The sequence below is a fragment of the Crocodylus siamensis genome, chromosome 4, assembly GCF_052110815.1.
Source record: "Crocodylus siamensis isolate JL-2025a chromosome 4, ASM5211081v1, whole genome shotgun sequence".
Classification (NCBI taxonomy): domain Eukaryota; kingdom Metazoa; phylum Chordata; order Crocodylia; family Crocodylidae; genus Crocodylus; species Crocodylus siamensis.
In genome coordinates this window covers 75,495,559-76,050,076 of record NC_143398.1, presented here as the reverse complement: position 1 = coordinate 76,050,076, position 554,518 = coordinate 75,495,559, and the positions used below count along the sequence as shown (strand labels likewise).

At 41.7% G+C, this 554,518-nt stretch overlaps 6 protein-coding genes across 14 annotated transcripts; 1 reads left to right on the top strand and 5 right to left on the bottom strand.

The window, feature by feature from the left end:
- Positions 1-663: 663 nt before the first annotated feature.
- On the top strand, positions 664-60,415 carry LIN7A (lin-7 cell polarity scaffold A). 2 transcript variants are annotated; one of them, XM_090042612.1, is made up of 6 exons: positions 664-1,002; positions 26,236-26,354; positions 44,216-44,287; positions 46,813-47,022; positions 56,285-56,503; positions 58,273-60,415. In XM_090042612.1, exons 1-5 carry the CDS (start codon positions 960-962, stop codon positions 56,501-56,503), a joined length of 663 nt encoding a protein of 220 aa, XP_089898738.1. In that variant the 5' UTR covers positions 664-959; the 3' UTR covers positions 58,273-60,415. The 2 variants fall into 2 exon arrangements, with proteins under 2 accessions (XP_089898738.1, XP_089898737.1); XM_090042611.1 differs by lacking the exon at positions 26,236-26,354 and having other exon boundaries at positions 881-1,002.
- MYF5 (myogenic factor 5) lies at positions 26,361-111,590 on the bottom strand. Of its 6 annotated transcripts, XM_090042609.1 has the most exons (7): positions 110,329-111,590; positions 108,453-109,663; positions 103,048-103,525; positions 100,045-102,923; positions 98,665-98,929; positions 94,750-95,451; positions 26,361-35,542 (listed from the first exon to the last, which is right to left on the bottom strand). In XM_090042609.1, the coding sequence occupies exons 3-4, from the start codon at positions 103,522-103,524 to the stop codon at positions 102,600-102,602; spliced, it is 801 nt and encodes a 266-aa protein (XP_089898735.1). In that variant the 5' UTR covers position 103,525; positions 108,453-109,663; positions 110,329-111,590; the 3' UTR covers positions 26,361-35,542; positions 94,750-95,451; positions 98,665-98,929; positions 100,045-102,599. The 6 variants fall into 6 exon arrangements, with proteins under 6 accessions (XP_089898735.1, XP_089898734.1, XP_089898731.1 ...); XM_090042608.1 differs by lacking the exons at positions 108,453-109,663; positions 110,329-111,590 and adding an exon at positions 104,255-105,424; XM_090042605.1 differs by lacking the exons at positions 108,453-109,663; positions 110,329-111,590 and adding an exon at positions 104,255-105,418 and having other exon boundaries at positions 28,795-35,542; positions 103,048-103,788.
- Positions 111,591-111,745: 155 nt separating this feature from the next.
- Positions 111,746-113,987, bottom strand: MYF6 (myogenic factor 6). Of its 3 annotated transcripts, none has more exons than XM_090042603.1 (3): positions 113,036-113,987; positions 112,797-112,887; positions 111,746-112,206 (listed from the first exon to the last, which is right to left on the bottom strand). In XM_090042603.1, exons 1-3 carry the CDS (start codon positions 113,552-113,554, stop codon positions 112,088-112,090), a joined length of 729 nt encoding a protein of 242 aa, XP_089898729.1. In that variant the 5' UTR covers positions 113,555-113,987; the 3' UTR covers positions 111,746-112,087. The 3 variants fall into 3 exon arrangements, with proteins under 3 accessions (XP_089898729.1, XP_089898728.1, XP_089898727.1); XM_090042602.1 differs by having other exon boundaries at positions 111,746-112,209; positions 113,036-113,983; XM_090042601.1 differs by lacking the exon at positions 111,746-112,206 and having other exon boundaries at positions 112,464-112,887; positions 113,036-113,978.
- A 36,166-nt stretch (positions 113,988-150,153) lies between these two features.
- On the bottom strand, positions 150,154-368,133 carry PTPRQ (protein tyrosine phosphatase receptor type Q). The gene is made up of 63 exons (XM_090042600.1): positions 367,179-368,133; positions 361,967-362,104; positions 361,258-361,390; positions 358,684-358,938; positions 356,103-356,320; positions 354,117-354,303; positions 353,505-353,789; positions 351,812-352,096; positions 349,219-349,488; positions 347,782-348,042; positions 344,903-345,033; positions 344,681-344,810; positions 339,031-339,181; positions 337,861-337,967; positions 337,342-337,439; positions 327,457-327,619; positions 324,476-324,736; positions 316,339-316,499; positions 315,306-315,417; positions 314,369-314,595; positions 306,159-306,228; positions 302,282-302,481; positions 299,890-300,139; positions 295,996-296,124; positions 294,791-294,937; positions 285,225-285,397; positions 279,783-279,990; positions 278,523-278,675; positions 278,225-278,404; positions 274,611-274,718; positions 269,750-270,031; positions 267,532-267,714; positions 266,609-266,710; positions 264,260-264,380; positions 258,909-259,069; positions 256,807-256,952; positions 247,133-247,301; positions 246,355-246,648; positions 245,902-246,177; positions 241,143-241,294; positions 238,742-238,883; positions 236,984-237,253; positions 222,888-223,220; positions 216,570-216,691; positions 208,754-208,940; positions 206,863-207,107; positions 205,061-205,127; positions 204,023-204,181; positions 201,664-201,886; positions 201,067-201,140; positions 191,769-191,868; positions 190,621-190,749; positions 188,499-188,543; positions 177,663-177,689; positions 176,949-177,030; positions 173,575-173,665; positions 171,906-171,982; positions 169,969-170,103; positions 169,730-169,855; positions 165,405-165,553; positions 162,802-162,937; positions 152,758-152,881; positions 150,154-152,480 (listed from the first exon to the last, which is right to left on the bottom strand). Exons 1-63 carry the CDS (start codon positions 367,257-367,259, stop codon positions 152,443-152,445), a joined length of 10,239 nt encoding a protein of 3,412 aa, XP_089898726.1. The 5' UTR covers positions 367,260-368,133; the 3' UTR covers positions 150,154-152,442.
- Positions 368,134-372,908: 4,775 nt separating this feature from the next.
- Positions 372,909-541,552, bottom strand: OTOGL (otogelin like). The gene is made up of 57 exons (XM_090041582.1): positions 541,497-541,552; positions 537,039-537,087; positions 532,999-533,065; positions 531,182-531,280; positions 530,146-530,300; positions 522,830-522,951; positions 521,830-522,035; positions 518,171-518,301; positions 517,059-517,165; positions 514,410-514,516; positions 512,065-512,190; positions 511,559-511,667; positions 511,124-511,170; positions 507,782-507,927; positions 506,552-506,675; positions 500,120-500,297; positions 495,597-495,721; positions 489,952-490,161; positions 488,615-488,780; positions 482,399-482,473; positions 481,134-481,186; positions 480,258-480,420; positions 476,381-476,488; positions 474,160-474,298; positions 455,120-455,254; positions 454,496-454,642; positions 451,244-451,363; positions 447,278-447,394; positions 442,246-442,402; positions 441,075-441,101; positions 431,750-431,917; positions 426,042-426,320; positions 425,302-425,419; positions 422,983-423,062; positions 417,887-420,267; positions 415,477-415,654; positions 413,791-413,933; positions 412,173-412,196; positions 411,953-412,045; positions 410,786-410,975; positions 407,211-407,425; positions 404,201-404,342; positions 403,714-403,899; positions 402,334-402,546; positions 401,529-401,633; positions 401,128-401,235; positions 400,452-400,553; positions 396,245-396,349; positions 396,117-396,157; positions 393,500-393,563; positions 385,598-385,776; positions 385,312-385,416; positions 382,899-383,018; positions 381,072-381,117; positions 379,372-379,443; positions 377,022-377,101; positions 372,909-375,578 (listed from the first exon to the last, which is right to left on the bottom strand). The coding sequence occupies exons 1-57, from the start codon at positions 541,550-541,552 to the stop codon at positions 375,378-375,380; spliced, it is 9,309 nt and encodes a 3,102-aa protein (XP_089897708.1). The 3' UTR covers positions 372,909-375,377.
- Positions 541,553-549,046: 7,494 nt separating this feature from the next.
- RPS16 (ribosomal protein S16) lies at positions 549,047-552,433 on the bottom strand. The gene is made up of 6 exons (XM_090042599.1): positions 552,341-552,433; positions 552,207-552,262; positions 551,567-551,668; positions 550,649-550,745; positions 549,393-549,440; positions 549,047-549,246 (listed from the first exon to the last, which is right to left on the bottom strand). The coding sequence occupies exons 2-6, from the start codon at positions 552,252-552,254 to the stop codon at positions 549,101-549,103; spliced, it is 441 nt and encodes a 146-aa protein (XP_089898725.1). The 5' UTR covers positions 552,255-552,262; positions 552,341-552,433; the 3' UTR covers positions 549,047-549,100.
- Positions 552,434-554,518: the final 2,085 nt, after the last annotated feature.

The window sequence follows — 554,518 nt, the reverse complement described above, 5'->3', positions numbered from 1 at the left end:
GCCCCACGCCCAAGTGCATGTTCAGGCACGTGCGCTAACGCACGGATCTCCAGCATAAATGTATGTGGCTGCAAGAGCGCAGGCCTGCCTGCGTGGATGTGACCAGAAAGCCCACAGTGGGTCAGAAAGTTTTTTGACACTATGGATTCCTGTTTGAAATCCTTGGGTTTTCAGTACCGTGCGGGTGTTTGCCCCTACAGCCTCAGGGCACCCGAGAGCACCGTGGGTCCCCGCTGTCCTAGGCAAATGTCAATCCAGAAGGCAAAAACTTAAAAACAAAGATACCTGCTTAAAAAAAAACCTGGGTGGAATGGAAACCCCCGTGCAGCCTAAAGCCAGGGCAATTTGAAGGGCAGGGGGGCCGGCCTTTTGGGACAGGTGAGCTACAAACGAGCCCCCCAAGTGCCAGTGCTCTCCGATCTGCTGCTCTGCTTTCTGCTCCCTGCCTCCTGTGGTGCTTTGCTCCCGCCTCGCAGCCCAACCCTGCCCCCCAGCTCCAGGCACTGGGCGGGACTCGGCGGCTGAGGTGATGCAGGGCCCGGGTGGGGTTGGGTGCGGAGGGGGGTTTGCTGCCGAGTCTCTCCGTGCTTCGGCCCCTCCCCTGAGCCATGAAGCAGCTGGGAAGTTTCACGGCCTCCCCCCACAGCTTGTAGCCCGGCGGGGGAGGGAGGGGGCCGCAGGGACCCCTTGAGCTGCGGCTCCGCGCCCCCTCAGGCGCCTCCTCTCCTCGCCCGGCCCCGCACCCGCCATTGCCGCAGCTCCGGCAGGAGCGGGAAAGCCGGCTCCCTGGCGGGCCCGGCAGGTCCGGGGCGGGAGGCGGCGACCCCGGCGCGGCCCCACCCGTGCACCGCCCCCGCCCCCTGCACCGCCCCGCGCCCGGGCTCCTCCCCCGCGGCTCGCCGCGCGCCGGGGCTGCCGCTGAGCCGAGCGGAGCGGAGCGTCACTCGGCGCCGGCAGACATGGCGACACTGACAGCGGTCCAGCCGCTCAGCCTGGACCGAGGTAAGCGCCTGCGACCCCCGGGGCGCATCCCGCCGCCGCCGGGGGCAGCGCGCACCTGCCCGCGCTGCCTGTGGCGGGGATGGAGGGCGGGGGGGGAAACTTTGCCCGACAGAGGCAGAGACGCCCGGCGCTGCCTCGGGAGAGGCGCCGGGGATGCTGCGAGGGCAAGTGGAGCCGGAGCTGCGGACGGCGGGGATGGTTCCTGCCACGGGCACAGCAGCAGCTCGTCCTCCCCCTGCGCGGGGCTCCGAGGAGCTGAGCCCGGCTGCGGCACCCCAAGGATATCGCTTGGTTACTGTGGGTTACCGGAGGAGGCAGGGGGGGAACTTGCTGTCGTGTTGCCTTGGCTTTTTTTTCTGCCTGATGATGAGACTGGAATTCAAGGGGCTGGAGGAGCCCGAGGAGTCTGGGGGTTTAGAAGCCTGGGGGCATTTTTCCTCCCAAATCTCCCTCTTCCAAGCCTGGGTGCGGGAGCCTCCGGCCAGACTGATTTAGGTCAGCGCTAGGGTCTTGGAAACACTCTTTCTAGAGGATAAAGATGGATTGTAGACACCGGGCGGAGAGCTCCCTGCCTTTGGTCTCAACGGGGAAAAACAGCTCCTGGTCAAGTTGGGTGGAGATCTGGAAGTAGAGGATGCTGCTAACTTGACTGCAACCTGCTTGAGACCAGAGCAGCCAGGATGGTGCCAGAACGACTCTGTTGTGCCCGTGAATGGGATGAGGCGAGATTTTAATAAAATACTGAGGCAAAAAGGGGGGAAGAAAGTTAGTATGACTGCAATAAAATACTGGCATGCAGGAAGTTAGGAATACTCAGTTTTTCTAAAGCGCTCAGAAATCCTCTGCGTAATCTGCACTTTCACCCCAATACAGTAAGCAGGAGAAATCTATTTTCTGGCAAAGAGCTGAACAGATGGCAATCCATTAGAAAACATGGCTTTTCAAAGAAAGGTATTAGTATTTCAGTATTATGACCCGTTACTTTTCATTATTAAAACTATTTTTGAAACAATCCCTGATGCACAAAATGCAAATTAATAATAATTTAGATGAGATGGGCCCAGTCTCTTTGTGGAGGTGCAAGGTGAGGCCAAAAGGTCCCTCTGTGACATGGATTGGAATAGAAGAAGCAAATTGCAAATGTGAATGACTTGTAACAGGACTGGGTGTTAATGTGGTAGAGAACTGCATCATCACCTAGTGCTAGAATTCAGGAAGGAGAAGAAAATGCAGATATGGAGAACACATCTGTCTAAAGAAAGCATGTACCCCAAAGAAGGCCCTTCTACAATGAGACACATTTTAGCCCTCTGTCAGAGGCAGCTACTGCCAGAGGCATAATAATGCAGCTGGGTGCCTGGGCCAGCTGCCACACACAGGGGCGACTCCTGCTTGCCACCATACCACCAATACGATTATGCAGCTGCAGCCTGTTTTTTTTTTTTTCTGCCCTCCACCATGTGCATCAAGTTGGTGCCCAGGGCAGCTGTCCTGGTTTCCACACCATAGTTACGCTTCTGGCTGCTACTCTTGTTGGCAAGAAGGCTAATGGATCCCTGGGCTATGCCAGCTGCTTCCAGATGCTTTCACTTCAGTGCTTTCCTCACTGGCCATGGAACGGAAGCTTTGGGGCAGCATAATTTGTAAAACCAGAAGAGAGAGGCTTCTCCTATGCTTTTATTAAGACAGAAGGAGCTGGTTTCCCCTTTGCTGTATCTTGTAGAAACCTGATATGGTCCAGATGCAGCTGTAGTCCGCTGTGCCCAGTACCATGTTTATTCTGCATTGTCCCACAGAGAGACCAGTGCACCAAGAAAAGTAAAGTGAATTCCATGAGAGATATATGCCAATGGTGAGGAAATTCTTCTGCCTTCTGCTTACTTTGGACCATACCTGAATGATGAAATAGCCCTGTATTGATACACAGGGTAAAAACCCAATTAGAGTCCTACAAAGCTGCCCATACCAGCATAATACATGCTGTAAAAATATAGTACAGTGTATACACAGTCATTTATTTAAGAACGGTTTTATATAAACCCACATCAATGGAATTTGGACTACACAAGTTAAAATAAATTGGCATTTAAAAATGATGGGCATTTTGTGTGTGATTGATTGGAAGCCAGCTAAATTCTGGAAAATGTCTTTAGTCCAAAGTACAGGCATTAATTTCCATAATTCTTGTCAGCATGCATTTCTCTACCTGCTAGATTGTATATGTTCTGTAGGACTCTTTCATATGTAGAATGAATTTCCAAAATAATGGAAATTTTAATCGCTACACTTTAATCTCTCACAGCCTTGAGCTTTAGCTTGAGCTCTGCATATGGCTGTGCTGCTGAGAAGAGTTAGGCAGCAAGTACCCTGGGCTAGTAATTCCCACACAGCTTCTGGGAAAGGTCTAGCAGTAGAATTACTGATAGGAGAGGTTGAGTTGGGTGGTCCTGTTGTTTTAAGAGATCTGGGAGGTGACGTGAATTTAGGCAAAGATAATGCTGGAAGCTGAGAAACACTGAGAACGTGGGAGCACCAAGGTTTGACGACAGCCATGATGAAAGAGATTTTTTTTTAAATTAACCCTTTAAGGCTTTTGTATTGGAATATGCTTCTGAGAGCTGGAACTGAACTGTAATCTTACTCCCTGATATCCTACTATCATTGACCTGGTACTTTGCCCTAACAACACCCCAACCTTTACATAACACCCTTCCCTGTCATAATCAAGCCCAGGGCTTCTGGGTCCAGGAATCAGGATCCCACCAGAGATCTAGTTCCCCACATTCCTTTTCCTCCACTGCCAGCTATCCCATCCAGGTCAGCTTTACCCACAGCCCCTTATGCTGCTAGAATCCCCCTCTACCAGAAAAACCCTCCTTCTGTTAGCTGTTACAAGAGACCCTTGTGACTTGTCCCCAACACCTGTGCAATTTGTAACTTCTCTTACTTGGCTCCCTGTGGCAAGTTATCCCTCCAAATAATACCCTCAATAATACTCCTCATAGATGTAGAAACTTCAGGTCATCATCCTCTTTCCTCTGGTTATCTACTAGGTCTGAAAGGTGGATAGCCCACATCTTCTTTGTTTGAAGGACGTGAAAAGGGACTTCCACCTTCCACAAACCAATGGATAATCCTCAAAATATTGAAAGGAGTGAATGATGATTGCTACCCTTCTGCCACTGAACATAAGCAAGGGTTTTTCCATCACAGGGATGTGCTGTTGACTGTGGGACAAGATTTCTCAAACCTAGCCATTTACTATTGTCATCCCAATCCATCAGACCCTTTCCATCAAACATCCAAGTTTATGGCATGCAGAAATATGCAGTCCAATACCTCCTGTGCCCCACTGCAGAAATCTCAGATTTCCCACTCAGTGCCAGTAGTACCATCCTACTATTCTTATATTGCTCTTTGCACCCTGGGAAGATGCTGTGATTTTGAAAACATTTTCTGTCCCAAGTCAGGACAAAAAGTTGAAATCTCAAAAATTTACATAAGCCAGCAATCCGAAAAAAATTTTGTCTGGGTCAATCAGAACATTTCGAGTTCAGCCTTTTTCCATAGCTAACTTAGCTGCAATTAGCTTTAATTATGCCACAAAATGATACTTCAGATCATAAAATGAAGAGTTTTGTTTTAAAATATACAGAAATAGAACATTTGATAATTTCAAAACTTCTTTCCCAATATTTTCTTGCAAACAGTTCTGATATTAATACATTAGCATTTTCTGCTAAAATGTATGGTGTTAGAATTCCTGACCAGCTCCTTTGCCTGTCTGCCTCTCCCATTTCAGTTTGCCCAACAACCTTTACTTTCCATATCAACTAGTGCTCTCCCATCCTCCTGGTTCATTAACTTGACCTGCATGCCTCTTGAAGATTTTGACTACCTGCCTATCATCTTGCAGTTCACATACATTACCTTAAATACCTCCCTGGGCCCAATAAGCTTTTATTCCTTTTCTGTCACCTAAAGGTGCATATAAGCTCTAGAGACACTATATTGTACTGCCCAAATACCTTTCATGTTCCTTGCATACTAGCTGTTCTTCTCCCTCTATTCCCACTATTCCCTCTTGACTTTCTGCTGTCCCTTTTATTTCCACCTTCTAACACCCATGTCTCTCCAGTCTCGTCCTCTATCTGCCTCCACTTGTCTCTTGCCATCTTACCTAACTCATATTGCTCCCTCTTTCCTTTCCCTCCTCCTTCTCCCTGCTCTGCAACTAGAAACAGAACCTTTTCATTTGCCACAGTCCCCAGCTATCTTCATTTCCCCATTCAAAAAGACTGACTTTTTCTTGCAAACAGTTCTGATATTAATACATTAGCATTTTCTGCTAAAATGTATGGTGTTAGAATTCCTGACCAGCTCCTTTGCCTGTCTGCCTCTCCCATTTCAGTTTGCGCAACACCCTTTACTTTCCATGTCAGCTAGTGCTCTCCCATCCTCCTGAACGAGGGAGAAGAGATTGATGTCATATATCTTGACTTCAAAAAAGCTTTTGATCTGGTATCCCATGATCACCTCTTGGCCAAACTGGCCAGTTGTGGCCTTGGCTCCACCACGATCCGCTGGGTGGGAAATTGGCTCCGTGGTTGGACCCAGAGGGTTGTAATCGATGGCAGTCACTCATCGTGGTGCCCTGTGACCAGTGGGGTCCCTCAAGGCTTTGTCCTTAGACCCATACTGTTCAACATCTTCATTAATGATGTGGACATTGGAGTCAGGAATGGACTGGCCAAGTTTGCCGATGATACCAAACTTTGGGGCAAAGCATCCACGCCAGAAGATAGGCAGGCTGACCTGGACAAGCTCAGCAAATGGGCAGACGAGAACCTCATGGTGTTTAACACCGAAAAATGCAAGGTTCTCCACCTTGGGAGGAAAAACCTGCAGCATCCTTATAGGCTCGGCAGTGGTACGTTGGATAGCACTACAGAAGAAAGAGACTTGGGGGTCATCATTGACCAGAAGACGAACATGAGCCTGCAATGCGATGCTGCGGCTAGTAAAGCGACCAAAACTGCTGGCTTGCATCCATAGGTGCTTCTCGAGCAAATCCCGGGACGTCATTCTCCCCTTGTACTCGGCCTTGGTGAGGCCGCAGCTGGAGTACTGCGTCCAGTTTTGGGCTCCACAATTCAAAAAGGATGTGGAGAAGCTTGAGAGAGTCCAGAGGAGAGCCACGCGTATGATCAGAGGTCAGGAAAACAGATCTTACAATGATAGGCTGAGAGACATGGGACTCTTTAGCCTGGAAAAGCGTAGGCTCAGGGGTGATCTGATGGCCACCTATAAGTTTATCAGGGGTGACCACCAGGATCTGGGGGAACGTTTGTTCACCAGAGCGCCCCAAGGGATGACGAGGTCGAATGGTCACAAACTCCTGCAAGACCGTTTCAGGCTGGACATAAGGAAGAATTTCTTTACTGTCCAAGCCCCCAAGGTCTGGAACAGTCTGCAAGCAGAGGTGGTTCAGGCACCTACATTGAACACCTTCAGGAGTAAATTGGATGCTTATCTTGCTGGGATCCTATGACCCTAGCTGACTTCCTGCCCTTTGGGCAGGGGGCTGGACTCGATGATCTCCCGAGGTCCCTTCCAGCCCTGATGTCTATGAAATCTATGAAATTTTACTGTCTACCTGCTTCCCAAGGCCACTTCACTCCCCAACTTGATGCCATCACTTCAACACCTCTCATGCATTCTTGTAAACTGAAGACATGCGCTGTAAGCAGCTCTAAACTGGAAATTAAAATGTATTTGTTGTAGGGTTGAAGAACTGAAAGTAAGTTATGGCAGAATGACCTGTTAGGATATTAGACATATGAAATGCTGTTGATCTGGATTGTAATGTTTACTGTTTGCATTGATAGAAAATGCAGATAAGCAAAAATACTAAATCTAAGTTAAATTTGTTTGTGTGTGATTATTTTATTAAGTATGCACACATGCACTAAAAACTTTATTGTGAGGGCAGTTCTGCTCCCTGTTACTTCAGTTCCCATGCTTTTCTTGGCCCCAAACTCATGAATGGTCATTGGGCTTCTGCTTTCCAGAGCAGACAGCTTTCTGTCTGTGAATAATAGATGCTGGGTTTTAACCTTTCACTGTCTGAACTTTTATATTTGACTCAGCATTGTACAGAATGGTTTTAAAAGGGCTGTAACTTCTTTGAAATGTTATTTGTATGCTTCAGTCCAAAGATGAAGTTATGTGGAACACAGGCTGCCATTTACTCAGACATGTTCTCTGTTCCTCTTTACAGTGTCCTTTTACGGGACTCAAAAACAGTAAGTTACAGAAAAGCACTTTTCAAGAGTTCATCTTGTTTTTTAAGTGACTAGATAATTAGATTGTTTTCAAAATGTCCTAACATTAGGGGCAAGATTGTCATGGAAAATATGTTTTTGGCATGAGGGATCCACTCTGTATTCATGCACCCTAGCATCCTGATGGCTTTCCTATTCATATGTAGTTAATATTGATATCCTTGAAGGTCACGCTTGCTTAGGTATTTGAAGACTGAAGGAAGAGCTCCTGAATGTATTGCATATAAAGAACTGATATCACAGTGTTTATGAAGCTTCACCACAAGGTCATAACTGCTAGCTCTGCAGGAGGGAATGGGGAACAATTTGAGATGGATTTAATTTAAGATCATTCAGGCATTAATACATGTGAGCGTAACCTTAAAATAACCCAAACATATTGACAACATAATCTCTCTTGCTCTCAAATCTATCCTAGGAAGCTGGAAAGACCTCTCACTGCTAAACTATAATGCATAACTAACCTCTATTTGTTCTCTATGAATCTGAACAAATAACTTCCTAATGGAATGGATATTCCAAAACATGTAGAAAACTCTCCTATATATCACTATTGAGAAGAGAGAAATACAACTGAGGACAGAGCTGGAATTTGTATTACAGTATCTAATATACAATGCTAGAAAAATGTTCTGTAAATGGTGATATTATACTAAAGGGTGACTACAAAGGTTCATTTCTATTTATTTTTACATCTTTATAGACCCTTCTTTATATGGTTTCCCTTTTCATTCATCTGTTTTCCAAGCCTAAGTGTGATTTTTTTCCCCATGCTGTGTTTGATAAGTGTGTATTTAATATAATTTGAATTGAAATGACAATATTCAGGTATTCTGGGCTGTAAATCCATTAACAAAATGTGTTTTAGGTGTTGTGAAATAAATATACATGATACTTTTGTAACACAAAATCTTAGTTCACAAAATGTGGAACTTACCTCTGTACAGATGTCCAGCTTCAATCCAAACATCACTTACATTCCATTTAAGCCCTTCAAAATAGGGTTAAGCAGTCATGCTGCTCTTCTGCAAAGCTATAAATTTTGCAAAATACCTACAAAATCTGCCTTGGGGTTTTATAGCACCCTTCACCCTAATGTCTTAGTGCAATGAAAATAGTTTCAGGTGGTAATGCAAAATTATTATATAATGAAATAGCAAGTAAAAAAATAAGTGTTATATTCTACAAGAACAGAACAGAAATAGAAGTGTAATCACAGGCTGAAACAGTGTGTCAGTGTGTTAACAGTGATTTTTTTTAAATGGGTTTTTTTATGAAGAGATGGGTTTAGGGCAAGCTGCTTGATTGATTGACTTTATGGAATTTAAATAACTTTGTTTTCTGAAGATCAATGTAACTGAAGTGTTCAGGCAGCAAGGATACCAAATGTTGCTATTTATGCATATTTTTCAGTAGTCTTACCTGGAGTCTTCTAGCTACCTAATTTACAATGGGAGATACCAGTTTAATTTTAATATGATAATTTAGATTTTTTCTATAAATACAAGAAAATATTAGTGTTTTAAAAATAATTTACATGAGGGACTCAAGTGTGCCTGATAGGCACAAGCTTGAATTGAAGGCATGATGGTACAAGAGACCAGGGGCCTAGGGGGAATTTTGGGTGGGCCTGTATGTGGCTAAGATGTGTATATTGCCATCTAAAATCCATGAGTTTCATTGTCTCCTCTCACCCTTTCCTGCCCACACAGCAATGGCTTCTGTCCTGAGGCCAATAGAGAGGAGAAGTGCCTGATAATGCATGGATTGTAATTTTGCCAGGGCATTGCACAGGAAGCAAAAATAAGTGAAAGTTCATTGTGTCTTCTTGTACCAGAGTAAGTCCTGTTGCATTTTGGCCTTAAATGTAGTTTTTCCATAAGTATGTGTATATTTAAAACTTAAACACATGGACAATTCTCCTGGAAAATGGTACAGTTTTTAACATTAGGTTACATGTGTCAATTGCAAATGGATATCTTAAATTCCCAGTCACATATGTTTTTTAAATGCAAGAATGCAGTTTTTTAGTTCCCTTGTTCATATTAAGGTAATTTTTGTTAAGTGTGTAAGATATGCTATTGCCAAGCAAACACTTGTGACTGCAAGGAGCTAGTGTTATTTCAGGTCTGTCAATTATCTAGCTACTATGGTTTTCAAACTGTGTTCTGTAGAACCCTGAGAGGCAGTTTTGCAAAGAGATTGGAAGTAATGGCAGAGTGGGCTGGGAGGCCACCATTGCCTGCATCAGCTTATGGAATAGGATAGGAGTTCCATGGCAGAAATAGTAATATGAAAGGGTTCCATGACTTCAAGAAGTTTAAAATCCATTGATCTAACACAATATTGGTACAAAATCAATAAATATAATAGCCTGGTCTAATTTTAGCCTATTTGAATTTATTTTGGAAGATCCTGTTTCTTAACTGAACTTAACCCTGCATATGCTATTTCTCATTCTTCATATAGGACTATGTTCTGAAACTTGATGAGGTGGGTCAAGCCCTTGATAAGGCTCTGAGCAGGTGCAAGGGTCATCATGAAAAATTGCAGGATCAGTGTGTTGATGCTTAGGAAACATAAGAGATACTATTTATATACTGTGTGGGAGGGGGGAGAGAGAGAGAGAGACTTTTTTTTAAACTTTGGAAATATTAAAAACAAAAGATAAAAGTGCAAAGGTATGTGGCCCTCCCAGGGGCCAAGCACAAAATGCTTGTTAGCAACAAAAACACCATGTCACCAGGGACTGAAACCCCCTCTCTCATGCCCCTCGTGGGGTTACATATATAAGACCAGCTGTCCATCTTCCACCTTGGCACAACACAAACTGATCCATATTATGTTGCAAGGCGAAGTGTCAAATTCAAATGTGATACATGACTGGAATAGGAAGCAGAAAAGTTGGAGGGCATCATTGGCGCTGGTTTCTGTGGCTTTTCAGAGTTGCCATCTTGGCTTGGCCCAGCAAAAAATTGGCCAGGCAGATCATTTTCCCCTTAGCTGCTTTGGAGGGGATAGAGAAGATGTATACAGTCTCTCAGAAGTCTAAGTTCAACATGCTAAAGAGGGAGCTGGGGGCAACAAAGAGCCATTGCAGCCAGGGAGAGTTCAGGAAAGTGTGGAAAAGTCTCCTTCACCTCCTCCTTGCAGAAAGGTGGGCCACTGACACCTTTGGATTTAAATGCTGGACAAAAGTGCCTGTGGCCAGGGGCCCCATGGAGTAGTCTCCACTGCAGGTCACCAGTTCTCTTAGTGACAGGTAGTTTGTACAGGGTGTGCCAAGCCAGGCAGGCTTGCTCTGTTGTTTCTGCCATTAGGTGCAGCCTCAATGTCATGTCAGGGTGGGCAGCAAGGACATGGACATGATGCAGTTGGACTGTCCATATGTACAGTCCCTTCCCAGACAGGATTTCAAAGCAGATCCAACTGCTGTTCTCACTGGGCATAGGGAGGCACAACAGAGTGCTGGGTCCACCACTCTCATTGATGTCCACAGCCAGAGAAATAGGAAGAGAGAGAGGAGGTCTCTTGAGCAAGCTGCCATTGGAGTTGTCGCGCGCGGGTCGGTGGAGCTGGTGGATCTTTTTCCCTTTGGGTGGGGATTTGCAAAGGAGGTGCTACACATGCGTAATGGTTGCAAGATTTTTTGTTTTCGTTTTACTTACACGTCAGCGGAATGGACGTGTAGGCACAGATCAAAACAGATAACAGATACCGGTTGCGTTGTGAGATCGAGATCGGCAGCTGTGGAGATCCTCTCGATACAGAGACAAATGAGGTCTTAACGAGTACACTGGGAAGGGGTATGCCAGGGCAATTTTGTTGGTGGAGAAGCACGTCAAGGCTGGCCAAGCCTGGGCGGGGAGGAAAAGTTCCTCCTTGTTGAGCTGACGAGCGCTGATTCTGCTAGGCGGAAGCTTGCACATGGGTTTTATAGGCTGAATGACGTCTCTCGCATCACGGGCATGAATTGGTTAATTCTTCACGCCTGCTTTTGGCGCACGTGGGAACAAAGTAACAGAAAAAACAAGGGGTCTCCGAGGGTGGGGAGAACTTGCCTGGATGTATGCTGCACGGTTTACAGGTTTGTGCTTATGGCACAGCTTTTTTGCACGAGACAGGAGTGCACTTGTGTGCATAGGTGGTCTTCTCAGACAGCAAATCCATCTGCAGGGAGGCCAGCTTTCACTTCAGCCAAGACATATGAAGCAAAGTGGACAGGGTGCAGGCCAGCTGGTCAGCCAAGGTGTTGGCCAAGAACCAGGTGGACTGAGCTGAGTCAAATAAGTGGGTCAGCTTGATGGTATATGACCAGACCAAGGAAGCAATGAGGCTTCCAGAGGCTCAGCTTGGTGCCTGCTGCTGCAAGGTCAAGTTATAGACCAGGGACTCCTGCAGGAGCTTTGAAAATTGCAGGAGCCTGCCCTGGGGCCTCAGTGAGAGGCAGGTTTTCCAGGTCTAGGTAAGGCTGCAGTAGAAAGGCAGCAGGGTGTCCTAGCTGAGACGATCGAAATCCAAAAGGAAAAGTTCTCGATCAAGGTTGAGGTTCTATACTAGATGCAGGAAAGGAGAGGCTAGCCATCGTCAGCAGAGGCACTCCTCAGCATGAGTAGGCACCAAAGGGCTTGCAGATGGGACGTGGCCATCTGGCTCATCAGGTCAATTAGGCCTTGTCCTCCCTCGCTGGTGGCAGGTACAGGACAGCTGCTGGACCCAGTGGTGCCTGTTCTAGAAGAAATCCACAAAGCACTTTTAAAACCTTTTGATCAGGGTCACTGATGGGTCCAGGATGGCAAGCCTGTGCCACAGAGTAACAGCTGCCAGGTTATTGATGATCAGGATCCATCTGCAGTAGGAAGGCTGGGCAGGTGCCTGCACCACCACTGTAGTTGTGCCATAGCTTCCTCACCAAGACCTTCCCCATTTTTGGCTAGATGGGATAGCAGGCCTTAAAAAATGCCCGGGGTTTTGAAGCAATTGTGGCACCAGGACAGGCTTCCAAATAGGTCTAGGGGCTAAACGTTGGCCCAGGTGCCCAGGAAAAACATGTCACTTTTGGCCCAGTTGATATGGGGTGAGGAGACATGGTTATAGGTCCACTGACACTCAGGGACTGGATGCCACCCACACTTCCTACCAAACAGTCCATCAACAGCACACAGTGTCAACTTAACAAGGGGCCGGTGGCTGGGGCTTCAGCCAGACCTGTCAAGCACTGCTCCAGTGAATGGAGCTGTTGCTTAATGGTTAGGGCATAGAGCATTCCAGAAAGAAGGCAGCCCTGACAGATGCCTCTCCATGCAGGGAGTGGGATGCATTGTTGTGGGGAAAGGGGTCTGGGCTCAGTTTCCCAGCAGCCCCCCAGCCAGACAGTGGTACACTGAGGGTGGGATGGCTGTGGAGAGAGAGACCCCCCTCCAGGCTGGGCTGTGGAGAGAGAGACCCCCCTCCAGGCTGGGCTGCAGCTTACAGCTGGCCAAAAAGAAGAGACAGGACTGGGATTTGAGGCTGTCACTGACTCGGGTCAGCAACAGCCATGAGGACAGGACCAGCCTGGCACATGGGCAGAGCAAATGAGTTCTGCCTGAGGATAGAGTGCAGCCCTGTGCTATACTGCCTGGGACGGCTGCAGAATGCAACCTAGCTTAACTCGCGATGGATGTGGCACCGGCATTTAAAAAAGCGCTCTAACAGAGAGTGTGTTAGTTTAGTACCATATCCGTCGAGGGTTAATTTAGAACATGACCTGCCATTTTTTAAGTGCTCTAAGAGCCATGAACATTTGTTTAGTTATAGCTTTAAAGCACTTTCTGCACACTTAAAGTGCAATAGGTATAATGTCTTTACCTAGCCAGAGCAAACTGGGGTCTCCTGCCTTGAGCAGGGACTGGACTAGATGACTTTGTGAGGTCCCTTACAGTCCTATTTTCTTAGAATCCTATGAAAACAGACTACAGTACATGTAAATCATTATTGCCCAAACAAACTGTCACTTTATTTCATAGATTCATCCATGCTAGGGCTCAGAAGGGACCTCAACAGATTATCGAGTCCAACCTCCTGCCTAGGCAGGAAAGAGTGCTGGATCAGATGACCCCAGCCGGATGCCTGATCAGCTTTCTATTAAAGACCCCCAAGGTAGGGGAGAGCACCACCTCCCTTGGAAGCCCATTCCAAATTTTGGCCACCCTTACCGTGAAGAAGATTTTCCTGATATCTAGCCTAAATTTGCTCTCTGTCAGTTTGTGACCATTGTTCCTAGTTACCCCAAGAGGCACCCTGGTGAACAGAGCATCTCCGATTCCTTGCTGTGTTCCCCTAATGAATTTGTAGGAGAATTGTCAGTGCTTAGCCTTCTCTTGCGGCTGATTTTTTTATTCCTTTTGAATCAAAAGTGTACATCTGGTAGTCGTCAGGGGGGCACAGAAGGGAATTGGTGAGTATTTATTCACCAAGGCGCCCCCGGGGGTTACAAGAAATAATGGCCACAAGCTAGAGGAGAGCAGATTTAGATTGGATATTAGGAGGAACTTCTTCACAGTTCGAGTGGCCAAGGTCTGGAACGGGCTCCCAAGGGAGGTGGTGCTCTCCCCTACCCTGGGGGTATTCAAGAGAAGGTTGGATGTGTATCTAGCTGGGGTAATGTAGGCCCAGCACTCTTTCCTGCTTATGCAGGGGGTCGGACTCGATGATCTATTGAGGTCCCTTCCGACCCTAGCATCTATGAATCTATGAATCGATGAATCTTTACTAGGGAAGCTCCATGTCATAAAAGTCTGTTGTAAGCCATCGTTGAAAAACCATCACTGATTGTTTACCACAGACTTTTATGACATGGAGTTTCCCTAGTAAAGATGAAAATTTTTTGATTCACAAGAAGTAAAGTGAAAGTTGGTTTGGACAATAATGGTTACATGTACTGTAGTCTGCTTTCATTGGATCCTAAGAAAAGGGGGAAACCCTTTAATTATCTTCCTCTTCCATAGGACTGTACAATACTTATTCACATACTACATTCACCTTTCCTCCTCAAATTAGCCCTCCAATATTAGGGTGTGTATTTTAAATGAGAAATCTGATTTTCACAGTGGGATGGCTGCCAGGGGCTCCGATACCTCCCCTGCATGCAGGAAACATAGAGTCCTGTAATCAACATCAGTCACCCTCTACAGCTGCAGAACTTGAAGTTTAACCCTGTTAGAGCCAGTGCTGAATTTGCAGCAGCTTTTGGCTGAGCCAAACTGCATTATAATTTGGCACTAGTTCTGATAGGGTTACAAGTTTTACGTCTGTAGCCAGAGGGTGGGTAACACAGAAGATGGGGCTTTTCTTCTCCTATATGTGGTTTGGAGAGTTCAGCCAAGATGAGTCCATGCTGTGGCAAGTAAGATTTTGAAAAAATCTTTTCTCCTTCATTCTGCCTTCCCTAAACAAGGTGCATGCCTTATTTGGGGGTATGTGTTATATGAGAAAATATGGTATGTAAAAAGTAGTAAATTATTTTGATTTTAAAGTATTGGTCTTATATTTTGGCTCTCACAGAAACCAGCAAGTTTCAGCACCTGCTCATCCACACTGATCAAATGGCTAATTAGACTTATATTAGTCTTTCAGCAGCACTCTTAACCTTCAGAAATGTCTTCTTATCTGTTCATGGGATGCTCAATCCCAGCCTGCTGCCAGATCTGGTCAGCAGAGCCACAGCATCTGCCTACAGGAATCCTCAGGGGTTGGGAAATCTGGCAGTGGGGGGAGCAGAGGCAGATACTATTGTCACCTCTCCTCTGTTGCCAAATTTCTAAGTCCCACAAAACCAGATTGGGGCCAGGCCATACCCTATACCTTCTGTGCAAGTGGATCAGGGCCAGGCCATGCCCTGCACCCTTCTCTGCAAAGCCGGATCAGGCCCCACTGTGCCTGTCCTGTGCACCGGATCTGGCTCACCAGCTGGATAAGGCCTGCGGAAGGACCAGTCATTGCCCATCCAACCTAGAGCAAAAAGTTGAACACCACTGCTTTAATCAAACACATGTAATTAGGAGCAGTGAAGAAGCAACTGCATGAAATTCTGTGGACCGTGGTTATACAGGATGTCAGACTAGATGATCTAATGATTCTGGCTTTCAAATCTCTGAATCCATGGAAAATAGTAGACGGACAAAGGATCAGTTGTGTATTTCTGTCCCATCGTCATTTCCCATTGTGCTGGATTTTGGTGCAACAGCAAATGGCTGTGGAGCTCATGCTAATTTATACATTACCTTTTGCTTCATAACAATGAAATCAGTGTCCTGGGTTTGTATTTGTTTCAGATCTTATGAATTATGTCTGCTAAATTAGAGTACAACTTGAGATAACCTCTACCCCTATTTCCAACACTAATCAGCACCTAGCAAACCACACTGCAGCAGTGTATATTGTGACAATGCTCCCTATACCCTCTATATACTAAGGAGGGTTTTTCTTGTCCATTTCAGAGTGTTTTTACAACCTGCAACAACAATTCCAGAAAGTCATAATCTTATGCTATGGTCATATTAATTCAAGTAGAACGTTAATATTTTATTCGCTTTAAGGTTACTGGCTTGGAAATTGAAAGTAAAAATTGAGTATATTTAGTAGTGTCAGTCATTGTAAGGCACCAGTTCTGCATATAATGCCTGGTTATATGGAAGTATATTAAAGCAAGGGATTTTGTTTGCATTACATTCATCTTGTCATATTTTCACATACACTCTTGCTGAGGATTCTGTTTCTATGAAGTTGTTTCCTCCATAGTCAGTTGCCATAAGGAATGATTTTATGAAGTTCAGCCCACGTGTCAACTGCAATGAAATAAGGTTACTCAAAAGAGGGAAAATTAACTGTCTCACTGCTTACGTCAACAAAGGAAGTCACTTAATGATGAATTTATTGCATTATTTATAGTACATAATCGTGTTATCTAGTCTTAGGTAACTCTTAGATGGGGAGGCTTTATAAAATCCTCAGTCAAGCAGAAATTAAAACGATAATGCAAAAAAATAAAATGAGGCTATGCATCACCACAACCAATGATCCACTGCTATCTCTCCCTTCTCTCTTTCATATGAACAATAAAAAGATATAAGATTAAGATTAGTTGGTGAGATAAGAACTGAGGAACAGACAGCAGGAGATTGCAATAATGGCACTAGCAGAGAAGAAACTGGGTAGCTGATCTGGCTCAAACACAGAGCCTGTTGTGAGGAAAAATTAGCATCCGTGAGCTAACCTTACCTCCTTTTGTGAAACACATGTTGATGGTTCCTTTTGCCCTCCTCCCAACAATATTGTGTCAAATGTTAGCTGAAAACTACACAAATTAAATTCAGTGCAGTGAGTGTGCACGGGGGGGGGTTGGTATATCTTACCTTTTTTTGCAAAAATCTGGGGAACTCTTTACTTGGCAGGTGTGGGCTGAAGCCGAAGCCAGTTGAGAGAACCAGATTGCAATTAGAAATGTTTTTTTTCTCCTTGTCTTGGTTCAGTCATGCTTGGGTTTTTTCTATTACTCTAACTCAGTCAAATATCCAATTTTGCCACTGGTTTTAATTGTTCTCTCTGTAGGGTGAAATTTCAAAACATGAGTTTTGTTTTATTAAGTAGGTAGGGGTTATGAGTGAGTTAAGGGAACCAGCTTTTTATCTGGGTTCAGATCCAAAAAATTGATTGTATATTTTCGTTTCAGCTTAGTCTCTCATGTGTTTTTGTCTAGTTGTCAAAGAAGCAACTCATTTCAGCATGATTAACAGCCCTGCTTAACTGAGACCCAGAATACAAGAGCAAGTGATATTGTAGGTCAGAACCAAGGTGAATGAGGAGGGGGGAGCTGGCAGAGCATCTGCCTATGGCACTACGCTTAGAATCTGTTTCCTCAGATTCATGAGCCCCTGTTTATAAAACTGAATCTAAATAAAGCCAAGTTGTTCATCCTTCATTATATATTTCACTAGCTTTTTTGGCTTTTCATGGTTTCAAAAGTTATGTCAGAAAAAAGCAATTTGGGGGCCATATTTCAAATAGCCTATTAATAGAAATTGTCTCTCTTATTACCCTTGTATCACTCTGTGTTATCTTGACTCTAGAACTGTTGATTCATTTAAAAGAAACAAGAGTCTGATGTCTTTGGATCCTTTCAAAAAAAGTGTTGTTTCCTACAGAAACAAGGTTTTTTTTTTTTTGAAGGATAAATATTTCTAATCCTTTGAGTCACAAAGACTCATGTTAAGTCAAAGAATTACTGCTGCTTAGAGCCACATTTACAGACAACTGTTTCTTGTTAAACAAAAGCAGTGGAACATGTGTACTCTAATCTGCTGTCCTATCAGTACTTAAATATAAATTATTGTTAAGACCATTAAACAATGTAAATGCAAGTCCAATTTTACTGGAGTCAAAGCTATTAACACCCTTTCACCCCCCACAACATTTTTTTACCCTTCTTTCATTTCTCTTCAATTAATCCAGGAGTGAAAGAATGACGTTTTGGTTTAAGCAGGGTAATAGGAAATACTGGAGTTTTCATTGCCTTTTCATTCTCAGTATTTCCAGCTTATTTTAGAAAATGTAATTTGGTGTCTTAATTCTACATTGCAGATAAGCAAATGTCTCTTTCATTTAATGTTCTTATATAAAAATATTAACTGCAGATGCTATCAAGCTTACATATCAAGGGTCACTCACCTTTGCAATTCCTTAATTTTCATGGGTAGCAATGACTTGTGGTAAACATCTTAAAATTGGAAGCTTTTGTTTAGGCACAAGCCTTTTAGACTTCCAAAAGGCTTTTGATCTAGTATCCCACGATATCGTTGCGGGATAACTGGAGGATTGTGGGCTCAGCTGCTCAATGGTTCAGTGGGTGGGAAACTGGCTACAGGGTAGGACCCAGAGAGTTTGCATGAACGGATCTGTGTTGTCCTGGTGTGAAGTGGCCAGTGGTGTCCCTCAGGGGTCTGTGCTTGGACTGGTGTTTTTCAGCATCTTTATCAATGATTTGGATGGGGAAGTGAAAAGCTCGCTGGCCAAGTTTGCAGATGACACCAAGTTATGGGGCAGTGTGGTCATGGCAGATACAGGCAGACCTGGACAGGATTGAGAGTTGGGCAGACCAGAACCACATGAAGTTTAACACTTCCAAGTGTAAGGTGCTCCATCTGGGGGCAAAAACCCTTCAACATACGTATAGGCTTGGTGGTGACAGCTTGACTTGCACCATGGCCGAAAGGGACCTAGGGGTAATGATTGGCCATCGCATGAATATGATCCATCAGTGCGAGGCAGCGGTCAACCAGGCAAATAACACACTGGCATGCATCAACTGATGCATCTCGTGTAAAACTAAGGAAGTGATACTTCTGCTGTATTTGGCACTGGTGAGACCACAGTTGGAGTACTGCATCTAGTTCTGGGTGCTGCACTTCAATAAGGACATGGAAGAACTTGAGAGGGTCCAGAAAAGAGCCACCCGTATGATCAGGGACTCACAAGGCAAGCCATATGAAGAAAGGCTGAGGGACCTGGGCCTCTCTAGCCTAAAGAAGAGATGGTTGAGAGGGGGCTTGATAGGGGCTTACTGCTATATCAGAGGTATGCATCAGGAGCTCGGTGAACAACTGTTCACTAGGGCACCCCTAGGGAAGACCAGGACCAATGGATACCAACTCCTGGAAGGCTGCTTCAGGCTTAATACCGGGAGAAACTCCTTCACAGTCAGGGTGTCCAGACTGTGGAATAAACTCCCTCCAGGGGTGGTGCAGTTACCTACCCTGGAGGTTTTCAAAAGGAGACTAGACAGTCACCTTCCTGGGGTCACCTAACCCAAGTTGTCTTCCTGCCTAGAACGGGGCGGCTGGACCCAGTGATCTGCAAGGTCCCTTCCAGCCCCTAACAATCTATGTTCATCTTGATTTCATTAGAAGTTATGGGGATTGAATAACCCCGAAAATCAGACTACATTTTTGCTTCCTTAAGTATAAATGTAACATTAATTTAACTTTAGATGCTGTTTTTTTGAAAATGTAGTCTTTCACCATTACCATCTATGTCTAGTTTTAAGCCACAAGTGAAAGACTGCCCCTTTAGCAAAATCCCAAGTCATCTATTCATTTAATCCACATTCATTTAGCTTTGGGGAAAAAACGTACAGTGGATAATGTGATGGTTTGAGGAATCTGCCTATGTACAACTTAAGAATTCTGCTAAGTGTTGCATGGTCTATGTATAGCTACAGCCTACAATGCATAGTAAAAAGGAGATTTGCTGACAAGTAATCTGTCACTGATTACATTCCTTGTTTGGAAGCATCTAAAGAGCAAACAAGAATATCATTAACAAGGAATGAATGACTCTAAATAGTAGAAAGAATACACAAAAAGAATTGGCCAAGCTAAAGAAAACAGGTTCTTCCATGTAGTCTGTGAGATTTGGGACTAGTGGAAATGGGGCAGTGGAAGTGGGGCAATGGAAGTTCCTGGAAGAAACAAGCTTTCTAACATCTCTGGAATGGGAAGATTCAAGGAACACAAAGGGGCAGGCTTTTTGAACTAGAGGTTACCTTTTGACTGGCTGATTTGGACTAAGCAGAGATTCTTGCAGGGGGTGACCAGGAAAAGAGAAGGCCCTGGGGATTCTGCAGTAACTAACAACAGCCTTCTCCCCCTTCCCCAACCCTCCCCAAGGACTTTGGTCATGGTAAGGATGCAAGAGGGAGGATTTGTGGGGTCAGATTTTGTTGGTTTACTATGAATCTATAAACATTTTTGTTTTCTTTATGAATCAAATGTCTTTGTGTTTATGTAATTACTTTGCACAGGCTCTGAGTATATTGCTTCAACTGTCAGGCGTCCTATAATAGTTAAACTGTAACTTGGGAAACTTGGAAGGTGGGGAAAAAAACGTTGAGGGGTGGATTTAAGATGCTGAATGACTTGGGGCATCCTCACTGCTTTGGGGCCTCAGATAAATGGGCCACAGTGTCCCACTTCCCAGAAGGGGCACCAGACAGTGAGTCTGTGTCCTGTGATTTTATGCCTGAAAAACCATAATCAGAAGCCTTGCCTGAATACAGGTTTAAAAGCATATCAGCCCCAACATCTGGATCCGACTTACCAGTCTGGTGAGTATCTATCAAGAGGAACATGACCCAGGCTCCTTCCACACATTACACTTAAGGCATGATTAACCAAGTAATACGCCTTAAGTTGTGATCCACCTACACATTCAATCAATTAATGACGTGATAAAACAAGCAATAAATTAAAAAATTCTTCCACAAAAACTGTGTAATAACTTTGTAGCCTGTTCGAATCACACCATTAATTAAACGTGTGGCCAAGTGCTCCTCTGTGGCTGGGAGCCCCATCAACTGACGGGCTCCCAGCCACAGGGGTGACCCCCAGTGCCAGCCCTGCAGCTGACAAGGCTCACAGGGGTGGCAGCATTGTCAGCTGTGGGGCTTACAATGGGGAGAGCACTGCCTCCCATAAGAGCATTGTCAACTATGGGACAGCAGGGGCAGCGGAAAGAATGCTGCAAGCCTAGTGAGGTGGTGACAGCTATCCTGAAGTATGATAAGATCTATAGTCCTTTAGACCATTCAGTAGATCTTTATGAGTTATTACATCTACATCTGAAACGTTTATTGTTTTGTATGGTTATTATTCTTTATACTTACCTGAGTAGTTATAGTAGAGTTCAGTTGCTGCAACGTAAAAGAGAGTGTTGCAGTGATGGTAGTTACAGGGGATTTAAACCAGAAAATAAGAGCAATAATATTATTTTTAACTATACTCCATTAGAGTAGACCTCACAGACATGCAGTATTAAGACCTGGATAACATTAGTGGATTCTAACAGCTATAAAAAATGGTACAAAAGGACTCTCTGTGCTTCCATTTTGCTGAACTGTCCATTTCAGATGAGATTAAACAAATTTAATAAATTAATAGGAGAGTAACCGGAACTCTAGGGACAACACTGTTGTGCTAGTAAGGATATAAAACCAAGAATGAGAGCAAATTGGGACGTCTGGTATCTGACATCAAAGCAGGAAATGTCATACATACAGAGAAGCAAGTGATGTCTGGGCTCAGTTAACACAGGAGCTTTTTCAAAGAATATATATTGAGAATCATCCAAAGCTTTTGCTTCAACCAAAAGTTATTCAGATGAAGAGTTTGATGTAAAGAATAAGGGCTAAAGAGTCTGGATTATGAATCATCATGGAGTAGTAATTACTGACTGACTTCAACAGTCAGTTAATCAGGTGTGGAGAAGGATACAACATTGTGTACAGCTTTTGTGATCTCTGACAAAGATTTGAGTCTAAATCCTCATGAGAAAACAGAATGAAAATAAGAATTCTGACAAATTCTCACAAATATAATTAGAGGAATAATTAAGCCTGAGCAGAGGAGATAGAGGAGATAAAGCTCTAGTTATGCAAAGAGCTGTTACTTCACTGAAAACTAGAATTTGCCCTACCAGCAATTACTGGAACTCCCAGTCTTAAAGTATCTATGCTTCTTATTTCAGATGCTAGTGTAACCCAAAAGCAACAAACTGATTCCAATTCTATCTGAAATGCAAGGTACTTAAAATTCTTTGTAAAATATCCAACAAATTAAGTCAGGTAAATCTCTCTCTATTGTATGTAACAGTAGTTTTGAACAAAAAGGTAGCAAGGGAAAATTATATGTAACATGAAAGAAATGAGATTAAACATAGAGACTGAAGAACAAAGTGATAAACAAGCAAGTTCACCTGCCTTCTAATCGTATTGTGGTATGGGGCCATATCTACATGACTGGACTCCATCTGATATTCAATTGTAATGTTCTAGTTTTTATCACAGTATGAAATCTAGCTAGCTGTATGTCCTTCTAGTGATTTTTCTCTCTTTCTTTAGCTGTGTATAATAACTTAATATAATTCCTATGCCCCCACCTTTCCCACCCCAGGAATGCAAATGAACTGCATTCAAATAAAAGTATCAAGAGATCTCTTCCAGTAAGATTTTTTCTGAAAGCAATGGTTCCTTTTTGATGCACACACTTGATAAAATATATTCCATTCATAGTCCTTTGTCTCTATCTGTGTTTCACTGATAACATGACACACCATGCTGTAACATTATTTCCTGAAGTGCTACGTGGAAATGAACTGATGAAAAAAGTGGAAAGGGGAAAGAGAATGTTAGATCAGAGAAGAGGAGAGATTATTGTGTAAATAGAAGAGAGACTTATAAATAAATGTTAGTTAAAATTAAGAGATACAGTTAGCATTACATTGGCAGGAAGGGGGAAGGGAGGGACAGGAAGGATGCTCTTTTTATTGTGGAAGCAATATAAAAAATTGAAACACCACATCTATGCTCCTTCTCTCTTCCTAAATCTCACACAAAATTTTCATTGATCTCAGTGGGAGATTGATGTGTGAAATGAGGATGGATTTCAATCAAATTAGGATGAACTTAAATTTCAATATAATGAAGACTGCATGAGTCAAGAGAGCATGATGATGAAAATGAAGACAATGGAAGGGTAAGAAGATAAGAATAGCACATCAGAAGTATTAAAAAGAGAATACTAAGTTTGATTTCCTTCATATTAGAAGATGAATTATAGCCCTGAACTGATTTTTAAAGATACTTTTTCTATTTCAATATTTGTTTTTAATCGTTACCGTATGTGAATTTACCTTTCCTCCAAATAGATGAGAAAACAGTATCTGACAGTGTTTTACAAGAAAAAGAATGAATATATTTGTACACATGTATAGCAAAAGGAGGATAATGGTCAGATGAAGAATTCCAAGAAGATAGTCTTGGCTTTATTGAAATCACTGGACAGATTGTCATTGGCTTCAACTGGAGAAAGATTTTGTATTATTTGTTAGTTTCTCACAAGTAACTCTGCCAGTCACTTCATTCCTTTTTCTCACTCCTTTGAACTATTATTGACATATGATCTCTAGTCTTAAGCAGTTATTGCACTTGTCAGTGGTGTTGCTGCAAGCATAGGCAGAGGCACAGTCCAGCAGGGAGGCAGATCAGTATGGTACATCATGCAAGTGGGCAGGCAGTCATCATTATTGTCATCTACACTGTCTGGCCCAGCTCTTCCTGAGTAGCAGCTGGAGCTGGGGGGTGGGCTGGACTAGGCACTGCTCCTCCTGCCTGGGGCAGGGATTGGCTGGGGTGGGTAGGGGCAGGGGTAGAGCACTGCTGTGAGTGTGGGCTGCTCACATGTGGATGGGTGTCTATGGGACCCCCCCTGACCACAGCACCCTGGACAGTCACCCATATCACCCACCTCTCAGGCTGGCTCTGCCTGGAACAATTATTCACTAAGTCTCCCCACAATAGAGGGGTATTAATTGAAAGAAATGTAGTATTTCAAACCAATGTGAGGTAATATTTTACTCTTTTATCTATTACCATATATACTTGGCCACAATTTTGGAAAAAATATTTGGCCTCAAAAACTAATTAAATTGTATCACTTTTATACTTGAAGTTAATCTCGAAAAATCTTCCAAGTTCTGGGGCCAGGGCAAGCAATGTGCTGCTTTAATTATCTCAGAACCCCAGACAGTCATGTCTCAACTTCCACTGTGGTTGATGAAAGTATCAAAGGAATACCAAGTTTGATTTATATGGCAAATACTTGTGCTTCATTTTTTAAAAGATACATTTTTTAGATTTTTCAATTTCACAAAAATATGCGCAACTCCCAGATAAGTCATGTCACATTATGTCACAACATAGTGTGAGGCTAAAACCCCACATCTCCTGCTTCTGAAGTATAAAATTTATTATATTAATCATTTTTTGTTTTCTGACTTTGCATCTGTATTCTATGTGACCACAAACCCAACTGGAACTACCAAACTGAATTAAGAAAATCAGGTATGATAATTAAGATAGTAGTCTTTTGAGGTTTTTCAATCTACCCATGCAGTATAGTTATTATACTTAATAAAGCATAGTGAAATACTGAATTTCTTACTGAAATAAGATGATTTTTCTTATGGTAAACAAGATATTTAAAGCCACACCTGTCCCTTGTCACACCATCTACTGTTAAAATTATCGTTGGTGATTTTGTTGTTTTAATATGAGGAGAGACTTACACTTTGCTTATTAGCATTTTCTTTGCTGCACCCATAAGCTTGTTTATTCCTAAGCAAAATCACTGTCATGAAATGATAACTTAGTGTCCAGCTTTTCCCAGAAATTCACACACCAGCTCCCCATTTATGTCAAAATATGAACAGGAGAATTAATTTATCATTTGTACTACCGTGTTTTTCTTTTTGCAAAGTACCACAATACTAGGCAAAAGCTTGCTCTGCTTCTAAATACTATTAATCATCATTCTAAGACTGATTCTGGTTCCTATTAGGATGGGCTTAAATCCCATTGATTTCAACAAGACTTACCCACATGCTTAAAGTTAATTAAGCATGTGCTGAAGTGCCCTTCCAAAAATGGAAACATTTTCCTAAAACAGGATCCCACAGAACTTAATAAGAATGTTTTCCAGATAATTTAATGGGATTTGGATCAGGTCCAACATAAACATAAAAAGAGCCATCCATCCTAATCTTCCTATCAGCTGCTTTCAGCATAGTCAACCACATGCTTCTTGTCTTCCTTTGGCTTCCATTACTTCATCATCTCCTGGTTCTCCTCTTATTGTAATTAGTCATTCAGCATGTCCACTGGAGAATTCCTAATCCTGGTTCCAGCTCTTTGTGGGAGTTCCAAAAGGATCCACCTCTTTCTCTTCTTCCTTTACTCTTTGTGACTAAACCAGATTATTTGTAAACAACAGACAAATCAGGAAAATTCAAATCTAATTTTTTGATCCAGACCTGACTCAGTTTGGATCTCAGTCTTAATTCCTGGGTGACTAGTTTTCATTTCAAGCTCAAGAGAGCCAAAACAGAGCTCTTAATCTTCCCCAGATCCTCCCCACTACCTCCTTTTCTTAATCTTTGTGGACAACATTATTATCCTGCTGATCACACAGACTTGTAAGTTGATTGTCTTTGATTCAGATCTCAACTGTGGGGTTTGTTTTTTTTCATCCACCTACACCTTACATTTAAATCGTGTAGATTCTTTCTGCGCTGCATTTCTAAGAATCTCTCCATGCACACAGCTAAACTCTTTTTTAGACTCTAATAATCTTGCATCTTAATTACTGTAACATTCTTTTATCTGGCTTTAAATGCAGTCTTTTGCTACAGACAGCCATCCAGAATGCTACTTCAAAGATCATTTGAATTTAAGGGCGCTGTGCTCTTATGTGTTCATTCTTCTAACAATTCTAGCAAATACTTTCTTGCAAAAAAAAAATCTAAATTTAGGTTTAGAAAAAAAAACATATTAATATTTAATACGTTTCATATCCATTATCCATTACATATACCTTAACTCACTCAGACTTGTGGAAAGAATGCCCCTGTACTTTATGTTGCTCTCCTCAGAACAAAAAAGAGCAGTAACCTCTCTCTTAAGTATACTAAGGTACCTCAGTTGTTTATATTTGTATCCATGTTTAAAAAATACTGTGTAAGACTGATCAATATGCACATAATGTCAAATTTCTTAACAGCAAGTATAAAGCTAATGTAATGATATATTTTGAAAATTATTAAAGTGCAGACAATCATCTTGAACCATATCTTGTCCTTTAATTGTAAGCACAAACAAAGAATAAATTCTGTATAGCTAAGATGACCTTACACTTAAAATACTGACATTCATCATTGTGCTGCTTTTCTGGAACATTAGTCATTTATCTTCCATGAAAAACATGTGGTTTTCTGACCATTATTCCTTTTTTTATCTACTCAGATGTTGCCAGAGCAATTGAATTACTGGAGAAACTTCAAGAGTCTGGGGAGGTACCAGTGCACAAGCTACAATCCCTAAAAAAAGTACTGCAGAGCGAGTTTTGTACAGCTATCAGAGAGGTATGGAACTGATATTTAGTAATTTGTTAGAGCAGTCCTAATCTAAGGGGAAATGAAGACTATGGCTTTTGGTGCTTGGGATACAGGAGTATATTGTGCATCACATCAAGAAACAGCTGACTAGAGATCATAATGTTTCCAGAGTTTAAGACCAGTGACACTGGTCATGAGCAGTGGCATCTAGTTGCACAGTAGAAAGTTGTAGCAACTTGCTAGAGTGCTGAAAACTAGAAACATAGCTTTGCCTTCCATACTATAGTCTTTTCCCTGTTCTCAAAATCTTCCCAGTAGTAAATGGTAGATGATGCTGCTGGCCATAGAATTGCACAAAGAGCGAAAGGAATCCTCATGCCTTTAACCCACTTTATCCTCCAGTATATTCAAACAATATTTCTGATGTTGCTTCAGCAGTGACATTATAAACACTTGCTTTTGCTGTGCAATTTCTTAGACAAGAAAGTATAAATGAATGCAGTCATTCTGGTTCCTTTTGGGTTATCTGTTTAATGCCTGGCACTAATCCTCCAGTGCTGAAATCAATGAGAGTTCTATCATTTATTTCAGTGGTAGCAGGACTGAACTTCTGGGTACTAAGGCAGCAGAAATGCATTAACTGAGACTCTTCTTTTTAATGAGACTGATGGCTAGAAGGAAGAGAAAAAGGGAACAGACATTAGTTTAATAGGCAACATGATTTATTTTTAAGCAATAAGTAGTGTCTGTTTATTTTATGGAATATATTCATTGTAGAAGCCAGAGAAAGGTTTCTGTTTAAATGGCCCAGTTTTTAAAGGAACAGTTACAACCTGTAAATAACACTATTTACTGTAAGATTCTGATATTCTGACTAGTCCTTTCATTTAACCAGCTAAATGCTTCTGTAATTGACTGAGGATCACTGGAGGTTTATTTTTCTTTATACAGCACAACTTGACACTCAAGTTGAAAAGAGGAGTTTTGCTATCTCTGTAGTACTGCCAATGAAATCCTATCACATTTATATTCATCTGCAGAAAATATTCTTGACAGAAGCAAACACAGCTTTTAAAATAGGTGCAGAGCTTAGGAAGCAGGAAAATGGCTTAGACTGTAATGTGCTATGGGTTCAGTGAACTAGGAAGGGATCTAAGTAGCCCTCAACAAGACGATCTGTAATGGCACAGGAGGGCTGTTATGGGGCATTTTGTAAAAATAACTTATACTTGGCAGACAACCTAGTTTGCTATTATATTGTACCAAGTAAATAATATTCACTTTAAGAAACTTATAATTACTTATTTACAAAACAGATGACTTTGAGTGAGCAGTTAAGTAATTGTGCCTACTGTCCTAAACATGACACTTATTTGTTTCCTTTTCGTTAAATATAATACTTATATAGGGAAATTAAACTGAAAAGCTTCTTTAGTAGTGTCAATTAAGACAGTGTAAAAATCTAGTTATGATGGAAGCTTTCAAATTTATTAGGTTTAACACAAAATTAGTCATTTATTATATAGAGAGCTGAGAGCATTGGCCATAGTTAAAGTGCCCTATTACAGTTACTAACACTCTCCCAAATTTAACAATTACATAACGGAAGCTAGGCTGAAATTCTGATGTCTGCCTCAGCTTGAAGAGTTTTGGAAAGTTTCTGCAAAAATAGTCCTTCATTTCTGTGAATGATATTATGAGACACACATTGCTTTACTCATGTTAAACTTTTGCAACTGTTTTGTTGAAAACAAGCAGCATTCTTATCCATTGGAATAAAGGCTTGTTGAATTAGAAGGGTGGGGGTAGCAGTCATGTCCTTTTTTATTGTTCCCATGAATAAATACCAAAATTTAGCATAACTCTTCCATGGTACAGACCAATGTAACAATTCTGTTGATATCAAAGGATCCCTCCAGTTACAATGCAACTCAAGGGCAGACAATTATTTCAGGTGGAGGGCCAGTTAACAAGCTTTGGTGAGCTTTTGAGGGCCTCATGGGTAGCCCTGCCCCTCAACAGTTGCCCTACCCCCTGGTTGCTATCTTGGGACTGGTAGTCCTACCTGGTAACACCTGACCTTTGCCACCACAAGTCTGTTGTCCCTAGGACATGCTCCTTTTTTGGAAGGGGGTGTTTGCCATCTTAGAACCAGGAAAAAAATAAATCATACACTAAAAGTCAAAACACCTACTACAACATATTTTAATTTTATTACAAAAAGTATTTTTGCCATGATTTCTGTTTGTGCAGTATGCATAGAGGTGATTGCATAATAACTCAAAAATAAATTCTTAGTTTTGTATATTGTGTGGTTGGGGGGGTGTATTTGCATGGTGGGGTGTGGGGGTGTGGCTGTGTCTGGTAGCACGTACCTCTGGCCAGTGCTGCACATTGTGGCAAGGGGTGCAACCTCCACTGGGCAGTCTCTCTTGGTGGTGCTCCCTGTGCACGTGCACAGCCTCTACTGGGCCTTCTCTGTCATCAGCGCTTCTCACCATGCATGCGCAGCCCCCACGCTCGCATGGAATGGGAGGAAAGCCACATGCTCTGGATGGAGCTAGTTGCCTGCACTGCTCCCTGCAGGTCTAGTGGCAGGGAAGGGAGCCAGCTCCAGCACACAGGGCTTTTTCTCCATGCCGCATGAGTGCAGAAGCTGCACGTGTGGAGGGAAGCTAGTGTTAGAGATGGCCCAGCAGAGCCTGCACATGCACGTGGGGAGTGCCACCAATAGAGACAGCCTGGTGGATGATGAGCCCCTCACTGTGATATGCAGCACTGGCCAGAGCCACGCACTGCCAAGCACCAGTGCCCGCACTGGGCCCAAATGCTCTGAGTGCCCCCACCTGCTGCTGCCACTGCTTTCAAGAGCTGTGTGCCAGGAAGCAGTGTGTCCCCACACCCTCCCTCACACCCACATCCTGCCCAGCTGAGCTCTGTGCTGCCATCACCAGCCTACACTCTGCACTCCCACCCAGCTGCAGCTCTGCCACTGCCACTTCCCTACCTGCTGCCCAGAGCAAGCTGGACACTGGGGAAGCTGAGCAGGTCCCCGGTGGCTGCAGCAGCAGCAGACTAATGCTGGCTGGGTGGTCCCTTCAGCCTGTAAAGTTGGGAGCAAGGCGCAATAGGGTATGTTGAGGGTGTGCGTATGCATGGGTACATTGCTACCACCCACCTGGGTGGAAGGGCTGGGCAGGGTGCAATTCCTGGGTGAATTACTGTAACCTTTTATCTGGCTTTATATGCTGTCTTGTGCTACAGACAGCCATCCAGAATGCTCCTTCAAAGATCATTTGAATTTAAGGGTGCTGTGCTAATCATTTATTCATTCTTCTAGCAATACACAAGTACTTTCTTGCAAAAAAAAAATATATATAAATTTAGGTTTAGAAAAGAAACCATATTAATATTTAATACATTCATCTATATTGCTATTGTCTTTTGGCTGGATCCCACACAGAGTTGGTTCATGGGCTTGCCAGCCCAATCTGACTGTGTGTTGGGACAATCTAATGTGCAGGGTGATGTTATTCAGCCCCTGGGGTTCCCCATGTATATGAAAATTTGGCTGCAGGGGAATGGCAATCAGCGTTGCTACTGCCATCACATTTCTGGATACTTGGGGAGCCATGTGGGCTGGGTGACACAGCTCCATGGTCTGGATGTGGCCCATGGGTCAAGGGTGAGCATCCCTATCGATACAGTTTAACAAGACCTTTCTTCCTTGTGGAAACAAAGATTTTACTGCTAAATTAAACAATAACAGATAATAAATGTATACTGCCTTCTCATTTCCTTCCTCAAAAAAAAGCCAACATCATTGACATCATTTTTCTCATAAGGTTTAAAATTTATTTAAACTAAAGTCTGGCTGACAACTTACTATAGTCATGAAGTGGATGGATATACAACAGTTATCAGTATCATATGTTGTAGGACTGGAAAGAATGTATAAAACATCGATGGCCAAATCCTACTCTATCTATTAGGTGGAGCAATACAAAAGTTGGATGCGTCCTCCTCCCCCTTGCCATTTCCTTTTATCATAGAATAATAGAGAAGTAGGGCTGAAAAGGATCTCCAGAGGTCATATACCCCAATCCCTCTGCCTGAGGCAGGTTCATTCCTAAAAAAACCATCCTATAAAATCCATAATCTAAAGCCTGCATAAGGCTACCCTCATCCCTGACACAACACCTAACCTGCTGCAGGTAAAGCAGGAGAACCATGGCAGCTAATGTCCTGCTTCTATGACATGTTGTCAATATACGCTGAAGAAATCCCAGGTAGAGAGTCATGCCCCTCTGCTATAGAGGAAGGCAAAAACCACAACAGTCTGTACCAATCTGACTGTGGGGTAAAATTCCTTCCTAGCTCCAAATGTAGCAATTGGTCTGGCTCTGAGCAAACAGGGAAGACCCTCCAGCCAGAAGCCTCCAGCTTTGGTCCCAAGCAGGAGCATTGGCCCACCCCAATCAAAATCCTCAGCCTTGGCTGAAGCCAACACCCAGCGCCTCAGAAGGAGGCTTAAAAATACTCTAATACATGTAGCAGAAAGTGGGGTGGGGGCACCAAGAATCATCAGAAATATCCATGGTAGAACATGAACATAACTGCACCTACATCATCCCCAGTGGCTGTCCAACCTCTTCCTGAACACCTGTAGTGATGGAGAGTCCACAGCTTCCCTGGGCAATGTGTACCACTCCCTATTCTAACAATTACATTTTTTTCTTGAGATCTGATCTAAATTTAGTTGCAACTTCAAGATATTGGTCCACATCCTCCTCTTTCTAGTGAGAGAATAGGTGTTTCCCATGTTCTTTGTGGCAGCTCTTCAAGTACATGATGCTTGATGCTTTCCTGCGAGTCAGTCTTAAGGCTTAGACAGGATGTTACCAAAATATATGAATTAATGAATTTTCATGGAACTGAGCTGGGTGGAATAGGAGTGTACTTAGGTGTCTAATGGATATGAATGGGATATGGCCATTAGTTTATGAGGCAGAAAAAATAAAATATCCATCCATTATTCTGTTATTTTACAGTTTCTACCAAAACATCTGGTCATCAGCTGATAGCAGTTTTGCATGATTGGATTACTGTCAATCACTTATTATAAGGAGAAGTAGGTATAAGAAGAAAAAAAATCTGCTGCTTCTAAGTGTTTTGCATGGAATTATTTAGTGTAGCAGCATGTTGTTTCATAGAAGGGTCAACACACTAACTTGATTTATTTAAAATATGCCTTTAAAAAATCTATGTTAAAATATGTTAGGTTAAAATTCAGTAAGGGGTGCTCATCTTCCCTTTAAAGGATGTTTAACAAGGCTGTGTTCTTCACTATTTCTGTCTAATATATTTGAATTATTTTAGTTAATAGCTCATTTTTATGTCTTAGTAATTTCAAACACAATAATATCAGTACTTATCCATATAAATGATGTTATTGTATCATATTTTTCTCTAGCTGGTTTCAAATGTCTTAATAAAATATACTACTTTCACCTTGATATATGTGTTTGCAAGTGTTAGGTAGCCATTTTAAGCTTAGGTTGAGGTATAGATTAGGTAAGGTTATACTAAGTGATAACAATAAGGTGCTGGATGCAACCCTTATCTGTATGTTTCAGATAAGCATTCTAACATTTGGGATTTATCTCCCCCTCCCCACAAGTGTTTGAAGTGTAATGGTTTCAAGTGTTAGCTCTGCGAAACAGAAACTCTGTCTACCTTAATACAGTTTTTTTTTAAAGCCACATGCAACCAGCTGACACCGGTGGCAACACTAATGTTTGAGTTTGGTCTTCAGTTATACTGGTGCAAATGCTTTTTTGCCAGTCGCTGGGAGCAGAATTACATTTTTCTTGTGTGAGAAAAAACAATTCAACTGGCTCTATAGCAATAGAGCCAACATTTTCACAAATGCACTCAAAATCCCTAAAAAAAGATGATGCAATTTTAAATGTACTTACGGAAAAGATTCATAGATGAAGCAGTACAATTTTCAGCATAGAAATATACTTTAATTTTAGTATGAAACCCCCTTTGCCACATTTACCTGCTAAAAATTGAAGGAAAACTTGCCAGCATAAGTAAAAGTGGCAAAAATGGGCTTTTAGCAAGGTTGTTAATAAGTGAGAATCAGGGGCAGATCCAAGGCAGGTGCTGTGGTGGTGCCATCACACCCCACTTCACCTCTGGTTTGTGTGTGCAGTGAGCTCTGCTGCTGCACCCGCTTTTCACCATTTCTTATCTACTGTTCCTGGAGGTCAATGAGGAATAAGAAAAACACGATTTAACACATACATATTTTAAACAGTCTTGTAACAGTAAATAACACAGTCTTATTTGGCAGGAGCCATCTCATGTTGAAATATCCTAAAATACACAAATGTATAGAAACATAAATGCCTTCGTTTAATTTTGTATACAAAAAAGTAACAAATCTCTTTAAAAAATCTATATGACATTTAAAACTTGTTACGAAGTTGAGCTGTTCACTTTCATTTCATACCTTTATTTACCAGATAAAAAGAAAGCAGAAATAATAGGTTAAAATGATGTTCCTTTCACAGCAAAAAATGACAGATTTTATGGGGGAAAAAAATCTTGAAAATCCGTGAGATTTTTCACATGCTTACACCAAAGTTAATTAGAACCTTTGTGTTAAAAATAGTTCCAGTGACTATTCCATGTACAATTTCAGCATTTGGGTTTTAGAAATTAAGCCTGGTCTGGGCCACATTCACATTTGAAATAGAGCATCACTGTTGAATTTTGTGGTGTTGTATCAATGTAAAAGGTATGATTCTGTAAACATTCAAATCCATAACAATAATCTTATTGTTTAGTGATTTTTCCTATGCCTGAAGAAGAGTGTTTATGCCCAAAAGTTTGTAAAGAACAATTTTACCAACTATTTAATTGGTCTAATAAAAGATATCGTATTACCCAAAGAACCTTGTCTAATAAACTTATGCACTTCAGCAAATATAGGATTGAATTTCTAGTGAGAACATAATTTTACTCTAACTGTTGGCCTTTCCTCGGTTGCGGGTTGTGATACAATTATAAAAGACAAATTCAGCTAGGTTTGTCTGACCTTTATTTCTAGAGTTCTCAAGGAGTTAATGATTCTTTGTAGACATGATATATACAGCACAGAAATAAACAATTAAATAGTAATAATTCAACTAAAACTTTATATTTTTCTCTCTGGGGATATGGCAATAACTTTGTTCAGCAGTGCCTGATGATTAAAGATTAGTATCCCTAGTCTGTATTGAAAGCCTTGTTTTCCCCTCCCATGGTTGGCAAGGTTGTTTGTGATGTGAGGCAAGGGAAAAATTAGCCAAATTTGATAAGACAATTCACCTCCTCCCTTCAGCATTTAGAAATTTATGCAGCATTTAGAAATTTATGCAACTGGAATGGCTTAGGCTATAAATACAAAAAAAAGTACCACAAAAATAATGTCTCTTGAACAGTTAATGTTACTACCCCATTATGATAAAACAGGAACTTTAATTGGAAATTACACTAAATGACAATGTACAGCTGTAAGGAATGGCATTGTTTTGTGCCACAACCTTACTAGTATAAGTGATGTGGTTTTACATTGTTGCCTGTAAACATTGGATGGCACAAATGGAAATTTTGGAATGATTACTTTGCCACTAGGCAGATGGCCTTCATTAATAGCAATTATATGAATATGTTAGGCAGCCCAAGCATTATCTGAGAGGAGACATTATTAAGCTTCTGTGCAATTACTATGTCCCCATAATTTCCATGACTTCACTACAGGAGATTTAAAGCAGCTGCTGTTGTCACACTTCTTGCAGCTTAGAACTAAATACATTGATTACAAAAATGAAATACACCCAAAATGGAGACCGTATTATACCATTGATCTTTAATCAGTACTTCCTCATTGGCTTTGGACTAATTAAAGTTCAACTGTCAGAGATGACTTAATTATACATTTACTTGTAGTTGTGGTCAGCCTCCATAGTTATTCTTCTGCTGTATGCCTCCTTTCTTCTAAAGATAAATTGCAATATTCCCAAAAGGTTGCAATACTTAACAGTAAAATAACACTACCCTCTTCTTACATTAGCTAGGTTCCTTGTATGTATTTGCTAGAATTCTAGTAAATAATCCTAATTTGATTTTGTTAATTCTGTACAGGGCTTGCTGCAGTTATGTACATTCATGGGCAACAGTGCTAATAGAACATTGGCTATACAAGTTAGCTTCTAATTTGCTTTCTCTACATTACCATTGCAATTTATTGTTGTCATATCATATCTGATTATATAAAACTCTGAGGAGAAAAAAGAATATTTGTTAAAGGTTTTCAAAGCTGCTGCATCTTCATTTGAGAGATCAGCAGCCAGGTAAACTGGTGAGAAATATTTATTCCGGCAGCCCATTGGACTGTAAGGGTCAAGGACAGCATTAATATAGACTTGTATTCTTGCCTTGAAAGACCCTTAAATGGCTCTCTACTCTCACCTTCTAAAACCTTTAAGGGAATTCTTAGAAGTAGGTTTCAGTCTTTAGGTGTGGAATTTCTTCTCAAAAAGAGAAAAAAGTAGAGTCTAAATCTGCTTATTTCAACTCTGTTTTATCCACATGCGTCCCTAATATTTCAAAATAGAAACAGTGTCAATCTCACTCTCTCTTGCTTCCTTCCAAGCCAGAAAGGTAACACATGGGATGTACTCAACTAATATGATGATGGGCTCGGCTTTGGCCGCTCCTCTACATCCAGGTGCTGATTTTGGCTAGGCTTTGAGAAAGCTGTTTACATTTAGAGTACAGCTGTTATTGTCTGCATACTGCATACAAACACCAGAGCCCATACCTATTGATAAAATGCAAGGAATAAGTATTTATGGCTTCCTGGAACACTCCTCAACCAAACAGTTATTGGGAATAAGTTAAATACCATTCTCCAAATTATGGCCTGTGGATGAAAAGTGCTCCAATAGAAGCTGGATGATCACATAGTGTTGCTGTCTTCTTAGTTTCTAGCTTCTATAAATGCAGAAAAAGCATCTATGTCCAGGCCAGTATTTATTTTTAAAGGCCACCAGTTCTGGGTGCTCAGAATTTAACCATTTTCATCCTTACCTTAAGAGTTGCTGTATAAAAGCTCCCCTTGATTTCAAGTGGGCAGGAAGTGCTGAGCGCTTGAAGAAAATCTGTCCCAGGAACACAAAAATAAGTCAAATGACCTAATAGGTATTTTCATTGTTTAATTTTTTTTAATCTTATTACAATTACAAGCAATTTGAGTTGGCTTATTAAAATCTCTAGCATACCTTTCCCATCAGAATCAATATCACAGGAAGAAATGGGAGGGCGCGGCTGCTAGGATACAGCATTTCCAGAATACTAGGAACAATTTTGGCTCATTTGATACATGTCAGACAGCATGCCAAAGTGAATGACATGACAGCATGCATTCCTGCTGCATCTGCTATGCCCTTACGGCCAGCACAGGAGGAACTGTGAGGCCACTGTCCCCTCCCTTCCAACTCTTCTGGGGTTGTTCACACTTCCTGTGAGCTCCTGACAGTCTTTAAGGTGCAGGATTTCAAAGACAAAGTTGTCTATCCCACGCTTGCACAGCAGCACTGATGCTCCTTTTCCCTTCCCTCCCACGCACACCAGTATATAGTCCCAACCCAACAGCAAGATGATGGTATAATTGGGTCTCTCCCTTAGTTGTACCTGACAGTTTTACGCCGAGAGTACATGCAAGTACAGTAAGAGACATGAATACACATGGAAAAAGGACACTTACCAAGGTACAAATTAATAACAGTGGTGAGCTAACTCAAATGTCTAGTTTTGTATCTGTGCCATCTTTTATACCTGTCAAGTATTTTACAAGAGTTATAACAACACTAGTTCAAACCAAATATCAAGGCTATAACTCCAAAAATGTGATACCTTAAATTAAAATGTTTATTCTTAAATTATTTTAAAGGATATTTCATCCCTGAACCATTTATTTTTTCGCTGTCTTCATGTAAGTGTAATCATGCACTAGGATTCAGATCCATTTTTGTTTTTCGTAGTTCTTTTCCCTCCCTGAAGGAAACATTTTAATAAAATATCCTCATTTTATAAATGTTAGTTTTTATATTTTCCTATTTCTTCCATGTGTTCTGTTATTAAAACTGTGGTAGCACTTCAGGAAATTAAATGAGATTTAGTTCATTTGCAGGTTTGAGCTTTTTAGTGAGTTATCATTGCTGTTACACCAGGCAGAATGACGGCATGATAGGGATTGTTCTGACAGCTGTGATAAACATGCAGATGTTTGTTTTTGAGAGTCATTGCTAACAGTTTTCCTGATACAAACACAAAACTCCTTATAGACTTATGAAGGATTATCATATGAAAATGCTCAAAATGCCTGCAGCCTTCCATGACCATGTGCCTTGTATTTGATCAGATATAAATGGCCAATTAAGACAGTGTCAGTCAGCTATTAAAAACTTTTTTCCTGTGAGCTCTCTGAATTCAGTAGCTGCAGGAAACAACTTCTGTAATATTAGTTCTCTACATCCTGTAAACTCTCACAGTGTATCACAGATATCCCTGCAGGGATTTAGTTTTTTTCATTCATTTCTGCTTTACTATACTCATGGGTATGCGTTTGTTTTGTCCATTTTAAAAGAGAACTTGTTTCAGTGTGTTTTAAAAAGGCACAGTTGGACATTATTTTCATCTTGGGTTACGTGTGTGCACATATGTACTGTCACTTAGTGCACATGTGTATTATCAGAAGAATTACTCAACCAATGTCATAGACCAGAGGTGACCAACTTGTGACACAAATGGCCATAAGTGGCACAGGCAGGCTCTGTGTGTGACATGTAGCCAACAGAGTAGGAAGCAGAAAGCAGAGCAGCAGACTGGGTAGGGGGCACAGGGCAGGGAGCAGAAAGAACAGTAGGAGATGAGACAGGGGAAGGGGATCAGAGTGACACTCAGGGCTAATTTGTAGCACACCTGCCAAAAAAGTTGTCCCCCACTATCATAACCTGTAACATTCCTAATACCAATTCCCCATTTGCTCAAGTGACAAATAGTTACGCTTGTAGAAGAAGAGTGCTTAAGCTTTTCACTTCACTGCCATGAAATTCCAAAAGGGTAGGGCATGCAGCAAAGTGGAAACCAAGTCATTCTTAGATGATCCTGAATGTTTTGGTAGCAAGGTTGCTCAACATTTTACACAGTTTGAAAAAAGCGCCCCCTGAAACTCTCAGTCCCCTATTCTAAGTTGTGCAAAATAGCTTCTGTCCCAATTCATGTGATCACACACACAAAAATGCCATTTTCTAGTACCTGTATCTTGATATTAGGAAACAGCGCTTTAAATTAAGCTACTGCACAATAAGTGCACATATGTAGACGGTGATGCTTTACTGTACATTAGTCTAAAGTGCAGTAAAGTGCATGTGTACCCCACAAAGTGTTTTTAGGAGTTGTATGAGAGTTGTATTTGCTGTGATGCATGAAAGTGGAAAACAAAGCTAAGTGCTTTAAAGGCTTTATACCAAAAATTAGAACTATGAATGAACACTAACATACATCATGCTTTTGCTTCATGCAAGTTCACACAGAAGTTCTGGCTAGACATCACTTTAAACCAAAGTGTGAAACATAACCCTCTTACCTTACAATTGTAGCTCTTCAGTCTGAAATACTAAAATTTCACCTGGGACTCTCTGTATTAATAAAATTGCAAACAATTCCAGGCACTCAGTTTCCAGGGTGCCCCTGCAAATATATTCTTCAGCTTCCTTACAATCCAAGGAGGAGATCTCCCAGTTCCTCCAAATAGCCCTTTTCAGCTACTATGACACTCATTTTGAGATATCGGGATAAGAGCTCAATATTGTAGGGTATATATCTGGCTTTAAAAGATTTTCTTTAGAGAGACAGACCAAAAGAAATTAGAAGTGTGATATATTTTACTTTTCTTTCTCTTAAATTAAAGCTTCCATTAATATGCATGCCATATTAGTCAGTACAAGCTAGTAAGACTATTACACTCCCTGAATTTGACAGCACTTCACTAGGTTTTATTCTTTTTTTTTTCTTTTTAAATAAATGGTCATATATATACATGATTTGATAGCAACTACTATGCATTCCATTACTTCAACTCATTGATGATATTTCATTATAGTTAACAGTTTACCTTTATGTCAGTGCAAATATTCTGCCTACAGTCCTTTAACATTACTTAGAAAATGCCTGGAAGGGATATTTATGTTCTATGCAAAGATAAATGTTTTAATTTAAAATAGAAGCATTGATTTCTTGCTTTAGCTGAACATTTATATTATTTCTGTTGGGTGGAAGAAAATGCATGAACAACTATAGTCCATTTCTTTTCCACCCTGAAGTGACAAAACAAGACACGACATGTTAAATTGATCTGAGATGGCACAGACTGTCTCTTGCGCTGATTGGTTTGTCATGGTCACCATAGGACACTATTTTCAAAGCCTCTTATTACAGTAAATATCCCTAAAGATTCCCTCAGGCACTTGTAAATAAAAAGCTGCACCTTTGTCATCATCTTTATTTAGGACATGTTGTCTAAGGCCACGTACAGAACATTACACTTTTAATGGTATAAGTGATCGGAAACTGGTCTATACCCATAACAGAACAGAAGTTTGGCAAACGTAGACTGGTTTAAAAATAGTGGAATCCAGTCTAGGATTTGCATTCCCCTTCCCACCTCCTTTCACCAAAGGGCAAATGTGTGTTCTGTTTGCTACCCATCTAAACTATGCCACTTACAGAAAACCGTGCAACTTGGACTGATTTCACCTACTGCTTTTTGAATGTCTGTATCTAGCCTAAAGAACTGTAACAATAGTGAATCATATAAAACATTCTAAAAAGAAAAAAAAATCCTCTTGAATTTATAAGAATAGCAGTGAATTAAAAGTCTTTCATCGGAAGGTTTTATTACATATGTTTGGATTTGCAAAAAGATATAAAATCTTTTCCTTGATGCATACTATGTGTTGAACCAAAAGCTTTTTTTCTCACTTGTGAGAATTTAAAAAATGATTTCATTTACCTTGGGAACAAAAAACATTTTCAGTTTATCTGTGTATAAAAGAAAAACAACAGAATGGATTCTTTGTGCAGAACACATCTCTAAATACCTAAATTGGTAATGAGATAATGTAGCTAAGGAGATACAGACATATTTATAGGCCCCCCTGTATGTTTTGTATATGATACAAGAATAGGTAATCAGTACCCTCTGTAAGTCTACAGGGTTTATTGGGAAACGTACAGTTAATCCTTTTATTGCTGTTTAACTTAATAATGTAAAAGTCATTTAGATGTATATTTTATTCTCCTCAGTTTCAAATTATGTTAAACATTATGTAACAATCAAATATGGAAATTGGATTTACTATTGTATCAAGCTGGTATTCAACATTAACATCATCTGTTGCTTGCAGTGATAGAGTTCAAACTACATGAGAGAGGTTTTTTACTTTAAATAAATATTACAGATTTTATGATCACCCTGGTAATGTTTATGATGCTTTAGAAGATGCCATTTTAAATATCCTGTCTTTTAAAATCTTTCCAATCCTCTCAGATTTTTTTAAGTTCCTCCTTTACATAACTGATCATAGTGTTATCCAACCTAGCTCAATGGCATACTGTTCTCTCACCAAGGTGCAAATTAATTACCTATATAATTGCTACCTCAGCCTGCCACAGGCACCTTGATAACCACCAAGTGTATGATTATCCATTAGTTTGTCATATCCGAACTATATAATGAATATCTTAAATACATTGTCAGTAAATGTTCCTGAATTTGGAATACAGTATTTTAGCTAATTCTCAGCACAATTCACTGCCATACTAGTTCATTAACTCAAATATATGCTGCTAGTGTGTGGCTAGCAACAACATTTGTAGCTGTGCAAGGAGAGATAATGAAGATAATCAAATCTCATGCTTAAAGACAAAAGCAGGCCTGAGGGTATTAAGAAAGTACATGATTATATAATTGGCTAGGTACATTACAGGTTTTGAAGCAATTTAGTGCCAGGGATGGAAGGGGCCATAAGGTCTTCTGTTCAAACCCTTTGTACAGATGTAAACAACTATAAAGAATACTGCTTTACTGTAGCAAAATAGCAATTTGATCTGGTGTGACAAATCCTGTGTTCCTACAGCATAATGATTAGAGATAGTACTGAACAGCTACCTGAAGCAATACTGGTTAGGTTTAATCCATTTTATACCTGGTTTAACACCAGCAAAAGTGATTTCACACTAATCACTCGTTCAGTCATCTCAATAGTTGGTTCTCCTGGGATTTTTGGTTTTTAAGATTAAGAACAAATGACTGCAGTAGGCTCGCATTATGTGAATATTTGCATTGTCTTCAATAAGGTTAGGATTTCCCCCTAAGCATAGAGAAGCAATATGTTTTGGCCTGTACATTTTATCTGTCTCATCCCTATAGACACTACTTTTCTGAACTGTTTTTGTACTGCTTATATTCTGCTGATAGAATCAATCTTCTACTTTTAGAAAGTGTCTAGCACTTTGAAGATTCTCTAAACTTGACCTCTTTCTTCATTGTATTAGAAATACAACTGTGTATCTTTAGTATAGTATACATATAAAATATATTGTGCATTTGTATTCAGTGTGATATTTGTATGAAGAAACAAGTTATTTATATAGAAAACCATTGCATATCTGATCCAGCACAGGCATTTTGTAGGCTTTTCCTTACAGAGTTGGAAACAGCTAGAGACCAACGGTTTCTTTCAGAATAGACAATACACAAAAGAAAGCAATTCTCTATCCAATTTGCATGGGAAAAGATGACTCAGCTTATGCCTTTTGCTCAAAATAATAAGAATTGAGAAAATCCTATGGCTTTGTAAGAGAAGTACAGAACTCAATTGCTATGTAATATGGTCTTGCAGAAATTACACTGAATTCCTATAGAGGAGGGTTCTTAGCAATTCTAACCAGACCTATGTTTCACCATTTCTGTTCCAAGCACTGTCCTTCTGTCCTGCCAAGCAGCCTGTGAATCCCAGTTTCTATGCCCTAAACAGGGCATCTACAAAAACAAAGACAGGAGAGTCTGCCTTCTCTAATCCTAAACAATAAATACTGAAGGTCACTGAAGGGGATCACAGTTTACATCTAAGTCTTCCTTCTCCCTTTTCTGCCTAGTCTTCACTACATCTTGTAGTCAAAAACTCCCAGTTCATAAAAAATCTCTTACCATAGCATTGGAACTCCATCACCTCCTATTTTTCCATCCATGGCCGAAGACTTAGAGGTAAACATAATAAGAAAAAATGTCATATCTGTATTTTTGGGGAAGGGTGAAAAGGGAGGCTTAGGGACAAGAAAATATATAACAAGAAAAAAACGAAGTGGGTAGAAAGTAACAGGTATTGGCAGATTTAGTTTTATGCCACTTACCTGATTATATGGGGTCTCACTGTTATATGGGCCCTCTTGTTCCTTATCCTGACTGCCATTCCTCTACTCCCCATCCTGAGTCATGGCTGACTGACAGATCTCAGCAAAAAAGATTCTTTAATATTTGCTTCTAATATCCCTCCTTCAGATCTTTCTTGAAATTTGCCTTTTACCTCTATAACCTTCCTCCCTGGGCCACAAGGGTGCTCGGAGGTCACAGATACTCGCAAGATAATTTTTAAATGGATTTATACAGTTCAAGGCAGTCACTAGGGACACCTATACATGTGCTCCAGGGTTGGCATTTTAATTCATGCAGCTCCCAAAAGGAGCCCCCTGGGAGCTGCTATAGTTGAAACGTCCTCAGCATCTTCTGTATTCAGCATTCCTCACTTCAAAATGGCGGGGACACTAACTAAAGCTAGTCAAATGAGCTTTAGTTAAAGCATCCTGCTGCCATTTTGAAATGTGGGGATGCTGAATACATGAGATGATGCAGCACACTTAATAGAGTGTACTCTTCTTTCTACTGGGCTTTAGAAAATGAAAAGGATTCCCCCACCAACATCCAGCATCCCTTCCCCTCTCTCCCTCCCTCCAACAGAGGGGATGTACTAGGCCACCGTTCTCCATCCTGGGTGCCTGAGTTTAGGCTTCTGACTTCCTATTCAGGCTATTGAGGGCTTGTCTGTGCAAGTTGTGTTTGCTAGTGCATGTGAACTCCACTTGTGGCCCCAGTGAGTGCCATCACTCTTTGCAAGGGGAGCAGCTGCAGTGTACTCTGTGCATGCACCAACAGGTCAGTGCAAAGCTGCCAGTGCACTTTGCCTCTCACACTGCTTCCCGAGCCGTGACTTCCCCGGCCAGCCAAGCCCGCAGAAAAGCAATTCTGTTTTCCTAGGTAGTGGCATTGGCAAGCTCTGGGCCTTGCTGCTCTTTGGCCTCCGGGGTGGAAACAGGCGTCCAGATCCCTGTTTCCCTGCAGCACTTGGGGAATTCCTGCCTGGGCCGAGGGGTTGAGTTTAGGGAGGGAAGGCAGTGAATTATTTGCCCTATCTCCATCTGCTGGACCTGGATGACCTCAGAAGTGGAAACAAAGTGGGGGAACCTGTTTTGTTTCATGACATCTATCAAGGTCCCAATCATTATGGATGAATACTGAAGGTCACTGAAGGGGATCACAGTTTACATCTAAGTCTTCCCAATCATTATGGATTGGGACCTTGATAGATCCACAATTCAAAAAGGATGTGGAGAAGTTTGAGAGAGTCCAGAGAAGAGCCACGCGCATGATCAGAGGTCAGGAAAACAGACCTTACGACGACAGGCTGAGAGCCATGGGACTCTTTAGCCTGGAAAAGTGCAGGCTCAGGGGTGATCTGGTGGCCACCTACAAGTTTATCAGGGTTGACCACCAGGATCTGGGGGAACGTTTGTTCACCAGAGCGCCCCAAGGGATGACAAGGTCGAATGGTCATAAACTCCTGCAAGACCGTTTCAGGCTGGACATATGGAAGAATTTCTTTACTGTCCGAGCCCCCAAGGTCTGGAACAGCCTGCCAGCGAAGGTGGTTCAAGCACCTACCTTGAACATCTTCAAGAGCAAATTGGATGCTTATCTTGCTGGGATCCTATGACCCCAGCTGACTTCCTGCCCTTTGGGCAGGGGGCTGGACTCAATGATTTTCCGAGGTCCCTTCCAGCCCTAATGTCTATGAAATCTTATGTGTTCTAATCACTGCATCATTAATTGAGTCTGCTCTGACGCGTTCTAATCAGACTCGACAAAGCATGTGTAAAAGCATTGGTGATGCATAAGGGGTGCATGGGGCTGCACGTCCAGCCCAAGAGCTTTAGTGCACCCCGTGACAGGCCACGTTCCCCGCTTAGGCGACAGGCAGGGCAGGGCTGGCCGGGGTGCATCAGGTAAAGCACTGCAGCCACTTCCGGGAGCGCCGCAGCCACTTCCCAGTTGGCACAATTGGCTACGGGGGGAACCATCCCCCGGTCCCTGACTGGTCGCTGGGGGCGGGGGGGCAGACTAAGGTGGCACCAGTCCTCCATGTGTAAAAGTGCCCTAGAAGAGGTTATTTGTTCGTATAATTGAGACGGCTGTCATAAGTGTGGAAAATGGTAGAACCAGAGATTGCAAGGCTTTCAGGTATCTTGAGAAACAAGTTTCTGACTGCAAGGAAACCATATGTAGTTGTAGGGTAACAAATGTACAGTTTTATAATTGTGATAATGGGGTGCATAGTTTTATGATGGAAAGAAATTATTCTCCCTGGTGTAAATTTAGTTAAATTCCTTGTTTTGTTAATATAACAACTTTTTTTTTGTTTCTGTGAACATTTTAGGTATATCAATATATGCATGAAACCATAACTGTTAACGGCTGCCCAGAATTCCGTGCCAGGGCCACTGCAAAGGTAGGACATGTGCAGCTATTGAAATCTGTGTTACCAAAGTTACCTAGTAATTGACTGTGCGCGTGTGTGTTTCAGGTATTCGTGTGTACACTGTAAGAAAATTTAGACATCAGTGGCAGCCCAGAGTCTAGAACCAGTGCTACTTCCCAGGTAACAATCACAATGGAAAATTTAACCTTTATGCTGCTTCTGTAGCTTAAGAAAAGAGAATGATTTAATGGAATTTGGTGGTTTACTGAAAAATCAGTTTGGAAAAACAAATCTACTGGTTCATTCTGTAGAATAATACCTGAAACATCAATACTTTTACTGAAAATTTTCCTTTAAGGTTCATCCCTATACTCATGTGATCTGTTCTAAATCTTGTGTATGTCAGTTGAAGAGAGAAGCTGAGCACCCGTATCTCCATTTGAAGTCAGTGGAAGATGGAGGTACCCATCACTTCTGAAAAACAGGCCCTAGGTATTTCCATTTGCTAAAAGTGAATGGTACCTATGTACAGACTCCCCTGCATCAATGAAACCATCTCATCTATATTCAAATACATGATATGTATTATATTTCACTTTATGGATACAAATAATTGCTTTCAGACAGGAGGTCCAACAGGGAATTACTTCTTTCCCTTAACATTTGGTGCACAAGATTAGCCTTTCCTTCGTAAAAGGGATATCATTCAGAAAAAATAATTTAGAAAAGCCAGAACTTTTACTGGAAAAAAGATGCTCTGGGGGCTAGTCCTTTTTCCAATGAACTTAGGGCAAAACTCACACTGACTTGAATGGGAATAGGATTTTACCTTTGTGAGTTTGCATTAGGGATTATTGTTTAAAAATAGGCCCCCAAAATAGGTAATGATTAAAATACAGCATTTGAGAAAAGTGTTATCTAGAGTAGCCAGTGATTTTAGTTGAACTAGCCTACTGTACAATAAGCTGAAATAAACGGTCTAATTCAGGAAAACTTTTTTCATTCTTTGTCTTAAATTAGCTTTACTGAAGGCTGATTTCTTATAATTTTTTTAACCTTTTTTCTGATTGAAACTTCAAATGAACAATGTAGATTTGTAAGGTTTATGTTAGATCATGAATTATCTGTTTTTCTCTAGGTAAATACCAAAACATACTACTATGTGGTGTAACAAAGGAGGGTGAGGGTGGAATTCTGAATAGTATCTGCCATTCTCATTTCTTATTCATATAGAGCAGCAGGGTTACAGAGCAATGTTTCAATATCGCAATACTTCCTGGTTATTTCTGGGCTGTCTGCATTGCATTCTCCTAGTCACAGTGCATTCATGTCTGACATTTAATGTATGCATGATGACAAGGTTTGCATGAACAAGTACATGTAACTGAGAATGATCCATTATATTCACAACATCCACTAGCTTCCATTAAGCATAAACCTTATTAGAACGCTGAACAAATATTAACACAATGGAGAATTGCTATAATAATTTCTGTTATGAGGATATATTGAAAACTTGATACAACTTTTCTAATGTTGTTAATGTAGTGCTTTAACAGAGTGCATAGTTAAAGACAGTTGCTAGTGAAAGGCTAATGAGAAATGTTTTATTTTCCTGAAGCATTCTTTACAATATTTGACATTTTTTTTGTGATTAGAACAAGTTTAATTAATTAATTTATAGTTCCAAATCCAAAATATGTGTAGCTTATTTTTCCAGACCAACCTAGTTTAAAGAAAGCTACTAGATATATACTTCTGCTGCTATTCCAATGGTTATTAATGAGTCATTGCTTAATTCAAGGGGAAAACTTTACTTGGATTATAAAAGAAGTAAAAAAAAATTTCCTTTTTGGAATCTTTCTTTTTTAATGAAAAATGAAATAATAAATCCCATACACATGGGGAAGGAGTGCAAAATAAACAGTGCAGTTCATCCAGTTTATATATGCACTAAAAGCACAGAAGAAAAAGTGTGTATTGTCTTGCACAGCAGTAAAGCAAATACTTTGCCGCAAAAGAACAGTCCATTTTAGTATAGAAGTTAGAGTGGTTATACAGGATGATTAGCAATCAGGCCTGCTGGGATATGGTTGTACTTCTGCCAATAATTTACTGAGTGACCCAGTACCATAGCAAGGGCAGTGCCAGCAGTGCTTCTGCACCAGGCACCCTGAAACACCACAGGTGTCACCTTAGGGGTGGCAGTGGGAGGCGAGGGGGCTGGGGGCAGAAAGCAATAAAAAGCAGCTGCTGCTGGCAGTCACAAGATGGCAGTGGCAACCACAAGTCTCTGTGGCCCCTGTGTACCGGGTGCGCAACTGCATCCCTAAGCTGCTGGAGTTACCTTAGACAAGTCACTTTTATCATCTGTGCCTAGCTTTACCCACATATTTCAAAGGGGCAAATGGAACTTAAGGTTTGTAAAATGCTTCTACAAAAAGGTATGCTAGGACTTCAAAATAGTACTTTCATATTAATTAATTCTTTCTACACCACAAACAGGGATTAACAATGTTCTCATTATACAGCCTTATCATTGTCTTTTCTTTCAGGCAACGGTTGCTGCTTTTGCAGCAAGTGAGGGGCATTCACATCCTCGAGTCGTTGAACTGCCAAAGACAGATGAAGGCCTGGGCTTTAATGTTATGGGAGGAAAGGAACAGAATTCTCCTATATATATTTCTCGCATCATTCCTGGAGGGGTGGCAGAAAGACATGGAGGACTCAAGAGGGGAGACCAGCTGCTTTCTGTTAATGGAGTGGTATGAAAAAGTTTGATATAGATTTATTTTCCAGATTTTTATTTTTTTCAAATTATTTTGGTACCATGGTTTAAAATGCTGACATATGGCAAAAAGTAGGGGACCTTCCATGGTGTAACAGTAGTAAACCAAACAACTTTATGCCCTCACAATCTTTACTGCCATGGTGGTCATCCTGAAATGTGGTTCTGCTATAAGAAGTGGTCTTTAAACCACAATACATGTTCAGGTTACAAATATCTTTCCTAACCAGTAGCGGATCCAGCACTGGACAGAGGGGAGTGCAGCCACACCTTCTTCTGGCTGTGCTTTGCATGTCCAGTTGTCAGCACTGGGCTTCTGCTATAGTTCTGAGAGTGGGCATTATGAACTCACCAGCTGATCACCATGAGCTATGGCCAAAGCCACTACTTGCACGTGGCTCCAGAGCCCAGGGGGTGATGCTCATTCCCTCCTTTCCCCTGCCAAGGAATTCAGCAGAGTTGGGGGAGGGAAAACAGCAGCATCACTCACCTCCTATCCTCACTGCACGTGAAGAGCTCTGGCAGGAGCCTGCACTGACCAGGCAATGGGGTCAGAAATAATTGTGCATGTGTGACACAGACAAAGGAGGGGTGTGACCACACCAGCACCTCCTGCACCCTCCTCATGCAGGTTAGCCTTTGTCCGTAACTGCTAGCCTTGCAAATTCCAGGTGTGAAAGGAGAGTCAAACTAGCCCGTTTTCTCCTTGTTTTTCAGTGCTAATAACAAAAGCTCTGCAGGACAAATTAAACCTCAGTGACATTTGGGTAGTCTCACAGCTTTCAATGATTTTGCACAAATGCAATTAAGAGGAACTAAGTCTGCTAGTGAGTCATATAAAGAGCAGACTCCAGCTGACCTTCTCTTTTGGATATTGGTTCAGTTGTGTTATTTTTGTCAGTACAGTAGTCAGAGGTGAGTGAATGCAGGCAGGAAGCACACACTAAACATGAAGGTGCTGCTTTCATGGCAGAACTGCCCTTTCACATGGAATGCTCTGTGGTAGCAAGGAAGTTGAAAGAGCAAGGGATTTTGGAAAATGCAGAAAGCAGAAAAATCAGGACCTCCCCCATGTCTTTGGGCTACAGTCTGCCTTCCAGTCTACCCAAGTTTCTCTTGGACATGTTTTTCCTAACACCCCTATATTTGTTATGGGAGGTGATGAATAAAATTGGTACATTATAATTTTTAGTATGAATGCAATTCATGTACAAAAAAAGAATCACTTCAACAAGATGGTTTCGAACAGTCTAAAGACTCAATAGCACTGAGTTATGATTCTACCATTTCTTACAATTTTGGTTACATTAACATAGTCAAAGCATGCTACAGTATTTTCTGTGTTATATTTGTCATCAAATGAGGTCCAGCTTCAAGGAGATGATTCTGTTTTCATTAAATATGAAATCACTGCAGCAGAAACTGAGTTCTGCAGTAGTCAGCTGTTTGTACCTTGCCCTGTTCACAACCCTATTAAATCAGTGAGGTAGAGATGAAATGTCAATATGCAGTCTGTGTAAAATATAAAAATAATATAACACATTCAGCTGTATAACCTCACACTTCTGCTTGGCAATACTCTACCCTCACAAAACCCATAATCTTATATTCCGTAGGCGCATACAGTTTTTATTCACCTTTCCTATTGACCATCACTGCTTCATAAGAGACATTTGCTCAAACTCAAAAGTATTTCATAATAAGTTTGACAGAAGGGTTTCTTACTGAATTCTATTTTCAGATTGGGTGTGTGAAGAATATTAATGTATCAGCTGCCATATATTTTTTTTTTCTCAGTGCATCACATCTGTGGTCATACAGTTTTTCCAATAATATCTTCAAAAGAAATTCTCCTGTTCTCTTCAATTTCCATATAAAAGCATCCTTCTCAAATTCATGCACACCTGCACCTATATCAGTTCTAAAAAAAAATTGGACTTTTGACATAATTGTTGCCTGTGAACAATCCAATTGTCACCAGCAGAGGCTAGATTATGCATATTTGCTGATTGAATGTGTACAATAAAACAAAAAATATCATGCAAATAGGGTAGCTACTCAAAAAGATCAATGGACTTTAAAAAGTTATTTTTAATACTTAATAACTAATAAAGTAGCTGAACTTTACTGGCTGGTGGCGGATCAAGCAAATCCCATTGATATTTCACACCATTTTCAAAGGATCAGGGGAAAAATGCAGATAAGGGAGATTAAATCTTCTAAACTGACCTACAGAATGCATCAAAAAAGTCCTTTTTACTGTCAACTACAGCTGACTAAACACTTAAAAAATAATAATAATAGGAGAGCATTCAAATTTTAGAACACATTGGTTTTTATTCTCTTCTCACTTCTTTGTGAATATTTTAAAATTTATTTACAGGAATGTACACCAAAACAAATATTAAGCTAATATCCTAGAAAATAAATGTCCAATCAACATGCACTCTAGCAAACTGCTTCTTAGACTTATGCTTATCTGGGGAAGTGACGGAAACATATCTGTGATCCATGTCTAATCAAAACAATTCAGTGAATGACAAATGTTAAATACTTAAAACAATACTTGTTGCTAACAGCTTGCAAACCAATCTCAGATTAATTTATATCCACCCAAAACATTTGTACAATAATTGAAAACCCTTGGAAAAAAATCATGAAAATAGCTATCTGTTTGCAGACAACTTGAGAATAGAAGACAAAAGGGCTATGTTTAACTAACATATTGTTCCTTGTGAATAGTTCACCCTGCCCTCCTCTCAACTCATCTGATGTAAAGCAAATACACAGCATGTGCAGTACAACAGACTGATCAGCAGTGGAACATGAGATGAAAATGAAATATCTGCAGCTTGCTTATGTTCGTGTGTTGATAGTTATCCAATTTTATAATTATCAACATAAAAACTAGTGCTGTGTGCTCAGAATTCATATTAGTAATCCCAGTATGACTGGTTAGGGTTATTTAAACTGCCTCATCAAAATTGAAAATAAAAAAATAAAATAAAATGCTCTGTCAATGTGCTGGGGATTCTGTAATATACTAGTGTCCTGAACTCACTGCAAGTAAAGGAAATTGAAAACAGCGAGCTCTGCAGATGGCCTAGCAGTGGTACATACAGATAGCCATACATATCTGGCACAGATTATGCCAGATCAGATACCTAGTGTGAGACAGAGATTGAAAGGGATTCAGCATAGGTTTATATGAACTAATTCTTACCCAAACACTTTTACTTTAGCACTTTTAATAGGAATACTCACCAATTTTCTGACTTGCTCAATATATTCAGATTCTTTTTTCTTTTCTGCAACAGGGTGGAGATATTTTTTCCTATAATTATTTATGCCTAGATAGTGATGATTAGTGCTTCCCTGCACAATATCTGCAATTCCTTTACCTATCGTTATCTCTACAGTAGGTCTTTTACTATTATTCTGCTTGATGGCACCTGCCAATACCACAAGATATTAAAATACATAACATCCAAACTTGCACTCTAAATGTATATCCTTCCCTTTATGGTTTTTCTGATAGTCTAATAAAGAGGGGAGGAAGCCAGGTCTAGTGTTAAACAATATCACCCTATTTTTAGGTCTTTATTAGAGTGAATGTGTGGTGTCCTTTGCTAGATGATATATTTGGTGGGCAGTCTAGGACCAGGGCCTCATCCATACTATAAGATTTAGCCATCATAGTTCAGTGAAAAAATTATAATGATCACGTCTACAGCCAACACAGCTGATTCAGGAAACTCCACTGTAGCTATCCAAATCAGACTAGCAATAGAGTCATTGGTCTGCAGAGATGGTTTAACTACAGCAGTAAAAACTCCTGTTGTTGGTATAAGATGTGTTTATGTACTATGAAGACTTCAGTGTTAAAGCTGTAATGGTATAGTTTTTACTGGTAAAGTCTTCTTAGTATTGAAAGTCTTCTTAGTATAAACTAGTTCTGTTTGGCTTCTATAGGACAGACAGCTCTCAAGATAGTTTCTACCGCATGTTGCTATTCCATTGCCTGACCACTAGGTAGCAGGGGAGTCAATAACAGCCCATTTGTGTTGAATAAATGACTAACCCAGTGGTTCTCCACTTTTTCAGATTTTAGGCACTCCATGTTTGGCTCAAGGCACCCTTTAGAAAATTCCAGCTCTTAGTTTTTCCTTGTTTTTTGACTACAGAAAAATAATAGAGCAATTCTGTTGAAAAGAACTCAGGCAGACTACAACAAATCAGAAAATTTTTAACATTATGAATTGATATTTGAAATCTCTGAGTTTATCTTGTAAATCACATTAGCACACCTAACAGTGTTTGCATTGCATGGCACCCTGAGGTGCCCTTCAAAAGATCTCAAGGCACCCTAGGTGGTGCATCACTCCGGTTGACAATCATTGGACTAACCAAGATGAAATTGAACACAGTTGCAGGAATGCAGCCTGTATATCCGTGTAACTTATATCAGTACAACTCTTCTTGACATTGCAAGAATAATTTTACAGCAGAGTAAAGTGACCTACACTCATACATCACAGGTCCACACTAACTTAATGTTGATTGATAGTACCTGAAACCGAACAAGTCAAGAGAGCAAGGTTTACACTTTTGTTGTTAGGGTTTCTTTTTTATATAGATATAGATATAGATAATCACCTTCTTTGTTATAGTTGAGAGCTGTTGCCCTGATTCTGCATTGTTCAAATCAATGGCAATTTTCCATTGACCCAAATAAGAGCCCTGTCAAGCCCTTCACTTCTAATTAGAAAATAATGGTGATAAGCTGAAAAAATGAGGCTGGAGATTTCTGGTAAAAAAAAATTAACCAGTGGGAATTGCAATAGAAGTTTGTAAGTATATTGAAATGTTATCTACAGCCATGTTGAACCCATAAAGCACAGACATGATCAGCAACTTACTACAACAACGTTTTTAGGTAAACCGCACATAAAATTAAGAACATGTAATTTTGATTTAACTGCCTCTTTGAGCCTTGTTACACGTTACTTTGAGGCAACACAAATGCTTATCGGTGTCAGTGCTAGCTTGAGTTTGAAGCAGTCACACTTAAGACTATCAGGGGTCTGGAGGACTGAAAGGTAAGAATTCCCTGCCCTCTCATTCCAGGCCTTCCCTCTGCGCCCCCCTCCCCATCTTCCAAAGTTCCCCACTTGTCCCTCAGGATCCCTCCCTATCCTTTCCCATGCTTACTTGTGGCTGCCCACACTGTCTGTCCTGGGGAAGCAGGCAGGGAAAGAGTTAATCTGGTTGCCCAGCCCCTCCTGCCAGGTTCCTGCTCTTCTCTGGACTGAGTCTGCTCAGAAAGCAGTGACTAACTTTGAAGAGCCTAACGAGTGCTTAAAACTAGTTTCAGGTGTTAATGTACTGACAGTCCAGATGTTAAGAGCTCCAGGCATCACCCAATATTACTATAGGACAAGGCTCTTATAAACTGCACCACAGCATAGCAAAAAATAAACTCCAAGTACTGTAAATACAGATGGTTCAGTTGCTGTGGATGCCCAGTACTAATGCCAGTTCATATTGGCCTAATACATTAGAGATAAAGTAATATGCAGAATGATGGAAAACACATATGCCTAGTTTCAAAATTAGCAGTCACTCCATAGAGATTGATATGGTCATGTCATATATTAATGACTTATTTAATAGCTAGTGTCAGTAAGTACTGCATAAGTTCTCTGCTGATGCTTTATAAAAAATGCATGTTTTGTGGTTTAAAAAGTTAAGCTGACTTCTAGTTTGTATCTGAAATATTTTCTTTAGAAGTTTTCAAATACTCTGTTCACCTACTGTTTTCCATTTGAACTATTGTGTATATTAGAACCAACAAATAAGAGCTAGTTCTTGCACAAAACCATGCTCTAATACTTTCAAGGACACTTTTATCTTCTCTGCTGCAGCTGTGTGTGTTTAAACACAAAATAGTGCATGTTTAATTCTGAAAATCCAGTACATTTCTGATGATAATCAATTCCTAATGAATGATCTCTATCACAAAACAATTGGATGTGGAATGTCTTCCTCTGGGAATGGTATCAAAGACGTGTAGTGAATACCATACAGGAGCAAATAAAAATGGGTATTTAGTAGTTCAAGGCTCTCTCTCATTCTGGTTACTAACCCCATAATGGTTTGCGTATTCATTTCAGTACCTGAACTGTTAATCCTCCTTCTCTAATTTGAAATATATTTTCTGGAGCATGCTCACATTTCTGCAGATACATTTTAAACCCCATCAGTTAAATTAAACACTTATGCTGAGAGACAGTGTTTTTCAAATATGCTGAAGATCATGTGACATGACACCATATGATCATGAGAGGTTTGAAGATGAAGAAGAGGTATTAGGATTGATTGTGTTATGCAGTTCATTGCTGTAAAAATAATATCATCCTTTTGCTTTTAGCAGCTTTTGCTTTGTTATTTCTAGCTCAGTGTGCCACAGCAAAAAGAACTGATATTTATTTTTCTTACACCTGATATTCACACTATATTATAAGTGACAAAAATAGACAGAATTTTCTTTTTAATGCCTGACAATTCCTAAAAGGATGCCAATTTCTTTTAATACAATTTGGACTTCTGCTATCTTGAGTACTGCTGTCTTTCTTTGAAAGTTTGAATTGTATGAGTATAGTTTCCTTTTATATAGCATGATATTTATAAAAGCTTCAATGTGTCATATCTAGCAAAGCCTTGGTTTCTCTTTTTATGGAAAAAATATTTAAAAAAAGAAAAAGCTACAATTTACATGAAAGTCTCAGCTGTTAATTTTTGCACAGAGATACCTTTGTTTGTTGGAACACACGTGGGGAATCATCTACCATTAGAGAATGTTACTTTTCTTCCTAAGGTGTGGAACAATTTGCACTCCTAAAATGCACTCCAGTCAAGCAATTTATTGGAAGAAATTAAATATCCCCTTTTTTCAGCCAAATTGCCTCTCCCTTCCAGAGGTCTCCTATTTAAAACAGCATAAGCATAGAAATAATTTCACAGTAGACACCACTTAATACAAATTGTTCTTCAGAGAGAGGGCATTTGAGATCTGACAGGGTTTGTTCCTCAAAGACTTCAGAGCCCTGATTAAGAACTAATTTTTCTCCTCTTTGCTTTATTTCTCTCTTTATACTCTTCTCCAAATATAGTACTAGCTATGTGCAACCATATTAAATCTCAGTAAAATTTGTAGGTTAGTCTAAGCTTTGTAGGTTAGTCTAAGCTGCATAGATTGAACCAATAAACAAGTGAACAGACTTTCACTTTTGATTCCTGAAATGTAGCAACCACAAGCCTGGCCAGAGGCTGTGGGGGGCACTGGAGCATACCTCCCTGCTCATCTGGAGCAGACGTCCTGGGCCACAGCTATCCAGCCTGCTATGCAAGGGAGGATTTACAGGGGAGGTGCAAAGCATCCTGGGATGCTGGGGGACTGTGAGTTAACTTGAATCTGGAGGGGATCTGGGACAGAAGTTTAGTAAATGAATTTAACCTAAAATCAGTTACGTCTGATACTACACATCTATCCAGGTTTATCTTAAACCAGTTTCAGCCATTTTGAAAGTGGTTTATGTGCACTGAACTTCTGTTATGGTACAGTTTTGAACCAGTTTCCGATTGCTTAGACCAATTTATGTGTAATTTCTGTCTCTAGCCTTTGGGTCCTCTCCCACTCTCCAGGGTTCTTTCCTTTGTTTAACTTTATCTCTCTGACCTCTATTAGGAAATAATTTAAATGCTTATGTAGGCAGGGATTATTTTTAAATTGTCATGTATGTGTATAAACTCTGTGTATCAGTTCCTTGGTGGAAGCATTTAAACCATTCTGTCCTGGACAAGGGAAAAATAATCAATTTCTGATCCTGAAAAGACTTGAATATATGTATAAACTTATCCTCATATGAGTACAGTAAGACTTGGCTTCAGTATAACTACTTGCAGGAGGAAAAACAAAACAAAACACAACAACATGATTCTGGAAACCAAGGCCCTGTTCTGTTACTTTATCCTTGGCCTCTACATTTTACTTTTATAGGAGAAGTTTGATACCACTTTCAATATATATTACTAGCTAGATAGAGAAAAAAGTTCATCTTGCAAAGGCGATTAGCTGATGATTAATTGAAGACATGTACTAGCCAGCCTAACTCCAGTTAAGTAAAATCCGTAAGTATGAGGCTGTCCTTTTAAATTCTAAATACATGCATAGCTTCTGAATTTTTGTGGGTGTGCTCACATACTTCAAGTTAAATTCTAAAGTCCTGTATAGAACTCCTGTATGATCAGGGCCTAAGAAATGAAAGGCTACTGAGCCATTCCCAGGCCCCCTCTTATCTGTATTAAACATACATACTCAGACTCATCATATTCCCTTTTTTCCTTATCGGATAGCAAAATTCAGAGTTGTTTATATAATAGCTTTGATCACCTTTTCTTGAATTCAGTAGTTTTTGCATTTTCTTTTTATGAGTTAAAACCATTGGCCACTTCCAGATAAGTGTGGCTATGCAGTATGTGGCACCGCATCTGTGTGCCACATACCACACATTTGGCTGTTCTCCATGCTGCAGGCGAGCAGCACAGGGGGTAGGGAGGATTTGACACCTGGATATCCAAGGGTCAAAAGAACACACACACACACACACACACACACACAGAGTGGAGCAGCATACACAGGGGCAGTGTGCACCGCTCAAAACCAGAGCCTGGACAGCCGGAACCACATTCCAGCTGCCGCCTAGGCTCCGAGCAGCAGGATCACCACTTCTGGAGCCAGGTAAGGCTGCTGGGGCCAGCCCAACACTGGCCCCAACCTCTCCTACCCCACCCAGGGTAACCTGCCATGTGTCAGAGGGCATGTGGCACAGGGGGACAACTATCAGCAGCACTGCTAGTTGTTCTGCAGAATTAAGTGTCCACACTCATGTGTATGTAGGCATTGAGAGCATTTACAAAGTTCCCTCCCTGTTTCTGTATATGTCAGAATTTAGCTCATTTTTACATTGGAAATGCTACTGATAAGCAAAATGGGGCTATATTTCAACTGCAAAGACAGATGAGCTCCCAAAGTTGTATAAATATTATTTGCATTATTTTCTCTTGCTAATGACCACTTGAAAAAAAGGGAAACAGCTTAAACATCTGACAGTTTCTATGGAAGCAAGTGTAAGAAGAGTCAGTATCTTGACAACTAATTCTTCCCTTCTGGCTTTCAGAGTGTGGAAGGAGAGCACCATGAAAAGGCAGTGGAGCTTTTGAAAGCTGCTAAGGATAGTGTAAAGCTAGTGGTACGCTACACACCCAAAGTGCTGGAAGAGATGGAAGCTCGCTTTGAAAAACTGAGGACAGCACGACGCCGGCAGCAACAGCAGTTGCTTATTCAGCAGCAGCAGCAGCAACAGCAGCAAACAACACAGCAAAATCATATGTCGTAGGTGAGAGTATTCATTGGTCTTGCTTTTGGCTGTGCGTCCCTTGCCAGCTTATGAGCATTGACTGAAATGGGGACTGAAGGTTGCTCATCACTCGGTAGACTTCCATTTGCCCTGCCCCCAGAAAAATGCATTTTAAAAATAAGGGATGTCACATCAAATTCTAAAGCCATATTTCCAAGTCAGAACCCAGAAATCAACACCTGATATGCAACTCCCTTTCTTATGCATAAGGAAGAGTAAACAGTAAGTTACTATTCTTCTGGGACACCTTACATTAAAAAAGAAAAAGTGTGCTAGTAAAGTAACAGTTATTTGCTACCATCCCTACTTTAAGCTTGGTAGGGAATGTTTCCTTCATCCTACAGGTCCGGGGTGCACAATTATTATTTCGAGTGAAGGACCACTTACCAAGTTTTGGCAAGCTGTCGAGGTCTGCATGGGTAGCCCCACTACCTGGTCACCATCTCGTGACTAGAAGTCCCACCCCCTAGCTGCCGACCTTTGCCACCAGAAGTCCCTCCCCTTGCCTCCCAGGAGCACTCCTTTCAGCAACAGGTTTTGCCATCTCGGAACCAGAAAAATACCAAATTATATTCTAAAAAGCAAACATCTAAAACATTCATTAATTTAATTTCAAAAAATATTTTTGTCCTGGTTTACATGCATTTGTGTAGTGTACAAGAGGCGATTGTGGGTACATGTGTATGTGTACATGTGTGGGTGTGCGAGGGGGAGTGTGGGTACATATGTATGTTGGGGTATGCATGTGGGACTCACCCTATGAACACACACACACACACGCACCCCAGGGTACTGGAGTAGGCCCATGCCGTACAATAGGAGCCATGTGGTGGCAGAGCAGTGCCGGGGCAGGAAGGCAGGGAACTGGCTGGGGGTGGGTAGAGCTGGGCTGCTGCTGCATCCTGCTGCTGGCTCCCCCTGGGTCCTACTGCCCTTGACTACTGTCATCTTTGACAGGCAGCCGGGAGTAGATAAATATTAATTAAAAAAAAAATTTAGGGGCCCCACAGGCTAGATAGAATGGACTGGCAGGCTGGATCTGGCCTGCAGGATGTATTTTGCCTGCCCTTGCTATAGGTGCTCATATGGCCAAGATCATTGTAGAATTTGAGCCCCCTAATGGTATCTTTCATGTATTTTTTTTCCTCACTTACCCTGATCTTATTTTATCCTCCATTTTGTACATGGGAAACAGACACAAAAAACACCAAAGCCCAGATCCTCAGACTCTCACTGAAATCAGTGAAATTTGAGTACATAAGCACCTTTGTGGTTTTATGACAAAGGGACTTGCCCACGGTCACACTGGAAGTCTGTTGAGCAAGGACTTGATCCTAGGCCTCCCAATCCTGGACCCTAACTTTTTTTTTCTTATACCTGAAAGCCTTTTATTGAGGCGTTGCATATGGGACAAGAATCTTACTTGAAAAGCCTTATTCTGAGAGTCTTAGTCAAGATTCCTGCTTTCCCCTCTCAAGTAAAAATGGTTAACTTTTGTGAAGTAAATTATTCTGCTGCTTAAAATTGTACCATTGCAGGAAGCATAAATTATAAAAAGACCAAAATACAAACATGGAGGTTTCATTTAGATTTTAAACACCATTTTACCCTAAATTGTTTTGTTCAAAAGGTAAGATATTACTGAAGCAAAATTATTGTTTAGGTGATGAGGAAGGAAGAAGAATGTAAGTGACGTAGTTCCTCAAATTGTTTTGTTAACTCTGAGAAATGTTTGTGTTTAATTTCAGGTTATTCTCAAGGAAAAAAAAATCTAGATCAAGAATTCAGTAACCAAGCAATCAAAGCTGTGCCTCAGCACTCCTGCACAGAGTAAAAGGAAACAACAATGGGAACACAGTAACTGTAATTATCTGAAAGCTATGAATGAATGATGTAAGAATAACTTAGCAAGACAGCCATATACATGGTACTTTCTTTATAAGGCTCTTCAGAACACTGCAATCTCAGATACCAGACTTTATTGCTAATGAGCAGTATGGTAAGTAAACACAAGGAAATGTAGAGGAGTCTGGAGCATCAGAATAAAATTTTCTAGTTCTTGTCTTGTGCTCCTTACCCTGGACAAACCTCTCGTCCATTTGCTCACTGTAGTAAGTGATGGTGTTTGTTTAAGGAGGTCAAGACTAGCTGCTAGTAAGGGAGGAAACTTTCTCTACAGTTAATTTCCAGGGTTGAACAATATGTAGTCTATACACCAAACTGCATCAGTTCCAAATTTTGGTCACAAGATATAAAACAAATTCACACATCTCATTTCATAATCTCTTTGTACTATATATTGTAGGAATTGTTTTAATCCGACTTCCAGTTTATAATAATTTTCCAATTTTTTTCCTGAAAATAGCAAGTTACTATATTTATAAAGTATTCAGTTTGTAGAAGCAATTGGCTTTTTACTCTTGGTGTCTCCATATATTTTATTATGCATTAATAGAGTGAAGCAGTTTTAGGCCTATTTTAATTTTATTAGTAGTAAGGGTAGGGAAACCTAGAATTGTATTTTTAAATGTAGGTATTGCTTGTATCTATTATAGTTACTCTTCTATAGAAATCTATAACTGAATATATTGTATATTTATTCCATAAAATATATATTGTCCGAATGTACTTGTTACAGAAGTAGGATCTTTGCTTACCATGTATTGCAAAATGTAGTAAGCTAGAGTTAGCAAAAGATCAAGCTTTGTTTGGCAGACAGTCAAGTGATAAATATGAACCAGGTATCTTAGTTTTTAGGTATTTCTTAATTTATTTTCTATTTTATTGTTGGCTACATTTGGAGAAGCAGCATAAACTGCTACTCTTAACACTGGCATATTACTGTATAAATCAGTTTGAAAGTCAAAAGTTCAGAGCCATTTTATCAAACCAAATTGAAATGTGACAAAAATGTCCCATTTAAGTTTACCTACCTGCTTTTCCAAAGACTATTGAACAGTCAAAGCTGGAAGGCTGAAAGCATCCTTGACTTCAGAAGTGGTAAAAATTTAATCTCCAAATCCTGATCAATATATTGCAATTTAAAGTACCCATTATTTGAAGAGGAGCAAAAAGTGGGGAATTGGGGGGGGGGGGCGTGTCAAAGCCTATTTATTTTTGAAGGAGGGGAGAGTACCCCTGTAAGCTCTTACATGCTGAAAACTCCCACTCATTACATTTCAGCTGGAGTTTGGGGGCATAAGAAATGCAGAACTCTCCTGAAACTATATTCTGGTTATAAATATGTAAAAAGCAAATCACCCACACCCAAACCTCTGCAAGTTTTTTTTTCAGTCTCAATTCCTTTTATTCTTTGTAGGATTTAGTCTCAATATAAAACAGATATAGCCGGGGGAAGCTGATATGCATAAATTAAAAACAAACAACCCCCCCCCCCACCACCAACTAGCCACCAGCCTTGGCAGTATTCCTTTAAAATAATTTATTGCTGAAAGAAAGTAAATATGCTTTTAAAACCAAATGCCATTAAATACAAAGGAAAGGGCAAGTGGTCCTCTTAATAACACAGAATTAGAAAGTAGAGATTAACTTGCATTTTATGAAATAGCCTTGTATTATGTTTTGCAAGGTATTTATTATTACCTCTTTTTAATTTTATTACTGTGTACCCACTTTCAATTTGCACACTTTAAAATTAACAGCTATCTTTAGTATCAATAGTATATAAGCTATTGTCATTGTTACTGCTCATGTTATAGCACATCAGTATGATTTGACTGCTGCTCTGCGAGTTATCAGAGACCAAATGTTATAGTTATTGTTAGAGAGCCTATTGTACTGCATTCTTTCTGAACTGCCCTCCCCTCCCATTCATCACAATCTATATTTTGATTAAATGGACTGTGAATATAATAAATTGCAAAAATATAATGTAATTCCTGTCCTTTTATAGATAATATCACATTCTCTTTTAACTGACAAGCATTTGAAATGCAGATTAAATACAGACTAAAGTACTGTAAGGTAGATACAGTACTGATTGGATCATTGTGCTCAACATGTGGTCATCAGTGGCTCAAAGTCTAGTTGGGAGGTGGTTTCAAGTGAGGTTTTCCAGGGGTCTGTCCTGGGTTTGGTATTGTTCGATGTCTTCATTATTTATTTGGACTATTGTATTGAGTGCATCCTTAGTAAATGTACAGGTCACACCAAGTTGGGTGGAGTTGCAGACACTATAGAGAGTAGGGATAGGATCCAGAATGACCTGGGTGAACTTGGAAAAAAAAAGTCTGCAATTAACTATCTTAAATTCAGCAAGGATGAGTGCAAAGTCCTGCACTTGGGATAGTATAATTGTATGCACAAATACAGACTAGGCAATGGTGACAAGGTTGCAGTACTGCCGAGAGAAGGATCTGGGGGTTACAGTGGAGCATAAACTGAATACGAGCCAACAGTATGCTTTTTTTGCAAAAAACAAAAACCAACGGCATCCTGGAGTGTATAGCAGGAAATTATTCTGCTCTATTCAACACTGATGAGGCCTCACCCAAAGTACTGTATCCAGTTTGGGTCCTACTCTTCAAAAAGGATGTGGACAAATTGGAAAGAGTCCAACAGAAAGCAACAAAAATAATTAGATGCCTGGGAAACATGAATTTTAAGGAAAGGCTGAAAGGGCTATTTGCTTTGGAGAACAGAAGACTGAGGGATTAACAGTCTTCAAATACCTGAACAACAATTATAGAGAGGATGGAGATAGGCTTTTTCTCTGTGGCCATAGGGCACAGGACCAGGAGCAATGGCCTCAAGCAGCAGGAGGAGAAATTTAGGTTGGAAATTCAGAGGAACTTTGAGTCCTTGCAAGTGATAAAGTATTGGAACAGGCTACCTAGAGAAGTTATGGAATTTCCAACTCTAAATTTTCAGGAGCTGGTTGGACATACAATTGGCTGGGATGGTTTAGGCAGGGATGATCCTGCCTTGAGCAGGGGGCTGGACTGGATGACCTTGTGAGGTCTCTTCCTGCCCTATGTTTCTATTAGCTCAAATCCATTTACATTTATATTACTGTACAATGCATGATTTATACATCCTAAAAATCATCATTGCAGTCTCTGGCAACATTTAAAAAAAATGAGGAAGAAAGTATAATAGTGGTATGTTTCGTCTACTAGTAAACTGGATTTTCTTAGTTGAAGTGATTATGTTGGGTGGGGAGGAGAGAGCAGGGGATTCACTGTTAATGGGGTCAGATTCTACATCTATATCTGCAGCGTGAATCATTTAAAAAAAAAAGGGGGGGGGAGCTTAAATCACCAAACAGTTATCAACAACCTCTATGTGTTTTTAATCAATTAGTAATATGCCATCCTCCAAAAATTTTTGAACTTTCATTTATGCATGTTCTTTGCAAATCTCTGCAGCCTTCATTTAGAAAAAAGCTCAAGTGTTGTTTTTTTCAGTTGGGACACAAAAATACTTGAACTAAACTGGAATGCAGAAATCTAGAACTCTTGGTTGACAGATGATACCTTGGTTCAGAGATCTTCTAGATTTTTGCATTTCTTTTTGTCTCAGACCAACATGGCTACCAAATATATCCCTGAAACATGGAAGATGACTGAATTTAGCTGATCTGGGATTTTAAACTTCATTGTTGAACAACAAGAAAGATTTCTAAAACCTCCCTGCATGCCATCTGACACCAACAGGGATGTAATCCTGCCTGGTCTCCACAAGAAAGAGCTTCTCACAGAGACACTTGCATGGACCCAGAGGGACCAGACTTGCAGCCTCAACTCCCTCTGTGCAAAAATGAAGTTTATTCCTTTAAAATAATTTATTGCTGAAAGAAAGTAAATATGCTTTTAAAACCAAATGCCATTAAATACAAAGGAAAGGGCAAGTGGTCCTGTTAATAACACAGAATTAGAAAGTAGAGATTAAGTTGCATTTTATGAAATAGCCTTGTGTAGACTTTTACCATCTTTAATTTTCCTTGAGCCAGATGAAGGGTGTGAGAGCCCGAAAGCTTGCAGAAAAAGACATTTTTTTGTGATTTCTTAATTGGTCTAATAAAAGGTAGCATCTTTGAACCAAGAGTTCTGGATTTCTGCATCTCTTTTTGACTCAGACCAACACAGCTACCAAATACATCTCTGAACTAAATTGGTGGACTTTATTATGCATTGTTATTTTATGAAACTCAACAGCAGTCAATTTGGTGAGTTTAAATCAGTGCTGACTTTTACTCTTTAGCTCTCTGAGGTGATTCTCCTTGCATGGGCAACAAATTGAACCAGAGGATTCACTAAGTTGTTTTTTATCAAGTTAATCATAGACAAGTTTATCTAGGAGCTATGCAACTGAGTTTTAGTATCTCTGTCAGCAATACCAAAACGCTAAATGTACTTAACAAATATATTGTCCTATTCCTGTAAATGCAGTTCTGCTACTTTAGATAACTGGACAAAATGATTAATCAGTATTCCAAGTGTTTCAAGATACAAACATAATTTTAGCCCCTTAGAAAGGGAGACCAAGCTGCTGCTCTGAAGCATGCAGTTGTTGTAATCTTAATGTTACATGTGTAAGATCCTGTAGCAATGCAAGTCAGCTAAATCAGCTAAACCCTAACTTGACCCTGAATAAATCAGGATTAAAGTAGGAGCAGTTGTGCTATGCTTATATCACTACAGAATCATGAACATTCATCGTAACAGTTTGTAATGGTCTCCCTTGATATCAGGACAATTGTTACATCTGTCTATACCCTCAGAAAACAACAGCTCTGATTGGAATGTGAAAACACATAAATTGGCAAGGAGGAATGGGGAGGTAAGAGAATGTCATGGCCAATACTGTGCTGGAAAAATTTATGAGGATTTTCAGCTGCGACTTCCATAGTGGGAAATCGCAGATAATAAGCCAGTGAGTGCCTATGCTTTTTATTTTAATTGTACCAAATGACATACAATTTTGCAGTTTCCCATTGAATAATGTTGAAACATATAATGTTCAGATGTATTTTTCAAGTAATGTTATGAAGCCACAATGGAAAAAACAGCAGCAGCAACAAAATAGTAGGATGTACTTATAGGATGCAGACTGCATTTTAGAGACCAGTGATTGGAAGAGACTTCAGACTCATGATGAAGGTCAAACCAAATATGAAATCCTAGGCTGCCTCCACACCTGTATCATGTGCCTCCTGGTGTGTGGCAAGTTTTCCCAGGGGCCGTAGGGAAGGCTGGGGCCAGCCTTACCTGGGGTCCTGGGAGCCTCCTGGGGCTGTAGCAGTGGTGATTCTGCCGCCCCCCGGCCAGAAGCCCCAGCCGGGGTTTCTGGGCTGGGAGCACATGGCTGCCCCGCACTAGAACCACAGGTAAGGGGGGAAGAAGGGCAGTGGGGATCCCAGGCAGGGAAGGAGCCCTATGTGGGCTGCGAGCAGCTGCAGCTGCAGCTGCAGCAGGGAGCGCCAGCCATGAGGCGGGGGAGAGAGCAACTTTTGCCCCCACACTCAGCTTTTCTCTGGGCTCCTTCCCTGCGCAGAGAAAAGCAACCCCTTGCCCGCCCCATGGCCAGCGCTCCCTGCTGCAGGTGTTCACAGCCCGTCTGGGGCTGTCAGGAGCAGGCACAGGCAGCAGGTGACCTGTGAGCAGCTGCAGCACTGGGCACCGGGCATGAGGCAGGCGAGGGGTCACTTCCCCCCCCACACACACATCCTCAGCACCACCTTGTAACCTGACCCAACTGCTAGGCTGATACCAACTGCTACCAACTCCTATCAACTGCTAGGCTGATACCTTCAAGTCAGCCGGCCCTGACATTCTACACCCCAGGGTACTCAAGAAGCTGGCTAGCATTATAGCCCAGCCTCTGGCACGGATATTTGAGAACTCCTGGTGCTTTGGTGTAGTGCCCGACGACTGGAACAAGGCCAATGTGGTCCCTATCTTCAAGAAAGGGAGGAAAGTAGATCTGGCTAACTATAGGCCCATCAGCCTGACTTCTATTCTGGGGAAGGTATTAGAAAAGTTTATTGAAGAAGCCATCCTTAATGGACTGGCCAACGCCAACATCCTGAGGAATAGCCAGCACGGCTTTGCTGTGTCTTGCTTGACCAATCTCATTACCTTCTACAACCAGGTGACCTATCATGTGGACAAGGGAGAAGAGATTGATGTCATATATCTTGACTTCAAAAAAAGCCTTCGATCTGGTATCCCATGATCACCTTTTGACGAAACTGGCCAATTGTGGCCTTAGGTCCACCATGATCCGCTCGCTGGGAAACTGGCTCCATGGTTGGACCCAGAGGGTGGTAATTGAGGGAAGTCAATCATCATGGTGCCCTGTGACCAGTGGGGTCCCCCAAAGCCCTGTCCTTGGACCCATATTGTTCAACATCTTCATTTATGATGTGGACATTGGAGTCAGAAGCGGACTGGCCAAGTTAGCCAATGACACCAAACTTTGGGGCAAAGCATCCACACCAGAATACAGGAAGGCGATCCAGGCTGACCTGGACAAGCTCAGCAAATGGGCGGACGAGAACCTGATGGTGTTCAACACCAAAAAATGCAAGGTTCTCCACCTTGGGAGGAAATCCTGCAGCATCCTTATAGGCTCGGCAGTACTACACTGGCTAGCACTATGGAAGAAAGAGACTTAGGGGTCATCATTGACCACAAGATGAACATGAGCCTGCAATGTGATGCTGCGGCTAGTAGAGCGACCAAAATGCTATCTTGCATCCATAGATGCTTCTCAAGCAAATCCTGGGATGTCATTTTCCCCTTGTACTCAGCCTTGGTGAGGCCACAGCTGCATCCAGTTTTGGGCTCCACAATTCAAAAAGGATGTGGAGAAGTTTGAGAGAGTCCAGAGAAGAGCCACACACATGAACAGACCTTACAACGACAGGCTGAGAGCCATGGGGCTCTTTAGCCTGGAAAAGCACAGGCTCTGGGGTGATCTGGTGGCCACCTATAAGTTTATCGGGGTGACCACCAGTACCTGGGGGAACATTTGTTCACCAGAGTGCCCCAAGGGATGACGAGGTCAAATGGTCATAAACTACTGCAAGACCATTTCAGGCTGGACATAAGGAAAATTTTCTTTACTGTCCGAGCCCCCAGGGTCTGGAATAGCCTGCCATTGGAGGTGGTTCAAGCACCTAGATTGAACACCTTCAAGAGCAAATTGGATGCTTGGCTTGCTGGGATCCTATGACCACAGCTGACTTCCTGCCCTTTGGGCGGAGGGCTGGACTCGATGATCTTCCGAGGTCCCTTCCAGCCCTAATGTCTATGAATTCTATGAAATCTGGCAGCTGGGCACACGCAGGGTGTGAGATTTGAGGGGTGAAGAGAAGGGTGTGGGGGTTGGGAGGGTTTGTGGGGGGTGAGATTTGTGGGGGGTATGGGGCTTTGAGGGTTTGTGAGTGGGTTGTGATGCAGTATTTGGGGGTGGGGCCTTACCCACCTCCCCCCCACAACAGCAGTTGTCGGCCATCGGGGCACTCATGGCCTGCTTCTGGCAGAGACCCCCAGCAGCACATGGTGCCACCTAAGACCCAGGGGCTCCATGTAGTGCATGGAGCCGGCCTGGCCTGGCCTGCTGGAGCATGGCTTCGGAAAGTACCGGGCCAGGGTCTGCTACCATCCAGGTCTCCTGGGACTGCATGCAGGAGCCATGTATCATTAAGCCAGACTGGGCCAGCTCCTGCCTCCATATGTTCCACACACCATCGGAAAATTAGGGTTGGAAGGGACCCCAGGAAATCATCTAGTCCAAACCCCTGCTCAAAGCAGGACAATCCCGAACTAGATCACTGATGGCTAGAAAATGGTATTTAGAGGTTTGCTTTTGGAAATTGGCTTATATGCATTAGAACAATAGTCCAGGGCAGCAGCAAGGGTTAGTTGATTTGTAAAGGCCAGGTCACAATCACACATTTCTCACAGCCTTTAAGGCAGACAGGGTATCTAACACAAGGCCAACAGATATACACATAGCCAGGTGTTCCATAACATGAGAAGGTGGCACCAGCTCACAAGGCCCAAGAGAGTGGGGGTCTGAGGTTCTGGTTTTGGGGGAAGAGACCAAATTAGAAGACCCAGAAAGCCCAAATTAGGATGTGTGCATGTGATGGGCTTGTGAAACAAAGGAATTTCCTGACAGGACAGAACATGGATGAAGAGTCAACAGGCAGGGGAAAGAATACAAAAGAAAGAACTTTAGAACAGTAAAGAGTCCTCGATAACAAAAAGGTTCCTGCGAGGGGAACCCAAGGCATCATGGACAGACGGCACACAACCAGCCCATCTCATCCACCCCACTGGGTGGGGACTCGGCCTCCAACCTCCAGGCTGCTGACATCTGACATTCAGGAGAGAACCTCCAAGGGAAGCTCATGTCCTGGCCAGATGTATCTTGACTTTGATGATAGCCCTAGGATTGGTAGCTATCAAATTGCCTGTATTATTCTTTTCTGTTATCACTATATATCAATAACATTTGCCTATTATTGAATGGAAAGCTCTTAGTCAGTCTGAGGGTTTGGGTCCACCCAGAATAAGGTATCTGGGTCATAAATGTAGTGCCAACAATCATCCCAGCCAAAACTTTGTCTACCCGGGTCCTAAAACCCTCCAAGGATGGAGAGTCCACAACTTGTCAGGGTAACCTGTTCCAGTGTTTTACTGCCCTCCTAGTAGGAAAATTCTATTACAGGTTTAAACCAGTTACTGATCACTTAGACCAGTTTATGTACAACCTGTGTCCCTAGCCTGGTAGAACACAGCATTACAGGCAAATACCTATATCCTGTCCACCCTCCCTTGCCTTCCCCTGCTACTAAAGCTTACTTTGAAGAAACTTGGGTTCTCACTGAGTAGGTGCCGTAATCCATGTCACCCAACAGACATACACAGAAGCCCTATATACAGCCTCTTCATTTGTCAGACTGCATTTTTAATATATTTTTTCATTTAGTTAAAAGTCCTTTCTTGTTTATGTGTATGCACGCCCCTTCACAGACAAGAAGTCCTGATGCTCTGCCAGAAATATACACTTCACCCAGCAGAAAGATCTTCTTATCTCAAAACAGAATAAATACAGTATCCATAGTAATCAGTTAGAAACCTAAGCTGAAATCAAAACAAGTGTATCTGGAATTCCCTTTCAAACATTTTAGTTGAATCAGAAAAAGAATTTTAAGTGACACAGACACATATACGTCAAATACAAGACCTTACAGAAAATATCCAGATACATTTACATTAGAAAAATTAGAACAATTTCCTGAGTTTTCATTTTCATTCATCACCTGAGCCAAACAAATTCATGTTATGAACAAAGAACACAACTAAAGTAAAAGAATTTTTCCAAAACTGCTGTGTAAGGTCCATATTTGTACGGGTCTTTAAAGGCCAGATCTTCTGGGAATTAGAAGAGGTGGGTACCTAAACAGGACTTACTTAAGTGGAAGTTCAGAGCCAAAGTCTCAGAGTGATCCAAATTGACCCCATTCAATGGCTGCAAAACTGCCCGGCTACCTAGAACAGTGATTTTCAACTTATTTGCCATAGTGGGCCACACTTGCAGCTCTTATTGTGTTATGTGGGTTGCGCCCCCACAATTTACTTCCTGTATATCCATTTAAAAAGTGTTTTAACAGGATGTCACATGGATCACAATAGTGTGCTGATTGGGTTGCACAGTGAGAACCACTGACCTAGATTAATTGGGCCACTTCATTCTGATTCAGAAAGTTCCCTAGATACCTAGATTCATAGTACTGCACCTATTCAGAAGCAACCCTCCCCTGCCTCCCAAACACACCCATCAGGGGAGTGCAATAACTATTTAGGTACTAATAACACTCTCCTCTGAACTGTTCTCCTTTTCGCCCCATTAATCTTGCATTCTTGGCTGTTCAGTGACCCAGCTTCAACAGAAGTATGATGAGTAAGTGAAACACCTTAGGCAGTGAGGTTCCTGCCACACATTCAGGTTAAAGCTGGATAAAAAACAGCTACATATTATATATATACATACACACACACACACACACACACATATAACAGTTGTAATAAGTTTTCAAGCAGTAACTTTGTAGAAGTTGGCTCCTTTCGTAGCTGGATGGACATTTTTATGGAGTGATAATTACTTTGCATATGTGGCTGGTATTACTTTATTGCACAATTAAGCCAGTGAATTACATAATTATAACGTGTCAGAGGCCTCAGAGGGCCATATCCTAACAGACCTCTATCTACAACCGAAAGCACCTATATCCCCTTAAAAATCTGGCCTTAAAGTCCCTTACATATGCTGTATATGATGCCAACAGAAGGACTGAAGGCAGAAAGAGTGGCAATAAGAGCCATTTTTAAAATCCATAATTGACTACAAGGAAATTAAATCACTTCTGTGCCAGAAAAGCCTTACAAATTTCAATTAACATTCACACACAAAACATTAATAATTATATTACACGTCTGAAAATGTAATCTCTCTAAGGGTTTGATTCTAAAAAGGTAGATGACAATTACACAGGAAAAACAGTTAGGTTTTTTAAAAATTAACATAATTATTCTATTGACATGTTACCCTTAGAAAGCAAAATATTTCAGCACCATCTAGAGACTTCAGATTTTTCAAAAATTCATGTTCCAGCTTAACTGCTCAATTAGTGGGCACAATGACCATAGGGATTTATATAGGACATCACTGACTTTGTTGGGATTACTCAGAGAACACAAAGCACGGGCATCTGTATTTGCAGGGTCGGCACCTATGTGCATATTAACTCAGTCTTATAAATTGACTCCTCTTGGGATATACATTGTGTGCTGCTGTTATTAATGTACAAAACTGACTTTTGAGCTAAATATTATATACAACTAATTTATTCCAGGCTGCATACATTTAGTTTTACTTCTTTGCTTATCCATTCTGGCATTTCCATTATAAGAAATTATTCATATATGTATCTGGGTGTGCATATTCATATGTGTTGTCTCTCTCAAGTACTCTTTTTAAATTGAACAGTTACTTGCAATGAAAAGGTGTCCATGGCATAAATAGAGAGAGACATCTAGTGTCTGAAGATGCATATAGCACCTTAAAATAATGAATCTAACATGCTTACTCCTGTAGTTCACTGTATAACATTATTACAAGCATAGATTGCACTATGTAATTAAGTCGCTTTAAATTATTTCCATATATTTCACATAAAATGGGCAGCTCAAGGAAAAAAGGTTTCCTGTTAGCATTAGGGAGCAATCAGAGGCATGAGTAAGTATTCCCTATCCTTCTCATAGGAAACAACAGTAGTACTATTAATACCTTTCCTAACAGAAATAAGAAATACACTGTTGAGCTTTGACTGATCTGGGCCCTTCATGCAGTTATGGGGCTGAAAAAGTCTACACCTCTTGCTGCTGCCTACCATCATTATTAGTGATGATGAGGTTGACACTTAAGTCCTGATCAGTAAAGCACCTAAGCATCTGTTTACGTCTCACTGAACTTACTGGGACATCAAGCACATACTTCAGTGTATTGTTGACCAACAGCCATGTAGACTAGATGCAACAGTTATACGTTGCTGCAGAAGCTGTCTGCTTTCAGAGGAATGAAGGAACTTGGCCAAAAGCTCACTGAAGTGGATATTCCTGTATGTGTAACCTCCTTAGAGCTGCTAATACATGCCTAAAAAAGGTGGATGACAATTCCATCGCCCACAATCCTACAGTGCTTCAATAGTCCTAATGCTGTTCAAAGGGTGCACCCATGTCTTGTGACAAACTACAGACATATTACATATACAAGGGTTGGCAGAGAGAATACCAGCCTGCACAATCCCCATACAACTCCTATGTTAAACCCTTTCCCTTTATATCCCCCGTGATAAGCATGGCTAAAGCCTTTGAAAGAGTGAGATTTAAAAAGGCACCTTTCAGAGAAAACAGATTAGAAGAAAAAAGTTAATATAAATCTTATGTATCAGTTAATCTCCTCCAATAGCTTTGTCTGTATAAAGCATTGAAGTTCTCAGCTTAGAAAAACCTGACAGCCTGCAGCCTTCTTATTCTTGAGTTCCATTACACTTCCTCTAGTGGTCAGGGCTGCAACATTTGACAAAGGGAAGTGACCCTTTATTTATCTCATCACTGGTCCAGAAAGACCACATTATTGTTTTCTGGCCAACATTCTTTATTTGCCATAAAGCAAGCAAGATGTCTTGAGTTGATACAACAATACTATTCTATATTATTTAATATTATTAAGGGGCACAACCTTTAAGTCCCTAATCAGATGTCCCATTGAAGTCTACGGGAGCTTTTCCTAAGTAACGACCACATCTTGACTTGGATCTGAAAGGAGAATGCACATTAGAGTAGGAGAGGCAAGCTGTTGACTCTAAAGCTAAGATACAAATATTTTTTGCATGCTGGAAAACATTCAGTCTGTCGTGTGTTGAATTAATGGACCTGCTATCTCAGCCACATTAACTTAGAACAAACAGCATTTATCTTAGCATTAGCACATTCTCCAACCCAACAGTTCACTAGTAACACTGATCTATGTCTTGTCTTTGCAAGAGATAGAGAGTCTAATTTTAAAGTTAATTTGTCAGAAAGCCAACAAACAGAAATTACAATATTCAAAACTGGGGGCGGGGCAGGAAATGTGCTTCCAATTCTTGATTATGTTGTCCTATATTCCTCTGATTTTGAAAGGTATATAAAGTAAGTTTATCATAGGCTTAAGGAGTGCAGTCAACCAGAAACCTGAATTTCCTACCCCTGTCAGCCAGTCTGCCAATATGACAAAGGAATATTAATAAAAGAGGCAACCACTATCAACTGTAAATGCACAAAAGCTGAACAAACTGACAATTTAGAAACTGAATGAGGACTATTTGAAAAAAAATGTCATCTACATGGCATTCAGAGAGGTGTTTTGCTATCATCAGGATAACAAATATAAATTTTAAGAAGTTGTGTGACATGCTAATTGTACTTGATTAAAACGGAAAACATTATTTTATGGTCTATGGCTACATCACTCCCAGGCAAAATAATAGAAAGATCTAATAAAATTCAACCGGAAGGATTAACAGACAGAAACAGAATTAATGGAGGTCAACATGGTTTTATGGAAAATAAATCTTGTCAAACAAACGTCAGTGCTTTGAGATGACAGTTTTGGTTGATAAAAGGCAAGATGTTAGTACTGATTAAACTAGTACTGAAGAATATCAGTAGAGCACACTTCAAGGGAAGTAACCCCTGGTTAACTGACAGTGTCCAGTGTGATATGGTATACTATCTCCAGAATGGTAGCTGTTCATAAAGAACCATGGTTAAAATGATATTTTTTTAAAAGAGTTTTTAAACCTAAAAGCTTGCTAAAAATTTTTTTCCAACTATTTAAGTTGGTCTAATAAAATATATCAGATTCACCCAAAAAAACCTTGTTTGCCTATGTCTTTAGACCAACACTGCTACAGCCTACACTTCTGCATCGTTAAATGAGGCTTTCTACTGAGTTTTGCAAGGATTGAACTAGGGCAGATGATATTTGGCATGTTCATCCATGGTCTCCAAGTAAATATAAAAATTACCATGATAAAATTAGCAGATGAGTCAAAATTATGTTAAAAATAAAAGATCCGGGGTGATTTGCTCTACTTGGTAACCTGCAAACAAAAACGTTTTGTATGAATGGGGTTTTGCAGATAAATGCAAAACTTACTCATTTAGTAAGAAGGACTGCCACACCTACAAAATGAGAGACTGTTTCCTGAAAAGCAGAAACTCTGTAGAGGAGGAGCAGGTGGAAAGTTCAGTTTTGTCATGTGTTCCCAGTAAAAAGGGCAAGTAGTGAGTAGAAGTAAGATAACAACTTTACTCTTGACTAGGACACTGTTGAGACTCATACTGGAATACCGCGTGTACCACTCTACTCTCCACAACTTAAAGGGATGTTGAAAAAGATGACGCACAGAAATGACTTGAGAACTGGAAAAAAAATGCCTCAGAATAAGGCTGGAAACAGACATCACCTTTATGCTGCCATAATTTTTTTATGGCAGCACAAAACCCAGGCAAACAGACCATCTACTTCCCTTTCTATACCACAGATGCAAAAAAAATGGAAGCAGCAACAAAAAGGTAACATAGATTTTTTACCACTTTTTGCAGTCAACGTCCATTTTCTTCATGTTAAGAGAGCATGGGCAGCTTGGAGCTGCCTGCACTCTCCAACCACCTGGACAGGAACTTCTGGGGGCTTCAGGGGCACATTCCCATTCCCAAAATGTGCAGGATCAGGCCCCCAAAGCCTCAAGAGTATCTGCTTGGGTTCTCCCCCATGTGCAGAGGTGAGCCCCAAGAATCCCCAGGCTGCTGTGGGGTGTTGCTGTTTCATGTTGCTGTGCCCTGACTTGGGAAGCACCTCTGCAAATGGGAGAACCCCAGGTTCCCCACTTTAAGAGGCATGCCAAAGGACTCCCTAAGCATGCCTCTGCAAGTGGGGAGCCCCAGGGTTTCTCTATTTGCAGAGATGCACCTTGAGCTGGGGCAGCAGTACAATACTTGTGCCTGGGGAATCCTCAGGCATGGCTCTGCAAACAAGGAAACCCAGGGTCCCCCTGCTTTTCCTGAGTGTTGTCCTGCAGGATCAGGCTCCTGTTGCTCAGGAATAATAGGGGTCTGACCCTGCAGGATAACAGGAGATGGCTGTTTCACCCAATGAAGCTTCATTTGACAGGATATGTTTATAGCCCAAAAGGTGTTTTTAAAAAACAGAAACAAACCTCAGTGTGTTTAGTGCCATTGGTTGGGATTTTTTTTTTTAAAATAAGACTTCCTTGGGTGAGTAAAAGTTTTGTTATAACCCAAATGTTTTGAAGAATGGATCCTGCTCAGCAGACTGCTCTGGCATCTGGCTCTACGATGTAGGTCTCCCTGCCCTCCCCCCATAAATGTGCAGCTGGCATTTGATTACAGTATATCATTCAGGGAGCAAGAATAACTGGCAGTAAAGAGCTCTTTAATCTGTTCAAGAAAGGTATGCAATCAATGGCTAGAAAAAAAGGTTATCCAAATTCAAAATAAAAGTTAGGGGCTTTCAATGCTGATACCCATTGGAGCAACATATGAATTCTCTGTCTCCTCGGGTCCTCAAATCAATGCAAGACCCTTTTTGAAAAATATGCTTTATTCAAGCACAAGTTACTGGACTCAATACAGCAGTAAAATGCAATGATCTGTGATATAGAGAGGTCAGACAGAATGATCCAGTTGTCTCTTCTGGATCCCTAAATGCTGTTAACCTATAATTTAGTTTGTTGTAAGTTTTAATCTAATGTTGCAACAGCATATTCAAATTACAAAGCCTCATCGTGATCTTTGTCACTTGAAAATGAAGCAATCTAGAAATAAAAAAAAACCAGAAATATTCGTTAATAACATTTTTAAATACCTCCAAATAATTCCAGAACATCAGCAGTGCACAAGAATTTAAAAGAACATTAGTATATATGTGTGTATATATCACTAAAATACTCTGGTTTTATTGGAAAAAAGAAAAGCAATTAGTAGAAGTTGGCTATTAGGGCTCTGTTCTGCTCTTACACTGATCTAGCTCCTCTACATTATAGTGAGTCTACATTTTCAGTAGACAGAATATCAGAGCCAAGCCCAACGTATCAACTGGGGGAGATGGAGATAATCAAAAGCTTTAAACTGCTCCCCACAATGATAAGAGTTCCCAGCACTCCTAAGGACAGACACCCAAAGCACCGTAAGTGAAGAATATGACCATTACTGAAAACGAAGGTCCCAAGACAATTAATTTTCCAGGTAATTTGCTTCCACACAAGACTGGGTATAAGACTAACATTTTCAAAGCTATATGTGATTTAGAATCCCAAGTACTATTTTCAAAAGCGAATTGGACCCGTGTTTTAGATGCACCAACCCATTTTAGTACATCCACAATATGCTAAAAGCTGTCACTGAGCTGCCTAGGCACTCATAGATGCCTAGGTCTAAATCCATAAATGGACTTGGCACTTTCTGCCCCATGGAATCCACCCCCAGACTCCCTATACGATGCATGGAGCGAATTAAGCACCTAACAACAGAATCCACAAAAGCTAGCGTACCGAGCAGAAAAATAGCCAGAAGCAAATACTAAGAAGCCTGTGAGGCTTTAGCACCCCAAACCTACCAACTTGAGGAAAGGAAACATCCAATTCCAGGTTGGTATCAGGAATGATGGATGGAGGTGCAGAGAGGGTTGAGAGCTTCAGGAGCAAAGTACAAGGAAATAGAAAAGTGAGGCTGTAGTGCTGAAGGAGAAGCACAGCACTTGGGTTGCCCCTCTCAAGGTCTGAAGGAAGACAACAGGTTTTGGTTTTATCTGTTTGCATACTTGCTTGTTTTGTCACTTGCTTTCTTCACTGTGGGGACAAGACTGTCTCACGTAAAATAAGCTGGCTGGAAACCCAGAACTCTGAGCTAGCTGGCCATGAGAAAGGAGCTGGATGAGTGACCTGCTTGCACTTAGGTTACATAGTGCTACTCAGTCAAAATTCAGACATGGAAGGAAGCAGACCTCTGCCAGCCCCATGCCCTGCGTTACACTTAAGCAGTTTATCACATCTTAAGTGGTAACCGGCCACTCACTGAAACAATAACTCTGTGGCTGAGGCAGGACTAGGACACCTGGCATGATTACTTCTCAAGTGTAGGCATCCCTTAAGATGTACTTTAAGCACTTAAGTCTGGGTGAGCAATTATTTGAGCCCAGGGGGCCACATAGAAAGATTGGAGGAGTTGTCATGGGATGGGTCAGCATCCCCTACCCCCCTGCAACAACCCAGCAAAACTCTGTATATGGGATAGGGCTGCAGACAGGTGAGGGGGCAGTGTTTGGGAGTGAGACAGGAGAGTGAGGGGAGGGAGAAGGGGGGCAGGAGGCAAATGCAGCAGAGTTCATCCAGGTGGTGCAGTCCACGGCTGCTTCCATGGCATTGCACATGGGGGTGGAAGGCAGCTGGGAACTGGAGCCATAGTCCCGCGCACTGGGGCAGGAGCTGCCTGACTGAAGCTTCCTCCAGCCCAAAGCAGCACAGTAGAAGAAGGAGGAGCAGCCATTGCTGGAGGCGAGGGGAGCAGAGCAGTACATGCGTGGAAGCTGTGCATGCTGACCTGGCACCGGGCCAGCATGCATGGGCTGGAACACAGTACAGGCTGCCCAAGGCTGGGCTAGACCCCATGCAGAGGGCAATGAGGGCAGCCAGGGGCCAGATCAGATAGACTGGCACCCCCCATGGGCCAGATCCAGTCAGTTGGTGGGCCAGATACAGCCCATAGGCCATATTTTGCCCACCCCTGATTTAAGTACTTAGATCTTTCAATGTTGAATAGAGCAATAACTTCTAAAACTCTGGGACCAAAATAGTAAAAAACAAGAAATGCTGAAGAAGAGCCCAGGTCACTTCCAAAAGCATGGGCTGGGCTCTGAAATTACTTCGGTGCTTTTGAAAAATTTACCGTAAATGTGACAACTAAAAACAATTTTATGCTTCATCTTCACAAAGAGAACCTCAGTGTTAATATTTTTCAGTACTTAATGACTAAATCTGACAGCAGACACTTCGAGTTTAAATGAATCGAGAAGTGATAAGTGACGTTAGACACACTTTTAAAAGGTCAATTCCTTTTAAAGCATCTAGGTTCAGACAGTGGACTGATTATAACAGAAATTAGACAGAACGGGAGGCCTACCTAGGCCAGTGGTTCATATGTGAAACAGAGAAGTAGGTTCTGAAGTGGTCATCTTATGATACCTTCATCAGTCAGAAGTGATCAATGTTGGCCTTTGTCCAACTCAGCTGGTATCTATTCCCTAACTTATCCCATATCTTTTGCAACCTCCTGATTCCATCTTGTTATCTATGTCTGGCAAGGTACTCTACTGGCTCTTTCTTTAGGCAGTAGCTTTTGATTTATTCTTCATTCCTACTGATCATGCCAAATGTAACACTGTCAGAACAAGCCTTACTTTCTCAGCATGTTGCATGCAATTTTTCTACATGATAATGGTTTCTCATCAAAATAACACTTTGCTTGCCATTTCTTAAATTTAGCCATTGATAATGAGAAAGGAGCTTTTTCAGCAAAGGCAAAAATATGTAATGAACTAAAGCAATTTCTTTCTCATTGCAGGTCTGCCGACGGTAATCAAAATACACAGCAACATCCCTTTGTTCAATATTTGGAAGGCAACAAAGCAATGCCAAAGCTTACTTTTGCTATTTACAAAAAGTATATATAAAATATACATTAAGAAAAGGGTCTGCTAAATCATTTTAATAATCCCTAGGTGACACAAATATGTGCATGAAATATTTAGCGGTTTGACTACTGTACTCTAGAAACTGCTTTGAGAAGAATTAGTGAACACTTAAAAAGAAAAAAAATGACTAAAATTATAACTGTGGGCCATAACAAATAATAAGTGTGTTACACACCAATGTTACATATTGTCTTCTTTCATTGCATTTATCAAATGGCAATCTTAAATTAACTTTGATGTAGTGCCAAATTCCACCAGCAGGTGTCACTTTTGATAGGCTTAAAAATACATCAACAATAGATAATCCCTCTTCTAAAAAAAAAGAGAGCCAATACTATTTTTAAAGACAGCCCTTAGTTGTTGCTAACCCACTCACTCTAACATTCTGCTTCTTCCTTTCTCTCACACATAAGCATCACCCAGAGGTCCCAAGAGGCCATGCACCAGCTGTTCTCTGTTGGAAGATGTGAGCTCAAGTGTAGCCACTCTATTTTTTTAAGTGATCCTTAATGAATGTGCCACAATATCACTTTAAGGGTGCCATGAGGAGCTGCACATGTTATCTTTGTTAGGTATAGAAACATGTATACACAATTCACAAGATAAGCCTAGACAGAGATTTCAAACAGGAATCCATAACATCAAAAACTTTGTGACCTGTTGTGGTAGTGTTGAGGTGATGTTGTTGCAATGATGGTCCAAGCGATATGAGAGGCAAGAATTCCTGTGGGTGATATCTTTTATTGGACCAGCTGTACAGTTGGCCAGATGAAGGACACTGTAATACCCCAAAGCCTGCCTATGCCACCCATACCCATACCATTGGTCCAAAAAAAGATATCACCCGAAAGAATTCTTGCTCCTGACCTGTTGTGGACTTTCTGACTTCTTTTCAACAGAAGAATAGTTAATTTATTTTCCATAATCAAGAAGCTAATGCAAGGTAAGAAGAACTGGTATTTTCCACATGGTGCCTGAATCTAAAAAGGTTGAGAACCGCTGATCTAAAGTGTATGATGCTTTATGAAAGGTGAAAGCAAGCTGAGGCAGAATCATTTGTCTAGAGACTCATCAGCCCATAAGGCAGGAGCCCAGTATTATATTGTACAACCAGATAACAAAATCATGCAAATCTAGCAAATTTGAATCTGAAATAAAATTCATTACTTGATCATCTGATTACTGCCTGCCCTTTAATGAAGAATAGACACTCCGCATAACTAATTTAATACAGAGTGTTGAATGTGTCCAGACAAACTAAAAATCATCCCAGTGACATTACTAATAGGCAGCAGGAAAGTGACCTGGTATCGTAAGTCGCTCTACAGAGTAAATACCGGTTTAAAACCAGATTGAGTGATCACACAGAAAAGAGCTTTTTAAGATATCCTGATGAACTGGGCAGACTTATGATTATTCATGGTTACCAAAACTATGTCTTGCTTCACAATTCAAACAATAATTAAGTAATATTCTTAATAATTATTTCTCCTGCAGTCATGCCTACAAATCATAATCCAAGTCCAATATCCCACCGTGCTTAGTATTGTGCAAACACAGAAGAACAACAACAGAAGTAGAGACCTGAGTTTACACTATGTGCCTCTACTTTTAATGCTAGGCATGTCTATAAACATTGTGCTGAACCTTTCAGACAGAGTAGAAAACATATTTAGGTGCCTGAAAAGTAAGTAGACCCTTAATGTTAGGCCCACAATGGGAGCATAGCAGGATTTAGTGACTAAACTGTCACTCGAAGCCCAAAATTGAGATTCTCTAAACAACTGCCTTACCCTGTTTCCTCTTTCATTGAGAACTAAGCTGCCCAGATTTAGCGTTCACCTACTGTGGGATAAAAGCAGGAACATAAATAGTTACCGGATGACAGCTGCTCTGTGGCTAAGCCTCTGCCCCTGCTAAGTGTGCAGAATGTGAGCAGTCGGGAGGGTTCTACCCCCTTGCTAGCACTTCCCAATCCTCACTGGGAGATTTCAGACTACTTCCCGTAAAAGACAGTTGCCTACAAATGAGGCAAGTTCTTCTAGGAACCTGGACCCTAGAGCTAATATGCCAAGCAAGGAGCTGCCTACACGTCCAATAGCAAACATTAAATAGAGGACTGTGTCAAATTTCTGCAGCTCGCCAGAGTGTAGGTGTCTAAGTCAAGACTGCAAGAAGGTGCAGAAATTGTAGGTAGGTGCCTATGACGGTTCTTTGGAAGGATTAAGCAGGACTCATTGTTTTCCTTCTAAAATATGGTAAAGGAAGCAGTGCTGTTACTATTACAGCCCACCTTTTGCACAATACACCAGTGGCTAAGCATTCAAACCCACGTCTCTTATTTTCCAATGGTCCCCAACCCCTACATCAGGGCTGTCCAGCTTCTGAGTGGCCATGTATAAGAACTAGATTCTGATGATCTGGCATAGGCCACCAGAAAAGAGCCAGGGACAGGACCAGAGTACAAAATACAGACCAAATCAAAGCTCAATTGAGTCAAGAGACCCAATTATCAGATCCAAGGTAAAACACAAAAACCAGAAACAGAGCAAGCAGTGTCGGAAGAAAGCGCAGGATCATAGATGCTTACCAGAATAGACCTTCAGAGAGCCTAACCTACAGCATCTTGCCACAGGGGACTAACTAGAGAAGCTGCTCTCTCTCCAGCAGCCAGGCAGGAGGCTCCAAGAGTGGGCAGCTGGAATCATTACCTGGGGTGGCTGCTAGTCAGACCCCAGGCTGGTGTAGCCAGCTAGGCAATTAGCCCAGATTGGGCTGTTAGGGTATGTGTCCCACCCTCAGATCCCACCAAACTCCCCTTGCTGGAGTGTCCCTCAGCCCCATGGGTTACCCTGCCCTGCCATGGCCCCATGGACAGGATGGGAAGGAAAAGCAGGAGGATAAAGGAAGAGCTTAGAGACCCCAGTGGTACCAGCAGGACAGTGATGAGAAGAAGAACACCTGGACCAGGAACCACAGGTTAACCTACTAGGGGCTGCGTGTGGCCTGTGGGCCACCAGCTGGACAGCCCTGCACTAAACTGTAGACTAGGCTGGGATCGGGGCACTAGTTATACTTTCTGTTGGAGATATGCTACTGTGGAGAAAGGAATACTAGATCCATGGAGCCAGAAAGTGAATACAAAAGGGAGCAGAACTCAGTAGCCTCATGAGTAGGCATGATCTGATAAGTGGGAGATCAGGGTTTGAAGTCCTTCAGACTGAAGAGGGCATCAAGCTGAACTCCCCCACTTCCTGGGCGAGTGCTCTGACCACGAGGCTACTGTATAAAAGGTGAACCCACTTCTTTTTCTGGCAGCCACATTTTATAAATAAAATGGCTATGATTACATTTTGGGAGAGATCTAATCCAGCCATAGCACACGCACTGGATCAGGTTCCTAAGGAAGTGTATATGCTGCTCTAGTTTCTGGACCTAAGTAGGGATTTGGTAAAATGCGGTTGCCTAGCTGCTCAGACTGGGGCAGCTCAGGGCCTGAGTAGACAGGCAGGTTTATAGGGAACAAAACAAGGAGATTTAGTGAGTGGTAGATCACTGGTGACATGCAGGGGTGCACGCGGGTGCACGTGCACCCCCTGAGATTGGCTGTACCCCCTTGAATGAAGTGCCGGTGGCACTTCTGGTTTTCCACCAGTGACAGTGATTAACCGCTGGGGGACACCCCCCCTGCTCTGTTTGGTGATCAGCTGCTGGTGCACCCCCAGTATTAGGAGGCACCAGTCACCCATGTTGTAGGTGTTTCTAGGTTTAGGCAGCTGAATGAGAGTTTTTTTACTCCAGGTTTGAACTTAGCCATATCAAGAGGACCTAGTGGATATTACATACTTATGTCTTTTCTTGGGCTTGGCCCTTGATTCTAAGCCCCTGCAGAAGAATCTAGGCGCTTAACTCCAAGGGATTTCAATGTCTTAAACAATCCAATTGACTTAAAGGAAATTTAACCACAAGGATATGTTTTAAAACCCTAATGGGTACCCATCTGCTTATTTAGGCACCCAAACAATTTTGAAAATCTGGCACTTCATTCTGAAAGCGCTTTTAAAAAATTAAGACCACATCCTCTTTTCCAGTTAATCTCCAATTGAACTCAATGCAGAACAGCTCACAAGCAGACTTATCGTCTCAGAAAAGCTTCCTAGAGGGAGCCAAGTATTATAATGATGTGTTAAACCAAATACTTGAAAAATAATCATTTCCATCTCTCACAGCCTTAGAAAATGAAAAAAAAAACCCACTGATAAAAGATTTCTAAAGCTTTTAAAAAGAGAAAATGAATCAGAGATACTCAGCTCCCACTGATTTCTACTGGACCTTTCAGAATCAGTGATCGCTCACCGTCTGAGGGACAACACCTTACCTCTACTAAAGTTATAAAGAGAAAACACCAGCCAATTTCAGTGATCAGATTCCACTGGCTGGGGCCTCTTCTTAAATAGCACTGCTTTTGGATCAGTGATTCTCTTCTGAAACCTATTCTTCAGGCTATGACATCTGTGTCACGTGGCTGGGGCCTGTAGCACAAATGTTGGGTTGCAGGGGTTTCTTCACTAACAACTAGTTCAGTTTGTTTAACAGAATCTGAGAGTGACAGTGCCAAACTGAATCCAGTGGTGCTTCCCTGGCTCCCAAGTCTAAATGAGGGCCCAATCTCCCCAGTCTACTATGCAGAGAACTACACTGAAATCTATTCAAAATCATGCCCCTAAAATCTATTTACTTTGGTATTATAAAGCCAAAGCTTAATTGTCACATTATCCAGAGACAGTTCCAAGAGATATAATCCCTGGGAGTGGTATGAACCTTTCTGGGATGTATGAGACCAAAATGATTTAGTAGAAGACACAACTATCCCAGAGCAGGAATAGGCAACCTTTTCTGGGTGTGGGACAGAAAGGACACACCTTGGGTCAGTGACAGAACGGTGGGTGCTAGGACCCTGCCACTGCCCCTTGTCTCCCCGGCAGTACATGGAAAGCACACACAGCCAGCATCTGCTCCCACAGAAGCATGGGGAGAACACCCACAGAAGGCATGCCCCACTAAATGCTGCTGAAGCCCCACAGCCATAGGCTGGATCTAGCCTGCAGGCCATAAATAGTCAACCCCTGTCCTAGAGGATGAGAACCCTATGTGTTTTGAAAAGCAAATGTCATCATGGTCAAGTAGTTCAAACTATGCTTTTCTTATGCAAAGTACACATCTACTTACATATGTAGACAGTTAGGAAGAGTTTGCTCCACAGGGCAGCTCTGGTCTTGCAGCTCAGCGAGTTCCATGTTGTGCTGTTACCAGAAAAACTTGTTGGCCAAGCTATCAAGACTAACAGGTAAAAGCAACTACCCTGTGCTATCCTAACATTAATAAAATGCAGCAAATCTTTTAGATCAGACTCAACATAGTTTCAAACCTAGGTGTTGTTTTATTTTGTTTTTTAAAAAGCAAGCAAGAATAGTGGCTAGTAGCATTCACTGCACAAAATAACAATAACAAAAATCTTAGGAAAATATTTTAAAAGCCATGTGATTTAAGTTACGTAGACAATAAAAGCAGTGTGTAGTTGTAGCCCAGGAGCTCTTTCTGGGGTTGCTTTCAAGGTCAGAGAGTCAAATAGGGCTATTTATGTAAGGCAGCAAGCAGAAGTTCATCCATTGCCTACTATACTCTATCACAAGCATTTCCTCTGGTTGGTGTTTGGAGTGGTTGATAGATTTGGCCTTCTAGGAGATAAGCCTCCAGTAGTTGCCTTGTTGGGAGGTATCTATCTTGCACAGGAAACATATTGACACCACCCTAAATGATACATATAGAATTATAACAGGCTGCCTAAAACCTACCCCTGTTCCCTGACTATACGCACTATCTGGCATCCCTCTTACATCAGGAGGAAAGTAGCAGGTGACATTGACTGGCAGGTACAAATCAAGCACCCGCCACCCACTATATAAACTTCAACCAGTGCACCATCGTCTCTCATGGAGAAATAGCTTTCTGTCCTCTATCACACCATCGGCCACATAGCCAAAATCAGCCAGAACTACCCTCTGGCAAAAAGAATGGGAGGAACTAGGCAACAAAACTGTTGAATGGAGCCGGTGAGGAATTACCCCAACTACAAATGGCATACATGGCGGTGCCTGAACAGACTGAGTCAGTCTTGGCAGATGCAACTTTCTCATGAAATCTATGAGATTCTATCGACCAGTGTGTTTGTCAGGAGAAGCAAATCATGGGCCTGAGGTGCCCTATAGCACTATGGACCTGAGATGCACCCCACAAAATCTGACAACACCAACACCAGAAGCAGTGATCTGTGCAGAATATTGGAAACAGCCCTTACAGAAAGGTTGGACTGGAGACATAAGGAAGAAGAAGTATTTCCTCTAACTTTTCTAGTGAGCATTGGAAGCCTTTAGCAATGCTGCAGGCATTGGAAACAAATGGCTTCAGTAACACAATCAATGCTGCTTCTGAAATGGGCTCCCTCATTCCCCCATCCCCCTCAGAGCATGCAGGGGGGCAGGGGGTAGTGCAAAACTTTATTGAGCAGCCAGTGCCCCCACAGCTAAGTGGGCACAGGTCTCTCACATGCTGAGGAATGTGACAATGCTGGCAGCAGTGTCCTTGTCCTCAGCTGCCAGGGGCAGGGAGGTGTATCTCAGCCACAGGTAGCCCTCCAGGTGGCAGTGGAGGTTGCAGGGCAGCCTGGGCTTGCTCCCTGCACCGTCAAAGCCCAGGGATCTGTGCCAGGTTTGTAAGTGTGCCCAGGGCACCATGGTGATCAGCAGCAGCAGGGTGCAGTGGGTCAGCCATGCCTCGGTCCATGCAAACAGCTCCTCACGCAGCGCCTGGGACACACACAACAGGGGCAGGTTTGGGGTGCAGCACTGCTGCAGAGGGAGGGGGAGCTGGACCCAGACAGCCTCCTCAGAGAGGTCCCCTGTGGGGAGAGTGGGGCTGGAGGCAGCTCCTTGTTCCAGTTGTTTGAGAGCTCCATGTACCCTAAACCCAGGGCATCATGCGCCTAAACCCAGCCTACCCATTCTTGCCCTGGCTCATGCAGCTCTACACCAGCCATGGCACTGTGGGTTAGGTGGCAGCACAGGAGACAGGCTGGCCTGCAGGAGGAGAAGGAGAGGAAGCAGGGTCTGGAGCCATGGCAGCAGGTGCTGCCAGGAGCCTGGCCTATCCCAGCCTGAGACTGGGGCTGGGGAGGCAGGCTGCCTGTGGCCTGCCAGCCCAGGGGTCATGGTGGGGAGTGAGCAGGGGTGCAGGGCCTAGCTGGCAGTCACCTGGGCCTGGGCCTGGGCCTGCCTGGCTAACTTACTATGGTGTCTAGGCACCTGTGCATGCCGGACCCTTGCTCTGAGGCACCATACAGCCGCTGGTACAGAGCATCTTATCTCAGAAATATTGCAGACTCTTAAAAACAGCTTCTTTCTCATGGCTCTGCAGGCCCTCCAGCTGCACACAGGGGAGAAGCCACAGTTGGCAGCTGGGATGTGGCCTCAGGGTCACCGCTGCCCACAGCCAGGGCCCTGCAGATGTGCCAGCTCTGCAGGAGGAGGACCCAGGATTGGCCCCTCCTCCTGGGCCACCTGGGAACAGCCACATGGACATGGCAGACAGAGGACATTGCCCAACAGGACAGGTGGTGAATGGAGGATGTCACCCACATGGACGTGTGGGACTGATGCAAGGAGGCACAGAACCAGGTGGATCAAGAGTTCAGGGTGCAGCTCCTGGCCCTGGAGTGTAAACACATGGAGGACCTATGAGAGCAAAGTGCAGTTGTGGTCATAGCAGTGCAAGCCATGGAGGCCCGCCAGGTGCTGGTCAGTGTCCTGGCCCTGATGATCACCTTCATGTTGCCTGCTGCCCTGCCCCCAACCCCAGCTCCACCTGCCCCCTGGCAGCCACTCGCTGCTCAACAGCAAGCCCTTTTGTAGGCCTGGGTGGGGGTCCAGCACCATCTCCACCAGCCAGGAGCTCCTGCCTCAGCCCCCAGCCCAGGCCAAGCCCCACTAATCACCCCGGCAGGTGCAGAGCAGGAGCTGCCTGCAATGGAGCCAAGACCACATGCTGGCCCTGCTGGCTCTGGCCACTGGCTGCCAGAGGTGGAGACACCCATGATGGGGACCAGCAACCACCGTCACCCCTGGGCAAGCTTCCCAGCCACCAGACTCGCTGTGGCATGCACACCCACAGGGACACAGACAGAGGCTGGGGTGCTGGCTGCCTGTCCCCAGGCTCCACCACCTAGGCAGCTCCACCCTACAGGCACCCATCCCAGGAGGGCACACAGACACACCACATTGTAAATAAGTTGCATAGGTTGCATATTCTTGGTGTGTGGGGTGGGTAGTAGAGGGGGTCTGGTGTTGGGGAAGGAGGGGGAACAGACTCTGGTGTTGGGAAGGGTGCAGGGTGGTGGGGTCTGTTTCCTGTGAGGGCATTTAGGTGGGGGGGGTTTCCAAGAACTGTTCACTGTGAGCGTGGTGCTGGGGGTGGGCAGTGGGGCAGGGGTTCGTGGGTGGCTGTCCAAATGGGCTACAGCAGGGAGTGCAGAAGGAGGTGGTCAGCCAGAGCCTCTCCCACCCAGTGCCCTGGCCCCCAGGGGCAAGTGTGTGACTTGCCTGAGGCCTCGGCAGAGCGGGGCCTGCTGTTGTTGCTCCCACTGCCAGGCATCCTCCACCTTGTCACACCTCCTCCAGCCAGGCCTTATGGAAGAGCTCTCCCCAGTCCTTACAGATGCAAGCTGTGATGGTGACCCAAGGGATCTTGTCCTCAGTGAACCTGAGGAGGTGGCGAGGGTGTGCTAGCATCCCTTGAGGCAGCCAAAGGTGCACTCTACCAGTTCAGGCACCAGTTGAAGTGTGCCTGGCAGGGGTCCAGCTGGCTGGTGTAGAGCTGCATGGGCCAGGGCAAGAATGGGTAGGCTGGGTCCCTTATGAGGAGGGGTGGGACCACCAGTGTCCAGCTGCAGGTCCAGCATCCCCAATGTGAAGCAGTTGCTCTTCACCAGAGCTCTGCACCGGAGCTAGAGTTCCAGAAGATGTGGGCATTGTGGACACTGCCTGCCCAGCTGGCACTCATGTTGGTGAAAGTGCCACAGTGGTTGATGATGGCCTGGAGCACAACAGAGTGAAAACCTCTCTGGCTGCAGTAGGCATAGTCATTGTGGGACAGACAGGTGATGAGGATGTGGGTCCCACCGGGGGGGCATGGAACCCCACCACCACCACCAGCGAGTCGTGCACACATGGAGGGCACCCCGGAAGGCACCACACACCTCCAGGACAGCTTCCCTGGTAGCGGCCTTGCCCACGCCTAACAAGTGGCCAGCTTGAGCAGGGCGATGGCCAGCCACATGTCCGTGGCGAGGGATGGCCGCACGCTGGTGTCCCGCCACTCCAGGTGTGGGCAGAGCTGCTCCAGGAGGTCCTGGAAGGTGGCTCTGGTCATGTGAAACACCTCCAGCCACTGCTCCTCATCCTAGGTGTGCTGGACAATGTGGAGCCACCAGAGGTGGCAGGGCTGGAGGGGCAGGAGGGTGAGGAGCAGCAAATCTGCTTCCATGTCCCTGTACACGTAGATACCCGCCCAGGAGCATTTACTTGTAAGTAATTTAATCACAAGTAAACTGGTCCTGTATCAAATTCACATGTAGACACACCCAGCATATCCCACTTCCCAGGAAAGTGTTTTCTATGGTTAGGTATTTCCCAAACCAGGCTCTAACCCCCACTCTTGAAGCTGGCTCAGTGGACCACTAAGAGGAAGGATGGGTGCACCTACCTGTGTGCCCAACTGTGCAGTTGTTACTGTGCAGTCATTTAGTCGTTGCTTTCGCATTTGATGGCGCAGTTACTGCCATTACTGTGCAGTCCTGGTGGTGCATGGGTCATTTCCAACCCTACTGCGCAATAGCATCGGTGTCATGGTTCATGCCCACTGAAGCTACATCACCATAGGGATGAGTTATGTCTCCATAGCGGTAAGTTAAATTGCTGTAGCTTGTTGCTACATTGCTGTAACACACCCAACATGTAGGTGTGCCCAATATGCAGAAAAAGGAGGAGGGCGAGCTAGAAGGAGTGTGGTTCACTAAAATGGATACTGTTTAGGAGACAGCCTCAGGCACCCCAGTGGCTTTTCTGTACCATGGGGGACCCAACCATCATGTTGGATAAAAAGCAATGCTATACAGTTTCAGTCCTGGAAGAAGCCAGGTCCAGGACCAGAACTAGAACCCCTACATATTCAGTACAGAAACCCAATCCATTCACATGACATTACGTACATACCTGGGCAATTGTGTTCCTCTCCAGAACCAGCAGAGACATTGTGCTGCTTTCTGAGCAAGCTCAGAGGAGAGTGCAGTGTGATTGTAGCTATGCAAGTAGAAATAAAATATTCCTATGTCCAGTCCATTTCTGTAGCATGAGAAAGTTAACATATTGTAATCATAATTTGGAAATTATGGGCCAAATTTGTTTCAGATGCCAGTTCAGAGAGATCAGTGGAGTTGCAGAAGGCATAAATGTTCTGGCTCTGCAAACCCAGCTATGCTATGTCTCATTTAAATGAGAAAAGAGTTAATGTGAAAATAGCTATATTAAACTACAACGGATAATGTAGGCTTTACCCATGCATTCATATATAAACTTTGTCATTTACCATTGCACAATAATGAGCCTTGTTTACACGCCAAAAGATTTCACGGAATATATGTCAGTAATAAAAATAGAAATATTTCTTTTGCAACAGTCAAGTGATGGAATAAGGTATCACTGAACTGAGTAATCTTTTAAAACAAGACAACACGCAAAAAAATAAAGCCTCTTCAATATCCAGGATTTTCTTAGTAAAGGGAACCCATGTACAGGCATACCTCGTTTTATTGCGCTTCGCTTTATTGCACTTCGCAAATATTGCGTCTTTTACAAATTGAAGGTTTGTGGCAACCCTGCATCGAGCAAGTCTATCAGCGCCATTTTTCCAACAGCATTTGCTCACTTCGCATTTTTTAGCAATAAAGTATTTTTTAATTAAGTTATGTACATTGTTTTTTTAGACATAATGCTATTGCACACTTAATAGACTACAGTATAGTGTAAACATAACTTTTATATGCACTGGGAAACCAAAAAATTCATGTGACTTGCTTTATTGCGATATTCGCTTTATTGCGGTGGTCTGGAACCGAACCCGCAATATCTCCGAGGTATGCCTGTACTTTAATAGTGCCAGTTTTCAGGGACTAAAGTCCCGAGTGTGCACTTAAGTAGGGTATATATTAAATATGAGAAACCTCTCAGATGTGGTTCTAGAATTCTCTTTAAAAACCAAACACACAATCTTTGTCTAACATTTGTACCACAAAAATCCTTATACAGAACTTAGCTCTTCCTGAATAAGGAAAGTCCCTCGGTAAAATGCAAGGTGTATATGTGCTATTACAGTGCTTGAAGCAAATCTGAGTTGAAGTAAGTCCCAGTCCTACTCCATATCTAGTGTTTATGTATGCTGATGATAGGACAGTTATGAAGCATCCTCTTCACGGGATGATTTTTTCCACCAGTTACAACTTGGGTTTCCCATCTCTATGCTGATAAGACTAAAGCTCCAGGAAATCCTGGGTCATTTTGGTTTTGGATCACATATTTCAGCACATTTTCTTCTATCCCTATGTTTATTTGAGAATCAAGTTGTTGGTTAACATAGTAAACTAAATCTTACTCATTGGAGTTTCACATTTCAAAGTCCAACCACTATTGAATTTTATGCATGTGACAGATGCGTAAGAAATTTGTTTTCTGTTAAAAATGTACATTTTGGGCGCTGGTAGGGTACAGCTGTCTCTGCTTTTGTTTGCTTACAGTTTCTATTTTTCTTCAAGCTTAGCATGTGGTTTTCACTCAGAGTCACCAAACTCTTTCCTGGTACCTTCAGCCACAGTTCCTCTGGCTGAGCAGTCTGTTACAGAGCCTTGTGACCACTCTCCCACTGCATTACCTACACTTCTGTCTCCAAACAGCAATCCCAACATACATTCCCATTTAAAAAGTCAGTAACTTTCCCTGAATAAGAGGATAACTAGATTACATTTCCAGCAATCATATATGGAAATACCATTGCTCATTTTTTAAACTGTATTTCCAAGATACTACACTGAACTCCCAAACATCCACATAACCACCAGCTTTAGCAAATAAGGCAAAGGCTTTGATGCACCCACTCTACAGCCACAACATTCCTTTTTTCTCTGCTATGCAGCACATGACATGTAAGGGGAGATTGTGTTTTAAGCCTATGATGTGCAACCCGTCAACAACATATGGCTTAGGGCTGAGACAGGCAGGACTTCAGACACTTCTTTTTCTTGCATTGATAAGGCACCCACTTAGTGCGCTAGACACTGTGAATCTCATTCCTGTCTGCCCAACTCTGGCCATGCATTGTGTATGGAACTTAGTCACCTAGCTCAAATTTGTAAATTCCTTCCTACAAGCCAGTTGCCCAAGTCATAGGTGTATACATTTCCACAAGTCAAGTCACTAAGGAACCTAAGTTTCTCTAGGTGCAGAGGCATAACGTAGACTTCTGGCACCTGAGCTGGGGATGTGAGGGGATGCTGAGTGCTGGAGAATTGTGGGAAGAAGGAGGTACTGAGCACTTACCGCCTCAAGCAGAGGCTGCCGCTGCTGCTGCTACTGCTGCACTGGTACAAGCTTCTCGGAGGCTGGTGCTGTAGCAGTGTGGTGACCCCAGGGGCCACCATTCTGGTACTCCCTCTACATTGGCACTTGAAGCTAGTTCCCTGCTTGCCTACCCCTAGTTATGCTACTGTCCAAGTGACATGCACATAACTACCCAATTACTCATGTTCTTGAATTCTTGCTGGGTTCAGGTCCTTGTTCCAAATCAGGCAGAGCATGGATTTCAAACCATATTTCATAGTTTCATAGTTTCTAGGGTCGGAAGGGACCTGAGCAGATCATCTAGTCCGACCCCCTGCCATGGCAGGAAAGAGTACTGGGGTCAAACGACCCCAGCAAGGTGTTCATCTAACCTCCTCTTAAAAACCCCCAGGGTAGGAGCCTGCACCACATCCCTTGGAAGTTGGTTCCAGGCCCTAGCTGCCCTGACTGTGAAGTAGCGCTTCCTGATATCTAACCTAAACCTACCCTCTGCAAGCTTGTGACCGTTATTCCTGGTCACTCCTGGCAGTGCACGGGGGACTAGTGACTCGCCCAATGCCTGCTGGTCCCCTCTGACTAGTTTATAACAGGCCACAAGCTCCCCCTGAGCCTTCTCTTGTGGAGGCTGAACAAGTTCAGGTCCCGTAGCCTCTCCTCATAGGGCCTGCCCTGTTGTCCCCTGATCATACAAGTGGCCCTCCTCTGGACCCTCTCCATGCTGTCGACATCCCTCTTGAAGTGCGGCGCCCAGAACTGGACGCAGTACTCCAACTGTGGCCTGAGCAGTGCCGCATAGAGGGGGAGGATCACCTCTTTGGACTTGCTCGAGATGCATCTGTGGATGCATGACAAGGTGCGGTTGGCTTCCTAACTTGCTCCCCACACTGCTGACCCATGTGCATCTTGGAGTCAATGATGACTCCAAGATCCTTTTCCGCCTCCATGCTGACAAGAGGGGAGTTCCCTAACCTGTAGGTATGGTGCCGGTTGTTCCTCCCCAGGTGCATCACCTTGCACTTGTCTGTGTTGAATCCCATCCTATTCACATCCACCCACCCTTGTAACCTGTCTAGGTCTGATTGCAGCCTGTTGCTTCCTTCTAGTGTGCCCATGTCCCCCCACATCTTAGTGTCATCAGCAAATTTGAACAGCGTGCTTTTTACCCCCTTGTCCAAATCACTGATGAAGATGTTGAACAGTGCAGGCCCGAGGACCGAGCCCTGGGGAACCCCACTGCCCACGTCCTTCCAGGTTGAGAAGGACCCATCCACTACCACCCTCTGGGTGCGACCCTCCAGCCAGTAGGCCACCCAATTGACTGTGTGGGTGTCTACACCACAGCCCTCCAGTTTCTTAATGAGAACGGGGTGAGCGACAGTGTCAAAAGCCTTCAGGAAGTCCAGGAAGACTATGTCCACTGCTACCCCTGCATCTAATGATCTGGTGATCTGATCGTAAAAGGCCACCAGGTCAGTCTGACAGGACCTGCCACTGATGAACCTGTGCCGGTTGCCCCTAAGCATGCAGTCCCCTGCTGGCCCCTCCTGGATGTGTGCCAGAATAATTTTCTCGAACAGCTTGCCTAGGATTGAGGTAAGACTAACTTATCCCTCCTCCATTTTTTGAAGATGGGAACCACGTTGGCCCTCTTCCAGTCCTCCGGTACCTCTCCAGAGCACCACGAGTGCTCATAAAGCTGTGCCAGAGGACTTGCAATGACCTCGGCCAATTCCTTTAGAACTCTAGGGTGGAGATTTCATAGATTTCATAGACATCAGGGCTGGAAGGGACCTCGGGAGATCATCGAGTCCAGCCCCCTGCCCAAAGGGCAGGAAGTCAGCTGGGGTTATAGGATCCCAGCAAGATAAGCATCCAATTTACTCTTGAAGGTGTTCAATGTAGGTGCTTGAACCACCTCTGCTGGCAGACTGTTCCAGACCTTGGGGGCTCGGACAGTAAAGAAATTCTTCCTTATGTCCAGCCTGAAACGGTCTTGCAGGAGTCTGTGACCGTTCGACCTAGTCATCCCTTGGGGCGCTCTGGTGAACAAACGTTCCCCCAGATCCTGGTGGTCACCCCTGATAAACTTATAGGTGGCCATCAGATCACCCCTGAGCCTACGCTTTTCCAGGCTAAAGAGTCCCATGTCTCTCAGCCTGTCATTGTAAGATCTGTTTTCCTGACCTCTGATCATGTGCGTGGCTCTCCTCTGGACTCTCTCAAGTTTCTCCACATCCTTTTTGAATTGTGGAGCCCAAAACTGGACGCAGTACTCCAGCTGCGGCCTCACCAAGGCCGAGTACAAGGGGAGAATGACGTCCCGGGATTTGCTCGAAAAGCATCTATGGATGCAAGCCAGCGTTTTGGTCGCTTTACTAGCCGCAGCATCTCATTGGAGGCTCATGTTCATCTTGTGGTCAATGATGACCCCCAAGTCTCTTTCTTCTGTAGTGCTATCCAACGTACCACTGCCGAGCCTATAAGGATGCTGCAGGTTTTTCCTCCCAAGGTAGAGAACCTTGCATTTTTCGGTGTTAAACACCATCAGGTTCTCGTCCGCCCATTTGCTGAGCTTGTCCAGGTCAGCCTGGATCACCCGCCTATCTTCTGGCGTGGATGCTTTGCCCCAAAGTTTGGTGTCATCGGCAGACTTGGCCAGTCCACTCCTGACTCCAATGTCCACATCATTAATGAAGATGTTGAACAGGATGGGTCCCAGGACAGAGCCTTGAGGGACCCCACTGGTCACAGGGCACCACGATGAGTGACTGCCATCAATTACAACCCTCTGGGTCCGACCACGGAGCCAGTTTCCCAGCCAGCGATCGTGGTGGAGCCAAGGCCACAACTGGCCAGTTTGACCAAAAGGTGATCGTGGGATACCAGATCAAAGGCTTTTTTGAAGTCAAGATATATGACATCAATCTCTTCTCCCCTGTCCAGGTGATAGGTCACCTGGTCATAGAAGGAAATGAGATTGGTCAAACAAGACCTACCCGCAACAAACCCGTGCTGGCTGTCCCTTAGAATGTTAGCCTGGGCCAGTCCATCAAGGATGGCCTCCTTAATAAACTTTTCTAAGATCTTCCCCAGGATAGAAGTCAGGCTAATGGGCCTGTAGTTAGCCGGATCCACTCTCCTCCCTTTCTTGAAGATCAGCACCACATTGGCCTTCTTCCAGTCTTCGGCCACTACACCAGAGCACCAGGAGTTTTCAAAGATCCGTGCCAGGGGCTGGGCTATGACGCTCGCCAGCTCCTTGAATACCCTGGGTTGCAGATTGCCAGGGCCGGCTGACTTGAAGGTATCCAGCTTCTCAAGGTGTTCCTTCACGAGGTCAGCATTGATGGAGGGTAGGGGATCCCCATCACCCGGACCTCCCTGTCCCATAGCAGGCATGGGCATCCCATGGGACTGATGAAAGACTGATGCAAAGTACCTATTTAATAGGTTGGCTTTTTCCTGGGCTTCAGTTGTCAATTACCCCATCTGGTTTAGCAGGGGTCCAACATTGCCCTTGCTTTTCCTCCGGCTCCCCACATATCTGAAAAAGGACTTTTTGTTGTCCTTGAAGCTAGTTGGAGTTCAGTTGCAGCCTTGGCTTTCATCCAGGCCGGCTGACTTGAAAACATCCAACCCTTCCAGAAGCTCCCTAACTAAATCCTCACTAACCTGTGGCCCAGGTGTGCCTCCCTCAGGGCCCAAGGGGGGCCCAGCAGGGAGGTGGCTGTCCTGGTCCCTACTTAGGAAGACAGAGGCAAAGAAATCATTAAACATGTTAGCTTTGTCATCTGGTTGTGACGACCAAGTTTCCCAACACATCCTGCAAGGGCCCCACATTACCCGGGACCTTCTTTTTACCTCCTATGTCTTTAAAAAAGGACTTCTTATTGTCCTTAATCTGGGAAGCTAGTCCCAGTTCCATCTCCGCCTTGGCCTTCCTAACTACCCCCTACATCCCCAAGCAACTGCAGAATAGTCCTCCCTGGAGATGACCCCTTCTTTCCATTGGGTGTAAGCCTCCTTTTTAGCAAGGAGACATTCCCGGATGCTTTTGGTGAGCCATGGAGGCTTGTGTGCTCTCCTGCTCCCTTTGATCCTCATTGGGATTACCTAGTTTGGGCTTGGAGGATCGTCTCCTTAAGGAGCGACCACTCACCTTGGACACCTGGCTCCCCTCCCCTCTTCTCCAACTATCCTCCTTAGCTCGTTGAAGTTTGCCCTCTTAAAATCTAGGGCCACTGCCTTACTGCAGGCCTTTGCCACCTTGCCCTGGATGGTGAATTCCAGCAGGCGATGATCGCTGTCGCCCAGGTGGTCGAGCACCCGCAGCCCTCTCACCAGGTCATCACCCGTGGCCAGCACTAGGTCCAACAAGGCATCTCCCCTGGTGGGGCTGTGCACCTCCTGGGTTAGATGGACATCCTGCACTCTGGCCAAGAACCTACGTGAGCGTTCAGACCTGGCTGACTGCTCTTCCCAGCAGATGTCCGGGAAGTTCAGGTCCCCCATGACTACCACATCCTTAGCCTTCACTACCTCTGTGAGCTGACCCAAGAAATCCTGGTCAAGCTCCTCTCCCTGGTTGGGAGGTCTGTAGTAGACTCCCACCGTTAAGTCTCTTTCCCCTCGACTGCCTTGTACTCTAACCCAAAGTACTTCAGAGTGCCCCTCCCCTGACTCCTTACTAATTGACGAGGATGTGTATTCCTTCTTAATATAGAGAGCCACACCCCCACCTTCTTTCCTATCCTGTCCCTCCTGTACAGCCTATAGCCCTTGACATTCACTGCCCAATCATGCGTTGAGTCCCACCACGTTTCCGTAATCCCCACTATGTCCGGGCTGGTGTCAGCCAGCAGGACGGTGAGTTCCTCCTGCTTGTTACCCACACTATGAGCATTTGTGTAGAGGCATTTGAGGCCTCCTGTAGATGTGTGTACTGACCCACTAGTCCCAGCGTTACCTTGGCCCCTATCTCTTACCGGTTTATTTGCTTCACTCGGTGGTCTGGGCTGGGCTGTAGTTGTGGGTGCTGTTTGGTCTGGCAGTCTGATGTTTCCTTCACCCTCATCTACCCCTTCCCCCGACGAGCCTAGTTTAAAGCCCACCGGAGGAGGTCCACCAGCCTAGAAGAGAACACATGCTTACCTTTAGGGGAAAGGTGGAGCCCGTCCCATCCCAGCATGTCTCTCGTTGTGATGTGCCGGTCATGGCTGAGGAAGCCAAAGTCCGCCTCAAAGCACCATTCCTGTAGCCACCAGTTGGTCTCCGCGATGCATGTTTCATGCCATCTGCCTCGTCCACTCACTGGCAGGATAGAAGAGAAAACCACCTGTGCGCCCATGTCCTTCAGCACGCACCCCAGAGCGTGGTAGTCCTCCATCAGGCGATCAGGGCTCCTCCTGGCCGCATCGTTAGTGCCCACATGGACTAGGACCATGGGGTAATAATCGGTGGGCCAGATTACGGTTTGGAGCATCCCTGTCACGTCCTGAATCCTCGCTCCAGGTAGGCAGTAGACTCACGTGCCAAGGGGTCCCGGTGACAGATGGGGCCCTCCATACCTCTCAGGATGGAGTCACCAATGACGATCACACGATGCTTCCTCCTCCTGGCCTTCTTGCCTCCTTCAGCTTGCACGGGACACAGTGAGCGTGGAGTTGCCTCTTCCCCGGTTTTGTCCTCTACTTCCTCCTCCTCCTGGGCTGCCAGGGCTTCGTACCTGTTCTCCAGCCGGACTGGAGGAACTGGTGCTGCCGTGTTTCGAGCAACCCTGGCACGGGAGGTGACCGTCTGCCACTTAGCAGTGGAGGGCTCTTTTTGAGGTGCATCCTCCTTGGTTGCACAACCCTGCAGGGAAAGAAAATACCTGTCAATTTCCCCCTCTGCCTCTCGGATTCCCCTCAGCCTGCTAACCGCCTCCTGGAGCTCCCTTCACCTGCGCCTCCAGGGCCCTAAGGCGGGCGCCTGCAGGACAGGTGTGGGGGTCCCCAGTCCCTGCCCTGTCTTCCACTTCCTTGGAGAGGAGCCACACGAGCAACTAATAGCATTCTCTGACTCCTGAACCCTAAAATCACAACCTCGTGGCTGACTCTTCCACTGTTGATTAAGTGGTAATTATACATGGTGACAAGATCCAAAGCTCCAGAGCAGCATGTGAATAGTGTTCCTTTCCCAGAGAGTCAAAGGTGCAGTAAGGCACAACCTTCCAGCTCCTGAAGTCTTGCCACTACCTCAGAATCTCAGTTTCTGTTTGAACAGAAAATATGTATCCCAGCACTTGTGGTAGTGAAGCAAGATTTGAATACAGAAACTGGACCAACTGATACAGCTTTCAACTACCTGAGCATGCAGACAATTATAGCTCTGTAAAGTATGGACTGTACCCATATCATACATAGGGGGTGGGGACAAGACATTCCCTGTGCTGCTGCTCTGCCTGATTGCATCAACATCACCCCAACAGAAGATACTGTATGGAAGGAGAAGAAGAGCTCAAGAAACCCAACTCATTCAGACAGGTGCGTGCTACTAACGTGGGGAAGGGAAGGAAGGGGGAGGGGAGGCCCTGGTACTAATGGGGTGAAGGGTCCTCATGCTATTGCCCTTGTCTCTCTAGATTCCACAATGCCTTATGCCAGTGGAAGCCAACATTTTTGGCAGGTGAGCCACAGATTAGCCCTACACTCTCCTTAAGTGTCACTTTAATCTCCTTCCCCTGCCCCATCTGCTGCTCTGCTTTCTGCTTCCCTTCCCTTTGCTTCCTGTCTGATGCTTTGCTTTGCTTTCTGCTTCCTGCCTTACTTGTTGCTCTGCTGCTTCTCACCTCCCCAATTTGTGATGTGCAACATACACAGGCTGCCTGGGCTACTTGTGGCACCCATGCTGCAGGTTGGCTGTCCCTACTTTATGCTGTGTGGCATCTAGAGCAGTGTTTCTCAACCTGTGAATCGTGGCCCAAAAGTGGATCACAAGAATATATGAAAGGGTATTGAACAAACTTGAAAAATGGATTTTTCTTTAAAGAAAAAACCATGGAAAACTGGGGCTTTTCCTGCTTGGGCCTGGTGGAGGCAGCAGGCCAAGAGTGAGGGGCACTGGGTTGGGACTGGCCATCAATGTTTACAAATGGGTTCTTGTACAAAAAAGGTTGAGAATCACTGATCTAGAACTGTAGATTGCCTTAAAGAGGTCCTTAAGAGTGATTTGTAGTGATCTGCTTTGCGCACTGTGAAACAGAAAGGTTCCACCCTGTGAAGTGAAAGCATGCCATAGAACCACTGAACTAGGCAGAACACACTTGTGGTCTCCTTGGGTGCATCTAAATGTGCATTTAATCACAACTAAATTCAATGTACATTAGGTTAATACACATTAAGTGATTTTTGGCATGTGTCTACACATGCAAAGACTTGGCACTAAAGTTAGTGCCAAGACCCTGCAGCCCTGCCCTGTGATCTTAGCGGCTGGGCAGAGCTGGCACTAAAGTTAGTGCCAGGTCATGTCTACATGTGCATGACTACGCTTTAAATAATTGCACCTAAATTTGATACCTACATTTACAGGTATTGAATGTAGGCACGATTAGCTTAATGTCACCATTTCTGATATGCATTAAGGGTGCACACATGTAGACATGTACCTGTAACGTGCATTAAAACAGGCTAATGCGTTTTAACATGTCTCATGTAGCCACGCCCCTTAAGACCTAAAAATCAATCTGGTTCATGGAAAACCATGTCATTACTTTTGAAGTTATGAAGGAATAATTTCAAGATGTTTTCCGCCCAAGTTATCATTGCTCACAAAAATATTTTTCAGCTCACATGCACATTATCTATTGTCCTTAGTTTTGCTGTCCAGCAACCCAAAGCCTTGGAAGACCGAAAATCATATAACATTCACTGTAGGATCTAGCAACATGTCTAAGGACTGACTTTTACTCCCAGTCCTATGGAGAGTGATTTTTTCCAGTGAGAAAAACAGAAACTAAAAAAAGTGAAACAGTTTTTACCTCCCCCTCATGCTCTCATACAATCATAAAAAGTGTCGACCCAAATGGCCAAGGCCTAAGCAAGTTGTGTGTGAATGAAAAGGCTGTGATAAAAATGGATTTGCAACTGTCACAAAAATAGACGGTACAAAGACGCCCTCCTCACTAAAATACACACACACACACACACACACACACACACACAAACAGAAAACGGCCCTTAAACTATTTCCTAGAATAGTCAGAAGACCAACCTAGCAGCTTTTCTGCCACTGAGAAGAATGTTCCATAAACTATCAATTTAAGGACCAATAATTTCATTGAATCAGAAGAGGCAAAGTGGCTGGGCTTCCTCAAAATGAACTGCTTACCGTTATAATCTGAAACCTCAATTTGAAATGGACAGTAAACACAGCTGTCGATTTATCACAGCTTGGAACTTGTGCTCCCCTGAGTGGAAATTACCGGTCCTGTCACATGGGCAAGCGCGTCAGGTTCCATACACCAGCTTGATCATTTCTGCAGCAGGGTTTTGGATCTACTCCTCACTAGCAACTGAACTAACATCAGAGCATGCGAGTCACTGGAAAAATCTGATTGGTTTTCTGCAGGGCCGTGGAGGTAGAGGAGGCTATTCACAGAGCAGTAGGCGCAGCTGCTCATTTGCCTAAGCATAACGCAAGAACAAAAGGTCTATTACATTCCCAAGCAAGCAGATAGCCCCATCCCTACAAAGAGAGCTGATGGGGATGCAGTATTGCAGCAGAATGCAACTGAAACAAACTACAGCGTTACTTGCTGCTTATAAAAGGCCCGAGGAAGGTCCTGAAAAGCTAGGGGTACAGTGTGCTTTTTGGGGTGCTTCTGAGGTTTGTTTGCTGAAATGGTGATATTTCCCCCACCTGAGCTCAAAGGAAAGCACTGGAAGCCGCTGGGCTTCTGCAGGGAGATGGGTGCTTAGGAGCTGTGCAGTGATATGGCTGCCACAGCATCCTTTACTCCCCGCCCCCCCCACAGCCTGCAGGACTAGCTTTATATAAATCAGCGGGAATTTGGCAGTGATATCTTACCTGGAGTCTAAATCCTTCCTTTCATCTCCTCTGCTGTGTGAATGCTCAGAATTTGACCTTGACAAACCGACTCCTGGGGTAGCAGTAATGTTACACTTCGTCCAACACCCTCCCCCAGCGAGAGGGGGAAACTTCACAAATGGTGGCTGGCTCTCTTTCTTAACAGTGGGTTGTAAACAGTATTGCTCACAGATCCCAGAAATCCACCTCTGGATCTCCTTCACTGTAGACAATAACCCCTGGGTTGTCATGTAAGGTGCCGCAGCTGGGGGGAGATCAACCAATATACAGCAGTTGGCATACTTTCATGCGTTCATTAACCGAAGAGCTTGTTCTCAAAGATACTGACCTCTGTTGTGACTCTGAAAATGCCTGGTAGCCAAAGAGGGGTGTATATTACGGACATGTGATTTGTCAGTGTGGCACTGCATACTTCAAAGAAGGTCGCTTGCCAAGGTCAATACAGTGCAGAATGAAATGGGCATGTCCTACAGCTCAGCAGATTCCTAATTATCATTCAAAGGCCTGGGCTTGCATTAGACATAGAATGGTAGCAATGTCTCTGGTATAGCTTTTCATACTGGTTGCTCTGTAAGTCAAGAAGAATGATCTATACTGCAAATATGTGGGTGGATTTTCACACATCCACGTGCAGAAGCGTATTGGTGGATAAAAACATGGGCTTTATTCTTTTCTTTTTTTCTGGAGGCCTTTAGCTGAATGTGATAGCACCCAGAAAGTGCAAGAGAATTTACTTTAAGACAAACTTGTAGCCTTTGGCATGCTTGCAGCGACATTCCCATGTAATAGTGATTTGTAGTGCTGTAACTCCTTTCAAAGCACTTTAATGATCGCTTAGGGCTTGTTCATCAATGGAAACAATGTGAAAAGCTATGCCTGAAGCACTGTTAAGTATGGACATTCTTGTTTTGGAACCAGAGCCTACCTTAATCCTAATTAAATATCACAACTCCCTCCCAACTCCTCCTCCCCAAACACACATACCCCTTATCCTCAATGGAGGATGCCCAAATTGAGACACAGAGTGGTTTACCTCATGGTCAAGACCCCAAGACTGCCTAAATTTCACTTGCCTTCAGTGCACAGAGCATGTGTGGGATCATGCCCTAGCCCAGAAGTAAGCAAAATGTGGTCTGCAGGCTAGATGCGGCCCGCCAGGCCATTCTATCCGGCCCACGGGGCCACTAAAAAATTTAGAAAATTAATATTTATCTGCCCCTGGCTGCCTGTCATGTGGCCCTGTCTGGCTTGCCAAAACTCAGTAAGCGGCCCTCCACCCGAAATAACTGCCTGGCCCTGCCCTAGCCAGCGGTGCAGCCATCTCCACAATTCCTACCAGCATTGACCCTGAGAACTTACCTCCTGGTCATCAGGGGTTTTAGATTGTGTCCCTTGTATGCCTGAGGCTTCACAAATTGCAACTTGACTCGTTTTGATGGGAACCAGACTGTGTACATATACTCCTCATCCTCTGCTCTGCAACAGCCAATTGTTATTTGTAGGAAGGCCATGTCTCAGGAAGGAAATAAAGTGTGCACATCAGCTCATTCTAGAGAGGCCAACAAAGTTTGGTGTCATTCACTACAAGCCCAAAGGCTGAGAGGTGAAATGCTCTCAATCCCAGTCCTCCAAGCCACTCATGACTGACAAGGACATGAGTCCAACAAATGAAGCCTTCATCCCATGCTAGCTTGCTCACCTCCCCACCAGGAGGTATGTTACATCCTCTATCCTCACAGGTAGTTCCAAAGATCTAGTGAAGGCACTATTCTCCTTTCTGAATTGGAGAATAGCTCTTGGGTTATTGCTTGCGCCTGGCCATGTTTAATGGTGAGAAGTGATGGATGAAGTGCCACAGAGAATGAAAGGTATTTGTTAAAAACAAATTATTATTCAATCATTGACTTGTTGAAATGCACTACTAATATGGTAGTAATAATAATAATAATCAATAGTCATTACTAATGGCATGAGTATTGGCAAATGTACTTTGCGGGTATGTGAAAGACCACAGGGTTTGCAGCTAGTTCTTATTAGCTTGGCCAAAGTCTACTCTGTGACACCCATCTTGTGGCCGAGAGTAGAGTTCTACAGGGCCATGCTAAAACCAAAGCCTGCAGTTGACTTGCACGATCAGTTTGCTGGGTCATTTCAGGTCCAAATCCGATAGCCTCCAATCAGTCCATGACCCCGCAGAAGTAGGGGAGGGCTCCGTCAGGATAAGGACTGGAGGGTTGTAGAGCCAGTCCCTGAAAGCAATGAAAAGCCTGCCAATGGGAGTGGGTCTAAACTATTGGTTTGCCTGGCCCTACAAACCTGTACCATGGAAGTTACTGGGGCCACACACATATGGGAACTCTGAGCCCTCAGGCCTTTGTCCTGATCCTGCAAAACTGTATGCAGAAGCCACAGGTGGAGTTCGTGAGCAGCCTCACTTGACTCAAGCCCTTAGCTGTTAAGCATATGGCTAAGTGTTTGCAGGAACAAAGGCATTACAAACTTTAGTCTGTAACCAGTGTGGGGGCTCTATCTTGCTGATTTGTGCAGGAGATCAGAAACTTATTCTCATGGTAAATACAAGGGACTCCTACCAGCACTGAATGCAGCCAAGCAAAGGAAAGCAGCCAAGTTCTTCTGGGATAACATGTTTTATTGGGAGCAGGGATTTCAGCAAAGTGCTGGAATCAAACGTGTGCTTCCAGCTTTTCACACTTTGTTTTTGAGACAACCCAGGGGGATGCTGAGGTGCTTAGAACAAAATGCATCCCCCTAAGGGAACTAGCAAAAATAGAGCGCTGTTAGACAACACTGCTTCCCGCTCGCTGTCTGCTTGAGCTGCTGGAGGAAGACAGCCTCTCAAGTCACTTGCGAGTGGTTCCCCAGCTCCTAACTGCTGCAAAAGGCTGAAGAGCCTGTGGTTTAACCAGGAAGAAATGCTCAGAAAGGCACCACCTCTGAATGTCTAAGAGCAGCAGCATTGCAGTGAAAGTACTGCACGGAACTGCCTTTTGCAACTGCCTGTTTCGTGCTTGCATGTGTGTATGTATGTATGCATGTATGTGGGTGTGCGGGTATGTGTGCATGTATGCATGTGTGTATGTGCACGTAGGGTTTGAATTATGGAGGAGCTTGGGGGTGGGGCTGAGCCCCCCCCATTAGAGAAGGAGCCCCCCCAGAAGGTTTGAAAACCATAACCTGGTGTGGACTCTAATTTTATTAGGGCATTGTGACGGGCAGGGCAGCCCAATTTTTTTGCAGACCCCCCAAGAGTCAAAGTGTCATTCAAATCCTGTGTGCATGTATGTGTACATGAACAATGCGTGCCCCCCCCCAGAGGCTGGGGGGGGCAAAGCGACTGCCCACAGGCAGTGATGAGGGTGGCGGTGGGCGCATGGTGGTGGCGAGGGGGGAGCTCCGCCAGGCAGCTGCACCGATGGTGGCAGAGGTGGGTCGAGCAGGGAGCTCCTACAGGTGGCTGCAGACACTGCCGGCGGCGAAGCGGGTGGCCGGGGGCGACCACCCACAGGTGCGGCCAGCAGCGTTGGCGGCGCTTTTCTCAGGGGCTGCGCATGCACCTGCGTGCGCCCCCTATGCATTGCCAATGTGCGTGCATGTGTGCGCGCGCACGTACATGTGTATATATGCGTGCATGCATGTGTGTACATATGTCTGTGTGTGTGCATACGGTATATAGATATATCTGTGTGCACGTATGTGTGCGCATGGATGTCTGTGGACATATATATACACATATGTACGTGTGTGCCGTGAAGCAAGCCAGGCCGCCGGTAAGGCAGCGGCGCAGACCCAAGGAAGGCAGAGCGCCGGGAGGGCGGCAGAGCACGCCCGAGGCCGGGCCGGCCGGGCGGGGCGAGCCCCGGGCCCGCGACGTGAGCGCGGCGGCGCGGGGCCGCTCAGAGCACGTGGTAGAGGAGCCTGGGCCGCGGGGTGCCGGGCGGCGAGTCCAGGCCGGCGGGCGGCGAGCGGGCGGCGGCCCCGGGGCACGAGATGCGGTCCACGATGCTGGAGAGGCAGGCCAGGCTGGACGGGGCGGCGCCTCGGGCCGCGGGGCAGGCTGCGGCGAGAGCAAGCAGCGCGGCGGTCACCGGGAGGGGCACGGAAACCCCCAACCCCCCCCCGGGGGGCAGCGCCTTACCGGGGTGCTCCGCGGGGCAGTGCAGGGCGACGGCGTCGAAGCTGCGGCTCCTCCTGGCCCAGGCGGGGCTGCCGCACTCGGCCTGCGGGCGAGCGGACAGGGTAGTGCGGCGGCTCGGCGGGAGCGGGGCTCGTGCGGCGCCGCCGCGGCGGGCATAGAGGTGCCCAGCCCCCCCGCCCCCGCCCCGCCCCGCCCCGCCCTCTTACCATGCCGTCCGAGCAGGGGGACGCGGGGCTGGCGGGCTCGGAGCGGCCGTAGTAGCCGTGGACCTGCTCCCGCAGCAGGTCCTGGAGGCTCTCGATGTAGCGGATGGCGTTGCGCAGGATCTCCACCTTGGGCAGGCGCTGGTTGGGGTTGGCCGTCGTGCACCTCTTGAGGGTCTCGAAAGCCTGGTTGACTTTCTTCAGCCTCCTCCTCTCCCTCATGGTGGCGGCCTTCCTCCTGTCCGTGGTCGTGGACTTCCTTTTGCAGGCCTTGCAAGCCCACAGGAGGCAGTGGCCGGCTTGGTGGTGGCCCGTGGGGGCTCGGACGTGCTCGTCCTCATCGGAGCCCGGCGGGGCTCCTGCCGAGGAGGACCCGCGGTGCTCCAGGCCCTCGGCCAAGCCCTGCTCCGGGGAGGAGAGGCAGGAGCTGTCGTAGAAGAACTCGGATGGAGAAAACTGGCAGGCGTCCATCGCCTCCATCCTAGCAGCGGGGGAGAAAGAGGGCTGGGGAGTGCGGCCCGGGGGGCACCCACCCTCGCTTCCCCCGGGCGGTTATCAGTGGCCGGAGGCTGTGTCCTCTGGCGCCTTATATGCAGCGGTTCTGGGGGGCTGGTCCGCTCGGCTAGCACGTCCCATCACATCCCCTCCTGGCAAGCCCCCTCCGCGCACACGCACACGTCTCCCCGGGAGACAGCTCCTCCACCCCGCGCCGGCCGAGCCGCTCGTCGCACCCCCGAAGCCTGGCTTTAAAAAAAGAAATACAAGATGGGACGGATTAAAAAAAAAAAAAAACAATCAAAAGCTTGGGGGTGGGGGGAAATCGAAGTCACGGAGATGTACGATTTTGTGTAAAAAGAGAAGAGGGTTAAAACCACCCGCCCGTCATCCACTCCCCGTTTGATTCCTCCTCCGTGCTGCCCCGGGGAGTCAGGGCAGCGCCCCCGGCCCTGCAACACATGGAGAATGGCTTTAGCCCGTTTTACAAGGCGGCCGGTGCTTCCAGCTGGAAGCCGCTTGTGATCTTGCCCTGGGACACGCATTGCCCCTTGATTTAATGATTTGACAAACACAGCTGTAAAAAAAAAAAAAAAGGAAGAAGCACTAGAAGAAGAAAACATTTCAACAGAGCAGAGACATGATGTGTTAATGCGAGGCAGAAAAGCATGCCAGGTAGCGGTCAGATCTTAGTGGTCCCTGATGAGGTACTCACAGAAGGAGACTGTATCTGTTTGCCGAAGGAAAAAAAAAAAACCCTCTGCTGCTCCACTCTCCTGGCCTCTCTCCCTGGGATGACCTGATGCTGCCAGAGACACGACTGTAGGGCCCTGCTCTGGGCCGGCTAATTTTCTGCTTTCAGGCAAACTTGTACCGTTACAGATGCGTCCCAGCTGCCAGGGCAGCCACCCCCTCCTGGCAGTGTAACATTTCTAACCCCCACGAGCCCGAGTAACTTTACACAAGTCGGTGACAAAAGCCTTCCAAAGACCTAGCAGCAGATCACTGAGGCTGGGAGGGGGGTTATTAGGCTGGTAATGAAGCCATTTAACAGGCATTTGAAGAACCCCTTGGCTTGATCCAGATGCTTTCCGAGTTTCGGGGGGGAAAAAAGGGTGGTGCTTGGGTTAAGCTCAACGGACTCAGCCATTCAGAGGCTGGGCCAGTTATTCTGTGCACTCAGAGAGGCCTGTTCTTTTTCTTTTTTTTTCCTAACCTTTCTCCAGGAGAAGCTGACATTGCAAGTTCCCTTCTTACTTCAGCCTGACGCTTCCTCCGCCTGACCAAGGGTATTTGTACCCGAAAGCTTGCAAAGAAGAATTTTTCCAACTATTTTAGTTGCTCAAACAACCTTGCCTGCCTATGCCCTTAGACCAACACGGCTACAACCCATATACTTCTTCATCCAGGCAGACAAGGTCCTTCGGGTAGAGTGATATCTTGTATTAGACCAATTAAATAGTTGAAAAAATTGTTCTTTACAAAGTTATTTGGGTAGCTGTGATATCTTTTATTAGACCAACTAAATAACTGGGCAAAGAACATTTTTCAAGTATTTGGGTAGATGTGATATTCCATAGATTTCATAGGCATTTGGGCTGGAAGGGACCCCGAAGGATCTGCCCCAGGAGCAGGAAGTCAGCGGGGATCGTAGGATCCCAGCAAGATAAGCATCCAAATGTGATGCTTATCTTGTTGAAGACGTTCAAAGTGGGTGCTTGAACCACCTCCGATGGCAGTCTAGTCCAGACCTTGGGGGCTCAGTGAAGAAGTTCTTCCTTATGTCCAGCCTGAATCGGTGGTGGCAGAGGTTGTGACTGTTGGATCTTGCCTTGGGGCGCTCTGGTGAACAAACGTTCCCCCAGATCCTGGTGGTCACCCCGATAAACTTATAGGTGGCCATCAGATCACCCCTGAGCCTGCTCTTTCCCGGGCTCAAGAGTCCCATGGCTCTCAATCCCTCATCATAAGGTCTGTTTCCCTGACCTCTGATCATGCGCATGGCTCTTCTCTGGACTCTTTCAAGCTTCTCCACATCTCTTTTGAATTGTGGAGCCCAAAACTTGTCCAGCTGTGGCCTCACGAAGGAGTACAACGGGAGACTGGCGTTCAGGGATTTGCTTGAAAAGCATCTATGATATCTTTTATTAGACCAACTAAATAGTTGGGAAAACTTTGCAAGCTTTCAGGCACAAACACGGTTCTTCAGGGAGAGGGAAAGCCTGCTGGCGTGTGGGCGCTCCCTTGGCTAGAATACCAACAGTTTCCCAATGCCTGAAGAAGGGCATGTGTGCCCGAAAATTTCCAAAGAACAATTTTCCCAACTATTTAGTTAGTCTAATAAAAGATACCACATCTTCCCAAAGAACTTCGCAAAGAACAATTCTTCCCAACTCTTCAGTTGGTCTGATCAAAGACCCTTGTCAGTCCGTGTCCTTAGACCAACACGGCTACAACCGACAACCCTTCTTGATCCAGGTGCCTCGTCCAAACCCTGCTGGAAGGAGAAGCTGGCAGGGAGCCCTAGGGAAAGACAAGGTCGTGTGAAACTGCTGCCTTTTGCCAAACACATGGAGAGGCTTCAGGTTTGCCAGGCACCTCGAAAAGCTGTGCCCCTCTCTGCTGCCTCTTTCACGCAGCGCTCGGAGGAGCAGCCCCCGGCCACTGCTCTCTGCCTCGCTCAGCGTGTGCACGGGAGGCGGCTCTTTCTTAACAGGGGCGTTTTACTTCGGCACAAAAACGGCCTATTTCACAGCTGAAGTTCTGCTTGATCTAGTTGGGACCGGTCCTGGTTTGAGCAGGGGGTTGCACTGGATGACCTCCTGGGGTCCCTTCCAACCCTCGCTTTCGCCGATTCTCTGGTTCTGCTTCAAAGCATTAGCCAAGCGCTGGAAAACGGCTACGTCTGCCCTGCTCCCGTTTATTTGGGGCCATAAAGAGGGAGAGCCCCTTTGAAATGAATCCTGTACCAAAGGCAGAAAGCTGATCGAGGAATGCAGTTACAGCGAGCACTGCATTTCAGCTCGCTCCATCCAAGTCCGGGCTGACATTCACTTGGCCGCGGCCCCCGGTGGAAACATCTCAGTTCCCAATTGTTTTTCTCAGAAATCAGCAGCCAGATAAAGCGGGGTTGGTCAGCAGTAACTTGAAGACTTTACTGGGTTGGGGCGCACAGAGCTTTTGATTTAGTACATTGGCGCTGGCTAAACTAGACCTGTTTACAGATTTGTGCTTTGTGCACAAATAAACTTGCTCTTTAGCGCGCTAGCGACACTGCTCTGATCACCTTTCAGGGGGTCCTCTCGAAGTAGGTAGTAGGCAGCTGAATGCCAAAGCCCTTTGGTACGAGGCACAAAATATCTCCAGGGTGACTTTTTAACTCTCAGTCCAGAGGGTTTGAGGCTGGGCTTTTCCGGGAGTCTTTGGGGGATTCAGATTTGTTTCCCCTCTGCTTGGGGAGGGAGGGGGGAGGATGCTGTCAGTCAGGAAAAGCTGTAATTGGTATCCCTTAGAGGGTCCAGGGCTCTTTTGTAAAGTGATCTCAAAACAAATTTGCAAAAGTGCAGCAGGCGAGTGGAACTGCGGGGGAAAAAGGCAGAGAAAACACAAACTACAAGGTTGGTTAACGAGGCTGATGCGAAGGGAAACGGAGGCTGCTGCACCTCTGAGAGAGGGACCGACGTGCTGAAAACTAGAGCTCAGAGAGCATTAGACACAATTAACAAACTCTTGTTAACAGATTTTTTTTTTAAGTCGGGGGGAAATCTTCACAGGCGGAAAGAAGGCAGCTTTCCCAAGGAGTTCCCCATCCCAGAGGAGCCAGGCTGTTATACTTACTTTTAAAGACATATCTTGACAAACACATTCTTGGAATAGTTTGCGATTTTTTAAAAATCTGAGCAAAAACAGTTTTTTTTAAGGCAATATTATTGCGGATTTTATTTCAGAACTTTTCTCGTTTCCCTCTGAAATGGCTCGAGTTGCTTCACAATGAAAATCAAAACAAAATAATGGTTAAAAGAAAAGGAAAAAACAAATGTTTTATAGATTAAGCTGAGAAAACGCAAGGTCTAACTACCTCGGTATATCCGAATCCAGTGTCATTAGCATCGCAGCCACAGGATTAGAGACGAAATGTAAGTTTTATGGACAAAACGTAATGAACACAATGTTATGGACAAAATGTGATGGAAATATTAGCACTGGCTACCGTCCTTACAGCCCTGACCCAGTGCCTGATGCTTTGGGGTAGATTCAGGGGGAAAATAGACCCCATGTAAGCGACTGTGAGGTATTTTAATACAACATGTGTGTTCTTAACCATAGTAAAGCAGTATTAAAGTATTAAATAAAAATCACATCTGAACTATGAAGGCATCTGAGATCGACAGCCATATAGTGCAGCCCTCACCGAAGTAAATTCCCATTGAACTTGCCTGAATAAATTCAAGGATCAGGGTTTAATAGAGTTCACCCTGCCACGAAAGGTATCCAGGGTTTTGTCCTTCAGTTGTTGGTTTTGTTTTTTCTTCAAAAAGTTAAGGGTCTTAGCCAAGAAAATAGACTGAAAATTGGTCGTTGTTCTGAAATATTTAGGCAAACTTCGATTGAAGCCAGGGGACTTTTGCCTTTAATATACCAGAGTTTAGTATTTGGACCATTGCATATTAAGATTGGTTTGCAAGATTCATTTGCGTATCGTGAATTCAAGTTTCCTGCTGGATCGGGGCAAGTTTCACGAAACCCACGAAACAAGTAATAATCTCCTCTCCCTTCATCCAGCCGCCCCCAGACACCACCTCCAGCAAAACTGTTTCCCAGTCGGACCTGCGCTACTGGGACTCCGACAGTGCTAAACTTTTGGCTCCCCCGAGCTCTGGGAGCCTTGCACACCTAAGTAAACACATTAGTACCTGCCAGAGCTGCTGGAAGGCTGTGGCTAGACCACAGCTGAAGAAGACATTGGCCTCTGCTTGCATCTGGGACTCCCGGGAGAGATCAAAGGGATACGAGGGGTTTTAGCAGCCTTGAGAATGGGGAAAGCTGCTAGTTCCTGTGATCCGGGGCAAAGGCAAGCGAGCACATGACTGGCTTCGTTCAATCTGTGGGTCCCACCGGCAGCTTTCGGGCTTTTCTCCCCACTCTGTGACAAATCACCACGCTTTCCACCAAGGGGCAACGCTGTGGCCAAGTCCCCCGGGGGTCCCGAAGCTGCATCGCAGCCCTCCTGAGTGTAGACGCCTAGCCGGGACCTTGTGCTTTGACCAGCAGGTCTTCTCCAATTTCAGCCACCACCTTGGCTCCGACCCTGGCTCTCCTGTCGCTGAGTTATGCGAGAGAGGAGCGGTTCCCTTCAATTTCTTCAATCCTTTCAGCCAAGAGGGAAGAATTCAATTAACATTTCCTGGGGGAGGTTGAACCTACGCTTTGATCTTGTCACCAGGGAGTTCTCCAGCATCTCCGGAGGACACCTGAGCGCAGGCAGGGGCTGGCAGAGGATGAGCACTCCGGAGCCGAGGTCGCGGTGCTGAAGCCCGCTGGGTCTATGCTAGAAATGGGCCCATAGGGGCCTCCCACCACCTTCACTCCCCATAAAAAATAAGCGCCTGGGTAAGCAGCGCGGGTGAGGCGGCTGGAGCCAAGCCCTCCAAGCCGGCACTCAGGCAGGCTGTCCCCGGGCAGCGTTGTTCCGCGTTTAATAACATGTAGGAAGAAAAATCACGATCATTAGTTTAAACCTGATAACGGTGCACCCCATCCCCACCCCGCCCGGAAAGAGCCCTGATGAAATCCCAGACTGTTTATCTGGACCGAGTTATTACGTCTTGATCTGGGGCTTCCCGGACCCTGTTTGCTTTGGCTTTAGACTTAGGTAAAGATTATCGTTATGACTATCAGATAAAAAACATTTTAATTGCAACCACGCGGAGAACTTTCCTTGGGAAGCCTCGCACGCCCGGGTACAGCCCCGGAGGTCACATGGAGCCTCTCTCTCTTTCTCTGGGAGAGATTTTCCTTGTTTAGTGAAAAACCTGCTTGAGCCAAACGGCTTCCAACCAATTTCTCAAGTTACCCGGCTGCTGGGTTGGGGAGTTCAAATAGGTGGGCAGTTTCTGAAGTTAAACTAGCAAGAGTGAGAGAGGGAGAGAGAGAGGGAGAGAGTGACAGAGACGCACAGACAGACAGAGAGAAAGAAAAAGAGCCTGTAAGAGAGCAACTTTTAAAGCTGGTTATGGCACTCTGCAATTTACTTTTTCAGGCACGTAAAATTTTAGGCCAGGGCAAATTTTGCCTAACAGAGGTTTACAACTCTCAATAGTTTAGAGATGGCTATTTAATAGTCAAGACCATATTAAACCGATCTAGAAGTCACTCCCTTATTTCTGAACAATTGAGCAGCCAGAAGGAAGCCAAACCGAGCCACCCACCCTTTCCCCAAAGTTCATAGATCTTGCGCAAAAAAACCCCCCAACAACCCCAAGCTCTGAGGAAGCGTAGATTTCCAAATATCTCTGCCTCCCAAGGAGACAGTTTATTTCAAATACAGTTTTAATATTGTACAACCCTAGAGAGGCAAAGAAAGAGTAATTATTTGTGTCTGTATTAGCTGGCTGCAGGTTGGCAGGGATTTTTGACTTATTCTAATTATCAGAAATTTGGGAAAAGAAGTAGCTTAGACACGGCATAACACCTGGATATTGTAATATAACATTATACAGCTCTTCTCTCATATATATTTATATATATTTATATTTATATATTTATATATATATATAAAACATTAAGTACCAAGTAATCAGGTATCTACAAGAGCTGATAATTCTCGGAAGCTTTAACCTTGCTCCTAATTGTTTCAAGATTGCCTTGATGTTAACTTCTTGGGTCGATTTATACTATGTAAGGATTTTGGACGGCATTATCACAGGACAGAAGCCACGTGTAAATCTCTTGTGTCTTGTGCAACACTGCACGTGCAGTTCAACCTAGAGCTGTAAGAATAAACGTGGTATGAATGAAAAAATAAAAGGAAGGGTCGGGGAGGAGAAGGTCAGTGCAAGGTATTTTTTTCCTGTTTAATTGCCTGTCTGATCTTTCGTCTCCGACAGCTAACGATCCGGGGGTCTGATTGTTTCGGAGCAATTGCACAGAAAAGTTCACGGCAAACGCAAATAAAAGGGGGAAAGCAGAGAGAGCAACAGTAGGTACTGAAGAGTTTCTTCCTATCCTGAGCAAGGCCTCCCCTGCAGGCAGACATAGCCATCAGAAAGGTGCCAGGAGCAATGAAGCGACCTGGTATTTGTAAGGGGGGAAAAGAGTGGAGGGATTAAAGCGAGAGAAGAGGTGAGAGAGTGGAGTTTAAAGGGGTCGGTAACTGGACTCGCCCTTTTGTCAGGCTGGGAAGTGTGCGGAGGGAAGAGCCGCCCAGGGCTCAGTCTCTTGGTGGTCGCCCCTTCCTGAGCTCATCAACAAAGCTGTTGCAAGCCCCACGGCTCTTACTGGGACTCGCTCCTGCTCCTCCACCCTCAGGCGGGGGCTGCTTTTCTACAGCACTGACTGAAAGGCTTCATCTGTTGTCCTTCTCTCCTTTCAGCCACTTAACCCCTTCCTCTCCTTGGGGAGCCTGCCCAGAGGAAAGCCGGGGGAGCAGCGGCCCCTGCACCGCAGCTGTCTGACCCTCGCGGGGGCTGGTGCCGCGCTGGGCTGCCGGGCACCTTCTGGTGGGGGTCTCCCAGGGTGCAGCCCACGAGGCAGGGGAAGGGGCTGCAGAAAGCAGAGGCAGGCTGGGCTGGGGGACCGCAGATACCACCCCCAGCCGACTGCCCACCCGCCTGCCAGCGCTGGAAAGCGGCTCGTGCAAGACAGGAGAGGGGGCAGAATAAATTAACGCTTTCCGTCCGCAGTGTGCGCGCGGGTATGTGTGTGTATGGACATGTATGCGTATGTGGCTGTGCGTATATATGTGCATATATGTATGCTTGTGTGTGCATATGTGGGCGCACATGTGTGCATGTATGCGTGCGCGCGCGCCGTCCGCAGTGTGCGCAGAGGAAGCCGGGCAGACAATCAAAGACGAGCTGTCCCGGCTGGAAATAAAGGGCAGCCGGAGCGTGCCGGGCTGCCCGGCCCTGGGCGCCGGAGGTCCAGCCGGGGCGGGGGGGAGCGCGGAGGAAGCAGCAGGCTCGGGCCCTGCGTGTAAAACGCGCGGTAACACAAAGAGCTTTTTTTATTTTACAACCCGCGAGACCGGCCGCTCTTATATACAAGATCACCTGCCGCCCGCTCACTAGGTCCATCCGTCCGTGCTTACAAAAGAAAAGTATTTACAGGACAAAACAGAAGCCCGCCGGGAACTCTTGCTGTTGAAGCCACAGCCACGTGCGGTGCAGCGGCTGCGCCAGGAATGGACCGTCCCTCGGCGGGGCCGCCCCGAGCCCGGGCAGGGGCGGGCAGGGCTGGCGCCGGGGACGTCGGAGCCCCTGCCCGGCCCGCCCGGCTGCCCCGGGCCCGTGCTTTGGGGCTGTCGGGGAGTCACCTCTGCCCGGCCGGCTCACTTCTCCGCCAGCTCCGCCCCGCCGGGCAGCTTGGGGTCCTCGGAGGAAATGCTGTCCACGATGGAGGAGAGGCACCGCAGGCTGCTGGAGGCGGAAGAGTCCCCGGCGGAGCCCCCTGCTTGGGGACACAACAGGGAGAGGGGAGAGAGGCACAACGACACCAGCGCGGGCGAGCCTCGGCCTCGGGATGTGCGCGTGGACACACGCGCACACCGCAGCTTCACGGGGAGCGGGGGCGGGGGGGGGCGCGTGTGGAGGACGCAGTGGAGCACCACGAGAAGCAGGGGGTGTCGGGAGGGAGGTAGGGAGGGGGGTGTATGTGTGTGTGGAGGACACACTGAAGCACCAGCAAGAGCGCGGGGGGGGGGCGGTGTGTGTGTAGGACACACTGGGAACCACGGGAAGCAGGGTGTGTGGGGGGAGGGAGAGGTCAGGTGTGTGGGTGTGTAGGACACACTGAAGCACCAGCAAAAGCAAGGGTGTGTGGGTGTGGGCGACGCACACCCTAAAGCACCACGAGGAGCCGGGTGTGCGTGCGGGGGTGATCGTGCGTGTGTAGGACACACTGAAGCACCAGCAGGAGCAAGGATGCGGGGGAGGTGCGTGTGGAGGACACGCGGCGTGAAGCCCCCCGAGAAGCAGAGCCCGGGGCCCCGCGCTGCGCACCCCCACGTGAGCACGCGCGCGCGCGCAGCTGCCCGTTACCTTCCCTGGGGCTGGCGGGCAGCGCTCGGGAGTGCTCGCACAGGCGCTGCCACTCGGAGCCGCAGGTGCTGAGGAAGTCGGCGCCGGGGAGCTGAGCGGCCGGGCCGGGGGAGAGGAGGAAGGGCAGGATTAGCCGGGAGCCCCCCCGTGCCCGCACGGCCCCGCTCCCCGCGGAGGGGCAGGCAGGCGGGGGGGGGGGGGCGGGTCCGCACGGAGCTGGGGGGCAGCGCCGCGCTTACGTTTCCCTGCTTGGGGCTGAAGCCGAAGGGCTCTCCCCCCATGTCCTGCAGCTTCTCCTGCTGATCCAGCCTGTGCAGCAGGTCCTGCAGCCGCTCGATGTAGCTGATGGCGCTCCTCAGGATCTCCACCTTGGGCAGGCGCTGGTTGGGGTTGGCCACGGTCCTCCTTTTCAGAGCCTCGAAGGCTTCGTTGATCTTCTTCAGCCGCCGCCTCTCCCGCAGGGTGGCCGCTTTCCTCCTGTCCGTGGGGGCCGACTTCCTCTTGCAGGTCTTGCAAGCCCAGATCAAGCACTGGCCGGGGCAGTGCGGGGGCTGCAGCCCCGGGGGGGCCAGGACGTGCTCCTCGCCACTGCTGTCGCTCCCGGCCTCCGGGGGCATTTGGTCCTGGCAGGGGGACAACGTGCCGTCGCTGCCCGGGTACAGGGGGGACCCCTCGGCCATCTCCAGCTGCTGCAGGGCTCCATTGTCGCCATCCAAGTAGAAGAAATAGGAGCCCGTCTCGAAAAGGTCCATCATCATGCTCTGCCCTCGGCCTCTCTGCCTCTTGCAGTGGGGCGAGAGGCTCAGAAAAGCCCCCGAAGGAATTTAATTAGTGCAGTGACATAAGTCTCCCTGCTTTATATATAGTAGCTGCTGAAACTCTATCCAACTTTTAGCTGTCGCGGTGCATCACCCTCCAAATCTGCTTCCAGCCAGTCCCCTGGGTGCTGTCCTGAGAACATCTCCTATTTAGAGAGAGCAGGGGAGCAGCCAGCCTGGCCCGAGGCTCCTCGCAGTGGGCAGCCCTGGCTGTGGGAACCGCACTGGACCGGGTGGGCAGGGGTCTGAGACAAAGCAGCAGGGCTTGCAGCTGAAACTCCCCTCCTCCCTTGGTGCTAAGTATAGAGCTTCACAGAGGGATTTCAAAGGCAACTCCAAATAGCCAGCTTAATATCTGCAGAAGAGTCCCTGCTATTTTTTTTCCGCTTTCCAACATGCCATTCCTGTGACCCAAGACATTAGTGCCAACCCAAGGTTAGCAGGACCAGCACGCATTTCTTGCAGGAAAGCTGCCCAGTAATAAACATTGGCTTTAACCATCTGGCAGAGGCTCCTGGGTGGAGCACTACACACTATTGCTAAGTTAAAAGTAATGGAACTTTTGGATGTTGTTTGTACCTGGAGGGGACTTGAAGCAATGCAAAACTCTCAAACTCTTGATTCAGAGATGATAGTTCAACTAAGAAATCACAATTAAAAATATCTCTCTCTGCAACCTTTTGGGCACACCCTTCTTCAGGCTGAGGGAAAATTAAAGATGGTAAAAGTCCCCCAGAGATAGAAAATAAAGTTTATTTGGAGGGAACTTAGACACAGTTATTGCTCCTCCAGAGAGCTGGGACTCTCCCTTTCTGAAAGGGGGCACATCCATTCGAAAGAGTTTTATCAATCAGACTTAGGCTCATGCCCTAGCTGCCTCAACCCACTGCAGCACATGAGAGATGCCTGCAGCACATGAGAGATGCAGCATTGCATTTAGCTGAACTCATTTATAGTTTGTAGATATTCCCAATAAAACATGGGGGGAAAATGAGACACCTAAGCAAGCCCATGAATACAGGCTAACCAAACCAATTAAGTACCCTGCAGAATCAATCCCTTGCACTTCTGTTAATTTCTCTAGTGCTATAATGGAACTGATCCTGATCAGCAGAAACACTGTAAACTGATTCTTCCACTGATGTTAGAGGCTCAATGGGATTTTTTAAACTAAATTTTGCAAGAGTAGGCTACATATTTGCCCTAATAAGTCATGATGCCATCTGGTTTTGAACGAAACAAGAAACGCTTAGATGCTCAATTTAACACTTTCAACATAAATTATAATGGAGGGGGTCTAGGAAAATTACTGTGTTGTGATTTTTTGCTAATAGATGCTTAGTATCTCTTTCTTGGATCACAGAAGAGTGGGAGAGGCTGTTGAGGGCCAGACACAGGTACACATAGAGATAATGTGGTTGATGAATAGCAAGTGATTTTAGTCTGTTCTCTCTGCCTTTTCCCCCTTTAGATGTCTTGCAGTTTTATTGTAAACATTATAACAATGCTCCCAAGTGGACATACAGTTTGTTTTTCCTTATTACTACTTTGACTTGAGGTGAATGATTTTTAGTAGGAATTTCAAAGATATTTTCAATAAAAAGTTACAAAATAATTTATAGAAAACAGAAAGTTTGCTAATGTCCACAGTTGTTCTTAAATATTGTTGCAGGTAAAAACAATTTTAAACTAAATGAACTCCAGTCTAAAAAAATATGACTACCGCACAACTAGCTATCTGGGCGGTTGAACCATCACAGCCTTGAACTGAGTAATCAGCAGCTAGGAAGGAAGGAGACCAGCAAAGACTGCACCCAGTCTCACACAGGTGACAGAGTCAATGCCTCAAGCTGTCAATAGTGTCACCACTGAACAGTGTGGAAGAACATTCTGAGATTGATCTAGGATAGTAGTTCTCAACCTTTTAGACTTAAGGCATACCTCAGAAATCATTAGACATTAGCTTTCACTCTCTCTCTCCTTTGGACAAATTATAAAGCAATTGATTGGTTGCAAACTCAGAAAGGCCGCAACAGCTCACAATGTTTTTGATGCTCTTGGATACATGTTTTAAATCTCTGGGTTTATCTTATGAATCACATACAGGTGTTTACACACCCAACAGTACATATTGCATGGCACTCTGGCTGAGAGTCACTGTTCTTTGAGGGCTAATAGCATGGATACAGTTGTTACATCATTGCTTGCTGTCTGCACTGGAACCATATGAGTGGTGATTGATGTGATGACAGATAGCCTTTCTCCTAGCAGGTGCCATGAAATGGTGCTTGTGCACCACAGTGAACCTTTTAATGTGTGTAGGGTGCGTCCCAGGGCATCCAAACAGTGACTAGCCTGTCAAATTCCTCTAAGCAAGTCAGCTGCTCCTACTGATGTCAATAGGAGTTCTTGAGTAAAAGAAGAAACAAAAGACCAAGCCATCCCATCCTCCAGCAGTTATTTACTGGGAGTAAGAGACAACTGTTCTAGTACCTCACTATAAAACAGGGCCAAAATATATACGTATGCTATTGAGGGGGAAGTTCAGCTTAAGGAAAAAGTGTCAAATTTGATCTGAAAATATGTCCCATTTAGTTTGAAATTTGCTGTAGCCAGCACCATAATTCTCTCTCTCTCTCTCTCTCTCTCTCACACACACACACACACACACACAGAGTTATCTCTCTCTCTCTCTCACACACACACACACACACACACACACACACACACACACACACACACACACACACACACACACACAGAGTTGCAAGCAATGGTTGGTGGAATACAGCAAGATAACTCCAATGGTACTGCCTAGTATTATAACAGAAGAAGCCAAAGCTAAGTGCTCATTCAATTTCTGCTTACAGGCTATTTTCCCTCTGTGCTTCACGTCATAATCTACTGGATCCAAATTAAGACACCAGACTTCAGGGGACACCAAGAAAGGGAAACTGAGAACTCATAGTTTATATTTTAATCTTTATTTTTTTAATTGTGTAATATTTTTATATTTTAATAGGAAGCTAGGGCATGGGATCAGTAGGCCAGGATCTCCTTGGTCATCAAGTCCCAAGGGTGATTAATGAAGAATGCCACAAGTAACCTCCTAATAGTTCCCCCTTCAGCACAACCTATTTCATCCTTTCCAGTTAAGTCCTTAGTCACTTTACTCAGCACAACTTGGTTCATTCTCTATAGCCAGTTCCTTACATGCTTTACTGTTCTTGTACCAATCTCCCATCTTTTCCAGCTGAACTAATAATTTCCCATATGGCATCATATCACATGCTTTACTGAAGGTCAGACAGAACAGCTCCACCACATTTCCCTCAGCTAGAAAATAGGTTATCGCATCACAGAACTAGACCAGGGTTAATCTGGCATGGCCTACATTTGGTAACACTCTTTTCATTTTATCCTATTTTCAATTTATCTGAAATTATTCTTTCCTTCAAAAGTTGCTCTTATATCTCACATACTACTGTGGTCAGATAAATGGGTTTGTCATTGCACAGAAACATTTCTCTTCTTTCTTTAAAAGAGGTCTTACATTTGCTGTACTCTTAGCAGAAGGCATCACTCCCCAATTTGACAGATTATTACAAAAATCTTGCTACCAGACCTGCAAGTTTCTTGACCAATCTGACCTAAGTATATTAAGTTATTTGATGTTTGTATCTCTTCAGCTCTGGCCATTTCCATACCCTCATTCACATTAGTCCCCATTATCAACATCAACCATCCTTATTACAAATTGAGGCAAAATCTTAATTTATTTTTTGAACCACCCTTAAAATATCTTTACTTTCTATCGTATTCTCACTACATAGCAGATCTGTTTTTTGTCTTTTTTTATTTATACAACTAAATAATATTTATTTATAAAAATAAATAATATTCTTTTTTATTTATATAACTAACTAATATTTTATTGTTTATCTTTTATTATTATCTTGACATTTCCTTTTCAAGTTCTAACTCTTCTGACTTTTAGCAATTCTTATTTTATCTCTGCACTTTCTGACCTTTAAAATGGCCACTTTGCAGTGAGGACATAAGGTAAATCATTTGACTGAGAAGAGAAAATCTTGAAAATCTTTACTAAACTCTCACCTATTGGGCCTGGAAAGACAGATCAGTGCTCCACAGTTAACTGAGAAAGAATCATATAGTTGCTTAGCTTACTTCTGTGTTAAGAGCCACAGGGCATACCTTCAGAAGTCCTAATGACACACAGGGGGAAGCAGGGCATTAGGAAGGATCCAGGATCTGCCTTCACAGCGAGGCAGATCATACGCTATCCAGTCTAGCTCAGTTGCTCCGACCTAGATGCTATCACCTGAGCTAAGTCTCTAGTGAAGATGTGTCTACAGATGTAGTGAAATAACACAAAGCTTTTGAATGCTTATGCTTTGCCAGTGCAAAGTGACACAGTAATTTGATAAACTTTACTACTGTAAACCCCACTTTATGCCAGTGCCTCCTGTTTACCCTAGGGGCCTACACAAGTATTAAGTGCATAGTCCATTAGTTCCAACATCTGTAGGGTAAATTAGACCTTCAACTTTATATGCACATTTACAGTACTCAATTTGAGAATATAAAATATTCCACTGAATCATCACAATAATCTAAATGACTAACAAAGGATTATTTGATATTGTTAAAACACCTTTCTAAGATGATATGTAGCCTTCAGAGATGACCGTCAGAGAAAGCGGCCCTTTTCTTTTTATGTTTGCAATCATATATATATTACACACACACAGAGTTTCTTTGCACTATAAGATGGGAGCTTATTGTATTACACCCAATAAAGGATGCAACATGTCTGTTAATTACTTATGACAAAACTGTAATCAATACCAGAAATAGTAAGTGTAATCAGAGAACACCACCGCATTTTTAAAAAATCATAAATGACATTGTAGATGTTTTCCCTTTAAATATTTAGAAGGCTTCCATCTCCATGTACGCAACACTTGGCAGCTATCTTTGTTGTAAACATCAGAAGAAAGAAATACCCACAACTATTCTGTACGTTCATAAAGCTTAGTTTTACTGACAATCACCCATTGGTTTAAGTATAGAAACACTGCTCAAAGTGGAAGGACACAAAAGTAGCAGTGTTCTCCAAGCTCCACCCATTTGACACAGAAGCCAAAATAAAACAGACATAACCTACCAGGTTGTGGTCACCATCCTTGGATATTTCCTGGAATTCACTAAGTACTTCCCTGGTCTTCACTGACCCTTGGGAATATTCCACTTGAGTCCATATGCTCTGCCAGTCTCCACTCTTAGGATGCTACCCATGGAGGTACGCCTTGAACAAGCCAGGGGTGAAGTAGGGGTAGGAGAGGCATGTTGATGGTTAGACTAGCATTCAGTGGATTCAAGTAGCACCCCTCCCCCTAGAGTAGCCTAATGAGGGTACCTTATTTTAGAAAAACTCCCAGGCCATTCCAGTGGCTAGCACAGTCAGAAGGAACAAACGTAGCTTGAAGTCATTTTAGCTCCCATTTCCTTTGGGTTGTAATTTCCAGGCTCAAAGAAGCACAACACAAAATCTTACTCTGTGAGTTTGACTGTACTTGTCTCAGTGGGAAAAAAGAAGTTAAAACTAAGAACGTAGCACTTGCATTTGCACACAAACATTTGTCCAAAAGGATTCATAAGAGCATCCACTACTTCTCCTCAATTATAAAGCACTCTATAGCAAAAGAACCTAAAATGCATCAAAAGAAAAGGTATCCAGGTCACCTTTTCAAAAGAAAAGAGCATGAGTCACAAGGATTCTTCCAGTGCCTTGACTATTGCAATGACAGGGAGTGTGTTGGGGAAAAAATACACCATGCAAAACATACAATTGAGATGAAAAAATATTTTTCACATAAAATAATAGTGCTCTTTTTAAGTCTGATATCTCAAGACCTTTCCATGGCAAAAGTATTTCAGTGAGAATGTCCTTTGTTTAATGGTATGAAACCACAACTTCGGTCCTTAAAAAGGGTCATGAACTCAGAAGTATAGCAAGCCAGCTCCATGCCCTGGGTTGTCATGGTATATGGGATAGTACCTGCTGCTGTGGCACTGATGGTGGCTGCACAGCCAGCTATTGCTGCAGCAGCAGCTGTTTTAAACAAAGACATACCCCATGAAACCTATTTAAAAAACAAAACAAAACCCACTGATAACATTTTCAGGTGCTAAACTGTAGAGCACCTGTGGTTTGGAAACTTGTAAGTATCACTGACAAAGAAGTATTGTATTTGTATATGTATTTGCATATTTAAACACTCATATATACAAAACCAGACACACAAATGGCATTTTAGAAATGTGCCCCTTAAATATTTATTTTAAAATATCTTATTCTTCACAAAGACATTTTGTGAAGCCATTGCAACACTGCACTATTTCCCACTTAGTTAACAACCTCTTCAGTCACATGTGCAACACATGTTAAGTACTAACCCTGCAATTTATACCCCTACACCTGTAAATGAGGGACAAATGAGGTCAAGGAGCTTCCTTCCAGCATAAGGATCTAAAGGATTTGGGCCATATGTAATAAGCAATGGATGGTGCATGAACTCTGTGCCTGCATTTGTGTGCTTAGCTATTTTAAAGCAGTGCTTTCTAAACTGTGATCCAGGGATTACCAGTGGCCTGCAAAGCCACCATAAAGTGTCTGGAGATCATTCCTGACCCTCTGTGCTTTTCAAGGTCTTCATTTAAAAAGTTGATGATATGGCGACCTGATGATCATACTAACTTTTGAGGGTAGACAACGGTCCATTTGTCCAAAAAGTCTGTATCACTGGCTTAAGGAATAGTTATTGTTTTTGAGGATTAAAATTTATGTGAAAGCAATAAATCACTCAACCTCATGCTGGTAAATGTTCACAGACTTTAGGATAGCAACCAAATGATAGAGTGAGATGTGGGAACGGAAAGTAAAGTCTCAAATGGTAGCACTCTGAAAAGTCAACTTTATATCTTGTTTTAAATTTGAAGGGGGAAAGGGAAAAAGTATTCCAAAAATGTTCTTCTTTGAGGCTTTGAGGATGACTGTTTCTAATTATTGTTGTTTTCCTTTGATTTGATATGGACTTTGGTGTTCAGATCAGTTACAAGTCCTGTTAGCAGGCTAGAGGTGCAATCTTGCTAACTAAACAGACATGTCTTGTTCAGGATGGTTAGGTAGGATTTCATTACAGCTCTCATGTTGGGTGGTTATGACATATAGTTCTAAATGGCAGATGCTTTAATGCCTATGTCAGGCTCTATGGTGACAAATAGTCACCACTGCACAAACACATTTATTCCAATACATGACATTTTATTGGGGGGAGGAAACTGTCCAATCAGAAACAGCATGCATTCTGCACTGTTACTGAGTGGGACAGGCACCTTTGACTATTCAGTCCACAAATAGACACTCTCTGCACTAAGTGATATAGTGGTAACTAAATATATTTTTTTCCTGGTTACAAGACTGCAGCTATTTTTATAGAAGAAATATAATGTGTTTATAAGATTTTTTCATACTATAGTTTTATAGTTATACAACTATCTATTTGCTTTGACCATAATCTACTTGGACCAGGGAATTTCTTTTCAGTATGTGTAAGCACCGGGAGCCGCTGATGCATGGTTAATTGGCACTGCTATGGTACAACATACAAATATACCCTTCACCTGCATGTAGTGCCTGTTCACATAGTTATATTGTATAATATTAGTGATATTTAATATGTTATCTGGTAATGTCATAGAATTGCTAATAAGCACGACGTTGTGAAACAACTTTAGTTCACAAGAGACTAAATCAGATCATCTTTTTTAGCTTTGTTTCCCCCTATGCAACAATTACATATTTATTTTAACCTTTTTTACACTATTTTGATTTCCAGACACAAAAATGATGTAAAAGTCTAGGTGCTCAAACCCTTTTATATTTCCAAAGCAAACTAATTCAAAATTAGTTGCATTTTTAGGAGGAGTGGGGAGGGAGAATACTTTCAATTGTATTGTTTTTGAAGTCTCCTTTCAGCTAATTTCCTTGGAAAACAGGCACTGTCTTGGCAGAGTCCCCTGAAACTCTGTCGGTAATGTTCCCCTCACATTATGTCCTTTCACACCTGAGATTCTCTGGGAGTTAAGCCCCAGCCCATAATGAGCCATCCTCGCAAGCTTAGAGTCTCCCCTCCACCAATATCTAGGTAGAGGAGAAACTGTTCTGAGAAAACTGGAACAGAGCAGCACAGTGCTGAATTACAAACTGTAAAACAAGGTTTTCTTGTCAACTGACGTGGTAGTCACTAGTTTTACAAGTATGAATGATACAATTATTAAATATTTCATCCCCAAGACCACTATTTTAATATCTAGCTGTTAAATCCCACTCATTGATTAAATAATTCCCTGAGAACAAAATGAAAGCAAACTAAACTAAATGATGCCACATGTGCAGGCAAAGTCTATTTGGGTCTAGCAAATGAGTGTCCTATTTAGTCGAGTACTTGCATGAGATTTTTAAAAGGTGCTGGCATGAAGATGATACCAAAAGCTAGAACTTTAGTTGGGGAAGTCTACAGACTCACAGGAAATCTGCAAAGGCTGAATTTATGCTAAGTCCTTATTTGGGCATTGCCAATTTCCATCTGATAACTTTTGGTGAGGATGCTGAGGCAGAGAGGCTTTTTCACAAGTCTAAAATTTTTAGAAATATATGCAAATCATTAATTTTTATATGCAAGACACACTGTCTTTATCTATTTCAGTTCAGTACAGATAAGGGCAACTTTTATATCTAATCTTTATGAAGGTAAAGGAACAATTATCCTAGTTACTCACGTGTAAGACGAGGTGCCCAACTACAGAGGTGTACATCATGAGCCTTTTGGCTGTGGACTAATATCAAGCACAGTTTGTATTCTCTGTAAGTAGGTGCTAAAGTGCTACTTAAAGGTATGTTTACAGAGTACCTGTGCTAAGACTTTCAGCAGGTTCAAGAAAAGGTAAAATGCATCATTTCTGGGTGATCCAAGTCTATGGGTACTATATAAATACCCACACCACTGGTGGAGAAAAGAAGAATAAGGAAGGGGAGCTGATCTCTGTGTATGACACGGGACCTAGTCAGACTCTTAAGATCCAGGTTCAAAGCACAAAGGTGGGGGGTACAGCTCCCTGTGCTAGCAACCTGTTCTCCCCAGCTCTTCCCATTCTTATACTACATTTGCTTATCAAAATCCAGGATCGATTACCTACAGTGAATTCCCTAAGTTTAGCAATATTCAGGAATTCCATAGGCTCGAGTTGTGCCCTGTTGTCTATTCCTGCAGTCTTCAGCATTCCATGAAGTTGAAGCAGTTTAAGTGTGAAAACACAATTGAAACTGGGAACCTTTGAGATAGCAACACTTCTGAAATATTGCTGAAGCAGTCCATTATGAACAGGATGAACACATCAATTTTGCTTTTGTCCTAGGGAGTTTCAGATGTTCATAAATTAACATAGATTCTGTCTGCTGGCCATCTATGTCATTTCTACATTTGCTTACAGTTTCATCAGAAGTGAGTGCTGTATTTTCAGTAGTCATTCTTCATGTCCTTCCTTATGGGCAGCTATTAAATAAGACAGTATATGTATACAAAGCCTAATTTCCAAGCCTGGAATTTGTTTCTTTCAATTTGTTTCTCACCTTTGCCTTTCAAATTTTCTCTGAATCAATTTATTTCACTATACTGTTGTCTATATAGGCTTTTGTGCCTATACTTATTATTAATCATGCTTTTGTGCTTCCTCATTGAATTCTTAAAGATTTCTTTTTGCATGTTGCTGCATGTATAATTTAGCTTTATCCCAAGTGTTTTCCTGATGTATCTCACATTTCTCCAAGGTTATCACATTTTCTATTTTCCTCTCCACAGTGGTGGGCATTTTCTGTACTTTAGGCTGTTGCCCCATTGCTGACACCTTGCTTTTCTTTTGTGGCCTTTTTTATTTTTACAAATAATTTCCTCAGTTGTTGAATTATGATGTTTACACCATATGCTTTCAGCAGCTTGGTATATTAGTTATTTGCCTTTCCAGGTACCGGTAATAGAGTTTTACAAGCCTATTGATAATTGCATCTGGACAATACTTAGTTTCTATTGAGGCAATGCATTAATATTCTTTGAAAACAATTTCTTTATTGTTAATTCTTGACTCTTCTCATTTTTTTTTATTATTAGGGACTTATTAAAATTGTGATTTTGCATTTTTCACAGAAACTGCAATTTCAGGCAGGCCCCACAAAGAAGCATAGGCTCTGTACTTTTGGCAGGCTCCCTAACCCACCCCTCCGAAAACCAAAACTCACTGAAAGCTGACCCCCACCCCTTGTTGCTGATTGGCTGTGAGGGCTGTCCATAATACAGCTCCACCCCTCATCACCAATCAGTGGTGAGAGGTGGGGCTGCATGATAGACAGCCTTTACAGCCAATCAGCAGCAAGGGGCAGGACCACCACGGCCCTATAGTCGGTCAGAGATGTGGGGGAGCCTCCTGCAGTCTTTCCCCAGAAGTGGCTGCTAGCCCCATGGTCTGCCTGTGAAATCAGCTGGCAGCCATTCTGAGTTTAGTAGACCCCTACCTATTAATCCTTATTCAAAAAGTATTCTTTCATTGATGTGGTTGCATGTTTTTCCCTTCAAACATTTGCATTATTTTTCTAAGGTTTCTTAACCTTTTTTGTCATTATTCTCAGCACAGAACCAATGCGTTCTTGGGGAGATGATTGGGAGCTATTTTCTGTCAGTCTCACATAGCATAGCACACATGCAAAATTTCCAGGATATTCTAACTGTGTCCCAAGCCCTCTGAAAGAACAACAGTGGTAATGCATCCCATTTTTGCAACTGGCAACTGAGTCTTCTTCCCAGATAGGTACAAGGAAAAAATCATAGAATCATAGAAAATCTGGGTTGGGACCTTGGAAGGCATCTAGTCCAGCCCCCTGTTTAAAGTAGGACCATCCCCAGCTATATCATCCCAGAAAAGTTTTGTCTAGCCAGGTATTAAAAACCTCCAAGGATGGAGATTCCACATCTCTGGGTAACTTGTTCCAGTGCTTTACCACCCTTCTAATGAGAAAGATTTTCCTAATATCTAACCTAAACTTTCCTTGCTACAACTTGGGACTATTGCTATCTTCTACCCAACATGAAGACAACAAGTTCTTGCATATGGAAATTTCCACACATGATTAGACAAGTGGTTAATCTAATGTAGTATTTTGTGTACTCTGAGAATGGCCAGAACTAGATGTTTTACTGAAAATACAAGAAACTCCAAAAAGGTTTTCTGTTGGGAAAATTTCTTCCTAGCTTGTAGTTACAACCCTAAACTATGAAACATGTAGCCCTTCCAAACTTTTGTTAGTCCTATGTAATGCAATCAGTAATGGCTGAAATGGGCCTGAAATGAAATTCCCCACACATGTTAGTCTGCACAGGGTTTTACAAGAACACCAGCTTTTACTTATAGAAAATGGTAGGTTTCAGAAAAGAGGCTCCTGGGAAGAAATTTATTCTGTATTAAGCAGCAATAATGACCTTGAACCTGACCTACATTATGCCATGTTGCTATCAGAACTTCTTGCACAACTGCAAAGATGTTTTAAAGCTGTCAAGGTCACCATGCTACTGTACTATATTTCACTACTATGGGGACATGCTCTATAATTGAGGTTACTTGAGATTAGTTAGTCCAAGAAGTAAAACTGTTGGTCTTAGCAGGCAGTTCACTTCTCTGCTCTGTTTCACACAGCTTCACTTAGTAGCTTATTGTACTTAAGTGTTATGGGCTCATCTCTCTCAGATTTCCTTAGGCCTCAAGAAGTGTTGTTCAAAGTACACCAGAATATACATATATACATGTTACAAAATGATGACTTTGGCATACATGTGGGAGTTTGAGACATGATGAAAACATGTTAAATTGTAGTTTTAGTTTCCAGTTTAAGACAGAACCTTTGGGCAAGTGCCTGGCCCTACATTAAGTCCCCTCTGATGTTCAGTGGCATAAAAGAGATATGAAGTGGTCCTGAAAGAGTGTCTGACAATTGCTGTGGAGTGGGGGGAAGTGTGATTGCTATCCAGCTCTCCCCGGTCCCGACAGCATACATAACAGGGGAGAATGTCAAAACAGAAATCCTGGGTTGGCAGGATCACACTTGGGGGATTATTACAAATCAGTACCACTTTACTCAGCACTGAGTTTGACCCTACTTGTGCTGAGGATCAAATCAATTTCTGGTTCAGAAACAAAAACCTAGAGATCCACCTTTGCCTCCTCAAGAGGGCCAAGGGCAGCCCTGCTTCACCTTTTAAATTCACTCCTTATAGTTTCTTTCTGGCCTGGGGAAGTGCAGCCTTATATTCAGTATGGTAACACTTCTCTCTTTCTCTCAGTCAGTAAAACCGTGGTGTGTTAAATTAGTTGTAAAGCAATGGTAAGGCAAATTTAGCCATTGGTTGGGTTGGCTCTGGAGAGGCAATAGTCCCCATTAGTAACTATGTGAGCTCTTTGCTTTGCTCCGTAGCATAACTAGCCCCCTATGCATGCTTCATAGCTTTATTCCAGTCAACCTTCCTCCACAGCCAGGACCTTGCTCCCATATTGAGCCCTCTACTCCTTGGCCACATCCTTATCTTCTCCAGTTCTAAGCCACCTCACACAACCTGACTCCTTGCTCTGATCACTCTGATGATTTTTCTCAAGGGGATCCCATTGCCCCAATCCAACAGGCCCTTTCAGGCAGTTTCCTCCACCTTGCCATGATTTTCACCTCCACTCCAATTTATCTGCCCTTATCCACTATACTATGCTCTTACCCACCTCTAATCAGTAGTGTCCTATGGACACTCAGCATACAAGAGTAAAGCAAGAAGGTGTAAGGGCAATAGCTGCTGTGGAACATGGATAAAGTTGAGCATACAGTTTGTGTTACATAAGCAATACCATGTGCATCCCTCTGGTACTTTTAAGAGAAAATTCCTATATGCTAACTTCATGGATCTGTAAAGAATTAAGAGATTCCTTCACCTGATTCTGACATCCAGTCCAGCTGCTCCAAGAAGACCTAATGATGATCAGGAAGAGAGCAGGCACTTATCTGCACGTAAATCATGATATCTTGCAGTTTATAATTAACCCAGGCAGTTAGAGAAGTCTTTTCAGAAAAATTACCAGTAGGATGTCAAGTGCATTTTTTGATTGAACAATCAAATAAAAAATGGTACTCCAGGTACACTGACGTATGAGCTTAGAGTCTTGGTTTAAAATCCTCTTGGGGAAGTTTTGCATATTAGTAACACAGGATCAATGCTTAAGTTCCAGGCAAACCAGAAAGAGTAATAATAAACTGACTAGCTAAAAAGATATCCTGGCAAAGCAGTTGTAAAAGAGTATTTTTAAATTAGTAACTAGACAACTCAGACCTATAATTACACCTAGAGAAAATAGCAAAAGAATATTTTAGTTATGAAATGTGAAAGAGCCAGCTTACAGTAGAGTCTGCTTGCCTGTAGTATCATTATATTTAAACACATTTATGTATTTGAATACTACAGCAAGCTAGGCAATGAGATCTCTCTGGATAAAATTCTTACAGTATTTAAAGCTAATCATGTAAGTGCTAATCATTATTAATGGATTAACTGCTTGCGTTTCCTTTGATATTATTTACTTAAATTTTTTTTTAAAAAAACAAGTCATTGTGCATCATGAATTAATTTATTTAAGCACCCAACCTTAATTTATTTCCTTAGTAGCTAATGCATACTATCCCAATAAAAGAGTGCAACCAAGAGGTTCAAAGATAGTGGCCTACAGTTAGGTACTTTCAGGCTAATGGGAGCTGTGTCAGCACTTCTCATAATTAGGCCAGTCCCTAAATATAGATGATGCATGTTCCCATGGACTCACTGTCTCCAAAATGGACCATTGTCTATAATGAACAATTGAGCATGAGTGGCAAGCCTCCTCTAAAGAGAGGATAGTACAGCTAGAGAAGGGTGAGGTTGAAATAGATGGCGTTGAAGCATTGCATGCTTCATGTAATTGCAACCATGTAGCAGGTTGCTGCCTCAGGGCCTTTTCAGCCAAGCTTTGGCCCCTTTCACTAGCATTTCTCAGCTAATCTCAGTAGTACAGACTTTAAATCTGCTGGCCTTTGCTGTTTGGAGCACCTTCCAGCCTGCCCCAGGCATATATGGTCTTTCATCACACATAGAAAACAAACAAAAACCTTATTGCATTGCATTAAGGCCTTTGCCACAGTGTTGCACCCAATTCTTATAAATAAACTAAACAGTTGCAGTGCAGATTATTACACACTCTGGTGGGTGGAAAACTGGCTTATGAGACGCACCCAGAAGGTGGTGGTGGACGGGTTGGTTTCTACCTGGAGAAATGTGGGTAGCGGAGGTAGCGGAGTTGCCCAAGGTTCTGTCCTGGGACCGGTACTATTCAGTATCTTCATTAGTGAATTGGAGGAGGGAGTAGAAAGCACTCTGCCCAGGTTTGCAGACAACACCAAACTATGGAGGGAGGTAAACAAACTAGAGGGCAGGGAGCAAATCCAGGTGGATTTTGCCAGGCTGGGGAAATGAGCCGAACAGAATAGGATGCAGTTTAACAAAGGTAAGTGCCATGTGTTGCACCTAGGGAGGAAGAATCACCAACACTCCTATAGCCTGGGAGGCATCATTTTAAGCAGAACAATGGTGGAAAGGGATCTCAGAGTCATAGTCAACTCCAAAATGAACATGAGTCACCGATGTGATGAAGTAGTAAGTAAAGCTAACCAACCACACTCTTTCTTGCATAAGTAGGTGCATCACAAACAGGTCTAAGGAAGTGATACTTCCCCTCTATGCGGCATAGTCAGGCTGCAGCTGGAGTACTGTGTCCAGTTTTGGGCACCGCATTTCAGGAGGGATGTAGATAACCTGGAGAGGGTTCAGAGGAGGGCCACCCATCTGATTAAAGGCCTACAGGAAAAACCCTATGAGGACTGATTGAAGGACCTGAATCTCTTCAGCCTCTGCAAGAGAAGGCTGAGAGGTGGTCTTGTGGCCATCTACAAACTCATCGGGGGAGGAGAGGGGGGCATCAGGAAATAGGGGGTACAATGTTTACCGGGGTGCCCATCAGGGTAACTAGAAATAATGGCCACAAACTGAAGGAGAGCAAATTTAGATTGGACATCAGGAAAAAATTCTTAACTGTGAGGGTTGCCAATGGGATATGTTTCCAAGGGAGGTGGTGCTATCCCCTTCCTTGGAGGTATTTAAGAGGAGATTGAACAAACACCTGACTGGGGTCATCTAACCCCAGCACTCTTTCCTGGCCGGGGTGGGGGTCGGATTCAATGATCTAATAGGACCTTATGAAATCTATGCATTGGACTTTGGGGCCAGATACAGACATTACACTTTTACCAGTATAAGTGATCTATACCTATACAGAACAGAAGTTCAGCACACAAAATTGGTAACAGAACAGAAGTTCAGCGCACACAGTCTGGTTACAAATGACGCACCCCGTTCTAAGAGTTGAACAACCCCTCCCCATCTCCTCAAAGGGCAAATGTGTGTTTTGTACAGAAAACCGTGTAACTTAGATCAATTCTGCCTCCAGGTTTTTGAATGTCTGTACCTAGCCTTGGTACTTCTCCTCCAGTTTGCCCCCTGGTTCCCCCTTCTGGGTTTTTGTTTTCCAGTGAGCCACACTCTCATTAACATTCCCACAGCAGCAGTCCTTCAGTCTAACTAGTTGCCTTTCCTGTTACAAACCAGGATTAGCATTGTAATTGCTCCATCCCTGAGATGTATAATCAGTATTTCTCCAGGAACTAATGCCAGTCAGGATACGAGACTATGTGGGAGGGGATGGACTGTATGGGGGGGAAAGGTGTTGACTACATCCCTCCCCTAACTTCAGCCAGTTCATTAGAAAGCTGCATTCAAAAACAGAAATGCCATGGAATGAAGCTACACACAGAGTCCCCAAAGGGGTTCTTCTGAAAGCAGTTCAAGTCACAGATTGGTTTTAATTTTTTTGTTCACATTCACATTGTCAATTAAGCCGTAATTCATTTTGATGCCAAATGGACGTCAAGATCTGCAAGAAAGTGAATATTAATTTATCAAAGCACAGTTACTTCTTATGTCATGTAATGAACCTCATATATTCAATGGATTTAGTTTGTTGTGTCTTGCCCCTTCACTGCTTTTATCTATGCTGAGAATAAATTGCAAGCTGGCCCCAGTGCTGAGGGCTTCCTACCTGAAGCTGTGACAGTCACGACAGCTGAGGGTTTAGGCTGAACTGTGACAGACACTCTATTCAGACATCTCTTAGATTGTCCTAATGCTGATGACCTAATAGGAGAGGTTTAGGACTAAACCGGTACTACTGGAAAACATGGACAAGATTCTTCCAAAAACCTAGAACATGGAAGAACTGCAAAGGCAACATACTACGTATACAGGTATTCAGGTTGCAATCTGCAAAAGATTACAAAACTACAGACTTTCTTGAAGGCAGGCAGGCAGGCAGGCAGGCAGGCAATCTCATTCTATTGTGTGTAAATGTTTACATAGTATGTATCATCATAGTAATGAAGTGCCTTGGCAATAGGGCATCAACAAAAGACTGAGAACCAAGTCCTAACTCTGCCACAGATGTCTTAATGGAACCACTTAACTAAATCCATAAAGCACTTGGGTATTGCAATGCCTAACTTTCAGGTGCCTTGTAATCTTCAGCCCTTAGTTATGTATCCAGGTTCCCTATATAATGCAAGAAAAGTTATAGTCTAACAGTGGGATTCCCAGACACCAAAAAAACAGACTTCAGAGCCGTCTAAGGTAGCAAATAGCATGTACCAAGGAGAAAAGAGCTAGAGTCCTGTCCCTCAGAGGAAATTAGGCACCTCTGGGTTAATGGAAAATGATTTGGAATTCCTCTACTTCAGGGATGGGCAATTATTTTGGGTGGAGGGCTGCTTATTGAGTTTTGGCAAGCTATCGAGGGCCATGTGACAGGCAGCCAGAGGCAGATAAATATTCATTTTCTAAATTTTTTAGGAGTCCCGCAGGCCAGATAGAATGGCCTGGAGGGTTGCATCCGGCCCAGGGGCTGCATTTTGCCCACACCTACTCTACTTGAATTTCAAACTATAGAATCATGGAAAAGTAGGGCTGGAAGGGGCCTCCAGAGGTCATCTAGTCTAACCCCCTGTATAAGTCAGGATTATCTCTGTTCAAACTGTCCTATACAAATCCATTGTCCAACTTGTTAGAAAAACAACACAGTCACCTTGAAGAAAGAGACTTCTCACACACCCTGCCATTTTATAACCAATAGTCTAGTGGTTAAAGCACTCACCTGGTGAATCAGACCCATTTCCAAACTCCTACTTTCCTGGATTTGGAGTCAAGATTTAACTATGAGTCTTCAAAGTTTCAGGCTACTGTTCCAAAAAATCAAGCAGTTGGGTATTTCAAGATGAGTACTATGGGTGACTGGTGCCTTCTGAGTCGGTGGGGGGCATGTGCCCCCTGCAGTGGCCAGTCAGCGACCGGGGGGAGGGTGTTCCCCGCAGCTGATCTTGCTGAACGGGGTGAGGGGGCCCCCTAGCAGCAGATCACGCCAACCTGGAAGCACGAATGGGGCACCCAGAAGTGCCAGTGGCACTTCTCCTGGCACCCCCATTCCCCCCGCTGGTGCTTGCAGGAGGGGGCACCAGTGCTCCCACCTGCTTCCCTACCCATTGCTTAAGTGGGGAGAGCTGGCTCTCAGGGGGTGCACCAGCGCTCTCAGGGGGTGCATGTGCACCCCCTATGCATTGCCACTGATGAGTACCTCTCATTTTTCCCCTTGAACTCAGTTCCCAACCATTCACAACATATGCCCCAACCACTGGATTACAGAATTAGTCTGTCTGGCTTTCTCTCTCACCCAACAAGTATTTCATCAGTTATATAAAGTGGAACAGTTCAAAGAAGAGAGAATGAGAGAAGCAACAAAATAGGCCTGCTCTGAGAATGAGTATTAGATTGGGCCCCACAGATGATGCATAGAAGCAGGAAAGTCTGGCTTGATAATATTGCTAAGACCTTGGCATCCGCTTGGACTCTGAGCTCTTCAGTGCAATCAGGACTTAGTTTTGTGGATACCCACTAACATAAACATAGGCATCTATACTTAGATCCACAAAGGGAATTAAATGCCTAATGACCACTTTAGGTGTTAGGTCCAACATTAGGTCTTCAAAAATAACTGCATAACCTTGGAGAAATCTTCAAATCTGTAGTGCCTTGGTTTTCACCTGTAGATTTCCCCAGCCACATAACGTAGCTCTTTTGGGCATGCCCAAAAGCACCTCACTATTGTCAATGTCAACAGCTTGCCTCAAAGCCACAATGGGATTTGCAGAACAGGGATGCATCTGCCTATATAAGAGGTGTTTCACTTCCCACCTACCAGACCTGATATTGCATGAAACATAGCTGGAGGAACTCTTTTGGTTTCTACAAATGCACACATTTTATGCAGTAACTCAATGGATTAGAGAATTTGATCCTATATATTTCACATCTACCAATAAAACTGCTAGGCTATGGGGTATTCTAGAGTGAGGGAGCACTCTCAATTCTTTCAGAAGCTGTTCTGTTTAAATGGTTATTAGGACAGAGAGAGAAGAAGAAAAAGAGACAAAGAAAAAGAGCATTATAACATAAATGTTAGCACGCTTAACTGAGAGGGTTGAGATTTGGGCCACGGTTCCTGCTCTAAATGAATACTTCATGTAAAATATTTAATCCTTGGAGCAGGTACTTGAATCTTAGCTTCCTACATCCCACATGACTATCTGAGCCACTGGACTGGCTCAGTCAGTCAGTCTGGCCCTGTTATTTATACAAAATGAAAATGCTCCAGACTGAAAGCACTCTAGCCCTATATAGCACCATATAGTGTTGGGCCAGGGCATTCACTGGGGATGTGGTAAGTGTGGAGTTCAAGTTCATATTCTGAATCAGGCAGAACAAGTTTTTGAAACAATCTTCCACAGGTCAGGTGGATACTTCAGCTACTATGATACTATCCAAGAGCTTCTCTGTATTTTTCCACAGATGGGAAATTTAGGCATAAGCACCCAGCTCCCAGAGAAGCTTCACAGATAAAAATCCCACGTAGTGGGTAGCAACCACTTTACCTGAGGTGGACACCTAAGGCCTGCTCCTTTCCTCTGCTTTTCATTCCTGGCACTGTTCATTTATCAACTTGCTGAGAACTATTTCCTTATATGCCTAATTCTTCCTATGGATTTTAGATTAAACTTGGCCAGTTAACCTATGGCAGAGGATTCCACTAGGCAGCAGAATACTGCCACACATGTGCCTCAGGGCTAGGGACAGACACTCAAAGCCCGAGCCTGAATTAATTCAATCTTTGCACGTTAGTCTAAGCTGTGTAGCTTAGACTGATTAATAACAGGACAGACATTCTCTGTTAAATCAGGAAATGCAGCCACATGCCTGTAGTGGCTCAAGCCAGAAGCCAGGGGGTGCTAGAGCATGTCTGCCAGCCACTGCCAAAGGGGAGGGAAGAGAGATGCCCTCCAAGGCTCTCACCCCTGCTGGATCAGAGGGGGCATGGCCAGGTACCAGCCGGGGCTAGCACAACACACGGGATGCCAGCCACCAGCCTGCATGGTGGGGGGCAGTTGCTGCCAGACTGAGGAGTGGGGATGGGGAAGAAGTCCTTTCTTTGAAGCAAGCATGTATTGAACACAGCAATTTGCAAAACATACAACAGGGAACTACCAAAAATCTTTGCCTAAGCTAAGATACAGCCCAGTAAAACACAGCATAGACAACTTAGTCTAACTTAAAATGTAAACTAAGACGACAAGAGAAAGCCTTGTATTAATCTTACATAATCCTGTGTCTCCTTACAGCCAGGCATTCAGAAAGGCTTTGTTGAGGTATTCCCACCTTTTACAGGGTCTGCTTTACAACGTAAATGTCGCTTTCTGGTGAGAGGGGACAGAGGGAGAAATTAACTCGCTTCCTACTGGCTGCAGGCAAGCTTCAGAGATTGTGGCCAAACCCTGGTGCTCCCCATGGGGAGAGAGGAAACAGAGGAATTAACTCTATCCCTGCCTGATTGCAGGCAAGCCATGGAGGTGTGGCTGGGGCTGGCAAACCTCAGCTGCAGTCCACAGGGTTTGTCAGTGGGGAGAGAAAATGGAAGGAGGAATTTGCCTTAGGGACCATGGCAGACCAGTGTCTGGCCATGTCCCACCCCTGCTCCAGCTAGAGAGCAGAGGGAAGGGGCCAGCCCAGTTCTCTGGAGCAGAGAGCAGAGCCCAGCCAAGCCTAGATAGCATGCTGGGATGCTGGAGGAGCCTGGTTTAACTTAAGCCAGGAAGGGGTCTGGAACAGACAATGTATAAACCGGTTTGAGACAAATCAGTTAAGTCTGATACTACATTCAACCAGGTTTATCTCAAACCAGTTTGAAAATGGCTGAAATAAGTTTATGTGCATATCTGCTCTGTTACAGGTTTAAACCAGTTTTTGTGTAATGTCTTGTACTTAGCCCAGAAGACAGTACCAGCTTTTACAGTACCAGTCAGTTCCTGCTGGATGTCCGTCCTTTCTCCTTTTTCTACCCTTTCCTTTGCCTGCTCCCTCAAAAGCCATACGTTGTTTAGCAAAAAAGCCAAGGCCTTGCTATTTAGAAAGTAGTCTGGAGAATGGAAGATGTAACACATCAAGCAACTTATTCTTACACTCCTTTTGTGAGCCTAAAGCCTAAGCTCATGGTTGTAATATCAGCGAGACCAAATGTCTTTGAAAACGCACTATGTGGTCTCTCATAACTGATTTAAGAAAACCAAGTGGACTGATTGGATATGGAATCCTTTTCTAATTTATTTTTATCCATTGTAATGAATGAAACTTAGTCTTTTCTTAAAGCATTTGCTTCTTTGGAAAGGTGAAGGTTCAGTACTGTAACTAAGGTCTGAATTGCATTTGGAATTTAGGTTTCCAGAACCCCCCCCGCCATCATATACTGTTGAATATCAGCAGAATAAGGTGCTTATATATTTCTTTAATATACCATTTTTATCAAATAAGCACTTTAATAGAGACTGTGACAAACACAATGTTTAAAATGGAGTTTTGTTAAGTACAAGCTTCTTTTCATATAAGCTTGGTTTCTTCCAGTTCATTTCTAACTTTCAAATCCTCCTGGAATTGACACCAACTGTCCATTTTGACACTTGTTCATTATTTCTCTCTCAATGGAACTATTCTCCTTCTTTCAGCTGTTGTAGCAATTTTGTTTTACAAAGCCCCCTTATAAGACCCTGTTATACATTCTTTTGGTGTTTAGAGAACCATATAACATGAGAGCATAAAATATTTCACAGTTCCTTTAGAGCAACTTGCCACTTGTTGCACAGTATACTTTCATCAAGGGAAACTTCCAACTGACCTCTTGAAAACATTGTAAGAAAAGCAAAATCAATTAGTTCTATAGAGTCAGAATTAATGGTCATGACAAGAGTAAATCCTAGTCGTACTTCCTTGCCTAACCTGAAGCTATTTGCACCTGACCTGCATGAATCAAATATATCCCCTAATTTAAATGCTCAAAAAGATTGTGTGTGTGCGCGTGTGCATGTGCACGTGTGTGAGGGGTAGGCAGATGGGAAATGTGCCTGTTCATATCATGACATGACTGCAACTTGGAAAAACACTGAGATATAAGCAAATGTTTTCTTAACTTGCTGCTTTTTCAAATATGGGGCCAAGTTCTAAAGCCCTTCAACAATTTGTACATTGTACTCACTACAATAAAATTCCTATTGCTGTCAATAGGATTTTTCCTAATTAAAGACTGAACAAAAAGTGAAGTCACTTCTTCCCCAACCCCCTATTCCACAGCTGGGCTTGGCAGCCCTGAGGCATCATGAATTGCCCACAGGGAGTTTTGTCAAAGGTTAGCAGACCCATTTCCTAAACTATCTTACTTAAAGCTTCTTCTGTATAGTAGGACTCTATCTACACTTTCATGATATGTCCCTGTAGAGACTCTGTGGCAGGGGTGGACAAAATACAACCTGTGGGCCAGATCTGGCCCACCAGGCCAATCTATCCGGGCTGCAGGGCCCCTAGAAAATTTAGTAAATTAATATTTATTTGCTCCTGGATGCCTGTTAAAGATTACAGGAGCCAGGAGCAGTGGGACCCGGGGGGAGCTGGCAGCAGGAATAGTCCAGCCCTGCCCAACCCCAGCCATTTTCATGCTTCCTGCCTCCACCCTGCTCCAGCACCATGTGGCTCCTGGCTGCATTGCCAGACCAGGGGGCATGGGGCCATGCCGGTAGGGGGTGTGTGTGTGTGTGTGTGTGTGTGTAGGCAGGCAGAGGCAGTGTGTGTGTGTGCATGCATAAGCAGGGGCAGTGTGTTCATAGGGAGAGTCGCCCACATGCACACACCACCATACACATGCACTCACACCCCCTCTCGCTGCTATACACACAGACCCCCACACCCACATCCCACTTGTACTGCCATACATTCAGATCCCCATACCCCCTCACACACCCCAGCTCCCCCTGGGTATGTGAGCAATACATGGCATTGCTCTTACACTAGCAACCAGGTACATGAACATTGTGCTGCTTCTGTAAAAACACCAGTCAGCATTGGCAGTCTATGTGGCAGCAGCAGCAGAAGAAACAGCCGGGGACCATTTCTGAATCTCCAGTGTAGGTAAGACCCATAAGCCACCCAGCTTTCAGAACCCTCACCTGTCCTGTGCTCAGAGGCAACTTCCCTTCCACTGCCTTTCCTGCGAGGCTTGCCCAGGGTGCAAACCAGGGTAGATTGATTAAATCAAGTCAATTTAAATAACTGATTTAAATCAGCAAGCCAAAAGCCCAATTTAAATAACTGATTGTTATTAACTTTCTCATTGCATTTTTATGTTGTTTTCTTAAGGAAGGTATATTTTCATTAGTTGATATAACAAAACACATGAATTTATAATTACATACAGTTTTTATAGTAGATTTGGTGCCTATGTTTCCTAGGTACAGAAACTATATATATTATAGTTTATGTCTTTAAAAAAAAATAGTGAATTGCCCATCAAGAATGATGGGGGGTGGGGGTGAGGATGGGGTACTAACACCCAGCATCCTGTGCTGCCACCACTGCCCAGGAGCTTGCATGCCGTGACTCCAGACATGGAGCTGGGGGGGGGCGTGGAGCTTGCATGCAGGAGCCATCACTGCCACCATACACCACCCTGCACCACCACATGCAAGGCCACCCATATCCAGCTGCTGCCACCTCCGCTCTGCATCTGGCTGCCACTACTGCACCCCTGTACCATGCCCCAGTACCACCCCTCCCACCCCCCGTATCCGCCTGGCCTGCTCCACTGGAGCCCCATTCTCGCCCATCAGTCTTGATGCAGCACTGGCTGGAGCCACACCCACCGGGAGCCATGCCCCGCAAGAGGCTTATGGACAGACAGACACATGCGCACACCATCTAAGCCCTTTATCTATATAGATATATAGCATAACATAGTTGCATTGTTAGAAATCCTACATTTTAGTATACTGTAAAATGGTGAAAGATATACTTCTCATTCATTAGAAGGCTAACCTTTTTTTTCTCATTTTTGTATCAACCTGTATTAAGACAGCAATTTTAATTTAATTAAAACACACAAAACCATTAGTTTAAATTTATTAAACAAAACATCAATGCTTTGGATGCAAAACCTTTTTTCAATCAAAAGATGGTGCATATATACAACTAACAACTTTCTTAAATATCAGTGTTAACTTTTATAGTATTAGAAGTATGAACTATAGTTAATGAGTTAAAATAATTTTTTCAGGTCACCTTGGGGAAGATTTTCAAAATGTCTAGGTGACAGTCATTTGAGCTTGAGTTCTTACTTGCCTAATTCTCTTAAAAGTAAGACAGTGTTGTTTTTTTACCTACGTTTTGGCATGTTTTACCCCTTTTCAAGTTTCAGAACTCATACATCTTATCCCCTCCCTCCCTTTTTATTCATAGACTGGAAGAGAAAAATAAGCTTTCCTGCTTTTTCAACCCCCAATCAATTTCTGAGCTTTGAATGAACCAGACCAAAGGAAGCTGGTTTAGCACTTCAACAAACTCCTAGCCCTGAAATTTATTTTGGTTGGTATAATTGATGGGCGATTAGTAGCTGCCCATATTATAGCTGCATGTTTCTCTTCAGCAGATAGGCATATACCCTGGTACTTTGTGTTACGAATATTGGCAAGCAAATGAGGTGAAATAAGTGCTTGATCCATATGTTGCTTTACTGCCTGCAATTTAACTTTGATATTGGGTATTTCTTGCTTTACTGCTTCTTGAAGTATTTTCTAAATTTCAGCGGCATCCACAATACAGTAGCAATCTTTCTTCTATTTTGTGCAAGGCTATGGAAATAGGTTTTAGTGTATTTAGCATATTTTCTACATTTCTCTTTAGTCTAATGTTGACTACTCTAGCTGTGATACTTCCAGCAATTTTGTCAGTTTTCCTCACAGATGGTATTCAGAACAGGCCAGTTCTTAATAAATAGCTCTAAGCAGTCAACCACTGAATTGTATCATAGGGGAAAATTAGTTTGGATCCCCCAGCGTTGTTCAGTGAAGCTGAAGTAAACTGGTTGTTATGGAAGTATTTTGCAATTTTAACATTTGCTTTATGCTTGGAATACTTAAATCTCTGGCTAAAAGATGCATCAAATGAGTACTGCACCCATACATTATAAGTTTCATGTTTGCTTCATTATCTTCTTCTAAGTTATTTCTCATCTTTCCTACTGGAGAGCAAGCCTCCCTTATGGGTGAAGAATCATAAACAGTCATCATTTGAGAGCTGAGTTATCATGGCTCAGGTAGAGAATAAAACAGGAGTTTGATAACATCCAGGTACACATAATGGTGTCTGCTGGAGTCAGAAACCAGGTTCCAACACCTGTGATGACTTTGCTGCTCCTTTGCAACTAGTAGTATAAACCCTGCAGGGCCAAGCCCCCAGTACATGAGATATTATGTCATAATTTTAAAACTTGACCTCATAAGTTAGATGTTATACAGAAGAAAAACAGCCTTTAACTCAAGTGGTTTTAATAGAAGCTCTTTGACACAACATATTTTATTTAAATTATTTCAATAGCTTTTACTACATTTATACTAGCCTATGCTGTATTACATTAAAATTTAATTTTAAATTGGTTTATTTAAATACAATTATAATTTAAATAAAAGAATCAAAAGAAATTTAAATAAAAAAATCTGTGTATATTGTTTTTTAAACATTGATTTTTTTAAAATCTTCCCTGGCACAAACCCTGCTTGTTACACCTCTGCAAGGGACCACAAAGGCAGGACACGTGTTACTTGGTAAATAAGGTTCTGACTTGCAATGGCTCCTGTGGATCACTGCCTGTTTTCTTAGGTAGGAGTGGAGACAGGGGAAGAGGGAAAGGCTTAAACAACCTGGGAGAAACTCAAAAAGCAAAGCTGGCAGTTGTCGCCTCCTCTGGGGGTCGGGGAGTGGGGTCCCTTCAGAGATTTTAAATCATGGAAGGTCATAATCTGGTCTCTCTGCCTGTGTCAGGATGAAATCCAGTGGCTTCAATTAGAGTTTTGCCAGAGCAAGGTTTTCAGGAATTAACTTGTTGAATTTATATTAATTTATAAATTAATAAATGAACAGTGCATAAAAACAGAGAAAAAGATTCAAATGGTCTCTGTGAAGAAGCTAGTCTCATCAATGGAAGCCTCTTCTGTGCACCAGAACAACTGGCATCACATACATGGAAAGAGCCTTATGCATTTGTATTTGTTAATATCATTCTATTTTATGTAGCAATTGCAGACACGTCCGTCTTCCCTGCAAAAGCAGAGCTCCCATTTAAGCACCTGCTGCAAGTGAAGAATAGACTCTAAAGTCAATTAACATTGACCACTGTCTTAAAAAAATATTTAAAAAAAAAAACAGTGTAACCAAACCAGAATGCTAATTAGGATCCGCACTCATAGCCTGACAGAGAGAGAGGGGGCAGGGGGAATGTGTTATACGCTTATTTCATGTGCTGTTAGAAGTGCCCATCTTTTGACTAGCATCTAATTAAATAGATTGTTATCAATGAACCAGTTGGCTCATGCCCCTCTGGTCCAGTTAGTCTACGAGGCTAGGTACAGACATTCAAAAACCCTGAGGTGGAATCCATCTAAGTTGCTTGAGTTTCTGTAAGCGCATAGTTTAGATCAGTAGTAAACAGAACAAACATTTGTCCTTTGGAAGGGGGAGGGGCAGGGGGCCAAATCTTAGACCAGTTTCTGCCATTTTTAAACCAGCCTATGCATGCCAAACGTCTGTTCTGCTATGGTTTTGTATACCAAGCTTGTTATAGGTATAGACTGCTTTTGTGATCACTTACACTGGTAAAAGCGTAATGTCTGTACCTGGCTTAATAAGGTGCCAACCTGCCCCTACCTTCTGCCTGACTTCATACTAACGTGGCTAACCCCCACTGAGATCTGCAGGCAGTTTTGTGAATTATAGACTTAATTATTCCAGTTCAGGTTATAACATTCCTGTTTCGGAAATTCTCTTGCATCTTTCATTTGGCAAGATATTTTTTCTTCTCTTCTTAAACTTATTTACAGTGTTGTTCTGCACTGCTAATGGATTCCTGTGCTCTGCCTTATAAGTGATTAAAGTTTAGTGGTGTATAATGGAAGCTAAATACTGAATTCTATATTTTTTACTCATTTCTTTGCAGTTTTGCAAGGCTACATATAGTATAATATCTGTAGTATTGCTTAGAGCTCCAACACCAATAAAGACATTGTACAAGTTGTTATTGTAAGAAAAAGATTAAGCAGATAAGACAAACCCAGGATGGGAGAAAGGAGATTTAATATGTTCATTTTTCTGATGGTGAACTAAGGTATGGTGAATTTAAATGACTTGCTTACAGCCAACCAGGAAGTCTTTGGCAAAATCTGAAACTGAACATAAACCTTCTGGGTCAATCTCACAGGCAAACCCCACCCCCTCCTTCTCCTTCCCCTGCTGTTCCTCTTCTACTATAAATATATACAAATCCTACTTTTAGTGACATTAGTGCATCTCATTAGATTTCAACAAGGCTGCACCAATATATTTTGGTGGATCAACACTTGGCTTATGTGGTTTCAAGAACACCACATGAACAAAAGATTACTATCAAGCAGCAACCTGGCATTCACTGTCTCAAGTGGCAGTGAAGGCTTAGGATAGGAAAAAATGGAACCTTAAGAACTAAAATATTAATTTCCCTTCTTAACAGCTCAGTGTCCAGATTAATTCTACATTTATGGAATTTTTAAAAAAACATCATCATCATCTGCATAGAAACTATATATAGTCTTACAGAAATACCAGAGTCGGACCATCTTACAGGACATTTTTATTAGGTCATCCAGGTGACCTGCATTCTGTCTTTTAAGCCATCATTCACTTATGCAACAAAGAACAACAAGAAAAGTAAGGAAATTGATCTTGCCTTAAAATATGAATCAGGAAAATGCTATCTCTCACATTTAGAACACTATTAAATGTAAGGAAACTAAAAATTATGCTGCTTAATTTTGTCCTGGGCCTGAGCTTTTACGGTCTTCTCCAGTTCATTTACAGCTTTTATTTTGTACACACTTTCCCCAGTTTCCATCAGTTGCTCATAAAGTGAGGCAAGATAGCAGTTCCCCTCTAGTATCTTTCTTCTACTGGCACCAGAAACCTCACTTTTCTGCATATATTAGCAACAGACAAAGATCCCTGTGATCAAGGCGTTACTGAAGGCTGGATGCATCATAAAAGGATGCATTACAACAAAATGATGCGAGAAAGCAAAAGCTGAGTCAGGTAATCAGTGCCCTCCACTGAGCTACAGGTGACAGAAATTTCATAATACTGTAGTGTTATTAGCTTATACTCTTTTGAATCTTTACCTCAACACAGAAAGATTAGTAAATGAGGCAGTGACATCGTTAGCTCTGCATTCCCTGGTCTTTATCTGGAGCAGAAATGGGATCAAACTGAAAACCCAGATACAAACACTTGTGAACCTAGGGAAAGTTACCAGATCCAAATTCTGTGGTGCAAACTCTAGTTGGCACTACATCAAACTTTTAGTTTAACTTAATTTTTAATCTGTATTTAAATACCCCTTTTTATTTCTATAGTTTAAGATGTTTACATGGTACTTTACATGTACATATAAAACATTCTCTGTTTTGATCCACTTGCTGCTTTAGCTGGGATGCTGTTGCACTGATAGGATGCATCTACAGGAGATGTTTCCTATGGAGTAGACTAGATAGCTGGGCAGTAAACCGTGCACATGCAGGGCTATTACGCTGGAGTAAACTAAGAACTGCAGCAGGGTAGTAATTGTAAATAAAAGTACCATCCTGCTGCAGAATTTTTTACTCTGCAGCACCACACATGTAGACGCTGATGTGGCAGCCTGGGGCACGCGGGTGCTTCAGTGGGAGGGTTGCCTACTGGCTAGCTCCACACTGAAGCACCCTTGTGCCCCAGGCAGCCCCTACACAGCACAATGAGCCTGGTCAAAGCAGCCCCAGGCTGGCAGGCTAACTCTTTGAACCCCCCCAGAGCTGCTTTGCTTCAGCTCAACTTGCTGTAGTCCTGGGTGCACATTCAAATGATGTGACCAGGAGCAATAAACTCTGGCACAATAAGCACCTGAGTTTATTGCTTTGAATTAATTGCATGTGTAGATGTGCCCACACATGCCTATTCTATGCTTTAATTGGGATGAGACCACTACAGAGAGCAGGTCCCTTTCGCAGCCCCAATCTGTTGCCCTGGGGTTACAGTTCCCTATTTCTGCTCAGGGGCTGCATGACCTGGCAGCAGCTCTGCTGAGAGGGGAAAAAAGAAGAATAAAAAAAGCAAAAAAAAGCTGAGTGGCAGGGGACCCTGGTGCTTCATTCTAGCTCTGAATTGCCTGCATATCTGTAATGCCTCAGGATCTATAATAAGACACTTATTCTGTCTTTCTGGAGCTCTGGAGCACGCTGATTGGTTGTTTCAGTAAGCATTGTGATTGGCTGAGGAGACAACCAACCAGCGTGCTCTGGACAGACAGAATAGGCCTATTATTATTATGATAAATTATGTGAACAACATGCAAGACCAAATGGAACTTGATTCTCTTTCTCTTTGTTTCATCTACTCTGCACTGGGAACAAAGAAACAGATCAACATAAAAAAAAATATATATATTTTTTTTTATAAGAAACAGATAAGCTCCGCGGATCCAAAAGCAAAATGATTTCTATTTTTTTTTCTAATTGTACCTGCATAATCAGGGTAAATCCTCCCCTTTGTATAATCACTGCTTATATTTATAAATAAAAGACAGAAATAAGAAAAGTTGATAACTTGACTAAAACCAAGGATAAAATAATCTAAATAAAACTCAGGAAAACTTTACAATTGTTAGTTGCATGTTGTTTCATCATGGATCCTAGGCTAATAACTCAGGTCAGGGTATTACAGAAGACCTACAGGGACAAAAACTACAACAAAGAAATCAATCAAAACAAATGTTTTCCTAACGTGCATTTCACCTGTAGTTGATAACAATGATTTCTGAAGTTTGTTCATTCCTTTGGAAGAAAGGTGCGCTCAGAAATCCCTTTGCACCTGAACAAAAAGAAGGTATTATTAGTTCTTGCATAAGTAATTTTGCCTTTTCTAGACATTAACTAAGACCATAAGTTTTCAATGAAACAAATTCAAGCTGCAAATATTTAGTAAGCCTGAGTTTCTTCTTCTGATTCGATTGGTAACCAAGACCTTAACATGACTTAGTTCAGCAAGATGTAGCAAAAACCTTGAGTAAAATAGAGTACCAGAAATTAGAAATGGAAAATAGGGCAACCCTCCCGTGAAATGGGGTTTTCCTTTGTAGTACTTCATCATGATTAATCATTTCCTGGCTTTGATTTTATATATATAAGAATTGGTTCCAAATGGGATTATTTTGAAATTGTCTGATAAAATTTGGGATCTAAAAAGTGTCTTATTTAAGTTCTATATTCCTGTGTTCTCTATTGAAAATTAGTTCTGGGTCCAATTTAATAGGAACCAATTTCTGCTTATGAAGAGCTAAGTATACTCAGCTGTCATTGATTTCCATAGAAAGGAGAAATGCTCATCTTCTTGGAGAATTCAAATCCCATTTCCTATAGTAAACTTAACTGCACCTAAACTTCTTATGCAAAAATTCATTATTAAGCACATTAAAATATAGGCTAAATAATTCCTTTGGCTCTATAGAACGAGGAAGATCACATTAGTTGTGCAAAATAGTCAATTTTACCTTTTCACATCATCTTTCCAAGTAGATGTTACAATTAAGCAAATCTGGGGACAACGTGCAAGATAACTCAATGACTTTCCTAATGTTGTATTAAATATAGTAGCTTCCTGCACAGTACACCTCGTGGAGTGTAATTGTGAATGGTAAATTGTCAGGTGCTGATTAAGCTACCAGTTTTTAAGTTACCACTTTTTGTACCATACTACAAAATACTTTAGGAATATCCGTGTAAAATTTGCCTCATTTCAGCATTGACTATAATGAACTGTAGACTGCTTTATTCATGATAGCAATGGCTAGCTGGATACAGCTATAACCCTGCAAAAAGTCACTTCAGCAACATCAGACAACAAGCTAAGAGGATCCACACAAGTCTGAAACTGTGAAAATGTAGTGTTTAAGCTAAAATCCAGAGACAGACCCACTGTCTCCCACTCTGTCCAGTCACTAGGATCTGTTGAATACAACATGTAGTACTGCATGAATTGATGAAAAGCTATAGGATTCATGGCCAGAGTTTTCCTTGCACTGCACTGCAGGGTCTCAGCCAAGACCTTCATGGAAAGCGAGCCAGAAGTACATGATTAAAACAAGTAATTAGTTCATTATAGATTGATATGGGTCAGAGGTAAAAGAGATTTGTCACGCAAAGTATTAATCATTAGAGCCTTCCTCTCATTCTAAGCAGACATTACACATCAATCAGTGTCAAGCCAATACTAACATTTATATCAGAAGCAGCAGCAACATCTTCTGGGAAAATCATGTTCCATCTTACCTTTGGTATTATACACATTGTGTAGACTTGGAGAACATGCAGCTGATTTCACAGTCCAGCTCTTAGCTGAGCAACAGAATTAAGTTTGCACTTGACTCATACCTCATGACTATATCCAGCTAGAAGATATGAGAAGAAGTATGATCTGGGAAAGAGCCAATGCAATAGATCAGATGCCATTCTCTGGTGTCAGCAGCAAGACAGGGAACAGGGGGCAGGCTTGGATTGAGACTACTGCACAGCTGAGCTGGGAATCATGTTTACATCTAGCTTCATTTCCAGATGTATTTTAATGAAGTGCATGGCTTCAAATGACTCCCATTACCTTCTCTTTTGTACTTTTTTAATAGGTACATGTAGGTGAACAATATCTGTGAAAAGATGAAGATCAGTGCTGAGGAGGAGTTATAGTTTTGTCACTGCAGAGTAGTGATGTAACAAACACAGATGTGGTTAAACAGTGGATTGCCTTTCAGTAGCTCTGCCCTACCTGGCTCAGTTCCTAACATCAAATATCAGGAGGAAGCTTCCAACACTATGTCTTGCTTGATCTCATCCTTTGTCCCAGGTTACCATTCGAATTCTGAGTCTATTACAACAGTGTTTTCTGCTTACATTAATTGGTGTGAGATCAGCACATTACTCACAAGCCACAATAAATAGCACCTTGATCAGTGTCTTTGTAGCATCAGGTAACCCGTGTACCCCACTTCGAGTTACTTATTGAGTTAAGTAACTCAGGGTGGGAGGAGGATCTAGCGGGTCCATGGAGGGAGGGGGAGTTTGTTGCGGGGGGAGTGCTAAAAATAGTTCAGTCAGGGTTGAGGTGCTTTCCAAGCCCCATGGCTGTTCTGTGAATGTGTACAGGTGTTCACTAGACCAGATTAACCCAGGTTGATGTCAAGTTAGTTCCTCTCCCAGGAGAACTAACTTTAAATCACACTAAAAATAGTATGCCTGATCTAAGACCTGTGATCCACCTGCACACTTGGGGATTTAGATATAAATGCCCAGGCATGCAATCTGTTCACAGGGTAAGTCCATCTAAATGAAACACATGTATAGGCTCAGATAACTTCACTTTGTCCCCTGGGTTTATTGCCTGCTGCCTATTTTATGTGATCAAATTCATTGACCTAATAAGGTTAAATGGGAGTACCAATAATTGTTTTCACTGGTATTTGTCTTAGGTTGTATCTGCTTCTTTTTCAGACCTATGTTGGGCACTTTTCCGCAAAATGTGTGTAATCTCTTCTAACTATGAAGTTAGTTTAGCAAAAATATTGCCTGTAGTAGAACAGCTTTATTGAGAAGTGTAATGGCTTCTTAAGTGGTTCAATACTTTTCTTATAACCTGAATTTACTGGAATACAATGTATGCTATCTAATTTAGAGGGATGACCAGTCATCAATGTTTACCAATAAGATCCAGTTCACCTATTTTTCAGTAAGTTTAGATTACAAAGTTCATGTCATGTTCATATTAAGAGCTATTACTGACTTGAAGAAATGGGTCCCTAGAAATAAGATTAATTTATTTAATAACTTATAATAACTTCAGTTATTTAATAACTTAATAGAAATAGCATTAAGAATTTTATTGATAAAACCAGCTCCATGCTGTTTGAAGTTTACCTGGACACATCTTTCACAAGGATAATTGAAACATTAATATTGCAGCTAGTGAAATCATAGCCTCTGAAAAACAATTAGAGTTTGTCCTGGACTAAAGTAGAACCAGGATTTATCACCATTCACAACTGCTTATAGAAACAACCAAAATTCGAGATGGAAGAGACACTCAGGACACATTATTTCCAGTGAAAGAGAAGATGACTTCACTTTATCCACTCTGAGCACCATTCCAGCTGCAAAATGTTTTTCTTAGAATAGATGTGATGTTATATAATCAGTCTAGACATTGAATATGGTGGCTCCTTCAGTCATTTTCAAATATATTCTAATATATTAATTCTTTTAGTTCTGAAATTACTGAATTATAAATAGATTACTTATAAAAAGGAAATTTAAAGGTAAGTACAGGCACAAGACACACTAGCTGTCACTGTGCTGGTAAATTTCTTCCACAAAAGGTAATGGATGGCATGTTGCTGTCATAATTCATGGTGGCAAATGATATTTTATAAACTTCCAAAACAAAATGAAGTGGGGCTTTTTTCTTCAAATTATTCAGAGATTTTTGAATCCGTTCCAAAATTAAGGAGCTTTGTACATGTCTATACATAACTTGTAAAACAAGCTCACTGTCATGTGTGACCTTACTATGAAATATGGTAGGCTCAAAGCTATGTTTTCTGCCTTTTCTTAACAGTTGTATATGGCCATACGATTTATATTGTAACTTTATACACAGATGTCATACGTTATAATCTTTCATACAATATTGTGAAACCAAATTACTGTGCAGCTCAATGTACATAGTAAAAGTGCAAGATTAAAAGTGTTGATTATTTTTCTTACCAGGCCCTTGTCTTGAAACTTCACAGCAAATTATAAAGGGATTTTAAAAATTGTAATCTAAATTTAATGGAGCTTTTGGTATGCTATTGTCTTTATGTTGTTATAAATTTTTTCCTTCCAAAGAGGCACCACTGGTGTAACAGCCATCCAGATTTTGGTTTACTTCTTCAGCCTAAAAAGAAATGGAATGAAAACTTCTCTGGTTTAGCTACAACCTATTTTGCAAATACATTAGAAGATGTTTGTAAGTTTAAATAACTCTGAGACGTATATTAAGTAAATCAAGTTTTAACTTGACTGCACAAGCATCTACAATAAAGGGGCTCTAGTGGTGTCTCCAGGAAGAGATTTGAAAACATTTCCTGAATTACCCTCTTATTTCTGGCATACCTTGAAGTGGAAGAGGGCTTCGGTTTAATTTCACTGACCTTCTTCTTTTGAACATTTCAGTGAGCAAAACCAAGCTTTAAAATGTGCATGCCTTTGGAGCTCCTTAACTCAGGAACCCTATTCATTGTTTTTCCCTCTTTAACTGAACACAGGCAGAACAGCAAGTGCCAAGAAGCAGCCATTGTCTGTGAGAAATTTCTATATTTAAAGAAACAAGCAGCTCCTGTACTCCTGAGCATCTTAAAGGAAACTCTTTTGGCAAGTCCACAGTTTTAAACACCAGAAGCTTTTATGATAGCTAAAAGTAGAATTTGATTTGAGAGGCGTCTCTGTCTCTCATTTTTCCTCCTCTTAAAAACTTTTTTTTCCTGCTGGAGACATGCTATAGAATTCAGTAGACAGTAAATCAATTGGTTCTATGAAACATAACAGATTTCAAGAGAAATTATCTAAATAATTTAATAAAGTACAATAACCTATTCCCATTTTTTAATGATCTTGGAGAATTTGGTTGCAGGGAACACTTATTTAATAAAACTTACTAGATAGTCCAGAAACCCACCGAATAAAAACCCACTATCACTGCCACTAGAAAATAATCCATCGAATCCCACAGGACTTTTCCAGTAGTATCTGGTATATTTACACTATGATCTTTTGATTTCTACCTTTGATGCAGTAGACTATAATAACTGCATTAGCAACATGGGGATATCATAGTATTAAAGCATCTCTGCTCAAACACTATGCTAGCAGCCTTTCAACACTGAGAAAATTAAAATAAAAACTGAACAAGAGACATTTTGTCCACAGTATAGCTAACGACCAAATCCTAGTCTTTAACCCCATGGCTATAGAAACTTCCATGGCTGCTTCACTGGCAACAGAACCACTGTAGATCCCAGAGGGCTCCTTGTCCACCAGAAGACTGCGTGTAGGATGGAAGATGGGGAAAAGGCAGGTCCATGAGAAAGGGTAAAGTTATATGTTACACTTAGACCATGTTAAATCTGTGGAATATTAAGCAGTGTTGAAGTTAGAATGTGCTATTAGCAGTCGCACATGAAGGGTTAATACCATTTCTTTGTTGCCCAGCCCTGACTTGCCACTCTCAGAGGGCTGATGGCCAGGGTATGGCCAGGAGCCAGAACACCTGGGTCATGTCCACACGAGCATGACTGTGCAGCACATGGCACCGCAGACACATCTGTGGTGCCACATACTGCACAGTCAGCTGTTCTCTGTACTGCAAAGGAGCAGCACGGGGGTATTTTTGACTCCTGGATATTCAGGGGTCAAAAAAATCCGCACAACAAAAAAGCAGAGTGGCGCATGTGGGGGCAGTGTGTACTGCTCAAAACTGGAGCCTGGCTAGCCGGAGCCACAGTCTAGCTGCCAGCCAGGCTCTAAGCAGCAGGACTGCCACTGCCGCAGCCCTGGGGGCCCCCCCCCAGACCCTAGGTAAGGCTGTTGAGGCCACCCCAGTGCTGGTCCCAGCCTCCCCTACTCCCAAGATAACCTGCTGCATGCCAGTGGGCACATGGCACAGGAGTTCCCTGGGGACAACTAGTGGTGGCACAAGGCATCTCCAGGGAACCAAACATCCATGCTTGGGTGGACGTGGTCCTGGGCTCTATCTCTGCTCTAGATGGGAGACCTGGTGGTGGTGTATCCTAGGCTGCTGGAGGACAGCAAATTACTCATTTTATAACCATAGAGGAGACTGAAGTTATCCTAACATAAGCTAGGTAGCACAGCCCAGAGTTGACCCTCACCTGGAGTGGCATAACTTTAAGATGCTCAGATGACACTTAGGATGAGTTAATGAGCTTTAACATGTGGATGTCTCCTATTTGATGTGTCCTTTGTATGGTCTAAGTGTGATGCGTAACTCATTCCAAGTCTAGAAGATTTACTGCTACATGGATTATTCCATCTTCCTGTCCCCCTTTCCCATAGCTGGGTCCATCTGAGAGTCAATGGACTACTGCTTATAGATTACAGAGATGTTTCTCAGCTGCTCTGCTGTGTAATGTGCATGAGTAACTTCCTTCCATGTGCACATTTTGTGAACTTTGGCTAGCCTACCCTATCTTAGGCTGGCTGCTGGCTTTGGCTGTAAATGCCAAGATATATGCGAAATCTCCACAGCCAAAGTATCAGATTTCTCAGATGAAATCCCACATTAAAATCCTGGAAACTTGTTCAGTTTTATCATAAAGAAACCACAGGGATATAGAAATAGTCAGACTGGACTTTCAAGGCCTGTGTTCCCTTGAATTCAGTTTTGATAGCAGTCAATTCCAGAAGCTTTAAATAAAAGAGTAAGAAACTTAATTGTGGGCAAGTGTATAAAACATAAAAACATTATACATATATTTGAAACATTGTGGACTATGCCTTTAAGAGTCACAGGACATATCAGCTCTAGCATAAAAGCATAATTACAGAAATTACACACACACACTTGTATTCTAGCACTATAGTTACAAGACTATGGCTCAATAATGTCAATTTATCAGTGTTACTTATACTGCTACCACGTACAAATATAGTCATGAAAAACATCTGTAAGACACTTATAAGCAATTTGTCAAAATACTTTAAAGCATATGTATAATAAATGAAGAACACATGGTTCATATGAAACAAATGAAACTAGAGCTATGCAGAATGGCTTGCCAGAGATTTGAACAGCTGTGGGCATCACCTCTCCTTCTGTCCAGCTTTAAAAGGCATTGTTTCTCTTTAGGTTGACAGGTGAGGCTTACAGTAACCTTGGTTGTTCTGAAAGACAGCTTCCCAAAAATACCTCTCCAGGAACCCTCTTCCCCTCCCTGAATACTGATATGACTTCTATTTGAGATATCTGGGATTTTCTGCCTGTCCACAAAGGACCACTTTTAATTTACAAGTTGCATTAAACACAGCACAATGGAAAAAAACCCCCACAAAACCCAAATGCTTACTGTAACGTACTCATGGAATCATAGGATTGGGAAGGACCTCAAGGGTCACCTGGTCCAACCCCCTGCACAATACAGGAATGCATCACACACTGTGCGATATGCATGTATCACAGTATTGAGTTCTGTACTGTACAGTCCTGTATGCTACATTTCAGAAAGGAAGCCTAGTTAATTTACATTGGTATATAAATGCAGATCATACAAATACATATCTTTCTGATGTTGAGGATCATCTCTGTTAGAGTTGCACAGCTTGTCCTCTGAGCAAGACAGCAAACTCCTCCTTAATGAAATCATGCACTGGGAACTCTGAGAAAAGGACCAACCTACTGTTTGTTGCATTCAGGCCATTTTCCTCAGGCAGGAAGTAGTTAGGCCATAGCTGGGCAATGTTTCTGGTTCATAGAAGAACATTCATTTTTCATTACATAACAATTATCATACCAGAACTATGATGATGTCAGTAAAACACTACAACTTCCAAGTAAAATCAAGATATATGGCTTGATTATGGCCCTGTGTTTCTCCTATTCTATCAGTCTATGCTTTCTTGCTCTAGTGAGAGTTTGCTTATTCTCTCATTCCCATTTCAATCTACTTTTGGTAATGCAGCCACAGGAAAGAGGGCATGCAGTTTTTTCATCAGTTTCCTCTACAACAGCAGCAAACTTATTTATTCCACTGTGGAAACAACAAAGTTTTATTTTATGTACTAGAATTATAAAATATATTACTATAGATAGCCTGGGTATTTCTTACGAAGATACCATACAACACTGTATACAGTTCATTTGAAAGAATAACATATTTTATATTACTCAACTCAATCTACCATACATTATAATATGTAATAAATTTAAAACTTTATTGTATCAGTTTTACAAAAGCAGTAGGAATGTGAGATATAATTTTTCATCACCAAGCATGTGCAATCACCAATCACATTTAGAAAAACAACTAGCTGATCACAAGTTAGCTTAAATAGCCCCAAGTGTCCCTGAAGAGCTACTGTGTGCTGTGTAAAAGCTGAATAATCCTCAGAGTGTCAGAGGGTGTCTCTTCAGCTGTTCAGGATCATGAGATGATATCCTAGCACTCATAAAACAGAAGATTCAAAACACAAGAACATACATTTAGGTAAAGATCATTGTGACAGTACTGGAAGTAATCCACAAGAATTGTCAACACCCTTGAGGCCAAACTAACTCAACTGCGTCAAGGAATTGTTGCTTTTACTCAAAACCAAACACAAAGACTACAGCAAATTCACACCGAAGTATGCACACTAGGAATATGAAAATGTTACATAGCATTTGGCTCCTTTTAATTTTTTACAAGATAACGTCTCATCTTTAACAAGATAAGAAAGACAATTTGTTCAGAGCACACTTTTAATTTAAATACATACTGAATACAGTATTTATGGTATGCAACACCAGAACTGCAGCTGGTGCAAAATATTGCTGTTCTTTATTGTCTAGTTATTTGAACAAAATAGTTTACCACATTAATGAAGGCACATTGCAAGGAGAAGAATCATTTCAATATTTTTTAAAATGATGCTTTCTATTTAATTCATTGTAATAGGGGAATTTACTTTGGCCCCTGAACTTAGAAAAATACCATTTTGTTTTCCAAGACCTAATAATCTTTGTCCCAAGTATTTACATAGTCGTTTCTTCCCATTCAAGTTCCACATCACCTGCAACAGAAACAAACAATTTTTAAATGCTGCTGCTTTGTAATGAATGATACCCAATTACTGATATTAGTTAATAAATACATATTTTAAAGATTTTTCATGGGAAAACAATTTATAACTTGAGCAAAGAGTGCTACCATTATATGTTAATGGTCAGCAGAAAGCTAGAAAGTTGGGCTTATCTAAGCGCTCATCAGCAATGGTCATTAGTATAGAGAAATCAATGCACCTTCTAGGAAAAAAAAAAAACTTTGGTGTGCAATCCAGATCTATTTACCTTCCATGGCATCCAAAGAGTCCATCTTTTGCAATGCTGAATAATTTACAAAACATATGGGCTGACTGCTTCCTCTGCTTGTCAGTAGGTCCAAAACACACTGATGCAAAAAAATATATTGTGCCTGTAAATTGTAAAAGATAAAGGTAGCTCATATGGATTATTAGAAGAAAAATGTTTCAAATAGCTAAATAAGTTATTTTAAATAAAAACAAGCACTCAACTGTTCTCAAGATACTTTGATGTTGATGTACTATAGCAATTGATCCCAATACTTTAAAAATGAAGTCACATGTATACAACCCAACTTTAAGAATTAAAGTGAGGAAAGGTTGATTTCAAGGCATGTTAATTCTTATGTTCAGATAAATAAATACAAATTACAGTATACATTATCGAACACAACTGCACCATATTTTCCATTGTTTTATTCAGGCTGAAAGAAAGAAGCTAAAACACAAACACTCAATGAAAATGTCCTTTCTCCTAGTATAGTGAAAGCCAGCAGGGTGCAGTCAAATGCAAAAATTCAACTAAATCCACATACACTTGATGTATGAAGCACTGGTAACAGAAAACAAAAACTTCTAATCATAAGGGCCAGTTGAGTGCTGTTATAAAGATCTTTTAAATGAAGCTTCAGTGCACAGTTAGAGACACAAGTTAATATAATTACGTTATTGATGAACAAAAGTAATGTTAGGTAACAGCTGCTGTACAATAAAGGAAAAAACCCAAAAGAAATAATAGTATATGGAACATAACAAACCACTTCTTCACACAGGGAAAAAGAAGGGATTCAGTAAAAGCTAGAAAATCTAAATATTCAAAAACATATTTCGTTGCAGAGAAGGTCAGTAAGAAATAAAAATTGACTCTCTGAGATCGTGTAATCCAGTTAAAATTCTTAATAATACTTCTGTGTAATTTTTGCTTGATATTATATAGCATAATAACCAAAATCATTCAAATTATTTCTAAAACATCATCAGATTTCAAATAGGTTGAGGTCATCAACAGTTCTTAAGTCCCAAATAACTGCAAGATAAACTTCCACAGATAATACAGTACACAGTAGCAATGCACTCTTTTTGCAATACAGTATTAATTTAAATGCTTGTTAATGTAATAGTGTGCAATTGCTGCAAAGTAGCTCTTATAGTCTTCCTAGGAAGATGTCTTAATCTGTAACAAACTCATCATGAAGATATGAGCTTCAAAAGGCTGAAATTACTACAACATATATTGCTTAAATATTTTTTACTATAAAGATGGACCACAAAAGCTGGAAGGCCTGTTGTACCACTACAGCTGCCACTTGCATACCCTGACAAATAGAATACAATCTTTCTTAACTCTTTATTTGTGAAGGAAAAAGGGAAGAAAAGCCCCTAAACATAACTGATGACATTCTTAGTTTCACTTTGAACTAGACTGTGCATGTGTACAGCTCAAAGTAGGGGGGAATGTGGGTAGCTGCAATGCCACAAGAGGAGTCTCGAGACACACTGTGTCTCAGAGACACATAATTGGTACCTTGATTTTGCTGGTCCAGGGAGGAAGAAAGATACTTATTACAATACTTTTTGAGTACAGTTTACCATTCCCCAACCAGTGCTGTTGACTGGGACATGATGCTGTGTAACAAGGAGATTTGAGTTATGACTCCACCTACTCTGAATCACTCCCATCCCCACATTCCTCAGAAGCAGTACATCTCACATAGCCCCTGCACTATCCTAGCACCCATAGCTCAGAGAAAGGGCCAGTGCTCTGGAGAAGGCATGCTCAGTCTTCTTCCTACTAGCCTGCACAACCCCATTAATCTTAATGTAGCCTTATCCCAGTAGTTAAGAACTTCAGCATGGTGGCCTGCAAGTTAGAGAAAGAGACTGAGTGGATTTTCTTTTCATACCAGCAAATTGCCTATTAAGAAAGACAGGCAGGGACAGAAGCCTGTGTCCGCTCTTACCCTGGCCAGGGCCACTCCCCCCCACCGCTTTGGGCCAGGTCCAGGTCTGCTTCCCACTCCTCCCCACCGCTTTGGCCAGGTTGGGCCAGGCGGGGGCAGGGCTGGTCCTCCCCTCCCCCCGGGACCATTTCCCCTCTCCCCTCCACTGCTTTGGGCCAGACCAGCCTGCGGCTGGGGCTGGGGCCGGGGCTGGGCCGTTTTCCCTCTCCCCCTAGGGCCAGAGCCAGGGCTGGTCCCCCCTCCTCTGCTGCTTCAGGCCAGGCCCGGAGCTGCACCCGCTCTCCCCCCATGCCACTTTGAGTCGGAGCTGGGGCCTTGGCCCCCCTCACCCCCACCCGCCACCACGGTTGCCTCATGCTGCGGGGGGCAAGGCCAGCTCCACTGCCACAGTCATGGTGGTGCGGCTGCCAGCTCTTGTCTGAACGCTCACCTACTCTGCGCTCACACAACCAATCAGAGTGCGAATAAAGCGTTATGAACAGACAGACTAAGGCTTTTTTAATATTAGAATATATGTTTAAAATTGCAGAAAAGGATCACTGAACAAAATTTAAGAGAAACATTATAGACAATAGGCTTGCATTCAGAAGAGGTAAATTAATTGATACAACCTTGACAGTGAGACTTCTAATGGAAAAGTATAGGGAAAATAGGAAACAATTTCACTTGGTGTTTACTGACATGGAAGAAGTGCGTGACAGTGAATCAAGAGAAGTGATGTGGTGGTGCCTGAGAGAACATTTAGTATGGTCTATATGAGTTTTCTTCAAGATGTACAGATGCTCAACAGCTTGAGTTAAAAGCACATAAAAGGAGACTTAGGATTTCCCAGTCAGCACTAGGGTCCATCCAAGGTTAGCATTAAGTCTGTTCCCTTTTGTGCTAGTTCTGGATACATTCATCAGAGACATTCAGAAGGCTGCCCCCGATACCAAAAACAGATAGGAAGTGACTTGGACAGATGGAGGCACATTTTGAAAAGACACAGTCTAGGTATCAGCAGGAGAAAAGCAAAGTACAGGTCATATATATTTTCAGGTGACAGTAAAGGGCACACGCCTTCTAGAGTACTGAAGGAATTGGCCAGTGTCATAGCAGAACCACTGGCACATCTGTTTGAGAAGCTCATGGTGCTCAGGTCAGGTCCCAGAGGACTGGAAAAGGGCCAATGTGGTCCCTATTTTCAAGAAGGGGAAGAGGGAGGATCCAAGTAATTATAGGCCAGTCAATCTCACCTCCAGACTTGGAAAGGTCTTTGAAAAGATTATGAAGGATCATATTTGTGGGAGTCCAGCAGGAAAAATAATGCAGGAGGGAAACCCGCATGGATTCGTAGCAGGTAGATCATGCCTGACCAATCTGGTTTCATTTTATGACGGGGTCACAAAACATTTAGATCCAGAAGTAGAGTTTTCTTGGATTTTAGCAAGGCCTTCAATACGGTATCTCATCTCATTCTCCTCAATAAATTAAGAGGCTGTGACATAGATGTTTACATGGTCTGGTGGGTGGCAAATTGGCTTACTGGTTGAACCCAGAGAGTGGTAGTAGATGGGTCGGTATCGACTTGGAAGGATGTAGGTAGTGAGATGTGATACTTGGACCTGTAACTCTTCAATATCTTCATCAGTGACTTGGATATGGGTGTGAAGCATGCTCTGTCCAAGCTTGCAGATGATACTAAATTGTGGGGTGAAGTGCGCACTCTGGAGGGTAGGGAACGATTGAAGGCAGACCTGGACAGGTTAGAAAAGTGGGCAGTACCCAATAGGATGCAGTACAATAAGGACAAGTACATCTAGGGTGCAAAAATATCCAACATGCCTACTGGCAGGGAAGTAACCCTCTCAACAGCACAGAGGCGGAAAGGAATCTCAGAGTCAGTGTGATGAAATCATCAGTAAAGCTAACCATACTTTATCATGCATCAGCAGATGCATGACAAATAGGACCAAGGAGGTGATACTTCTCCTCTATGTGGCATTGATCAGACCATAGGTGGTGTATTGCATCCAGTTTTGGGCACTGTACTTCAAAAAGGATGTTGATAAGCTCAAGGGGGTCCAGAGGAGGGCCACTTGTATGGTTAAGAGTTTACAGGACAAGCCCTATGAGGAGAGACTGAGTCTCTTCAGCCTCCGCAAGAGAAGGCTGAGAGGTGATCTTGTGGCCACCTACAAAGTCATTAGGGGGACCCAGCAAGGGATCAGAGATGCTCTGTTCACCAGAGCATCTTGGGGTAACAAGGAACAATGGTCACAACCTGATAGAGAGCAGATTTAGGCTAGAAATCAGGAAAGACTTTTTTATGGTCAGGGCGGCCAGAATTTGGAATGGGCTTCCAAGGGAGGTGGTGCTCTCCCCTACCTTGGGGGTCTTTACGAGAAGGCTGGATAGGCATCTGGCTGGGGTCATCTGACCCCAGCACTCTTTCCTGTCTAGACAGGGGGTCAGACTCAATGATTTGTTGAGGTCCCTTCCGACCCTAGCATCTATGAATCTATGAACCTATGAAACTGGCAGACTAGTACGTGATGTTTGAGGTTAGGTTTATCTGGGCTCCATTGTGCAACAAAATGGAGATGTGAGGGAGAGAAATAAATAAGGCATGGATGACATGGAGGCAAGTGAGTGGAGTGGTTTGTAATAGGTAAATGCAATTTGTATGAATAGAAAAATGTCCAGGACAGTGATCAAGCCAGTGCTGGTGTATGGATCAGACAATGAAAAAAAAACATTTATTCACGTGAAGGTAATGAAAATTATGACATGAGAATATGAGGTGTTAAGGAAGAGACAGTGATGAATAAAATCCGGGAGAGAAAGCAAACTTGAAAAGCAGACCCCAGTTACTGGGCAACACACTTGGAAAAAGAAGAAAAAGAAATGTTTCAGAAAAGCAGTAGATCTCTTGAGTGTGTCTTGATGAAGGTAAAGGGGGAAAAGAATAGTGATAGTATGATGGCAGCCTACTTTAGACCACCAAGTGAGGAAGAAGAGATAGATGAGGTAGTTTCCAAGGAGGTAAAAAGAGTATCTAAAATTTCTGAGATAATGGGGATTTTAACTTCACTGACATCTATTAGAGAAGAAAAACAACAACACATAATATGTCCAACACATTCTTAACATATGTAGAGGGCAAATTTCTACTTTAGAAAGTTGAGCATTTTGTTAATTGCAAATGTGAAGGTGATCAGCAACTTGGGAGGAAGTGACCATATGACATGACAGAATTCATGATTCTAGGAGCAGGCAGGAAAGTAGCTAAACAAGGCTGCCAGATTTCTCTAACTCAGAGAAAGAGTAGGTACAGTGTCATGGACAGACTAATTATCGGATAAACAAATCCAGGAGGAGAGGCAGTTCTTAAAGACATGATACTGGAGGATCTACAAGTGATTCTGACACAAAAGAAAGATAAGAAGGTCCATAGGAGATGGAGATGGATGTGTTTACAGAAGAAATTCATAGCTATCTTAAAATCAAGACAGAAACATATAGGCAATGGGGGAAAGGGAAAATCACTAAGGAAATATACTAAGGAACAGCAAGAACTGTGGGGACAACATCAGGAAAGCAAAAGTGAAAAATGAGATGCAACTGGCAAGAAATGTGAAAGACAACACAAAGGAATTCTACACATGTACCAGACAGAAAAGAAAGATGAGGAAAACTGCGGGGTGACCTCTCCAAAGTGAGGGTGTGCTATTCATGAATGATACAAAGAAGGCAAAGCTACTACATTACTACTTGTCTCAGTCTTTAAAAGCAAACAAAAAACCCCCAAATGATTATTAGATCCTGGTGGATCCCCACCTCAGATCTGCCAATTTGATTCTCTTTCCTTGTTGTATATTATTTCCACTAGTTTCCACCTAACTAGTACTTTGCAATATTATTAACAAAATTAATAATTAATAAAGGGACAAAACAGGAAGGGCTGTAAATCATGATATGTGACCATGTCAGGGAACTTTTGATAATTTTGAATTTAAGTTAGCAGAGTCTGATAAAATTCATTCTGGACCTCTGGAGAAACTAGTTGAATTTATCTTAGTTCTACTGACTGAATCATTGTCCAAGTGATTAATTCAAATCACTGATATCTGAACAATATTGTGAAGCCATTAATGACAGAGGAATTCCCACAAAACTGGAAAAGTGCCCACAGTGTCCATCTTAAAAAGGGGAACAAGTAGGACTTGGGTTCATCCTGACTTCAACACCTGGGAAATTAAAAGAGCACATTATAAAGCAGACAATTTGTAAAAACCTAGAAGTGGCAATCACTAGCAACCCCAATGGATTTTTGAAGAGCAAAACATACCAGACCAACCTGATTTTCATCTTTGACAGAGTACTAGTTTGGTGGATGAAGGGAATGCAGTGAAAATAATATACCTGGACTTCAGTAAGGTTCTTGCTGAGTCTCATGTAATACACTCAGGAGTCAACTGGAGAATGTGGACTAAAAAGAAACACCATTTAGTGAACATAAACTTGGTTGAACAACAGCAAGGATAGAGGAAATGGATCAATGTCAGATTGGCAGGATCTCTCCAGTGGGGTTCCACAAGGACCTGTTCTGGGTCTAGTGCTGTTTAGTGCAGCACCAGATGGAGAACTTGCATGGGGGAACAGAAACCTTACTGATCAAATCTTCCTACAATATAAAGCTGGGAGGGGCTGCAAATTCTTTGGAGGATAGGATTAGAATTAAAAAAGATCCTGATAAATTAGACAAATGAGATACATACAACAAATGAAATTTAGCACAGATATTACAGTGCAAAAATTCTATGAGAGACAGCTGGCTAGACAGCAGGAGTGGCAAGAAGGATCTGTGGGTTACAGTGAACCATAACTGAGTATAAATCAGCAATGTGATACTGCCACAAAGGGTATATGGAGGCAGGGGTGCACATTCAGTTTGGGACTGAATTAAGAGTAGTAGGTTAAAATGGAAGGTGTCAGCTACAGTACTGCATGCAGTACTACGCACCAAATCTTAAGAAAAATGGAGAGGATCCAAAGCCAAGCAACATGGATGAGAAAGGAGCTGGAATGCAGGCCATACAAGATGAAGTTGAAAGAACTAAATACGTATACTCACAGGAAAAGGAGATTAAGGAGGGATATTAAACTGTTTGAACGGATGCCAAAAAGAAAAGGAAGAACAACTGTTTTTTCTTGAATAGAGGGCAGGACATGTGGCAATGGGTTTAAACTGTGGCAAAGCCAATTTAGATAATCCCAGGAAAAGCACCCTAACTTTATGGACAATAGAACAAGCCCTGTATGAAAGATACACAGTTTCCTTTATTGTAGGTTTTCAAAAAGAGAATGTATAAGATGTAGGATCTGGCTTGGAATCTAGAACTTGCCTAGCACATCCTGTATCACTGCAGGGGTTTGGACAAGATGACTGTAACCTGGGCAATACTCCAAGAGGTACTCCCTCTCCAACTGAAGGGATCAAAGCAGGTGCACAACCGCTGTGGGAGGTGTAGGGACTCTTCTCCCTATAGAGCAGAGCCAAACCACCAATGGGGACTTAACCATATACCTTTTAATGAGAGAACAGTACTAGGAACATAACTAGTATAAACCAGGGGGTATAGGGGACACTATAATGCCCTGAGGGGGCAGGATTCAACAAAGGGTAGACACTTACAATCTCAGACATATTCATCCAGCTGACAAAAGACAGGGTTAACCAAAATATAAAAGACAAATGGCAGAAGAAACAGTACTGGTTGATGAAATATAAAAGGCACAAAATACAAAATGTCAAATGACAAGGAATATTGGGCTTTGTACCTGGAGCAGGAGAAAGGGAGAAATCCCAATGGCCCCTTTCTACTGCAACAAGAATTTCTCCCTGGTAGCTCACTCACCCCAAGTCACCCCAGCTAGGACTTAAACTCTAATCTCCCACATTAGAGGCAGAAACTCTACCACACAGCCACCAGCACTCGTACTGTAGTAGGCTGCTAGGGCTCTTGACCTTCCAGGAGCCCTGGCCTTGTGTCAAGCTGCCCAGCTTCTTATTGAATCCATCTTTAGCTTGTTGAGAAGGCTAGCCTGAAGCTACCTCAGTATAAAGCACCGATAAGCCTGTAAATCACATCTTAGCCCTCATATAGACATTTGTTTTCTCCTGGAAGAGTCACTCCTCTTCTAGGAGAAACCACAAGTGTACAGATGTTCAGGCTTTATCTTCCTGAGCAAAAATGGCTGTTCCAGGAGAAAAATAATCTAAGATCACCTGGTTAAGTCACTCTTGGGAAAGAGAATATCTGTACATGCCACAGATTCTCTCAAAACAGGACACGGTTCTTTAGCATTGCTCCCTCCAGGGAGACCGTGTATCACTTGTTGGACTGTGCTGCACTAGCAGAGAGCAGAACATGTACCTTTTACAATCCCCACATTGTGCTGCAGGGAAACCCAGGCTGACCATGGGTCATTCTGGGCAACCAATCAGGGCAGCCCCCAGCGCACTGGTGTCATCTGCTGCCAGGCAGACTAAGGGAGCATGCAGGGCTGGTCCAAGGGTAATTGGCACGCTAGGTGAACTATGTACTTCAACGCCCCCACCACTTCCAATATAGAGAAAATAAGAAGTCTAGAATGAACTTTTACATGTACTTATTTGATTTTCAAAATGAACAATAAAAACATTTTTTTTATTGATTGTTTCACACTTTTCATTAACTCTAACACAATTATAACATCCAGGGCTGTTATTTAGAATGATGTTCTTGTTATTTTGTTGTACATATAATCGACCTGGAGAACAAGCCTGGAAGAATTCTCTGAGATTATTTGAATGTGCATACACAGACTCAGACAAAGTGATTCAAGCTGGTACTATATTTTCTGTAGACAAAGAGGAGTATATGTTGAACAAAGAACAGCACTGAAGAGCAACCCTTACAAAAGGCCTAAGTCTATATCTTTTGATATCTTATCCCAACCAAAAGAACCAGCCTCTTATTAATTTAATCTAACACCTGCAGTTCTTATGGGCCAACACTTAGTGGTAGCTGCTGAATTGGAGCAAAGCTTCATAAATTCCCCTCACACTACAGATTGAGATTACACATTCATGCAGATGTTATTTCACTGATGTCTCCTTTTCTATTCATGATGAAATCCTGGTTCTACTAAATTCAATCACAGTTTTGCCATTGATTGGGAGTCAAAATTTCACCCCATGACTTGTGTGGTAACACTAAGGCAACAATATGAATTGCTTACAGTTTAAGTGCCAGAAATAAGGAGCAGGAGTATGTATTATGTGACCAAACAGGTCTTCATGTAGCAGCTATTTGACTCTCTGTTTGAAAGTCTCTGAATTAGTGAAGGCTATTAAACCCCAAAGAACGAACAGAGGTAGATTCTGGGCAATGCAGTCAGATTTCCACTCCACTGGGAATTTGGAACGAACTTTAAAGTCCACAACGACTTCATTAAAAGTAGTCTGTACCCAGATCTCCAAACACAGGATAGAACCAACTTACTAGCTTTTAAAACAGTTTTCTCTTTATAACTTATACCAGCCAAGTATAGGATTGCTAAATAAAAATATATCTTATATTTGAACCTCAGATAACCCTTTACAAGTCATTAGTACCTCGATAATACAAATACTTAAGTATGGGTATAACTTTACTCAAATGTAGAATTCTATTGAAGCCAGTTTAAAATAAATCAAATAGTTATTAATATGGGTAAGCTTAAAAATAAGTTTATGTTTTTCAAAAGCTAGTAAGCCTTACTTTTGTACAGAATCTGTATGTCAGTAAGTAGCACAAAGTCAAGAAGTATGCAAACCAGTTGCGACTTTTAAAAAAATGGCTTAACATTCAGTACTAAAAATGAGCCTTTTTCAAGGTCCCGGAAGGATGGTATGGTGTTTCTGTTTCAAATGGAAACTGAAAGCAGTAGAAAATGTACAAGGCAGCCAATTCTGATGTAGGCCATTTTGGAATGCAGTGTTTGGAAAACAAAAGTCATTTTTAGGACAAGAAAAACTGAAGATATGTAAGCTTTGTATGTCTTACCAGATTCTGTACCATACACATTCTCTCACTTCTCAGCTCAGCTACAAGTCCGTAGATGTCCACAAAATCATGATCATTTATATGTTGGGTTAAATGGTCCAAGGCAATAAAAACTCCTGTTCTGCCAACTCCAGCACTGAAAGCATCGTATAAATTTTTTAAAAAAAATTATATGAAAGTTATTTTAATGTATAGCATTACTTCCTGAAAAAACTTGAGTTTAAAGCAAGTTTAATGTAAAAATAGATTTAAGTCAAAATGGAAGTTGTTATGCAAGCTACTTATCTCCCCTGCATCTCTAATGAATGGGATATATGGAATCTAGACCTGATAAATGGATAGATAAATAAATAAATAGATAAATGGAATCTAGACCCAAGTCTTAGCTTTGGTCTTACAAATCTAAAGCCTACTGATGAAGTACAGCTAAATCAAAACCACCCTAATTTAGCACCTCTTTGGGACAGAATGAACCCAAAAATTGCTTTGTGAATTCCCAAATTTTGCTGTCTCAAATGGAACAAAACCACAATCAAGGTTTTGCAACACTACTACTTGAATGTGTTGCTGCATTTCTATTTCAGACTAAAGAAAAGAAAAATAAAAAGCTTTTCTATATATTAAATTATTAGAAAAGAAAGCACTTCTGAAAAATGTTGGGGAGACCATTAGCCTGAAGGATTGAGTCCAAAAGACTGGTAGGTATAGATGTTCCCATTTAAAAGATTTGAAACTTAACCAGGCCACTTTAAGAAACTGCCCCATTTTATATGGAAACACTGCTAACAAATGGAAGGGAACATGATCACAGAGGCTCAGCAAATGTGAGACCACTCTATAGAAGTTTCATGTGGTAGAGAAGACCTACTGAGTTTCATGGTTATGAGAATTAGGGCTGTGCAAAAAGGCACCGTTTCACTTCACCTTCAGTTTCAATGGTTCGAAGGAACAGCATTCCGTTTTGAACTTCCTTTCGATTTGAAACAGCTGCTCCATTCCATTGAAACTGAAAGGCTATTTCAACATTTTGCTGAGGGTGGGGCGTTAGCCCAGCTGAGTTGATTCCCCATCCCTAGCACTAGATCGGGCAGGGGGAGCAGAGAGTCGTCAGCCCAGCTGGGTTCACTCCCTCTGCCCCATGCTGTGATCGGGTGTGATCAGCCAACTTGGCTGACTCTCCACCTCTGCACCTAATCGCAGCATGGGGGGCAGAGGGGAGTGAGCCCAGCTAGGCTGACTCCACCCTCGCATCCGATGGCAGTGCAGGGGTGGGAGTGAGCCCAGTTGGGCCAACTGTCCACCTCCCTTGCTGGATTGCAGGGCTGGGGTGGGGAACTGAGCCCAGGCCCAGGAACTGAGCCCAGGCTTAGTTCCCTTCGCCTGCACTGTTATTGGCTTCCGGCAGCAGGAGATGGGGAGAGACCTGGTTCTCCCATCTCTTGCTGCTGGCTTCGAAACGCGAAATGTTTTGAAACTTTTGAAACATTTCAACTAGCCTCATTTTGTTTCAAGGCTTTTTCGAAGCCCTTCATTTCGATTCAATCTCACTGTTTTGAGCTCAAAATTAGCCAAAACAGTGTCAAATTGAAACAACTGGCAAAGTTGCACACAGCCCTAATGAGAATGTGTGTTGCTGTTGTAAGATCATTTTGAGGTAAGTAAAGATGAATGTCAATTGTAGAACCTGATTTTGTGGCCCTTTCTGGTCCTTTTTGCATCTTTTTTCAGTGCAGAGAGGATGAAATCTGGCCCAGCTTTCACACTGAGGACTACCCATAATATAGAGGAGTCCTCAGAAGCATAAAGCTAATGTAGCTGGCTCATATGCCAGCCTCTCTGTGGCCTTCTGTGCAGGATGTGAGAGGAAGGAAGAGTAGCTGCAGGAATGGCAGATTTCTTAGTATTATTGATAGCGAGTGCAAGGGAAAGAAGCTCCAATGCATTATCTGTGCAAAAACTGTAAAGAAAGTAGGTCTGGAATAGAGAACTGGAGAAATCTAGTTAGCTGATACCCTTCTTTTATGTCTGCTGTGGTCCTCTGGACCACAGGAAAGAATTTAAATTCTGGTTCCCAACCTGACTAAGTACTTTGGAATGTCCCTGCTCAGTGGGGACACTGAACTGTACGTTAAATGCAGAGGCACTGAGCACCTAACTGAAGAATCAGCTTTCCCCAGATACTTTGAAGTGATAGTTTAATGGAGCAGAGTATGAAATCAATGGGAGCTATGACAGCTGAACACTTCTTATAACAAGGCCATTTATTTAGGATCCTAAATATAGATGCTCTCTCTCTTCAGGCATCCAAGTTTGAAATCTGGCACCATATATACAAACTTCTGTTTTAATTCTTCATTCTCTACTGGCTGTGGAACTTGATGTACCTTAAAATGTTAAGTCAATGGGCTGCTAGGCTTTTGTGGGTTGTTTTGAACTTCTGGGAAAACACTATAACTATCAACGTTGTGCTCATTCTGTGACTAAGACAGAAATCTTCAACGTTCACTGCTGTCTATTTGTTTCCTGGAGGCTAAAATGAATCTAAAATGAAGCTACCTCATGTAAAATAATCTACTTTAAACTGATTTAATGTAAGTGCTTACCTGCAGTGAATAACCATAGGTGTATTGTCATGTGCTCGGCTTGCACGGATCAGCTTTACAAAATGGATTAATGGAGCAGTAGTTTCAGGCACCCCATGCTCAGGCCAAGAAGTAAAATTACACTGGCGTACCATCATGAAATCACCATGCTGACAAACAAATTCAATACAAAATAATACAAGATTTTATCAGAATTTTGAAATCGGTTTATAAGCATTCTGCACTGTAACACTTCATCATCTTAATAACTCTCCATAAAAAAGAAGGCTTGAAGCAAGATGATATGTGTTAAGTGTACTAGCATTTGTGAGAACTTCTCACACAAGGATTTAATGGCTGTTTGTTTCATGGAAGTTGGCACCCAGTCTGCCCATGAGGAAGTGCTAATGACCTCAGCCAGCAAGAGACTCAATAAGCCTCCACTGGATTTTACCAGCTATAAGGGACATGGGAGGGGGACCCACTTTACAGATTACAGGCTGAAACTTTTCCAGCTCTTTTAGAAGTCTAAATAGCATAGTTGGCTTACATTTATTCAGAGAAGGTGCCAGTTATACCCTTTCTGACCCTGAGCTGCTACTCTCAAGGCAGTTCCAAGTACTTGTGGTCAAAAAGCATGTATATCTGATAAATCTCCTCCTAATAGCAGTGATGATATTAAGGCATAAAAGCAGAAGGTGATACACTGACTTTTCAACTGATTATTATGTATAGTGACAGCTTAGATCTATATTAAAATAGAGTACTGGGAGTGGGTTCTGGATGCAAAATTTGCAAATGATTTATCTTCTGTGCACAAAACTCTTTTCATGCTTGCATAGAAAAAAAAAACAAAGCAACACACTGTATCCCTTCTATTTGTGGGCAATATGTTACATTTGACTGATATCCTGATAAATAGCAAGGTACTTCATTTAGCTGGCATGATAATGCGGTTCAAGGTATTTCAGTTACCGGAAATTTAGACATTGCTTTTGTGTTCTCTGCAAGCCTCAGGGGCTTGTTATACCTTCCTCTGTGAGCCACACAAATGTTGATCAGTGTTAATGCTAGCTCAAGTTCAGCAAGAGTCTCCTCAGCCTCCCATTTCAGGCTCCCCCTGCCTCCCCCCACCAGGGCTCCCCAGGTCTCCCCTGCCCCTCGGGGTTTCCTCCCCCCTGTTTACTTGCAGCTGCCTGCTCTGTCTGTCCCAGGGGAGCAGGTAGAGAAGGATTATCTTGTCTGCCTGGCCCATGCTGCTGCCCAGCTTCTGCTATTCTCTGGTCTGAGCCTGGCCCAAAGAGCAGCAGTGTCAGTGGCAGCAGCTGGACAGGCAAGTTAACACCCTAGGACCGTGTGGGCAGCCACAAGTAAGCAGGGGTGGGAGTGGGGGGCAGTGAGCAGGATCCAGGGTGCTGCGGAGGGTGGGGTAATCGGTCCGATCTGGACTGGGGGATGGGAGTGGGGGGTTAGACGGGTGTTTATATTAAGATGTACCCTAGAGTGGTTACACCTTAGTGTAACATAAGCCCGGCAGCATGAATCAGAGATAATTCTGCCCTGGAGTGGCATAACTTTGAGCTGCCCAGCAAGTGCCTAAAACTAGTTTAAGGTGTTAATATGTGGACAATCCAGGGGTTAAGAACTCCAGGAGCCACCCAAAATTACTGTATAACAAAGCCCTTACATTGGTTAACATGTATGCATTTGTATTTTGCTAGCAAGAACAAATCAAGCCCTCCTTCTCTGTAGGCTGTCCTCTGTTCTGTTCTATCTGCAAAACAAGTTTAATTTATCTTGATATCATTTTTAAATATTCACTTTTCTGGGTCATCCATATACAGGTGTCTCTCACTTAATGCAGGTTCTGTATGTGCAAATTCTCTCTTATCCAATGACCCTTTTTATACCAAAAAATTGTTATATGCAAGGTAAATTCACTCTTATGTGATCAGTGTGGTGGAAGCCCACAGTCAAATTCTTTGTGCTGTGCATTGTGGGAGTGACGTGTACCAAAATAGTCTTGTGTGTAGATCTGTGCTCCTTGCTCATTTTCTGTGACACGTTTCCTTAGTTGCCATCCCCATTATAGCAACACTCACCACCACCCTGTGCTTGTGTGTACTGCCTGCTGTTGGTGAGTAACAAAGTTGTCTTATAGAAGTAGTAGAAATTAGGGCTGTGTGAAGCTTTGGTCCCCAGTTTGATTCAGTGGAGATTTGGCCTGATTTGGTGACCAAATCTCTGAATCCGATTGAATCAGGAGACCCTTTAATCTCTCCAAATTGAATCAAAACCCTCTGAATCAATTTGGAGAGATTTGGAAAGATTTGATGATTCAGACATAGGCACAGCTTTAAATGCTTTTTCTGCATACGTCCAGGTACCAGGTGGCTTATGAATGCTAAGATGCTAGGGTGAATGGAACGTCCCACAGGAGTGCAGGGGGGCGGGGGCGGCGTCTCCCAGAGCTTTCGGCAGCAGACCTGGAAGTAGACCAGAAGCACTTTCAGTCCACTTCTGGGTCTGCCAGGGAGCACGCAGGGAGCCCCCCTGCACCCTCCAGGCTCGGCATCTGGTGCCTCCTGGCGGGGGGGGCACCTGGGGTCCCCCTGCAGCTGACTGCAGAGCTAGGGACGCACGGGGGGCATCCACCAGAATGCTCCATCTGTCCCACCATCTCACCATTCATGAGCTGTGCCTGGTATTTCAAGATATGTAGAAAAAACTATATAAAGCTGTGTCTATGGCCAAATCACTGATTCTCTGAATCAGAATCAAGTCTTCAGATTTGGATTCAGCCAAATTGAATTGGGGACAGTAATCCAAATCAACAAATCAAATTATGGTCTCCAATTTGGGCAGAACTGAATACAGCACGTTTCGCACACCCCTAGTAGAAATGGGACTAGGGGTCAGTACAGTCGAGGTCTTGGAATGTATCCCTATTTGTTACATTGTAAAATGAGCTTCCTTTATGCAAATCTAAGTTATGCACCCTTTTCCAAAAATGCATGTATAGCATAAAGTGAGGGAAACCTGTAATGTACGCTTTTGAGCCTAAATTTTGATATGACTGCCTAATTATCATGTTTCCATTTCCACTAAGTATGCTAAAAGAACATCTTTCTATTTGGCCCCTGGCAGATGTTACAACTAAGATGCGATTAACCTGTAAATCATGCCATAAATAATAATTCTGCCACATGTGAGGATTTAGTGAGAAAAAATGTGAAATTAACCACAAAAAATATTCCACAAAAGATGTGTAACATTTTTTGTGGCTGGTTTCCATCACATCTTATATTGAACATGTGGCAGGGTAACCAGAGCTGGCTGAAAACTCCAGTGTGGTCCGGGGGCTGGGAGCAAGAATCAGCTCAGCTCAGTTGACTGTCTGCCCCAGAACCACACTGGAGTCCTGAACTGCCCCCAGCATGTTCCTGCTAAAGTTCAATAAAGCTGCAGGCACTTGACTTTCAACTGGCTCCTGGGCTCCTCCTGTACTGGCAAGTAGTGATGGTGCCATTGGGATCTGATCCCTGATCCCGAAATCACATTTCCTAGTATGCATGTGTGGCACAGAAGAAGGCATGACTGTTGGGATCAGATCCAAAACGCCATTAGGTAAGCAAGTACCAGGGGCCTTTAGAAAGATTAGGTTGTGGGGATGCAAGAGACATCTTGGACTACTCTATGTGTGTGGGATTTACTCATGAGCCTAAATGTTATTCCAACTTTCACTGGCTGTTAATTTTCTCAAAAGGGTAGGAACCACAATTACGGACTATGACAACAGATGGGTATGCCTTCCTTATCTGCTAGGCCTCCAGAGAGCCCCAGAAGACTCCCAGGTGTGTTGAGGCAAATCTCCAGGGCTGGATATGGCCAAGTCTATGGTCCAGTTCTGCTAACAGTACACTGCAAAGCAGCAAAGCACAAGAGGACCTAGTTCTTTACTTGAGAGGGATATACTCAAAGGGATTTTGATAATCCTAGAATTGTGAAGATTCTACCCATCCAGAAGACATACTGATATGTTCTTCCTAAAAAGACTAAAGGTTCAAATATCCTTGATGCCACTCCGTATGATGTGGGTTTCTCTCAGTTCTTTGTGAGAAACTGGAGGCACTTATCAAAGGTAGACCATGAAAATAGCCTAAAATCAATTACCTAAACAAAAAAAGGAAAACAATGTATTCTGAAAAACCACATTAGGACAAAATATGCAAGGTTGGGATTAAAAGAACATAAAGAGATGAATGGCATGAAACCTTAGCACTGGGATGTTCAAGGCTCATTTTTTAAAAAGAGAAATGAAAGAAAAAATTATAATTTTCCCTTACTCTTTCAATTTTTATCTCCCTGACGGTCCAGTCCCTTTGATTATCTTCCATTAGTTTAGTAATCACTATATCTCCAAACACAGTTACAGGTTTATTGTCTTCTGGCCAGTACTGATGACATCTTATCTGCAGTGAGATGATACTTCTTAGTAACAATTATCATATATAATCTTCATAGAAACATCATACATTATTTCCTGTTAATTCATGAATTAGTAGTTTATATGACAGTAACTTACCCGTCCTTTTTCAAAACACTGTGTAAGCATAACAAGTGTTTTTGCTCTAGTCTCCCACACCATTCTCCAGAAATCACCCACTGTTCCTGGCAATGGTCCTTGAGTAGCAATAAATTCATTTGGACATAAGTAGCCCTAAGACGAGAAGAGTTAATGAATTCCTATAAACAAAAAGTGTGTGCATGACTCATAATTATCCCTGTAGCTACACTGTCTGAGGCTCTGACTTTTTCATAGGTCTGGGCAGTCACTGCATAGGAGTCTTCCAATGAAAATGTAAGTGTCAGGGATTCCGGAGAAATCTCTAAATCCTCTGAGAACCCTTCTGAGTATTTTTCTTTTCTATGAAAAGAAGTAAAATTGAACTTTGTTTTATACTGAATTTTAACACAAAATTAAACCACAAGAGCAGTTTTTAAAGCAGAAAGACTGAAGTGCACATGCCACCTGGCTGTACTACTAAGACAGCTTATGTTTGCATGTATATAAACTATAACACACAAAAATTATGCTGCAGAGCTGACAGTCCATCACACAGTTCTGGTGATTACACAAAACAATCTGTGTGGTGGTTTATAGCATCTTCAAAACTCCTCAATGGAATTATAGCCCTATAATTCACAGCTGCCTGTTATTTATTCGATATATAATATACATAACAGGTGGCAGGGGGAAACTATGTTAATCCTGCCTAGTTCAAGAGTGAAGGAGCAACTACAATTCAGGGATGCAAAGCTCTGGATTATTTCTTTCCTTTTTCCCCTTGTAGGTGAACCAGGACAAGTAAAAGCAGCATCTAATTCCAGTTTCTTATATAGTACATAGAGTATCTATCTTTATCAAACTGACTATAAAGGACAAAGTTATAGCACGCTGAAGAATCGCAGAGACCCTGAAGGAGTTCCTTTAGAAGATGTACTAGGAATGGAAGGTTTGAGAGAAAAGCTTAGGCTGAGGTTTGTCTTTATTTCTATTTTTTGAATTATAAGTAATGCCAACCCCTGGGAGGGATTATGATATGTATAGATATTTGAAGCAGGGTAGAGGGGCACACAGACACACCGCTACAGATGGGGTGGAAAAAGACACCTTGTTTTCCCCATTAACAGAGGACATAAGATCCAGCCCCTGTCATACCTCCTCAGCACCCACCAACATTAGTTTAGGGTTGTTAGAAGATACATCCCTGACTGTCATAACTGATCTATCATCCCCTTTTTTGAATACAGCTATATCTTTCTCTACAACTTCCTGTGGCAATGAGTTCCACAGGCTAAGTATATACTGCATAAAAAAAATTTCCCTATTCACTTTGTCCACTCACTTCATGATTTTATAGACTTCAATCACACCCCACCTCATGTTTTTCCTTTTCAAACTGATGAATCCTATACCTTTTTCAGTAACCTTGTCCATATTTCAATGCAAATACATTATTCAGTTATATTAAAATTACTTATGTCATAGAAAAACAACACATCTATTGTTTAGTCAAGTGGAACACTTACATTTTTTCCTCCTTGTAATTTGTATGAAAACCTCACCAAAAATATTCTAGCCATTCCTAAGTAAATATTCAATTTAATTTATTTTTAATTGGCATCTTTTGTGTATAATAACTCTAAACTACAAAATATTTCTTGACTCCGCAGTTAAAAGCAATGGGAGTTTCATAATCAACTTTAGTGGAAACCAGATTAGATAAATTAATAAGTATTATTCCATAATAAAAATGACAAATTAAATTATAAATGAATAACCTTTAATGTCCCCCCTAACAACCACCCAAATCAATAGTAATAGAAGTGGCAGCGTGGATAACAGCTGCAGGAAGTAAAAGAAAAAATGAGAAATGTTCTTATAAAATATACAACTTTTCTTTTAAAATCACTTTTGTAAATACAAATCTGAAAAAAAGCAACAGACTTCCAACTTACAGAGACATAGCTGGCATTGATGTAATCAGATCCCGGTATACCAGCATCAGCCATCAGCTTCACTCTGTTGTTATTATCTATAGTAGAAACAAAGTCCATTTAATAATAATGGTTTGTTTGCGGGATGTATAAGATGTTGATGTAAATAAAAACTGTTACATGCATAAGAAGCTGCTGTTATGCTGAGAATTCAAGATGAATGTTAATGCTAGATGTGTTTATGTATTACATCTGCCCTGCTACTATAATACAGTTATTATCCCTCACAGGAACTATTTAACCATCCTATTTTACTGGATAGTCATTCTTCCCCATCCTTCTTCAATTGGACTGCAATACATTTACTCACACATTCTTTTTAATTAATGTCCAAGACCCCAACGCTGAAATCTAATGTGTGCAGGCAGATCTCTCATGACTGCAGCCAAAGGCACACTGTTAATGAGGTGCTACACAAGCATGGGGGACTTCCATGTGGATCAGACTGTACAACTGGGAGACTAAATTATCATTGGTTTGGTTGGTTATAATTTCAGTTATTGAGCCAAATTCTCAGGTTTTTACTGCACTTTAACTTCATACAAATGATTACTACATGGATGTTTGCACAAGTTAGGTCTGAAAACTAAATCCAAAAAGGCTTTTAGATGCCTAACTCCTATTTAGGCACTTAAATTCCAGTTTAAATCAACTGGAGCTCTGGTTTGAGGTAAAAACTGAGTAAGGACTTCAGAATTTGACCCACTCTGAGCATACTAAAGTGATGAAGCGTAGGAAGGATGTCATGCACGAATAAGATTTGAAATTAGTAAACACTGAACTCCATAGCCCAAATTCTAATTTTTTTTCTGAAAACGAAAAGAAGAGAAAGATTTGTAAATCTTTAGGCTTATACAATGCCCATCTGATGGTATTTGGCTGGGTCTCACAAATATTAGTTTTTAGCTATTATAAATTAGCATTCAGAATATGTGTTGAACCAGGCAGCAGTTAATAGGAACAGCTGTTCTGAAAAGTTAATAGCACAGAAGGTAGCTATATTAACAGAAGAATGCCATGCCCCCCATCTCACATCACAGTTAATGCTTAAAATAATAATGGTATTTCTTGTCTTATTAACTGAAAAATGAAGCAGTGTTGAATACAGAAAGATAGAGTCCTGTCTCTTGTGATAAAATCTAGCCTTGGCTTACAAGTTATCATACGTTACTTTGGTCTTCTATGGAACTCTTGCAGCATGTTTGCAAGTATTTGTAGGAAAGCGTCATCAAGGTCATAGGGAAAATGAATACACAAACATGTGGATTTTACACTTTTTTAAAACTTGCTTTTCACTAAGGAGAAAAGCCCAGGGAGAATGTTAAAGAGTTTGTTACTTGGGTTAAATTACAAAGCTAGGAAACTATTTAGGCTACAATTTCTTGCACCTGCATGTTAAAGCTTGAGACCAAGTTGAAAGCCATTTGCAAATAACCCTACTTAAAAAACCCCCATGAACAAAGACAGATTATGCGATAGCAAATTGTAATACAACATGGACTTTACTATATTAACCTTTCACATCGCATTGTAGAGACACCAAATGAAAATTAAGATAGCTTTCAGATATATACTGGACTTCTAAAAGTTAGCAAGCAAAAGGGAGAAACTGATTAGCAAACACACATACATGGCTTTATGTTTGGAAAGCGATTCTTAGACCTGTTCCAGGGCAGATCAGCATCAGTAGAAGCAAGGTCTTCAAGAAACTTGGGAAGTTCCTGTAAGATAGTATTTATTTAGAAAGTCTTTAAGCTTTCTTTCCAGTCAGCATTATAAATAGATTTAAAAAAAAAATGCAACATCCCCCTGTATGGTCACTCCAGTAAGAGGAAGGACTTCTCAGTTCTATTATATGTCGCATTTCTAAGAACAGCTGGAAACATTACAGAAGTATTTCACCTCACCGTCAATCCTAGTTACATGAATGCTGTCAGATGCAGAGCTGCAGAAAACACTGCCAAGTTGAACAATTTAAGCTTACATGATCTTTCACCTTTAAAAGTCTGGATAAAGTCAGACTATCACCTCTTGTGTTTTTTTCTGTCTTTTTCATGAAGCCATATAATGTGGTAACAATGTCCTAGCAACTCAGCTCCACCTGTGAGTAATGCCTTTTTGTATTACTTGGGAGGACTCTTGCCACAGCTTGAGAACTGGTGAGCATTTAATCAAACACAGACAACTGGCAATTAGTTATTGCTCACTGACCTATTACTGAGGGGAATGGGAAGAGTTATTTTTGGTTCAGTGGCAAATGAACCACAGCGTCATAACTGTTCATTAGTCCTACTATTCAAAGGCAGAGATTAATGAACCATTCATAGTGAAAAACTTTTGATGAAAATATTTTTTATATATATGTAAGTATCTATGTGCTTGTGTGTACATTTTCCTAAGACTAAGAAACACTGAAGGTGAGAACACATTAATAAGTCTACCATGCATCACGATTAACCTTTCTATTGTGATCCAGTGCTAATTCTTGTCACGTGCATGCTTGCATTTGAGACAGTGTTGTCCTTTATGAACGTTCTTCTGAAAAGAAGTTCATACATGAAATGTTAATAAAAAGCCGATAAGCGGAGGGCATGGGTACTGTAAAACAGTAAAGCTGTTTTTACTCAAACAATTTTTCATTAATATTTGAGGTATTCAACCAACCCTACTTGATAGCTTCAGTTAAAAACGACAGACGCATTCATTGTACTTCATTGTTTATGTTGTTAATGTTGGTATTAAAAGGAAGACTTGCCATAATGAAACAAACTAAGTGTCCATCTATTGCACTATTGTATTTCCAGCAATGATTATTACTTGATGCTCAGCAGAAAGTTCAAAACAACTACAGTGTATCATGTTGTGCAAAACAATCCCATAGAAAATTTTTACTTCCAGCTGATGAGATGCCTACAGCCTAAAGCAAGAGGACTGGAGGGCCTTTATAATTCTATACTTGATAATATACCTGCAGGTGCTACTCACATAGAAAGGAAGGATAGTTTTATAGTTAAGGAACAAGGCTTGCAGTCAAGAAACCTGTACTATATTCCTAGTTGTGACACATAGGGGCTGTGAGCCACCTGGGGAAGAGATCTGTGAAGGGCAGTTAGGTGCTTATTTCCTATTGAAAGTCAATGAGAGTTAGGTGACTATCTTCCAGTTTGCCCTTGAAAATGTTTCCCTTAATCTCTATAAGCTTTTCCTAGAAGGTGAAAACTCCATATTTTATCCACCTTCTCCCAAAGGAGCAGCTAAATAATCACCATCTGACTTCAAAAGTCACTATGTTGACTTTTAATCTAGATAGCTGATCAGCTCCCCACGTGAGTTGGCTGATTGTCCTGTGCCAGGAACACTGCCTGCCCTTTTGTACTGGTTGGCCTTGGAGGACAAGTTATACAGTAGGAATTATTTCTATTCAGGCTTCTGGAAACTAAAGGTCAAGGAAATATATACAATGAAAAACCCAAAGCATATAAAAATTCTGGCTAAGAGTTTAATTAGTGATTTGGTTAATTAAGGTCTGTTTCACATATTTGGGCAAATTTAAAATCACGTTGATAATACCATTACTTAATAGACAATTCTCTTATTTTAGGTGGTGAGTTATACAAATACTGTAATCTTGTAATTACTATATGTAAAAAGGAATATTTGAAATTTTCCATTGATAAACCGTAATATGTGAAAATATTGTTGCTAGGAAAACTTTTCATCTGGCCAGTCGTGTAATATAATTATAATCTCTCCTCTTTCAGTGAAATAACACTTCTACTCTTGAGAAAAGTTTTCCATTCATTACTGCTCAGAAGAATTTTATGGTGCTTTTATTATTAAATCCAGACCAATATTGCCTAAAAAGCATAACCAAAAAGTTGTAGGAAATGCCATTAATCTTTTCACACTTTTATTGTTTTGCCCTGAGAGACTGAAATATTATAATGCAGCAGTAGAAAAGACAATTGTTTGATTCTTCATTTTTGTAAATCAAGACAATAAGTAATTCATGACAAATCTATAAATCCAAAATAATAAAGTTGCCAGAGGTTGACAAGTTATTTTTGTTATGGTAAATAATTATATACATTAAAAGTGATCATGATAAGTTTCTGAAATAACCAAAGGAACAGATAATGTTGAACAAGTCATTTAAATATGATAGCTACAAAAATGAAGTTAGTTAAGAAAAAAATGACCAGCTTATTTTAGGTTTTAAAGCATTTCTGAAACTGTATATTTGTTATATAAATGCCATGCGAGTTTTGAAAGCTAATCACTTTTCAACAGGAATTGGAGGACTTGCAAAATTACTGGCCCCAAAGCACAGTAGTAGGTGATATTCCAATCCTACTGAGGGTATTCACAAGATCAAGGTAAGTAGCAGTCTAGATGTCTCATTACTTGTAAATAAATTAAAGTGTATGGTTCTGTTCCTCCTTTCATTGAATATAATGGCAAAACTCCCACTGACTTCAGTAAACATCAACTATACATTTCAGAAAATGATCTTCCTTCAAGTGATTAAATAGACCTAAATTAAACTTATCTGATCACGTCATTCACTTCTAATACATGTCATACCCTGATCTCTGAATAAAGATCTGATAAATAACATTTTCCAGAATTGAACAATACCATGTAAAACATTCAAAATAAGGAAAGTAATATTCTCAGTTAATCAACTTGAGTATCACTATTAAAAAAACCCTTTAATATAAAAAACCTTTAATATTACTACGGAGAATGATGTCAGTGCAGGAAAGGTCTAGAGAAGATCACCTTTTGCTGACACACTAGGTGAATAATTTTGATCAGGTTGCAGTGAAGAGTGCACAATCCCAATCAGTGTAATGTTACTTTTTAAACAATCAACTTGGTAATTGGGTATTGATTATCAAGGCCAGAATCCTTCATGGCGTTGCATGCTTAAAATGGACATGAAATGTGACACATAAAACAACTAGAGGTCTTGCGATGTTATGACAACTGCTAGCAACATACCAAAAATTCTTCCTGAAACTTTAGGTTGTTGTTTGTGCAAAGCTCTTCAACATGTTGTAGGAAGGATTTCTTGTTTATTGGCCTAGAAGTAATGACAAAAGAGTTAGAAAACTCTGAGGGTTCCCCACCCCCCCATACAGCCACTGTTTTTACCAAAATAAACAGTTATCCATTTTAATAATTGATATTTGCAGACACAAAATTAAAATATGTAGCTTAGTTATTTGATTTTATTAGATCAATACAAAATCAGAGCATTTCCTCCTGGTCAAATTGTTAGCTTTAATAAGTAGGACTTTTAAAGGAAGTTAGCATTTCAGTGCAAAGTTTTGATATTAATGTAAGTTTGTAAAGTTATAATTGTACTCTAAAGTACATAATAACTCTTTGTTGCCCAGGAAACATTTCATACATTGCAAGGTTTTAGACATATAAAATATTGCAGTGACCTCATTCTCATAATGACATGGTTTTTAAACCCCAAGGAGTTTAAATATCCCTGTATTACTTCCCAAGCTAAAACACAGACATGCAGGCTTCACCCCAGAGAGAGAGAAAGCATTTCTCCAGTTACCATGCAATTAGTCATGCTTTTATGATTTATACGCAGCTTGGAGTTTTTTTCTAATAAACATACAAGAAGGAACCACACATTAAGACTCAACAAGTCATTGAATCAATAGGGAACAGTACAAAAATATTTAATCAACTTACTTGATGGATTTTCTATAACTAAGTAACCTGCAATAGAGATTATGTTAAATCTGTGAGCCAAATGATATAATGTATTCTAATAAGGCTGTAGATGCAAAATTTAAATAACTCAAGATCAGAGATAAGTGTATTTGCCCATTCGATTCAAATAATATTATAATGGAGATATTAGTAAATGGTAATAATTGGTAATTATCACACTGAGCTTTTGGTTTGTGTATTTATAAATATAGTAAATGCAGTTTTAGACTGTTTTCCCCATCTAATCATTTGACCACTGTTCTGTGCCTGAAATGGCACAGGAAATCCACAGTTGGTGCACACTACTTAAACTTACACTGGGCATTCAGATGTTTTGAACTGAGCATTGGGTATAGAATGAAAAGCGCTCATGACATCCTTATACGTGCCAGCTTGAGTTGTGTGGCTGGGAATACAAGTGGTAAAGGGCATCTGCCTCTCAAGCTGTGCAGCAGCTCTAGAGAAGTTCAGGAAGGAAACTTAGTACAAATACTCCTTTGCAGTCCTTTGTTGTCCAAATATGTTTTTTAATCTTTGAGACTGGTAAATCTCTAGAGGCTAAGAGGCAGATTCTAATTATCTCAACAGGTATTTAAATGGGACTTACACATGAGTTAGACATGTGTTTATACATGTGGTCTTGGAGTGTGTGTGTGGGGAGATACTTTAATTACAGCAGCTCCAAGAGCTCTTGGAGCTGCTTTAATTAAGGCACCTACAGCATCTGGTGTATCAGCATCCCTACACTTCAAAAAGGTGGCAGGGGCACTTTATCTAAAGCTTGTGTAGACACTGCCCTGGCTGGCTGAGGCACAGGGGTGCTTCAGTGCATGGGGTGCCAGCTGGCTAGCCTCACACTACAGCACCCTCATGCCCCAGACAGCATTGTATTTACTTGTATTTGTAAGTATTATCCTGTTACAGACTAAATTAGTTTACTCCAGCCTAATAGGGGCGTACACTTAGATGCAAGATGTTTACTGCAGAGCTAATTAGTCTACTGTGCAGTAAATGTCTCATGTAGCCACACCCACTTACAGCACTCAAGTCAGCTCAAAATTGGTGGCAACCTCCCTTTTGCCCACTAGCCTCAGAGTTAAGGCACTTATCCAAGAAACGGGAGACCAACTTCCTTTGTGGCCTAGAGATTAGGCTGTTTGAGCCCAGAGTTATTTTTGTTTCATAGCCAATGATTATATAATGTAAAATATATAAACAGTGCTAGGAACAGGACCCAGAATGCAAAGCTTGCCATCTAGAAGAATGTCCTAGTCACTAGGTTACAGAAGCAATCTCTTGCTTGTTCCCAGAACTGTTTATGCATTATATATTACACGGCCACTGGTTGCATAACAGAAATGATGCCAGCACAGGGACCCAAATCCAGGACTCTCCTTTCCCTAGGAAAATGTACTAACTAATATAATACAGAGCTAGGATTTCTCTTGCTCTTTCCAGCACCATGTCTATTGTATTCCAGCCCAATAACCTTCAACGGTGTGTCTGTAAAATGTTTTCATCTAAACTATTGTATAGTCTGATGTTTAAGGTACTCTCTTGGGAACTGGGAAAGCCAATCCCAAATCTCCTCAAGCTGAGGAAGGCCTAAAACCCAGATCTTCCGCATCCTGAGCAAGTGTTCAAACCACTAAGCTCTAGGGCAAACACAAAGAGGAATCTAAATTGTCTGACTTCAAGAACTGTTAAGAGTAGGAAAACCTACAAAACTCTTCCATGATCATGGCATCATGAAATCTCTCCATTGATTCTGCAGAGACTCCAGGTACCAGTGTGGGTCATTTTGAAAGTAAGAGGAGGCATTCAAAAATGTGGTAGAGTAACACTCATGTCAAAGTACATGTTGAGACAATGCGACTGTGGCCCTACGTGTCCAAAGCGTAAATTGTCAAAACTGGTGCTTCTATTTCAAAACTGGTGCCGCACTTCAAGAGGGATGTGGACAACATGGAGAGGGTCCAGAGGCGGGCCACTTGCATGATCAGGGGACAGCAGGGCAGGCCCTACGAGGACAGGCTACGGGACCTGAACCTGTTCAGCCTCCACAAGAGAAGGCTGAGGGGGGATCTTGTGGCCTGTTACAAACTAGTCAGGGGGGATCAGCAGGCATTGGGGAAGTCCCTGTTCCCCCGAGCACTACCAGGAGTGACCAGGAATAATGGTCACAAGCTGGCAGACGGTAGGTTTAGGCTAGATATCAGGAGGCGCTACTTCACGGTCAGGGTGGCTAGGATCTGGAACCAACTTCCAAGAAAAGTGGTGCTGGCCCCTACCCTGGGGGTCTTTAAGAGGAGGTTAGATGAACACCTTGCTGGGGTCGTTTGACCCCAGTAATCTTTCCTGCCATGGCAGGGGATCGGACTAGATGATCTACTCAGGTCCCTTCTGACCCTAGAAACTATGAAACTATTTGTAAGTCTGTATTTTGGGCACCTAAATAAGTACCTAAATTGAACAAAACTATCCAAAAATTCAGCAGTTTTGAAAATCAAATCACATATTTAGGTTCCTAATGCCCTGCTCATGCAAGGGGTTTAATTGTAGACAGGTTCATGAGCATCACCAGAGTTTCTAGTCACCTTCCAGCAGTGCATCAGGAATCCATTTCAGGCCCTCAGTTTGCAGGGCCTGCCTAAAAACATCTACCAAAGAAATTTGAAACAACAGATTTTAAATGATAATTTACTCCTGCAAAACTCACACTTTACCATTTCTTTCTCATACACATCCTTTAAAAATAGGAGAAATTAATTCAAGTGTATATGAATATACATTTTACTAATAGCATACTTTTAGGAGCATAAGCAATCATTTGGTTTTCTTTAAAAATCTCATCAATAATTTAGTTTTAAAAACCTATGTTTTACAATTTTTAGAAAAGTAAACAAAGTTATAATATGGCAATAACTGCAGAGCCATAACTTCTTAAATTACTTTCACTGTTCTACCAAATGTAATGTCAAGCCTATTGAAGATGCATTGGTGACATATATTTTGTCATGGTGATATTCTTAAAACAAATGTAAATTTTATAGTATAAATAAATTACAGGAAATCCATATGCAATAAGTCTTTTGAAGGACTTGACCCTGTTTCATTAAAGCCAATGGAGGTTTTGACATTGAAATTTTAATAGGAGCAGGATCAAACCATCAAGACACCAAAAGGGCACTGCAAATCCAGAAAAGGAAGAAAAAGAGAATATGGAAGGATTAAGTATTTACAGCATAGTCGTTATCAGAGATCCCCTGCAGAGTCCATTTTTAAGTTTAACTAGCACTGATTATGTTGCTGGTCTTATTTCCATATGTCACCAGGCATGCATTTCTTGGTAGATACAACTAACTTTTACTGCCTTTGGCAGCATTAGAGCCAAATTTTCTCAAGGAGAAACTATTGAATAAGTATGCCACCTCTGCATACAAAAGTGCTTGCCTATGAACATCAAGTTTACCATTCTGCAATTTTTCATAATAAAATTCTTAGTAATCTTTACAAAGACATTTTCTGTTTAATCTTCTTTTAAAATTTGAATTCTTCTAGCTTCCCCTTAGAGCAAAAGAAATATCCTAATTAACATTCTTGTAATTTCTGGAATAGTATTGATATCTAAAGGCTTGTGATTCTAGCCACATTACTCCCTTATTTCCTGTTGGCTGTAGAAATGGGTATGCCATAACTAAACAACTCTGATGGTGTGCAAGAATGGAGAGACCACTGAGTTTTTGGTTCAGCTTCCTGGAACTGCTAGCAAGTAATGATTATAATTGTTATTTGGGAACATAAATTTTATACACACACACGTATGTATGTATGTAACACCCACACACACGGGGGTGGTGTGCGCGTGCGTGTGTGAGCTTGAGCAAGATGGCTCTTGTTATTTTGGCCATGTGCTGGGGCCTGTATTTGGGTGAAATATGTAAAACCCTCTGACCTCATTGGCCACAGGAAGCAGATCTTGCACGCAGATGAGTAAGAGAGAGGCTGGGCTATGGCACTCCCTAATTGGACAAGGCTTTGGTGATGTCACACCAGCTATATAAGAACAATTCAACTAAGATTTTGAGCTTCCTCCTGGGACTGCTGAGAGCTGCATAGCTGGTCTGGGAGCCAGAAAAACCTGCTCCCCACCCTTCACTGGAGAGGCAAGCAAAAGCTATGGGATGAGAAAACCTCAGGTATAGGGAAAGAAAGCATGTCTGGGAGTTTGAGACTCCTATTTCTTCTCTCTTTCCCCCTTTTTTCTTAAGTGGGTTAATGCCACTGTGGGTATTAATCCCTGGAGCAAACTGCCCAGGAATGGGTCCTGGCAGTTATTGGCCCTGCATTGGGTAATTGTATGGTCTCAGCACAGTGGTATAGCCGAGACTGGGTGTCCAGGCTACAGCCACAGGCCAGGGTCCTTTTTGATGTTTGACATCTATTGCATTTCAGCCTAGCTATGAACCGCAGCCATATGTTTGGCTGGCAGATTTGGGTCGGGGGAAGCCTGGCATGGCTGGACCCAGGATGAGACCTGGCACTACTTGTTGTTTATCCATGCCTCAGTGCAGTATAGGCCTGATCAGCTTTTGCTGCCCAGTTCAGGCCCAGCGAGATAGGCCTGGGCTTCCTTTTGTCCTTTTTGTAGTTTATGTCCTAACTGAGAGGTGTTGTTAGGTGTTAGATGTAGTTCAGGCCTGAGCCAAGATAGGCCCGACCTTTCCTCCAAGCTCTTTCTGCCCAGCAGAGCTGGGATCGGGACTAGGAATTTTGGGATGCGGTATATTGAGAAAAGCCTCAGTTAAACCCTCAAAGCCACCATGTTGGAAGTAGAGGTCGGTGCTGTACCACTTCTCCAGGAGCAAGGGAGTCCCTTGCAGTACAGAAGGATTCACACTCTCGAGCAGTTCCCCATGGCACAGTGAACCCAGGGAGGAGCGGAGGACTCTCCGGTGTGAGTCCCCTCTCCAGCCCGTTGCTGAAGTAAAGGGGTAAAGTATAGGTATAGGGGTGCAGGCCTCTGGAACTATCCACTGGGGAGCCCCAAGTCCTAGACAGCCTGGGTATGGGTGAAGCCTCCCCACGAGGGTACCAGCTATAGACTTTGCTCTGTAGTTAGTAGTGTTTTAAATTGCATTTGGTGTTTTTCTTTGTTTTCTCTAATAAATCTGTTTTCTGTGTTTATACGGCTTGTGAAGAGGGGTTTTTTGTTTGCGGTACACCCTAGTAATTCACTTAGGGTTTCCCAGGTGGTCTGGGTGGGGGCTCAAGCCAAGGAAAAATATAGTCAGTACCCCAAAATTGAACCTGGCCCTTGATGCTGCCGACTACTGCCTGGAAGAAGGGTTACATATATATGTATGGGAAACACTAAATGAAACAGCTGAGCTTCCAGAACATTTCATGTAGCCTCTCAGTGGTGAAGGAAGAACAGAGACAAGAACCACCAACAACATAATTTGAGACTCTCAGCAGGCCAGTCGGGCACTCATCAAGAACAGAGGATAAATTAAACTTTTATTCCTAGTTAAGGTCTTTTCTAGTTTATATTTGTGCTGCAGAGAAAATTATTTTGTTTTCAGTGCCGGTCTTTTATCACTTTTCACAAGCAGAATTTTTGCTTGTAGCCGGGTTGGTCTAAGGACATAGGCAAGTAAGGTTCTTGGGTATATGTGATAATATCTTTTATTAGACCAACTGAGTAGTTGGAAAAAAATTCTTTGCAAGCTTTTGGGTGCAATCACCCTTCTTCAGGCCACTGGTGATGTGAAGGGGGTGCATACAGGTGCACATGCACATCCTAAGCATGGCAGTGTACCCCCTTGCGTAAACACTGCTGGCGGCGCCTGCAGGCGGTTGCTGCTTGCCACCAACTCCTCTTGCTGCTGCGAGCATCTGCAGGCGGTCCGCAAATCACCGCTGGCCACCACCAATGCTGCCAGAGGCATCTGCGGGTGGTTGCCAACCACCAGTTGGTGCCCACCACCCTCCTATCTCCCCTGCCACCAGCAGCACCACAGCTGCCTGCAGGAGCTTCCCACTTGCTGCTGCCACACTCCTGCCGCTAACAGCATCATTGCTGCCTGAGGGAGCTTGCCAGCCTCCAGGGGCATGTAGCGTTCATGCTTCAGGCATAGGGAGTCTCTGCTTTACTGGGGTATAGGGGTGGAGAGGGTGCTGTCTTCTGAAAACAGACTCCCTATGCCTGAAGAAGGGTGCTGGTGCCCAAAAGCTTGTAAAGAACTTTTTCCCAACTACTTAGTTGGTCTAAGAAAAGATGCCACATCTATCCAAAGAACCTTGCCTTCAACAAGCAGAAAACATTTTTTAAGAATCTAAGCACATAAAGTTTGATACCTAAACACATATATACAATGAAGGACCTGACTTTCAGAGTAGTTGAGCTTTCGCTCTCCCTTTATAGCAAGTGTGAGCAGGGGCAGATCCAGGATTTCCCAAAGTGGGGTGCAGAAGCAGCAGCTCACACTGCGTGGGTGGCTGTACCCCCGCTCCCAGCCTCCTTTGCCCCACCAATACATGCAGATCATAGCTTCTGGGGAGTCTTAAACTCTCCCCCCACCACCATGCCACTGCTTGCCCTTGTTGCGTTCTCAATGGTTGAGGGGCAGAGAAGTTCCAGCCAGGCTGAGCAGTGGCTGGTCTCAGCTGGGGAGGGAACAACAGCAACATGATGAGTGGAGGGCTTCTGAAGAGTTCACCCCACCCTGCCTGGTCACAGTGCAGGGAAGGGGAACCCTGTCCATCCCTGAAGCCCTTGAACTCATGCCTAGCTGCGCAGCAGACAGGATTGGCTCTGGTACTTCTGTGCTCTCAAGACAATGGGAAGGGCATGAGGAGGGAAAGGAGGGATGGGGATGGGGAGGGAGCATTTCTTTGAGCAGGACAGGGAAGGGAGAGAATATTTTCACTTGCTTTAGAAAAAGTCCCCAGACCCTCCCATGGTGCAGTCTGCTCCAGAAGAGGTGTAGCTGCACCCTCTAGATCCACTCACTAGTATGAGTAGCAGGTCTAACCATCTTTATTTAGATTTCTTTGTGTGGATTAAGTTATCTAACTTGAAGCACCTACCATTTTCAGATGTTGGCCTAAATGTAAAAGGAGGTTTATATGGATGACAACCATATTCATTGAAAGTAGCTCTGTTCTGTTTTGCAGAGGACAGGTCTACCTGGCTGCAGCCCTCAGCTTATTTTTCCCATTATTTCTAAAGTGCAACTTTGTGGCAAATGCAAGAATTTTATCTTCTTATAGCATGTGTGTGTGCGCACATTTCTGTGCGTGTGTGTGCGTGCATGTACGCTTAAGAAGATAAAATTCTTGCATCTTCTCAGAATTGCTATTAAAAAAAAATAAACATGCAGTAAGTTTGTCAACAGCATGGCTTTGATCACTTATCAGTCTTTTGCTTGAAACATCAGGATTCAAAGAGCATCATACCGTGGAAAGTACAATTTAGAATCAAACTTAAAGAAGGCACATTCTTCCTTTGTAACTAGACAAATTCCATTTATTCTGCATTCTACTTCCTTTTTTGTGTTTCTAAGGAATACTTGATTGCTTTAAATCTGATTTTCTTTTTAAACAGTGTATTGTTTCATGTGTGGAATTTTTAAAGCATATCAAACATCTGAATCCCACTCAGATTACTTCTGATAGACCCAGAAAAGAGCCATTTATTTGTGTTGGCAATAGTTACTGAAGACTTTATTGTCACACAGACTCAGCTTTCTCTCTGGATCAGCCAGTAGAATTCTACGGGGAATTACAACTTTGTTGAAATGAAAAACTATAGAAATGAATATGTCCACTAAAGGCTTAAACACCCATTTCCATTATTCCCAGAAAGTGTTAGTTAATTGCAAGCTACAAAGGGCTTAACCCTCTATGAGGATTTACTGGTGATGGAGAAAAATATGTGGCTTTTCCCTTTCCATTGCAGAGGGCCAGATGTTATCTTGGTCCTTGCACTCTTGGTATGGAGAACTCATAGAGCCTGCAACTGACAGTTGTGCTAGAAACTGTGTAGGGAGAATGAAAGCTTGAGGCAATAACAAGGCCTCCTTCCTTTCAAGTCCATCCACAGAAGACCTGGGCTGGTATAGGGAAAGGGTGTGTGCTTTCAATATCCTTATTGAAAGCAGCAGGAATGGCTCTTGCACTCATGTTCTTGTTACTTCAGGAGATATATCTGCTGTACTTATTGAAAGTTTCTAGTACAACTGTTTCTAGTACAATGGCACAACACATCTATAAGCTGCTGCCATTGCAAAGACTTTCTTTTCTCCTGCACACATCAGTGCAGAACAGGGGCTTAATCATAAGTTATTTCTTTCAGTCCAAATGATCTGAGCTAATTCCAACCAGATGGTGTGTGTAGCAAATTTGTGCAGAGCCTTTTTTTTCTGTGCTGCGCGCATGTAGGGCAGAATCCTATTTCACTTTATATGCCCAGACGGCAGTTTTCCAGAAGTCCAAGTGCCACTTTTGGCACTCTGCAATCCTACTCTCCAGGCCATGTAGACAGATAAAGAGTTCACATGGCTACTGAGCAAGCATACTAGGCTGCACACTGATCTGGGCAGCTATGCAACTCTATGCATGCAGCTGTGGGCAAACATAAGTCACAAAATTCTACTCAGCAAATACCCAAGACTTTTCTGATTTCCCAGCATAGTGCTCTAACCACCAGGCTTGTGTCCACACTGCACAGGGAGTAGGATCCAAAAATGGCATTGCATGGCTGGAAAATTGGCATTTGAGCACTTAAAGTGAAACAAGATTCTGTCCACATGTATATGACACAGAAAAAAAGGCCCTGCCAGCTCACCTGTCCAGCTTGCTTGGCAGCTGACTATCAGAAGAGGCACTGTTGATTAGAGTGTCTTTAGAATATGTCATGTTCAACATAGCACTTAGCACTTCCAATGGGAACGTCAGCCAATCTCACAGTTGTGCTGATCACATTCCTCTCCTATACATGGTTTGAATGCAGAGTGGAAAAGTACATCATCTGTTTTGTGTTTACTTTTGGAAAAATAAGATATTGGCTGAAGTAGACAATCCTTATACCAACATTGGGGAAAATGTTGGGGGGGTCAGATTCTTTGTTCCAGCACAACCATGGGGAAAAAAATATGGAACCCTGGTAGTTTTGACGTACTTGTATTTCCTTTATTTTTTACCTTGCTTCAAGATGGTTCTAATTTATACTCTAATTTAGCTCCTTATGGATCTTCCTGCAGCCAAAAGTAGCTGAAGCACTGTGCTCTCAGGCATTTTCTCTCCCTGCACCACCATATTCCTGTCACATTTCACTGAAGAGCTGCAAAGGTCAGGAGCTTCTCCACCAACCCCTTGGCATCTGGAAATTTCCCTATGAAGGTCATTTCCTCGTGGCATATTCTCACCAGGTTTATAGCTACCTTTCAGCACAGTCACATACCCAGACAACAGAAGAGCTAATCTTTCCCTTTAACTGAACCATAGACCATAGTAGCATCAATCACATGGAAATGCTGTACTGGCTATGTAACGAGCTAAGTGTCTGTGTCAAATTATGAAGTCCAGGGGGTGCACTGGCACATTTTCACTCCTGCTTTGGCTGTGTACTGCCTGTGTAAGCTCTCAGGTCTCAGAAACACATCAGTGCAGCTCCTACTGGGTAATCCACACAGGCTATGAACATTATGAGCTCCCCAGCTGGAGTTCCTGGAGTCCCTGCTTTCAAATAGGGGGCTCCATGAAAGGAGGTGGTGAGCACTGCCACCACTCATCCCCTCCTTTCCCTTGCTGCTTAATTTGCATCAGTGAGCTCATAGAGCTCACAGTGTATGTGAAGCTCCTTTTTGAATGTGCATAGGCATTTCTAACCTGTAAACTTACCATACCAGGCAGCAGTATCCCAGCACATCCCACACTACTCTGCATGGGCTACCTGGTAACCAGAAAAAGGGTAGCCACAGTCCCAGACTAATTAGCAATGCTGAATGACAGCAGTTTCCATGGCATCAGCTGCTGTGCTTCCTTCAGCCACTGAGCGAAAATCCCATTTACCATGAAGGCTCTTTCTTTATAAAAGCCAGCATCAGATTTGCAGAGAACATTCCTGCCTAATGTACTACAGACAGTGCTACAACAGAACCTTGCTCATGCTGCACAGGTAGTAATAATAGTCTTTACTACTGGAGAAAATGCCAAAGATTTTTCAGCAGAACAAGAACGTCTGGCATCTCACTGTTATTATATATTCCCAGTAGTGGCCTCAATATTCTAATTATTTCAAAGAAAAAGTCAATTACTGCACTGAAGACCTTACAGTGAGCCCTTCTCTTCAAACTCTTCCACAGAAAGTTGTCACATCCAATAAAGGACCTAGGCAAGAAGCCAGCTGTAGTCCCTCAGCAGCTGCTGTTGAAAAATATAATCCAAAATTTAGCAGCTGTGTCCTACAGCTCACAAGAATGGTCTGAAACAAGAGCCAGTGCTATTGGCCAGTATTAGAGTAGGAGAAGTAGGCAGAGCACAAATGCAAAATATGGAAGGAAGGATATAGCTGCAGAATTTCAGTACATTAACATAAATCACTGAGTTCAAAGAGGACATCTCAATGACAAATGTAATATTTTTTTAGTATAACTGCAGGTTGCAAATACCAATTTCATTTTAATGAACTATAATATACTTTCAAAAGTGATTTTCTTTGTCAAAGGATCCCCAAAGTACAGTAGTGCACAAGTTAACAGGAAAAAAAGGGAAAACACACTATTTCTCTTCAACAATGAAATAACTTACTGGATGACATATATCTCCTTGCGTCTAAAGAAAAATGAAGAGCATCTGGAAGTAAAATCCATTAATAATTTAGTATACAAACAAAAATGGCATTGTTTTTATTTTTCTAACAGTTTGCAAAGGTGCAGATTGTGGGGAAACAATAATTTTGGGAGGTTCATTAATGACATTTATATAAGCTACTGCTACAGTAATACAAATTGTACACCATACAGTATGGTGTCTGGCCCCTACAGTGAATACCATTATCGCTAATCAGATAGTAAAACACATAATCAAAACAAAATGTTTATACACAAAATACACCACATACATTAACCACCAAATTATTCCCATTATGTTTAACCATGTGTTGCATGTGGCACAAAGTCTTGTGTGTGAATAAACATGAACAGGTTTGTATATCCAGTAATCTTTTCTTACTACATCCACAGTCATAAACACTCAGACCAAAAAAACCCAACATCTACAATATTCTATCTTTAAACTATCTGTAATTTCCAATGGGGTGCTTAACACTTAGGGCAAGATTATCTCAGCTGTCTCACCCTTGAGAAGCTCGCCTACCGCTACGCTTCACTCTCTAGATTAGTGACATAGTAGAGAAAAATAAAGACATGTAAATAATATTTGTCATGAATCATGCCACTTTTAAGACTCCCCAAAAAGAAGCCTTATTCAGTCTCCCTTTCTTGAAGGACCCCCTGAAACTAGCCTTTGACTGGCTTCACAAGGGAGAAGCCTCTGGCTTTGAGACCCTGACACTTCTCTTTCCTGGGCTTCCCTGGTGATCCATAGCTCCCCTACCTCGGACGGCTCCTTTTGGGTGTTTTCTTCAAAGGGATGGGGGGGTAAGGGGCAGAGTGCCAAACAGCACAGCAGCTGCTCAGCTCCAAGCAAATGGTCCTTATTGTGCCATTGTATTTTTCCTCTGCCCTTCCACAGACTCCACTGTGTCTTCTCTCAGACTATACCTTTCTCTCTACTCTGTCCTCCCTGAGACTACTCTCTTCTTTCCAGCTCTCTGTTCTCCTCTGGACTACGCTTTCTCTCTCCAGCTCTCTCAGAAACTCAGTTTTTTGCCTCTGACAATTAGCCACGCTCTCAGCAAAACAGTTACAAAACGACAGTATTAACTTGGGGACTAACACTCACCCAATCAAATTAAACAATGTTGTGGGGGAAAACATTTCAGGGGTTGGACCTGATGATTCGTTTAGGTCCCTTCTGACCCTAAGCACTATGAAAAAATGAGGGAGCAGGCTGTGGCCTGCTGCCAGGCTCAAACAGCCACCATCTCGGGGGGGGTAAAGGTATCTAGAGGTCCTAGTTACAAAACTACTTAGCAAGTATTTACAGCAAAACAAGCTGTTACTGAGCCCTCCAAAGTGTTGTTCCCCGCCAGAATTCAGCCCGCTTAGCCTTTTCCATCACAATATTTATTCAATGTTTGCTAATTAAGTTAGCAGCAACACATGATTTAGAATTGTAGTTGCATTTATTTGTTGAATAATATGTAGATATCTGACTACCAAAGGGAGCATGGCCCACTTTTCCCTTTCAGCATGATCCTCTGTCACACAGCAAATCTTATCAGCTGAGGGGCTTTGGGTGGCCACATGTCTTTTCAAGATTTGCATATACGAATATTCAGAAAGCTTGCATGTTTCAGAGAAACCCAATTTTCAGACAAGCCCATCCATGCTAGAAGATTTTCTAAATATCGTTTAAACAACAACAAATCTGCTATTAGCTGAAGTTTGCCGAAAAAGACCCTACTGAAGAGTTCAGATCTTTCATATGTTTACAAATCTTCAATGTACGAAAAAATACTAATCAGAAATGTTCAGTAATTTCTCTTAAAAAAAAAAAAACACACAAAAGAAACTTCCCTTCCGAATCAACTGTAAATTTCACTTAACACTGTAAAAGATGTGAAAATGAAATAATTTTCTAAAAACTGGCAAGAAGTGCTTGGAGGATGGAGATCATTCTTTGAAAGGGGATCTCAGTGACCTGAGTAAATAAGAACACCGCACACGCTTCCAAACAAGCACAGGTCAGAAAAGGGTCATAGCTACAGACCCTTTGGACTACTGTTTTGCCTGTGGAGTATACATACCGTGTAAATCTTTCATCCTTCAGTTCCAGGTCTGCCACTGTAATCAACTGATCCAGTTTGAATTTAGTGTCGATAATTTCTGCATCCCGTGGGGAATATGTGCCTCCCTCTTTTTGCTTTTTTCGGATCCTGAACCAAAAATTGCCGTAAAAATTGAGAGTGAATAAAAAAGGCTATTGAAAAGATTTGTTAAGTGTACGTGAATTAGCTGGAAGACAATACCAAGCTTTCACAGAAGGAGAGAGCTTTTCAAATGTCCAGTTTTCATTCTATATCAAGCATACGGAAACCAAGCTAAGATTCTTATTTGGACTGTGTTCTCCTCTTATTTTGCTAACTTAAATCAGAAATAATTTGGCTGCATCCAAAGAAATTACACTAATACAAAACTGGTAAAAAGAGAATCCAGCCTTTTTGTGTGTTTTTCATTTCTATACAAATATTTGGTCTCCATTTCCAGTTTTCTGCAATGCCCTGCTTACATAGTATTTTACTCACCCCTGGTGAATGAGTAAAATAAAGCAAAAAGCAAAATTTGTGAGGAGAGGTAACATCTTTTATTGAACCAACTTTACAGTTAGGAGAAATGTTAGACAAGCTCTTAGCCACAAAATGTGCTGACTCAGATGCATTGTGCCCAAATGATGGTCTAACATTTCTCCAAAATAGAAAATTGGTCCAGTGAGACCTTCCTTAGGAAATATCACTTCTTACATATTCCCAGGACCATCATGGTTGTGCCACAACCACTACTACAACATGAAGTACTCTCATCCATAGTGTTCTGCCAACTTCTTCAAACAGGCATCTATATAATGTTAAAGGTTGCTACAGCTGGAAGCAGAGTCTGATTTCTCTTCTACAGGCATAAATCCACAATCACTCCATCAATTTCACTGGAATTACTTTGGAATTTCACTAGCGACTGAGATCAGAGCTTGGGCTGCTGACACAAATCAAGCAGCTTGTCTCTCCCTTATTGGATTATAGGAAATTCCTACATGACAAGAAAAAGATGCTATTAAAATGCAATGTAGTTTAAGAGGGCAGGCTGGTTCCCTATATATAAATTATATAATCTATAAATGAGGAAATTCTTGCATACATATTACAAACAGCGTGCAATTATATGTAGAAATAAATCTTACTTTGCAAAAGCATAAACTGCAGCCACAAGAAGAATCATGGAAAGTATACATAATGTAACTGCAAGTCCTGCTTCTGTAGATCCTTCTGCCACTCCCTCACCTGCAACAGAAAATGGGCAATGCTGGGATTAAAAACTTGAAGATGAACAAATATCTGATGTTTAGATGTTACTTTTGCTAGAGGGAAATCAAATCAGCCAATGTCTCTTGATAGCGTGACATGAGAGACCCATTTGTATTCATGCAGATATATCAGTTTTAATATTTAATAAAATATTTAAAAGATCCCATATAGTTACTAAAACCTAAAGTGTATTAACATATAACATATGGCATCTTCCCAGACACTTTGTAGCTGCTGCCAAAGATTTTGTTTCTGCCTGCAGATTCTAATTCCCATTTCAGATGTTGTTTTAATTCCTTTTTTAAAAAGTTCACAAGTCTTGTTTTGGGTCTTTTCTCTCTTTGGAAGCTATATCCTATTCTTCACACCAGCACTGTCCCCTCTAAAGTGAGAAACTGGCCAGGATACAGGGTCTTTCAGAGTTCTGTTAGAAGGAGAAACTGATGAGGAAGTCAGGCATTTCCTTGGTTCCATCCTGTTTATTTGCAAATGATGTAAACAAAGACCTGTTTCTCTGAATACAGTGGAAGAAATCAACAGGAAATAACTCTTTTGCTTTCCATCCCAAACCCCTTTCCAACCAGCTCTCTGCCCAAAAGGTCTACTCTAGCTTTCTCTTAAAAACACACTGAAAGTGTTTATATTGCAATCTCCTTATATTTCTAGCTGCTGCTGGCTGGCTGCTTCTAAACATCATTTCCAGCTTTAATAAAATGAGAACCTTGCAAAAGAAAACCAGAGGGTTGCATGCCACATTGGAAATCAGTCACTTAGCTGCGAAATCGGCCTAGCCAAAGGACTTGGGTAAGACAGGCTATTTATAAGTTTTATTATCTCAGTCATAACTTTTTAGAGGGTAGTGTCCCAGCTCAAATAATACAACACTTTTCAAGGGAAAAATACTAGGGGACCCTTATTTACCCTGAATAAATAGATTTTCAGAAGCCAATTTGAATTGCATAGTACTGAAGATGTTGTAGAACTCAGACCAGAAAAACGAACGATTTATCCAGACCTGGTACAAGCCCTGGGTGTGCAGTTTGGAGCCAGCCAGTTTAACTAGGGCACTGTAAATGTGGGCAAGGAAAAGAAGGTAATCCACCTGAATTGTCAGTGGGATCATGGAGAACTGAGTTGCTGGCATGTCTGGATACCAATGATGACTTCCAGAATAATTTAACAACCAGCGTACTCCCTGGCAGACCCAGAAGTGGACTGGGACTGCTTCTGGTCCACTTCCAGATCTGCTGCCAAGAACGCTAGAGACTCCCCCCATGCTCCCATGGGATGCTTCATCTGCCCCAGCATCTTGGCATTCACAAGCCACCTGGTATCTTGAGGTATGTAGAAAAAATGTTTACAGCTGTGTCTACGTCTGAATCATTGAATCTTTCCAAATCTCTCCGAATCGATTTGGAGGGTTCCAATTCAATTTGAAGAGATTAAAGGGTCCCCTGATTCTATTTGGATTTGGAGATTCAGCCGCCAAATCAAATCAGCGACTGAAGCTTCGCACAGCCCTAATAAGTACAGATTAAAAAGAAGCTGAATAGGTACTTCCAGAGTTTCTGTTGGAGATGTTCACTGTAGTGTTAGCAGGAGAACAGTTTCATAGACTGTTGCAAAACAAGGGTTAGACGTTTGGATTTTTTTCCACAAAGCAACAAAGATATACATTGATATTCCCTGTGCATTACAGAAAACTAAATGTAGTCACATCCTCCCAAATGTGCATGGGTGAATCCAGGAGGGAGGCAAGGGAGATACAGTGCAGGTACAGAGATTTCTGAGCTCACCAGCTGATCGGGGTGAGTTCTGGCCAGAGCCCCTGCTTTGACACAGCTCCAGAGCCCAGGGGGTAAGCAATGCTGTCATCTGCCCTTGACCTCCACCCCTGCCCTGGCTAAATTCAGTGGCAGGGTAAAAGAGAGGATAGGTAATAGCAGCAATCACCCTCTGAGTCCTGGAGCTCTATGAAAGCAAGGGCTTCTGCCAAACCTTGCATCAATCAGGTGGTGAGATCAGAGAGCTCCCTGTACCGGCCAAGCTCCAATAGAAGCTGTCATGACATACCAGTGAATTCAGATTTGAATACACATGTGCCTCACAGCTGAAGGGGAGGGTGCAACTGTGCCACTGCAACCCCTTGGATCTGCCCCTGAAAATATACAATATCCTAGTGATATTGTATGCTCTAGCTCATTTTCCATACTGGATCTTAAAAGCAGAAATGGGTCCAAATGATAAGGAAAACAAAGTGTGCATGCAGAAAAAGGGCAATGGTAACTTAGTGATGTCCTCTGCCTGGTATAATACACCAGACATATTACAGACTTAAATGGAGGCTTGCCATGCTTTTCAGCCTGTTTTCCTTAGAAAAGTGGTTTTCAAATTGGGATATGCATATCCCTGGGGGTATACACTGCCTTGCCAAAGGTTACATGCCTACATTTTAATAATGGTAGTGAAGCTTTTGATTGATCAACTTGTATTGAGGAATGGCACTGACAACAATGTGACACTCTTCCTTAAGGAATTGCAGAGATGTCAGAGATTTGGATATTTGGGATACAAGGAGCAATATTTTGCAGGTAAGGGGGTACACAGCCAAAAAATTTGACAACTACTATCTTAGAGAATATCCTGAGACACACTAAAATTTTTGAACAGGAACTGGTACATTTACAGGTGATATGTATTAAGCTTAAGGCTATCAATCTGAAACTGAACCCAAAGAAATGTGATTTATTTAAAAAATGGGTAATTTACCTTGGACACAGTGTCATCAAGGGAGGAATTTCTTCTGACAAAAAGATAACTGAATCTGTGAAGAACTGGCCGTCTGACATGCGTGCAAAAGTTTATAGGGTTTCTTCTCTTAAAACAAGGTATTGAAGAAGGTTTATTTGTGGTTTTGTCACTATTATAAAATGACTGCCTAGGTTGTGTGGCAAAAGGCCAATGATCAGAGTGGGCCCAAGTATTTTCAGAGGTGAAAAGGCTCTTGTCTTAGCCTACCCAGATCAATGCTTTCAAAACCATATGAATACAGATACTAGTGCTTATAATTTGAGGGAAGTATTGACTCAAAAAACCCCCAAAGTTATTAACTATTTGTATAAAAAGTCTAAATTCTCCGGGGATAAATTATTCACATCAGTAGAGAGAAACTCCATGCAGTAATTAAATCTCTGCAACATTTTTCACCATTGTTTGTATAGGAGGAACTCTGTGAACAGAACAAACCTTGCATCCCAGCAAAAATCCTTTACATTCAAGAATCCTAAGAGGCAACATGCCTTTAGGATGTCAGTCGCATGCAGGCCTGACCACACGTATGATAATTGCCAATGCCTGGATCGGACAACCTTCATAAAGATAACTGTAATGTTGCCCTGAGCAGGAGAACAAGAGACTGATTGCTCAAGGAAATAAATGGAGGATGCTCAAGATGTCTCTTCCTGGAACCTGACAGGTAGCTGTAGAAACCGAGTTTGAGAAAGTTGTGGCAGTTTTAAGCTCCCAATTAAAACAGAATGATCAGACTCTGCTCAACTCAGTAGTGTCCACAGAAATAACATATATTCCCTACTGGCTTGATGAAAGGAGTGAAGAATAGCCAGAAGAGAAACAGAAAGGGAGAGAAAAATATCCAAGAAGATATGGATGGGAGTAAGATCAGTTTAGATTGGTGACATGAAAATGGCCTGACATATCAATATGTATGTAAACTCTCTGGAAACCTGCACCTTACAAGCTGACACGCTCTGTTAACCAGCATGCTGGCTTGTAAGGAAAAGTGAAAACGAAGTGCCTGCTGCAGCACTTCTGGTTTTGCCGAGCCTCCACGGCCTGGGGGCATAAGAGGCTGCGTGGGGCCTGCCTCCCTCAGCAGAAGCAGCAGCAGCCAGGGCCTCTCAATTAATCAGCATATTTTGTTATCCGGCATCCCCCATTCCTGCGAGATGCTGGATAACAGACCTTTTCTGTAATTGAATGTATATTATTTCTGATTTGTAATTTAAAAATATATGTATTTCTGTTTGGGGTGTCATAAGGCTGTCACTAGACTGGATCTCACTCAGGGTGATTGTATGATGGAGGTTGAACCTGATAAGAGTGACAGATGTTCTTCATTTGGGATAAAAGGAGGAAACAGATGACCCTTTTTCTGGAATAAGATATCTGAACAAGAAGAGGCACTGCCAAAAACACAGATCACACACACAACTGTTCAGAAGCTGAGCTATGGGGTTTCAGTGAGGACACAATACAAATGTGAAGGGCTGAGTATTATTAAGCAGAGATGTATTCATATAAGAATCGCCCAGAATCAGCTAGAAATCAAAAGGGGCAGCAGGAGACACTGGGACATCTGCAGCATGACTCAGAGAGAGACTAGAAAGACTGTTTTAGGCAAAGTGCTGGCTGGCCACAGATTTGTAACTGTGAGCAAAATGAGTGGTAAGGAAGCAGTACTTCAGTGTACTCTTTGTACAGAAACAAGACTGGAAAGAAATACCCAATTTTACCATCACTTCCTGTTCCTAACAGAAACAAACTGCAAATCCCCAAATCTTGGCTAACTGGACAGGTCAATAAAGGCACCAAATTCTTACAGCTTAATTTTGGAACAGGAACATTAGATCTCTTTTTTCTTGCATTTGCTTATTTGCACCATGAACAAAAACATTCCGAGTAACAGTAATAGTAACTTGTGGTTCTACAGCTACAAGTGCAGCTGTTTATAGGTACTCTTTGGGTTTATGGGTTATGTACAATGAATGACAATTTACTACAGTATAGTACAGAGATGCACAAATAAAGCATTCCAGTACCAGTTTAGCCTTGGTACCACAGAACTAAGAGCAGGCTAATTTCCCCAGTATTAGCCAATACACCAGAAGAAAACACCCATTTTCTTAATGAAGGCAAGGTCCAAGAGAAGCTGAACAATCAATGTGTGGTTTCCTGACACAACACTAGATATCTGTGTTAGAATCTGGCATTGTTGTGATTCAGTGTTGCACTGTACTGATGTGACAGCATATCAAGATAATTTTACAATGCAAACACTGAGATTAGAAAAATTATGAAGTATGTACTATCACATAATAATATCTGGGTCTCTGAGACCATTTGTCAAGGTGGCTCTATTATGTTTTTGTCCTACTGACCTTCTGCACAGGCTTGCACCTTTTCTTTTGACGTTTTTGGGAGAGTAAGTGATACTGACAACTCTGATTATTTTATTCAGCACTGTTTGTACTGGTCTCTACTAGAGGATTTTTAAAAAATGTAACCATTTAAGCAATAACCTTAGAATAGTTGACATATTTCTAAACATTCCCCAATAATTTGTTCCAAGCTGTGTTGAAGAAAAGGCTTATCAGAGACTCTCAGGGTATGAACAAGCATTTGCATCTCCCAAGGTGCACTAGGCATGCCGTTTTTTAGCCAAATTAAACGCTCTGAATGCCTGCATGATTGGTCATTTAGACAGACTTAACCGTGGTTAGGACAATCTAAATGTAATGCCTGTACGTCCCTCAGTGGCTGCCACGGCTGCTTCCATGGCACATGCTCTCCTCTCACTGGACTGTGCTGCCACCATCAGTGGTGGCTGCTATTGCTGCCTCACAGGCTCCCTACACACTAGCAGCAGCGATTGCTGTCACCACTACACAGGCACCTTCTCTAAATCAATGCCTGTGACTGGTGCCCTGCATGCCCACTCCTAGTTATGCTACTAGACTAGGCTCACCAGACTTCACTTCAACCTGCTAATGTGTGAAAGCTACAAATTGCCTTGTGCATTAGTTTCCACATCTTGAGCTAATGCCAGGGGAAAAAATGACCATTTTTTCCTAGTGTGGACTCATAGGTAGTTCTGCAAGTCAAGGCTCTGTATCTCCAAATTGAGAGCAGTGGTAGTCTAAAAAAAGTAGATGAGTGTGCAGGATATATTAAAATCTATTGTGCCATGTCAGCTGTCTAAAAACTAATTACTGCAGCTGCTTGAATACGGTTACAATGCTTTTTTTTGGTATGTCTATAACCATCCCTTGCTCTGATAATTTTTTCCTCATGGCAAACTTCATTTTAACAGGGACATCCTGCCTAGAAACTAGGAAAAACAGGCATGATGACCAAGATAAATCTGAAGAGAGTTCTCACTGAAATTGTATGCTTTCTTCTTTATTCAAACATGTTTATCATGTACTGAGCTAGACAAAAAACAACAGAAATATCAAAGGGCTTTAGGTACCTAAGGGGAAATTTAAATTGATTTTTTGCCTGGTATAGTATGGGAGTCTCTCTACAAAAAGAAAGAAAGTGAATTGCACTTGTTTTGTAAATAACAATGCTGATTTATAGTATGAAAAGGCTTTCATATTTCAAATAGCTTTTCAGACTCTTGCTTAACTGTGACCTGAGCTTCTTCACAGCAGAAGCTGTTGCTGCAAGTGGAATAGAAATAGATGATCACAAAGATGTACCTTGCTGGGTACTCTCTTTGAAAATATGGGTTCTTTTCAAAAAAGACCATCCATCCATATTCTGTATTATCAATGGCTAGTTGAGCAAAACCCATAAGTTGTGCATCTCATGAGAAGGTTTCTACTGAGATACCTTATCTATTTTATTGCTTAGAACTGAAATTGCTGATGTTTTATCACAACGGTCCCTAACCTATGGCCTGTGAGTTTGATTTTTCATCAGTTAACTTCAAGACAATTTTTTTAAGAAGGTAGGACAAGACCCAATAAAGCTTGGGAGAGCTGCTGTGTCTTATTTACAGGTTGACACACTCTGCAGTTTGGAAGCTAAGGACTTCCACAGGATTCCCATGGAACCACAGCACAGGATGGCACTTGCTTTACGAAGAGATTAGGAGCACACAGAATCTGGAGACGTTCCAGTGGTTGGTTTTTTTCCCGATTTTGCATGAGTCAGGGAATAATCAGGTCTCGCCCAATTGTAGCCTCAAGCCAGTTAGGGGTGCAGTTTCCAATAGGATATCTGTGCAGATGGAAGATATCTAATTTGCACTATTTGTCTGACTACAGCATCTCTTCCTGTGCTTGTCTGGATGGTTTCTCTAGGCCATCCATGGCTTTTTTGGTGCAGGGTTCAGTCAGATTTCTCTTAAATGGACTCCTGATACCCAATCACTGCCCAAATTATATGATCTTCCCCTTTGTTTCAATGGCTTTTAGTGTCAGAATTTTCTAAGGCAATAGACATGGTTATATTTTTCTAAGCATTTAGGTTTGGGAGAAGAGTTTTTGGCTCTTCTCAGGACCATTCAGATTGGTTAGGGTTCTCCGGTGGCAGGTGATGTAATACATGTGATTCTTCAGTTTCTAAGGAGAGAAGTTGTTCAGACTGCAGTGGATGTGAATGTATCGGTGAGACTATTTGCCCATTAAAATTCTTCCAGGTCAAAGATTCTCAACCAGGGTGCTAGCACACCTTGGGGTGCCACCACACCTTTTGAAGGATGCTGTGAGGTGTGAGGAGATAGAACATGCTAGTAGATAAGTTGATAAACTAAGCAGGTAAGCACAGGTTCATGTTTGTTCCTGCCTGGATGATCCCTGATCCCCAATGCCAGGCCCCTCTGTAAGAAAGTAACCACTGTAATCCATCAATTCATTTTTGAAACTGGAAGCCACTCAGTTCACAAAAGTTATGCAGGGATGCCTCATGTCCAGAAGTTTGAGAACCACTGCTCTTGATTTTTAACCAGTTCTGGGATCCCTTTTCTACCTGTCAGGACAGTATTGGTTTATTCTGTGGTGCTCAACCTTTTTGTCCAGCAGACCAGATTGGCAGGGCCCTCTGTGGCCCCATCCAGCCATATGGAAGGGGATGGCAGACATCCCAGCCCCAATCCAGCTATAGGGGAAAGGGGCTTGGCCTGGCCCCAAACCTGACCCCATGGTGGGGAGGGAAGGAGCGTGGCCCAGCCCAAACTTGGCCAGACAGAGAGGAAGAGGCATGGCTCAGTCACAAACCAGCTCTACAAGGGTAGGGGGCATGGCTCAGCCTTGATCAGGTCCTATCAGGAGAGGGTCCTGGTCCAGCTCTGATCTGCCACATGCAGTTTAGGATCTTGGTAGTGGGAAGGGGTGGCAGTATTAAAGGGCACTGATCCCTACTGCCAAATTTCCCAACCCATGGTGAGTTATGTGGGACATATTCCAAGGCTCTGCAGATCTCATTTGGTCCACTGGCTGGAGGCTGAGAACCCCTGGTTTAGTGCTGTACGAGAAACACAGACGTCATTAAGATCTGCCAAGAGAAAATTGGGTCCCACCTACTCAGGACACATGCAGTCACAGCTTCTGGCCAGTACATTTATGCCATTTGCCATCTGCACTCAGAATAGTGCAAGTTCTATATTAGCACACTTAAACTCAGCTTTGTTAATCTGCATGTGGTTGCTAAAAATCTTTACATTTGTTTGAGCTTCAAAGGTTACAAGATCATGACCTCACAACGGCTGCCTGCAGAGAGAAGGGGCTGCAGCTGAGGGCTTTAAATGTCTACATTTAAAGAGTTTTGCCAGGATTGCTACACATGCCTCCCCTACTGAAGAAGCCATTTGTTCTGGCAAACTTCTTTTGTCAGTACAGCTTAAACTTGATCAAAGTAAGGTAAAACTGGATCCACACTAGTACGTTTCCAGCATAGCTACTACAGCCAGTGCAGTAGACCACTTAAGTGCAGACCAAGATGAGACTATGAAGATCAGGCAGTTATCTCGTGTAGTATAGAATGAATAGATTTCCACACTGTGCATCCTAGCCAGTCCTGAAACTAAAAAGTTGAGGTTATTCATTTAAAGAGAATGATCTAGTAAAAGAGAGCAGAGAGCAATCTAAAAATTTAGCACAGGGGTTGGTAACCTATGGCCATGGGTTCAGGAGCACAGGGCTCTGCCAATGCCGTGCTGCAGGTGGGCACATGGGATTTCAGTGGACGGGGAGCTCTGCTTGAAATGTGCTGCAGCCAGGCAGCATGGAGAAACACTGGAGGCAGCCAGATCCTAGTTCCCACTGGTCTCAACTGGAGCTTGGTCATTCTGGCCCCAGCCAGAAATTGTTGCCAACCCTTGACTTGACAGCTGCCCTCTAAAATGCCTTTAATAAATTGAGTACTCCTTACCTAAAGTTTTGATAGGGTCAGAATATTCAGAATCTGTAAACTGGCCTTTAACATTTGTTGCTCTGAACTTAAATCTGTAAAATACAAGTAAGTTAACAAGGAAAAAGTAAGGTGACCAAATGTCTACACGCAAGAACTAAAACATCTCTTCAGTTAACAATGAGTCAGTACCTTTCCACTCAAGGAAAAATATGCAATCAATACACAGCCTATAATTAAAGAATGCTAATGGCACCATGTTAAAAGAACACTGTATATGCATGAAGCAGGCAGTATTTATTTTACATTTATACTTGCTGAATTCAAGTATAAGAATCTTCCATAATTAAAATAACAAAAAAGTGCTTATCTATTGTTCTCTCACACACTTTAGGGAAAAAAAATCAGTATCTGAAAATTTAAAACTACTTAGTATAGAAAATCTGATGTAGATTTGGACTCTATGTACAGTCCTTCGAAGATCATTGGCTTTTCTAGAGTAGGCTTAAAAGTACACTTCTACATATTGTCTGATGACAGCACATAGAAATACGTATTTTGTATGAGCTTTTGTTCTTGTTGTCAAATATCAATATAAGCCTAAATTAATATACTTACAAGTATTGCTTTCTTGGTTTCAGTGGGCCATTGCAGATTTTATCTTCACTGCCTGGTATCAAACATGTGGCATCAGCACCTATGACATATACATCTCCTTTACCACTCACTCCTTCCTTTCCCTCTATACATGGTGGATTAGGAAAGCCTTCATTGGTAAAATATGGCCTTGGCTTTTTGAAGTAGGCATCATACCACTTAGTAACATTCCCATCATGCTGAACTATTGCCAATAAAAAAATAATTTTAAATAATTACTTCAGTGGATTATATTTATAAAAGATAAATCAAAGATTTTAAAAGTACTTAGCACCTACAGCTGAATCCTATTTCCCTTTACAGTTTTCTGGCTGTGCAACTGCCATTTTTGGCACTTAAGCACAATTTGCAAGTCTATTGCTCAGGGGGTGTGACTGCATGGTCAGCAGGCTGAACATTTATGGTTCTCAGACATGTAAACTGGGGAGATGTAAGTCACAAAAGTCTACCTAGCAAAACACTAAGGCCAGGAGGTATTATCTGCCAGAGGAATAGGAAGGTAGCCCTCACACTACCCCAGTAGCTGAGTGGTTAGGCCACTTGTTAAGAAAGCAGAACACTCCAGGTGCCCGTAGACACGTGGGGAGGCTGCTTCAATGTGCTGTAATTACAGCATGGTGAAGCAGACTTGATTACTTAAGTTTGCTGGAGTGTGCTAATTAGCACACCTCCAGCAGCCTCTGTCTCCTGTGTCAGCGTCCCCACTGAAAACCACTCTAATGAAAATGTACCCTCCGCACCCGCATCACCAGACCATGTGTAAAAATGCCCCTAGGTTCTAGGGCATTCACAGAGAGTAGGTTTGAACCTGCATCTTTCCAGCACAGTACTCTAAGCACTAGACCACAGGTTAGGCTTTATTCAGGTCCTTCTCCAGCCCTCCTTGTTAAGCTGCTCACCTGAGCAGCCAACAAAGGGAGGAATGCAGATCCAAGAGAAAGAGAAGAAGATAAAGAGGGTATGGCTCAGGAAGATAGATGGTTCTCTAGAAAGGAAAAGCAGGCCCTGGTTTCTTAGCTTGGATCCTTGCTCCCATGCAGGAACAGAAACTTCCCTATGGATCTTTACACATTTTATGTAATAACACTGGGAAGTCCAGAGATGCAGGTTGAAGCCTCCTCTGAGTGAGAGGCCTAGAACGTGGGTCTCCTGTTTCCTGGGCAAATGCCTGATCTACTTAGCTAGTAGGGCCAAAACATGGGAATGCCTTTTTCCTTCTCCTGTTTTTTCTCAGGTCAGAATTTTGGGATTTATACACATGCTGCACAGCATACCTTCCCAGCAAGAAGGAGTCTACTGTATGTGCTCAGTAGCCACGTGAATGCTTAAATATCCCTGTCGCACAGGGGCCAGGGGCAGAATTTGAACAGATTCCGCCTCAGGCTTTTTGACTAGCTGTACTTAGCCAGGGAGTCAGAGTGCAAACTGTTCAAACTGCCAAAAAGGCCTGGAAAAAATACTATTCAGATATGACAAGTGAAATAAGATTTTGTCTCTAATATCTCCCATTTTGAAACCTAAATAAATTAGAAAAATCTTGCAATGATGCATAAGCTTCCAATGATGCATAAGCTGCAGTAGATGCTTACAACAGGAAGCACAAAGTGAAGTGCGAGAATGCTCTGCTTCCATACAGCACAGGCTAATGGCCTATGAAAGTCCAATATCTGAGACTTTCCTTTTTTAGGTAAAGAACAACAGACTGTGCAAGATCCAACTCTGAAAACTTTACTCCCATGGGTAGGCACATACTTAAAAGTAGAGCCAGAGGACACCTATATAAGTAAATGTCCACTAATACAAATAAGTGACAAACCTATAGTGCACAAAAGGGACTTATTTTAGTCCTTCTGACCATTATAAAATAGAAATGCTCTACAGATTTACATTATACACAACAATAATGGCAACAGCAGTAAAAACTTGCCAGTGGGAGTTCCAAATATTTTCATTTCACACATACAACATGTAGTATTCTTTTCAAGAAAGTTGTAGTTCTTTAAAAAAAAAAAAAAAGGAATTAAAAAAATAGATGACTGAACTCTGGAAAAGTTAATGAGGAAGAGGATGTGGGTGACTTCAGCCAGTAAGATTATGTGTGGGCGAAAATGGGTGGAGTGCTGTGGCACGGTTCAAAAAATTCATCACAAACAGATAATGCCTCAGATTTGAAGCATGAAATGGCAGGAGAGTGCAGGTATGTGATGAAATTGCTGGAGTGACTGAGTCAACTCCCTCCTCTTCTTCAAATAAAGGCAATGAAGGAACAGGTCACATGCAAGAAACTAAAAAGATTAAAAAATTAACAATTTTTTCCTACCTCCTGCTTCAGCTACAAGAACTTGTATCTTTTTAATAGGTCCATGGACATCACTATAATAACATACAGGCATTTTGATAGCAATTGTTGTATCAGTAACAAGTAGTGCCCCACTCTTATCGTAAACTGGTGTTGGTTTCTTCTTAGGGCGTGGTGGTTCTGTTTTTAAACAATGGCATGCCACAGTGTTTATTAGCTAAAATCACATGGTTCAGGCATATATTTGTGTTATAGGATAGAACTCGCTTAAGCGGGATTGCTTAGTGTCCTAATTTAAGCCTCTGATCCTGTCAAGGGGATCTTAACAAGGAGTAGAGTCTGCAAATGCCTTTATAGGATTAGAGCCCAAGAGGTAGTCTCATGAAGTAGGGAAGCCATTAAAAAAATATCGGAGATTCAGTTTCCCTATCTGCAAAAGGAGCTATGTTTTTTACCTAAGTTTATGGCATGTAGCAAGGTATAACTAGCTAGAGGTCCATGCTCTACTTCTAACAGGCAAGATTATGGGCTTAATTCTGAAATTCTTATTCATAATTAATTGTCTCCTATTCTGCAAGTTGTCAAACTGACTTTATGGGTAGTACTTATGGAGAATAGTATTATGCAAACATGAGTAAGACTACCATGTTTTACTCCTGTGTATAAGCAATTTACAAAGGAACCATAATTTACAGCAGAGATTAGAACAGAACTCATAGTTATGAGTCTCGCCTTTATGCTCATGCTTTTAGTTTATGTGGCCTCTAGAGGAAGGACAGGCACCCACGTACGTGTAAAACTAAATATACAGCAGTATTTTATATAGGGATCCCAATAGGGGAGGCACCAGCTTCTTCCTGGTGCGGGGGCGGTGCTTCCTGGTGGGAGGGCTGCACTGTAGGCAGGAATGGGGCAGGCTCAGCTGTGTGGGGTGGGTGGGGGATGACAGGATGATGCGGGGGGCAGCTATAGGGGGTTAAGGCAAATTTTGGGGTGGCTAGCTTCACTCACCCAGTGCCACCCCTGGATCCCAGTAAAGAGACCCTTTATTATGCATACCTTTTATATCCATGGTTATTTTCAGCTGGATTTTTGGCCCTGCACCAGCACTGTTGATTGCATACACCTTGAAAAGAAATTAGCATTTAATTTTAATATAAATTTATGTTAGAGTTAAATTAGTCAAACCTAAATATAGAAAGCTCAAAGAGAGATAACGAATCCTGCAATTTTATATATACACATAACACGACAAGATTGAAGGGTTTCTCTGACAGCATAAACTTTAAAATTGTAGCTTGAATGTTTTATTCATATGATCAGAATACAAGATGGGACTATACCTTATTTTAGATATACGTCAGACTGCCTTATTTAGGATCCTTCGTTCTACCTAATGTCTCCAGCCCTATTTCCTTTCCTTCCCTAGAACATGCTCTTTGCAACCTGTTCCCTAAGCCTCTTAGTTTCCCTCATGTAGCTGTCTTACATCCTTCACTCTTGTCTTAAAGATGTTACCTCTAGGATAGAATTATGATGAAAATATTTGTGTGTGTATATAAACTGTAAACAGTTGTAAAGTAATAGTATATGGTATTACCTCTAATTCTCCTTTAAAAAACAAAATATATAACAGTAGACCAAAGTCTACTCTTAGTGACGCCCAAAGTTCTTTGGATTTACAATCATTCAACTGAGAAGAATTTGGCCCACTCTGTTCACCTCTAAACTTCTTGGATTGTAGAGGAAATCAAAAACCAATTTCAATTCCTTTTCTTGTGTCATTCATACTTTGTTGGTATTTATTCCACTATTGTCTAAAATCCTAGAGAATCTTTACATGTGCTCCAAGGGGCATTGGGGAGGGAGGGGGACTTTAATTAGAGCGGCTCTGACAGCTACTCTAATTAAAGCAAGCATCTCATGCATCAGTGTGCCCACACTTCAAAATGATGATGGGGACACTTTAATTAAAGCTCATTCAACGAGCTTTAGTTAAAGCACCCCCATTGCCATTTTGAAGTGTAGAGATGCCGATACATGAAATGCAGAGGCTGCTGGAAGTGTGCTAATTAGCGCGGTCCAGCAGACTTCATTAATTAAGTCTGCTCTGAAGTGCTGTAATTAAAGGGTTATTTCCAGCAGTAGTTTTACTCTTGCTTTTCTTCCTCTCCAGTTCTAATTTGTTTGCTTCAATGGGACTATATGCAGGAGTAAAGAATCACCCCATGAATTCTGTTTCTAGAACTGGACTCTGAATTTGAAACCAATTAACAATACAAATTAACTCAAGGGTCAAAAGCCAGGCACAAGTTTATAGTTGTGGGTGATGTGTCAAAATATGACCTGGTGATCTAAAACCTAGACCAGGACAGGTGACACCAGTAGAGTTATAAGGTCATGTCTATACTGTCTCAGCAGCAATCCTGAGACCACAAACCCTGCACATTCTTTCCCACTCTACATTCACCATTTGCTGAAAACAATCTTGTACGGTTGCTGTTGGAGTGGTGTTCAAATTAGAGAGACAGAGGTAGAGATAGAGATTCTGAGAGTATCCTGACAAGTGCCAAAAAGCAACCACACAACAGGTTTCTGCAAGTGATATGCATACAGTAAAAACTAATGGGTGGGCCTGGTTTCTCAGCGGCAGAACTGGGATTGCCACGAAGGTAGTAAGACATGTCTCAAGCACCCTTAGTTCCAATTACTTCTCACCCATCCACTTGAGCCTCTGGTTACAAATAAGGTAATGACGTACAATCAGGTAACAAAAATCACACTGTTAGCCAAGGCCAGCATTCTTCATTCAGACAAGTCTCTCTCTGACACCAAAGACAGAAAACTGCATTACTACTTACACTTATGTTATATGTATAGCCTCCTTTTAGCCCTTCTATCATAGCAGTGATTGATTTATTTGTTTTGTCAATGACACTTAGATTGTGAATCTGGACAACAGAAGGGTCTTCTTCATTGTAAACCATAGCTTGATATACTTGAATATTTCCATTAGGTTCAGAGGGTGGCACAAATGTCACTTGGAATTTTGTTACTTCATTTGGTATCTTCTGAAATGTTATGTTGTTTGGTGGGTCTTTAGGCACTAAAATAAATATCTTATTAAAATATCTTATTAATCAATTTGAATTACAATGTATTATAATTATGTATGGATTTAAATCCTGGAAAGCCACAGATTATATTTTTAGATATCATCATAACATTATTGCTATTTAATTAGTTTTTATTAGAAATAACTATCTAAATACTTGGGGTTTATGCACATATAAATACCATGTAATGATAAATATTTTTAATAAAAAACCTGTTTGGTGCCAAAGTCTGTTGCTGTATGGGTATTTAATGTCACAAAGAGCAAACCTAATCATTAGAAATATATTGTAATAACACTTCATAAGCGACAACCTTACATCTCTAAACTCATCTTTTCCTGTAAGGCCCAAGTAGCAAGTTAGTCTTGAAGAATGATCTGAATGTAAAAAACAAAAAAACCCTTATTTTATCATCCCCAACTTTCAGAGCTTTTAGAGCTCCATCCTGAAAACCCTCAGCTAGTGGCAAACAGGGGGCTGTTCTATCAAGAGCCTCTTCTGAGCACAACAGTATCCTCTATCCTTTCCAATAGCCAATACCCAAACCTATTTTATAGGTCAAACATGTGCTTTGTATTCTAGCCACAAACTTATTGCAGGCCAGTGCACATCTCAGGGCACAGTATAAAACATTATCTTCCCCTATGATACAGGCATAGCCCTCTGTTGAAACAATGAGTCTGGTAGTCTATCCTCAAAGTACCAAATCCCAGGATCATTTTACCAGGGTCTCTGTCTAAAATAAATGGCTGTACCACATATAGAAAAGCCAGGTGAGATGAGCCGCAGAAACAATTATAATTGTCTTTAGCCCACATAAGAAATCATCGAACAGCAGACAAGTGACCTTCCTGGTATAAACTTGTTTTCACTGGTTAGTGGTACCAAGGTCAGTTGACACATCTAAGAGTACGGACGCTACATTTTCATACACAGTTCACTGACAGGAAGCCAGCCCTATATCCAGACCTGAAACTATAGTTAAAGCTATAGTTAAAAGACTAAAGTTCTAAACCAGTTGATAATTAGAAAATGTGTCATGTCATGCAGCAAAATTATATATAGTCAATTTAGTTAGGTTTTTTTTTAAAGAACAGCTTAACAAAATAATTCAAAACCAGCAGAGAGGTGATTAAAAATTTATCAGCAGCACTTTGTCATAAGTGAACTAATATTCTCAAGCTATTATATTTTTTCATTTAGCTGCACTATCATATAAAAGGATAAAGCCTTAAGCCTTTTGATTCCTGCATGTAATTGCTGACTGGACTGATATTCAGCCTGGAATCAGGAGAGCTGCGTTTCATTCCCAACTCTGCCACTGAAAACACTGAACTCTTTGTCTCAGTGCCTCCAGCTGTAAAAAAGGTATTATGATACCTATATTTAAAGTGTAAAGCACTTTAAGATGTATGGGCTATAAAGGCTAAGTGTTATTATTTATTTATTATCACTTTTCTGGCTACAAGAATAATTTAAATAGAAGAAAAAACATAAAAGCATTTAATGTGAAAGCAAAATCTAAAGCTGCATTGAAAACATCTAGCACCTAACATTTATATTTTATTTACTGAACAGATATAATGGAAAAAAGGAACTGTAAAGTTACATTAAGTTAAACAACAAAAACACTTACCTGCTTCAAAAGTGGAGACAATTACTGGTGTGCTAGCTTTGCCCTCAAGATATGCAGCATTTACATCTCCTGTAAAGGCGATGATTACCACAGAATATTTTGTAAATGCTTTTAAATCTGAAATTTCCAGGGCTCTATCCTCATCATTTGTCTTAAGAAATACAGCTTTGTAATTGTCACTATCTACCTGTAAAATAAATAAACACAACACTACAAGAAAGAGGATGTTACATGAACAGAATATTATGTTTAATATATATTTATATATGATAGAAAATGAGAGTGCGGTAGCAGGGTAATTAAGTAGTTGTGCTAGTGCTTCAAAAGTGTGAGTTCAAGCCTTATTCCAAACCTATAACAAAGGCTGTCTGCTTCCAGTCAGCTCATCAGGAAATGGTAACATGGTCAAGAATGTAAAATTTAAGGTACCCATACATGATGTTAACCACAGCACTCAGGTGTGTGCAGTTGACTACAGAAACTGGCATGCCTGGTTCTGTATGCTGAGGAGGACTTTTAACATTTTCTTTTGCTATACACAAACCCATGTACACAGGTATGCAAGAATCCCAGTTATCAAAACTGAATTGCTGCATAGTGGAGTTATAAAATAATAAATACACTACTGTTTTTAGCATACATCTTCAAACAGAAAACCCCTGGCACAGTGGGATCAACTTAGTTGTAGCTAGTCACCACTGTAATACAACCAACAAATATTGTTTTAACTGCTAAAAAATAAAGGCACAGAAACATTCTCCTGTGCAGATTCTTAGCTCATTTTTCTCTGAAGCGTATTCAGAAAAAAGAGAAGATAATGAGAATGACTAATTCTACCTATATACAGCCACACTAGCACTCTAATAAACTGTAGGATCATTAAGAATAAGTCTGTAACTAGGGTTTTGGATTTCAGAAGGGCAAAATCATTCGAGAAATGAATTAAAGGCGGCTGATAGGATGCAATAGCTGAAGGATTTAAATGTAGAAATGAAATTACTTCAAGTCAGTAGTACAAATACTATTTGGATCTTGCTTCCCAAGCAAGTGCTAAGGTCTATGGATCTATTTGGATAAATAAGCATCTGAAGCAACAAGCAATGGTGCTTACTTCCTGGGCTTTGAAGCTGCATGAAGGCAGGGGCTGAATGCCACCACTGCTTGTCGTCCTTTTTCCCATGGTGCCAAATTCACGTGGAGCCAGGGTTCTGGAGAAAGGGAGGGTGAACGGCAGCAATGCTCACCTCCAGGATCCAGAGCTATGTGAAAGCAGGGTCTCTGGCCAGGGCCTGCGCTGACCAGCTGGTGAGCTCAGAGCTCATGGCCAGGTAGAGCTGCAACTGGAGCATGTATTTGCATGCCAATGAACAGAGAGGTCACTGGCATCTAGTATCATGGCAAAGAGGGTCTGGCTGTGTACAGAGCTAACCTTACTGTGCATGTGTCACACAGCTGAAGGGGTGCTTGTGTCCTCACCCTCTGCACTGTGATCCTGGATCCACTCATGTTCAAACTCCCCTTGCCTGAAGGAGATGTAAAACTTGTGTCTTCTTCTCCTTGGGAAAACAGTTTAAGCCTTGGCCTAGGAGGTACACACTAGGCTAAGCATAGGCAATGCTGAATTGCAAATTGTACATAATTTCTAAAACCCAAATTTACATGGCTAGGTAGGGGCTCTTTTGGCTCAAACAGCAAGGTATACCCATTCCATTTAATATTTTCATAGAGACCTTGGTACAGGAACTAGATCTATGTTTATAAGATTCACAGATGATAAATAACTGGAAAATACTTCCAAGAGGAGGAAGGATTGGATTATCATAAAAGAAGAATTAGAAAATTTCATGGACTGGACTAATAAAAAGGGTATGAACTTTAATAGTACAAAGTGCAAAATTATGTACTTAGGGCCTAATATCCAGATCTTTACTATAAACTGTTGTCTCACAGACTGCAGGTGATGAAGAAAAAGAGAGATTGGTCTCTCAATTGCAAACGACTAACACAGAAAACATAGTTTACACAGAAAAATTGAAAGCACTGCATTTGTTTGGTCTAGAAAGGAGAAGAGTGAGGAAGGATGCAAGCAGAATATTCAAATATAGATATGGTCATTATAGAAAGGGGGGAGATACATTGTTCTCAACATTCATCCAGGTTATAACATCAAGGTATTTTAGACATTAGAAAGCACTAGAACTTGTTACCAAGGAAAGCTAAGGACCCTCCATCACTGGAATGGTTTAAGAATGGATTAGATAAATCTCTCTTAGGGCCTTGTTGCATGGGCCTTTTGAGCGCTCCTGGAGCTCTTAACCCTGGATTGTCCACACACTAACACCTGAAGCTGGTTTTAAGCACTTGTTATTGACTTAAAGTTATGCCACTCTAGGGCAGAATTCTCTCTTATCTGTCCTACCCTGCTCCTGTTACACAAAGGTGTTGCTACTCTAAACTACACCTCAGTATAAACACTCCCCCCACCCCCCTCCACTGGCCTGGATTGGGTTTACTAACCCCCTCACCCTTCCCAGCACCCCAGATCCATTGCTCATTGCCACCTGCTTCACCACCTGCTTATTTGTGGCTGCCTGTGCTGTCTGTCCCAGGGAAGCAGGCAGGGAAGGATTAAAGTGCCTCCCTGTCTGCCATTCTCTTGGCCAGAAGAGCAGCAGCCCAGCAGCTTTGGTGGCCAGGGAGGCAGGTTAACACTGCCCTGCTCACTCCCCTAGAAAGAACAGAATGGACAGCCACAAGTAAGTAATACCCCAGGGATCAGGGGAGGCAAAGGGGAACCTCAAAGAGAAGGGGGTAAACCCAGATTAGGGGGTTTGGAGGGTGAAGTGGAATAGTTGCCTGGTGAGTCTGTTCTAATACTGGAGTCTATATAAAACAGTAGATAAGAGGAAAAGGAAGATTTCCAGCAAATGATCAAACACCATTTTATATAATCCCCTCTTTATGTTTATTCCCACCATTCTAATATTTTACAAATAATGTTTTCATAATTATTTCTTCAACGTGTAATTTGAAAAGAAGATTAGGTAGCTATACAGTAGTTTTCCCACTGGGTATAATCTGTATTAAATGCAGCTGCTAAAGCATTAGAATCATTCAAGCGCACTTCTACTTTGACAGATGTGCCTCTATCCCCACTGAGAGTTAACCTTAACTAAAGTTTCTGATGCACTAACCAGACATTCATTTCCCAGGATGACTATCAAAAGATGAGGTACTTTTTTGTATCTCACTATCAAAAATATGACATTTAAATATTTACAATTGAAGTAGACTACAATGTTGAAAACTGTAAAACTAAACTTATTTATATTTATTTTCCCCCAAAAAGATTTACAGTCTGATATATTGCATAAATTATTCTCATGAAAGTGAAGTGCGACAGTAAAATATTATTCAACAGGGTAGTGGTGGCAGAATAATTTTCTGATTTAGTGTTCCTGAAATTGACAACTGACAAAAGAAACTTTGAATTTCCTTAAGTGGATGGTAAGGATATGGTAAGGTTATTAAAAATTAGGAAATGACAAGAGAGCAGCTCTGAATTTAATGAAGCCTGTGAACAGATATTACAAATCCTTAAAGAGGGTGAACTAAGAACTGAAATGGTAAAATGTATGCTTATTGTAAATTATAGAACATTCATGATATTTGGAGACTTCATGTACAATTTTCCCAAAGGTCCACCAAAACTTACATCTGAACTTTTATTAGAGACAGGTTATGACAGTTTAACTGGACTTTAAATAGGTGAGAGAGTCTACTTAAGGCTGTTTGCTGCACAGCTGACACCTGTAGAATCTGATCATTGATAACAGAGGACTCGATTAAGAAGCAATCTCCACAGTTAACTCTAGACACTTGAAACATATTCCAGAACTGAACATTTCCTTATATAAATTTTTGGAGACTGGTTGATTATTAAAACAATATTTTAAACCCATGCTGAATGCTTATCAACACATTTGAGAAGTGCATTAGGATATTTCATTATATATAATCACAAAAGTCAAAGACCCACACGAGTCTAGCTACCTAGTGTTCTAACCTATTGCTGGTTAAGATGCACTAGTTTATATAACAAATGGCTCATAAGGGAATGATGTGCTTAGCATCATGTAAGCTCTGCCTTTGCCTCCCCAATTCAAATGATAATGTATAACTAAGCTGATTGGAGACAGACTTGGGCAGAAATCTGGAGTGAAGTCCACACACATACCTCTGGAACCACAGCGAGATCGCTTAACTGCACTGGTGCCATTCCCATTATCATGAACAATATTGCTTGGATATTTATAACTGTATTATTATCAAAGATGTGAATAAATCCTGCTAAACATTTAGGAACCGGAAACTCAAAAGGAAGGGAGATAAAATGTGTACATAGAACTATGAAATGTTTCATGCAAACATGATTTTTGACTGGGATTGATAATAGCTTTGCAAAAAGATGGAAGAAAAGTTTTGACTGATGAAATGTTATGACATTTACCATAAGTTACAGCAGATTTATAGAAATAAATACATCTTTTCCTTTATTAAAATTAGAGCGATCAATAAACTGGGTGGCCCCTCTTCTCTAGTCTTTCATAATGATACCCATGATTTCAATTTCCCTTTAACACTTCCACTACTGTTTTAAATCCATCCTCTTACGGAGTGTTGCTGTAATAGGAACGGCATACTACCTCTATAGTGCGGTGTGCTGGTAGGTAGAACTAAAATGGTAGGAACAGCTGAGATCAGCATTGCCATCTCAAGATTTTATTGTGAAACAAGGCAAACCAATCATACTTTTTCAACTGATTTGGGGACCCTGATTTTTGTGTAACAAAGGATAGCAATGCTCAAACAGAAGGCAAATATACCAGCTGTGGAGTGTAAATAAAATCAAAACTGTAGTTCAATTCAAGTCTCTCTGCTCAGGTGATGGCTTTATTAATATAAAGATAATTTCAAAACAGCATCAAAATAATATAGACTATTTGGTAACCATCAAGAGCATTCTTTGCAGGTTTCATGGAAATAGGAGGTTCTGTTTGATTCCTGAATATGCTGGAAATAAATGAGCATTTCCTGGCAAGCTTCTTCTGGTCTGATATCTTGTCAAGGCTGGGGGTTTGGTAACATTTTTTTAAAGAAGATAACTGGAGGGAAAATGTGGTTTGACTTTGAGGCCAAGTTCTTTGTTTCCCCAAAGCATTAAGTGAGGAGGATTACACCATAATAGATAAAGCCTTCAAGGTGTAACATTATCCATGAGATAACCATACTTAGTCTCCATCTGACAAAAAAAATTAGTTGCTATTGTTATTATCATCATTATTGCTATTGTTGTTACTGCTGCTTGAGGGCTGTTCCAGAAAGTCTGAAGATACAACTAGGGCAGCAATATGTCTTGGATCCTGCTTTGACCAATAAGGAAGAACCAGGTGAGGATGTGAAGTTGTGATCATGATCTTAGGACAGGAAAAGCATGAGGCTGGCAGAACTAAAACACTGGATTTCAAAAAGGTGCATTTCAACCAACTCAAGAAGATAGTAGGTATGGTGCTATGGAAGGATAGACTGAAGGATAAAGGTGCCCAGGAGGGCCGGAAGCTTCTAAAGGGCACAGAGAAGCTGTTTTGACACAATGGAGTCACAAGAGGAAAGACAAGAGACCCATGTGGCTCCACAAGGAGCTTCTAGGGTGTTTCAAATACAAAAGGAAAGTATACAGGCAATGGAGAGACGGGCAGGTCACCAAAGAAATATTAGGAAACAGCAAGAACTTGTAGGGACAAAATCAGGAAGGCAATGGTAAAAGATGAGCTTCACTTGGCAAGGAAAGTTAAAGACAAGAGAAGGTTCTATACATACATTGATCAAAAAAGATGTGGGTACAGTTCTAAACAGCTAGGGCAAACTATTAACAGAAGAAAAGAAGATGGAGCTCCTCAAATCCACTTTGTCTTCACAAAACATTTCAAGCTGCAAGCAGACATTAGATAAGAATTACTTGGATAAGGAAGGGGTCAAGCTGAGGGATGAGAGCGCTTTTCATGGCCCTAAATGAATTTAAAATCAGCAGGGACTGGTGAACTTCATCCCAGGGTACTGAAGGAATAAGCAGAAGAGATCTTGGACCTTGGCAATAATATTTTTAAACTTGTGGGAGACAACAGCTACCTGAGAATTGGAAAGGGGACAACATAATTGCCTTCTTTAAAAAAGGCAAAAGGAGGACCTAGGGAAATATAAACTGGTTAGCCTCACTTCAATACACAGGAAGTTACTGGATCATATTAAAAGAAACTCTATTTGCCAGCATCTGGAGAAGGAAAAGTTGATCACAAGCAGCCAGCACGCATTGACTAAAATGAATTGTTTCAAACAAACTTGATCTCTCTCTTTGACAAGATAATGAGTTGGATGGATAAAGGGAATGCTGGTGATAGGGAATGCTGGAGATACAGTGTATCTGGACTTCAGAAAGGCTTTTGACAAAGTCCCACATGACTAGAGCAGGATGCAGACCAATGGCTTGAAGTTGCAGCAAAGTAGGTTTGAATATCAGGAAAATCTTCTTCACTATTAGAACAGTGAAGCAGTTGAACAGACTGCCTAGGGAAGTTGTGGAATTGCCATCACCAGAGGTGTCCACGAAGTTGGATAACCATTTGTCAGGGATGAACTAAGAGTAGCTATGCCTATGCTATGTGTTGGGTTTTTCCCATGCTTCTAGGATTAGATAGTTGCCACCTGAGGTCAGCATTAGGGTTTTTTCCCCTTCCTATTGCTCCATGTCAGGATTTTTCCCCACTTCCTTAGGAACATGTGGCTGCAGCCAGGGCTGGGGATTTTGACTGGAGTGTGCCAATGCTCCTGCTGGAATTAAAACCCAGAGGGTTCCTGGTTAGAGGGTCTTGCCCCTCCACTCAGGGTCAGACCTATCACCACATTTGGGGTTAGGAAGGAATATTACCCCATGATCAGACTGGGATGGACTGTGGGGATATTTGCCTTTCTCTGTACTTCCTTGGATCTATCAAGTGTGTTTTAATCATCCTTGCAGCAGCAGGACACTGACAGCAGCTGTCTTGCTTTGCCTGTGGCAGCTTAGGATGCTGTGCCTGGTGGTTGTGTGACAGGGTTGATTGTGTAGTTTTAGTAACAGGTGACACAGATTTTGTAAGGGATGATCTGGATAGGGATGGTCCTGCCTAGGGCAGGGTAGTGGACTTGATGGCCTCTAGAGGTCCCATCTAGCCCTACTTTTCCATGACTCTGAACCAGAAGGCCACTGGCCAGGGCAATAATGGGACAAACAGTGTCACAGTACAGGATGACCTGGCTACAGAAAGAGGATCACTCCTACCAACAGCACATCTGTGAGCTCTTAAGCTAGTCATTTAATCTTTCACAGAAAGATCATTCAAGGAGGTAATATAACTGCTGACTTTTATGCATAGTTTCATAAACTCTATAGTACTACACATTTTTGTATCGATCTTAAAGTTATATCTTTTTGTTTAACAAAGCTGATTTGAATAAGGAGCTACAAGGTTTCCTGCAAACATGCATACTTCAATATCAAAGACTTAGTTTGCTTTCAAATATGAAAATCATAATTTTCTCAAACTGTGTTCACTTCTTATGCCCAGAGCCTAGTCTAAATGGAAGCGTGTATTTTGTTGGGTCTGGCTTTCATTTATCCTGCAGTTTCTATAAAAAACATCTTTATAAGAATAATTTTAGATACTATCAGAAATCTCTATCATTATTGGCCAAAAAATAAATATTTGAACTGTCTTACTGAGGTAATGTTTATGAGGTAGCTTGTTGGTCCAGTAATGATGTCAGGTTCATTCCAGCTGATATTAATACTGTGAGGAGATACAGCCACTACAGTTACATTTTCTGGAGGACCATCTGGAGCTGTGAAAAAAGTGATGCATATACAAATCAGTGCTGAATTGGTTCACAACACATAATACATTATTTTCAGTCACCAGATGCTATTCTTTTACCATTTGAAAATAGCAAAAAAGGTTCCAGACCTATACCATGAATTAGTTATGCTGTTCAAAGAAGTATACTTACCTGGCACAAATAATTTCCATATGGAAAATGAAGGGGGCACTGCATAAAGTATAGCCTGTGGCCTGATGGTTACAGCACTGTGCTCAGAAGTGAGAAAGCAATATATGTTCAAACCCCTCTGGAAGAGGGGCATAGAATATAATTAGGTGCCATAACCATTTGGCTATCGAGCAAAAACATAGAGGAGCTGCTGCTTCCTCCTGCTGATTTTAGATTGGGCCACAGTTTTGGCATGTGTAGGCAGAGCCACATACCTGTCTAGCCAGTACATCCTACTGTACATAGTCAGTAGTTCTGTGGATGCTTACTTGTCCATATTGCAATGCAATATTGCAATGGAATAGGATGACAAAATGTGTGCAAGAGCCAAAAACAGCAGTCACATAGCTAGGAAACTGACATTTGGGCACAGAAAGTGAAATAGGATTTTGCCCTAGAACTCCAAACTACCAGCCAATGATTTTTTTATTACTCCATTTGCAAAACAAAAAAGAAATAGAATATATTTTATCTTTTCATTTAGTCAAGCAAGTAATTTACATTTATATGCAAGATAAGGATTTTGGGACCTAAAACTGATTTTAGTGCAATCTAACCTTACTGTATAACCTTATAACAATGTTCTAACTTTAGAAATGCAGCATTCCATACAGGCTATTTGTGAAAACTTTTAGGTTTCTGTTTGGAAATTTGTCCTCTGTTACACTGTAATGAAGTCATGTACATAAAATATAGCTAAGCATCATTATCTACCTTTTCCCCCCGTCATAATAAGAAAATGATTAGACAGTATTAAAAATGTAGGAATGTTTTTTGAAAATCATCTATATAATTGGAAAGGAGACTTAAAACTGGAAGTATGCTATCTGAAAACTCTTGGTATCACAATAAACATCTTTTAAAAAGACTTTGTCTCAGTGGAAACTGTCATATCCTGATTTAGGATTGTTTGTTAAATGAGTCTAGTCAGTAATGGAGCGAGATATCACTATACCCTTTCTCTTATAAATCATAGCAATTTACTCAGTAGAAATGACCTAGTCTTATTCTCTCATTCCCCCATAATCCAATCACTTCCTCTCATAAGCACTTTTCTCCTGGTTTTCACAATAATGCATTTTCTGTAACTAACAACCATCATTTCCTGATTATCATGCTTCTATCCTTGCACAGGAATGTGGGTCTTATGGAGGTCAGGGTCATCTTTCCCATCCATCTGTGTCCTGATGCTATGGCAGCAGTTAAGTGTGCTAGCTGGAAGGTGAGTCTGGATAGCCCATCATTTTAGCATAATCTTCAAAAACAAGACTGAATACCCTAACCTTCTAATGGAAATTCATGCTTGCCAGTTTGGTTAAGGCCCAAGTTCCTAGGCAAAGGGAAAAAGGTATTCTGTCCCATTATTTCATTTTTAAGTAATATAAAACTTTTCTACCAATATTTTTACATATTCATCACATATATATCAGTACATCTTCCCTTCCAATGTTTCCCACTGAGAGAATGAAAGGGATAAAGAAATCCACGCCCCTTCAAGGCAAAACTGTCACAAGAGGGATATAACAAGGAATATAGTATCATTCCCCTCCCTTTGACCCCACAAAGGTATTTCTACAAGAACTCCATGGCATAGGCTATTTGCAAAAGTCAGGAAGGGTGGTGCTGCAAAGGGAAATGATCAGAAGTGGAGAAGAATCCCTGTGCATGGCATCATCCACCTGTAAATGCATGGGAATTTCTCTGTGTCGTGAAATGCTGATAAGGTGCCAGCTGTATGTTACAAATTTCCACTGCACACCTTTTTAGTGCCTGGGACCATGTACAAGTAGAAAAGAAGAAATCACCCTGCCACATCAGAAGTGAGGTTTAGGGAATGTCACATAGGTTCTGGCCCTCTGCACATAAACCTGGGGCTTTTAGGGATGCCTCCATACCTGCAGGTTTCCCTTGCACATCTCAATATACCCAAAGCTCTAGGAGACCTTTTAGCTTGCCAAAAACTACCAAGTTCTGTATTTATGCATTATGAACTTTCTGGCCTCTGTACCATTCATTTTCATCGAATTCAAAGTGATTTTCTTTGAACAACATGACCTAAGCCATAAAACAGAATCTCTTGTTTCTAACGAATGCAAACATAAATATCAAGCCAAGGGCAGATACAAAAAACAAAACAAAGAGTTTCCCTGAATACGGAAAATGTTGGTTTGCGCTCCCCATGACTGGTGTCATAAAACTATGATCTACTATGCCAGTAACTGTACAAAGTTAGATCATGCTGAAAATATTTCATCTTGCAAAACGGAGCAGGTTGTTTGAGTAATCCATCAGCTATGCAACAACAGTGCTATCAAACTATTTTATGAGACAGTAAGACAATTCCTATGAGGATAATCTACAAAACAGAGAGCTGAGTAATTTATCTGGATGTGAGAACTGGATTAATATGGAGTAATATACTGCTCTGTACTCCAAAACACAACATCACTGCTATCATTGTTGTAAATGTGTAAACAGGTTCAAGAAGCTAGGCAGGAATTCCTGCTGTTTTAAAATCAACTTTGTAGTGATGTGTACTGTAATGAGTGAACTCCTCAGTTTAATATTTGAATATTCAGTGAATTTAACTTTTTTCCACTTGATCAGGGATTCACAACTTTTGTGGGTGCAGACTGCTTTCTGTGACCTGCCCTGGGCACAAGTGTCTGCCCCTTCTCCCCACAAAGAGAGTAGCCAACTGCCAGTGCTCATCCTTGATGATGATCCCCAACCTCTCTGCAGCAAGGGTAAATGCAGATGGAGTGGAGAAACAAGGCCAAGTGCAGATAGAGTGGAGGGGAACTCTACAGAAAGGATGAGCAGCACTGTACAGTTTTGTGCCACTGATCCACCATGCCAGATTGGACTTTTGCAGGCCAGGTCCAGCCCATGGGCCATAGGTTGTCACTGCACTAGATATTGCTGCTCAAGGACAGTTGTTCACATATTTTATTGAATAAAAAAAAAAAAAATTAGTTGAGATACTGAGGTTATATTATGTGAAATACTTCATTACAATAAATCACATCCTTATAAATTAAGTACCACTAGATCTCATTTTAAATAGTGTAAATACTTTTTGAGTCAGAAAACAATGGTCATCGTGTTTTCTTTGAGACTAAAAAGAATAAAAGTTATTGGTAAACCAATTATTTATACAGAAAAACCATTTGAATTCTATTTTACAGAACAACTAAAAGAACTTTAGTTTTGGCCAGGGCAACACTTGAAGAGGAATTTCTTTAGGACCAGAAACATTAGACTAAAATCTGCCCTCTAATGTGCACTTGCAACTCTCACTGATTTCTATGGGCTGAATGTCCCAGCTATTTTACATTGCAGTAAAAAACCCTTAAGCCCCTACAGGCCATGTTAACTGACTCTATCCTAGCAGACTAATCCAGAGAGTGCTTGGTCCAGCTTAAGAGGGAAAGAAGAGAGGGAACCATACCTCTTCTATAGACAAAATGTGCAGAGCTGCCAGAAGTGCCATGACTACTTTATATACATCTCAGTCGTCTCTCTTCTGTTGCTGGTACAGCATTGTTACATACCTAGGACTGCAATAATGCTGGCCACAAAGGTTCTCATTTCTTACAACATACACAAATGATAAATAAATAAATAAAGCCACTAGGTGGTGAGAGGTATGGAAGCTGGTTTAGCTAGTTCAAAAGCTGTCTCTTCTACAGACCTGTGGGCTAAGTACAGATAGTCAAAAAGCCCCTGGAAGAAGCACTCTATTGTGCCTTACTTCAAGTGCTATTAGAGTGTGACAAACCAAACAGATGTCCACTGTTCAGTGGGAGAGGCGTAGAGCCTTCCTGCACTGGTCGCCAGAAGAGCTCCTGCACAACTTCCAGGGGGCTGCCCAAGTGCCCCCTCTCCCCAGCCCTCCCAATCCCACCCCCACCTGCTGGTGTCCATCAGTAGCAGCTGTGGGATGGAGAGACCTTGCAGTCCTTCCCCCAGTGGCACAAATGCAAAGACCAGTAAAGACGGTTTACTGGTGGGTGCTAGTCTGGGATGCCTGTTTTCATTCAATTCTCTACTTTCCCTACAGACTTGCTGTGCGACTCTAGGGTTTGTATTAAAAATACTTATCTTCCCATCTACCATCTCCCCTTCAGATAGCACCTAAATTTTCAGCACAAAAATTCTGCTTCCAGACATGACTGCAATTCACACCTAACTTCAGCTGGGATTCACAAGCTAGGTGCTCCTCTAATTTGCTTATAGGACATTAATCCATCTGGCATTCTGATCAGGTGCAATTCAAAACACAGCAGCAACCTCCACTTTCCCTTCAAAGTACATGTGTACAACTGCAGATCGGTTATGAACATTCACTAAAGTTGTGAGACATGCATACAAAAAATTGCATCATTTGCCTGAAAGGATTCAAACCACCTCACACTTCTTTGCCATGTGCCATTATCACAAGGCTGTAGGGTATTCTGGTTGCAGCATTCTTACCTCCTCTGCTGAAGGTGTTCCACTGCTGATGGAATCCTTAAAGTTTCTTTGGGCTGGGGACAACATGAGCAAGCATGAGCAGGACTCTGTAGTCTTGCAGTTAGGACACTTCTTGTAGGGGAGACTGGTTTCCTGCCCCTGCTCCAATGACTGTTCCTGTGTATTATCTTAAATTAGGTGCTGTATTGTTGTCTCAAGTCCTTCTATGGACACAGGGCAAGTATCTCTGTACCTTACTTCCCTGTCTATAAAGCTAAGCTAAGTGATAATGTCAAGTGATGTAGGGTTTAGGTGGTTTTTCCCCCCCTAATATAAACATGCCCTTTAAAAAGGGTACTGAAAACCATTCACTCAACTGAAAGCAAACTAACTTCACACAGAACAAAGAAAAGCCATCAGATTTCACTTCTGACTGCAACTCGATCTAACCTGGTGATTGACATGTAAAGTCTCCAAAATAGTTAATATTTCACTTGACCAAAAATATCTAAGCATTTTATCAGTAACTTTTTTTTACTAGATTACTGTAGGAACCAGTTCTATCCTAAACAACAGCACCTTAAAGCTGTTATTTACATGATATTGTCAAGAAATCTAGGTAGTTCTCTGTGGGTGCATCTACATGAGCAATTAATGTGACCCAATAAACTTTGGAGCCACTTGAGCTCATGGAAACTGTTCCTGGGGGCAGCGTCTACACATGCATCCAGGACAGCAACACTTTCGAGCCAGGGCAAAGTTGGCCTTGGCTGGCAGTTGGCTTTGCGGGGGGATCAGCCCTGGGCTCTGGGTGGCATCATGGGGCACTGGAAGGGCTGGCTGTGGCATGAGAGTGCTGAAAATGCAGAGCCATGTGGCTCAGTGGCAAGCAGCTCCTGCACTTAAGGACCCTTGTGCCCCAGCCAGCCCCGGTAACTGTCCACACCTGCGTTTCATCACACTTAATTACTCTACCATAAGATACTCGTACTGGCCCCAACAGTACTATCTTACGGTAGAGTTAATTTACTGTGCTCTAACACTGGTGCACATGTAGATGGTGACACTTTACTGAAGAGCTAACTAGTTAATTCCACAGTAAAGCACACTTGTAGATTCACCTGTAACTACTATTTACTTTCTAACCCAGAGAATGTCAGTAGATTGGTGAAAAGATACATTTTAAATAAGTGAGTTTTTAAAATGTGTGCTGTTTTCACTGAACCAGCAACTTTTACCTGGGAATATCTAAGGAAACATTAGACAATCCTGAGTAGTCAGAAATCTGACATGTCAATTTTAGTTGCAGGTTGTGGCTAAGAAATTAAATTATCATTTTTTAAACAGCTGAGAGTCTAGAATTCGACAAGGTTTTTAGGGCCCAAGCATTTTAACTGAAAAATGACAGGGAGAATATATTAAATGTGTACAGTTACACCTGGTTTTTTTTTAGCTGTACATTGCTACTGTGTTTACATATATAGGTGGAAACAATATTAGGATAGCAATACAAGGTATGACAGTTATCCTTACTTACAGCCAGGCAGCATTTGTGTAGAAATCCAGGGTGAAGAACTGCCATAACCAGCATTTGTACTTGCTGCCACTTTAAACCGATACCATCTGAATTTTTTTAGTTCACGTACGGTCTCCTCAATATGGTCTCCAACAACATTTCCATGTGAGTACTGAACCTTCTCATACTCCACACATCCATTGATTTCCCAGTCTTCACAATGCATTGACTGTAGCTGGATAGTAATCTTGTAGTTTTGGAAGTAGCCAAGGATGGTATCTGGTGTTATCCATCTCAAGGTCACACTTGTTGACTGCACACTGGAAAAAGCAATATCTCTGGGAGCACTGGGAACTATAAATTAAAACAATTTTAATTTAACATAAGATACCTTACTTGAATGACAAACAGTTTTAATTAAAAGGCGAACTCGGGAATAAATATTAATATCTATCTGTTCTCACACACATACACACACACACCCCTCCACCCCACACATGGCAATAAGGTTTTGGCTTAAAGAAAACTATTTGTATGTGTGGCCTGAAGTGGTAACTCTTTAGACAGGAAATGTTGCTGTTGCTGCACTTGGGCCCATACGTCAGGTGGAGAAGGAACGTCTGCTATTACTGCCTCCTTTTATTTTGAAATCCCAAATCATCTCCCACTGTCTTGGTAACATATGTGAACTTTAGGCAATGTCAAAAGACATTTTGATTTAACTTTCAGTGTATAAGTCAGGGATGGAGTGCATGCAGCACACAAGGCAATCTTTACAGTTTAATTCTTTATTAAACCAATGTATTAAATGAAAAAGAATTTGAAAAGCAATACATGGAATCCTGTGTCCTTCCTGCACTGATTCATTAATCTGTGTGTGCGCCTGTGTGGGCAGTCCAGTTTGCTCCTTGAGAACATTCTGAGGACTTCTGTTCAGTCATAGTGTCAGCCATCCATTGGAAAGTGCACCTTGCAGGTGGTCCTCAATAAAGTTTGAGTTTATATAACTCAAACTCCTGATATAAACTGGAGTGGAATGCATCTATTAGGTTCATGTATCCTAAAACCACAAACTTGCTATTGCTTACTGGCTGATATATGTATCCCCATGAACACCTACTGTGAACTCCAACAAAGGTGCTTAAGCAACTTTATTTAACGGATGGAGCACAAAGATGCATAACTCATTTTTCTGAATTCCATTTACAGACCCAATAAAACAAATTTTAGATAAGACAATGCATAGCATCACTGTGACTAGGGGCTTTTAAATTCAGGCCTATATAGGAGCCTGCACAGGAAATTATGTCTCGTCCTATTTCTAACGCGCAAAAGAAAACGAGAGACAGCAGAAGACACCGAAAATCAATTTTCTACAGCAATGCCCTGACAGTTTTAAAAATGGAATTGGACCTTTAAATGTCAGCTAGTTAAAAAGTCTAATTTAATTTATCTCATCAAATACATTTGATCTGATTGGATAAATCAAATGAAAAAGTCATTTTTTGTTACACTGAGTAAAAACATACTTTTTTATTTGAACAAATCAGAAAATAAAATCAAGCATTTTCTAGGCAATTACAAAGTGATCAGCAGCGACACTCAGTGGTGCATTATCTTCTGTTGAACTCTATGTTCAACTAGATAATTTCAAGACAACGAAACTATTGGGTTTCAGATACAAAGAGGATTACAATTACTTTAGCACGGAGAATCAGATTTCCATTCTTCAAGAATGACTAAAATTCCCCCAACTTTTTCTTTTCACAGATGGTACTAATTTGAAAAAAACATTCCATGCTTCCTAGAGTAATCATGCAGCTTGCTTAAATTTTATAAATATGACTCAACTATGATGAAGTAACCAATATTCATTCTAAAAGCAATTAAGCTAAAAAACTGCATGTTAATGAATTATCCTTGTATCAGAAGTATCCCTAGCTATATTCATGACATGTTTTCACTTTATTAAACTTCTAAATAAAACGTCAGTAATTTTCACTAGCCACTAGAATGACATTATTTTAAATTATATTTAATTCACTATAATCCAGTTAGATTTAGAAGTAGCTAAAAATCAAAAGCTCTCTATAGTTTTCAGTTTAGTTTCTGAAACAATAACCATGAGGCAGACCAACAGGATGGAGTGTTTCCAAACTCATCCGCCATCACTCACAAGGAGACTAAACTTTAGAGGCAAGCACCCAATCCCACAAACTCCCTGATCACCTGACTGAGATACTAATCACACCTTCCAATGCCAGTCAGCTAATTCAGGCTAGACTTTTATTTAAGAAATGAAAACGAAACAAATTCATATTGCAAAAAGCACCTGACTACACACCAAATATCCAGAAAAAACAAGAGAGGAAGGAAAGACTGATAGACACAGACACAATGTGAGTTTTGCACCAAAAACATTCTATTCATAAGGAAGAAGATGTCACAAGGGCAGCAAAGGACACACAGAAGCACATCTACCAACAAAACAAAAAGAAGAGGTAGCTTTCTCTAGAGGTTGCCATGAAAAGCAATGACTGAACACAGAAGAAAGTAATGTGATATACCTTAGTTCCTAACTAATTTAAAGGAAAAAAGTCTCCTGGAACAGCTGCTTTAGCTGGATTTTGGATTTAAAAGAGTAGCCGCAGTCTGTAAGTCTGTTGAACAGTATTAACAGCATAAACATGAGTTAATTAAGTAAAGGGCATTAGAAAAATATGTACAACAATACAGACGAAAAGCAATTTGAAGAAAATAAATATGTACATATTTATTTGATTTTTATGCTAGTCTCTCCAATAGGGCTAAGAGCAACTTCCAATAAAAACAGATAAAATAATGAAACAATACCCCCAAAGAATATCCTGAACCCTACCTGCTAAAATCCTGCTGAAATAAAAAAGTATTTCACTGCCTCTGAAAACAGCTAGGCTGGGGTTCTGGCAGGCCTCAGGGGGGAAGGAGTTCTAGAGCTGAGGCGCAACAGTCAAAAATGACCTTCCACATGTTTTAGCTAAGCGAACTTGACACAGATGTTACCTGCAGGAGGTTGCTCTCAGCTGACCTTAAGGACTGTGGATGGAGGCAGCTCCTTTGGTACATAAGGTCAGGCCATTTAGGGCTTTATGGCCAAGTACAAGTGTTATCCTTTTATCAGTATAGGTGATTGGAAACTGGTCTATATCCATAACAGAAGTTTGGCACATGTAGACTGTTTTCAATATGGCAGAACCCAGTCTAAGACTGGCCCCCTCAAAGGGCTGTGTGTGCTGTTTGCTACCAATCTAAACTATGCCACTTACAGAAAATCATGCAACTTAGATCAATTCCATCTTGGTCTATTTGAATGTTTGTACCTACCCTAGAGGTCAAGACCAGCACCATGAATTGCACCCAGGAAGCTACTGAGAGCCACTGCAGACTGGAGCACTGGAGTAATGTGCTGTTTTGTCAATCTGCCTGCTTGTTCCTGTCAAAAGGTAGGCTGCTGCATTCAAACTAGCTGCAAATTCCAGACAGTCCTCAAGGTAGGTGCACATAAAGCACACTGCAATAGTCTAGCCTCAGTGTTACAAAAACATGAATGATGGTGGCCAGATCTGAATCTAAAATAAAAGTTTGCAGACAGATGGAAGGTGCTTCCAGCTACTACCACATCCAAAGAAAAACGAATCCAGGAGCACCCCAATGTTGAGGACCTGAATGACAACAAGAAACTGAACGCCATCAATAACAGAAGTCTATCTCCCTACCCCACAAGGCATGAAGTCTTCCACCACCATCACCTCTGTCTTGCCAGATTCATCTTCAGATTCAGGAGAGACAGAACTGGGTGTTGCCAGCATACTGATGGCATCTCACTCCAGATCCCCACCCAATCTTGACCAGTTGAACACAAGAAGTGACAAGCTGGAATCCCAGGGAGCCCCATGGGAAAGGTCCTGAAGGGAGGATGAACAGTCAACCATCACCACCCTAGGAGAGTGCAGAACCAGTTAAGAAAATTCCTATGAATACCTACATGATCAAACAGATGTGTTATCAACACCTAAAGGTTAACTGTATCAAACACTGCTGAAAGATTCACTGCAGCAGTGAAATTTCCCCTGTTTATCCCTAGGGAGAGATCAACAATGGGTTGACGTGGTGTCTGGAAAAGCCCCATTGCTGGGCATGGGTGGACCTGGTGCCTGAGAGGCCTGCCATTCAAAAGCATGGGTTGACGTGGTGCCCGAGAGACCTCCCATTCAAATGCATGGGTTGACCCAGTACCCAGGAGGCCTGCTATTCAAATGGATGGGTTGACATGGAGCCCCAAAAGGTCCCATTGCCAGGCCCGGGTTGACCTGTTGCTAGAGAGGCCTGCCATTCAAATGCCCAGCTTGACCTGGTGCCAGGAAAGCTTGCCATTCAAATGCCCAGGTTGATGTGGTGTCTAGAAAGGTCTTGTCCCTGGGCCCAGGTTGACCTGGTGACCAAGAGGCTTCTTGTTCACATACCTGGGTTGACCTGGTGCCAGGGAGGCCTGCCCTTCAGATGTCTGGGTTGACCTAGTGCCAGGGAGGCCTGCCACTGAAATGCATGGGTTGACGTGGTGTCCAGAAAAGCCCCATTGCCAGGCCTGGGTTGACCTACTGCCTGGGAGGCCTGCCATTCAAATGCATGTGTTAACCTCATGCCTGATGGGCCTGCCATTTAAATGCATGGATTGATGTGATGTCCAAAAAGCCCCCATTGCCAGGTCCATGTTGACTTAGTGCTCGGGCAGCTTGCCATTTAAATCCAAGGGTTGAGGTGGTGTCTGGAAAAGGCCCATCGCTGGGTATGGGTTGACCTGATGCCCAAGATGCCTCCCACAGGAATGAATGGGTTGACCTGGTGTCCAAAAAGCCTCCCATAGGAACGAATGGGTTGACCTGGTGCCCAGTCAGCACCTGGAAGTCCATAAGGGGTCATGCAAAATGCGTTCCCTGATCCTTCAATCTAGGAGGCTGGATCCATTTGGTGGTTTTGCCCTGTGCTTGCCCTGGAGCCTGGCATGGGCACGATGTTTAGGAAGGTACCTGCAGGGAACAGGGGCACGGAACCTGCAGGGAACAGGGGCAGGGAATGCGTTTTGCATGACACCTAATGGTCAACTGTATCAAACACAGCTGAAAGGTCTAATAGGAGCAATAGTTAAATTTCCCCTGTTTATCCCTAGGGAAAGATCACCAACCAAGGCCACAAATGTTCATCCATTATACAGAATGAAAGTCAGACCCACAGGGGTCCAGAAACCCAACAGGATCCAGATGTACCTGAGTTATCAGACAACCACTCATTCAGTGATTTTCCCCAAAACAGAAAGTCTGGAGACAGGGAAGTAGCTTGCTGGGGAGTCAACATCAAGACATGTTTTTCTGAAGAGGGGCTAGACAATTGTGGACTTCATGTCCAGTACTACACCCTCCTGAAGGGAGGAACTAACTACCCCTGCCAGCAGCAGACCTAGATTTCTGGCTGGCTTTTTACAAGCTAGGGTGGATATAGATCCAGTCTGCAACTGGTTGCCCTCATTCCCTTAAGCACATTCTCTGCCTTGGTGGATGACAACACTTGAAACTCGTCCATATAAACCAAACAAGACTGAGCTTCCCCAGGCCCAAAATTAGACTTATCAGCTAAACTGGTGGTCCCAATATGGACAATTCTGATTAACCAGGCCTTCACCACCCAAAATAGTTTGCTCGATGGCACTTTTGCAAATGCAACTGCAATGGAGAAAACAAACAAACCCAGCCTCCTTGGGGATGCCACTGCCATAGCATAGTCCTTTAAAAAGGATCTATGCCATTGTCAATCAACTTTGGCACAAGTCAGGAACCACCTGCACTTTAACCACACAACATTTCACTTAAGCTCCTCTCTTGCTTCACAGATTCCCCGCTATATCAGGGGGATCTTAATTAGTCTACCACACGAGTGACTGGTGCCACCTGAATCTGAGGGGGCACCTGTAGAAGCTGCCAACGGGAGCAGCCCTGTCAGGGGGGCACCAGCCCTGCTGACAGCATCAGTGTCGGCCATCAGGAGGGGCACCGGCACCCCCATGTACCCCCTACCAGTTGTCTATGACCACACAACTGGGGGCATTTGAGGGCAGGGATCTATGTCTTTAGAATACAGAGGCATCTTAGCAAACGGGATCTCCCATTTCCAAGCAGGTAAAAAACATCAAGTCCAATGCCCTGTGCGTCAGTCCAGTTATTCTCCATGCTAACCACAATTCAGATGAAATTTTGTTCCAGCCCTAAGGAGCCAGCCTCAGTATGAATGTTCAAGTCACCCAAGATAACAAGTCTAAGTGTCCTCAACACCAGTTCCAAGACAAGTTTAGCTAGCTCAGTCAGGGAATCTGTCATGCAGCAAAGTGATCAATACATTAGCAGAATCCCCAGTCTATCTCCAGTCCCAAACACAAGGTAGATAATTCTTAAGCGTCAAATTGTCCTAATCCTGCAAGTGCAAAAAAGAACTTTACTCCACAAACAGTTTTATGGCCTTCAGTAGGATGATGTGTGGTAAGAGGTAATGTACAGTATGGAATGAGAACATTATAATCTGTCCCTAAATGACCGAAATATTTTTTTTTTTGGATTGGTTGATTTTCCTGACATAAAACATGGCAAATTTTAGATTTTACCAATTGACTATATATTGCAGACCAGATTTTCAAGACAGCCTAGCCTTCACAGCAGGGGGTAGATTCTGAAATGTCCTCAGCTTGTGAACTGCGTATCTTTGAAAAAATCCATCCTCAACAGTGGGTCTGGAGCACTTGCAAAATCTCACCCTACAACTCTATTTTTTTTTTCTACTGAAGTTAACTACAACACACCAAGAAGAGTAGGATTAGGCCATTTATTTAATATGCTCAAAAATTTAGTTTGAGACCTCTAAGAGAGAGTCCAGAGGAGAGCCACGCGCATGATCAGAGGTCAGGAAAACAGATCTTACCATGATAGGCTGAGAGACATGGGACTCTTTAGCCTGGAAAAGCACAGGCTCAGGGGTGATCTGATGGCCACCTATAAGTTTATCAGGGGTGACCACCAGGATCTGGGGGAACGTTTGTTCACCAGAGCGCCCCAAGGGATGACAAGATCGAACGGTCACAAACTCCTGCAAGACCGTTTCAGGCTGGACATAAGGAAGAATTTCTTTACTGTCCGAGCCCCCAAGGTCTGGAACAGTCTGCCAGCGGAGGTGGTTCAAGCACCTACATTGAACACCTTCAAGAGTAAATTGGATGCTTATGTTGCTAGGATCCTATGACCCCAGCTGACTTCCTGCCCTTTGGGTAGGGGGCTGGACTCGATGATCTCCCGAGGTCCCTTCCAGCCCTGATGTCTATGAAATCTATGAAATTACATATAGGGGGAAATGGATTGCTGGAACTGTAAAAGACTCTTTAAATTTAGACAGATGCCGGGCAGAGATGCACCTTATAGACTAACTAAATATGCCTGCATGAGCCCAAGGTCACTTCATTAGATGCTGTCTTTACTTTGGATTTAGTTCTGCAAAAATGCTAAATTCTCTTCAAAATTCAATTATTTAAAGAAGTCCTGAGATTACTTAGTGGATTGAGAAGTTGGACCATTTATTATAAAAAGTGTGTCCTGAACATGCATCTTCAACCTAAAATATCTTCAATTTGCAAACAAAGTGTTTCTAATGTAATTTCTCTATATGTTACCACCATTTTCCATCCAGTTAAACCAAAGTTGATCCAAGCCTTTTTTTAAAGTAAAATTTCTTAGCCTGATTTGTACTGTAGAATTCCCTATTGGTTTTTATTGGTTTATTTTTAAAGAAAAATTACATTTAAATTGACCTTACAAAATAAAAATAAAATTGCATCAAATTTGCTATGCTGGGTACATTTGACCATTAACTTTGCCTTGTGGTTGTACATACCCAACAATATATGAATCAAAAGAAAAATTATTATGTAGATTAAAATACAAGAACCAAATGAACATCTGAGAGAAGGGATGATTGAGATCCTTATGTCCCAATTTTGTTCTATAATGTTTATGAAAAATTTTGGTGTCACTGAGGAAATTAACAGTTTGATAGCACCAGATGATTATGAGGTAAAGCCTTCTCTTTTTTTAAAATACCTGCAAGGGACACAGAAGCTATTTCATTTCATACATTCAGAATCTGTACTATGTTGGCTGATTTTGCCAATGCAGGGCACTTCGGCAATAACTACAACATCAGGACCCATAGAACTGCTGGCATTCATGAAAATAAACTTCCAGCCTATCACCATTGATTTTCTGCCTTGTCCTGACAAGTTGCTGTAAAAACCCTCTGGAGATCAGCTGTCATGCAAGGAAGAGGGAAAGGAGAAAAAAAAAGGAACTATGGATGGGATAGACTCTGCTTCCTTGGTGTGAGGAGGGTTCTAGACTGCTGGAGATATTGTGCTGTTTTCCTTTTCCCTTGCTGTCTGACTTTAGGGATAAGGTTAATAATCCAAAAAGGAATGCCTGCACTGGCTGAGAGTTTTACAAGAGTTCAAGCAGGAATGTTGCACCATGTCAGTCTCCATACTGATTTAGCCAGTAGAGACCTGACACACATTTAGCAAATCAAAATATTCTGCATATGAGCAACTGCCAGTCATCTAGTGATAGTGATCTGAGGGTAAGAGCCTTTTCCATCAGCCATCCCTGCTCTCTATTTTTAGGGAAGGTAAGTTAATATATGCATATATGGTTAGCAACAGTGAGAAAAAGACTAAGGGAAGCACTCAGCTAATACTCTGTCCTAGGATGTGTTCCAGCTTTATCATTTTTAATCCAGACATGTTATGAATGAATGAATTTATATTTAGGGAAGAAAACAATTTGCAATTGGGGCAAAAAACATCATTTACTACAAGGGTGGGCAGCCGCAAGTGGCACCAGCAGCCTCTGTGTTGCACATGGCAGATCAGGGAAGGGACAGGTAGCAAAGCAGCAGATAAGGCAGGGAGTAGAAAGCAGAGCATCTGATCAGGCAGGGAGTACACAGCAGGAACCACAAAGCAGAGCAGCAATTTGATCACAGAGCATACCACAGGGAGCAGAAAGCAGAGCAGCAGATCAAGTAAAGGAAAGGGATCGGAATGGGGAAGTGTGGGGTTAATTTGTGGCACAGCTGCCAAAAAGGTTGGCCTCCACTGATTTACTACATGACTAAACACCTACCTAGCACAATGGGGGCCCAACCTGTTGAAGACCTCTAGTTGACACAATACAAATATTAATTAATAGTAGAAGAAAGTACGGCAAGCTACATCTTATGCCATAATGCTAAAATCATTGTCTTTAATATTTTTGACTGAGTGCATGTGTGTAGAAGTTTCAGAGACGAGTGAAAGTGGGCTGGAACAAAGACAAAATTTACATTTTGATTTGTTCAAATTTCAGAACCTCCAAATGGCACATTAAATATCTTAATTTTTGTTTCCCACGTTAGCAATTATTGATTTTGTTTACACTCCTGTGCCTAGTGAACTTGGTCAGATTTAAAATTGAGAGACCTCTTTAGAGAACATGTTAGCACCAGTTTAAAGCAGTTCCCCCTCCACACCTCTATAAACTCACTCAACCTTAATAAATACTTTCTTGGATATAATCCAAAAATAGCTATTCAGTCATGAAATCCTAAATCATTCATGCATGTGTATTTGCTATATTATCTTTCATATCCTATATAAAATATCTAAACACAAAGTAACATAACCACCACAAAGTTCATAGGTTTTTCTTTGTGGGTCACTATGTACTCTATCCTAGTATAAGCAGTTTACCGTGACAGTGGAGCTAGATTAGACAGCAAACACTACTAATCTCCTCATAAATTTAATCTTCATGATTCGTGCTTGGTTGTATCCAGATATGAACAAGTTTACATTAAAAAAAAATCAAAAAAAAAAATCAAACAATCTTTGCAAAGCATGTAAAGGTCAGATACTATGCAATTAGACACTGAACCAAATTTGATTTCACTTTCTGTCAAAAATAAATGCATTGTCAGTGACTCAGTGCTGGCTATGTATTCTGTGACTAATCTTAGACTACCATAAATAAGAAGCTGACAACAGCTATAAAACTGTTTCCATTCCCAACCATGAATCTCCAATTCCTAGTAGCTAGAAAACAATTCATCCAAACACACAGTTAAGGAAATGTTGACCTGATAACAACTAGCTTGTTGTAAATATAACTAAAAGTATCTACATTTAAACCAAATTTCAACATTTAAACAACAGCAAAAGAGTTTGAGCTGCAATAGTTCTGGAGGAAGAATTCCAATTTTGTAACTGAGGAGTTTAGTCTTGCATTGATAAAACATATAAAAGGCACATGATATTTCAAATTAAGAAAAGTTTTTAATATTTTATTAATAATATCAATAATGAGGTCAATTAAATTTAATATATAATCCATTATAAGAATTGCATATTGTTTGTACAAATAAGGGGTGCCAAATTCACCTGGGCTCCTGGGCTGGATCTGGATGTTGGAGCTCCTCCTGGACAGGATTCTGAATCTGGCAATGGCGTGGGAACACCAGGATTAACACAGCCATTGCTTGGACCCTGCTCCCACCAACATACAACTACATCAGGGCTTCTAGGATATGAATTTGGCAGTGGACTCTGCTGCTACCTACCCCACCTTTTAATTCCCAGGTCTCTGGGAGCCCTATCGGCTGAATGAAAGAGCTTTGTGGACCAGATCCAGCCTGCAGACCTTATCTTTGACACCCTTGGTATATATTAATAAAAACATTTCATTAATATTATTAATAAAATCAAAATTAGTTTTAAAAAAACACATCTCCAAGTAAAAATATTTGTAATGTAGGGTCCCTCTAGACCATCTTCCCCAGCCCAGGGTGCATTCATAGCATCTCCAAAACCTCTCCAGACCCTTTCTTTAGGGCACCATTGATTGGCTGCAACCTAATAATCTTTAGCTGATCCCAACATAAAACAGTTAAATACGAGTCCAGCTAACCTTCCCTGACCCAGAAGCTTCCTTGCCAGAGCTCCCTGTTCCTAGGTCTTCCACAGTCCTTTAACAAGCTATCTGCTTGGAAGCCCTCCTGCTCCAGAGCTTGCCACAGAAGCCAACCGACTTCCTGTTACTTTGTCCCAAACAAGTTCTCTCAGCCTTTATAACAGTCGATTGCTCCTCAGTTTAGTCTGACAACTTGTAAGCTACTAGCCATGGATCTATTCCAAACACGGTTCTGTCTCAGAATTGAGTGGGCCATTATCCCGGCCCCCGGTTTTTTGAAGAGCCTTGTATTCAACAGTGTGCTGAAGCTTACACTTACCAGTCTATCAACCCCTTTTCAAACCAGCATTTACGTTTACATGTCACTTTGATCTTAAGTGGTATTAAATGTAAAGGTACTAAAGCACAGGCTTAAAGTTTAGGCAGTTTGCTGTTTAGATAGGGTTAGGTACAGTCATCTCTAATGACTTCACTGAGATGGGAGCCCAGTGGGAACATTTCTATTAACCTGAGTATGACTTAGACTGAAGTTGAAAAGGACATCTGTAAATATATAAGTCTATACTTTGATACTTTTTAATATTTTCCAAATTTATAACTATGATCTAATTGTAATCATCTAATTTATTGTAAAACTGGCCATCTGACCAACATAGCTCTTTATTCTATTTCAAACTAATTTCAGTAGCTATCCCAATATATGCAAATATAGTCATTCATTGCTGAATAGTTTGGACAAAATTTTCAATTTATGGCCTGTACAGGGTTTGTTAAATTCAAATATTCACTATTTGTTGTCTAGAACATATCTCCTAAGTCATTTGGAAGCATAATCTTCCTTGAAATATTCGCATATGTAGTTGTAGGAAATGACTGATAACAAATAACAAAGGAGCAAATATTCTTGTTTAGATATAAATACACTTGTTCTCATAGGAATATGTATACTATTACAATGGACAGACATGCCCCCAAACATCCATGAGAACAAAATAAAATGCTCTTAAGCAGGGGAACACAAAGACTTCAAAAGCCTAGTCAAACAGAACAGCCAATCAGAATATGAATGAAATTTCATGAGGACACTTCTAGCAACAGTCTTCCAGCTGTGCTATCCCATTATCTGCTCTTTCCTCATTCAAGGCTTATTAAAGATATCCCATCTCACAAAGTCTCCCAGAAAAATTTTAATTCAAAGAATAAAGTCATCCAACAATTTACGTTCCTCAAAAAGAAAAATAGGTAGGGTTAGCTCCCAGATCTATACAAATGAAAGAGGACAAAATAGAGATAAATGTGATATTTCTGGCAAATTCTCTCTCTCTCTTCCTGAGCCCCTTCCTAGTGTTTCTCTTGGATTAAAATCTTTCCAATAATTTTAAAACTACCACTAGAAGATTTTTGTCAAAAAGTAGAAAAAACCCACTTCTTTCATATTTAGGCAAATATTACCAGGGTACTTGCATTCCCAAAATATTTGACTAGTTCTTCTGACTTAAAACTTATTAAAAATGTTACTTCATATAATGCTTTTGAATATTTCCAAGAAAATAATGTAAATAATAGATGTATATAGCTGTCTCCAGTTTACAGAGTGCTTCTTTGAAAAAAAACTAGTTTGCAGATTTATACTCATTGAGAATTAAGCGATGAGCCTCTACAAGGGGGAAGGGCTGACCTAGACAAAAGGTTTAACACCACATCTCTTACCTCCAGGAGAGTAGGCGATTCTGAATAGGAGAAGCAGAGATTTTCCCTCTGCCCTCCTACCCAGATCATTTTATAACCTGATGGTTATTGCCCTCTCTTGGAGGTGGGAAATACATATTTGAATCTCCTCATGCTGAAATTCAAGAAAATTATATGAAGACTTCCTACCTCCTAATGTATAGGCTATAGTATAGATACAGAAGATGGGCAACAACATCACAACTGGCTGTGTTGTTAAAATGAAATAACTGTGATTGTGTGGAGTCTGATCCTGCTGATGTTAGCAAGCCCTATAGCGACTCAGATGTAGATTCAGGCTAGACATCAGGAAGCACTACTTCACGGTCAGGGTGGCCAGGATCCAGAACCAACTTCCAAGGGAAGTGGTGCTCGCTCCTACCCTGGGGGTCTTCAAAAGGAGGCTAGATAATCACCTAGCCGGGGTCGTTTGACCCCAGCATTCGTCCCTGCCGACAGCAGGGGGTTGGACGTGATGATCTGTTCAGGTCCCTTCCGACCCTACTAACTATGAAACACTATGCCATGTTGCTTAGTTTCTAGATCCAAATTGGCAGTTGGCAGACTTGACATTTTGTTGCTGGCACTCGAGCAGTTCTAGGTAAGTGCAGAACTGCAAGCACAGGTGACTTGGAATCTTTCAGACTGAACAGGAAGGCATCTAATGAGCTACTGATGCTTCCAGAGTTAGGCAACCATTCAACAGGCAATTTTTGAGGTACCTGGTTCCTGTTCAGGTGCCTAGTATCTTTTTGGATCTGGCATGCTGTGTACTTTCCCACTAAAAAAATTCTACTCATTTGTCAGTTACAAAGAACATTTGGGGATGTTAAATGATTTTATTAAATAACTTCTACTGTTGAAATTCCAATAAGTCACAGTATGGAATAATTAACATTAAAATACAGAACATTATTTGCTGAAACACCTCCCTTTCAGGCAGAACTGTCAGAATGAGAGTATTAAAGGAGGTGAAACAATACCTCACCTAACTATGAGCTACTCAATACTGGGATTGGATTATAGGATAACATATGAAAACAAGACCTATCATGGCAAAAGCTTACTTTTTCACTTTAAGTCCTACTGGGCAATTAAATTATACTCCCCACCCCTTGGACTCAGACCTAAGGGCACTTTAAGATGGGGATGGATGAATGGGCCCTGTTTTTCACCACAGTAAACTATGAATTAAACTGTGATTATATTTTGTTAGGGGAAGACTCGGCTGCTGCAGTAAATGCAAGGAAGGCATCAAAGGTCTGAATAATTTAATTTCATTTAAATTAAACAACATGTGAACTGAATAAAAATGGTTACCTCTTTCTGGAAATGTGCTGGCATTACAGATCTGCTCTTCCCCTTCACCAGCAGATGTTGCAGCTCTTATTTTAAATTGGTAAGAAACATTTGACATCAGATGTCTGAAAGTGTGCATCGTGTCATAAAAAGAAAAGTTTGTAGAATTTCCTTCAGAAGTTATGATGTAATGAGTAATGATGCCATTTGACTTGGAAGGTGGGTCCCACTGCACTAGAACTGACTGCCAACTAGTTGCAGTACACTGTACGTTCTGGACAATATCTGGAACTTAAAAAGTTACACAGGCACCAAAAGGTTAACTTTGCCACACACTTAACAGGGTAATCACATTACAATATAATTAGAGAAGAAGGCGTGATGCTTATAATAAGGATTAGGCATTCTGGTGACAGACAAATTGATGCTGTAATAAAAACACACCATCTTAAATGAAAAATGTTTTTGATGGTACTTACTAGAGGCTTTCTTCCCAGCAACTGTGAACATGACTGAAACAAGGCTTGAAATGGAAACAGTCATAGCACATTAGGCTCCCTAAAACCAGCTATGTGCTATTGTGCTCCAACTTCATTCTCTTCTCCTCCCTTACACTCCCTTAGCCCGATTTCTCTTTGATGGTGTACTAAACCTGCAATCTCCTCCCCTGGAGTTACAAAAAGTTTCTATTGCCCCCACCTCTTTGCATTCCCTACTGCATGAGTTCTTTTTAAGGCTCAGGTACAGCTTATGAAATGTAATAGGTAAAAACAATATCACATTGAAAATGAAAAACAACAGGCTCCAATTTTTGGAACAACTGGTTACATTCCCCCAGGGAAGTTAGATTGCTGGATTTCCAAAGTAAGAGAGAAGAAAAAATAGTGAAAGCTTCTTTTCTCTCTCCCTTGACATCATGTCCAACAATAAGGAAAAGACTAGTCCTGATGTACAGGAAAAGGAGAAAAAGATACTAAGGCTCTCCCTGTGCCATCAGAGTTCTAGAAACAAGGTAACATTTGCAGGTGGGGGAATTTTTTTTTTTGAGCAGATGATTAATTAAATAAGTTCAGTTATAGTTGTCTTCCCAGTTAATCAGAAAGAGCAAAATGGGACAAAGTAGGAAGTTTAATTAATGACTGGCTTCCCCCCACCCCAAAGCAAGTGATCAGAATAGTTTAAAAGATTGGATTGATTACAAGATGTTTTAAAAAGCAGCACCTAATTTATTTGCCAGTTTTATAGCCAGCTGCTGGGGGTACTGCTTGAAATTTTGGTTTTTTAATGCTCCAAAATATCATTTTGCATATGATTTTGCATATCATTTTGGTATAATACTCTCCAAGTATTATATTTATATTACTTATGGTGTTACCAAAAGATGTATAATAACCATGTAAGGCTCTCTTTTCAATAGAGAATGCCTTCTATTTCCAGACTTTCACTGTCAGCTTGCAAACTAGTGAGATAATTATTAGATGCCAGGGAGGTTATAATGGGGTGGACCACTCTAGACATGTTCCATTTCTATATTTTCCCTCTAGAGTATCTACTACTTGCCCCTGATGGAAACAGGATGCTAGGCTGAACAGATCAGTGGTCTGACCCAGTCTAACACCAGGCATATTGGGTACAATAAGAATGTCAACAGAGAAATGAAAATGGGACAGCTTTATGGTGCATTAAATTTGGAGAGTAAAAGGAAGAACACTGGTTCAGTTATAAAAGGAAATCTGCACAGGCAAAATTGAAGTTAATAAAAAAGAAATGTGTTCTAACCTGATTCCTTTGTTGTGAATTTGATGATGTTACTGAACTGATTGCCATTTCCAACTTTTGTAAAGGCTGAAATACTGATAAAATAAGTCCTGAATGGCTCCAATCCAACAAGGTTTGCCTCATTTTGTAAACCTGAAACATTCTTTCAGGAAAAGAACATTTGTTACTACAAAAGTAGTCCAAACCCTGTACCTACTGACATCAGTGAGAATATTAGTACTGCACTCCTGCTTCTCCAATAGCCTGTTATCACATAAAAGACGTAAGGCAAAGCAAAATCAAGCTCTTTAACCTGATACGCTTTATGTGTATGAACACATACTATATTTTGATACAAGAATGCACATTTCATTTACTTTTTCAAGAATCTATTTCTTTTCATTTTTTTCAGAAATACTGAGATAAATATCAGAAGAAAGGAGAGACTGAGAGCTTCTCTCAAATGCAGCAGTCAAGAAGCAGTGATTATATTTGTCTGCTTCTTTCCTTGTTTCTGCACGACTGCTTAGTGTAAACTCAAAGTTTTTAGTAAAACAACCCACCCAGCAGATCATTTACTACTAAAAAACACAGCTTGCTCCCCGCTTACACTACCTTCCTCTTGTGAGGAAGATCTGTTGAAGCAAGCCATTAAAATGTAATAGTACATATGCACAGTGAGACAGACACATCTTCTGATAACTGTATCTTGCCATTTCTAAAACTATAAAAAAAAATGAAATCTCAAAAAGGTTAATCAAATGCACCTTTTTTGTTTCAAAATATTATGCATGTTTGTACCCATCAGCAGTATCATGGTAAAGGATTTGACCTTGAGAGCTGATGGCACAGCCACTCCACAATACTACCCCCAATCTCTCTCCGTTCTGTGCTACCGGCATCACATCTACATCTCAGAGAAAGGGCAGGACACCCATTTCGTGGCCGTTTCTAGCATTGACTTGGTGCCAGTCTAAAGTGTCACTTTTGGCTAACTTTTGGCCTGCCTCTTCTCATCCCCTTCTCTCCTCTTCAAGAAATAGAGAAGAGAGAGGTAGTTAGCCATGTTAGTCTGAAGTCAAGAAGAAAGCAGGGCAAGGCAGCACTTTGGAGACTAATTCACTCAGAAAGGCATAACCCTTTAGGTGACAGCCTACTTCTATCTTGAAGCTCCTGATTAGATAGAAGTAGGCTGTGATCTGTGAAAGCGTATGCATTTGTGAACAAGTTAGTCTCTTAGGTGCCACCCTGCCCTGCCTTCTACAAGAATTAGAGTAAAAGAGATGAGTGCAATATATTTTCTGTTATCTGAGACAAAAAATATTTTAGAGTGATAGGGCAGGACATGCAAAAATACAGGCTCTCTCAAAAGAGCAGCTACTTCTGTGACACATAGCCACCTCTAGATATACCTTCAGAAATCTGTGTTAGAGCTGCTCAATTCCAGCAGGAAAGTAAGTACAAGTTTGTCAAAATAAATCTCAGTTATAGAGTGCAGCTGTAATGTCCCTTCATGCACTGCTCTGCCTGTCCCACTGTTGCAAGTCAAGGAGTATGCTCTCTTGCACATGTAGCTTTTCTTGTCATGTGACATGTAGTGTGTGCAACAGATATACATCAATCAAGTGTGATGGTATCTGATAGAGGCTATCTGATGGTCTCTATCAAATCTAAATCTGCCTGCTGTCTCACGATGCACGTGATGTACAAACCATTCTGGACTGACCCTGAGCACTGGATCTGGCTCTCAAGCCTAGTCAATGGACCCAGTCTGCACTGGCCTCAGATGCAGCATGCGTGTAGTGTAGTGTGTGCTGCCTGTGGTGCATGGGTCTTGTTCAAGACCCACAGGTATCAAGGCAGCACTGCAGCTCCATGGGCTGGATCTGACCAATGGACAGAATCTTTGACACTCCTGAGTTCAAATATACTCATTACTTTGTTCACTTAAAATTTTATTGGCTTAAAGATGCCATTACAAAAAGAAATCCTCTAGAGTTTCTATCCATTTTGCAAGTCAATTTAAAATCCCTTTTTTTTTTTTTTAAGGTAATTCAGAAATGTTTGACTAGTAAACAAAAGAAGTGAAGAATCATAAAATGGGGGCCATTTTTCCCTCCCCCACTAATATCTAACTCAGGGTATGAAATATTGGCTGAGGGCAAGGTAAATAAATATCACGATTAATGAAATGCTGAATGTTCAAAAAAAATCCTAATAATTTTTACCTTATCATTTTATCTTGATTAATTTTCTTTTTTTAATACATTGCATATGTCAGTTCATAAACTTTTTATTAATACACAGCTAGACATTTAAAATATCTTATATCATTTTATTCTTGAGATATGAGTCAGATAGTCAGAAGTCTAATATGTATTTTTCCAAATTACCAAAACCCAACTAAATGTTGCAAACATACCTGAAAAAATAGGTTTTCGTTGTTGCCTTGGTGAATCTTGAAAGTATATCTCTTAATAACACCATTTGGCTGAGGACTTGGACTCCACTTTAGCCACACAGAATCTGCCGTGTAGTTGACAACAGTCAAATTCTGAGGAGGTGCTAATGGAACTGAGAGAAAACATGCTAATTAGTTTAAATACATTTTTCCAATTTAGGCAAATACAAACAAGCAATGCAGCAATGGAGATTTATAAGTGTCCATATCTAAATTTATAGAACCTACGTTATGTTACTATTTTAATAAAGGTCTTACAATTTTTGCAAAGTCTAAGTAGGAAGAACTATTCTTTCCTGTCTGTGGATGTTGTACAGCATTTAAACAAAAACATTTTTTCATAACTGGTGAAGTACACCTTTTTCATTTCTCTGTTGACATTTGGCAAAAAAACAAAATAAAAAACTTACTAGGAAATGTTTATACTTGCTACTTAAACTTGCTTGTACAATGGCAGCGTGAGATGTATCATTTGAAACAAAGAAAGATGTAGAAAAAGTTTCTAGGAGGTTAGGAATATTTTAGGGGGTCTAAGGAATATTTTCCTAGTTTTGTTTTTTTTCCTGCACAGGGCAGATGTGGATATTGGTTGCTTTATTTTGAAAATGCCTGGGTTATAATGCCTTCCAAAGGCAAAAAGAAATCATTAATTCAGGGATAGTTCCGCAGTCCTGAATTAGCCCTGCACTCTTCAACAGTAAAATCTACAAGCAAAGGCTGGAGAAGGAAAACTCAAAAAATATTTCCCCTACAAAATTCCCTCTTTCACCAGGATGTTGCAGGCTTGGCTACCAAAGAAGCTGCAGCATGTCTTGCCTGAACTGCAAGGAGTTTAGAAGATCTGCCAGGGGCCACAGCCACTTACAGACAAGCCCTTGATTTCTACACCACCTTGAGGGCCACCTGAAAACTCTTTCCTGACCTCTAGGAACCCTGCTCCTTACTCCGTGCTTGGTGCCTTACTTAGAGTTGTGATCTGAGGAGTACAGGGGAGGGAAATAAGTGGTTATCTGTTTAAAAACTCCAAATTCTCTGATTAAAACCCCCCAAATCCACATTTTTCCACAATTAAAATAAAATGCTACTATATATATAGGTATCAGTTGAACACAGTGTTTTACTGATATATTTACAATTTTAAAGCTATTTGGAAGCCAACTGCTCCCTCAATCACTATAATAAAATACGTTCCAAATACCTACTAATTTTGGCATTAGATTTTTGTTTTTTTATAATGGAAAATCAAAGTTCTTCCTGCCCGCTTCGCACACCAGGATGCAGTGCTCCAGCTTCTGGCTGCCATTGTCAGGAGGCTCAGGCAGGGGGGTAGGGGAAGGGAGCCCCCGTCATGAGGACACCCCTCCTTTCGCCCCCCCAGCCCAGAGCTTACTGGCTAGGGTTTTGGAGAGCCTGGGCAAGGTCTGTATGTCAGGGGGACTCCCAGCCCAGCTCCCCATATCTTGGGAACAAGGCACCCAGCAATGCCTGTTTGCCTGCTGAAATCTACAAATGTGCCAAGAACGAAGTATTTCAAAAGCTTCATGAAGTTACACTGCTCTGTTAGAAAGAGGAAGCAGTACCACAAGATTTCAAAGACGCTTGGTTTGAACAATTATATAAAAACAAAGAAGGGACTGTAACTGTAGAGGTATCTCCCTGCTGAACTGCATTGGAAAATTGTCCCTCGCATCATGCTAGTGCCTAGGCTGAAATCTCTATCCTGAAAAGACTCTACCCTGAAAGTCAACCCAGGATGATCCATGATTGATACAATATTTTCAGTGAAGCGACTACAAGAGACGCATAGTGAAAAATCAATACCACTGTACATAGATCTGATGAAGGCCTTCACCACGGTCAGCAGACCAGGCCTTTTTGCTGTTCTAAAAAAACTGGTGTAGCCCAGGTGGTACTCAATTTATATACTCCTTCTCCAAATGAAAGGAATGTTAGCAGGGCAGGAGCATTGGGGAGACGTGGCTGCTTATCTGGGTGCAGCCTTCCTCCACCCCTTTATAGAGCAGAGTTAGGACATGTATTGGGACTTAACTATGTATGAGTTTAATAAGAGATAAGAAAGTTAAAACAGGACATATATACAGAGGATATAGGAACCATACGCAATATATGTACAAATCAATACAAATACTCTATATACAGGTGAGAGAGCAGGTAATCAGAAAGGGGAGTCTTAGCAAACATTATGTATTCTTATACTCTAATAGGGTGCAAGGTTTCCAAAGCATGAGGCACAACATTTACAAAGCATGAGGCGAAAGAAAGAGAAAAGGCAAGCTGCACTAGGGTAATGTTGGTGACCTGGGGCAGAGGGCCCCCCAGAAAGGGAAATGGGAGCACCCTGATGTCCCTGCAGCACCCTACTACATTACTTAAATAACCCAGTGGGTGGGGCCTTAATCCCTAACCCCTCTACCTTTCCTCCTTCAGGGGTTTCCCAATGGCTTGCCCCAATGAAAGGGCCCCCTCCCCTGTGGGAATTTCCTTCTTAGGCAACTCACACTCCTGGGACCCACAGAGGCTCTCCTTGTCACCTAGTGGAGTATTTCCTCCCTCTTCAGGGCCTTAGGTATTTCATGGGGCTCTCCCAGCCAGCCTGCTCATGGCCTTGTGCACCATTGTGCGCACCGATGGCCCTGCCTTGTGCAAGCTGTGGGAGACCCAAGCAGCTTTGTGCAGTGCTGGAGTCTCGGTCTGCTCCTGGGGCCTCTGTGTACTGATCCGTGCACCAATGCTGTGCTACCTCATGGTGGGACTGAAGGACGGCGCTGCTTGCTGTTTCTCATCTGGCAAGTCTCTTCAGGCTCTTCTGGGGCAACCACTCCATCCTGCTTGCCAGCTCTTCATAGCCCTCTTCTTGGTCCCTCATCACAGCCACCCAGGTGCTGGGCATGCTGACTTTTTATTCTCTTTGGAGGCTCTGACCCCCGATTACGAACAGAATAGAGAGAAAGGGGTTATAGTCCCCTCTCTGGTGCGACTCTTCACCTCACCCCTGGGTAGCAGGCAGGGCAAGCTTTTCCCCTTGCCTCTCCTGATTGGTGGAGAGTTCCCCACCAATCACTTAAAACCGCTCCAAAACTGGCGCACTGGGCTGCCGCCAGCAAGCCCGCCACACTGGGATGTCCTCCCAAACTGCTGAACATCATTTGCTCGTTACATTAAGGTATAAAGGCAACTGCAGTCTATGAAATGAAAGAATCAAATGCCTTTGAGATCAACAATGGGGTGAAATAGGGGTGTATCTCAGCCCCTGTGCTTTTTAACATCTACTTTTCATTCCTGCTTCTTCATGCATTAAAGAACAGCAATGATGGCATTTATCTTCAAACCAGACTAGATGGAGGCTTGTTCAACATCATAAGGCTTAGAGTGAAAACCAAGGTGAAAAAACTGGTTCTGAAAGATTTCCTGTTTACGGATAACATCGTCTTGGTTTCCCACAGTGAATCTTCCTTGCAAAATACCTCGCACAGATTTATGAATCATGCAAGAGCTTCAGGATGGCAATTCGTCTCAAGAAGCCTGTGATTATGTACGAAGGTGTGAAAGAACCAATACCTGACACCACTCTGGAGGATATATCTCTTGATGTCTGACAGTTTTTGCTACTTGGGATCTACTGCCAGCAGAAATTTCAACCTGGTGGGCTATTACAGAAACATGGAATGAATAGCAGCAAATTATCAGCTAAGGTGAAAATACAAATTTATGAGACTTGTGTGCTGTCATCCCTGCTTTATGGTTCAGACACGTGGACTACATATGCTAGGCATAGTAAGAAACTGAACAGCTTTCACATGAGATGTCTGTGTAAGATCCTGAAAATAAAGTGGGAAGACAGAATACCTAACACAGAGGTACTGGAATGTGCAAGACTGAGGCACTTAGAAACCACTATTAAAAAGAAAAAAGTTGCAATGGATCATGTCAGGAGAATGAGAGAAGACTGTATCCCCAAGAGATTTTAAAAGGCTCTAGGAAGTGGAGTTGCCTTCAAAAGTAGTGCCACAATGTGTGCAAAAATGATATGAAGTTGTTCAACTTCAATATAGAAAGCTGGGAGGAGTGCACAGTATCCCGTCTGATCTAGAAAGAACACCTGGCACTGGGTGCAGCTCAACATGAAGCAGCTTTAATTCAAAGGATGGAAGCAACGAGAGATAGAAGAAAGCAGCATGCTTTCAATTTGGATTCCAACTTAGACAACATATAGATCTGTGAAACCTGTAACAAACTGTGTCACTCTCAAATACGGCTTGTCAGCCACAAATGGATTCATCAGGCATCTGACTAGACCTCTTCTGTGTACAACATGATCCTATTACTACATCCATCCAGGGTCAGCTTAGAGCAGGATATGCCATTTTTAAAGCGCTTTATGCGCCCTGAACGTTTGTTCTGTTACAGCTGAAAAGCGCTTTCTTAATGCTTGAAGTGTGTTAAGTGTAACTTTTGTACATAGCCATAGTCTGAGATCAGTGTGAAAAGAAATCAGTGTGAGATTGCTGTGTGTAGGTCTATGGGAAACAACTTCACCATATGTTCTGCAGTTCTAATATCTAAGCATAAGATGGACTAAGTAACATTGGTCCAACCGTTGTAAAGCTTTATAAAGCAGTCAAAAACCCTTCCTTAACCTTCACATCATTTATAAATTTATGTCCGGACTGTAGAATACATTCACTCATCTATCACTCACCTGATTCATCTGTGTAAAAGAAAAGTGTAGCATATGGACCAAGTCCTTTTCTAGTTCTTGCAGCAGCAAAAAAACTGTACAACGTAAATGGCAAAAGATCTTCCAAAATGATGGAATTATTGGAGGTAAAAAAATAACTACTCTTTCCTGGTTCAAGTAAGTTTAAATCATAACTTATTATGATACCACTTGGATGGAGTGGAGGATCCCATGACAACAGAACTGAGGTAGATGAAAGATTTTTAAAAGTTGTGATTATAGGTGCAGATTCTGGGACTGTAACAAAGAATGAGAAAACAAGTTGTTAGTCTACAAAAAGGATTATGGTGAAATGCAATTTTTAGAATTTGGTTAACTTGAAATTATTAATGCTAGGTACAGTACTATTCCCTAGACTCAATTCAATTTTACAAGAAATCAATTAATTTAGTGGTTAGAAAATCTTGAACCTACCATCTTCATCAGTTTTGATGTGCAGAACTGCAGTGTGAATTTCAGAGAGTCCCTTTTCTGTCGCTGGAGTGATTTGCAGAAGATAATCAGTATATTTTTCCAGCTTATCAAAAAACATGCTCGTATTATAGGTAATGAGAGACAGTATTTCACTGTGATTCTGAATATTCCACAAACTCAGAGAAATGTAGAAGAGCACGACACCATTTGGCTGAGATGGTGGAAGCCAGCTTACATTTATAGCAGTTGAAGAAATATTTTGGTAGGTCAAACTTTCAACCGGACCATCTGGAACTATGGTATGTTATAAACACAAGATAAAGATATCTGTTATTATAATAAAAATAAAAACGGTGGCTCTCATAAATGTAATCTCTACCATACTATACTTAATATCTTACTACAGTCTCTTCATGCAAATATGAATATAACAGCTTTTTTTTGATCACCTACTTTTGGTTACCAAAATATAAAACACCTAGAAAGCGTTTGCATCTTATTTTGATTACTAAAAATGACAGCCTTTGTCATAATTTTAGGAACCTTTCCTCACTGCTTGTACAAAGAGAAGAAAAGCTCTCTCTCATATTCATTCCTCTGCACTATGAAGAAAAAAGACTCAAGTCAAATGTCCTTTAGGCAAAGGAAAACATTACACTGTGGTAACATTTTTTTTCTTCATAAAAGGGCATTTATAGTTTAAACTTGTAGTTTAAAGGTCAGGCAAATGAAAAGCTTTGAAGTACATTTTAGACTTTACAACCAGCTGTTTACTTACTGTCTTGATCTGTATACACCTCTATTACTTCACTGGTTTTGTTTCCATTTCCAAAGGCAGTACTTGCAGTTAACCAAAGAGTATAGTAGCTGAATTTTGCCAAGTTGTCTAATACTGCAGACAGAGATTTATTATCAGCACCACTGTCAACATTATAACTGGTGAAATTCTAAAAGAAAGAAAGGGTAAAAACATTATCCTTAATTAAAACAAAAGAAAAACAGTTTTGTATTTCTTTACCTCCTTTATTTTCTCTATCCACCCAACCACTGCCCACCTATAGGAGCTCACCAAACCATTAAGGACATTAACCAATGCTTGGACTCTGTATCATGATGACAGTCCTACAGCTATTTGTTCAATGAAGTCAAATAAATTATTACATTTTTTCTCCTGCAGGTATTAGCTATACAGCTGGCACTCTTTCCAGCTTGGCTTTATAGGTAAGTGCTTAATTTCTATTTCTTTTCTTACAAGGAATTCTGTATTATTCAACAGAATAACAACAAAGACTGTATTAGTTATTCATTATTAATAAGTCCATAGGACTTCTCTCAATTAATTCCTGTTTGATCACAAGCACATATTTCAGGAAAATATCCAATTTTAAAATTGCTAAGAATGGAAATCCACCAGAACCCTTCATAAATTATTTTAAAATATCCTCACTCTTAAAATTGTCCCTTATTTCTAGTCTGAATTTGTCTAACTGCAGCTTCCATCCATGAATATGTACATCAAAAATTTTACGACTGCAAGTTAAAACTAAATTTTCAATTCTATATGGGCTCCCAGCAGAGGGAGCTCATTTCTTTGCTAATAAACCATTTTGGAAATGAAAAAAAAAGTATGGTTTTAGCATTTCACTTAATTCAAGTAAACTCCACGAGTAAAATCCTTAGTGGGTTTAATGGAAGCAGAGCCAATGCAATTCTGTTGTAGTCCAGGACATAAGGATCCAAGTTAGAGGGCACATACTGCATGCACGCATTCAGGACCTGCCCTACAGGTACATCCTGTGCCCCAGCACAGCATGAAGGGGTTCAGACACCAAACACAACCACTATTCCCCAGCCGCTCTCCCTTACGGAGCACATGGCATATATGACAGGTGTCAGGACTGATAGAAACCTTATATTTAGGGACAAGTGGGATTTGACTCCATGGCAATGAGATTTTTTCCCAGAATGCTATAAAGTCTCTAGTCCAACCACGTGGGTTCCTCATAAATCCCATCCTACCAGGACCAACATTTCTTTAAAGTAAGTCCTGATGTTATATCTATTTTTTTTTAATAACAAGAAGGTCCTTCTTTATATTTCGACAACTAGCAGGGTAAATAAATAAGCTTGTATGTGCACATTTTAGGATGAAATACTGTACTGAACTCATAAATGCAATGAAAATACAAAAAAATCCCATGTGAAACAACATATTTTTCTTAAAGTGGTACTTTTTGCCAAGTTCTTGTAAGAATTGCCATTTTTATAAACAAATAATGACAATATCTAGCACAGATATTCATTCATACAAATGATTTTCAACATATAACTGATTTCTTTGTTCTTATGCAGACATATCTGTTTTACTTTCACAAATAACAATAGACTAAATTTCTCATTTGATTTCAATAGCATTTGAATGTCGAATTCTGAGAACAACTTCAAGTCAAGATTATTAGTGCTCACAGAAAATAACATATTTGCAGCACCTGTAGCTAAGTCCTCCATCAGAAAGGGGGTGCACATAAGCCATACTTCTGGGCTTGTCTATATTAAAAGAGGACGTTAATCCTATGTCTGAGCTAAGGAACACATTACCAAATTTAGACTGAGCCAAACCCTTCTTTCCTAATCTAGATGCAAGCTGATGTATTTTTTTGACATAACTAATTGATGTCAGTGTTGTGTTGGTGGGTAGCTTTACCTTGCAATAATGCAGGGTGAGGTGCAGAGAATCAGAAATAAGGTATTTAAATTAGATTTCCTGATATCCAATTTAGGACAGTAGAGCATCCTTTGTGAACAGGGAAATATTGCTGTATCATATTCCCTTTGGTTTGATGCAAGTTATATGATAATTACCTGACTGGTCAAAGTAAAATTTCAAAGTACTCTACTGATCACAGGACATACAAACCACTTACCATGAAATAAATGATTTACTTCTCATCAGATGCTCCACTGTAACAACTTGTGTGCACCTCTTCCCCCAGGATAATTGGAAGCTAATGCATAGCAGATTTGCCCTCTACCATACCATGGAGCAAAAGTGTACATGGCCAGTTGTGATGGGGTAGATGAAAATCTCCACCCTTATTTATTTTATAGTAACTTGCTCTTGCGCCCATGTCCTAAGGTTGTATTTTGTGTTTAATAAGAGTTTAATATGCTTTAACTGGATCCAAATCTCATAAAAGGCTTTAAAAGGGTGCCTTTATATTTTCCCAGCTGTTGAGTATAGAACATATCAATGAGCCAACCTGAAAGCTATAACAAAGGGCTACTTGGTGATTCACTGAAAGGCTATTTAGAAGGGAGACCTTTTACTCTAACAACCAAAAGACAAGAAATTAGGATTGTTTCAAACACATAAGATAATAAAATATTAGAAAAGCATGCACAGATAATGAAAGGCAAGGGTGACCAGGAAGAGCTATGCAGGTGCAAACTGCAAAATAATGAAACTTGCAATAATTGTACCCTCAGGATGCAACAGTGTCGGAAGCTTTGCGATTAATTGTGGCTGCAGATGAAAGCAAATTGCTTAGGGTCTCTTGGCAAACTGAAGCTACAGCTGAAAAAAATTCTGTCTCTTCTTCCATAAATTAAAAAAAAAAAAAAGCTTTGGCACAGCAAATTATCAGATTATTAAAAGCAGCTAAGTTTAAGTAATACACAGGCCATGAAGACATAAGCAGACGGCAATATCCTTCTCACCCCACAAAATAGGACACATTTCCAACTGTGCAATATTTTCACTAATATATAGCTATCACCATGCTTCTACCTACTCTGCATTGTTTCTTTTCCAGTCTCTCCCTCACTCTCTCCCTCTCTGGGTTAGTCTTCTCTGTAGTGCTAGCTCAAGTTAATATACAAGGGATTTCAGCTGAGCTAGCTTAGTGACAAAGGCTACACTGCAAAGGCTAGCTCAAGCCATCATCATGTGATTTCAGGCGCGCGCGTGCGTGCACACCCTCCTCCCCCCAACTGGAGTGACTTGCCTTCTAGACATTTTTCTGTACCTTTCCTTCCAAACTTTTTTGGAAGTTCTAGGACAACTTTTTGCCCCTCCAGTCCTCATTGGTTATACTGGTGTTTGATGATTCATTACAATGCACCACCTCTGCTTGTGTTCCGTGTCTGCATTCCAGTGGCAGGACTGAGTTCCATCTCTGAACAGTGACTGGGATCCATAGTCTTTTCCACCTGGCTTCTAGTCTTTCTTCCTGACTTGGAGTAGAAAAGGTGGCTGGTAAGAAGCCAAATGCCCAGGTTCCAGAGGTTCAACCTTGCTTCCTGCTTAATTCTTGGACCTTCTGCCTAATACGGGTGTACAAAGTGGGCCCTATTCAATTCAGATTCAGCCCAAATTAGGGACAGTGATTTGATTTGTTGATTCGGATCACTGTATGCAATTTGATTTGGCCAAATCCGAATTTGAAGATTCAATGCTGATTCACAGAATCAGCAACTCGGACATAGAGACAGCTTTAAAAGTTTTTTCTACACACCTTGAAGTAGGAGGCGTGGCTTGTGATTGCTGCGATGTGGGGTGCATGAAGTGTCCCACAGGAGTGTGGGGGGCCCTCCATGTGCTCGGCAATGAACCGGCAAGTGGACTGGAAGTACTTCCAGTCCACTTCCACGTCTGCTGGGGAGCATGCTGTGGGCCCCCACCATGCCTCCCCAGCTCAGTGATGGGCCACAGGGAGACCCCGGGTACCCCCCCCACCCAGGAGGCACCAGTCACCAAGCCAGGCGGGTGAGGGGGGCCCCCCAGCATGCTCCCCAGTGGACCCAGAAATGGACTGGAAGTGCTTTTGGTCCACTTCCGGAGCTGCTGCCGAGTGGACAGAAGCTTCTGGTCCACCTGGAAGTGCTTCCGGTCCACCCCATGCTCCTGTGGGATGCTCCATGGACCCCAGCATCTCAGCATTCATGAGCCCCTGGCTACCTAGAGGTATATAGAACAAACATTTAAAGCTGTCTCTATGTCCAAATCTCTGAATATCTCTGAATCAATTTGGAGGGTTCCGAATCAATTCAGAGAGATTAAAGGGTCCTCTGATTTGATTCAGATTTGGAGAATTGGGCCAAATCTCTGCCAGATCGAATCAGGGACAAAAGTTTCATTCAGCCCTGCTGCCTAGGCTGGAAGGGCAGGCTGGCTGGTGCGCCCTTAATCACCGTCTCTATTCAGGAAATCTTTCACTGTATGTAAATGTATTGAGGTAGTGATGCTAAAATACAATTGTGTAGCAACCCCTTCCCCTCCAGCAGACACACAGCACTCATGGAAACAAAGGGAATGAATTTATTAAAATCTAAGAATACAATATGACAGCTCTATGCATTTAATTGTGCAACAGCAACTAATTACTGTCAGCTGATTTAATCTTTCTACTGTGCGCCAATGAAAAATATTTTCAGAGCAGCTGTTTTAGGAATTAAGCAGCTCCACAGTGAAAACTATCTTTCTGCTTTAAACAGTGAAACCCAGTAGCAGTCCACTTCTGGCATAGGGAATGATGCACATTAGTGGTGCAGTGCCATGTCACGTGTATGAGAACTTTGCACGGTCAAGGCTCTGGTCATCATTTCACTACACTGAGATAAAGTAATGAAGCCAAACTTGAAGTGAGGCTCTTTCTTCCCAGAGGTTGTTGGCAGCAGCTCATGGCATCATGGATGAGAATTCACAGCTGCAAGATGAGTCTGGCCTTGGCCCTGAGGCAGTACTGGGACTGAGCTGTTCTGCCAGCTACTAACTGATACCAAAAAGGCAAATATGGATATTTGCTGCTGGTTCACCTCAGATTGGTGGGGGCCTTGCTTTCATATTGCATATTCATGGAAGAAGTATGTAGTAACTAAGTCCCCTACCACCAGCATTCTCTCAGCTACAGTATCAAATCCATATTCTTGCTTTAACATCTCCCTCTGAAGCACAAAACCGTGGCCATGCTTCCTGCTATTGTCTCTGTACATCTCCATTAACCAGTACTCCTCTGTCTCCTTCTTTTTCCTTTTCTGGACCCTGCTGCAAACAGTCAGAGGTTTTCTGGGTTGATGGCTGGGATTCATTTTGTTTCTATAAGACAAAGAAAGAGCACATGAGTTATCTGTCTAAGATAACAGGCAGTTTGAGCATAGGTGAGGAGTATAGGGGGGGCACCAGGAAAAGTAGAAGTGGCATTGAAAGAACGTGCTCAAGTTATACTAGTCCTTCTGAGGAAAGTGATAGAATCATAGAAAAATGAGGGTTGGAAGGGACCTCAGGAGGTCATCTAGTCCAACCCCCTGCTCAAAGCAGGATCATCTTCAACTAGATCATTCCAGACAAGGCTTTTTCTAGCCTGGTATTAAAGACCTGTAAGGCTAGATATTCCACAGCCTCTCTGGGTAACCTATTCCAGTGTTTTACTACCCTTCTAGTGAGAAAGTTTTTCCTGATATGTAACCTAAACTTCCCTTGCACCAACTTGAGACCATTGCTTCTTGTTCTGTTATCTCCCACCACTGAAAACAGCCTACCTCCATCCTCTTTGGAACCACTCTTCAGGTACTTGAAAGCTCCTATTAAATCCCCTCTCAGTCTTCTCTTCTTCAGACTACATAAGCCCAGTTCTCTTAGCCTGTCCTCACAAAACATGTGCCCTAGACCCCTAATCATTTTATTGTCTTCTGCTGTATTCTTTCCAATATGTCTACATCCTGTCTGTAGTGGGGGACCCAAAACTGGACACAGTACTCCAGATGTGGCCTCAGTGCTGAATACAGGGGAATACCATCCATCTGCTGGCAACACTCCTACTAATGCAGCCCAGAATGCCGTTAGCCTTCTTTGCAACAATGGCACACTGCTGGCTCATATTCAGCTTATTGTCACTGACTGCCTTCCTGCATACTGGCTTCTATCCTGTCCAGGAGAGTACAATACAACTGTAGACTCTCTCTCTGCCTGAAGAAGGGTGTTGTACCTGAAAGCTTGCGAAGAACAATTTTTTCCAACTATTTAGTTGGTCTAATAAAAGATATCACATTTACTCAAAGAACCTTGTCTGCTTATTGTCCACTGCCCCTAGGTACTTTTCTGCAAAACTACTGCTTAGCCAGTCTGTACTGATGCATGGGATTGTTCTGTCCTACATGCCTCATGAGATGTCATTTGGTCCAATCCATCACTTTCTCTAGATGTCTCCTAAGACTCAATGTATGTGCTGGACCACTCCAGACTAAGAAGCGAATCAATACCTGGCAGGGAACAGTCATCTACAACTGAGGGCTGCAAAATTGAGGCTGCCTAGAAATCTACTAGAAATTCCTATCTTAGGGTGCCTATACACGAGCAAGGAGGCTGCTCCAACATACTGTTATTCCAGTGCATTAAAGCAGACTCATAATTGAGTCTGCCAGAACATGGCAATTACCATGCTCCAGCAGCCTCCTGTCTCTCATGTATCAGTGTCTCCACACTTCAAAATGGCAGCAGGGGCACTTTATCTAAAGCTCATTTGACAAGCTTTAAATAAAGCATCCCTGCCACCATTTTGAAGTGCAGAGTTGACACTCTGGATCACATGTGACTGGTGCCTCCAGAGTCTAGGGGGGCACCAGTGGCCAGTCACTGACTACAGGGGACATCCCCAGCAGCCAATCACCGACTATGTGGGGGAGGGAGGGAGGGTCCCCAGCAGCCAATTGCCAATGGTGGGGGAAGGGACCAGCAGTTGATTGCAGTGCCAGTGGCAAAACTGGAAGTGCCAGTGGCAAAACCAGAACTGCCACTGGCATTTCTCTCAGTCCCAGCCAGAGTCAATCTCGGGGGGAGGGAGGGGGGGGCACCTGCCGGCACTTCATTCAGTGCCCCCACTCCCTGGCCAGTGAGGGCCAATCTCGGGGGGTGGGGAGGGGGGGGGGGAAGGCATGTGCCCTACCATGCCCCCCTTGTTGCACATCACCTCTATGCTCTGGATGTTTTAAACTAAAGCAGCTCTCAGAGCCACTCTAAAGTGCCCCCTTTCCTCTCCTTCCCCCTCCAGAACACATGTATAAACACCCTTAGATCTCACATATTATATTTGGGCTGGCATGGAGAAATTTGGGCTAGGCCCAGCAGAGAATGCAGAGGCACAACTGCCGGAAGCTCACTACTGAGGACTTTTAACAGTGCGAGAGACAACAGTAGTTGAAGCTTGCCCTCAGTATACCAGGCTGAAGGAGGGATGGTTGCCAAAGGAGAAGCAGGGAGAAATACAAAGCAGTTCCGAGGCTCATAAGAGCTGCCTACCATATACTATCCCCCAGTATAGATTACTTTTATGCAAGCAGTAACAGGCTTTGGATATCCTTCCCCAGCCCACCCAACCATAACAATGATGAGCTGAGTCCTCACCTGGCTGAGGCAGTGCCAATTCATCTGCTGTTTCTTCCCCATTCTGGTCCTCCATTTCTTCCCTGAAGCCCTGGGTGAGGACACAGTATTGGGGCCCCAATGGTGAGTGTAGTCTCTTCTTCACCCAAGATCACTGTGGCCAGCACAGGCCTCAGATCCAGGTACTTCTTAAGGTTTTCTGTGGTTGGGCACCTGTGACCTTGAGAATGGCCCTTGAAGGCTTGAACTGGATAGGACGTTAAGACTCCAGAATGCTTCTAATAACTTGAGCTGGTAGGGGTTTCACCACACTTGAAGTTCTGGTCTTTTCCCCCAGTGTTACAGCATCTTCAAGCTTTTAATGGAGCTAAAGCAAATGCTACAGGTGCTAAGAGCCATTTTCCAGATGAGAACCACACACTGACATGTGCTATTTATCCTAGGTGGAAATACTTCTAGTCAGAAGGTGGGATATACACAAGGAATGGCCCTTGGAAAAGAAGTTTAAGAAGACACTCCTCCACTTGAGGGGACTCTAAGCTGCATTACTAGTTAGAGCTTCAGCACTGCTCAAGCTTCAACCCACAGCCCCTGACAGGCCAACTATCTTGAGCTTAAAGCACACTCTAAGTCACTCTAGAGATTTTTTTTTGCATGGATTGCATGAATTGGGAATAGGGAAACTGCTAGAATTATATTTTGAATTAACACTACATTAGAGGCAAGCCCTATCTCCTTCTCCTTGCTCTCTGTATCTTCCTTTGTAATGTTCCTTATGGCTAGGTATGCATTACCTTCTAGATGGTTGGATGGGTTCCATTCAGTGCATGTGTGAACAAAAATAAGGCAGCTGACAATCCAAAGGCAGACATACTGAGAGAGAGAAAATGGGGAAAAAACAGTGCACCGAGTTCAGTACTAAGGAGGAGCTGGAAGGAAAGAAAAACAGATAGCAGCACTAAAACCTTAGACGAAGGGCAGAAACACAAATGTTGTGGCAACTATTATTACTAGCGACTAGAACTTAGCAAATAGTTCTTGCTTGTTTGTTTTTTCCGAATAATAAATTGGACAAATAATCTTATTTGGGCCAGCCTAAAAGTATTTGGGTATTCAACCTTAATTAGCAGCATAATTTTGCATTAAAAGAAATCTTCTTCACTAGATTCACAAAAGGAGGCAAATGTGATAACCATTTGTATTCATTGTGTAAAAGACCTGGATTAAGGACCCTTCACAGTGCGAGTGGTTTCAAGCCCACATTTCCCACCTTCTAGGGCAGCGTCTGCCACCTTAACTACCGAGCTATAAACTAATCTGGAGTGGAGTGTTGTCAACCTCTCTTGTTGATAAAGTTCCTACCCACCAAGATACAGGGTACTCTGAGATGGGTCTTCCTCCATACTTCCTGCTGGAGCTGTTTCACTTTGCAGAAAAGTTTAGATTCAGTCATTGAGGCAGACAGTACAGACCTATTATGCAGCACCCTTTTTAGAAAGAAAACACACTACAGAAGTCATAGAATATGAGGCAACATCCTAAAATGCATTATCTTCTGCATAGTAATGCTATCTTTTGATTTTTATTATTATGCAAATATGTACATTAAAAGGAATACTAAGGCTGTTCCAGAAAAAAAAAAGAATTCTAATTAGTAGATGTAACTGTTATATAACACATGGCTTCACATACTCAGGCATATACAAGCACTGTAATTGTGCTGTGCATATATAATTTAAAAACTCTACAGTCTAGAACATCAGATAATTTATTTTGCATGAAACTGATCCATTTGCTGTGTACATAAGCCCTTTCTCATGCTTAAAGGTATGAGTGTTCACTTAGATGCACAGGAATTTTGGAATGCTTCTTATGCAATTTCAAGGTGACAATTAGGTAATGTACTTCTGCTTTTAACAGTATACTGAAAAACAGAACTGTCTGGTGATGAGGGAAGAGTGAAAAAGTATATGAAGTTTATGATAGATTTTGTTTATTAACTTCTAAGAGGCATTAAATATTCAAATGAGTTCTTTGTGAAGAAATCTACAAAAAATTAAACGGAAAAAACTTACCTGCATAAAAATGCCCGAATTATTTTGGTAATAAATTGAATAATACTGTATAATCCCATTAGGCTTTTGAGGAGGGGACCAGAAGACCAATATTGATGAGGATGTGAGGTTTGCATACGTTACATCTTTTGGTGGATCAGATGGTGCTGGAAAAGCATTAAGATGTAGCATATATAACATGAACTTTTTGAGTTCTTATTGCCTAAGATTTATGCTTACAAAACTTAAAGAAATCCTTACTCAGATTGAAAGTATTTACGAAGTTACTGAAAATCACATATGTCCCTTCTTCTGGAATGATTACATCAGATTTTTATAGCCCTAATTTTTCAAGGACATATTTAAGATTTGCCCACATTTTCATACACAAACAGCATATATATAGGATTGTGTGAATAAATGGTGTGTAGGACTGTTGCCCTTCTACCTAACAGGATCGTGATTAGTGTTCTCATCCAGCATATGAAGGGGACAATTCCCTCCTCTTTCTCCTAAAAGGATTTATGTCACACCTTCCAGTATCCCAGAGACTGTCCCAACCAATGGGCTATAGGTACTCTGAAACAGACTGTTCTGAGTCGTTCCTGTTGACACCATCCCATCTCATATAAAAAAAATTATATTAATTAGAGCAGGAACTGGAATCAAGGTGATCCCCTCAAGGTACAAGCTCCAACAGCCCAACTACCAAGTCATTTTCACTCTTCATCTCTGAATTGTTAATTATTTTAAACAAAGTTGGAGCCCATGTTAAGAGGAGAGATGGGGAGTATCCCACCCCAGAAAGCCCTACAGCATGATGGTTAGAACATTCTCCTGAGGCGTGGAACATCTTGATTCAAATTCCTGATCAGGCAGAGTGGTTCTGAGTCTCCCCTACCCCATATAAGTGTCCTAACTACTGGGCTACTTGGTTTACTAAAATGGTTTTACATAAACGAAATGCATACTGTCCAAAAAGTAAACTATTTAAAAATCCACCTAGTCCCACATGCAATCATGTATCTTCTAATGAACATTTTCTGTGCATACACTAATGCAGAACCAATACAGCTAGAAAATGTATTCCACTCTAGCTGAAGATGGATTCTGCTCTAGTTTGCCACATCACCCAGAGAAAGTCTAACTAAGGCTAAGAACAGATATTGTACCTGTCCTGGGACAAGTTGTGCCTGTGTTTGTCCTGAAACAGAAATGTCCTGGGATTTGCACCCTTCTAATCAGTGCACTGCCATTTTTCTCCCGTTTATTCAACAATTCAGTGCAAGGATAACTATTCAGATGCACTCTGTGATGTCCTGGGATAAATTGTTAGTACTTGTTATCTCATGAACCCTTTTAGGATTTATTCTAGAATAATGGACGTGGGTGTCTGAACGACTGCACTTTGTCTTGGGATAAAATGGTTTGTCTCAGAAAAATGTGATGTCTGTTAGCCTAAGGTCGTAATCCTGCAATCAACTGTATACATGCTCACATAGAACCATACTAAGGTCAGTAAAACTCCACACAGGTTTAGAAAAAGCTATACTGCATGCAGTTCTTTGCAAGAAAGAGACCTAAGTTTCAGTGGCAAAACTCTTATAACTGGTGATACCAGAAACAAAAACAAATTCAGCCTTCAACATAGTGTACAAGATTGTCATTCAGTAGAATAAAATAAATAAAATCTTTCATTTGTGAAGGATATGAAATTAAGATAAAATTAACATGGAACCCATGTTACCAGAATTTCTTTTTTAGACTATAACCAATTAAATTCAGTGTCTGTGAGAGAGATGTTACATGTTGGTACTTTCCTTCTGAAAAGGTTGTCACAGCAAGAGAGAGGAGATTACAATTCAAACAAACCTTCTTCATTTACTTTTATTTCAAAGTGTAAAATGAAATGGCTGTTTCATCTTTCATGTCTTCCAACAAAATGTCTGAAGAGACTTATGTTTCCAATGGGAATGTAAATATATAGGGTGCCTGTGTCCTTGGCTAGTCAAATCCCAGCTTTCGCATCAATCATTTTATACGTTTAAAATGGACTGACACAGAATTATGACTTAATACGACTCAAGCATGTTTGCATGATTTATTACTGTAAATAAACTTACCTCCTTCAGAAGTTCTAAACTTTATCATGCTACTTTTTATGTTTCCATCCCCAAATCTGGTACTTGCTGTTACATAAGCACTATATTCATTGTTATTTTCAAGGTCTGTGAACTGCAGCGATGTTTCAGTGACATTAACACTTCTTTTTGACATTTTATCCCTAAAGAAAAAAAATATTTCCTTCATTATATAAATGCATTAATGGCAAACTGTGGTTTAGTATAAAAAGTTTTATTTAAAAAAAACCCCAGAAAACAATATTGTGATATATCCTATTTATACATAATAGTTAAAAATAGTTGTTTGAGATTAAAACAAAAGAAAGCCAGTCCAGATTGTATATGTATCCTGAAAAACAACCTACTTTCCCCACATGGACCTCAGCAGGCCTTCTCACTGTGCTAAAAACCAGAAACACATATGTAAAGTATAGCAGACTGGAAATTATACAGAATATCAAAGACAAGTATGCCTATATAATAATAAATATCATACAGTTATGTAGGACCCTTGTGAAAGATACAGGAGGACACAGAGCCACCCCTAGGGGCGTGCAGGGCCCAGGGCATATCAGCCTGTGTGGGGCGGGGTCGGAGAAGGGGGCTGGCGAGTGGCCAGAGCATGGAGCAGGGGGTAAGCAGCTGGAGTGCAGGACCGGGGGTGGCGAACGGCTGGAGTATGGAGCTGGTGGCATGCAGCAGCCAGTGGCCCTGTTCGGCACTGTCCACTGGGCCTCCCAAAGCACAGGGCCTGGGGTGGTTCCTGTGATTCACTCTCTCCATCCCTGCCTCCCAAAGACGTAAAAAAAAAACAAACAAAAAAACAAAACAAAAACAAAAAACAAAAAAACCCCCAAACAGTTAACAGAAAGAGAGAAATATAAAAAGCTAATAGTAGGCAGTAGGCCCAAATGTTTCTGCGTAAGGTTAAATCCATTACTTTAAATTGAATTATAGAAGATGGTATGTACTCAGAATTAGCTAATGCACAGTTTATTTTGGTGGAAAGGATTCAGAATTGAACACTAGCCAGGCAGAGACTGACCTAGAAAGATTATAAAGTATGACATTAATACAATTTTGGAATGGAATTGAAATTACAATGTAAAAACAGCAAAGAGTAGGAAATTACTGAACTAACTATATAAGTTATACTGTTACAAAAGAAAATAGAATAAAACTAGTTAAGGCCCCAATCCTCCAAAAAGGGAGAAGGGGAGGAAGTTAGGGGGAGGTTAGATTGTATTAAAAATAGCCACCTACTCTAACTTAGTTTGTCCAGATGGAGACTTTACACTTAGACCCAGTCTCAGTGATCACAAATCAGTCTAAACCTGTAACAGTACAGAAGTTCTGTGCATATAGACCTAAGGTCTAAAAAGAGCAGAACCAGGTTTAAGATAGACCTGGATCCATGTACACTCAAACTTAAATCAGTCTAGGTTAGACAGCTGAATGGAACTTCAGTACAGTTACCTGCCCAGCCCCGGGGCTGTGCTTTTCCTACTTACCACCAGGCTATTTTTAGCCCCCCAGCCCACTGTTCTCACCCCCGCAGACCAGCAGCTCCCCACCTCTTCCCCAACTCACAAGCCACTCCTGGTGCTGACTTTATCAGCAATATATATGCATTAGAATACTAGCCCAGGACAACAGCAAGGGTTAATTGATTTTTAAAGGCCTGGTTCTCACACAGTTTTATAGCCTTCAAGGCAGGCAGGATGCCTAATCCAGGCAAGCAACAAGGCCAATGGATATACATGTAGCCTGGGAAATTGTGGGCATGTACCACACGGTTCCATAACATAATATAAGGTGGCACCAGCTCACAAAGCCCAAGAGTGGTGAGCCTGAGACCTCTGGTTTTGGGGGAACAGACCAAATTAAGAGAAGGCCCAGAAAGCCCAAATTAGGATGTATATATGTAATGGGTTTGTAACACAAAAGAATATGCTGACAGAACAGAACGTGGACAGTATGATGACCAGAGAGAGACCAATCAGCGATAGCCGAGCCATCAGGAGGGGAAAAGAATACAAAAGAAGGGACTTTAGAACAGCAGAGGGTCTCCAAGAGGGGAACCCAAGGCACCATGGACAGAGGGTATATCACCAGCTCACCTCATTCATCCCTGCTGGGGGGTGGGGAGAGGGAGTGTGCCTCAGCCTCCAACCTCCAGGCTGCTGATATCTGACATTCAAGAGAGAATCTCAGAGTGAAGCTCGCACCCTGGCCAGATGTACCTTGACTCTGATGACAGCCCTAGGACTAGTAGATATATAGAATTGCTTGTATTATTTTTATCTGCTATCACTGTGTAGAAATAAATTTGCCTCTTATCAAATGGAAAGGTCATGGTCAGCCTGAGGGTTTGGGTCCACCTGGAACAAGGTATCTGGCTCACAAATCCAGTGCCAACAAGGTTGTCCACCTTAATCCTGAAAACACTTGCACATGGGAGTAATTCCAGTCTTATAAAAAATGACTATATTTACTCAAGTCTAAAATGGGGTCCCCCCATTTAACATGAGGGAAAAACCTCTCATCTTAGACTCCTGTAAAAGGATGGGGGGCACACGGCAGCTGTTGCTCAAGCACCATCCCCTATCCAGGGTCAAGGCCATAGATGAAGCCACTGCCCTTCTTCATAACCTCCCCCCACACTGCCTCATCTCTCCCCACCACACACACAGCCTCTTCTCCTATCTCTCTCTCTGCCCCTCTCCCTTCATTCCTTTACCTTTGCTTTGCACCAGTAGGCTATGTGCATGATGCAACCTAGGGCACTGAGCATGGCCCCAGCCGAGCCCCACAGTAGTGGTGCATGGCCCATATGGCTGCATGGGGCTGGGTTGGTATCAAGGCCCGAGGCTGGAATGGGGATGGAGCTTGCCAAATTGGGCAGAGGCTGGTGGAAGGAGGAAACAGAGGGGATGAGAGGAGAGAACAGATGCTGGGGGAAGGGGTAGACCTGAGACTTCACAAGGGCAGGCAAGGAGCAGGCAGAGACAGAGGCTACCTACTTGACCTCCTTGTGCTACCTTCCCCACTACTGCCTACTCCCCCTGCAGCAGTGGAAGGAAGGAATTAATTAGATTGTATACAGGGAATATTAGAACAAATTTATAAATTTTCCATATACAAGATCTAATTACTGTGGGGTCATCTTAAATTCAGGGTCATCTTGGATTCAAGTAAATATGGTACTCATTTGCCTAAATGTTCTCAGTCCTTAATCAGGGTATAGGAAAGAGAGAATTAGATAACAATTTAAAAATAATTAAAAGAGGAGTTAATATCCTATTTAGAAAAGTAACTGAATATTTAAACACAAGTAACAATAAAGTAGTAAGCATATATTGATGGGCTGAATTGTAGTTAAAGCCTGCAGAACTGCAACCTAAAAGTGTAGTAAGTAGGAGCAGTTAAGAGAAAGAAAGCATTTTACACAAGATGAACTATATTAGCTAAGCTAAAGAATTTGTAATAGAGAATAATTAGTACCCAGGTGCTGTTCTAAAAATAAAATAACAACCCACTTCTCACAAAGTAAGCTTTTCATTCAAATTACAGAAATGAACTAGATCCATGTAGCTACCACAAATAAGATTAACATTTATTTAATCCTCATACTTTGTAAGTAGAAAGTGGTTGTCAATTTTATGATAAAACTTTATTTCATTGGAAAATGTAAATTGATTGAGCCTGAAATATTGAATCCAAAACAGCTTGGGTTCAAAATCTTACAAGGCAGAATCCTTTATGGATTCCTATTAGACAGCCACAAGGCCACAGACCTTGTACTTCTAGGAGTTAAAAAGTAGGAACAGGCAACTTCAGCATCTTTATAAATAGGCCTGGTTTACCCAGAGCTGTAGACCTTTGGAGCCCATGACCCTGGCCTGGGTTGTGGCTCTGGGGTAAGCCCCCTGGTACAGATTCTTCTCTATTATAGAGAAAGACCCCACTCTTTCAGCAGTTGTGCCTCCGGATCATACAGCTAAGTCATTGTTTTTGCTGCTGTCTGCCCATTTTGTTTCTACAGCATCCAGCAACATGGGGCCATATTCCATGTCTAACATTAATATAATTATAATAATAATGGTAACGGCATCCTATTATTATCATCATTGTCATTATATTGGTTTGCAGTTATGGTTTAATGATGGAATCTTCATCCTATTTTAGTGAGAAAGTTGTCAAATGCTCCATAGTCACCATAAACGCACCATTAATAAATGTAATAAAAAGTTTGTTAATTTATTCTTTTACATTCTCAAAAGAACTGCATTTTATTTATTTGTTTCTTTTTGTCCTTGGCACTGGTTACGTTCAATGGAAAATGTTGAACTGAAGACAAGCACTACCTCAAGAATGCTGGTTGGCTAAGCCAGGCTTGGTATTTAAAATTATGGAGTTTGTAACTTTCCCCCCAAAAGTGTTCTCAACAATTTTGAGAATAAAATTAAAAGATGCAAGAGGAAACTTCCTTCAAAGTCAATAGAAGCTTTCACCCAAAGGCCTTCCAAGATTATTGCTTAATGACAGTCCAATTTTGTCTGTGCCACAGCAAATAAGAATCAAACACAGCAAGAATACGGAAAGGGAAAAGACAAGAGTTACATCAGTAAACATAAGCGGAAAAACAAAAAGGAAGAGATACCAATTCTGTAGAACAGGTAGAATTAAAAAGAGAAAAACGAGAGAGGTTTTGAGCTGAGATTTTTAATGTTGTATGGAAGAGAAAGAGGCAGAACACAAGTGGCACTGACAAACACTGGCAATCCTACCAAACAATTGGTAGGAAAGAAGTTATTTAAGAGGTAGCATTAGAGTTGAGACAACAAAGTGATGTGAGGTGCTCAAATCATAAGAAACACAATCTATACAAGTTACAGCTACTACCAATGTCAGAATGGACAAAGACTCTTTTCGTAACAAATCTTTGCTTGCTTGGGCCACAGGATGAGAGCTAAAAAAAAGTATTTTAGATAGCTCAGTCAGAAGAAGGTTTACTCATCCTTAAGCTTGAAAGATAATCTGTTGTTCAGGGGAGCTGGACCTTTAACAGTCCAAACCAAGATTGGTGATCTTTGGATAATTAAAAGTCATTTTTCAAACCCCATAAATTTTAAAAAGTATTTGAGATTCTTGCAAAACATTTGTCTACATTTTCCCTACTTCTATTTAGAACTGAATTCAAATATACAAAAAACTAGGATTTTAATATGAGTTATTAATATTCTCTCTCAATAATTGTGTAAATCAACAAATTCTGTAAGAAAAACCTTACATTCCTATTAGGTTACAGTTTAATATTTATCGTCAGAACCATTTCCAGAAAACCTTACCAGACATGAACTGTGTAATAAAGGATAATTCCATTTGGCTCCAGTGGTGGTTTCCATGACAACTTCACAATGACACCCGACAACTGTTTTACAGAAAGGGATTCTGGAGGAGAACTAGGAGCTATAAAGTGAAAATACAGGACAACATCTTGTTAAACAGCTAAGATCTATATGACATGGTTAAATGCAGTATCTTTAAATCAGATTTTAATTAGTTGTGCTAGAAAGTGAATTATGGAACCACACAGGTACAGTATTCATATCAAGTGTTGCTACAGCCAACTTCTTTTCCTTTTTCAGCCAGATGATAAAGGAAGATTTTGCATGGTGGTGTTAAAACATCTGTTTCTGTTATTCAATGGAAAAAATATTTCATGAGAAAACAGAGCAATGGGCATGTCACAGTGATTCTTCTACTGTTCAAGTACATTGTGATTTTTCTCCTTCCAATAAAAACGTGAACTTTATAGGTGTGAATGCTTGTAAAATATAGCAAAAGAGTTCCCCTGAGAAGAAAAGGAGCTGGAAATAATTATATGAAGCACAAAAAGGTGGGAAAATTGATTCTCATGGCATTGAGAGATGATAAAAATGAGGGATACCGTGCAGGAGTTAAATCTATTCATTCTACCTAATAAAGAACATATCCATACCTTAAACATGTCACGGAAGAACTATACATGTATTTCAATGAACAAGACAATTAACATTCATTTTAAGGTGAATAGTGGACAGCTGTCTAACCACCTAGCACTGACCTATCACAGTTAAATGAAAATGTTATAACAAGTTTTGATGCTAATTGTGATGCAAATGTACCCATGTATGTGTTTAGTATTAATACTGCTTTCTACTAACATGTTACTGAGGAAGTAAAAGATTTTATTTTCTTCACAGCTACCATACAGCAGTAGACACTACTGCACAATAATGTTAACATACTTTTATTTTCCAAATTAAACAGAGCAGCATCATGTAGTAAAAATTCAGGTCATAGTTGTAGTCATGCATGGAAATTGAGAACATAAGCATAGCTGTTAGCAAATCTGTGAGGCATTTGGTCTGGTATTCTGAACACAGTGTACTTGTGAATATGATACATGTGGCATATTATAAATATTTTTATTTTTCTGTTCTTCCTCCTTTTTCTTTACTATGAAGGATAGCAGAAATGTCCTCTTTAACTGCTTACTTTTGGTACCTTTTGAAAGAGATCTCAATTCTGTCTGAACAAAAGCTTATTGAATTCAGTGCATGCCTTTATTTACAGGAGGAAAAATGGTGACAGCTGTATTTAGTATTTTACTTGTTATATTATCCTCAGTGGCACTACAGTAAAAGGTCTAGTAAATAGTAAATGTCACCTCTCAGGCATGTGTGATTTCTCAGATACTGTCTTTAACCGACACAGCTCTTTATTTAGCCTGCATACACCCTACCGACATAAAGAATGAATATTTACTCTTTAAAAAAACACTTTTGATAAAAGATGGCATTAAGTATAATGTTGGCAATGCACTATAGCAACATTTGGATTGATCAATCTAATATGGACCCAACTCTGAAATCTTTTGGCCACTTTGGGAGTTTTGCAGAGACCTGTCACCACAGCAGGCTGTCCCCTAAGGAGCTCAGTTTAATGCAAGTTTGATGCCTCCAAGAAGCACAGATGCTCTGATACTATTATATCAAAGGTATTATGTACTCTGATAACATACCCTACTAGACTAGTTACAAGAGACAGTAGTGTACTAGGTCCTTCCTTGGCTCCTGCTCCATAATCAGTTCAGGAAACCTAGTGCTACTGATTAGGGCTTTTCAGCACGACCACAGTACAAATAAATATAAAATGTAAATAGTTAGGAAGAACCCAACAATATCTGGAGCACAAGAGCTGAAGATGTCCCTGGTTCATATGCAAAGAGAATAAGAAAATCACTCTTTCTAATTTAACAAAAATTACAAGATGTGGATAAGTCTGGAGATGTACCTGGGCGGTTCTTTACCTTGGGGAGCAGCAATGCTCAGGCTAGCAGCAACAACACAGCAGCTGCTATTTTTGTGGCCTGCCCAAGCTGATGGTTAGGGTTGGTGCTCCAGTCTCCACCCTCCACTCCACCCCCAACACTTTAGTTACACCACTGGATAAGATGCTAATGAAAGGTAAGCTACATTTCCAAATGCAGCACTCTTTTGGTGTGGCAAAATGTGTTCCAATAAGAGTAAAGATCCCTAACATCTAAATGGAAAGTACCCATTGAAAACATCAAAAGTAAAAAAAATATACACTTTTAAAATAAATGTTAAGACCAGTCTAATAGAAATAAAATGTACAGGGATACTACTTACCATCTTCATCTGTCATTATGTCATGTGGTGCACTACGAACCCCTTCACCTTTGGTAGTGCTTGCAGATATTTCTACTGTATATTTTGTGTATTTCTTTAAACCTAAATAAAATAGAATTCAGTAAACTACATAATAAGTTACAGAGGCTTCTTTGACAGCCAAGATTTTTTTTTAAAAAAGAGAGAGTAAATTGGGATTCTCAGCCCATAACTATATCCCTGCCTCATTTTAAAAAATATTGAATAAATCTACAATTGCTTATTGACGTCACATTTTGTATTCAAAATGACGAAAAGCAAATCAAAGACTTTTCAAACCAAATATTTCTGACTCCTACAGCACAACAATGTAATTGCTCACAATCATTACATATTCTGTCACAGCTCAATGAAAATAATATTTATAATTTATTTTAGAAACTGGGAGGTGAGTAAAATCAACCTGAACTTGAATTAAATCTCAGCATCTTCCATTATCTAAAGGATTTAATATCTTCTAATATTTCAGAAGTCTAAAAGTTCTGATATAAAATTCTGCAAATTCACATGGTGAAAAAACCATTGGAACTTTTTTTTTTTTAATCTATAAAGTAGATAACTGTGTTTGAAAACTATATTCTAATCCCAACCCTTACATTCATAGTTAATTTTATACCTATCTGTAGTCCCACTGAAGTCAATGGAACTAATTACAGGATGAAAATTGTTAAATGCGCAAATAGCAGTGAGTCTACTGTCAGTGGTGGCCATCTTCTCAAAATGTGAGATGTAGTGACATCTTGTAAGTCATGAATATTTCCATCAAACTATCTCCAGATAGTTAAATGAACATGCGAACAAGTTTGATACAAGTTATACAACGTGACCTATAAAAACATAACCTAAGCTGGACACAATTAGGTTTCAAATTTTCACATACTGACCTGCAATGCGCAGCGTCTGGTGGGTTGAATTTATGATTCTTTGCTCAGTTCCATTACTCTCCCTGAGGTATACAGTGTACTTCTGTATGATCCCATTGGGATCAGATGGTGGAAAAAATGACAATTCAATTTCCATAGATGAAATGTTTCTGTAGGCTATGTTTTCTGGGGCAGTATCAGGAACTGAAGGAAGAAAATTTAGACTTATAAAAGATTTAAGTCAAAGTTTCATTCATTTATTAAGCATCTCCTCACAGCACACAGCATCTTGGAAATATTTGATCTTTTGTACTGAAAGCTAATCATATGACTTTGAAAACAAGCTGAGCTTCAAGGTAAAAAAGACAAAGAATATATTGATCATTTATAACGAGAGTTTATTTAGATTCACTGAATTTTTTTTAACATCTCAGCATCACAGTTAATACCCTCCAACTCATTTTCTCCTATTTCACGATGGTGCATCCTTTCATACAGCTCAGTACAACTCTTCATTGACAGGCTGCCAGTATTTTAGCAAAGGGCTTCTACCATATTTTCTCCTTTAGCCTTTGCTGAACCAAATGTACTTTCGATACAAATGTTCGCAAAGCAGGATGTACTAGGGAAGCTTTTATTTGTTTTTTCCATTTAAGAACTGCCCCCCGCAAACAAACATACTTTTCCACAACCCATAACCAAGGAGGAGACATGGTCAACCTGGTAACTCAGCTTATATTATGTTTTTATTTTGATCCCAAAAAAGTATTTCTTCAATAATGTTAGTACAGTACAGTCTTCATACTACAGTATCTTAAGTTATTTATTAAAGATTCTCGCCAAGTTTAAGGCCCTGGTATTAAAGTCTCCATTGACTTTTAAGAACAAATGAGAGATTACGTTACTGACTTCCAAGTAAACAAATGCAAACAGTTTCACACTGTGATTATCTTTGCCTATCCAAATGAACATAGGCCAAATGTTTCAAATGCTCATTTATATAGTCAGTTTTTAAAATCCATATTTATGCATAGTAGCCTATTTTTGTAGCTTTCCTTAGCTTCATGTTTCTTTTCTTTCTTTTTTTTTTTTTTTTAACTTCCTCAAGACAGAAAATGAACTTTCACATGATCTAGAGTCCATCTTCTTTTCCTTTGCTTCCAGAACTCTAGATCATTTAGTTCACTCTCACTGGCCCCCTGTAATGGATACCTTCCAGTTAGGCTTTTGTTTCTCTGCTCCAATGAAACTACCCTTATCGAGGTTATTAATGTCATATATATTGTCTCCCCGTCCTCTTTCTTTGTTTATATCCCTAAGAGATCCTTTCAGTCCTTTCCCCAATGTCTCCCTTTGTAACCTTATTTCTTCCCAGTCATTCAAACGCCACCTATCAGCCAGTTAGTCAAAAAATACTGCTCAGATCTCCTGACATCCCACCCTCAGTGGGATCCCAGTTTTTCTAGCTGCCTCTGCAACATCTGCTCTTCAACAACTACCTCAGCTTTTCCCCCTAAACCTTCTCTAGACACTCTTCTCTGCATTGATAGAGAATAATTCCACTACCTTGACTGTCTCCCAGACTTTTCTTTTTCTTCTCCCTTCCTACACTCACCCTTTATGTAAAATTTCTCACTACATTTTGTTTTTTTCTGTTTAATGTGTTCAAAATCTACCTCTCCTTTGTAGTCCCCGGTGATGAAGCATATTTTCCCTGTTGTGGGCAAATTCGATTTTATCTAATGTAACCATCTCCTGTTCCAATTCGTAGTAAGGCCCCTTCCAACCCCTAACATCTATGAATCTTTCCCTTCTCCAAAATGTTTCTAAGAAAATCATATTCCTGTTATTTCAGTCATGACATCATGTGTCTTTGAGTTATTTTATTGGCTTCCTTTCTCTTCTCACATCAAATTCAAGCTCCTCTCATCCTCAACAAAAAGCCTGGCTTTTTTAAATTCCTCCTTTCCCATAAAAATGAGATGTTTTGCTGGAAGGCAAGAGTAATTTTCTGGAACTTAAGTAAGCCAATATAGGATGTAACACAGCCCCTTTCTTGCCTCTTACTAAGATAGCACATGAGTGGAGAAGGAAAAAATTTGGATCAAAATTAACGAAAAGAAAGAAATATATTGCCTTTAATAAAATACAGTGATTTTTCTGTGCCTAAAGTGCCAACCAACCAAAACAAACCAACAACCAAATATAAACAAATTATGGGATTCAAGAAAATTCTTACCAGTTTCAGGAGTTCTTACAGATAATGGAAATGACGACTGATTTCCATGGCCCAGTCTAGTAAAAGCCCTTACAGAAATGTTGTAGGCAGTGTATGGTTTCAGTCCGTGTAATAAAATACTTGTATTTGAGGTATTTTTAATAAATAGATCATTGGCATAATTGTACGAAACTTCATAATGAGTTATGATCCCATTAGGTTGATCAGGTGGTGACCATCTCAAGTTTATTTCTGTTGCAGTTACATCTAATAACTCTATGTTCTGAGGTGGGGAGCCTGGTTCTGGAACAAAGAACACAAAAATGAAAAAGTTTTGAAAATTTTAAATGAATGCATATAGAAGTTCTCAAATATGCACATACTGTTTGGAAAATGTAGGTGTTGCTGCAGAGACACCCAGGGCTACAGGAGATGAAAACCATCTGTATTCTCACAAAGGTTTCACCTATAACTTAGGAGGCTTCTGCCAGAAGACAATGGTCACCATGGGGAATATGAAAGAGTGCCTGCACATTTGCACAGCTGCACTAGACAAACTGTGCTGGCAAGGATGCCTGTGGCAGGTCACCTTTGATGCCTGCCACTTTAAGGGCTACAACAGGCAGCAGAGCAGCCAGCAGGTGACTGTACTTCCAATCAGGAGTCACATGACCAGCAGGAGGCTGCCTGATTGGGAAGAGGGCCCAGATGCTAGAGATAAGAGAAGGTCCTGAGCAGTAGAGCCAGCAGTTGGGGCAAGCAGCTGGAGGGAGAACATTGCCCAGCTGGAGCTGTTGCTCACATAACATTGTGGAGGTACAGAGAAGGAACTATGGGGATGGAGGAGTCTCCAGTTCCTGGGGAATGACCTAAAACTACACCCTGCTGGAGTTGGATGGTGTGGCAGGCCAGCTTCCAGAAAATGCCACACTTGTGCCTCCCCAGTGAAGGGCAATCACCAGATGGTATGGGTCACCAGATAGCCTCAGCCCCCTCTGACTTGCATGTTACCCCATGGAGGGGAGACTAGGGGAGCACACCCTAAGAGAGTGGGGCCTAGAGAAGGGTCCAGGTTTGTCCACAGACACCTGATGCCTGAGTGGGCCATAGGCTATGAGTGGGGTTCCGGCATGTCTGCGGACACCTGACACGCACAGGGTGTAAGGCCTCATAGTCCCAGTGTGGGGGCAGAGTAATGTCCAGCAGCCGTGTAGAGTAGGGCCTAATAGGGCCTGAAGGACTGCACGAGCCAACCAGAGTAGGCAGAGTGGAGGCCCTAGTGAAAGGGTATGAACGGAAGCCCTAGTGACAGGGCATGGGATACAGTACAAGGGAAGGTTCTGAGCCGTGTATAACGCCCTAAGCATCAGGGCATAAAATAGGCAGCCTCCCACATTATTACGTTTTCTTTTAGACATTAAGGCATGGCAGGAAAAAGAGGGCGGAATGCCCTACACAGGTGGGCAGGCTGACTTTGTGACTGGCCTCGTGATGTCCCCCCCATCGCAGTGTCAAGTTCCTTGTAGGAGACCACAACTCCTGAAGGGACCCTGGCAGCCTGCAGAAGGTGCAAATCCATCTACATGTACTTTCTATTAGCTGCTGGGTGGCAACGGAAAGCTATTTCAGTCAGAAAAATTATTACGTCAGTAGAAAGAAGAGGTTCTACTACCGCAGTATAGCTTTAAGTATGGACATACTTAGTTTTGCTTAGTTTTGATAGGCAGAATTATGCAACATAGGCCAGGCCTAAATCTAACCAGTTTTTTACTTTAGCCCAATTTTCCCACAATATTACTGTAGTCCAAACTTTGATCATCTTATACCCCAAACACAGTAGCTTTTCTAGATTTTCTTTATTTAACTCTATGCAAACCCATCCAATATGAAGCCACAAAAGTCATCAATCTTGTCAACCACTGTACATCAAGCCTTTCTTCAGATCCCTTCCTCAGCTCCCACATGCAATTCAAGCTATTTATTTATATGTTCACGGAGCTTAGCTCCTGCCTGTTTCAGTATTCTTTTTTTTTTTAAAGCAACTCATCCTCTCATCGCTAATCCCAAGAATCCTTACAACTAGTCGGACTTCTTCCACACACACATTTTTTCATGATCCACCCACCTTGCCTGCACCATCCTCTCCTCCTCCAAATCTTTTCTCTTTGCCCAAACAAAAACACAAGGAGTATTGCAAATACTTGCTTTTACATCTTGGAAAAATCTCAAAACATGCATTACTTAAAACAATATCTATGTTGGCATATGTTCTGTCTTCCAGTAATCCATATGGGGATTTGTTGCCATTTCTCACATTTTAATGGTCTAAACTCAGTGCTGATCATGCTGTCAAATTACTATGGCTGATGCAACAGTCTCATCGATGTCAGCAGGATTTTGTGCAAGCTTAATTGTCTGATTGCATGAACAGGACCATAGATAGTTATCCTGATTCTTCTCCCACTTATACCAATTTTAATCTATTGCACTGGTTCTTAACCTTTTCAGGATCAGGGCACCTCTCCTCTTCCACCACTTTTGTGAAGGACTTAAATGGATATAAAAGGGCCTACCAGTTCCAATCTGGATTACCACAGAATTTAGGAACTGAGAGTTAGGCACTATAATGCTTGACCTAAATCCTAATCCTGAGATATCTAATGATTCTATGTGGTTTGTAATGGTTGGACCTGTGTCAAATTAAATTACTTTTTGGAATGTAGGCAAATAAATTCCACCTGAGTCCTGTTTAGATATCTATGAGTTGGATCTATCCCTCCTGAATAACCAACTTTTCTAGAAAAGAGATATTCATATCTAGTGCAGGCATTTTGAACATACTATGAATGCTGACCCACGGTCAGATGCTGCAAGTAGATTTTTAACTGTCATACTACTCTATAGCTAGACTTGCTTTGTGTGTAACCTTAACATCACTGTACACAGAATTATACACAGATTTTAATGGTCATCAATCAGCAGTGAGCTTGACAGAAGTTTGGCCAGATCTCTGAATTGAACAGGCCCCATTCCCTAGTCGCTCTCCCAGTCCCAGTCAATGGCTACACCACCCAGCCCCAGTGTCCTGGCACTTAAAAAAAGCCCTGCATTCACTGGCTCCTGCCAGGCAGAGGGATGATCCTCACTGCCCCACACTGCGTGGGAAGCAGCTCTGCCATGAGCCCCCAGAGGCCCTGATGGCTCCTGCAGCAGCTGGTGAGTACAGGGGTTTTTTTGTTTGTTTGTTTGTTTTTAAGTGCTGGGACACTGGGGCTGGGTGGGGCCAGCCATTGATGGGGCTGGGAGAGCGGGTGGAGGTCAGGGGGTACTCGGGGGGCTGGGGGAGCAGGCAGGAGATAGGGCCTGGAGGGGAGCCTCCCCATGGTCCCCCCATCCCCTACTTACCAGCTTAGAGCCTGGGTCCAGTTCCCTGCAGCAGCAAGTGGGGACTGCCCAAATCTCAAAATCTTTCCCAAACTGATTTGGAGACTGAATCAATTTGGACTTTTAATCAGTCTTCCGATTCAATTTGGATTCAGAGATTTGGCCACTGAATTGGATGGAATCTCCTCCAAATCAAATCAGCAACCAAAGCTTCACACAGCCCTACCAATTATGCCTTTTAAGAACCAGGATGGCCTAGCATTCTCAGAGGCTCAAATCCTTCCTACCTCTCTTGTGCCGTGTTGGACTAACTGCTTCTAATGTCCTTATATAACAACATTTAGAAACATTTACATAGATACTCCCTGCTATGATACAAAAGTCCTAAGGGAAAACAACTTCAAAGTAGTGTGGAATAGACACACAAATGGTCCTCTCCTCTTCACGACACTGGATAGCTATAGTTTTCCGAAGAGGGAAAAGTTCTGAGGCAATGTGCGTATGGCAGAGGGATGGATCTCCTGCACGCCCAGATGCTCCAGAACACCTTCAGAATTGTCTCCTGTGCCCTGAAAGAAATGATGCAGCTCTCCACTACCTCAGAACCTGAACTAAAAAGCTAGCCACATATATCTGATAGATGTACATGTGGTTAGTGTATTTGTCTGTTAATGTATTTAAACAATGAATAAATAAACAAGTGAATTCATAACACCTCTTTTACTGCTGCTGGTAAAGAGAAAATCCAAATAACTTGCTTAGTTTTATATATGTCATTTCTGTGATGCACTTCAAAATGTGGCCATGTCTTACCCTCCTAAACTAAAGTCCTAGTAAGCAATGGTGGATCTCTTGTTTCCTAGGCCCTATTCCACAAACATCACAGCTGTCATAACCCATAGTTTCCAGCTAAAGTACAGCAGATAGAAAACTCCCCTGAGAAGAGTGGTAACCCTTAGGTGGTATGAATGTGCCTTCCAAAAACGTCCAAGGCAAAGGAAGAATAAACTATGTGCTGTCTGGGGCCATCTATACTGCTATCTGGCCAACTGAACACCACAGCGTCCTTAAGAGCCATCTTACGCTCGACTCCATTGACTATTAGTTTTAATATGAATAAAAGTGGGAAGGAACTTCAGGTATAGTTTAACTGGTTTAAACACTACCTATCAGGAGCAAAGTATCCTTGGCTTGTTGAGTTACTGTATCAGTTCAGTAGAGCAAACTCAGCATTACTTGACACAGTATCTCTTATAGCATATATGTTTCTGACACACAATCCTGAAGAATTAGCTCATGTATACATGCTTATGACAAAAGGAAAATTATACTAAAAAATACCAGTAATCACTTTTACTGATGACTATCTGGCATCTTTAAAAGGTATTTTAGACTGTGATCCTAACTCGTGTGTTGGATTATTTATATATGCACCCAGTACTCTAGACAGGCACCTGGTTCAACAAAGAAATAAATGTTAGTGCAAAAATATGCTTACCGTCTTCTGGTGTTCTTACAAAAATATCATTCTCTTCAGACAGAGCACTTTCTCCCACAGTAGTGGATGCTGCTACTCTCATTTTATAATTTGTATACTTTTCCAGACCTAAGAAGGAAGGAAAAGAAAAATCTTGAGTCTGTGATCAACACCATCTTTTCTTTTCTGTACTTTTATTTCAGTATTAAAATGTGTATGTTTTAATATTTTAATCATTATAACATACATATTTTAGTGAGCAAACAGGCGCAGCAAAGAGAGCAATTTGCAAGCTGTTCACAGGGAGCAAGAGAAGGAAAGGAAAGAGGAAGAGGAGCCAGGCACAAGGCATTCTGTTTCTTGAAGGTAAATGAGCCAGAGCTGTCTGTGTGTTTGGCTTGCTAAGTTTTTGTTTGGTGTGCTATGTGTTTGGGCATGTGCTCTAAACAGCTGGGAGTGCTACTAGCTGGTGACTGTGACTTGAGTCTGACAAAATCCCTAACAAGGGGGCAGAGCCATTCCAGGCCCAGAAAGGTATAGCGGGAGGCTCTCCAACAACCAGAGAGTGAGTGAACAGGGGCAGCAAATAGGGAGGTTTGCAAGCAGTTCACAGGTCAGTTCATCACCCCACTCTTCGAAGGGCAATCTTTAACGTAAGTTTTTTCCTTAAATAAGAGTAACTAACCTGCATATATTTAGCATAAGTAGCTAAACCTCAGCAGTTAGACCAATACTTAAGCCCCTTGTTCAGAGTCAGTGAACAGTCCATTAGGGAGTTTGTCCAGAAATTCTCTCTCATCTTCCTTCACTATAGATTTGGTGAAGGGAAGCAGTTTAGCAGGGACAGATCAGTGGAGCAGATCAAAAATAACTACCAGATTCTGGGTGCATGGGTGAAGGGGACAGGGGCTCAAGCAGTTTTCTTCTTGATCCTTCCAGTCAAAGGGAAGAGCCTGCATAAGAATAGATGCATCCTACAGATAAATGTGTAACTGCACAGATGATGTTGCCAGCTGACCTTTGGCTTCTTTAAACATGGGATGTTGTTCCCAGAAGGATTGCTAGGAAGAGATAGGATCCACTTGACAAGGAGAGGGAAGAACATCTTTGCAGACAAGCTTGTTAACTTAGTGAGGAGGACTTTAAACTACATTCATGAGGGAAAGTGGAAACTTCAGCAAACGATTTGGGAGAAGTATGAGTATTGCTCAGCCTTGCAGGGATGAAATCAGAAAAGCCAAAATGCAATTGGAGCTGCAGCTAGCAAGGGGTGTGAAGAATAACTACAAGTATGTCAATAACAAAAAGATGATCAGGGAAAGTTTGGGTTCCTTACTAAACGGGGGAGGCAACTTTTTGACAGATGATGTGGAAAAGGCTGAAGTACTCAATGCCTTTTTTACCTCAGCTTTCACAGTCAAGGTCAGCTCCCAGACTACTGCACCTGGCAACAAAGTTTGGGGAGGAGGTGAATGGTGAAAGAACAGGTTAGGGACTATTTAGAAAAGCTGGACTTATATAAAAGTCCAGGCTGCTGGACACAATGCACCCAAAGGTGCTGAGAGAGTTGGCTTATGTAAGTGCAGAGCCCCTGTCCACTTTCTTTGAAAACTCATGGCAATCAGAAAATGTCCTGGACAACTGGAAAAGGGCAAATATAGTGCCCTTCTTGGGCAGAAGGAGGATCCAGGGAATTGTGGACCAGTCAGCCTCACTTCAGATGAATGGACTGTAAGGTAGGTAGAAAACTGGCTGGATCGTCAGGCTCAAAGGATAGTAATCAATGGCTTGCTATCTAATTGGAAGCCAGTATCAAGTGGAGTGTTCCAGGGGCTGGTCCTGGAGCTGGTTTTTTTTCAATATCTTCATCAACCATCTGGAAAATAGGATGAGGTGCACCCTCAGCAAGTTTGCCAAAGACACTAGGGTGGGAGGAGTAGTAGATATACTGGAGGATAGGACTAGGATTCAGAGAGACCTCAACAAATGGAGGAGTGGACCAAAAGAAATCTCATAAGAACAAGAACAAAGTCCTGCACTTAGGACAGAACAAAGTCATGCACCAGCTCAGGCTGGAGCCTGACTGGTTAAGCAGTAGCTCAGCAGGAAAGGACCTGGGGGTTACAGAGGACAATAAGCTGAATATGAGCTAACAGTGTGCCTTTGGTGCAAAGGTTAACAGCATACTGGACTGCATTAGTAGGACCATTGCCAGCAGATTAATGAATTATTCCTTTCTATTTGTCACTGGTGAGGCCACATCTGGAGTACTGTGTCCAGGTTTGGTGTCCACTCTACAGAAAAAAATATGGACATATTGGAGAGAGACCAGTGGAAGGCAATGAAAGTGATTAGAGGGCTGGGGCACATGACTTGAGGGAAGGCTGAGGGAACTGCTCTTATTTAGTGTTTATTTAGGACTTAATTGCAGCCTTCAACTACCTGAAGGGTGGTCACAAAGAGGATGGAGCTAGACTGCTCTTAGTGGCGGGAGATGATACAACAAGGAGCAGTGGTCTCAAGCTGCAGGAAGGGAAGTTTAGGCTAGATATTAGAAAAACCTTTTTTGCCAGGAAGGTAGTAAAGTGGCTTCCCAGAAAGGTTGTGGAGTCTCCATCTTCAGAGGTTTTTAAGACCTGGGTAGTCTTGGCTTTGATGCTGTAGTTGGGGTGGTTCTCCTTTACGGGAGTGGTCCTGCTTTGATCCTGAGGTCCCTTACAACCCTAATTTTCTATAATTCTATCTTATTTCCTTCTTCACGCTAAACAGGCAGTTAATTTCATGAGAAGATGACTAGTCTTTGTTCAGTACTTTAGCAATTAATCCACCTGGAATCCTGCATGAGTATTTGCGTGTGTGTGTGTACATGCATATGCCTACATAAGCATATACATGTTGTATAAAATTATGGTACTATAAGAATTGAAAACTGGTGTTTGAAAACTATTTTTATTGCTAAAAGAAAGGGTAATCTTAAAAGCAGAGAAAATTATAATACACAGTGGAAAAAAGTAAAAGAACTTGCACTAAAAAACATTAACTCAGATTGTCATCCTTACACATGAAAAGCCAAAACAGTATATTGCTATGGAAAAAAAATCCATGGGAAAACCAGTGAAAACATTATCGATCATCATTCCGAAACAGCTGGAGTGAATAGGATTCATTTTACCTTAAAGGCTACCCTAAAACCTGTTAAATTGATTTGGATTAACAGAAGACTTCAGCTTTCTATGAGGAAGTGATTTCTGGTCCTGTGCCCTCCTCTCCCATCAAACTCCCTTCGGGTCCTTGACCTCCTCTGGAGCCATATAGCCAAGAATACTTCTAGCCATGCCAGACCCTGAGCCAAGAACTTTTATTACCTTTTCCAGATAATTTCCAAGAACCCAAAGAAGAATACAATAGGGCTTCTCTACTAGCACCACCCACTCCTCCCCTAATGTGTCATTGTACCCTTCCCAACCCTCCACTGGGTAGATAGCAAGAAGAGGACAATGCTTCAAAAGTGCTGCCCAAGGTCTCCTTTCACATAGAGTTCAGGAAAGAAAAATCTAGTCTGCCTACACTGTAAATACTTACACTTTTTAAAATTAGTGATGGTTGTAATTTATTTTTATGAAGCTACACTGTACCTGTTATGAATAAGCTGTTGTTCGTGGTTATCAAGTGGAATGTTCTCTTTGTATCCAATTCCATTGCATAAACTGTATAATGAGTGATTTTTCCATTTGGATTTGCTGGAGGATCCCAATATAGCAAAACAGATGATGAGCTAATGTTTTTATAATGTATATTTTGTACTGAGCTTGGAACTAAAGAAACAAAGACAAAAAATAAAATCGCATGTAGGAGCAATAGCAATGATAACAAAAACAAGAGGAAAAGGAGGAATCATTTACATCAAATTATTTCAGAGTTATAAACATGTACCTTGTTCACGTGTTCTAACTGAGAGAACAGCTGGTGGCCCTTCTCCAATCATAGTGAAAGCAGACACACTGATTGTGTAGTTTGTGAAAGGTAGAAGGCCTTTTATAACATATGACAGCTCTTCAGCTGAAATATCAATGGCATACTGGTTATCTGTCATTTTGAAAGGGAATAAAAATCTTTGTTATCCATTTGTAAAACTAAAGAAATTTTTGCAAGCTGAAATGTCCATGCAATATTAATACAGACATTTTCACTTCACTTCCAGGCCAACCTAGAAGGTAGATGTTGCGTTGTTTTGCAGGGACAGAGGAATGTCCTAACCCTTCCAATATGCATAGTCATGAAAAAAAAATTGGACTGGAAGGCTCTCAGAAGGTTATCTGGTTCAACCCCATGTTCAAGGCATGATCATCCCTGTCTAAACCATCTCACCCAAACAATTGTCTAAACCTACTCTTACAAATTCCCAGGGATAGAAATTCCACAATCTTTCTAACCTGTTTGAGTGCTCATAGTTAGAAATTTTTTCCTAATATTCCAACCTATGTTTTTCTATTGTAATTCGAGACTAATGTCTTGTCCTGTTATTTGGGATATCAGAGGTTTCTACCCTCCATCATACCGGAGAGGCAGTGTTTAACTGAGTGTAAAATCACAGTTTGACCCTCTAGCTGCTGTTTAAATCTCTTACTGTAAAAAAATGTGGAGAAGCATTTTAAGCCTGTATTTAATGGGTCATAAATATCCATACTTACTAAAGAAACAATGTTCCATTGATAATTTAGAACAAGTGTACACACTAATGACATCACCATGTCACAGGGTCATCTCCACCTGTTTGGCACCCATACAGCAGAGTTATAACTTTTTGACCTATTTACCTTCAGTGACATTTGAAAACCTATTAGTCAAAAGGCTCAGAGAAATCAAGGTCTGTGAAGGGCCTGGAGATATGTTAATCCCCTACAATCACACCTGCTTTGGCAACTGTAATAACTGATTGTCTATGCAGCTTGGCTGATGGCTCAAGGGTGCTACTTTCTCTAGAAGGAAGGTCAGCTGGGTAACAAGGGGCTAGCTCCTGCCTGTGTGGCATTCTCATTTGCTTCAGAAGGTTATTTGGTAGTAAAAAAATCTGACTCCAGCAAATGACCCATCGATAATTTAGTTGAACTCTGTGCTAAAGATCATATTTGTGGCAGTGACTGGGACTTAATGAACATGGAGATGGGTAAAAAAAAAAATCTTAAAATTTACCAGAAGCTGAATGTAATTCTTCAGCTCCATCCATACTGGGCAAATTATCATTAGACAAACTCATAAATATTCCTGGGGAACCTGTTTGTATTGTGGAGGACATCTCGCCTGAGCCTTCATATAATCCAGTGGCTGTTTCTATTGTATTCCAGGTGAAAGACTGGATATTTTCATTTATTATATCTGGATCCATAGAATCAATCAAATACTAAAAGTAAAGAATACAAAAATAACTTAGAAACCATATGTGACACCATTAATTTGTTCTTCTCATTAGAATGCTTATTACTATATACATAAAATATTATAAATGGATAGAATATAATAGTATACATTTATGAGACAAATATATATAGTAGATGGAGCTCATTATGTTGACCACAAATACAGCTGCCTGACACCTCTCTCAGATGCCTATAACTTTGCTCAACTAACTGCTCAAACAAATTTTCCATGTTTCCCAATGGAAATATTCCATGATGGCTGAGACCAGCTGAGTTCTTTTGGTAGTTTTAGAAAGTTTCAGCCCAAACAACTCAACAGTTTCTGAACACATAATTACAGAATCATATGTTGCTCTGTATTGTTAAAAATATCTTACAAATATTTCACTGAAAAATTCTAGTGCCCCCATGTCTTAGAGTAAGATCCTGAAATTTAAGAAGGAATTACCCTAGTGTCACAGACATCCCATGCTCACTAGTGACTTGTTAGAGTTTGGAAGAAAATTCACTGATGATTGCATCTATACTAAGTATGTTCCAGCCCAAGGCTGCAAGAATGGCAATTAGCCTTTAAACTGAGAGGAGGGAGAATCTATCCTGTCATCTCCACGTTCTCCCTATAGAATACAGAGAATGGGTTACAGATTGGATTACATGGGAGTGAAAAGGCGCCAGAATATTAAAAGAAACAGAAGGGAGTACAATAGGAGCCAGCAGGGTAGCTAGGAGTAGGCGAGGAAAGGAAAGAGGACTGGAATATAATTATGTGCAAAGTGGGGAGCAGAAAGAAGGCAGGGGATATAGGCATGGACAGGCACAAAAACAAAGGGACAAGAACTGGGAAATTCAAAGAAGGATAGGAGAAGACTATCAGAACCCAGTGGGTTAATGGTAGAGAGCAACAGAAGGATGGGAGTGAGATATGGAGTTAAACAGGAATGGGCAAAGGGTCAACAGGATACAATCTATATCCACCAGAAACAATTCTCTCATCCAGAACCTGGGACTGAACCTATGAATCCCGAGTCTCTATATCAGTCACTGTCAGCTGTGGCCAAGTCTTCACTGTCAAAAAGTATGTATTTACAGCAAGATAACTAGTATGTATTGACTAACAAGATCCTGTACTGTTGAGGTACAGGTATCCTTACAAGATACTTGGTGAGGTCAAGCAGAGGCAGAGATAAACAGCACAGGCCTTTGCAGTAATCCATATGAGTCATCCTGCTGAAAAAATATACTTTGTGGCAGCAAAGAAACAGATTTTGTCTAATTCGTCTCTTGTACTTGGTCCTGAAAAGATAACGGCCACTAATGCTGTCAGTTACTACTTTAGGTAAAAAAGGTAACAAATCTAAAGGTCCAAATACTGATAAAGTGTATAGTTAGGATCAACATTTTTCATATAATCCAATGTATGCTTTTATTTTCTGTTGTTGGGTTTGTTTGTTTTTTCAATTTGGAAATCACACCCAATACATCATAAAAAAAATAATGCTCACAAGTCAATGCTACATTAGGAACTGCTAAAATTTTAATAGTCTTTGCTACCTTAATTTGGCTCTTAGTATCTATGATGTATGGTACAATCTTTAATTACATGAACACATACAATTTTTTTTCCCCAAAGGACTCTTCCCAAGTTTAATAAATGAGCAGTTACTCATTGTTATTCTATTTTGTGTGGTTCCAGGCACAGCATTCAATTTGAAAACAAACTGTTCTCAAATCTCCATCAAATTAGACTATACTCCCTGTTTATGCAGAACATCTTGGCTAGGAACAGATGTTCAAAAAGCCGAAGCCTGAACTGATTCAACCTTTGATTCAACTGATTCAACCTTAGTCTAACCTGGCTAGGCTGAACCGGTTCATAACCAGACAAACACGCTCTCTGCACTGAGGCAATGTGGGCACATGTCTGCAGTTGCTCAGGCCAGAAGCCGGGGTGTGCTAGAGTGGCCCTTGGCTGCAGGGAAGCTGTGCTGGGTGTAGGGGGGTGCGTGGCCCACCCAGTTGAACTGGCCAGAGAGGGGTTTAATTTCCCCTCGCCCCCCAATGCCATCAGCAGGTACTGGAGCCGGGTAGGCCCGGCACTCCCCCCTCACTCCCTGCCCAGAATAGGCCCCCTGGCTGTCCCCTCCATTGCAGGCCGGAGGAAAAACCCCATCCCTGCCCAGCCATGCCTCCTTCCTGCTGCTGCAGCAGGAGGCTGGTGGCAGGGCCCTTATTGGGGACAGCATCCCCTGTCATATTGCAGGGGACCGCGAGCCCCTTCCCAGTGAGGGGCTGCGCTGCAGGGCCGGCAGAGCTGCAGCCAGCTGAGTGCGGCAGTGCTGGGGTCCCAACTAGGCCAGAACCCTGCAAGCCCCCCACAGCGCTCCACAGCACAGCCCCCACTGGGAAGTGGTTTGCTCCAAGAAGCCATGACAGGCTGCTGCCTATCATGATTACTCACCCACTGGTGGTTTCTCCAGCTGCCGCAGCTGTTCTGTGCTCAGGGAAAGCCCCTCCCGGCTGGAGGGGGCCTATTCAGCCTCTGGCACCAGATCACAGTTTGCCTGGCCGGGCTGCAGCTGCTGGGGCCAGTGGCTGAATAAGCCCCTCCGGCCAGGAGGGAGCTGCCCCAGCACACGGCTGTGGAGGCTAGAGCCCAGGCCAGCAAACTGCGCTCTGATGCCAGCAGCTGAATAAGTCCCCTCCTGCCAGGAAGAAACTTGCCCCAAGCACTGCTTGGGGCAAGCCTCTCCCAGCCAGCAACTGAATTAACCTCTCCAGCCAGGAGGGGCTTTCCCTGACCAGGAAGATGCCGCAGCAGCTCCAGTGCTCAGGGCAAACTGTAAACCACGCTCTGATGCTAGCGGCTAAATAAGCCTCCTCCAGATGTGTGGGGCTTGCCTCCAGCACAGAAGAATGGCAGGGACCGGGCCCAGCCCCACCCAGCAGCTGGAGCAGCCACCAGTAGTAACCATGGTGGCTTCTTAGAACGAGCCCCTTCCCAGTGGGGGCTATGCTGTGGAGTGCTGCGGGGGACTTACAGGGCTCTGGCCTGCTCGGGACCCCTGTGCTGCCACACACAGCTGGCTGAAGCTCTGCCAGCCCCATGACCCAGCCCCTCACTGGTAAGGGGCTTGTGCTCCCCCACAGTATGACGGGCTGCTGCCCCCAATAAGGGCCCTGCTGCCAGCCCCCCACTGCAGAGGAATTAAAACCCTCTCTGGCCAGACCTCTGCCCCTGCCTGTCCTTGCTGGGGCTGGGGATCTGAAGGGCAGGGCCAGGGCAGACAGCCCCACCCAGCCAAGAGAGCATGCCGGGATGCTGAGGGTCTCTGATTTACCTCAAACCATCAAAGGGCCAAGGACAGATGATGCATAAACCGGTTTGAGCCAAATCAGTTAAGTCTGATACTACATTCAGCCAGGTTTTTCTCAAACCGGTTTCAACCATTTTGAAACTGGCTTATCTGCACTCCATGTCTGTCCTGTTACAGGTTTAAACCAGTTTCCGATCACTTAAACTGGTTTATGTGTAATGTCTGTCACTGGTCCTATTGACCATAAATGGAGCACCATGAACAAAAAAAGAGTTGAATGTTTCAGTCAAAATCTGCTGTGATCATTTTTCAAGTCTGGGATATGTAACAACCTATCTAGAAATATGGTATACTGTCTAATCCTATATTCACTTTGGATGCTCCAAACCCCAATTGAGAAGTCAATGGACTTTTCATTGGACTTCTCATATTCAGATCTTTTTGCTTCCTTTGACTAAAGTACATCTGTAATATAGCATTTAATAAACAGTTCAATATGTTAATAATATGTTATTTTCTTATTTGCTAAATTATTATGAATGAAAATTAACTTCACTGAAAATACTGCCCTATGGAAAATTAACTTTTATTGTTCTGAAAGCGAGTCAAGATTTTAAAACTATTTAACATTCATCAATAGTTTACTAATTGTATTATTTTCATGAAAGGCTTAACCCTGAAACATTACTTCATTTTCTTCAGTGGAGCAATATAATCCATGCAACCTTTCACAAATCATGTAAGAACGGAACTGGTTGAATAGCCAGAAAACAAGTTCATGATTTTCTTTTTAAATTATATGGGTTTTTCCAATAATAATAATAATAAACCAATTCTTACCAGTTCCTATTGCATGTTGACCCCTCCTCAAAAAATTGTGAAACTCTAATATTTTTTTCATTCTCTTAATAGAAAAATGAAAAATTTGAAGAAAAATTTCATCAAAAAACATAAGTTCAGTTAATTTTGATCACCCCCATTTTATATTTCTATGCCTGTTTCCTATCAGTAAAAAGGAGTTAATAAAAATGTATTTCTGTAAATTCTTAAGAGCATGAATGCATATTACAGATTTGTACAAAGCCTAACAATAATCTTATTTTTAGCAGCAGCCTCAAAAGATATTACTGTAAACTATATAATAATTTAAAGAATTTATTCATGTTCAGATTAAATGTTCATTTTCAATACTATTCTCTTTCATGACAATCACTATCCCTAAAAATAACTTGTAACTAATACATCTGGAGTCAGCAATTAAAATACCAATTTAAGAATCCTATTAAAAATAATTAAAAAACTATGATGATATATAAAAATGTAAGTTTTTGTTTACAACAATGTCATTAAACATGGATTATACATGACAGAATCTAGGCCAGATTTATTAGAAGTTGAGAAAATGGCTAATATGAATATTTGCAAAGCAAGAAGTTGTATGGGCAATATCCTTTATTGAATCAATTGCATAGTTGTAATAAATTTAGAAAGACAAGCTTTCAGGTGCTAAGCACTCTTCTTTGGGTCTGAAGAAAGAAAGTATGAATACACTTGCCTAAATTTACATGAAGGATTCTTTACAATATTACTAGTAATAAAAGCAAAATTATATAAATGTCCAAACGGGCAATCCTATCCTTTACAAAATATTTGCTCATCTGTAAAGCCAAACCACATTTGTGATGTGTGTATGGAGCTTCATTCTAAAAACATTTTACATCAGCTGAATCTAGAAAGGGTGAAAACATGCTTAAACTTCAATTAACCATAGAAATGAAGAAAACAAATCAATGCAAAAGTAATGACAATTAATCAACGAAAACTAATTTCACAATTAAAAAGATGAGGGCATTCACAAGAACAAAATAATGCAGGTAAAAACAACAAAACAAAAAATAAAGTACCTTAATTTTTCCTGTGAGAATTGTATTTTCTAGAGGCTCTCCTGTATTCTGAACTATGACTGTAACCCTATATTGAGTAATAATTCCATTTGGTTGCTGCGGTTTTTTCCAAACAATTTTTATGAGTGTGGCTTCTACCTCTACTAGTTGTAAATCAGATACAGCACTTGGAACTAAAACAAAAGGAAAAGCTTATATTAAATGCCATCTCCAATGGTGAATTTATTTAAAGACTGCCAGTCGTTTTCTAAATGTTATTATTAACTTTCTCAGCCTACTAAACAAGACCAAGTCAGATTTTAATCAGATTTGAAACTAAGTTGTTCCAAAGCGATCAGCAAGTTACTTCAGATAATTTTTTTCTAATACTGACTTAATCACATTTTAAAAACATGCAGACAGCTATAGGATACTGAGTTCTGTGATATGACTGTACACACATGGCCAGGCAATGAACCAGTGTAAATCAGTGTAGCTCCATTAAAGTTATGGGAACTATACTGATTTATACCACTTTAAAATCTGGTGCAGAGTGTAAAAATTTGAAAAAAAAGGATTATTTTTTGATTATTTTTCCAGAAGCAACAATGTAAAAGAAATCTGACAAATAAAAAAATATATAGGTCAGAGACGGAATAAGATGAGAGCTCGACAAAACCCCAGCATTTTCAGTTTGCATGAAATTTTACTTTGTTTTAAACCAAAAATTTTCAAACTTCCCATGAAATGTATTTTATTTTAAAGACTATTTTAGTTCCTGAAGAATGGAATATGTTCCACGAACCTGGCATGTGCTCAGTGCAATTGACATACTTTTTACATTAACAAAAATGCCAGTTCTACTGAGCAGCAGGAATGGCTCCCCACAGTCCCAGCCACCACTCGCTAGGCTTGCCATGGTGACCTTCTCTTGGGCTGTCTGGGAAGTGTAGGGTAGGCATGGGGCAGGGTCCGTGGTGATGGCAGGGGGTTGAGGACATGTGCCTAGTAGCCAGTCAGACATGGCCTGTATGCTCCGTAGAAGGAAGGATTGGGCCCCTCAGCTGCTGCTGATGCCGAACTCTGAGGGGCCTGATCCTTCTTTCTACGGAGCACCCCTGTCCCCACTGCCTGGTGTGAGATTCCCTGCCCCTGCCTGCCTGTATTTGTGCTGCCTTGGGTCTGTGACAGTCTGGAGCAATGTGACCAGGGGACACCCCAGGGCTGGGTCTCACATTGGCCTGTCCACCTGTCTAGAGCAATCTGCCCTGGCTCACCTCCCACAACTTGATGTAATAACTTGGTATAAGTGGGAGACTGCCCATTTTACTGCCCCGATGCCAGGGGGTGCTATACACATAGCTCTGACCTTTCCTTACCATGTCCCATGCCTCGCAGTGGCATCATAAGTTCTTATTGGCTCTGGCCCCACATTGGGCTACATAACATCCAAGTCTGGACCCCAACTAGATCCCTCCTAATCAGGCAGTTACTCCACCCTCATTCTGGATTGTCAAGCTCTCTGAACCCTTCTCCCCCTCACTAGTAGCCCCCCTCTCTGGGACCGTTAGCCACACAGGCCCTGGCCCCGGCTCTAGGCCAATCAGAACCCCAGGAACCCTGGCTCTGGGTGTCCTTTGCGGTGGGCACCCTGGTCCTTCTGATCCTTCTGGTCCTGGCCCCAGCATTAATCAGCTGCGGGTCCCTCTGGTCAGGTCTCTGAGTAACTAGCCCACTCCAACTCAAATAGGTCTGCCTTCTTGGGCCCCTCCAAACACAGGCCATACACCTCTTCTGTCCCACGTCTCTAATAACAATGTCTGGACTCTCTGCCTGTTCCTACCCTGGGTCACTCTCTGCGCCCTCCCTTGGGCTTCTCTCTCTGCCCCTTTACCTGGGCCACCAGGGTCTTCTTGCATTTTGGTTTGTCCTAAGCCCTCCTCTCTGCAGTCTACAGGCACTCAGCCCATGGGGCTCAGGTGTCCAGGGACATGCCTGCCCTTCTCCCGTCTGCTCTCTAAATAACCAACAGACAGCGGGGGCTGGGGTTATCAGGCGCCTTTCTCCAGGGAGGTAACTGTTTTGGCATTTCTGGGAGACTTTCCCACCATGGACAGCCCTGCCAGACTGCTCTTCCCCAGCAGGGTGCAGTTTTTGAACTTACCCAGGACCAGGAGCCTCCTACTATTTCCATAGCTCCTGCTCGTTCCTCCAGAGTATTCCTGAACAGCTTCTCAGCCAGCTGTTGTCTTTCTGGCTACCTGCAGCAGACTGCTGCCTCTGTCATGTGGCCCTAGCCTTAAAATGGCTGCCTCATCAGGGCTGTCCTGCACTTGCCAGCTGCTCCCATCCCTTAAAGTAGTAGGCACCAAAGGCACTCTGCCACCGGCAACTAAGCACTAACATATCTCCCTGTGACTGGGGGCTAGTGGGGATGACCTAACATGAATAGGGGATCTGGTACAGAAGTCTGATGGACTGGTCTAACCTAAGTCAATGAAGTCTGATACCTCATCAGTCCAGGTCTATGTTAGACTGGGTTTCACCATTTTAAAACCAGACTGTGCCCTGAACTTCTGATTGTGACAGCTGAAAATTATGTCTGTGTGATAAAGATGCTTGCTGAAGGCTCTATGAAGATTAGACCAAGTGTTTTTCTGTATTTGTTTAGATACTAAGCTATATGTTGTTGCTAAGAGCCTAATTAAAGTTTAAGATGTAGTAAGGCCTTGTATAAAGGCCTAGTAAATTTAGCAAAGCCTTAAAGTTGTAAGACCCTGTGGCGTAGTTAAAATTAACCTTATCAAAGGAATGCAAGGCTTGTACTGCTATTGGTCAGTCTAAGGACAGTGGCTGTACATTATCAGTACCATTCAGAAGCTATAAATTGGCAGGAATATCCAGAAATCATTCTAAAGGAAGATACAGCTCTGTGAAAAGGATTAGTTAGCTGTTGGCCTGGATCATTGGGCCCGTGGATCTCGAGGAGCCCAAGGACTGAATTCCAGGGTTCTTCCCAGGACCTCTCAGACAGCACTGATCAGGGTTGCTTGACTTTGCTGAACTTTGTGGAAAGATAAACTTGTTGTACATCAGGCATCAGAGGGGACTGCTGATAAGTTGCCGACGTGAACTGGTCTCACCTGTCATTGTTTATCTTGTTACTACACGTAGTTGTGTTTTTGTTAAGTCAGTAAACCTTTCTTACCTTTCTACCCCGACCATACTCTTAATCCCAAACCCTCCGCAGGTGGCTGGGACACTGATTTGTTATGGGTGTAAACAGGTTTTTGGTCACTTATACCAGTTTATATTCAATGCCTGTATCTGGCGTTGGACAGGGGGAGATTAGCTTTGAAGGGACAATAAGAGGGGAAAGTGGGATCTTCTGCATGCAAGGCGGGGGAGTGGGAGTAGGTAGGAATGTTACTGAATACAGCTGGGAGGGAATTGTTTTTACTAAAGGTGGGCTGGGAAGCAAGTTTGGGTGAAACAGGGGGTTGACATTCTCCTTGGTCAGAGGTAGAGGAGTAGGAGCTTTGGGGAGTGGGTAGTTTGCTGCTGAATTTCGCTTTTTTTCTCTGGGCTCAGGGAGAGGGAGAGTTTGTCCATTCTTATTTTAATATTTTACTTTGTTTTTATAGATCTGTTTCTTTCATTGTAAATCACCTTGAGCCTTTTTGGGAAGTGTGGCATATACATTGAATAAATACCTCTCTTTAATTACTTCTTTAAGCTGGCTTTTATCTCTACCAAATTCTACGATGGATGGGAGGTGGGGCAGAAGTGGGTGCTTGCGCACTCTGAAACAGGACTGTTTAATGTGACCAGTCCAGCTCAATTAAGAACTCTAAATTACTGTATAAAAATGAGAACTTTTTTCTTGGAGAGCCTGAGAAGCTGATTTTAAAAACCCCTCTTTTACCAAATAAGCACGTGTTTAGATGATTAAACAATATGTTTATATTCTCATCCACACAGATGGCCTGAGAAATGTTCTGACAGTCAAAGACCCAGTATTTCCCCTATATTTAAAACAAGACATAGGGCATTTTTACACATACAAGCCAGGAGCTTTGAAATGCTTCAAAGAGCTGCAATTGTGTAAGCTGTGTAAGTATCAGAATGTGCATCAGCGCTGAGAAAATGGTAGGTGCTTTAGTTCAAAAATGCACCACTGCCATTTTCTGTCTGCTGACACACATTTTGCCGCTTATACAACTGCACGCAGCACAGCATGGTGCATATCAGCTTGCATGTGAAGCAGACTCAATTCATTGAAGTGGCAGATCTCTGGTGTCACAGGACAAAAACGTATGTGTATAAATGCCCATAGATGTAAGAATTAAAGACACTACCAGGGAGACAGATATGCAGGCAGCGGGATTTTCTTACATTTCAATTATTTTACATTGAAAAGGCACTCTTTTGGCCTTGAAACCCTCCTATCTGCAGTATAAAACTACAAGCAAGAGGCAATTACTAGACTGGCAGCAGAACTGTACTGCTACCCAACATGTCCACAGGGAGTTGACAGAGGAATGACCTCCAGAGAAAGTTAGTTGCAAAATAAGAAGTAACACTCAATCACTGACCAAGCAGAAGCAGCACCACCAGGATATGGTAGAGACAGTAGATACAATGCTTTCCCTCCTGAAAACTGACACACATCCATGTATCCCTTGATAGTGCTGTGCCAAGGTGTCACCACTAGAATAAGCCTGCCCAGCCCATAGACATAGGTCTACAAGTCCTCAACAGTAGAACAGAGAGGGGAAGATGTTAGAATCTCAACAGCTGCAAAAGTGGACAAAGGTTGTAGTGATACAAGATCTCCAATTGTCTTGGCCTCCTTGCCATTGAATTAAGGTCCCATTCTGCCAAGAACCGTGTGGAAGCTGATGTGCAGAAGCTTCTCCATGATAAAAGAAATCACACACAGGCAGCTTCCATGAAACTGGATTTTCCAGCACATTTTTTAGGCTCTTTGGCAACTAGATGATGGGAGCAGGACTGTGAGGTCTGGAAGCTCCTAGTCATGAATTGGCATGAAGGTGGCAGTTACAAGAAAGTCATCTAGCACTTGGACAAGGCAGGAGTGTGATTTAGCAGCTGTAACTTCAGGATCCACTCTGCTTACCACACATGGGGAGGGGGCTAGAAAAGGTGCCCTAAACATAGCCTCTCTGCTTTCTTCCTGAATGGATAACCATGCCTAGTGGGATCACCTTTACTGTGGTTGAAATCAACAAAGGCATACAACCAATTTCAGAACCTGGAGCATCAGGACTCTCATGGACAATCCTAATAGTGAACACTTAAAGCACTGCACCACAATTGTGACTTGAGAATTCAGGCAACAACATTGACATAGATGCACTGAGCAAGACCCAGAGAGCAGCAGATGGGCAACTCAAAGAACATGAAGGTGGCTACACTTTCATCTGGAAGGGTGAACAGGAAAAAGAATACCAGCTTCACAGAGTTGGTTTTGCCATCAAGAACAAAATAATAAACCAACTCAATTAGTTGCCTATCAGAATTAATGAGAACCTACATGACAACTGATGGACAGCACATATGCCATTGTCATCAGTGAGTATGCCCTGACTCTTGATGCTGCCAATGAAACCAAGGAGGAAATCTAAGCCAGCCTTGACCAAATCCTTTCTGATGTTCTGGAAGGAGAAAGACTAAACTTTCTAGGCATTTTAAAGCCAGAATCAAAAGGGACTCAAACTGCTGGAACAGAAACACCAGAAGGAAGGAGTAGGAAAGGTCAAGTTCAGCATCCTCCTAACCAAATATGAGGAACAAACTCTTCATCATCAACACCTTGGTTCTGCTAGAAAAACAAGCACATGACATCATGGCAGCACATATGATCTAAACATTGGTACCTGACTGATTAAGTCATTGGTCATGCCTCGGATCTCAAAGATGTCTGCATTACCCAAGCTATGCTAGGAGCTGACAACTGCTGGATGCTCACTGAGTGACATAACCAAACAGATGAGTCAAACTGCCTCCCAAGCAATGGCTGCAGCAGAAGTAATGCTGGTGGAAGATCAGCAATGAAGGACTCAAGGACCCAATTAAGCAAGACCTCTTCTACCAGTGCTCAACAAAAAACTGGCAAATTCCAATCAACAACAATGGGAAAATGTTGACAGCACGTGGGGTGCCTTCAAGTTCACTGTCATCAGTGCCTATGAAGAGACACTTAGACTCTGTACTAGGAAACATCAAAGACTGGTTTCATGAAACTGACCGGGAGAGTCAAGAGTTGATCAACTGCAAGCACAAGGCCTTTTGTGTTTAGTGAATGACATCAACTCCAAGCAAAAGAAATCAAATAACCAACAAACCAAGGCTAAGTTTCAAAGGAGCACCTGCAATATGAAGAACAGATGGTGAGAAGACAAGGTTAAGGAGATTCAACATCTCACTGACATGCACAATATGTGCATTTTTTCAATGCCACCATAGCCATCTATGGTCTGACTACTCAGGAACCAACCCCCTTCAGATCTAAGGATGGAGGAGACTTGATCAAGGAAAGGAGAGCCATCAATGCTCATTGGAAGGAGTACTTTGAAACTCTTCTCAGTCAAAACTCTGTTGCTGAGAGTGCTCTCAACTCCATCCTGCAATACCCAGTCAGAGACTATTTTGGAATTCCTCCAACACTTGACGAGGTGAGGGAAGCCATCAAAGCAGATGAAGAATGACAGTGCATCTGAAGCTGATGGAATCCCTGCTGAAATTTTCAAGCAGAGGGGAGAGGAGCTCATCTCCCAGGTCCTGCCCTCATTTTAAGGGCTTGGAATAATGAGGAAATCCCAGATGACTTCAGGGACATCATGATGGTGACAATCTTCAGGAAAGGAGACAAGGCCAACTAAAAGTAATACAGGGGTCACCTTTCTGTCCACCACAGGAAAGACCATTGCAAGAACCCTCCTGAGCTGTCTCCTTCCACTTGCTGAAGAGTTCTTCCCAGAATCTCAGTGTGGGTTTAGGGCATCAAGATGCACATCTAATGTCAGCTTGCCAGCTGCAGGAAAAATGCTGGGAACAACATAAACCTGCTACATGGCCTTCTTTGACCTCACAAAACCCTTCAACTCCATCAACTAAGAAGCACTGTGGAGGATCCTTCTGAAGTAGCCCACCAAAATGTATCACCATTCTTTGAATGTTCCATGATGGTATGCAAGTAGTTGTTCTCAACGTCAGATCTATCACAGATCCCTCTGAGGTTAAGATGGGAGTTAAGCAAGGCTGCATCATTGCTCCAAAATTCTTCTTGATATTCCTTACCACAATGCTACATCTGACCCCCAGCAAGCTTCTAGTCAGAGTGGAGTTAAATTACCAAATAGATGGTAAGCTGTTTAATCTCATCTTACTCCAAGCCAAAACCAAGACCACGCTGATCTCAATCACTGAGCTCCAGTACACTGATGATACTGCAGTTTGTGCTCACTTGGAAACAGACTTTCAGGCAATTGTCAATGTTTTTAGTGAGGCATGCAGGAAAATGGGTCCGACTCCTAACATTCAGAAGACTAAGGTCCTTCATCAACAAGCTCTTAATAAGCAGTCCCCTACTTCAGTAATCCAGATTCATGGTGCGAGTCTAAAGAATGCTGAGTATTCCCGTACCTCGGAAGCCATCTCTCACAGAAGGCTGACATTGATGAAGAAATCCAGCAGTGCTTCAAATGTGCACGTGCAACCTTTGGCTGCATGAGGAAATGGATGTTCATAGATGGTGACATCAGATCCAAAAACAAGTTCATGGTTTATCAAGAAGTTGTAATCCCCACCTTATTGTACGGAGCTGAGATGTGGACAATGTACAGAAGACACCTCAAGTCAATGGAGAAGTACCATCAACGCTGTCTGTGGATGATCCTTTGAATTCTGTGGGAAGACAGATGCACCAATATTAGGGTCTTCTTGCAAGCAAACACCATAAGCATCGAGGCAAAGATCATCCAACATCAACTTCACTGGCTGGCCACATCATCTGGATGGTCTGACTTCAGACTTCTGAAGCAAGTTTTATTCTCCCCGCTCAGTCAAGGCGTATGTTCAAGAAGAGGGTAGAGAAAGTACTTCAAGGATGTCCTCAAGACCAACTTAAAAAAAATGTAACATCATCATCAGTGTGTAGGACACTATCACCCAGGACCACCTCAAATGAATGAAGAGTCTTCTGCAAGGATGTCAGTACTCTGAAACCTTATGACAACAGAGGAGATGAAAAACAGAAACAGCAGAAATAGCGTGTCATGGACTAAATGAAGAATCCAGAGACACCCACCACACAGAGAAACACATACCCAAGTTGTAACTGAATCTGCCAATCCTGCATCAGGCTCATCAGCCCATATTTGTACCCATAGACAGGACAATCATGGAAGACAATCACCCTCGACTGCGAGGGATTGCCAAAGAAGATTAGACTGCAATTCACTCTAATGAGATCTGAAGTCATCATAGGAAGGTGATGTTGGACCCTATATTCAGAGAGGATATATTCTTGAGGGAAGAATAAGTTATATAGCTTAAATTACAATTTGTGATTATGTTTATTTTTTGAAGAAAAAAGAGGAAAATTGATCTCTCCATCAGTGGAAAACTTTAAATACGGGCTAAAGACCAAAAAACAGTTTGGCTGCTAACAACTTACAGCTTGTCTTATACTCCCCAGGCATATCTGCACTACTTGCACAATGAACAAAGGCTTAAATCAAATAGAAATTCCCTGTTTCACATTACTACTATATATTGCTTCATTTTAGCCAGTTTTTTTTAGCTCTGCTGACTGTCCTTCCTGCCCCACAAATGGCAGCAAAGTACCCTTCACATCTGTCTTCCGTTTGAATGTTGTTTAAACTGGTAGAAAGTATAATCTTATTGTATGCTTTCAGAAAAAAAAAACTAAACTATATATAGTTGTTATTATTATTATTATCATATAACATTTTATTGTCCAGTTTATTGTACTGGTTTTAGTAAAAACTGTAAATAGCTACTACTACAAATACCTGACATGGAGCCAGTTTTGAACTTATTAAAAATTCATCAAACCTGAGATATTTTAAATGAAACAATTAACAATTTTAAATTAACCAAAATTTTCATCTAATTCCAGAAATGTTTGTTTATCCCATTACATGCTGCCATCTAATGGCCAAATAACTGAGTTGTTCCTTTAACTGAATTGCCTTACTCTGAAGTAATTGCTTTCCTTCAGCCAAAAAATGTATTAGTTAAACAATCTTTGAAAGCTTCCAAATGAAGATAAATTTGATTATAGAGTGTTTTAATTGTTGTGTATGCCTGAGAAAGTAGAAGGGGAAGATATCTATACAGTATTTTCCTGTATATTCTGGTTTTTTAGTGGTGGGGTGGGCAGTTCCTAACATGCCTAGACTAAGGAGGAAGTGAACTAGAAACACACCTGTTTTTCATATACAGATTTCAGAAATGGCTCTGAAGAGAGAACTGAAACTAATCATCACATGTAGCAAGAAAATAACTTTTACTAACTTTATTTCTATAACCCCACTTACCTCCAGCCGGAGTGAAAATTGTAAGATTAGCCTTAGGCCCCACACCAGCACTTGTCTCAGCACCAACATACACATCATATGTTGTAAATGGTATTAGGTTATTAAATATAAACTTGAGATCTTTAGTGCTGTTATCCACAATACAACCTAAATTGAAACAGAAAAGAAATATTAGTATAAATATTAAAACAGTATTTCATTTATGTGTTGAATGTAGTTATTTTTTCTCACAATGAAATAAAAATCAAACAATGATAAAAATGTTCATTTACATTAAGATTTCATTAGTGATGGGTCCCATAGTAAGTGATATTGCATACCTTTGATAAAATACTTAAATACTATTTGCAATACATATTACACTTCTGAATCACAGAGAGTGTACTTCTTGTTAATTTCTTTTCTAATACTGCACTTTCTGTCCAGTGTTGATAAGAGACTCAAAGAACCAATCTCCCAGAGATGCATATGAGTGGGAGATGGCTGGTGGAGCTATTAGGTCAGAGGAAGAAAGAGAGACCTTAAATATACACAATATAGAGGTACCCATTATGTGTACCCTCACTGCCTTGAATGGGACAATGCAAGAGGAGTCAGAGGTGAGTTAAATCCAAGGGGACCAACCCTAAACATAGGTTAGATGGCTATTAACTGGACCCAAATAAACTTCTGATTTTTGGAATAGAAGAATTCAATGCAATAAAAGTTTCCACTTGAAAATGTATCCCTTTGCTCTCCTTGATTTAAATGATAACTTAACATACTGGCTCTCTAAAAAAGTGGAAGAGATAAGCCTGTGTGTGTGTGTCTGTTTCAGGTATCTCCAGCAGCAATGGTCCTCTGTGAATAAAAATGTCCTTTTCACTGAAAAACTAACAGAAACACAATCATCCAATATTATTTGAACAACCTCCATTTATAACAAGCTCCAAGCTTTAACAATCCCAGGAGCAAGAACTAAAAACATCATTATTCTGAGGCAGCAAATTTATTAACCCTATTATGGCAAACACCATATTTTAATTAATTTGTCTCCCAGTCTCATAGAGATTTGTTATAATGAGGTATTACTGTACTATCAAGCTAATTCTGAAACAGAAAAATTTCACTCCTGAATATCTATTTTGAAAATGAAAGTAGTTTAGTTATTGTAATAAAACTATTACAGCAATAAGAAAGGAAACATAACATTGATTCAGACTCACCAGAAGGTCCATATAGCTCAACTCTGTAGCTAAATTTTCCTGTTACTATGGTTGGTGGGTCCCAAGACACTGAAAAGGATTTTGCTGTAACATTGCCTTTAGCAAAATTCTGTGGTGCATCTTCTGGAACTAGAACAATATTGAAAACTTATTACACACACACACACACACACACACACACACACACACACACACAGAGTCGCATATGATTCGGATTAGGGTTTCCTATTATCATCATATAATTTAACTTATATAAAATTAGTCAAGCCAGATCAGAGAAAAATTAAAAACATTGTCATTGAAAAAATGTATCTTGTATTAATATTATTTTTAATTCCACTTCCTTTTATTTAAAAAAAAAGGGGGGGGGGCGATAGTAAATTAACCAGCAAAAGAGATAGCAATATGCAAAAAACCCTGGAAGATAAGTACTAGGGACCTCATTATTGCTATTAATTTATACATGGATGGTGCTCAAATACTACTAAGGTGGGAACAACATGGAACCATAGACAGGTAGATGTTTCATGAAGGGTATGCAAAATCTTTATTTTATAGAGCAGGTCTCTTGGCATTTATTGATGACCTCAACTGTATAAAAACCCAATCCAGAAAAGATCTTAGCACATGAAAAAAACTCTTTCCTTTTAATGGGAATTAAAGACATGGCATTACTAGATTTTCTAAAGCATAGTTTCCTAATAGATTCTGAGTAGCAAAGTACTTCCAGAAATATCTTTTATTGGACCAACTGTATAGTTGGGAGAGATGTTAGACAATCCAGGAATGGGAAGGTGTTAGGAATATTTCTTTCCCAGATTTCAAACAATTCCCAAACCTCACCCACACACTATCAGAAGGAAACTTCCCACTGACCAACAGACAGCAAGTGGAACGAACCTGCCTAAACAGCAAGTGCAATTTCTGTCAATACATCTCTACCATTACCACAATCAACACACCCTGTAGTACAACCTATGGATCCAATATGTCACATTTAGTGGTAGACTTATGTATCGTCCAATGCAGCAAATGACCTCACTTAAACTGTAAGAGAAACTAAGTAACCATTATGCTTCAGAATCAACTTTCCAAAAATGGTAAAGAACAAAAACCTGCAATCAACAACGGAAGAACCTTTTACACTGAACAACCACTCCATTTCTGAATTCACAGTCTCTGTACTCTAGGGAAACCTACAAAATACATTTGGAAAATGAGCCGGGAACCAAAACTCAGTTTTGGTTTTACCAGACCCTAAAACCCACAGGCTAAACACAGAAATGGTTTTATGGCTCATTATAGTTTACCAAATCTTTCCATAGTCCTTCAGTTATAACAACCTTCTTCCCTTTTGAATGACATTAATCTTTTACATAATTAAGTCCTCTTTTTCAATTGCCCAGTGCTCATTTTGTAGTTACTTTCAATAACTACTCTTTGCTCCCACAGGTTTACAGCTCCCTCCTCCTTTAAGTGACTACTTTCATTTATGTAGTAGAATTAAAGAAAAGTCATTGTTTTATCTGGATAAAAAATTAGTAAGTGGAAGCAATAGCAGAAGCCTTAGCAATGTTCACAGGGAGCAAACAGGACAATCAGATACCTGAAATGTTTATATACTAATGCAGAAAGAATGGGGAAACAAAGAGGAAGAACTGGATATCCTAGTGCAATCACAAAATGTTTGTGTAACTAAGATTATGGAAACATGATGGGGTAGCTTACATGACTGGAGCATAATCATGGATGGGTATAGCTTGCTCAGGAAAGACAGGCAGGGGAAAAACGTAGGAAGCGTTGCCCTATACATAAAGGTGAAGTATACTTTTTCTGAGATACAGTACTAAGTATAAGATAGACCTGCTGAAAGGATCTGGATAAAGGTCAGAGGGGGAAGCAGTAGTGGCAAATGTCATCGTAGCCATTTGTTACAGGCTACAAAACTAGAAGGAAGCAGCAGCAGATAAAGGCCTTCTTTAAACAACTGGCAGAAGCTTCCAAATCTCAGGACTTGGTTCTCATGGGGGCTTTAATTACTGAGACATTGGCAATTGCCATGCTCCAGCAGACTCAATTAATCCAGTCTGCTCTGACACTGGAATTCAAGCAGACTGGAGCAGCCTCTGTGCTCTGCTTCCAAAATGACCAAAACTGGTTTAAGAGAAACCTGGTTGGATGTAGTATCAGACTGAACTGACTTAAGTCAAAGCAGTTTATGGAACTTCTATGCCAGACCACCTCCTGCTTCAAGTTAACTCACAGTCCCCCAGCATCCCAGGATGCTTTGCAACCCTGGGCTGTGCTGTCTGCTCCAGCAGAGCAGGATTGGCCTGCACCTCTTCTCCCTAGCCAGAGCGCTATCACTGCTTCAGTTGGCTTAGAAGAGGATGGGGTGGGGGATGGGACCTATCTCTGAACCCCAGATGGGGTCTGCCTGTGGGGGTGGGGGTGAAAGCATCCCCTCCCAGGCTTTTCCCCCATTCCCTGCTTGAGCAGAGAACAAGCAGGTGAGGGGGGGAATGGCCAGGCCCTGGCCCAGGCCAGCACACTGAGGTGGTGCAGGGGGAACCCCAGCTGGGGTCTACCTCGCCATGGGGAAGCAATCCCTCCCAGGCTTTTCTTCCCACTCTCCACTTGAGTGGAGAGTAGAGTATGGCCAGGCCTACAGGCTGAAATAGAGGGTGGGAAGGGGATTTATATCTCCTCCATGGCCCACATGAGATCACAGCCAGGCCCTCCATGGCCCACATGAGATCACAGCCACAGGTCTGCCTGGGGGGAGCAGCCCTTCCGAAGATTCCCCCCCTACTCCCCACTCAAGAGGGCAGCAGGAGGAGGGAGGGCATGAGCAGGCCCCAGCCCAGGGCCAGTACGCTGAGATGGTGTGGGGTTGGGAGGAACCTTAAACTGCTCAAGTGGGGAGTGGAGGGACAGGCTGCTTCCCACCCCCTTCAGTAGATGCCAGCTGAGGGTACTCTGTGCCCAAAAGCTCTGCTAACACCTCTTCTAACTATGGTGTAATAGGTTTAGAGTGTTGTAGTTTTAATGGTCCAGGAAATATACAAGAAGCAAGGACTTTTTGGTGGCACTTTTATTGGACTAACGATATAGTTGAGAAAAAAGTTAGACAAGCTTTCAGGTACAAAGCATCCTTCCTCAGGTCTATAAAAGCTAGGTTCTGAGCTTTGGGCCTCATCTGGAACATGCTAAGTGCTTTCTAAAAGCTGTTGAGAAATCTCACTGAAATCCCAGCACTCAACATCATGTAGGCTCTGTCTTATAAAAGCAGAACAAATTGTCCCCAGCACTCAAGCAGTGGAGGGTAGAGTGCTTCACCTGGGATGCTTAGTACCCACTCTTTGAAATATCAGCTCTGTAATCTTTGCCACCCTTTCCTATTCCCATGTGCTCCTAGTGTCATATCATGAACTGTGCTTCTTTTTTTGTGCTTTGCAACTATCTGTTTTGGCTATATATGACTCCTAGACAGTTCACAAATCCTCGTGGCCATCAGTAGCCAAGGAACTAATCCAGGTTCTCTTGTATTGGACTGAATTGTATTATAAAGGAGAACCTGGATTATATCTAAAATATAATATTATACAAGAGAACCTGGATTCTTTGCTGGGATAGGTTCCTCACCTGCTTATGAGCACACACACATCCCAATCTATTCAGTAGATCCCACCTGCTAAAACTGATTGAGCATACTGAGAAGTATATAATGAAGAAAAAAGTATATGTTGAAATATGCTCTTAGTTCTAGTTTTAAAGAGAATCACACCCTGAAGGATCCTATTCAGTATAATTTTTATTTCAAAATAATCTGAGATTTTTACATCTTGATTTTCTTCTGCACTTCAAAGATTTTAGTCCAAAAGAAACACATACCTGATTCTGGTGTTCGGACAATTGCACTGTCAATATAACCTGCTTCAGTGGTAACTGCAGAGACTTCAAAAAGGTAAGTGGTGTATGGTCTAAGATTAGTCACAACAAAGCTAATTGGTTCATTCCAGACAGAGCTCATTTTACTAGGTGCTATTTTAACCGGTGTAAGCGTAGTCTGTGAAGGAACTGTAGATTTTCCAAAAGTTGTTGAAGGTGTGGTGGTACTCCACAAAAATGATTCACTGTTATCCTATGAAGACAAAATAAGAACCATGAAAAGCCAAATCTTTAACTTAAACATTTTGTTTTAATCAGCATGGATTTGGAGCTACCTATAAATCTTTCTATTACATGCATATTACATATCATTATATAGATATTGGATAGAGATGAGCGTTTCAGTTCCTAGCAGGATAAAAATAATCTGCAAGGGTCGGTTTGAAAATAACATCTCTTAAGTGAGCCATGAACATGGAAGGTGCTCTTATTAACTTCTTGCCTAAGGCAAGAGTAATAAACTCATTAGTCTGTCTCAAGTCCCATTCCAAGAGCCCAACAGAGACGTGCCACAGGTGCTGCTTCTGTATGACAGTGCTAGCACACACACCAACCTGAGGACCACAATGGCAATATAATTGAGTGGATGGATGGTGCTGCCTACAGGATGAAGGATGCACTATGATGGCAACTTTTTTGGGATGACAGTAAAGTGATGGTGGCTGTGCAACAGTGGCTGCACAACAAGGACAAAGACTTTTACAATGTCAGGAGATGTGCCCTTGTTCAGCTGTGTAAAAAGGCTATTGGTGGAAAAGGAGACCATGTTGAAAAATAATTGTGTTCAGAAATGAAGTGCAGATTCTGTACAACATTTTCAATAATATTGTCTGACAATAAAAGTAAAAGGCGTTACTTTGACTGTCCCTTGTATAAAAGCCTAAGAACAAGAAAAACCCAAACAAACAAGAAAAGATGGAAGCCTTGGGCATGCTCTCAGGAAAAGAATTCCATGCAAAAATCTTGGTAAATAGAGAAATCTGCCAGATCATTTGATTTTCACAACATCAAAAAGTAAACTAAAAAACATGATAAAATATATTAAATTTAAAATGTGCAGTACCAGACATGTAACGGCAAATGTGGGTGGACACAAACATTATAAAAAGACATTTGAATATAAGTTTTCCTTTCTGTGCATCAGTAAATTCAGGTTGTTAGCATCTTTCCCAATTTGACACTGGTAGTAACTCACCCAGTGTAAGCTAGCCAGTTCTTTCCATCTTATTAGGTCTCCTCTTTTACAATACAAACTCATGAATGCATACTAACAAAATGAAATATCTAATGTTCATTAAATATTCCTAGAGTTTCTTTCCGGGATTCAGCTACTTGACTCAATGAGTTTCCCAGTAACTAATTTAAAAGTGTATGCTTTTACTATGTTTTAAGTCTGAGAAAGCACTAATCAGCTTAATCAGTAAAGCTACTGATACTACAATAAATTATGTTCAGCAGGTAGCACTATCTCTTTGCAGTTTGTACTGAAATAACTAAGCCTAAGGATATCTATTTTTCAGGTAAAATCTGAAACTCAAGTCTTTACAAACTGGTGCAATTAAAAATGGTACTTCTCGTCAGAGATGGATACTAGCTCCAGTCATGGAAAAATTCCAGCTGAGAGTAGAATTTCCACCCTGCAGAAGAGTTTGACATTTAGAAATTTGTGTTTGCTCTGAATTGGAAAGAAAAGTAAAATATATGGAATTATTTCACAGAATATTTAAAATTCTGAAAATCTGGAAACAGTGAAATATCTAGTTTCACTAATGTGAAATCATTTCATTTTAATAAGGTAATACATTTAATTTCAATATTTCTGAAGTATTGTAAGTATAATATACATAAACCATGAGGTATGTTGCATTGTAATACAATATTAAAATAAATACAGTATTGAAGTTGAAACTCAATTAAATGATGTGCGTACCTTATCAAAATGAAATGTGCTACCATTATGTAAATGAAGAAAAAAAATGAAATATTTTATACCAAAACATTGTTTATATTAATACTTCTCATGAGATGCTTAAATTTCAATTAAACTGCATTTTCCACTAGAAAACTATTCAGTTGAAAATACTGCTAACCTGCTCTAGCTCATACATAAAGGTCTTTATCCAAATGTATCAAGTATTAGGCTTATGTTTTGTACATGGCTTTAAGTTCTCTTTTATGCAAAGATATTATATGAGCAAAGGAGAGATTTATTTTAGTCCTGAATCAAATTCCAGGTCCAGAAATCCTCAAATTTTGGGACCATTCAAAATTCAAATCTAGAACAACATTTTGTGGTTCTAATCTAGTTTCTAATGAAAAGGTTTTTAACACTTACATTACATTCTGGTAACCTCCCAGACAGAAGGTCCTCTACTTTAACAGAGACATCTTTCACTACAATTCCACTTCTTGCATGTTTCACACTAATCTTGAAACTAGTTATCTTTCCATTTGGTTGCCGAGGCAGAAACCAGATCAGATTTACAGCTGAATAATTTAAGGCGTCAACTGTGAGATTCACTACTTTACCTGGAGCTTGGAAACAAAACAAAACAAACAAAACCAATAAGGCATACATTTCTTCGTAGCAAGTATGTATTTCAGAATCAAATCTTTTCTAATCTCAATTGCGCTTAAAAAGTAAAGAAAATCTTTTTATTCTTCTTCCTAATATCAGTTTTAAAATGTTATCTAGCTAACACTATTATTCAGGACTAAGATATCTGAGGAATCTCTTAAACTTTAAAAGTTGTTTTGCACTCCAACTCTAGAAATAATTTATATTTATTCTCTTACACAAAAGGACAGTATCTATTATTTAGCAAAATATTTTTTTCCTCCCTCTTTACGTTTCTTTGAGTTGAATGCATTCTGGAATGTCACTACATCTAATTTTCAAATACTTGGGTAAACACAGCATGAGCATGTCACAGGAAACAAGCTTTCATTAACACCTCCAGCTGGTTGATAAGCAATCCGTTAGCTCTCAGTCTAGCTAAAATGAGAACATAGTAAAAATCAGGCCGACAGAAATAAAGCATTTGGCTCTATTAAAAGAAATCACATTTTCTGAAAGGACTTCCACCTACTATGTTTAAAGTAGCACTTGAATTTCCTGTAATTCAGAGTGATTAAAAAATATATACATCTTTGTCCATTTTTTCAGATATTGCATTTCTGACATCACTTTGTGTTCTGTTTTACATGTACATTGATCGATCATTTCCAGAGCATAGGCGAGGAAAATAGGAAAGGGTGAATGTAAAGCCAATAAAATTGGCAGGAGGGCTCATGGCTTGATGTAGGAACTGAAAACACAATTTGTAACTGCTTGGATTTCATATTAATAATGGCCCTTAAATTTCACATTTCAACATCACTGCCTTCTTATGAAAACAAATGTAGCACTTGCTTTTGCAATTAAGATCTAGCAAGCTGGATTCAAGTGAATTACCTGTGACTCCAGTTTGGTCTGGCTTTTAAATTCATGTGTGACAGAATGAGAAATTAGAGTTCTAAAACTGAAATCATTTTTTAAATTTTGATTTGACCTTAGAAAGTTATTTTAAAATCGAAATGTAATATAGATTGATATAGGCACAAAAACTAGCAAATTGGACCTGTCACTTTAGAGAAGAATAAAATAAAATGAATATTTGAAAACTCACCTTCCGGTAACTTAGACACTTTTCATTTAATACTTCCAAGTATACCATAGCTATAGTATTTTAGTTATAATTTCCCATGGAAAGCTATTGTGTGACTATGAAATACTGTTCTGTACCAGTTTTAGTTGTTCATTGAATAGTCAGTGAATGTGTTTAAATCACACTACAAAGAAATGGAATGCAGCATAATCTTATCTGGAGTGTGGAACAAGGACTCAGAAAATCAAGTATTAGTTTAAACAGAGAAACATCCAGAAGTTCAGGTGATTATCTGAACCTTTGGACCTATGCATCAGAACCAGATTATATAATCTAGAAATAATGTTATACTGTGGAGGTGAATGATAAGTAGATTAAAATATGATAAACATATGCAGGTTCAACTTTTAGAAAATCTTGCATAACTAAAGAGGAAAAGATCCTCCAAGCCTCCTGCTTTAAAGCTCCAGTTCAACAAAGCACTTATCAGTTTTTCTTTCCAGCCTTCCTTGCTTGTCTTTTCCAGACGAGAGCTCTCATGCAGATGGATATCAACTAATTGAGAACTAGCAATATTAAGTCTTTAATTATTCAAACATTTTGTATCTAAGATAAATTTTGATGTTTTAACTTTAAAAATATATGTGCATTGTCCACTTTTATTTGATCATGTTTTGGGGGGGGGGTTTAATTTTCAGAAAGAAAGCTCTAACTACAAATACAGTATCAGTTACGTGATAAAAAAACTCATTACAGTTAAAATGTTAACTGAAATTATAGCTTATAGTAATAATACTTTCTATTTTAAATAAATCATACATAAAAATGATTATGCAAAAATGTTGATGAAAGCAGTAATGTTGGGAAATGGTGCGATTTTATCTTGCTTAAGACTTAAAATATTGACTGTGCATTTCCACATAAACAGCTACTGTACTTGATGCCAGCTATTACTACTAGTGAGAACCACCTCTCTATGGTAAAAGTTCACTGTTTTTATTTATGTCCTATTTCATGTGATCAAACTTTTGCAAAAGTTTAAATTACAGTCACGTAAAGCTCATTGGCAGTCTGGAATGACAAAGTGCTGAACACATCTTTAATAGATTTCAATGGGAACTGACTGTACTCACTCATCTCTCATTGCATTGAACCTACACAGAATCGCACATAAGCCCTCAATATTGTATAGAACTTTGCATGGGGTTAACCTGTAGGATCAAGATCCCATCATGTAAATTAATAATAATGATGTATTTTATACCACAATATTATGTAATATCAGCTTCACAATCCTTTTGCATGCTTTGAGTCAGATTCTCATTTGAGACATGCATTATGAATGAGCTTTAGGTATCAAAATGGAGAGCAAGAACAAAGCAAGAACTATACATATATTTCTTGGAGCTGTGGGGTACAGCATGCTATGATGCCTCACTACCACTCCAAGGGGACTCCCCCAGTGCCAGGCAAGCCCTAGAGCTGCTCCTGCCCTGCTCCAGCCATGGGCTGCAGGGAGCAAATCAAAGGATGCTGGACTCTGTTGGGAACAGCAGTGAAAGTGGGTGGGTTTCTTCTTCCTGTACCTGCTCCCTGCTGCTCTCCCACCCAGATTCCCACTGGCTGGGAGCAGAGGCAGAAAGGAGTAACCCATGCCTCACTGCCATCATTGTCCCTGGCTAACAAACGCACAGGGGGAGCCCCAGAGCTGCTCTCACACCATCCTAGGCATGGGGTACAGGAAGCAGCTGTGCAGGTGCTCAGCTCAGCTGGGAACAGCAGCAGTAGCGCTGGTTCTTCCTCCCATTGCCTGCTCTCAGCCAGAAAGGAACATCTGAGGGAGGGCAAGGAGAGAGTAGGAAGGAAGCTGCCCACTGCCGTACTGTCCTAGGCCAAGCATGGCATCCCACACAGCTACTCCCCATGGCCCCTGGCTGGAGTGGGGAAGTAGAAGCTCTCAGCCTCCTGTCATACCCTGCATCAGTGAGCAGGTGCCCCCTTAGTGCTCCTGTCCCCCACTCAACTCCCTGGTGTTCCTGGCTGCCCCAGAACTCCAGCCACACTGTGGCCCCACATCCTGCCATGCTCTGAACAGCAGTGTGCTGCACACCCTTTAGAAAAACATAGATCTACCCATGCCCAGCCCCAACCGAAGAAGCTAAGTCAGGCACAAAATTGTTATGCAGGAAACCTGACACTGCACAGTTTCAGTAGCCATGCCCAGCATAAATTGTTTAGCTACTTAATAGGCAAATGCAACATAAATTGTTTATCTATTTAACAGGCAATTCACTATTCTTGCCTTTGCTCTCCCAATCTGTCTGCATGCTGATATATGCAGAGCTCCTGCAGAACAAGTCTAAGAACAGAGTGAGGTAGAGCTTTCCCATATATGGATGCTTTATATCCTGCTGCTACAATACAACATAACATCTCTCTATAGGAACAGTGAAGAAATCCAGTTTTACTGTGAAATGCACTAGAAATTTTTCCAGCCTCATATGAAGACCAGCAGCCAAGGGTTCTCTACTCAAATTAGGTAAGACAAAACTTTAGTAAAGTTACCACTTTCTGCTGTTTGAAAGAGGAAAGGATCACTGAATACTCCAACACCAGCACTGTTCTCAGCAGCAACCTACAACACATCAAAATAGTTACATTAGAGATTTTAGAAGATGTACAAGACAAATACATCAGACAAATGCACAGTGCAATCTATATTTGCTGAATTATGCCCTTATTTACCTGAATCCAAGATGACTTTGAATTCAAGATGACCCCCAATAATTTGATTCTAGACACAGAGAGGTAGAAATTTGTTATAATAGTTCACATCTAGAATTTAATTATTGGAGGGTCATCTTAAATTTGTAACTTCCACCCACTTGCGGCACGAAAGCAGCACCAGGGAAGCAAACGGTACAGAAAGCAGAGGTGAGGGGCCAGGTTGGGGGGAAAGCAAGGGCAGGGAGCAGACGACAGGTGGTATGGGGAGCAGGAAGCCTGACCCCTTCTCCTTTGCCTCTGGTGTCTGCTCCCCCCCCCACAACCATCTGCCTTCTATAACTTACTTCTACTGCCTGCCTGCTCCACTGCTGCTTTCTCCACTGCTCTGGGAGCATGGGGAGCCCTAGAGTCACTCCAGCCCTATGTTGCAGAAAGCAGCTGTGAAGGGAGTCCAGCTCAGCAGCACACAGCACTCCCTGCACACTCCTCCCCACTTCCCCGCCTTCATCACTGATTGAGAGCAGGCTGGAAGAAGGAATCTGTGTGCTGCCAAAGCTGCTCCTTGCAGTGTGGGCAGGAGAGGCTTTGGATCTCCCTCATGCCTGTAATAACTGAGAGCTGAACCACTGCTGCCAAATGCTGTGGGGAGCCAGTGTGCAGGGAGTGTGGCTAGCTGGAAACTGTAGCAGTAATGCAGAGATTCTGCCTTCCCTGCCTGGCTTCCTGCCAATGAGAAAGATGAAGGGATGGGTGCCAGGCAGCAAGCAAACTCTGGAAGCAGGACTCTGCATGCTGCTGATGTTGTTCATGGCCTAGCCAGGGTCTCTGAACAGCTGCTCCTTAGCTCCCAGTGGTCTGATACTCAGTTCTAAGATGAGGCATTGTTTTCCCATGATGAACAGGTGGGGTAGGGGGAACTCATCTCGGAATTGAGGAAATGCAGTATTTATACAAATGAATACCTGTTTTTCAGCTTAAATGTTCTTGTTTACATTTAACTTTTAAAGAACAAAAACATTAAATATAATATTTCTCAAACAATACAGATTCACTTCAGGAAAAGCCCATTTACTTGCCAATGCCCATTTTCTCTTTAGAAGTACAAGGGTTTCTGAGTAACTGCAACAATGTACGGACTCACTGTTTGTGTCACCCGTGTGACCACAACATGGGTGGTAAGGCCTCAATACTAGGAAGATACAAGCCCAGGAGTCAGGAGCAGGCAGGGTCAGGAGACCAAAAGTAGCAAACCAGGAACTAGAATCATGGGTCAAGGACTAGAGCTAGATACAACCAAAAACTAGCAGCCAGAAACTGGGAACTGGAAGCTAGGAACCTGGGTACTTGAAGCCAACACACCAGGGACAACACAACAGGAGACTAAATAGGGAATTCAGAGCTAGGAACTAGGCAAAGAACTGGGAAACATGGCATGAGGAAGGCACAGCAGGAACCAAAAGGGGAAACAGGAAGCCAGACCAGGAGTAAGGACTCAGCAGCCAAAGGACAGGTCCTATCTTGTTGCATATTGCAGGGGCTGCTGCTTATATCCCAGCAGCCACCTCCATGCTGATAAGTGGGGCAATTAAACAGCCCGTTGCCCTGATTCCTAATGCTTGCTCGAATGGCAATTTCATTTGTAACAGGTATGAAAATCCTTAAGCTGACAAACCAAATTGCTGGCAGCTAAAAATGAAGAGTGCTCAGTCTGCCTATGCCAGTTATTATTACTGGGGAGAGCCACCAGCCCTTTCCACACAACAAATCTGATGCCAAAGGCTCAGATTTGACAGTGGTTAAATATCCTCAGTTACTACACCAAAATTCTGTTTCACTTAATGGACCTACATGACACTTTACCAGTTGCATAAACAGCCCTTTTGGCATAGTTTGTGATTCTATTACCCTCACAGTATGCACACAGAAGAATATGCATATATACTGAGCATGCTTAGCAGGGAGGTAAAGCACTGGCCGGGCAGGTACTCAGCCATGTATGCGCAGTAGCTGTACACACAAGTCTTAAAACTGTAGCTGTAGTCATGTCTGTTTACACTAGAGGAGGAAAAGGAAGACCCTCCTGTGTTTTAGCTTTAGGAGTTCAGTGATTAGGGCACCTGGCCAGGAAGCCAACAATGTTAATGAGAAAGAAGAACACATCTAAGACACAAACTAATTCTATAGATTTATGAAACTAAACGGGATTGTAGGGAATTACAAAAGAAACTAGAATAGCCAACTAAGGCAATGACAGTAGTGTAGAGGGCATACTGAAGTACATGTGGGAAAGCATCATTTTAACTGCACTTACACATTGATTGGTCCTAGATACACTGCAACAACTTGGAAAAGTTTTCTAGAAATACTTATTGATGGCTGGCAGATTTGATAGATGATAGGGTATATTATGACGGAAAGAAAATAATGCTGAAGACATTACAATATCAAAATATAAATAAATCTAAGGGTATGTACTCACCTTACTGGTATCAGTTTTGGTCACCACAAAAAGATATAGTGGAAACAGAAAAGTTCCAGGAAGGACAACAAAAATTATTAGAGGCAAGAAGCATTTCCATATGAGGAGAAAATAAAACGATTAGGACAACTTAGTTTAGAATTGAAATATATTATAGAAAAAGAGGAACTATGGCATTTTCAGTAGTAAAGAGATTAGTTATATACACCTGTAAACCCTCTATCATGATAGGAGAAAAATGAGACATGAAATTAATTTGAAAAAGCATCGAATTAAAAACTAATATATGAAAATAAAGATTTGCAGAATGTAAAATTAACTTGTAGAACTGTATCATAAAATATTATCATGGGAGACAATATAATTGGTTATAATAGACTATTAGACTTCATTAAATGAAAGCATCCTCTATAGTTAAACAAGCTACGATGAATATTTATAAGGAATATTAATTCTTACTGTTTGAGTCATAATGCTACAAGTAATTTCTTACAGGCAGGAAAGTCCCTGCAGACATATATTATTACATAATTATCCATCTTGAGGGATTTTTATACCTTTCAGTAATGGCCCCTGACAAATAATGGGTACCACATCAATAATTTCTGAAACACCATGGCAATGGGCAAATATCTACAGAAAAACATAACTATCCATTGAATGGATCTGGTATAATAATACAGTGATCCTTTATGACTGAACTTCCACTTCATTTAAATAATAGTCATTAATGTAATTATCATTGTCTACAAAGTTTTCTTTCCCTGTCAAGAAGGAAAATTAAGACTCATCCTACTGAAAGGAAAAGTAGAAATATTATTTCTACTTAACAGTAACAATGAACCAAATCACCTACATCAGAGCCTACTACCTAAAAGGGGGAGTGCAGATTGACCTTCTGGGTGGCCACACATATGAGGATGAGAATTTCCCCCCATTATTAGCACTTTTATCTGCATATCTGCTAGTACCATATTGACACAGATCCAAAACTGGGTCAGATCAAAAGGGGCCAGGCAATACAGAGATAGTGTGAGGCCACAGCAGCTGCCTGCCCCCAGGTGCCTCATACTTGACTCCAAGGTAAGGGACTTCCCTCCCCTCGACCCCCCCCCCCCCATGATAAATGGGGACAAAACTTCATCTTGGAATCAAGTAAATATGGTAAGTCAGTTTAGTATTCCAGTCTTTGACATAATCTCATCCTGTACTAGGTAACACCAGAAGTCCCTTTCAAACCCATGTTTCTGTGATGCAACCAAAGTATCATATAGTCCAGCCCCCTACAGAGATGCAGGATTTGCTGTCCTTAACGCCATCACCAAACAGGTGTCTATTCAACCTCTTCATGAAAACAACCACTGAAGGAAAAGCCAGTTTCCCTAAGCAGTCACCCTGAGAGGGGTACAAGCATCAGCTTTTTTTTATCAGAGTAAGCAAAGAATCAATCTTGTCATCCTAGCTATTAGCTGCAATTAAAGGACCACAGCTCATCTGAATGAGAATGACATAGTTTCATAGTTTCATAGTAGCTAGAGTCGGAAGGGACCTAGGTAGATCATCTAGTCCGACCCCCTGCCTTAGCAGGAAAGAGCACCGGGGTCAGATGACCCCGGCAAGGTGCTCATCTAACTTCCTTTTAAAAATCCCCAGGCTAGGAGCCTGCACCACTTCCCCTGGAAGCTGGTTCCAGGCCCTAGTCGCCCTGACTGTGAAGTAGCGCCTCCTAATATCTAATCTAAACTTACCCTCCGCTAGTTTGTGACCGTTATTCCTGGTCACTCCTGGCAGCGCACGGGGGAACAGGGACTCCCCCAATACCTGCTGATCCCCCCTGACCAGTTTGTAGCAGGCCACAAGGTCCCCCCTTAACCTTCTCTTGTGGAGGCTAAACAGGTTCAGGTCCCGTAGCCTCTCCTCATAAAGCCTGCCCTGCTGACCCCTGACCCCATACGAGTGGCCCTCCTCTGAACTCTTTCCATATTGTCCACGTCCCTCTTGAAGTGTGGCGCCCAGAACTGGACGCAGTACTCCAGCTGCGGCCTGACCAGTGCCGCATAGAGGGGGAGGATCACCTCCCTGGACCTGCTCGAGATGCATCTGTGGATGCATGACAGGGTACGGTTGGCCTTCTTGACTGCCTCCCCACACTGCCGGCCCATGTTCATCGTGGAGTCAATGACGACTCCAAGATCCTTTTCCGTCTCCGTGCTGGCAAGAGGGGAGTTCCCCAACCTGTAAGTGTGGTGCCGGTTCTTCCTCCCCATGTGCAACACCTTGCACTTATCAGTGTTAAACCCCATCCTATTCTCATCCGCCCACCGTTGCAACCTGTCAAGGTCAGCTTGTAGCCTATTGCACCCTTCTAGTGCACCCACATCCCCCCACATCTTAGTGTCATCAGCAAACTTGAACAGGGTGCTTTTTACCCCGTCATCCAAGTCACTGATGAAGATGTTGAACAGTGCGGGCCCGAGGACCGAGCCCTGCGGAACCCCACTGCCCACATCCTTCCAGGTCGAGAAGAACCCATCCACTACCACCCTCTGGGTGCGGCCCTCCAACCAGTTGGCCACCCATTTCACCGTGTGGGCATCGACACCACAGTCTCCCAGCTTTTTGATGAGGACAGGGTGAGAGACAGTGTCGAAAGCCTTCCGGAAGTCCAAAAAGACTACATCCACAGCAACCCCTGCGTCTAATGATTTGGTGACCTGATCGTAAAAGGCCACCAGGTTGGTCTGACAAGACCTGCCACTGATGAACCCATGTTGGTTGCCCCTGAGCATGCATTCCCCCGCAAGGCCCTCCTGGATGTGTGCCAGGATAATTTTTTCAAAGAGCTTACCCGGGATTGAGGTAAGACTAACTGGCCTGTAATTTCCCGGGTCCTCTTTTTTTCCCTTTTTGAAGATAGGGACCACATTGGCCCTCTTCCAGTCCTCCGGCACCTCGCCAGAGCACCACGAGTGCTCATAGAGCCGCGCCAGGGGTCCCGCAATGACCTCGGCCAGTTCCTGCAGAACCCTAGGGTGAAGATCGTCCGGACCAGCAGACTTGAACACGTCCAGCCTCTCCAGAAGTACCCTAACTAACTCCTCGCTAACCCCTGGCCCAGGCGTGTCTCTCTCGGGGCCCGAGGGGGGCCCAGCAGGGAGGTGGCTGAACTGGTCCCTACTTAGGAAGACAGAGGCAAAGAAATCGTTAAATATGTTAGCTTTGTCATCTGGCGTGATGACTAAGTTGCCCATCGTGTCCTGCAGGGGCCCCACATTACCCGGGACCCTCTTTTTACCCCCTATGTATTTGAAGAAGGACATGCAGGTATAACAAATCAAAACTTGTTACCAGAGGAAATATGGTGATGACAAAGAGAACTGCCTGCAAGCATCAGGGGACAAAGGTTGGTCCATGCAGCAGAAAGGGGAGCCACTGGTGTTCACAAGAGGAACCACCCCCACCCCCACACACACATTTGGCTATCATGCTAAGCAAGATTCCTGTAGAAATTAAGGAATAGAATGTGCGCGCAAAAACTGTAATAATAAATACTAACTAAAATAGACGCTGCTATGCTATTCGGAATTTTATATCACACCACATTTGATGAAGGGTTCATCAGTATTTTAGATGCAAAGCATCCTTCCATAATTTCTCTAAACTTGGTGGCACCCAGACTGAGAACCACTTGTATTGCTTGAGCTGTTCCCAGCTGCAGTGCCATGGACACTGACATTGCCAGGTAGAATTGCCCAGCCTGCCTCATGTAAAGTCTGATCAGAAAGGGCTAGAGCAGGACCTACTACATGATGTTCATCATATAAAATCACTCCTGCTGCAGCCCTTCCTGGTCTGACCTGCCTCCCCACCCCCACCCCCATGCTCCTCTGACAATAAAAGGATACAAGGCAGTTCCACCTGGCAGTGGAGTGGTAGCTTGGAGATTTATCTGTGTGTTTCTCTAGACTGCTGCACCAATGTTGACAGGTCAAACGGTCCCACACACCTCTGTTCCCAGGATCCCCATGGTGGGTGGGTAAGATTGGGAAGGGCTGCAGCATGAGCAAGCACTCCTGTCTGGTGTACTGTCTCAGGCAGTATACTTCCCCATCTGGCTCTGCGTGAGATATGCAGGGCAGTTCACTTGGCCATGGCCATAGCACCCATGCTGTAGCACCCCTGAGAAAGGCTTAAGGCACCCCAGCTGACAACTACTGGCTTAAGGCCAAAGCAAATGGTCCTTTTTTTCTTTTTTAATGAATAGCTGTGAAGCAAAAGTTTAGCTACAGGAAACTGAAGATCAAACGGTATTTATTTCTGTTGTCATAGATACATTGACTCCCTTATCTATGTTGTTATTACTCCTAGCATTCACAACAAACGGCTTTCTCAAAATGCTGGTATTATAAAAATGAGCCATATTTCAATTTTTACCTTCTAATGTGTGTACAAAACATGAAAGGAATTCTTTGCATTGTCTTGATCACAGCCTGAAAGACCTAGAATTTTCGCATAGTCTTAAGTTGTATGAAACTGCAGCATATGAAAGCATTTCAAGTCTAACTCCTTATTCTGTTATAGAACTGGTATGTAAAAGCACTCCTGCCAGGTCCTTACAAAAAAAAGTAAGTGGTAAAAAAACAGCATGCATTGCCCCCTGCTCACAAATGTGGACAGGAGGACAGTATTTTATTTCAGGCCATTTCATTAAGTCACTCATTATCACTGTGTTCAAAGATTATTTTTGGGGGGTGGGGAGAGGTGAGGAAAGAGGAGTTTAAGAATATGCAACAAAGTCAAGGAAATATCTAGCTTGCATACACCACAGCTATGGGAATGTATTTATTGATTAGTAGTGGAAATTCACAGTAATATTTCAGCAAATAATTTTAATGGGAAGGAAGAGTAATATAGCTAACTTGAATTTTAGGGCACATCAAAGTAAAACATCATGGTTTAAAACACCAATTCTCAACCAGAGTGTTGCAAGATTTTGTTAAGTGTGCCATGGGCTGCCACTCAAATTTTATCACTCTTACTACTGCCATGCCATGGGGTGCCACTTTGTGTAAACCCAGAGATTTCAAATAGGAACCCCTACTTCCAAAATCATTCTGACCTGTTGTAGTCTTTCTGAGTTCTTAGTCAAGAAGAGACTATAAGCTGACAGTAGGTATTTCCGTGAAGTGTCTTGAGTCTAAAAAGGTTGAGAACTACTAGTTTAAAGAACCACCTAATGGTTTTAGAAGCAAGAGTCTCTTTTTCAAAAGTAATGTAGGAACTTAGATTAAAACACTGCTGAAAAAATTACCCTTGATTTACTATTCCACAGAATGTTACACATCAAACAGGATGATAAAAACATATTTATTATGTTTTGATGTGAAAACACTAAGCTTTTTTAAAGAGAATTAGTACAGTTGATTAAAATAATCTATTAGTATATTTATTATATTTAAGAGGTAATAAGCACATACATCAGGAAAGTATTGTGTTTGCCTACTTTAATCTGAAATATATGAAAACAAGCAAAACGCAAAGTACAAGAATGATTTAATAAGGATTTTACCTTAATTTCATAAGTTGTTCCAGGGTTAAGATTGGTTAGAAGAACTTCCAAACTATCCGGTTTTGCTGTAACTTCTGTATAAGTAGTTTGCATCCACGGACAGACCTCCTTATATTTAACAATATACGATATAATCCTCCCATTAGGATGTGGTGGTGTATTCCAAGAGAGCAGAATTCCTGCAGAACCCACTCTTTCACCCGCAAGGAACACAGGGGGTCCAGGGTCTATAAAAACAAGTCTTCAATTAAACTTTCAGGTAACAATTTGTATAACTTCCTATTTAGCATATAAAAATAAAATAATTTGCCAGCATAAACTTTTAATGCTCCTAAAGTCTAACCCTCTGCTAAATAAAAAGCTTCTTTCTCTCTGGATCAGTCTTGAAAAAGGTGATTAAATGCCTTGTGAAATACCAACAACATTCCTTTGTAAGAATGCAAATAATGGAATGCTCAAAATCTTGACAAACAAAATAGAATTTGATGCTAGTCCAATTTCTAAGATATATTATGACATGTTACTTAGATTCATATAAACTACACTGGAATTTGTGGCACTTCATGATGTACGATTCTCATCTACTTGCCTGAGAAACATCCAATGCAGATATGTGAATATGTAGCTTGTAGTGTTTTACTTTGTGATACAAATAATATATTAAAAAGTATGCATTTCTGAAAACATATCTGTTCCTAACAAGCAAGCTAAAGAATGAATACAACTGGCAATCATAATCACCTTTAACGTTTTTTTCCAAGAAAGAGGAACTCATTCCTTATTCCTACCTATATGTTTTCCATGTAAAAAATGACAAAAAATCAATTTAATATTGTCACAAAAACTAGCAATAAGAGTAGTCTTAAACTCATTCCTGATTAAGTAATAAAACAAATATTAGTAGTTACCGAGAAGTGAAAAATCATAAGCAACTTACTTGTTACATTTGTTGTCACTGTTCTACTGACTGGTGAACTGTAGGCTGAGGAAGAAGCTGAAGAAACTGTCACATTGTATATTGTTCCAGGAGTAGTACTAGAAAAATCAGCCTAAAACGCCAAATAAACTGTGTAAGTCTTTTGCCATGAAACAAATAATCAGAAAAAAAGCTTTTAAAGCAATATTATCAGTCGACATTAAAAAAGGTTTTGTGATATGTTAAAATAATAAAAACAGTAGCTTACACTTGTTTGCTGCAGTATAGCATTTTGCAATTGTATTTAAATTACCCACCATAAGATTTGTATAACATACAATATTAAAGAACAACAAAATTAACTATTAATTTTATTACAGAATCAGCTGTCCCTGTCTGTCTGTCTATTTGTGGCTTTCTGTAGCACCTATCATTTAAGTGACTCAGCTACAGGAAGCATAAGAAAACTCTGCTTTTCTGAGGAATAAAAGTATATGGCTGTTGAAAAACTTCCAAGTTTCCAGTGTTTAAGCTATCTTATTTTTAAAATAAACATCATAAGCTTTAATAGTAAATATTTTTTGTGAAATACCTGTGGTTTTGCAGTTCCAATAAAAAACAAAAGCAAAACAACCAGAAATGCCATTATTATTGTTGTTATATTTTTCCAGACAGGAGAATCAGAAAGTGTTCCTATTTCTTTTTGATGGCTTACCAGGGAAACGTTGCCTGCATTAATGATTTAAAGCTAGATCTTCCTCGCAAGTACACAATTAATGAGCCTGTATTACTCAATAGCTCTGCCCTTCCTTTGTTAAACTATTCATGAACCCTTGAATGACTGGCTGCAGGTTTACAGCAGACTTTTAAAAGACAAAGTGCCATACTGTTGTTAAGGTAACAAACCATGGATGCTGAAATTTGCTCGGACAAATTTGGCATTAGTATTTTTGAATTATCATTCTGTTAAAAAGCTGAAGAAGCAAGTTGGTTATTTTTCCTAGCCGCACCATGCTTAAACAGAAATTGACCGTACTATAATAAAAATTCACACCTGATACTGCCCTTCTCCAAGTTCTAGGATAGTAACAAAACCACGCTCAGGAGTAAGATCCACTTGAAACCTGTCTACATGTCCATAGGGTAGCCTCCAGTGCAGAGAAAAAAAATATGATGAAATGTTAAAGGCTCTAAGTCCTTCTGGCTTTGCAGGTTCTAAAATAAAATTGTGGATTAAGAACAAATTAATCTAAACAAAACTATATGAAAATGCATTACTGGTTACAATGTATTATAAAAATGCCCATCAACAGTTATATCTAGTTCACCCACTATATAAGGTACTGACCCTTCTCTCATCACAGCCAACGGCAGAACATTGGATTCTATAGGATAGATCATACTAAGGGTACTTAAACCTCAAGCATGCACATGTTAAAGCTCATTAACTCATGCTAAGTGCCCTCTGTTATCTCAAAGTTATGCCACTTCAGACAAGGGTTAACCCTGGGCTATGCTACCTAAATCTTGTGACGGTAATTTCAGCCTGTGCCATAGAGATGAATTGCACAATTTTCAGTTCGCCAGCATCCCAGGATCCACTACTCTCAGCTCCCCGCAACCCAGAACAGTGATGGAGCCCAGGTGTCGTGGCTCCTTGCTATACCTCTACTATTTCCCTGTTGACACATTCTTCTGTTTCTGCCAGACTTAACTATCCAGAATAGTCCTACCCATTTCCCTCTGCCTTCCTGATGCTCCACCCCTTTTGCAAACAGAGGTCAAAATGGTGCAGACAAGTTCCCAATCCATGATTCTTTTCTGTTATTCCAATATTTCCTGTCATCTGTCATGCTGAAGCTCCTAAAATATCCACATCGTAATAATCATAACTTGTGTGTTTCAAGAGATTTTAGTTGCATCTTTTATTGTACCATATTGACCAAGAAGATTCTAATCAATTTATGGTTTCTGACACAAAACCCAACTCCGAATTCCAAAAAAAATCTCCTTAGTTGTATGTGCAGAAGGTGTATACGTTCATTAATGAAAATATCAAATGCTGTCAACACAATGAGGTCAATTTTAGCCCCCACCTCTGACCTCACCATTCGATTCAGTGTATAACCAGTACAGGCAGGGTTGAATGAAGCCAGTCATAATGTAAAAGAAATCATGAAAGTGGAGATAAGGGCAAGTGGTAGCACCAAAAGGGTCACAGGATCTGCACTGCTACAAAGCTCATAAGCAATCTGGAGAGAAGCTTGTTAAAACTAATTTTGAGGAACTCAAGCATCCTGGATTCCAGTGGGTATAAAGGTAGAATACAGTCATTTTTGCTTGCCAGCCTTGGGCTGCTTATCTTAGTAGGACAGTACACAACCTTGCCACAACATTCCAGTTTGAAATGGAAATTTCTTTGCCTGAGTTGCATGCTTTTATGGCATTCTTTATTGCCCTAGTATTGGACTTGCATCTCTGTAACTGAAGCAGAAATGCTAACACCAACAGGATTACGGAGGAGGCTCAATTAGAAAGAGTACATTATATGTAAGGGCCCAAATATCAACTCCAGTGCCAGGCTTGGCTAGACAGGTTTGTCCCTGTGGGCACTGTTGATGTGTAGGGGTTGCATGTGGGTGCACGTGCACGCCCTAAGATTGGCCATGCACCCCCTGGAAGTGCCAGCTGTGAAACCAGCAGAAACGCACTTCCACTTTTGCTGCTGGTGGTTCTGCATTCGCTAATCAGCTGCTGGGGGGTACACCCCCGTCACATTGGCGATCTGGTGCGCTCCCAAACTCAAGAGGCAACAGTCGCCCATGCCTGTGGGACAGTGGACAAGGAAAATTTTCCAATCTAGGCCCTGCGATAGTTATAGAGACACTTCACAAAATTTATTCCAACTTCCTCAGCAGACAATTTACATACAACTTACATGCAAATGGCATGGATGAAGGAAGTTCTGCTGAATGACAACCCCACTTTCTCAGCCTACAAAGAAGATAAACTCTCCACTACTGAGATGCACACTCTTCAAAACAAATGATACTAGTTCTTTTGCAGCAGGCACAGAAGTGAAGAATTAGATTTGTCCTAAATGAGTTACTCAATATACAAGATAATACCAAATCCTGAAGAACTATCTAAATGGTTGTGTTCCCTTCTGGAGTATGAAATTACAGAAACTTTACACTGAAGGTCACTTATAATTATAAATAGTATGAACAAATTTAAATTCTTGTGCTTTTTTTTTTTTTTAATATGCTAACAATCTAATTTCTCTGTTCATTCAGGACAACAGCAGAGGATCTGGGGGAGGGACTATAGCCACCTCAAAATTCACCTTAGGCCCCCACCCGCTATAGCCAGCCCTCCCAGCACTGCCCCTACCCTACCACTCCCCCAAGCCGTCACCGCCCACCCTGAACAGCTGAGCCCAGCCCACTCATGCTTGCAGTGGTGTGGCGCTCCCAGCCCAGCTGAATAAGTACATTTGGCCGGAAGATGTAGAGCTCAGGCCTCCCAATTTTTGTCTAACCCATGTCAGCCCACCATCAGGAAGAGGCTGGCGCTCCCCTGGTCAACAGTAATAGCCCCCCAAAAACCCTATATACCTATATCAATATCCATGCCAACTAAAATATATTTAATATCCAGTTTCTGTCTCTGTTCTATAGATTTAATTTTTCAGTTATATTTCTTATAGGTGAATGTCAACTCACATTAAGACTTCAAAGTATTTAATAGCTTTTGTTTAGCACTATTAATTTTAATGGTAGTCTACGGAAGGTTTAGAAAAACTAATAGGACTCAATATTTTGTAAATAGAAACCCCAGTTCTGCCATTCTTTAGATATGTAAGTTACTTTTAAGCATGTAAATAGTCCCACTGTATTCAAGATGACTACGGGTATACCCGTTTCCCAGATAAAGACTGCAAAAATATAATATCTACCATGCCCTTTCACTATTGATAGACTGACATTGGAGCATATTGCAGCAAGCCAACAGACTGGTAAAATATATATTTTACTGTGGAAAAAGCAACAATTAAGAGCAAATAATTATGAAAGAGATTAATTATACTTAACAATAATTAAATCACAGTTAAATCAAGAGTATATTGAAACTGCAACTTGTAAAAATTTGTATGCAAGTCCTCTGATCGCAATCTAACCTGCTACAAACAGAGAGAAAGAACAAGTCTCCCTCTATCTGGCATCAGCTAGAGGTGAATAATTACTGTGAAACATGACTGCCAGTAGCTGGCACACTGAAATTTGATTTCTACATGCAGGAATTGCTTGAAAGACTTTTATAGTTTTCTTTCATAAGAACACACATTTTAGTTCAGTGGTTTAGTACTCAAAAAAAGAAGGGAATATCTATAAAACACTCCACAGGAAACGGTATCTTAAGCCTCCAGAATAGTAAAATGAACATCAAATAAATCTTCAACAATAAACCAAACCAATCTTAAAAAGATAAAACAAAGATTATAACCTGTTATATACACCTGAGTATTTATATTCTTGGTATACTTCTCAAAAAAGGCCAAGAAATGGCAAATAGGAAAGTCAGACTTGGACAAGAGTAAAGGCAGAAAGGTGCTATAGTTTCTAGTTACTGTACAAACAATATGAAGCAGTAAGGTATTCCACTTTAATGGACTAAATAAAAGCACAATAGGTATGGCTTTGAGAATCATGTTCTTTTCATTAGCGTCCGGAGATCAGGAAATGCAGAGCACTAGATACTCTGCAGTGTGTTAATTCAGCACTCATAATTAAATCAAGAGTACACAGGATGAAAGAAGACCTGTGGAAAAAAAATCAGGCATAAGTTCAGACTGGAAATTCTCTTCTTAAAAGCCCAGTCTGGGTTGCAGTGACACAGGAAGCCAAAAAATAACTTGATTTGGGAGGGACCTAACTTGACCCACTACTTTCAATGAGACTGCACATAGTGCCTCAAAGTTAAGCACACTCGTAAGCCTTGGAGGCATCAGGCAACAACATGTTAAAAAAAAAATCAAATCACAGCTTAAAATTGCATTTTTCAAAAACTACAGAAAAAGAGACTGCCACCACAACATGCTACAGAGAGTGCTAAACACAACAGGTCAATAAATGTCCAGACAGCTCAATACACAGGCCTGACAGTGACAACCAATACCATGAATATTTACTCAAGGCCTCTCACAGGTACAACCTACATTTGTCCTGAATGAAGAATCTCTTACCAGAGTCTGATATTGGGCTTTCCCTATTGCCCACTGCTCGTCTCCCGACTACTCCCCAGCTACCAGAGACCTCACTGCTAGCAAAGGCTGTTTCCCAGCCCAGCTGTCTACCTGTCAGTCCTAGTTCCTACCTTCCCACAGTCTTCTATCCACAACCAGATCCCCTCTGGTTCCATGCTGTTACTATTATTTGCTAGTCATCTGTAGCTCTCTCCTGAGCTAAATTTTCCTCCAACCTATTTTTTCTGCTGCTTGGATGTGGCATTAGTAGTTAATACAGTATCCAGTAAGGAGCCAGCAGGTTCAACACAACACATACACATTTTTGCTTCCATGTAGACCCCTATTTAGAGAAAATAATGAAACAGTTTTCCTGGTTTTAAAAATTACAAAAGCAGTCAAATAAGAACCATTTGCTTTTATTTTTTGTTTACCTAAAACTTGTGTAGCCTCATGCTTTATTTTCAAATCCAAAAGGTATTTGTTTCATGCTTGATTTTTGTTTCATTTTTCATTTGCATTAAAAATAGTTTTACTGATATACATCAGGTTGCACAAGCAAAACAGAGGGCAGAATTTCTGCTATATAATACTTTTACGTAAAATATGTTTTATTAGTTTTGTCCAGGAAAATATGACTCCACTTCTTATACCCATTTTCTCTAAAGCATTAACTTAATGTTAAGCTTCTATACTTTAAAAACAAGGCTTTTGTTGGCTTCACTATCTATAGTTAGGCCCTTTCCTTACAGTCATCTCTTCACCTGAGTTAAATCACTCCTGATTTACATTGCCATAAGGAAAAACAGAACCACATTCCTAAGGAACGATTTCTGGATATTTGAAACTCTGCCTTTAACTTCTCTTCCCAGGACTGAGAATTGATGTTGGACAATCAAAGTATTTGCTCTTTTTGTGAAAATTCCAGCCCCATTTCTTTAACCTGTTATTATGTTACTATAATTGATGTATAGGATCTGACATTTTAGCACTAAAAGTTAATTTGTTCTAATTTGAGCTTTATAAGCATTCTGGTATGCTTGCCTGAAGAATGCTATATAAATGCAAATCACATTGTATTGTAATAAGATGAGAAATCAAATTATCATAACTTGTGAAACCTCAACATAGTCTAGTAACATTAAATGAAAACAGCTCCAACAAAGATTTTTTTTCTTTTTATAATTACTAGTGAACTCAGCATCATCAAGACCAGCAGCACTAAAGTGAAAGAACGTAAGAGAGTTTCAGATTTATTTAAGATTTTATTGCTATGTCTTTAAGGTGCTTCAGTTAATGTTTATGCATTCTGTCCAACTGTAGCAAGAAACCCTTTTGTCTGCCCCCCCCACCTCAAATATGAAGCTCCTCCATATGGCAGAAGCCCTTCTTTTAATATTTTCCCTCTTTTGGAGATGCTTTTTCTTTTCTACCTTTTCTTCCTTCCTCTCTCTTTTTCTTTTATCATTATGATTATTATTTTTTAAGGTGTATTTATAGTGAAAAATAGAGCTTGTAGATGCTTTTACAAATGTACTTTAAGTTTAAAAGTAAGTTGTACCATGTAACAATGTTAGCAAGAGTAGGAATCTGTGTATGGAGCAGGTCTCTGAATGAATCTTGGTTGATTGTGTAACACAGTAGCTAGTCTGGATAAGTATGTTAATGAGCTGCAATTAACACCTACAAAATCAGAGAAGAAAGAATCAATAAAGAGCCAGGAATTCCCGGAAACTTAATTGTTAAAAGGTACAGAAACCCCCATTTGAACTAATCAATGCTGGAAACAGACCCTTGGGGGCTGAAATACACCTGATCAAGCACTTCCAGAGCTCTATTCATCATGGCAGTGAATCAATCAAAATTCATCAATGGACTCCTGAGACTGCACCCACCTGACCCCTGGGGCTGACAGCTGCCATCCAGCAGCTACCAAGAGGGACATCCCTTGAGGTCAATGACCCCTGGATTGGGTAAGCCCGAGAGTTGCGGAGTCACCAAAGTCTGCCAGAGAGGGATAAAAGGCAGCAAAGAATGACCCCCAAGGGCACCCTCTTTGACCTGACCAGCACCCTGCCTGTCCAGCCAGAAGGACCAGCCGGTGACCCCTGTCTGCAGCAATATCATACTGAAAGAAGCCTCGACTGGCCATCGACAGTGCACTTCATAGCTTGGGGATAGGTATATCTTGACATCAGTGCTTAGTGTTCAGAGCTAGCTATTTGTGAGAGAGAGAGAGAGAGAGAGAGAGAGAGAGAGTGAGTGAGTGTGTGTGTGTGCGCACGCGTGCATGTCTGAGGGGATCAGCACCAAGGTTTATGGTCCGACTTCTGCATCCATCCAATAAATTAGAATTTTATGATGATTCTGTGAGCTGGTGCATGGTAGCCAACACAATGTCTGTTAATGGGGCTCAGAAACAGTCTCTGACACAGGAAAGAGCCCAGGTCTTCTTTCCCTTCAAAGGCCACTGCTCTAATCACTGTGCAAGTCATTCTCCCTCTTACTCAGCCCTTCTCGCCAATGAATTTTGAATTCTTTTCTGTACCATAGAACATTTACAATAGAGAGGGTGGATATCTCATCCAGCCCAGAATAAGCTCTCTAGGCTTGTGTTTAAAATACTCTATAGGGAGATAAGAGATGTAGATTTGTACTCCTCAGGAAAAGGTAAGAATTTACCCAGGTTTCTAATATCCTGGACTAAAACAGGGCTGTCCACCTAGCAGCCTATGGGCCACATGCAGCCCAAGAGGTTTAGCTGCATTTCCAGGCTCCCAGTCTCTCTTCAGCTGTGACTGCTGCTGCCACTAGGATCTCCAGGTTCTCCTTCCTCTTACAGCTTCTGCTTCCTTCCTCTGCCCTGGAGGTAGGATGATGCTGGGTGGCCTATAAGGCTGAGCAAGCCTGTAGCTGAGCAGTCAGGGGACTAAACAGATAGAGTACTGGGATATGTTTCTGCCCCACTGAGTAGAAGGGTCCAGGACTAGCACCAGGAGTCCCACCTTACCAGAGCAGCATCCAGTTTATTGAGCCACATACCTCTTGACTTGTATCCCTACTTATATACTTACATATCTCCCTGTATTTGCCAACCAGTGAGCCACCTCCAGGAGGCTACTAGGGAGAGCTCTTGACACCTCTCCAGTCTCATAACATTGAGTCATTGCAACCAATTGGGTGGCTGAGGCAGTTACTTCTGATGCCATAGTATTCTCCCCTGTTTATATTTACACTTACTGTGATTTTTATTTTACATTATATTACAGTGGAAGTAAATCTAAGCAAATATCAGGGAAACGCACTCTTGGAAGTGATATCCCACCACTTCTTGAAAACAACCCATGAAGGAGATTTCACATCTTCACTAAGCAGCTTCTTCCAATGTCCTACTGTTTTGACAATGAAATTTATTTTTCCTGAGGTTTTTATCTGAACTCTTTAGCTGCAGTTTAAACCCACTGCCTTGTGTCCTGTCCTTTGTGATATGAAAACAATTGTTCTCCTTCTTCTTTATGGCAGTCTTTCAAATATTTAAAACTGATATTAATGCCTCCCTCTTAATCTCCTTTTCTCCATATCAAACACACCTAAAATTCTCAGCCCCTTTATCTTTTCCCAGTTTCACAATACCCATCTTGAAACATGGTACTCAGAAGACTGAAATTCCACTGTACCAAGTGCTGCCATGTACTTACAGATGCACTTTTAATGTTGTATCAGTGATATGTGCTAAGGACCGCAACAAAAGATAATTTGAATTCTTTCTTCAAATATTGCACTGTGTAAGCTCTTGAACATTCCTCAGAATTCAACAAAAATCTCAGTGTCCAGAATGACAATATCTACACTATTCATGTAAAATTAGATGGTTTATAATAAATATATATTGGTACTACTTACTCACTCATTTGCAGGTATGCAGGAGGAAAAAAAGTGTACTAACCTGTTACAATTTCAATGTGCATGCTAGCTCCTTGAACACTTCCTCTTATTCTTTGTATTGTGAAATTATAAATGCCACCAGCAGTTAGACTGGTAACTGTGAATTCAGTCAGTGCTCTTGAAATGTTATATTCTTTTATGAATGTGTTGTTTGACAGAGATGCTTTATAATATGTGAAATTGGTTCTTGTTGGATTCCACATTAATATTGCAGAAGACGTGTTGACCATCCTTAATGTTAGACCACATATCGCAGCTGGTTCTAATTTTTAAAGGAGAAAAAAAAGAGATCTAGTAAGACACAGTTTAGAATGAGAAGGAAAGTGCGCTTAAATATTCATTATACTATTCTGCTAAAATCTCCACCTATTTGCAAACATTTTTCAAAGGAATGTTTTGAAGTTTCATAATATAAAAGCAAAAACATTATGAATATAGTCTAGCTGTAGATACAAAGTAACTGATGTGGATCTGCTGCCTAGGAGAGAGGGCAAGACCTGGGAAATGACTGTAGTCAATGTCATGTGTAGTATGTGAAGATTCCAGGCCTAGCTCTCATAGAAAACTAAAGTAACTTAGAAGTGGTGAAGGATGAGAGTTTAGCCCTTCATTAAAAATAATAATCAAAAAAAAAAAATCAGTAACTGTTTCCACAGTAATTTAAAAATTTAGAAATATATCATAGACAATACTATTTTATAAAATATTGTATCTATTCACTTAAAACATCAATATATCAAGCTATCCAGGGGCAATGATCAGTTACCAAAAAGATAACCACAAAAGGTCTCTTTGTGGTTACCAATTAATTCTATCATCTAACAACTTGTGCCTTATTACAATTAAATTAGAAAACACATTCTGAGATTTTCTGAAGATAAGCATAAACAGAATTATTTATCTTAGTTTACAGGCAGATACTTCAAGCTTAGTTTATTAGCATAATCCCTTTCAGAGCTTGATTATTCTGTGTGAAAAACGGGCAGGGTTTACTGTTAAAAATAAGTGGAAATGTATCCACAATTAAATCGTAGCCCAGATACATACTTCTCCTTGATACTCATGAAAATATTTATATGTGATGTGACTCTGTAAGTAAGAAAAATGACGACTCCCTCCACAAGATGCATTTTGCATCAGTAAAAATCTCAAAAACTGGGGTTGGCTATTCTCTAAGTAACTGGTTGATTAACCTCCCTGTGCTTTTAGAGAAAGCATGCTAAACCACACTGTAGATTAAGGAGTTATGAGCCCAACAAACCATGCAAAGTGCATAAGAGGAGTGAGGGGTTCAGAGATGTGTTCATTAAGGTTGGGCACTGTGGGAGGGTGATTTACTTTTTAATTAAAGCTGTCTGCTGTTTACCTGTGTGCAATGCAGATCTGATATCAATCTACTGCTCCACGACTCCTCTCTAAACATGTCCTCCTTTTTTCATGCCATTCTCATAATAGGACCCCTGCCAGCTTAATGGAAACAAGATGTTTGCTCATGGCGAGCAAAAGGGAGAAAGATACTATGTTTACTCTCTGCAGCTGTTAAGCCATCTGGAGCAGTTTCCCTTCTCATTCTCCCCAGTATCCCATTGCCCTGTAGAGAGGTAATCCTTCAGTCTAATTTTCCTATTTTACAGGGATTTTTAGACATATGAAAATACTTCAATACAAAGTACAGAATGATAGTAACAGCATCAAAAGCAAGGTACACAGTATTTAAAAGGTGTATTTTATATTCCAAGCTTATCCTCTTCTTTTAATGTGTCTGTAACTGAGCCCAGAACTGTTAGTGCTGTCAAGGGTTAAGTATAGACATTTAAAAAGCCCCTGGGCAAAAGCACTCTAATTATCACATTTTACTTAAAGTGCTATAAGTTAGAGAAGGAATGAACTGGACAGAAATTTGCTCTTAGGTGAGGTGAAAGGCAGGGGGGCTCACTGCTTGCATGCACTGGCCAAGGATAGCAGACAAGGACACTCCTGCACACCTCCCAGAGGCTCCTGGAAGCCCTTCTCCCTGCCCCCCCATCAGCTGGTGACTGTCAGCAGCAGTGGAGGAGAGGCAGAGGTGAGAAGGGGAATGGAATCCTTCCATCACAAAAGCCACCCCAAAATTTCCTGGCTAGGGTCTCGGGGGGGAGGAGGGGGCTCCCTCCCCGCTTTCCCTAGCTTCTTGACAGCTGCAGCCAGGTGCTATAGTGCAGGGCTGGCTGGGCTGGCTTTTTGCCATGCTAGGATCTGGGGCTAGGGAGACAACGGACCTCTCTGTTCCCCCCCAGTCTGGCCCCCACCAAGACCCAAGCCTACATGCTTGTGGAGGAATCCACATAGCAAAAAGGCTCTGTTTCCACCCTTCCTTTGCTTCTGTTTGGCATTCACCCCCCACCCCCCACCTCTTCGCACAGGGAGGAGTCAAAGCCTTTTCTGTCTCCTCTCTGTGACAGCCCAGGGATGGGGCTGGGTTGGTGCTCCTCTGGAGCAGATGAGCACCAGCCAAGGTTAGCAAGCCACCCAGTGAGGTGGCCCTGGGATAGCGGTAGAATGCGACCTACACTGAACTGAAATGGATGCATTACAGATGTTAAAAAAAAAAAAAAATCTAACCTAAAGCCCTCTGAGGGTTAACTTAAAGTGGGATCTGCCATTTTTAAGGCACTAAGTACTGTGAACATCTGTTCTGTTATAGCTTTAAAGTGCTTTCTGTGCGCTTAATGCACATTAAATGTAACATCTGTAACATTCTCTGAATTACCAGTGCAACTGGGACCTTAACTTGTCCCATAGTCTTCATTTTACATTGACTGATCTTCTCATCTTTTGTAACCACACACACTTCTTATATATACACAGCTCTCCCTCCCCCCAACACACTACGTATATATAACTGATAAAATGCAGCGCTTGTGTGTGTGTTTGTGTGCCTGCATGTAGTAAATGCAAAAAAAATTTTAAAAAGAAAAAAAAACCTGTAAGTTATTTCCTCACTTGTATTAACTTTTTTCTCTATAGCTGTACTGGAATCCAAGCCATTGATTGTCTTTAACTGAAACAAGTACTCCATTCCAGGTATCAGATTTTTCACTACAGCTCTGTTGCCATAAACAGTTGTAGTAAATAGAGTTTCGCTGCTTCTCAAAAGATAGGAAAGCTGCAGAAGAAAAATGTATTTTGAAGTCAAACTTTTTCACTTCAAATAGTAATGTTGAAAGATGCTAACTAATAGCTTATAACAGAAATAAACTATAAAACATATGATACTGTAAAGGCAAAAAGGTTTCCAAAAGATATACCATTAAAGGTTGCGCATTTTGAATTACATTTCACAAGACTCTACAACATTTATTTTTAAAGAGGAAGCACTGTCTAGTAGATAAGGCACTACTCTAGGAGTCAAAACACTATTCCCTGCTCTGCTGCCCACCCTTTCAACTGGATGCTTATCATACCATACTTACCACACTTACTTCTGTGTGCCTTTTCAACCTTTGCCCACCTTACAAATCAAGTCTGTAAGTTCTTCAAGGCAAAGCTACCCATAATTATATACAAAGGTGTAATACAAGGGGGTACTGATTTCATTTGGAGCCTCCAAAGGCAACCATAATACAAATAATAAATACAAAAACTAACAATAATACAGCACTAAGAACCTCTTTCTTACTTTAATCTAGACTTGAAAAGGAAAAGATACTTGTTGGGAAAATTAAAGCCAGTTTTCATATACTTTTTCTTTATGAAACCAGCCACTTTACTCTACCTAACCTTCCTCTATCTCTCTATAAATAAATAAAGGAATATCTAAAACACCATTCCCATATAACAGGAGCAGCACAGATTTTACCAGAAGATAGGATGTATTCCAACCCCCACTAAATATTATGGTGAAATGTCAAAGCCATTAAAAAATATTTCAAGAACATGAAGCAAGATTTCAATAGGATATGGTGGGTTGAAAGGAGAGGGGCATGACTTATATTTCATTTTCCTGAAGTGGGTATCAGCTTCCATAAGCTTGGGAAATGTTGTTTTGTATGTCAGCAACTCAGTTATCTCCAAATGATAGTGTAAAGAGTTTACACTGCTTAAGCTTTTGATTTCTATTACTATTTACATTTCATAATGTCTTAGTCTTTATATCATGGCAGCTGAACAAAGACTTCAATAGGGGATGCATTTTCTAGGTACATAATATGCACAGAGTATCATAGAAAGCTAGGGTCAGAAGAGACTTCAGGAGGTGATTTTGGTCCAACCCCATGCTCAAAGTAGGACCATCCTCAACTAGATAATCCCAGCCAAAGATTTGTCTATCTGGGTTTATGAGAACTTCCAAGGATGGAGTTTCCACCATCACTCTGGGTAACCTGTTCCAGTGTTTTACTGCTCTCCTAGTGAGAAAATTCCTCCTAATATATAAGCTAAACTTCCCTTGCTGCATCTTAAGACCATTGCTCCTTTTTCTGTCTTCTGCCACCACTGAAAACAGTCTAGTTCCATTCTGTTTTGAACCCCACTTCAGGTGGTTGAAGGCTGCTATTAAGTCCCCTCTCAGTCTCCTCTTCTCTAGACTAAATAAGCCCAGTTCCCTCAGTCGTTTCTCAGAAGTCATGACCCTTCAGCCCCCTCACCATTTTTGTTGCCCTCTGCTAGACTCTCTCCAATTTGTCCACATCCTTTCTATAGTGTGGGGCCCAAAACAGAACACAGTACTCCAGATGTGGCCTCACCAGTGCTGAATAGAAGGGAACAATCATTTTCCTTGAACTACTGGCAACACACCTACCAATACAGCTCAGTATGCCATGAGCCTTCTTGGCAACAAGGGCACACTGCTGGGTCATATTCAGTTTATTGTCCACTGTAACTCCCAGGTCCTGCAGAGTTGCTGCTCAGCCAGTCAGCCTTCAGCCTGTACCAGTGCATGGAATTGTTCCATCCTAAGTATAGGACTTTGCACTTGTTCTTGTTGAGCCACATGAGATTCCTTTTGGCCCAATCTTCCAATTTGTCTAGGTCACTCTGAATCCTAGCCTGACCCTCTAGCACGGGTTTGTCCAACATGGCCCACAGGCTGCCACGTGGCCTACCAAGTCGTTTTCTGATGCAAGAGGTGCTGCGATGAGAAACAAAAGTAAACACTGTTTACTTTCGTTCCCACCCCTTGTCCCTCAGCAGCTTCCTAATGACTGCTGAAGGGCTGGGGAAGGGACAAGGTTTTCACATGCACTGCGTCAGCTTGATGTTGCAGATGTGGTGCAGTTCCTCTCTTCTCCCTCATTGCAGGGCTTCCCTTCCTAGCCCCGCCCCTCCCTTCCTCATTTGCATGCCGGCCGTGCAGGCTGGAGCAGGTCGCAGTGCAGCAGGCAGGCAGGCACAGATGCTGGCTCAGAGGCATGCTGCAGCTTGGCCCACAGGAGATGCTGCTGCGATTGTCAGGGTGGAAAGCCAGCATCGCTCCCGCCTCCCCCCCGTGCCCACAGACATCGCTCTGGGGGTAGTGAGTCGTCACGGGCCCAGGGAGCAAGGGAGCCCCACCGGTCAGGCTCAGGCTTGGGCTGCCCCAGAGGAGAGGGAGCAGGGGGGTGACCCTGCACATCCCGCACCCCCCTGTAGGGTCCCTGCACGTCCCCCTGGCTGCTGAGCCCAGCCGCACAGGTGTGGGAGCATCCTTGAGGCCACCCAGGTGGCAGGTAGGACACAGCAGGGTCAGGTGTTGCCCCTTGACTCCTGCACCCCCAGGCCACAGCTGGACTGGACAGGCCACGCGAACACCCACTCCTGTCCCCCCCCCCCGGCTGGATGTCGCCCTGAGAGAGCACCTGCAAATAAGAAATTAAAGATCTGTGATGCATTTCAACCAAGTATTTGAAAACTAGGAGGCATGAAATCATGGTAATAAAAAGCTCTGCTAACCTTTGGAAAAATCAGATCCCTGCAACAATTCTCTGGAGTAAATACAGCACAATGTCAACAGAGGCTTTGCATTCAAAAATGATTGTTACCACTCTACAAATTGTGGTTTTCCATGTGGACAAAGGCAGGAAATTAAGGATGCAGCAGGATGGTATGCTCTTCTCCAGCACTGCTAGGTGATTGTTTAAAATAAAACAGTGCTACCAGACCAAAATTGGTTTTATTTTGGATTTTAAACCACATTTCCAGACCCATTTCATTGTCACGTCCTGCAACTTCATTGGTGTCAAAGGTCATGTGACATCATTTCCTGATGTGATACCACTTCCTATGAGGTCTTTGAATAGGGCTCGCCAGCCCACTGAGTGATAAAAAGGTTCATGATCCGACCCTGGGTGATAACAAGGTTCATGATCTGGCCCTACATTCAAAAAGGTTGGACACCTCTACTCTAGTGTATCTACTGCTCCCCAGATTGGCGTCATCTGCAAACTTGCTAAGTGTGCACTCTATGCCATCTTCCAGCTCATTGATGAAGACATTGAACAAACTAGCCCCAGGACTGACTCCTGGGGCACTCCACTTGATACCAGCTGCCAACTAGATATTGAGCCATTGATTACCACTCTCCGAGCCCAATGCTCCAACCAGTTTTCTATCCACCTTACAGTCCATTCATCCAGCCCATATTTCCTTAGCTTACCTGCAAGAATGTTGTGGGATACTGGTCTCCCTGCATCCACAGAACCAGTCACCTCATCATAGAAGGAATCGAGTTGGTCAGGTGGCCCCTACCCATGGTAAATCCATGCTGAGTGTTTCTAATCACCTTCTTCTCCTCCAAGTGCTTAGAAATGGATTCCTTGAGGATCTGCTGTGTTATTTACCCAGGGACTGAGGTGAGGCTGAGTGGTCTGTAGTTTCCTAGATCCTTCTTTTTCCCCTTTCTTAAATATGGGCACTATTGTTTACTCTTTTCCATTCATCTGGGACTTCTTCTTTGAAAACTCATGGTGATCAGGAGATGGCCAATGGCTCTGCAATTATATCAGCCAACTCCCTCAGTACACGTCCAGCTTTTCTAAGTAGTACCTAATTTGTTCTTTTCATCACTGAAGGCTGCTCACCTCCTCCCCAAACTGTGCTGCCTGGTGCAGTAGTCTGGGTGCTGACCTTGCCTATGAAGATCCAGGTGAAAAAAGCATTGAACACTTCAGCCTTGTCTGCATCCTCTGGCTCCAGGTTGCTGCCTCCATTCAGAAAGGGACCCATACTCCCTGATCCTCCTTTTTCTATGGACATACTCATAGAAACTCTTCTTCTTATCCTTCACATCCCTTGCTAGTGGCAACTCCAGTTGTGCTTTGGCCTTCCTGACTTCATCCCTGCATGCCTAAGCAATGCTCTTACAATTAATAAGACTGTCTGAATATATCATATATAATGAGTTAAGGTTTGTGAAACAAACCCCTGCTTTAGTCCCTTCCCTAACAGTGAAAATTATGACTACTAACTCTTCAGCACAGGACAGTATCTTCCATGTGTTGTACAAAGCTGTGTTATGCCCTACAAAAGGATTTGTGTGGATTTTTGATGACGTGGGAACTTTACTAAGGGTTAGGCAAAGTAGGACACATAACTGAACAGATCTACATGCCCTGGCTGGTTACCAGTCATTTGTTTAAAAAGAGAAAGGCCTGGAGGAGATGGAAGAGGATAACTCCTAGTGTGGCTGTGACCTAAAGCACTTCACTTCAGCCAAGCAATGGCCTAGTCCAAAGATTAGGGCTACACAGACCCCTGTGCATCTCCCCAACATAGTGCCTGTCTAATTAGACTTAGTTCTGGGATTGCTGTTTATTTGTCTGAAAACAGACAACTGCAAAATAGTGAAAGCAAATTAAACAAGATAGAAAGAACATTTTGTGTATTATCTTCACTCTGAAAACTATTATACATGACACGGAAAAATGGAGAGCTGGGATGATTAATTTTAAATGATTAGTAAAATGATCCCAATTATGCAGATACACTTTGCCAAGCAACCAGTCTACTGAAGCCTCTCTCATTAAACATTAAAGATAATCTCATTTATTCAGAAAGAACACTGCCTAACATGGTTGCCTGTCCTATGATATGCCAAACATAATACTGTTATAAAGATTAATAATAGGAATTACAATTATTTTCCACAAGATGGTAAGAATAACCTGGCCAAATACAACAGCATATCTGAGCCAGCATAGAAAAGCAAGGAAAGCATTTAAACTCAACGTGTTTAAAATATTCTGGGATGCATGACCAAACTGTGAAAGTGGCCAGAAGCAGCAACACTGCAATCACATAGATCAGTGGTAACTTCATGGCTTATTTTAGAAGACACATTAATCTAAGAAACTGAAAAGAAACAGCTAAGAAATCTTAGGTTAATCAGAACATCACCATCACAGATTAAATATGAAATCTTAATTCATATCTAATGCAAGATGTAGCTTTCAAACTTAAACTTTTAATAATCTACAAAGATTTCTTAGACAGAAATAACTTCTACATTTTTTATACACAGAGTATGCAACATCACCTGTAGTGAAGATTCCCTAACACTTTCCATTATAATCCTCAGTATTATGTTCTTTATAACTATGCCACATAATTACTGATAGAGTTAAAACTCTTCATTCTTTCATCTGCCTCAGCATATAGGAAAACAGCATTTTTTGCCAAAATTGTTTCCCCCTATCTCTTTTATTGAAGAGGCACCTTCAGAATTTGGAGCTACTTGAAATATGCAGTAGCCAATAGCTCTGGTAGACATTTTCTACTAAAGTCTATGAATATTTTATACACTTTAATTGTGTTCCCTAGCTCCCTAAACTTTCACCTTTAAGGATAATATTCTCACATACAGATACTACCCCTGCATACAAAGTACAATGAGTAAATGTCAAGCTTCACGGTTACCCTGCAAATCACTGGTATTAGACCTTAGCCCTAAACAGCATGCTTCCAAGGAACCCCTAATCCACTGAAGTGAGTTATGCTCATAAATCACATAATGTGAGCTATATATACCACCTATAAGCAGCAATTACCCTAACTTCTCCCTGTGTGAATAGTGATATAGGAGCCAGAAAGCAGTGATAAGTTTCAGTCTCCTTTCTTCTACAGACTTGTCTTAATATTTCTATATACTGAAACCTTGTTATATGAAGAATGCCTTCATTTTCCTGAGGCAAACAGGTATCATCCCCCTCAGTTTACTGCTGGAGAAGCAAAGAGGTTTAATTTAAGAGAAGCAAAGTCTGGAGTATGCCAAGAAGAACAACAGTTGGAAGTCCAGGATGGAGATCCTTACAGGCACATTGCTCAGAGATCATAAGAAAGGTCCTGCAGCCCACAGCAGGTGATAACTGGAGAGGACCATGCCCAATCATAGGAGGATGAAGCAGAGCTCCACAACCAACTTAGCTATGAAAGAAAATTAAAGGAGCTGGGATATGTTGACAGAGGGAACAGAATTATAGAAAGGGGAGTTTTGGCTCTCCAGTCAGGATGTGGTGCATGGAGTTGGGTTTGTAGTCCTCAGGCTGCAGTACAAAGTGTAGGGTGTTTGATTATCTCATTCTTCTGGGGATTAGCTAGTCGGCACATGAGGCTGGGAAGGATTTTTTTTCCCCTTTCAGTGGCTACAGGTGCAAGGGTTGGGTGTTTTTACCTACCCTGCCCTCTCCCCCGCATCCTCCTCAGAAGCATTTTGTGTTGGCTGAAGGCAAGTCTAGGAAATTTGAGTAGCCAATACTGATGCTTTGAGTGGGACTTAAATTCAGAGGTCTCTGGCTAGTGGATCTTGTTCCTCTGCTCAGGGTTAGACCAATAGCTACATTTGGGATCAGGAATTTTCTTCCACAGCCAGTTTGGCATGAACTGTAGGAAGTTGTGCCATCCTCTGTAGTGGCATAATGGTCCTCTTCCTCCCTTGAGCATATTTAACAATAATGCCCTTGCAATAGCAGGACATTGACAGTACCCTCATTTCCCTTTTTATCTGTAGCAAGTTAGAGGGTCTTTAATGTTTTAGGCGTTGTATCTGGAAACTGTAAGCAAGGGTTGTTCTCAAATTTTAACTACAGGTTAGACAAACACTTGTCTAAGAGTTTAGGAAAGGGGTATCAAACTTCTCTAGCTCTGTGGGCTAGAGGAGAGGTGCAGGCCTAGTCTACATTCCAGATGAATTATTTGGGATTGGCCCCATGGGCTGGATCAGGCCCACAATACCTCTTCCCATCCATGCCGGATTCAGCGCTCATACTGGCTGGTACAGGACTGTGCCACATGCGATGCCTGCTTCAGATGGTCTGGGACCCATGCTACATCCAGTGCCCACCCTGGACTCACTGAAGTGGGCACTGCATGCAATGCACATCCTAGAATGACTGCAACAGGCACCGCATGCAGCTTTGCATCTTAGACTAGCTAATGTGAGTGCTGCATGCAGCGCAGTTCCAGGCCAAGTGCCAGATCTAGAATTTAGGAGTTGGGAGGTAGATCTCCAGACTAGTCCTGCATGGGTGCCATGTGCAGAGCAGGTCCTGGAGCGGGCACTAAGTGCAGCATGTGTATGGTACTGAGAGTACCATAACATAACATCTCCCTGAGAGTGCATAATGTCCAGGTGAGCTAACAACAACAATAATCAACTACTTCTTCACAGGGGGAGCTCCAAGCTGTAGAACTAGAAGTCTTAGGTTGGAACCATACTGATGACGCATGTGGAAGGATCAGTGTCACTCCATATGCTGGAATTTCCATTTCCTTAATTTACTTTATAAATACAAGCATACAAAAAATAGGAAGCAGAGAAATTATGACATCTTATTCATTCTTAATTTGGCCAGTTTGTGTATATGTATTATGATACTACTAGCCAATTACCCATCAGGAATGACGGGGGCAGGGCAGGAACAGAGCACCCCCCCCCCCACCACCACCACCGCTCCATCCTCACCATCATGGCGGAGCTCCACTGTGTCACTGCCACCTCCTGTCTGGAACAGTTAGGGCACTCTAGTTGTTTCAGACAACCAATCAGATTGCAAATAAAGCATTATGGACAGACAGACAAACAGGCTAAGGCTTTTATAATATTAGATTTTTTTATTACATGCATATTATTTGACCTATGCTAATTCTATGCACAGGGTAGACAGCAAATAAGACAAAGAAAAGGATTTGTTTTAAAAAAGGTGTGTGTGGGGGAGGTTGTTCTCATGTACATGTGGCACTGAGAACCAAGAAAACTGGATCTTATTCTAGGTTTCCCCAAAAGGTTCTTATGACTATCAGAATGCACATGCATGAGAAAACAAATTCAAGTCGTACTAGGAAATTTGATTACGACATTTTTAACTTTTAATAGAGTTTGGCAAAATTTTGAACCCAAACTCACTGTGCTGAAAAATGAAAATTTGGATCAACTAAAACAGGGGTCACCAACCTGTGGCATGGGTGCCACAAATGGCATGGACAGCCTCTGTGTGGCACATGACAGATTGGGGAGGGGGCAGGAAGCACAATGGCAGATAGGACAAGGAGCAGAAACCAGAGCAGCATATAAGGCAGAAGAGGGGGAACAGAGTGGCACTTGGAGAGGGGGTAGTGCTTAATTCATGGCATGCCACTGAACTAAGCATTTCAGATTCCTGTCTAGTTTACTGAATGGTTTCAGCAAATATAAACAAACAACATATCCAAATATATCTAAATGCTTTGAAGTGACCTTTCCTTAATTGATCTTTTATTTTTTTTCCCATTCAAAGAACTTAATTACAACAGTCAAAACTGTGGTTTGGAGCGTTAGCAGAATTCACAGATATTACTTGACAGGGGTTGCATCGTAAACACCTCTCCTATGTCCCCCATACACATACGCTGAGTAGATATGCCCTGTATGGGAGAGATCTATACATGCTAAGCACCTTGACCCCATCCTGAACGATAGCTGCTGATGCATAACAAAACATCTAAAGCCTCCCATTCTAAACAGTGTGTACCTGCTGGTTGGCATCGCTCCACTTGACATCAGAAGAACAGTGGCCAGCAGGATAGAACAATTGAGACAAACCAAAGATATGAGACACCCACTGTACAATCATCCTGCAGCACACAAATGTCTGAAGTCACACAGGAGTTGTCTCACCAGCACCCAACCTCTCTATGCCACACCCAAAGAGACATGACTACACATGTAGAGCAAAAGGCTGAGAAAATACCTGACAGCAAAAAAATGGACATTCCAGTGGCTGAGTCTTTACCACCAGGGACTGATGAAACAAGGCAAAAGTGGTGATGTCTCAACTGCCTACGAACCAAAGCTGGACACTCCAAGAAACTAATGAAGAAGTGGGACTGTACCATTAGTTCAACTACCTTTTAACCACAGCACAGAGCCTCAGACGATGCAATATCTGCTGCAAAGCCCACTGTTTGAAGGCACACGTACAATGTATGATCACACAAAGTACAATAAACAAGCATAAGCATGTCTAACAAAATGGTCAAATGTAGTGTAAAGACATGAGAAGAAGATTACAATGGTTTCAAACCATTCAATTTGAAACAACAATTTCATTAAAAAAATGAAAAGCTGTTTCAGGTCTAATTGGTTTTGGTTAAATGTTTTACTCAACCTGAAACAACTTGCTCCATCTTTTCACTACTGAACATGAAACAGAACAAAACAAAAATCAATTACTGACAAAGCTCTATTTTACTGTTAGTTGTTTAAATGGACCTAATAGACCAAGAGCTTCCTCAAAATCTTCCTCAAAAAACAGTACTACTTTCCTATTTTAGAGGCAAATGATCCCTCTAGGTTTTGCAACATATGCTATCTTTCATTGAGAAGTGAAAAGATTTAAAGAGCAGAAGTATATTTTGCACATTTTTTATCTACCTCACCTGAAATGCATCAAATCCTCCCCTTGGCACTTTCCAAGAAAAATATATTGTGTGCTCTTCTTTCCCTAAAACCTGCAAATCAGAGGGTGGATCAGGATCTAAGGAAAAGATAGAAGGATATATATCAGTTAATATTAGAATACACCATACTTGTTCAAGGGTGAATAACATTTATTGATACTATTTCTGTAAATCAGTATTATTAGTTTATTTGTACATGTATATCTCAAATGGATATGGGAAGGACTGAACTTAACCCTACAAAGAAAACCAAGAAAAAGTTTTGTATGTATATACCATTATGTTAAAATAACTGATGAACCAAGAATTGATGGCATTTCTATTAAAACAAAGAGGAAAAGTACATACATCTTCCAAAGCCGTGTTTTAGGATCTTTGGTATGAATACTAAGAATGTTACAGATGTGTGATCTAATCAATCCATTTGAAGTTTTGTGATTATATTTTCCATAGAGTTATACATTTTATACAATTTTCATTAATCAATCATGAACTTACTAGTGCTAATCTTGAGCATGGTAGGACGACTTCTTTTTAATCCATTGGTAGTCACAATATTAAATAAAAAGTCAGTCCCAGGAAGAAGGCCATCAAATTTGAATATTCTTCATATGTAAATAAAACAGATATTTTCATTAATTAAAAAAATATAGCTCATCACTGTACACCCCTCACAAAGTTATGGTCTGAATATGTCTTAAGTAAATATACATACATACACCCCCCCACCCCACCCAGAACATTTGTATATGAAAAAAGTCTGATTCCTAAGAGGGCCCATTATTGGGTCCAGGAGCAGATCCAGGGGAGTATAGCAGTGTAGACACACTCTCCTTCCTGTACAACAAACCCCAGCTGCTGCAGGCATGAAGGGAGCACCAGAGACGCTCATGCCCTGCTTCAGCCATGGGCTGTGTGGGGCAGTTATGCAGGAGCTGAGCCCAGCCAGGAACAATGATGGTGGTGGCAGTACATAGGTTCCCCCTTCCAGTGCTTGCTCCTGGCCATCAGGGGGCGAAGTGGTAGTGGGATGAGGCCAGAAGGAGGAATGTGTGTGCCACTGCTACTATTCCCAACCAAGCCCAGCTCCCTGTGCAGCTGTTTCCTGCAGCCTCAACTGAAGTGGAACTGGAGCAGGGCAAGAGCAGCTCTGGGACTCCCCCTTCTCAGAGGTCAGCCGGGGACAGAAGTGGGAGTGGTCCCCCCTTTTGTGTATGTGGCATGTTCTTTGCCCTGCACCCCAGTGGCTGGACTAAGGACTCCAAGTATGTGTCACCCCCACCCCCTCATGGCCTGAGGAGAAATACACCACAACCCCTCTTTAAAAAAAAATTCTTAGGTCTGTCCGTGATTTTTGTCCTGCATTTATTTCACATGCAAACCTCAGGGACCATGAACTCACAATAGTCTAGATCTAGACATGGTTGTCCCCAGAATCTGCTGAGCAGTTTTCCAAATCCAGAGTCTGAATTTGGGCTTTTGTATTTATAGAACTAAACCTGTTGAATGCGTTTAAACAAACCAATCATTGGAAATTTTCTTTTTCTTGATTTTAAGTGTGCAGGGATATATTCTAAAAAACACCTACTAAATAACTCTGCAGCATAGACTCTTCAAATACCTTCTTTTGGAGGGCAAGGATTGGGTACTACAATAAAATCTTCGTACCTTACACTGGAAGATAATATTTCTTCTTTGCTGAAGCTTTTGCTGACTATTGAAACAATGTAGCCATCAAACATATTTTGTGCAGGTGGCCAGGTGACAGTTATTGATTCCGAATCTTTACTGTGATTTACATATTTAACTGAGCTTGGTTCTGTATCAAAAAAAATACAAACATTAATGCAAGCCATTCAGACACAGGGCTTAAAAGATAATTATCTTCAGTCACAAAATGTTACTCAGGCTTCAGAGACAAAGCGTAGTTCATATCTGACCTGATTTTCCAATATGTCTAAAACTCTAGGTAAGAGCATTAGAAAACCTATGTCTTTACTGTGAGAAAGGCAGTCAGGTAGCTAATGTGGGTTAGTTATTCTAGCACAAAGCAGACATTTTTGGCAGTGAACCCATAGGACAAAACCCTATTTCACTTTAAAGTACCTAAGTGGCACTTATGCACAACTTCGATTCTATTTCTACGTAGTGGTATAAACAGAAACAAGGAGACAGCACTGAGAACGGAACAGAAAGTCCCTCCTACATTTCAGCTGTGTACTGGTTAGTACACTGGTCCATGGAGCAGGAGACAGTGAAATTTTAACCTCTATCTGTGACTTCCCAGTAAAGTGCTCTAATCACCACCATGGGTTAGATATTTCCTAGAACTCTCCAGACTTCCTCTTGAAGCTGACTTACTGTACCTTGTATTTTATAGTTATTCATACTATTTCTACCCCACAGTGGGTAGAGACTCAAAGTTGGACCCATAGCCTGCTCCCCTCTAAGGCAGGATCTGTCTTACCAAGTCATACTCCCTTTGGCTTTTTCTCTTCCTTCTGACCTCATGTGACTTCCCCTACTGCCTGCCCTAGTGGGCCAGCTTCAGCAGGAGGAGAGCTGGAGTGTATTCTAGTAATACCTACTAGTGGTTAGAGCACTTTGCCAAGAAGTAGGAGGTGCAAGTTCAGACCCCTGACCATGCTTTAACTACAAAGCTAGCAGCTTAAAACGTGGGAGGGTCATAGTTTCATAGTAGGTAGGGTCAGAAGGAACCTAAGCAGATCATCAAATCTGACCCCCTGCCAGGGGCAAGAAAGAGTGCTGGGGTCAAATGACCCTGGCTAGGTGATTATCCAGCCTCCTTTTGAAGACCTCCAGGGTAGAACCGTACACCACTTCCTTTGGAAGTTGGTTCCAGATCCTAGCCTCCCTGACTGTTAAGTAGTGCCTCCTGATGTCTAGCCTGAATCTACTTTCAGTCAGCTTACGGCCATTATTCTTTGTTACTCCCAGTAGTGCTCAAGGCTCAGCACTGTCTGCTGGTCCCCTTTGGCAAATTTATAGACAGCCACCAGATCCCCTCTCAGCCTTCTCTCGTGGAGGCTGAACAGGTTCAGGTCCTGTAGCCTCTCCTCGTAAGGTCCTGTAGCCTCTCCTCTGCCCTGTTGCCCCTGGATCATGCAAATGGCCCTCCTCTGGACCCTCCTGATGCTGTCCACACCCCTCCTGAAGTGTGGCGCCCAGAATGGGACACAGTACTCCAACTACAGCCTGACCAATGTCATATAGAGGTGGAGGATCATTTCTTTGGACCTGCTTGTGATGCATCTATGGATGCATGACAAGGTGTGGTTAGCCTTCCTGACCGCATCCCCACATTGGTGGACCATGTTCATCTTGGAATCAATAGTGACTTCAAGATCCTTCTCTGCCTCTGTGCTGACAAAAAGGGAGTTCCCCAGCCTGTAGGTATGCTGCTGGTTCTGCCTCCCTAGGTGCAGTACCTTGCACTTGTCAGTATTGAAACCTATCCTATTCTCATCCACCCACCTCTGTAACCTGTCCAGATCTAGTTGTAGCCTTTCTCTCTCTTCCAGCATGCCTACTTCTCCCCACGTCTTGGTGTCATCTGCAAATTTGAACAAGGTGCTTCTCACCCCCTTGTCCAAGTCGCTGATGAAGATGTTGAACAGTGTGGGCCTGAGGACTGAGCCCTGGGGAACCCTGCTGCCCACATCCCTCAGGTTGAAAATGACCCAACCACCACCACTCTCTGAGTGCAGCCCTCCAGCCAGTTTGCAACCCATCTGACTCTGTAGCCGTCAACACCACAGTCACCTAATTTTTTAATGAGGATGGGGTGAGAAACAGTGTTGAAGGCACTCCTAAAGTCCAGAAAGACTATGTCCACTGCGACACCTGCGTCCAAGGATTGTGTGACCTGGTCGTAGAAGGCAACCAGGTTGATCTGACAAGACCTGCCTCTAATGAACCCATGTTGATTACCCCTAAGCATAATCTCCCCTGTTGGTCCCTTGCAGATGTGCTCCTAGATAATTTTCAAAAGAGCTTTCCCAAGACCGAGGTGAGACTAACAGGCCTATAGTTTCCTGGGTCCTCTTTCCTCCCTTTTTTGAAAATGGGGACCACATTGGCCCTTTTCCAGTCCTCTAGCACCATGCCAGAGCACCACGAGTGCTTGTAAAGCCATGCCACAGGACCTGCAATGACCTCTGCCAGTTCCCTCAGCACTCTGGGGTGGAGATCGTTAGGACCTCCTGTGGTATATTACTCCTCTGGTACATATCTGGGAGCTGTGCTGTTTCTACAACTAAAGTTTAAGACTTACCTAACATTACATATGTGCCTTGGCAATTCTGTTCCACCATGATTTCACACAGCCATTGGACAGCCTACTAAATATACTCAGAAAGGAAGTGCAGGATGCATGCAGCCAGGCTGAATTACAAGCCCTGCATAAGTGCAAATACTGCAATTATACTGTGCAAAGTGCCCCTTAGGTGTGTGAAGATGAAACAGGATTTAGCTCAGAATCTTAAAGTCATAACCAAGCTCCTACTTTTGGCTGGCCATATGGAATATGACAACATTTCAGGAAAAAGCAACAGCATACTGATGCATTCTGAAACAAAATCATTAACTGGAAATAGTAGCAGAAAGTGGCAGGGTATAGCAGTCACTTAGACAGAAATGAAAATTTTCACCTGATCTGGCCACAGAAAGCAGTCTATAGCTGTGACCAAACACAAATGCACAGCCACAAACAGCTTAAAAACGGCCGATTGGGTGAAAATCTGACTCTCACTGCATGAGATATCAGATAGAGACATTTCAAAATGAAGTGTCTTCTGTAACTCGTGTCTGTGGAGCTTCCAACCTGTAACTGTTTTAAGAATAGGAGGAGGTAAAAGGAGTGGAAGAAGTTCAGTCTGGAGCCACTCTGAGGTGGGGGGGGGACTCCAATCCACCCACCCCACCCTTTAGCATCAACTGGGGAGCCTCAACAATGAGCTTCCTCCACTACCTTTCTCCCCTCCCATTCTGAAAGCAGTGAGCAGCATCAGAGAGCTGTGGCCATTGCTATGATAACTGGCTGCACACTTCCAGCCCACAGCTAGATTTCCTCCCTCCTCCTCACCAAGTCAATAGTGGACTTGTTTGGTCTGGGGTAACGTTCCAAACTTAGAATGCTCAGAAAATGTTCTGAGTTATAGCTGGCAGCTGTACTTCTGTCTGCATTAATGCAATGCTTGAACAGGCTAGAGATATCAGTGACATCATAGAGAAGTAAGCTAAAGATGGATTATACATTACAATTAGATCATGTTAAGATTACTCAAAACATGAATCATCATGCATTACAGCTCACTAACAAGGACTTCAAGCATCTTAAAATTGCACATTTTGGGGGAAGATTATCTGAGCTGTACTACTTAGCTTGACTTAAATAAATTTCTGGGTGTTCACCTAAGATAAAACCACCAATTTGCAATCCTCCAGTATCCCAGGAGGCACTGCTCCCAGATGGACCAAGCTATCACCCAAGACCCTACACCCTGGACTGACAGCTGGAAACAGCCACTCAACAGGAAGGTGGGGTGGGGTGAATGGGTAGGGGTCAGTGGAGAGGGACGGCAAAGGGGAGAAGTGAGGTTGGGAAGCCAGGGAGGAGGCAACATGGGGAAGGGTTGGGGAGGGTCAGGGTAAGAAGCTGGAAAAGGGAAGGAACAGCGGAAACAGGGGAAGTTGGCAGGGAGGGAGTTTCTGAACTGGTGTCCCTTCTGCCCCCAACCCCCAAATTGCCCCCTCTACCCTAGATTGCTCCCATGCCACACCAATTGCCCCTCTGTCCCCAGATCACTGCCCTGTCACATTGATCACCCCAAGAGTGCCAGATGTGATGGTGGCAGGGCATCCCTCCCCCTGCCTGTGCCTGGGGTCTCTGAAGACCATGCCACTCCTGCATAACATACACACCCAGACCCAGCATGCACCAAGCCATGAAACTGAAGGAGATGCACAGGGAAGGGGCAGGGGTGGAGACAAAGAGCTGCCTGGCAGCTGGGGGTCTAGATCTGGGTGGGCAGAGGTGGCACAAATTTCAGGGATCCCAAGAACAGGCAGGAAAAGGCCCTTGCTGGATACCTTCTGCTGCTGCCACCACTACTGCTCTTGTGCTGATTGGGCGACAGGGCAGGTATCCTGGTGTGAAGGGACCCATCACAGGGTGGAGAGGGATATGCGGGCTGATGGGGATGGTGGGGTGATTTGCTAGACTGTGGTTAGAGAGCCAATGAGCAGGGTAGGCATGAAGCAAACTTAAAAGCCATAGCCACACCCCTGGTCACCATCCTCTAGTGCACATTAGAGACAGCAAATGCGTGACTGATCACTAGCACTATTTAACTTTAACACAGACTTCCTTAGAATTTGCATCTGCTAATACTAATGTGTAATCTCACCCTAAGCAAATTATGAGCACATGTGGGACTCAGAACGTTTCCACATAGATTAAATCACACCCAGATTCAACAGAAGGACTTTATTTGTAAGTAGGAAATGGGTAGCCATGAGAAGATTTCATCTAGTTGTGTAAATAGGGAGAAGATGGCGGCAGACAACCAGGTAACAGAAAGTGTGCTTAAAATCCAAGGACCATGACAGAAAATTTAGGAGGCTGTGATGAAGTATATGTATGTGCTGCTGACTAAAAGGGGAACAAGGCTACTGTGGCAGAAACAAACCAGACACAAGGAGAACTATGATGGTTGGGAGAAAAAAGGGAAACAAATGATGTCATGTCAAAAGAGACATCAATATTTCAGGAAGAAGAAAAAATATTACTAACATGTTTCATAAAACAATTCAGAAAATGGAAAAAATCTTCAGGACCAAACTAAACCTTGGTGTGACTGATGCAGCTGCAAAGGGATACCAATGAGAATTATATCCAATATATGCCAGGAATCAGTTAGTGTAATAATATCTAAAACTTGTCCAAATTAGAAAGGTAGTATAGCATGCTGGATCCAATATTAGTGATAAAAATTCTGCAAAATTTTAAGTCTTGCTTTTTGGCTTTCTCTAATGACTTGAGAAACAGTTGCCAAGTATTTTGCAAGATCAGCCATCTGCCAATTGAATTCATAAGGTATTATTAGCAGGACCATTGTATGGTATAATCCAAATAGGTACACTTTTCAAAACAAAGAAACAGCTAAAGAAAAAGAACCAAGATAACAATGAAAGGCGAAGTGAGAGAAATGATAAAGAGTGCTTTAGGCCAATAATTCTTCAGGAAACTGCAGCAGAAAACAAATGATGCAACAGAAGCATAACATTAAAGTCTCACCTGTCTCTATTCCCTTTATTTCAAATAGGCTATCTCTGAAACCTTCTTTTTCTGTTCGAACCGTGAAGTTGTATAGCATTCCAGGAATAAGGCTGGAAAATACTGCCATTTCTTGTGTGATTTTTTGTACCTACAAATCAGATAAATCATATCTGGGCTATAAAGTGTCTGTGAAACAGTAACTATACACATTTTATGCAATTAATCTTGCTAAGAACATACCATTACAGCACGTGCACAATTTGTACATGTGACTTCATACTGCTGAAAATTTCCATCAGCACGATCCCAAACAATTTGTATTGAAGTGTCAGTAATATTACCTTCACGTACATTTGTTGGAGCTGCCAGACCTACAAAAGCATAAAACATTAAGATCCCTTATAGATCCCTTTCACACACACACACCTCAAAAAAATGAAAATAGGGGTTTCCTTCATGGTTGAAGGACAAATAGTTTGCTAATGATTAATTTGCCTGTCCAAAAATCAAATTGGGTTTGCTTACAAATTTGTCTCTAGGATTAAAGATGACATTTCTGAGCAAACAAGCCTAGCAATTTTTGCCATCTACTCTTGGAGAAGTGAATCTGGGGGGAAGGGAGGATGCACTAATGCGGTTGCACCCCCATTTTGATTTCTGCTCCCCCCAAAGTTTAAAATCAACTGCCTGGCAGTGACAGCAGCATTTCTGTTCAGGCAACAGTGAAAGTGTCAACTGAATTTGTGGCTCATTCAAATCCACCTGATTCCTTCCAAACTCCTAATTCCACAGGTATTAATGGCCATCTCTCTTTTTTAATGGTCTTGATGTTCCACTACAATTGATGTTCTAATTACAATTTGATCATGTTAAGATTATTCAAAACATGAATCATCATGAATTACAGCTCATTAACAAAGACTTTAAGCATCTTAAAGCTGCACCACTTTGGGGGAAGATTAGCTTGACTTAAATTAATTTCTGGGTGTTCACCTAAGATAAAACCACCAGTTTGCAGTCCTCCAGTATCCCAGAAGGCACTGCTCCCAGATGGACCAAGCTATCACCCAGGACCCTACACCCTGGCAACTAACCAAGGTTGTCTTTCTTCTGCAATTCTGCTGTCTTTTACCTGTTCCTGGTAACATAGCTCCTATTTCCAGCCCTGCAGACTGCCTTTAATTCATTCCAACATTATATTTAATTAATTCAATCCAATAAGATTATATTTCTTTTTTGCTTCGATATTAAACTGAATAATATAATGTAGCCCAAAGCCCCTAGCATTTTAGTAAAGCTTCTAGTTTATTTTTGCCTGGAGAAAAATATGTACTATGTTATATGCCATACTCACCATCTGTACCCCCCTTCCAAATCTTAGATCTGCCCATGTACTCTTTTAAAATGTAGTTAATCCCCTCTTTGCAAGTATCATACAGTTATGACCTATTTATTGAGGGTTAGCAAGATGATGCTCTGAGATGCACCAAATTTAAATGACTTGTTCCCTTTTTAGTAAAATGTGTATTGCACAGTGCAGACAAATATGTAAAATATTTAATTTAACATTTTCTAACCTTATTTTCCTTGCAAACTTTGTAAGTGATGAGTTCTTTAGTTTTCCTCACTCTCTTGTTGTAGAATGCACCTGAGCTGGTTATTCCTTTCAACCCTGGAAATCCACTTACCTCAATATACACTGCTTTCCATGTTGTAACAAACGCAACGACAAAAAAAGTTAAGAAAATTTTAAATTAAAAGTTTCACATATTTTTTTCTGCAGTTTGTGCCACCCAAACACCAATTTTTGTGGAATAAGCAGTGGAGAATCAACACTTAAGAACATAAGATCATAGGACTTGCACATCAAAAGATGTAGCTACTCAGATCTTAACACAAAATTCACTCAAAAACACTCTAGTTGGCATGTTTTTGCTTCAACTTGGAATACAAAAATGATCCCACACATAAGAGAGCCATGAGTTCTGGAATACAAAATAGACAATTTCAGGAAACCTGTAAAAAAGTATGTTTCACAGCAAAAAATATTAATACCAGAAATTCATATCTATAGGCTAACTTGTGGTTGACAGCAATATGTGCTTAGTGTAAACAAATATTATACTAGAATTAACTGCAAAAGTCTGGATTCTGGAAGAGGATGAGCAGTTTAAAAAAGTAGGTAACAAAAACTTACAATAAAACCCAAAAACATAGAAAACATTTTCTAAATCTACAGGTTTTAACAAAGAACAACATTTTCATTTATTGGTAACAAATTTATTTCTATTTTTGGTTACAAAGAGATAGTTTTAAATGTTATTTAATTTGTTTAGTAAAGGTTTGTGCCTTCTCCTTTCTCTCCCCTTTTCTTCTTCCATGTTTCCTATTCCCCCTCCATGTTTTCATCTACCGTTATCCAACTTTACTCTATCTTTCCTGCTTTTCAGTGAAGAAAAAGAGGGGAAATAGTGGACAAAAATACAGATTGAGTGGCTAAGTTTAACAGAAACAAAAATTCAAAACATAACATTTAGAAAATTAATATTTAGCTAAAGGTAATTTTAATAAATAATTTCGTTTAAAGGAATTCAATACCAGTTCTAGTATTAAGTCCTGCAAAGTAATCAGCTTGTGTAATTCCACTGTTTAGCATGATGCAACACTAAACTCCACCAACTGTTATACATTCCTGTAATGCACTAGTGATCTATTAAATTTCAAGACTCAGAAAAGCTGAGGATGTTAATTATATTGTTTGTTTATACGTATGTCAAAAGAATGGCTACTTTTGTTGGGGGGGGTTTGTTGTTTTTTTTTTTTTTAACCAGAGGGCCAATGGCAATTTAATGTTGTTTTAATTCCTAATTATGTACAAAATATTTGTGAAGAATTAGCATTAAATCTAGTAAATGAGCACAAAGACTAAGCACGTTTAGGAATGTAAATTCATATTCTTTTTTTTATAAAAACACGTTTATTAGGATTTAAATATAAATTGCCTAAATAGTTATTTCAAGGAAACTTTGTATGGAGTAGAGGAGAATGGCCTTCAAAAAAGGACTAAGAGTTAAAATTTAGAATCAGAGTCATATAAAAATTAACTTAAAGTTACTTACATGTTCTTACTGCAGATACATGATATACAGAACTCAACATGTTTCCACTTATTGTGGAAACATAGAAGTCATATTCTGTGCCTGGGATCAAGTTTTCAATAGTTATTGTGTCATCATTCTTTAAAGCAAATGTTGCATTAGGCCCTCCTTTACTTGCAACATATATACCATCAAATATTCCAACATGAGGCATTTTAATAAATAAAATCACAGAATAACTATAAACTTCATAGGGGACAACAATTTCAACTGGTTTAGGCTCTGAAACAAGAAAAAAGAGCATTTTTAAAACGATACAAAACAGTTGTAAATAAGCTGAATGAAAATCATAAATAAATCTGAAATAGCTATTCCAACTGTCTTTGTAACGAAGTGATAGCTACCAAATAAAATGCATTATTATTAGAAAATAACAACAGCCAACTCTTGTATGGTGCTTTATGTGAGCATTACATTAAAGAGCTAGGCTAGTTTCCTTCCCATCATAATTGCAGTAAGTATACAAAGTATTTGAAGCAATTGTAAAGAAATTTTAAATGAGGTATGCAAATATAGTTCTATAACAGATGCCAAATAATCTTGCATTATTTCTTGCTTCACAGTCAGTGTTAATGGCTGTGAAAAGCATCTTCTTTTTGCCATGTGTACACTGAATGAGGCATTCAACATTATCCTATATCAGAAATATGACTAAATTTTCCTGATAAAAAACAGTGTAATAGTTTATATTAGCTGTGACGCCAGCATTTTTTCATCTTCAATTTTACAGCCTTACCCCCTACACAATGACACATATTTCAAGGGCAAATCCTCCACATTCCTTTTGTGCTGCTAAAAATCTATATTTCCTTAGGAAGACATCCGTTTATCAGTAGACTAAGCATGTATACACACGTTTTGCAATGTATTCCAATTTTCTCTAGAGGAAATGGGAGCACATGTATGAAGCAAAATATTTACTTCTGAAAAAATGCTGCTCCCTTATATATTTACTTCAGAGGAAATCTTACGTAAATTTACACCAGAGAAAGTTACACTGATGCATGTGTCATGTATCTGCTAGTCAGCATCACTCCAAGATAGCTATTTGCTCAGTGCAAACCGTCTCCTCTGCTTCTTAGTATAATATAACCAATCTCTTAACAGTAGAAGTAAGATCTCTTAGCATGCATCCATCTCTTCCACTCACGATGATTCAACACTGTCCCTGCACTTTCAGGGAAGACTGATACAACACTGTAGCATTTGCTTTTCATTATTTTAAATAATTCTGCATCTATAAAATATTAGAGATTGTGTTTCTGCCAGTGTATCTAAATGTATTAGAAATCTCAAATGAGGTTTTTGACCACCAAGAAAAATTCACCTGATATTCCAAATCTTTTTGCTAACCAAAATTAAAGAAATCCATTAGTCTTTTCTAAAATATTATCTTACTTAGTGTGCATTGAATCATCTTCAGTTCACTCATATTTCCATTATTTACAGTTGCTACTGCTATTTCATAAGTCATTCCAGGGATTAGAAGATCAACCTTTAAGCTCTGTGTGTTGTTTAATAGAAATGTTAAAGTTTCATCCACATCCATAGTAGGTTTAACTTGAATGTAGGATTTCTGGCCCTCTGGTGGTAGTTCCCAGTTAAGAATCATGCTGTCGTCTTGCACATCCTCAAGATGAATAAAAACCCTGCTAGGTGGACTGACAGCTTAAGTGAAAGAAAAAGAATTATATATAAAATATAAGATAATTTATTTAAATAGTAGTTATTCCTAATATAGACCCTTTTTGTGACATTGTAACACAGCATACACATAACAGTAAAAGCCTTTTGCACAATGGTTTTATCAAAAGCTAAGTTATATTAAAAAACATGTACATGCCTACTGTAGCTAATGATATATTGTTTTCCTTTAGCTTGTATGTTAAATTATTCTACTAGTAGTTTTATATACAGGAAGAATAGAAGAGGCAGGTAGTAACACACTGAAGAGCAGCAAGAAGTAGAAATATGGGAAAACAAGAGGAGTTATCTATAATGTGCATGGGGATGCACAGCACTGGTACATTTCTAATCTCTGAACTGTTGATTCTTTGTTTTTTCAGCAATCCCTCACAGTCAAGAATGGTTGTGTTCCATGATTGAATTATCTGTGTGTTTGAAGATGACTGATGAGGCCTTTTTGGGACTGACATACTTTAGTGCAGCTCAGACATGTGTTTCCATGTAGAGCAGGTAGTGCTGGATTCTTGGTTTGGTCCGTAACACGCAGCTTCTGCCACTTCTGCTCTTCCATCTCCTGTTGTTGTCATAAGGTTTCAAAGTACTGAGGCCCCTACAGCAGACTCTTCCTCCTTTTGGGGCAGACCTGAGCAATAGTCTCCCACGAGTTGGTATTGATGTTGCATATTTTTAAAGTTGTCCTTGACAATGCCCTGAAAGTGCTTTCTCTGCCCTCCTTGTGAGTTTATACCTTGGCTGAGCTGACAAAATAAAACTTGCTTCAGAAATCTGAAGTCAGACATCTAGATACCATGGCCAGCCCAGTGAAGTTGATGTTAGATGATCAATACTCAAGGTCTCCGTTCAGGAGAACACTACTGTTGGTGTGTCCATCTTCCCACTGGATTCAGAAGATCTTCAACAAGCAACATTGAAGGTACTTCTCCAACAACTTTAGATGTCTCCTGTCCATGGTCTATATCTCATCTCCATACAGCAAAGTAAGGATCAAAACTACTTAGTAAACCATGAGCTTGCTTTCAGTTCTGATGTCATGATCTTCAAACACCCTTTTATTCAGGTGTCCAAAGGCTGTACTTGCACATTTAAGGCAAGGTTGAATTTCTACATCAATGTCAGCCTTCTGTGAGAGAAGGCTTCCAAAGTACAGGAAATACTCAACATTCTCCAGAGGCTTCTGAAAGTTAAGTCTCCATCCCATTTTCTTGTATGGCTCATATACATTAAATTGATCATTTATAACACTATATTTTTACTGGCATTATATTAAAATTGTTTCCATTGCCCTTTTATAGCTAGACTCATAGAATTATAGAAAAATAGGAACCATAGGAGATTAGCTAGTCTTAGTCCCTGTTCATTGCAGGATCCTTTCTGTCTTATCCATTGCCGTCAATGTTTGGTCTAACATGCACTTAAAAACTCCCAGTGACAAAAGATTCATAACTTGTTTGGGTAATCTGTTCCAGTGCTGAGCCACCCTCACTGTTAGAAAGACCTTCCTAATATACAATCTACATTTTCCTTCTAGCAATATAAGACTTCTTGTCCTCCCCAAAATATTCGCAAAGAACAGTTAATGACCATCTCCATTACAACCTTATTTGTACTTAAAGTGTATTATCAAATCCCTCTTCAGTCTTCCTTCTCCCAGTTCTTCCAACCTTTTGTGTATGCTATGATCCACACAGTTGCACACCAAGTTTTCAGTAGTTTCATTTAGACTGTATTATCTTAGTTATGAGGTTATCATGGGAGACCATATTGAAAGCCTCCCTAAAATCATGACATAACACATCCAAGTCACAGAACCTGACAGCTTGTCATTGAAGAAAATAAGGTAACATTTTACCACCTTTGTTCACAATAAATAGTCCCTTACTCTGCAAGTACAAACTTTCACTTGAATATAATTTTGCACAAAGTAATAAACAACTTAAGTGGGTATATCAAAATCTGACTATTGGTATAATCACTGATCTGCCATCATTTCTATTAACAGAGCAATTATAGGAATTTCAGTTATTTTTCTGTCATTAAATGTATGCATAATAATAACAACAATAGCTACAACAATACAGTTAACAGGTAAATAAATAGATCCCTGAAGAACAAAAATGGAGGTGCTAATTGTTTGTAAAGTTACTACATGTTAGAGGGAGTGAAAAGAAAGCTTAAAAGAAAATGTCTTTACTTCCCAAAATGCATTCAAATGGACCATATACATACAGTACTAATTACAAGCAACGGTATATAATAGTTGAAAAAGCTATAAATATGTAATCACCTGTTGTGATTAATATTGCCTTCTCACTGCAGCTGAGAGAGCCTTTTTCAGCCACAGTCTGTAAGTATATACAATACTGATGAAATGGCTTGAGGTTTCCAATTATTGTCGAAGTGTTAATTTTTTCAACTGCTAACTTCTCCCATTTGTTTGCTTCAGTATCCAAAATGGTGACAAGATAGTAATGAAAAGATGCACTGGTTGAGTTCTGCGGAGGATCCCATTGTAAATGTATTTCTGTTGATGAGATGTGGGTAGCCTCTAAATTTTGAGAATGTAATGGTCCTGACAAAAAACAATTAGAAAGGGAGAATAAGAAAAAAGTTTCTGACATCTCTGATTACCATCTTTTTATTTAAAAGTATAATTAGAAATGGTGACAGTAAAATTGTTTTTATAAACATATTAAATGACAAAAATCACAACTCCCAAAGGGTAAAAAGAAACAGCTACACCACAGTATCTCTTAAGTGATTATATGTAGAAAGACTGAGTAAAATCTTGGTCCTGGATATCAATGGTAAAACTTGGATTGAATTCTTTAAAGTCAGGACTTGACTTGTTGTAGGAAAAGTATTAATCAATGTTATTTAATTAGCTCATATGACCTAACTTTCCTTAAACATTAGACTAGGATGTATTTATTGACAGCGCTTGTTAGAACTGTTAATAGCTATATCTATTTTTTTTAGTTTTGCTCAGTATCACAGAGACAAGAACTTGGAAAATTTGTCCCCGAAATCAGTTTTAAACATCAGACCACAGCAGATAATACTTAATATAATGGCACTCTCTTCTTCAAACCTCTTAATCATATTTGTTTCTTATATTTAATATTTACAGCTAAAACACTGATTATTTAAAACATATTGAACTTAACATGAATTAGAATCTAAATTGATTTGTAATTAAAAATACAATATTAATATTTTATACTACTGTTGCCTATAATACTTTAAAAATCAAGAAATGAACTGATTGAATCTAGATTGAAGCTGAGATGCAGAACACATTCCTCTCCCTGAGTTAACAGTCTTGGTAGACTGAGACTTTTTTAAAAACGATGCTTGTGTCTGGACTAATTTTTCCTTGATGATATTTCACTTTGATTCATCTTTTGATTTAAGGGAATTATGCACCTTTATCCACTGGCAGGACCTATTTGTGTTCACTAGTGTGTTCAGCTAGATTTTTGGTAGGACAACAATAAATGAACTATAACTTTCTCTATACTCCACTGGTTTGGTGTATTGGGTCAAAAATCCATAGTGTAATCCAAACAATGAAAATCTATCTTTGCCTTTCTTATATCAATATGGGCATTGCTATATTTCCAAAACAAATCTTGTACTTTGAAATTAGAACACGTGCCATTTCATTTAATCCTGACTGTCTTTGTAATCATTCTGCCAGCTGACCCTACTCCAAGTTTTTAACTTGCCTGCCTTTTTTCTATTTGTGTGCAATGAAAAATTTTCAGCCCTCGTACCACCTGTTCCAGTGAGTAAGGCACTATAGCATAGGATAGGGAACACGACTTTAAACACATGACACTGATTGTGTTTGAATATAGGATTTGATTCTGATTATCTCTATAAAGAAAGCATATTGAAATAAAATACAGGGTCTTAAAAAATAAGAAAAAAAATAGAGTAAATGCATGATTATTATTCCTGCATGTTTTGTAACTCACTTGTTTCTACCAGCAGAATGGGGCTTAAGTTAGTGTGTGCCCCGCTTGGGCTGCTTGCTGATAATAAAAATCTATAGAAGCGTCCAGGAGACAACTGACCAACTCTGGCATGTGTTGTATTTCGAGACAAGCTTTGAATATGTTGTTCAAAATGATCAAAGTAGTATTTAATTATAAGTTCAAATCCCGATTTGAGCCAGTTCCTCAAATCACTCCAAACAAATACAGCTTCCGTTGTATGAATATCCTGCACATAGAACATGAAGTTATCTGGTACAGGAGGTACTGAAAAAGAACACCGAAATAGGAACCATTAACAAACGGGAAGTCCTTTTTTCTAAAATGTTAAATCCATGCCTGCCTGTCTCTACCCTAGTCTCATCCCCACCTTCCCAAATCCAGTGCTGTCTTCAGGATAGGAGGGGGGAAGGATGGGAGGGAGTTCTGTGCTGGGGCAGGGGTTAAATTTTAGATTTATGTGCCCCCTCCAGATAAAGTTAGTAGAGCAGGGGATTATAAATCTAAAGTTAGATTTACATGGATTTAACTATATAGGGGGGGAAAAAAAACCATATTTCAGGCAAGTTTTAAAACCAAAAAAAATGTAGTTACATTCATATTCACAAATATATGGCAAAGATAAAAAGCAGAAAAATCCTGTGAAGAAATAGTTTGGACCAGTTGGATTTTGCTGAAAAGCATAACAGTCAGTGTCATTCTCTGGTATCATTGATAAAGTTGAAATTTCAGCTTTTCCAAGATAAGGAGATCCATCTGTCCATATGAGGTGACCTTCTTCCTACAGCAAGAAAAATTACAGTTATTTAAATGTAATAAATCCTTTTAAAATTATTTTTAAACAAATTAAACAACAATGCTAGATTATTACTGTTCAGATTTTCTACTGACATCTTTGAAACATCTATTATTTTTTTCCCAATTATTTAAGAGAATTATTTACACAGATCATTCTGAATGAAATACATTTTTACTTGCATTGTAGCTATCACTCCAAATTTACAGAGAGTTGCTGGAATGTTACAGTGAATTGGTATGATGTTAATGTAAAATGATAAATAATTTCAAAGAATCTTTGTTAGAACATTTGTTAAGAGCTGGAGAGATTCAATTAATAATGCGATCAATGAGAAAAAGTGGTCTTGATCAGCCTAAAACTATATCTATATTTGTGTTGAAAACACAGCATAACTGGCTGAAAAAAATTCAGTGTTAGATTCACAAAATGAGAGAAGAAAGAGCTGTCACTCCATTTTGCCCAGTAGCATGGCAATTAGGACATTCATCCAGGATACGGGAGACCTGGGCTCCATTTTCTCCTTTTGTGAAGAAGAATTTAAACCATTTCTTACATCCCAGTAAAGAGCTCTATGGAGCAAAATATAGGAATTTTTGGGGTAGGGATGTTCTCAATCTCTCCTGTTGATGACATCATTTTGCACATAATTAAACATTCACTGAGCCAGAGCAGGCATGTCAATATGTCCACAAAACAGCAAAAGAGATTGAAAGCAACCCTTGCCCAAATGCTTTACAGCAAAGGTATCTAACCATGCAGTTGTTTCTTCTAGCCCACAAGGCTCCTGGAAGAACCAGGAATTGGAGGGTGGGCTGGCTGGGGAATTCTGGGGTACACAGCCCAACTGGTGATGTACTGCAGTGGCAGTGGGGCAAGCAACAGCTGCACTAACCCCTGTGGAACCCATGGTATGGCTCAGCTGGCCACCAGAGGTGGGTCTGGATATGGTCTGCAAAGAGCTCCAGGGATCCAGATATAGCCCCAGGGATGGGAGAGCCAGTAAGTTTGACACCCATGCTTTACAGCACACTAGTTAGGACACTCACAAGAAAACTTGGACTAAGTGCCCTCCAGCAGCTGAAAAAAACAGAACAAACAGAATTTGTGCTTCCCACATCTTGAATACATGCACTGACCACTGTGGAAGCAGATTTAAGAAAAAGGCAATGTTTTTAAAGATGTCCAAAATGTCACAAAACATTTGGATTTGGGTTGATTATTGCTTTTATTTCAGTGAGAAGGGAAAAAAACCAAAAAATAAAATTCATTTTGGTTTAGATTGAACCATTTTTTGTTTCAGCAGCAGACCAAAAAAAAAAAAAAATCAATTATGAACACAACTCTAATCATAGTAATAGCTAGAAAGCAACTTTAATAGTGCTGTAAGTCATAATAAAAATAAGTTAATGACAATCATCTACTCATAAGTCAGTACTGCTGATAAAGTTATACATAATTTCTGGAAATGATGCTGAGTAGTCAGACATTCTGAAAAAAAAACCAGGATATGCTTTAATCCTGTAAATCTGCCAGGGAAAAAAAGCTTTCAAGACAGTTGAAACCATAAGAGACTTCTTTCTGGTGCCAATAATGCTGAGTTTGTATAGCAACACAGTACTGCTACGGTGTGAAGTTTACATTTTATAGTGATTCAAATGAGCAGGGAAATGACCAATGTGAATGAATGGCTTTGCCAAAAAAACCAGTAAGTTTTGAAGTTCTCCTGCTGCCAAAAAATCTGCTTTAAGAGGAAAATACAAGTAAAGATCAAATATACTGACCTTCATGTCATTAAGTCCTGTCCATAGAATGATTATTTGATTGAATCGCTGAAGGTAAGAAGATATAAATGCATTTTCTTCTTCAGTCTTTATGTCAACAAGATGTGCCCCCAGTGAAGATAATTCACAGATTTGTTGTGCCATACCCCATGGTTTGCTTTCTCTGCTTATTTTATAGCAACTGCCTTTGAATGCAAGCCATCCCGGTGAACACAAACCTGTAAGTGGGAAAAGATGTTATTGCCAAAAAGTAGTCTACCAATAACGATTGCATTACAGTTCACAATTTTTTTTAAATGTTATAAACACTTACAGATTGTTACCATGTTTAAGTAAAAAACAGGACTGTGGATCCCAAACTTTCAGAAACCATGAATCAGGCCTTGGAAAGTCAATAGACTTTTGTAAAAAAATAGAAAATCCTAGTAAATAATAGAAGTTGTATTTTTTTTGGTTACTATCTGGATCCTGAGCTTTCCCAAAACTGTGAATTGGATTTTCAGGCTTTCTATTATAAATGAGTGCTAGAAACACTTTCTTTCTTTTTAAGAAAGCAGATTTTTCTCAGCAGTATCAAGATTCTTGTACCTAGATCTTTTAAGGAAAACACCAAATATCAAGAGATTCACTGTAAAGTCACAAGAGCAATTTAAAACTAATGTCATCTAACATTTGTTTTAAATAACATTCTGGTTGTGGATCTTCCTTAAGGCTTTAGTGTTTTTTCTTAAACACATGTCATTCTTACTCTTGTGCTGCTAAACTGTTAGGATTTAAAATAGAAAGAGATGATTAAATTAAAGAATTGACACTGTTTCAAATGATTATTCCTAAATGCAACCCAAACACTCTCTGAATATTGGCAAAGCTGATACAGTCTTAACAAATATATGCAGTTATGCATATTATGTAATTATGCATAATTCCACTGCTGTTAGATTTCTACCCATTCACACCAGAGTATGTTAAAGTACTCAAAGTATTAGTAGCTCAATATTGCAGTCTAGTCACAGTACATGGTTGTGTTATCAAATCTGCCACATATTCTGTAGAATCTGACTAGTCCTGCTCAAATCTTTATTTATGCTATCTAAAAAAACATGTACATTTGCACATTTATAGGCTAAGACATGCACCATCCTGATACTTCCAAAAGTTGAAAAGAAGTATCCCTCTTCCTAGAAACTAACAATGAAAATATTCTTGGCCACTTTATTTTCTCTTTTTCACTTTCAGTGCCCATCTCCAGGCATAATGTTTCTATTGGGAGAATCACTGCTTTCCCAGTAGAAACCAGGAGTGTACTCAATTACTTCCAAAAGAAACATATCCACTCCAGAGAAAAATCTTCCAGGTCGATACTTGAAAGATCTCCCCTGCAACAGAAAATCTCTGGCAAAAAAAGAACTCTTGTAAACTCCCCTATTAGTGTGCTTTGGGAGGGGTGGGGAGGCGAGAAGCAGGACGATGCTCCCAGCCACTTTTCCAAACCAGGGACAGCCTGGTTTGGAGAATGGGCTAGGGGCTGTGCTCCTTCAATTGCATTCCCAATGGCTCCAAGTACTGTCTTCGAACACAAGCTTGGAACACTTTAAGAGCTTCCTGCTCATAGCCCAGCTCCCTTGCCCATGGTACAGGAGAAGCCACACCCACTGGCTCTCCAAACTGGGAATACCCAGTACGGAAAGTGGGAAGGAGTTTTGCTCCACTAATCCAGTCTGCCACCCCACAACAGAATTGGGAGGAACAGAGTAGCCACTTCCTGATCCCTGGTTTGGGGAAGGTGTGGAGAGAGAGAGTTGCAGGCCGAACAGCTGTACTGCTCCCTCTCCTGGAAAGATTCCCAGAAATAAATGCCTGTTTTAGGACTGGGACAGAGATCCAAGTTTAGTTTTCAATTAAAGATGTCTTTAATTTTTATTTGACCTGGGACAATTTAACCACCCCTCCCCTTCTTTTTTTAACTTTGGTCAATTTTTAAATGACATATGCCCCTTTGAAATCAAAAGGAAAACAGTTTAATTTTGAAAACATCAAAATAAACAAAATGCCAAAATATACTTTTTGGCATTTCCAAAACAACATTTCATCAAAAAAGTTGAAATGATATATTACAAATGTCTGATATTTCTCCCTTAACTTTTGGCTGAAAGCAATCACCAAAGTTTATCTTAAATTAAAAATTGTCGTCACCCCACAAATCTTTTTTTTTTTTCAACAAATTTACTTTTCCTTAGAATTTTTTCTGAGTTGTAGTCTTGGATCAGGAAAGTACCAAGTACTTACAAGCATATACACACCCATACAAACTTGCAACTTTGTTTCCATAAATAATCATGAATCTGTCTTTGAAATATATTCTGCTAGTATCTGTGACAATAAGATTCTGGTTTTTATAGTCTGTTGGGTTTTTTTTTAGGAAACGATGCTCGTATATAAAGATATACAAGCACCAGTGAACAGTATTCATTTAAAAATCTGTGTCAATAGAAGATTATTTACAATTTTCTGTAACCTGTTCTGCATAGTATTCAGTATCACCTTGTTAATCACTGTGATGACAGTAAACTAGTGCATATACCTGTTTCAACTTGAATATCCAGTGTTTGAGATACACTTATAAACTCAAGCAGCAGTTGTTTAAATTCAAACTTAAAACTATACAAGGTTGCAGATGTTAAATTATCCCATTCAGAGAAGACATCATTTTGTTGCAGATTCCGTGACATGTTATTCAGTGAAATTGAAACTGAGAAGTCCTTAGCCAGTGTACTCCAGTTAAAAGATACCGTAGTCATGGTCACAAATGTTTTGATGTTGTTCACCGAGATTCCACCTAATACATCAGGAAAAAAATAGTCATATTTACAATAATGCATGTTAATAAATATTTATTTTTTTCTTTGTACTCAGGAAATGCTGAAGGATGTACTGCAACTGGGAAATCTACATGTTCCTCTTTAGCTGACAATAGAAGGTTTCCACAAGGCAATTCTACCCATCTTTACTTTAGTTGATTTTAACTATGTATAAATATAAAACTGAAAAATCATTATATTCAGTATAGGCAACTCCAGCTTAACACTGTTTCACTTAGAGTTATTTCACTATAATGCTCATTTGAATTTGATACCTGATTTCACTTAGCGCTCAGTGAGTTTTGTTATAATGCACACAGTCACTATCTTGGGTCATTGAAAACAATTGCGGTCACCACCTTGGGTCATCAAATACTTTCAGTTTCACTTAACGCTTGTTTTGCTTAATGCTCAGGTTTTTCAGGAACCAATTAAGAGCGCTAAGCAGAGGTTGCCTGTACAAACAAAAACCACGCCTACAGATGAAAGATACCGTGAGCATCAAAATGTGCATTCTATAATGCAGCTAGGTTCACTTTCCATAAATAAGAACATATGTTGGCTAAGTGTCCTAGCACACCAGCTGCACAATCCTGTAAAATGTAGAGCACCTCTTGAATACTGCTGAGTGCCCTCCACTCCCATCAACATCAATGAATGCTGCAACCAGGAGTCAGTTCTTCACATGTTTATGCTACAGATTTAAATATGATTCTTGATCTCGGTCTTTCACTTCTAGGTTGGCAAGAAATTGGAAAATCTTAAAGACTATGCTTTAAGGAAATTATTGCCTAAATTACCTAAAACATTTAGACCCTTGGCACATGTTCATTTAATGGTATGATGGGATCCCTGATCCCAACAATTGTGCCTCCTGTCATGCCACACATGCGTGGCCGGACAGGCAATTCTGGGATCCGATATCAGATCCCAATCGTACCATTACTATTTGCTAGTGCAAAGGGAGACCTGCTTCACAATCTCAGGTTTCCTCTGAACTGGCAAGCAGAAAGCCACGTGGCTGTAGCCAGGTATGAACTGGTATAGACCTGAGCCCAATAATCAACTGGCTGTGGTCCCAGCCCCAAGACAGGCTCCAGAGCCCTATCAACCAGGATATCAGAAAACCTTGTGTGTACACAGTTTATTAAGATCCAGGCATGCCAGGGCCCCACAGTCAGGGAGAGGTTTGCCAAACTCAGGGCTCCCCATGCTCCAGGGATTTCAGAAAACCATGTGTGCAGTTAGACTGCACATGTGTTTTTGAAATATCCTGGCACATGGGGATACCAGCACTGGGGATTTGTCAAGAGCTGTAGGGAATGGCAGTCAACCTGACAAGTCACAAAGAGCCCTGGGGGATCCCCACAACCCAGCACCCTGGCCCAGCTGATGAGTTCCCCAAGACTCAGCACCCTGAAAACAGCCAGCTGCAGCTCTATGCAGGACTGCATCATCAGCAGGACTGCAACTGTCAGCCTGCCCATACAGCGGAGCTTTCAACCAAGCCCTGCCATGCAGCCAGCATCAGGCTGTATGTCCGGGATCCTGCCACATATTCAATCTAAGGTGTAATAGAAACCAGCCACAAAAATATTTCACATTTTGTGGAATAATTTTGAGGCTGGTTTTCTGTTTTGTCATGTTATTAATTGCCTGAACTGCAGTCAGATTACTCATTAAGATGCAATTAACAGGTTAATTGTGTCTTTAGTATAATGTTTGCCAGGGGCCTTTAAAGATTCATGGACCTGTACTCCTTATTAGGGCTGTGGAAATAACTCATTTTTTCATACACTAGCTGAACACTCAAGTTTCAGTACTAGGATTTGGCCCAATAAATCTTCTTGCTGATCCCTGGACTACAAGCAACTTCTTTCTTCCTTCTGGTGTTTCCAAAAAAGGCAAAACAGCAGCAGACAAGTGGAAATATAACATACTCCTCAACTGGTCTAAAGCAGCAACACCATCAGTCACTGCTACTGGCCCAGTAGCAGTGGGCGATTCCTTCTTACTGAATCACCCAAATCCATCTACTAAGGTGTATTTTGTACAAGAGTACAAAAATTAATCAATGCATAACTTTCACATGAATACTGGTTAACCAAACAATTTAGTCAACGTTAATCTTCCTTTACAGTTTGAGTAGAACTTTGGCCCTGTGGAAAATTCAGTGCAAAATTGCATTCACTGAACTAGTTCAGGACTCCCCTCTCCCTCACCTCACATCTTTTCCTCTAATGTTCAATACAAGATTGCTTATGATGATGCCAGGAAGTATGTATTACAGTACTTACGTGTCTTAAACGATTTTCGACTCAGGATTTTCCCATTCTTTAGTGACTCTATTGTAACATCATAGCTTTTGTTTTCTTCTAGCAGAATAGAATTCAGAGGTTTAGACACAATTGTAGAAATATTTTCTACATTCTGCAATTTGGAAGAATTTTTGGATGTAATCAGTAATGTAATTAGTAAAGCTCAAATTAATGCAGATCATCTAAGCAGTAAAAAGGTTACTTATCAAATATTGTATCATGCCAAAAAAAAGTTGAATCCATCCATAAACTATAACATATATTTATAACTATTTCTGAGTTTGTAATGCATACTCTTCCGCTAGAAAACTGACTCATATTCTGCCCAGATTCAAACTTCAGAAGCCAGTCTGCCTGAAATAAAAACAAAGCCACCGAAATTCAGGCCAGGATTTAATAAAGCTTAATTTTAAAGAAATGCTTAAGTCTACCCTCTTCAGCAAGGCACTTGTATCCATGATAGATCCCACTAGTTTTATGGGAAAAGGGTACATTTTTGGAAAAGGGTACATTTTCTCTCACAGGTGCTTACCAAATCAAGTCTAATTTTGCTGTACTTTTACTTGACCACTTAAACCATGTGACATTAGTCTAGTGGGAAATGACCCTTATTTTATACTAAAAGAGATTATTTTAAATTCATTGACTACTATTTACACCACAGAGCATTATGAAATACACCATTTACTTTTTTGTGGAAGTCATCTGTCTGCTGATATGTTACAACATAAAGTTCTGGATTTTCTCCTTTTGGGAATTCAGACCACTCTAGCAAAACTGGTCTTGTAGGTCTTCTCACTTGACCACAATCTAGGCTCTTTGAAATCTGCAATAAAAAGGTTGTGACTGCTTTTTAATACAGCATACATTAGAAGAAAAGCAACTTTAAAAAAACTGGATGCCATCATATTAATTTGTTCTATTTAAATACTGGTATTTACTATAAGATTCTGCCCAACCCACATGTCTGCCCACCTATGCAGTCTGCCAAAGTTCTGTAATCCTCATAAGTTCTACAAATAAGGGTGTTGCTTCTTTTCCTACCCTTCAGATGTTAGCAAATCGTATTAGCTGTGCCCAAACCTGGTCTATTGCCTGCTCATTTGTATCACTTTGAAATTCTCCATAAATTTGATCAAATAAGCTGGCTAGCAATTGTTATTCTACCAGCTCAAATAACAAAGCCAGAGGTATAGTATGTTTTTACTCAGATGAGGGCTGAATAGAGAGTTTGACTCTTTTAAGTTTTATTGGTTTGGTTTAAATGAAACGTTAAAGGCATGTGTCCCGACACCTTAAATTCCCTGGCTTTCTTCATCAACACATAGTTCAGAGTTCAGTTTAGTCTTAGTAACTTCCACAGTATCCATGTAACAAGTGGACATCCTGGGGCTGGTCCAATTGTTGGCTGCCCACTTGTTTCTGGGTAAACCACCTGCCTACTTTGCCTGGCACACCTTAGATGATAATGACTGAACAATGACAATAAGGTGGAAAGCTACCTAATTACTTGCACTGATGCCAAGGGCTTATATACATGGCTCTTCCCTCCTGTACCATGTCCCACGCCTTGCAGATGACATCCATGTTCTTTCAGTGTGTCACACTAGGACCCAAGCTCCAGGGTCTCACATGGGGCTCTCACGCCCCACTGGAGTTCATAGTCCCCATGCCTTCACACTGGGCTCTCTTGCTGTCCATCACTCAGGGCTCCCAGCCCTTATCCATTCAGGGCTCCAAGGCCCATTCTCTTCCCTACACTGGGCCTTATCCCCTGCCCTACACTGGGCTACAATTCCCTTATCCCTTTGCCCTAGGAGCTTCTCACATAGCTTCCTGTAGGCTCAAGGCCCCACCCCTCCTGGCTACCTTACAGCAGCCTCAGATCTCACAATGTCTCTGGCCCCTTCACTTGGCTAGGACCCCACCTCAGAACTCACGGTGAGTCTGAGCCTTGGCTTTGTCCTTTGGGGTATGCTACCCTGGCCTTTCCCCTCCACGGGGTCGCCCGCAAGGCTGTGGGGGCTGAGGCTTTCTGGTGCCCCATATTTGCCCTTCCCTGAGGAGGCCACAGGTGTTGCATTTCCTGGAGACTGCCCCACCACTGGCAGTCCCACCACACCCACCAGCCCCAGCAGGGTGTAGTTTTAAGTCATGCCCCGGGACCAGGAGTCTCCAGCCATCCCCACAGCTCCTGCCCTGTACCTCCAAGGTGTCACAAGCAACAACTCCAGCTGGGTGGTGTTCTCCCAGCTGCTAGCAACAGACTGCTGGCCTTGCTGTTCAGGGACCTGCTTATAAGGAACAGCTGGGCCCCATTCCCAGTCAGGTAATTGTGCCTAACTGGGGATTGGAACCAGCTGCAGGCTGCCTTGCTGCTGCCCATGCCCCTAGGAGTAACAGAGCACACCCTGTGCCATAATCTGTATATCCCATAATCAGGAATAGAAAAGCATAGGAAGTGAGAACCCCTCATCTCCTAGCTTATCCTACCTGTACTGGGCAGATCTCAGGGACTTAATCCTTTCCTACAGAGATTGGTTAATTTTCAGATGGCAATCTTTTGTTTTCTTTTGTTACTACCATTTTAAAGACATTTGAAGTTAAGGAGTTTGGCTACATCCATTCAGGGGAAAAAAATGGATCCAACTTAGAACCACAACCTTAGGAATTAGTTTTGGATTTGAAAATTCAGACCAAACTATACATCTAAAATTCAAAGGATTACAGGCCAGAGATGCCAGTCACTACTAGATAACATAATGTACATCTTATACTTATTAAAAATTTCAGCTCTTTACCTACTTTTATTCCATTCTTCTTATAAATACTCAGGACATAATTTGTTTTTGCCATCCATGAGCCAGAAACCAAAACGTAGCTCAAAAAGTTGCAGTCTTAACTAACAGAAAACACTCCACTTAAAATCTGAATCTATTTTTTCATATACTGCTTTGTGTTGCACTGAATCATGATGTATTAGAGTAAAAAATGAACACAAAGTAATGTGAGTACATGTATCCAGCTTATTCTAAGATAATTTGTCACATCTAATGCCAAATGGACACAACTATGTAAATCTCTCAAGGCATTGATTTATTTTCAAAGCATAGTTTACATTTCATAGGAATGACATTGGTCATTTCTTGGACATCAGAAAAAATGATGTTAAATTGATATCTATGCTGTAAAGGACAGTGTCCATGGAGTCTTTTAGTAGATACTCATAAAGCAAACTGGAGGACTTAAGAAGATTGGCTCTACTGTGAAAAATAGTCTAGTGGAAGCCCTGTATTCTAAAGAATAAAAATATCTGCTGAGATACAATAATCAATTAATACAATGGGTAACACTTCAAGGAAAGATAGATTTAGCTCTTTCCCCTCCAACTTTTTCTCTTGGTTTTAAGCGAACAATGTACTTTTGTTCAGCACTGTCGTAAAATACCAGCATCTTACAATTCTAATATTATAAAAGCCTTAGTCTGTCTGTCCGTAATGCTTTATTTGCACTCTGACTGGTTGTCTAAAACAACCAATCAGAGTGCAGCCATTCAGACAGGAGCTGGTGGCCATGGAGCAACAGAGTGAGGAGCAAGGCCAGCAGAGTGGGCAGCTTGAGGCAACAGCAGCGATGGACAGGGAGCAGCTCTGGTCTGAAGTGGTGGGGGGGAGAGTGATCAAGGCACTTTCCCTGCCTGGTCCAAAGTGGCAGTGGGGATGAGGGGACCGGTCCCAGCCCAAAGCTGCGGAGGGGAGGGAGGAAACAACCGCAGGGGGAAGGGGCAGAACCGGCCCGGGCCTCGCCTGACCTGAAGCAGTGAGGGGGAAGGGGTAGAAGTGGCCCCAACCCCGGACCTGGCCCAAAGCAGCGGGGGGGGGGGGCAGATGCAGCCCTTTATCCCCACCCGTCATTCTCAATGGGCAGTTTCCTAGTATCACTTATAACTGACAAGCCTTCCAAGAAACAGTTCATACTTCAAATCTACAAGTGACTGTAGCTGTTCTGTCTTGCATAACTTGTGACCATAAAGAGAGAGAGAGAGAGAGAGATTTCAGCTTTTCACTGCCCAAAAAAACACTTCAAGATCTAAGGAAAGGAAGATGTGAGGGTTTGGCCAGGACATAAGCAGCTGCACCTCAGCAGAATGGGGGGTATAGATTACCAAATCGTCAGGTTGGGGCTTGGGTTGAACAGGGAGCATGGGACCCAGTTCCATGTGAACTAAAAAGGAAGATGCAAGAGACATAATCTGAGACATAAGCCAAGGTCAGGAGCCAGGGGTTAGAGAGCCAGGGCCAAGTTCCAGGGAGAATCCGAGATCAGGATCAAGGGAGCCAAGCTGAGTCAGAACACCAGGGAAACCAGAGGGAGCAGAGCCAACACTGAGTTTCGGGGAAGATCCAAAATCAGAATCGGAAAAGTCCAAGTCAAAACCTTTGACTTCAGTGTGCTCCTGATGCTGGAAGCATTGATCAGCTGATGGTCAACTGCAATTGGGATCTGACCATGTAGGGAGCTTCTCTCCGCAGCAGAGAAGCTGCAGCCAAAGGGAGTGTTGCCAGTGACTTCAGGGGGAAAGGACCAGGCTCCAGTTCCTCATCTCCAGAGACGCTGCCCTGCTTGCAGCTGGAGCAGGGGGAGGGGAAGCTCCTTGCCTCGCAGCAGAGCTGTGGCTCCATATTTGGAAGCCACCTTCACCTCAGCACCCTGTCCGCTGTCGCTGTCACCTCAGGCCGTGGTGGGCAAGGCCACCACCACTTTCTACTCCGTCGCTCCACAGCCACCAGCTCCTGTCCAAGTGCTCACACTCTGATTGGTTGTCTCAAACAATCAAGCAGAGTGGAAATAAAGCATTACAAATAGACTAAGGCTTTTATTTTATTAGGATTATCAAACTGGACTATAGGCAACAAAATTAAATTCAACAAAGACAAAAGTAAGATGCACATTTGTTTTTCTTTCTTCCCCAGGCTTTGCAACTACAGAATGGAGGACAACTGGTTAGAAGTAATACTGCTGAGAAGGATGCGGGGGCTACGGTAGGTCATGGAATGAGTTAGCAATGGGATGCTACCACAAGAAAGCAAATGTATGCAAAACATGGAAGATGATAGCCCACTCTACAGAGAATCAGAATTTTGGAACAAGGTTGCAAGGAAGATGCGGAGAAAGTGAAAAGGATCTAGAGACAACCTAAATAGACTTAGAAAGAATGTCATTGTGAAGAAAGATTGAATGAACTAGTCATGTTTAAATTTGGAACAAAGCAGATTAAGGGGGGACATAACAGTTCTTAAACAGCCAAAAATACCACATTCAAGAAGACAGAAACCTTGTTTACCCTTGCCACAAAAGGCAGGACACACAACAATAGCAAATCTCAAAATCAAAAACAAATCCTAACTGGAAGAACAGTAGGATGATGGGATAAACTGCCCAAGGAATTTGTGGAATCTCCTTGACTGGAAATTTTCAAGAAGTGGTTGGATACTTATAAGGGATGGTTTAGGAATACCAAATCCTGAATTTGTGTATGGGAAGGGACCTTGAGATCCCCTTCCACTTCTATAATTCCCTCTGATTCTATGACATTGAACTTCATTTAACACCTTATCCCCATTGAAATCAATGAGATTTGTTACTGCCAATAGTGGACTCAGGTCCAAGTTCTTGGACTCCAGTTCTACCACCTTTCATAGGACCCAGTTATAGCATGCTCCTATTAAAGTGAACAGCAAAACCCTTGCTTACTTCAATAGCAATGAGGCTGGGGCTGTATAGCAGTTACTAGAAATCATGATATATTTTTAATATTAGAATGATAATCATGGTCTAACCAGATATCATAATTTAATTCATTACAATCTCTTATTCAAAAAAGGAAAAATATCTCTTACCTGAAATACGGATTCTAATAAACACAACAGAAGAATTGCTTGGTCCATATGGTAAGAATCTTTTAGACTCCCAGCACCCATTGTGTTTCTGAATCTCAATGGCTTCAAAACAAAAGTATGTTAGTCCATTTTAGACAAGATGAGGGGAAAATTAAATAATGAACATGAATAATCCCAGATGATATCAATATAGCTGAATGTTGCGTGATATTCTAGCTTTGTCGTGGACCTGGCTCTTGCAAGACCTGATGTCCTGACCCAGAGCCTAGCAAACACAATTACAGAATTTCCCTTGACTTCAATAAGCTCTGGATATGCCCCACCCCCCTTCTTATGCAAAAAAAAAAAAAAAAAAACACTCAGCAGCTTCAAAGGGATCTTTAGCTTCTGCCTGGTCTCCAGGTTAGCTCCATCTTGGATCAAATGTTAGTGGCCTTATTCACACGGTAATTTGAGAACAGAAAGCATAATTTGACCTGGGAATTAGGGTCTATTCTGAACTCACTGAAGTCAATAGGAGTCCCACCATTCACTCCAGCAGGCTTTGGACTATGTGCATAATGCACACATCTGGCATGTTACCTTATAAGCAACATTTGGTGCAAGTACTGGCCATACCTGCCCTTTCTACCAACCAGCAGCATGCTGTGGCTAGAGACTGCATGATCAACCGTGCACAGAAAGAAGTGATAAACATTGAAACAAGAGACACCCCAAAGCACCAGCACCAAGCAGACGAAGCACCAAATGGCCAAGGCGCATGAAACTTGCTCAGCCAAAAGTCCACAACCTGCCCTGGAAACCATCTTAGCAACCGAGGGAAGCATGAGGGGTGAAAGCAGATGCTGCTTCTTCACTCCAAGAAGACAACTGTAACCGGTAACACTTGCCCGTGCAAACACATCGAGGCATTTGGCATCCAAAGCATGTGAGGAGCTAGTTAGTTGGTTTCATAAAAGACATCACACCTACCCAAAAAAAACCCTTGCCTGCTTAGATAGATGTGATAACTTTTATTAGACCAACCGAGCAGTGGGAAAAAAAGTTCTTAGCGGGCTTTCGGGCACAGTCGCTCTTCTCCAGCTGCTCGGACCCTCCAAGGAACGAGAGAAGCTAAAAGCGAGAATGTAAATAGGTGGAAGTTAGGAGAACGCAAGGTAAAACGGGGAGGGGGGAGCCAAAAGGTGAGTAAGGCAGACATTGCATTAGTTCAAGGGAAGAGCCGGTCTGCCTAGGAGCATTCAAGGGAGCTGCTGAACACCTGGCCAACAGCAGGGAGGGAGGAAGTCGAGGCTGCAGCTGGGCTGAACGCCACTGCTCGCTTGTGCAAGGCCGCGATGTGAAGCAGGCCCCAGCGGCGGGGGGGGCTGCGCGTTGGGTCCCTCGAGCCCAAGCCGCCCCGCAGCTCAGTCCCTGCCGGCTGGGGCAGCCCGGGCCGGCGGCCTCGCTCGGGGCTGAAGGAGGCTCGGAAGAGGTGGGCGGGGCTCGGCTGTGCGAGGCCTCCCTCCCTCCCTGGGCTGCAGGGGCCCCTCAGCCCCGCACGGCGGGGGACACCGGCACTTCCCCCTCTCCCCGCCCTGATTTCAGCGCCGAGGGGAAGGAGCCACAGTACCGCTGCAAGGCGAGGAGCTGCCCCTGCTCCAGCATCTCCCTCTCGAGCCTGGTCCTTGCCCCTGAAGGCACTCACTGGCAGCGTCTGCTTCTCTGCTTTCTAGCGGTTTGCTCCTCAGCAATAGCCGGAGTGGGCCCTGTGCCACCCCGCCCCTTCCTTTGAGGAAACTACCCCCTCTCCCTCAGAAAGTAATGGGCTTTGGTGGCCAGCTGCTTCTGGGCGGAGGTGAAGCAGGCATCTAAACCTTCTCCCAGAACATACGAACATAACCCAGCTGCTGGGTCAGGTCATAGGTCCACTGAGCCAGCGTCCTGGCGCCCAGCACGTGGTCCAAGTGAAATCTATTGGGGGTTAAAAAAAACCCAAAACAATTAGAAGTTCTTCATAGCTACAAAGTCTGCCCTCTTAATCCTTTTGCCAGCTGTTGTGGTTTTTAGTCCTTTTTCCCTGGGGTGAAGGGGGGCGGAGGGGTTCATAAAATCAATGAGTAGGAAGGGACCTAGACAGATCATCTAGTCTGACCCCAGCCATGGGCAGGAAGGAGCACTGGGGGTGGGAGGGGGCATAAGACCCCAGTCAGGTGCCTATCCAGTCTCCTCTTGAAGATTTCTGGGGAAGGTGAGAGCACCACCTCTCTGGGAAGCCTATTCCAGGTTCTGGCCACCCTTACCGTGAAGTAGTTCTTCCTAATATCTAACCTAAACCTATCCTCCCTCAGCTTGTGGCCATTGTTCCTGGTGACTCCAAGGGGGGCCCTGGTGAACAGACTTTCCCCGAGTCCCTGCTGCTGGCCCCTAATAAGGTTGTAGGCAGCCACAAGATCCCCCTTCAGTCTCCCCTTGCAGAGACTGAAGAGATTCAGGTCCCTCAGCCTCTCCTCAGAGGGCTGGCCACAGAGGCCTTCAACCATATGAGTGGCCTCCTCTGGACCCTCTCCAGGTATTCCATGTCCTTCTTGAAGTGCGGCGCCCAGAACTGGACACAGTTCTGACCAGCACCGCATAGAGAGGGAGCAAGACCTCTCTGGACCTGTTAGTGATGCCCCTGTTGATGCAGGACAGGGTGCGGTTGTGGTTGATGCTGTGTCAAAGATCTACACAAACAAGTGAAAGGATGCACAAACTAAGTCAAATGAAATGCAGTGGGTGCATCTACACATTCATTAATGCGCCATAGTTGCAGCACGTTGAGTTTAGACAGGTACTAACTTAATACGCTGTAATCAGTGCTACTGCACATTAGCACAGATGAACTTTTTTTTTTGGTGACGCTACTGCGCATTAGACTAAATCTACTGTGCACTACCGCATTGGCAAGTTGTTTTGCCTGCTGCAGTAATATGTAGTAGATTTAGTCTTCTGCGTTCAAAGTGTCTTGTGCAGATGCATCCAGTGTGTGATATTTTATGTACAGTAATCCTACCTATAGTAGTAATAATAAACCTGTGTCACACAGTAGCAGGGAGTGGATGCTGAAAGGGAGAGTGAACTGGGTACGACCATTATTCAGTTGGTCTAATAAAATATATCACATAATCTTGTCTGCTTGAGTTTGACGAGTGGTTTTTACACTGTTCCTCCCTTGCTTGCAGCCTCCAGCATTTAAGGTCTAGGAATATTTGAATTCAGAGGCTGTACCCCTGACTCCCCTGCTCAGCAGCTACTGATGCCCCTTTCCTCCAAGAAGCCTCCCACATACCAGCCTTCCAAAAATAAGGTATTTAAATAGTGGTTAATACTCTTTAAGAATCATTAAAATCATCGTAATTTGTAAGCAATAATTTATAAACTCATAACTTTGAATGTATTGCCCTCCAGAGAAATCATCCATAGTGCTAAGGGGAAAACAAACAACAACCAGCAATGATGGACACACATTCTTATATGCAGTATCTATTTTCACATGCTGCCAAAATTTTGTTCTCCGCACTCTTAGAAAGAAAACTAGCACTGGAACATTATGCAACACACACATAAAATTTAAAAACATTACTTAGGTAAACCACGTAAGCTGGATCCCAAGTGTTTAGAAGTTGGGGGCTTAATGCTTATTTCAGTGAAAAAGTAAACAATAAATCGTAACTCATGTTGGTGGGATAAAACCCATAGCACCAATAATTTTTTTTTAAACACCCCCTCCCCCACCAGCAAAAAGCATCATACCAGAATGTTATCTTAATTATGAATGCCAAAAGTAAGCTGCTGAATATTCCATTTATTTTATGAAGCATTCATACTCCATTTCATTTTGCAACAGTTTGTAATCACAAAGTTCAAAGGGGCTGATTTTAAGATATGAGCAGGAGTACTTCTAAACCTCATTAACTTGTATGCGGCACATTCCATTTTCATCAAAACAGTACTCCCCCAAAATGCAACTGTTTTCAGCATATGCGGAGAATATGTGAGCCTGACATTATTCACCTGTGTTTTGCCCAGAATGTTAGAGTGCACAGTCCTAATTTTCGTTCTCCCAAACATTTACGCAGATGAGTAAAATGCCAAGAAATGGTTATGGAAATAAAAACTACTTGTATGAAACCAATATGTAGATCTGATCTCCTGGGAACCTAATCTTACATTTCCAGTCTTAGTTGGGAGTGTAACAATCCAAATCTTCCAACCCAGAGCAGAGAACTTCATAACACAGTTGCTAATCCTTCACATTCGGTCTTCCCTACCCATCTCTTGTCATTCCAGCTCTTGCATTTTTCATTTTCAGTAGTGCGAAGGGGATGCACCAGAGCACCACCAGCATAAGCCAAAATCTGAGATAGGGCTTTGTAATGCAGGGGGCTTTATGCCAATGTTTTCTTCTTTCCAAGAGGTATAATATCAAATTAGTAAGCAACAGCTGTAAGTTCCCTGTTTTGCACGCATTTGTTTGGTTGTAAACTTCCACCAAAGGCAAATGTATTTGAAATCTAAGTACAACTACCTGTTATATTTGGTATGAGGTAAATCCTATTTTAATATATTTTTTTTAATTAAAGGAGAAGGAAAGAGAAAAGACAGAGCAGGATAACATTGTACAAAACTGACACATAATAAACATACTAGTGGGCATTAGGTAGATTTAGTTAACCAAAATTACAGAAGGCCAAAAGGAAGAGTTCTAGACTAGTTCAGCTAGACTGGTATAGCCACACAGCATGAGGCTACTAGATTAAACCCAAGACTGTAAACCCCAAGACTGAAAACTAAAGACACAAATTCTGTCCATCAGCAGCAGATGTCTTGACTTTATGGTATCAGAGCAAAGATATAAGGAGCCAAATGTTGCAAACATAGCACATTCACATTTGAGATGGGAATCAGATTCTGAATGGATGTACCTAATACTGAAAAACATTACTTGAATCCCTCAAAAGAAGAAACAACAGCTTTACTTCTGTAAATAGGATCTACCTTGTACAAAATGAAATGGAGTATGAACCCCCTTATGTTTTATTATAAACAAACAGAATTCCATGGCACACAGCATTAGTTTGAGGTTTTAAAAAGCCCTAATAGAACAGTAGAAATGCAACAACATATAAAATAATCAACCTTTAAAATAACAGTACAATAAGTCATATGAATACAGGAAGAGAACTGTTGGTCACAAATAACTGTGCTTCCAATAAATATATAAAAATTAACACATTTAATGGAACAAAATCCTATGCCATATTTTTACTTTTCATATTTCCTTAGTATAATATGCAAAGATTTCCTTATGCAAAGACTCTGAATGCCCACAAGTTAACAGACTGAAGAAAGAACAGAAATCTTATATTTCACTACAGGCTCATCAAAATCTGATGAACCTCTTAAAATCTCTAAGGGTAGATTCCAAAGACCGCAAATGTTTGCATGGCTGATATCTTGATTCTACTCCTACTAGATTTCATGTGGGTGATTCTGCCTAAAGTAATCCCATTATATGTCTTTGTGAAACTAAACAATAAAAAAAAGCTTCAAATGCCTGCAATTCCAGGGCAGTAAGACTTTATGCTATAGTTAATGCTTATAGGACTCTGTTAATCACTTAAGACTGGTACTGTACATTTAACTAGTCAGCATTAATTCATTGTAATCCAAATAATCCTTCAAAATAATATTTATTGATTTCTTTTTAATTATACATACAGTGCTAAATGTTACAAAACAATTTGCTTACAAATAAAATAATTTCCATTTCAATCAAAATCCATCAAACATTCCATGATTTATATTTAATATTTCATACTATATTTAACTTGCTTAATTTTGTCTGTTTTTTTTAAATACCAAATACATTAACAAATGTTGGCCCATATTTTCTTAATGTAAATAATATTCTTGTCTTTATTTTAGACCAAACCCTTAAAAAAATATTTTTTCTTTGAATATTTCTTTTTCCAGTACACTATGGTATTATGCAGACCTTTAGGACAGGCCAGTGAATGAAACTGTTATAATTACAGCCAGGATTCGTACAACATTAGGAAAACATATTTAGGTTATAAGTTCTACCTAGACTAACTTGAAGCAGCTCTCGCACAAATTAACAGTTTGTCAAAGTTCTACACAATGTATTAAAAAAGCAACGAGTAGATTAATATTATTTCTTTATAATATTGATTCAATAGTTTACTAATAACTAGTCTCACAATATTTTAAATTATTAAACCACCTCCATTTTTTGCTATAGCAATCATTTAACATAATTAATTACTGACATAAAGAAAATCTCATGAATAAATAGCAATTGATTTTATGTCTGTATATACATTATTTTTCTCCATGATCAATCATTTTAGGTTTCAGCACAAAGTGGTGAGGAATGCAAAATAGCCTTAAATACATCTCTTTTTCATTTTTATATTGATGATTTCTCACTATAAAAATAATATAACAATCCAACCTCTTATTTTATTCATGGAAAAATTCCCATCAATTTCAATAGGGCTAAGAATTCAGCCAATGAGTTTATAGGGCAATCTACTCCTAGACAAAGTTAGCTCTCTTATTTTTAATATGGCAATAAATATTCCATGGCTAAGAAAATGGAAAATACATTTGCTGCTTAGAATACAAGACTATGTGTAACATAGTCCATGCTTTTATTTAATTTAACTGCTTACTAAACCACCCACAAACTATCCTTTCCCAGACTCCATATGATAGAACTCAGATTAAAGCAATGCGTCCATCCTTAATATTTTTTTTAAAAATCTTGACATTTAGTTCATTTAAAAATACTGAATATAAAGATTTCTGTCCATTAAACAAAGGATAAAACCCAACTAAAATATCTAAAAGGTACATTCTTTGATTTATTATCAGAAGTGAAAATAGATTAATGGAATCTCATCTGACACTTCAATAGGTCAGTAAATAGCCAATTTCTCCTCTGATTGATTATAGGAACCAAAAAATCAATGTGAAGTTATAAGCCTGCTCTCCACAGCAAATCTTTAGATATTTATAACAATTGTGACAAAGTCAGATCCCTTTAGTTCCTTCTGACTAATTACAATAATCAAAGCTATGGGGTATTAAAAAAAGCAAAATGCTATATATGTAATAGTACATTAGTATTTATGTCAAGGATTTTTAAAGCATACAAAAAAAAAAGTGGCAGTCAGAAAGTTACTCCGACCATGTCTCAGACATTCAGTTTCTTCAGGATTTTTCTCCCAGAATAAAAATGGCCACACCAAGAAAAAAATAATTGGGAACAACCAAGGTTAAATCACCCCCAGGAGATTTTCTCCTGACAGAGCAAATGTTTATGCAAGTTCTTTTCTGAAAGAAGCCACAGCACAGTCCTCCATTATCCGAGGAGGCTTTGCTCCCAGCAACCCCTGCCATGGATGCAATATGTTGCTTGCTGGACTCTGCTGCTCTAAATGAGCAGGAAACAGAACACACCCTCTTCACAATTCCCACACTGAGCTGTAGGGAGATGCAGGCAATCTGGGCTCTCCAATCTGAGCTGCTCTGTGCACTGCTGCCATTCTGTCTCCAGGCAGACTGAGGGAGCCTGTAGAGCACACCGAGATATGCACATAGGGTCCCCCTGGCTACACAGCATGATCACTGTCAGCTCTCTGCTCTTCCAGGGTTCAGCATTCAAATGCTGGTTCAGGCAACTCTGGGTAAGTTTGTCTACCAGGAGAACAAGCCTGGGAGAATTGTCCCAGATTATCTGAATGTGGGTATGAGGCCTCAGTGGATTTCAATTCAAGCAGGTTCTAGTCATTATGTAATTCCTAAGGCAACTACCACCAAGATAAAAGGAATTTTTTTTCACAAAAATTAACTTCTGAGCAAGGTAAGGATGATCCAACACAACCAATCTCTTTTTTTCTCTTTTTAAAGCAATCTAATCATTTTCCTTTTGAAGTTACTGAAGTAAATAACTGACACCTTAGTACCTTGAGATGAAGCAGAAATGCGTCCATTTGCCAATATATGAAACTGTTCTTGCCATTATAGTTATACAATTTCTACTAAATTTGCTAAGAAATCATGTTGGCTGAAACACTTGGCTAGAACATTTTTTGCAGTGGCAGGAAACCAACTTCAATTCAATATGAAAATACACGTACGTGGAAATGATCAGTTCCAGTGGCATGAACAGTCTGTAGGCTCTTGTATGACATATATAATTTCAGTGCCATTTCCTGAGCAGTAAAGTGGCACAGTCAGATTCCGTACTCCATTTTCACGACAACACTTACAGAATCTTAAATGGCTATCAATATTGACATTAAAAATTGTTGCAGAGGGACATTTCCCATCACAAGAAGCCACATTTATCTGTCAGTGAAAGAAAGATTGACATGGTCAGATCTCTCACATTTTATTTCCACAATGGAATAAAAAAAAATCAAAATCAGCTGTAATTAGAATCTGTTTCTACATTTTAAAATACCTTGCTTATATTTCATTATGTTACCTTGCTAAAATAATTCGAAAGATACCTAAACTGAACCATATGGTAAAAGGTTTAAGTTGAGGTGAATTTCTTTGTCCTCATTTTGTTCTGTCTTTTGAATTAAATTTATTTCAAAGTCTTTTTTTTTTTTTTTTTTTTAATAACTGGTATCATACATACAGTCAGTTTTCAAAATGGGAAGTAGACAAGAGAGTCAGTCTTGTAGCAAGGGTATTACCAGTGATGCATTGGCTCTGCATGCCCTGGCACTGCCCTGGGCACCAATTTGGTGGGTACCAATAAAAAGTGGCTGCTACCAGCAGCTGTGTGATCAAGGCAGCAACCAGAAGTCACCTCTGCTCCTGCACACCGACTAGGTGCCCAGCTGCATCCCTAAACTTTTGAGTGGGATGCCCCTGATATTTATGTTGGGACTAGTGTATATCCATGGACCAACCCCATTTGTGACACTGCATGGGATCTGGCTTGGAGCAAACCCATGGCACTCACCCATACCATAGGGCCAAAAGGCTGGGCATCACTGTTCTAGATCACTAGTAAATATATTTAAACACTGGACCTATAATGGAAACTTGAAGCACTTCACACGTCAACCTTTTGCCATGACAAAAAGTGACCATTTGATTCTATTATTTTCTTTACCTCCTACTCACTACCTGGTTGATCACAAAACCTTACTCTCACCCTACCACTACTTAAGCTTTTCAACGGATTTTTTGTGGCATTTTGTCAAAGACCTTTTGCAAATTTAAACCAATTATGTTAACTGGTTCTCCTTTATCCACACCTTATTGACATTGCATACAAAACAGACTTTATATATGGAACATCACTAAAGCAGAGGTCAGATATCTTAAATTATCTTCATAAAGAAGATTATCACCGTGTTATGCAGAGATATATTATGAGAAAGAAAGGGTATTTAATATAATTGAGGTCCTTAAGGAGGAATGTGGTGGTATTCCCATCATGTGTAAATGGTAACATTTTCTTCTTCTTTTAGAGTGGGAGGTTTTTTCATGATGAAGAGGTCAATGGCTTTTGTCAGTGGTAGGCAATTATATTGTGTGCTTTTCATTTGGAGACAGATGTTATTTCATGTAGGGGGGTTGGCATTTCTGCCACAGAGGCAGGAACAATTAATTTTTACTTACACTGACAAGTAGAATAACATTCTCAGAGTTATGAGAAGATTACAGCATTTTGGGTGAATTCTGATAGCTGTAATCCTCATTTAATATGTGACTTTCTTGGCTAGCTGAAGCTTACCATGAAGCAGAAAGGATGCAGTTTTATATACTTACTGGGGTTTGACTTATACAGTCATTTTTTCTTATAGTTGTTCTCACCGTCACTTTCTGGCAAATTCTTTCCTCTTTTTTGCCTAAGAAAACATAGAAAATGTTGATTCATTAAATATACATTCTGCTCTGTATTTGTTCATTAATAAGAAAGGAACATTCACAGAATTATAATAGCTAAATAGTTATATTTTAATTTAATTATACAGTGAATGTATTATTTCCATACCCAAATCATACATTCTAGCAAATGTTCACCATTAGCTCTTAAGTACTTGAATATGTAATATATATTCATATTTAATACATTGATATCATATAGCTGTTAAATGTTCCCTGAAAAAAATCTAGACTTTTAAACTAGGGAATAATCAGGATATAACAGTCCCAGGAACCTTTAAAGAGGTGGTAAATGTTGAAATGTCATCATGATTTTCTATTTAGTGTAAGATGCTCTTGTTGATTAAACATACATGACAACATATTTAATCAGCAAACAGAAAAGGGTAATATATAGTATTTCAAGGCTGAATATACAAACATAATTAACACTAGCTTGCATTTTCAGTGTTAATGCTGTTGAGTTCTATTAAATATTGAAAATAAATATGATTTTATAAACATTTCTGGAACCTAATGCCATGAGGAAGTAAAAATCCTTAAACCTGAAGTGTATTCTGCATGTACTATGTAAAGAAAATTATACAGATTTAAAAGACTGTCTGTTAGAGTGGTCTGACAGAGCTTCAAGATGTGATGAAACAGTAAATACATATTTATTTTGCATGTGGTGCATGCACAAGTCCCAGAGCTGGAGCTGATTAGGTTACATCTGGGGTAAATAAATTCACATAGAAATTAATGCTACAATAACATTTTAAAGGGTTTTGTGGATTTTTGTGGATGTGTCTTCTTGCATTTGAAAAGCAAAACTATCCAAGTAGGAAGGACACTTGCAACACTGAAGAGCTACAAATCAGAGTACTGAACCATATGTAAAAGTTATACAAAACCTACATGCCACAGTAAATGAGATAGCTATGTCTTTTCATTATATACATTATACAACACCAATTTAATAATCTATTTCCAAATAATTGCTAACTATGTTGCTACATAGTCATTTTGTATTTCCAGCATGTAAATTAAGACCTCCCAAAGGAGTCCTTTTTCATCCTCAACTCATTCCCTGTGTTCCACGGAAATCAGCAAGTGCTAAGGAACCCAGCAAGTAAGATCCACCAATACTGAATAACCCACTGTAACATGTTACAGGAGCCATACCTCCAGTGTTACATGTGCATTGGGAGCATCTTACTACTGAAGCCAACCTACTTAACACAGGATGAAATACATATACAGACTGACTGTTACTGTCCTTATGGACTCTGATATAAAAGAGAGTACTACAGAACTCTTCTGACTAGTGCACCATCTTTACTTACTCAGCTTTTTGAGCATTACTCAAGTAGTCCCTCTGAGTGTCAATATATTATAGGCATATAGATTATTGACGGTTGTTATATGACATTGCTGTTTATAAATGTTATTGACCTGTCATAAAAACTCCAAAATACTTTGTATTTAGAAACAAAGAGCATTCTTTATTCTTTCCCCCTTTCAATTCCTTTTAAAGCGAGCTGCTTGAAAATAATATCCGTGTTGAATACCAGTTGTGCTTGGTTTGCTATTCCTTACCAAAATCAAAAAAGGGTTGAAATTAATCATAGCTTTCTGAGATGTCAGTGATGATAAAATGGGGAATAATCATCACAAAACATCAACTGCTCTTTAAGTTCTCCTCAATTTTCTTCTTAGTATCTATCTATAAGATTTAACTTTCTTTTCTTTCCATTTAAAAAAAGTGACAGATGTGAAAAACAAAATATTGTATAAATCCTTGTCTTCTAAATATAGTCTCCGCAATAAAATCCACTATTTTTTAAAAAAGTTTCTGCCATGGACTTCCCTACAGACTTGCAATAGAACTTGGGTCATTTGGTAATAATAGTTCAAGATGATTATATTTGTAAAAGCACCGTTTTTATGATAATTATTTTACTATAAATAAGCAGCTATTAAAAAGAAGTGGGGGAAAAAAGCATCTTCAGCAAGATGATCTAACCATTAAATGTGCCTAAACCTAAAAGGTGCTGAGCAATTGAATCCTATGAAAGGAAAAAATCAATGCTCTATGGGAAGCCAACAGAAGAGCAACATCTCTCAGGATCAGGTCCCATGCCAGCATCAATGTGATACCGTTTATATTGAACTGATAATCATATATAGAAGTCTCTATCTATAAACAATGCTTACAATATTTAAAAAGAAAATACATTATTAAAAATAATACCTGGTTCACAATTAATACTATCAGTAGAGACTACTGGGCTAATGGCAAAGGGTAATACACCCATTCCAGAACCTGGCAGAATTATTAGGAATATAAGTTTCTTGTGAAATAAACATTTTTACATAAATGACATTTCATTAATTCTTACACTGCCAACTGCAATTTTTCTTTTTATAAGAACTGATGAGCATTCCTGTTTTATTATCCAAATTTAGAAATTCTGTGGCTACTAAGAGTTCTCACTGGTGACTCCCTACTTTCCTGGTTAAAGCAAAACCATGAAGATATTTCCATGTATACCAAACTTTTATAATATGTATCTTATAACTATGGCAAGGTAAGAATTAAATACATGAACTCACTTTGCATGCATTTAATCAAGCTCTTTTCAAAAGGATTACTTGTTCCCATTACAACCCCAAGGTGTTGCAAAGCTCTATTTTTAAATTGTCTTTTTAACTGCTTTACCACAGGGCACATGCTTTTAGTTTAAAAAAAAAAACAAAATAAAATAAATAAAAATAGCATGTATGTATTGTGCTTTTTTATTTTTAGCAGCCACCTCAGCAAATATTTCTGAAGTATAACAATGCCTTTCCTGAGGCCACAAAACATTGTGAAAGCTAAATCTTTCCTGATATTGCAAGACGCAGAAAATATTTGTAGTCATCAGTACTTTAGTCTAATTTTCTAAATGAAACCCACCTCATTTATATGGACTTCAGTGAATTATTCTTCAGCTTTGCTTTTCTAACTCATAAATGAATGACCCTTTTGAAAGACCTGCCCAAATATTTTAATTCTGGTGAAAAGGGGGAAAAAAAGAGGGAGTGATAACTTGTGGTTTCCAATCACCTCTATTCTTGAAATTTCTTAGGAACTCTTTCTGCAGGAGTTTCATTTTATGCAGTTTACCATTCCCAAACTGAACAACCACCATCTTTCTTAGCTCATAATTGCAGATAGGCGGATTCTGTTTTCAAAAGTTTGTTCTGTTTTTAAACATCAGTAAATTAAAGCAGAATCTGCCACATGACTTAAATTATAATTCATTACTAATGTTTCAAACTTGCACATCATAAACTACCAATCTTCAGCTCAAAAGCAGTCTCCATTTTGTATAGAATTATGCCTTTTGTTACCATCAATAATTGTCTGTTCAATGCTCTGCAACTCCTTATTTTGGGTTTAAATATAATTTTCTAGGGTGGAAAGAGTTAACTTTTTAATCTGAAAAGTAATGTATTTCACTACCCTTGCCCTAGAAAGCATATGAAAACAAACCATAAAAAACCCATAATTACACAGATTTGTTTCAAAATATCATCAAATTAGGTATCAGTTTTAGAAATTTTGTTCAGCACATTTATAATGAAAATTAAATGAGTGTTGTTTTAGAGTAATCCTAACAATAATGAATCATTTCATTATTTCAAATGAGATTACTTTTCATCTTCCTCAGGCTGTTTTTGGAGAGATTTGGTTATACTCCAGAAGGATAAGGTTAAAAATCACCGTGTCAGCAGCCATATGAAGCAAGACCTTTCAATAAATAGCTATTAAAAAAGAACTATCACATTTGTGCTTGATTTGGGAACGGCATGCTTTTTTCTTCCTTATGACCCAGCCACTGAGGTTAAAAAACACAGCTCTCCAAAACCAAAGCCAAACTAGCATGTAGTGCAGCCTTCTTCACTTACAGGTCTTGCAGCAGCCATCATTATAAGTCTGTACAGTGCCTCCATTCTAGAAAAAGAAGAGGAAAATATATCAAAAAAGACTGTGCCCAATGCAATACCCTATTATATCTGAATAGGTTTAGGATATGAATTGCCAGATCTCCAGCTGGTGTAGACTGGCACCTCATCAAAAATGAATCAATTGAGTTGCACAGATTTACACCATTAGAGAATATGGATTAAAAATCTCAGAACTGTTTTAAAATGTAATAGCTGACAATGAGCTTGTTGTTATGACTGTGCTTATCTCAACTGGCTTCCCTTGAATCAACAGAACAGTCATTTTTCATAAATATTATCATCATTTCCCCATCCTCAGGAGCTACTGGGACAAATTTGAAAGTTCAGTGTACTAATATAACATGTTTACTGCAAATTAAGAAGGGATTTATATTGCTTATGTACTACAGAAACTAGCAGACTATAGCTAGTTCTGTATAGCTACAGACAGAGAGCTCTTTACAACAAAGTCTCTTTAATTTTGTAATTTGTAATGTATATTATTCTGATTCGTCAGTTCATACACATTTCCTTTCCTTTACTGTAATTAATGTTTGTTAGAGTTTTCTTCTCAAACAGTATGTAAGCAGGAGTGAAGAAAGTACAACATGAGGAAGTTTTAATGAAAAAGGGATTTCCCTTACCTGATACAGGCATATACAAAAACTTCATTGCTCCCTCTTATTACATATACAGAAATTACAAATTGAGCGGCAGCAGCATGGTACTTTAGTAAAAATAATATACAAAAGATAACAAAACTTCTTATTTGCATTATACCCCATAAGTATGGTTTTTCTGTACCATTACAGGAAAATCATAACACATGTTCATCAATGTTTATAATAAGTGTGCTAAAAAGTTACCTTAAATCTTTGTTAAATCCTAAATTAATTTGACCTGCTCTCCAAAACTGGCTCTCATTTAAAGTTAATGCTTAGTGTTTCTGAATGTAAGATCAGACAGATTCTGGAAGCTAATTCATGAAAATCTGGATTGTTGTTACAGATTAAAACGTGATGACAAGGTTTTGACAATAAGCAGAAGTTTTCGGCACAGTGCCAAAGGATAAACACAGTTCAATTTCTGATGCAATTTTTAATTTGGGATTAGAAGAAATTAGCATCAAGAATGCACCAAAAATACAAAAATAATTCTGTATGGTAAAAATTAAAGCTGAAAACAAGTATTCTTTAAACAAAAAAGGACAAGTATGAAATACTCAAATTATCTGAACCACAGTTCTTTGGTTTATAGACTTTACATTTTAGGTAGGTATACGCAAGTAATTTATAATCTTCACAAAGCAGAGCTGCTTGTTATACAGAGATCCCAAAGTCTTCAGGCACCTTGGCAGGTTTCTAATCCTTGCTCAATTTAAGGAATTTTGAAACTATGCCACCTTTATCTGCAGTTTCAAAGCTGCTTGAGCTGGACTACTTGGTTTATAAACTCTGAAAACTGTGGGCCCTCAGCATTAAAATAAGGAGTATTGAAGCAGCTACCTATACAAAAAAATGCATCAGGCTTGATACAGATTAAACAAAATCCTAACAGCAAACTTTACTTGGATTATATGATATAAATCAAACAAACAAAAATATAAACAATAAAACCATGAACGACTCATTTAAAGGTTTATATTTGTTTTGCTTTTTTCTACTTACCAACATATTTTCTAGATTAATCATTCTATGGAAATTGCAATATGCATGTCAGACCTGAAGAGAAGACCAAGCTCCAAAGCAAAAGATTCATCATTATAATTTGCCATCACACACTACAAACCTTTGTACATTCAGTCTCATTAAAGGGAGGACAGGCAACACTAGATCCCAGTATCACTGCACCTGCATCCGTCTTTGCACACTTATATTTAGTACAGTTGGAGTTCCAGGTGCTCCCCTCCTATAAAAAACCCAACAGAGTAGACAGAATGTTACAGTAGCCCTTATGGGCACAGACAGAAGTGGCATTTTTGAATGATCTGGCCCCTGGAAGCACTCTACAGCCATGTCATAACACACATGCATGGCTGCAGAGTGCTTTTAAAATGACCGATGGTATGAAAAATTAACCTGGTTAAATCAGATATCACATTAAGATGCTCAAAAGCAGAGTACCTTAGGAAACTTGTGTTCCCTCCAGGATTAATTTTTTGCATGGGGGTGGGGCTGGCCTAATGCTACCAGCACAGTCCTGCCCCACCAACAGCTGTCAGGGGCAGGGAGGGCAATGGAGAAGGAACTCCTGGCTGCTGAATGTCCAGAGTTGAGGAGGAAGGTGTGGGGGAGAATGGAGTTCCCTTACCTCACAGGTACCCCTCCCTCCTGGCTGTGATATTCAGGGAGGCTTGTGGGGGGATGTACCTGCACGGTGAGGGGCTCCATTCTCCCCCAGGCTGCCGGAGTGCCCCCAACCTGCTGGCCGGAGCTGGTGCAAGCTAGCTCCAGTATCCCCTCCTTGCCGGCCCAACAGCTGAATGTCTGTTGGTCGGGGAGGGGGTTCTAACATCTGTCTGCACCCTATGTGTCTCAGTATACTGTGGCTATGAAGGCACTAGGTCCACTACAGATGTGATCAAAAGCTTTAGTCAATGGAAAGGCCCTTAAGAGTCAAACTGCATGTCTTTCCAGGGTGGTAAAGAGACATGACAAATCTTCCCTATTTTCCTTCTTTTCTTTAAATAACTAGAATTTGCAAAAAGTGAGAGTTCAACCTCCCATTAGCAGGTCATTTCACTTCCCATATAACAGGAAAGGGAGCAAGTGATCATGACTTCGGTAATATTCCTACCAATGTACTAGTCTGCAGGGCTAACAACCACATTTATCTTTGTGGAAAAATACAATCGGTAAGGTAAATGCTGTTAATAGCTTCACACAAAATTTAACTCAATCTAAAATGAGACGGATACAAATAAGTATTAATTTTATATTATCACATGTAAGTTCTTAAACAATCCCTAACTGCTTTACAGCTGTTCTGAAAGCTACACACACTGTGGCCCCCTCTATATGCTGCATTTATTGTGCAATTATGTTGCTAATTGAGCAATCAATTTAAACTGGCTACATGTGAAATTTAAGTATCATGCCTTAAAAAGTTCTAATCACCTATAAAGTTATTGCTTAAAAATGTGTAATAACTTTATAGCCTGTTTCTATCCAGCTTTAATTTGCATGTGTAGGCAGTCCTGCAGCTGGGAGACCGCAGGTGCTGTGATCTCCCATCTACTAAGGAGCACAACACACCTCCAGAAGAATGCAGCCTCTCAGCTGCAGGGCTGCAAGGGCACTCCAGGCAACAGCTAAGAGATTTCAGCTCCTGGGATCTCGCAGCCATTGTGAACTCCCAGCTGAGGGGCACTCCTCTCCCCCTCCACTGCTAGTTGGGAGACCACAGCAGTACCCCCAAGCTGAAGGGGCTAAGTCTCACAACTGATGGGGCCCTCAGCCCCAGCTGTGCCCCACATGTGGTGCAGCTGGGACCAAAAGCCCCATGAGGCATGGAACACTCCATCCTGACTGCACGTGGTCCCCCAACTATGGGAGCTTGCTTCTTGCTGGTTCAGGGGAAGCCCAGGATCGGGTTTCCCCTACGCCTGAAATAAGGTGCAATTGGATCTAATGTGCAATCCCATAATCACACCTTCTGTGGCATGGCAGGAAGCACAACTATGTGGAAAATGGATTAGATCCCATTGTGCCTTTACCTGCACTTGTACGGAGGGCCAAGCAGTACAAGTGTCACTAACATTGGTTGCTGGCAATCAGCCATTATGTTAGGCTTCGAGCCTTCTTGATCATAAAAATGTAATGGTAACAACTGTTTCTCTCCTCTTTCTGCAATCCATACTGCCAAATGTGGGTACATTTAAACATGCAAAAACTCTCCTAAACAAATTCCTTCCATCAGTATTACTTCCTGTGTCCTAGGGAGCTTGGTATTAGGAAGTGCTTAGCCCCCTAGCTTAAGTTGTGGATGCTTTGCACTGCTGAAAGTCAGGCACTAGAGTCAGGGTTTTTTCGCTCTCAACTATTTTCCAGCTGACAGAATGAAAAAGGAGTCACATGATTAAACCAAAAAAATGGTGAAAATAAGTTCTCATACTATTGCCACCAAATAGATTCCTGTCAGAAACCAGAGTAAAGCCATGTGCTATTGATACTATTTGTTACAGCTGCCCAAGGGTACTTACTTCATATATAGCTACTGTTCCATTCTCAGAATAAAAAGGACATGACACATTTCGACAAGTGCCACAACAAGTATGATGACTGGAAGAAGGGATGTATATTTGATGCTAGTAAAAGAAAAGAAAAAAATACCTTTAATTTTGTTAACATGCAGGTGACTAATTACAAGTTGGTGTGTTCTTTCCTTGTCTGTATTCTCTCTCAGCAGAAATTATCCCAACACAGAAAGTTTGGATCTGAAAGTTCTGTTCATAAATTACAGCATTAATAAGTTTTAAAAATACTCACAGCCTCACATTGCTGAGAACAGTTCACCACTGTAAAATCCATAGCATGATATCCTGTGTTATGATCTTTTTCTTGTAAACACTGTACTGTGTAACAAAGATCTCCATCCAAATACTGAATCATAAATTGCCCAGGATTTAACAAAGTTACTTCTTGAAACACACATACATCTTCTTTTTCTAATTTAGAAGGAAAAGAAAAGAAAGAAATGGGCCATCAGGAACATGTTTCCTATTAAATTAACAGGACTGCTTACAAAAAAACTTCACTTGGGCCAGTTTGCCCACTTCATAAAAGTTATAAAAGTTTCTTCTGCAGATAGCACACCTTCAATTAAGCCCATACATAACTTCCAATCCAATTCCATTAATTTGTATAAACTTCCATAGGAAGTAAAAACAGTGAAGAACTTGCTTTCTAAACAAGAATCATGCTACACATGTATATATGAAGGGCTTCATGACCAGAAGAAACTCAGTTATTTCCAAGTATTTGGTGCATTCCTCAGAGCACAGCCATGAATGAGACGGACACTAGGAAAGATTTTAAGTAGAATATGGCTTGGTATACACCCGCCATCTCATGCACCGAACATTTAACCAGCAGCAAATAGAGGATAGAACCAATAGCTTAAGGTGGAGCCAACAGCCACCAGACTATTATCTTAGAACTCAGCTCAATTTTGGATAAAAAGTACCGTTGAAGAACTATTGAAGCATTTCAGTCTCTAGGACTTCAATTGTTCCCTTCTCCATGGGTGACTGCTGCCCCCCACCCCGCCGAGGCCAGTCCCACCAACCAGTGGGGGGTCCCCACCAGAAGATCGCTACAGTCACTTCTGAGAGTAAGCACCAACCACTCCTAGAAGCAGCTGCAGTGATCGCCTGGCACTTGCAGGCAGGGCACCAGCACTCTCACCTGCCCACCCTCCCCTCCCGCCCACTGCCTAAGTGGCGAGTACAGTTAGTCAGGGTGCACTGATGCTCTACACAGTGCCACTGCCCTTCTCCTTCCAACTGCAAGGTTCACCAGCAAGTCTTATTTAAATCCAGGAGATGTACCTATTAACCCTGCATTGGACACATACTACTAGTGGTGACAACCTGAACCTCCCCAAAGAAAGACAGACAAGGAGAATTGTATTCTTCATCCCAGCTTCCACAATGGTGTGAGGGAAGCAAATAAATTCAGACCACTGCCAATTTGACCTAACAAGAAAAGATTCCCTTTTAATCCCCCCCAAAAAGCAATAGGCTCAACACACACCACCTTGAAAACAAAGCTTTCTTCACTGTCCTTTTATTTATTAGGTAGCGATACTGCCAAACAGTGAAGCCAATCTGTGTGTAAATGGAGCAGACTTCAAGCAGAAGCTGGGATTGCATAACAACCTGAAAAGAACTGGCAGAATGGTGGTTGCTAGAGCAGCACTCCTTAGTGGCCAGAGTAGTGGTCCCCAGCATCACACTCTAGCAGCTCTCCCCAGCACTTCCTTCTTTAGCTGGCATAGCTAGTAGAGCCCCAAAACGGCAACACTGGCCTAGGTATCCTCCAGGGAGCAAAGGAGGTAGAAAAAGTTTAAGGATCTTGGAACATAAATTGCGCTCTCATGAGTTCTCACAGTGGAAGGCACAGACCCAGGCAGGGACCATTGTATCATGGAAGTAAACCTGTGGCTGAGATGGTGTTAATGTGAAGCCTTTGGACTATTTAATAACAAACAGGTGTTCTGTGGAGGCGGACTGCTATCAAGAAATGGGATCCATCTAACTAGAATTGAAAAGAGCATCTTTTAGCATCAACTGGCCAACCTAGTAAGGAGGGCTTTAAACTAGGTTCCATGGGGGTTGGTGAAAGGACTAAAAGAAGCAGATCAACTCTGGGAAAGGGCCAGAGCCGCAGGTCAGCTACAAGTGATGCAAAAGGGAAACATGCAGGTTGGAATGCAAAAGGGTTTGACGTATGTATACAAATGTGAGAAGTCTGGAGAAAAAAGTAAACTGGAAGTCACAGCCTATGAAAAAAACTATCTGATCTGATTGGTATAACATAGACCTGGTGAGATGCATCTTATGGCTGGATGTCAACATTGAAGCCTATACTTTGTTTCAGAATGATAGGATTGGGAGAAAAGGTGGTGGTGCCACCTCGTATGTAAAAAGCATGCATACGCCTTGTTCCCTGGTTCAGGAGGAGGAAGTTAGCAAATCAGAATGTATCTGAGTTAAGATAAAAGGTAAAAGACAGAGTACTGATATAATGATAGGAATTTCTTATAGGTCACCAACTCAGGAAGAAGATGTAAATGAAGCACTCTTCAAGAAGGTGACCAAATCATCCCAAAGTTATGAGATGGTACTGATGGAAGATTTCAATTGTCCAGACATCTGCTGGAAGAATAATACAGTGAAACAAAATGCCAAGCCAATTCCTAACTTGGGGACAACTTTCTGTTTCCAAAAGGTTGAGGATACAAATAGGGGATTCATCTGCCTTGGATCTTGTCCTGACCAATAGGGAAGAATTGGTGGAAGACATGAAGATGATGAGAAATTTGAAAGGAAGTGATCATAATATGACAGAATTCATGATAGTGAGATGGGGAAAGCACAAGGTCAGCAGAACTATGACACTGGATTTCAGAAAGGCAGATTTCAGCTAGCTTAAGGAGATAGTAGGCATGGTGCCATGGGGAAGGATAAAGGTGCTCAGGAGGGCTGGAAGCTTCTAAAGGGCACAATACAAACAGTTCAGACATGAAGCAAAAGAAGAATGGCAAAAGGCCTATGTGGATGCACAAGAACCTTCTAGGATGTCTCAAATGCAAAAGGAAAGCATGCAGGCAGTGGAAAGATGGGCAGGTCACCAAGGAAGCACACTGGGAAATAGCAAGAACGTAGACGAACAAAATCAAGGCGGCAAAGGTGAAATATGAGATGCACCCAGTGAAAAAGGTTCTGGATAATAACAAAAGATTCTATAAGTATGTAGGCCAGAAAAGAAAGACCAAGGAAGAAGCAGACCTACTGTTAAATAGCCAGGGCAAACTCTTAATAGCAGATGCAGGAGGCAGAGCTACTCAACAGCTACTTTGCCTCAATTTTTACTAAAATGTTAAGTTGCAACTAGATACCTAATAAGAATTATTTGGATAAAGAAGGGAACAAGCTGATGGATGAGATAACAAAATAAACAGTCAGAGAGATTTTGATGGATTTGAATGAACTGAAATCAGCAGGGCCTGATAAATTTCATCCCAGGGAACTCAAGAAACTAGCATAGGAGATCTTGGAGCCTTTGGCAATAATATTTTCAGAATTATGGGAGACAGGTGAGCTACCCAAGGACTGGAAAGGGGTCAGCATAGTGCCTTCTTTAAAACAGGCAAAAAGAGGATCCAAGGAATTATTGGTTGGTTAGCCTCATCTTAATATCCAGGAAATTACTAGAGCATATCCTAAGAAAAGCCATTTTTCAAGCACCCAGAGGAGGGAGTACTGGTTACAAGCAGCCAGCATGGATTTATAAAGTACAGCCTGTCAACTAAACTTGATCATCTTCTTCAACAGGATGACTAGTTAGCTGGATGACAAGAATCCAGTGGATATAGTGTAATCTGCACTTCAGCACAGCAAGACTTTTGATAAAGTCCCATACAACCTTCTTATAAATAAATTGGAGAAATGTGGGCTACACAGAGATACCATAAGGTAGATACACAACTGGCTCAATAGCTACAGGCAAAAGGTAATTGTTAAAGGATCCATATCAGAATGGAAGGAGATTTCAAGTGGAGTTCCACAGAGGGCCCACTGCTATTCAACATTTTTATTATCAATGCACATGCTGAAATAGAGAGCTTCTTGAGCAAATCTGCAGACAACATGAAACTAGGAAAGACTATGAACACCTGGAGGACAGGAATGCAATTTGGAAGGATTTTGACAGACTGGAAAGCTGGCCTGGAGCCAAAGGAATGAAGTTCAGTGCTGGCAAATGAAAGGTGCTACACCTCAGGAAAAATAATAGAAAACACAAATATAAAATAGGTGAAACCTGGCTGGGTGGCAGCACTATAGAGAAGGATTTAGGAGTCTTTATAGATCACAGACTCAGTATGAGTCTAGTGTGATGTAGCTGTAAAAAAGACAAAGGCAGTTTTGGAATGCATCAATAGAGGCATTAGGTGCAAAACACAGGAGGTGATAGTACCTCTTTACTCATACTGCTTAGGCTCATCTAGAGTATTGGCTCCACATTTAAAAAAAATGGAGAAGTTAGAGAGGGTCTAGAAATGGGTGACAAAATGATTAAGGGCATGAAAAACAAGCCATACAAGGAGAGGTTGAAGGAAACAGGCATGTTCAGCTTGCACAAAAGGCAATTAAGAAGGGGTATGATAGCACTCTTCAAATATCTGAAATGCTGCTATAAAGAAGGAAAATCAACTTTCCTCTCTTGCTGCAGAGAGTCAGATGCAGAGCAATAGCGTGAAGTTACAGCAAAGTATGTTTAGACTGAACATCAGGAAAAACTTCTTCACTGTCAGAATACCAAGGCAGTTTCATAGTTTCTAGGGTAGGAAGGGACCTGAGCAGATCATTGCGTCTGACCCCCTGCCATGGCAGGAAAGAGTACTGGGGTCAAACAAACCCAACAAGGTGTACATCTAGCCTCCTCTTAAAGACCCCCAGGGTAGGAGCCAGCACCACTTCTCTTGGAAGTTGGTTCCAGATCCTAGCCGCCTTCACAGTGAAGTAGTGCCTCCTGATGTCTAGCCTAAATCTACTCTCTGCCAGCTTGTGACCGTTATTCCTGGTCACTCCTGGTAGTGCACGGGGGTACAGGGACTTCCCCAGTGCCTGCCAGTCCCCTCTGACTGGTTTGTAACAGGCCACTAGATCCCCCCTCAGCCTTCTCTTGTGGAGACTGAACAGGTTCAGGTCCCAAAGTCTCTCCCTGCTGACCCCTGATCATGTGAGTGGCCCTCCTCTGGACCCTCTCCATATTGTCCACATCCCTCTTGAAGTGCAGCACCCAGAACTGGATGCAGTGCTCTAGCTGCGGCCTGACCAGTGCCGCATAGAGGGGGATCATCACCTCCTTGGACCTGCTTGAGATGCATCTGTGGATGCATGACAAGGTGCAGCTGGCCTTCCTGACTGCCTCCCCACACTGCCATCAGTGATGACTCCAAGATCCTTTTCTGCCTCTGTACTGATGAGAAGGGAGTTCCCCAGCCTGTAGGTATGGTGCCGGTTGTTTCTCCCCAGGTGCATCACCTTGCACTTGTCGGTGTTGAAACCCATCCTATTCTCATCCGCCCACCCCTGCAACCTGTTCTGGTCCAATTGCAGCCTATTCCTCCCTTGTAGCATGCCCACATCCCCCCACATCTTAGTATCATCAGCAAATTTGAACAGGGTGCTGTTTACCACCTTGTCCAAGTCACTGATGAAGATGTTGAACAGTGAGGGCCCGAGGACCGAGCCGTGCGGAACCCCAGTGCCTCCAGGTCGAAAATGACCCATCCACCACCACTCTCTGGGTGCGGCCCTCCAGCCAGTTGGCGACTCATTTGACTGTGTGGGTGTCGACACCACAGTCCCCCAGTTTCTTAATGAGAACGGGGTGAGAGACAGTGTCGAAAGCCTTCTGAAAGTCCAGGAAGACTATGTCCACTACTACCCCTGCGTCTAAGGATTTGGTGATCTGGTCATAGAAGGCCACCAGGTTGGTCTGACAGGACCTGCCACTAATGAACCTGTGTTGGTTGCCCCTAAGCATAATCTCCCCTGCTGGCCCCATGTGGACATGCGCCAGGATAATTTTCTCAAAAAGCTTGCCCAGGATCAAGGTAAGACTAACTGGCCTATAGTTTCCTGGGTCCTCCTTCCTCCCCTTTTTGGACATGGGAACCACATTGGCCCTCTTCCAGTCCTCTGGCATCACACTAGAGCACCACAAGTGCTCGTAAAGCCGTGCCAGGGATTCCACAATGACCTCTGGCAATTCCCTCAGTACTCTAGGGTGGAGATCATCCGGACCATCTGATTTGAATACATCCAGTCCCTCCAGAATTTCCCTAACTAGTTCCTCACTAACTCTTGGCCTAGGTGCGCCTCCCCTGGGGTCTAAGGGGGGCCCAGAGGAGGGGTGATTGTTCCGGTCCCTGCTCAGGAAAACAGAGGCAAGGAAATCATTAAATATGTTGGCTTTGTCGCCTGGTGTGACGACCAAATTTCCTAGCGCGTCCTGCAAGGGACCCATATTACCTGGAACCTTCTTTTTGCCCCCTCTGTATTTAAAAAAGGACTTCTTGTTCAGTGGAATAGACTGTGTAGCAAAGCTGTGGAATCTCCATATCTGGAGGTGTTCAAGAAGGGTTGGACAAGCACCGGTCAGAGATGATCTAGGAGTATCTATGCCTATGTTCTACAACTAGTATTTCCCATGCTTCTGGGCTTTGCTGGATGCCACATGGGGCTGTGAAAGGATTCTTTTCCCCTTCCTGCTGTTACATGCATCAGGGAGTGTGGCAGGATTTGCCCTCCTCAGAAGCTCTGGGGGGTGCTTGCAGCTAAGACTGGGGATGTTGACTGGGGTGTTGCAATCCTCCTGCTAGGACTAAAACCCAGGCTAGGTGTTGGGTTTTAGTCCTCCTGCTAGGTTCCAGGCTAGGTCTTGCCCATCCACTCAGGGTCAGACTGATCACCATATTTGGTATCAAGGAGTTTATATCCCACGGTGAGACTGGTACAGAATGTGGGGAGTTTTGCCTTCCCTTGAAGTGAAGGGGTGGGAGGGCAGGAGGAAGAGGGGGTGGCTCTTGAAATCCTTCTTACTGGGATCTCTCAAGCATATTTTAAACAACCTTTGTAGTTGCAGGACACTGGCTGCTCTGTTTTACCTGTGGCAGATTAAGCTATTACATTTTATGGTTGTGTAAAGGTTGACCGTGTAGTTTTACTAATAGGTTAGACAATGGATTTGTATATACCGATTTGGATAGGGATGATCCTGCCTCTGGCAAGGAGTAGGGCTAGAGCTCTGGAGGTCCCTTACAGCCCTACTTTTCTATAATTCAATATATAACTACAAGGTGAAAAGAGAAGACAACTCCTGAAGCAGGAGATAGGAGGTTGGAAAGAAAGGTTTAACTTGGAGGGAAGCACAGAAGCCAACTCTCTAGCAAGATTTACCAATGAGATGCACTGAACTCGAGAAGGATAGAGGGCCTCAGCTTCAGTATTTTGGGGCTTGTATTTTTTTCTCTGCTCCAGCTAACATTTTCCAAACCCAATTAGATGGGGGAAGAACATTTCATAGGCGGGGTTTTACCAATCCACACGAACCCTCTCCAGGTACAAGGTTTCTTCCTGAGATACAAACCAAATATGGCCCCAGCCACTCAGGGAAAGTGGGATTTTTACTATTCACCAGTTTCATGTTTGAATCTGGTATCTCAGTATCAGTGCATACACAAAGGGGTTTACTTAGTTTTTTTATTCTCTTTGGTTAGTGATTTAAATTTTCAAACTGAAAACGGAGAGGTCCCTATTATTTAGTGGAAAAGATAATTCCCAGCAAAACTGCTTAAAAGAAACATGTGAAACTATAAAATGTATAAGTCCATAATCAGATTCCTAGAATGGGAATGAAGTTAATCTTCACATTCGCTACTGTTCTCTAATTTTAGTATTGTCCTAATAAGAATTTCTTTACATAAATTTAGTCTTTCTTCAAGCATAAAGTATAGCCATTTTGCCAATTAAACTTTTATAAATACTAATTACTTAGAGCCACTATAAAGCAGACAGATAAAGTCATTTTAATATGTTTATATTTGAGAAGACCAGCATAGGTCATTTTTGCCAACAAAAATTAATAAGAAAAATTTACCACAGGTGTAGTGCATGCATCCGCAAGTTGTAAAAATATTACTATCTATGTTTGGAAGTTCTCCCTGTATGTATAAAAAAAGAACAAACAAGTTTACCTTAAACTAACCTTCAACACTAACAAAAGACATTCTACTCTTAAAATAACAAACAATATTCCCACCACTCCCACCCTTTGCTGTTGGAGGGAAAAAGAAATCATAATATATTACAACAAACAGCAGGCACAAAAATATCAGATGAACATAGTACCTCCACAATAGCAAAGTAATTCATTTTCTTTTTGTCTGAACATAACATTAGAGTAGCCCAACAGCAGTTTTACTAGTGTTTTGAAGTGGTTTCCTTTATTTTAGATACATTTTTAAGTAACAAATCCTGGTTATTTCAGTAATAAACTTACTATACCAAAGCATAACTCATGCTCTGTTACTCAAAGTGGTTGCAGGTGGCTGCAACAAAGCAGCTTGCAGGTGGCTGCACTCCCAATCAGGCACAATTGCTTGATTGGGAACAGGACCCAGCTGTTTATTGTAAGAATAGGGCTCTGAGCAGTGGAGCCAGCAGTTTGCTGCAGGCAGCTAAACAGAAAGTATCACCCAGCTGGAGCTGCTGTTCAGAACATGTTGGAGGTACAGGGCAAGAACTATGGGGATGGCAAGAGGTTCCTGGTCTCAGGGCATGACCTAAAACTATACTCTGCTTGGGCTGGATCAGGTGGTGGGACTACCGGTGGAAAAGCAGTTTTCAGGAAATGCCACACCTGTGCCTCCCCAGTGAAGGGTGACTATGAGGCACTAGAAAGCCCCAGCCCTGCTGCCTCATGAGTACTCCACGGAGGGGAAAGGCCAGGGAAGCACACCCTGAAGACAAAGCAAAGGGCCCAGATCCACTGTGTGGAGCCTGAGGCAGGGTCCTGGTCCGGTGAAGGAGCCCGAGACAGCCCAGGTCCACAGTGAGGCCTGAGGAGCTGCGTGTGAGGCTCCAGGGGGGTGGGTTGAGACCCAGTGTTGGGCAAGGGGATTGAAGCCCCAGTGTGGGGGCGTGTGGGGACCAAGAGGGTCCCAAGCCCGGCAGGGAGCCCAAGGAAAAGGGAGGGGCTGGGAGCCTCAAGTGGGTGTGATTGTGAGCCCAGTGTGACAGCACAGGGATCAAGACTCCTGATTTCAGGGCACAGGGATTGCGAGCTTTAGTGTGAGGGCACGGGAGTGACAATGTGAGGCACTGGCGTAAGGGTCCCAGCGTGGGGTATGCTATAAGCTGGGTGTTAGGCCAAATAAGCTTAGGCCAGGTGTTAGGCCATGAATGCCATCTATGAGGCACAAGACATAGTGTAAGAGAAGGTTCAGAGCCGTGTATAGACCCTTAGCATCAGGCCTCCCGCCTTGTTATCAACTTTCAACTGTTTCATCCAAAGCATGGCAAAAGAGGTAGATGGGCAGTTTGCCCTGAAACAAGTGGGCAGGCCAACAATCAGACAGGCTCTGGGACACCCACTTGTCAGTTACATATAGCTAGAAAATACCACTCTCAGCTCTAAAATTTCTTCTGTGACTTCCATAAATTGGTCAAAATTCTTGTAGTAACTTATACTCCTTGCAGTTGATTCAGAATTTGATCTATATATACTATATTCCTTGCATTATATCAATATTAAACACTCCTCATATGGGAGAAGGAAAGTGTGGGCATTTGGTGAGGAAAACACACCTTTCATCATAGACAATAGGAGATAAAACATTTATTACTAGTAATATTCCATGTCATAGTGGCTAATTTCTACAAATAGAAAATGTGATCAGAGGACAGTAAATGTAACTTTTCATAGTTACAAAGGTCAAAGATATTAAGTATCTCTAACAGGAAGTATGTGATGTTTTATAAAACAAGTCAATATTATATATTATTCCATTAATATATTAATACATCTTAACCCATTACTGAAATGGAACTTTTAAGAGGTAAAATTTTAGGCTTATTAGTTCTAGACAATACTGAACAAAAATACATACCATACTTTCCATACGAGGCTGTCATACACATTTTTGCCAAAAACCAGCTGCTGGAATTTGGAATGCACATTATATATGATGAAATATAATAAGAGCAGTTTGCTTTTGCTTTCACCTGGTAGAAGCATAAGGAGTACAAAGTCTTTGCATGATCTACAGTGAGCAGAACAATGAGCAGGCTCAGCTCCCTAGCTGCTGCTACTCAGCTACTTACTACAAAGAAAGATTTGTCTTTCAAAAACAAGGTGCATGTGTATTTCATTCCAGGACACATTGTATGTGAGAAAATATGGTATATATTTTCTTTCCTCATCTTCTTAAAAGCACAAAACCAAATTTTGTCAGTGGATTATTGGTTGTAGTATAGAGAAACTATATAGAAATCCCAGAAGATTATGGTTTTTGTCTGGAGAAAGATAACAGTCTTCCCCATTTTGCAGTCTGTTTGCTGGCTAATGTATACATTGGGGTTACCAATGGTCCAATCCCATAGCCTATGATAAAGAACCTCAGAAAGAGATGGAAAAACAACAGTAGATAAAGAGAAAGAAAGGAATAAAATGCTGAACATTTTTACTAAATAGTATCAAAAGAAAAATCTCTTACCAATTTACAAGTTGGTTTGGTAATGTTTTCGCAGCTACATTCTGAGAAAAGAGCAACAACTTCTATTAGTCTAAAGGTCTTGATTTGTAATAATAAAATGAACCAGTAGAAGAACAGAAAATAATTACCACAGTGCCACTCGGGACAACACTGCCCAGGTATATGTTCTTTCACAAGTTTCATGTCATCTGTGCAATTCAGAAGAGGCATTGAACAAAGGTTCTCATCACAAACTAGATAGAGAGAAATGACATGGATCAAGATTTTTTTTTCAGCTCATATTTCCTTAGCATAGTTTTTCTAACTATGCCGAATTTCTCATATAATTTTGATATTACCACTTGAGGCATCAGCTCACTTTCATCAATGTGAGATCCCAAAGATGGGATAAAGTGCACACTCAGCAAGTTTGCAGATGACAAGCAGCTGCAGGGAGTAGTAGATATACTGGAAGGTTGGTCTAGGATTCAGATGGTGTATCTATGTGAGATACTTTATTGCACAGTAGACTAATCTACTGTGCAATAAAAGAATCACTGTCTAGACATGCATACCATTTATTGTGCAGTAAATACAGATCATAAACTAACTGCGCAGGAGAGGCTATGAAGTAGCACAAGTGTAGACTGGCCAGGAGCAAATTTGCGGGAGCTGAGCAGCAATCAGATGGGGGTAGCTCTCTCCCCCCCTGCTGCCCCCCCTCGATCCTAGCTACTCAGCTGCTTGCTCCCCACAGGAGCTGGGAGCCAAGCAATGCTGGGACTCAAGAGCTCTGCTTCCTGCACATTCAGGAGCTGGCCTGGAGCCGTCCCATTTCTGGGGAGGCTCCAAGCCAGCTCCAGGCTGTGTGGAGATTTCTCTGAGCAGCCTGGGGTTGGCTAGAAACTGTCCCACTTCTGAGGCAGCTCTCAGCCACCTCTGAGCTGTGCAAGGATTTCCCCGAGCTAGCTGAGAGCTGTGCCAGAAGCAGGTTAGTTCCCAGCTAGCTCCAGGTTGCTTGGGAATTTTCTCATGCAGCCCAGACCTGCCCCAGAAGTGGGACAGGTCCTGGCCAACCCAGGTTGCTCATGAAAATCCCTGCACAGCCCTAAAAGTGGGACAGCTCCCAGCTATGCAGAGAAACCCTGCTGGGCCAAGGGCTTGTTCCCATGTGCAAAGGGCCAGGAAAGCTCTGCAGGGGCAGCTGTCTCCAGGTTCCCTGCACATCAGGACCACACCCAGTGTGCACGGGGCAAGGACTTCTTCTGGCCCCATGTGCATGGGCACCAGCCCTGGGCTAGCACCCTGGAGCTCCCCCTGGCTGCTACAGGGGGCCAGAGCATGGTAAGAGCATCCCTCTACTGGACAATTTCTGAAGAATGGACAAAAGAAAGCATGAGGCAAGGGGTTTGGTTTTTTTTATACCTTTTACTGGACTAACCATATAGTTGGGTGAGATTTTGGAGACATTTTTATATACAAACTGCCCTTCCTCAGGTATGAAAAAGCAGCAAATACATGCTAAGCTAAATAACAGTGAAAAAGAAACAATTGAACTCCATGTAAATTAAAGCAGTAACTTAAGGAATGGAGGTTGACTGTAGAGCAGCAGCAAAGAGAAGTGATCAAAAGTAGCTGCAAAAGAAAGGAAATGCAGTTGAGTGGATAACCTAATTATGTAGAAGACTTAAGACCATTAAAATGATCCAACTTCTCTCCCAAATAGGCAGTTGGTCCAATAAAAGATACCACAAAAACCCTTGCCTCAGAATTTTTCTAGAGCATCATGGGTATAACACCATTCCAGTCCCACTAAAGAAAGAAAATATGGCACTCAGATTGACTACACTGAATACAACAATGGGCTAGGGTTACTTAGATGAACAAAATGAAAATTGTGTCCACTTTAGGAAGAAAGATATATTGATGGAGTACTCCTATAACAAGTAAATAAGTAGTAAATAGATGACATTAGATATTAAACAGGAATATATACTATACAGGTTTCCCTCACTTTATGCAGTACATACATTCCTGGAAAACAGTGCATAACTCAAATTTGCATAAAGGAAACCCACTTTAAAGCACAACAAATAGGGATACATTCCAAAACCTTGACTGTACTGACCGCCAGACCCATCTCTACCACTTTTACAAGACAGTTTTGGTACTCGCCAACAGCAGAGAGTACACACAAGCACAGAGTGGTGGTGAATGTTTAGTTGGTGTAGGAGGTTCAAGCAGGGTAGGAGAGGGGTAGGAAATGAGCTAGTGGGACACTTAGAAGTCAGAATAGGGACGGCAACTACAGAAACATATGTCACAGACAGCAAGTGAGGAGCCCAGATCCATACAGGAGACTATATTTTGGTGCACATCACTCCCACAGTGCACCACAAAAAGCAGCTGACTGCGGGCTTCCACTGCACTGATCACATAAGAGTGAATTTACCTTGCTTATAATGAATTCTTGGTATAAAGAGGGTCATTGCATAAGAGTGAATTTTCACATACAGAACACACAAAGTGTTTAAATCAGCGGGACTGGATGAGCTCCACCCAACGGTGCTGAAGAAATTAGCCAGTGTCATAGCAGAGCCACTGGCAAACTGTTCAAGCAGTCATGGTGCTCAGGTGAGGCCCCTGAGGACTGGAAAAGGGCCAATGTGGTTCCTATTTTCAAGAAGGGGAGGAAGGAAGATCCAGGTAATGACAGACCTATTAGTTTCACACTTCCATCCTTGGGAAAACCCTAGAAAAAATTAACAAGGATCACATTTGTAGGGGTCCAGAGGGTAATATAATGCTGAAGAGCAACCAGCACGGGTTCATTGCAGGTAGATCCTGCCTGGCTAACCTTGTTTCTTTCTATGACCAGGTCACTAAAAGCTTAGGTGTCGAGGTAGATGTCATCTACTTGGACTTTAAGAAGGCTTTCGACACATTTTCTCATCCTATTCTTATAAGCAAATTGAATGGCTGTTCCATAGATGATTACACAGTCATGAGGGTGGCAAATTGGCTTAAGGGTTGTACCCAGAAAGTGGTGGTGGTGGATGGGTCGGTATTGACCTTAAAAGATGTGGGCAGAGGGGTCCCCCAAAGCTTGGTCCATGGGCCAGTGCTGTTCAATATCTTCCTCAGTGACCTGGATAAGGGTGTGGAAAGCACTCTGTTCACATTCGCAGATGACACCAAACTATGGGGCAAAGCAAACACACTGATGGGAAGAAAACAAATTCAGGTAGGCCTGGACAGGTTAGAGAAGAGTACAGAGAACAACAGGATGCAGTTCAACAAGGACAAGTACAAGCTGCATCTAGGGAGAGGGAATCAGCAGCACATCTATAGACTAGGGGATGACCCTCTCAGCAGTATAGGGGCAGAAAGAGATCTTGGACTCGTTGTCAACTCCAAGATGAATATGAGTTGTCAATTTGATGAAGCAATTAGCAGAGCTAACCATACTTTGTCATGCATTAGTAGGTGCATCACGAACAGGTCCAGGGAGGTGATGCTCCCCCCCTGTGCGACACTGGTCAGGCTGCAGCTAGAGTACTGTGTCCAATTTTGGGTGCTGCAATTCAAGAAGGATGTGGACAACCTTGACGAGGTCCAGAGGAGGGCTACTCATATGATTAGAAACCTGCAAGAAATGGCTTATGAGGAAAGGCTGAGGGAGCTGGACCTTTTCAGCCTCTGTAAAAGAAGGCCAAGGCTGTATACAAATTCACCAGGGGGAGGTTGGGCAGCAGGGAATAGGAGATGCTCTGTTTACCAGAGCACCCCTTGAAGCAGTGGCCATAAGCTGATGGAGAGTAGGACATCAGAAAGAACTTCTTCACAGTTAGGGTTGCCAGAATCTGAAACGGGCTTCTAAGGGAGATGTTGCTCTCCCCTACCTTGGCGGGGTCTTCAAGAGGAGACTGGACAAGCACCTGGCTGGGGTCACATGACCCCAGCATTTTTTTCTGCCACTGGCAGGGGGTTGCATTCGATGATCCTTTGAGGTAGTCTTCCAACCCTAGCATCTATGAATCTATAAAGTGAGGGAAACCTGTAGTTCATCACATCAACTCAACACAAGTAATTTTTGAAAATTGTTGCTTAAGTCCCTCCCTCAAGAAGCTAACAATATAACGAAAACAAAGTTTAAACAAAAACAAATGGGACACCATAAGAGAGCAGTATCTTAAGATACTGTATAAATGGTGTATGATATCACGCTCTACTTTTAATGTATAGAGAATCTCAAGTTTTGGTGACAAGTGTTGGAGTCGCCTGAAAAAGATAATACATGCAAATAATGTTTACTACATAAAGAGAAATCTTTCAATTAAAGACAGTCCTACTTACCACAGTGATAGTGAGGACAACAATAATGAGTGGTGCTTAGATCTACTGTGAGAATTTCTCCCTCATTACATAATGGAATTGGCTCAACACAAGATTCACAAACTAAAATTAAAAAGAACAAGCCTTATATAAGGTTTCAGGTGTATCATCAGAAAGTTGCTACATACTAGTTTCATACTATTCACATTCTTATGCTGGACATGTCATTTGAATATTTCGGGGCCTTTTTTTACTATTACGTTCAAACAAAATAGGTAAATGAATGTAATGAAGCAGCATATACATAAATTGTATTGACTCATTGAGATTTATACTAAGAAACTTGTGGATTATTACTTAGAAAGTTGCAGACTGAAAGCAAAGCTCACAGAACTCAATGAATAAAATGCATCCACATTTTAAGATGAGCTCAATCCCTGTATTTTTATCTCAGTCATTTTGCAGTTTAGCAGTGAGGGGGGGGAAAAAAAATCACTCAAACCTGCAGAAGAATCCCTGAAGGTAGTAAATTAAAACTGTTTAGCCCCTCCTGTAAGACTCTGTTGTATCAGATCCTGTGACAATTCTCAGCCAAAGTTATCAAGTATGTCACTAGAACCCACCACCCTCCTTACCTCTAAATTCCATATAATTTCCCACCTACCTACAAGAACGATAATACAGTAGGGCATCTTACCACAGAGATATAGGAAACAACAAGGGTCTTCCTGTTTTGCTTCAACAACAAATTGGTCCTCTCTGCAGTCTGGACGGGAAGCATTAGGACATGCTGAAAGATCACATTCTACATAAAAGAGAAGTCATAGATATAATGCCCAAATAAAAAAGCTATTCTGTTTATCTTCCCTTTTTCACTTCCTATTAATCCACCCAAACATGTTATAAATCAAAACTGAGAGACAGCTCAAATACAAATATCCACAAAAACCCTGAGGAACAAAATAGAAATATTAGTCTCGTGCTACTGACAGTGTTCTGATCTATTAACACAGGCAGAACATCCGTCAATAACATCTAGCACAGATAAATACAGGATTGGAAAATATCCTTTTAATCTTACTTCCATGTGCAACTTACCACATCGGTATTGTGGACAGCAAGAAAGGGGGTTATAGCCTATTACTAATTTTTCACCACTTCTGCAGATTGGAATAAGAGCCTCATATAAAGTCATGTTGCATTCTGAAAAAAATAACAGCATTCATTCATTCACAAAGACACAATATTTTTAATGTTGGTTAATCTGACTGAAACATTCCTTTTGTGACAACTGGCAAGTGATTATGCGTAGCCAACTATTTCACATGGACCATTTGCCTTTTATTTCCACTTAGCCACTTTATTAAGAAATAGACTAACATGACAAGAGCTAGCACCATGTTTCTTCTGTTAAGAGATACAAACAGACAAAATATTAGCATCTGGCATTAATTAGGATTAGACAAAGACATTTCGTTTTTAAGCACCTCTCCCCCTAGAATTTCCTACATGGTTTAGAAAAAAAATGATCCACACTTTCAAGAGCACTTTAAGTCTCAGGATCCTAATGTTATGAAAAATCACTACAATTCAGTGTCCTAAGCAACTCTGGGTCCAAAACAGTTTTGATGAGTGCACCACCCACCAGGCTATACGCAGTTCTGAAGCATCTGTCTGTCCCTCTCAGAATTTGATACTGAACCTGAAAGACTTTCAAATGTCAACCAATTAGCATTTTCAAATATAAAACCATTTTGTCAAAAAATTCCCAAATCAACCAGCTTCAAGTCTAGTAGGCAATTTGAAAAATTTAACTTTAAATCCTGCCTGTATGCCACTACATGCAGTGAATGTTTAATATCTCCCATGTACTGTTCTCAAAAGTGTTGAGGTGTAAACATACCACAAACTTGCTTTGGACAGCAAGCCCCCTCTTCAATGACATTAATGATAACTTCACCCTCTCGCTCACAAACAGGTGGTGAGTCTTCACTGCATTCAGGTTCTACAGCAATAACACTTCCATTCTCCAAGCAGCTGTACATACAACATGTTTTAATGGATCCCTTCCAAAACTCTCCAGCAGAACGGGGCTGTCCCTCATTATCTGTACATGCTAAGAAAGAAAAACAAAATGACAGGTAATAGAATCCTGAATAATGTGCCAACTAGCTACTTTCACTGCATAAAAGGCCAATAAAGTATACTAATGTAGATTATATATTTAACTGTCAGAAAACTCTATTGTTTTCTAAACTATATTGGAATCTGATACCCTTTTTAGTGCATTAGCAGACCCATCCCACTAACTCCTGCAAAGTGCAGCTGCTCTCCTTCAAATGATTATTACTTCCTGAACTTAACACCAAAATCAAAGTTTTTGCACAGACCTTCTGTCTCTCTGTGTGCAAATAAAAAATTCAGTCACTACTTTTGCAGCGTTGTTACATTAGAAATCACCCTGCTAGCCTGTTGTACCAGGATACTTGAGGAAGCATTTTCTGCCATACCTAGTTATTCACTGACCAATTCACTCTGCCACATCCTTCTGTGGAGCGTGTAAACCCCTGAGTGAGTGGTCCAAAATCACTTCCATCTTGGGTTTTGAATCTATCTCGGAAATCACTCCAATAGCCAGGACCCAAACAATGAGGGATCCTATGGACTTAACTCTCCATACCTATATACCTTTGCCAGAACCAATGTATGATATCTCCTGATAGGTAACACCACTAAGCAAGAAGACATTCATTTTCTGCACCGATTTAAAGCTTTGAGTAAACAATAAAGGACGGTGGCTTGATACAGACATTTTAGTCAAGAAATTCTGAAGTTATGATTTCCTGTGGGAATGTCTAGGTATGTAAGAAATCTTTATAATCACCATATCAAATTAAAAAAAAAGGCAATTCAGGCCATCATCACAAAATCTAGGATCAGTTGATTGCCCCAAAACATTCCTAAACTATAGTTTTTTTGGACAAAGGATCAAAGAGAAAAGGAAAAAAAGAGAGGAGAGAAACCATTGGTTCTATTCATTCAAATTTACTCCTGGACAAGAGAAGTTTTAGAATAAAAAAAAAAAAAAAAATCACTTACCAGTAAATCACTGCTTTCATGAGCCAAAACCTACCAGAGCTGAAACCATGAATTCCAAAGTTTACACTAAGGCAACCTTTATAGCTGGGGGCTATGACAGAGCCCAGGCTCTGGAAACTGGCCACATAGAGGATATACCACTTGCATTAATCCAGAGCAGATCCCTTTGCTCTTTCTTACTTACTACATTTTTCTTCTGGTATACAGAGATCCGAGTCTGTTCTATGAAGAATGGTCCCATTTTTACAGACACAATCTTCTCTTAAATAGGAGCAAGGAGATTCTTCATGGAACCATTTATTCAAGCATGTTTTGGCTTCACAGGGTTGCACACAAGGCTGGTATTCCTTGCCATTGGGACAATTCAAGGCTACCATCCACAAACACAGAAAAAAGAATATAACAAATAATTCTCTTTTTTTTAAGGTGTAAATTTAGTAAGAGCAACAATTTACATTTAGAAATAAACTACAAAATTATACATTTGAAAAAATTGTGGGACAAAATCCTTAAGTGAAGCCATAGCTGCCATGATTTTAGCCCATCTACTTTGACTTACTTACTTTGCACATCAACTGGCTGTGACTGAAAGAGCACAATACACAACAATAATACGTAGAAATACTGTAATGGTATAAAATATCTTTTGAAGGTAAAATATTTTAACTCACAACAGTAATCTGGTGTCCTCCACTTAATACAGATATTATGTTTGTTGCACAAAGCCACATAAGCAGAAAGTGCATCACATTCATAGTTCCAAAAGTAAGTATTGTTAATCCACATCTTTCCACAGAAGTCCTGTGGTGAAACCTAGAAATACATTTTAATTGGCATTTCACTAGTAGAACAACTTTTTTTTCTATTAGTTGACAATAAATTCAAAGATATATTACTAGTACAAGAGGGAAAAAAAAATCTGTGATTTCTGACTGGCAGGTAGTGATACCTTTTTTCTGCTTATGACTATTAGTTGCATGATATTACATCTACCACAATTTTACATGCTCATTAGTAGGCATAGAAAACAGCCCTGATGACACTGCCGTACTGTTGACAAGGTGCTTTGCAATATGATGCTTCCAGTTTAAATCTCCAATTGCAGTTAAACTCTGCTTCCATTCCCTCTATAAATTATGAATAGATTATGTAGTACTAGACTCATGTTTAAATGGGATTTTTTTTCTTGACTCCAAATGTACTACATCAAAATTCAAATGTAATATGAGTTCTGGTTTATGTAATTCTAACCAATATTAATTCTGGTTTATTATTGCTTAAGCTTGTACAACCAGGAAGAATGAAGAATTCAGTAGTGTTCTGTCTGCCATTTTTATTCAACTCCCCCTCTCTTACTGTGACTTCTGCAAATCTGGATGTACTCTCTTTTGTCATAGTGCTCTTTACAGCAGCGGTTTTCATTTCCCACTCTTGTTCACCTTTTGAATTTTTGCCACTTCATTTTTATGTAAAGCACACATGCACCATTTTTAATCCTCTCCAGATGTCAACTTCATGTACACAAAATAAGAATAAACATCTTGGCTCAACCAAGTGTTTTTGGCATGTCAAACATTAAGGTAGCCCCAAAAACAGGGCATGTAGCACTTCCCTTGAAGCAGTATCAGTGAATCTGCCAGATGTGTAAGAAAGTAGGGTTCAGAAACCAACAACCGTGACGTATTTTTGACTAATTTTGAATAATCTGATTCACTAGAAGCTGAAGATATTAAAGTGGATGAGCAAAGACCAATGTCCAACTTCCTTCTTTTTAGTGACACAATGCCTTGCATAACTCTCCCACCAGATTTCTTCAGCTGATACTTCAAACAGTTTCTTTTCTGTTTGTTTGTTTTTATAACCCCACCTATTCTTTTGATAAGAGAAAGGTCTCAAGCTTAAACGAAAGATATCTGAGAGTCTGCTCACAGGGGGTCAGTCTACTGCAAAGTAGTTTAACAGAAAGGAAGAAAACAGAGTAAACCATAGAAAAGGAAAATTAAGCAAATAATAATAAAATTAGGAATGGAGATCTGGACAATGGAGAAAGTACCAATCCTGCTTAATCCTGGTTTGAAATAGAAAGAATTGTACATCCATAATGTCTTTGAAATTCATTTTCTAATCTCTCTGCCTCTCTAGTCATTCCTACTCTTCCTGTGCTACATCAGCTACCTCTAGTGGCAGCTGATGTGCTAAATGACACAATCCTTACAGTTCTGTTCCTGAAAATAACCTTTCCAGCAGTAAGCTATCATGCTACAAATATAAAAGTGACCAAGCTAACTTCTGTGATGTTTCCCCAAGCTACAGAGATCTCTGACCAACCAGAATCCAGTAGCATATAAACAGAAGGTCTGGGCCTTCACTCCTAACCAGCTACCTCATAAACATTTAATAAAGATTTGGTTTATATTTCACTGTTAGGCTGATGCTGTGTTATGTCACTCTAATAAGGGTTTCATTTACAAGATGGTACAGTATTTTCAGAAGCCAAAAAGTAACATGGTGGTCTGCACTCGAGGTGTTCCTTCAGGCCAGGTACAGTTATTACACTTTTACCAGTATGTCTAGAGACATAACTTATACATAAAACTGGTGTAAGTGATCAGAAAGTGGCTCAAATCTGTAACAGAACAGAAGTTTAGTGCACATAAACTGCTTTCAAAATGGCTGAAACCACTTTAAGATAAACCTGGATGGATGTAGTAACAGACTTAACTGATTTAAGTTAAATCTTTTATTGAATTTCTGTCCCAGATCCCCTCCAGATTCAAGTTAACTCACAGTCCCCCAGCATCGCATGATGCTTTGCACAGCCCCTGCAAACCCACCATCACAGGATGAGCAGGCTAGCCTTGGCCCAACCTGTCTGCTTCAGGTGAGCATGGAGGTGTGCTCTAGCACCCCCTGGCTTCTGGCCTGGGCCACTGCAGGCACATGGCTGCATTTCTGGAATCAAAATGTCTGTTCATTTGAATCAATTCAGTCTCAGGCTTTTTGACTTTGTACTTAACCTATAAGTGATCGTAAATTGGTCTATACCCATAACAGAATAGGAGTTAAATACACAGACTGGTTTTAAAAAATGGCAGATTTGACGCTCCCCACCTTCCAGGGTGAATTTGTGTTCTTTTCACTACTGGTATAAACTATACTGCTTATAGAAAACCGTATAACAGACTGAATATCTGTAGCTAGCCATAGATGGAAACCATCTGAAGAGTTATTTTGGCAAGCAATATGTCAGAGGGAGTAAAAGAAAATGAAACTATAAATTATAATTTTCATAGTTTCATAGTTTCTAGGGTCGGAAGGGACCTGAGCAGATCATCTAGTCCGACCCCCTGCCATGGCAGGAAAGAGTTCTGGGGTCAAATGACCCCAGCAAGATGTTCATCTAACCTCCTCTTAAACACCCCCAGGGTAGAAGCCTGCACCACTTCTCTTGGAAGTTGGTTCCAGACCCTAGCCGCCCTGACCGTGAAGTCAGCGCCTCCTGATATCTAACCTAAACCTACCCTCTGCCAGCTTGTGACCGTTATTCCTGGTCACTCCTGGCAGTGCTCGGGGGAACAGTGACTCCCCCAATGCCTGCTGATCCCCCCTGACTAGTTTATATTTTCTTTATAAATCATTTAATTAATTCAGACTTAAAAGTGCTCCTTTCTTTGTACTTACTTTTTTGTGACACGGAATGAAAACCTCTCTGTTTAGCAGTTCCATACAGTAAGTGCAGTTATCTTCAGTACAGTTTCTTACTGGCCTCCTGGTCGTTACATCAACTGATTTCTCAATTTCCCAGCTCCTAATAAATGCTTCAATTTCCTCAATGTGTGTAATTATAGTTCTATTTTGCATCTTGAGGTCATCAAAAGGATCTCCATTGCACACGCCTTAAGAGACAACATCACATTTAGTGAAAAATACAGCACATTTGTTCTTCAAATGAAAAGAAGTGCAATTAATTGTTAGGTAAGGTTAACATTGCACCAACTACATTTTAAAACAATTTTTAATGTATTCGTTTTGATTTTATTTCAAGAAATCTCAATATTTTTTAAGTTTAGTCAACTGATTTTGTACAGCTGAATGCAGTTATACACAGTGCAGTTCCAACTTCCTATATATAGTTTAATTGTGTACACTATCAGCTCAGTAAGTCAGCTAGACAAGCAGATCACAAAGTTAAAGTAATAAAACCTTTCCTAGACACAGTTAATCGACAATACCTATTCCCAGGATAAACCACCGGCAGGACAGCAAATTCATTCATGTGGCACCAGATTTGATACTCTTGCACAGAGCAAGTTCTAAAAGGTATTTTAGTATTATTTTAAATGGAAGTCCTTATACAAGTAACTGCAAACCATGGGTAGGAGTGGTTCACAAATCTGACACATCATTTGGATTTATACTAACACTTCTAAATACTTAAAGTTAAAAAACAGTAAGACACCCTCTTTCCAAAAATGTTTTTCTTATTTAATTTCTTAGTGCAGCTGTATGTATCTAACGTCTTTTCAAAAGCTGCCATGTGCCTCCCTCTCATGAATTTGCTACTGTGCAAGTACACAAGTCATGCAGTTTTTTTAACTGAGGATAAATACTCCCATACTTCTACATTGTACCATGTCAATAATAAGTTAGAACTGGAATATTCAGGGAGAGGTTTGATTTATCAAAAGAGCAATGCTTTATACAGAAATAGGCAGCCTGATTTATTACATTATTTTCTGTATATCTAATTTATTTTTGTATCCTTTTGTACTCTTGGCTTCTAATTTCCTCCGTCAGTATTTTTCCCCTCCGAGTACTTTTTGAATTGGTGTTTATCCACTACTCAAAGTCTAGGTATATCTAGTTTTGTTTTGAAATATTTTTACATGTTTGGATGTGGATCAAATATGTAATTTTAGTATAATTATCATACCTGGATTATTTTTCATTGTCAGATTTTACAAACCTTGCTTCAAAAAGTTGAAACAAATACCAAAATCTAATCTAAGATGTGAAATAATATGTACAGATTTTAATTTTAGGCAAAGTCCAAGTATTCTTTTATACAGATTAGTCCCGCAAACCTGAAATTCCTCAGGTTGAGAAGCAGGGTGATATCTTTGCCCTACTAAACCAATGGGAATTTTACCATTAATTGCATTCTTGGGAGCTGGTGTGGCTGGGTGCTAAGGCACACAGTTGACAACCCAAAGGTTGCAAGTTTGAGGTCATAAAAGAGGTGCTCATGGTGTTGCCTGTCAGATTCCAGTGAATCTGCAAATTCTGCTAAACACCTTGTCATACCAACATGAAAAAGTAAAGAATTACATCATTCCCAGGATTTCACTAGTAGTTTCTACATACTTCATGGTGAGAGTTTCCTAACCTCCTTTTCTAGCTCTGATCCTTCAACACTTCTGTAAAACAAATAGTGGTATGCCTGTCCCCACTGCTACCGCCCATCTATAAGGGTAAGAGTCTTATCATGGAGGGGAAACCACCTATATTCAATGCTGAAATTAATCAATACTTGGAATTCACACTAGAGAAGTAGAGGGATTGTAGTATGTGGTATAGCTAGTTCTCTGGCCCTTTCTTGCTTAACTTGTGGATCTAATTCCCCATGTAGCATCTAACGGAAAGTTTCCTTTCACGGACTAGGAAGAAAGGTGGAGGACACAAAGCCAGCACACCCCTTCCCCATAGATATATGATGTACTGCTCCTAGGTGGGTGTGGGGCAGATGCGCTCGAGTATCCAGGCAGCAGGACTGGGCTAGCAGTGGCAGAGACACTGGCAGTGGTAGCTGGACAGAGTGAGCCACCACCATAGAGGCTGCTGGGAAGTTGAGTCTGGCCATCCAGGGGTCCCTAACCCCACTGCGCATGTGGGGGCAGCAGGACAAGACACACGTATCATGGCTCAGGCCACCCTCTGCACCTGGGCTGGGTAGGGCTAACGGACCTGCTGTCATCTGGATAGAATCCCCTGGCAGCCAGATCCAGTCCACATGCCATATTTTGCCCACCCTGACTTGAGGGTAAAAACCTTCTTTGACTGTCCCCCACCCACCCAGCTGTGATTTGGCAAGCAGGAGCCTGATAAGGAGCTACAGCTGTGACTTGCACCTACAGGGATAGAGAGCCAGCAAAGGCTTCTATCCCTGCTCTAGTTGGGCATGTGTGAGAAATGAGTTGGTGGGGGGAGTGAGAACATGAAGCTAGTAGTCCAAGACTTAATGGGATGGGAGTGAGTAATGAAATGGGAGGTGGAAAGATAATGCGGGGGGGAAGAGGGTGGTGAAATGAAGTCAGGCAGCCACTGAGGGGTTTACACAAGGTGGCACCACTGGGAGTGGGAAAGCCACACCCCTGGGGGCAGGAGATGGATTTGTCTTGCTTCCAGGACTGCAACCTGGGCAGTAGAGTTCAGGGAGTCAAAAGTTTATCCACACAGAAGAGGAGGGTGGTACCCTGCATCCTGGGATGCTAGAGGACTGCAATTTGAGTGGCTCATCTGTGGCCACACATTAATGGAACATAAGCTGGATAATATGGATCAGAGAGAAACCTGCCCTGGAGTGGTGTAACTTTAAGCTGCCTGATGTGTATTTAAAACTGGTTTCAGGTGTTAATGTCCAGGCAATCCAGCCACCTAAAATTAATGTCTAATAAGGCCCTAAGACTCAAACCCTTTCCTGGGTGCACTCCAAACCCACAGCACTAGTAATCATGCACTACAAACTCTCTTCATCATCTGGGACAAAGCCTTTCAGGAATCAACATTCCTGTGCAGTGTCCATTGGATGCATTGTCTCCATCTCAACCCCTTCCTTTGCAGTTACTTCCAAGTACAGATTTCAGCTTATTTGTTCAGTGGACTCCATTAATGTTTTTCCTTGCAGCCAAAGACTTAGAATAGTACATTTCAAACAGATTTACATGTATATGGTAATAACTGTTTATCTCAAAGACAGTTTTATTCTTCCAAGAGTTAATAGCAAACAATGTTTTAAAACAGAATTGACATTAGCAGAACCCTTGAGTGCAGCTTAAGTAGAACTGTCATTAAACTCTAAGGAATTCTATACTGCCAAACTCTTCAGTGACAAGTCACGGTTAGTAAGTCTTGGATGGCAGGGGTATTAAAGAAATGGGATATGGTAGACCTTTTAAATGAGAAAAGATTAAATATAAACCCTCAGTGAAAACAAAATATGATACAAAAATAAAGATTGATAGGCAACATAATCTCACCACAAAGTCCTTCTGTCTTGGTAGAAGTGTTAGAATGTAATCCATACTGTATATCTATAATGCCTGTAATGTGAGCCCACTTAATGCTAATGCCAGCCGGGGTATTAATGACGTACATTGCACCAGTGTCCTGAATGCAGAATCCATGTTTGGAGAAAGGTAAAGGCTGAATTACAGAGTCCACCACTACCTAAAATAGACAAAACACTTTTTAAGAATGAGCCACAGAATTCCAAAAAATCATACTTAATGGAACACCAAACAAAACTTCCTTTTCATTATTCTTTGTTCCTGTTTCAGTTACCAGAAATGGTCAATGTGTACAAATCATGGAGTTTCTGGTCAGTCTATATCTCCTACCATTGCCATGGAAGTATGAAATGTAAGAAAACTGTAAAGTAAGAAACTTTCCTAATTATGGAAGTGGGATCTTAATTTTTCACTTCCCTCCTATTACAAACCAGCAGGGGGACTTTCATTTGATGAATTAAAACACAGGACAAGGGAACAGGAATGAACAGGTCTGAGAATATTTCTGAATCTGGTTTGCTTTCAGTTCTGACTTTTAAGTAGGAAAATAGAATGCATAACTTCAGACAATATTTTTTTATATATATAAAAACACTCAAAACTGAGAGGTTAGACAGGTATTGGATTTGTAAAGCAATAGAAAGAACAGGACAGAACCAAACAGAACCATTTTTGCCTGATTTAGACTGCATTACAAAAAAGATTCTGCCTTGGGTCTCAGCTTTACATCTCATCAGAAAAATATTCATTCCAACATCCATAATGCCATATTGGAGAACTGGTTTCAAGAAAGAATGTCAGCTATGGAATCAGAGCCACCAGCTTCCTGTAATACTTAGGAATGACAGTTGGTCCCAGTGCTATGAAAGCACAAAAGTCAAAGAGGAGGAAAAAGATAGTAAATTTACATTATGTGTGTACAATTTTTCTATATCATTCATGAAAACAGGGATACTAGAAAGGTAGGTGGTACAGATGTTGTAGCATAACATGGGTCAGATGGAAACTGTACCACAGAGGTAATCCTGATCTTACACTCCATAAACTATGAGACTGATTTGATGCATTCTAGAACAAAGCACTCTCCAATTACTGCTTATATGTTTATGTGCTCTATGTTAACAGTTATGCACTCACCTTTCTTGCTAACCGGTCGATAAGTACTTTATATGTAAGTGTTGTTACATTTAATTTCTTAAAACAAAGCCCTGAAGTGCCTCCAGGTGGAACCTTATAAGAAAAATGCCAAAATGAGTTACCTTGCTTTTCCTGAGAACATTATTAGATGTTACTTATTTTAGCATGTAACAAATAGTAAATAAAGAGCAGTGTATTTGCTACTTAGCAAAATACTTACTAGTTTTCTTATTGAATTTGCACTCTGAAAAATATGTAAAAGTAGATTAGAAATGTAGGGATAACTGATAACATTCATCCTGTTTTATTATGACAAAAAACAGCATATATTCAAGCAGCTATCCACAGTAGGAACTATTTCATGCCTGGCCATATAAAGGTGGGGTGCTGTGTTGTGCCGAGCAAAAGGCTACTCCAGAGTAAAATTGACAATGGTAGAGGACATGCAATACAAACACGATAGTAACTTGTTCAAAAGTAAATTTATTTCTGACCTCCCCAGGAAATAATCTTACGTTGCAAAAGAGCATTTTCACTATGTGTCACTGCCACTTTTCCTCTTGAGTAAATAGAAAGCATTTCCAAATGTTTTAATGATTTATTGCTATGGAGTTAGACCAACAGGGTTCAGAATAGAGGGGTCAAAATAATTTAGCTCTACAGGACAGACCAGGACTGGCCTCCTGTGCAGACCCCATGCCACAAGGTCCAGCTCAGCCCTGGGGCTTGCTATACACCTGGCACCTAGGGCTGGCAAAGGACATGCTGCCTGTAGCACTCAGGCTGGACCTGGCACTGCAGAAGCAGCGCATGGGGCTGGTCTAGGGTGCCTCATGAAGCTCATGCACAGGGTCCATCCAGCAGGGTGCCACATGCACTGTGTGTCCTGGAACAACCCCCTATGGTGTGTACAATGCCAGGGTCAGCTCACATGCTGCATGCAGTGGACGGGGTCAGTCCAGCAATCCACAAGCAGGATTACATGGTTCCACAGTCCAGATACTGGACTAAGCTTGACACCCCTGTTTAAGAGGAACAAACCAAGACAGACAATCAAATGATCTATATAAGGAGCATCCAAGACATGCAGGAGAGAAGCTTACACCAATGCAGCTTTCCTAAAGCATTTTGTAAAGATCTCAATCCACACACAAGATTAAACTATCTAGCTCAGTGGTTCTCAAACTTTTTTTTTTTGCAGACCACTTGAAAATTGCTAAGGATCTCAGTGGACCACTTAATAAACTTTTTTTTTTGTTCTACAAATCAAAGCACACAACTCATATTTTAATATCAGTAGTCTTACCTTACAAGTACAGATATTCTCGATTGTTCCGCAACTTTTCTGTGGACCACCTGAATGGAACTCGCGGACCAGTGGTGGTCCGCGGACCAGTTTGAGAACCTCTGACCTAGCTTCTTGGATAATAACAATAATAATGTTATCACCACCTATAGCAGCAGTTTAAAATCTAGCTCAAGTCAGTCTACATCAATTGATATTGTATTGATGATTTGTAAAACGGACATACCCTGAGAAGACAGAGTACAAGGAATACTAAAACACTGAGGATCCTGCATCCAGAAAAGGGGAGTGTTTAAGTGTGCATTTTCCTGGAACATGGCAACAAGAGATGATAGGCTAGCAAAGCGGGGACAGGGGTGGGGATGATGGTAGCAGGGGCTGTCTGCTTTTTACAATCCAAAATTAACTGGACTAGCAGAAGTGAACAAAATGTACAAAACTTATATGTCTTCACAAACCTGCCAACATATACACCCAAAATAACTTTCACCATTAAGGTTACTGTGGAAGTGGTATCATGCAAAGCTCTCACCTGATTAGTGGGACATTTTTCAACATGAGCAACAATAATTTCTCCTGGGAGCTTGACTAAAATGTAGGAAGCCGCATTATAGAGGGCTATGTTATTTCCATCAAACGTAATAATGCTCAATTCAGATAGTACAGAACATTGACCTAAAAAAGAACTGATATTTAGTGAGGTTACCATAAAATGGTATGCTACAACTTCTTAAAATATTCCATTTTTATTATTATTTTCTTTCATTTTTAAGAACAAAAATCCACCACTGTTAGCTGTTATAGCTGCACACAATTCACTGAGTCACGAAAAGTAAGTCCTTAGTGTTTAATAGAAACTTCAATGAACATTTAAAGGTTGCACTGATTCAGGAAGAAAGCCTCAACTGCTATAGATAGCCATAGCTCTAGTGAAGAACTAGCCATGCTTGATGGGTTGAAAAGGAGACACATTCTTCTACGACTAGAAGAAAAAAAAAATCACAGTGGGAAGTGTTGAAGAATGTCATATTTTCCTGTATATAATTGCTATTTTTAATATTGTTTTGCTTCTCCCTAAAGAAAAAAACCACCATGTGCATCTTCTTTGATAAAAATAGGGCGATGCGAATTTCTTTAAATTAAAACTAAGTCATTAATACAAAGTCATCAGGAATCTCTTTCCTGCTTGAAATTCCAGTATTTCTTCTTTTGTTTTCACTGCAAATCAGAACAAAAAGTTGAAATTTCAAAATTCTCCATGGTCTTAACATTTTGAAAAAATTTAGTTTGGAAATACAAAAATATTGTTTCAATATTTTCTACTGCCTCATAAGAACTATACTTTTGAAAACTGATGTCTTCCTCATGGGCTAGGCTCTCCAACCAGACTAAATAACTGATGCAAATAGCTGATGCAGCTCCCATGATGTTGCATGGGTCCAGCCTGTGTGGTACACAGCTTGTTCAGTGGGAATCCCATATTGCATTATGGGAGATAGTTGGTCAGAAAGTATTAGTCCAAAGGGTAGCATGGGAGTTCAAACTACAGCTCTCACAAGGCAATATGAGAGCAGGAAAAACAATCTTGTATTTTGCTGAGCTGTTTCAAGAACAAAACAAAGTATTTTGTGTTAGTTGAACTAAGTGAAATATCATGAACTGGGTCTAAATAACTTGTAACAAAATGTTTCATTTTGATTTTCTCAGTGGGAAGTAAGAATTTTTCCTATGAAAAATTTCAGTTTTGTGTAAATTACCAGTATAACAGGAAATCATTCTGACAGACTATTACCAACCAGATGTAAATAAAAAAAAAAAAAATCACAAAATTAAAACCAAAGTGATGCTTTTGTACTTTTTCACAGTATATTTATCTCCTAATTTACTTCTTTAGTTTTTCTTTTATGCTTATACTGTGGCATCAGAGCATATTATGAATAAATGTATGCTCCTAATATTTCTGTGAGAAAAGGCATTCCCAGTTTTACAGATGGAAAACTGAGGCACAGAAGTATGAAGAGACTTGCCCCAACTTTACATGGGAACCCTGGGGGTAAACTGTACATGTTATAAACTTCAAGCTGCTGCCTTAACTGCAAGACAGTCCTCCATCTCTAAATAATAATTCTAATCATAAATGTTATTTTTGACATATACATAATAGAATGTAATCTTTTACACATTAACACACACAATAAAAACATACAAAATGACTTACAGGGACATTCCCATTCTGGGCAACAACTATCACTGTTAACTTGAACTGGCATTCCTCGAAAACCACAGTCAGGCTTTTCCACATTCCTAGGGCAGTTCCTCGAAAGGTTATATAACATCCATCCCATATTAACACACACATACTGGCTACATTTGTCTATGGGCTCGATATATCGTGGCTGTTATGTAAAAAGAAACAAACAGAAGTAAGCACTGTGCACAATAATTATGGAAGGTTTAGAGGGGACTTCAAGTTGTCATACAGAGGTCATACCTCTGCTCTGCTGTGGAGCAGGGTCCAATATACCTAGGCCATCCTCAATAAATGTCTGTCTAAATTGTTCTAAAAAATCTACAGTCCATGGTGAGCATATCCAATGATTTCAAAATCCATTTTGAGATCTGACAAATCAGTTCTGGTGATACCAACAAAAATGCTTTTAGCACAAACTTAGATGCAGCATGACAGCCCTGCAGCTCCTGGTTTGGAATATCAGGAAGTACACATGGAGACAGCCAGCCCAGTCAATTAACCTTTGGGCCTTTCAAAGTTAATTGAATGCATTAACCAGAACCTTATCTAGGACTCAAGGGACCACTAGCATGATATTCTGTATGCTTCTATCCTGAAAACAAACAAAAACCCCCCAACCTCCCAATGCCCTTTTGCCATAACCCCAGAACACCAAGTAGGACAGAAGAAGCCATAATAAAATCAGCCTCTCACAGATTCCCCACAAGAGTGCATTTGTTCAGGACTCCTAGCCTTGTCTGGTCTCTGGAATACCCCTGAAGCCATCCCAGACATGGCTTCTAGAGTCAGGGGTGAGCTCTGGTTCCTTCCAACTTTGAGACCCTGGCTGTCCCTGACCCTTTATGGTTCTCTTATAGGGAGAGAAACTTGACTTCTACCAAAGGAGAAATGTACCCCAAAGTCCCAAACAGAAAAAGAGACAACTTTTCTTCAATAAAGGTATTTCTTGGGGCAAAGGCCACATAAAAAGATGATCCTGCCCCCTCCAAAGCTTTAAGCAGCCCCTATGTCCTCAGTCTAGCCCACAAAGCCCTAAGCACCCCAAAACTAGTTCAACTATCCTCTCACCAGCCCAAGCACACCAAGCAAGCTCAGCTGTTCCAGACTCTGCAGTTCTCAGGCTGTTTGCCTTTATGCCTCCTAGGTAGAGGTGCACCAGTACTTTGGTCCCATATCGGATCAACACCGATATAGGGAAAATTGAAAGCATCGGAAATCAGCTTTTTTTGCCTGATGTGGCCGATAAATGTCCTGTGTATGTGCACAGCTGCAGCATGCATGTGGCTGGGAGTGCAGGTTGGCAGCTTGGAGACCAGCATCTAGCTGGTAAGTCTGGTGTGGGGGGGAGGGAAGGGACAGATCGAGCGTTCCCCCACCCGAACAAACCCTCTAGAAAGTAGTGCCTGTTGAGACCACATGATGTCTATTCATTGCATCCAGCATGGATGTTCAAGACTACACTGGAAGATGTAGCCTGGACATAATGCTTAACATTAATTAAAGTTCCAGCACAAAGACTTAAAAAAAGTGGAGAGGAAAGATAGTGGGTAGAATGCTTTGTGCAGACTTATCTCCAAAATCTCTGATGCCCACCCTGATCTGAACATTCAGTCCCACACGGGATCCATACACACTGTTTCCCAGGTCAAAGCTTTCTAGAGCAGGGGTCTGTCTGTACCTATGCCAGGCAGCAAGGCATTGCACAGGGACCAGGCAGCTGAAAGCTGAGGCCACAGCACCACCGCTTCTCCCTGCCCTCTGATCTCTGGCTGCAGTAGGGACACAACTTCCAATAAGTGGGGCTGAGCAGCTTCCAGCTGCACCCATAATGCAGCTGGGGAGGTTGGGGAAGCACAGCAGGGAAGTGGCAGCAGGGCAGACATAGCTTCCAGCTGCGCACCCCCAGCTAAGCTTCCCACTAGCTGAAAGCTGCACTTGCACTGCAGATAAGGAACAGAAGACTAAGGAGATGTTGCAACAGCAGCCTGAGTGCAGTTTCCAACTGCCCAGAACCAGCACAGCTTCCCACTGGATAAAAGCTGCACTCCCACCCCAGCTGGAAAGGGGAGGCTGGGAAACACAACAGTGATGCAACTCCCAGCTTGTTCCAGCCCATGGCCTGGAAAGGTTGCTGGCCCCTGTTCTGTAGGGTTTCAGGCAAGCTGTGGAGTAGAGCCATATTTGAGAGAATGTGGATGGATGTCCTAACCAAAGAAAAACTGGATGTTTAAAAACCCAAAACAAATATAAAATTTAAAGAGAGAAAAACTAAAGATATTTTATCAAATTTAAAACCTCCCACATTGCCCGGTAAAGAAAAGTGAATTAAAAAGGAATATATATGAAACATACAGCAGGGAGATAAAATTGATCATACCATGCATTCAGAAGATGACGGTGATGATGGCATCAGTGTATGCACCATTGTACCAAATGAAGGAGAGTCAGCTGTAACTGTCATCATTTCTGTGTCTGTCACAGAAGTCTGTGTTTTCCCAGGCTCTGCAGTAGAAGACAGGGCCATTGCATAACTGGAGTGAGATGAACCTGGTATGGTGAAGTTTTGTGACTCGCTGGGGCCTGTTTGTTCTGGTCCTGTTAAATTAGAGTAAGGTTTAATTGTTCTTTGGGGTAGAATTGTGGACCAATCTGACTGTGAGACTTCTGGGAGTTCGGAAGGAGAAGTAGAATCTCCTGAAATTGTGCTGCTTTTTCTTGAAAAAGTAATAGTCTTAACTGAAGAAGTCAAGTACAGGAGTGAAGGTTTCTCAGTAGTTCTGGATATTGTTTTAGTTACATTTTTTTGCACATGGGGCATCTGGCTACTTTCTATGTCATCTGCAACCCTCTCAGTGGAGGTTGCATATTTAAACGTAGTATTTACAGTTGTACTTGTGGTCAGCTCTGTTGATGGGATCATGGACTGAGTGACAATTCCAGCTGGTACAAAAGATATTGTTTTGTGTTCCACTGAAGGGCTCATTGATGAGCTTTTTGTTCCTAGAGATATAGCAGATATATGGAAGGTCTCAGAAGGAGCTGAAGACATAATAGTGGGTCTACTAGAATGGCTTTCCAAGGTGACTTCAGGAGTTGTAGGAGTTAATAAATGTGGTTCTGCAATGGCAGTTTTAGGTGCTGCTGAAGGGCTTGAGGAAACATTTGTTAACCAAGGTTTAACTAAAGGGGAAGTTGAGAGTTCTGTACCTGGACTTCTTGGGATTTCTTGTGTTTGCAAGGATAAAACTGGTGTTTGGGTAACAGTTGCATGCGATATTAAAGCAGATGTTCTATTTACTGTGGGAGACACTGAAGATCTGGTAGTAAAGAATGTGACGGCAGAGATTTCTGAACTAGGTGGTCTTGATGTGGATAACAACGTTGTAAGTAACATGGATGGACTAGTAAAAGAAAGAGCAGCTCCTGAAGGTTCTCTGGGAGTTAGAGAAGTATTTGTACTTTGTACCAGAGGCGCTGTTTTTAATTCTGTGTATAGACTTGAATGCTCTGTTATTCTTGATGTGGTTTTTGCCACGTGATGAGTAACTGAAGTGACATTGATAGGTAATAGTGATGTGGCTAATGGGAAGACTGTAGAACTAATGGACTCTGTTGGTCTTTTAGAAATAGTTGACACTGGAAATAATTCTTTATGTAGTGGATGTTTACTTTCTGCCGAACCTGTACTTGTTATAGATATTTCAGAGATTTGTGGAGTGACTGAAATAGTAGTAGGTCCTTTGTAAAGACTCTCTGAGACAACCGCAACTTCTCCCATTGCTTTGGGTTTGGGGGGTGTAACTGAAGGAGGTAGTAACGTAGACATGTGTGTTAGAAGAGGACTCAAAGTTCTCGTGGCTGTAGGCATTTGAGAAGCAACTGAAGATGAGGTTGAACTCATTACAGATAGATCATCAGAAATATTGCTTGTACTTAATGGAGCAATATGTTTAGGAGCAGTTATTGAAATGCTCACTGAAGATAAAAACGTAGGCACTGGAGAAACTTTAGTTAAAGAACTAGTTCTTAATGAAGTTGAAGAAGTTTGGGAGGTGGCTTGAGTTACTACTAAGTACGGAGTTGTGATTATCTGAGAGAGACTAGTTTCAGAACTAGTAAATCTAGAAGTAGCCACGGGAGCTTGAGAAGTTGAAGTCTGTGCAGAAATGGAGGTTGGAACTACAATATGACCAATGCTAGCATCAGTTCTTTCAGACATAGTAGATACTGGTGAAGTAGATGTGGTTAATGTTAATTGTGGGCTTGTAAAAAATGTGGGAATTGGAAAAGATGCTTTTTCAGTTAAAGAAGTGGATGGAGATACTGTGGGTGATAATGCTGACATCTGAGAATGACTTGCAGAAGGACTTCTAGTTCTCCATATCCTTGTGGGTACTTCAGTAGTGAAAAAGGCTGGTCCAGAAGGTAAAGTTGCTAATGTTGTAGGAGAGGACACAGTTCCTAGCAGTGTAGCTTGCATTTCAAGTGAAAATGGTGTTACCCCTAAGGAAGTGGGCATTAGTACCGTAGACTCTCTAGGGACAGGACTTGCAGTTACCATAGTAAAAGCCGGTTTTGTTGGTGCTGACACAGTTGTAATGGGTGAGGTTATGAAAGCTGTAGGACTTTCACTATGGGATATTGCTTTTAATGTGACTGCGGATGTTTCAAGAATTGCTGGAATACCTGTTGAAGATAAAGGCTTTGTTCTCTGTGCTTTTGTTCCAGCTGCTGACTCAGTAGGCATCACAGGTATGCCTGTAAATAAAAGCAGTTTTTTCACTGTTTTTCTTTATGATGAAAGAAAAACAAGCAGCATTTATTTTATCATTGAATACCCATTTAAATATCAGTTAACCTATTTCCAGAGAACTTAAATTCCCCCCAAAAACAAAAACATTATGTCACAAAGGTAAATGGGTACAGTTTCAGGTTGCCTGAAGGTTCTGAAGGACAACTCAGCATTAACTATACACAACTCAATTGTTCTCTGGTTTCTTTTACAAACAAGAGAGCGCACATGTATGTTTTTTTTAATTTTGTAATGGAAGGTTCAATTTTAGATCACAGTTTGGAAGCAGAAGTGAATTTTACAGTACATTCAAAGGTAAGAAGGTAGAATACTTGGGACATGCCATTGTAAGTGTGTGACTAGTTTTCTTTTTCTGTTTTGAACAGATTGTATTCATGGAATTTAACATGTGCTGCCCTACCTGAGGAAAAAAACGCAGGTGGTTAGCTCATACTGGGTGCATTTACATGAGATACTATGAGCTATAGTGGTGTGGCTCATCTCTAGGGCAATGTAGCATCGACAGGTACAAACCATGACACTGATGCTACTGTGCAGTAGCAATGAGCTATTGAACAGGAGCTCATTGCTACTTCACAGTAGCGTCAGAAACTATCTGTGCAGTGCTAGGACTGTGCAGTAATGGCAGTTACTATGCAGTCATTTAGTATTTCCCTAAGCGAGTAATAACTGTGCAGTCCAGCGCGTGTGTAGATATACCCACTCAGTTCAACACTACCACTACCCAAACTAGCTATTTTAGACCTAGCAGAGATGCATCTAACACTGACATGGAAACATACACAAGGACTGAGGCCTTCATTCAACAAAACATTTAAGTACGCTATTAACTTTAACCCTTAAGGGTTTCACTGAAACCAACAGGACTGTACAAATGCTTAAAACTTCACAAATGCTTAAGTGTTTTACTGCATGGGAGGCTGAATTCTGTTTTCCTTTAGATGTCCCCATTTCAGTTTTCCAACCACCTGCACAGCATTTGGGGCACTTACACATCATTGGTTATTTTATTACCTATGCAGTGTCAATGTGCAAGCATGCATGGGGCTACTGTGTATGCATGGCAGCTCTGCATGAGTATAACCTGAACATAACCTCCACCCCGCAAAACAGAAACAAGACCAGACCCAGGCTCTAGGCCCATAATTCTCAATCCTTTTAGACTCCAGGCACCCCTCAAAAAAATGTCAGTTCTTAGTTTTGACTTGTTTTTTTACTACAAGGAGAGAGCAATTTGTCTGTAGCAAAGAACTCAAAGACCACAACAAGTCAGAAAGTATTTAAGACTGATTCCTATTTGAAATCTCTGGATTTATGTTCTCAATTATCTTTACATACCATATAGTACTAACCTTGCACAGCACTCTTGAAAGGATCTTTTGGTATCCTAAGGTGTTATGGCACCCTGGTTGAGAACTGCTGTTCTAGGCCCTGCTCACCCAGAAGGGGTTTAAACTCGCATTTCTCTGATTTCCCTGAACAGCACTCTAACTATCAGGTTACAGGTCGGGCATTATCCAGTCGCCATTCCAAAAACAGCCTTTCCCACCAGTCACAGGTTTTTGCAAGGTAGAGTTCTGTGACTTAAGCAAGCCCTGCATACATGCATAGCTGTAACCTAAGCAGCATGTAACCTACTGTGCATGTTCAGTGGTCATAGGCATATAAAAGGCCACTTTTGGGGCTGGAAAATTGTCAAAAGTGGAGCATAGTATGACAGACTCTCTCATAATAAGGTTGTTTTATAAACATTTGGCATGCAAAGCATTCTCTTTTCCCACATAGAAGTGGGAGGGAGACAAGAAAAGGGCTAATGAGAGTTACTCTTGTAAGACTGTACAGTACCACACTTTGGGATATGTGGACATTTTGAGAATCACACTATACTCCATTTCAAAGTTCTCATCAATCCTTCTCCAACATTACATTTTTTTTTACTTCTTTGTTAGCAAATATAGTGAAAGAAGAGAATGAGGACAAGCAATTTAAATTTAACATCTGGAAAAGGCAAAGTAATTTTTGGGCGGGGGGCTGGACTTGGTCTCCCGAGGTCCCTTCCAGCCCTAATGTCTATGAAATCTATGAAAATCTATAATTTAAATGTAGGTGCTATAGGAAAGGAGATACATTTAGGAACCATATTTTGGATGGATTGGAGTGCAGTGATATTTGTATCTGGGGGAGCAGGCAGAGGAAACTAGGTGGCACTTTTGCAAGAAGAATAGAAACAACTGCACTGTATTCACCTCTTCTCCTTTCTACTCCTAACTCCAAGAAGAGCCTTCAAGCTGATTACCAAGAAGCTGGGTATGAAAACTAGCACGGTCAAAACATCCCCAAGTTGCATAATAAGAATCATTTTAAGTTAACACACCCACAATAAATTTCACTTTTAACCAAATCACCATTTCCCTACAGAAAAAATGGTCTGATGGAAAATTTCCAAGTAGCTCAAGACCTAAAGAATTGCTTACCTTTGAAACCTTGTCCAACTCTATCCCAACTACATAGTTGGTCCAATAAAAGATATCACCCTATGAAATCCTTGCTGTTAGCTCTTGTCATCATAACAAAATAAGTTATATTAAAAATAAACAAACAAACACCTTTACTATTATCTGAAGAATGATTTGTAACATTAAACAAGAAAAAATACTTACAGTCCTCAGGATAAACACATTTAAGTGTCACCTCATCAAGGATCATATTCTTAGGACAATATGGTAAGCACCCTTCGACCCTGCAAAAAAGTGTTTAATTATAATTTCTAAAATTATTCTAGAAAAAATGGCAAGTCCAGTATATCTACATTGTTTCATGAAACAGCTTTTTCAAGATTTCACTGCATCCATGTCTGTTCCTTGTACATCCTGAGAGCTTTTTCATTTCTAGGCACTTACAGCTTATGCTTTTATAGCTTAAGCTATACATTCATATAGCTTAAGGCATTTATAGCTTACACATGCCTTCCAGGCACTTTAGAAGGCTAGATACAGTCAGATCCTATAGAGCTTCTAAAGATGTGACACAGCCCTCTAAAAACTAGTAGGGGATCATTATACTGCATAAGTAAGTATATTTTTGATATTATGAAGGCATTCAGACTGCCTCTGAAGAGTCTCGTGTTCCCAATTGCCATTAACACAAATTGCATGCATAACCTAATTTTAGTGAGGCACATATTAAAATGGTGCTTAACAATTACAGTTTCAACAATATTGAAATGTCCAAGAAAAGTAGCTTAGAACCACCACAAGCAACCTAAATTAGTAATGTATTTCTGGTGACAAACAGTAGAGGACTGTAGTGATATCCTAAAACACCCAAGTACAACTACTTTTGCACACAAACTTGATGCTTGTTCTTGTTTGTTTGTTTTTAAAGATTCCCTTTTTATGTTAGTGCTTGCAGGTTGTGGTAGAAATAGACCCTTGGAGATGGAAGGGCTATTTACCACTATCAAGTAGTGGATTGAAATACGCACTATAGGACTTCCATAACATATGACAACCTGCTTCATATCACTTGACAAAGTTCAAAACTCATTGTTGATTCAATATTTGGCTTGTGTGTGAATGCCCAAGTGAATGTGCCAGCTGCAATACTGTTTTTTGTAGGGTTCCATAGTTTATACATATACTATGTCTTTGCTAACAAAAGTGAAGAAATTATCCACACACTACACCTATTTAATATATTTGTTTTCTACAAAAGGGATGAAGACTATCATCCCATTTACAGAAGCCAAAGAAGATTTCTTCTTAGTACCAACCTGTGATGGGCTTGAACCACTGAGTTCATGAGGAAAAGCTCTATATCCCATTACCAAACCTCCCAGATCTTTAGCACTCTCTCTTTGTTCTCAGTTATGGTCTATGCCCCATAAAGATGAGCCTATATCATAACTACTGAGCCTCATCATTTTACAGGACACATGAAACCAGTTCATCCTTATTGTAACTCCAGTGAAGTAAATGGTAAAAAATGGAATATATATGTGTAACAAGTGGGCGTCCTGAGGCTGGTAGTCATTTGTCACAGGGCTAACCGCCCACCTACGTCACCTGCCACACCTTTAATAATACTAATCGGAAGAGGTTAACCAGGCGGGAGGATGCTCATTTACTTGCCCTGATGCCAAGGGCATATATACATGGCTCTGAACCTTCCCTTATATCATGTCCCATACCTCACAGATGGCATCCATCCTCACACTGGGCTCACAATCCCTGTGCCTTTAAGACTGGGCTCACAATCTCATTTACTCAGGACTCCCAGGGCCTTAATTCCCTTGCCCCAGGAGCTTCACACCCAGCTGCTTCATGGGCTTAGGGCCCCAGCCCCCTGGAGCCTCACACCCAGCTCCTTCAGACACCTCATGTCTTGCTGTGAAACTGGCCCCTGCCTCAGGCCACCTTCTACAACCTGGGCCCTGCCTCAGACCTCACTGTAAACCTGGGCCCTTGCTTTGTCTTCAGGGTGTGCTCCCCTGGCCTTTCCCCTACACAGGGTAACCTTTAAGGCAGTGGGGGCTGAGGCTTTCTGGCACCCCATACTCGCTCTTCACTGGGAAGGTACAGATGTAACATTTCCTGGAGACTGCCCTGCCACTAGCAGTCCCACGACACCATCTAGCCCCAGTAGAGTGTAGTTTTAGGTCATGCCCCAGGACCAGGAACCTCCAGCCATCCCCACAGTTCCTGCCCTGTACCTCCAAGATGTTATGAACAGGAGCTTCATCAGGGTGATGCTCTCTCCTTGGCTGCTTGCAGCAGACTGCTGGTTCCATTGTTCAGGGCCTGCTTTTATTTCAAACAGTTTGACCCTGTTCCCAATCAGGCAGCTGTGCTTTATTGGGAGGGCAGCCACCTGCAGGCTGCTCTGCTGCTTGCCCATGCCCTTCTGAGTAACAGAGCCCCAGTGCTCTGTTACAATATGCTATAAAACCAGTATGGTAGAAATATTTTCTTTTGACTTACGGTGGAAGAAATTTACATGTTACTCCTTCAGGGTCACTACATGTACTAACACATGGACTAGCACAAGGTTCATATCTCCATTCACACATTCTCCTATAAGGCACTGATGCATGGAGCTCTAAGAAACAAAAAAAGATCATAGTAATTATTGAATCAAAATCTTTTCTATGATGTACACATCAGAATATTCAGAGAAATGAAACTCCTCATAGCATCTTGACAAAACTGGTTACCAAACTGGTAATAATGTTTTTATAAAAAAACCTTTAAAGTAGAAATAATCCTATGATTGTCCAGAGTTTTGGAGTATCAACAATACAAACAGCTATTCAGTTAATCACAAAATATAAACAATAAACCTATTTACTAACAATATATTACATTATGTTGGAGGATTCACCAGCCTCAGACACAATGCAACTCTCTCATTCAAAGAACAGAAAATATATTAACAGCACATTAACTTTATTACCATCTATCTGCTTTTTATAATGGTTTCAAATTCATTTCCAACAAAATGATCAGTAACCAATTTACATATGGATCATAGTCTTAAGGCAAGTCCAAAATCTAATGATTAGGAAATCAGTAATGTTTGGAGACTGAGGTTGGGGAAATAACACTAAAAAAAGGAAGTAAGTACTTGTTACTGTCAATGATGGAGATGCAGTGAGAGGCAGCCCCCTCAAGACTACTAGAAAAAATGAATACAACATCTTTTGGGATCACCTTTAAATTACCTTCAATGCTAAAGCTACTTGAACGTTTGAATTCTTCAGAGTCATTATATTTTGACACTTTAACACCAGACGCTGTGAGTATAATGAAAAAGCCTTTTTTGCTGTGCATTTCAAACGCACTGTATCCTGGAATCCAGAGGCCCTGGTGGTGAAAGAATGTGGCTCTTCTATGAAACGATGAACTTGCCTGCCACTGTTCTAAATAAATAGTTGCATTGTCATGGACACACAGGAAATAGTTTGGCCTTTCAGCAGACTCGAGGGAAACAAGAGATGGAGCTGTCACAAACAAAATACAAATCAATCAGATGCTAGTTTCAACTGCAGAATGGTTAAAGAACATAAGACTTGTACACTGGGTCAAACCAAAGGTCCATGTAGCCCACAACTGTAAGTAGCAAAAGCTATAAAGTGCACAGTGGCTGTTGGGTAGTTTATGTTAAAACTGCTGCTCCTGACAAAAATTCTCCAGGATTTGTTTACAAAATAGCAATAGAATTGAAGTGTAAAGACAGAAGGAACCATTTAATCCAACTCCAAATTTTGGCACAAGATCAAACAAGTACAAAATAGTCAAAAGCAAATTAATACTGGGAATCACAAGAAGGTATCTATGCAGTGTAAAGGGAGGGTGGGGTGGGGAAGGGAGGCAGGGGAGAGGTGCAAAGTTAGCTGCTACTGGTGCTGCCCCATTTACTGCCACTGCTAAAGGCAAGGAGCTGTCTATTATGCCTCTGGTATCTAATTAGGGCTGCCTATAGATGTGCTCATTCACGTTCTAATTAGAGCACACCAGAATCGCCTTACTGTCACATGTATTAAGCCCCCACACATTTCAAAATGGCTGTAGGTGCACTTCATTTAAAACTTGTCAAATGAGCTTTAGCTAAAGCATCCCACAGCCATTTTGAAATGTGCAGGGACTTAATACATGCGACAGTGAGCCATTTTATTTAGAGCAGCTGTCTGGGAACCATTCTAATTAAAATGCTCAGGGGCAAGGGGACTCCTGAGCATGTGTATTGTCAGCCTAACAGAGTAAAGTTTAGGAAATAAAGTAATGGGGGGCAAGGAGCCTAATTAGGTTTACGGAAGAGGTAGTATAATGGAACAGTGGTGATTTTGAAGTAGTAATCAAAGTATGAGATGTGTGGATTTGAGGACTTAGTATTCTCATAGCTCCTTTCAGGCTGGTTATCTGGTAATTCTGGGCTGCTAAGCTCTCACCGGCTACCTGCAGGGACCAGAAATTATTATTTTACTCCTATGAATGCATCGTTTGATCTCTGGGTTTGTTTTATATATCTATTCAGAGAAGATATATATCTATACATTTGCTGTGATTAAGGATGAGGATTTGGCTGATGTACTGGTGATCCCAGTAACACCTAGGAAACTCAAGTGCCTGGTTTGTGGGTCTCATTCACAATCTATGGTTCAAATCAAGCACTGGGTTTAGAGAGCAGGAAACAATTTTTTCCCCAGGTCAAATTGACAAGGACCTCTGGGATTTTTTGCCTTCTCCTGTAGCACAAAATATGGGCTCCCTTCCTAAAATCATTTGTGAGTGTTTTAAGCCAGGGGTGTCAAATATGTGGCCCCTGGAGCTTCTCAAGCTGGCCTGCCTCTGGAAGTTGGAGGTATAGCTTGCCATGGAATCCAAGCCCCTTTATAGCCCTGGCAGACATAGCCATTGACAGCAGGAAGGTAAGCAAGAGCTGATATAGCCCTGGTTGCCTTCTGACCGCTTCACCCCTTGCCACTGCCAGTCTCAGTGCTTCTGCCATTGCTCCATCACCACCCCTTGCATAGCTTCCACTGTGTTCCCTATGTCCCATGCCAAAGCTAGAGCTGCCCCCATAGCATGAGGTACACAGCAGGGGTGACAGCTTCAAATCCAGCACAGGATGGCTGGGAGCCAAAGCGGCACCTTGTGCCCTATGCCAGACCACCACTGTATGCCCTGTGTTGGGGTCAGAGCTGCCAGGTGCCCCGAGCTGGATCCAGCCCACAGAGAGCCCTATGGTCCAGATCCAGCCTGGGATGCAAAGTAAGCACGACACCCCTGTTTTGAGCTAACATTTCCAATTCACTGTCATTGCAGTAGCAAAGCACTAGCAGCACCCTTGTCCTCTTCCCCTTATTTCTGGCACATTATCAGACTGTGGGAGGGAGGAGAGGGAGGTTGCTTTTCTTACATGGCACTTTGTGGTGTGGCACAATGTAGTTTTGGTGCATTTCTTATGGATTTTTAAGGACAAGTTGTTGTCCGTGAATGCAGGGTATTGGATTTGAGAGCTCATGAGGTCAATCCCATGTTCCCCTGAGGCATAATCAAATATACCTAGTCTCCAGTGAAGGAGATACACAGCATCTCTAGGTATCCTCAAATAGCAATATTCAAGTACAGGTAAGCTCCATGTAAATACTGGACATACGGCTAGGCAATCATTTAGTCTCTCTCTGCAAGACCAGGGCCAAGTTCTGTGAAAACCTCTTTTCTCTCTTGAGATTTCAGGCACTTTAACAGTCAGTCACGGCCCAAAGTAACATGAGAAAAGTTGTTTTTAAACTTAAATTCTTAAATTTAGCCCAGACTAGAAAGAAACAAAAAATCCAAACATAGCAACTCATTTGAAGATTTTAGCTATTCAAAAAAAAGTGGGGAAATGGCTAAAATTTAGCTGCAAGCATAGTTAGAAATTTGGAGCTTCTGTATTTTCTACAAATATTATTATTTCGTCCTCAAAAGATATGAAAACAATGCCCATGTGCTATATCAATTAAAGCAGCTTTCAAACACCTTCAGCATTTCACTTAAATTATTTCATTAGACTTCATTCTTTCTTCTACTTTCTCAGCTTTCCATTTTCAAGTTTCAAAAGCTTATTTTCTCCACTGCCAATCACTCCATTGCTTTTGAACACAATTTCAGAGTCATTATAAAAATAACCTCTCAAAAAGGTTTGAAAATTACAACATATAAGAGCCTAAGGTTATGGACAGACATTGGTTTGCAGTGCCGAGATTTTCCAGGTAGTTTGCGGCACCCCAATAGTGTGATGACAAACATGCCTACAGGCTGTTTCAAGGGCCGCAGAGCATGGAAAGAGCCTGTACTGCTGGCACTCCACAGCCAGGGGGCTGGTATGCAGAGATCCCAGAGTGTTTTGCTGGGATCCCATCTGCAAAGGTTCCCTAAGACAACCCAATGCAAAGGAAAGCACTGAATGGTGGTGACCTCCTCCGCCCAAGCTGAGAATGCAAAGCCATAGAGCACTGGTTCAATTTTAACAGACCTAAAGGCTTATTGATTTCAATTCCATTCTGCAGTGGATCCCTGCCACCCATGCACCCTGCAGCTCCCTACCCTTATGGTTCTATATCAGACTTGGCTGGAAAGTTATGAAAATAGAAAATAATCTTTGTTATGTGGTGATTTTCTTTTAAATAAATGGAGGGACGTAGGTTTACAGTTGAGGGGTCTTTTTCTTCCCCCCCCAAACTATAGTTTGACAAACTATAGTTAGTAAAGTCAGATGGAAAGAGGAGTTCAGGGAAAAGAATGCAGACAAGACTTGCAATTTCTTTAAGTCTAGTACAGAAGGCCCAGTGACTGCTATACTCCTACAGGCACAGAAATCAAAGCCTGCCACAATTCTAAGAGATCGTTCAACTCCTATGTGGACTGGTGTACAGAAACATGTATAGGTATGTGAATACAACCAAGGCCTTTCCCATGTGGTCTACAGTTCACCAACCAGTTTTGGCACAGACAAGTCCACAGTGGGAGACGCAGTGCAGGTGGTGTCCCCAGCTAAGCAGCACGTATCTGGCATTTGCCTCTTGTAGAAACTGAGAACTGACTTTTGAAGGACCAGACATGAACTTAACCACCCATGAGTTCCTGGTGATCAGTGACTTCCTTTTCTGTAGTACCTTTGGTTTCTGTAGCTGTCACAGTTGCTTCACAAAGGTCTCCAATTCAAAAGCAAGCAGAAACAGCCCCTTCTTCCATCCTGGCTTGCAAACAACACCATAGATCATGAGGCACCAGAAACAGATATTGTTGACATGGCAGGAGGGTCTCAGAGATGGATATCTGCTCTGCTCCTTGGACATAAAGGGCTTTATCTTCTCCACAAAGAAAGACAAAGCTAAGCAATGCAACTGCACAGCAATCTATGAGCCTTGCTCTGCCTTCCTGGGGCAGTGGAGTTTGAGGTGCCAGACAGAGTCCCTGGACCTGGGGGAAGGTGGGGACAGGACAAGAACTGGAGACACACCCTGCTGCATTCTGTGCAAATGGACAGACATTACATGTGCTTCTGGAAATAGACATACTGCTGAAAAGTCCCTGTTATAAAGAGCTCAAACTTTTCAAGAATCACCGTGTTTTTCCCAAGAAAATTTGCTGGTACACCTATACACTCACGTTTTGCTACTCTAAAAAGGGTATTTCTTGCTAGAAATATAATCCTGTCCATGACCTAATTATACAACCACTGAAGGAAATGGCAAAGCCCCTACTGATTTCTGAAGCACAAGATCAAACACAATATAAATTGAATATAACCATTACATGAAAAACTGGAATAAAAGATAGCATTTTTGGTTACACAGGTCAGGTCACTGAGTGAAGAGCTGAAACTGCTAAGAGAGATTTGCATGATACAACTATAGACAGAAATAAGCAGAGCTGACTTTATCTGAATATTGGCATAAAGAGTTTTCTGTAAACATCTTCTAAATTATGGGCTTCATAGTTACTAATGAAAAGCATTTTGTTATGCAAGACAATTAAATTGCTCATACAGAAGCATTTCCATTCATTTATGTTTTGCTGCACCCCTAATATACTTTCTTAACATTAAAGCTTGAAGCTAAATTTTCTAAAATGAGCTATTCTTTTTGTTTTATAATAGGGACAATCATTTTTCAGACTGGCTATTTTTATCTCATGAAACTCAAAGGATAAAAATCATTGCAACTTATTTTAGAAAATGAATAAATTTTGAAATAGACCCCTGAGTAGCTGAAACAGAGAGAATCATAAAAATCAGTGTTGGAAGGGAGCTCAGGTGGTCATCTAGTCCAACCCCCCGCTCAAAGCAAGACAATCCCTAACTAAATCATCCCAGCCAAGGCTTTGTCTAGCCAGGTATTAAAAACCTCCAAGGATGGAGAGTCCACAACCTCTCCAGGTAACCTGTTCCAGTGCTTTACTACCCTCCCAGTGATAAAGTTCTTCCCACTATCTAACCAAAACTTCCAGTGACTTGAGACCATTGCTCCTTGTTCTGTTGTCTGAGAACAACCTAGCTCCATCCTTTTCGTAGCCACCCTTCAAGTAGTTGAAGGCTGCAATTAAACCCCGCCCCAGTCTTCTCTTTGCCAGGCTAAATAAGCCAAGTACCCTCAGCCTCTCCTCATAAGTCAGGTGCCCCTTAATCATTTTCACTGCCCTCCACTGAACTTTTTCCAATTTGTCCACATCCTTTCTTTAATGGGCGGGAGGGGGGTTCAAGTACTCCAGATGTGGCCTCACCAGTTCCAAATGGTGGGGAATAATGACTTCACCAGATATGCTGGTAATGCTCTTACTAATTCAGCCCAGTATGCTATTAGTCTTCTTCACAACAAGGGCACGCTGTTGGCATGCATAGTTAAACTAATGTTGTAATTATCTTAATATTAAGAATACTTACATAAATCTTTGTCTTTGAAAAGGCCTGGTGTTATCATAAAATTAATGAACACTTTTCCATAGGTACTGATTTTAGGCAGAGGAAATATCTTTCTGCTAGTAAGGTTGGCTCCTATGATAGTATCATTCTGTCCATAGCTTGCCAAAATATATGGTCCCTCTCCAAGCCCTAGTAAAAATATATAAAAAGAAACAAAAATCAAGTGAACGGTCTATTTCCTTACTTATAGCAATAAAGAAAAACTTTGGTTACTTACCACTCAAGACTGAACTTCACGTCATATATTGTTGCCATAATTCCCCACAACTGGAACCTTCCACTTTACAAATTTTGGAACCATTTAAGCCCGTTCATTCAGGACAGAGCCACTTTCCTCACTTCATCATCTCAGATTCAGAGAGGTGTGATACTCCTCACTCCTCTTGCTGTCCAAGGAAGTGAGAATGGAAGAAGTGCAAGGGTGTGCATATCAAACAGCAACTGTACCTATTAGTGGGTAATGTGGGCTATCTCCTCATGAAGTTTCTTACTCCATAAATCTTGGAGATGAACTGAAGGTGCCACATGTATATGCTGTAAAGACAAGCTGTGGAATGAACTATTTGGCTTAATTGCAAGGATGTAGGTTGCTCTAAGGACATAGGCAGACAAAGTTCTTTGGGTGAATCTGATATCTTTTATTAGACCAACTTAAATAGTTGGAAAAAAAATATTTAAGCAAGCTTTCCGGTTTAAAATCCCTTCATCATGCTGAGGAAGTTTCTGCCATTGCTGTGTGCTCTTTTTGGATGGAATGAAAAAAGTAAAGAAGGCAGAGGCTGGGCTGGTATGCATACAAGACAGGCAGTCAGTGAAGATGTAAACTGTGGAGTCAATGCGTGAGAGACAGGCTGCGTAGAGGGGAAAAGGGGGATTAATGTAGGAGTTAACTAGTGGAGAGGTAACCTGGGGAGTCAGATGTCAGGCAGGCTATAATGTGTCATAAATCCAATGTCTATATTTAGTCCATGATTTTTAGTATCCAGGAGGTTGATGAAGTGAAGTTCACAGGCTCATCTCTGAGAAGTGTTTTGTAAGTTTCCTCTGAGGATTAAAATTGAGAGATTGGAGAGAGAGTGGGGGTTTTTTTGTGAGAAATGTGCCCGCACAGGTAATTGGGCATTCTTGTCTTTAATAGATTTCTGGTGTGCGTTCATTCTGGTGTGCAGTTGTTAGGAGAGACCAGCAGGCCAAGGCACTCAAGGGAACTTACCCCTTCCCAGCCCCAGATCAATGTGTAGGGAAGATTAGGGCCTCCAATGGGACACTTACGTGCCTGTACACTAATGCCAGGAGCTTGGGGAATAAACAGGAGGAATTGGTCCTCCTGCTAAACAAGAATGACTATGATTTCATGGGGATAATGGAGACCTGGTGGGACTCCACCTATGACTGAGCCATGGGTATAGATGGCTATACCTTGTACAGGAGAGATCATGTAGGCAAAAGCAGCGGGGGCGTAGAGCTCTACGTCAAGGAAAGCAACACATCCCTGCAAGCTGACATTGGCATCCAGGCTGGACGACTGGAGACTCTCTGGGTTAAAATCAGTGGTGAACATGGAGCACAGGATACAATGGTAGGAGTCTACTACAGTCCTCCCAATCAAGATCAAGAGCTCAACCAGAAATTCACCAAGGAACTGGCTGAGGCTGCATATTCCCGGTGCATGGCTGTCATGGGAGACTTCAACCACCCAGACATCTCGTGGAAAAAGCACTCAGCCAAATCCGAATGGTCACAAAGCTTCCTTACATGCATGGATGAGCTCTATCTGACTCAAGAAATCTATGGACTGACAAGAGGCAATCACTGCTCGACCTGGTACTGGCAACGGGGGATGATCTAGTGAGCGACCTAATGATGGAAGGGAAGCTGGGAGACAGTGATCATGAGCTGATCACTTTCGCTATCCACCATAATGCTGGCAAGTCAGTCAGCAATGCAGAAGTCCTCGACTTCAGGAAAACTGACTTTGACAAGCTCAGGAGGCTAGCTGGCAAGGGCCTAAGCGACCATGACCCAAAGGGGAGGGGAGTTCAGGATGAGTGACTGTTCCTCAAGGGAGTGATCCAGAAAACACTCGCAATGTCTATCTCGTCTTGGAGGAAAGCCAGCAAATGGGCATAGCAGCCCCCTTGGCTCTGCAGGGAACTTGTGGACCTCCTGCATCTAAAAAGAAAGACCTATAAAGGATGGAAGACTGGAACCACCTCAAAGGAGGAGTATTCTTCACTGGTACAGACCTGTAGGGAGTGAACCAGGAAAGCCAAGGCTGTGACTGAACTCCAACTGGCTACGTGTATCAAAGACAATAAAAAGCGCTTTTTTTAGATATGTGGGGAGCCGAAGGAAAAGCAAGGGTAACATTGGACCTCTGCTAAACCAAATAGGACAACTGACACCCAGGAAAAAAATCCAACCTGCTGAATGGGTATTTTGCATTGGTTTTTCACTAACCCCAAGGGACAGCCCTGCTCAATACAGTATGGGATGGCCAGGGTGAGGGAGAATTGCTACCCTACATCAATGTAGACAATGCAAAGGAACACCTTGAGAGGCTGGACACCTTCAAGTCAGTTGGCCCAGACAGTTTACACCCCAAGGTACTTAAGGAGATGGCAGGCATCACAGCTCAGCCACTGGCACAAATCTTCAAGAACTCGTGGCGCTCGGTAAAATGCCCAAAGATTGGAAGAAGGCCAATGTAGTGCCTATCTTCAAGAAAGGGAGGAAAGTAGATCTGGGGAACTACAGGCCTATCAGCCTGACCTCTATCCCAGGGAAGATCTTAGAAAAAATTATCAAAAAGACCATTCTTTACAAACTGGCTGATAGCAACATCCTGAGGGATAGCCAGCATGGGTCTGTTGCAGGTAGGTCTTGCCTGACCCATCTCATCATCTTCTATGACCAGGTGACATATCACCTGAACAAGGGAGAAGAGATTGACATCATATCTCTTGATTTTTAAAAAGCTTTCGATCTGCTGTCTCATGATCTCCTTATGGAAAAACTGGCCAACTGTGGCCTCAGTTACATAACAGTCTGATGGCTGGAGAATTGGCTCCAAGGTCGGACCCAGAAAACGGTAATAGACCGAAGTAAATCATCATGGTACACCATGACCAGTGGGGTCCCCCAAGACTTCATCCTTGGGCCTAAACTCTTTAACATCTTTCTAATGATGTATACATTGGTATCAGAAGCAGACTGGCCAAGTTCATCAATGACACCAAACTTTAGGGTAAAGCATCCACACCCGAGGATAGGATGGTGATCCAGGCTGACCTAGACAGGCCCAGAAAATTGGCGGATGAAAACCTGATGGCATTCAACACTGAAAAATGCAAAGTACTCCACCTTGGGACAAAAAACTTGCAGCACACTTATAGGCTTGGCAGTCCTACGCTTTCTAGCAGCATGGCCGAAAGGGACTTGGGGGTCATGTCTGACCACAAGATGAATATGTGCCACCAATGCGAGGTCATAGCTGGTAAAGCATGCAAACCTCTGGCTTGCATCCATAGATGCTTCTCAAGCAAATCTCAGGATGTCATCCTCCCACTGTACTCGGCCTTGGTGAGGCCACAGCTGGAGTACTATATCCAATTCTGGGCTCCACAATTTTAAAAGGATGTGGAGAAGCTTGAGAGAGTCCAGAGGACAGCCACACGCATGGTCAGAGGGCAGGAGAATGGGCCTTATGAGGAGAGCCCGAGAGCCATGGGACTCTTCAGCCTGGAAAAGCGCAGGCTAATACCAATAAGTATATAAGGGGTGTACATCAGAATCTGGGGGAATGCCTGTTCACCAGAGCACCCCAAGGGACAACAAAGTCAAATGGTCACAAACTTCTCCAAGACCATTTCAGGCTTAACATAAGGAAGAACTTCTTTACTGTCCAAGCCCCTAAGGCCTGGAACAGACTGCCTCCAGAGGTGGTGCAAGCACCTATTCTGGATTCCTTTAAGAGACATTTTGGTGTTTATCTTGCTGGGATCCTTTAACCCCAGCTGACTTCCTGCCTCTGGGGCAGGGGGCTGGACTCGATGATCTTCTGAAGTTCCTTCCAGCCCTAATGTCTATGAACTCTATGAAATCCATGAACCATAGCTTAGTTGGGAATTTGAAACCTATTTGCTGCTGATCTCCCCTGATGAGTTTGTAGGTAGCCACCAGGTCCCCGCTCAGCCTCCTCTTGCTGAGGCTGAACAGGTTCAGGTACCTCAGTCTCTCCTCACAGGGCCTGTCCTGCTGCCCTCTCACCAAGCAGGTGGCCCTCCTCTGCCTCCTCTCCAGGTTGGCCACATCTCTCTTGAAGTGCAGCGTCCAGTACTGGACGCAGTACTCCAACTGCAGCCTGACCAAAGTCGCATAGAGGGGGAGTATCATCTCTCTGAACCAGCTTGAGATGCATCTTTGGATGCATGACAAGGTATGGCTGGCCTTGCTGGCTGCGGTCTGGCATTGGCAGCTCGTGTTCATCTTGGAGTCAATAATGACTCCAAGATCCCATTCTGCCTCTGTGCTTTCAAGAGGGGAACTCCCCAGCCTGTATGTGTGCTGTGGATTCCTTCTCCCAGGGGGAAGCACCCTGCATTTGTCTACATTGAACCCCATCCTATTCTCATCTGCCCACTTTTGTAGTCTGTCTAAATCTATTTGCAGCCTCTCTCTCCTTTCAAGTGTGTCCACCTCTTCTTATCAGTCAATTAGGCATACATACACAAGTTACATTCAGATCAATCTAACTAGAGTTAGAGCAATCTAAACACCCATCTATGCAGAAATTTAAGGAGTTAAGTCAGGCAAAAAATGGGGACCCAAACTAAGTTAGCTGATCTCCTCAGGAGATTAACTAACTTAGATTGTGATTGGGTTAATGTGATCTATTGAACACTTGTATGTATTCAGAGCATAGCCCAGTGCTGGGAAAACCCAGCCGCTCACTCAAGGCAGAGCTCTTCCTGACTGAACTATTCCTCCCCCTGTTCCTGGATGGACACCCACCCCATGGACCCACCAACCCTCACTCCCTCAGACTCACCAGCCCCCCCCGATCCTGTCCACCCCTACCCCCACCCTGAGTTGCTCACCCTAGTTTCCACACAGCTCCAGGAACCAGTAAACAATTGTACCTGCCATGCCTGATCTACATTCACACAGTTTAAAGTATGCTGTGTAAAACTAGACTAGATGCAGCAAACACCTGTATGCAGCCTAGAAGGTTTACAATTTCTTAAGGTTAAGAACAGACAATCAAAAAGCTGGAGGCTGAATTGATTCAATCTTCACAGGTTAGTCTAAACTGTGTAGATTGAACCAATAAGCAAGTGAACAGACTTTCATTTTTGATTCCGGAAATGCAGCCATATTCATACACTGTCCAAGGCCAGAAGCCAGAAATGCTAGAGCATGCCTCCCTGCTCTTTTGGAGCAGACAGTTTGGAGCAAGACTAGCCCGCCAACCCTAAGAGGGTGGATTTGCAAGGAAGGTGCAAAATATCCTGGGGGACTGTGAGTTGACTTGAATCTGGATGGGATCTGGGACAGAAGCTCAATAAACCAATTTAACTTAAATCAGTTAAGTCTGATACTACATCCATCCAGGTTCATCTTAAACTGGTTTCAGCCATTTTGAAAGTGGTTTATGTGCACTGAACTTCTGTTGTGTTACAGATTTGAACCAGTTTCCAATCACTTGCACCAGCTTGTGTCATTTCTGTCCCTAGCCAAAGAGAGAGAGGATATCATGCAAAAGGAGCCATTAATCTGTCCTGTTTCTTATTCCTGTTTTATTTTATACTGTATTATTTGTATATGTGTGTATCTAATAACATTTTGTATACAAGTTTCAGTCAGGTGGCCAATCTTTTAAGCCCAATAACTGACATTTACAAAGGAAACATTCTGCTACCTCTGTGGTACTCCTCAACTTGTAGGCCCCCAAATCTACATTTTTCAATGCACTCATACAGTGATGGCCCTAAAAAGAGCTCCAGTGACTTCAAAGAACAGCTCTGCATGGGCCCTGCAGTCCCACCTGTGCATTACAAATTGCAAATGGTGGGTCATTAGATTTTTATGACATAAAGGTATACTGTGATTATCAAGTATAACCCAAGTGATAGAATTTCATGCCAGTAGAATTACCAGCAATAAATTAAACAGGACATAAACAAAGGCAAAATAGTGTCCGAATAGTCTATTAGACACTTTAATAAGCCAGAGTAAGTTCTGCCCAGATGTACCAACTTGAGGTGGGGAGAATGAGGAGGAGGTGTGGTATAATTTAGCATTACAGTATGAGGAGATAACTGTAGACCAAGACCTATTCATAAAGTTAGAATCACAACTGATGATTTCAGTTTTGCCATAATCCATATGTATTTTAATGAAGTATCATTAGTAATGTAGTATCTCTCAACACTATTAATTTTATATTACATAAAATTGTTTCACCATCTAAAAAATGGCATCGCCTCAGTGCAATGAAGATTAAAATGATAATAAGCATACAATAACATCAAACCTCACAGCGTGTTCTCTGTGTCAGTACTCTGAATCTCTAAATATGTTTTTCTGTTAATGTCAAACAAGCGAAGCTTCTGCACTGGAGAAAATCCATTACATACATACATTATTATATAGAAATAAAAAAAGACTGTTAGATGTCTATCCTAATATGGCAGAGTAGAGGAGGGTGGATGTTTTTAGGTTTATTGCTTAGATACAGGTTTAGTTGTAGACTTTTAAAACATTTTTAGAAAGGGAAAGATGATTTGAAACAGTCTGACCCTCACCATCCTTTTAAAAGAATATCAACATTAGACAAGGCAGAGAAGTGCCAGTTCTAAAAACAGTCAAAACTACAGCAATTCAGTTGGACAAAAAGCTAAAGTTAATAGTAATACCTTTTCTACTACTCAGAGATGCCCCAAATTTCTATGCCAGACATATTTCTGTGTCCCTTTTCACCTATGCTATATTACCTTAACACATTGTGGTAACACACTGGAAAACCAAAAAAAGAAGGTTAGGTTCTGTACAAAGACAGATGAAAGGCGTTTTAGAGGGAGGTCTTGTAATATCAGTGACTCAACAATGACTGGACACAAACAAACTCACATCCAACAAAATATTACTGTCTCCCTTTCATGCAGGCTGGTAAGAAGCCTATCTAGATGAATCAGAGATCAGGTTACAAGAGAGCAGTACCATTATATAATCTTAATTTGGAAGGACAAACATGGCAAAGGACACAGAATATTTCTGACGAGCATGAATCAAGCACTAATTCTAAGGCTGGAAGTAGACATCACCCTTGTGCCTACATAAACATTTTTATGATGGCACAGATGTCAAACAAACAGAAGTCCATGACCCTTATCACACCACAAATGCCCAAATTTGTTGCTTCAGCAAAGGTAATATGTGCTGCTATTTTGTTGCACACATCTGTTTGCTTTAAGATGGGTTTCCCCATTTGTAGAGACCTGTTCCTGAGAAATCCAACTTGGAGCATATCTCTGTAAATAGGAAAACCCAGGGTTCTTGTCACCCCATTTTCATGGGCTTGCCCTGAGCATTGCCTGTGAGTGACAGAGAACCAACCTTACACAACAAAAGGTAAGGTCGGTTTTGCCCAATGAAGCAAATCAGCTGAGCTGAGACGCACCCCAGAGACATTTGTCAACATCTGTTTAAACCCTAATCCAGGGATGATCAGCCTCTGGTCTATGGGCCAAATGCAGCCCACCAAGCCATTGCATCTGGCTCCACAAGGCTCCCTATGGAGCAGAAAATTTGGCAGTGGGGGAACAGTGGCCATTAAAATGGCCACCTTCCCTCCACCAAATTCCTAAACTCCTAGCCCTGCACTGCTGGTTGCAGCCGGCCCACAGCCACTCCCCGTCATCTGGATCAGGACACTTGACCCCTCCCCACCCAGGGGAGCCTGTTTTGGAACAGGCCAAGTTCCTTCCCCCCACAGTGCCAAGCCACATTCCCTTTGCTGATGGAGCCAGGCCACATGCCCTCCCCCCACAGGGCTGGGTTGGGCCTGGGTCACACCCTTGCCCCAGTGGGAACAATTTGGAGGCAGACCATACCCCCCCTCCCCGTGGAGCTGGGCCATGTCCCTTCCCATCAGAGGGCTGGGTTGGGCCTAGGTCATGCCCCCTACCCCCACTCCAGGTCAGGCCATGTCCCCTTTTTATCCACCGGGCCAACTCACGCCTCCTTCCCTCACAGAGCTGGGCTACTCCCCATTTTCCTATGGGGCTAGGTTGCAGATGGACTGCCTCCCTCTCACCCCATCTGCATAGCCAGATGTTACCACACCCATCCTGGTGCCATGTTATGACCACCAGCATGATCCAGCCTATGGACAAACAGGGCACTGCCCATCCTGCCTGCCCATGGGAGGTTGGGGGGGAGGGGGGGAGGGGTTGAGCACCATTACCCTAGTGGATTAGGATGTCCAGTGGGCTCATGTGTTTCTGATTAAATAGAGTCCTGCTATAGAAACTGGAAGTCCAGAAAGCGGATAACCTCTAACACTGTTAAACCTAACAGAAATTCTTCTTCACTCAAGTGATACAGAAGTGATACAGAAAGTGTGATTTTAGTGCAAAAGGTTTCAAATTCCATCCCAGATGACCAATAGTCAGCTAATGACTATGATACTGGTATTCATGCAGCCACTGCCTCGGTACACTTGGAAGTCCCATCAGATTTAGTTCATTAACTATTTTGAGTTTCTGATGCATAAATTCAAGACATCTATTGCACTTGCAGAACATAAGTACTGAAAAAAACAACCAACTTCCACTAAAAAGAGATATAACAGGAGCTCTCCCTTAATGAGTAACATGAGTGTAACTGTCAACCCTCCCCAACCCCTTCCAAATATGTAAAACAAGATCAAAGATGGCAAGTTACTGTAAATAAGATTCATTTTCCTCTGGCATAGGACTTGAGAGACCTTACTTATGCTAGAAAAACCAATGCTTGAAGAAAATTCTACAGCATAGTTTTAAAACAATGATGCTTAGACGCAAGTTTTAGCTTCATCTATAACAGCAATTAAAACCTGTATCAAAGAGTAATAATGCTAAACCATAACTGGAAGTGATTTCAAAATATAGATAAATGTTCAAACCCAGAGAGGGCCGTATGGCTAATGAATGAAAATTATGGCAACAAACACATTTTTAAAGATATTTAAATAAGAGGATGCAAGCAAAATAGCAATGTTTTTCTTTAAATGAATAATACATACCTTGGTTGTAATATTCACAATCATAAGCTGAAAGAAAACAAAATGGGTACAATAGTATTAAATGGTATTAGCTAAATCCACATCTGTCAGCAACCCTGAGACACCAATAGCACAAGGTCACAGTATCACAATTCAATTTGATCAAAGAAAGTTTTCTTTTCCTTAAGGTATTTCATTTAGTGACTCTGTTTTTCTAGAATTTCATTAATAGACACACATCTGTCTTTAGTTTGACATGTTGTAAATGCTTAAGAAATTTGTATACCCTGCTCTTTAAAACACTGGAGTACTGTGACCATAACAGTTTTTCTGGTTTGGTTTGGTTTGGTTTTGGTTTTTTTGTTTTTGCAGGGGGGGGGAAGGGGGAGAGAGTGGGGGGAGTTGGTTGGGGTTTTTTTTCCATAAAACCAAACCTGTAAACCCAGTTCTTATAAGACTATGTTTTAACACAAACACGGCCTAAGGAAAAAACTGGAAAACACTTGTATATTGTTTCTCTCATTCGTTGCTCAAGGAAGTTAAAAAAATAAATAAATATAGTAGTTGGAAATAATGGCAAAAGCAGTCTTAATTCGGTAGTATTATGAAATGTAAAATAAGACAAAGCTTTTAAAGTAAGAGTTCAGAATTATCATGAACCAGCTCTGAAAAGAAAACAACGTATACATGGATGAAGAAATTATAGACATATTTTAACTCTAGGTTTGGAGTGAAGGGTACAGAATTTCTTTAATTGACATGCATCAAAAACTTACTATGATAGGCCAAGTAGCTTAAGAAACTGGGGTACAACAGTAGTAAGAACAAGGATGAGTGGACAACAGGAGATTCTAACTTGAAGTGTCTCCTGGGACTGTACTGGATTCAATTCTTATCACTGCTTGACTAACTGTACTTTATTAAGGTGATGCATTGCTTTTTAATTATTTGTTTCCAGTTGATTTTTTCAGACCTATCTAATAAAGAATTTCCAAGAATTCTTTAAAAGTCAGCATTGCTGCTCTTTTGTCTTCGGTGTCCAAAAAATAAATATCATTTAAGCCAAACTCCAGTTGAACCCAGTGAGAAAACAAGAGTAAAAATTCAAGTGACAATAAAGGAGGTAATAACTGAATAAGAAACATGTCCTGAGTTTGATTTTATGATTGTACTAACTTGATATAGTACTTACAACAGAGAGAAGGAGATCTCCAATGAATTACTACACCCTGCTCACAGCATTTGTGAGAGTAAGCTGCGATGCTTGTGCATAAACACTCACAGTCTCCACCAAGATTACAGTTACACGTGTCTGTATGGCAGTTTTTGACAAATGAAGTCACATCAATCTGAAAAGTGAAGAGAAAAAAATATTTGTACATGTATCCCCACCCAATCTGGTCTATTTGCACTCAAAACTACCAATTTCAATAAGAATTCTCTATCCAGAAAGACACAAAATTAAATCCTTTAAGCCTACTGGGGGGAAGTATGAAAATTTGAAACATTTGGATAAAATTACTTTGTTTTTTAAGATAGATAAAATTAGAAATTCTCAGTGCCTACAAACAAGTAGCATCTGATCCTTCTCTCTCTCTCTCTCTCACACACACACACACACACACACACTTGCCATGTACGGACATTCAGTTTCTACTGGGAACCCAACTTTAACCAGGTAAAAAGTGCTCATGGGATAGTTTCTCCCTGGAGATTAAGCTTCTCCCAGCACACCTTACCCCTGGGGACCAGGAAGAGTGGAGAAAGGAAAAGGGTTCCTGTGCCTTCCAAAGACTGAGGTCACCCTGTTTTGGAGAAGGGGTGGAAGACATCTGCTCCCAACCCTTTAATAGACTGGGAGTGGAAGGAAGAAGTAGATACCAGCTGCTTCCTGCCTGCTTCTCACTCTAGGAGTTCCCTGAGCGAGATCCAGGCAGGGATTTTGCTGCACTGGGGCTCTGCAGCTGGGTGCCGGGAGCAGCACATCTCCCTACCTACTTCTCACACCTATGTTCCCAGTGCGAGCAGGCAGGGGCTTTGCCATGCTTCTGTGTTCACTTGGCTGCTGGGTACTGGGAGCCAAGTGCAGCCCCCTGACTGCTTCTCATACCAGGGTCTGTAGCACAAGCAGCAGGCAGGGGGCTTTGTTCTGCTGCTGCAGTTTCCCCTGGGAATGTAAGCACTGGAGTAGCAAACCCTTTCCCCAGAACAGGATAGAATCACCCCAGTCTCAGGGGACCAGAGGCATTTATGGAGTCACAATGCAAAATCATTTCTCATGGTGGAAATTTTTCACCACTAGGAGGGAATGTTTGTATAAAGGCATAAACAGAAAGGCCTGCAATTCTCACCTCTAACGTAAGTATTGTATAGTCTACAGCAGGGGTTTTCAATCCCCAGGCCGCGGCCTGGTGCCAGGCCATGCCAGGTCAGCTGCTGCTCTGCAGCACAGTTGGCTGCTGGACTGGTAGAGGCCACAGACTGGCAAGCTGTGCCCTCCCCACCCCCTCCACAGAGCCAGGTGGAGAAGCTGTGGCTCCTTCTGCAGGACCCGCAGCAGCACAGAGTTTGGCTCCCCACCTCCCCACCCATCACCTGGTGGGTGGGGGTATACTTACCTGTCTGCTGGCCAGAAATTCTGGCCGTGGTCAGCTGCAACTGCTGGGCTGCAGTTTGACAAGCTGCAGCCACTTCTGGGCCGCAGTTTGCCAGGCCGCAGCATAAAAACATTGGGAACCCATGGTCTACAGGAACCCGACAGCATATTAAAAGTCCTGATGAAGTATCTCTCTGCTTTCCAATTTCCTTAATACTATCTGCTTAGAAAACTTAAAATGAATTAATTTAAGTTAATGAGAATATCTGCCTACACTTTTTCTATTTTTGTTTGGATTTTTTCTAAAGGTGAAATTTATCCAAAGATTAAAATAATTCTATATTTAAAGCAAATGCTGCCATCTAGTGTAATCTAGGATAACATGAACAGAGCTGTAATAAAGCTGATTTACTTTACTTTAAAAAAAAAAAAAGAGAGAGAGAGAAGGGGGAAGGGGAGGAGAAGGAAGGGAAGAACGTCAGCTTAGATAACAAAGAAGGCCTGAAAGTATTTGACTGTATCTCTTGAGAAGGTTATTTAAATAACATAAAAATATTTTTATTAAATAATTTTCCCTGGATTTGCCTTAGTTTAAACAAACATTTCCTTCTTCGTGCCACACAGAGTTCTAATACTTAAAGTAAAGCCTATTCCAGTATATTTCTTCAACTTATATTGTTCCTCCATTCTCCTGCCTAGGCATATGCATCAAAGATCCTAGTGCCCTCTCACACATGCACCATGATTCAGAAGGATCAATGTTTTCATACTACTATTGTAAAATAACCTTTTCTGTATTGGAGCAACAATTCCTGAAAGAAAAATATTTTTGATGCTTCTTTTTAAAATAATGGAAATATAAGAAAAAAGAAAGGAAGAACAAAACATGGGGGTTTCATCTGTTTGGAGTAGATTTAGATCACAATCATCACTCATATGTTACTTCTAGAAAAATTATAACAGAATACCTTGAAATGTACATAGAATTTCTCTAAATCGAACATAAAAATGATGAGCACAATCTAAAACTGAAAAAACATGTTGGGCTTATAAAAAATATTTCCATTAGACACATATTTTAACACAGCATCCATTTGGTACACATGCAATATAGGTACCATAGCTTGAAACTTGGATTCCACATGCTAAGATACAGAAAATTACTGGGCAGTATAAAAAACTGAATTATTAACCTCTTTTGTGTGTGTTATAGGCTAGGGACAGACATTACACATAAACTTGTTTAGTGATCAGAAACTGGTTCAACCTTGCAACAGAACAGATGTTGAGGGCACATAAACCAGTTTGAAAATGACTGAAACTGGTTTGAGATAAACATGGTTAAATGTAGTATCAGACTCAACTTATTTGGCTCAAACTGGTTTATGCAATCTGTTCCATACCTCTTGCTGTTTAAAATTATATCAGACTCCCCCAGCATGCTCTCTGGGCTTGGCAGGGCTTTCTGCACCACAGCAGGGCTGGCTCCCCCCCTCTGCTCCCTGGCTGCAGCTTTGGCATAGGCTTGCAGGTACAGCAGCACCTGCCTGCTCCCCTCAGCCACTCCCCACTCTCTGCTAAGCAGACATTCCCTGGTCCTCACAGACACCTCTCAGTATTAGCTAGCAGCCCACATGCTGGCTACCTGTGGCACCTGGGGGCAAAGGCAGATTCAACAGATAGCTGGTAATGTCCCTCTGTTTTCTTACTGGGGTGATAAACATTCCCTGATGGGCTGTCCAGAACGAGGGGGACCCCTCCCTAATCAGAGCCTCCTGTGGGGCCTGGCTATGCCCCCCTCAGCTCAGCTCTGTGGAAGGGATGGGAGGGCTGCTCTAGTGGCTCTGGACTTCTAGCCTGAGCCACTGCAGGCAGGTGCCTGCTTTTCTGAGATGTCTGTCCGGTTACAAAACTGATTTAGCCTAGCCAGGTTAGACTAACCTGCAAAGATTGAATCAATTCTGGCTCAGGCTTTTTGAATGTCTGTCCCTAGCTTAGAAGTCAAAGGCACAAGTAATGTAATCACTGCATGAAAGGGAAATGTAATCAGAACTGCACTATCTGCATAGATGAAAAAAGTCACTTTTTAAATTGAAGTCACCTGTAACATCAGATACAGAAAATCCAAACCAACATGCATATTATAATCTGCTTTGTTAAAGTGTGGGCTGTTTGGGGGCTCCTTAGACAAGTGGCAGAGGTGGCACAGGATGGTGGTGGTGGCAGCTGTATGCCACCTGGCAGGGACAAGGGGTTTTGCACACACTGGCCACCACCACCTCGCACCAGTAATGCCACTTGTCTTCAGAGCCATGCCCATGGACAGGGAGGCTCATGCACAGCAGCTGCCTCCGTTCAGGCACCACTCCACAGGCAAGCAGCAGCAGTGGTGACTACTGCATCCAGGTCCCCTCTCCTCCCTCCCCTGCCAGCTGGGCAGTACATGTGCAGCCCGCATGCAGTGGCCACTGCTACACCCCACACCACTTGCCTGCAAAGGTGTGCAGCTGGCCACGGGAAGGCAGTGCAGGGCGCAGCAGATTTGCAGTGGCAGCCGCCATATGCAAACCCCCATCACGCCAGCTGGCATGTGTGTGGTGCACAGAGGGGCACCCCTGCCCTCACCCTCCAGCTCTGCTCATGGGAGTGGGCACAGGGGCACACTTCTCCCCCTCCCGGCACTTTCCCTTTCCCCTGACCTGCCCCACCCCTCCCCCCCACACACACTTACCTGCTGGGGTGGATAACAGTGTCTGTGCCTGCGTGTGGAGCTGGGAGGTTGTTGTGGGGGAGCGAGGGGCATCAGGAGGGCTGAGGAGCCTGTGGGGGGGAGTGAGGGGCACCAGCAGCACCAGGGAGGGAGGGGCTGTGGGGGGTCTTTAATTTTAATAATGGATTTTGGGTTTTTAATCAAAGAAAACCAGGGTCCCTGGTCATCACTGTCATGTCAGGATTCAGCCTGAAGTACCTTGCTGTAATCCAAGTCCCCTATGTGAACTAGGTATTGGAAAAGCAAAGGCATCATACATAAAGCTTTGATAAAGCTAGACAAAGTGTATCCATAACATTGTAGTGGCTCTGAAGTCAAACTTCTCATGATCCTGCACCTTCTAAAAGTATCAAGCAGAACAGATAACAGAAGAGAACTACTAAGGTGAAACCATACTTGTGTGTCTTCAGCTTCTCATATTGCTAGCCACACATGACAACATGTTACATGAGTTTTTCATATTTTCAGAATTCTTCAGTATGTGCAAGTAGCCTTAAACATAGCCACAGAATAAGAACCATAAATACAAATATTAATGATCAAAAAACTTACTTACCAAAGACATCCTGTTATCTAACAGAGTGCCACATCCATGACATCTAATAGTACTGAAACTTCCAATTGTCCAAAACCTTTATGATCCAAACTTAAGCTCCAGTCTTGCAAAGAACTCTGCAAATGCAGGAACTAACCCACATAGAGCTCACTGCAGGATTGGGCCCTTTTCCAATGTCCTCTATAATATTTAGATAGATTTGTTTTGAGTCTCAATAGCCAAATATTCAAGAACCAACAATTATTTATTTGTTACAGAACAACTTTGTTGATCTTTGAATATTAAATAAAATGCTAACTTACCACATTACGACAAGGTGCAAACACATCACTGTACAAAACCGAGCATTCCTTTTTGGCATAAGGGAACTTGCTTTGATGCACTTCACATGGTTTAATAGTTTCATTTGGGGTTTTGCACTTAAAAGAAAGGAGTAGAAGCTATTTATAGAAATAAGTTTACTATAGACTTTGCTGCAATATACTTTTTATATCATAAATAAGAATTCCCAGTTGCAGGGAACTGAAAAAGGTAGACTAAATAGGGGAAATTTTCTGTATTTGGGCTCTTCTGCCCATCTTTGATTCTATAGTTAAAAATGCTTGCATGAAAAAGAATATTTGCTTTTAGTTCTTGCCTGTTGCTTGTTAGATGAAGACAAAATGTTTTCCTTGTGAAACATCATTATAATTTCCAGAACAACTAGTAGTAATTTCACAAACAGAACTTTATAGGCCAAACACATCCCTGCTGTTTTGCTATTGACTCTAAATGGAGTCACACAAGCATTAACTTTAGCCCTCTAAGTTCAAATTAAGCAACAACAGTAGGAACAGTTTAATTCAAAAAACAAAGTCAAAAGTCATCATGATAACACAAAAACTTCTTTTTTTTTAAAAAAAAAAAAAAAAGCTCTCTGCAGAAAGAAAAACAAATAATAATAAAAAAAGAGAACAAAATGACGCTTAACTTGGCAACACCAAGTTCATCCAAAATATATTGCCCTCAGTTGCAAAGAGAGGCTGGAAAGCATTAATACTGAAAGACACCTAGGGCACATCCAGATGAACATGCATATGTGGTTTGCAGTACCCTGAGGCTGTCTAAGGTGCCACAAACCTCACACGGCACATGTGCAACCATTTGCTACACTGAAAATTTGCAGTGCAGTATCAAGATTTGATACCAGGAGATCCCAGTGTCAAAAAAACACTTCTGCAAAAAAAAGTGGCTGCTCCAGGCTCAGAGCAACCAGATCAGCATCACTTGTGTCCTGGGAGGCCCCAGGACCCCAAGTAAAGCTGTTGGGGCCAGCATAGATGCTCATCTCAGCCTGCCCTACCCCACCCCAGACAATTTAGAGCATACCAGAGTCCATGTGCAGGGGTGTGCCCTGGGGTAAAAAGCAGAAGCACAAATATGTGCTGCTATTTGTGCCATAGCAAATGCACAACCCCGTACATGCATGCTCATCTGGACACGCCACTAGAGTTTATACCAGGCAAGAAATTAAATGCAACTTTCTAAAAATATACAACCTTAAAAAAAGCCTAAGAAAGAACAGCATGTCATGAAGTCATGAAATACAATGCTTTGATTAGGGTTGTGCAAATGGACTTTGAAGATTAGTTGCTGGACTGAACACAAAAAAAATACTATTATATAAATGGGGAGGGGGGAAATCAGTGTTCCTCACTTAAATGGAAATGTGGTTCTATTGGATTTTCATTTTCTTCAGAAGTATTTTTAGCAAAAGCATAGCAATGAATGAATGGCTAGATCTATATAATTGTCATGCAAAGTTGTGATGGTGGTCTCCTTTTATTCAGCCCAGCAATTCAGGCACTCTCTCAGGATGTAAGACGTCTCATTTCAATTCCCTCCTCTTCCTGAAGGGATCTGAACAAAAAATTCACACACTGCCAGAGGGAGCCTGAAGCGCCAGTATATCAAGTGTCCCTATGATATATTCTTTTTAATCTCTGCTACTCAAGCTGTTCCACTCTGTAAAATATTTAAATATTTAATGGGAGCAGAGACAGGAACTCAAATCTCTCTCCCTGGATCACTGACTGAAGTACCTTGTTCAAGGTGAAACAGCTCCAAAAGGAAAGTCTGAAGGCAACCAAACGCAGAGTACCCTACAGCACAGTAGTTAGGGCACTCCCTTCAGAAGTGGGAGGGTCTACATTCAGACTTCTGATATGGTTGACTTGAATTTGGATCTCCCATATCGTAGATTACTACTTTATATGCTACTTGTATCTGATAATTTACATCAGTGTTGTCCAGCTCATCTGGCCCCGTGGGCCTAAGTCACTGTGGGGGGGCCATGTCATCTGACCCACTGGACTCCTCACTGGTTTTGAAATTTGGCAGCAGGGAAGCAGTGACAGCACTAATTACTGCATCTCCTGCCATCAACTCTTCAGACCCATAGGCTGGATGACAGCTCCATAGACAGTACCTTGGGTCATCCTTCCCTGTGCCATCAACACCCTATTGATCACTCCTACTATTACTATATAGGTCTTCAACTATAAACTGCCTATTTAAAATAACGAATTTAAGTCATTGTTGAATTCCCACGGTTCAAGTTTTCTAGGTCAGCACTGTACAAGCACACTGTTATAATCAATGCAAATCAATGTCATCAACTGGAATTTCTGGAAAAGCCACATCATACCTGTCTTCAAGAGAGAAGAAATAAAGGGCCCAATCTAAAATATCAGATCCAGAACAACTCTAAATTTGAGTAAATTCACAACAATAGCTAAACTTCATAGCTTCTAGGTTTTTTTCTATATGAAATATGATTTTTTGTTCATAAAGTCATCTGGTAATTACTTTGGTTTTTCAGCTAAGCCTAGCACCATGTATATGTGTCAAGATATGGCAGGAAATGTAGTACCAGAGCCACCTCGAAACTTCAGAGAAACAATTATGTAGAACAGTGGTGTTCAGCCTTTTCCCCCTTCAGGCCTGGTGAGCAGTGCCCCATCTGTCTAGGGGCTGGATCCTGCCACTGGTCCTGATCAGGCACCATAGCAGGTGCAGTGGGGCACATCTGGCCACCCGGGGTGGGGTGCAGGGGAAGCCAAGCTGCAACCCAGCTCTGTAGGGCAGGGGGCATAGCACCACCCATGGGGTAAGTGTGGTTTGGCTCCATGGAGAAAAAGGGTGTGTGTGGTTTGGCCATTGGAGGGGTGGGGTGGGGTGGGGAGGGGAAATGGCCCAACCTGGACCTGCAGAGTGGGAGAGCATGGCCCAGCTCTATGGTGGAAAGGGGGTGTGGATTGGTCCTGAGGGAGGAAGGAGGCATCAAAGCAAGTTGGAACCAGTCCAGCGGTGGAATGGGGGTATGGCCCAGCCCAAACCCAGCCCTGTCAGGGGGTCCATGGGGAAAGGGGAACCCAAGTCATTCCATTGGATCCTTGGGGAAAGGGGGTGTGGCTTGGTCCCACAAGGAAAGGGGCATGGCCTGCCCCCCCAAGTGGCTCCACAAGAGAAAGGAGGCATGGACCAGCCCAATGAGGCCTGGTGGAGGAAGGGGGTGTGGGCCAGCTCTGTAAGGGAAGGGGAAGTGGCTTCACCTCACAGGTGACAAGGCATGGCCCAGCTCCAACCCAAATGTAGGGAAGGGAGCACTGCACGGCTGTGACAGACAGCACAGGCCTTGGAGTCTGCGAATTTGACAGGAGGGTGACCACATTAAAATGGCCACCATTCCCCCACCACCAAACTTCCCACCCCATAGGGAGACCCACAAGCTAGATGTAATGACTATGGCAGGCCACATTTGGCCTGTGAGCCAGAGGTTGAGCACCTCTGCTCTAGAAGCATTCAGATTTCCTTCTGTGCATTGATTAATTGGCAGTTTAGAACTTGGTTCTCAACCTTTGTTAGACTCAAGGCATTCCTTGGAAAATACCTGCTCTTAGGTTTCACTCATTCCTTGACTATGGAAAAATAATAGAGCAAGTGGTCTATTGCAAAGAACTCAGAAAGATTATAACGGTCTGAATGTTTTTGCCATGAATTCTTATTTGAAGTCTCTGGGTCAATCTTGTGAACCGTATGCAGGTTCTTGCACACCTAACAATGCTAATATTGTGCAGAACTCTGCCACACCCTTAAAGGGATCTCACAGTACCACAAGGTACCATACCACCCTGGTGTAGAAGATATCAGCACTCTAAGTATTCACATGTTCATTAATAATAAATACCTTAAAAATAAACAGTGAAATGGCAAAAAAAATTACTTACCTGTCCTATTGTCCAGCTCTCTCCAAAAACCTGAGCATTTCTCACTTCCATGTTGTTAGATGTCGTCAGATCATTTGAAGTGTACTTGTCAAAATTTCCACACAAACCTGCCAGTTTACCCTAAAATTGAAAGTACTTCGGTATCTCATTGTTAGTACTGAACATTAATTACAACAACTTGACAAACATTTTGCAACACTTAAACTAATGCTCCCTCCCTTTCTCTTGGTTTTTCAGGATGATTATACCCCTACCTCACATTTTGAAAATATTTGAAACTCCATACATTTAGCCGTCCAAAATGGTAATTTTTTTAAAATTAGAGCTGTTCTTTTTCTTTTCTTGCCTTTCAATTTTTTGTTTTCCACAACCTGCTTTTACTTCCTGACTGAAGAAAGGTGCTATGTTCCCTTCAACATTTCCTCTGAAATCTGGTAGTACAATTCAATCCAGAAATCAAAAGTTCAAATATATTACCTCATGTCCCTGAAGCTTGACTAGATGTTATCATTAGTACCCTGCTGCCTATAGTCTCAGGAACAACAAGGACATTCACAACAGTTACAAAAACCCAGTCAGATGTAGCATCCTGAATGTTGGTATGTACTGGTAATGAATATAGATATATGGAAGAGAATTCTTTTTCTGTGCAATAATAAAATCAAGACTGATTGACATGTAGATTCCCAGAGCATTGTGGCTAATTTGGTCCTTTAGGTCCTACTGCTCCAGTCCCTTTCTTTCCTGAGCTGAATGAAGAAACATTAAACATCTTAGTGTTGTTTGCCCTCCTGGCTACAGCATTGCACTGACTGCTCACGTTCACGCAATCCTCAGTTATTATCCCTAGGTCTGTTTCGGTCATGGTGCTAGTCAAATTGGAGCCAACTAGGTTGTAGGGATGTTGAAGATTGTTTGCCGCTAGATGAAGTTCAACAGTGAGAAGTGTAAAGTGCTTCATCTGGTTCCAATCTGCCCAACTTGCCAGCCTGTCCAGGTCCACCTGAATCTGCAGCGTAACTTCAGGCATGACCATACCCCCCCATAACTTGGTGTCATCCACGAACTTGGCCAATTGATTCAGCCTCAGGCTTTTTGACTGTCTGTACCTACCCCACATGTCTACAAAGATCAAAGCCAACTGGTCTAATGATCAGATTTCTAATACCCCTGTATTAAGGGGCGAATTAAGTCATTCTTACATCCTGGCATCTTGGATGTTAAATGAGTCTTGCTCAAATTGAACTGCTCTTCTCCAAGCGGAATGGCTAGATTTTAATCTCGGACACAGTGAGTTTAAGAGATCTTCATGTATAGGCAGTTGAGGGTTTTTTATTTTAATCCATAATTTAATTAAGGCATTTTTCTCCTTAATGGGGGAGGATGTATGTTACTAAGAATAGGGAGCCTTTGGGAAGGGTTGGATCAGATTGTTCCTATAATGATTTGCATTGCTTGGTTGTGTTATGTCAACCTTATCAGCATGAGCACTGTTTTACTAGATTGGGACAGTATTCCACCAAAAAAAGAATAGACCAGCACTAAAACTGCTGTCCTCATTGCATCAGCAGCAGATCCCCAAGAAGTCCCGGTGAGTTTCTGAAGCAAATTATTATGGGTTTTGAACTTAGCTGCTGTCATAGTTAAGTGATTTTTATTGGACAATGTTCTATCCAGGATGATTCCTAAATGCTTAGAAGTACCATTATAATATAGGAGCTGGTTTCTGAAAACAAGAATGGATTGATAAAGGCCAGCTTGTTTATTGTTGCAGCTAGGTAACCAGACTCCACACAGCATACACACACCCACTGAATCCCTTCAGTTGCAGAAGGGATACCTTCCACATACCACCCAGGTTACAAATGTAAATATTAAAACAGCAGAGGTGCAAGGGCTGATCCCAAATTCCAACTATGGGGCCCCTTTTCAAACTCTGAGCCACCTCGCCTAGTTTCATAGTTTCTAGGGTCGGAAGGGACCTGAGTAGATCATCTAGTCCGACCCCCTACCATGGCAGGAAATACTACTGGGGTCAAATGACCCCAGCAAGATGTTCATCCAACCTCCTCTTAAAAACCCCCAGGGTAGGAGCCAGCACTACTTCTCCTGGAAGTTGGTTCCAGATCCTAGCCGCCTTGACCATGAAGTAGCGCCTCCTGATATCTAGCCTAAATCTACCCTCTGCCAGCTTGTGACTGTTATTCCTGGTCACTCCTGGTAGTGCTCGGGGGAACAGGGACTCCCCCAGTGCCTGTTGGTCCCCTCTGACTAGTTTGTAACAGGCCACTAGGTCCCCCCTCAGCCTTCTCTTCTGGAGGCTGAACAGGTTCAGGTCCCGTAGCCTCTCCTCATAAGGCCTGCCCTACTGTCCCCTAATCATGCGGGTGGCCCTCCTCTGGACCCTCTCCATGTTGTCCACATCCTTCTTGAAGTGCGGCGCCCAGAACTGGCCTGACCAGTGTCGTATAAAGGGGGAGGATCACCTCCCTGGACCTGCTTGAGATTCATCTGTGGATGACAAGGTACAGTTGGCCTTCCTGACCGCGTCCCCACACTGTCGGCCCATATTCATTTTGGCATCAAGAATGACTCCAAGATTCTTTTCTGCCTCTGCACTGACAAGGAGGGAGTTCCTAAGCCTGTAGGTATGGTGCTTGTTCTTCCTCCCCAGGTGCAGCACCTTGCACTTGTCAGTGTTGAATCCCATCCTATTCTCATCCATCCACCCCTGTAACCTGTCTAGGTCCGATTGCAGCCTATTCCTCCCTTCTGGTGTGCCCACTTCTCCCCACATATTAGTGTCATCTGCGAATTTGAACAGAGTGCTTTTTACCCCCTCAGGACCGAGCCCTGCAGAAGCCCACTGCCCACATCCCTCCAGGTCAAATAAATTTACATGGAACTCTATTGGATGTGCACAGTACTACAACTGAGGCAATCAGCAGGCTACAAAATTTGGACATTGACTTGGAAATGTTTATCTTTGCTTTGTGATCACTGTATTATCATACACTAAAAAATTGCTACACCACCACTTCATCCTTACTCAATTCAGAGGCACACCTAGCCAACAGACAGATTTACATGCACCTCTTAATATGTGAACAGCATTTTACCCAAAGACCCCAACGATCAACTGTTAACATACTAAATCCCATGGATCTCCCCATATTCTCATCTCAGATTGTATGAACCTCTTTAAGCTAAATACAATATATACAGTGTCATACAGTCTCTCTCTTGCTGTACCTTCCATCGAGGTCCAACTTTGACATGTATAGTTGTCTTCTTATCCCATAGGATTGTGATTTCTTGCTCAGGGAAGTGTATTACTGTATAATATCCAGCCTTCCAGAGCTGATATGTAGATCTGTTTTCCTGTCCCTTTGATTTCTTCTAATAGAAATGGATGTTTGTGAAATATCTAAAACAACATTTCTCTAACACAAATAAGATCAAGCCACAGCCATCCACTAATTAGCTCCAGGTATATTTTTATAAACGCATTTATCTTGACATGTTACTTGGGAACTGAGGAGCAGCTTCAGCTGTTTTGTTTTTAAGGATTCTTATTCTACATTCAATAATTTTGGCTCATTTGCCCCCCTCCTTTAAAAAAAAATGATAGCAACAAGGTAGCAAAACCTTTATCAGAAAACAGTTCTAAACAGTCTTCCCTTTGGGAGTAACAGAGGTGCTAGAGTGGAAGGGCTTGAAAAAACAGTGAAGAAATAGGAATTTTCATAGACATCCAAGATATATAAAGAACTTTGACATTTTTGGTACTTTATATTAAAAAAATCTCCCCAGACATATATTTAGAACGTATATTTTAAAGGTTAATCTGACAAGCAAAGAAAATAACTAACTAACCTGCTTGTCAGAGGTTTCACTAAAATAAATCTCCATGTCTCCAACAGAGATCAAAATGCTTTTTGAGCAAACAATGTCATTGTCAAAGCACTTCCTGTTCTCAGCAATTATAGATATGTTTGAGTTGTCTGTACTCTGCAATAAAAAGAAGAAATTAATCTTCCTCACAAACAAAGAGATTTCACTTTAGCAGATTAATCCAGCTTCACAAGGTAAGTGACTTCTTGCATTAAAAGCTTAAACTGAAAACTCCATAAAGTTGTACCAAACAAGAAAACAGATTTTAAAATTTGCTGCTGAATGCTATTACAACTTGGAATTTAAAAAGTGAATACAAAGAACCACTGGGTACATCTTCACTAAAGGTGCAGTAGACTATTTCTATTGTGCAGTAGCATGGCACAGGTTTTCTATGCCAATGTGTAGTAAAATTGATCTATTGCACATCAGCATCACAAAAAAGCATCCACTGGTACTAATGCACAGTAGCATCAATTACAGCGCATTAATGAATGTGTAGACATGCCTACTATATTCTAATGCAAGTTTGTTTATTTTGAGACCCTTACAGCACAAATGATCAAACTCTTGATGTACTATAAAAAGAAATCAAAAGATTGTTTAAAGAGGTGGAGTGTGAGATGGTGCTATAATATATATCCAAGAACAAGGCAGCTACCATCTGTTATGTGTAGGTAGGTGATTTCAGAACTGCCATCTGCCCCCAGAAAAAAACATCCAAATACTGAGCTAAATTCTGTCATGCATATTTAATCTTTGCTTGTTGAATTCCCCTTCCCCAATCCTCTGTACATGGTTCCACTTAAAGTGTCACCCACCCTATTCAATACATTTGGGAAGGTGAAATTGGATGAAACTGCTCATCTCACTGGCTCCCAGAATGTGAACACATCCCTAATTTTCTTCCCAACCTCCTAACTCTAATAAGTCCTTAGCCCCACAAGTCCCACATACATCTAGTCTTCTAGCTTATTAATTACAAACCCCAGTCCTCCATCCACTTTTGGCCCTTCAATTAACTTCTACTTTTCTTTCAATGCCAAGGGTTCTCCATTTCCCCACTTCATAGCCTACACCAGACACACAGTATTGGAGGATTGTGGGGTGTGGAAAGGGGCAAGATCAGAAAGGAGCTGCCCTATTTCATAGTTCATAGGGTCGGAAGGGACCTGAGTAGATCATCTAGTCTGACCCCCTGCCATGGCAGGAAATACTACTGGGGTCAAATGACCCCAGCAAGATGTTCATCCAACCTCCTCTTAAAAACCCCCAGGGTAGGAGCCAGCACCACTTCTCTTGGAAGTTGGCTCCAGATCCTAGCTGCCCTGACCGTGAAGTAGCGCTTCCTGATATCTAGCCTAAACCTGCCCTCCGCCAGCTTGTGACCATTATTCCTGGTCACTCCTGGCAGTGCACAGGGGAATAGTGACTCCCCCAATGCCTGCTGATCCCCCCTGACTAGTTTGTAACAGGCCACTAGATCCCCCTTCAGCCTTCTCTTTTGGAGGCTGAACAGGTTCAGGTCCCATAGCCTCTCCTCATAGGGCCTGCCCTGCTGCCCCCTGATCATGTGAGTGGCCCTCCTCTGGACCCTCTCCATGCTGTCCACATCCCTCCTGAAGTGTGGTGCCCACAACTGGACACAGTACTCCAACTTCGGCCTGACCAGTGCCGCATAGAGGGGGAGGATCAACTCTTTGGACCTGCTCGAGATGCATCTGTGGATGCATGACAAGGTACAGTTGGCCTTCCTGACTGCCTCACCACACTGCCGGCCCATGTTCATCTTGGAGTCAATGATGAATCCAAGATCCTTTTCCGCCTCCGTGCTGACAAGAGGGGAGTTCCCTAGGTGCCGGTTGTTCCTCCCCAGGTGCATCACCTTGCACTTGTCTATGTTGAATCCCATCCTATTCACATCCACCCACCCTTGTAACCTGTCTAGGTCTGATTGCAGCCTGATGCTTCCTTCTAGTGTGCCCACATCCCCCCACATTTTGGTGTCATCAGCAAATTTGAACAGGGTGCTTTTTACCCCCTCGTCCAAATCGCTGATGAAGATGTTGAACAGTGTTTTGCTGGGGAACAGCAGGGCTGCCCTGAGCTGCTGGACTTTTCTACACCCTCTTCCTCTTGAAAGAATGATATCATTCTTTCTTATCCTCCTCACCCAAAGCCTTCAAAAGTAGTGGTTCCCAATATTTCTATGCCATGACCACCATGTCAAGCCAAACCACTATAATGAAATTTCTCTAGGCTTAGGATTCAATTTGGAGTCAACCTCTAGTCTGGGAACTACTACTGTGGGCCATCTGAAGGGCAGGGAAAAGGGATTTCTGCCTCTTCCTATATAGCTCAGATTGGCAGTTTCTTTCTAGGAGGCAGGAAGTGGGAAAGGCATTTAAGCAGATAAATTCCCTCAGCAGGGCCAGAAATAACATTTGTAAGGCTAGTTGCATCAGTAGCATTGACATCTAATAATATGGACAACTGACAACACACTGAGTCAAATACAGAACTTGAGTAATGTCTCAATTAACTCTGCAGATGAGATAAGGCCAGCAAGTAGTTGGACTACTCCTGTAAGAGAACAAGTACTTCCTTGGATTTTTCTAACTTGAAAGCTGGCTAGCAGAAATACAGCTAGGGCAAAGGCCAGCAACCTACAGCCCACAGGCCAGATTCAGCCCACAGACATTCCACAGATCCAGCCCACAGACGTTGGGCTTCAGTGGCATTTGGTAAAAGTGCAGCATGGTGGTGGTGCGGGTGGATGGGTCCTAGCACCTGCCTTTCTATGAGCTGGGTCAGGTCATTTCAGCCTGTAGTCTGAAAAGTCTGCCGAGCTAGTCTTTTGCTAAAAAAGTTACAAATGTTTACTAAGAGGAAAAAAAAGAATTCCCGAATTAACCAGAATCCTCAGAAACAGCTTTTTCTGTTAAAAGCTAAGGTTCTTGTCCACTCCTTTACCTTCCACCCCTTAAAATGATTATATTCCGTGTCTCTTGTGTTAAGATCAAATTTGCTCAGTTATTCCACTCCCTACCCTCAGCTACCAGATTTTTCCACTCCTCAGTGGATCTGAAAGCAGGTGGTCTCTTCACCAGTCATAAGGAAGCTGGCAGATTGTCACTTGGGCTATTTCTATTTAGTCTCAAGGTATTCAAATTAGGCAGTGTAGTTATGTCTATACCATGGCAGCAGTGGGTCCTGACCAGGCCAAGTCTCAACCATCCACTCCTAAGTGCATACCCAAATACAGAAATATATTGGTAAAGTCATTCCAGGGGATGTCTCTGGTCTTGACAACACCTGCAGAGACTCCAGCAAGCTTAAGTGCATCCACTAGGATGACCCGGAGCTGCCTCATGTATATTTTCTCCATCTCAAGCATGCAAGCAGGAGTGGATGGGCAGGGCCTGTTTGGGAGCAACCCAGCAGGGACACCCTGGCACTCCACTATAGCCATGACTTGAGTAATAGATGTGTAAGTCCATTGTATTCAATGGGTAAAACGAAGGCAAGACTGGAAGTATAAGAAAAAAAAACTGGAACAACTTGCACCGTATGATCTTTCTGCTCTGTGCTTGCACAGCACCTAGCAAAACAAAGGACTAAGAAGGTTTCAGTAATAATCAATTTTTCTAATCTTTCTAATCTGAACTAGTTTCAATATACTGTAAAAGATCATCAACGTGGGTAGACATGTCCAAGTACATATAAGGATCAAATCTAGTGAACAACAAGGTATCATTTTTACAGTTACTTCCCAAACCGGAGTCGCTCTTTACCTTTTTAGGTAAAGTGTACACGAATGGATGCACTACAGTTTGTCATGTGAAACAGACTCGATGCTGACAGAGACTAGAAATAATAGTTTTCCCCACTGCAAGAGAAACCAGTATCTTCCCACGTAAATTACCATATCCAGCCTGTTCCAGTTTAATATCAGTTTCTTTGTGATAACATGGAGTTGCTAAGCAACACAGAAGACAGAGTCACAGATCTGGGCAGTCAGTCAAAAACTCATTGTCAGTTCTAACTTCTCAGAATGTTCTTTTTCTAGACTTCTTAATTATGCTTTATTCCATGTTTCTTCACATAAAAAATTGGGAAATAGAGGCAATTTATTTTCCTAAGTAATGCTTGGGAACTAAGTTTTTTATTTGTGTTAGGATTCTGTTCTTGCCATCAATGCCAATTATTATGAACTGCACACCTGCTTCTACTGCACAAAATCCAATTCCGTTAATGACTTTAAATATTAGCTGTTTTTATTTGTTTTGTTTTAATTTTGCTTCATTGAAATCTGCCCACATTAGAATATTACAGAATAACAGCAACACTTGGCAGTAAAAGGCACGAAAGGCCTGCCATTTCTCCATCTTTCCCAGGTCACAATATCAAAAGTTAGCAGTTGCTCTGAATAATGTACCAAGCTTTGTGCTGTACTAGTGTCATTGCATGTACCACAGCATCAATGGATGTGCTGGAGATGGAAAAGAATTATATCTAGTCCAAATTTTTAATTCTGTATGGTTACAAAGCTTTCCATATATAGCCAAACAATATGAACTAGGGAGATTTGAAAACTGGATATTAGTGGAAAAAAGTTGAACTTGTCTACCCTTTGTTGCTATTTCCAGAAATAGGCCACTGACTTTCTACAGTCAGACTTTTGGCAATGACCCTTTTCATACTTCATAGAATCCCATCATTTTGTTTCACAAGTTCCAATATTTAATTCCCTACGATCAATTGTTCTCTAAGGGCTCAATTCTACATTGCACTTCCAATCCAACAAAGTTAGCAAAGGATACACATTTGCTTTTCTGGACAGACATCAGTGCACTCAGCATTTTGGAGGACTGAAGCTTACTAACTTTCAGCACAGCTTTAAGGATTTGGGGCTTCAGCATATTCCATAAGCCATATATAATAATTTAGCAATAATTCTGTCATTCATTAGACCTTCTCCCAGAAGTGCTAAATTTCCTCTGCAAAAACATGTATTCCCCTCCCCCGTGAATACAGTATATGACAGTATATCAATAAACACACACAATTTAGTTTTAAATTCTGCTTCTTGCTTACCAGAAACAGTGTTAGAGTTTTGCCCAGTAAGCCAGTGAACTGCTACAAGAGTTCTGTGCAATATTAGTGGGAGTCACCAGGTGGCACTACTACATAGTTTCAAGGTCTTACAAAAGGGTTAGGTACAGGGGGATCTAGTTACCTGGTCTGTCTTCAGGGTGTTGCCCTGCCTTGCCTTCTGCCCAATTTGTTTAGAATGGCATATGTTTTCATAGGCAACAGCCTCCTTCATTAGATGCTACTAATTTGACAAAGTAGCCTGTCACCTACAAAAGCTTATGACTTACTGAACCAGTTAGTCTCTAAGGTTACAAACAGATCAAATTAGAAATGAGAGGCAATATAATACAGAAGGACTGTCAATACGTAGAGGACCACTGATGAAGGAAAATGGAGAATGAAGTCAGTTTATATCTATATTTGTAACACTTGGAACCAATGACAGGACTGATAAAAAGCAAACCTTCCTCCCCTCCACTCCGTCTCTACCCTTTGCTCTTTAATTTTCAGCTATTTGCTTTTTCATAGACTGCCTCTCTTTTACCTTGGAGAACTCATTACTACAACAGAGTCTCCCTTGCTGACCTTTGGCATTCCTTCACCCATTCCCGCTTCCCGCCCCCCCCACCCTTCTCTACCCATTGTTTTCCTAATTTCTACCTATTTAGATTCTCACTGACCTCCTGTCACACTTCTGGCTTCTTTCATTCCTTGGAGACCTCAGACCAACAGCAGAGTCTCCCTATGCCTAAGAAGGATACTTGTACCCAAAAACTTGCAAAGAACTTTGTTCCAATTACTCAGTTGGTATAATAAAAAATATCACATCTACTCAAAGAACCTTGTGAGCAAAATCACATAACATTTTTGTGGGTGTTGGTTGTAGCCATGTTGATCAAAGGACATAGGCAGACAAGATTTTGGGGGTAAATGAGATATCTTTTATTAGACCAACTGAATAATTGGGGCAGGGGAAGTTCTTCAAAAGCTTATGGGCACAAGCACCCTTCTTCAGGCATAGAGAAAGTTTTCCTTTATCTGAAGAAGGGTGTTTGTGCCCAGAATCTTGTAAAGAACAATTTTTCCAACTATTCAGCTGGTCTAACAAAAATATTTACCCAAAGAACCTTCTCTGCTGTGACAGGTGTGCCCCTTCGAGGTCTGTCCACTGGTGACCCCACCCGCCTGTTATGGGCCAACCGCCCGCCTTCTTTCCTGCCATGCCTTGTTGTTAATTGATTAATTAGAAGATACTAATTAAGCAGGAGGCTGCCCATTAACTGCCCCGATGCAAGGGGGTGCTATCTGTGGCTCCTTTTCTCTCCTACCATGCAGCCCAAGCCTCACAGATGGCACTCACATAATTTAGTCTGGGCCTTACTCTACTCTGGCCCCCTTGTCCTCCCTGGGCTCTCTGCAGCCCTGCCTCACTGGGCACCCCAATGGGCATTCATCAATGCTGCCCCCCTCTCTGGGGCTTCTCACTGCCCCCCTCTCTGGGTCTAGGGTCTCCATGCTGCTGTGGCTCCCCTATGAGGCCTCCTCCAACCCCTGATAGCTTCACCCAAACCTCCGGTTCTAAACAGCAAACACAAAACACAAGCCCCTGGGCTATAACATAAAATCTAAGCTACTAAACATCGTTCAGTCCCTACCAGGGAATTCTCCACCCCATAACATCAATCAGGAGCTGTTCGTGCAGTCAGGCTTCTCCCCTCTGTTTGCTCCAGCAGAGCTCCTTCTCCTGTGGCTGCTGGCGGGGAACCAGCCCTGGGGTTTAAATGTAAATGCCCCTTCTGGTCAGCTGACCGCTGGCAGGTGTGGGTCACCAGCTAACTCTGGTTGCCCTGGCAACCTGCAGCTGGGGCTCCTCACTCACTGCTAGGGTTCTCCCTTAGCAGTTTCCCCTCTTTAAAAGGAGCACGGTGCCCAAGTGCTCTGCGACATCTGCCTGTAACATTGTTACCTTCTTCTTCTTCTTCTCCTCACTATGGTTCCATGTTTATATTAGGTCTATTTTTGTTTGCAATCTCCACATGGTAGGAATTTAATCTTTTTATAAGTCTGCAAAGCATAACATTTTCACAGCATTTGAAAAAAAAAATGAATGAAGATTGTATCAAATAAACTGGCAGAAACTGGCAGAATCTGGAATGGGTGTCCAAGGGAGGAGGTGCTCTCCCCTACCCTGGAGGTCTTTAAAGATGAGACTGGAGCACCTGCCTGAGGTCATCTGACCCCAGTGATCTTTGCTGCCCAGGGCAGGGGATCAGACTCAACCTACCAAGGTCCCTTCTGACCCTAAAAATCTATGAAATGGGGAGCATTGTATTGGGTGGGATGACTGGCAAAATCAAGGGGAGCAAGAATGGGCTTATTCTAGGCTTCAGCTCAAATCACAGACACTTGCAGTTTATCTGCTCTGTTTCTTCAGAACCAACTTCTAAAACGATACCTGAAGGACAGAGTAGACACCCAACAGTTCATAATGAAGATCCATTACATGCAAACCATCTTGCATCGTATGTGCGTAAATAATAGGAGAGACAAAAATAAAGCTTTTAATCTGGCTCCCTATTTTCTGACTTCTTTTATGGTAGGACAAGATGGTAAGACAGAATGTCCTAGTAACTCTGTGGTGAATCCGACTATTGTCACTACAGAAGGGCACTATCACAATGGAATATTTCTACTCAATACATTCTACTAAGTAAATTCAATATACTCCTAAGCCTATTTCTATATCCACGTTTTCCTTTAATTATGTATAAAAATTACAAACAAATAATGAAATCACAAAGACAAAGGAGGATATTTTTGTTTTTAAATTTTAAGAAAAAGAATGCATAAAATAGTTTTGAACAGATTCTCTTTTGTTTCGTGTTTTAACTTTGCCCTGCTTGTGTATCAGATTTGGCATTTGCTTGGGTTACATTACAGCAATCCTTTTCTAATTAAAAATGTGATATACTCTAGATTAAAGTTTTTGGGAAGGTTCAAGTATCCAAGCGATACAATCACCAACAGCATGAGCCATTTTGAGGTATTATCTCTATCTCAGCGGCATGGTTACTGGAAAGTACTGGTTTCTTTTAGTTTTAAATATATAAATATTTTCTATACATAGCATGCTATATTGATTCATTATTAACTGGTATGTTGTCGATATACCAGTTTCATTGCACTGTCACTGATTTGAATAGGGCTTTTTCTTGAAAAAATAAAATAATTAAAAGGAAAGATTTTAAGGAGACATTATGGCAGCAATTTTTTTCTTGTATAATAAAAGGATATTTCAGAATACCAGTAAATATCAACAGCTAAAAGCCTAGGCACTGCTATACCTTTTTTATTAGGAGATGAATTTGATTCTCTGTCTAAATCAAAGTTTGGTTTCCATGGTTTTAGACCTGAAGAACCTTAGTTTTCTGGCTTAGCTCACCAAAAGTTTAATTCACACTTCACATCTCTCCATCAAAATCCATGCTCAGATTCTCACGCACATATTTAAAACAGCATCTCCAGATGGTTCTCACTAACACTGTCAACCTGACTCAACAGGCTGGAATTCACATATGATGAAGGGCTCTCAAAGGCAAAGAGACAGTGCACTTCAGGTGATTATCTACAATGGCAGCATATAACATTCTTTTTGCTCATTAATATAGCACATTGCTCTATTAATAGATTATGAATGTAATAGTCTACAGCAGCTGACATGCACTAGAAGTATTATCCCACATTATTAGAATTCCAAATAAGTCATTTTCTTAGTGATCTTGCTCTTCAGGCAGCCAACAAATTATTAATGTTTCAATTACTTATTAATTGTCAAAGGGACTCCTGGATGCTCAATCGTAATACCAAAATACAAAAAAGCAGTGAGGAAAGGTTACTTCCCTAAATTTTTTTGGTCACTGCTGCTAAGCAGCTACATCTCCACACTGAGGTGCCAATTTGTGCACTACACCATGTACCTCTGCAATCAACACCAACCTCATGCAAGAAACTTTGCTCCAGACATTGCTGGAAACCCTCCATGCTAATCTGCACAAATTGAAAGAAATCTTTCTTTTGTTGGAGAACAAAAGCGATTCATTCACCAAATAATTTAATGGTCTACAGAGCCAGGTGGTAGAGACAGAAAGGTATGTTGAGTAATCGAGTCTGAAATCACTGATCTGGAAAAAATGGAACAAGAACATAAATCTATTGCCAACTGTAATCAAATCTTATGGTTGGAGGGAGGATAAAAAGTTTTAAAAAAGGGTACAAACCAAAGTTATCTGAGCACTGGACTCTCCAACTAAAGACTAGAATGAAGAGAGAGATCTCTGAAGGCTTGGTTAATGACCCTAGCAGGACTTCCAGTAACTGATATGAAAAGGAGTCTCTCTCTTGAGCAGCGTTTCTCAACCTCTGGGTAGCAAGAATATACACAAAAGCATCACAAACAAACTTTAAAAATGGATCAGCAAACTTTAAAAATGGATTATCTTTTAACAGAGAAAAACATGGGAAATAATGGCTTTTCCCATGCAGACTGGCAAGTTCCAGCCTGTGAGGGGCTTCTTGGGCCTCCCCATGCATCACACACACCCTCACCACCCCACACACCCACCCTCTACCCCATACACTGAGGCTAGGGACAGACATTCCACATAAACCAGTTTAAGTAATCAGAAGCTGATTTAAACCTGTAACAAAACAGCTGTTCAATGCACATAAACCCGTTTGAAAATGGCTGAAACTGGTTTGAGATAAATCTGGGTGAATGTAGTATCAGACTTAACTGATTCAGGTCAAACCGGTTTATGCAATGTCTGTCCCAGACCCCTTGCTGGTTTAAGATAAACCAAACTCACCCAGTAGTTCTTTCTACTTTCACCTGGAAAAAGCTTAAGCAGCTGAAACTGCTGTTACCATATTTCCCCACATTAAATGTACATTCCAATCTCTAGCAGTTGTTTTTTTAAAAAAGGTTCATGCTGTATGTTAGAAAATATGATGTTTTAATTTTAATAACTCAAGCTGGTTTGATCTGATAGATTGGTCTCATACTGTGGTTTTGTTCCCTGCATAGATTTTTTTTTTTAAATCACTTCCACTGCAAACACTTTTTACAAATTTACATTGTACCTGCCTGGCCTTGTGGAGTCTCTCTCTGGTGGCCCTGGAGTGGGTGCCCAGCAGTTGCTGTGGGGCGGCTCCTGCAGCCGTGATGTTGGGTCACGCTGTCCCCAAGAGATACCCCATACTTACCTGCCACATCCTGGATCTTTTGTTCAGTAGTGTGGCTCCTTCTTGTAGCAGTGCATGTGCCAGGTGTTGTCACAAGCGGATGTTCTTGGGGCTCCACCTCCCCTACACCCCAGCCATATCCCAGTCTCTTGGGACAGCCAGTTGATGGTCAGCCTGATCCCCTAACAGCATCAGCTCCCATCCCCTCTTTGCTGCTCCAGCCCGTTTTCCACTGTGCTCGAGTGTATTCAGGGCAGTGAGACTACCCTGGCGGGCTGTCCCTGCCTTAACCCATACCATGGGAGGGGTCTCCCACCCCTTTTCCTTTGTCCCCCCGACTCCCCAGGACAGATATTTATTTTCTAAGAATAGTCTGTGTTATTTACTTAGCTTTAGATATTTTTGGTGGTGAAATGCACATCCCAAAATGTTGGTCTAATAAAAGATATTGGATTTACCCAAAGATGTTACTTTCCATGTTGAGTGATGGGCAGCTAAAAAATTAGTTTCTTATTGTGCTGGTTATGAGGGATGTGGAGGATTTTTTTTCATTCTATTACAGCATTGCTGTTTCTAGTGATTCCACTATAAGTTAGCAATTGTTTTCTTAATGCTCCCAACTTCTGAAGTCAGTTCATTATACAGGAATCTTAGCTTTTTAAAATTAAGTTTCTAAGTTTATAATTAAGTTATGCTTGAAAATGTAATTCTTAAGGGCTCAAAAACCAGAAGGCAAACTAAAAGAAAAAGAATATTTAAAAACTTGCTTTAAGGCAACTTCTATGATTTTGGATGGACTGAATCATGAAAACTTAGGGATAGCTACATTGCAGCTGCTTCAGAGAAGAAGGGGCTTCTGTCTTCCTCCTTTATTCCATCTTTATCCCTCAGGAGGCAAGAGAGAGACCTATCCTATCTTTTCTTAGCTTTAGGGCTTGATTCAAAATCCACTGAGATAAGTGAAAAATTCCCACTGACCTCAGCAGCTTTGAAACAACATCTTAGTATTGAAATAGAACTCTCATTTGAGAACAAGTGATATTCAGGCTATAGTACCTATCAAATTCTTCCCTGGAAAGGAAACATATCCCATGTCATTAAATATATAATTCTTCTCCTTAGAAATGAGCGGTTTGAGTTGGCTGCAGACTGACCACACTGACATTGTACAATCAATACAGAGGCACAAACTAAACTACAGCACAAATTATCAAACCAAACATCCATGCTGCAGATGGGCAGTAATTTAAGTAAAAGTACTAAACATCAGTGAAATAATACACTGGCTTATGTAGTACTTAATTTTAGGGGTGGATCCAGAGGGGGTGCAATGGTACAGTTGCACCCCCTCCCACTTCCAACCACACTGCCATAGAAGCAGCAGCCAGGGAACTTTGTTAAAAAGAAAAGTTTCTGAAGCAGGTAAGAATTTCCCACTTCCTGCTCAGTGACATGTTCCCCACTCCTCACCCCACCCCATTTCATGTGCAGAGCTTTGTGCAGTGATCACACTTGTCCAGAGTTAGATCAGCCTCTCAACAGTCTCTCCCTTAGATATCCCACAAATAATTCTGGCTCTAATAACAGAGTCTCTTATGGTCCCAAAAATTACATGCGAATGCCAGTGTTTTCAGCTTTGTAACATAATTATCTATTGCCTATAACTATATATTGCCTATTGCCATAATTACCTACTGGAACCTGATTCTCTGTTAAAGAAAAAAGAAACAACAAACAAACAACAGGCCAGTAACTTTCTATGGTCTCATTTCTTCTGTGATCACACTACTCATAAAAAGCCTTCATTAGCTGCTGTAATGGGCCCCTCAGAAAAAAGTATTATGCACATTTCTCTGCCCTTTGTCTCAGTGAAGCAATGAAATAGGTTAACCTTTGTTTTCTCATACTCGTGTGGCATGGTAAATTGTATGTACAAGGTCAGCTCTTCTTTTTACTGCTCCCAACTGCTGCCAGGTTCTTTGACTGGAAATCGAAACATTCAGGGAGACCAAGTCCTTCCATGCTGCCTGTTCCCTTTGCCATATAGGTGATACTTAAATCATACATTCACTGTGGTTCTCACCTGCTGCCACCATGTTTCATGCACAGAGTGCTGTGCAATAATAAGAGGGACTCCATTTGGACTACAAGAACTTAGATCTTTACATGAAGTGCCATGTGCTCAAGTCCTGCTGCTTGATATGCAATGTGTGCTTGGAGCTATAATGAAATTCTCCAAACGTGTTGGGTGACACCCTCCAAATCATCCCCACTACGACTTTCATTCCAACCGGCAGGAATCTGTAGGTTATTACAGGACCCTTTTCCCCCTTCCTTCCTGCCCCTGCCTCCCCCTTCCCCCCACAGGTGCTCCATCCTAACTGACTAAGGGGGCAGGGGAGAATTCCAGGCCTCTCCTGACCTGTTCTAGCTGGACCAGACATGGGCCAGACTCAGTCAGGGACAGTGGCAGGGGTGGTGATAGGTGCCCCCTACCCACCCGAGCCCAGGACCAGGCTCAGGGAAGGAAAATCTGCACACCACCACTGCTGTCCCTAACTGAGCCTAGCTGGAACAGGGCAGAAAGAACTCTGGAGCTCCTCCTACACCTAGGTCAGCCAGGGACACCAGTAGCAGCAGGCAGGGAAGGGGGCATAGCAGGGGAATGGAAGTGCCACTAAGTGTGAAGAAGGGAGAAGGAGCCAAGCAGCAAGTTCTTACCCAATTCAGGGACTTGTCTGCCTGTCCTGAAGTTAGGAGTCAGGGGGACAGGTGACAGCAGCACCAGCCACTTCTTCTGCACCCCCACTTTACAAAGTCCTCAATCTACCCATGCTTAAAGTGAATGACATCTTAGTTATTCTACAGTAAAAAGGTTAGAAAAATAGTGTTGTTTTATTTTTCTAAGCTGTTAGGCACAGAATCATAGATGGAAAGAAAGGGAAACAGCATAAAGCAAGCAACTTAAATCTTCTATTTATCTAAAGCATTTGGTTGGCATGAATTCATCAATATTCAGACTTGCCAAAAAGAGCCGTTTACTTGACTTACAATGAAGTGAAAGATTTGTTGACCTACACTGAAGAGACTTTTTGCCTTGAAAGGATTAGTTAATTAAGGCATAGTTTTATTTGATAGGGATAAAACTGGACATGTTCTCAGAGAAGTCATGTACCAGTGCAGTGACCTTTCCTGTCTCTCAATTCATATTATTGTATTGTAGGTCAATCAAAATTCCTTGAACAATGTTACCAATTATGGAAAATAATTTTCTTATTTAAGTAAACACTGCTGCATTAAATTTTCAGACATTTGCTACCCAACAGAGAAAAGTTTTGAAACTTTCATAGAAAGTCTTTATATTCTTCTGGTGTTTATTTAAACAAAAGGAACTGACAGAATAATTACACCAAACCTATGGTTTAAAGTGTCTTAATTGACTGAAAGTTTTAATTTCTTTCCTTTTCCCTCTTCTATAAGCAGGTGCATGAATAAAAAAAGTGAGAGCTTCATTTGTACAGAAGACAATACTAATACATACTTGTAGCAGCTCAGGTATGGTAGTCCAAATTATTATCACCATCATCCCTTAATTCTATGTAGGCATTAATTTGCATGCAGCTAATTTCTGTGTTTATATAGATAGACCAATACTATCAAATTAAAGAGAATGGTTTAACAGTGTACCAGATTCAAAAAGGCTAACTGCCAAGTTAAACTACAACTTGCAGGAACTCATTTTTCAGCAAAAAGAGAGATGATTCTCATATTGCTTTATACATAATATGGTATCTTTAGCTGCTTGTATCCACAGTATTCAGTGAACTTTACGTTTATTTATTAGCTGAGCCTCATAATAATATTGTGAACTACCAGTAGGTAAATATAATATGCATTTGCATCAGGCAAAATTTATGCTACTGTACATATAACTAGACAAGGATCTTGAGACAGAGTCGGTGGTAAAATTCCCCAGGCCCAGATGTTGTCCCAAACAGACTCTCAGTCTTCATGTCTTAATATTAGACCATCCACTTTTTAGTCAGGCAGACCACATTCATCTTTGTAATAACAAACATGTGGCCAGATTTTCAAATACATTACATTTGCAACTATGTACCTAAATTGTTTGTTCATGCTAAATGGATGTGCAGTTTAGCTATGCTTTTGTGTGCCTAGCCCTTTTGAAAATCTGGTGCAGAACATGCTGTGCAACAAATCAAATGGACATATTTCTTAAATGGTGACAATTTCTCAGGAAGAGTGGGAAAAATACATTCCATCTTTTTCCCTAAGCACCGGCAGGGTTGAAAATATAATCTGATAGTATTATATCAGATATGCCATTCAGTCCTACTTCTTAGAAGAGGTAATGTGGTCTAGTGGATAGGGTAGTAAACTAAGAGTTAAGAGATCTGGACATTACTCCTGGTTTTGGCATGTTTTATGGCCCTTTTGCTTGTGTCTCTCATCTGACCCCATTTACCTGTCTCATCTATGTAAAATGGAGGCTCTCAAGGGCAAAGGAAGTCTTGTACCATGTACTTGTAAAGTGCCTAGTGCAAAGAAATCTCAACTTCAATGGCATCTCTTGATTATAAAAGGAAAAGCCACAGCATTTTCTAAATTGGAAACAACAAGGCTTCTTTCAGCATGTAAAACTACAACATTTGGAAACCCAACTACCTGTCTATATATACAAACACAGAAATTAGCAGTGTGCAAATGAATGCCTACTTAGAATTAGGGATGATGACTGGGTAACAATTTGGACCACCACACCTGAGCTCCTACAAGTAATACAGGAGGTCATGCGCTGAGCCAATTTCACCTATTTAAACCAAGGGTATTCAACCTCTGGCCCACCGGCCAAATATGGCCTACAGAACCTTGGAATCTGATCCGCAGGGCTCCCCATGGGTCAGGGAATCTGGTGGCAGGGGAGCAGTGTCAGTTAACACTGCCACCCCTCCCCACTGCCAAAATCCCAAGCCCTATGCCGTGGGGCCATTCAGACCACAAGCCTCCCTACACACAATCAGATCGGGGCCAGGCCATGCTCTCTTGCAGTTGGTTAGGTCACTCATGCATAGCTTGGTTACGCATGCATGGTTGGGTTGGGGTTGGCCCCTCCCCCTGCCCAGTTTATTTTGGGGCTGGCCTATGGCCCCTACTGCTGCCTCCCCCACATTTGGGCCATCTACCTTTCCCTCCATTTAGCTGAGAGCCATGACCACTTCCTCCCACAGGACATGGCCATGTTCCCTTCCCTCCCACCCAGCCAAATTGTGGCCAAGTGACACCCCCTTCCTCCCGTGGGATAAGACCACACCCCCACCCCCACCTTGGGACTGGACTGGAGTTGGGTTATGCTGCCTCCCCCTCCACAGGGTTGGGTTGGGGTTAGGCGAAGACCCCATCCAGAACATGGATGGGTTGAGACTGGGCTACCCTCTGCCCCTCTCCTTGCAGCTCTATGGGGCCTTGCCACCCCTGCCCCAGTCACCAGATTGGGACCACCAGCCAGATCCAGCCTGTGGAGGGACTGGGCACTACCGCCCATTAGACAAAAAGGTTGAGCACCACTGATATTGCAATATTGCACTAAATGCAATATTTTAAAACTATCATGGACTTATCTTAAGTACTTGTCATACAGTATTCTGGCTAAAGATATGGAATCTGAGGCAGGGAAATAAAACAGATTAACCTAATCCCAGGGACAGCTATTTAATTCAGAAATCACACATCAAGATATAGAAACGTATTGATAAAACATCAGCATCATTAAGGAATAAAAATCAGTCTCTTCACTACTCCTCATTATTTTACATACAGAACTGTACCCATAATAGTATCTATTCTGCAGTCATCATACAATGCCTATTTTATAGTAAACAATACTTCAGTAAGAGTGATGAAATCTCTCAACGCTAAAGAGGAACCCAAGGGTTGCATACAAATTGGTTATTGTGAAACACCACATCTTTATTGTTTAAAAAAACCCACCACGAGTCTGAAAAGCTTCTATCTAGGCAGAGCTACCATTGCACCTGTCTGCAACATAACAAGGCTAGTTCTGATATCACAGATCTACGTAGGCAGCATTTTCATCACTTGTGACATCTTGTTCACTGGATTAAAGGACTACTGGTAATGTGCCATGTGTCTTGATTATGTGCCTGCCAACCTTCGTTCTTGAACTTTAGAACTCCAAACACTCCCAGTGGTTCTCTTGCAAAGCAATACATAGTTCAATGTAGAGTAGCAAAGCAGGTGAAACTGGACTGGACAATAGGAGAGAATCAACTAGATATTCATAGCCATGACAGAAGGCTGAGCGTCTAATAATGATTTGACTTTGTACCAAAGCAACACAAAAATCAAGAGATGGCGACTAACATACAATAGTCCTCCAGCTAAATTTAGAGTCCTAGTTAAAATGTTCTTCTACAGGATATGACTGAAACATGAAAGAAACTCTCACTCCTAACAACAAAAAAGGTTACTGTGATGGTAACAGGATGATCTATTTTAAGCACCATGTGGTACTTTTACAGGATTCAGGATAGTAAATGTGTGGTACAAGAAGTTTGTCACTGCCAGTCATAAAAAAACAGAAAGAAATTCACCCCTGCAAAATTTTATTTCAATTATATACACATACTTGGAATGTGATACAGGCTACACCTTAAAACCAATAGGAAGACTTCCAATAACTTCCAAGCATTGGGGTTAAAGTATACACACCAGATCAAATGTGTGTAAAGGCCATGTCTAGCTTCACAGTCATTTCCATGTTATCAACTCCTACAGGGAAAGAGCCCATGACAGCAATACAGCAGTATTTTTTAAATAATAAATGTCACATAATATCTTTCTTTGGGTCACAGAGTATCATGGGGTGGAGTCCCTAGAGATGGCTGTGATGCCCCTAGGGCCCTGTGACCATGCCAGCTTCGCTGTGTGGGCACCTTCTAGTCTCACCTGCCACATCTTGATGGCTAAGATAATAGATAGTAGATAGGAAGGCTGCCCTCAAGTTGCTACACAGGCACAGTCCTGGTGGACGCCACTAAACCATGTGTGTTCTTAGACCCTTGCTAGGTCCTGCTCTAAATTATTGCCTTGTGGGACACCCCCAGCTTTATGGGCTGGACGCACAGCTCCTAAATTGCCCCTTTACCATGCTCCATGCCTCGCAGGTGGTATTCAAATGTTGTCCCTCTGAGGCCTTAATCTAGCTCAGCTTCCCATCATCACTGGTTCCTTAGCCCCTATCTATGCATCCTCACTGATGTTGGGATCTCTGCATCCCTGTCTGCGCACACTCACTGGCACTGGGCTCTCCACTCTGAAGTGTGCCCCAGTGAGGCCTCCTCCTCCCCAATAGCCTCTGTCCGGTCCACCGGATTAAACAACTAACCATGTAAATACAAGACCCTGGGCTATAACATAACAACAACATTGGAGGTCACACTCTGTCCTGTTAAAGGGCAAGCTTCTCCCTCAACAATGTGTGCCCCCTAGCCCCAGATACTTTAGGAGCTCCTTACCAGCAGTGGAATGGCAAACAATAATCTCTGAATAGAGCTTCTGCAAGAGCTCCTTCCCCCTGGTTGCTACCTGAGCACTAACTACCTCCAGTCTCAGCCCTGGGGCTTTTATGTGCCCAGGGCCTTGCCTTCTTCCAGTCAGATGACTGGGTGCAGTTGCTAGCTAATTCCTTCATTAGCCTGCTGCCACAGCAACCTGCACCTGTGGGGGTTGCCTGGCTCCTAGGGCCCTCTCTCTAGGCAGCTTCTGCCCTTAAAGGAGTAGGCACACCCCTTAGTGCCCTGTGACGCAGAGGAATACAATGAAAAGCTCTTATCTATCGAGTTAAGCAATGAAAACAGCCAGACAACCTTAAAACTTTTTTATGCCCTATATTAATTCCTACCAATATTGCTAATTTACACTTGCTCAGAAGAACTGAGTATATATAGAAATATATATCTATATATAGGCACTGACTGCTCCACAAAGAGCTTGAATCTAAAAACTAGAGATGATGGAACACAATGGTAAACCCAGGGTGGGAGTAATTCGCTGAGGGCGGAGGGGAAAAATATCTGCACAATATGAGGGGCCAGAATTTCTTAGGGTGATATCTTTTATTGGACCAACTATGTAGTTAGGATAAAGTTAAACAAGCTTTTGAATTCAAGAGATTCATCTTCAACCTGATGAAGAATGTCTTGCATTTGAAAGCTTGTCTAACTCTATTCTAACTACATAGTTGGTCCAATAAAAGATATCACCCTAAGAAATTCTGGCTTCTTGCATAATTTCTGGACCATCATGGGGACAAGTCACCCTTATACTACCATCTGCACAATGTCTCATTTTGATTTCCTGCATCAAACCAGGGTGTAGAAGGGTCCAGTATTTTAATTAATCCTAACAGCACATTTTGTCTTCTAAATTCATCAAAATGCCTTTAGCACAGTTCTTTATAGATCCCCCCCACACACACTTTAATTTACATCTCTTTTGCACCTAGGTTTTTACCAAAGGTGATATTAGTAAAGATATTGATATTCAAAAGTACTAGAGGATGCCTTTGCATGTCCAGTTCAGTATTACTTTCTGGTACAAGAATGTGCATGAGAGAAAAAAGAATGTGTGATCAGTTCTCTTACCTTTACCAAATAAGCTTGGCAGTCACTAACATAATCATATTCCAATCCATCAAAAGTATAATAATGTCGATCTCCATAAACTGTACACACAGCAGGACAAGGGTAACTAGTACAATTGAATATCCCTCGCCGACAAATACTGCAAAAGAAGAGTAAAAAGAACCCCTATTACCGGTATCCCATAAAAGAGCTTCTTTTTTTTTTATTGTTATGCACTCTTATTTTAAAAGCAGAACTCTTAAGATATTAATTCTGAGTCACAAAAAACCCAGATAACTTAAATGGGCCTATTTATCCAGCTATGCTACAAGCTACCCTGTAATTGGGAGTGTGGCTATATTACACAAGTGGCAAATGAGTAGGCTTAAAACCATAGGTACAATAAAGGGGGAAATTAGGATAAAAGCACTTTAGGCTGATTTATAGCATGTGAGCATTTCTACTCTTTTCTTGTGTAGTGCTGGCAGCATGGCTATCTCCATTACCAAAACACTGTCCTCCCATCCCTACTCCAGATTCTTAGAATACGAATAAAATTGTTCTTGACCTATTTTTGTTCACAACATTTATATTTTGTTGATATACAAAGCTCCCCTGTCAAAAATCAATGGGAATTGTGTGTGCTAAATTAATATAAAATGTTCATCAAAATTGCTCAGGTTAGATGGCCCTGTTTGCCTATCATTTTATATAAACGTATATCTATACATCTATATGTCTATCTATGGATAGACAGAGCGAGAACAAGAGCGAGAGTGACACTTAAGTAGAGTTGCACTGGTGTAAGCAACAGCAAAATGCTCAGATGCTCTACTTCTGCACGCATAATTTTATTGGGCTCATGTAACTTGCTAGTAAAGTTTCACATTGTCACTCAGGCCTCCTCTATACATTACATTTATACCATGATTAACATGTTAACCACAACATAAATGGGCAGGGTGCTACATGTGTACCAGATTTAAGGCACCATAAACTGGGAAGCAAGCCATAAAAACGTTCCACATATGATACAGAACATTTTTCAGGCTGGTTTGTAAGGCACTTTAAATTTAACGTGTGGTCGGGGCTGACAATACGCTGACCTTTAGTCCTGGGATGAAGATCAGACCGTGATCTGGAATAGCCCCAGGCCTCTAACTGTTGGCCCAGCCAGAAGGTAGGGGAAGCCAAAGTGCTTCTGTGGCTATTTTCAATCCTGTACCCAACAGTCCCATCTGCACTGTTGGGTATGGGGCATCAGAGGCTCCTGGTGGGGGAAAGCAAAGGACTTCCCCCTGATGGAGATTTTAAACACCACAGCTGAAGGGCTCTGGCCAGGCTGCCAGGCTTGGGGGGATGAGAAGCTGCCAATGGGAAGCCCTTCTGGCTTCCCCCAGCTCTCCTGCCATGCCCAGCCAGAGCTGCTGGGTATTAGGGTTTGGCAATCTGCTGATTTTTGGCCCTGGCCTGGCCAGCCTCAGGTTCAGGACCTAGGGCTATTAGAGCTGACTAGGGCTGACTGTCAGCCCAGACAGCCCTGGGTGAACAGACCCAAGGCTGTCTGGGACAGGGCCAACAATCAGCTAACTTCCCGTTCCAACTATGGCCCCTTCCCTTGGGACTACACTGGGGAGTTGAGCCAGTCCTGGTGCATTCTGGAACTGGAGCTGATAATCATGGTAGGAGGTATGATTTGGGGATCAGATCCCATCACACCATTAAAAGAATGCAAGCTGACAAAAATGCAAGTGCCAACAGACTGTGTATCCAAAGTACATGAGATATAGTACACAAGTCTCACTGCCAATGCATGCCAGGTTGATGCCCTGTGAAATAGGGCCAAATACTATTTTCCCCCTATTTTTAATAATTTAAAGCTATTTAATTGCTTTATTAATTTTTTAGAGTAATTTTCTCCTTTCATAGTCTTGTCACTGGGTCAAGCTCTCCCATCTCTGAACAGTAACTTAATTGGCAAATAGCCCCCAACCCTTACTAGATGATAGTGCATAAGTTAGGCCAGAGGCTCTAAACGTCCACTTTACTCACTCACTCATCCTACTTTGTTTTGTTAGGATTTCATTGGGTGGCTTTTTCTGTTTCTTTTCTCCACTTATTCTCTTTCATGATGTTTCACCCTCTCCATATGCATACCATTGTGTTCCACCGTAGTTAAACATGCTAACTTCAGTTAATTTTATCATTAGGCATGATGATTTAAATAATGGTAGTCACTTACCACGTATAGCAAGGTGTAGCTATCACTTCTCCTGACAGATATTCCCTGTCTTTCCAGGTACATGGACAACTATCAGGAACATAACATTTCCCTTTATGTTCTGCCATGCTTCAAAATAAAAATAAATACATAAATAATTATTTAAAGTAAACATCCCACTACACAAGCTCAAAATTGTCTTTTACAGCAAAGGTTTTCAAATGTGTTCTGTAAAGTGCTGCTTGTAGTAGCAGTCAAAAAGTTCACACAAAGTGTACTATTTTCCCAGTATCACTATAAGTTCTTAGGATAGACATCTATTTCCTTTCAGATAAATCATGACACAATTTACTTCATAGGATTTTTAAAAATCAGTGTCTGGAAGGAGGTCTTGAAATAGAAGATGTGGAAAGGAATTAAAAATTGAATAGAAAACTTCAAAAACATTTTGAGGGCATAAGTATTACACAATCTGAGGTATAGATCCTATTGTTCCACACCACACATATATAGATTAGAATTAACACTGGTGCCTTAAAGTTGTAGTATTGTGCATTTTCAATTGCAAGACGACTGTTTTTTAAGTCATTTAACCCAATTGTCACTGGGGCCATTCAACCCAGGGTCCTCAAAGAAAGACACAATTAGATCCACTGGATACTCTTACTTAATACATAAGGTACTGAAGCCTAGGACCTGCTCTCAGAGTGAACAAACTAGAATATTTTGCCCTAGAAAAGGTCAGGGCACATGGTAGGGAGGCACTTTACTTTACAAAGAGAGAATTATCTTTTTTAAACTGTATTTCAGTCTCGTTACATATAAACTGTGCATCAGGAAGCCTATTAGTAACATTTTCTCTATGCAAAACAAGAAACTTCTGACCCAAATATTTTGGAGAGAACACTGTTCATTTCTACTGGTTTAAGAACAAAATACCCAACTGATCTCTTCATGTTTGGACAACATGGTTGCTTACAGATGTAAAAAAAAATCTTGAACTTGACACCCTCACGATGAACCCAGCGCATGCCCCAAAAGAGGTATCATGGCAGTTGAACCAGGCTTGCCCAACGTCTGTATAGATCAGGCACTTTAGTGGGGTTTTGCTGGCACTTGCACCTAATAGCTAATTGAATCAGCTTTAGATAAAAGTGCCAAAAAGCCCTGCTGAAATGTCCAATCTATACAGATGCTGCAAAGCCAGGTCCAACAAACGTGCTTCTTCTTCAGGTAAAGGGTTGTTTGTTTTTTTCCATATCTGTCAGCAACTTATAATCTAATACCAGTAAGAGCACTAATTTAATAATTAGGTTTTTTCATATAAACAGCAAAATAAATGCCTATTCTTTCATTAAAAAAACCAAGTACCATAACATTTGATCCCCTGTGATTTGATGCAAGTTATGATGATAGAGAATTGTACTTCAGCTTTTCAGACTGGTCTCCTTTTATCTATTATTCAGAAAAGGAGGATCAAGTAATCTATTCTAGTTATGAAGGGTGTAATCCTACCTAGGGGCTTTTAACTTTGATTTTAAATTGGGGAGGGGGGTGGAAATATCATGCTAGCTTTCATAACGCTGTTCAGGCAGCTTGACAGTTTGATTTGTTGCAAGTGTCATGCTGACAGCTTGTAGGGAAAAATGCATTTGTAATGCTCTAAACAAGTTAACTGTTAGTAATGGTCAAACCAGTGAGCAGCACAGATGAATCCTAGGGAGAAACAGGCAGGAACAGTTAGTAAGTTCAGAGTGGTAAATGGCCAGTATTGTGCTGTAGGCAGCAGTGATGTACAGTGCAGGAAAAGTGGCTGGAGGTTCACTGCTGCTGGGGAAGATGGCCCCAGTTTTTTTGGTTTGGGGGGTTTTTTTGTTTGTTTTTTTGCTGCCAACATGCAACAAGTAGCCAAAAAAACCTTAGTTTTTCCGTGGCAAAAAAAATGACATATCCCTCAGCAGCACCAACCAGCAGCCACTACTCCTTCATTGTGTATCACCACCACTGCTTCTTTGCCGTTCCTGCAGCCAGAGCCAGAGCTGGTGCTGCTGCAGTGAAGGTGCAGGGTATGGAGGACAGGGGACAGTAGGGCAAGATCTGCCTCTAGCTCCATTCCAGCACTTCCCTTCCCTCAGGCAGTGCCTGAGGCTCATTACATACATGTTTTTAAGTAGTAGTATTAAAAGAAGACTAGTGAATACTCATTGTTTCTTAGACTTTTAGGTGTGTTACAAGTTATTAGAAGATGGGGCTGGGACAAGTTCCTACGGTAGGGTAAAAATTTTTAATCAGAACTCCATTAGGATCTGATCTACTCACTTATGAAGTGGCTTTGCCAAACTCAGTAATAAAATTCACCACTGATGTAAACAGATACCATTCTGCTGATGGAGTCACATCAACTTATATCTATGTATTTGGCCCTTCAGACTTAAATCAACTGTGTATCATCATTGCGAAAGATTTGGAACAGACTTATAATTTACAAATCCTGTATACTTAACTGGATTATTGCAATGCTTTCTATATACAGGATTTCCAGGAAATACACTCAAGAAAAAGTGGAGCAGTAAGAAATGAATCCTGATATATACACTTTACAGTAAACCTTTTGAGAGTCACTTCCTTTGATGTCCTGGACTGGACCCCCTACAGAGCTAAGCAAACTGGTTTCAGGCAACTATCCAAGCATAAGAGAGAAAGAAACACTGGCTGGATTCAAAAGGCAGCCACTCAAGGGCAGGAAAGAGAGTTAAGGGGAACAAACAGAAAACCAGCCCCAAGAGGGCAGAAAGATATGAGATATGCCTGCCTCATATTCAAGTAACACAGGTATGTACATAGACCTCTTGTTTTAAAAATCCTGTTACGTTGCGCTTTGTTCTTTTGGTTAAACAAACAGCATATCTCTTTTCTTTACGAAAGCTGTTTTGTATCACTGCAATCCATCAGTCAACGGGTCCTAAAGGAAAGACCCCAGGTACCATATCTAGTCAGATGTTCTGGATAAACACAGGGTGTTCTTGGATTTTCACCCTACATCTCAAAATGGGAGATGCACAAGGTTCTATATAACAGAAGACAGAGGCATAAGGCTCCTCATTAAGGGATGCATTTAAAAGAACAAGAAAATTAAGTAGCAGATCCAGGGGGGAGAGGGGAGTGGTCTAGTCACATACACCCTTCCACTGTGCAGCTCCCCACAGCCCTGGACACCTGGGTCTGCTGCAGAGTCTGCACAGGAAGTGAGCTCAAACCAGGTGGGGTGAAAGGGGGAATGGAAGATAGAAAGAAAGGCAAAGGTGTGGCTGGAGATCTGAAGCTAGTGGGAAATCTTCAGGCACCCCAGGCATAGAGCAGGCTCAAGAAAGGGAGACCTGCCACCACACTGCCCAGCTGATCCAGATGCAGGAGGAGCTGTCACTTTCACACAGTGACAACAAATTAAAGCACATCATGTCAATTTTAATAAACCTGTTTAATTTAGTGAAGATGAAACCCCCATCATATGTACAAGTGCCCCTAAAGGTCATTCCCAAAGGGGAGCAGCTCTGTGGGTAGCCAGTCCCTAGCCAAGGCCAACACCCTGTGGTTGGGCAGGGGTGTGGGAGGGAACCAGGGGGAGGAATCTTACCAGCCTTGGAAACTGGGGGCTTTGCAACAAACCCTGCAGCCCTAGGTCACATCTGCCACACATCCCTTTACAAAATCTTAGATCCACCTATTTCATTACATTTCAGTAAGTTAACAATATGATGGTTTCAAAGCTAAAGAATATTCAGGCATAGTGCTATCAAAGGAACAAAAAAGAAAAAAAGACAATACTGCAGGGCATCCTTGTAAAGCAAAATTATTCTTATCCTTCTGAACGTACCAAACACACTGAAAAGTGACTTACCCTGGGGGACAAATGCAACCACTTGCACATGGTGGGGGAGGAACACAGCTGAAGTTCATAACAAGATTGGCACAGGAGATCTCACAGTTCACGCCAGCTGCAGGTAAACCAGGCACTTGATATCTGCAGTCATAGTAGGTTTTTCCTTCAGGGCACACACGAACTTCAGACATAAAATACATATTAAATAATATCAAATGCTATTTTACACTGAAGTTTGTTTTAGTTCACTGTTTAATTAAATAATTACTTTAAATAGTATTTTTAAATTGCAGCATGCATTGGTTGTGGGATACTATTATTTAAGTAGAACTTTAAATTTTGTATTCTATGAATTATATAGATAAAAGGTATTAAATTGTTAGAAGATTCAAATCTGTCTGCCTATAAATTATATCTAAACCAAGATCTAGGGTCTGATCCATTAAAATCAACAGGAGTCTTAACTATCACTTTGGTATGCTTTAGATAAGTCTCTTAACTGGCTCAATTTTTTCAGGAATCCTAGAGAGTAACAAATCCTATCAGAAGTCCAAATGAAATATAACCTCCTTAGCACCTCTGGAAAATCAGGCTGCTTCTTTTAAAACCAGAATATGGATTTGGGGGCCTAACTTTATATCCCTACATTTGAAAATGTTGGCCTGTGACCTAAAACAGAATTTTTAGAGGCACCTTTCATAAGCGACTATAACAATTTGCACTGTCAATAAGACTTACGCCTCAAGATCATATAAGTCATGGTCAAATAACTTTAAATAACAGAAACTGCTATGACAGTCATGGTATTTAGAGGTCTGTGAATATGGAAAATTAATGTTCAATGGCAATCAGTTTATCTGTGAAACTATAAAAGGAGTCAAGAATATAAATCACCTGCAGATGATGTAGCAGTTTCCGTGCATTTCATTGTTCCATTCAAACACTGGCTAGAGTAAAAAAAAGCAAACAAATAATCTTAATTCCAGAAAAAAGTCACACAACTGCTGTGCATGAAACTGCTTTTTTCTAACATTTCATAATTATGCAGAATTATAAAAAATACCCAATTTAAACAATTCCATAAGAAATGTTGAACTCCAGAAAGATAAAGAAGCTACCCAACACTTTCTGGGAATTGAGGCAGGAACCAGGTGTTTTATGATATTGGTAATGTAATATAATAAAATCCTGCCATCTTTTTCAATTAGAGGGAATCTAGTCTATGAAATTGCTCATCAAGCAAAATTGGAAGAGAATACTCAGACTTTAACAAAAACAGAAATTCAGAAAAAAAAATAAAAGAATGATTTGGTCCTATTTTTAAAAAAGCCATTTGGAGCATTGTAGAGGTGATACTGCAAGAAAAGAATGAGCGGAGTTGCATTTTGGTTCACACATCAATTTAATGGACAATTGATATGCAGTCAAAATATCTTTATTACTGACGAGAAGCAAAAATTTTTGTGGGCGATAGCTTTTATTGGACCACCTATATGACAAGCTTTTGAAGTCAAGACATTCTTCTTCTGGTCTTGAAAATGTTATAACAAACCAAAAAGAACCCATCTCAACTCTAATAATTCCAAAGTGGATTATCAATACTAGCAAAAAAAAAAAAAAAAAAAAAGCTTTACTTATAAACCTGGCAAGTTTGAAATCCTGTTCTTGACAGTTTTGCTATTAACTTTGATGAGTCCAGGATTTCACCACTAAGACACCTTAACATGGGATGTTAACCCACAAAGCTAATTTCATACTTCAAGAGGTGGAATCACACTGGGGAGAGTTCCTCAGAATTTTGTCATGATTGGTATATTAGTACGCACAGCTCCAAGAACAATAGTGTGACCAGTTTACACATAGTTTGAGATGCTCCAGGCTTCTGTACATACAGGACTTAACTTGTGCCTGCTTTTATGTGTTATCACATATTAAGAACTTCGGCAACACTAAGCTCTTGATTTGCCTTTGTAATTCCTTTCTTAAATAAAGAATAAATTGTATTTAATCTATTTTAAGATTTCCTTTTCTACCCATGCCAATTAAAAAAGGTCCTCAAGCCACTAGACCCTGATTCTGCATGGAAAACCACACAAGGACAAGATTCTCCCAGCAGAAAAACGTCTTTAGAGAGTAAGGACTGTAATACTGAAACCTACCAGGAACCTGACGGTACAGGCAGGATTTCTCCAGACTGGAAGGTTCTGCCTTTGTAATAACAACGGCAGCTAGATCTGTTAAAAAAAAGTTTATGCATGTGATAATCAAAACAAAATTTATTTGTATTGGATTTCATTTGTTTATCAAGTCCTTGTACTTGCCTCTTAATTCACTAATTTATATTTACAGTGAAAACTAAATGTAAATAATGAAATTTTGGCCCTTTGTAAGTCACTGGAACTTTTGCCAGGATTTCACCCATATCCTGGTTTGATCTTCAAATTGTTTGTTTATTCTGCATGCTGCAGCCTCACAAAACATATTTTCTTCCCATTTATGGAATGAATACAGCAAGATATAGTTTGGTACAGTCTGATTTCAGGGAACAGCTTTAAGTATCATTTACACATAAGAACAGTCATCATTTTTAACACAGGTCCATCTAGTTCACTGGCTTGTTTCTGGCATGTTAATGCCAAATGGTTCTGAAGAGGGTGCAAGAACCCTGCAGAAGGCATATGAGAGATAATTATAGAATCACAGAAAATTAGACCTGGAAGGGACCTCAGGAAGTCATCTAGTCCAACCCCCTGCTCAAAGCAGAAACCTCCCCAGCTCAATCATCCCAATCAAGGCTTTGTCTGACTGGGTCTTAAAAACCTCCAAAGATAGAGATTCCACAACCTCTCTGAGTAACATGTTCCAGTGTTTACCACCCTCCTAGTGAGAAAGTTTTTCCTAATATCTAACCTAAACTTCCCTTGCTATAACTGGAGACCACTGCTCCTTACTTTGTCATCCATCACCACTGAGACTAATCTAGCTGCATCCTCTTTGGAACCACCATTCATGTAGTTGAAGGCTGCTATTAAATCCATTTCTCTTCTGCAGACTAAATCCCAGTTCCCTCAGCCCCTCCTCATAAATCATGTGGCAGCCCCCTAACTATTTTCATTGCCCTCTGCTGGACTCTCTCCAATTGTCCACATCCTTTCTAACTGAACACAATACTTCAGATATGACTCTCCGACACTCTTATCAGTGAAGCCCAGTATGCCATTAGCCTTCTTGGCAACAAAGGCACACTGTTGGCTCATATTCTGCTTATTGTCCACTGTAACCCCCAGGTCCTTTTCTGCAAAGCTGCTGCCCAGCTAAGCAGCCCCCCCCCCGGTACATATAATTGTTCTGTCCTAAATGCAGGACTTTGCACTTGTCCTTACTGAATTTCATGAGATTTTTTTTGGCCTAATCCTCCAATTTCTCTAGGTCTCTCTGAATCCTAACCCTACCCTCAAGCATATCTACTACTGCCCACAGCTTGGTGTCATCTGTAAACTTGCTGAGGGTGCACTCTATGCCATCTTCTAGGTCATTGATGAAGATATTGAACAAAACCAGCCCCAAGAATGACCCCTGGAGCACTCCACCTGATACCAGCTCCCAACTAGACATCAAGCCATTGACTACTAGCCTCTGAGCCTGATGATCCAGCCAGCTTTCCATCCACCTTACAGATCATTCATTGAACCCATACTTCCTTAGCTTTCTTGCTTGATACACTGCAGAAGACTGTATCAAAAGCCTTGCTGAAGTCAAGGTACGCCACCATCCACTCATCTCCCCACATCCACAGAACCAGTCATCTCATCATAGAAAGCAACCAGATTGGTCAAGCATGACTTGCCCTTGGTAAATCCATGCTGACTAATCACCTTCTTCTCCAAGTGATTAGAAATGGATTACTTAAGGAATCTGTCCCTATAGTCATCAATCAACAATCCTCCACAGTTGAGGACAATTATCTTCCATGATTGCTTTGTCTGCGGCTCTGAAGATGGCTGATGAAGCTGATCCAAGATCAGGCTCTGCTGCAATTTGAGCACATATTTCTGTGTGGAGTGGGTGGCTCTAAATTCTTGATTCATGCCACAACATGCTGGTTCTGCTGCTCCCACTTCTCTATCTCCTGTTATCATCAAGAGGTTTCAAAGTACTGAGATCTTCGCAGCAGACTCTGCCTCCACTTGGGGGGTGGGGGATTGCAGGGGCCCTGGATGATGGTCTTCCATGAGTCTTCCATTTTTTCCAAGCTGGACTTCAGGATGTTGCTGAAGCACTTTTTCTGCCCTTCTCTTGAGGGTATGCCTCAACAGAGCTGGAGGAATAAAACTTGCTTTGGAAAACTAAAGTCGGACATCTGGATAACGTGACTAGCACAGCAAAGTTGATGTCGGATGATTATTGCCCTGATGCCCATGGTGCTTGCTTGTGAGAGAAAGCTAATGTTGAGTCTGATATTGCAATCTTCAAATGCCTGTTCTCAGGTGTCCAAAGACTGCACTTGCACTTTTAAGGCTATGCTGGATTTCTTCATTGATGTCAGCCTTCTGAGAGAGATGGCTTCTGAGGTGCAGAAAATACTCAGCATTCTCCAGAGTCTCACTGCAAATCTGAATTACCTGAGCTGGGGATTGCTCAGTAAGAGCTTGTTCATGGAGTATCTGAATCTTCTGAATGTCAGTCCCATTTTCTTCAGTGCCTTGGTAAAGACATTAACAATTGCCTGAAGGCAGTAGCAGATTAATATTTATTAGGACCCTGGGCAAACAAAAAAACTGGAGGCCCCCCACCAGGTTTCCTCTGTGCCCACCAGGGAGCTGCTGCTGGGCCCGATGTGGCCCAGCCCCTCCACCCGGCGGGTGTCAAGCAACCAGGGCTGCGGTCCCCCAGCACTGTGAGATGGGTCAGGGCCAGGGCATGGGCTCCATGCCACCCATAGTTGCCTGCCTGACCCTCTGCTGGCCCTGGCAGGGGCAAGGGGGCTATTCTGTCTCAGCAGTGCTCATGCCAGCAGCCACCCACAGACTGTAGAGAGCAGAAGCAGGGCCGCCCATAGGGTCTCCTAGCAACAGATAGCTCCAGGGAGCCACCACCACCCATACAAAGTCCTATGTCCATCCCCAAGCCTCTGGCCCTGCCCCCAGCTGGAGGGAAGGAGGCATGCACTGCCTGCCCCGGATGCCTGTGGCCAGGATGCCTGTCTGGGTCAATCTGCCCCTGGAACCCCAGGGGGCCTCTGATTGGCAGGGGCCCCTGGGCCTATGCATTAATCCACCCCTACGTCTGAGTGAGCACACATTACAGCACCATCAGCGTACTGGAGTTCGATGCCTGAGGTTGGGGATGGTCTTGATTTTAGCTCAGAGTCAGCTGAGATTAAACAACTTTCCCTCCATAGTTTAGGTCCACTCCAACTGGAAGCTTGTTGATGTACCATTACGGTAAAGAGTATTGAGAAGAGTGTTGGAGTGATGACACAGCCTTGCTTAAATCCTGTCCTAACCTCAAAGGGATCTGTGATAGATCTGTTACTGAGAACCACTGCTCGCATACTGTCAAGGAGCAGGCAAGATGAATTTTGCCAGTGATGAATTGGGGTGGGCAGCCATACTTCAGATGGATCCTCCACAGTGCTTCTTGGTTGATAGAGATGAAGGCTTTCATGTAGTCAAAGAAAACCACGTAGAGAGAGTTTTCTATTGTTCCCAGCATTTTTCCTGCAGCTGGTAGGTAAGCACTGAAAAATCATGTCAGTTGTGCCTCTTGATGCCCGAAACCCACACTGAAATTCCAGGAGGAGTTCTTCGCAAGTGAAAGGAGACTGTTCAGAAGGGTTTTTACAATGATCTTTCTGTGGTGGACAGCAAGGTGATCCTTCTATATCTTCCACAGTTGGTCTTGTCTCTTTTCTTGAAGATTGTCACAATGGTATAATCTCTAAGGTCATTTGGGATTTCATCATTCCAGAACATTAAGATGAGGGCATGGAGCTCTGATCAAGTGCCTCTCCTCCTGGGCTTGAGTATTTCAATGGGAATTTCATCAGCTCCAGATGCTTTGTAATCCTTCTTCTACTTAGTGGCTTTCCTAACCTCATCAGAAGTTAGAGGGATTCCAAAATCATCTCTGACTGGGTGTTGCAGGACGGATTTGAGAGCACTCTCATCAGCAAGAGAGTCTCAACAAAGAAGGTCTTCAAAATGCTCCTTCCAACAGGTACTGATGGCTCCCCTTTCCTTGATCAGGTCTCTTCCATCCTTAGATCTGAAAGGGGTTGTTCCCAGAGTGCTTATGCTCAGACAGAAGATGGCTTTGGTGGCATTGGAAAAACCATGCATAGCATAGATATTATTGAGATGTTGAATCTCCTTCACCTTGTCTTCCTATCATCTGTTCTTCATATCACAGGTCCTCATTTGGACCCCAGCCTTGGCCAGAGGAAGATTAAGGTTTATTAGTCCCCTGGGCAAACAAAATTGGAGGCCTCCTCCCCCTGTGGGGGCTGGATAGGGGATAGGGGGATGGGGGGGACCCCTCCCCTCCTGGTGCTGCCTCTGCCTCCATGCCCCATGGGGGAGGCTGGGTGGACCCGGATGGGCTGGGGGTAGGGAGCACATGCCCACCTCTTCTTCCTGCTCCCTGCCTCCCTTCCCCGCCATCCCTGCCCCCATGGCCAACAGGGTAAGTGTGGATGAGGGCTGCCTACTGCCAACTCGGGTCTCTCCACTCTACTGCTTTTGCCCTGTGGGCACCCTCACTCCCTGCCATGCACATGGACACACACACGCACACACTCTCCCTACCACAAGCACACACACTCACTCTCTGGACATGGACACACAGACACAAAGACACTCTGCCTGCCACGAACACATACACACACTGTCCCCTCACAGGACCTCCCCTCTGCCCTAGCCCATCCTTATGGGGGCATTTCTTCTCCCCACTGCACCGTGTCCCCAGCCCCAAGCAAGGGGATGGCAGGCGCTCATCTTGGTGAGCATGGCCAGGCCACGGCCAAGCAAGTGGGGCCGTGTGCTGTACTCAGTAAACTACTTCTGGTAGTGCCACACTGGCCACACCCCAAACAGTTTCCCTTGCAGGCTAGACTGCTGCCCACCTACAAGGGGAAAACTGCCATTTCCAAGGAAACTCAGGCGGGGGGAGGGGGGCGGGGAGTGGGGAAGGGGAAACGACCCAGGCATCCAGGGGCCAGCGACTGGCAAGGTTCCCTGGATCCAGGCCTCACTGGCCTGTGCATTAATATACTTATGGCCTTGACTTGTTGGTGACTCAGTTTCTTTGCTTGGAGTTGATGTCATTCTGCTAAGCACAAAAAGCCTTGGATCAACTCTTAGATTAACTCAATCAACTCTTTGATCTCCCCATCATCCTCAAGCCAGTCTTGATGTTTCTGGTAGAGAACCCAAGTGTCTTTTACAGGTGCTGCTGATGGTGGATTCAAATGCTCCTTGAGTGCTCCTGATGTTCTCTCGTTGTTGTGTGGGAGTTTTTTGTTGAGGCACTGGTAGAAGAGGTCTCACTTGATTAGGTCCTTGAGTTCTTCAAACTTGATCTTTTGTCTGCATTGCTTCTGTTGCAGCCATCATTTTGGAGTCAGTTTGTCCCTGAAGTAGGTTTCATCTTTATCTCTAACCATAAAGATTCTGGTAAAGCCCTAATGTACAAGGTTTATGTTCCTTTCCAAACTGTTTATCAGTAACTACAATTCTGCGTATGTCCAATATCCATATAAACAGCAGATTCCTATTTGAATCTTGTTAAATGCTTGATCTCCATGACCTCCTATAGCAATGTATCCCACAGTCTACTTACATATGGTGTGTAAAAGTATATATGATTGTAGACTGCAAATTCTCCATCTCTTAATCAAACTCAAGCCCCCTAGTCTTTATTATAAGAAAATATTTCTGACCCACTTTATATACTTGACATATTGCTATCATGATCCTTTTCATTTGCATCTTCCCAAAGATAAGGAATCACACTTTTTCTTATATTTCATATACAAGATTTCTTATTTGCCACCTCCCCTTTCTAGCACCATCTATTAAAGTTGAACCACCTCCAGCAAGTTCTTTTTTGAGACTTTTTGATGAGGGAGGCTAGATTCAGATGAACCCTTGGATCTTGAACCATTTTTGCACACAGTATTTGAGGCACGGCTATACTATTAAGACACAAAGGTATTATTTTTAATATTGTTAAATATTTAGATTAGATTATAATCTAATATTCAAAAATAATTTTATTAAAATATTATTCAACCCAACATCTCCAACCCAACAGCTACAACAGAAAGTCATATTTCAAAGACCTACAGACATTTAGAACAATTTAAAGTGACTCACAGTGGGACACAGAACTTGAATGACTCTTCAAAGTATTTCCCATCAGGACAATTACATCCTTCAGCACAATCAGGTCCACAGACATTCAGGGTAGAAAGGGAAGAACAGGAGTGTTTGCAGGTAGAGGAACAATGGTGATACACCATGCCACTGTGACATACTACAGCTGGGAGAAGAACACATTAAAATGTTGAATTGAAATAATATCACTGACAAACATAAAACAGTATGAAGTAACCAAGAGAGATATAATCTCCCATATTTTCCAAAGAGTTATGCCAAGCTATGCCCACAAGATTCTTAGGTAAAACAAAAAAATTCAGATTACAGTCTTGTTAAGAAAATACTTTGCTTCACAATTCTTGCAGTTTTAAATTATTAAATGCAAGATGTTTCACTGAATTGCTGATACTGTTCCATGTTTTTCTTTTTAGTATAAAGTATTTTCAGTGTATTTCTAATAACTGAGGTTTCCATGACATAAGGAGAGTCCAGTGGTTTAGGCATCAAGCCAAGATTTGGGAGATCTGGATTCAACTCCCTGTTCTGCCCCTAAATTCTTAGTAATCCATGGCAAGTCTCTTTTCTGTACTTCTCTGAGACTTATGGGTTCTTCTGTGCTTCAGTTCTTCATTTTTAAAACAAAAATATTAAGGAACAGAGACAAGAAATTATAATTTATATCCTTAGATCTTTTACTTGCCAGGGGGTATATGCATTAAACAGAGGAAAATTTAAAGGGTAGAATGAAAATAAAAGGAGAATGAAAAGTGAAAAGCAGGAAAGATAATCTATTTTTCTCTTATTTTCTAAAACTTCCAAACCAACTTTACTCAATTTTTTTCAGGAGAAAAAACTTCCTTGGCTTGCATTTAAAAACCTTCAAATTCAGCACTTTTAGTAACTGTTCTCCTATTCAGTACCTGAATTATGGGGTCAGTTATTGTAGCTGTACTAAAAATCAGCAAGTTTTTCCTAATGTGCAATAACTCTCCCCCAGCAAGACTTGACATTCCCAGCAATGCAGCTGATGTTCTGTGTATTCACTTTGTATAGAATCAGATTTTTTTTTAACTGTGGTCCTCTAATCAATAGCAGTCCAAAAGCCATAGTAAGTTGTTCACAGATCATACCACCCCCCAACTTTCCATTAAAAATTGAATTAAGGAATAGAGGGTAAATAGTGGTCTACTGGTCCAAAACATATGGGACAACCACTCTGTTTCATCCAAACACAGTGGTTAATACAAACTAAAACAAATCTGTGCTTTATACAACTATCATCCTTACTGAATTCACATTTCTAAAATTAATCTAGTTCTACAATTGTTACTCACCACAGTATGAAATATGAGTTCGGAAATCAACAGTAATTCCATGTTTGCCACAGATATAGGCATAATGTGCAAGTGCATTACACAAACAGCTGCTTCCACATTTACACGCATCAAAACGGCACAGCTGGTAGTATAATCCTGGGCTTACATAGGCATGACATGGAGCAAAAAGTTCTTGATTGACGATATCACAAAGGGATGCATACCCAACTGGAAAAAGGCAACATTTTATTTTTAGCAGCATCTTAAATGCATCTGTTGCTAAATAAAAATAATATAAAAATATTCCAGGTCATACAACTATGCAATAAAAGCTTCTGCCCAAAGTAGTTACATAAAAGAATTAAATTTTTGCAATGTCAGATTTAAATTACAATACCAGTAAATTTCCCTTAGATAAACACAGCTAAATAAATATCTGTGTTTTCCTATAATCACATCAAGAAAGCATGTAAATGGAAATAGAATATATTTCAAGTAAAATGATTAAGGAAAATCTTTGAGAGTTTTGCACTTCTGCACAATTGATATTGTATTCAGTCTTACTGCCTACAATGGCCAATCCTTTCTGGCATGCAGGCTCTGCATATATTTCCAGTTAGAGCACTGGGATACAAGTATACCAACATCACTGCTCTCTCTACATGTCCCAGTGGGTTTCCTAGGGTTGCTGATTGCTTTCTGGCCAGTTCATTGTCCTTCTTAACTGGCACAAAACACTCCATTATTTTTGTTCTGATATTGGGCCCATTTCTTGCCTTGGCCATTTTATCTCATACCATTAACGGAAGCAGCAGATTGCATGCTTGGCTGTTGCATGATGAGATAGCTGCTATGTGGGTGATTTCTCCATAGATTCATAGATGTAGGGTTGGAAGGGACCTTGTAAATTTTTTAGTCTTCTAGTCTGACCCCCTGCCATGGGCAGGAAAGAAAACTGGGCTCAAATGACCCCAGCTAGGTAAACATCAAGCCTCCTCTTAAAGACCCCTAAGGTAGGAGCCAGCACCACTTCCCTTGGAAGTTGGTTCCAGATTCTAGCCACCCTGACTGTGAAGTAGTGTCTTCCAATGTCCAGTCTAAACCTACTCTCAAACAACTTATGGTCGTTATTCCTTGTTACTCTGGGAGGTGCTTGGGGGAACAAGTTCTCTCCCAATCCCTGCTGGTCCCCCCCTAGTAAGTTTATAGACGGCCACCAGGTCCCCCATCAGCCTTCTCTTGTGAAAGCTAAACAGGTTAAGGTCCCGTAGCCATTCCTTGTAGGGTCTGCCCTGCTGTCCCCAAATCATGCAAGTGGCCCTCCTTTGGACCCTCTCAATGCTGTCCACATCCCTCCTGAAGTGCGGCACCCAGAACTGGACACAGTACTCCAGCTGCTGCCTGACCAGTGTCACATAGAGGGGGAGGATCACCTCCTTGGCCCTGCTTATGATGCATCTGTGGATGCACGACAAGGTACGGTTAGCCCTACTGACCGTGTCCTCACAATATAGGCCCATGTTCATCTTGGAGTCAATAAAGACTCCAAGATCTCTTTCTGCCACCGTGCTTTCGAGAAGGGAGTTCCCCAGCCTATAGGTATGCTGCTGGTTGCTACTGCCTAAGTGCAGCACCCTGCACTTGTCAGTATTGAATCACATCCTACTTTCATTTGCCCACCCCTGTAACCTGTGCAGGTCCCACTGTAATCTGTCCTTCCCTTCTAGCGTGCTCACCTCTCCCCACATCTTGGTGTTATCCACAAATTTAAACAGGGTGCTTTTCATCCCCTCGTCCAAGTCGCTAATAAAGAAATTCAACAGTGTGGGCCCAAGGACCGAGCCCTAGGGGACTCCACTGCCCACTTCCTTCCAGGTCGAATATGACCCATCCACCACCACTCTCTGAGTACAACCCCTCAGCCAATTTGCAATCCATCTGACTGTGTAGGCATCAATGCCACAGTCGCCTAGCTTATTTATGAGAATGGGGTGGGAGACAGTGTCAAAGGCCTTCCTGAAGTCCAGAAAGACTACATCTACCGCGATACCTGTGTTCAGTGATTTTGTGACCTGATCATAAAAGGCAATCAGGTTGGTCTGACAGGACCTGCCCCTAATGAAACCATGCTGGTTGCCCTTGAGCACCATCCCTGCTGCTGGCTTATCACAGATGTGCTCCTTGATAATCTTCTCAAAGAGCTTCCCCAGGATTGAAGTAAGACTAATGGGCCTATAGTTGCCCAAGTCTTCCCTCTTCCCTTTTTTAAAGATGGGAACCACATTGGCCCTCTTCCTGTCGTACAGCACCTGGCCAGAGCACCACAAGTGCTCGTAAAGCTGTGCCAGGGGCCCCGCAATAACCCCTGCCAATCTCCTCAACTCCCTGGGGTGGAGAGCACCTGGACCTGCTGATTTGAACATGTCCAGCCCCTCCAGAGGTTCTCTAACTTGGTCCTCCCTGACCCTAGGCCTGGCAGAGTTTCTCCTGAGTCCATCCTGAATCTCGGTAGGGGAGTCCTGGTCCCTGCACAAGAAAATGGAGGCAAAGAAATTGTTAAAGAGGTCTGCTTTCTCCTCTGGTGCAACCACCAGATTGCCTAGCATATCCTGCAGGGGCCCCACATTACCTGGGGCCTTCTTCATTCTCCCTATATATTTAAAAAAGGACTTTTTGTTATCCTTGATCCTTGATGCTAGCCCTAGTTCCATATCTGCCTTAGCTTTCCTAACAGCCCCCCCCACAGACCTGAGCAGTGGAGGTATAATCGCCTTTGATGATAGTCCCTCCCCCTTCCACTGGTATACGCCTCCTTTTTGGCAGTCAGACATTCACAAATGCCCTTGGTGAGCCAGGGGGGCTTTTGGGCACTCTTGCCCCCTTTGCTTCTTGTTGGGATTGTCACCCTTTGGGCTCTGAGTATCATCTCCTTAAGGAACAATCACTCACCTTGGGCACTCAGTTCCATTACTCTCCAGGACCCCAGCTCTTTCATTCTACCTTTTTCCACATGAAAACCTCCTTGCCTTCCAAACCCTCCATTTGTTTCCCCAAGAGCTGCCAAGAAAGCCCAGTGGATATTCATCTTCCTCTTTTCAACCCACTACCCGTGATCTGGCAGCCTCATCAACTAACATGCTGGGTTCTGCATCAGATGATCAACTACAACTCGCACAATGCATCGTACATTCTTAGTGCTTTCTTGTATAAAGTGTTCAGCTGTCCAGTATGTTATGGACTCAAGTGTTAGAACCACGCTCCTGCATCAATAATGAATTTCTGAAATGGGACTTCTGTCCTGAATTTGGAAACCTAATCCTTAGCTGGCCATCCCTATGCCACATGGTGTCATGAAACCTCCCTTCTGGGAGATTAGCTCACCTGCAGCACCACAGGCAGTCATACTAACAGTAACAAAATGTGTTGTCAACTACTTCTGAGTATAGCAATTTATGGAGGGTCCAAGACTGCTACCCAAAACTGGCTACTTCATGTCTACATGAAATTGGGTGGCCTTGACATCAGGGAGGGGTGGAGCACTATTTCAAGCAGACCAGAGGAAAGAAGAGGGAATCCTGCGGGAAATGACTATATGCATGTCCTAAACTGGCTCCACACCTTTCTAGTGGCAACAGACTTTCCATTCTCCAACCATCATACTCTAGAACAGGCATCAGCAATCAGTTTCTCAGCAGTGGGAAAAACTAATGGTGCACCAACTGGAGCAATCCTAGTTCCTCTGAACACTCTAGGACATGGATGGCCAACCTGCAGCTCCAGAGCCACATGTGGCTTGTCAGAAGTTAATATGCATCTCCTTGAATCTTTAGGTGTGTCCAAATGGAAGATGGTCACCATGTGCTTGTGCAAAGATTCAAGAAGACACATATTAACTTCTGAAAAGCCACATGTGGCTCCGAAGCTGCAGGTTGGCCACCCCTGCTGTACAATGATTGAAGGCAGGTCCCATACAATGACTGAAGGCAGGTCCCACTCTGTATCTCAAGCCCCAGCAACATAGGTTCCTACCCACAAAGCATCCCCACCACCTGTGATCTAGCAAGCACAGCCTTATATGAATGATTACATGACAGAGCCCCCGTTCCAGATCCTGCCATTACAGCTGTTCCCAGCATGTGACCCAGCAAGCTTTGGGACACAATAGACTGTGAGGAGCATCCTGAAGTGCAGCACACTTCCAGACATAAGAAGGAGCTGCAGGCATGTAGTTTGTTCTGCACCACATTCTGGGCAGCAGCTGCAGCAGGAGGCACTGGGGCAGAAACTGCAGTTCCTCCATGCATCCCAAAGCTATTTTATGCCATGTGCCAGGCTGCCCAAGGACATGCTGACACCTTTGACCCAGTCACTGCTACTGCAGCTGCTGTCCAAGATATGGTGCAGAACAGACCCTGCTGCTGCCACAGCTTCTCCACATGTCCAAAAGCACAGTGAGCTTCAAGATGCTTCTTGCAGTTTGTGGGGTGCAGAAACTTGGTGGGTCACATGCTGGGACACTCATTGCCAACCCCTACTCTAGACCCTGGTGGCATAAAATACCTTAAGACTCTAGTCAGTCCTAAGGGTTACAGCATACTCGGGTACCATCTTGGAGTCTTTATACAGGGTTAAGTCCCACTGGTTTCAATAGAGGTAAAGTCAGCTACAGCCTACACCCCTGTAAGTCTAATTATAGGCTTTCAGGTTAAGCCCAAAACACAAACAACATTTAAGGCCAAATTCTATCCATGGATGTGTGCATAATTTACTAAAAGGTCTGTGATCTGTTACAGGTTGGATTAAATCCTGCTGAAAATGTTAATAATCACCTTTCATTTGGATTAATTGTAGGAACAAATGTAGAGACCTCAAACCTGAAAGTAGGTGTAGTTTTCCACCCAGAACAAAAGTGCAAGCAGGTGCACTCAAGAATTTGAACCATCTGGATAGAGAGCTTATCTGGGTATTGTTGGAGTCGACTGAACACGTGTGCCAGAACAAAGAGAAAAAAGTGGGACAGTATATAGCACCCAGTATGACACAGAAAGAAAGTGAAGGAAGGTCCAGATACAGTCTGGACAAATACTACGTCCCAGGGAGAAGTCTACAGAGAAGATTTTTGTATTTTGGTGCTAGCTGAACTTGAAAGTCCAATTCCTCTGCACCAAGGTAGATCGGATTTAATACATGATATATCTATCCTTTATCAATAAAAAAAAACTCTCTCTCAAAGAAACACCCATTTCTATGACCAGATTCTCCATCTTAACTGAAACAAACTATAAACCTGAAATTCTGGCTAGCTGCTTGAGTCAAAGGAGGTAACCACTATGTAGCACGTCAGAGTAAAATTTAGACTCAAGGGCATCCAACTTGCAAAGCATGCATTCCTTGAAAAACAAGTGTGTCCAAAATGAATAACCAAATTAGAAGGTACCCAGGCTTATTTCAGTTGATATGTTATAGGAATTAAACAAGCCAAAAAAGGATTTTTACTAAAGCAAGAGGGGAGAGGAAATGGGGAATAATTTCAATGTACAGATTGAATTTAAAATAATACTCGTATATGAGCTTCAAAAACTCAGATTATATAAGGAACAGTATTCTGACCTCATGAAGTGGCTAAAATCAATCCAAATCAAAATTCCCAGGTGAGAACATACCATTTTGTTGATTAATATTACAAGGATCAACCACAGGGATGTTGACAGGCACAAAACAGGATGAGGAAACTTTCCAGGCATTGGCATGAAGTTGTGGGGTTCCTTCAACCATCCCTGCTGGAGAACTAAAGAGAAAAGAAAAAGGTAAAGTAAACGTTTTAGAATGCCTGATCACATCAAACAGCTATTAATATGTCTGCTTGCATTTCTCTCATTAATCCCAGTGTCTCCGTATGACAGTGGAATTATGCATATTTTTTATAGTGCTGATTAAACTTTCTTCTAGTATAGAGGTAGATAGTGAAATAAAATTAACAAAATTCTCTCAGATGTTTTCCTTTTCAAGGATCAAAAACTACCTATGAATAGGGACCTATTGAAATCATGGTGGAAGTGTGCTGTGCAGTGGCTCCTTTGATTTTGCTAATTTGCTGTGCACCCCCCTTACCCAATCGGCGGAGAGGTCGCAGGAGCACCACTGCTCACCTTGGCCAGGAGGCAAAAACCGCAGTTTTAAATATGTCACCATTTTTGCCTCCCACCACTGATAGGCCAAGGGGCCCCAGCAGCCCCACCACTTGTTGCTGAGGCAAAAACAGCACTATAATTTAAAACCCATGCTTTTTGCCTCCCAGCTAATCAGCACCATGGGGCTACTGGGACCCCTCTGCCAATCAGAGCCGGGTGCAGGGTGGAAAGAGTTGGGAATGCAACAAACTGAGCAAGATTACAAGAGCCATTGCCACGATTTTGGGGAGGTCCCTACCAATGAATCAACAAAAGCTAATATCATGCCTGATGTTAGTTAAAGAAACACTTTGGAAAGGTAAATCAAGATCTTACAAGTGTTCAGTGTAACATTACAAATGTTTCATAAGACATTAAGTAACTCCATTCATAGACCTTATAACAATCATAAACTCTTAATTTAATGAAATACAGTGAAGTCATTCCTGGCAAATAACCTTATTCATCTCTGATATAATTTTCAAGCATGTTTAAGTTGGATTTATGTTCTGAAGTTACTTAGACCCTTTGTGGGGGGAGGGAAAAAAAGTATCAATCACTCGCTTTCACAATCATTGTGTCATAAAATTCAAGATGGAATGGCTACAAAGAACCAGAGCGATGAAGTCTCTGATTGTGTCATTTGAGATTACACATACTTCTTGTTTGGAGATAAACATCAAGAATTGCAAATTTGGTATGTATGTGGAATTTGTACACATTCCAGAATTAAAAATAAGACCAGGACATGTGTTCCGTCACTGTCAAAAGGAGTAGGGCCACTCTACATCTTCATAAGTAATTACTTGGAAATAAACCGCCAGAGGCACAGGAAGGTTAAGTGGCTTGCCCACGATCACCCAGCAGACCAGCAGCATAGCCAAAAACATTGGCAATGCATAGGGTGTGCACAGGAGTGCATGTGCACCCCCTGAGCTTGGCAGTGCACCCCCTGCGAAACACGCCGCCAGTGGTGCCAGTGGGCAGTCGCTGCTTGTTACCTCCTTCCTTGCTGCTGATACCACCAGTGGCGTCTGTGGGCGGTCCTCGATTGCCACTGCCAATGCTGCCAGCGGCATCAGCGGGTGGTTGCAAACCACTGGTCAGCACTCGCCAACCCCCACCCCCACCACAACTGCTTGTGGGAGCTCCCCGCTCACTACTGCCACACACCTACCACAGCCACCTGTGGGCGGTCACCGTGCTCCCCTAGCCTCTGGGGGCACGTTGTGTTCATGGCTAGAAATAGCAACAAATTTCCTAAATTCCAGTTGAGAGCCCTATTCGCTAGACATATTACATTCAACATCTGGCTTTAAAACAAGAATTTCCTATTCAAATGCAAAACAAATGACTTTTGGAATAGAAAATAATGTTGGGGTGACAGTTTCTGATGGGATTTAACTTCCTTGGAAATCAATAGAAGTTTTATGATGGACAATGACATACTAGGACAATACTGAAAAGTACTGAGAATAATTCTAACCTTACAGCACGTTTGTTTGTTGTGTGTCCATTTTTTTGAAGGAAAAAAGTCCATCATTGACCAATTTTATTATTTAATACAGAAATGATTTTAAGAAAGGAAGGCCAAGACTGTTGTTTAAGTGTGACATGTGAAACAGTCTTATTTGTAATGTATTCAAAAGTAAATTTTAATACAAAACTATTTTCAGCAATATCTACCGAGGAGGGTTACACTAGTCAGAATATTAAAATAAAGAAAACCAAATTTATTCAAGAAAAGATGCATCAGGCTAGGTGGCAGCTGTATATAAGTTATGGGACAGGAATTTCCTCTTGGTGGAGATATGCTAAAGTGATTAATATTTTCCTTTCATTTTTGTTTATACAATTTGACATTTTATTTTGAGCATTTTTTCATTTATGATATTTTTCTTGGCTGCAAAGTTGTTATGCTTCTGTTCAAATTATGAAAAGAAAAATTCAGTGAATTTGAACAGCAGGTGGGATGACAGTCACCTTTTAAACTTTTGTTCATTACAAGGGAGAAGAAAGAACAGTCTGGCCTTATTCTGGCAGAAGAAGGACAGGGAAAATGTTTGATGGCCTACTTTTCCTGTGCCACATCTCTGTAGAATGGCATGTCTTCCAGTATTTTCCAGGAACTGTGACTGTACCTCTTCAAGTCCAGGATGACCAGAGGTCCTCTCCAACACTACTTAATGGGGTAGTACAAAGCCACTTTGCTATGTCTCCGAACCAGCACCAGCAATGTGTTGGTTGAGCTCTGCACCCTTCCCAGCAACTGCTCAAGTAAAACTAGGGATCAAGCCCTTGGGTGGTGGTGGGGAAGACACTAGACTACATAGCTGACATGCATAAGAAGTGCAGCTATTTCCTCTGAACAATTAAAATAAAATCCTGATGAGTCTACTGACCACATTGATCAGACTCAGCAACTCAAATAATTTCAAACAACTAAATTCAACATTCAAAAACTGTTCCTCCAAAAAGGCTCCATACCAAAAGTATAAAAAGACCAGCAGGATTAACTCCAAGTGAAATTTTACTGTTGTGGAAATAGTCTTAAATTCAGCCCGTCATCCTTGCGCTACCTTAAAATCAGAATTGAATAGGATATAAGCGACAGAAGACTTGGACCACTGCTAAAATGTGGATGTTGAAGTGAAGCATCAAAAAATGACACGTAGGTCAAATTTTCATGTTTTAAAATTGTTTTTTCATTGAATATTTCTGACAGTTCTATTTGCTCTTAAAAACTGAGTCTTGAGAAGGAAGCAGAACACAAGACCTGAGAAAAGTGTATATTTTATGATGAAAAGATTCTCCCTTTCAGTGCTGTGGTCAAACTTAAGAAAATGAGAGACAAGTTCAGGAGGAAGTAAGTGATTAAGGAAGGATGACATCAGTATTGGACTTTGCCATTTTATCAGCTCTGGTGCTATACGCTGATAGGATGTACTGGAGCTATCAAGTCAGAGAAAGAAATCAAATCAGGATCAAGTTCAATAAGCTTTACTGATCACATGCTAATCCTCCTGAAAACTAAAAATGATTTGCAGAGCATCTTCCACATATCATGGAAATAAAACCAGCATGGTTTCAGAATTGTTTTCCTTAGTAAAAAAAGCAACCTATCCACTGTATAAATCAAAGGAATTGAAGTTGTACTTGATATAGTCAGCTTAAAAACAAAGGATGCTGACATACATGGGGGGAAAAACAGCCAGAAAACCCCTAAACAAATAGTGCTTTACTGAAAGAGGCAATGCATCAGCTTGACCTGGCTCCCCAGCCCCCATATAACTCCCACGCTTCCCTAGGGCTTTTTTGGTGTCACATAGCACACTAGAAATAAGGACCAGGAATTACACCTTCACCCCAATGCAGCCAAAAGGAGTTTTTCTACTGACTTCAGAGGGACCGGGAGTTCAACTTATGAATCTCTATACCCAGTCCCCTTCCCTAATCACCAGGCAACACTCTGTCTGTAAGAGCTCATGCATCTTACCTCCATGATAAAGATAAAAGTAGGTTAAAATACCCTAATTACTGAAAACTTTACAAAGAAATATGGATTGTATAAAGCACTGATTCTCATCCAGTGTACTAAGCAATATTGTCACTTTTAGGTTGTGCAAAAACCCAGAGTTTTCAAGAATTCATAGTGTTAAAAACATTCTGATATGGTCTGAGTTCTCTGCAACAGAAGAACTGTTCTATTATTTTTCTGTAGTCAAAACACAAGTGAAAATTAAGGGCTGGGATTTTCCAGCAGGTGCCTTGAGATGAACAAGGAGTGCCGTGACTCGAAAAAAGTTGAGAACCCCGATATAAACTATAGGATCCAGTTTAATGTTAAAAAGTGATTATCGTAAACAAAATTGTTTGCATTAAACTCAGGGTATTTTTGGTTGGCTGACTTACTAAAATATGAAAGTATTAGTGAAATGTCTTTATTAGCTGATTAGATTTATCTGAATATTTCATTTGTTACTAAATTTAGCCCAAAACACACATGTAACACTTACAGAAAGTCATCTCTTAAGTTTCCATTAAAAGTTCCACAAAGTCCTAATGTTCTTCTCTTCCAGCTGCTATCAACTTGAATGTATAGTCTCTCTCCATCCTTAGCAAACAAAATCTTTAAGCCAAATCTAGTTTTCAGCTGCACAAATAAAGATGACAGGTTTCGAATTTCAATATCCCCTGTAAGTAACAGAGAAACACAAAATTAATTTTTCATAGTTTGAAATATTTTTCACTATGACCAGTACTGTGCCCTTAACCATTTCCCTTTAATTGGGCATTTTTAGACATGTTCCCAACACAGTGCCGGGGGCTTTTAATTAGTGGTCCATGCTAATTAAAAGCGCCCAGCCCTGCGTTGGGTGCAGGTGCATAAGTGGCGCAGCATGTGCCAGCACTGAGAAAATGGCGGCGGTGCGCTTTGAATTAAAGCACATTGAATGCGTTTTAGTTCAAAGTGCACCACCTGCTATTTTCTCAGCACCAATGTGTGCTCTGCTTGCATGCTCCCAATGCAGCGCCATGCGCATCAATTATGTGCTCCAGCAGACTCTGTTAATCAAGTCTGTTCAGACACACTGATTTGCAGTGTGTTGGAGCCAACTCATGGCATGCGTGTTAAGTGCCCAATAACTTTTGAACAACACAGAAATACAGTTAAGGAAACCTATGCAATTATCATTCTTCCCAAATCTCTTCCTTTCTCTACCATACACCACATCTTCACCCCTTAACAAAATGAACCAGAAATCACAACTAGCACACACTACTCAACAAAAAATGTTTTTCATGACTTTCCTGTATGTTGGCTACTAAACCAGAAACTATTCTCACTTTCTACCTTCCTTGACCAAATAGCATCTGCAACATGATGTCTCTGATGAGGAGTATAGCCCATGCCAAATGAAGACTTACAAGAGATAAAGGATGTGTATTTTTCTGTTAGCCAGACTTCCTATTTAACTTCAAGCAAATTGTACAACCCCTGTGCTTCAGTAGGTATAAAAGTGCTGCTAAAAAGTGTGTTTATGGAGTACCTGTGCTAAAGCTTGCAGCAGTCAGGACTGGGACTAGGTTCAGATCCACAACAGTATTCTGTTCCTCTGTGCAGTTTCTTCCCTCTCTGTCCCTTTCCCCCAACCTTATTGTCACATGTAGCTCACTTCCATATTGTGCTTGGGGAGGAAACAGAGTCTGAGCAGGTTTTGACAGTAAAGGCAGGGCGGGAAGACTGCAGGCGGGGCAAAGGGCAGGGGTCTAACCCCTCCAGATTTATTTTGCCTGCTGTAGTAGTGGTAGAGAGACAAATTCAAGGCAAATCTCTAATAATTAGATTCTATACCTAGAAAATTACATCAAACTTATAAATTTCCATAAACAGTTACTCCTCATTATAGTTACATTCTTGAAAAATGCGACTTTAAGCAAAACAATATTAAACGAATCCAATTACATCACAGTAGTTGCCTACTACCAGGTGGCAGCCAAACAACATTATAACCGAACATTGCGCGACTTTAAACAAGTATGTTCTCCGATACATCAGTGATGTAATAACAAAACAACCTTAACTGGGAAGACGTTAAATGAGGAGTACCTGTATAGAATTTAATTATGGGGGGTGGGGGGGTTATCTTATATTCAGAGTCATCTTATGTTCAAGTAAATACAGTACTATATTTCAAATGTAAATAAAAGCTCTACTCAGTTCCTACCCCACACCTTCCTAATAAATTCATAGTTTGCAAGGCTGGAAGAGACCTTGGAAGGTCATCAGGTCCAGACCCCTGCACCAAACAGGAAAGATAACTGGGGCTCAGGTGACTCCAACAAGGTGTCTGTCTAGTCCCCTTTTGAAGATTTCCAAAGTAGGCAATTGCACCACCTCTGGAGGGAGCTTATTCCACCTTGACTGTGAAGAAGTTTTTCCTAGCGTTGAGCCTGAATTACTCTTCCAGGAGATTGTGGCCATTACTCCTGGTTTTCCTCTTCAGCGTGCTAGCGAACAGTTGCTCACTGAGCCCTTGATGTACTCCCCTAGTACAGTGGTAAACTGCCACCAGGTCCCCTCTCAGCCTTCTTTTCCTCAGGCTGAAGAGTCCCAGATCCCTCACCCTTTCCTTGTATGGCTTGCCTTTTAAGACTCTGATCATACGAGTGGCCCTTCCTTGGACTCTCGCAAGCTTGTTCATGTCCTTGTTAAAGTGTGGTGCCCAGAACTGGATCCAGTACTCCAGCTGTGGTCTCACCAGTGCTGAGTAAAGTGGAAGAATTGCCTCCTTGGTTTTGCTGGAGATGCATCGATTGATACATGCCAGAGTATATTTGTCCTACTAGCTACAGCATTGCACTGCTGGCTTATATTCATACCACGGTCTATTATTACCCCCAGGTCCCTGTCATTCATGGTGCTAGTCAGTTTGGTGCTACCAAGCATGTAGGTGTGTTGGGGATGACTCATCCCAAGGGGGAGCACTTTACATTTCTTGACAGTGAACTTCATCAGATTCTGATCCACCCAAATTGCTAGCCTGTCTAGGTCTGTCTGTATCTGTAGCGTTTCTTTAAGCGTGACCACGCTCCCCCACAACTTGGTGTCATCCATAGACTTGGCCAGTGAGCTCTTCACCCCCACATCTAAATCATTAATAAAGATGTTGAAAAGTACTGGGCCAAGCACCGATCCCAACGGGACACGGCTGCCCACTTCTCGCCAGGATGACAGATCCGTTCACTACAACTCTCTGGGTCCTATCCTGCAGCCACCTTCTCACCCACCTGTCTTGGAGTTAAGCCCACAATCCTCCAATTTTGTCATGAGAACATTGTGGGATACTAATCAAAGGCCTTTTGGAAGTCAAGGTATACAATGTCAACCTGCTCTCTCAGTGTCCAGGTGACAAATTACCTGGTCATGGAAGGAGATGAGGTTGGTAAGGCAAGATCTGCCCGCAATGAAGCCATGCTGGCTGTCATTCAAAACCTTACCTTCTGCAAGCTTATCACAGATAGACTCCTTGATGAACTTTTCTAGGATTTCCCCTAGGATGGAAGTTAGGCTGATTGGCTTATATTTACCCCGGTCCTCCCTCCTGCCCTTCTTGTGGATGGGCACAACATTGGACCTCTTCCAGTCCTCAGGGACTTCTCCAGAGTGTCACGAGTTGTGGAAGAGTTTCACCAGGGCTTCTGCAATGACTTCAGCCAGCTCTTTCAGCACTCTCGGATGAAGATTATCTGGTCCCACTGACTTGTATATGTCTAATTTTTTTTAATTTGTCATATAACCAATTCTATGGCAAAAGTAGGAAGGTGATTATTCCAACCGTACTCTACCTGGTGTAGTTTTCCCCTTGGTACAGTGAAAGACCGAGGCACAGTAGTCATTCAGTTCAGCTTTCTCCTGGGTACACTAGTGCAGGGATGCCAATGGCCTGCAGGAGCCAGGAATTCTGGGGACAGGCCCACCACTGAAATATGCATACATAACCCAACTGGAAACATCTTTCAGCATTGGGCAGCTGAACAATGCCTATTTTAATCCCCATGGTTCCCTGATGCTGCTCACCCTGGCAGATGTACCACATGAGGAGCCTTTTGGTCCAGATGCAGGCACAAGGGGTAGGTGAGTTTGACATTCCTGCACTAGAGAAATGAAATTTTACAGTCATTCTATTTGCTACTCATGGTGGTTAGACTCCCTGCAGTTGCAGACACTTTAGACCTAGTCACCCTTAGAGAAAATCTATATACATTCTGATGCATTAACTGCAGTGAAAGAGATTTAAACTGTTTTAAGCTACAGACAAAAGGTTTAAGTTTATGAGACTTTAGAATGCTCAACTGACTTAATATCTACCAAACTGTTCAGACCTTTACAGTTTTAAAGTATGTCAACCCATGCCAAGATATTTATTAGGGCTGTGCAAAGCTTCGGTTGCTGATCCAATTTGGCAGAGATTTGGTCCAATTCAGTGGCCAAATCTCTGAATTGAATCATCAGACTCTTTAAATCACTCTGAATTGAATCAGAATCCTCCAAATTGATTCATAGAGATTGGGAAAGATTCAATAATTCAGACATAGACACAGCTTTAAATGTTTTTTCTACATACCTCAAGGTACCAGGCAGCTTATGAATGCTTTAATGGTGGGGTGCATGAAGCATCCCACAGGAGTGTGAGGGGGTCCCTAGCGTGCTTGATAGCAGACCCAGAAGTGGACCAGAAGCACTTCGGGTCCATTTCTGGGTCCGCCAGGGAGCGCACTGGGTGGCCCCCCGCACCTCAGCGACTGGTGCCTCCTGGGTCTGGAAGGGAACCCGGGGTCCCCCCAGAGCTGATCGCCAAGCTGGGAAGGGTGCAGGGGGGCCTCCCGCATGCTCAGTGGTGGACCTGGAAGTAGACTGGAAATACTTCTGGTCCATTTCTGGGTTTACCACCAAGCACATGGTGGGCTCCTGTGGGATGCTCCATCCACCCCAGCATCTCAGTGATCGTAAGTCGTGCCTAGCACCTTGAGGTATGTAGAAAAATTCTTTTAAAGCTGTGTCTATGGCCAAATCACCAATTCTCCAAAGCATCATAGAATCTTCAGATTCGGCCTAATCAAATCAGGGACAGTGATCCAAATCAACGAATCAAATCACTGTCCCAGATAGGGGCTGAATCCGAATTGAATACAGCCCGTTTCGCACACCCTTTTTATCATAGGCAAAGAGGTTCTACAAACTACTGAGAACACCAAAAGGCAGAACCAAGGTCATTTAAATTTTGCTTAACTATATATTCACATTTTCCAGTAGTCAGAGCTTTAATGTGTCACCTTAATATTTACAAGGCTTCCCTCAAAATTTATTTTGATAATCAGAACATCCTACAATCAGTTTGAGCCTATTAACTTACTGCTACCTGAGCTTACCTTCAGGTTAACAAGTGTGCTCAGAATTAGATAATCAAATGCTATCTTCAACCTTAACTTCAGAAATACTAACATCCCAACTTCTCCTCAGTCACAGTCCAGAACAGAACTCAGGATTAGGTGCTTGTCTCATGCGGATGACATTAAGCCACATTTTATCTCTTCAATCTTTGCTTGCAATAACTTCACACAAACTAAAATAATGCTGGACCCACTCCATCAATATTAGGTGGGGAAAGACAGAAGAGCAGCTCCCCATTGCAACTCATAGCAGTTTGCAGGAAGCGCTATGAGTTGCAACAGTCCCCCAGACCCAACAGAAGTTTGTTGTTATGTCTGGGAGCTGATGATTCCAGCTGCTTGCTGCCAGCCTACAGCCTGGCCTCCAAAGCAATGCCACTGTCCCCCTACCAGCCTGACACTGTTTTCAGAATAGGAGAGGGGGAAAAGGGAGCAAAGGGAACTTATTCTTGGGGTTCCCCAGCCATGCTGGAGGGTGGAGTGGATGGATAGGATCCCTCCACCCGGTGGAGGGCCTCCAATACACCTGCTGTATCCTCCAGTGCTGGCTGAAAAAAACCCTAGAACAAACTCCTTGCACTCCCTTTCCTCCCTCCTATTCTGAAAAAAAGCAACAGGCTGAGAGCTCCACAGACCCAAGTTACAAAATGTACTGTTTTGGAGCATGTTCAAATTTTCAAAGGATCAGGCCCTTTTAAATCAGTCTGCAGTTGTGCATTTCTGTTTGTTCATGGCTGTAGATTGCTTTAGCAGGCCCAATCAGGTGCACATTGTCACTGCTGTCTGCACCCAGGATGATCCTACAGAAAATAAATTCAGGGCAGGTTAAATCTCTGTAAGTGTCCTTGAGGGTAACTTACCTTTAACTTTATTCTGTAGCAGACCTCTCAAGACAGCTGCTTTCATTAAATATTGGACATTGAATCATTGCACTACTGCTACCAAAAAAAAAAAAAATAAGCCCCATTCACTCACTTCTTCTGAGGCACATCAGCAACTAGGTACAGTAGATGGGAGCACTCTCCTCAGCACTTTTCCCCTAACCTGAGAACAATTTGGGGGCATACACTGAGGGACACTGTAAGCTCTCTCGTCCACCCAACTGCCAATATCTGGTGAACCCAAGTGAGTGAGTGGATGAGACTTATTCACTGACAGTAATGGCAAGATCAGGAGGGAGACTACCCAAGAATGAATTGGCTAGGGAAGCAGACACACACTGGGTATACCAACGTACAGTTATTTTTCACTTTGAGAGGAAACTTCCCCCTGAAGTGGAGTGACTTACACTATTGCAAAGCTGTGCACCCTGTATCTGAGTATGTACAGTATTCCATAGGCAATTTAAAATCTTAAAGTCAGTTTTTAACAGCGATGGCATCTTTCATGGTTTTCTTAAGAATTATTTACATGGAAAAAGTGTAATAAAAAGCATTAGAAAAAACAAAGAAAAATGTGAACTTTAGTGGCACTCCTATTCATATATTTCTTACCATTAATGTTAAGACCCTGGTTAGGGCCAATTTGGACATCACCGTTCCTGGTAACAGTAACTTGTTTATTCATATCATCTTCAAGAATTAACATGATAGACTGGATGCATGCGTGGTCAAGTTTCTGAGCAAAAATGAATTAAAAAAAAAATACAAAGATTTTTTTTCAGAAGATAAGTAAGTTTCAGCTTGTTCGTACAGAACAAAACTTTTATATAAAACAGCCATGAGTATCATCATTAGATGAGACTTTTGTGGACCAGTGCCCAAAAATGTTAACCTGGAAAACCATGGAAAAGTGCACATAACAGTGAGTGCAAATACAGTATATTTATGCCAGATAAGGCACTGCACAAGATGTGCAGAACCAATTATTTTTATTAATGGAAATGAAGTAGCAAGCAAACTAAAGCTCCGATTTTAAATATGGGTCTAAATGGAAGATTCCTGTGCCCATTCCTAAAGCCTCTGACTGCACTGTAGTTCCTAATGGAAGCAAGGGTCAACTCATATGGATCCAGGTGCATGTTTCAATACCAGAATGACATCTCTAAAACTACCCACCCTAGATTTCATAAATACAAGACTCTTCCCTTCCCCTTGGAATACACCTGTGATTTCTGACTATCGTAAGAAGTATAATTCCCCAAAACAATGATAAATTAATGTATAATAAAGTGCCTTAAAAGGAAAAAAAGTACTAAGTTAGACTAGCAACATTCTAAGTTTTTTAAATAATTTGTGATTTAAATACATGGTACCCTTCAACCTGAAAATAATATGCATTTCAGTTAACACATTTCTTAAAATTAGCATTCCAAGAACAGAGATAGCCCATAAAACAGCAACTAAATATTGTAAGCTGCTATGAAATGCCTTATCTAGATGACGGTACAGGAAACCTGTTCCAACCTGTCAGCCAAAGTATTTATCTAAAACACCTGCTCAAGATGTAACCAAATATGTAGATAACTGTGTAATCATGAATGGATGATTATAAATAAAGGCTGCAACTGATTTTACAAAGGACAGTGCTCATATATTCATATAAAATATAGGCTATGAATAACATGTATTTAGCCACTCATTAATAAGAAGCAGCAAAGGTGTTTCAATTTTGTTCAAAGCTGTTTCATGCCCAGGTAAATTTTCAATGGCTGTCTACATGAGACTATCTAAAACATTTACGTACCCATTTAGCATTGCAAATGTTTAAAAGTATAACCTCACCTGTCCACATGGAGCATTTCGTAAAATGACTATGAATTTGTCTTTCCCAGTGCCTTTTACCAGAACATACTGGCAAATCCCAAGAAAAGTAAAATAACGACCATCAAATGTTGTGAAATGGGAGTTACCTACAATGGAGCACTCAGCTTGGGAGAGAAAAATCAATAAATAGGAAAATTAATTTGCAGAGAAACATGTCAGGGTTCCATTAGACACAGAAAATAGACACATACGGATTTTCCTACCATGCATTCCCAAACAGAATAGCTAATCTAGTTTAAATCCATCTAGCTATCATGTCTGCATAGCACAATTTTTGCATTCCCATTACATTTCCACCTCATCAGCTGTACTGCTGTTGACACTATGTGAGTAATTTTTAATTAGACACCATCACTACTATCTGAGCACCTCCCACAAAAAAAAATTCTGTAAGAGTCCAACAACAAGACTAGATTTTTCCCTATTACTCCTGAAGTTCATGTAATTTTTCCTCCCTCCTCATTTTTCTGCCTGCCCAAATGCAAAAAGCATGCACTTCTTCCTCACTTTTATATATGTGGTGGAGCACCTTTGGGGTGCTCGCCATGTGGAAGGGGCTGCAGCAGGCTGGGACAAAGCCAGCAGAGAAGGCAGCCAAGTGAAGCCCCCGAATGTCATTCTAAGTGGGGAAGTGTGTGGCAGAGCACCTTTGGGGGTGCTTGCCACCTGAGGGCTTTCACAGGCTCTGAGGGGAGCCTGCTTTGGAAGAGCAGCAGAGAAAATCTCCCCCAGGATCTATTTTAAGGGGGGAGGTGTGTGGCAGGGCATTGTTGGTACCTGCCACTTTAAGAGCAAAGCCAAGCAGCCAGCAGGTGCTTGATTGCAGCAGCCATTTTAGATCTCTGGTCACCTATATAAAGAGAGCAGTTCGCTGCTGGCAGGTCAGGCAGTAACACTGCCTGGCTGTAAGACTCCATGCAACATCTTGGAGGTTCCTTGTCCTGGGCATGACCTAAAACTGCACTCTGCTGGGAGTGAGTGGCCTGGTGAGGCTCTCAGTGGTGTGGAAGCCCCCAGGAAATGCCAGGCCAGTTACCACCCCGGTGAAAGGCGGGGTGGTACCTTAACCTTAGCCCTCACCTTCAGGTGGATCACATACCATTGGAGCTGTGGCCACCTGAGCCCTATGGGGTGGAAGACCCTGAGGAAAGGTAGTTGGGGCCAGGCACTGCTACAGCCACCTGAGCCCACCTGGGGAGGGAAGCCCCATGGACCCAGTGAGCGAGGGAGTGAGGAGACAGCCCCAGTGAAGGGGGGGAACAAGACAGCTGAGAGCCCAGTATGTTTATATGTATAGAATTGTCCCCAGAAGGGGCCAGAGCAAGCTTAGACCTGGTTGGGTAACTGGCTGACCACTACCCCAGTGAGGGTCGCAGGAGAGGCCCAAAAGATGGTACGTCTGCCACCCAAGGTATGAACTAGGTAGAGCCTATGGCCTAAGGGGCTCTCTCCAAGAGGAAGCAAGGCAGTATGAGTTATCGATGTGTGAAAGAAACCCTGTGAGAGAGGGTAGAGTGTGAGAGGAGGGCAGTATGAATGTGTGTGTGACTGAGGACTGACGGCGAGGCCTAAGCTTGGTCTGGCTGTAAGCTGGGAGCAGTGTGTCATCTGGATGCCATCTGTGAGGCTTGGGCTGCAGTGTAGGAGTGGAATGGAGCCGCAGATAGCACCCCTTGGCATCAGGTCAAGAATGGGCAGACTTCCACCTTAATTTAATATCCTAATTAATTAACAAGGCACGGCGGATGAGTCAGGTGGGTGGTGTGCCCAAAGGCAAGTGGGGAATCTAGCACTGTGGCTAGTCAGAGAGCCCCACTTTGCCACAGTATATAGTTTTCCTTCAATCTTCCTGCTAGGGTGACAAGGTAAGCTTGGGGTAGCAAGGCTTTTGTATGGCATTCTGAACAGGGCCGGCTTGTCCTATCCTGCAAAACCTGTGGCCACAGCCAAAGGGCCCCCTGCGTCCAGCTGCTTGCCACCCCCCACTGCTGACACCACCACTGTTGGCTTCACGTCTCCCTGCTTGCCCTTCTTCTCCCCCCACCAGCTTCTTCTGCTGTTCACCACACCCACCCACCCTCCAAACTGCTGGCTTCATCACACCAGGGGGCCCCAAAACTATTTCTTGCAGGGGGTCCCAAAAATTGTGGGCCAGCCCTGATTCTGAAGGAGGCTAGCATGCATCCAAGGGAGATCCATAAGTTATATGGAGCCATCTAACAGAAAAATTCTGTCTTCATTTTCATGAGTCTGCCCCAACAGTTTGACACTGTTATCCTTTCTAGGAAACACTGCTTTCAGGGGAAGTCTTGGTCACTAAGTGACACCAACTCTTTTGAAAAATTTACTACAAAAGCCAGAGGCCTTAGAGATAAGGATTGTTACATTAATCAAAATGGAATTCTGTAAGAAATATACTAAACTGAGAAAATACTTCATGAAGAGTATAGATCAAGAACTAGTGGCCCATGGGCTGTATCTTGATTGCAAGGGGTTAAAATGCAGCCCCCAAGCTCCTGCCCAGCTGTAGCTCCCCCAACTGCTCTGGCTACAACAGCAACCAGAGTTTCTAGACTTCACCTCCCTCTTCCAATTGCCATTTCCTGCCCCCTGCCCCAGGTTGCTGCGGGGGGGAGGGGGGGCACTGACTGGTTGCTGCGGGGGGAGGGGGGACACATGCACCAGTTGCCCATGTTGGACAGACCTGCACTGAATGAAGCGTTCTTATTACTGTTTGTTACAATTTCACTTTCAATACAGGGAAGTGAATACACATGGTTGTGAAGCCTGGGCACTTAAAGACATGAGGGACGAATTAAAGCATTTACAATTTTGATATTATAGAAGAAGGCTGAATTTTAGCTAGATCACCAACACTAAAAAGTGAAGAGAGATAAATGAAGAATTTAGAAAAAGCAATTTATTTGAAATACTTTGGACACATTGTGAGACCAATAGCTAAACTCTTAATTCCAGGTATTATCAGGCAAAATAGAAGGAAAGCCAGAAAGAGGAGAAAAGATCCAGTATATCAGAAATACTGCAAGATACAAATAGTAATCAGAGAAAGAGTAGATATTTTACAGGTTTGTTGTGACCATAAAAGATGAAGGATGGAGATAAACAACTTCTTAACTGAACATGTCAACTGGAGAAAAAGAAACCTTGAGGGCATATTAGCTTGGTCATCTTTTAACAAACTCATCTTTTTCCAACTCATTCCATATACTGGTGATAGGAATCATTAAAAACAGAGTTACCTGGGCAACTGGTGATAGGAATCATTAAAAACAGAGTTACCTGGGCAGTCATGTTCAGTGCAGTTCCAAATACCACCAATACAAATACTGAAAACACACACAAAAAAGGAGACAGCAACATAAAATATAGAAAGCATTCATTTTTTCAGATTTTAAGAAAATGTAACTTTCTAGTGTTATACTTTTTAAAGACAGTGTCCTAGGGTCTGAGCCAGATACAGACCTCAGGCTTTATGTGCATATTCATATGCTGTGTATGCATAAAAATATAACTTGTATTACAGTCTATTTTTAAGAAATACATATTTGATTACTTTTAAAATATGTATATTTGATCACTTAAGAAATGTAATATAACTTCATACCATCTTAGGAGGCATATGTTAAATATACATAGGTAGACACAGATTGAGACACACACACACACACACACACACACACACACACACACACAATAGAAGGTGGGTTTACATACCAGTTACTGCATTCTTGTTGGATTTTTGAGCCTACAGGGAAGGCCACCCCGTGATAAATACAAGGACAATTTGATACAGAGATACAAGTTCCGTTTTCCATAATGAGCCCTATTTTTGGCAAAAAAGAAAAATACTGAAAACTTGGAAAGATAATCTTCCTGAAAAAAGTAGAATATGTGCCCTACTTAAAAAATTAGATACAATTCTGAAAAAATTATATATACCTATGTCTTTGTGCTATTCGCACTTATATAATGCACTAGAGATCACTGGAGTTTTAAATGATAGTGACCAGTTCAGTTACATACTGCATTTTGGATAATTTTAGAAAACAATATATCAAACAGGGGGGAGGGGGATTATATAATAAGAACTAACATAGAAACAGCAATATGCATTCTTCCAAATGTTTAGTCTTACAATAGACCATCTATTTAGATCCTATTGTTGTCTTGTTGGACATTAGTTTAATGTCAATACATCATGTGAAGTTTTAGATGCTTACCATCTGGACAATAACAGCCATCTAAGCAATGGAGGTTGCTACCAAGACAATCCTTTTCAAATGTGCAGGTTGGTGGGCAACAACTAATGCAATCCCGATGCACAAAACTGTCTTCACACTTTTCAGCTACATCATGTACAAATAACACTGGATATTAGTGCATCAATTTTCCTTTTAAATATTGAAGAGGGTCCACCTCTTCAATAATTAAGTTGTTTTCCAACTGTAATATCTCACTAAAAATGTTGCATAAATGTTTATAGTACAGCTACTTAGGTATTTAAGCACATAACTTTAAAGACCTATTTAAAGACTTTTTTAAAGCATTAAAACAGTAACCACAGCCCATAGGATTAATATAAGTGAACTCCTACATCTACCCACAGAATTGCATTATCAACAGGATCCTTTCTCTGTTTAAAAATCTAAAATTCTGATTAAAAACCCCCAAATCTGTTTTTCCACAAATAAAATGAAACACTGAAATAGACAGATAATCAGTTGAACACAATGTTTTATTGATATATTAACAATATTGAAGCATTTTGGAAGCCTACCAGAGCCTCAATCATTATAATGAAATAAATTCAAAATTCCAACATATTTTGAAATTTGTTTTTGGTTTTGTTGTTTTTTCTATCATGGAAAATCAGAGCTCTTGCTGCCCCCTTTGTTCACCAGGAGGCAGGTCCAACTGAGGTGGTACCTCTACTGCTTTGTGGTGCAGCCATGAAATACCAGTGCCACTCACTCCCAACCCCCAGTCCCTGCTGGTGCCCCTAACTCCTGACCTGAGGGCCCCCATCCCCGCTGGTGCCTCTCATTCATGACCCGCATCCCTCCCCCCCAGCCCTGTTAGTGCCCTTCACTCCCAACCCACTGCCCCCAGGCCCCAACTCGTCAGTGTGTGGGAAAGAGGGTGGGTGCACGGGGAAGGGGGTGGGGGCGGAGGGAAGGGGGGCCATGGGGCAGGGAGGAGCCTGACCATAGATAATACCATTAATGGTGCATTGGAAGGACTGGGGGGGCACATGCCTCCACACCAGGGCATGGGACTGCAGCCTGACTGGACTGGTATCAGGCTGCCTCCATGGCCCAGCAGGCAGGACCCAGTGCAGGAGGGCAGAGCTGGGTGGCAAGACTTGTTGCTGCCACCACCACAAGGACCCCCACACCAGCCATGCCACCATGGAGTAAAGCCATGTTGTCTGCAGCATCAGGAGTAAAGAACTAGGATGGGCGGGAGGGCAGGGGGAGGTGCTGCACTGCTCTCACCTCCTCCCACCATCAGATACTTGCACACTGGGCCACGACTCTACTCTGCTGCAATGGCCCAGCTGCTACCGCTGCTGCTCCCCTCAGGCCACCTGTACAGCCCCTTACCTGCCCTCTGATGTAGAGCCAAAGCCCTGCAAGCAAGTGGCTGGCAGCAGGAAGAAGTAAGGGCAGTGTGGCACCTGATTCACTACTCCTTGCACTAGTGGTGGTGCATTACTCCATGATGGTGCAGCTGGCATGGGGTTCCTGGCAGTGGCAGCAGCAGCAGCAGCAGCAGCGAGTCTCACCACTCCACTCCTCTCTCCAAGGCCAGGTCCTGCCGATTGAGCCATAAAGACATCCCAGTGTCAGTCTGGTCAGGTTGCAGTCCTGTGCCCCATACTGTGAATGAACAAAATCGGGGGAGGGGGGGCATGTGACATCCCCTGGATGAACCGCCCATGGCTCTCTCCTGCTCCCTCCATCACCATGGGGGCTCAATGAGAGCCGCCACCACCTCAGTCGGCCCAATCATAAACTTAGCTGCAGGAAGCTGGGGGAGCTGCTCTCTACCACACTGGATGGGCCTGTATTGCTGGTCATATCCATGTGGTGCCCCCTATGTTCAATTGCCCTCCTCCCACTTGCCCCAGCTTCAAACAGCCTCTTGCAGGATGGAATTAAAATCATTCCCTAGCAGTGGGGGCCAAATACATTAACAGGTGTGCCACACATTAAGCCATGTTCCCTCCCTAAGAGCTATTCTGGTCGTCTTTCCATACCCAATCCACTCTTCTGCTTTCTGCTCCCTGCCTTACCTGTCATCTGTGTTCCTTGCTTCCTCCCCCATCTACTACATGCCACTCACAAAGGCTGCCTGTGTCACTTCTGGCATGCATGACATGGGTTAGCCACCCTTGCTCTAGTAACCATGCTTCATTATCACTTATGAAATATGGTATAACCCAAGTCAACTTATACAATTATAAGACTTGCGTAATTACAGTAAACGTTTGGTGCCAACGTGGAACTAAAACGTACATTACTAGAATAAAAAAATAAATAAAAAAATAATAAATTAAGCTTACTACAGGCAGGAAAATCATCCCTCCAGTCTCGTACAGGGTATCCTGCATGTGAGCATGCTCTAGCATACTCTGTTACTGCTCGGCAATAAGTTTCATCATCATCCATTCTGAAATGGAAAAATAGTTTTGTAAGCACTGGGTACATCCACACTAGACATTTGCTGCAGAGTTGCTTTATTAGCTCCTCAGTAAAATCTCAACATCTACATGTGCGGCCCTATTAGGCCGCAGGAAACTAATTAACTATGCCACAGATTAGTACTTGTAAATGCAAGTACTAACCAGTGCCAGTTTTATTTAATGCAGAGCAAATGCATGTGTACATGCTGACAGGGTTGGCTTGGGCATGAAGGTGCCTCAAATGCAGGACTGCCTGCCAGCTAGCCCCACACTGGTGCACCCTCATGCCCAAGCCAGTCCCTCCACAGCATGTTGAACTGGGTCGGAGCAGCCCCAGACTAGCAGGATGACCCCTGGGGCACACTGCCAGCTGGGGCTGCTCTGACCTGGATCAACATTCTGGCGGTCTCAGGGCAAGGTGAAGGCAGTGCCCAGGAACAATAAACTCAAGAGTTTATTCATTCACATTAATTTCATGTGTAGACGTGCCCACTGAGCGCTAAATGCAGGATTTACGACTATTTCTCTCCTATATAACATTGCAGAACTCTATACAGGGCTAGCAATACACATTGTGAAAATGATACAAGCATCAGCTGAAAGAAACTGGGACATTGCATATGTTTTTGCATGTTTATGTTTTGATATGATAAAAGGTATTTTTTTTATTTTTATGTTACAACCACAAACATAGTTAATATTTTATTACAAAATAAATCAATGCTAATTAACAGAGGAAAACAGAAGTCTTGTAATGAAGGCAGTGGAGAAGACAACATAGATCTTATTCCCGACTCTGTCAAGGAATTTCTGTTTGACCTTCGCCAAAATAACTCCCTATACCCCAGCTATAAAATGAGGGTGTCCCTCTGTCAAAAAGCCACTATAAATATATAATCATTAACAATGGCATAGCGCTCATATACTCATGGGATGGGAATTGTATATAGACAATCTGGAGAGTCACGACCATTTTAAAATTAACTTAAGCCCATCATAATCTGTCATTCACTATGGAGGACGTATTGCCAAAATAATTAGTCACAAGACATCTTTATAAAAAACAAAAACAAAATTAGAACATCTTGCCTGTATTTACTTGTCTTTCAGCACTACTAAATCAAGCTTCAAAAACTAATATTTCTAAGAATATGTTACATTGTACAGGTTCTGCTTTCAACACACCACTTAGAAACTCAAACACCACTGTACTTTTGTTATGTCCATCAGAGTCTCCTTGGTCTCCTCACATAATCCAATTAAATGAGTCTTATTGAAACAGTGACTCGGCATATCAACTAGGCTCCACAAGGAACTAAGCTGCTGATGAGAGGTCTCTTATGAACATAAGCCTAAATTAATGAGCTCCTGAGACATGGAAGCTTCCTACAAAAGTTTAAAATACTGACACCATTCACATCAACACCTACAGGTATGTAAAAAATAAATAAATAAATAAATAAATCCTCCCTGATATTCCCTCAGTTGACTCAATGTCATACTGAAAGTTTGTTTTATATTTTTCTCTGGGTGCAATAGAGTTATGAAGATGCAAAAATAATTTTTTTAATTGTCTTATAAATAAAATTCAGGTCCAGCCTGACTTTGGCTGCCAGTGAGATCAATGGAAAATGTCATGGGCTTCCATACAAACATTTTAGTCCCAAAGGATATAAACATGCAACCTGTCATCAGTGGCAGAGCAATGCAACCAGGCATCTGGGACACAGCAGTAGTGGCTACTTCTGGTTGCTGCTGTGTCACCAGCACAATCACACAGCTACCAGCAGTCATGTTTTTTTCATCTCCCTGACCTCACTTTCCCCACAAAGTTGGTTGCTGGCCCTAGTTACACCACTGCTTGTCATATCCATTTTAGGGCAAAATAGAAAACTAAAAATTAGCAGCCTATTATATTAGTCAGTGGTAATAACTTCATGAAATAGCACATACAATGGAAGCTACTGGATGGGTAGTTCTTCAGCTCACTGTACTGATCACTTCTGCACCTCATTTCAACAAAAAATTGATAATTCACTTTGACAAAGTGGCAGAAACAGCTATTGCTATTCTTATTACCTACATCACTAAGATTAATTTCCAATGAAAGAGTTTCTATTTAAAAAGTAAACACTTTGCTTGGTCAGCTATTCATTTGCAGCATACCTAGGAGATCATAATAAATATGACTGACTGATATTGTTGGAAAAGGAATCAACACTGCTGGTACTCTAATGCGTGCCAAGTAAAACAAATTATTATTAACAGAGCACAGTGGCCAAGAAATTCTAGCATGCACAGTATGGGAAACAAGGAGAAATACAGGGCTTATTTCACCTGGTATTTGAAAGTTTAGCTCCCTCTAATGTCTATAATCATTGGACCTGTTTGAATTTGACCCATTGCCTAGTATGGTTAGAGCGACCACTGGGATTGAAAACAGAGATGCTGGGACATGAAATTGGGGAACACAGGAATGACTGGCTGTTATATAATACCCCCAAAAATATTTAATACCACCCTTCTTACCTGCAAAGGTCATTCATACAGCTAGAAATATAAGAATAAGGATCTATGCTTTCATGACAGCTGAGAAAAGGAAATTGTAGGAGTACTTGGCACTTGAAGAACATGGCCTGTGCAATAAAAACAAGAATTATTCCTTTTAGTTCCACTCCCCCACAAAAGAAAACTAATACATAAAAAAAATTAGTCTACAAGGTTCCTTTCAGAATATAAGGATTCCCCAATTTTCTCTTGTATTATTCCTTATCTCTACTCTATTCCTACTGTATCATGATTAATATGTCCATCATACCAGCCTGACAACTGAACTTCTAAACTAGTCAAAGAAGACAACTGTTAATGATGAAAACTATTCACATTGGAGCTAAGCCTGTTTCTTGTGCTGTACAATGTTCTCATGACATAATGAGATGCAAGAGATCAGGACTGAAAACTGAATCACAGGCCGAGGTGCCAGTGAAGATTTCTTAAACAGGCCAGTTGGCAAATTCATTAGCCGCACAAAACTTAATTCATCCTAGTTTGTCAGAAACCCTCTAATGACCAGCCTGATCTGAATCTTCTCCCCAAAGTTCAATATGTTTAGAGCGAGTGTTTAACTTTAGATCCAGCCGTTTTCTGCATGCTGCATATATTGAGCCCATTTCTGATCTCATTTACACTATTCCTTTCCTTACTTCCTCTTTTGCACTATAACTCTACTGGCATCAATAAAATGAATCCTGGCCTCAGACTATATGACATAAGAATCAGACTTACTGAGTTTAAAAGTCCTTTAGCAGTCTGAAGTGTTTCTTAGAATTATGAAGAACAAAGATGAATACATTTAATTTATTCATTAATATATTTAATTTATTATGTACCAATATAAATTGACAGAAACTGATCAATTTAAAATGATGCTATAATATTAGTCTTTTAAACTATTTTACCAAATTTTAAATCAATTGTTTATTAGGCATTTTTAGATTTCATACAGACATTTTTAGGTTCTATGCGAGAGCCTTGGTTTTGGCAGTGGTTTGGCATTTCAAAACATTGGTATTGCCACTTAGTATAGGGTAGAGAAACTTATTGCTACAGTGCACTCAACAAATTTGCACTGACAAGCTTACCTCAGTAAACTCTGTGTCAGCTGAGCATGGACTAGAAAAATCTGAGGCAGTAGGTACACAAGTTGCATCTTCCAGGGTTTGCACAGACCAGCTATTTGCAAATTCAGCAATGTCTTCTGTATAGTGACCTACTTCATAGAAAACATTGAACAGCATCACTTTCTACAAGCAGATAGGTCTTCCTTTCAAACCAAAACTGATTTACCGCTTGAGCAAAGCATTAAAATAGGCTTCCAATAATTTTTTTATGCACACTTGATCCAAATTACACATATAATCAATCAATAATTTGAGATATTTACAAATTCATTTAGTGTAAAATATGAAATTAACATGAAATGTAACGTGTTAAGTTTTTAAAAAATTACCACAGTAAGCATTTTTTCTTTTCTTTTTTTTAAGGAAAAGTTATATGTAGTAGTTTCAGAACAAATCTCCAAGTAAGGACAGATTTCTTTTTATGGCTATTTAAAAAAAAAATCCTTGCACTTCTTTTAACACATTTCATGTAAGGATCTCAACATATTTCACAGAAGTGGGTGAGTGCTGACATCCCCTCTCCAAAAATAAAACTCAAGACATCACAAGTTTCCTTCTGGAATGAGAATATGAGATACAATGGAACCACATATGACATTACAACTTACCAGTGGAAAGTGTTCAGGTTATGACAGATGTACCAGAACTTATATAGAATAAATGACCACATTATTAAAAAAGAAAAATGGATGTTCAAGTCATTGTTCAATGAAAGAAGGCTGGCAGCCAAAGCACAGCCATGCCTGCGGCATAGGTCGCGGCTCCTGTGACCCCTTTCTGAAATCCTCGATCTTCCCCCTTGTACATAGGTACCTAAAATTTAATAAAGATGGTGGACTTCTGCTTGGTTAACTCAGCCAGTAATGGCATTGTCAAACACTGACGCTGGTGTCAACAGACGTGTTGGGTATAGAGGGTATGACCAGCAATATTCTGTGGGTAAAGGGATACATGGCCAAAAAAGTTTGAAAGCCACTGCTCTAGGTAAAATACAGACTACATGTTCCTTGTAGTGTTAAATGGACAAGGATAAAGGAGATATATTCCTGTATCGTTTGTAGGATACATCAGCAGTTAACGCAAGTGATATTCAACAGGTTAGGAGAAAGGATATTATATTAAATATAATATAAATACCCTTTCTGCAAGCTTGAGTACAGCCTAACCTTTACCAGCTCAGGTGATACAGGATTTATATGCTGTATTTTTTAAGGCAAAATGCACAGCTGGTCAGAGCATTATTGACTAAATTAAATTTTGTTGAAGAATGCTGTTTCAAAACAGTTCACAAAACATGTCAGTTTCAATGAAGTTTGAGAGGAAGGGCACTGTACATTTTCTCATAGAAGCCTTGACCTCTCTGGTCAATCCTGATCAAATTCACAAACACATTACACACAGACTATTAAGCATTGATTCTCAACATTTTTATACTTGAAACACCCTTCATTAGACTTAAGGCACCCCTTGGAAAATGCTAGCTCTTAGTTTTCACTCATTTTTTGACTACAGAAAAATAATAGAGCAATTGTTCTGCTGCAAAGAACTAAGAAAAACCACAGCAGGACCATGTTTTTAACACTATGGATTCCTATTTGAAATCTCTGGACATACCTTGTGAATCATGTTTGTGCACTTAACAGTGTTAGCATTTCCTGGCATTCTGCAGCACTCCTGAAAGGATCTTAAGACACCCCAGAGTGCCATAATACTGTAATTGAGAATCACTGCTATAGAAACGAATCATACTTTGTTTTAGAGACTGGGACCCATATAAACCTAAGGATCACCTAAAACTACAAATAAATACAGATGCAACCCTATCCAAAGCTCTAGGCCAGTTTCAGAGATAGTACAGATTTCAAACAGCCTAGCCAAACTGGTTCACGGATATGTTGGCAAAGACCCCCAGATTGGATTCTAGATGTAATGTAGCTAGGGCCTGTAAAAGTAATCTGTATGCTGACCACAAAGAACAGATGCCAATGATTTAATTATGGAAGTATGTCAAAGGGTTCAGATTTGGAAATATTACAATGGAAAGCTGCAACTTATAAGCATCACATCCTATCCTTGTGAAAAAGTATCAGAACAGTTTGCTGCTATTTGAAGAAATATCATTAGGACACTATAAAAATTAGTGCTATAAAATTAGTTGCAGCTTAAGTTCAGTCTGATCCATTGTTCTGACTTCTGCAGGACAGGAATTCTACTGTTCTACAAATTAAAAAATGGTACTGTATAAGGCTGAAAGTTAAACAAGCAAGCAAACCAGGTCTAGGAATTGTCTTAAATAAATAGAAAGCTGAAAGAAATTGAAAATATTCTTTTTAACAGGGAGTGAATCCATGACTTCCTTCTTTTTTATTCACTTATTTCAACAATCCTGGAAGTGTACTTTACTTTGGTATCCAGATGTCAAGTGTTTGGAACAGGACAATCAGTATAACAGAATCATAGGGGTGGAAGGCAGCCTTGAGGTTGATCGTATCCAAATGCTTCACAGATGCAGGTTTAATGTTCCTGAACAGTACAATGCAGCATGCACTGTGAAGGGGATACAACCCATTTTCATTGGCCAGTTAAGCAAAGGGGAAGGGAGGTGTGCATGTGTGTGCGTGCACATTTTTACTCTATCTGGCAAAATACACAACATCTAAATTATGACACAAAAGAAATGTGGCAAGAGAAAAGGAGAGGGGAAAAAAACAAAATCAAGGCAAAACTGAGACAATTGTTGAAATTTAAGAATAGGCAACAATGAGAAACTAGACTCTTCCAGTATATTTTATTACTATGATTAAATCCGATTATTACTTTTCAATTCTTTGAGAGAAACTTTTTCTCCTTGCATTCCCAACATTCCACCCTTCACTCTAGGTAGGACTGAGTGTTTTCCATACAAAGGCAGCAGAATATTTGGCATGTTGGTTGTGCGTAAAACTTATATCAACCACCACCTACCATAAATAAGGTGAACCTACAGAAAAATACTATTCAGATTCAAGGAGAAACCAACTGTCTCAAATTCTGACGCTGTAGCAAATCAACAGCACAAACTGACCCACAAAGGGTCCATGGCAGTGTACTATCTGGTCCAAGGTAAAATATAGCAGTGGGGGAAAAAACACTTTTCTAAAAGAAGGTTTTCAATTTCCCATATTTCACTGACCAAAAAAACCCGTATTATTTAAATGGTAATTGTTCATTCAGATTAATATGCTGAGTGAAAGAATTCACTGTTTTGTGAATATATATATATATATATATATATATATATAAAAAAAATATATTAAAATATATTAACTGTTTTGATTTTCAGCATATCACTTTAATGAAAATGCTATTTTTAACGTTTAAATATATTTTCATCCTTTAAGTTCAGCTTGTGTATAGATGCTTTGTTGAACAGAAAACTATATAATTCAGTGTTTTGCTGAACTGGAGTTATACTCCTAAGAACTCGTTATAACAAATCCTAACTTTTCTACTCAACCTGATAATGAACTGAAGTGGAAAAAGCATTACTTTTTTTAGGACAAGTCCCCATATTTACAAAACAGCATGACCAGGACAGTTGGCTTTAAAATAAAAGATGCTTTCCTGAGCTCTTCACTTACTATTTTGTATTACGAGGTCATCAGATTTATTGCCATTAAAATTTCCACACAGACCACATGGTTTCCCTTTATGTTCTTCTGTTAGCTTCATATAAATACCAGAGCTTCCATCCCAAGCCAGAGAAAAACCAAAGGTAGTTTTCACCAGAATGTAGTCAGCCAATCTCTCAAAGAAGACATTTCCAATTGTCTGAGGCAAAGTTAATCTGAAAAAACAAAACCACCCAATTCAGAAACCCTAAATATTCTTAGGCGGAAGAAGGTGAGAGGGACCCTTCTAACACATTTTACCTTTTAACTCATAAAACCTATTCATTACATGCACTCAGAGCAGATTTTTTATTTTTTCCTCTTCAAAAAGATAAGTCAAAATTACCTTTCACTCCTGTTAGCTTTCTACAATGTGACATAGGTATTTTCTGACATACATGCTAATGCTAACCTCTTCTTTTACCATCTAAGAGCCTCTAAGAGTATGGTTTTACAGAATACTTATGTAGATATTACTGTCAGCCCTCAACCATCCATGTGCAACCCACCCCACCTGAATTTCCAGGTGCTTTCAGACCCGACTAGCTGGCCCAGCTGTGTTTGCATTAAAACCTAGGTTCAACTTTCACTCAAAATGATTACCCGCTCCCAGTAAGGAAAGAAGTTAAAAAAAAATCTGAATGCCACAGTTCTCCCATAATTTCCCCCATGCACCCAGAAGGTAGGCAAGCTCCACAGCTCACAGGGAGGGTGGGGGAAATCATGACACAGCACAGCATACTTCAGAAGCAACAAATAAACCCATGCAATATCCCAAAGGTACTAGAAACACTCATGAGTAGTTTTGCAATGCAACTCACACCTGAGCTAAGCTAATCTAATAGAAGGTGACCCAAAGCTACCACTACAGTACAAACATGCCATAAATGTAGTGTTTAGAATCATAATTCTCTAATGATAATACTTCATTTCTCTAGTAAGATATTCAAAATACTGTCAATTTACTTACCTAATTCCTTCTTTTCTTACTTCATGTCCCAAAATGACTATTTCTTCTTGGTTTGAAAAAAATAAGCTGATTGACCTCAGACAAGAATATACTGAGCCATCACACTGAGGGCTATTATGAACCTTGAGGGGGCAAAAATAGATATATATTAACAACAACTAATTTTTTACACAACATTTTCAGTAAAATTTTCGTACAATGTATTATATTTGTACTTGCATCCCATGGAAGAATCCAGAGACTTTTGCAAATAAATGGCTTAGATTATATAGAAGCATACAAAGTTACAAGATCACTTTTCACAACGTTACTGCAATATACAGCAACTATTTCAGAGCATATATACATATAACATTACTATATAGTTCAGGGGGAAAAAAGAGTGGATTATTTCATCCAAAGGAGACTACAAAGGAAACTTAATGGAGCATAACATAATTATCCAGATACAAATGTTATGACAATACTGAGATGAGCACCTCAATCTAATGAAAAGTGCCAGAAAACCTTCATAGTCCAGGCATCTGCTCTATTACAGAAGTAACGCAATGTCTCAAAACTGTACAACACTCCTACCACTGACTTAAACCAAAGATTGCCATCTGCTGAACTACCAGCACCTCCTCTTACACCAATTAGTTTTTCCTCCTTTCAAGTATTGAATCAGTTTGGTTTTAGAAATCCGAAAGGTTTGGTACAGAAGTAACATGAAGTTTTTAACTTGTATAGTCTTCTCTGTCAGGGACAGCTTTTCACAACCATACATCTAGAGATTTCTCATTAGAAATGTATAAAACCTAGTTTCCAAGCCTTTCCATTTCAGTAGATTTCTCCGTTTACTGGCAAAAGACTGCTTGATACTAGAACCTTGAGCAAAGTAAACTATACCAGCAAAGATATTAGGGTACTGGCCAGTGTGAAAGTGTTAATAAAAAATGCATGCACCCCTGTAATTAATGTTAATATAGTCGCAAAAGTTTCTCTGTAGTCTTGGCCCAAAATCCATAAACAGAACCAAATAAAGCAAAAATAATTGTACAGCCTTAATAAACATATCTCCTGTCCTAACTGGGCACCTTCCCATGAGCAGGAACATGTGTTCCCTGGAGATGACTAACAGCAGCACATATTCATGGCTCTGCTAGTTGTCCCTGGGGGAGCACCCCTGCACACATACTCTGGTACGTGGCAAATTGCCCTGGGTGGGGTAGGGAAAGCTTGGTCAGCACCTTCTGGGGCTCCAGCTGCAGTGATCCAGGTGCACAGAGCCTGGCCAACAGGCAGCTAAACCATGGCTCTGGCTGGCCAGGCTCTAGTTTCAGGCAGTGCACATTGCTTCTACATGCACCATCCTGACTGTTTTTTTTCTGATGCAGGTTAGATTTTTTTTTTGACACCAGGATCTCCTGGTGTCAAAAAAAACCTGCTGCACTGAAAATCAGCAATGCAGAAGACATCTGCATGCATACTGCATGCAGTTTGCAGTACCGCAGATGGGTCTACAGCACTACAAACTGCATGTGCAAGCTCACGCGGACATGTCCATCAGGTTCTTCTATTCAAATTTTTATACAGTGAACTTTAGACAACCCCTTTGATACAGAATCCACATTTATAATATAGGCTGTGTCCAACCCGGGAAATCCAGGTGAGGGAGATCCCCTGCCCTCCATCAATGCTGACCTCATGAAGGAACACCTTGAGAGGCTGGATACCTTCAAGTCAGCCGGCCCTGACAATCTACACCCCAGGGTACTCAAGGAGCGGGCGAGCATCACAGCCCAGCCCCTGGCATGGATCTTTGAGAACTCCTGGTGCTCTGAAGACTGGAAGAAGGCCAATGTGGTACCTATCTTCAAGAAAGGGAGGAAAGTGGATCTGGCTAACTATAGGCCCATCAGCCTGACCTCTATCTCAGGGAAGGTCTTAGAAAAGTTTATTAAAGAGGCCATCCTTAATGGACTGGCCGATGCCAACATCCTGAGGAATAGCCAGCATGGGTTTATTGCGGGTAGGTCTTGCTTGACCAATCTCATTTCCTTCCATCACCTGGACAAGGGAGAAGAGATTGATGTCATATATCTTGACTGCAAAAAAGCCTTCGATCTGGTATCCCATGATCACCTCTTGCCAAAACTGGCCAATTGTGGTCTTGGGTCCACCACGATCCGCTGGCTGGGAAACTGGCTCCATGGTCAGAACCAGAGGATGGTAACTGACAGAAATCAATCGTCATGGTGCCCTGTGACCAGTGGGGTCCCCCAAGGCTCGGCCCCTGGATCCATTTTGTTCAACTTCTTCATTGGAGTCCACATTGGAGTCCAAAGCAGACCAGCCAAGTTCACTGATGACACCAAACTTCAGGGCAAAGCATCCACACCTGAAGACAGGAAGGCGATCCAGGCTGACCTGAACAGGCTCAGCAAATGGGCAGAGAAGAACCTGATGGTGTTTAACACTGAAAAATGCAAGGTTCTCCACCTTAGGAGGAAAAACCTGCAGCATCCTTATCGGCTCGGCAGCGCTACGCTGGCTAGAGCTATGGAAGAGACTTGGGGGTCAGATGCTTCTCAAGCAAATCCCGAGACGTCATTGTCCCTCTGTACTCAGCCTTGGTGAGGTCACAGCTGGAGTACTATGCCCAGTTTTGGGCTCCACAATTCAAAAAGGATGTGGAGAAGCTTGAGAGAGTCCAGAGAAGAGTCACATGCATGATCAGAGGTCAGGAAAACAGACCTTACGATGACAGGCTGAGAGCCATGGTGCTCTTTAGCCTGGCAAAACGCAGGCTCAGGGGTGATCTGATGGCCACCTATAAGTTTATCAGGGGTGACCACCAGTACCTGGAGGAACGTTTGTTCACCAGAGCGTCCCAAGGGATGACAAGGTTGAACGGTCATAAACATCTGCAAGACCGTTTCAGGCTGGACATAACGAAGAATTTCTTTACTGTCCAAGCCCCCAAGGTCTCAGAGGTGGTTCAAGCACCTACATTGAACACCTTCAAGAAAAAATTGGATGCTTATCTTGCTGGGATCCTATGACCTAATGTCTATGAAATCTATTCCAGCCCTAATGCCTATGAAATCTATGAAATTCTTGTCAAAATTGCACTCCATTTAAGGAGATTTCAGAAATCTCTCAAGTCATATTTTTCTCTGACACACTCATCTGCAGCTCTAAAAAGTATCATGGGAACAATTTCTCTTAGCGTTGAACAGTAATAAGATGAGAATAGGATGAGCCATCTACAAAAACTTGATGTCATTTACATGATAGAGTACACTACTCAACATTTGCTGTTAGAGCACTCCATGCTACCTGAAATGTTTCAGATTTGGGTAAATGAAAAAGCAGGCGACTAAATCAAAGGCAACGTTCTCCATATTTGCCTGAGGAAATCATCTTGTGGCACAGTTCACTTTATATTTCTCATATTCATAGGATTTAAGACCAAAAGGAACCATAAGTTCCTATAGTAAGTATATCATGACATCATGATATGCACGTTATCATGTATATCATGACAAATTTCACTCACTCATCCCTACACTAAGCCCAATAATTTGTGTAGGACAAAGCATAGCTTCCAGAAAGGCATCCAATCTTAATCTAAGGACATCTAGAATGGAAAATCACTCACTTCCTTGGTAGTTTTAATCACTGAAGGCATGCAACAATTGCTTTCTCTTCACACAGGTGGTTTGCTTAAGACTTTAAAACACCACACAGCAAGGTCAGGTCTTGGTATGACTCTTGGCTTCCTATTACCCAATTTGTAAATCCATGCTGCTTGCATTAAGTTACATTACAGTGTACTGCTCCAATGTCATTAAAGGTTATTCCTAAGCAAACCTTTTCAGTCTTTTATAAAACATGATGCTTGTTCCACTCTCTCTCTCCTAGAATCTACTGAAATTTAAATTCTGTGCCTTAATACAATGATGGATTTGATTCTGGGCTATTTTTTCTTTAAAAAAAAAAAAAAAAAGGCTTAGGAGAGAGAATTCTGCAAAAGAATTCAAATTAAATGGAAACAGAGTAAACTAATAGCAACAGCAATCCGCTCCCGTATCCATGTTCTAAATCTTTTAGCAGGTTACAAAGAAATCACAGTTCTGACACTGAATTTCACTATTTTGCTGTTCCTTTCAGAAAGACATGGCCTATATTTGGTTCTGCTACAAGGATTGCCTTTTCCTCCAAATATATTTCTGTAGCAAATAAGACTTTAGCAATACTGTACTGTCTCACATTCTACATACCCCCAAAAATGACACACACCTTGTTTTGGAAAAACAGAATGGGGAAAAGGAAAAAAAGATTTTTCCTCTCATGGCCGATTGCTGACTGCAGGGACCCTGACTGCAGCAGCTGTGGCTCCGAGACTGTTAACACTGTAGCTGCTGAAGGGTAAATTCTGCCCTTTCCTCCCCAATACTAGGAGAGGGAGAAGTATGACAGTCATCTTACAGCAGCATCTCCTTGCTTCTACTCCAGCAAAGAAAAATCAGCTTTACCACTTAAAGATATGCATGCCAAATTTGGAGGACTAATTTTGGGGGAAAGGGTACATAAAGTATATAAGTAAGTACAGCTTCTTATACACAGATGTTCAACTTTAGAAAAATGCAACTTAACTTGCAAAAACTATAAGGTAAACAATTAAAATCTAAAAAAGATCATTAGGGCAAACAAAATGAGTACTGCATTATCTTTACTGGATACAGGCCATTATCCACTTTGAAAGCTAATTCAGTATTTAGATGAAAGATAGGCAAGCCCTTAAAGTAAAGAGATCTACAGAGTGATTAATTGGTATAATGTATCCCACTCTGAGGCCTACTGATCAATACAAATGTTTTCTAATAGGTATACCTTCTGTAATCTCGTACACACTTTCCCAGTACTGTATATTGCCCTTCTGACAGCATTTAGAAACTCTATTATTTCTGCACTCTATACAATGACTGATTAATGTAAAATGGACAAACAGTCCTTGGAGCAGAGATCAGAAACCAAGTATCCCTGGTCTAGGTAAATGTCCTAATCTTTAGGTTAGAGTAATGCTTCCTCTCTTTGCCTTAATGAACCTTGAATTATTTTTGTACAGTGGTGCAGCTCGACAGGAAAGGTAGAAAGTATCCTGGTGACTATAGCACTCTCCTGATAGATTAAAAAGGTATGGGTTTGAACTCTTAGGGCGCATCCACATGAGCACGCACTTGCCCCTTGCCCCACCTCAAACCCCTTTGAGGTGGGGCAACAGGCATGTGGGGGAACAAAAAAATGTTCTCTGCACTGCAAACTTGCAGCATGGGGAGAAAATTAGACCCCTGGATAGGGTCTAAAAAAAGTGAAGTATAAAAAAAGTGGGGCAACCAGAGGCTGGGTCCTCCATGGAGATGCTCTGGCTGCCAGAGCATCTCTATGGTTGACCCCTCGCCCTGGTGCTGAAACACGCAGCTGGCCAAGCCAGGTGTTTCAGCACCAGAGCTCCAGTGCTGGTGAGTAAGGGATCAGGGAGGCTGGAGGAGGAAGAAGGGACTGTGGGGGGGAACCCCGATGGCCGCGCCCACTCCCCCAATTCCCCCTCCCCCTGCCAGCCCCCCCCCATGGCCCCTGACCCCTGCTGGGGTAGATATATCAATAAAACATTGTTCAACTGATCACTCTCTCTCTCTCTCTCTCGTTATAGTGACTTTTTGTTTTATTTGTGGAAGAACCTGGATTTGGGGGTATTTTAGAGAGTGACTTTGGGATTTTTTTTTTAAATCAGGGATTTTTCAGTTTTCCAATAGGAAACACCAGAATTCCCGCTAGGGAGGCCAGTGGCAGGACCCTGCCTGCTCAGAGCTGGCACCTTGGACCCATCTAGCTGTGGCCAGGAAGACATGCTTTGACAGTACAAAGCAGGCCACCATACCCGGAACATCTTTTGGGTGATAGCTGCCCAGATGGCCAGGCAGGGGGTACAAATGGCAGTAGTGCTGCACAACGGCCAACCCTGCAACTGCAGTCCACTGGCAGCTAGCCCAGAGGGTCAGATGCCTCTACTGGCTATGTAGTCTCCATCTGAGTCTGGCAGGTGCCCAGCAAGTCACAGCCAGGCAGCAGCCCCCACTGCCAGATGTCTGCATTGGGTAGAGGGTGCAGAGAACTCTCAGGGCTCCTTCAGCAGTCCAGCTGGCACAAGGGATAGTGTCCCCAGGTACCTATTGGCTGGGCTCCAGAAGCTCCTGAGAGCTAGTACAGCATAGGTGCTGGCCCCAGGCTCTAGCTCCCGCTGGCTGAAGATCCGGGAGGAGCCAAGCATGGTTATTTTGCCCCAGGTGGCACAATTTGCTCCACAACAAAATGCATGTCCGAGCACGTGTACTGAGGCAAAAAGCCCCAGCTCAAATTTGCACCAATTCTATTTGAGCTGCTGCAAGTGCACATACTTGCATGTGTGGACGTGCCCTTAGAGGCTCCAAAATCTGAGGTAAGTGCTGTAAACATAGGTATCTGCTATGTAAAGGGACACCCTCAACTACCAAAAGGAAGAATTTATTAACTTAAGCCAAGGAGAGAGTCTAGGATTATGAATCCCATTCTAACAGGCAGTTCCCGGAAACCCATCTTATTACTGGTTAAATTAGACAGCTCCTTGCTCAACATGCTGGCCTTGTAAATTCCATTCTGAGATGCCTAACTCTCTCCAGGCAATGCATGAGGTGCTTAGGCACTTCACTCAGAGCTGTGGATTCCACTGAAGCAGTAAGGTACCAAAACATTAGCTGTTGCAAAGCTCAGTATTGAAATGCCTACACTGAAAAGTTCTTCTATGCATTTAGCTTTTAATGGTCAGAGGCGTTGTAAACCTCAAAGCCAACCCTGTGTCATACATTCCACATTCCTTAAAGATCAATGCAGTTAATGGAATAATATTTCCGTCTGTCAATAAAACATCTAAATCTATGTTCTACCTCAAAATGTACCATCACCCAGATTGAAACTGGAGATGCTAATGACAGGTAATTCCACTTTACTCAGGAATTCACTCATTTCTCAAGTTCACTGACATTTTCTGGCATGCCAATCTTTCCTACAAGCACTGGCCAACAGGAGAAATTAGGGACAATTTTTAGACTGGAAGGAGTAGGAAATGTTTTAGTGTATTGCATTACTTAAAGATTAATTATTGTACACATGCTTAGACTCTTTCCATCAGCATAAATAGTGAGTAACTTGAAATATTGTTTTTATTTCAATAAAAAAATAGTTCTGTATTTCATTAAAAACACAAAACAAAACAAAAACACCCTCACACTTACCCATACAGTGTAATGAGGTTCTGGTGCACTGCAGTCTTTTGCAAAAATATAGGAACAATTTCCTGGGAAGTAATAATAGTTGCCATCAAATGTTTCAAAGTTATACTGTCCCCAGGATTTGCAAATTCCATTTCGGTCCTTACCAGCATTAGGTACTGGAAAGAATAAGGTAACAAGTACATTAAAAACACAGCAAATAAAAGAAACAGCAATGCCATTGGCATCTACAGAAAATATTGCATGTTAGGTGAACATACATCAGACAAAAAAATAAGTTCCTTGATAAATCATTGATCAATGATGAAGCCATTAAGGAAAATACCCCTCTTGGATGATATCCTGACCCCACCAAGTCAATGGCAGTTTTGGGTGGGTGATAACCTTTTAATTATGAAGAGGGATGAAGTAAGAGATTACAAACATACTATGTCCAAAATCATTTCGCTGAAGGCTGAGAAACCGGTTCAAATTCAATAGCAGCTTTGACCTAGTTCCTCAGAAGGTGGATGGGGAAAAAAAAACAAACTTAAATCAGTGTAGCTGATTTAGGCCCAGCTTTAAACTCTCCTTCCATGGCTGCTGTAATAAATACCAGAACCAGGCACCCTGAGGAGTCAGGACAGGACAAGAAAGTTCCAGGCCAGGTCTACTGCTGAGAAATTTGTTCTTGCTGCTTCCTACATAGAACAGCCATGAAATCTGGGCCACTGAAATAATTTGGAAGTCCTGTTTTCCAAAGATGCATTTAGCCATTGTTAGCGGAAGTGCAGTGTCCTTTCTAATTAATACAGTTAAATGGTGATGCATTAGAATATCATAGCAGGCATCAAGTAATATAATACAAGAATGCTTGACACTAGTTTATACTCCCATACTCTGAGCACAGAGTGTGAATCATCTGGCCCCTTGGGAGGATTACAGGTACATTATAAAGGGAATTGCACACCTGCTCTGACCCAGTATTAGGTTAACAAACTTTCCCTAAAACTGTACTCTAACTCGCTATTTAGTTCCTTTGTTTGTTACTGAAACTTACCAATCTGGCACCTTTTCCCTTGAGCCTGAAATGTCTGACAGTCACATGCACCTGCTTCTGTACAGGTTGCTCCATTAAGGCACTCTTGAGGACATGTACCTGTAAGCAAACATAGCTGCCTTCCAGTATAATGAATCCGCTAAATAAATTTAAGTAAATGTTACTACTGTTAACTAAAACAGAACTGGCTTCATTAGCTAAAAGTTTAATCTGCAGTGATCCTTCCATTTACTCCATTCCATATTTTGGATTACTTTGTTACAGGATAGCTTGAGATTTATAAACTAACAAGAGAGCAAAAGGGCAGCCTCCTCCCAGTAAATGAAAGTTCAAGTCCCCATATAAAGAAACCAAATCCCAGTTGGCTTATACCAGAAATATACAAGTATACACAATATACCTGCAGTTTATACGCAATGAATAAATTCAGCACAATCAGTGCACATATTTAGTTCTCGTTACTGAGTGTTAAAACGAAGGATTTATGCAAGCTATGAATCCCTCTGAAAATAAATGTATGCAGTCAAAAAAGCTATAAATAATCATCTTCATATGCTTAAAAATGAGTTAAATGGTTTAACAGTTGATTGGTGTCATACAGCTGTCTTGCTTTACATTATAGGTGGTTTAGCAGGATTTTGAAAAATATGTATGTGATTTCTAAACATAGTTTCATTAAACAGAACAACATACAAACTTAAAAAACAACCACCTCCTTTTTTCTACTGGCCTTATGAAGAGAGATTGGTCTAAAACAAAACTCCAGATCTGAATCACACAGAGTTTGGAGACAGAGACAGGGAGAGACAGAGGACCGGAATCTAAACCTAGATCAAAATATTGCAATTTGCTTTTTTCTACAATGGCTGATGTTAAGCCCTATATCCAAACATCTTTGGGTCTACCTGGATTAAAAATTCTCCTCTGAATTCTGAAGTTCAGGAACATCTTTAGGTAAGTGTGTACACATGCACATAAGTGAACGAGTGCGTGTACACAAATATTCCTTTTAAAGGAAGCAGAAGAATCTTAGGTCTTCTATTTTTTCCATTGAAAACTATTTTTCAAATGCACATAAATACATCTACATTTGAAAATACAAGCAAGGAGATCATAGTCTCTCTCACCTCTGTAACAACTTACAAAGAAAGACTTTAGAGAAGCTTAAGCTGCACCATATGTGTATTCATGTTTATGGAGAGGATGGGAAAATACACTGTGTTCAGGTAGTTAGGTCTGGTCTCAAGTGGAGTATCATTGTTCAGCCTCTTTGATCAGATTTCTATGCAGGAAACTAAGAAACAAAAGGTGCGAGCATGTCTATTGCAATTTCTGTGAAGTCTCTCCATTAACACTGAACTGCCTGAGATGGCTGTGTTTGAAAAATACCCAGAATTTTCTAGAAGCATCTTTATGGTGCTCATCCAAGAGTCACTGCTACGTAAGCATCCCATGCAACAGCTACTCAATTTGCCAATGTCCAAAACTTGGAAACAGGATGAAACAAACCAACCCAAAAGAAACCTGGGGTAGAAATTAATTTAAAGCAATGAACAATTTTAGTTGAGGAAATGCTATAGCATTTTTCTTTAAAACAGAGAAGTTAAAAAAAAAAAAGCGCAGAAAATAACCATTTTCTATGATTAAGCAATTCAGAAATACAAGTTACCTAATGCAATAAAAATGAGATATTACCAAGTTATCTATCATGAAGAAAGTGCCATTAAGACTGATACAACCTTAGGTAAAATGAGATAGGTTATAGATGTGGGGCACTTTACCAAAATCCTTTCAAACAAGAAGCTATCAACACTGACCTCCTGATGGACCTGGACTCTGAATAAATGGCCCATGAAGTCGAGATTGAGGGGAAACTGTTTCAGTCTATCAAAGAAACAAGAGAGGCAAAAGCAGAATATTAATATTTGTGAATAGTCTGACTGGTACAAGCCAGGGGGTTTTGCAGCAGTTTTAGGAAATGATTTTGCATCAATGTAGAGCCTTTTATCCACAGATTTCCAAAACGCTTTGTAAACAAAAGGTGAAGTTACTTCCATGGCCGAAATGAAGCCAACACTGGGATGCAACACAGTGATAAAGTTACCGCTTTTCCTTTTTGTGATTTGCCAGCACAGAAATAGCAGATTTCTGACCGAGGCAGATACGCAACACTTGCTTCTTGGTATCTCTCCCCTCTCCCACTTACTACCCCATGGTCAACAAATTTGCTGCCCTCTCTGACAGGGCTGTTAAATGGTGATGACTTCAATTTAGGATTTTGCTTTTGTAAAATGCAAAATCCTACTTCGACATAACAAGTGAAAAGTTTGAAAATGACCTTAACATTTACCTCAGGTAAGGGACAATTCTGATTTGTCCCTTATCTCTCTGAGTTGCCAGGAACATTGGATAGGAAGGGACCTACCCTACTTGGTCACCAAGTTTAGTCCTCCGATATCACAGGTAACCATAATTTCATCCATGAACAGAGCACGGTCCATCCTATAACTAGATTTTGGCTTCGCTACTCCCATGGAGAGCCTGGAACCTTATACTGGAAAGTTGGAAACTTAATCTAATTTCTAGCCTCAATTTGTTCATTAGCATACAGTAAAATGTGGATACAGCACAGGGTTAGGTTTCCTGCTCCCCTTTGAAGACAAGGGCTTTTTAATTAGCAAGGAGTAGTTCAGGACTGCAGGGGTGTTCCAGCTGTTTTCTTGAGCTTTTATTTCAAAGGCTACCAACCTGTCTGTTCAGCTGTGTCCTAACACGGATAAGATCCAGCTGATGGAAGCTGCAGCACCCTTTGAAATCAAAGCCACAGCAAACAGTTTCATAGTTTCTAGGGTCGGAAGGGACCTGAGCAGATCATCTAGTCTGACCCCCTGCCATGGCAGGAAAGAGTAACGGGGTCAAACGACCCCAGCAAGATGTTCATCTAACCTCCTCTTAAACACCCCCAAGGTAGAAGCCTGCACCACTTCTCTTGGAAGTTGGTTCCAGACCCTAGCCGCCCTGACCATGAAGTAGCGTTGAGTAGCTCACCTTAATTTGGCAACCTACTGCAAATTAAATAGGTTGTAAACCACCTCATATGAATGGTCCAGGTTCCACTACAGATCCAGCTGTTCTTCTACCAACCCCTGGCACAGCTTTATGACCACTCGTGGTGCTCTGGTGTGGTGCCAGAGGACTGGAAGAGGGCCAACATGGTTCCCATCTTCAAAAAGGGGAAGAAGGAGAACCCAGGAAACTATAGGCCAGTTAGTCTTACCTCGATCCTAGGCAAGCTGTTTGAGAAAATTATTCTGGCACACAACCCCAAGGGGCCAGCAGGGGACTGCATGCTTAGGGGCAATCAACATGGGTTCATCAGTGGCAGGTCCTGTCAGATCAACCTGGTGGCCTTTTACGATCAGATCACCAAATCATTAGATGCAGGGGTAGCAGTGGATATAGTCTTCCTGGACTTCTGAAAGGCTTTCAACACAGTCTCTCATCCCATTCTCATTAAGAAACTGGGGGACTGTGGTGTCAACACCCACACAGTCAAATTGGTCACCAACTGGCTGGAGGGCCAAACCCAGAGGATAGTGGTGGATGGGTCCTTCTCAACCTGGAAGGACGTGGGCAGTGGGGTTCCGCAGGGCTCGGTCCTCGGGCCCGCATTGTTCAACATCTTCATCAGTGACTTGGACGAGGGGGTAAAAAGCACCGTGTTCAAATTTGCTGACGACACTAAGATATGGGGGGATGTGGGCACACTAGAAGGAAGCAACAGGCCACAATCGGACCTAGACAGGTTACAAGGGTGAGCAGATGAGAATAGAATGGTCTTCAACACAGACAAGTGCAAGGTGATACACCTCGGGAGGAACAACTGGCACCATACCTACAGGCTGGGGAACTCCCGCCTTATCAGTACAGAGGTGGAAAAGGATCTTGGAGTCATCATTGACTCCAAGGTGAACATGGGCCGGCAGTGTGGGGAGGCAGTCAGGAAGGCCAACCGTACCTTGTCATGCATCCACAGATGCATCTCGAGCAGGTCCAAAGAGGTGATCCTCCCCCTATATGCGGCACTGGTCAGGCCGAAGTTGGAGTACTGCATCCAGTTCTGGACACCACACTTCAGGAGGGATGTGGACAGCATGGAGAGGGTCCAGGGGAGGGTCACTCACATGATCAGGGGACAACAGGGCAGGCCCTATGAGGAGAGGCTACGGGACCTGAACCTGTTCAGCCTCCACAAGAGAAGGCTGAGGGGGGATCTCGTGGCCTGTTACAAACTAGTCACAGGGGACCAGCAGGCATTGGGGGAGTCCTTGTTCCCCCGAGCACTGCCAGGAATGACCAGGAATAACGGTCACAAGCTGGCAGAGGGTAGATTTAGGCTAGATATCAGGTGGCGCTACTTCACGGTCAGGGCGGCTAGGATCTGGAACCAACTTCCAAGAGAAGTGGTGCAGGCTCCTAACCTTGGGGGTTTAAGAGGAGGTTAGATGAATACCTTGCTGGGGTCATTTGACCCCAGTACTCTTTCCTGCCATGGCAGGGGGTCGGACTATATGATCTGCTCAGGTCTCTTCCGACCCTAGAAACTATGAAACATTATCTTTGACCTTGAACCACTCAACCTCCAAAGTATTTAGAAAGAGCCTATGCTTTCTGTACTAGAAATACCTCACCTATTGAATCCTACAATAGCATTTTCTCTTTCTGTGAAAGTCAATTTGGCAGCTCAGTCTCATTCTGTGACTATTCCAGGTTTTTCTCCTCCTCAGTCATTTTCAGCTGACAAGCTCCCAGTTTACAAGAGAAATTCTTACTAGTTCCTCAGCACATTACTTTCCTTGTTAGCCAGAGAGGTTCCAGTTTGTCCCTAGGGGAAAAGTCCTGATGTTACTGCCCGTTTTCAATTAATATCATATTCTCCCACCTACTCTGTCCCAACCAAAACTCCCTTCAGCCTTCACATTATATTTAACAGTCACAGGTCCTTAATTTTGCCATTAATCATCTATTAAATACACTAATAGGACATGTCTGTACAGACCCATTTTATCCTAAAACATGTCTTATTGCAAGGTGTGCCAGGCATGATTCAGCACATCACCACTCCCATATTAGCAGGTGTAACAGTCTCAGCTGGAAAAGGCACTGTGGTCTTGAGGCAAAGAAACTCAGCTAGCTTTCAGGAGACGCAAGTTAAATTCCTGATGTTAATGTTCTGCATGACCCTGCACAAGTCACCTTCTCACTGTCTAGAACTCAGTCGCCATAGCTGTAGAATGGGGTAATAGCCATGCTCGGGTTTTTCAGACTGGTATTTTCACAAATGGTTAAGTCAGGTGCCACTGTATTTCAGATTAAACTCAACCAGGTGCACTATACAGCAATGAGAGGAAGGGAACAACCTTCAGAGGCACAGAGTGTATCCTGAGAACCCACTCCATAGCCTAGGAGTACCTGTCACAATGATACCATTTGCAAAATTGTTCATCTACAATTTCAGTACCGTCCTTTTCACCAGCCACTAACAGCACCCTGGGTCTTTCTGTTTGCTATCACAAAAGATTTAACAGTCAAAGTCACCATTTTTCCCCTTGGTGTGTGCCAGTCTGTCTGTTGCAGAAAATAATTCATAACACATTGTGCTGACGAATAAATGAATAAGGCTGTAGAGGCTTATTTTGGGGGAAGCAGGTATGGAAAAGCTTCTCCTTCTCATCTCTGTTTTATTATTACTATTTCCATTCTCCTCTACAAAGGCTTCATTGTGGCAACAGCAAAGCCCCACCGCAGAAAGGAGGAGGTTCTCTCCCCCACCCTCTCTCGCCAGGGTATGACCTACCTCTGCTGCTAAGAGATCTCTTTTCTGTCGTGTTGCATTAAACTCATTTCTGGAAGAAAACAAAAAGGATCTTGTATAATCAAAGGTCCCTGGTGCAACATGAATAAGCAGCTCCCTAGGGAGAGGTGTTTCTCTCTGATTTCCATCACTTTATCAAAGAGGTCTTTCTTGGGTTAACATTTAAAAAGGTGACTTTTTTTCATTTGCAGTCTCATTTTACAGAATTCAGGAGTACTCAGATCTCTGTTCTTGAACACGAGCTCCTTGTTTAGGGAGGTACCTGCTGTTTATGGGGAAGGGGAGATAAGCAAATTGGGTCTATTTTATGGGATACAATATTGTAAAACTGTTCATTGGTGCAGTACAGATGGTGGTAAGGTAGCACCACTGCTGTATGCATGTGCTATTATCATCATCTATCTCCCTGCAATAGCCATTTAATTTTTTTTAACATAAATGGCCTCCAACTACAAAGTATTCCTAGTTTTCATTTCACATTATATAATAGGCATGTATTGATTAGATGCACTAGAAGTAACTAGAGGTACAGTGATGAGATCCAATCCTGTTTCTACTGATGTAAATGGCACATTTCCAAGACTTCAACAGAATTTGGAATTAGAGAACGAATTTATTTGCTTATAAACAATTGCACATAACTTGTCCTAAAAGGAATTTTTCAGATAAAGTGCATTTGTGGGTACCTCCTTTCCACATGGAATTAAACTTATATTTTACTATTAATTTTTTCAAACAAAAGAACAATCATTATATGAAACATGAATCCCCTCATTCTTTGAACTTGGCTGCGACCACATGAATATCATCCTTTTGTAAATCACCCAGGCAGCACATTAGCTTTTCTACAACAGATTTGCACCTTTAATCACTTCTTCCCATTAACACTTTCCACAGAATTAGCATTTTCTATCTTAGTTACTGGAAATTATAAATGAACTCTATGCAAGACATTATTTTAGTTCCACAGTTTTCATTATATTTGTTCCAGCTATACTGTCTTGAAATACTCTACAGATAAGGAATGCAGACTTACCTTGGTGTTCTTTTCAAAAGAGAGAACTTGCAATAAGACCCTGTTAGATAAAAAGTCATTGAATGAAACATTTTTGTTTCCTTCTACTTACTTTGATAGCAACTACTTATTTGTTACACATTTATAAGGTATGTTTTAACCTTTGATTTTTACAAAAATTGCTAATTACTGTATTTTTTCCAGAAAATCTTTATGGAGGCTTAATCTTTCAGCAGAATTTGGAAATATCCCTACCCAAGACAAAATATTTTTTTCTTTTGAGTAATTGACACATTATTTATTCATCGTTGGATCCTCAGTGTGTGCTTAGATAGGGCTGAACAGCTTTTACCTCCCTCTTTAATGAGTAGAAAGTGTTCAGCTCCTTGCACAATTGAACCAAATCTGAAATACAGAAAGTGCTCAGAACAGCTCTGGATCAGACTTTCAGTACGACTTCCAGTGCTTCTGAAAGTAATTAATAGTTTAAAATCTTATTCCAATCTATTTAAGCCTCTCACTAGCTTTGCTGCAGATTTACTTTTTATTTTAAAAAATATTTCACTTCCAATATTTCAAATGTGAAAGCAGCAAGGCTTTAGAAAACTCTGTTATTCTAGGGGATCTGTCTTCAGTATCTATTATTACCATAAGTGCTTACAACAGCACAGAGAGTTTCTATAATCACTACATCAAATATTTACATTAACATCCTAAAAAAGGTTCAAACGACCTACAAGTGTAGCTCAAACTCTTGAACAAGGTCAGATCTTGTTTATACAGTACCACCTTTCACAGTAAGGCAAGAATACCAAGAAAAGCTAAATTTTGTTCTTTACTAATCATTTTCCAATAAAATTTAAGCTTTCAAGCCTGAAAGCTTAAATTTTACTGGAAAAACGTTAAGTCATATTCACTTTCAAAAACAGTCAATGTGTGTGATGTAGAGCTGTTTAGTCTGGCACCATTTTTTTTTAAGTCATGTGGTAGAACCATATTTGCTTTACTGTAAAAGTGAGAACAAGCAAACTACTGAAATGGTTATGTTTTTCTGAAAGGTATAGCGTAAGAATTGAGCATAAATTCTTACCTTGCAGAGAGAATAGCAGTGAATGAACCAAGAATATGCTCCAAGGTATCATTAAATTGAGTTTTCCCACAATGTTCATTTCAATATAGCTTCTTAGGATGAAATTTATCCAAATTGATGGTCTTAATTATGATGGCATCTTAGACCTGTGTGTGTCTGCAGTGAGTTTAAGTCTTTTATGAATTCAGATTTCAGTTAGATGCATTGAAAATAATGTTTTGGGAAAAAAAGAAGAAAAAATATCAAACTTTGTAGCTGGATACAATTTCTGGAGCTTTCCAAGTGTCAGATATAAAAACGTTTTTGGCTCCTTCTCTCTTGTTAGTAGTGCATTGTTAACTCCTCAGCAGTCTGTATTACTTACACTAGACCTGCAAGTCTTACTACTGCTTGGACTGAAAGAAGCCTTTATAACATTTGTTGATAGTGACATACAAAGAAATTCTGCCTTGTCATGACGTGTTGAGAGATTCCCTCCTCCCGCCCCAAACAGTGATCACTGCATATTTTGAAGCTTGTTCTAATTAAAACTGCTGTCCTTTCTGTAGTTTATTACAGTGAAAAGTTTCAGAGTATGAACTTAAAATCATGTGGTCATATATAAATAATGTATAATATATATTAATTAATTCAAAGTGATTCACTAAACAACACTTCCTTTTAAATCCTCGTGATTTTGTCATACTGAACTTCCACAAAAGTTTGCCATTTGTTTTTAGGGAAAAAAGTCTTAAGAGTTCTCATACATAACAAAAAGGGGCCTGGAATTTGATAGTTTAGAGACCTGGAATTTGGGGGAAGCGGGTTAATCAGCTTGACAATATTATATTTATATTAGCCTTTGATGAATATGAACAAAGGAAAGATACCATCTAGCTTTAGGGTTAGCCTAACCCTAAAACTTCACTACTCTAATTGAATCTTAAAAGATATACCAGTACCTTTTTTTAAGACATATGTTGCTAATCTAAAACATGATTTACCATATTTCTGTGATCTCCTTTCCTCCAGGCCTTCTGTCCTTATGTCTTTGAGTCTATCAGTGTCTTCATTTACATCAGGATTGAACCACACCAATTCACACTACAAATTGCTATATTTACTAGCATTCTGTACTTACTGATTAATAATTCATTGGTTTAAATATTGGGTTAACTCTGAGCCTAATGAAAACAATTAATTGACTTTAACATAGCCAGGATTTGATTAAATACCTTTGTTCCAAGTTGCATAAAAGTATAAAAACCTAGCTTATTTATGATACATTCATGGCAAGAATATATTGTATTTTCACTGCAAAACTTTGAGAAGTTTATAAACTTAAGATAAATCAACTTTAGATGCATCCATTTTGATTTTTAAATCACATATCAACAATGTTACTGTAAAGGAATTTAAGGAAGAATGCTAATTGCATCTCAATAGGTCATTTCGGATAAAATACAGAAAAATAATGTCCCTGTTTTTTTTTAAAGAAAAAAAATATTTTGTACATTTGACAAAATTGTGATTAGGCAGGTCCCATTTCGGGTAGGGTCTCTTAAAGAACAGAAAATTGACATTGGCACAGAGACATTATCACCAACTACCCTCAACTATTGTTTAGGCACCAAGTGGACGGTTTTTAGTTATCTTTGACATATTTAAAAGCAGATATAGAAACAAGAAAAAAAAGCATCAGATTAGAAACCAGAGACCTCAACCAAATAGCACTTCTTGCATATATACTCGTCTCCCCAAATGCCTCAGATGTACTTTTCAGGGAAACTCAGAGATGGTACTAGAAAGTTTTTTGGGCCAGTGTGAATTCAGAAGTTGATGGCCTTTCATACAGAATTTCCTACCAGCAGCTCTCTGCTACCCTCCAGTGGAAGCACTCTCAGTTGACAGAGAGGTAATTATCCATATGGGAAGAGAAGCAGTCACATAGCAGGTCACAGGCTATTTTAGGATTCTGGAATTTCAAAGCCAAAACCAGACCAACACGGCCACAACCAACGCCCCCAAAGCCAACACCATAAGCTTTATCCAAAAATCCAAGACAAGCCAACACAGGCTCTGGATCACCGCTGTTCTAGAAAAAGGCATGGCTTATTAAATGGGCTGCTGCATTCTCCACTTTCTTATCTTTCCCAGTTAGTTTAAATTGTCGCTACACAAAAATTACATTGCAATAACTTTTAGGAAGGACTCTTAGCAATTAGCATAACATAATTTTTCAAGTTATTTAGTCCTCTATATTTTGGTATTATTTTAGAAATTATCTTAAGATAATTTAAAATATTTACTTTCTCTTTTAATGGTGTCTTATTGCACGCTTGCTCTCACTTTTTACTTTCTAGAAGCAACATAGCTATTCCTATTGGAAACCATCTTCTCTAGAACCTTCATCCTAAGATTTTACTTGATGTCTCCAGCTTAGCAGCAGGAGCCTTCTAGAGCACATTTTGGTACATCTGAACAGGGCAAAAGTAATATGCTGTATCCTGGATGCAGAGAAGTAAAAAGATTTATAAACTGTGCCATGACAGGTCTACCAGGTACCGGGAAAGATACAATAAGCATAAACAGTGATGTGATCAAGAGGTGGAGAAAAAACTCCTATATTTCAGAAACTGATGAGATTTTGGTGGCAATAACTTTACATCAGTAAACCAGCAATGCAAAGTTAAAAGCTTTCAAATATCATCACTAATTCTTTAATCATTCAGTCTTCCATGTCAATTACAATCTTGGATTATGGAATATGGATATATTCATCTTTCTTCATCTTTTACAAGCAAAGAGGCCCTAAAGTAACCATTATCCAATCCATTAATATAATAACAATAATAACATCACACATAAATATTATGCTGCACATAGGTGACTATTGGATGCTTTTAATACAAGGTAACTCATGTGTTCCATCCTAAATAAAAACCATGCAACTACCTACCAAACAATTACTGCAGAACAGATCATGAGAATACTTGGTACTTAACTGGGCCAAATCTCACAATTCAAGTGTCTCTGTATTGAAATGTATCATAGTAGATTATAAAATATACTAAGATTTGATAACTTGTCAAAAGTGACAGGGTCCCCAATCAGTCTTTCAAACTTCTCTGCTTTGCTAACCTCTCTTTCCTTCTGCCATCTCTCTTTCCAGAATGACAGTGTCGTCTTAGGATGCTTTCATTTTGGTATTGTTGCTCTTTTACCACCCCTTGTTCCCACCACAATCTTGTTCTCAAAAGTCCTCTTAACTCTTGTCTCTTAGCTGGAGCTAAGAGATTATTTATGGCCAACTGGTGGTATGCAGACCAAGGAGGGGACAGGTAGCAGAAAACAGAGCAGATCAGGCAGGGAGCACAGAGCACCGGGTGAGAGCAGAAAGAGAGGACAATTAGAAATACAGACAAAAGCAGCGATTATCAACCATGGTGTCCTAGCACCTTGGGCTGCCAGAAGATCCTTTGAAGAATGCCCTGAGGTACAAAGATATCAGAGGTGTGAGGCAGGAAGTGCAGGCTCAGGCTTGACCCTGCCTGGAAAGTCCTACTCCCAGTGCCTGAGCTCTCTGAAAGGTAAACACTATTATGTAGTTTTTGCAATTGAGTGCCATTCAATTCACAAGTTATGTTGAGGTGCCTCAAATCTAAAAATTTTGAAAACCATTGGACTAGATAAAAAGTGGATAATTAACTGATTGAATCATCATACTCCATGGCTCAATGTTTAATCGGGAGTGGGGTTCTCCAGGTGGTCTGTCATGGGTCTTGTATTAATTAGGGCTGGGCAAAATCTTGCTGTTTTGATGCGTTTTGAGCTTGAAACAGCAAAATTGAAACAAAACAAAATGCTTCAAAACAGCTTCAAACCTAAACCAAATGAGGGTGGGCACACGAAATGTTTCAAAACATTTAGCATGTTGAAGCCAGGCTTACTAGGCTTTAGCGCTAATCCCAGGTGGCAGCAGCAAGTTCCTGTCATTCAGCACACAGATGGGGGTTCACACCCCCAGGAGGGCTGTGGGGCTGTGCCCAACTCCTCCCCGGGGTGTTAGCCCCCAGATCTGTACGCCAGATGACAAGAGGCTGCTGACACCACCTGGGACTGGCAGTGGTAGCAATATTCCCCAGCACCAGTCCCAGGCAGCAGTCTGAGCCTCCTGTCATCTGGCGCAGATCTGGGGGCTCTCACAGCCTGGCAGCCATTCCAGGGGTGAGCGCCCCGGATATGCACTCCAGCGAGAGGAAGCTCAGCCTGCTTGTCCCACCAGGGACTGGAGACCACCACTTGCCTCCCCACCCAGCTGCAGCCCCCTGAAGCTTACCAGCATTGACAGCCACGCTCTTGGGCCCCTGCAAAGCAGGGTGCAGCACAACTTGGCCCCAGCTGTCAAGTATGGGAAAGCTGAAAGGCAGAAAAGGGGCCAAGAGGCTTCCTTGGCTGATCAGATAAACCCAGAGCAGCCTAAGGGCAAAAAGGGGACCATATAAGCAGTGGAAACAGGGAGAGATTACTAAAGAGGAGTATACCTCCTCAGTTCGAAGTTGTAGGGAGGCAGTTAGAAAGGCCAAACCTACCATGGAGCTGCGGATGGTACCCCAAGCTAAGGATAACAAAAAATTATTTTTCAGATATATAGGAAGTAAAACGAAGGCTCAGGGTGGTATAGGGCCACTACTGAATGGGCAAAAGCAATTGGTGACAGACAGGAGGACAGGGCTGAATTCCTCAATGAGTTCTTTGTCTCAGTGTTCCTAAACAAGGGGCAAGACAAGTCTCACAATGAGGCTGTAGAGACACAACAGCTGGGCACCAAGCATTGATCCTGAGATGGTGCAGAGCCACTTGGAAGGACTGGACATGTTTAAGTGGGCAGGCCTGGATGAACTCTATTGAAGGCACTGGTTGATGTCATTGGACAGCCACTGGCAAGAATATTTGAGCGCTTGTGGTGCACGGGCCATGTCCCAGAGGACTGGAAAAGTTTGGTCTCTATTTTCAAGGGGAGGAAGGAGGATCTAGGCAACTATAGGCCAGTCAGTCTCACCTCCATCCTTGGCAAAGAATTTGACAAGATTATTAAGGCTCATATGTATGTGAAAGTCCAGCAGGAAAAATTATGCTGAACAGAAACCAGCACAGTTTTGTAGCAGGTAGATCATGCCTGACTAATCTAGTTTCTTTTTATGACCAGGTTACAAAACACCAACACAGGAGTAGGGGTTGACATTGCTTACTTAGACTTCAGGAAGGCCTTTGATCTCACCCCATACTGGTGAACAAATTAAGAGGCCGTGACTTGATTACATGGTTCAGTGGATGGCAAGTTGGCTAGAGGGTCGTACCCAGAGAGTGGTAGTGGATAGGTCGGTATCAGCCTAGAAGGATGTAGGCAATGGGAGAGGGGGCTGCACAGGAGATGCTGGAGCTGGGTGGGGGCTGCACAGGAGATTGTAGCCAAGCAGAGGGGTGTGTGGGGGGGCGCTGGGCCCAGGTGGGACAAGCAGGTTGAGTTTCTTCTCACCAGGGTGCAGATCCAGGTGCTCACACCCCCAGGAGGGCTGCTGAGCTGTGTGTCAGACTCCTTCAGGAAGCATAAGCCCCAGATCTGCACCAGCTTACAGGCGGCTCAGGCTGCTGCCTGGGACTGGTGCTGGGCACTGCCCACACCCAGTGCCAGGGAAGTGTTGGTGTCACCAGTCAGCAGCAGCCTCCTGTCATCCAGCATACAGATGAGGGGGCTCACACCCCTGGGAGAAGTTCAGCACAGCCCCATAGCCCTCCTGGGGGTGCAAGCCCCTGGATCTGCACGCCGGATGACAAGAGGTTGCCAGCTGGCAGCAGCAATCTTCCCCCAGTACTGGGTGCAGTCTGTACCCAATCCCAGGCAGCAGCCCGAGCCTCTTGCCATCTGGCACAGATCCAGGGGCTTACACCCCTGGGAGGAGTCTGTCAAAGTCCGGCAGCCATCCCGGGGATGCAAGCCCCTACATCTGTACTCTGGTGAGAGAAAGCTCAGCCTACTTGTCCCACCTTTGGACTGGGATCCCCTCGCTCACCTCCCTGCCTGGCTGCAGCACCCCGCTTCAGCTTACCAGCACCAGCAGCTGTGCTCCTGGGCCTCTGCACAGCTGGGGGGGCAGCGTGGCTTGCCCCAGCCTCCAGGTATCTGCCACAGCACACTGCTGCTACCCTGCTTGGTGAAGGGCCCTGTGCTTTCAGGCAGCTCTGGGCTGTCACTTGGGGCTGCACACCATCTGCAGGGACCACTGGCCACACTGGCCGGGGTCCTGCATGCATGAGGCCTGCACACTGCATCTGTGCACACAGGACCCCAGCCTGTTTGGTCAGCTGTCCCCATGAGTGGTGTGCAGCCCCAGCTGACAGCCCAGAGCTCCCTGAAAGCACATGGCCCTACACAGAGCCACACAGCAGCAGTGCGCTGTGGCAGAGGTGGCAGACACCCAGTGGCTGGGACTGAGCCACGCTGCACCCCACCATGCAGGGGGGCAAGAGCATGGCTGCTGATGCTGGTAAGGTGCTGTGGCGGGGGGGACTGCAGCTGAGCAGGGAGGCAGGCGGAGGATGCCTTTCCCTGGTGTGACAAGCTGGCTGAGCTTCCTCTCCCCAGAGCACAGATCCCAGGACTTGCACCCCCAGGAGGGCTGCTGTATTGTGCCAGACTCCTTCTGGGGGTGCGAGCCCCTGGATCTGTGCTGGGCACAGTCCACGCCCAGTGCTGGGGAAGATTGCTGCTACCGCTGATCAGGGGCAGCCTCCTGTCATACAGCATGCAGATGAGGGGGTTGCACCCCTGGGAGAAGCCCAGCATAGCCCTGTGGACCTCCCAGGGGTGTAAGCCCCAGGATTTGTGCCAGATGAAAGGCAGCTCAGGCTGATGCCTGTGCCCAGTGCCAGGGAAGATTGCTGCTGCCAGTCCGAGCAGTGGCAGCCTCCTGTCATCTGGCATGCAGAACCAGGGGCTCCCACCCCCAGGAGGACTCAGGCACAGCCCCACAGCCTTCCCTGGGCTGTGAGCCCCCAGATCTGCATGCCAGATGACAGGAGGCTGCTGCTTCCAGCAAGTGTCAGGACTTTTGGTTTGAACAGTTTGAGGTGCAGTTTCACAGAAACCTCTGCACTTATCTCCTTGAAACTTGGCAGGCTTCATACCTGCAGGAGGGGCTACCATCTTGGCAATTTTCATCCAAATCAGGCAAGAAATCACAAAAAACTTTAGGCATTTTTGTGATTCCCCCTAATAGTCTATGGGCATAATGATGAAACAACTAAACAGTTTTGACAAAATGAAACAGGACAGTGCTTCAAAACGAAACGACAAAATGAAAGTCTCCTTGAAACGGTGAAACAGACGTTGAAAGAAAACAATGGTTTTCACACAGCCCTAGCAATATCTTAATTCTGTCATCCAAATGATTAATGAAGTGCATGCTTAGCAAATTTGCAGACAAGAGAAAGTTGGGTGGCATCAGACCTTCTGGATTTAGGGATCCAATGAACTACAAAAATTTTTCACAATCAATTTGAAGTCCTGCACCTGGGATGGAATAATTGTATACACAAGCACAGCCTGTAGAACTACTGGTTAGGCTGCAGTACTGCAGAGAACAACTTGGGTGTGACAATGGATAAAAAGCCGAGACAACCATGTACCAAAGTAAAGCCAACAGTATCATATCCTGCATTAAGACAGGAGTGTCACTTGCAAATCAGGGAACGCGATTTTTTCACTCTATTCAGCACTGGTGCAGCCTCACTTGGGAGTACTGTGTCCAGCGCTGGGTGCCACAGAAAGGAGAAAAAAAAAAAAAAAAGTGGACCAGTTGGAAGGAGTCCAGGACAGAGGAGCAAAAATGATTAGGTTCCTGAAAAGTAAGACATATGAAAAGAGGCTGAAGGAATGAGGGAAGACTAAGGGAATTTTGATAAGTCTTCAAGTACTTGAAGGGCAATTAGAGAGGATGGAAATGGGCTTTTCTGTGGCCACAGTAGACAGGACTATGAGCAATAGCTTCAAGCTGCAGCGGAGAAATTTAAATTGAAGATTGGGAGGAACTTTCTGTAACACCAGGCAACCATTGGAACAAGCTATATAGAGAAAACTCCAGAAGCGTCACACTTAGAAATTTTCAAGAGTAGATTATAGACACTTGATTGGGATGAGTTAGTCAAGGACCCCCCTACCTGCAGCAAGGGCTGGACAAGATGATCTTATTAAGGTTTTCTTCCAGCTCTACTTTCCCCATGAAGAGGAAGATCAGAGTGGCACTCATGGAGGCTGTGGTGAATTTATAGTACACTTGTCAAAGGTTATACCATCATTAGTACCCTGAAAATATGAGGCGACTCTACTTAAATCTGTGACATATGTTCAACTGCCATCACTATAATTCTGTTCAAACAAAATCCGTAACAGCTTAACTAGGACTTTCCAAGGTACAAAACCATTCCTCAGACTAACAGGTTTGAATGGTGATGAATGGGGTCAACATACAATCTGCCTCGCTGTGACCAAAACACCATTAGGCTCTATTCTGAGACTTTAGTTAAATATACTAATTGAAAATTTGTGATATCTGGTTGAAGCACCTACCATTAATTCAGAATCTTTTTAACACTTCCCACATTTAACTTCGAAAAAATATTATTCACAACATATAATATTCCTTATTCCTCTAGCTCACTTTCTGTCATTTTTCCTCCTGCAAATACCAACAAGGACAAGTTTTAGGAGTTTACCAACACAAAAATTAAATTACATTACTTCAAGTCAACCTATCTGAATAGAAGGGTTTTCCAAAAAAATCAATAATCTATTGGAATAGAGAAGTCTGGACAGGAGCATACTACTATAAAAGACTTTGAGATCATAAAGGAAATATCAAACATTAGTTTGTTATGCATTTAACAAAAAACACCCAACAAAAAACAAAAACCCCAAAACTACTATGCAGTTCCTATGTGCCTTAAAAATACAGGCATATCACATCATGGAGCAGTTAAATTGTCCCTGATTGTGGTATAATTCAGTCATTTATGTACAAGACTTATGTAATACAGAGCAGCAGAAAGTGATGAGGAATGACAGAGGCATGTTAAGACTTATGAACCTGCCTCAACAAAAGGACTTAACTAAGAGAAAAGAAATATTTTAAAAAGGTACAGTGTGGTATAGAGGTTGACAAAATAAAGTTATGATAAGTCATAAAAATTTCTTTCAAACAGTGAAGTGAATTCAGTTGCACAAGAGTATCTGTCAAAGCACAAAGCAGGAATTCTTTACATAGGTAGAGAAATATGTAAGACAGGTTTTAGAGAAACAGTTGGAGAATGCCTAAATTGTGTATGTGAAATCTAGCATCTATTTTTATATGCAAAACCACCCCATGAGTTTGACTACTATCAATTTATCTGATAAATTTGACAGGTAACTTATCCTTGGCCACAGCTAGACATGCCCACTTCCCAAATTTTGGCTCCCCATTGGAATGTTTTTTTGTTAACAATATATTTAAAATCAGAATAAATGACATTATGCAGGAATTAACAAGATGTTTTCCGGCATTCAACATTTCATTTAGAAAAGTCTTCATTTACTTAAAATGAAAGAAAATGTATTCATTTATGATTTGGGGGGAAGGAGCTAAGTGCATTCATGGGGAGGGGTGGAAAGAGTGGGCAAGGATTAGGATGCAGAACAACCTCAAACTGAAGAAATTACTCTTATTAAAATTTGATTTGGTTAACAAATTGGAGAAGTGTAAAATCACACACTGAAGTCATACCACACACAAGACATCTCTACCCTTAATAAAAATACATTGAAGAATTTTAACCAATACAAAAACATTAGACTTAGAAACTTGCAAGTATTTATCAAATTTTCACCAGATTTATTATAAGATGCTGGAGTACAGAAAAATTTTAACGGTAAGACTTCTGGTAGCGTGCACGGGCACCAGGTCCACCAAACTTCTTGGACTCGCAGCGTCGAGGATCTGCGACCAGCAAGGTCCTATCATACTGGATTAAGATATCTTTGATCTCCTTCTTAGATGCTTCATCAACATCTGAAAAAGTAAAGAGATTGCATCTGTGTGGTTCTGTGAGCTTCACACAGAATGAATATACACATATGTAGCACTCTGCGTTACAGCTCAGAAGCTATGTATTTACTTCTGGACCAGCAGAACACAAACCAGAAGAACAAACTTACATTTTTGGTAGTAAGCCACCAATGCTTTGGAAATAGCTTGACGAATAGCTGTTGAGGACAAAGACAAAGTTAGTAACACTGAATTCAGGCTTGTGAAATAAAAGTTTTTTTCCCCTACTGAGAGAAGCTTGTAAGCAGAATGCCCGTACTGTGTGACACAAGCTTGAAGTTCCATCCATGCATTTAACCATCATCTTTGAAAAGGGGCATGAAAACCAATGCAAGCAGCAACGATTTTCTGGGGTGGTATTTTTTATTGGACCATACGCATAGTTGGGAGAAGTTTCAGCAGTGAAGCCTGGGAACTTTTGGTATATCTGTAATTGCTCTTCTACTCTATACGTCCCTTTTCTATCGCCATTAAAAAAAAACTAATTGATTTGAATAACTGTTACAAAAATTAATTAGATGAAGTTTAGGGTTAAAACATTCACCTGCTCCTTATATATCTTTAAGTCAGGTTATTGTACTTATTCAGGCATAACCCAACAGCAGTACAAGACCAATAGTTGTGAAAATTAAACTGTTTACATAATGCAAGCAAGTTGAAAGCAAAGTTCCAATTTTGTTATTTTTGAGTGATTTAGAATGAAACCAACTGCTTGATTTTTTCCAAGATTTAGAAAATATTTGTTGAACTTGATCTGTATGCTAATAATAAACATATAACATCTAGCGGTTTCAACAGCTTTCCTCCACAAAGTCCATTGTTCTGATCAAGTTGAAGCATACAGTACAAGCGCAACTTACATGGGGGTTACGTTCCCAGGTCAGCACATATAGTTGAAATCGCATATAGCCGAAATCGCCGGGCTCAGTGCTGAGCAGCCACCACCACCGGGCCTGGACAAGGTGGCCAGTTGAGCGTAAGCCCCCCAGCCATGCCGGCGTGTGTAGGCAACACCGTGCTGCACTGTGCAGCACCACACTAGGCACTGTTTCCTGGCCAGCGGCCAGCCCCAGCAGCAGAGCGCATAAAGCCGAATTCGCGTAAGTTAAATACATGTAAATTGCGACTGTACTGTACTGCCAGAAGTTTCATCACTCCGTATCTCCATAAAATTCAAAGAATGTCACAGTGACACAGTTAAAAAGATACAAATCAACAACCTGCTCAATTTCAAAGCTATATATTTAAATTGCTAAATTACAGTCAATTCCAAAGATAGAGTTTAAACACCATTCTTTAAATAATATCCACAATAAGCGGTTTGATTTATTCCAACCCAAAAAAGTATCACGTGCATGGGTCCTACCATAGATTTGTGCTACGTGGCCACCACCCTTAACACGGACTCTGATATCAACTCCAGCAAAGCGTTCTTTGCCCAGGAGAAGAACAGGTTCAAGCAGCTAAGAAAGAAAAACAAATTAAATTTTATAAAGATACATACATGATCCTCAGACCCAGTTTTTTTCAACAAGTTACAAGCCATTCTAGAAGGGATCAACTACACCAAGCCACCGGGCGGGTGGAAATCAGTGAGGAGTAAAACTCAGTGGACTGAATAGTAGACTTCTATTAAGTATGAATCCCATTACCGAATTTGCCACCGGATCACCAGATTACCTCGTGCTAGTAGCTGTTGTTTCAAGTCCCTTTGCTTCTGTATCACCATTTTTAAATGGCAAAACTTCCTTTCCAAAAGTACTGACAGTTACTGATATTAAGCATTTTAAAAGAACTGGCTTAAAATTTTGGTAAATCAGATCTGAAGCAATTTAACAGTTCTCTGAATGTATTCTTAGCTCCTATCAGCCCTAAGAGTTATTAAAATTCTAAGAAAATACATCTGAGAAAAATTTTTTAAGCTTTTAGGTTGCTTTGGTGCTTTAAATCACTTTCAAAATTTAACCTTATGTCTACATTTCTTCCTCATTCTGCCAAGCAAGGACACAGGTTCAAGAAGCCCAACTAATTTATAACCATTTTAAATAGAGAAATATTGCCAAAAAGTCTGTGCAAACTCTAAAACAGCATATATACCGCCACGTAAAACACTTCCTACTAGGGTTTAGTTTATTACAAATTTCCCAATGTCAAGATTTAAACTCCAAGACATGTTTGCAAGCTGTCTGAGGCTGCATATGTCTGTCCCCGGGAAAAACAACTTCTTGCTCTCAGACACGTTAGATGAGCTGTCTCAGTCTGCGGGAAAACGGTGCTCACTTACTTTGTACTGCAGCGTTCTGGGCTCAATCATTTCCAACGGTCTTCCATTCACTTTGATGAGGCCATTTCCTCTTTTACAGTGGGCAACAGCCGTAGCCGTTTTCTGCACGGAGGGGGAAACGACAACAGGTATGAGGGTGGCATCTCATGAACAGGTTAGCACAACTGCAATGAACAACTAGCATCAAACGCTCGCAGTCCACGTTTCAACTTCCAACAGCTCCTCAAGTGATTTGGGAAGCGGGGTCTGGCGGGGGCTCCCAGCCCCAAACCCCCTTCAAAATAACCAACACGCAAGGAACAAAGACTTTAAGTCAGCAGTTGCCACTAACACCCCCACCCACCCGTGCCTCGTGCCACCTGCCCTGCAGAAACCAACTCCACGTGCGGCCGCGGCTGGAGAAGAACAGAGGCCAGGCCTCCAGCTCCGATCCCCCGCCAACAACCGCCCCCTGGACCCGCGCACCGGGGAGAAGGGGAGCGAACCACGGATAAAGCTCGAGACACCGCCTCCGCCCGGGACACGTGGAGCCTCCCGCGGGCCCCGCTACCGCCTGCGGCCGCGCGAGGCGAGGCGCTGCCGTCACCGGCCGGGAGAGAGGAGCCAGGACGCGGGGGGGCACCGCCGGCCGTGCACTCACCTTCCGCCCGAAGACCTGGACGCTCTGAAGGGGCCCCTTGGCCGGCATCGCTCCTCCTGCAAGACACGCGGGGTGAGCCTGGGGGGCAGCTGCGGGTGAAGCGGGACGGGGCCCGGAGCGCGACGGACACTCACCTTCCAGTAGCAGCTGAAGCAGGAAAAGAGAGAACGGGGTTTCCGAGCCGCGCCTCAGGGGCCGCCTGCCGCAAAGCGCGACCGCACTTCCGCTTCGCGACGGCCGCGGCCTCACTCCACGGCTGCGCGCGCGGCTCCCAAGCGCTGGGGCGGGGCGGCGTGGCGCGGCGCGGCAACCTCCAATGGCCCCGCCCCCGTGACGTTAGAGTGAGGCGGGCGGGGGCCCGGCTGCTCGGGCAGTGAAGGGAGGAGAGCCCCGCCCCCACAGAACAGGAGGCCCCGCCTGAGATAGCGCTTCAGGCGCGCGAGCTGCGCTTGTTCCGCCGCCACCGGGCTCTGCGCTCGGACTCGGCTTGTGCTGCAGCCTGGGGCTGCTTGCGAAGAGGTTGTTCATCTGCTCTTAGTTGCTTCACCAAGTTTTGAGCCGGGCACCTTTTGCTTGTGAAGTGAATGTGATAACCACATTACAGTGCGCACAAAAGTGCAGAAGCTGTGCTTTTTGCCCAACTTTTTGCATGCTAAGGATTGCCAGAGCAGCTGCTTTTAAGTCTCTCGCTTTGCACATTCTTGCATCCCTTTGCCTACAGGACGTCAACGAAGCTCTCTGCAGGTTCAGAGGATCCATCTGTATTGAACTTTGACATGACCCGAGTTTTGCCTAATCTCTCATGTACACGAGCATAGGATCCACCCAGGAATACTGCATCTTGTGGGGGCCTGAATATATTAAGTTGAAGATGGAATATTCCATGGAGCTGCCCCTGCCAACAACACTTCTGATGTGGGGAATCCACTTCTGTATTAAAAGATACTGATACCCTTGAACAGATGTTGCATAATAAATATGTCTATATTTTATCTAGACAAGTGTAGCTTGTCTTTAAGCAGCCTTCCACCCCTATGATCTCTAGTATTAAGCATGGACACCTGAACAATTTGAGTCAGTCGCGCAGAGATTTAAACATGTACTTAGCTTTATGCACCGAGTAGTCAATTCCATTGAAGTAAGTGGTTCTACTCACAGTTTAAAAAGATATGCTCATATTTAAACTTGTGTATTGAGGCCTCAAATGTGAACTTCAAACATTTGTTAAGTGGTTTTTAACCTTAACTCCATATACAAACCTGAGCTTAGGCATCAGATATGCCATTAAATAACACTGTCTAATCATATTGCTAACAAAGAACTCCTTGTTTTGTTTTCTTAGATTCTGTGATATTCATCCCTGTTCAGGTATGCGGCTGCTCACCTAAAATCTAGAAAATTCATACTGTAGATACAGTGCATAATGTTGACTATATACCTTTCCATTTTCTAGTAGCAACATACAGAGGTGATGAGCTTACAGTTGTACATTTCTAATGCAGGCTAAAAAGAACTGGGCTCACAAGGGTGGAAGTTGTTTGGCTTTTCTTTCATTTCCATTTAGTAACCCCTGGCAGATTTTAGAAACCATTTAAATTTTTAAGTCTTATACTGCAGGATCAGATAAGTATCATTAGAGAGGTCAGTTCCAGCTGCCATAACAGCCATAACAGAAGCGTTCATGTCGTGGCCCCCGTCAGATTCCAACAAACCTGCTACATACCTTGTTATCAACAACCGCACCCATGCACAATTCTGAAAGAACGTCTAGTTTAGGACAAGGACATAAGGAGAAGGAAAGAGAGAGAAAATAGGTCACAGGATTATAGGAAAGAAGGGGGCTGGGGTGGTGTGAGCAGCAAAGCACACAGTGGACAGCTCAGAGGTTGCAAGTCTGAGGCCATAGCAGAAGCGCTCAATGGTGCGGCTCTGTCAGATTCCAACAAATCTGCAAATTCTGCTCAATACCATATTACAAGGACACAAAAAAGGAAAGGATAGGAAAGTAAGGCTGGAAGGGACCTCATGAAGGAACTGTTAATAAATTGTTAACTGGATGATCTAATCAATGACAAAAGCCCCCCTAATTGATTAACAAAACAGATGTTAGAACTCCCCAAGGAAAGGGGTGATCACCCTAAAGTTGTGTTTGCCCAAGCTGATCAGTGGTTTAAAATGCTGGAGATGCCCAGTTTGGTTTGTTGGCTGAATATCCAAGAGCCACAGACAAAGTTTTAGAAGATAAACACACCAGTTATTATTAAGGTACTGAATAAAAGTATGCAGAAATATGAGGGACAGGGAAGGAAAGA

Excerpts from the sequence above, each read along its gene's own strand:
- LIN7A (XM_090042612.1), top strand. The coding sequence starts at position 960 with ATGGCGACACTGACAGCGGTCCAGCCGCTCAGCCTGGACCGAG. Across the intron at positions 1,003-26,235 it reads GCCGCTCAGCCTGGACCGAG|ATGTTGCCAGAGCAATTGAA; the intron begins GTAAGCGCCTGC and ends TTATCTACTCAG. Across the intron at positions 44,288-46,812 it reads GTGCCAGGGCCACTGCAAAG|GCAACGGTTGCTGCTTTTGC; the intron begins GTAGGACATGTG and ends CTTTTCTTTCAG.
- MYF5 (XM_090042609.1), bottom strand. The coding sequence starts at position 103,524 with ATGGAGGCGATGGACGCCTGCCAGTTTTCTCCATCCGAGTTCTTCTAC. Across the intron at positions 102,924-103,047 it reads CCCCCTGCTCGGACGGCATG|GCCGAGTGCGGCAGCCCCGC; the intron begins GTAAGAGGGCGG and ends GCTCGCCCGCAG.
- MYF6 (XM_090042601.1), bottom strand. The coding sequence starts at position 113,554 with ATGATGATGGACCTTTTCGAGACGGGCTCCTATTTCTTCTACTTGGAT. Across the intron at positions 112,888-113,035 it reads TCAGCCCCAAGCAGGGAAAC|CTCCCCGGCGCCGACTTCCT; the intron begins GTAAGCGCGGCG and ends CCGGCCGCTCAG.
- PTPRQ (XM_090042600.1), bottom strand. The coding sequence starts at position 367,259 with ATGGGTGCTGGGAGTCTAAAAGATTCTTACCATATGGACCAAGCAATT. Across the intron at positions 302,482-306,158 it reads CTTTCAAACAGCAGAAAGTG|CTCCAGGTAAAGTAGTGAAT; the intron begins GTAACTTTACTA and ends TTTGTTTCCAAG. Across the intron at positions 256,953-258,908 it reads GTTTAGAACTTCTGAAGGAG|CACCATCTGATCCACCAAAA; the intron begins GTAAGTTTATTT and ends ATGCTTTTCCAG.
- OTOGL (XM_090041582.1), bottom strand. The coding sequence starts at position 541,552 with ATGAAGGTTCTAGAGAAGATGGTTTCCAATAGGAATAGCTATGTTGCT. Across the intron at positions 425,420-426,041 it reads AAGTAGCTTTAGCATTGAAG|AGCTCCATGCATCAGTGCCT; the intron begins GTAATTTAAAGG and ends TTTGTTTCTTAG. Across the intron at positions 396,350-400,451 it reads TTGTCCTCACTATCACTGTG|TTTGTGATGAGAACCTTTGT; the intron begins GTAAGTAGGACT and ends CTCTCTATCTAG.
- RPS16 (XM_090042599.1), bottom strand. The coding sequence starts at position 552,254 with ATGCCGGCCAAGGGGCCCCTTCAGAGCGTCCAGGTCTTCGGGCGGAAG. Across the intron at positions 551,669-552,206 it reads TCCAGGTCTTCGGGCGGAAG|AAAACGGCTACGGCTGTTGC; the intron begins GTGAGTGCACGG and ends CCCTCCGTGCAG. Across the intron at positions 550,746-551,566 it reads CCAGAACGCTGCAGTACAAA|CTGCTTGAACCTGTTCTTCT; the intron begins GTAAGTGAGCAC and ends TTTCTTTCTTAG.